At 34.7% G+C, this 504,966-nt stretch overlaps 88 protein-coding genes, 2 long non-coding RNA genes, 4 other non-coding genes and 5 pseudogenes across 148 annotated transcripts in view; 57 read left to right on the top strand and 42 right to left on the bottom strand.

Moving 5' to 3' along the window:
* LOC18607370 (mucin-17) lies at positions 6,517-11,802 on the bottom strand. Its single transcript, XM_007041506.2, has 6 exons — positions 11,443-11,802; positions 10,536-11,331; positions 9,412-10,178; positions 9,234-9,326; positions 7,369-8,139; positions 6,517-7,258 (listed from the first exon to the last, which is right to left on the bottom strand). The coding sequence occupies exons 2-6, from the start codon at positions 10,642-10,644 to the stop codon at positions 7,136-7,138; spliced, it is 1,863 nt and encodes a 620-aa protein (XP_007041568.2). The 5' UTR covers positions 10,645-11,331; positions 11,443-11,802; the 3' UTR covers positions 6,517-7,135.
* Positions 12,561-16,017, bottom strand: LOC18607369 (kinetochore protein ndc80). Its single transcript, XM_007041504.2, has 4 exons — positions 14,851-16,017; positions 13,918-14,164; positions 13,142-13,288; positions 12,561-12,911 (listed from the first exon to the last, which is right to left on the bottom strand). Exons 1-4 carry the CDS (start codon positions 15,933-15,935, stop codon positions 12,684-12,686), a joined length of 1,707 nt encoding a protein of 568 aa, XP_007041566.2. The 5' UTR covers positions 15,936-16,017; the 3' UTR covers positions 12,561-12,683.
* Positions 17,609-32,198, top strand: LOC18607368 (separase). Of its 3 annotated transcripts, none has more exons than XM_018115692.1 (27): positions 17,609-18,310; positions 18,383-18,560; positions 18,639-18,746; positions 19,423-19,557; positions 19,673-20,145; positions 20,636-20,744; positions 20,896-21,021; positions 21,222-21,512; positions 21,588-21,704; positions 21,856-22,077; positions 22,206-22,316; positions 22,459-22,605; positions 22,722-23,090; positions 23,196-23,285; positions 24,307-24,579; positions 24,681-24,804; positions 24,907-25,689; positions 26,336-26,573; positions 27,216-27,318; positions 28,110-28,304; positions 29,331-29,386; positions 29,500-29,729; positions 29,831-30,089; positions 30,330-30,717; positions 30,961-31,200; positions 31,354-31,441; positions 31,540-32,198. In XM_018115692.1, exons 1-27 carry the CDS (start codon positions 17,685-17,687, stop codon positions 32,067-32,069), a joined length of 6,609 nt encoding a protein of 2,202 aa, XP_017971181.1. In that variant the 5' UTR covers positions 17,609-17,684; the 3' UTR covers positions 32,070-32,198. The 3 variants fall into 3 exon arrangements, with proteins under 3 accessions (XP_017971181.1, XP_017971180.1, XP_017971182.1); XM_018115691.1 differs by having other exon boundaries at positions 18,374-18,560; XM_018115693.1 differs by lacking the exon at positions 24,907-25,689 and having other exon boundaries at positions 18,374-18,560.
* Positions 32,779-36,231, bottom strand: LOC18607367. Of its 3 annotated transcripts, none has more exons than XM_007041500.2 (3): positions 36,025-36,231; positions 35,533-35,600; positions 32,779-34,376 (listed from the first exon to the last, which is right to left on the bottom strand). In XM_007041500.2, exon 3 carries the CDS (start codon positions 34,367-34,369, stop codon positions 33,281-33,283), a length of 1,089 nt encoding a protein of 362 aa, XP_007041562.2. In that variant the 5' UTR covers positions 34,370-34,376; positions 35,533-35,600; positions 36,025-36,231; the 3' UTR covers positions 32,779-33,280. The 3 variants fall into 3 exon arrangements, with proteins under 3 accessions (XP_007041562.2, XP_017971183.1, XP_017971184.1); XM_018115694.1 differs by having other exon boundaries at positions 32,779-34,382; positions 36,025-36,225; XM_018115695.1 differs by lacking the exon at positions 36,025-36,231 and adding an exon at positions 35,742-35,809.
* On the top strand, positions 37,638-39,480 carry LOC18607366 (mRNA turnover protein 4 homolog). Its single transcript, XM_007041497.2, has 8 exons — positions 37,638-37,744; positions 37,834-37,999; positions 38,097-38,187; positions 38,303-38,361; positions 38,487-38,547; positions 38,661-38,751; positions 38,838-38,914; positions 39,039-39,480. Exons 1-8 carry the CDS (start codon positions 37,717-37,719, stop codon positions 39,153-39,155), a joined length of 690 nt encoding a protein of 229 aa, XP_007041559.2. The 5' UTR covers positions 37,638-37,716; the 3' UTR covers positions 39,156-39,480.
* Positions 40,561-44,257, bottom strand: LOC18607365 (partner of Y14 and mago). Of its 2 annotated transcripts, XM_018114486.1 has the most exons (5): positions 43,882-44,257; positions 43,227-43,343; positions 42,150-42,395; positions 41,071-41,195; positions 40,561-40,942 (listed from the first exon to the last, which is right to left on the bottom strand). In XM_018114486.1, coding segments are annotated over exons 1-5 (681 nt in total). In that variant the 5' UTR covers positions 44,074-44,257; the 3' UTR covers positions 40,561-40,941. The 2 variants fall into 2 exon arrangements, with proteins under 2 accessions (XP_017969975.1, XP_007041554.1); XM_007041492.2 differs by lacking the exon at positions 41,071-41,195.
* On the bottom strand, positions 45,232-48,793 carry LOC18607364 (transmembrane protein 87A). The gene is made up of 5 exons (XM_007041491.2): positions 48,421-48,793; positions 46,897-47,833; positions 46,650-46,745; positions 46,317-46,453; positions 45,232-46,024 (listed from the first exon to the last, which is right to left on the bottom strand). The coding sequence occupies exons 1-5, from the start codon at positions 48,636-48,638 to the stop codon at positions 45,856-45,858; spliced, it is 1,557 nt and encodes a 518-aa protein (XP_007041553.2). The 5' UTR covers positions 48,639-48,793; the 3' UTR covers positions 45,232-45,855.
* On the top strand, positions 51,293-55,537 carry LOC18607363 (serine/arginine-rich splicing factor SR34A). 7 transcript variants are annotated; one of them, XM_018116587.1, is made up of 14 exons: positions 51,336-51,447; positions 52,058-52,316; positions 52,462-52,575; positions 53,159-53,224; positions 53,312-53,386; positions 53,452-53,563; positions 53,686-53,732; positions 53,813-53,870; positions 54,023-54,072; positions 54,169-54,225; positions 54,567-54,646; positions 54,816-54,860; positions 54,968-55,007; positions 55,228-55,537. In XM_018116587.1, the coding sequence occupies exons 3-13, from the start codon at positions 52,489-52,491 to the stop codon at positions 54,999-55,001; spliced, it is 711 nt and encodes a 236-aa protein (XP_017972076.1). In that variant the 5' UTR covers positions 51,336-51,447; positions 52,058-52,316; positions 52,462-52,488; the 3' UTR covers positions 55,002-55,007; positions 55,228-55,537. The 7 variants fall into 7 exon arrangements, with proteins under 7 accessions (XP_017972079.1, XP_007041549.2, XP_017972078.1 ...); XM_018116588.1 differs by having other exon boundaries at positions 51,336-51,453; XM_018116590.1 differs by lacking the exon at positions 52,058-52,316 and having other exon boundaries at positions 51,293-51,447; positions 53,713-53,732; positions 54,974-55,007.
* On the top strand, positions 55,835-57,771 carry LOC18607362 (pentatricopeptide repeat-containing protein At1g05600). The gene has a single exon (XM_007041480.2). The coding sequence runs from the start codon at positions 56,180-56,182 to the stop codon at positions 57,680-57,682; it is 1,503 nt and encodes a 500-aa protein (XP_007041542.1). The 5' UTR covers positions 55,835-56,179; the 3' UTR covers positions 57,683-57,771.
* LOC18607361 (peroxidase 43) lies at positions 57,935-59,897 on the bottom strand. Its single transcript, XM_018116356.1, has 4 exons — positions 59,570-59,897; positions 59,251-59,433; positions 58,963-59,125; positions 57,935-58,574 (listed from the first exon to the last, which is right to left on the bottom strand). The coding sequence occupies exons 1-4, from the start codon at positions 59,672-59,674 to the stop codon at positions 58,162-58,164; spliced, it is 864 nt and encodes a 287-aa protein (XP_017971845.1). The 5' UTR covers positions 59,675-59,897; the 3' UTR covers positions 57,935-58,161.
* Positions 61,030-62,876, bottom strand: LOC18607360 (GATA transcription factor 26). Its single transcript, XM_018115141.1, has 3 exons — positions 62,558-62,876; positions 62,008-62,347; positions 61,030-61,559 (listed from the first exon to the last, which is right to left on the bottom strand). The coding sequence occupies exons 1-3, from the start codon at positions 62,697-62,699 to the stop codon at positions 61,520-61,522; spliced, it is 522 nt and encodes a 173-aa protein (XP_017970630.1). The 5' UTR covers positions 62,700-62,876; the 3' UTR covers positions 61,030-61,519.
* LOC18607359 (protein SUPPRESSOR OF GENE SILENCING 3) lies at positions 67,621-72,719 on the top strand. 4 transcript variants are annotated; one of them, XM_018115636.1, is made up of 7 exons: positions 67,637-67,691; positions 68,567-68,678; positions 68,791-69,809; positions 70,034-70,328; positions 70,959-71,203; positions 71,673-71,827; positions 72,184-72,719. In XM_018115636.1, exons 2-7 carry the CDS (start codon positions 68,651-68,653, stop codon positions 72,419-72,421), a joined length of 1,980 nt encoding a protein of 659 aa, XP_017971125.1. In that variant the 5' UTR covers positions 67,637-67,691; positions 68,567-68,650; the 3' UTR covers positions 72,422-72,719. The 4 variants fall into 4 exon arrangements, with proteins under 4 accessions (XP_007041539.2, XP_017971125.1, XP_017971126.1 ...); XM_018115637.1 differs by lacking the exon at positions 67,637-67,691 and adding an exon at positions 67,708-68,152; XM_007041477.2 differs by lacking the exon at positions 68,567-68,678 and having other exon boundaries at positions 67,621-67,691.
* LOC18607358 (sterol 3-beta-glucosyltransferase UGT80B1) lies at positions 73,110-79,185 on the top strand. Of its 4 annotated transcripts, none has more exons than XR_001926684.1 (17): positions 73,110-73,254; positions 73,362-73,433; positions 73,563-73,656; positions 73,734-73,876; positions 74,064-74,134; positions 74,513-74,594; positions 74,762-74,863; positions 74,955-75,010; positions 75,117-75,151; positions 75,398-75,611; positions 75,906-76,121; positions 76,492-76,551; positions 76,668-76,707; positions 77,034-77,255; positions 78,122-78,174; positions 78,283-78,521; positions 79,046-79,185. XR_001926684.1 is itself a non-coding variant. In XM_018115638.1 (16 exons), the coding sequence occupies exons 1-16, from the start codon at positions 73,156-73,158 to the stop codon at positions 78,293-78,295; spliced, it is 1,572 nt and encodes a 523-aa protein (XP_017971127.1). In that variant the 5' UTR covers positions 73,110-73,155; the 3' UTR covers positions 78,296-79,185. The 4 variants fall into 4 exon arrangements, 2 of the variants coding, with proteins under 2 accessions (XP_017971127.1, XP_017971128.1); XR_001926683.1 differs by having other exon boundaries at positions 78,933-79,185; XM_018115638.1 differs by having other exon boundaries at positions 78,283-79,185.
* Positions 79,848-81,119, top strand: LOC18607357 (basic blue protein). The gene is made up of 2 exons (XM_007041473.2): positions 79,848-80,107; positions 80,626-81,119. The coding sequence occupies exons 1-2, from the start codon at positions 79,933-79,935 to the stop codon at positions 80,823-80,825; spliced, it is 375 nt and encodes a 124-aa protein (XP_007041535.2). The 5' UTR covers positions 79,848-79,932; the 3' UTR covers positions 80,826-81,119.
* LOC108660969 lies at positions 82,280-90,274 on the bottom strand. Of its 4 annotated transcripts, none has more exons than XR_001926796.1 (4): positions 89,070-90,274; positions 88,555-88,749; positions 88,342-88,433; positions 82,280-82,652 (listed from the first exon to the last, which is right to left on the bottom strand). It is a non-coding gene; the product is annotated as an uncharacterized LOC108660969 (long non-coding RNA). The 4 variants fall into 4 exon arrangements; XR_001926798.1 differs by having other exon boundaries at positions 88,342-88,376; positions 89,070-90,272; XR_001926795.1 differs by lacking the exon at positions 82,280-82,652 and having other exon boundaries at positions 87,121-88,433; positions 89,070-90,270.
* On the top strand, positions 83,627-84,393 carry LOC18607355 (basic blue protein). The gene is made up of 2 exons (XM_007041471.2): positions 83,627-83,919; positions 84,042-84,393. The coding sequence occupies exons 1-2, from the start codon at positions 83,730-83,732 to the stop codon at positions 84,257-84,259; spliced, it is 408 nt and encodes a 135-aa protein (XP_007041533.1). The 5' UTR covers positions 83,627-83,729; the 3' UTR covers positions 84,260-84,393.
* Positions 85,591-86,337, top strand: LOC18607354 (basic blue protein). Its single transcript, XM_007041470.2, has 2 exons — positions 85,591-85,850; positions 86,002-86,337. Exons 1-2 carry the CDS (start codon positions 85,667-85,669, stop codon positions 86,223-86,225), a joined length of 408 nt encoding a protein of 135 aa, XP_007041532.2. The 5' UTR covers positions 85,591-85,666; the 3' UTR covers positions 86,226-86,337.
* Positions 90,478-95,051, bottom strand: LOC18607353 (patatin-like phospholipase domain-containing protein 4). 2 transcript variants are annotated; one of them, XM_018116237.1, is made up of 7 exons: positions 94,370-95,051; positions 93,409-93,552; positions 93,053-93,125; positions 92,139-92,244; positions 91,969-92,065; positions 90,999-91,118; positions 90,478-90,918 (listed from the first exon to the last, which is right to left on the bottom strand). In XM_018116237.1, exons 1-7 carry the CDS (start codon positions 94,997-94,999, stop codon positions 90,766-90,768), a joined length of 1,323 nt encoding a protein of 440 aa, XP_017971726.1. In that variant the 5' UTR covers positions 95,000-95,051; the 3' UTR covers positions 90,478-90,765. The 2 variants fall into 2 exon arrangements, with proteins under 2 accessions (XP_017971726.1, XP_017971727.1); XM_018116238.1 differs by having other exon boundaries at positions 91,023-91,118; positions 94,370-95,046.
* Positions 95,730-98,326, bottom strand: LOC18607352 (probable plastid-lipid-associated protein 4, chloroplastic). The gene is made up of 6 exons (XM_018114638.1): positions 97,961-98,326; positions 97,771-97,884; positions 97,534-97,632; positions 97,027-97,101; positions 96,309-96,376; positions 95,730-96,104 (listed from the first exon to the last, which is right to left on the bottom strand). The coding sequence occupies exons 1-6, from the start codon at positions 98,273-98,275 to the stop codon at positions 96,032-96,034; spliced, it is 744 nt and encodes a 247-aa protein (XP_017970127.1). The 5' UTR covers positions 98,276-98,326; the 3' UTR covers positions 95,730-96,031.
* Positions 99,781-102,210, top strand: LOC18607351 (probable plastid-lipid-associated protein 4, chloroplastic). 2 transcript variants are annotated; one of them, XM_007041463.2, is made up of 6 exons: positions 99,781-100,143; positions 100,221-100,334; positions 100,414-100,509; positions 100,796-100,870; positions 101,356-101,423; positions 101,822-102,210. In XM_007041463.2, the coding sequence occupies exons 1-6, from the start codon at positions 99,826-99,828 to the stop codon at positions 101,892-101,894; spliced, it is 744 nt and encodes a 247-aa protein (XP_007041525.2). In that variant the 5' UTR covers positions 99,781-99,825; the 3' UTR covers positions 101,895-102,210. The 2 variants fall into 2 exon arrangements, with proteins under 2 accessions (XP_007041525.2, XP_017970064.1); XM_018114575.1 differs by having other exon boundaries at positions 101,356-101,470.
* LOC18607350 lies at positions 102,535-111,126 on the top strand. 6 transcript variants are annotated; one of them, XM_018115681.1, is made up of 14 exons: positions 102,535-103,272; positions 103,661-103,889; positions 104,437-104,584; positions 105,077-105,184; positions 105,394-105,551; positions 106,031-106,196; positions 106,594-106,730; positions 107,165-107,852; positions 108,020-108,132; positions 108,614-108,869; positions 109,006-109,696; positions 109,812-110,041; positions 110,130-110,197; positions 110,748-111,126. In XM_018115681.1, the coding sequence occupies exons 1-11, from the start codon at positions 103,086-103,088 to the stop codon at positions 109,297-109,299; spliced, it is 2,484 nt and encodes an 827-aa protein (XP_017971170.1). In that variant the 5' UTR covers positions 102,535-103,085; the 3' UTR covers positions 109,300-109,696; positions 109,812-110,041; positions 110,130-110,197; positions 110,748-111,126. The 6 variants fall into 6 exon arrangements, with proteins under 6 accessions (XP_017971170.1, XP_017971166.1, XP_017971169.1 ...); XM_018115677.1 differs by having other exon boundaries at positions 109,812-110,197; positions 110,748-110,787; XM_018115680.1 differs by lacking the exon at positions 110,748-111,126 and having other exon boundaries at positions 110,130-110,458.
* Positions 110,790-112,464, bottom strand: LOC18607349 (pathogenesis-related protein 5). Its single transcript, XM_007041458.2, has 3 exons — positions 111,981-112,464; positions 111,196-111,868; positions 110,790-110,992 (listed from the first exon to the last, which is right to left on the bottom strand). The coding sequence occupies exons 1-3, from the start codon at positions 112,030-112,032 to the stop codon at positions 110,854-110,856; spliced, it is 864 nt and encodes a 287-aa protein (XP_007041520.2). The 5' UTR covers positions 112,033-112,464; the 3' UTR covers positions 110,790-110,853.
* On the bottom strand, positions 116,661-118,037 carry LOC18607348 (putative elongation of fatty acids protein DDB_G0272012). Its single transcript, XM_007041457.2, has one exon. It carries the CDS (start codon positions 117,768-117,770, stop codon positions 116,919-116,921), a length of 852 nt encoding a protein of 283 aa, XP_007041519.2. The 5' UTR covers positions 117,771-118,037; the 3' UTR covers positions 116,661-116,918.
* LOC18607347 (elongation of fatty acids protein A) lies at positions 124,526-125,687 on the bottom strand. Its single transcript, XM_007041456.2, has one exon. The coding sequence runs from the start codon at positions 125,441-125,443 to the stop codon at positions 124,634-124,636; it is 810 nt and encodes a 269-aa protein (XP_007041518.2). The 5' UTR covers positions 125,444-125,687; the 3' UTR covers positions 124,526-124,633.
* LOC18607346 (protein RETICULATA-RELATED 1, chloroplastic) lies at positions 125,994-130,130 on the bottom strand. Its single transcript, XM_007041455.2, has 8 exons — positions 129,606-130,130; positions 128,431-128,595; positions 128,226-128,318; positions 128,029-128,144; positions 127,811-127,909; positions 127,413-127,718; positions 127,120-127,284; positions 125,994-126,693 (listed from the first exon to the last, which is right to left on the bottom strand). The coding sequence occupies exons 1-8, from the start codon at positions 129,921-129,923 to the stop codon at positions 126,405-126,407; spliced, it is 1,551 nt and encodes a 516-aa protein (XP_007041517.2). The 5' UTR covers positions 129,924-130,130; the 3' UTR covers positions 125,994-126,404.
* Positions 132,237-133,753, top strand: LOC18607345 (probable E3 ubiquitin-protein ligase RHC1A). Its single transcript, XM_018116013.1, has 2 exons — positions 132,237-133,360; positions 133,459-133,753. Exons 1-2 carry the CDS (start codon positions 132,433-132,435, stop codon positions 133,491-133,493), a joined length of 963 nt encoding a protein of 320 aa, XP_017971502.1. The 5' UTR covers positions 132,237-132,432; the 3' UTR covers positions 133,494-133,753.
* Positions 134,137-136,665, top strand: LOC18607344 (RHOMBOID-like protein 10, chloroplastic). The gene is made up of 9 exons (XM_018116012.1): positions 134,137-134,457; positions 134,556-134,824; positions 134,919-134,973; positions 135,054-135,134; positions 135,218-135,314; positions 135,401-135,468; positions 135,626-135,724; positions 136,026-136,067; positions 136,352-136,665. The coding sequence occupies exons 1-9, from the start codon at positions 134,272-134,274 to the stop codon at positions 136,496-136,498; spliced, it is 1,044 nt and encodes a 347-aa protein (XP_017971501.1). The 5' UTR covers positions 134,137-134,271; the 3' UTR covers positions 136,499-136,665.
* Positions 137,386-141,800, bottom strand: LOC18607342 (inverted formin-2). The gene is made up of 5 exons (XM_018116011.1): positions 141,265-141,800; positions 140,077-140,186; positions 139,616-139,987; positions 138,358-139,072; positions 137,386-138,042 (listed from the first exon to the last, which is right to left on the bottom strand). The coding sequence occupies exons 1-5, from the start codon at positions 141,515-141,517 to the stop codon at positions 137,963-137,965; spliced, it is 1,530 nt and encodes a 509-aa protein (XP_017971500.1). The 5' UTR covers positions 141,518-141,800; the 3' UTR covers positions 137,386-137,962.
* LOC18607341 (histone-lysine N-methyltransferase, H3 lysine-9 specific SUVH5) lies at positions 148,266-149,918 on the bottom strand. The gene is made up of 2 exons (XM_018114761.1): positions 149,790-149,918; positions 148,266-149,493 (listed from the first exon to the last, which is right to left on the bottom strand). The coding sequence occupies exon 2, from the start codon at positions 149,483-149,485 to the stop codon at positions 148,586-148,588; it is 900 nt and encodes a 299-aa protein (XP_017970250.1). The 5' UTR covers positions 149,486-149,493; positions 149,790-149,918; the 3' UTR covers positions 148,266-148,585.
* LOC18607340 (F-box protein At1g10780) lies at positions 154,698-157,363 on the top strand. The gene is made up of 4 exons (XM_007041444.2): positions 154,698-154,887; positions 155,683-156,427; positions 156,555-156,835; positions 156,936-157,363. The coding sequence occupies exons 1-4, from the start codon at positions 154,885-154,887 to the stop codon at positions 157,170-157,172; spliced, it is 1,266 nt and encodes a 421-aa protein (XP_007041506.2). The 5' UTR covers positions 154,698-154,884; the 3' UTR covers positions 157,173-157,363.
* On the bottom strand, positions 160,677-163,546 carry LOC18607339 (proline--tRNA ligase, cytoplasmic). 5 transcript variants are annotated; one of them, XR_001926685.1, is made up of 5 exons: positions 163,094-163,546; positions 162,766-162,833; positions 161,552-161,750; positions 160,960-161,042; positions 160,677-160,859 (listed from the first exon to the last, which is right to left on the bottom strand). XR_001926685.1 is itself a non-coding variant. In XM_018115645.1 (3 exons), the coding sequence occupies exons 1-3, from the start codon at positions 163,176-163,178 to the stop codon at positions 160,740-160,742; spliced, it is 288 nt and encodes a 95-aa protein (XP_017971134.1). In that variant the 5' UTR covers positions 163,179-163,546; the 3' UTR covers positions 160,677-160,739. The 5 variants fall into 5 exon arrangements, 3 of the variants coding, with proteins under 3 accessions (XP_017971134.1, XP_017971136.1, XP_017971135.1); XR_001926686.1 differs by lacking the exon at positions 161,552-161,750; XM_018115645.1 differs by lacking the exons at positions 161,552-161,750; positions 162,766-162,833.
* On the top strand, positions 164,394-166,541 carry LOC18607338 (annotated as a pseudogene).
* Positions 166,923-169,308, bottom strand: LOC18607337 (transmembrane emp24 domain-containing protein p24delta3). Its single transcript, XM_007041440.2, has 4 exons — positions 168,842-169,308; positions 167,952-168,164; positions 167,328-167,404; positions 166,923-167,230 (listed from the first exon to the last, which is right to left on the bottom strand). Exons 1-4 carry the CDS (start codon positions 169,073-169,075, stop codon positions 167,086-167,088), a joined length of 669 nt encoding a protein of 222 aa, XP_007041502.1. The 5' UTR covers positions 169,076-169,308; the 3' UTR covers positions 166,923-167,085.
* Positions 171,012-171,795, top strand: LOC18607336. Its single transcript, XM_007041438.2, has one exon. The coding sequence runs from the start codon at positions 171,148-171,150 to the stop codon at positions 171,589-171,591; it is 444 nt and encodes a 147-aa protein (XP_007041500.2). The 5' UTR covers positions 171,012-171,147; the 3' UTR covers positions 171,592-171,795.
* On the top strand, positions 173,560-178,295 carry LOC18607335 (uncharacterized protein At1g10890). Of its 6 annotated transcripts, none has more exons than XM_018115964.1 (6): positions 173,563-173,660; positions 173,950-174,057; positions 174,157-174,371; positions 175,323-175,541; positions 177,302-177,521; positions 177,910-178,295. In XM_018115964.1, exons 3-6 carry the CDS (start codon positions 174,229-174,231, stop codon positions 178,174-178,176), a joined length of 849 nt encoding a protein of 282 aa, XP_017971453.1. In that variant the 5' UTR covers positions 173,563-173,660; positions 173,950-174,057; positions 174,157-174,228; the 3' UTR covers positions 178,177-178,295. The 6 variants fall into 6 exon arrangements, with proteins under 6 accessions (XP_007041498.1, XP_007041497.1, XP_017971453.1 ...); XM_007041433.2 differs by having other exon boundaries at positions 174,154-174,371; XM_007041436.2 differs by lacking the exon at positions 173,950-174,057 and having other exon boundaries at positions 173,560-173,660; positions 174,229-174,371.
* Positions 183,448-185,409, top strand: LOC18607334. The gene is made up of 2 exons (XR_001926351.1): positions 183,448-184,932; positions 185,088-185,409. It is a non-coding gene; the product is annotated as an uncharacterized LOC18607334 (long non-coding RNA).
* LOC18607333 (phosphatidylinositol 4-phosphate 5-kinase 8) lies at positions 188,339-196,072 on the bottom strand. Of its 4 annotated transcripts, none has more exons than XM_018116267.1 (10): positions 195,650-196,072; positions 195,058-195,206; positions 193,877-194,953; positions 193,397-193,564; positions 193,033-193,198; positions 191,846-191,956; positions 191,569-191,687; positions 190,319-190,473; positions 189,396-189,585; positions 188,339-188,841 (listed from the first exon to the last, which is right to left on the bottom strand). In XM_018116267.1, the coding sequence occupies exons 2-10, from the start codon at positions 195,150-195,152 to the stop codon at positions 188,559-188,561; spliced, it is 2,364 nt and encodes a 787-aa protein (XP_017971756.1). In that variant the 5' UTR covers positions 195,153-195,206; positions 195,650-196,072; the 3' UTR covers positions 188,339-188,558. The 4 variants fall into 4 exon arrangements, with proteins under 4 accessions (XP_017971756.1, XP_017971754.1, XP_017971755.1 ...); XM_018116265.1 differs by having other exon boundaries at positions 191,569-191,756; positions 195,650-196,070; XM_018116266.1 differs by having other exon boundaries at positions 189,396-189,552; positions 191,569-191,756; positions 195,650-196,070.
* Positions 197,081-199,754, bottom strand: LOC18607332. Its single transcript, XM_007041427.2, has 6 exons — positions 199,501-199,754; positions 198,639-199,055; positions 198,362-198,447; positions 197,964-198,274; positions 197,683-197,754; positions 197,081-197,588 (listed from the first exon to the last, which is right to left on the bottom strand). The coding sequence occupies exons 1-6, from the start codon at positions 199,664-199,666 to the stop codon at positions 197,273-197,275; spliced, it is 1,368 nt and encodes a 455-aa protein (XP_007041489.2). The 5' UTR covers positions 199,667-199,754; the 3' UTR covers positions 197,081-197,272.
* Positions 200,830-201,925, top strand: LOC18607331 (COX assembly mitochondrial protein 2 homolog). The gene is made up of 4 exons (XM_007041425.2): positions 200,830-200,937; positions 201,196-201,273; positions 201,363-201,467; positions 201,553-201,925. Exons 2-4 carry the CDS (start codon positions 201,229-201,231, stop codon positions 201,646-201,648), a joined length of 246 nt encoding a protein of 81 aa, XP_007041487.1. The 5' UTR covers positions 200,830-200,937; positions 201,196-201,228; the 3' UTR covers positions 201,649-201,925.
* On the bottom strand, positions 201,966-202,792 carry LOC18607330. The gene is made up of 2 exons (XM_007041424.2): positions 202,669-202,792; positions 201,966-202,478 (listed from the first exon to the last, which is right to left on the bottom strand). The coding sequence occupies exons 1-2, from the start codon at positions 202,711-202,713 to the stop codon at positions 202,203-202,205; spliced, it is 321 nt and encodes a 106-aa protein (XP_007041486.2). The 5' UTR covers positions 202,714-202,792; the 3' UTR covers positions 201,966-202,202.
* LOC18607329 (BURP domain-containing protein BNM2A) lies at positions 206,084-207,704 on the top strand. The gene is made up of 2 exons (XM_007041423.2): positions 206,084-206,546; positions 206,710-207,704. The coding sequence occupies exons 1-2, from the start codon at positions 206,490-206,492 to the stop codon at positions 207,523-207,525; spliced, it is 873 nt and encodes a 290-aa protein (XP_007041485.2). The 5' UTR covers positions 206,084-206,489; the 3' UTR covers positions 207,526-207,704.
* LOC18607328 (BURP domain protein USPL1) lies at positions 210,558-210,869 on the top strand. The gene has a single exon (XM_018114825.1). It carries the CDS (start codon positions 210,558-210,560, stop codon positions 210,867-210,869), a length of 312 nt encoding a protein of 103 aa, XP_017970314.1.
* LOC18607327 (protein trichome birefringence-like 12) lies at positions 211,716-214,703 on the top strand. Its single transcript, XM_007041420.2, has 4 exons — positions 211,716-212,373; positions 212,875-213,012; positions 213,269-213,518; positions 213,765-214,703. The coding sequence occupies exons 1-4, from the start codon at positions 211,832-211,834 to the stop codon at positions 214,044-214,046; spliced, it is 1,212 nt and encodes a 403-aa protein (XP_007041482.2). The 5' UTR covers positions 211,716-211,831; the 3' UTR covers positions 214,047-214,703.
* Positions 215,064-216,049, top strand: LOC18607326. The gene has a single exon (XM_007041419.2). The coding sequence runs from the start codon at positions 215,351-215,353 to the stop codon at positions 215,837-215,839; it is 489 nt and encodes a 162-aa protein (XP_007041481.1). The 5' UTR covers positions 215,064-215,350; the 3' UTR covers positions 215,840-216,049.
* LOC18607325 (protein RMD5 homolog A) lies at positions 216,119-219,328 on the bottom strand. Of its 2 annotated transcripts, none has more exons than XM_018116346.1 (3): positions 219,191-219,328; positions 218,712-218,752; positions 216,119-217,467 (listed from the first exon to the last, which is right to left on the bottom strand). In XM_018116346.1, the coding sequence occupies exon 3, from the start codon at positions 217,424-217,426 to the stop codon at positions 216,269-216,271; it is 1,158 nt and encodes a 385-aa protein (XP_017971835.1). In that variant the 5' UTR covers positions 217,427-217,467; positions 218,712-218,752; positions 219,191-219,328; the 3' UTR covers positions 216,119-216,268. The 2 variants fall into 2 exon arrangements, with proteins under 2 accessions (XP_017971835.1, XP_007041480.2); XM_007041418.2 differs by having other exon boundaries at positions 216,119-217,454.
* Positions 219,884-221,419, top strand: LOC18607324 (peptide methionine sulfoxide reductase B5). Its single transcript, XM_007041416.2, has 3 exons — positions 219,884-220,329; positions 220,819-220,975; positions 221,095-221,419. Exons 1-3 carry the CDS (start codon positions 219,962-219,964, stop codon positions 221,245-221,247), a joined length of 678 nt encoding a protein of 225 aa, XP_007041478.2. The 5' UTR covers positions 219,884-219,961; the 3' UTR covers positions 221,248-221,419.
* LOC18607323 (K(+) efflux antiporter 3, chloroplastic) lies at positions 221,806-232,464 on the top strand. 2 transcript variants are annotated; one of them, XM_018115884.1, is made up of 19 exons: positions 221,806-222,230; positions 222,956-223,345; positions 223,653-223,754; positions 224,227-224,307; positions 225,130-225,231; positions 225,861-225,938; positions 226,374-226,442; positions 226,619-226,669; positions 227,448-227,561; positions 227,653-227,754; positions 227,842-227,976; positions 228,370-228,551; positions 228,646-228,778; positions 228,981-229,064; positions 229,148-229,249; positions 229,663-229,824; positions 230,213-230,302; positions 230,397-230,558; positions 231,168-232,464. In XM_018115884.1, the coding sequence occupies exons 1-19, from the start codon at positions 222,195-222,197 to the stop codon at positions 231,630-231,632; spliced, it is 2,640 nt and encodes an 879-aa protein (XP_017971373.1). In that variant the 5' UTR covers positions 221,806-222,194; the 3' UTR covers positions 231,633-232,464. The 2 variants fall into 2 exon arrangements, with proteins under 2 accessions (XP_017971373.1, XP_017971374.1); XM_018115885.1 differs by having other exon boundaries at positions 221,812-222,230; positions 228,993-229,064; positions 231,168-232,270.
* On the bottom strand, positions 233,254-233,327 carry TRNAI-UAU. The gene has a single exon. It is a non-coding gene; the product is annotated as a tRNA-Ile (tRNA).
* LOC18607322 (probable sphingolipid transporter spinster homolog 2) lies at positions 234,060-242,210 on the top strand. 3 transcript variants are annotated; one of them, XM_018116361.1, is made up of 16 exons: positions 234,060-234,219; positions 234,871-235,002; positions 235,506-235,607; positions 236,122-236,226; positions 236,335-236,410; positions 237,254-237,328; positions 237,536-237,638; positions 237,717-237,782; positions 238,355-238,418; positions 238,829-238,926; positions 239,199-239,275; positions 239,450-239,563; positions 239,728-239,847; positions 240,366-240,494; positions 241,379-241,457; positions 241,625-242,210. In XM_018116361.1, the coding sequence occupies exons 1-16, from the start codon at positions 234,161-234,163 to the stop codon at positions 241,756-241,758; spliced, it is 1,533 nt and encodes a 510-aa protein (XP_017971850.1). In that variant the 5' UTR covers positions 234,060-234,160; the 3' UTR covers positions 241,759-242,210. The 3 variants fall into 3 exon arrangements, with proteins under 3 accessions (XP_017971850.1, XP_007041476.2, XP_017971851.1); XM_007041414.2 differs by having other exon boundaries at positions 238,349-238,418; XM_018116362.1 differs by lacking the exon at positions 234,060-234,219 and adding an exon at positions 235,249-235,320 and having other exon boundaries at positions 234,905-235,002; positions 238,349-238,418.
* On the top strand, positions 243,491-244,971 carry LOC18607320 (eugenol synthase 1). The gene is given in 6 exon segments (XM_018115123.1): positions 243,491-243,714; positions 243,778-243,898; positions 243,901-243,914; positions 244,013-244,241; positions 244,338-244,541; positions 244,642-244,971. Coding segments are annotated over 6 exon segments (891 nt in total). The 5' UTR covers positions 243,491-243,588; the 3' UTR covers positions 244,839-244,971.
* Positions 246,187-248,760, bottom strand: LOC18607319 (soluble inorganic pyrophosphatase 6, chloroplastic). The gene is made up of 6 exons (XM_007041410.2): positions 248,393-248,760; positions 248,119-248,279; positions 247,414-247,514; positions 247,115-247,296; positions 246,736-246,834; positions 246,187-246,637 (listed from the first exon to the last, which is right to left on the bottom strand). The coding sequence occupies exons 1-6, from the start codon at positions 248,738-248,740 to the stop codon at positions 246,545-246,547; spliced, it is 984 nt and encodes a 327-aa protein (XP_007041472.1). The 5' UTR covers positions 248,741-248,760; the 3' UTR covers positions 246,187-246,544.
* LOC18607317 (probable protein S-acyltransferase 23) lies at positions 250,294-256,667 on the top strand. The gene is made up of 13 exons (XM_007041406.2): positions 250,294-250,689; positions 250,790-250,930; positions 251,096-251,208; positions 251,799-251,878; positions 252,234-252,397; positions 253,436-253,574; positions 253,662-253,761; positions 254,204-254,261; positions 255,002-255,079; positions 255,181-255,279; positions 255,750-255,828; positions 255,935-256,083; positions 256,221-256,667. Exons 1-13 carry the CDS (start codon positions 250,462-250,464, stop codon positions 256,404-256,406), a joined length of 1,614 nt encoding a protein of 537 aa, XP_007041468.2. The 5' UTR covers positions 250,294-250,461; the 3' UTR covers positions 256,407-256,667.
* LOC18607311 lies at positions 266,815-273,345 on the top strand (annotated as a pseudogene).
* LOC18607316 lies at positions 275,436-285,419 on the top strand (annotated as a pseudogene).
* Positions 315,273-318,689, top strand: LOC18607310 (protein S-acyltransferase 24). The gene is made up of 7 exons (XM_018114824.1): positions 315,273-315,416; positions 315,813-315,917; positions 316,017-316,157; positions 316,324-316,436; positions 317,022-317,101; positions 317,460-317,597; positions 318,652-318,689. The coding sequence occupies exons 1-7, from the start codon at positions 315,273-315,275 to the stop codon at positions 318,654-318,656; spliced, it is 726 nt and encodes a 241-aa protein (XP_017970313.1). The 3' UTR covers positions 318,657-318,689.
* Positions 326,752-329,309, bottom strand: LOC18607308 (L-galactose dehydrogenase). The gene is made up of 5 exons (XM_018116573.1): positions 328,973-329,309; positions 328,631-328,859; positions 328,194-328,493; positions 327,340-327,468; positions 326,752-327,113 (listed from the first exon to the last, which is right to left on the bottom strand). Exons 1-5 carry the CDS (start codon positions 329,146-329,148, stop codon positions 326,982-326,984), a joined length of 966 nt encoding a protein of 321 aa, XP_017972062.1. The 5' UTR covers positions 329,149-329,309; the 3' UTR covers positions 326,752-326,981.
* LOC18607307 (transcription factor bHLH18) lies at positions 332,521-335,033 on the top strand. The gene is made up of 5 exons (XM_018114753.1): positions 332,521-332,836; positions 333,048-333,128; positions 333,264-333,821; positions 333,911-334,282; positions 334,409-335,033. The coding sequence occupies exons 1-5, from the start codon at positions 332,630-332,632 to the stop codon at positions 334,481-334,483; spliced, it is 1,293 nt and encodes a 430-aa protein (XP_017970242.1). The 5' UTR covers positions 332,521-332,629; the 3' UTR covers positions 334,484-335,033.
* TRNAV-AAC lies at positions 339,930-340,003 on the top strand. Its single transcript has one exon. It is a non-coding gene; the product is annotated as a tRNA-Val (tRNA).
* LOC18607306 lies at positions 340,260-342,176 on the top strand. Its single transcript, XM_007041395.2, has 3 exons — positions 340,260-340,492; positions 340,581-340,931; positions 341,189-342,176. Exons 1-3 carry the CDS (start codon positions 340,382-340,384, stop codon positions 341,996-341,998), a joined length of 1,272 nt encoding a protein of 423 aa, XP_007041457.2. The 5' UTR covers positions 340,260-340,381; the 3' UTR covers positions 341,999-342,176.
* On the bottom strand, positions 342,269-344,558 carry LOC18607305 (malate dehydrogenase, glyoxysomal). The gene is made up of 9 exons (XM_007041392.2): positions 344,406-344,558; positions 344,093-344,308; positions 343,618-343,932; positions 343,387-343,476; positions 343,216-343,299; positions 342,968-343,003; positions 342,776-342,865; positions 342,590-342,684; positions 342,269-342,483 (listed from the first exon to the last, which is right to left on the bottom strand). The coding sequence occupies exons 1-9, from the start codon at positions 344,475-344,477 to the stop codon at positions 342,411-342,413; spliced, it is 1,071 nt and encodes a 356-aa protein (XP_007041454.2). The 5' UTR covers positions 344,478-344,558; the 3' UTR covers positions 342,269-342,410.
* Positions 345,365-348,647, bottom strand: LOC18607304 (serine--tRNA ligase). Its single transcript, XM_007041390.2, has 9 exons — positions 348,461-348,647; positions 348,307-348,377; positions 348,052-348,213; positions 347,855-347,960; positions 347,420-347,613; positions 347,012-347,115; positions 346,744-346,927; positions 346,167-346,346; positions 345,365-345,917 (listed from the first exon to the last, which is right to left on the bottom strand). The coding sequence occupies exons 1-9, from the start codon at positions 348,591-348,593 to the stop codon at positions 345,708-345,710; spliced, it is 1,344 nt and encodes a 447-aa protein (XP_007041452.1). The 5' UTR covers positions 348,594-348,647; the 3' UTR covers positions 345,365-345,707.
* LOC18607302 (receptor-like protein kinase HAIKU2) lies at positions 351,223-355,318 on the top strand. Its single transcript, XM_007041388.2, has 2 exons — positions 351,223-354,385; positions 354,547-355,318. Exons 1-2 carry the CDS (start codon positions 351,826-351,828, stop codon positions 354,939-354,941), a joined length of 2,955 nt encoding a protein of 984 aa, XP_007041450.2. The 5' UTR covers positions 351,223-351,825; the 3' UTR covers positions 354,942-355,318.
* On the top strand, positions 356,218-360,314 carry LOC18607301 (proline iminopeptidase). Of its 2 annotated transcripts, XM_007041385.2 has the most exons (11): positions 356,220-356,418; positions 356,528-356,730; positions 356,859-356,957; positions 357,038-357,148; positions 357,252-357,314; positions 357,446-357,539; positions 357,901-357,998; positions 358,822-358,923; positions 359,045-359,158; positions 359,545-359,619; positions 359,864-360,314. In XM_007041385.2, exons 1-11 carry the CDS (start codon positions 356,286-356,288, stop codon positions 359,957-359,959), a joined length of 1,188 nt encoding a protein of 395 aa, XP_007041447.2. In that variant the 5' UTR covers positions 356,220-356,285; the 3' UTR covers positions 359,960-360,314. The 2 variants fall into 2 exon arrangements, with proteins under 2 accessions (XP_017971953.1, XP_007041447.2); XM_018116464.1 differs by lacking the exon at positions 359,045-359,158 and having other exon boundaries at positions 356,218-356,418; positions 359,864-360,310.
* Positions 360,438-363,718, bottom strand: LOC18607300. Its single transcript, XM_007041382.2, has 10 exons — positions 363,459-363,718; positions 363,258-363,322; positions 363,106-363,161; positions 362,029-363,015; positions 361,853-361,931; positions 361,637-361,759; positions 361,418-361,540; positions 361,235-361,330; positions 360,961-361,148; positions 360,438-360,860 (listed from the first exon to the last, which is right to left on the bottom strand). The coding sequence occupies exons 1-10, from the start codon at positions 363,610-363,612 to the stop codon at positions 360,632-360,634; spliced, it is 2,100 nt and encodes a 699-aa protein (XP_007041444.2). The 5' UTR covers positions 363,613-363,718; the 3' UTR covers positions 360,438-360,631.
* LOC18607299 (squalene monooxygenase) lies at positions 365,755-369,260 on the top strand. The gene is made up of 8 exons (XM_018116603.1): positions 365,755-366,293; positions 366,403-366,514; positions 366,595-366,769; positions 367,057-367,225; positions 367,612-367,830; positions 367,974-368,252; positions 368,449-368,727; positions 368,851-369,260. The coding sequence occupies exons 1-8, from the start codon at positions 366,066-366,068 to the stop codon at positions 368,950-368,952; spliced, it is 1,563 nt and encodes a 520-aa protein (XP_017972092.1). The 5' UTR covers positions 365,755-366,065; the 3' UTR covers positions 368,953-369,260.
* LOC108660985 (squalene monooxygenase-like) lies at positions 374,176-377,448 on the top strand. 2 transcript variants are annotated; one of them, XM_018116425.1, is made up of 8 exons: positions 374,177-374,512; positions 374,635-374,746; positions 374,836-375,010; positions 375,297-375,465; positions 375,724-375,942; positions 376,086-376,364; positions 376,561-376,839; positions 376,968-377,448. In XM_018116425.1, the coding sequence occupies exons 1-8, from the start codon at positions 374,288-374,290 to the stop codon at positions 377,067-377,069; spliced, it is 1,560 nt and encodes a 519-aa protein (XP_017971914.1). In that variant the 5' UTR covers positions 374,177-374,287; the 3' UTR covers positions 377,070-377,448. The 2 variants fall into 2 exon arrangements, with proteins under 2 accessions (XP_017971915.1, XP_017971914.1); XM_018116426.1 differs by lacking the exon at positions 375,724-375,942 and having other exon boundaries at positions 374,176-374,512.
* On the top strand, positions 379,154-382,394 carry LOC18607298 (squalene monooxygenase). Its single transcript, XM_018116507.1, has 8 exons — positions 379,154-379,550; positions 379,912-380,023; positions 380,101-380,275; positions 380,546-380,714; positions 380,894-381,112; positions 381,268-381,543; positions 381,677-381,955; positions 382,044-382,394. Exons 1-8 carry the CDS (start codon positions 379,299-379,301, stop codon positions 382,146-382,148), a joined length of 1,587 nt encoding a protein of 528 aa, XP_017971996.1. The 5' UTR covers positions 379,154-379,298; the 3' UTR covers positions 382,149-382,394.
* TRNAT-UGU lies at positions 379,742-379,813 on the bottom strand. Its single transcript has one exon. It is a non-coding gene; the product is annotated as a tRNA-Thr (tRNA).
* Positions 383,827-386,921, top strand: LOC18607297 (squalene monooxygenase). The gene is made up of 8 exons (XM_007041378.2): positions 383,827-384,342; positions 384,609-384,720; positions 384,834-385,008; positions 385,121-385,289; positions 385,417-385,635; positions 385,862-386,137; positions 386,232-386,510; positions 386,607-386,921. Exons 1-8 carry the CDS (start codon positions 384,100-384,102, stop codon positions 386,709-386,711), a joined length of 1,578 nt encoding a protein of 525 aa, XP_007041440.1. The 5' UTR covers positions 383,827-384,099; the 3' UTR covers positions 386,712-386,921.
* On the top strand, positions 387,720-391,023 carry LOC18607296. 2 transcript variants are annotated; one of them, XM_007041377.2, is made up of 2 exons: positions 387,720-387,852; positions 389,024-391,023. In XM_007041377.2, exon 2 carries the CDS (start codon positions 389,093-389,095, stop codon positions 390,821-390,823), a length of 1,731 nt encoding a protein of 576 aa, XP_007041439.1. In that variant the 5' UTR covers positions 387,720-387,852; positions 389,024-389,092; the 3' UTR covers positions 390,824-391,023. The 2 variants fall into 2 exon arrangements, with proteins under 2 accessions (XP_007041439.1, XP_017971082.1); XM_018115593.1 differs by having other exon boundaries at positions 388,883-391,023.
* Positions 391,095-394,975, bottom strand: LOC18607295 (LL-diaminopimelate aminotransferase, chloroplastic). 2 transcript variants are annotated; one of them, XM_018115595.1, is made up of 10 exons: positions 394,803-394,975; positions 394,572-394,651; positions 394,234-394,301; positions 393,886-394,002; positions 393,625-393,687; positions 393,239-393,343; positions 393,060-393,110; positions 392,092-392,412; positions 391,781-391,987; positions 391,095-391,622 (listed from the first exon to the last, which is right to left on the bottom strand). In XM_018115595.1, exons 1-10 carry the CDS (start codon positions 394,883-394,885, stop codon positions 391,329-391,331), a joined length of 1,389 nt encoding a protein of 462 aa, XP_017971084.1. In that variant the 5' UTR covers positions 394,886-394,975; the 3' UTR covers positions 391,095-391,328. The 2 variants fall into 2 exon arrangements, with proteins under 2 accessions (XP_017971084.1, XP_017971083.1); XM_018115594.1 differs by having other exon boundaries at positions 394,572-394,654; positions 394,803-394,962.
* On the top strand, positions 395,141-397,290 carry LOC18607294. The gene is made up of 4 exons (XM_007041375.2): positions 395,141-395,305; positions 395,734-395,908; positions 396,406-396,673; positions 396,858-397,290. The coding sequence occupies exons 2-4, from the start codon at positions 395,740-395,742 to the stop codon at positions 397,156-397,158; spliced, it is 738 nt and encodes a 245-aa protein (XP_007041437.2). The 5' UTR covers positions 395,141-395,305; positions 395,734-395,739; the 3' UTR covers positions 397,159-397,290.
* LOC18607293 (DUF21 domain-containing protein At2g14520) lies at positions 397,920-402,132 on the bottom strand. The gene is made up of 11 exons (XM_007041372.2): positions 401,588-402,132; positions 400,975-401,051; positions 400,798-400,881; positions 400,383-400,496; positions 400,175-400,261; positions 399,731-399,870; positions 399,548-399,635; positions 399,098-399,171; positions 398,859-398,983; positions 398,416-398,681; positions 397,920-398,327 (listed from the first exon to the last, which is right to left on the bottom strand). The coding sequence occupies exons 1-11, from the start codon at positions 401,763-401,765 to the stop codon at positions 398,283-398,285; spliced, it is 1,278 nt and encodes a 425-aa protein (XP_007041434.1). The 5' UTR covers positions 401,766-402,132; the 3' UTR covers positions 397,920-398,282.
* Positions 406,332-409,865, top strand: LOC18607292 (uncharacterized protein At3g49720). Its single transcript, XM_007041371.2, has 7 exons — positions 406,332-406,686; positions 407,028-407,160; positions 407,403-407,442; positions 407,634-407,675; positions 408,163-408,537; positions 408,867-408,922; positions 409,322-409,865. The coding sequence occupies exons 2-7, from the start codon at positions 407,038-407,040 to the stop codon at positions 409,463-409,465; spliced, it is 780 nt and encodes a 259-aa protein (XP_007041433.1). The 5' UTR covers positions 406,332-406,686; positions 407,028-407,037; the 3' UTR covers positions 409,466-409,865.
* On the top strand, positions 410,191-413,037 carry LOC18607291 (protein trichome birefringence-like 13). The gene is made up of 6 exons (XM_018116226.1): positions 410,191-410,658; positions 410,878-411,055; positions 411,190-411,330; positions 411,767-411,887; positions 412,283-412,417; positions 412,651-413,037. The coding sequence occupies exons 1-6, from the start codon at positions 410,229-410,231 to the stop codon at positions 412,912-412,914; spliced, it is 1,269 nt and encodes a 422-aa protein (XP_017971715.1). The 5' UTR covers positions 410,191-410,228; the 3' UTR covers positions 412,915-413,037.
* On the bottom strand, positions 413,090-418,418 carry LOC18607290 (branched-chain-amino-acid aminotransferase 6). Of its 3 annotated transcripts, none has more exons than XM_007041368.2 (11): positions 418,231-418,418; positions 417,725-417,851; positions 416,932-416,993; positions 414,694-414,874; positions 414,417-414,593; positions 414,168-414,299; positions 413,987-414,076; positions 413,792-413,908; positions 413,625-413,720; positions 413,431-413,543; positions 413,090-413,348 (listed from the first exon to the last, which is right to left on the bottom strand). In XM_007041368.2, the coding sequence occupies exons 1-11, from the start codon at positions 418,293-418,295 to the stop codon at positions 413,234-413,236; spliced, it is 1,275 nt and encodes a 424-aa protein (XP_007041430.2). In that variant the 5' UTR covers positions 418,296-418,418; the 3' UTR covers positions 413,090-413,233. The 3 variants fall into 3 exon arrangements, with proteins under 3 accessions (XP_007041430.2, XP_007041431.2, XP_017971714.1); XM_007041369.2 differs by having other exon boundaries at positions 414,694-414,871; XM_018116225.1 differs by having other exon boundaries at positions 417,725-417,806; positions 418,231-418,417.
* Positions 419,537-421,709, bottom strand: LOC18607289 (branched-chain-amino-acid aminotransferase 6). The gene is made up of 9 exons (XM_007041365.2): positions 421,572-421,709; positions 421,305-421,482; positions 421,041-421,217; positions 420,811-420,942; positions 420,610-420,708; positions 420,396-420,512; positions 420,200-420,295; positions 419,922-420,034; positions 419,537-419,802 (listed from the first exon to the last, which is right to left on the bottom strand). The coding sequence occupies exons 1-9, from the start codon at positions 421,694-421,696 to the stop codon at positions 419,688-419,690; spliced, it is 1,152 nt and encodes a 383-aa protein (XP_007041427.2). The 5' UTR covers positions 421,697-421,709; the 3' UTR covers positions 419,537-419,687.
* Positions 425,214-425,888, top strand: LOC108660577 (pathogenesis-related leaf protein 6-like). Its single transcript, XM_018114697.1, has one exon. The coding sequence runs from the start codon at positions 425,286-425,288 to the stop codon at positions 425,778-425,780; it is 495 nt and encodes a 164-aa protein (XP_017970186.1). The 5' UTR covers positions 425,214-425,285; the 3' UTR covers positions 425,781-425,888.
* LOC18607287 (basic form of pathogenesis-related protein 1) lies at positions 427,257-427,742 on the top strand. Its single transcript, XM_007041363.2, has one exon. The coding sequence runs from the start codon at positions 427,263-427,265 to the stop codon at positions 427,740-427,742; it is 480 nt and encodes a 159-aa protein (XP_007041425.2). The 5' UTR covers positions 427,257-427,262.
* LOC108660581 (pathogenesis-related protein 1-like) lies at positions 430,833-431,549 on the top strand. Its single transcript, XM_018114714.1, has one exon. The coding sequence runs from the start codon at positions 430,879-430,881 to the stop codon at positions 431,365-431,367; it is 489 nt and encodes a 162-aa protein (XP_017970203.1). The 5' UTR covers positions 430,833-430,878; the 3' UTR covers positions 431,368-431,549.
* On the top strand, positions 434,233-434,718 carry LOC18607285 (pathogenesis-related protein 1). The gene has a single exon (XM_018115152.1). The coding sequence runs from the start codon at positions 434,233-434,235 to the stop codon at positions 434,716-434,718; it is 486 nt and encodes a 161-aa protein (XP_017970641.1).
* LOC18607284 (pathogenesis-related protein 1) lies at positions 436,581-437,272 on the top strand. Its single transcript, XM_007041360.2, has one exon. The coding sequence runs from the start codon at positions 436,615-436,617 to the stop codon at positions 437,083-437,085; it is 471 nt and encodes a 156-aa protein (XP_007041422.1). The 5' UTR covers positions 436,581-436,614; the 3' UTR covers positions 437,086-437,272.
* Positions 437,716-438,381, top strand: LOC18607283 (pathogenesis-related protein 1A). Its single transcript, XM_007041359.2, has one exon. The coding sequence runs from the start codon at positions 437,750-437,752 to the stop codon at positions 438,227-438,229; it is 480 nt and encodes a 159-aa protein (XP_007041421.2). The 5' UTR covers positions 437,716-437,749; the 3' UTR covers positions 438,230-438,381.
* On the bottom strand, positions 438,944-440,518 carry LOC18607282 (unconventional prefoldin RPB5 interactor 1). Its single transcript, XM_007041357.2, has 5 exons — positions 440,312-440,518; positions 440,098-440,193; positions 439,698-439,768; positions 439,548-439,610; positions 438,944-439,468 (listed from the first exon to the last, which is right to left on the bottom strand). Exons 1-5 carry the CDS (start codon positions 440,373-440,375, stop codon positions 439,172-439,174), a joined length of 591 nt encoding a protein of 196 aa, XP_007041419.1. The 5' UTR covers positions 440,376-440,518; the 3' UTR covers positions 438,944-439,171.
* On the bottom strand, positions 440,975-442,548 carry LOC18607281 (probable xyloglucan endotransglucosylase/hydrolase protein 10). 2 transcript variants are annotated; one of them, XM_018115074.1, is made up of 5 exons: positions 442,510-442,548; positions 442,098-442,214; positions 441,915-442,015; positions 441,627-441,820; positions 440,975-441,483 (listed from the first exon to the last, which is right to left on the bottom strand). In XM_018115074.1, the coding sequence occupies exons 2-5, from the start codon at positions 442,168-442,170 to the stop codon at positions 441,081-441,083; spliced, it is 771 nt and encodes a 256-aa protein (XP_017970563.1). In that variant the 5' UTR covers positions 442,171-442,214; positions 442,510-442,548; the 3' UTR covers positions 440,975-441,080. The 2 variants fall into 2 exon arrangements, with proteins under 2 accessions (XP_017970563.1, XP_007041418.1); XM_007041356.2 differs by lacking the exon at positions 442,510-442,548 and having other exon boundaries at positions 442,098-442,488.
* LOC18607280 (myb-like protein X) lies at positions 444,569-448,566 on the top strand. Of its 2 annotated transcripts, none has more exons than XM_018116305.1 (2): positions 444,569-444,773; positions 446,448-448,566. In XM_018116305.1, exon 2 carries the CDS (start codon positions 446,518-446,520, stop codon positions 448,237-448,239), a length of 1,722 nt encoding a protein of 573 aa, XP_017971794.1. In that variant the 5' UTR covers positions 444,569-444,773; positions 446,448-446,517; the 3' UTR covers positions 448,240-448,566. The 2 variants fall into 2 exon arrangements, with proteins under 2 accessions (XP_017971794.1, XP_017971795.1); XM_018116306.1 differs by having other exon boundaries at positions 444,571-444,773; positions 446,444-448,566.
* On the bottom strand, positions 448,703-448,786 carry TRNAL-CAA. Its single transcript has one exon. It is a non-coding gene; the product is annotated as a tRNA-Leu (tRNA).
* On the bottom strand, positions 449,063-451,078 carry LOC18607279 (annotated as a pseudogene).
* LOC18607278 lies at positions 452,445-454,616 on the bottom strand. The gene is made up of 2 exons (XM_007041353.2): positions 453,751-454,616; positions 452,445-453,488 (listed from the first exon to the last, which is right to left on the bottom strand). The coding sequence occupies exons 1-2, from the start codon at positions 454,392-454,394 to the stop codon at positions 452,738-452,740; spliced, it is 1,395 nt and encodes a 464-aa protein (XP_007041415.2). The 5' UTR covers positions 454,395-454,616; the 3' UTR covers positions 452,445-452,737.
* On the bottom strand, positions 457,796-458,624 carry LOC18607277 (agamous-like MADS-box protein AGL61). The gene has a single exon (XM_007041352.2). It carries the CDS (start codon positions 458,561-458,563, stop codon positions 457,907-457,909), a length of 657 nt encoding a protein of 218 aa, XP_007041414.2. The 5' UTR covers positions 458,564-458,624; the 3' UTR covers positions 457,796-457,906.
* LOC18607276 (agamous-like MADS-box protein AGL62) lies at positions 459,591-460,238 on the bottom strand. Its single transcript, XM_018114823.1, has one exon. The coding sequence runs from the start codon at positions 460,236-460,238 to the stop codon at positions 459,591-459,593; it is 648 nt and encodes a 215-aa protein (XP_017970312.1).
* On the bottom strand, positions 461,869-462,957 carry LOC18607275 (agamous-like MADS-box protein AGL62). Its single transcript, XM_007041350.2, has 2 exons — positions 462,602-462,957; positions 461,869-462,518 (listed from the first exon to the last, which is right to left on the bottom strand). Exons 1-2 carry the CDS (start codon positions 462,923-462,925, stop codon positions 462,078-462,080), a joined length of 765 nt encoding a protein of 254 aa, XP_007041412.1. The 5' UTR covers positions 462,926-462,957; the 3' UTR covers positions 461,869-462,077.
* LOC18607273 (aspartate--tRNA ligase, chloroplastic/mitochondrial) lies at positions 469,509-474,661 on the bottom strand. Its single transcript, XM_007041348.2, has 15 exons — positions 474,214-474,661; positions 473,979-474,122; positions 473,792-473,901; positions 473,405-473,516; positions 473,211-473,282; positions 472,921-473,012; positions 472,611-472,731; positions 471,870-471,992; positions 471,560-471,755; positions 471,266-471,453; positions 471,100-471,171; positions 470,548-470,646; positions 470,364-470,444; positions 470,006-470,063; positions 469,509-469,926 (listed from the first exon to the last, which is right to left on the bottom strand). Exons 1-15 carry the CDS (start codon positions 474,658-474,660, stop codon positions 469,757-469,759), a joined length of 2,085 nt encoding a protein of 694 aa, XP_007041410.1. The 5' UTR covers position 474,661; the 3' UTR covers positions 469,509-469,756.
* LOC18607272 (probable E3 ubiquitin-protein ligase ARI2) lies at positions 476,029-480,118 on the top strand. Of its 3 annotated transcripts, none has more exons than XM_018116189.1 (7): positions 476,029-476,572; positions 477,178-477,210; positions 477,304-477,586; positions 477,816-478,296; positions 478,694-479,242; positions 479,324-479,493; positions 479,601-480,118. In XM_018116189.1, the coding sequence occupies exons 1-7, from the start codon at positions 476,447-476,449 to the stop codon at positions 479,735-479,737; spliced, it is 1,779 nt and encodes a 592-aa protein (XP_017971678.1). In that variant the 5' UTR covers positions 476,029-476,446; the 3' UTR covers positions 479,738-480,118. The 3 variants fall into 3 exon arrangements, with proteins under 3 accessions (XP_017971678.1, XP_017971679.1, XP_017971680.1); XM_018116190.1 differs by lacking the exon at positions 476,029-476,572 and adding an exon at positions 476,606-476,754; XM_018116191.1 differs by lacking the exon at positions 476,029-476,572 and adding an exon at positions 476,761-476,866.
* On the top strand, positions 486,534-490,249 carry LOC18607270. 2 transcript variants are annotated; one of them, XM_007041336.2, is made up of 12 exons: positions 486,534-486,563; positions 486,732-486,861; positions 487,178-487,244; positions 487,332-487,418; positions 487,539-487,655; positions 487,829-488,260; positions 488,392-488,780; positions 488,862-488,961; positions 489,060-489,119; positions 489,199-489,285; positions 489,414-489,542; positions 489,662-490,249. In XM_007041336.2, exons 2-12 carry the CDS (start codon positions 486,785-486,787, stop codon positions 489,968-489,970), a joined length of 1,854 nt encoding a protein of 617 aa, XP_007041398.2. In that variant the 5' UTR covers positions 486,534-486,563; positions 486,732-486,784; the 3' UTR covers positions 489,971-490,249. The 2 variants fall into 2 exon arrangements, with proteins under 2 accessions (XP_007041398.2, XP_007041397.2); XM_007041335.2 differs by lacking the exon at positions 486,534-486,563 and having other exon boundaries at positions 486,786-487,072.
* Positions 490,797-495,401, top strand: LOC18607268 (plastid division protein PDV2). The gene is made up of 8 exons (XM_007041332.2): positions 490,797-491,214; positions 492,629-493,279; positions 493,989-494,124; positions 494,205-494,363; positions 494,457-494,580; positions 494,688-494,802; positions 494,928-495,044; positions 495,166-495,401. Exons 1-8 carry the CDS (start codon positions 490,885-490,887, stop codon positions 495,301-495,303), a joined length of 1,770 nt encoding a protein of 589 aa, XP_007041394.2. The 5' UTR covers positions 490,797-490,884; the 3' UTR covers positions 495,304-495,401.
* Positions 496,336-497,679, top strand: LOC18607267 (non-symbiotic hemoglobin 1). Its single transcript, XM_007041331.2, has 4 exons — positions 496,336-496,665; positions 496,760-496,874; positions 497,125-497,241; positions 497,335-497,679. The coding sequence occupies exons 1-4, from the start codon at positions 496,553-496,555 to the stop codon at positions 497,479-497,481; spliced, it is 492 nt and encodes a 163-aa protein (XP_007041393.1). The 5' UTR covers positions 496,336-496,552; the 3' UTR covers positions 497,482-497,679.
* LOC18607265 lies at positions 500,583-502,324 on the top strand (annotated as a pseudogene).
* Positions 504,093-504,966, top strand: part of LOC18607263 (crocetin glucosyltransferase, chloroplastic) — a 1,635-nt gene continuing 761 nt past the window's right edge. Inside the window, exon 1 of the mRNA XM_018116505.1 lies at positions 504,093-504,966. This exon is cut by the window's right edge and continues 761 nt beyond it. Within this exon, the coding sequence (XP_017971994.1) occupies positions 504,206-504,966 (761 nt within the window). The 5' untranslated portion in view covers positions 504,093-504,205.

Here is a 504,966-nt window from a genome sequence, read left to right as displayed (position 1 = left end):
TCTCCTCTCTTCTTCTCTCTCTCTCTCTCTCTCTCTCTCTCTCTCTCTCTCTCTCTGTCAGAATGCTGCTTTTGAGGCACCAAAGTCAATTCCCTCGTCTCAAAAACGTATTATTAGACACACTAGGACGCATCTAAAGCTTTGACTTTAATTTTGGGTCCTTAATTAAACCTCAATTAATTTATTAAAGGTTTTTAATAAAGATTAGAGACTTGGGCACCACCCCCCCTCCATCCCTCAATCCCCCACCTATGTTTAATTATTTGAGCCCCTTCTCTCTTACTACAAAGACAAAGCTGCCCCTACCTACTCACTCTTCCTATAGATATAATAATGGATTTTGTTGCCTTTTTTATTGTTCTTGTTAACTTAAAAAAGAACACATGTTTAAGATTTAGGGCTTCTGATTTTTCCACTCTTGCACCTTTTAGATGAATCCTCCCCCCCCCCCCTACCCAAAAAAAAAAAAAAGAAAAAAGAAAAAATCTCAATTGAATTCAACCTTATGATAATAATGGAAATGTAGCTTTTGGAAGTACTTACCCTAATTTAATTAAACACACACAACGTTTTTGTATAATTGTAGTAAATTAATTAATTAGGTAATCATGTAACAATTTTTTCAGATGCCATTACTACAGTGATCAGGGATGTAATCTAATTTGATAACTTCGCAATTTTTAATATTCGTAGATTTTATAGTTACATTTTATTTATAAAAATATTGAAAATTTATATCTTCTAGGTAAATCTAGAAAATTAAGTACTGTAGACATGCAGTCGTAAATCAAATTTATTGCAACGGGGTCTTACTCGAAAGCAAGTGTAAGTTAATATATGTCAAAGTAGTAGATAAATTTTACATCAAAATGCCCTTCCTTTGATTCTTTTCTTTCCTTCTCCGATGTATAAACTAGCAACTTTTATTTAATGAAACATCAATAAATATATTTTGCTCAACCAAGTGAATATATTTCATTAACGAGGAGATTTTTACAAGAAAAGAGAACCTTTAATAATGAAGCATTTCTCTTTGAAAAAGGTTGAATTTAGGGGGCATCCCAAATTCTTATAAGTAGAACAAATTAATAATAATAACTAATCGGGTGCAACTGGTATTTCAGAGTTAAGAAAAAGCAAATAAAAGAAATTGGAACTGGCATCATCTTTCATCACCCCTCAATGGAACATGAGCCATGTAGGAAATCCAACAACAAGAGAAAAGAGCCCCCTAGGGATCAGACCTTGAAATTGTCAACTAGAAGACCTCATTCCTCTCCTTGATCCACGCCTTGTTAATTAAATTTTCTTTTTTCCTTTTTTTTTTTAACAATCTTAGCACCGTTCATGTTAACTTGGAATACTAAACTTACCCAAAGTCATCATCTATTTTATTTTAAAAATCCATGCATATTATATTCTCTTAACTCAAAAAATACAACATATTATTCTATGTTTTTTGTTTTCATTTCTCTTCTCTTTTCTTAAATTTTTTATGGAACGTCATGAAAAAATTATTTTGTGCTTATTTCTTAATTAAGGAATATCGTCATTGTTTAGTGTTTTTATTTATATATTTTACTACCCTTTTAGATATTTTTATCCTTTTCGATAAAATTTTTGTGCATGCTTTTGTCCGGAAGAGTTTATATTTGATGCAATATTATTGTATAGATTGTATACACTATCAACATAACATATATATTATCATCTTGTTAAAAAATAAAATTAAAAATTCTCAAAAATAATTATTTATTTTTGAAATTTTTATCTTTTTTATATATAAAATAAAAAATCCTATACATTGACTACGTACTAAATATAAATCTCGTTTGAAAATCGATTCACATGGTTATTGGAACTAAGTAATTGAAATTGAAGGTCTAAAACCTAGAAAGTTAGGGCATTTACCTTGGTAGTCTTAAAAATCAAAGCCACTTGGAAAAAGAAAACCCTATAGGGGTTGTTTAGGGTACTAAAAGAAATTCACTTCTAAAAATATTCTCTCTAGCCATAATAATTAAGTGGGGAAAAAAAGGCAATAATTGCCCAAAGAAACTATAGGGTTCTTTGCCTTTGAATGATCAAAATATCTTTAAAGAGACTTTGTCCCGATTCCTTATGGGATCCTTCCCATGAAGATTCAACTCTCTTATCTGTCAAGATTTTAAAGAAATTTTCATTCTACTATATAAGTATAGCACTTAGCATTTCTTTACTACTTCGTATTCTCATTCAGCTATAGGAGAGCAAGAGCTGCCTTTGCTTAGTTTTATCACAACCTCGTGAACTTCTCTTGCTTCTCAATAAACCTAAACATTACGCCATTCTTAAGATATCGTTGAGATAATATATACAAGTAATTAATTAATTAATTATCAATGAAAGCTTCTCGATGAAAAAGGGCTTCAAGGAGGAAAAATGGAAAACCTGCTAATTAATTAAATTTCAAGCCTTTTGGTATTGTTTATTATATTGTTTTAATTATTTTTATATTGGTAATGAAATGAAAATTCTCGTTATTCTAATGATTTATTCAAAATACTAAAATTAACGTAAAAAGGATGTTACAAAAGTCTTCGACTCGAGGAAATTTTTTTTGATGTTGCTTTTGATTATGGTTAAATTAATATTTATCTAGGGAACCCGAGGCGGTCCCATGTAAAGGATAAGAAAGTGCATTAATGTTGAAAATGGGGGTTGTTTTGTTGCAATTCACTGTAATAGGAGGAGTTATGTTGTATCCAGTTTTTTGTCGGAGTAAAATATTGGAGACAAATATTTTTCAAAATAAATATAAATATATATATATTCATTATCTTATCTTTTAGATATATTTTTAAGAAACAAACGACAAATGATATAACTAAAACTGGAAATTTACGAGTTGAAAATTTCCATCTTATTATGTAAGTCCCCTTTGCCCCTTTGAGATACGTTACAATGTTGTTTACTTTTCCCTATCCTATGCCATATATGTTAATGTTTTAATGAAGGACCCTTCTCTAGGGATCATAGTGGGATGGTGCATCGATGATGCCCTGGTTTTTACATATTCAAAATCATCTATTGTCAATGCCATAACCTTAATTATTTTTTTCTTTAATCAAGATTTGATCATGCAAACACATGACAATCAAATGATGGATCATCGACAGATCTAATAATAATTGCTGCCGCATTTCAACCCTACAGCTAGCTTTCTTGGTTCCTTCCTCTTGTCAAACTCTCTCACTCCTCTTATGTATTAATTTAATGTGGCCCTTTGGGCGTGCTTAGTATGAAGTAAGGAGGAAATAAGGAGATCGGAGATGTTGCCACGGTGGGAGGGGAGGGATGCACTTGCAGCTATTTCTTATAACGATCTAAGTTCAATACTAGTCCAGTAACTTTCAAACCTAAACCACATGATCTTGAAAAGTTCAAACTCAAGTTATTAGTAGTGATGAACTTAAATTATTATATAAGTCATAACAAACAAATTCACATTTGATATAGGATATGGGATATCACAATCTCACCCACCAAATCCTTGATGTTTGGCTACACATTATATCATAATCAAAGCCCATTCCATAGGTCCAAGATTTCATCAGCACAAGGTATCACATTTCCGTTGTTGAATCTTTCTTAATTGGAAATTGTTTATTACTAATAGCTAAGCCAAATTAAGGAGCAACTAGGAAACCAATCTCTTGTATACAAAACCTCGACTAGACTCAAAAGTGTGATGAAAACAGATCATACAGTCGAGAACTCAATTAAATTCTGTTGACATAAACACAATTGAATACTAGATTTTAATCATAGACCAGATCATCACATAATGGACACATAAACCTCGTATTTTTAATATAAAAATTAACAATTGTTAGGCTTAATGTCAATTTGTATTTCTCGAACACGTTAGCTATTACGTAATTACATCAACTGTCACGTGAACAGAAAATATCAATTATTATTAAATTTAATAATTGTTCGTTAGAATTAAAAGTTTATATGAATACAAATGGAAATGATAAGAATTTCTTTAAATATAATGAAAAAATAAAAACTTTAATAAACATAGTTTAGGACCTATTTTCGTACGTAAGCCTTATATATATACACATATGACTTGATTTCACATGTCAACTAGTTTATTTAAATGCTACTATAATAATAATAATAATAATAATAATAATAAAATGGGCAAGCGAAGCATATATTTAAATAAGATTATTTGCCCTGTTGCCTGATATGTAGGTGGAGACTCCCCTGTACGCAAATCCCAAATCAATAAACAATATATATTATATATTCTATTAATTATCCAATACACATACATGTAGCAGACAATGAAATATATGATATAGTATAATATATGAAATTGTCGCACATATTTCCTCCTTGACCAAGGTCTATTTACCTTCTTATGATTCCCTTTAAGGATTGAGGATTGGAATTAGTCTGTTTTCCAATCAAAGGCCAGATACATCAATGAGCTAGTTGACTAATCATACAGAGATTTCGTCTGCTTCTAGGCTTTCTTTACCAAAGGCCGGCTCCCCCCTTTCAATCATTCTTTTCTTTTCAAATCATTTAATTATTACATGTGAATCTCATATTTCACAAAGTAAACCTTATTAGGTATAACCCAAGAAAAAGATTAAAATATTATAATATATATATATATATATATATATATATATCACACGTAACAATAATTATTGAAAATTTTATTTATCAATGTTATAACTTATATCGAAAAGATTCCCTTTCCGAAATAAAAAATATATAATTCTTCTCAACCGTTGACCTAATATCTTAATTAAATTGGTAATTTCCTACTTGCTACTTCTTATGAGAAGAGAAGAGGGAAGGACTTCCCATTTCATCTATCATTCACAAACTTTGTTTCACATCCCACCCAAGAGGCAGATGGGAAATCTAAATCGAGAATTTATTTCCCCGGTTAAGCACTTCAAAATAAATAAAGAAAGTGTTTTAATCTCACATATCGTAGATAGAGGATTTTAAAATTAAAAAAAAAAACCCTATAAACACGGACATTGTTTTTGTCTAATAGGATTATGGTGTCGTGAATTTGGAGATTTATAATCTCTTTCAAATATGTCAAATTCAGTGATCAGGATGATCTCTTCCCTAGATTATTGACTTAATGAATTCTTTACTTTACAAAAAAAAAAAAACACGGACATTGGATACTGCACATCTTGTTATGTTAATTTTTCATAGAGTAATAGTTCCGTGACACATGTGCATACACAAAAAAAAAAAAAAACACTTATATTCAATTTTTAGCATGGCCTATAATTAATAGTTTCCCCACTCTCACTTCATCTAATGGAAAAAGGGGTTGCCAATTTGATGATCAAACAGGCTGTATTTTCCAATAGTTCCCTTAAAGTTTCACAATGGAAATTAATTTCCACCATTAATCAAGGTCAAATCTATGGGTTTAATTAATAATTAGAATATAGTATTCGGAGACTGCAGTTTCCATCATAAATTCCCCGCTTTTGGCGTTATCTTTTGATATATCTTCGTATACTTTGGGAGCTGTTGCATTTTTTGTGAACATCAATGCATGGGACCAGTGTCAATGGTAGACTTGTGTAGCATAGCATGCTGTTGGAACAAGGAAAATAAATAAAATTTACCCTTACCACAATTTTCTTTTTCTTTTTTTCTTAATTTCTCCTTGATCTAATTTTAATTTCTAATTTAATTCATAATTAGTACTTATTTCAACCTTTTGACTTATTATAAGGCTGCTGGATTTATACATATGTCACCTATGACATGTCCAACTGCTCATGTGACAATATTTTTCGATTCGGATAAGGTTTTGATTTTTGGAAAAAATTTTATTCATAAAAAGAATATAAAAAATAATTAAAAATAATTAAAAAGAGAAAGAAAAAGTCTAGGTGAAATTAAAGGTTTTGTTTGCCTTCTGTGAAGTTAAATCAAAATTACTTATTTCTTATTTCAATCGAAATATATTTTGATATTAATTTAATATTTATATATAGTAAATTGAGGTCATCGAGAACCGATCAGTTCTTGAAAGTGGTGAGAAATGAAGAACAGGAAAGGAGAAAAAAGAAATGGAAAATGGAAGAGTTGACCCGACATGGGTTTCTTTAATCTGAATTTGGCAATAATATTAATCCTCATACTTGACCTTCTCTTGCATCTTTGGCTCGGAACAAGCTAAGACTGAGAATGAAGATTTAAGGGAGTTTGGGCCCAAAGAATGAGAGAGAGGGAGAGAAAGTGTGTGTCCTTTTAACCAAAGGGTTGACTCGTGAGAGCTGGAAAAAGCACCATAAATTCCCATCATGAGCTAAGACTGAGAGGACCAAATTAGGGAGAGCCACGGCCGTGAGTGCTTTTAGGTGCTAATTAAGGCACTAATCTACAAATCCTAGAAGAAGAAGAAGATTGAACTTGGAAGACATGGCTGCCATCATGGCATTCAATGTGATAAACAAGAGTCTGATCCACACATACCAAAATCAAACACTATCCTCTGTCCTCTGATATTGCATTTCTGTGAAAGAACACTGGTATTATTCATCAAATATTGACATGGATTCTAAGTTTAAAAAAAAAAAAAACAAAGAACAAAGAAAGGATACCCAAAATCCATACAGAGCTAATTTTTTTTCTTTCCTCTTTTTTTCCTTTTCAAATGGTAAAAAAAAAAAAAAAAACATAAGCTATTTGTTGTTGAATTCTGCCCCTCAGCCACAAGTTGAAACCCCAGAGACAGTAAACTATTACCCCCAGCAGATTCTTACATTGCAGACAGATTAATAATAATAAAGAACAAAAACCTGTTCCTACCCTCTTCTCTCAGCCTGTTTATATCTCAAGAAAATTCTGTTAAAAAACCTGGAAGAACGCATCACTGGTCTTCTTAGGACTGGATCATTTGTAGCTTTATTCCAATCCACTCTCACAAACCGCAACAGACACATTGCATCCTATATATATATTTTTTCCTTTAAAACCCAATCGCTCCCAATATCAATCAAAGAAACAAAAGGGGATAAAAAGAGTAGCCACATCAGCAATGCATTCAAATTTCCCAAGTCAGTTAAAATATTTGACGTGTCAAATCTTCTCAATTCGAATCCATTGAGCTCAAACCAGATGAGGCACCATCGTGAGTCCCATTATGAGAATTTAATGGAACTATTGACTGCATTCGATGGAAAAGTTTAGCAGATGGTTTCAATTTCATGTGCTGCATAACATATACATATAAAAACCTTTTAGTAGGTGCACTACAAGATATGATTAAGCAAAGAATGGCAGAAGCTAATGGACAGAGCCACATTTTAGAGAAGTGGTTACCTCCTCAAAAAAGGCACTTATCTCCTCCTCCGTAAGACCTTCATCATCTCCGGCATTCTCTTCCCAACCAAGGGAACGCAAAAATGCAGCCTCTTCCTCATCAGGATAAAGAAACGCATCAGGCCTTGCATGCCTGTCTCCATTGCTAGAACACTGCTGAGACCCAGCATAAGCATCTCCATTGTGGGTTATTTCACTCCTATTGTCAGTTGGCAAGTCAGCAATTGAGATTTCTGATGATGGAACACTCCCACCCTGCAGAGTAACAGAAGTGCTGGCATCTTCTGTGCCAAGTTCATCAGACTTTTCTGAGACAGATGGTGATGCCGCAGGGCCACGATCAGCGACAGAAGAAGGGGAGTTCGTAGTAGATTTCTTTTTTAGAAGGTTGAAGAAATCATTCCTGCTCTGGGCTTGAGCAGTTGGTCTCTTCTCAATGTTAATCCGGAATGGAGTCTGATTACGCTCAGCAGTGGCAAAGCTGGGGCTGTTGCCTGAGCTCCTAAAGGGAGCAGATGCAGAAGCTGATGGAGTGACATTTAGTGGGCTATTAACTAATTTGCTGCTTCCATTAGTAGGACTCAAATTATCCTTTGTCATTAAAGAGACACCATTCAATTCTCGTGACGGTTTGAGGATCCGAAGCCTGCCCTCATTAGAAACTTTTAGACTGTCAGATCTTGAAGTTCCACCACGCGTGTAATTAAGAGAGAGTGAGGCATGCTGCTGCTGGCCAACTTTAGGCTTCGATTTCTCTGAAGGACTGACCACCTATAGGCAAAAACAGGAAGCAAAATAAAAAAAAAATGTAAGTAACCTGAAAATCCTATTTAAGTAATATCTTAAGAATAAAAAGATGCAACCAGGCCACATCTAAACAAATTCAACATAAATGAATGCATCAAACCAGGTTTGACTTCATCATCAAGTTTTATGATAAAACTAGAATAAGATCTCTAACCATTAGCAATCAATCAGCAGCTTAAGAATCACTTGATAAACCCAGTGTCACTAGTGATTCTAACTATGGCAGACAGGTAAAAGCTAGCCTTAGTCCTGAACAGGAAGAGCTTCATAGAACTGTAGGGTTAAAAAAGGGACAAACCCACAGTATCAACCAAATTTCTCCCTTTTCCCTGATCCCCTTTCCGGTCATCTCATCTCTAATCATTTACACTCCCATGCGTGAAACCATGCCAGGCATCACTTCTGCTTCATATTCCTCGCAAAACTATGTCTCATAAATGATCATCTCATCCATGACATCAATTAGTAATAAAAACAGATGTGTAATATCACTAGGGAATCTTTCTTAGTGAGACTTGCACCTGCAATCACATTTAAAAAATTCTGTATTGCTTGAACTAAAGCCAAAAGGTCAATACTCAATGTGTTAAGTAACATATAATGTGTAACCTCTGCTTCCAAAAATTCTCTGAAGACTTTAGATAACACAACCATAGAAAATACAAGCTTTCAGTTCACCAGACAAAATTGTTAAATCATACTCTGTTAATAGATGGTACCAACACGCAAGCTCAACAAAATCCAAATGCCCGGAGCAGAAAGATTCATGTTCATGCCTAAATATTTAGGTTAGTTTTTCCAGCACATGAATGGGTAGATATGGGGCAGTACAATATTTATTTATTAATGAGCATATAATGCTTACATACCATTACCCGTTAAGATACATTGCCTACTGACCCTAGAATGCAAACAAACCAAGAGGATCTAAATGAAAAGTTCAAACTCAAAATAGAAATATACTCCTCAAAATAATAAGAAAAGTATATACCCTGAAATGAAAATAGTATCTTAAGAAGAAGAAGAATTATACATAGAAAAGCTGAACAACAGCTCACCAGAATTTTAGGTGTCGATGTTGTTACCAGGGGAACTAGTTGCCTTGACTGTTTAATAGCCAGCTCCTCTAGCCTTTGAGTTCCAACATTTAACTACATCAAGAAACAAATCAGATCATATTAGCATTTACATATTTTCTAACAAATACACTTAAGAACAGAAGAATGTTGAACTTACCAAGGGAGGTGTACGAGCACGAGAAGGCCCCTGCACCAGTGTTTCAGCCATATTAAGGCCAGTCATTGTAGTTGAAGCCATAGAAGCTGAGCTCGCAGAAACATTTTGTGAAGCAACTGCAACACCCGTGCCACTGCTTCCCACACCAGCTGGCATGTCTGCTAGAGCTGATGTCCAGCCATCACTGCCACTAATAGCTGAGGTACCCACTGGCAAGCTCTGCCCAGCAGTACTCAAGCCAGGAGATGAAACCCTTCCTATTTCTGATCCAACTTGTCTTTCTTCAGCACCAAGTACAGGAAACTCACGTTCAAATGCAGATTTATTACCAACAGTAGTGCTAACGCCACTAAGCAAACCATTACCGCTGCTGTGGTTGCTTTTGTTGGATGTGCTTGAATCACTTGTCACTTTCTTAGGCCATGTGTCACTGCGCTTGCCAGTTATAGACTGTGAGCGCCATAAGACATCCTTCTCAAACACACTTGGCAGCATGTTATCCAGAGAATCAGAAAAGTTTCGGTTCCTATGGTCACTGATAACTGACTTCTCCCTATCATGGTAACCATTAATATCTTTATCCCAATCCCTATCTCGGTGGCCTTTAGTAAAGCTGCTATAAGACCGTAAGTGGACAGAACCGTTGCTACTAGAACTCCGGCGAAAATAGGCAGAAGTGGTCCTATCCAAAACAGATGTCCCACCTACATCATGATCACCAGCAACAGACAACTTATTCCTGGCAGGCCTCAATGCAGAATGATTGTCTATAAGAAGAATGATCAAAACAAAGATTAGAATATAGACATTTTCATTCAATTTGCTTGGTAAAATTGACATGGAGATAAATTTCAAATTTCGTAAACTGTCAAAAACTGCTACCAGAAACTAGGTGAATAAAATGCAGGCAAGTGGATAGAAAATTAACTTCTACAGACATCCCTCTAAACGATAAATAAACAAGAAAAAAAAGTCTTACAAAGTTCTATGATGCTGTTCTCTTGAATTAAGTAAAATGAGTATGCTATAATTATCTCTCCTAAGGATACCAACAAACACAAATTTTATCAGGGCCAAAAACACAAGACAGAAAAAACAGACATGAAGATATAAACCGAAATTACCTGAGTGCAAAGATGATGACGTAAATTGGTGATTTGAATTGCCACTACCAGTAACACTTCCACCGCTCTTCAACCATTCTGGTACCAATGAAGGCTCACTTCTTTCCATAACTCTTGCTAATCATGATCATAAAGAAAGAAAGAATTTCCCAATTCTGTTTTTCTTACATCAGGCTTTAAACTTACTAATATTTCCAAAAACTGTTCTAGTCCCTTAACTTCACTTTCACTTGTCAAGTCGCTTACTGAACATGAACCGTTAAAGTGGCTCACTACTATAATCCAAAATTTCCCAATTCCCAAACTCTTCAAAACTGTTCTGTACACTGTAATTAGGCTTCTTGCTTTCCTTTCCTTCTATACAATATATACTTCTAAGGTCACCCAAACTTCAGTTAAAAAACAACTTTAAATCAACCAATTAATCAATCAATTCAAATACACTGGAATTATGGTATTGCTGACTAATAAAATCTACCAGAAGAGATTCCAAAATTCTTCTCAAAAAGGGCAATTCTGTAAACTTGGCTGTTTGTTTTTCTTTCTTCAATAAAAGGGCTGCTTCTAGGGTTCTTCAAAATTCAAGAAGACCAAACTAAGAAGACCAAGACCCTCATATCTGAAATGACAACTCTATCCCTTCAACGAAAAAAAGGAGACGGCTCTCAAAGAAGAACCCAGACCCATTATGGTAAATAACCAGAAAAACCGAACCCTAAAATTTTTCTCATACCATCCCCTCAACAAACCTCCTCAAAAAGGAAAACTAGGTTCCTCTCTTCTACTATCAACAGTACTGTAACAAAAGAAACAAAATTCTCAGATTATCATAACGATTTCCAGTGGCTAATCGTCAACCGTTTGATTAAAATCACCGAACACAGATAAAAAGAGTAAAAAAGAGAACCTCAATCGTCCGGCTCTTGACGCTTCCGGCGTCCTCAATATTTTTCACGCAGTGCGCGATGCAGCGAATCCAGAAATAAGAAAACCGAACTATCACAAACCAGCAGAACCAAAAAGAGAGTAGACGAATAACCAGCTGTTCTTTTTCTCTTAGGCGTGAGGAAAATTATAAAACGACGTCGCCTATTGGTGGAGACCTTCTGGATAGAAACAAAGAGAGAGAGAAAGAGAGGAAAATGCTTCCGAATTGTGCCGTGAAGGAGGAGGCCAAGTTTTTCTTTTATACGAGAGAGAGAGAAACAAAGAAGATTACGAAGAAGTTAGGAGTGCAATTTTGGTGTGCCATTTTTCTTTTATCTTTTATTATATTTTCTTAATTTTGGGGCATTTTTTAAAAATGTTTTCAGGTTTGCTGAAACAGAAGAAGAAAATGAAAATAAAGAGTGACGTTGTTTTTCTTGGGTTAAGTGGATTATAAGGAAAGCCCGTATCTGGGCTTTTTCTTTTCTATTTTTTTTTTATTTGTTGTCTTTATCTACCCTTTTGAAAATCCATAACAAACAACAACCATCATTTGAAGGCGTTTGGTTTTTATGTCGGGTCGAGTCGGGTTACTCCGTTTAATTCCACGGATTTGGTGTGTACTCTCTCCCAGGCCCATTGGCCCGGGAAACTTCCTTGCAAAGCTAAGGAATATATATAATATATATATATATAATTGGAAGGGGCGTTTGGTAGAAAAGAAAATGAAAAAGGAAAAGATTTTCTGAAAAAACTTTTCCACACCTTTTGAAAGTGAAAACTCAAATCTCTCCAAAAGTGGGAGAAAATGAAAGAAGAAAAAGAAAATATCTGGTTCGCTAAAAATGACCGTCTAATTTACAAATTTGCCATTAATTTCATTTCCTCAAGTTTCTAATTTTGTGCCAAACAGGAAACAACCACCACAGGGATATCATTTTCTATTCCCTCGTTTTCCTTTCACTCTTGCCAAACATTATGTCAAATTTCCGCAAAAGATTTTCAGAGAATTTATTTTCTCTAAGTTTATTTGTTTCATAAATAGGCAAAAACATCAAACATTTCAGTCAAAACAAACCTTTACATACAAGAAAGGAATATGGCATGGCAACTTCCATAACTATAATAGTATTAATCAACAGTTAGAAGCAAAATATAGTTGTTTGGGCACAAGCAAAAGACCAACCTTAGTCATAGATTACAGATTGTCTGTTCATATTACTAACTTGCATTGGCACTACCGGTGAATTGTGCTGGCAATGAACCTTTGTAAGCATCCGATACGGCAGCAGCAGTTTCCGAGAGGCTGATCCTGATCTCTGAAATTTTGGATTCGACATGCTCTTTATATTTCGACACAGAATCGACCACCATAAAGAGTTCCCGTGCATGCATCTGAATTTCCTCTTCGCTTCGTTGGATTGCTTCTTGCAACCTCGATTGCGAAGCCTTCGTTGAGAAAAAGAAAGTTGATTAGGGATCCTTCAGGCACTCACACCCTTATTCTAAGTACTGTATTTGAATTTATTACAAAATAAATCAGGGCAAAAGAAAGAATTTCTGTCTCCAAAAAATTACTGCATTCACCTTTAAATTATAAAATCTGCTTTCACTACAAGACCACCTACATTTTATCTATTCATTCTTAACCAATGAAGCAAAAGACCAGAAAGGCCTACCTTTAGAATCTCTGCTGCTTCCTTTTCTGCTATATCTAACTTATGAGCCTCAATATGGACATCCTCAACCATTTTCTTGGCTTCTGCAGTAGATCTATAACCATATTCCTGCATTTCCTTCTTGAACATATTTATTTGGGCTTCAACCTAGCAAGAAAGATTAATATAGCAGAAGGTTAATCTCAAAAACAAGCCCTTCCAAACTACAAGTTTGAGCTTTACTGACCAGCTTTATTTGCATTTTCTGACAATAGCACCATTCAAATAGAATTCACAGGAATAGAAGTGATAAAAAAGGGTAAAAATGCAAGAGGGCTAAGGGAAGAATAAAACAAAGTCGAGATGGAATAGTGTAACCCATATGCTTCCATGCAAGTATTTTACTAAGGACAATGAAAGAACCTACTTGTAAGTGATAACTGAAGTAAATGTCAGAGTTCAGATACTATAAGGGATTGAATCATCAAGCATAACTTTAATCATGCAGTTTCAGCTTTGGAACATCAGATTTTCATAAACAATCTATGCCACCCGATGAGCTGCTTCTGCTAGATCCACATATCGTACTTTTTTTACATGCCCCAGAAAGTATGGTTTATAGAATTTCAAATTTCATAAAGGTGAAAATTGAACAACAGTTTAGGAGTAGGAATAAAAAGTTGGTGCCCAGGTCAAAATCCTGACTGGTATATACATGCTCATCATGACATGCACCAAAAAGAAGTAGAAGAAAACAACTATATCAGAGTGTGAAGACCTGATTTCAAGGCACTTACTTCATCAATACGGGATTGAAGAGCATCAATACGATTTTTTTTGTCCTCAATCTTGGTAGCCATATCTTTTGATTGTTGCTGAAGGATAATCATGTCTTCAAACTTTTTCTTAGAACTCTCCCTTATTTTATCAGCATAGCTTTCAAGCTCAGGCTTAAGTGTACCTTTGTAGTCAATCCCCATCACCTCAGCAGGTGTTGAGCCTTTGGCATTCAACTCATACTGAAAATCATAACCAAGCTTTAACCTAAAGCCACCACAAAAAGTGATAGTGGTGTTATTCGTTGTTATAAAGCACTAGGTGAAAAACTGCATAGGTTGAAAACTTACTCTAAATAACAAATTTAAGCATACCAAAACTATCAAAGATATCATCCAAAATTTTAACACACAGTTTACAGAACAGAATCTGAGAAGATAATCTTAAGCAAAAGGAGAAAACAAACTCATCCAACACCCTTGGGTCAATAGTCAGAGTAGCTCTAGAGACAAATGTGTTATTTGATTACTACTTCAAACTAAAATTTTGCAATACATTGAAACCTAGGAAAAGATGCTACTGCTCAGCAAGTTTTCTGTCAAACGTTCAACCATACACCAAAGCTAGTCAGCTTTCAAGGACATGCAGGCAACAAATTTTTGAAAATATTGAGCATCATTTATCCAATAGCAATGATGTATTCCAATTTCTACCACACACTTCCCTTAATTTTCAGGAAGCATTCTGCAATGACTAAAAACTCAAGCCTTTAAATTCCACTTTCTTGTATAAGGAGTAAACAAAAATACTCAATTCACAATCCTCAGTATTGAACTTGTTAGTAATAGGAAATCAAATTCCAAATCAAATGCAAAAGCAATATGTTCAAAGATCGTTAGAAATATAAGCATGCAACACAAGATAAAGATAAGCATATTAAAAGCTCACAAAACCTCCTAATGGCTTGGTTGCATTCCATTGTAAGCGCCATAAGCTCCTTAAACTTCTGCCCAATAGTAGAATCAAGATCCCAAGACTTATCCTCCCACGAATTCCTTGCAACCTCTGCCTCCCCAATATCCCTCTCCACAGCCTGCATCTCCCTCTTCATCCTCTCCACATCTCTAGCATTAAAAGTTTGCAACTCCACTCTCTTTTTAAGCTCCTCATTCTCCTCACAAACTCGTCTCCTCTCCTCTTCCTTGGCATTCAACTCTTTCTCCTTTTCCTCCAACACCTTCTCCATAGCCCCAATCCTCCCTGTAAACTCTGCGATCATAGCATGAAACTTCTTCACGTCTTCCTCTAACACGTTCTTTTCTTTCTCCAACACTTGCCTTTCCGTTGGCCCTGTCCTTAGTCCCTCCGCTTTCACCTCCAGTTCCCCAACATTCTTTTCCAAAGCCCTGGAGTTCTCCACCACATTTTCCCTTTCTTTTTCCAACTTCTCCATGAACTCCTTATCTAAAACCTCCAACAAATCATCCTCACCACGTATAAATCGCATATAACTCTCCAAGGCATATTCAGTCATGCTATCACTTTGAGCAAAAGAAGTTGTGGAATTCTGCGACAAATGTTCATTGTACATTGCAAGTTGGACCAGCCAGTGAATGATTCCAAGCCAATTGGGCCAATTGTGGGGGGTATTAGGAGCACGGAGCGTGGATTTGTTGAATTTGAAGGGGCAATTTAGACTTTTCAGGAGAGGACCTAGGTCTTCTTCGAGTTTGGAGCAAGGGAAGTGGAGAAGGGAAAGAAGGGATGTGAGGATATTCGAGAGGTCCTTCGCAGAAGGGGCTTGAGAGGGCTTGGTGGAGATAGGGGGAATGGAATGGGAGGAGAAGAAGGCGTTGATAGAGCGGATGGTGGCCGTTTGGAAGGCACGATCGGAGTAGGGGTCGGCGGCAGAAATGGCGCGGCCCATGCCGATGGAGGAGGGCCGACTGCTGGCAAAGCTGGCATCGGAGTCGCGCGACGGTTGTGGTACCGGTGGATTGAAGGAGTCAGTGGGACGGCGGCGTGTGGTGCCCCTCATTTTTTTTCTCGGTCTAGGCGAGGCGGTGTTTGATTTTGAGTTCTTTCTAGATCCTTTCGTGCGTTTTCACTTTTCAGTTTTTCATTTTCCCGCTCAAGAGGCGTTTGGGGCCGTTTTGTTTTTGAAGCCCTTTTGTTGCGAACCTGCCAGTTGCTATTGGGACCTGCAGAGGAAACGGTGCCGTTTTACTGATTTTCTGTTTTTTCTTTTAGGAATATATACCACTTTCCTTTTTCAAATTAAAAAAAAATACTAATTACTTTTAAAAGTATAAATTATTCAATAAAATTGTTAATTCTATTAAATATTTTAATTTATGTTAAAATTTTAATTTCTTATAGAAAATATATGTAGAAAAGGAAAGAAAAAAAATAAATAAGGAGAAACATGAAATATGAGAAAAAATAGAAAAAATATATATTTTCTTTTTTTTAAACAAATGTTTTCTTCTTTATGTCTCTCTTGACAATTATTTTACTATATTCTTCTAATACATGTTGATTAACTCATATATTTTATTTTTAATACTTTTTGGAAATTATTATTAATTATTATACTAAATGTTATCTTATAAATTTAAAATAAAAATAAAAATTACCGAAAAAAAACCCCTATGATTAAAGCCAAAATAATATATACTTATGATGACTTAATTTAGTTTTTACTAATTTCATCAATGGAATTATTAATGTCATTTATCTCATAATAGCAAAGTGAGCAATCGGTATTACAAAATTGTTATATTTTATATTTAGTGACGGATTTGAAATAAGTATCAACTTTCCAATTTGATTATTATACACTTTTCAAATATATTATTGTATTAAATTTTAACTATTTTTTTTCATAATGGTTTCATTTATATATTCATGATTTGTATAACAATTTATTAAATTTTGCATCATTTGGTTTGCTTTTAATTGGACTTGACTAAGCAAGCCATTAGTACATAACAATATTTTCAATTGTACTTTCTACCATCCATATTCCATTCATTGTTTACTTGTAATTTCTCTTATTATGTAACAATACATTATCCAAATAAAATATTATATTTTTTCTCAACAATTGATTTTCAATTTAACAAGCATACCTCAATAAATCAAAGTGAAACTTTTACCAATTTCAAATAGAACTTTTTGTATTAAAAAAATTTAAAAGTGTATTTTAAAATAGTTATAAATATTTCTTTATATAAAATAACCTTAAAAATTAAAAGATACAACAACAATAATTTAATATAATAATTTTAAAATTAAAATAATACAATATTATTTAAGTCGCTTTAATAATAGCACATGTTTACTAGTTAATGTTTTTTTTTTTATTTGAAGAAGATATTCGAACTTTATTATTGGGATATAAGATTTTTTTTCATTTTTCTAATAAAAGTACTACAAGTCAAGTGCTTTATTTTGTCACACTGGTAGTTAAAATTTTTTACATTTTTAAGGATATAAGATATTTTCTTGGGATTAATAGAATTTTTTCCTTTAATTCGAAAATATTTTTAAATTACTAAATATGGAAAAAATATGAAAAAGTTTTTCCGAAATAGTTTTAATGATTAACAAACGCAGCCTTGAAAAAAAAAAAACAACGCAGCCTTATTTCCCTCTCTTTTCTTGTAGGCTAGTTTGGCCCAGATCTTTGAAAGAACTCTTTAGGCGGGCTTTTCTTTTTGCTTTAGGCTCCGTCCCCGACACATTTCATCCTTTCTCGAATTTTTCCTTTTCAACGTCTTCCTCAATGCCTCCTCCAACCGAATCCTCTCTCCTCTCCGACCTTCAAACCTCCGATGACTCCCAACGCCTCCATTCTATCGTCTCCGACTACCTCCGCCCCGTCTCCACCCTCGCAAATTCCAAGAAAACCTCCAAGAAAGCCGACCAAACCACCGTCCGATCCCTCGCCAAGCAGTTCTTGTCCTTCCTTTCCAAATCTTTCCCAATCATCTACAACCGTCTCTACATACAGAACCCTAGCCAACAACAACGAGACATTCTTTCTCCTTTTTATGATACTTACCGACAATGCTTAACTTGTCTCGATTTCATCTCTTCGCAGTTAGCCGGCGGTCCCCACATGGTTCAGATCCAGCGGTTGAAACTCGTTTACTGTTTACAAGCCTGGGGTCGATACGAAGAGGGAGAGAGTGAGTCGTTTAGGGTTTTGGAGAGGCTTAGAGGAGAAGCCGATTCAGAAGGGAAATTCGTGCCGAGTATAGATGTTGGTGGCGGTGATTCGAAGTTTGGATCTGTTGTAGTAGAGGCGGTGGCTTCCGTTGTGAAAAATGTGGCTATGGGACAGAGTAAAGATTGTGGGAAATATGAAAGAGTTCTTGCTTTGTTGGAGGAAGTTAGGCCTTGGTGCAGGTATTAAATTTCTTGATTTTACATAAATATTCACACAAATGATTTGCTTATCTATTTTTTTAGCCTTTTCAGGGAATTAGAATCCGTTGCCATTGAGAAATCGCACAATGTGCTCGTTACCTTTCTGGGTAGATGCTGTCGGTTTTTAGTTGAAGAGATGAATCATTTTGGCGAGGATTTGATTCGCCGGTTCTACGTAGAATGTTTGGCTGAGTATTCAAGGTCGACAACGAAAGATCAAGTTTATAAGGTAGGGTTGTTATTTAATATTTGGTTAAACATATTGGGTTTATGTGTTTAATTTTCTTACTAATTCTTACATTTGCAGTTTGCCCGCAGAATATGTTCCTCTTTGTTCTCGCTAGAGGGGAGCGAGAGCTCAGTTCGTATTGACTTAGTAACGTTTGTGTTGGCCTCCATTTCCCGTGAATGCAAGGTAAGATTAACAAAGTTGCATATTAGTTAAGGTTTTAATGGTTGAGGAGTAGGTTCAATCAATAATTTAGCTTCATTCATTCTAAGATTTTTAGTTTGCGAGTTTCAACTCTAAATTCATGCTACCAACAAATTTCCCAACACCAATGCTGTTTGTGTTTGGTGTTAATTGGAAAAGAATAAGTGTCATTATTTACTTATTGTGTCCTGTATTTGCATGGATACTGGCATTTAGTTGGTAACTTTGTGAATCTTTTTCTCATTAGGGATGCAGACACCTGCATTCCTGCTGTCCTTTTGGATCTTTCCCAAGTAAGCACTTGCAGCTCCTTGTAAGTTGGAATCTATTTCTTGGTTTTGAACCATTATTTGAAGACTTAAGGTGCCATGTCTGATGGTGTCATTCTGTTTGTTATGTGTATCATTATTCTTTTATTTGGTTATAACTAACCAACCTTCGCCTAGAAAAAAATTCAGTTGCTGCTTAATTTGAGATCTTCAACACATCTTTCCTGATTTCTTTCCAGTTGTTTTGCAATTCATTTTGCATTATTCACTTGTTCTGAACCTTTTATTTAATGTTTTACTAAATAAAGTTTTTGAATATCTTAGGGCGTTATAACTAATGTTTATCTTGACAGAGTGATAACATTATTGATGAACATAGTTTTTGGCAGGTTGAAATGGATAATGGTGCAATAGAGTTTGTTGAACTTGCTGATTATTGTGCCAATAAGTGTCGAGCTGCCGGTACAATTTTTTGTAGTACTCTTGCAAGAAATTTAAACAACATGGCCGGTGATTTTCATCAGGTATATTGCTTGCACTGCTTGCTCCTTGTGGCACGGATATGTACCAATGCACCAATTTAGTTTACTTGGATAAGATACCCTGAGTTTTAATCTTAAATTTGGTAGAATTTCCCAGGCTACAACCCCTGTTGATCTGATACTGAGGCTTTATGCAACTGGGCTTGAATTCACTGATGATTTCACCACCTCCAAAGGTGCAGAAGACAATTCTGCTATTGAAGTTTTGTTTATTGAAAGGGATAAGCTGCACAATTTGTCTGCTTTACTTGGTTCGCTCAGACATTACTTTAACATTGGTGAAAAAGAGACTTGCATTTCATCTGATATTGAATATAAGAATTCTGTTAATCAAATGCATTTGCAACCTGGGTCCAAGGGTCAGTGTTCTATGACTTGCAAGGACAGAAAGGCTTGTATAGTAATGTACTATAATACACAGAAATTCTTGTGTCAGCCACTTGCTGAACTAGTGAATTCAGAGAAAAAGCGCATACTTGCTGAAATCGAAGCTTTAACAGATTCTAGCAAGCTTTACACTATCCAGGACGCATTTTATCAGTTCTGTGATAGTTTCTTTTCTCTTAAACGGTAAGCTTATTTATGTTTTTGATGGATTAATTTTCATTTTTGTATGTGATTACAATGACTATGGTGAAACAGAAGTCAAAGGAGAATTAATGTTTTGTTGGTATCTAATTGACAAAAATGACATCATTTTTTGCCTTCTAAAGGTGACATTTTTGTTCGTCCCTCCTGAGTATAGTAATCTATTGGATTGTTATTATGCAAAGTTAAGGAATTAATTACTTTTTTTTTTTGGTTGTCATTGTTATAAAGTATAGTACATCGATTATTGATATATCGTTACTAAATAACATTGAGTTTGGTATCTGACCCAAGTTATGGATGATACTGAGTATGTGGTAAATGGTAATAGAAATATTTTAGCATATTTTGCAAAATATTTGGGGCAATAGAAATATTTTAGCATATTTTGCAAAATATTTGGGGCATAATTATGTACATAAATTTGCTATGCATGTAAGGGTTCTCTGAATTTTCTTACTTACCCATGCAGCTGTACATCTGAATCAGAGAGAGAAGAATTTGATGATGATGAAGTGTTGGTAGCTAGTGTGATTGCAGCTGGGTTCATTCTTTCCATTGGCACAAAGCTTAAAATGCAGGTCAGTCACACTTATTATGAAGAATTCAAATGGAAAAAAGAAATACTTTTACCACTTGGTGATGCATTGTTAACTTATTGACTAATTTTTGAATTAGATAATGTCTATCAACTTTCACTGTTACTGATTGGCTTTCCCTTCTATATTTCAGAAGAGTGTGTGTTTAATCAAGCAAATCATTGGCAGTGGATGGATTCAATCTCAGGGACTTAAATATCTCTTTGTCTCTCTGCATAATATTGGTGTACTTATGTACAGAAGTAAGCAAATGAAAGAGGTATTTTTGCATGGTTGGTCACTCTTATTAGTTTTTACTCACTGCATGAGTTTCTTTTTTCATTATTTTATGATTGAAGCTTTTTATGCATGTTTATAGCATGTATGGATGTACATTTTCTTGTTTGTAAGCATTCTTGTTTAGTTTGATTCCTTTGCATTTAACCTCAGTTCACATAAGTTATCAATCCATCTTTGCAGGCTTTGAAGGCTTTAAAACTGTCTTATAGAGCATCATGGACGAATATTCAACGTCTCTGTGAGATGTTTACTCATAAGAAGGGTTTTGATGATAATCTGTCAGAAGATGCTATTAGAGGTTTGATAACTGACGCATGCACTAGAAGTGCTTTTCTTTTGGAAGTTCTCCATGTATGCGGCAATCTTAAGGTGAAAAGAATTATTGTGGAGAGCCTTGAGAACTGGTCTTTGGCTGAAAATTTGTTCAGACAGTTGCCAGGTCCTATTCCTTTGATAAAACAATGGGTTAAGGTATCATCTTTAAATCTGGGCCTGTTTTCACAGCATATTGGCTGTTACTGATGGCTGATTGTTCCTTGATTTCAGATTCAGTGTAAACTTCATAAAAATGTGGATGTAGAGGATAGTGCTCCAACCTTATGTTGTATGCTGTTGTCTTCTACAAAAGTGTCAAAGAGGACAATTGGCATAATTTTAGAGCAGGTTCAGCCATTTTTTATTTGTTTTTGTTTTCTAACTTTCTTTTTTTAATTTATTTAAAATGGCCCTTTCACTTGTTTCTAGATATTTTTGGTTCTACATGCTTATGACTAATGGATGTTTCTTCCAACTTTCTTTCTTAAAATTTTTTCAGGAGCTTCTTGCATATCAGGAATTGAATCATGGGTACCCAGATTTTTGTCAGAGAATGCAAAATAAAGTTATTGATTTGCTTATGCAAGATGTTTATGCCACAGAAAATAGTCCCTTATGGAAAGCAAGAATTTTAATTAGAAAGGGAAGAGCACTAAGGATTAATGGGATTGAAGCTTTGAAGAACTGTATTTTGTGCTTGTCTGAAGCTATATCTATTATGGTAAGTTGATGAGTTCCATATGGGCTCACTTGTTTATTTTTCTTCCTTGTTGATATGACCCTTTGTTGTGATTCTGTGGCTTCTTTTCAGAGTTGAATTCATGACTAACCTGAAATATTATCTAATAGAAAAACTTCTATGGTGAAACACCTATCCTGGGAACTACAGCCTGCCATCAATTAGCTGCTGCTTATTGCTTACGTGCACTATGTACCCAGGAAGCTGAACCAAACTCGGAGGTATTGGTGCATCTAAATAGTCTCCAGATTTGACTAATTAGTGCGTAGTGGTTCTTTAGGTTTTATTAATACGTTTTTGTCAAGATTGGCAATGGATTTCAATTGTTACTGAATGCTCATATTTTGTTTTCGTCATGAACAGCAAGTTTATCAAGATATCTGTGCTGCCTTAGATATGTGGTTGAGCATATTCGTTCCTGATTCTTGCTCCATGGATGATGAGTTCAAAATGGTGTCTGGAAACACACTGCCACTGCTATATAATATACTTGATTTGCTATCAGTGAAGGTCTGCGTATTGATATGATTGGCATTGTCTGTTACAGTTGAAAGTCCATCTGCCTAGAGTTCTGAATATCATCTAAGTTTACCTATGATGTTGCTTTCTTACCTTTTTATCTGCAGGGTTGGACAAAATTGCACAGTAACATACATCAACTGATAATTAGATTATACAAGCAGAACAATATGCAAATTGGGAAATGCCTTGCAAACCTTTGGGAATGTAGGAGGCTTAGTCATGCACTTTGTGTTTCTCCAGTAAATGAGGCATTTATTGCAACCTTATCAGAGCATTGTGGTGAAACTTCCAAATCCATTGATTTCTGGATAGGTTGTCTAAGTGGGTCCCAACCTGGACTTCTTGGATTCCAACAGAACCTCATATGTTTCTTTAACACTTTCACCCATCGCTTTAAAACTCATGAAAGAGATTTCAAGTCAGCTGTCCCAGTTAACAATGTAAAACAGATTGTCTCTGAACTCATTTCTAGTGTAAGTCCTGTCAGCTCTTAAGTAACTGTTACAGTTTTTTGTTTATTGAATTTTTTATGCCCTTGACTAAAATGGTCAGTGATTTGCCTGTTGCTCTCCATATAGGATCCTGTACGCAGTCATTCTCTCTTCCTTGCGGGGTACCTCTACTATGATTTGTGTGAAAGATGCGTTTCCAGTGGACAATTATTTGAGGTTGAGTTCAAAATTTTGAATGATCTAGCATCATTTTTTCTTCTCTTAGAATTTTTCTTTATTCTGGAATATTTTTATGAATTCCATATGTCAAATTAAAATGAGGATTTTAATCTTTGCAATTAAAAATGTACGAATCTGCAGTGAAGTAAATTATGGATGTCTAAAAATTACACATACACTTTTAAAGGGAGCTGTTTCCTCATTGAACACTTACACTATTCTGTTTCTTGGTTATCTAATGGTTACTGCAGTTCACTATCTTTTACACCTTTTAATCAAATTTCGTTTATGTTGTTCAGTAACTGTCTGAAAAAGGTTTACAATGGTTTGTATGGTAATGATATAAGCTTGTTTTGTTTGGAAAGCAGAAGATACAGGTTTTGTTCTAAATGTTATAGATGTCAATATGCACGCTGACAGATGGCTGTTTATGTTGTTTCATTGTTGTCTTTCTCTTGTAATTTTAATATTTGCAAAACAGGCTCCCCTCATATTGCAGCTATTTAGTCACATGCCTTTTGTTTTATCAAATGTTTTTTCATTCTACACCAGCTGATTACAAACTTGAACCATTTCCCAATTTATTTGAGACTTGCAATTCATAGTATTTTTCACATACAGATGCTTATTTTTTTCAGTATTTCAAAATTTCTTAAAAATGAGACTTGTTTTGCTAACATCTATTCCCTAATATGCAGCTTTTTTTTTGCTACTGTTCTCTTTCAATTCCATTTTCCAGTTAGAAGTAGAAAGAACCATAGTTGAAGAAAGATCTTGAATTGTCGACTTAGCATTATCATCTCTTTGGATATAAGCTTTTGTAGGTGATATAGTTGCTAGAAATTACTCAAATCGATTACTAACAAAACTTTTTTGTTTTCTTGGAGGCTGCCCTTTTCATGTTGGATTATTTATTTGAAAATTTGTTTTCGTTTTTTATATCAATATATGTATTTATGCATCTCATTTCATGTTGTTACTTATTATTTTCTTCTCTAATTGGCATTTTTTCTCCTAGGGTCTTTCATATGCAAAAGAAGCCTTTCAATTGCGAAGTCAACTCTTTAAAAGAAAATTTGCTTTCTCCATTGAGGAGCAGGTTGAAAAATGCAATGAAACTGGTGACATTGGTGAAATTGCCCTGAAAGTTATAAATGGTCCAAAGGATCTTCAAGTGCAGAGAACAGTAGCTAGTGAACTTTGGTCTTTTGACAGTAGTTCATGGGACCTCTGTGGCTGTTATCTTAGTCCGTGGAATGTACTTCAATGTTATCTTGAAAGCATTCTACAGGTTAGAATTTTATCTCTTACAATGTCTGATTCAGTCCTACCCTATTCTTTCCTTTGATTTATGAATCTTGGTATTTTATTTGATCAACTTACTGTGTCCAGGTTGGATATATTAATGAAATGACTGGAAATGGAGTTGAGGCTGAAACGTTTTTAGTATGGGGAAAATCTATCTCGTGTTCACAGAGCTTACCACTATTTGAAGCTACTTTTTCTTCTGTCTTGGGTATGAAAATCATAGTCCCTCTTGTTTGTGTCTCATTGTTAATTGTTCATTCTTACAGTTGCAATGGTGGTTAGCTTACAGTTTACCTTTCGATTATATTAGGGAAATTATATCGTAAGAAACAACTCTGGCATTTCGCAGAGAAGGAACTGCAAAGTGCTAAACAAATTCTGGTAGGCAGCAGCAGCTATTATTCCTGCATAAAATGCAGATTGATGCTGGAAATTAATCTCGACCAACAACTCGGTGATTTGTTCTGTAATCTTTTTGATAGTACTATCATAAATAATTCAAAAGAGAGATTATCTCATGCTGAATTTCTGTACAAATCAGCCCTTGAGAAACTGAATCATTCTGAGTGGAAGAGAATCAGTTCTGATGAAGAAAATGATGAGAATATAACAATCAAAACAACTACCATAAATAGTGAAGATGTTGCTGGCAATGCTGCCAATCATCCTGCAAATCAGCCAGAGGCAGTAGGTGCCAGAAAGAGTAGGAAAACTAAGAACGTATCAAAATCTGTGCTGAAGGAGCAATATGTGATACCTGAACAAAGTTCAAGGGTAACTCGTTCTAGATTTCGATCTTCTCAAAACCAGAGCTTAAACAGTACCGGTGAAGCACAAGTTGGGCTTGCAAAACATTCAAATGGCAATGTTGTGTCCAAACTCTGTGACACTTGTTCAGAAAAGGAGTCACTCTTTGAAAAAGGAAGTTGTAGGGATGAATTAAGGAATGAAACTGCCTGCATTTGTAAGAGAACTAAGTGTTGGCAGTGCCTTCCTACCGAGATTATGAAATCAGGGTTACTGAACTACTTCATAAATATGAAATGGGAGTATGCCCACAGGAAACTTTTGGTGAGGGTACTTACTGGCATAGGTATGGTGCGGTTACTTGATATTATTTGATTTTGCATGCCAGCATACATACATGCCAACATGTAAATGCCAGTTAGTTGGTGTAGGTGTGTCCTTTTGGTTAAAAAAAAAATCTTATTAATAAATGCAAAATGTGATATTAAACCTTGTCTAAGTGAAAGTAGAAAAAAGAAAATTACTTTGATTATTCTAAGTCAAGTGAGCTTTAATGAACATGCTATGCTCTTCTAGGAAAAATGCTGAATGACGGGATCATATCCCAGTCATCTATCCCAAGACTTTGCTTTTGTAGGACAGAAACTGTGTTATTGCCTTTTTGTTCTTTATGACATGCTGCCATTTACAGTTTATAACTGTCGTGCGGTTGTTCTCTGGGCCCTGCTTTGGTGACAAGGAAAGGAAAGGAAAAATAATCATGCTAACAATTTTTGTAGACATCTCCTTAAATAAACAGAGTAGGGAATAATTTGTGAAGAGAAAAATAGGGACTGAGTAAAGGTTAGTGCTCTAAGAAAATGTTTTTCTTTCTTGTCAACTAATTGCGATCTCCATTGTACATGGAGTTCACTTTCAGTTCTAGTTTTATTTGTGTATGAAGTTTCATTTACTCTGTATTTTCTTATAATTGTTGTTTTTCATATTATTAGGAAAATGCTTGGAATATCATGGTCAAACACATGAATTGCACAAAGTTGTTTGGCAAAGCATATCTGTCCTAGTCAGCAGAAAAAGAATTACTCAGACTTGTTCCTCTGCTCATGATACTTTCTTGCTTGATTTGATTGGGAGGGAGATCTTGGGTGATGTTTTTGCTGTTGAACGTGCAGCAATCCTATACAGCATAGGTTGGATAACTGTGAAGAATATCCATTCTAAAGATACCAGGTATTTGTGCTTGTACTGTGTCAATTACTTGTATACAGGTGCAATTAATAGTTGTGCTTTAAGGAAGTTTACATGCTTTATTTTCTTATCACTGTTACCCTAAATCATGTTTTATTGTGAATTAATATATTGGCTGATGAGCTATGTCCCAATTGATTTAAAAGGCCGGAAGAAAGTAATTTTAGTTTTTCTTGAGGTGAAGTTTCATATCTGCTTGCCATTCTGTTTTTTTTTTTAAGAAAAAATTCTTGCAATTTTCCCTCCTAAATTCTTTTGGATTAGCAGGAGTTTTATTATATTACAGTCTCAAAACTCAATGACAATATTAGAAAAGGAGAATTGTATTATTATTTGAATGTCACTAATAATTCGTTCTTCTAGGCCAGGTCTTGATTGGATGTAAATGTGGTCTGCTGCATGAATCTTTTATGCCCTAATGATATATTACTTGCAATAGCCTCTGTTAATTTGCAGGATATTTACATACATCCATGTTTGTATTTATGCATGTTTTTAGGTTCACATGTATTTAGAATGAATGAGTACTCTAATATAATTGCAAATTACTAATATCTGCTTGTTATGAGTGTATATTTTGTATTAAGTACTTATTGTTTTTCCCTTGGTTTTATTGTTGAACAGGGCTGTATGCTGTGATCTGTCCAATGTTCAGTTATCAAAAACGGTTCACTGGCTCAAGCTAGCCTTTGTACTCTGCCGTGAGGTTCCTGTACTTTTTCAAAAGGTTGAATTTTTGTTATTATTCTGACCTTTTCTTCATGCTTGCATATGTTTAATATAGTATAGGTATAACTTTTTACTTTAACTGTACAAGTTTGGCTTGATGTAAAAATCTGATGGTGGCACACTTGGTCTAATGTTTGCTATCCTTGAAGAATATGTTGTCTGGTGACTCTAAGAAATTGATCTTTTGTTTCAGACTTTCTGAAATTTTTTTCTCTGTTTAATTGATCTTTTCATGAGTATGTTTATATTTGAGCAGATATCTTCCCTGTTCTTATGACAACTAATTTACTAGTAGTGCAAAACCTTTTTGAAATTTATTTATTCTTTTTGCCCCTAATTGAATCATTTTTTCCTAATTTTATGATCTATGATAAGACATAGGACCAAATAACTTCCACCCTAAACTAGATTCTTAAAACTGGTTTTTTCTTCTAAAAGTCTTTTTCATCCAAAATCTATATGAAATCTCTCTAGTTCAAGTTCACTTAAGTCAATATTGAAGTTTTGCATCAGAACTGTTAGAAATGATTTACAAATTTTCTAACACCTACTGTACCTACTTGATTGTATTGAATGCTAGTGCTAATTTGTAATTTACCAGTGAAATTTGAATGTGAATCCTTATGGATTTGTCAGGGAGTTTTCTTTATAATTTCCACTTATTGCATATGCAAGTTGCTTCCAACAAAATCCCTTTTTTTTTTTAACTTCTGTAGCTGTTTGTCCTTTCTATTGCTTTTTCTCTCATGTCTTGGCAGTTGAATCTTGATTTTTAACATTAATACACAGGTTTCCAGATTGCTTTCTGCAATATATCTGCTTTCTGCCACTACTGAGCTCTTCTCTTTGCCATCTTGCAAAGCACTCTCTGAAAGTCATTGGGCTTCATATTTTCATCAAGCTTCACTTGGTACTCATCTTAACTACCAATTCTTTCCAAATACTTGTGGGAGACCCAACGCTCAATGCTTTGTAGATTCCAGGGTAGGTCTCCACACTTACCATCTTATCTGTTCCTTGGTTGCATTTTCAAGATAAAAAAGTATGACAAGTTGTTGGCTAAAGTGTTAGTATCTGGCTGTTTGCTTTATATGAGCTCAGCAGTTCTTTATGTTGGCATTAATTCTTTCATGCTGATTACTTTATGTTCATTTGAAAAGACCTTGAAGCCTTTTGGTCATTTAAGATTTAATCATGATTCTGTTTGGTTTCAGAACATGGTTGTTTCTTATAATTGGATATCTGCACATATTACACATACACAAAACTGGTTTTGATACTTCGTTAGGGTGTGGCCCTGTTAGGTAAGCTGGGATGTGGGCTTTTGCCTGGAGAACTGCTCAATAAAATTTTGTACTGTTCTATTGTCTGTGCTCAATTCTTTTTTCCATTATCCTACTGGGAATCTAACATGTTCAATGTGTGTGGAAAAATGTCTGTCTTTTGAAGCTTTATTCATACCAAAGGTTTATACATCTCATGGCGCTATGTTGATGGGAAGATCAATCAAGAGGCCTTTTATACTTGATATAATTCTCCTATCTGAAGTACATTTTTTGTAAAATTCAAAGTTTGGAAGCTTTGGTGAACTTTTTATCTCAGCTGAAATGCTTCTTGTTCCTAAAATTGTGTCAGAATTTCAAGCTATTTGACATAAATGGTATAGTTGAATTGCATTCTGCTACTGTCTATTCTCGGGGAATATCTTGCGCACAAGAGAGTCATTCTGAATTTGTGGCACAGATTCCTTCTTCATGTTTAACTATGATATTGGCAATATTAGTTATACTATAGTGAATTCCTGTTTGGTCAAAGGCTGAGTGCTAACTTGTGGAGTCATGCCAACACCACTTTTTGTTTTGCTTTTTCTGTCTCTTTTCTTTATGTATTTGTTCTATTTTACTATTTCTTGATTACTGGGATTTTCAGTTTATATCTCACGCAGCAGATCTTTAATGTATTAAAGAACCTGCTATTTCACTTTTTGAGTTGATAGTTTTTGATTTTCAGGACTCACATGCAATTGGTTCATCTTGCCTACATACAGAGACATCCACCTTGTTAAGGTTTCTTCTGCTACAACTTTTTGGGTTATAGTTTCTCCTTAACTCCTCCCTCCACAATACACACAGAGACACAAAAAAGAACTCTTATTCTTTGTTTTTTTCTCCTGCTGCAGGCTTGCTCCTGAATCCGTTAAAGATCTTGAACAATTTGTAATGGACTTTTATGCGTGCCTTCCTTGCACTGCCATCATCTGTATAAGTTTGCTTGGACATGCTTATACTAGTTTGTTACAAGAATTGTTACTTAACCCTTCTTGCATTCATGCATGGATGCTGTTGTCACGGTTGAATTCTAATAATCAACCTGTTGTCTTGCTTCTGCCCCTGGATTCAGTTTTAGAAGGTATTTTCTTTAATACAAATATGTATAATTGAAAATTAATAATATATTCATGCACATAACTACTTGTAGAATGCTAAAAAGTTTTGCAAAAACTTTACCAGAAGTTTCAGATGACGCTGCTCCTGATGATGATAATGCAAGAGCTTGTCAGAACTTGCGTCAGCACATGAATTCGGGTAAAAAGTGGCATTGTCCTTGGGGTTCCACTGTGGTTGATGATGTGGCACCAGCTTTTAAAGGGATATTGGAAGAGAACTTTATAACAACTTCCAACTTTCTTATTGAAGATACCAAAAGTACCAGGTCTTTGTGGTGGATGATTAGGAAGAAGGTTGATCAGCAACTTGGTAAGCTGCTGAGGTAGGTAATCGCTCTCATTAAATATGTGTTAATTCATTTTTGGCTCAATTAATGTGATTTGGGATTGGATCACCACTGCTCAACAGGTGTTCATGAAACTTCATTCATAGGTTTTTCAACTTATGTCTCCTTTTTGATACATATCAATGAAGTAATCAAAGTTCATACCAAATTTGCTGCATCTCATGTTGAAATTGAGAAGTGACGTATTAAATAATATGTTCTTGACCTTTGTTCCAGTAACTTGGAAGATTCCTGGCTGGGTCCCTGGAGGCATGTGCTTCTTGGGGACTGCTTGGACTGCAAAAGCTTGAACATGGTGCATAAGAAGCTAGTGCGGGATCTGAAATCTAAATGCAAAATGGACATAAATGAGAGTTTCCTTAAACTTGTTCTTGGAGGTGCGAAGTATGATATTGAGGAAGCATGTTTTTCGTGGCAGTGTTTAAAGGAAGGATGCTACATTGGCAGGCTTGAACATCCTGGGGAAGAAATTTGCAGGTCTAATGGCATTGATAAGGTGTCCGCGTTGGCCTCTCAACTAATCCATGAAGCAGTGAATGAGCTTCATCTGGCGGACACCATCTCTAGGGAACCAATAATTTTAGTGTTGGACTATGATGTCCAGGTTGGTGAAATTGCTCCGGTTAATTGTATATATTTTCATTTTGGGGCATATGAAGATAGCGTATGCCTTATCTTCCTTGATGAAGATCTGTGTGCTTTGACAGTAATTGCTTTTTTCTTGGCTTTTGCTGACATATTTTTGGTTTAATAGTTATTTTTGTTCCTTCAAGTATCCTCCTTCAAAAGTCTTTCTTTTTAATTATTTTTTCATTGTAACAACTGACTAGAAAAGGACTATGTGCAGATGCTTCCTTGGGAAAGTATACCAATACTAAGACAGCAGGAGGTTTATCGAATGCCTTCTGTTGGCAGTATCTCTTTGACACTCGAGAGAAGCTGGCATTATCAAGAGCAAGTTGGTAGGAATGCTGCTGTTTTTCCTTTGATAGATCCCTTGGATGCATTTTACTTGTTAAATCCCAGTGGTGATCTCAGCAGCACACAAGCTGAATTTGAGAACTGGTTTAGGGATCAAAACTTCGAGGTAATTTTTCTGTTTCTTTTCTGGTTATAAGCTAGAATTAATCTAAAAGCCAGCATTTATCATACAAACATACAATCATATATATATATATATATATATATATAATATATAGTTAGGTTAAGTATCAATTTGTTTCTTAATGAACCATTATAGGGGAAGGCTGGCACTGTGCCGACAGCTGAAGAACTGGCTACAGCCTTGAAAAGCCATGACCTTTTCTTATATTTTGGCCATGGAAGTGGTATGCTAATTACTCTTATCATCTGTTCTCTGTTACTCCTCCCACTGCCATTCTTTTGTTCAAATTGGATATACATTTGTCTACTTCTGGTGATACAGGAGAGCAGTATCTTTCCAGAAAGGAGATTCAGGAACTGGACAAGTGTGCTGCTACCTTGCTAATGGGTTGCAGCAGTGGTTCTCTGGTGCTAAACGGATGCTACATGCCAAGAGGTATTTCACTATCCTATCTACGGGCAGGTTCTCCCGTTACAATTGCCAACTTGTGGGAAGTGACAGACAAAGACATCGACCGGTTTGGTAAGGCCGTGCTTAGTGCTTGGTTGAGCGAAAGACTGGAACCCGCAGATTGCTCCCAGTGCGACCAACTGGTCAAAGAATTCGAGGCAATGAAAATAAGAGGGCGTAGTAAAGGAACTTCCAGGAAGAAAGTGGCAAGCAGCAACATAGACGAAACTAGTAACGGTGATTCATTGAAGAATACATGTGACCACAGACCAAAGATCGGATCGTTTGTGGGTCGGGCTCGTGAAACTTGCACCCTCCCTTTCTTGAACGGGGCATCGCCAGTTTGTTATGGTGTACCCACAGGCATACGGAGAAAGAAAGATTTGTCGCCAAATTCGTAAACCTCGAACTCGGTGCTGTTTCCTAACATTGTGTATAATTTGCAAATAGGACAAGGGGTTTTTCTCATTGCTCCCTGGCATTTCATTTATTCTATTATTTGTGAAGGAAGTTAACCAATATTTCGTGGAGGCTAGGCTTTTGTATCGCTGTTGTGATCTCTCTCGCAGGTAAAGAAACAAGGGAAGAAGCGTAAGCTTCAGCCTCTCAGCTTGCTCAATGGGAATTTCCAGATACGGATCTCTGATTAAAGGGTATCAGTGCTTATGCGAAGGGTTTTCTTCTCCTTTTTTTGCTTTTGTTGGGGGTTTGAAGGGCAAAGCCTACAAGCACTAAAAGACAATATCCATTCTGGAACGGGCCAAGTCCAAGTTAAAACCGGATAAGTACCCTGAAGAGTGAGGTTACTGAAAAATGTTCATGGCTGCTGGGTGCAACGATAAGCTGAGCTCAGCCATCCATCCAGCTTTATACCGTCTCATTTCTTGGGCACACGTTGCAACTTCCCAGGCCACTTGTTACGTAGTAAGTTGGCATGACTTTCTGCCTGATTTATTCAATGAATCACTCTGAATAGTCATGGACCACGAAGAAAAACTTCCCACGCATGTACTGTCAATTGCATCAGTTGAGATCAATACACCAGTAACTCAGAAAATTTGAGTGAGAGCCAGTCACGCAAAAAGCACTTTGTACATGAATGCAATCCCATAGAAAAAACCAACAACCAATAGCACGTTTCAATCATTTCGGGACTCAATTCCCAGCCCCTAAAATACAATCAAGGTTCTCTAGCAAATTAAGACTTTTCAATCTGCATAGTTTCTATGCATCCTCATCCTGTGAAAAGAACTGAGGTTTCTCTTTTACACTACACAAGTCTATATACACAGGAGTGGATGATTAACAGAAGTTAACTGAAGAAATTACATGTTTACATAGCGAGATGAATTCAACTGATAGGAGGAAAGGGAAAGGAATTTATGAATTACATCCAAATAGGTACACAACAACAAAGGAAAACAGCCATCTTTTCCACCACCCACTTTCCCAGGCAGCCTTTCGATATTAAGATATTCCCCCTAAAATGAATGAGAAGTAAATCAGTGCAAATTTAAAGTCTAATCTTTTTATGTGTTTTCCTAAATTTTGCCTAACGCTATGGAGATATGTAACCTTTCCTGTTTCCCCCCTCTCTAGGTATCACTTTGATCTATATTTGACCTCCCATGGCTTCTCTTCGTCTCCGTCTTCTACCTGAACGTCCCAAAAGAAGTCTGCCATGATGGCGGAGGCGGCTAACCAATGAAATATTGCCACCATCATCATCGTCATCATTACTAAAATTGTCATCATCTTGATCAGAGAAACCCAGACCCCCAACAGGAGAGGTGTGACGAATACCAACAGCATTCTCATCTACTGCATGAGTAGGCTGCCTTGGTCGTCTACCAAGGTCATTCCCTGATGGCCCAAATGCATGCAGCAGAAGAAAGAAATTCACAAAATTATTATCTAATCCTACCTCAAAACCTCCATTCCTTTCCGCAGCATCTGCATTAGGCCCATCCTCTTCATCTGTTTCAAGACCATGATGGTTTCCTTCTATTACATAATCACCAAAAACCATTGCCCCTGGCATTGTTGACCTTATTGTGCTGATCACATCCTCCCGCTCCCGCTCCCGTTCAAGCCTTCTCCATTTCTGTTCAAGAGTAGGATCCACTTCACGTGGCCGAGCACATGGATGATCTGCTCTCATGTGTTTCCTTAGTTCCTTAAAAGTCCCAACAAAGGGGCAATCATCCTGCATGCAGCTTCTCTTTTTAGCATTCAAAAATTCCCTTGCAGGTTCCACCACAGTCCATCCTTTCACCTGACCCCTGCAAAGTGGACATGCAAGTTCTGTTACTTCACACTTTTCAACAGTCCAACCAGAACCTGGCGCCAGAACTGGATTATCAACAGAACTATGCAAGGGTTCTTCATGATTGGATGAGACTACTTTAGTGTAGAACTTCTTGTACTGGTCAAGGCAGTTTGAGTATCGGAAGCTAGTTCCACACATGTAGGGACGGCAGCCCTTGTCATAGGATGAACATAGAAGAAGAACAGCGTTGTGAGGGCACTCCATGCAAACAGAACATGTTGCATCTTCCCAATCTTTGTTATCCAAAGTTTTGGAACATTTTTTGGGGTACAAGTCCCCAGAGATCCCTTGACGACGAGAGGACAACGAGTATGGGGTTGGCCTTAATTGCCGGAAAGCAATTCTACGTCGTCCTTTGCTACCTTTCGCCATTTGCAAACTACACCTTGAAACAATATTGCCGAATCAGAAAATCTTATGACTAAAGAATCCAACATATTATGGTAAAAACAGATCAATTACTCAGTGTTGTTAAAATTTTCCTATAGATAATGGTATCTTTAAGCCTATAAACAAACCATCTATGGTGGAAGAAAGTAACCCACTTCATCTATCCTTCAGTAATTTTTATTTAAGCATCCAGTGTTTTAATAGTGTTGGAAATTATCCAAGGAATTCTGAAGGGATCATATATGTTCATGGTAAGGTCGATCTCTAACAAACTTATTACAACAGCGTTCTAATTTCAAATCTAAAGTGTTAAGAGTAGTCCAAGAGCTGATAACAGATAGATGCAATCCTTAAGAAACAAATATGCCTCAATAACAGTGAGATACTTTGATTATTGAGGCAACAGACGCCTGGTGGCCTCTCTCACACATTTGATCAAACACAGGCTCTTGTTCTCGCTCACCAAACACACCATCTTTACCAAAACTAAAGCGCGGATAATCATAAAAGAAAGCTTTCACATATCCAAACTCGTAAAACAGCATATCTAAATTAACATCGAAGCTGGTGTGCACATCTTAGTCCAAATCAAAAAGCTGCCTTACTTGCAACTACTTAGGCTGCTAAACTGATGACAGAAACTGATAATTAAAGACAAACTAGGATATTTCACAACTATTACCACTAAGAACTTCATGCTGCATGACTCAAAGAAGATAAAACAACTAGTCCTCTTCTAATCTCACAATGCCCTTATCCTCTTCTCTATTGCACTGATATGCCATATTCTAACATTGAAATGTTTGTAAGAACTTTTCATTTAAGAAACTAAATCCAAAAGGGTGTAGTACCGCACAAGTTATTCATACACCATCAGAATAAAAAAACCTCCCCGTCCTCGCCTGAATTGCAAAACGAAATTCAAGCTTCCTCAACCGAAAACGTAATGAAAAACCCAGTCATGTACCCTTATCGTTAATACAATTCAAATCCATGCTTCATTATACAAGCGAATTAGATCATCTACCATACCAAACATACAACTAAAACCAAGAAAACATCAATAAAAAAAGAAAACCCATTTCAGACCCAAATATGACGTGATAATTGATAATTTAAAAGGATGAACTTGAAAAAACCCTCACCTGTATGTAAAAGTTGTGGAAATCTAGATCGAGATAATGGGTTGTTAGTTGAAGATACCAAGATGCATCTGATAACAAAACATCCAAAGTCAATAGCTTTAATTATATAGACAGATTTAAAGAATCAAAACAACGTGCTTTAGCAATAGATTCACGCGATAATACAGTTAATTTGCTGATTAAATAATAAGAGCAGAACATGAACCTACGATTTTACCCACATGGGACTTCAGACTTTATCCATCTAAGATCTACAATTATCAATTCAATATTTAATTTTGAAAATAAAAGACAAAAAAGAAAGTAGAAAAAATAATATAAAATTAAAATTAAAAAAAAAAAAAGGAATAAGTCTCCTCAAAGCTTAAAGAGTGGAAATCAATCTTCCGATATTCTTTTCTTCTCTCGAGAAGAAAATCAAAAGCTGTAAGATAAAATAAACGAGACACGGAAATTCGACAGGGAAAGGTAAAGATAAAGCGACGGACGTACCAGGGAAACGTTGGGGAAATGAAGAGCGAATATTTGAAATTAAAAGAGATATAAAAAATGAAATTGGGAGAGATGGCAAGAGAAATTAGGGTTTTGGTTTCGGCCACGAAATCCGAAGAATTGGCGACGAAACCGAGGGATGGAAAGAGAGGGAGTGATAGGCGCCAAGAGCTTTGTTTCAGAGAGAGAGAGAGAGAGAGGACGGACGAAAGAGAATAGTGCAAAATAACCCGACGAATCCGATTAATGGCTTCTTTCACTGGGGAAGAAGGGGGGCGCGTGGAGTAGAGGAAGTGCAATTCACGCTCCCATTTAAAAGAAGAGGTGCTGGGGTTAGGAACTAGTTAGACGCGCTTCAAGGTGATATGAAAGGCACGCACCTAGTGGTTTGGCAGCAGAGGCGGTTTACGTGCATTGAAGAGAGGTTGTTAAAAGACCCGCGCCGGTTTAACGGGCTCAACGAGTCACGTGTATATCACGCCAGCTCAGACGGAGGTTCATGCTCTGTCCTATAGAAAAAAGGCTAACGGCTCACGTGCCTATGACGGTTGAGTAAAGTTCAGCTTTATGCTGCGCTGTCTGCCTTGCTTGCTCTCCTTTTATTTTTCTCATTTTTTCATTTTCTTTTTTCTTCCAATGATGGCTGAGAATTACTTCCCAATTCCACGTTGATAGCCTAACTTAAAAGCCAATCAGAGTCAATGAGAAATAAAAATGGGAGAGAATTAGGGGATTTAATTCTTTTTAGGTTAAAAATGTAAATTTATTGACAGATGATACCAAAATTTATTTAAATTTTCTCGATTCTTATATTAAAATTGTGTATGAAAGAGTCAATATTTAGAGTGTGTTGTGTCCCAATCCTAATGGAATATGTATAGAATATATAAAATACGTATCTTTCATTATTTATTAAATATATTTTTTTAATTGAGAATATGAGTTCGTAATTTATAAAATTATTTTATTTTTATTTTTAAAATTTAAAATCGTACCAAATTAAGTTTAAATTTTGACTTGTGACATGCTACACGTATCTCATATTAGGATATCTTGAGTAGGGATATTTATTCATCTAATAAATATGTCTTTGGTTGAAATATGGATTCATGAATACAATTTTACTTTGATTATTTTTATCTTTAAAATAATTTAACTTTAGTTATTTTGATTTTTATTTTAATTAATTTACTATTTTTATAAAATTTCAAAAATATTTGAATAATTCGATTTTTGAAATTTTCAATCTGAATCAATTGAACATCGAATAAATCGATATAATTTAATTCCCATTACTTTTGATTGATTTGATTTATAAAAATTCAATTAATTCGGTTTTTGAAAATTTCAATATACGAGAAATGTAAAGAAAAAAAATCGAGATAGAACTGCTTTTAATATGTGTTTTTCAATATATATATATTTAGGGCAAATCCGGCCCAATTATATTGAAAGAGACACCAATCCGGCCCAATATATAACAAAGAGGTATCCAAGCCAGCTAAAGTGTTGGGCTGTTCGATCCGCCATAGTTAGAAAAGGATTGGACCAGAAATGGACATTAACATAGCAAGAAGCAAACCGCCCTATATAAGCTCAAAACCTAATTGCCATTGAAAGGGTTTTTAGGAGTTGCAGTAGCAGAGCAGGGCAGCCACCTTTTCGTTCTCCAGGCAGTCGTAATCGTCGAAGATGCCAAAGTCCAAGCGTAACAAGATAGGTTTGTCTTCTTCTTCCTCCCGGGGTCTTCTTCATATTTGTTTATGTTACGAAGTTTTCAAATTGTTTGAATTTCCATGATATCTGCAGTTTCATTATCAAAGACAAAGAAGAAGGGAAGGGAACATAAAGAGTCAATAGTGAATGCAATAAGGGAAGCTGCGGAAAGTTACAATTCTATCTATGTTTTCTCTTTTGAAAACATGAGGAATCTTAAGCTCAAGGAGTTTAGAGAGCAGCTCAAATCTACCAGCAGGTGAAAACAAAAATTTGAAATTCAAGGTACCCTTTTACTTTTCTGTAATTCGTTTTCCTTTATTTTTATTGATTTTATTTGGTGGGTTTTGCTTCAGATTTTTCCTTGGTTCAAATAAAGTGATGCAAGTTGCACTAGGTCGTTCTGCTTCTGATGAGATTAGACCAGGTCTTTACAAAGTTTCTAAGGTATTGCTTTCTTCTGTATGCTGTGAATAAATTATGTTTTTTGGTTGATGTTTAAAGCTTATGCTATGTTTCCTTGTTATGCAATTTCTAACATTGTTGTTGAATTGTTCTATAGCTTCTGCGTGGGGATGCTGGACTCTTTCTTACCAACATGCCGAGAGATGAAGTGGAGAGGTAAGTATGTTTGATATCTTAGTTTTTGCATTACAACTGTTTAGGCTGTTAGAATTCAAGTTCAGATTCACTTGTTTATGTTTTCGGTTTAGTTATTTATGTTTGCGTCCAACATTCGTTTGCAGCTTATTTAATAAATTTGAAGAAACTGACTTTGCGAGGACAGGAAGCATTGCAACCGAAAAGGTTGAGAACGACAAGCTCTTACAAGTTCTACATCATATCTTTTTATCTTTCTGCAAAGCTTAGGATCTATGATTTTTAACATCTGGATATCCACGTGCTTCTATCATTTCCAGGTGGAACTTTTAGAAGGTCCTTTGGATCAGTTCACGCATGAGATGGAGCCCTTTTTGCGCAAGCAAGGACTGCCTGTTCGGTTGAACAAAGGTAAAATATTTGTTGCCTCTGTTTTCCGCACCACATATGTTTATATGAAGGTCGAATTTACATATTAATTTTATTCATGTATACAGGTGTTGTAGAACTTGTTTCAGACTTTGTTGTCTGCGAGGAGGGAAAGCCTTTGTCACCTGAGTCAGCTCGTCTACTGGTTCGTTCATGTTTTATACCTTGATTTACCTAGTCAGCAAGGGAATATTGGATTAATAACATTCTGGTCCCTTGGTGTTTGTCCGTTGGAACTGAAATGTTGATGACATTTTACTTATTTGCAGCGCTTGTTGGGGATCAAAATGGCCACTTTCCGACTAAACTTGATCTGCAGATGGAGCCCCGAGGACTTTGAACTTTATAAAGAAGCACTAGATGAATCGGATGTTGAATCTGCCTAGACAGAAGATCACATTAAAAGGGGTTGGATCATTCGAATTATAGGTCATGGGTATCCATCTCGATTGTTGTGGAGGACAACATTGAATATTACAAAGTAATGCAGCAGAAGTGGTGTAGGCGGTTTCTCAGTTTTGTCTGGATGTCTGGCTGGTGAAGTCTTGACTAGATTGTGTTTCATTGACTGGTGTTATTCTGCAAGCTGCTGCACTAAATTTTGGTCATTTTTCTATTCTTGCATCATGTGCTTTTCTCTGTATAATCTTCTGTTTGTAGTATTAAATCTACATTTGAGTTGCAGAATATCAAAAATTGCATGCAATTTATAACCCTCTCTGTTCAACCCTCCAACCCTGGTCTCCCTTTCCATATTGTTCCTTCGCTTTGCTTGATGGATGTAGTTGCCATTTTCAAGCTCTCATTCTCAAAATCAAATGTAGAAGAGACGTTGGGACTCAATTTTCCTCGAATTCTAATGGTTGATTTCCAATATCATTAACGGCTTGAAGGTATTAAGACAAGCATCAGAACTCTGATGAAGCAAGGGATTGCTGGGATATGATACTCTATGGTCAGATTAGCCAGTATTCCAATCATTAAGCAGCTAGATCCTGGAACTAATCATGTGATTAAATTTTTTCTGTGTCCCTTGATAGAAAATTTTCTTAATCCAAATTCATGGAAACTCTTTTTTTTTTATGGGAAAAAAGAAAGCACAAACTCATAATGGGAAAAATAATAATGGGGCGAGATATATATCATTTTTTTCACGATCACATCACAGGTAAAGTATTATTTGTTTTGATTTATTGAGTTTCACGGTTTTGTCACGTGATAAATCGACCACCTAAATATCTCGTCGTACTCTAATAAACAATTTAAAAAATGGAAGAAAAAAAAATTAACAGGTGATTTATACTCCAGAATTTGGCATCATAAGCAAGGTTAATGTAATCTTCATCGTCAGAGTAAAAGAGTTTTTCACTCTTTAGCATATCCCTCCATTGCAGATGATGTGCGAATTTGATCAGAGTATGAGCAACCATTATTTACTACTCAATAGTCACATTGTGAAAGGGGAACCATGGGAATTTTGTTCTCGGCCTGCACCTATATTGCTTTTACAGCCATGGGAGTCCCACATTTTTTAGAATTATCTGAATTTTCGATAAAAAGATCCCTAGCAGTAATCATTCCCATGACTTTGTAACTGTTTTTTTGCTCACAACCATTGCACAGGCAATGGTGAAAATGATCAATAATAAATGTTATATGGTGTTTGAATCACTGCTAATCCAAATGAGTCAAACAATCTGCAACTGCAAGCCAACAATTCAGATGCAGGTTTGCCACTATAACGTTGGTGGCATAATGAGAATGCTAAGCAAATTATGCTAATAAAGCCACTGAAGCGAAATTGGCAATGTATTAGTTGTAAATCATTGATGTGCATTATCATTCATGTGCAAAGGCAGGGGAACGAGTACTAATTAAACATGGTCATATGCATCAAATGCAAATTCACACGCCGTTTTCAGAACAAAATCTCAATAGATTCACCTCTGTTCCACAATGCAGTTTTTGCATCTCCATCAAATTGTAAATGGAAACTACATAGTTTCTTCACAGAGACAGAAACCCAAACTCACAATGCTGCCAATTCAGCCTTTTTATCCTCCAAAAGCTTTAGCTCCTGACGCCAACCTTCCAGTTTTGCCAACTTTTCTAGCTGTTCTGGCTTCATATCTTGCTGTGGAGTTTTCTGCTGCTGAGCTTCTGTTAATCGAATCTACATATGCAAACCAATATTCAGGTGAGCCAAAAACAAAACACTAAAACCTTTATACACTTGATGCTTTAGGAATTGAAAGCATGTCAAATTTAAAACAAGTTCTCTCTGAAAAAGTATAAAATCACCATGCCACCATCGAAGCAATGGGAAGGACACCAATGTAAACTATAACTTGCCGTTGCCAGTACTGAAATAAAGAAGTAATTCCATGCTGAAGTCCCTCAAAGTCCTCGAACATATTAAGCAACAACTTGAAGTTGAAACTTCTATTAGTAATGAATTATAACATGAACCTTGTTGTCAATCAAATATTCAGTTGTAACCTTGATGTCTTCTATAGTCCTCAATTATGTGCAAGAAAAGTTACATGAAATTAATCATAATACATATTTGCTGCAAACAAGCCTCTCTTAGACACATATTCAAACACCTATGCACCCATGCACAAAAACTAAGAAACTTATTTTAAGCCTCTTCAGGGGAAAGCAACTGACTCAAAGATGGAAGAAAGAACAAACAGGAGTCAAGATGTATTGGAATATGGAGACCCAAAGCAAGAGAACAAGTGGGAAGGATGTGCACCCAGAAGTAAATTTGTTAGCAGCAACTTTTATTACACTCACAGCCCAAGAAAGGGGATAAGCTATACACAACAGGGACAACAATAATCTCGCATTAGACAATTATAAAGTAGCATAGAATTCTTTTAGCAGTGTGGATGAGTTTTGGCCTTTAGGGTAGCATATTTTCACACTTGTCTTTAGAACTTTTTTCAAACTCTGGACAAGCAGCGGTAGAGCTGTCCAGAGCATATGGTTATACCAACCAAATGTGCACAGATTCACATGCACGTGGAAAGGCATATGAGGTCAATTTACTAAACAGAAAGTAAACATTTTATTGATTTGAATGATTCAAAATTTAATATATCTTTTTCCTTATTCAGTTCTCTTTACTTGGTAAATATTATTTAATTTGCTCTCTGCCCATCAGAGATGATTACTTGATGATTGCATTTGTTAGTGACACGTCTTCTGTCTCCCGAGCATAAAGGATGAGTTTGATTTTAGATAAAGGGTTTTAATGTAGAGATGACAAAGCGAACATTTTCCTTCTTCAAGAGTTTGTTAAGATGTCCTAAAATGCTGGACAAATTATAACTGCTATTGTTTACATGTTAATACAAAGGTGTAATGAACTATACCTTCTTTTTAAGGGCTCGAATTTTTTTATCAAGATCTTGAACTGGTGCATCAGCATCTGAGGCCTGCACTGAGTTGGAAGGAGGGGAGGTTGGAACAGGATTTTCAGAAACTGCAAGCTCAGTCATCTGAGATGTCAATGATTTAACAGATTCGGATCCATGATCTGAATCTTCCTCAGGCACATCTTCCTTTTTAATCTCATCATCCGCCTCTGCTTCCAAGTTCTTACCCTTTTCAAGAGCAGCCTGCCATAAGTAGTAAATGAAATGCTAAGTATTGATATACAGAATCTTGTTGGCTTAATGTCTAGAACAATGTCAAGACTAGATATTTGTATCTTACCACATTAATAGAGACATTAAGCTCATATCCAAAGCCAATCAGTTTAGTCTATTAACTACCTAATGTAGCAGATATGCTCTTCTATAATTTTGTAGCTGGCACAAATAAAGTTGTTGCACAGCTATTGAGCAAGAGTGAATATCTAAACCACAGCACAAATAACAAGTTTTAATCTTTTTTTTTATAATAATTTTTAATAACAAAGCAAAAAAGGTAAAATAGAGATAAAGAAGTACAGAGTCCATTGCAAGAGATCTAAAATGCTGCAGAGCTGTTGGCAGACCATATATGCCATCACAAAGCCATAGAAAACGTGTTTACTAAAGCTTGCTTTCATACACACTAAAGATGTTCTGGTCTGTTTCCATGGATTTTTTGATCTTTCACAGAAGAAAGGGCATTGACTGAAGACAAAAGAAACTATATTATACTGTCCCTTTGCAATGTTGCAAGAACCATGCAAGAAAAGAATGACCATCCATGGAGGCTTGAAATGGGCAATGGCCTAAGGATAAGAGAAAGTAACAAAGACAAAGGAAAATCAGTAATAAAACCATAAGGCTGACAAATATATCCAAATACTTTGCCAACTGAAGTTTCATGGAAAGGAAAAGAAATGAAATCATTTCTCTTATGAAACAGTTGAATGATCCCTAGCAGAAAAAGAAATAAGCCAAAATTGCGAAAACCATTAAATGGAAATTCATGCTAGATAACAGCAACAAGCTTCATACCTGTAGCCGTTTCTCCTTCTTTCTTTCATTTCTCTTTGCTGACTTGGTTTTGGGTTTTGTATCCATAGCTGGATCATAACCTGGAGGCCCCACTTGTGATGCCATCTCCTTTTTCCACTGCATCACAGATTAAAACAAAGATCAATGCCACTCTTCCTGTTCTTCTTTTCTCTTTTTCCTTTCTGAAAAAACAAATGACAACATTTTGCAGGAGATATCGCCACGAAATAAAACTTCGAATCCAATAACCCCACAGACCAAAGTCTCTACTCAATTTAGCTGAGTGGGACAGAATTGAAGGTATTCTTCTCATTCATCAAAACTTTATCGACAATTAAGTTACTTTAACATGAAATTTGCAGCCTCAAAACTCAACCACAAAGCCATAGCCAAATTGCCCACATCCTCGACAACCAAACATAACTATGTAGATAGACACAAACACCGAATAGAAACACTGAAACATACAGCATCCACCATACGCACGTACGTGCATATAAACCATGGATAAAACAATGGCATACACATCAAAAATAAAAATCGGATGCCATCCCTCTCTCTTCCACAACATTCGAATTACAAGAACAAGCGAAAAGATGAAAACTAAATGCAAATGGACGCATACATTACATACATACATCGACATGTGACATACCAGGGCACCTTTGGACTGGTAAATGGCGACTTCCTCTTGGGGAACATACCCAGCCCGAATCCGAATGGGTTTGCGGAGGGTTCCGTCGGGTCTCCGGGTGGGCGCTAGAATCCTTTCACCTTCTTTTAGGGTTTTGCTCAATTCCGCCATCTTCGTCAATTGCTCTTCACCCCCTCCATTGTTGCTTGCCATCGATTAACCCTTCTTGAAATTAATGGATAGCTTTCCTTTGATCCCTGGGACTGTGATTTAGCAGAATTACTGCATCAGTTCGAGAAATCAATCAAACTGGATTCACCATCCTATCAGACAAAAAGGGTATAGGAATCTAAAAAAAAAAGAAAATAAACGTTTTTTTATGGAAATTTGTTTTTTGTTTTTGGATACCTTAAATGCAGATGTTATAATTCCATTTTTGCTCCCCTATAGTTAAGGTATTTTAACTTCTGCCCCTTTAACTTTTCTTCTTTGACTTCAACTGTGAGAGATACAATCCTATGCGATGGTCATCGGTATAAAATGGAAATTGAAAACAAAAAAAGTAGATGATACAAGAGAAAAAAAAATACAATTTGAGGCGAATCAAAAATTAAATTAGATGTTTGTGCAATTTAATTTAAAATTTTATGTTATTAGTAATATTAGATGAGATGAATTTTTAATTTTTTTCACTTAATAAGCATGTGTTTTAATTTAAAAATGTGAATATGTAACAAGTAAAATCAAAACTTACTCAAATTTTTACTAATGTGAAACCTTTTATTAAAGATATGAAAAGCCAAGTATAGGCTTGAATCAAGTTGAATCCCTCCTCTTTATAAGTATATCAAAAATCGAATTAGGTTCATTTTAAATTGAATCTCTCTCTTTTATGAAATAAAAAACTTCGTGTAATAAGTATAATAATTGAACTTGACTAGTATCTTAATTATCCAATTATGGATAAATTACTTTTTGACAAATAGTTCTAAGTACTAATTCAACTATTTTTCTACAAAATTTAATCTAATTTAACACAATTTATTATTAAATTAAAATTAATCAAAAATCAAATTATGAATTTGAGTTTACCTAAAATTTTGAAAGGTTTTCCTCTTTGGTAAATTTCATTTTAATATAATTGTTCGCATAAATGAACCTACATAATTTAACTAAATTGTTTGGGTGTTAGCAATCAAAAGTGCATTTTATTATGCTAACAAAATATTGCAAATATTGTCATTTAACCAATAAATAAAACACCCAAACATTTGACATTTGACTCATTAATTAATGTATAATTTCGTACCTAAAAAGCAAAATTCGAACCTCCTTCACTCAATTAATTAAAAAAAAAACCACTACAATAAATAAAGGCTTCAATTACATCCTTTGATTTGCATCATCAAATTACAACACCATGAGGCGTAGCAGCAAAAGGAAAAATTATGAAATGAGAGAATTTGTCAAAAAACTTTTAAAGCATATCAGACCATAACAACTAGAGGAAAACATAAGAAATCTTTCTTGATAAATCAAGTTGCCCCTGTCTAAACACCCAAAATGAAATATGGCAATGGACCCATCTCTGAATCATGTAAACAAAAATTTCACATCACACAAAACCTAATATTACTACAAAGAAGAAACATCATGATGGTCACAACACCTGATCTCATGCAGCCGGATATCAGAGAGATTGGATAATGCCATTCCGATACCTGTTTTATTCTCTACGCTATGCACCCATTTGCGCATTTGCGACCCCCTTTTTCTCATGTACAATTAAAGAATACTACAATATATGGACAAAATAGACGAAAGAAAATCTACCAGGCTGTCTATCCACGGCAGAAGAAAGCAAGATCAATTTTCGGTATTGGATTTGTTCCCTTTGCATGCTATTTCAAAGAATTGTTGCCCCATGGGCTCTGGTTGAGGTGGTTTGGCACTGCTGAACAAGGTTGATTAAAGAGCATATTCCACCAAGAGGCTTTACTCCCTCTTATCCTCTTCTGAGTCATCTTCCTCATCAGAGACACCAGCACTTCCATTCTTCCTCTCCTGCTTGACTAAACTGACATCCCCATCAGACTGTCCCCTAGTTAAAGATTGAGCTTCTTCATCATCAAATTCCTCTCCCACATCTTCTGAGTATGCATACCTGAGGACAGTTAGCAGTATTCAATATGTTAGCACAAGAAGTGGCAAAACTACAGCAAATGAAAGCTATGAGATACGTATATCACTACAACAACAACCCCCCCCCCCCACACACAAAATATATATATATAGTCATGACAACATATCTACAGGGGAAGATTCCCAACTATGTGATTGCAGTTTCGAACTAAAAAGGTAAGTCCTCAAAGCATTTTTAAGTTGAAAAGAGAGGAGAAAGGTTACGGAACAATCCTATTGACTCATTACAAACTTCCACAAGAATAAAAACGCACCGCTGGGAGCTTTGAGATGGAGCCCAAAGGTAGCAAATAACACAGAGTAGTACAAATGAAAGAATGTCCCAGAAAGCTGTGATGATCCAAGCACTCTGCCACCTCTCGTTGAAAGGATCCGTTGCTTTGAAGTATACCTGTAGTAGCAACATATCGGATCTATGATAAATTGAACCATGGGAATCTTACTAAGGGCTACAAATAGTTTTTCACAATAAATAATTGTCTTTCCAGCAATATTTAACAAATTTTACTAATATTTGTCATTTATTCATGAAATATAGCATGCAAACACCAACCAAGAAAGAAACCAAAATCTTGACAAAATCATACCTCATAAGTTATCCATGCGACTGAAGCAATCACTGCCACAGCTAATGCGTTTGAGAATTTCCTATAGAGGTCCAACTTTACTGATATTCTCTTTGCCTGGATGAAAATAATGTCAGTCACTGAAATTCATACAGTATGAAAGCAAAATTGTGAAATGAAATCATGATGGAGAATAAGCACAGTTATTGCAATGAAAAAAACTTAAGGTCATTGACCATTAAAGCTGAAAAATAAAATTTTAAAATACCTGTAACTGCTCCAGTGTTTTTGAAAGAGATGTAAAAATCCACAATATCAAAAATGCATCCAGGAATGCATCAGGAAGGACTAAGAAGAGTCTTGCTCTTCCTGATATGTCATTGATGGTCCCTACATACTCGGTAATGTCCAGTAATTCAGATGCCAAAAAATAAGTTATTCCGAGAAGAAGCACCTTTGAGGTAATACCACCTAAAGTTGGGCGTACAACACCATAACCCATTGAAACAGAAAGTATGAGTAGTCGAGAAAGTGTTTTTCTTATAGCTCCAACTGTCACAACCCAAGTTGTAATTACAACAGGCCTCATTCCTGTATTGTTAAAATTTGCATAATCCAGATACCACAATATCATTTCAAACAAACCCAGACCAATGACAGCAGTGATGCAGTGCTGAAGTTGCAGGATATCTTTCCAGAATCTCATGTACTGGGAGAACCAAATGGCACTAAGCAACAAATAGGCAATTGCCATGTACACATAGAACTTCATCAATGGAGCCATTCTCCCAGGTAAATAACCATCAGGATTCTTCCACACCGTCTTCCCACTCATTACTGTTCCCTTGAGCTTCGGATCGCATGCTATAAAAAATAAATTATACATCCCAGTTTTCGTGATGGGAACCTCTGCATTTTCCATACTTGTTGATAAGTAGTTTCCACCGAACTGTATGTTTAAAACAATCGGCCAGTTAATGTCTGTTGCAGAAGGTATCCTAATGACTTCACCTTGCTTGCAACCTTCAAGCTTAGCAAGATCAGGGGTGCAACAAATTGACCTCTGTCCCCCATAAGCTGAACCACCAATATTATTTCGATCAGCAGCCTCAAAAATCACGGCTTGTATCAACCCGGTACTATGTTCCATGTCGGAATGCTCATCTGCAGTATCCTGGGTCCTCCAGAATGTGATATTCTCAAATCTATAAAAAAATTACATGTAAGACATCAAATTTTGAAAATGGAAATGCTTAATTCAGCACCACAATGCCCATTTTACTTATGCATATACATAATTGTTTACATCTATGGCTACATATAATTCTGAAAAGCTCATACAATTAACCACGGCCTTGAGAAGCATTAATTATATATTTTAACAAATGATAATAGCACAAAAATCTTGGATCTGCTCAGATAATCATTTGCACTTCAAGATGCAATTATAAGTAGAAAAATAAAATTGAAAAGTACATTTCTTCATTTTCAAAAAACAAATTAGAAAATGACTAGCCATTGATCCCATCAATCCTTCTCTGGGCGAGAAAATTCCAAGGAGAGCAATAATGCATCTTCCATCAATCCTCATAGATACAACTAAGCATGCGTGGCTTAGATAATAAATCTGTAAACGCGATAAGCAAAATCTTAACGACTTTCTAACAGATCTAATCCAAAATCGATAACACAATCACATTCTTCCTCCAAAACTTGAGCATAAACATGGAAACGACTTGAACACGTAAGAAGCAAACGATTCACGTTATTAATAAGAGAAATGTTTCTTTACCGAATAAAAGAGCGGCCATCGGTGACGGAGTTGTCGGATGATAGAGAGGCAGCGAGTCCTTCGCTACCGCCGGGAAGAAGATAAGCATTGCCGACTTCATTGAAGAGTTGGTTCTGGTAGATGTGGATTGAAGCGTCGGTCGTCGTTAAAGCGGTTGATAATAGAAGAAAGATTAAAACGCCGATGTTTTTGTTGGCTATTTGCAATGCGGAACCCATGGCGAGGAATTGGGGGCTTAGTCTTAGCTCCTGATGAGAAGGAGAGAGAGTAGATCGGCGAATTTGAGGGAGAAGAGTGAGTGAGAATGAAGCAATGGTTAAGCAAAGCAAGCACAACGTTACTGTCGGTGAGTGGTAAGTACGCTTACGCGCCCAAGAAGCACGTCGGTGTGGCCGTGCTCATTTAAGTTTTTCATTTTTTTAATATATTATATATATGGTGTTTAAAATATTTATTAATTTTGTTTCAAAAAAATATTTATTAATTTATTAAAAATATAATAATTAAAATTTTTCTAAATTATTAAAAATATTTAAATAAATTTTTATTTTTTATTAAGTTCAATTAAATTTATTTTACTATAAGTAGTATAGTATGAGTATTATTTAATGTTGAACTAAATTTAAAAAAAAACACTTTATGATTTGAGAAGAAACCAAATTTACCGATTTAAAATTTAATACTTAATTATCATCCGCTTTTCTTCTTTAATATTTTTTAATAGTGTTAAATATAAATATAAAGAAATAAAACAAAATGATTAAAAGTTAAATTTTAAATCTCATAAAACAAGTTTATTGTTTTAAACTATATTACTGTCATTTATCTTTTAATTTTATATCTTCATTAACTTCATTAAATTTTTTATTTTATGATGTCAAATTATTGTATTTATGTTTCATTAATGTTTTTAGTTTTTTATTTTTTGTATACTATAATTAAAAATTTTAAAATTAAATAAAAAATAAAGCCATACAATAAAAAATAAAAAAATTAAAAAAATTAATCAAATCAAATTTAAATATGATGCTGGAATTATTAGGGAAGAGCAATTGAGCCGTTTGGTCAGTTCAATCTATCATGACCGTTGATCAAATGGATTAACTTTTTTTTGGAAAACCAACAGAACCAGTCAAACTTAAAAAGAGGACCAAAAGAATCAAAGATCAAATTAGTTTGATCAATTCGATTATGAATTAAATGATTCGAAATTTTATTACTTTTATCTTTTGTAAATTACATTATTGAAATTTATAAATTCATCTATAATTATAAAATATATAAATAATTTAAACATAAATAACAAAATTAATTAAACATACATAAATCATAACATTTAACATTAATAAGATCAACAACTTTAAATTTAACATATAAATATAATATATAATGTTAAGTTCGATTTTTTAGTCGGTTCAATCAAAAATTGTTAGAATCGAGAATCAAAGGAACAATTTGATAAAATCAAAATTTTTGAACTAATGCACTAAATGTACTAATCCAAACTTTTTTATTCAAATTTAATTTGATTCAGTCCGTTTTACTTACCTCTAGTAATAACGATGTAGTTAGTATTAGCTTTTCTTTTTGTACATAAAACTATGTTTATATAAATAAACATAGTTTATTAACCCTTTTTTTTTTTTGCCTCTTTAGTGGTATAATAATTTATGGCTTTATAAGCTTATTAGCTAAAATTAATCTTATTAAATAGTATTTATTTTTCTTTTAGATGAATTGCTATAATTGAAATTACTTTAGTTGAAATCACATAAAACCAAAATGACTTGATGTTTTTGCCTTATGTTTATTATTATTTTTTTACATTGAATATCTCAATAGCTTAATGGACGTGGAAAACATATCATTCACAATAGGGTGCATTAAATTGTCAATTTTGAAATTTTTACTTACAATTCATTCTCATTTTAGTGTAGATATTCCAATTTGACTGATTCATTAATAATTATAATTTTAGTACATTTTATATATGGGTTGAGTTGTTATGCATTTAATTAATTTCACATATATGTAAAATAAATATATAGATAAATAGATTGTCACACTGAAATTAATCTAATTATGTTCGGATTTCACTTAATATGAAATTTAAATCTAATCATTAAGTTGCTTATTAATTTATTTAGTCAAAAATCAATTTTATCACCGAATTTTCAATTTAATTATACTCTTACTTAAACTTACTTGTTTAATACGATAAACAATCTTAATAATTCAAGAATCAATATAACAAAAATTCTTAATTATGGAAACACATTTTTTTCTCAACAAAATATTGTTACTCTATTTAGGTTTAAATATTAAAAAATCTTGAAATATTTCACTTTTATGCGAAAAGGATGTTTAATTTTTTTATGATATTAAAAAAATCTCTTATATTTTAATTTATATCCATATAAAGATTTTAATTTTTATCAAAAATAATAATTACGAGAATTAATATTAATTGATATTTTTTATCTTGATGACACATGGCGTATTCATATCGTAATTAATATAAACAATGATATTTTTTATGTTATATGTCGTGTAAAGAGAATAATGTGTTCGAAGATTATTAAATTTTTATTATAATTGAATATGTGTATAAATATAAATTAAAAAAATGTAAAAGAATAAAAACTTTTTTCAGGTAAAGTAAAATAAATTCAAAAACTTTTTTAATATTTAAGTCCTATATTTTAAATCTAAAAAAAAGCAATAAAATATTGGACAAAGTAATTAACCCATTTCATTTACCAAAAAGCGGGTTATCGCCACGTATTAATACAGGAATGAAAATGTTTATAAGGAAACAAAAGCGATGTGGCAGAATCCGAGTGGGAAAATATTGGCCAAAATGACCGAAAATGCCCTTTGACCTCTTCCCTCCTTTATTATTATCCGCTTTAGAACAAACCATCACCTCATTAAATTTTTGGTTCGGTTCACCTCAGTTTTCACGACACCGATCTGGCGCTCTCCACCTTTGTTACGCTTCCGATCGTCGTAGTCCCTAGCCTTCAGGTACTGGTATGAGCTCACTTGTATCTACTATCTAGGATCTATCAGTTTTCTTGTTCGTTATATTCTATCTTTTCAATTTATCTTCGCGCTTTTTTGGGTTTGTATCTGTGCTTTTTTCCCCTTTGGTTTGGGTACATTTTGACAAGGCTGGGGGAGAATGGAGTTGAACCCTTGGCATGGACTCTCCAATGGAGGGTAAAGGTAAAAACTACTAGTTTAGGAATGGATTTCTTTTAGGTTATGTAAGTAAGCCTCATTGCCGGATAGTTTGCTGGGCATGTTGTTTTTGTTATTAGATTGTTGCCCATTTCGTGGGCTTCTTGGTTGCATCAAGTTTTGGCTGTGGGTCTCTTGGGTATGAGAGTTAGAATTTGCTAAAATGAACTTCTATCTATCTTCTTTGGGCGGGTGGGCCTCCGCAGCTTTTTGAGAACTCTAAATCAATCCCATTTGCGAACATAGTAAAGAGTAAGAGATTTTGGAACGTATTAATTGTTTCCCTGATCCAAGTAATTGTCAATACACATATAAAAAAAACCTTGAGAATGCATATAAATATCTTATCAATCTCATATCACAGTTCATAACTCAAACACTTTCTGTATGATAGATGAAAGGAGCTTCAACACATAGGAGCTTTGGGAATATACATAAGGATGTAGAAATGGGGACAAAGGAGTCATATTGGATTTATGGGTATTTTGGTAAATGGAGGTTCTTGATCACTCTGAGAAGATTGCTATCCCTCTGCAAATGTCAAGGAAAGGATGAGGAGTTCAAATTTGTTATCTATTTAATAATAGCTCTGGTGCATCTAGGAGCACATGAGTGATGGAGCCTGTGGAGCACCACTTCAAGAGTTGCTCTTGGTCTGCTTCACATAATTGGCTTTGCTTTTATTGCCTATTATCTTAATGATCTTGAGCAATAGTAAAGAAATTCTGGTGAAAATTGTAATTGCAAATTGTGACTTGTCAAAAAGGATTAATTTTCTTTTCCACTTTTTGTCTGCAGTGAATTGTGCCCACTGCGCATCAACAAATGGCTGGTCGTTCTTCCCGCACCATATATGTTGGTAACCTACCGCTAGATATCAAAGAGTGGGAGATTGAAGATCTATTCTACAAGGTTTATGTCATGCAGACTTTTCTTTATTTTGTATATGTCTAAAGAAGAAGAAAAGAAATGAGAATACTGTATGCTGATTTTGATAATTCTGGTCAGTTGCTTCTTGTTTGATCTTGGCTGCTTGAATTAGTCTTCTGGAGATGGCCTTTGATGCTTTTAATCTTTTTCATGATTTTTAAAGCTTCTAGAAACGTTTTACTAAGACATGTAAGAGTAATTTATGTGAACTGTTATTCACTTCATCATTTATCTTCTCCAAGAATTAAATTTGTTCTGGGAAAGCAAAGCTGTATTTTTCAGTTTTTTGTGCCCATAGATGGGCATAATGTATGATTCCCACACTGAGTTTTGGAATGCTTTCCTTTGTCTCATACCCAGCAGCTACTCTGTCTGCTTTATATTCTTCTTGATTCAGATTGTTCTTCTCAATCCCTCTTGTTCAATCCAACTTGTGCGATTGAAGGACCTTGAATTACTGTTTGCAAAGCTGATTCTTATGCAGCACTTGAAGGGTTCTACTAGTTTCTTTTTTTTTTCCATCTTTCAACTGCTGGCACTTCTAATATGACTTTTATGGCTACAGTATGGACGTGTTTTGGATATTGAATTGAAGCTTCCTCCCCGCCCTCCTGGTTACTGTTTCGTGGAGGTATAAACATTACATGAAGACATACTTTTTGAGCAATTTCTTCGTAGCTTGTTTTACTGCCTATTTCTAAGTTATTCTTATTTGCAGTTTGAGGACCCTTTGGATGCTGAAGACGCAATTAAGGGTCGAGATGGCTATAATTTTGATGGGTGTCGTATCCGGGTAACTGACTTTTAACCAGTGCATTATTAATCTCTAGGTGGTGTCTTATCTTACCCTTGAATCAGGTTGAACTAGCCCACGGTGGTAGAGGGCAATCTTCTCGACGTGGATATGGTGGTAGTGGTGGCAGTGGTGGTAGAGGACGATTTGGTACTTCACATCGGTCTGAGTTTCGAGGTGAAAGTTATGTACACTTTTTGAAATTCAAGTTTCTGTTTCAGTCTTTCTGTTTACTATAATCTTGGTCTGGTTGTATATTTCCTTGTATCATGTTGACGTTTTCATTTACAATTATTTAGTTGTTGTTCGTGGATTGCCTTCTTCAGCTTCATGGCAAGATCTGAAGGTAATGTTTTCCAACTTCTTCTACATTAAGTTTCTTCGCATGTGAATGTGAAAAACTTATAATCAGTGGGTTTATTTCAGGATCACATGCGTAAGGCTGGAGATGTATGCTTTACAGAAGTTTATAGGGATGGTGATGGTATGAGATCTAATTAGGTTTTCTTTTGGGATCTATTTAGGTTCACTCACTATTTTCATGTTACATCTATCATACCTATCTGTTTCATTTGCATTTCATTTTATATTTGTTGGATTTCTCCATTTGTTAAGCTATAGTTCTTCCTCTTGTAGGAGCAATGGGTATTGTGGACTACACCAATTATGATGACATGAAATATGCAGTAAGTTAATTGGAATTATTCTATTGATTTGATTTGTTTGTGGCTTGTGCTTCTTGATTATTTTACTTACCTTGCTCTTGATTTCCTCTTGCACAGATCAGGAAACTTGATGATTCTGAATTTCGAAATCCTTTTGCAAGGGCTTATATCAGAGTAATCCTTTTTCCTTTTTTGGGTTTGGAAAAGTTATGTGGTTTATGGGCTTTCTTAAACATTTTCTGTCCATGTTTTAAGGTTTTGACTGATGAAGGAAATATGTGATGTCTCTCTTCTGAAGTTGTCTTGTATACAAGTTACTGTGGCCATATTATAGTGGTTTCACTTGAAAATGTAATGGTTTTTTGGAGGTGGGGTGTCTGTTGTTGGTGGTGCTACATGAATAAATTTGTCTTTGATAAAAAAGAAAGCCCTTTCTTCATTGAGGTTGAGGGCATTTCATTAATCCTTTTTCTTTTCTCTTTAATAATTACATTGTGTTGCAATCATAATTTCAGGTGAAATGCTATGAGGGTAGTCCGCGTGGGGGTCGAAGCCGAAGTAGAAGTCGAAGTGGGAGTCCAAGAAGCAATAGGAGGTTCGGTGGTTGTGTTTCTCTTTGCTCTCTCTCATATACACACATGCTGAGATAGATAGACAAACAAAAAACACCCACACACTCATTCTCTCACATGTGCACAGCCACAACCTTCATGCTTTTGGCTATCTTCTTTGTCATGGTTAGACTGATTCTTTATCTTTACCAGGTCTGTATCAAAATCGAGGTCACCCTCACCTGCCAGATTATCCAGGTATGTACATATGAAGTTCGGTATATATATTCTTTTAGTTAACCAGTCCTTTTCCTCTCCTTGGTGCTTATTTTTGTTTTTTGTATTTTTTGCTTATCCATATGCAGATCAAGGTCAAGGTCAAGGTCAAGGTCGAACTGACTGCAGGTAAGTTCTTGGTACTACTACTTTTGCAAGTGACCACCGGTAAAATGACTTGAAATCAAAGTAAAACCAACCTGAGGATACCGGTTTGTTTAATCTTCAGTTTGCTTTGATGATGCATGTTCAGAAGAAAATTGGATACACGATCTTTGTCAGTAGGAAAATACCATGATGAAATTCTTGTTTTAGCGGTTTTCTTATTCGGGTTTTATTGCTATGACAGTAATGTTTGCACAGCGGTCAACGTCAGCTGAAGTGCCTTCTGACTCAGGATTAGATACTTCGAAGCATTTATGAATGTTTTGGTGCATATGGTAGTGAAGATTAGCTCAATATCTTTCTTGTGTATGCTGTAGTACCAGCTTATTCGATTCATTACTGCTTTCGGTAGTGCTGCTTGCTTGTAATGTTGCATAAAGGACCTACCCTTTTTGTACCTTTTCTCGCATTGAAGTATGCTCGAACGATCAAAAGATGTGCTATTGAGCTCTTATTATCTTTATTTGCAGTAATCTATATAAATATTAGATATATGTACCAAGCGTTCCAAATTATAGATAATTTTTTTTTGAATTTCTTTAATATTTTAGTATATATTTTTGATATTCAACAAAATTCTTGACTTTTTGTCACAGATATTTCAAAATATTCGTAAATATTTATGAATAATGATTTATATGGATAAAAAATGTATATTTATATCGAATTTGATGAATATTGAATATTTTTAAAATAAAATATTTATATCGAAATCTATGAATACTGAATATATTGAATACATAAAATAAAATATTTTATCATATGAATAAAAAATGAATGTTTATATCATATCTAACCTCGGGAATACCGAATTTATCCATGGTCTGAACAAGGAAGCTGGTAGTTAAGGTTTTGGGTCCCGCCAAAATTATTTGTTTCAGGAAGCAGTGTGACCTGGCACGACAAAACACTCTCCGATGGCATGGGATGTCTAATCTTTCGGGCGGAATCTGGTTAGTAACGTTTCTGTTGGATTCTCCTACCGGCAAACTCCATTGATTCTCCCCTGGATGGTTTCTGGATAATCACTTGATTAACGTATATCGCCAGCTGTTCGGTTAAATTCGTCACTGACATAGAACTGAAATTTGAAAGCTCTGCACAGCAAATCAAGCTTGAGGAGAGTTGAGGTGGCGATGAGCATAAGATGGCCAAGAGTTTTAACTCCGACACATCTCGCTCAAATTATAAGAACCCAAAAGAACCCGTTAACAGCTCTTCAAATCTTCAATCAAGCCCAACAAAAGTACCCCAATTACCGCCACAACGGTCCCGTTTACACCACCATGATTGACATTCTGGGAAACTCCGGTCGACTCTCCGAGATGACACAAGTGATTGATCAAATGAAAGAAGATTCTTGTGAGTGCAAAGATTCAACTTTTGCTGGAGTTATCAGAACTTTTGCGAGTGCTGGAATGGTAAATGAGGCTGTAGATCTTTTTAACAGCATTCCTCAATTCAATTGTATCAATTTTACTCAATCTTTTACTACCCTTTTGGGAATCATGGTGAAAGAGTCTGATTTCAAAGCGGCTTATCAGCTTTTTTTGGAGAATTCTTGGAGGCTGGAAGTGAAATCCAGGGTGAAATCTTTGAATTTGTTGATGGAAGGGCTTTGTCAGTTTAAAAAATCTGATCTTGCTTTGAATATTTTTCAAGAAATGGATTTTCAAGGTTGTTATCCGGATAGGGAAAGTTATAGGATTTTAATGAAGGGTTTATCTGATGATGGGAGGTTAAATGAAGCTACCCACTTGCTATATTCAATGTTTTGGAGGATTTCCCAAAAGGGTAGTGGTGAAGATATAGTGATTTATAGGATTTTATTGTATGCTTTGTGTGATAATGGCAAGGTTGAGGAAGCTCTGGAACTTCTTGGTAAGATTTTGAGGAAGGGTTTGAAGGCTCCTAAGAGCCGTCGACACCAGATTGATTTAAGTAGATGTGCGAATGGGGAAGATTCAGAAGCTACCAAACGTTTGATTACTGAAGCTTTGATAAGAGGAGGAGTTCCTAATATGGGTAGTTATAGTGCAATGGCTATTGATCTTTACAATGAAGGTAGAGTTGATGAGGCTGAGACAGTGCTTGATGAAATGCGTAAGAAAGGGTTTTGGCCATCATTGTTGATGTATGAGGCAAAGGCAGAAGCTTTGAGTAAGAAAGGGGGAGTTAGTGAAGCAGTCAAGGTAATTGAAGAGGATATAAAAGAGGGAACTTGTGTTCCAAGTGTTAGGTTGTACAATATTGTCTTGAAATGCCTCTGTGATGCAGGGGATTCAGCATTGGCTGTTGGGTACTTGAAGAAGATGGCCAAGCAGGTTGGTTGTGCAGCTGACAAGCAAACTTACAGCATTCTAGTTGATGGGTTGTGTAAAGATGGTAAATTTGTTGAAGCAAGTCGGGTGTTGGAGGAGATGGTGATCAAATCACATTGGCCTGGTGCAGAAACTTACAATATTCTTGTAAGGGGGCTTTGTTCAGTAGGTAGGCAATATGAAGCTGTGATGTGGTTGGAAGAGATGGTTAGTCAGGGCATGGTGCCACATTTTTCTCTATGGAACTCATTGGTTGCATCTGTTTGTTGTAAAAGGAGTGACATCGATGCTTGCTTTGAGGGCATTTTGACCCAGTAATTACAATTTGTATGGAACAATGAATTTGGGCAAAAAGTTCAGCAACAACTTGGCTTTGTGTGGAAATAAATTCGTCAGGAATTATTGTCTCTGTCTCTTCTCTCTCTGATCAACCGAATGCTCATTCATTTCAAAAGGAACAAAAAGCAAAGCAAATAAGACAACATTAGGGTATTAAAAATGGCATTATCTTCTCGAAATTCATCACTGTGCTTTGCATGAGACCATCATGCTTGGGCATGGCATCATATCTGAACCGACAGTAGCAACATGTGAATATATTTGGAGTTTCACCCGTGACTAATGACAACACTTTTTCACTTTCAACTTCAAGAACCGTACAGTTTACAAAGAAATTTCACTTGTAACTGGTAAAGCACTAGCTTCATGTTCAACCAATCTACGCACATTAATGCATCTTATTGCTAAGTAATTAACCAATTGCATGATATCAGATAAATTATCTGTAGTCTAATAATTCAATTGAAAGCTGAACAAACACTCCTGATTTCACCATTGGACCCTGTTTTGACATCAATCTGGCCCATCTTCACTATGGATTCAACAAAATCTGCTTCGAAAGATGTTCCCAAGATTGGATTCAAATAGGAGTCAACTACAATCCTAGTCGTTTCGTCGTCGTATAGCTTGGCATCAGATTCCAGCACTGCAAAGCCATTCCTGATGTTCTCCAGAATATGTTTGTCAAATGTTTGCTCACTTCCCCGATCAATTGGTAGTCTTACATTCACGTCTCCATTCTGGGGGCATATCGATTGCAGCTCCAGTAAAAAGTCAGGGTTGATTGAAGGATCTGACCCTCTAGCAGGGGAGAAATTGTAAAGCCGGTCGGTCATGAAAAAACATGCTGTGGTTCCGATTGTATGTGCAGCTGCATTTACATTGGAATAGTAAAAAGAGTAGACTTAGCATTAGATGCTCGCAAGTGGAGGACCATCATTCAAAATTGTAGATTATTTAATTTTGGCACATTCAACAAAGTGCCGAACGTAACTGAAGCCTATCATAAGCTAGTAAGACTTTATGGTTCAGGAATCTGTCTTAAAGAAGCTTGAAACGGCAGCTTATCTGCTTAGTTTGCAGGACCTTGGCAGCTTTTCTCTTGTATTAATGCTAATCAGTTTCATCCGTATTTATGTGTTATCACGAATTTTCACGTACAAACCATTTACCAAGTCATATCACTTGAAGTCCTACCAACCTTGGTATCACCAAACATGCATGAGAGAGAGAGAGAGAGAGAGAGTGAGGTGATTTACCACTGAGAAGTACAAGGTCTTTCTCTGAAAGTCCTTTCTGAAGAAACGTATCCTTGAGTTGCCGGATTGAATTGCTAACATCTGGCATGTTATCCGCCAGAGAAACATCCGAAACCGTTCCATCTCTACGGCCTGTTGGAACCTCATAGGATGGTCCATTTGCCTATATCCTCATCATAAACATAGAAACAATAACTAAACATGAGAGGAAAGGATCAAAATCAGAAAGAAAAAGAAAGGATGCGTCTGTATATATATATCAATGAAGCAAACCAAGTATGTATATACCAAAGCTATAGCATCTCGAGCTGCTAAGGCGACTATATCTGCACAAGAAACCACTCCTGGACACGTAGCTTCAAGCTGAGCTTTGGCTTGATCTATCACTTCGAAGCCTCCAACTCCCTGGTGACCAAATGCATGTCTCTCAGCATTTGGACCATTGTCTATCAGAATTGAGCCATCACAGCCCTGATGATAATATACATATATAGTTCCATTCAGAATCAGCAACCTTGGAATCATTTCATAATTTTAACATTGAAATGAATAAACAACATAGAGAGAGAGAGAGAGAGAGAGAGAGAGAGAGAGAATAGAACGTAACCTTAAACAAAGCAGTCATGGAAGTGGAGCCTGAGCAAGACTGGAGGAATGTTGGAGTTAGACTGAGCAGCATTCCGAACAACCCCAGAGACAATGGACTCAGCATCTGGGCATGTGTTTGAATAGAAACCCACTGTGAGTTGGCCTTGAGAAATCCCAATGAAAGATGCAAACAGTAGTAGAAGGAAAACGAGAGCCATTATTTTCATGTTCATAATAACAACAATAAAACAATGTTCTCGAGAAGAAGAAGAAGAAGAGAAAATACAGTGGCTCTGAACAAGAAGGAAGAGGAATTTAAGTAAGCGGCGGAATTGGTCAGCAGTTCTTAAGCTGTTGACAGCTTCTCGGATAAGAAGCCAATGTGTCAACTGTCAGCCCAAAAATTGCATGTGGTTTGTCATTTCTCTACTTAATTTACACTACTACTACTAGTACTTTTGCCTCTCTCTTTGTTTTTGGTAATTTTTTTTAATTTTAACCTTGAAGATCTCAAAATATATTTTACATGATTAATTTTTTAAAAAATTTTTACAACAAAAGTCAAACTTATATTAATATAGAATTACATTTTTATAGTTTAATTTTTTTTTTCACTTTCAATTTTCATCTGTACAAATATGTTATAGATACTACATGTGCTTGCCTTAATTAGCTTAATTTTTTAGTTAAAGTTTTAGGGGTTAGATATTGTTATGTGTATCAACTCCATTCGTAAGTCTTTTATTTTGTTGATTCACATTACGTGATAGATCTGTTATCTTTACGCTTGAAAAAGGATATTAAAATGATCATGAAAAATATCACGGAGATTAAATATAATAAAGAACTTTTTATCTATTGTCAATTGGATTTAGATATCCATTTTAAAAATTTGACACATATTTTATTGTCCAATTATCGTTATTTTTATAATTGATAATGTGACAACCAAATTTTCATAGAAATGAGCTTAAATTACCTACAAAATAAAGCACAAACATGTAGACATATACAGTCGAGAAAAATAACACAATTATAATATATATATATATATTGGAATGAAAATAATTATGTCTCGGGTCATAGTCAAATAAGTTTTAAAATTAAGTGCTAATATCTTCCACAACCACTCAGTATAAATGCGTCCACCACCCCTCTAATTTCCACTTCGGGCCCAATACTTTAAGCCTTCTTTGCTTTTTGCAATGAGTACCTTAAAACCCAAGTCACTCAAATCAAAATCATGCTTGGTTTAATTTGGAACACTCTACTTTTTTTGGTGGGAGAGAGGGGAGTAATTTACCCTTTGATTCATATTTTTTTAATTTATAATAAAAAGGATTCGAACCTGATTTTTTAAATAAAAAATACAAATAATTATTAATATTTTTCACTCACATTTTAAATTTAAAAATTTTCAAACTGTTGTGAACAACAATAGAAGGAAATTAAAGATTTTATTATATTGAAAGATGGATTTTCCAAAACATACAACACACTTAGGGACCCTATGGCACATGCGATTGTAAATTGTTATGATCAAATATAAAATATCAAACAACTAGGTCTATCTCTAACAATGAGGTGGAGGCATTATCAAACAATTAGGTCTATCTCTAACAATGAGGTGGAGGCATTATCAAACAATTAAAGCCTTTATAGCGACATACACATAGATGAATCCCTTTTGTTCATAAATCAGACAGATCAGTTGAGCATGTTGCAGGACAAGCTATTAATTGGTTTTTCTCGAGGGACCTTTGCTTTGTTTCAACTACACAAATGATTGATCAGCCGTCGGCTGCCCCCATTGTCGCTGAAGCTCCTCGATCATGTTCCTGATGAGCAAAGTACAGTGGAACTAAGAACCATGGAAATCAATTTCATATAATCACAACAAGATTGACTGTGAGGAATTCAAAAGGGAAGAGAAATCAATCCTCAGTACCTTTGTTGGAGAATTTTTATTTTATATGCCATCATCAACACCATCACTGCATGCATTTGCCCTGGATACAAAGTTTTATAGAATAGAGACAACACAAAATTGAAAAAAATTAAGGTTATATTTCAATTGTTATGTTTTTTTATTGTATAATATGCATGAGAAAATCAACGTCGGGCAAAATTTTGAACTTTAAATCTTAAATTTTTTAATAAAGATAAATAACACAATTGTTAAATTAAGTAAAAAATATTGTGTAATATATTTTCTATTTAAAGAAATAAACAGGCGACAAAAACATATATATTCTTCTAAAGAAGAAAAATCCAAGACATATAGTTTCTTTCTTTTAGCTAGTTGCCTCCATTTGAACTAATAAGTCCTAAATTTTATGGAGAATAGCATGCAGCAGCTTCAAAAACTCATCAATTTTAGCTTATATTTCTTGAGAGAAGTCATAATGGAAGTTGGTCAAAACAGTGAACATGATTATAAAAAGGGTTGCTACTCACAGAGATGGAGAAGCTATTTGTACATCATTCAAGGCAGAAGGCTTGCCACATGTGCTAGAAGAGGATGGCTCAATTTCCTGCTCTTGACAATCAGTAGCAGGAAATTTGAGAAGAATGCTTCCCAGACCAATTTCAGTAGAAGGAATTTGCAGCTTGTTGATGTCATCATTATAAATGAGCACATCCTCCTGGCCTTCAGATGCAATGAAAGGACCTTCGTCCCTTAGAATGTTGTGAAGGTCCATTTGAAGTTTTTTGATTGATGTAACCCTACTGTACAGCACTGGTGACCTGCTTCTTGAAGGAACTTGAGAACCCCATAAACTTTCCCAATTCTCAACTGCAAACAACATATTGTATATGTTTAATTAGTTGAAACTGATATGTTACATGGATTCAGATAAGGTGTCCGACATGGATACGTTATGTTTATGAAAATTGTTTATATTAACTTTAAAGCAGAACACGGATACGAGTTTATTATAGGTAAGTGAAGAGTCCTTGTAAATATAAGTTGAAGTTGAAGATAAAGAAAATGTGAATCATTAACCTGGAATCTCAGCTCCATTCTGTTGGTTCATATTGAGAAGATTCTGATCATGTGATGTTGAAGACTCTGAACTTGCATAACGTTGCAGGTTAGATGCATAGCCGGCACTGCTTGCCACAATAGTATTCTGTTGAGTAACCATTGCCTTTGGTACAGCTCTTCGTCTCTTCTTCTTTCTGAGAACAATAATACTCTTGGGAGTATAGTTTTCAAGGGGTTTTCCTAGCCTGTACCTTGATCCACATGCATTGCATAATACAGGCTTCTCAGGTGGTCCATTTCGCCAAAGTGGTGTGCCTGAATTCCAGTTATCAGCAAGCAAAAGATGTGGAAAATGATCAAAACCAATTAATCAAGTTATGTCTATTTTCTTTTAGTTTATCAACAAAAGTTTATATGCATTTCACCCACCTATATAGATCTATCTCTTCATGCCATGCAAGATTGATAGTGGTTGTTTGTGCCCAAACAAGTACTTAACTCGTTAAAAAAAACGAAGAAAGTCACCTATAGTGTTCAATCAAGTGAGAAGGTGTGTGAAAATTTGCATAAAAATTTTACATAAAAGCGAGATTTGATTTTTAATTCTTCATATCTTCATCTTTCTCTTTGGTTTTATTTATGACATTCTGACACGTATATATATGTAATATATACATACTCGTTGTTTATTTTAACAACAGATATAATAATAATAATAATTTTGATGAAAAATTAAAGTTACATAAGTATTACCATAAACAGTATACTAATACATACATTGTAAATAATTTAAATTTACGCGCGCAAAAGAGTTTAAAAATAACTAAAATTTTTCGATTTTTTCCCATCATTTCATATATGATTGACAGAAATTCTATGGTTTTGGCACAAAATATAGGGATAACCAATTCAATTTTCCCACTATACCATGTGCCAAAGAACTGTTAATCAGTCATCAATCTTGTATATCTTGACCAGGCAGGACTATATTTGAATATTCTTATCTGTGATGATGGGAAGGGATTAAGCCTTTGTGTGAATATACACCGAAAATCATAGAAAGGAGTTTGGTTCTCATTAATGGCCACAACAACATAGATGTGATAGGAACAAAGTGAAAAAAAGAGGAGAAACTCACTCTCAGTCCCACAGTGGAAACAAGGTCCATGTTTTTTCATTTACCTGTGAAGTCAATCATCCAAAGGAAAAAACAATGAAAAGATTACAAATCCTATGTACACACACACACACACACACACCAAATGAACACTTTGGTAAGCTGTAAATAGAGAAAAGATGGGTAAAGCAAGAACTTGGAAAGAGAGAGAGGAAAAAAATCCATTTAAGCATAGAAAGAGACTTACTTGGAAATGATCTTATTTCAAAATATTCTCAAATAATTTTCTGATTTTTCTTATCTTTTTCTGTAATTTATATTTCCATCTCTCCAAAACTTAACACTACCATTCTTCTTCCCTTTCTCTTTCACTTAGCAAAAGTGGTAGAATCCAAATAAATGCAATCTCCTGTGGGTTCCACTAATTATGTCTAGAATGTGTAATTTTCCTTTCTTTTTTTTCTTTTTTGTGTGTGTGCACAGAAAATTTACCAATTAGGTTTAATCTCCATTAATTGCTTTATATATTTGTGGTAAATGCCACAATTTCACCTCATTTATGAGACACCCCCTTGCTTCTTTTGAAGAGAAGGAGAAGAAGAAGAGAAGTTTAACCTATTTGGGGCCTTGGGTTTAGGCTTATAAAGCATCTGTCAATGGGTGTAGGAGAAATTTTGGTTATGGTTTGAAGGAAAATCTAGCAAGTGACAAAAGTTGTTAGAGAAAGAAATTTATTTTTCCAACTAAGAAAATGCTGATACCACCAACCAGAGATGTGTTGGCCAGGCACAAAGTGGAGAAGATGTTGAAATAAATGCATCCTTATCTCATTTTGTCTTTGGGAAAAATTGTCTTGTCACATATCATCCTCTATACTAATCATTCAAATTCTTTTCTTCCTCATTAATTTGGACAATAATTTTTCCAATTATAAAAATTAATTAGTTTTTTTTTATATAAAAGGGATATATTAAATAACCAATTATATCATTCTAGGTCATAAAATGCTTAACGTGTTTGTCAAAAGACAAGAATTAACATAAAATGATAAAAAATAAAAAAGATGTAAATCAAGCTGTAAGCTTTCATGGTGCGTGACCATCTGATTAGTACACTAATTAGTTTCACGATACACGTGAGTTAAAAAGCAAGTAGTTATGGTTAATTATATATGAAAATCCATGATTCATATATGTTAGATTTCTGCCAGAAAATTCTTGAGAAGCAGGTAGCCAAGGTTAGTTTCGTATGCAATTTGATAGGGATAACTGCCTCTTCTTAATACCAAATTAAACATTGAATGCATGGCAGCTGGCAAGTTGAAGAATAGACACTTGTTTTTTCACCCCTAATCATTAATTCTAATTAATTAAGTACCAACAAATTTATTCTACTAATTAAATTCCTTTCCAAATTGAGTCTGGCCATTTAATTATACAAGAATCATTTCGCAGCTCATACATTTATGTTGTGAGTCACTATCATTATTATCTTGCAAAAGAAAAAAAAAGAATTAATACCAAAAATATAAGAGCCTTACCATTTTTGACGATATACGTGGTTGCTTAGCCACAAAGTATCACTTCATAAAATTATAAAATAAAAATTCAAAATTAAGTTTTATAAAATAAATATTTTTAAAATTATACATATTTATTTTTTTAAGATTCTCAAAATTTTATTTTATTTATTAACGATATGATAATATTTGATTTGCTGATAGTGTATAAAATTCATATACTGACAATATATCAAATATAAATCCGTATGCTTTGAACTATATATGAATACATGCATATTCGTCATTGATAATTAGTTTCGAGTTTTGGATTTCAAGCCATGATCAAATTCAACCTAAAACTATAGATTTAGTGTGTTTTACTTTATTTTGATTTGAGAGTTGCAAGAGAATTATAAAATTGGTATGATTTAGTTAAAATTGATACACTGACAGTAACTCAAATACAAATTCGTGTGTTTTGAACTATATATGAATACATGTATACTTGTCGTTAATAATTAGTTTCGGTTTCGAGCTATGATCAAAATCTAGCCTAAAACTATAGATTTAGTATTTATTTTGTTTTGAGGGTTTTAAAAGAATTATAAAACTAGTACGACTTAGTTACAAGTTATATACTGATAATGTATCAAATATAAATTTGTATATTGTGACTTACACATGAATGATCAAAATCCAACCTAAAACTATATTTCTACTTTATTTTGTTTTGAGGATTGCAAAAGAATTATAAAATTGGTATGACTTAGTTAAAATTTATATATTGATAATATATCAAATATAAATTCGTATGTTTTGAATTATATATGAATGCATGTATATTTGTTGTTGATAATTAGTTTCGGATTTCGAGCCATGATCCAAATCGAACCTAAAACTATAAATTTATTGTCTTTTACTTTATTTTGTTTTGAAGATTGTAAAAGAATTATGAAATTAATATGATTTGATTCAAATTTATACATCGATAATATATCAAATATAAATTTATATTATCTTGAATTATATAGGATGCATCTATATTTGCCGTTATTAATTAATTTCGAATTTCGAGATCACAATCCAACCTACACCAATAGATTTAGTGTCTTCTACTTTACATATGGTTTAGTTATAGTACAGGTGATGACAACATGACGGGTGTGGGGGACAGTCCCGAAAGAAAAAACCAAGGGAAAACCCGAAGGGTTCGCACGAGGTTGTGCTTTTCAGCATGAAAGCAGAACAATGACTGAACCTGGCCGGAACGTGCTGCATGCAGTCGATGCAAATGGAAAGCTCTGTTCTATGAAATGAGTGCCACACATTTTTCACAGCTGAAAGGTTTCTTTCGTGAGAATCATACCTTTCTTATATAAATAAGGTGAATGAGATATTTGCATCATGACTCATTAGACAAAAGAGGTGAAAAGATTTATACCTGTTGCAATCCATCTTTCACACACTGTTCAATAAGTAAGGTCCGAAAATGAGACTGTTTTCAGATAAAGATAGGACGAGAAATTTCTTAATTATTATTATTGAGTTTAGTTAAAATTGTATGGTTATTTATTGGGACGATTATTTATGAAAATATGATATTATCATAATTAATGTGATATTTATCGAGACGTTATTTATGAAAATGTGATGATAAGTTATGTATGAATTTATAAATGACGGACTTTATTATTTATAAAATATTGTTAAAACACTTGCTAATTAGAAAACCCTTTCTTTTGGTTTCAATTGTCAATCTTGCAACAGGACCCTTTTGAGCTTTTGGGTAAATAATGATTAGCTGATTTTGATTGGAGATGTAAATTTGAATTCAACCATTTTAATCTTAAACTTTTTGACAATTAAGAAGATTTGTTGAAGAAAAATCACTAAATTTTTGAAAAATATATGAAAAAAGACAAAAGTTTTCCTTTACCTTGATTGGGAATCCGAGCACATTGTTTGATTTAACTCAACAAGTCCATATGAACACTCATTTCGTTCTTTTTTTTTTATCTTCATTTTTTTAAAATTGTCTTGAAATAATTTTTTTTTTCCTCTTTAAACCTCTAATATATTTTTTATATTATAAATTTATTTTTATGATTTTTTTTTACTTTTTCATATTAAAAATATCAAATATCTATATGAAAAATTAATTTAATTTTTCTTTTGTAAAAAAGTTATTATTTTTTTTCAAAATATTTTAATTAATTGTTGAAAAAAGTTGATCTTTAAAACAAAATATCAAATCCGGCCCATGCAACGGCCAACGGACTCTGCATGAAGCTGAGCGATTTATCTGTTCTTTAGAGGCTGTCAAGTGTCAAGGGTAACCGAGCCGGTGGGCCCAAACATCTACCCATTTTTTTATATATAAATATATTAGTATCTTCACTCTCCAACACCGCGCGTGAGCTACACATCTCTTCGTCCACCTCTACCGTTTATATGGTTCTCACTTTCTCACTTTTAACGCACCTTTCGTTTCACCGCAGGCAGCTCCTCCTCCTTTTCACTCCTCAATCTCTCAGGTGAAGAATCCCCACCACTTCCTTTCCTTTCTTCTTCAAAAGTGAAATCCCTTTATCTTAAAGAAGTCTTCATCTTTCTCTTTCTTGCCATGCATGTCATTAGTTTTCTCCAGTTTCATCATATCAAGTTGCTTATTTTTTCTTGTATCTCATCTTGATGGGCTTTGAGTTATTCACATTGCTATATTCTGTTTGAAAAAAAAGGTTTTTTTTTTTGTTTCTCTATTCGGATGAATACCTTGTTGTTCATATTGATGCAATGAAAAATAGTGCTTTTTTCTTTTTAATACCATTATTTTTTTAAGTTTTTCTATGTGATTGGGAAGAGTGCTTAAAACCCTTCTAGGGGATTCCAAACTGATTGCAGAAATGTGGGTTTTACTTATCTACAATGGTTCTAATCTGCTATAGTTAATTTGCTGCTTGTCCTTGCTCATCAGCTTCGGAAAGATAGTATTGAGGTAGGTTTAACTTTAAATCTTACAAAGTACAAAAGGAATTAGATTGTATGCAGTTGATTGACCCTAAAGTGATTTATTCAGTTCAAACTGTATAGTTGGCCAAGGTGGATTTCAAATTGCTATTGTTTTAGTGCCTAAAGAATTTAGAACTTCCTGTATATGATTTGATGGTATATAATTATGAAATTTCAATCATCCATGAATGTATGGTTCATCTGGACTCTATTTAGATCCCACATACCGAGCCAAAATAAAAAATTTAGATCCCACATGGGCCCTCACTTTATGGATGGTTGAATTAAATAATTTGTAAAGCTATAGGCGAAAATAACCATAGTTGATATGAAACCCAACATTTTGTCTTATTCTTCTGTCTTCCTCAGAAGGGATAAAAAGAATAACTTTTCTGTATAGTTCTTACAGTTGGGATATATTCCTGATAAGAGTGAAGCACATTGTTAGCATTGATTCATCATTAAGCCCTCATCAACTTGGCATATGTGTGATATTCTTTGTTCACCTGCCGGTAGGCTTCTTTTGCCTGCTTTTAGTTTTGGTTATGACATAGGCTTTTGAAATATTTCTTGAAATATGAAAATTGACCAATCTTTTCATTCAATATGGTGATCCTTGACTAGGTTTCAGACAGAGAGAAGTTTCTGGAAAAATTGTTCAAAAAATCTTCATGGCAGATGCTATTGACCAATTTCCAGACTTGGGGAGTGTGTATAAAATTTCTAGTCGCCAAGTTAATCAACTAAGTCAGAATGTGGCAGACATCAAGCTAGCTTCTACACAGGATGGTGACAAAGAGAACTCTTGGGAATCCAAAAACAGAGTTGCTGCAAATTCATGGTTTCGTCAAGATTCTACTCCTAATGCATGGGGACATCCAAATGTGATTCAGAAACTTAGAATGCAAAGTAGTAGTGGTTCAGAAAAGGCTACTGGCAATGTCTGGCCAACTCAAAATGCTGTTTCTCTGAATTCCTGTGGAAATGGTGGTGCATGGAGCCAACAAGGTGATGGAACAAGGGGAAATAGTTGTATAGAATCTCCATCTGCAGAGCATGGATGGAATGGCCCTGCTCTAGCTGGTTTCACTTTGTCTAATAGTTGTCAGGATGGTCAAGTAAAAACTGACCACCAAGTTCGTGATATTTCTGATGACAGGAATGGAGGTAATGAATGTGATTATGATGGCTCTGATGTTGTTTATGATAGTGAAGATCTCGATGACTATGAGTCTGATTCGGATGAGGATGAGAAGAGTCATGAAACACGCAAGAAGAGCAAATGGTTCAATGGATTTTTTGAGATTTTAGAGAAACTGACTGTTGAGGAGATTATTTCACCAGTTCGCAAGTGGCACTGCCCAGCTTGTCAAGGCGGGCCGGGAGCCATCAACTGGTATCGAGGTGTGCAACCCCTAATGACTCATGCCATGACTAAAACGACACGGAGAGCAAAGATGCATCGAGTATTTGCAGATCTTTTGGTTGAGGAGATGCGCAGGAGAGGAACTTTCATTAAACCAGTCAATGATGCATTTGGCAGATGGGAAGGGCTGAATGATAGAGTTGCAGATCATGAAATAGTTTGGCCTCCAATGGTTATCATTGTGAATACAAGATATGAACAGGATGAAAATGGCAAGGTACTTTCCTGCTATCAATCTTTGCTTTTGGAGATAGCTTACAATTTATATTTCCTGGTTTCAGGCAAGAATTGGAGCTAATGCTTACTGGTTCATTTATTTCTTCATACTTTAAATTGTAAAAGCAATCCGAAGAAAATGCTACATGGCTTACTTTTCTTTTTCAGTAAATATCTCGACCTAATATACTGTTGATTGCTTTGTACTGCCTATAATTTCCTCAGTGGACTGGAATGGGAAATCAAGAGCTTCTCAATTACTTCAGCTCATATGCTGCAGTAAAAGCAAGACACTCATACGGTCCACAAGGGCACCGGGGGATGAGTGTCTTGATCTTTGAGAGCTCGGCAGCAGGGTATTTAGAGGCTGCACGTCTGCATAAACATTTTAAAGAGCAAGGGAGAGATAGGGATGCTTGGGATTGTTCTCGGGTTCCATTCTGTCCGGGTGGGAAGCGCCAACTCTACGGTTACATTGCCATGAAAGAAGACTTGGATATATTTAACCGACACTCTCAAGGTCTAATCACTCTCTCTCTCTCTCCTTTTTCCCCCAAAATATTGTGTCAATGTACGTACACATGTACATTCATGTGCTAGATAAAGAAATAAAAAAAAAAACCACATGGTACTTTGTGCAGAAGTTTGTTATTTACGTATTTAGCAAGACAATAAAGGTGGCTTATGAGAGCTACAGGTCAAATGAATAGGTTCAAACAGAAGGCTTCCTGAGAAGCAAAATGAGAAAAGAATATGTCATATAAATTATTAAACTGAAACTTGGCTATTTCTGATTGCTGTGCAAACATTACTGTGTTAATTTAAAGATTGCAAACTTTCAGTGTCATTGCAAACTTGGAAGTGATGATTTATAATTCTTCTTTTTCTTTTGGCTTCATTCCCATTCCAAAATTTTGATGACTTTGATAGTAGGAACCTCACTTGAGTCTGGAGAGAGGATTAAATCTCAAAACAACTCTTAATCCACCACATGACAGTTTATTCTCATTTGGGATAATGCGGCCTTGCCATAAAACATACTATTATCTTACTAAGAATAGCCAGTAACCATGCATTTAATATTTGCTCCCTCTAGTGTCAATGTAATTTTCTTATGTAGTCAAGTTTGATAATTTGTGTGATCAAGCAGGAAAGTCCAAGCTAAAATTTGAGACAAAATCATACCAAGAGATGGTTGAGAGCCAGATAAAGAAGATAAATGATGATAGTCAGCAGCTTACCCGACTTAAAAAGAAGGTTGCTCAAGAACAGCAGCACTCACAAGCCCTTGCAGAGTCTCTAGGTCGATTGAGTGAGAAGCTCCGCCAGACAACAAAGGAAAATTATATTATGAGGCAGCGAACTAGATTGCAGCATGAGCAGAACAAAGAAGAGGTTACATTTTCAGAACTTTGTATTCCTCTACTTTTATTGCCAATCATGGTCAACAAAGGACATAAAGGATGCCCTAGGACTACCTTTTCCACGTTTCACAAATTGGTAAATCTGTGATGGTACTTGGTGGATGGTATTGCTATTATTGTTCTGCTTCTTCCATAACTTGCAGGGAAACTGAACTTAGGTTAATTTTAAGAGTCAGTGCAGAGCATGAACATGCTTTTGTTTTACCCTCTTAAATGAACAAATCAAACAAAGCTTTATGTTAAACAGTTGGGACAAGGTGCATGAATCCTCTTCGTCCTCTTCTCCCAGAGAAACCCTTCTTGTGGGACTTGAACCTGGCTTCTAAATATTGCTGCAATTGCAGCGCTCTATAGCAGATATTTCTTCCTTGTAGCTATTTGATATGTTTCAATTGACATTGAATTCTTTTAACTTGTTATTGCAATGCTTTAATTTCCAGTTGGGTGCCAAAGAACAATACTTTAAGGAGAAAATCAACATCATTTACCAAGCCATAGACTCTAAGGAAGATAATTTTGAGAAGCTGCAGAGGGCAGCAAGGGAAAGAGTTAAGCAGTCAAATGCAAATCCGACAAGGAATGAAGTTGGGTACAGGTAACTATGGGACATGCCAAGCTAAATTTATTCTTCAAGATGTTTTATTTGAGTATTCATATATGTCCAACTTGATGCTGTAATGGACGTTTATCTATTTTGAGATGAAATTTCTATACATACTGACAATTTCAATACATACTACCTTGGGAACTTTTGACAATTTTTTGTTTTCTGCTGACCTGCTTCTGCTCTGTCCATCAAAGGCAATATTTGTGACTATTTAGAAGGAAAACAAGCTACTTGCTTTAACAAATTACATTCATGGAGTCTCATTTGGTTGAAACTCAAACTTGTTGATTTCATTCTACAGTCATAACCTGATAAGGACTTTTCAACATTTTTTGAACATTCAGTGCTACTGAGATGGAAGAAAATGCGAGGTCCATGATAATCGAGGAGAAAAAGATGGAGGCATTCGATGCAGAGAGGGAGAAGCTGATGAAAAGTCATCAAGACAGAAGGTTGGAAATCACACAGAGGTATTGGGAGGAGCTGATTGAGCTTGAGAAAGGATTTGAAAATGAATTGACCCTGCTCATGGAAAAGTACACCCCAGATTGCCTTGAGGAACTGACCTACCAACAGCCTTAACGGACTAGACAAGAGAGGAACAAGAGATATGAAACCAGGATAGATGGCAGTGATACTATTCCCAGAAAGCAAGAAGCATACATAATTTTTTGCTTTGAGGTAAATATACACCAGTTTTGTACCTAAGATACTTCAGTTTTCGACACACAGAGAAAAGAAGGGCGTCGGGGAGAACACTAATACATTGAAACTTCAAGTTCTTTTACACGTCTGAGGATGCTTTTTCTGTTTCATCTGTTTGACAATGACAAATTGAACTCAATTTTTTCCCATATCTATTGATATAATTTTGTTGCATATATATGTCAGATGACTGCTTAATGTCCAGTTTGGCACCCTCCATGCAAACGTAAACCAGGCAAATTCTCTCATTTTTAATGAAAGTATAATACTGATTACCATTTTTGCTGGCTAAGGAATTGAGCTTTTCATCAGCACACGTTTGGAATTATTGGCCAAGAAGAAATTTATCTTTCCAATGTTAACTTAAATTCATGTTTTTTCTTGATGATCAAACATACAGAAGATGAAAGATAATTTAGATTTGGGCTGAAGCCCAAAAATTCTATTTTAATTTGTTTATTATTCAAGTTTCTGGGCTCAAACATTCTTTTGGGCCTAGACAAATTCCCAATTTGGGCGGAGCCCCAGTTTAACTCAAAAGATTTAATAGAGGAAAAACGGGAAACTAAAAAGAAAACTGGAAAAACCGTCGGAGGCTTACTACAACAGCAATGGAGGGAGAGACGGCGACGTCAACGTCGACGCAGAGGTCGAAACGAAACGCCGTTTTCATGGCTTTCGGTACCAAAGGCGACGTCTACCCTATCGCTGTAATAAGACAAATTTACACTTTTTTTTCAGCTCTTTTAATACTTGAATTGCTGTAGACAAAGGTAAAACAATTTTCAGTTTCAGTTTTACTGGTTGGTGATTCCAGGCCATTGCTGCAGCTTTCGCTGCTGACCAGAACGGTTACGACGTCGTTTTGATCACTCATTCAGCACATGAGGTCCTTCAACCTCTTCTTTCGTTCCAAGTCTTAATTACTGATTAATTATAGTTACATTTCCATTCCTTTTTTTTTTGTTTGCAATAAAAGCAAAAATAATAAATTTTGGTTAATTCCCTTCCCTTGTAGAATCTAATTTCTCATCTAGAAAAAAAGAATGTTGTCTTTCTTCCGATTTCATCGCCACCTGTTCTTTCTAGTAACGGAACCGATGATAAGACAGGTTTGGTTTGGTTTGGTTTAGTTTGGTCGCTTCCTTTTCATCTCTATTTTCGTTGCTGATTGATCATATCTTGTCAGGCTCATCGGGAATAGAATTTTCGGAGCAGAAAAGGATTATTACAAAAGAACACAGACGAGAATGCTACTCGGCGGTGGAAAGGATTTTCGGGGATGGTCCAAGCTTGGAGGGTGATTTTATTGGGATAAATTTCTTCGCTTTGGTATATCTTATTGGAAAAAATTGCAATTCAAAATTAACTTGCTTGATAAGTTGGTACTGTCACGTACTAATATAATGAACAATTGTAATTTTCTGTTAAGATTTGCTAGATATATTGAAATTTAAGACTTGTGGGGTGTTGTGATGCAATTTCTTTTTAAGGTTGCTTTCTCATGATTGTTCCTCAGGAAGGGTGGAGCCTTGCAGAACTTTTTCGTGTGCGTTGTGTTGTTGTTGCTCCTTATGTTGTTCCATATAGGTAAGGGAAAGAATTTTATCTTAAGTCTTAAGAACTGAACTCTCCATGTTATCAACTTATTATTCTTTGTTTTGGTGACTGGACAGCTATAATCCAAAAGGTCTTTTAATACCCTGGGATGAGGGTTCAATTGATTGGTTTTGTTGAATGTGTTTATCTAAAGAAAATGAAAGAACTGAATGCTTTTCAGTGCCTCATAGATTCTAGTAAATTGTCACTTGTTTGGGCAATTATTTGATGTACTAAGTTATTAGCAGAGAGTTTAGTTGATGTTATGATTTTGTCCAAATGGATTTTGGCCGGTCTGTGTTCTGTTTTATATATTTGAAAGTCATCTATTGATGTTCTTATTTTTTGTTCACGTAATTTGTTGTATAGTGCACCTTCATCCTTTGAGCGTCACTTCAGAAAAGAACTTCCTTTTTTGTATAAATATCTTCAAGAAGCTCCCACTGACAAGGTAGTTGAATCATATAACTTAAGTGCTTCTGACAAATCAAATGACTTTCCTTTGAAATTTGATAGAGCCCAAAGGATAGTTATTTTTTTGGTTGTTTACATATTGTATTTAAATAGGTTTGACCCTTGCATCATGTATATGAACTTCTTATTGTTGTATGATCATAGGTTTGTTGGAAAGATGTAATTCATTGGATGTGGCCACTTTTTAGTGAAAATTGGGAGTCATGGAGAAGTGAAGATTTGAACCTGAGTCCTTATCCTTTTGCAGTTAGTATCTTTTTATATAGTTGGAGTCCGTTTACTCATTATACAGTTTAAAACTACCTAATTTTGAGACTGCGTTTGATACTCTGAGCAGGATCCAGTAACAGGTCTTCCTACTTGGCACGATAGGCCACCATCTCCCCTACTACTGTAAGTCTGCCTTTTCACAGAGGAATTCTATAAATGAAAGGACTATAAAATATTGGATTAATACATGGGTATTCTTCTTTGATTATCAAGTACTTTTATGTAACAGGTATGGGTTTAGCAAAGAAATTGTTGAGTGCCCTGGTAACTCCTAAGTTTCTCTGCTTCTTGTTTCAGTCTCCTTTTCTATGAAACATTTTACAGTGTGCACAGGTGTTCAATTTTTTTGAGTGGCTTTTGTCATCAGAGTTTCTGGTAACTAGTTGATTCTGTAAAGAATGAGGAGGGTTGAAAGTAAAACTGAGCCCCATAAGTAAAATTGCACCCTGTTTTCTGTTTTGGTACTTCTTCCTTATATTTGCATTGCTTATGGTATCCATGTGTTAACAGATTATTGGCCATCAAAAACCCGGGTTTGTGGCTTTTGGTTTCTGCCAATTGAGTGGCAGTTTTCCTGCAAGGAATGTGGAGAAATATCAACACTGCTTTCCTCAGGGCATCTGACCACAGATGACATGTGTTCAGTTCATGCTGAGTTACGAATTTTTCTAAGGACTCCTATCTCACCACCACCTATTTTTATAGGGCTGAGTTCTATTGGAAGGTAGGTTCATAAGCTTGTTAGATACCTTAGCTGTCTGTAGAAAGCGTGTTTTATCTCTCTCAACACTTTGGTTATCACTGCATCTTGGTGTTTTGTGGAACTTCCTTTTTGTTTTTTTATCTAAATAAATACAGAACTTGGATTGATACACACAATATGTTGGAATTATAATGTGTATGATCCTATCATCTGTGTGGATTTGCTGTTTTATGATTCATTGATGAATGATCGCTTTTTAGTGCCTTTTCTGTTTCTTTCCTGAACTAAGTGCTGTTTTTTTTTGGCTGTTTGCAGCATGGGATTTATGAGGAATCCTCAAGCATTTCTACGTATTCTACAAACTGTTCTGGAGACTACATGTTACAGATTTATCCTTTTTACAGCTGGCTATGAACCATTAGATTCAACAGTCCAGGAAATTGCCTGTGAAGCATCTTCTTTTTCAAACCAAAGACAGTTGATTCAAAATGGGATATCTCTTTTTGACAGCCGGCTCTTTTGCTTTTCAGGGTGAATATTTCTAGTTTTATCTGGATAGTGGAAAAAGATTAAGATTGCACTTGAAGACTTGTTCATTTGGAAAGTAATAAAATGCTAATTGTGAGATTCATGAATCACAATTTTTTCAAAATCTTAATGATACAGACCTGAGTGTTTCTAAAGTGGGAAATAGGCTTTTTGGATGTTGCTGAAACCTGACATTTTGCATAAAGTATTTATGGCATATTTTTTTTTGCTCAGTCGTATTTTATGGCATATGACATCTTATGTAGTTTTCTCAACTTTCCCCCTCTTTTCTTGTACAAAATGGAAAAATAACATAAATGCTTCGTACATATTTTTATGTGGAAATTTACTTGTCTTCTTATCATGTAATTAGTATGATACCATACAATTGGCTGTTCCCAAGATGTGTAGCTGCAATTCATCATGGAGGCAGGTGAGTGTTCTCCATCATATTTCATTTTCTTTATGAAGATATTTATTTCAGTTAATGCACAGAAGATGTTAGTTTTGGTTTATAAGTTGCATTGCTTGTCTTCAATGGAAAACTAGTGGATCCACTGCTGCAGCACTATATGCAGGTATCCCTCAGGTCAGTTGCATGGTAAACCCTTTCAAGTATATTTTCATTGTTGCAGATCTCAATTATTGTTGGATTTGTCTTTTTTTTTTTTAGCATTTCAAAAAAAAATTTCCTTGCCCTTATCCAAAAATAATAATTGTTCCTTGCAATTATGGACCTCTAACATAAAGGTAATGGGCATTTTTTATGGATTGCAACAGCAGATTCCTTAACATCCTTTCTAAATAATTGTATTTATATTTATTTATATTTATGTGTGTGTGTGTGTGGTATTGGTATTTGTTATCCTTGTCTTTCCCTACTTCTCTCCCTCAATGACAATCAGTGGATGGCAGATACTATGTCCATTTATGCTGGATCAATTCTACTGGGCAGAAAAAATGTTTTGGCTTGGAGTTGCTCCAGAACCACTGAGAAGAAACCATCTGGTTCCAGAAAATGATAGTGACACAAGCATCAGGGTTGCTGCAAAAATACTGTCACAAGCAATACATGATGCATTATCTCCTAGAGTTAAAGAACGCGCATTAGAAATTGGTAAAAGGATTTCTCTTGAGGTAATGGCTGCCTATTGTGATACACTTTTTACGGTCCAATCTTCTAATCAAAGCTGATGAGTATGGGAAATTGTCACTGCATGAGTCATACCTTGTTAGTTATTGTCTCTTAACTTTTCATACTCAATTTACTTGCTGGTGCTTCTAGGTGTTTAAATCTGTTTCCATTGAACTTCAGAATTTGTTCCATAGAGGTGTGGGTAATTATGTAGAACTATATGGTAAAAGATTAGTACTGAATAACTCCATAAATGAATGCCAAAGCATTTACTTGAGTGATGCATCTCCCTTTTGAGATCTATTCTCTATGTTATCCACAGTTATCATTGTGGTTGGTGCATTATGCATTTAGTTGGTGATACTGTATAAAAGACTAGCCCGGGTGCAACAGCATTGATAACCTATGGCATATGGTAAGAGATTAGTAGTGAATAACTCCATAAATGAATGCCATTGTATTTACTTGAGTGATGTATCTGTCTTTTGAGATCAATTCTCTATGTTATCCACAGTTATCATCGTCATTGGTGCATTATGATTCTACATTAATTGGTGATACTACATAAAAAACTAGCCCGGATGCAACAGCACTGATAATCGTTGCTAGATAATGTTCACCTTTTCTTAATTTTTCATCTTTTAGATTGACTCCTGGTTGACTGGCAGATCAGCATTTCCGAGAACTTGTATAACTTCATATTGTAGAACTTGTTTTATAGACATCAACTGCCCCATTTCCCACCCATTTCCACCCTCATTTTGGGGCAATTTCTGCAGATTTACTCTCTCTCTCAAATTTAGAGTTTGTTGGATGAGCATCGTGTTGGGGTACTGAGATTTTCCGAAACTTATTTCTTCATGTTCAGGATGGAGTTTCAGAAGCTGTGAAGATCCTCAAGGAAGAGATTGGTAATACAATGTAAGATAAATTTAGAATAGAACTTTTGTACGAAATTGCCTTTGACGTTGGACCCGTCCTTCAATGCAATTCATTATCAATAATCTTTAATCCTCTTGTCCCTGGTAGATGGGATAATTAATTCAGAATGACGCACAATGTGTCAAAGAGGAGCCAAAACAAAGTGAGGAAAACCCGAGTCAAGGAAAGAGAGAACAATCCCATGCGTTGAAGTTAATGTGTCCCAATATCTTAACATACAGAGGATTCTACGCCTAGCCTTTCGCATTCTACTGTGTCCTTGGGGCAGACAATCATGCTAACGATTTCAGAGATGTACTCTCTCGGCATAATATCCAATCTCAACTGTAAGAAAAGTAAACTCTTCTTCTTATCAACTGAACTAACCCGTATGGATAGCTATCACTAACATTTTACCTAGACAATAATGCTTTGCTTGTCTTAGATTCAGTGATTTTTAATGTATCAATGAAGTTGAAAAATTCTTGATCTTTTACTGAGATTAAAACTCCAAGCCTGTGGGAATTCCACCTTCCTAACAGGGTAGGTGAACCATCAAGTCCAAGCCGTAGGGTTGTCTAACAAGTGTTCTTAGTACATTTGCTTGTTATCATAGAACCATGGAACTGTAAAAAAGTTTACTAGTAAGAATGGTGTTGGTAGTTTAAAAGGTGAAAATGGGAGCCGTGTTGAGGTCAGAGTGATGGGCTAGCTCACCTAAAAAAGGCTTTGCAGTGACATGTGCCTCTTTCTCCCAGCTTTGAACAAAGACTAAAGATTAATGCGAAGGGGCAAGTTTTTCAACAGGTAACTACCGTTGTCAAATTATTTAAATTAAGAATTTCTGACATTTGGCTTTCTGTCATTGCAGAAAATCTGTTGAAGTTGTCGTGTCGGATCACAAAAAAGTTAAATCACAGTTGGTGTTGTGGGGTGGGTTGTTAGCTTCCTCTAATGGAAAAAGACTCTTAATTTATAATGGAATTCATCCTGTAATTATCGGCTTCTTCACATCCCGGATTGATTGAACCAAAACCTACCAGCTGGCAAACTTTATAACCTGTTTCTGTCATTTTAAATAATTTTACATAATTTAATCTTATTGAATTATCATAAAAAAATTATATTAAAACATACATCAAACATTTAATTTAATAATTGATATATAATTTTTACTTACAAGCATAAACCTCAAATCTTTCTTTTTTTTAATATATAAGAACGCATTTGTTAAATCGTACCACTTTTATATCATATTATTTAGTCGGATAAATCTCTTTTTTCTTTTCGAAATATAATCACAAAAATTTCATTAATTTTAATTTTGGTGAAAACAATTTTATCAAAGTTCCAACGCTAGATTTACAATCATCATTTGTTTATTTGGAAAAGCTTTAAATACTTCTTATTGTAATTTTATGCTTGAGTTCGTTGGCACTGAGGACTGAGGATGCTAATTATAGCTAAAAGCACTCAAAACAAAAGGAAATCTTTCTCCCAAAGTCTTCCTCATCATGCAACTAGCCAAACCCATACAGATACAATGCTATCTTTGATTGCAAATTCAAACTCATTTTTATGGCACTGACGGAACCCATTTATTTCGGTAGACATGTTCAAAGAAGCGTGGGTCCTACCCCCAAGTACACCCCAACTACCCCATTATAAAGGCCAACTTCCCTTAGCTTATCTCCTCACTCAAATCTTGTAAAATCTCAGTGTGCTTACTTACACCCTGCTTTCCTAGTTCTACCGAAAATGGCTCAGGGAAGAGGCAGTGCGATAGCGGCAGCCACGGTGATGCTCTGCTTGTTGCTGCTCCATTTTGAGTTGGCTCAAGCAGCAACTTACACTGTTGGCGGATCCAATGGCTGGACCTTTAACTCCGCTGGCTGGCCTAAAGGCAAGCGCTTTAAGGCTGGTGACACACTTGGTAAGCTTGCATGTTTTTTCACCATATATCTTGTTTCGCATCAATGATTTTGGACTCCAAGAACGTTGGTGGGATGTTGGCTATACCACCTTGTTAGACATCTTTGCCTACCCTCCAATTTATGATGTGTTGTGCCCGAAATGTTCCTAGGGATATAATGTTTTTCAGTTACTCTGATCCATCCTCACAACAAATTTACTTTCAACTAGTAGCTTTTAACTTCTGGTAATGGATCCTAGTGTTATTTTTGTGGTTGAAATGGGATAAGTATAACTAAAAGAAGTGTAAAAATAGTTTCCTTACCAGGGTCATCTCTGTGCATGAATGTACTGCCATTAATGTATTAGTCATTAACATCAAGACTTGTCAACATCTTTCTGAAACTCTGAAGACGTTCAATAAATTGAAAAGAGAACTCATCAAACAAACCATTTTCAGATCACAATAGGGTAATTGCTGCATGCATCATTAACGGAGAACTGACAATTTTAGCCCAAATTTTGTGTTTGTTATTGCAGTATTCAATTACAACCCTTCAATCCACAATGTGGTAGCTGTCAACCGGGCCGGATACAAATCATGCACAACACCAAAAGGTGCTACAGTTTTCCAGTCAGGCAAGGATCAGATCAAGCTTGCAAAGGGCCAAAACTTCTTCATCTGTAACTATAGTGGGCACTGTCAGGCTGGAATGAAAGTAGCAATCACTGCTGCCTGATCTGAGAACAGCCGGGGTCCTGGGTTGATCAGTTTGCTTTATCAACTTTATGTATTAATGTTGGACTTTGGTGTCAAAAAGTCGGTGCTAGTGCTAGTTTATGTCAAGAAGGGATGATTAGTTTCCATGGTAGTCTTTGCTTTTGTTTGAGTGGGTAGTTGGTGGTCCATATAAAATAAAAAATGATCATAGTAGTATATAGTTAAATGGAAATCTTGTGTAATGCTTTGTCGCTATGGTTTACTTGTACTCTCTTTTGCAATAAACATTAAGTGCTGTTTCTGTAGGAAAAAACAAAGCATATTCCCAACTCCCAAGGCATTTGAATGAGAAATACAGGGCCTTCCATTGAACATCGATCAGATCTAACTTCATCGGTTTAAGCATCACTGACTGTTACAAGAAATAACAGGAGATGAAGGAATACATCCCCCTCAAAAATATTCAACTTAAATTGTTAATTCACAGTTTGACAATCATTAATGTTTTTAAAACTGTCACTTATTTGACTAATCCGTTAATCAAAAGTGCAGCCTGAACGTTAAAAGTACTTAATTGTCAATTTTTTTCAAGTATCAAATCGATAATTTTATTACAATTAAAATACCGGATATTTAATTAACCCTTTTTAACTAGTGGATCTGTGGAGACTTTCATTTTTTTTTTCTCTTTCCCATATATTTAAGTCGACTAGTGGAGTGAGGAAAATTATTAAAGTGTTGGTCATACTTCAACCCTGGCCCTAAAAATGCTATAATTTTAGGTCTTATTTTTCCATGTCCTTGGATCTCAAACCACCCATGTGAGACGAAGATTGCTTAATTCTTACACAAATTAGTATTTCAAAACAATACTTTTGACTTCAGGTTTTCAGCCTTACTTCCAGAATTTCATATCAAGATGATTTCAGGGAAAGGACTGAGGCTCCATCCTCAAAGTTCTTCTCCAGAAACATTATGGAAAAGCTTTCTGTTCTTATTTTCCTGTGGAAAACCCTGGTAGAATATGGAAAAAAAATATTTATGACGAAATGATCAGGAATTCAAATTACATTTTGATTTACTTGGTAATTTCTTTAAAAACCCAAGATGTTGCTACCATTCATATTTCCTCCATAATTAGTTGTTGACCTTGTGTTCGAGGATTTACAGAAAAAATGGCACAGCCAAGAGTCTTTGAAATAATTGCTAAAAGCTGGTCCTTCAATGTTGAAAACTGGAACGGGAAGAAGTTTTTGCCTGATGATGTTCTTAGTAAGTGAGAACCATTTCCTTATACAAGTTCTTTTCAGAATTTAATTGAAAATATCATGTTAAAATGATAAACATTCGAGCATTTGCTTTAATTAATAGTGCATGATTTTTCTGTTTAAATAACAAATTCGAATTCATTTTTTTTAAAATTTGAAAAAATAATTTAACCATCAAATCGAAAATAAAACAAGAAGAAAGAGATTGATATAAACTTAGCAACCACTATCTGATCTGGTTTTTGCAGTTTTCAACTATGATCCAGCCATCCACAATGTGATATCAGTGAACCCAAGTCAGCTATGATACATGCACCCTTGGGTCTAATTTCAAAGCATATCAATCAGGGCATGATCAGATTGTGCTTGCGAAGGGATAGAGTTACTTCATAAGCAAGAACACTGGAGATTGCAACAACAAAATCAAGATTCAGGTCGCTGCATGGCCCCTGTACTCAGACTGATCTAATTAACTGTTCATGGCTCTGGGTTTCAGGAAGTGACTCGAGCAAAAATCATGTCGCTACCATTTCTTAGGAATAACCAAAGAGGGTTTTGGGCTTAAGGTCTATCAGAACCTGTCAAGAAAAAAAAATAATTCAAAAAAGTTTGAATTAATTAGGCAGAATAAAAATAAAAATTTATGGAAAAGGAAAGCATAAGATACTAATAGATAATGTATTTTTTTATTTTTAAGTGTCTAAATCGGAATTTTATTATTTGATAGGTACCGAAACCCTATAAATATTTAATTAAAATTTTTAATTATTATCAGATCCTATTTAAATATCTAAATACTGTTCATTAATACTCGAATTAAAATAAATTGAAAATAAATTTTTATGTATATCATTAATAAAAATTAAATTAATAAATTAAAGTTAATTCATAAAAAAGTAATTAAAATTTAAAATTATAATTAGAACAATTAATGAATTTTAATGAGTATTAAATTGATTATAAATACTTTATAAATAAATAATCTACATAAAATTAAAATTTAATATTAACAATTATTATTTATATTTTGTAACCGAAGACTACTAATAGAATCTTACTTGAACTTGTGAATGGTAGTAATTTTACTATCCATTGACTTCCTTAAGAAGGCAACATAATTAAGAAAATTAAACGTTTTTGGTTTTGAATTTTGTGTATATGAAGACTAGAAGTAGAAAAAAATGCCTAGTAAAATATACTACTTAATTGCCAAACTACTAATAAATAATTCAATTGTCAAAACCTTCCAAAAATCTTTCTAGGAGAAATTAAATAGCTATTTACTTACTCCAAATAAATTGGCAAATTAATTAAGTTTGAATTGATTTATATTCAAAATATATGTTCCAAAAATATATGGATTTGTTTATTACGAAATTATGAGCTCGTGAATTCATTTCCCACTCCTAATTTTCAGTGGTAATTCCATATTCTCATGCACAATATGGCTTAATTATTTTCCAGCCATGAATGCACCAAATCAATTGTAAATCCAGCATTCAATTACAATTTAAATATATATATATATATTTAACAAATTTCTTTAATTTCCATGAGGGCACAGCCTTTTCAGGCTATAAATATCACAAATTTTTGTAGGTTAAGGCGAATAGTTTTGCTGGAGAATCATTGGTCTGTCTTTGCTTTCTCCAAATATGAGAAACTCAATCAAAGGAAGTTCAGTGGTAGCCCTAGCAATGCTGTTTTCCATGCTGCTAATTCAGTGTGAGGCTGTTCATTCAAAGCCAAAAACCTATATGGTTGGGGACGAAGAGGGTTGGGACTTGGTCATCGACATGGAAAGCTGGACCAAAGGGAAAAACTTCCATGCTGGTGATATTCTAGGTATAAAATTAATGCTATATATCAACTATTATTATATATGCTATATATAATTTTTTTTTTATGTATTGAAATGTATATAGAAAATTAATCGATAATAATTTTTATGTTTAATTGGAATGCAGTTTTCAAATACGATTCCCAGCAGTTTGATGTGGTGATCGTAAATCAACAAGGGCATGACTCATGCACTGTTAATCCTGGAGCTACAACGTTTGATTCAGGGGATGATGCAATCCCTCTTGCCTTCGGAGCTAATTATTTCATTGATAGTGACCATGATGCCTGCGCTGCTGGAATGAAGATGGCCATCAACGCCACCGCACCACCCCCATCAATTTAGTTTTGATCTTTTCCCTTTTTTACAAAGCAATATGTGTTGAGTTTGCAGCTATTTTAAGTCTAAAATTTTGTAATTCTGCTTTATTTGCTTATGTAATTGCATCGATCATAATTAGCATTCGAGTATTTGATTCATTGGTTGATGTATAATTTCAATAGAGTTCGAATCCCTCTTCCCTTAATTCAAAAATAAAAAAAAAATATCTATCATAACTAGATGATTTTTTTTCTCCTTTTTATTCCCTCCTCTCTCTTTTGTTATGCCACAAAATAAAGAAAATATATGAAAGAAGTTTGGAAGAAAATACTACCAAGAACAAAAAATTAAAGGTTTAAGAGTAAAATTAATCTGAAGTTTTTATATTTTGTTTTTGAGTTTAGATTATTCAATTTGTACGAAAGAATTTAGCTTTTTATATATTCAATATTGGATTTGACCTAATTTTATAATAAGTTTTTTCTTTAATGAAGAGGCTAATTGAAAAACACTGAAAATAAATTTGTTTGCGAGTTTAGTTTTTTTCTTCTATAATTATTAAATTTAATATTAATTTATATTTCCTTACTATTATCTCATCTAAATAAAATAGAAAGTTTAATTCATCAAAGACCTCTTCTCTAAAAGAAAAAAAATTCATAAAATTTTTTATAATAGAGGTAAATAGGGTTTTAAAAAATGATTTAATTTCTAAAAACTTGAGAAATAATATTAATAGTGAAAAAATTGTGCAAATAAAAAAAATTAAAATAATGTTTCATTATATATATTTGGGCCCTATCCGTTGTTTCAAAATTTTGGGCTGTTTGGACCACTAAGTGGACTGACCAGCCCAATAAAAGCTTAAAAACTAATTTTTCTTTTTCTTGAAAAAATTGCAAAATATTCACTTAAAAAAATTCACAACATTATAAAATCAATTAGTTATTTTTATTATTTTATAACATGGCCTACTTTTTGTTTTTGGATACTAAAAAACATCACCTGCTTTATTATTAAATTTACTCCTAACAGCGGTTCTGTTCATTGCACAAAGTCAAAACTAATTTATTGAAAATTATATATTCCTTTCCTAATAAATTTGTTTAATTACCAATTTAGCAATTTATAGATAAATGATTACGTGTCTATAGGTTTTTGTTGAAAACTAAAATATTTTTATCTAAATATTTGATATAGAAAATTTGTCATTTTTGTAAAGAATCCAGAATGACAGATTGATGTATTCTCATTTTCCAAATAAAAATATGGAAATAACCAACTTTCCAAGAAACCAAGCTACCAAGTTCATTGTTTGTCAAGTCTCTGGTCTCTATAAAATGCAATACCTTGTTTTCAAGTTTGCTAAGTTTTACCAACAATAACAAGTCTGAATACTGCTATCTCACAAAAAAAATCTCGTGCAAGAAAATGAAGATGGCAATCATAGGCAGCTCAATCCTAGCCCCAGCAATCTTATTTTTGATGCTTCAGTACGAGGCCATTCATTCAGCGCCAACCACCTATTTGGTTGGAGACGAGGAAGGTTGGGATCTATCAATTAGCCTGGAAGGCTGGCCTAAAGGGAAGGATCTCCATGCCGGTGATATTTTAGGTATATACATCATTAATTATCTCACAATATTTGTTTCAATGTTTCTTGTTTATGTTCTGTGCTCTATCTTAAGATTCAAACGTCCTTTAAGTTTCCTTTTGGAAAAGGAATTGTTCATTGATGGCTTACGATTGTCTTTGGTTTATTGTAGAATTCATATATGATCGAGAAGACTTCAATGTGGTCGTGGTCAATCAAACAGGACATGACACATGCACAGTTAACGATGGAGCCACAGAGTTTAATTCAGGAGATGATAAAATTCCTTTGATCTTTGGAGCTAATTATTTTATATGCAGTAAAAAAGAAGGTGCTTGTGCTGTCGGAATGAAGATGGCCATCAACGCCACCGCACCACCACCACCATCAAAATAAATATTACATAGCTATTCATTCAAGAACTTATCTTGAATTTAGCTATTTAATAAAATTTTAATTTACATGTTGTTTATCGCTCGGACTTATCCGGAAAAAATGAATAAAAAAATGTTGCATGTTCTCTGTAAATAAATTTGTTTTCTCCTAAATTAGCTATTTAATTTTTTTTGCTTTTCTTCTATTTCCTTGCCTTACTTTTGTCTATTTGATTTCTCTTACTGATGTGAGATCTGTGACACAATGTTTTTCCATTTCCATAAAAAATTACAAACTATTCACTCAAAAATAATCACAACATTATAATATTAGTTAATTATTCTTGTTATGTTTATTGACATCACTTAGTTGTTGTTTTGTGATACTACAAAATATTACCTACTTATGTTATAAATTTATTTCTAATAATGGCCTCGTACATTGCACGAGATCAAAACCAATTTATAGATAAAACACATATAATGTTTTCCTAATAAATTTGTTTAATTACCATTTTAGCGTTTTATAGATAGATAATTAAGTATTCGTAGATTTTTATTGAAAACTTGAGTGTTCATACGTAAATATTTGATATTGAAAATTTATCAATTTTGCAAAAAATCGAAATTGACAGAATGATATATTCTCAGTTTTCACATGAAAATATGAAAATCATTAGAACATTTCATGGTTAATAAATAGTTAACAGAATCTTTCTTCTATCCAAGAACTACAACAAATCAAATATTATTAGAGAACCACTGATTTTCCACAAAAAGAGAGCTACCGGGTTTATTGTTTTTTCAATCTCCACCCTCTATAAAATGCATTAACTTGTTTTCAAGCTTGATCAGTTTCACCAACAACAAGAAATCTAAATATTGCTATTTTCACAAGAAAATCTCGTACAAGAAAATGAGAAAGGCAATCAGAGTTAGCTCAGTCCTAACCCCAGCAATGCTACTTTTTAATGCTTCAGTATGAGGTCACTCATTCAGCACCAACCACCTATACAGTTGGAGACGATATTGATTGGGTCCCAACAATCAACCTGGAAGCCTAGACCAAAGGGAAGAGTTTTCATGCCGACGATATTATAGGTATATACACCGTTAATTCCTTTTACCCAGATTACTTCTTGTTGGTGAGAAAATGGTGGTCCAGGATGATGGAAGAACTTAACGAGGAATTGGTTTATTTAAAACTGCAATATTTGAATCAAAACATCGATGATTAAGATGTTGGAACCTGATTTGATAGGAGACTGACCTTCTTTCTTGGGATTGGAAGGGAAAGGGTAAGCATGGCAGATGATTAAAGGTGTTGATGAGAGGGGTCACCTTTCGGCCTAAAGGGAACACAACAGGCCAGCAAGTTGGGTTTTCAATGTCCTCGTTCCTCAAACATTCTTTACTTTCTTTTGTTTTCCCCTTTTTCTTTCTGCTTCTCCTCCTTCCAACCCAATCATAAGCATTGAATTCCATGTTGTCTAGTAATCATATATGTTTGTGGTGCAAGGAGCTCTATACATGTAAAATCTATCCAGTGATTTTTGAAAATTCGTTCTGTTCAGCCTCCAATTAGTAATCGATAAATAATTTATTGAAAGAAAACCATTTTTTGTGTGAAATATTTGTTGAGAAATCTAACATTTTTTTATTATTTGAATACATTGTCGTAAATATTTTTTTTGTTATTTGAATTATAAAAATATCAATATTCATCAATTATACAAAATAAGGTTCAAAGGTCATCTCACAAGAAAGAAAGAACAATATTTTTCAAGTGAAATTGATATAAAAAAGAGAGGAAAGCAGATGAAAATGTCCTACATTTTTTCAATGTAAGATTTATATTACTCATTTAGTAAAAGTAAATTTTTATTAATAAAAGAAAAAGAAAAACCCTGTATTTTTAACTAAGAAAAATTGTTAAAAACAGTTTAAACTTTCATGATTTCTCCATTAAAATTTTTTCAATGGGGAACATGGAAATGCAAGTGCAGAAATAATGGGCGTTGTGTATAGAAAAAGACAGGAATTCCCAAACCTTCTACTGCTGTAATTTTTGATGTATGTGATGGTGCAACCTCCACTAACACATACTTTGAGCAAAAATGGAAGTCTAGGATACATACCATTTCCAAGCATAGTGCTTCTGGGAATCCAAAGCCTAACCAGAAAAAGACCAAAAGACAATGAGAGCCATTGACAGTGGAACAGGTGTTCACTGCAATCATGAAAGATGCTTTAAACGTGGGAAGTTACCATCTCTACCATCATTATATACAATGGAAAAAGGTTGATGGTGTATACAATGGAAAAAGGTTAACGTAAAGTCGAATTTTTACATGCAAATATGGCTGCTTTTTAAAACTCTTGTGGATGGTTGACTTGTAAATAAGCAAAAAGGCAGCTCAAGATATGGAGCAAATCGACAAAAGTTACATGTCAAAACTGGTAGAATTCGTGACAAACAGCTAGCTATCAGAACTTCTCACGGGTCAGAAAACTCCAACCTCTCTCCAATCCTACCAAAAATTGACCTGGAAAAGAAATTTGAGGGTTATAAAGGAAAAATATGCAATCTTGATAAGGATATTACATTAGTTTCCCACCTGAAAAAAGGAAAAAAAAAAAGCTAAAAGATAAAGAATAAAAATGGATATGCAGGATGCTGCATAGATGGCCAATGAGAACCCAAAGCAAAATAAAGATAGGCATGGCCTGCAAAACTGGGATTGAACAAAAAGCTCTAGAAAGTAGAAACTGTTTCTTTCAGAACAGTTATTCCAACATCAGCAAGCTAGAGTTCAAATCTTTAATGTCCTAAATTCAATTGCAGCAAGACAAGATAGAATATTACCTTGTTGGAATTGTAGCATTTCCAACATCCTCGGGGCTCTACCTGAAGCGCTTCAGAACTGTCATTTAAGGTTGCAGCAACTAGAAAAACTGAACAGAGAATTGAAAATAGAATCCTAGCCAGCTTTAGCAAACATCTAACAGAGAAGGGTACTTCATTAATATCTCATAGGGTTTCTCAGAGAGAAATTTACAGAGCCTGTTTGACATACTGGCCGCCTCCAAGATCTATGACTTTGAACTGGGGTATCATGCATGAAGCATTCATGGAGGTGGACAGAATGCCAAATTGGCTCTGCAACAAGGCCTCTGAGAACCCCTAGATAAGGCAGAAAGAGAGACAGAGAGAATTTAGTTTAGAATAGCTGGAACTTGAAGTAAAAGGCAGGTTTGTACTAAAAAGAAATGGAGGAGAAGAGTTGACTAATTTGGGAAATCGTTGGTCATTGGCCTTTGGAAATACTAACAACGGCTTTATATAGAAAGAGGGGGTGCATGAGCGTGCATGGTGTTGTACGACCTAATGGATACGGTGGGGTGTTCCCTTGTATTTGTTTTCTTAGTCAATATTCAACTGTAATGGCATGCAGCAAGGACCAAATCTCCCTGCTTTCGTGGTTGTACCTTGGAAAGAAAAATACCCTTGGTTTTGACAATGAAAACCCAACAGCCTTCAGGGTACAACCTTAACGAAGCAATAAAGTTTTGCAAAGTTTACTTTTGATTGCAGGGAATTAAGAGTTTCTTTGACTATGGGGTTTCATGCTTCTCTCGTTGGGCTTTCAGCATGCTTTTTGACTTGCTGAAAAAAGGGCAATGCAGGATGGGCTGTTTTTGTCTTCCACTCAGCCTGGAATCACTTTGTCAACTCAAATCTGAGTTCAAACTTTCAAATCTATGATTATGATTTTAGGATTACTCTCAATTATGTGTTTTGTTTGTAAATGATTAGTGTTTTCCTTAACCATGGTCCTTTCCAAGACACTGTTTGGGAGATTATTCCTTTCCCATTTTCCCTTTTGACAGGCCCTTTTTTTTCTGCAGATGACAAAGCTATCAATAAAGATAGACGCAAAATGATTGAGAATTTCGATGATTGATTATTATTTTTCTTAGCAAAGGCCCAGGCCCTGTCGGAGGTACAAATTTTCTGCCTTCCTGAATGCAATTGTGTGCTGTAGTGCATGCCATCATACAAGGAAATGCGTGTTAGAAAAGAAAGAGGTTTGGGACTCTTTTTAACTGCAACAAGCATGCAAAGTCAAACAGTCTATAAAGGGAAAGAAGAGTAAAAAATTCTACTGCAATGGAACAACCTGATAGGATCAAAGTTCAAAATAAGTACAATCAAATGTCCATGGAACAGGAATTTCATGAAAGCTTAAGATAAAAGGAAGTAGAGAACATGAGATCACCAAGAGGAAGAATGAATTTTGACATTAACTGACAAAGTAAATTTTACATTTTAAGATCTTTTTCTTTGTCACTTGCTGTGCCTATGATGTCTTACAATAGTTTAACAATTTTATACCATATGAATTAGGATACTAGTAGCTAATATAACTATATTTTTAGCCAAGCCATATCGATCCAAATAAAATTCAATTGCCCTCCTCGGCTGGTCGATGTGAGAAAAAAAACCTCGAGGGCTGAGAATAATCCTAAAATCCTATTCACACAAATGACCTGGCAAGTGTTTACTTTGCAGAACCATTCTCAACGACACCGTCATCAGTAACAATTTCCTCAACAGGGTTCTGCTCTCCCCACACAGCTGCATCTAGATATCCAAGCTCAAAGAGCCAATCAAGAATATTATCATCTGCTGGCTCCAGTGCCCAATTGAAAAGCTGAAGTAGTTGGCAAACAAAGCTTCAGCAACTTATACTCGGGAAAAGATTTATTCTACACTGCAGAGCTATGAAATTACCTCTCTTCCGGTGGCCCTAATTACCTCTCTTCCGGTGGCCCTATTCTCAGGATTGCAGTCTGGACTAATCCCAATTCCTTGCAATCCCAAACGACTGGCTGGAAAAGCACAAACGCGGACCTGCAAAGACCATATCAGCCATCATATCACCATCAGGAGTAAACTTGTGAACTCATTATAGCAGACTATGTAATTTCCCGCCATGGTACACTAATTTTCATGCCATGTGCAGTAGCTACTACAGATTCAACTGCAGCCCTTAATTGCAAAAGCTATTGAATATATCTCTGAACAATTCTTTAACCTAAGTAATCGTTAACTTGAATAAATAGTAGCACCCATCCACAGTAATGAGATTGGCCGATCAACTTTTCACTTTTCTCAAAGTTGAAAATCTTGTCAAAAGACTTTACTTCTAGCAGTTAATGCCAGTACCAAACATAGTACAAAAAGCAAGCATAACAACACTCTACAGTGGTATAAATGTCGGCCAGTCTAATCCACTAGGCCTTTACTATTCATGTGATGAAATGATCACAAGAAAACATAGCAGCAACGTTCAAGCTATTCTGTAAGACTCTTGTTCCCGCAAAACTTAAAACCATGATACAATTTATGGCAGATTAGGTATAAAGGCAATGCTGTTTTCAAGTCCCAAAATAATCATACAGAATGTAATATATGGATCTTAAAACAGATTTGACTGAGTCCTCATTCTGCATCTCCAGTATAAAAACATTTCAATAACTTTTAAAAATACAAATATTATTGTTGTAGTGATGGAAGTCAGGATATTAAAATGCCACTTAAAACCCTAGCAATTCCATTCAAAATCATTTAGGATGGGTTAATTATCCTGGTTTAGGACCAATATCAGGTTGCAAAGTTTCTCAAAAAGAATGTCAGGGAACAATTAGTTTCCCAGAATTTTCAGAGCCAGTTTCAATTTTAAATGATCTCAAGCAAATACCGTCTTAGCAGCAGATGTTGGGGGCATAAATAATGTCAAACCCCCATCAATGCACAGACGATTCCGAAACATTGTTGCTGGTCTAGGAGCAAGATACCTGCACAGACCTATTGTATTAGAATAACTTCATAGCAAGCATCTCAGTGCAGAACTGTACATTAACCATTTACCCTGGAATGAAGGAAGATGTAATGACTGCATTGATGAGATCTTCCTTGGAGTCAAATTGATCCACCAGTAAACCCCTAGGCCTCCAAAGAATCTGAGTTACGGCAACTGTCATAATAGTTGGGGTTATAAGAAATGTTAATTGTTCAAAGTGATGAGGATTAGCAAGTCAAAATCAGTAATTCATGTTATGCAAATAGATTTATAAAGAAACTTCATATGCTAAAAGGAGAAACTATCATGCCTTCAACCATATCTTGGCAACAAAGAATGACAGATTGCTGAATCTAGTGCCAAGACAACTGAAGTAATTGCAACACCCCTTCTTCACTGTACTCAAAATGTTTTTGTAGCCACTTCTGTGCTTTAAAATATGCAATCTAGACCTCAGCAAACATCTTCAACACCATAATTGACCAATACTTTGCATGTTACTTTCCGAATGCAGCCTATCTACTTTTTCCTTAATACCAATTTGATCCAAACGGCTATCCCAATGTTATGATGATCTGAATGAATAATTCGAATAAGTTTTGATTGTCAGATGTACTATTAAAGTATCATCTGAATCTAATTATAGATTTGAAAATTTTGAAAAGAGCCTATCATTGTGGGATGGAGTTTACTTTGCTATGTTGAACCATCAATGCACATCCAATTTCTAATTTTGTTTTAAAGAATCATCTGAATCTTAAGTATAATGTATTGATATTGATAACTAATTATAGATTTGAAATTTTTGAAAAGAGCCTATGATTTTGGGGTGGAGTTCAGTGTGCTAGTTTGAACCACCTGCCACAGCAAAAATCTAATAGTACCGAATAATATATTTGCCTATGATTTGTCCATTCTCCCCATGGCTAGCACTTCTCTAACCAGCTCATTGTGCATTCTCAAGTACAAGAGAAATACTCACCACGAACTCTCCCATTGGACCTAGTATGAACATCATGAGGCAGAAACTTGTCAAGAACATCTCGGAGAACAGCCTGTTGATTTTTAAAAAAGGACAAGTTAATTCAAACTTCGACTAATTAGAAGCTGATAAATAAACATGAAGACAATATTCCTGTTGCTACAAACTATGAGTTTTTAATGACTTATAAAGCCACTAAAATAACAGAGCTTGCCAAAATTAGATTAGGTTAGTTTAAGTTTTTGTGATGAATATCATGTAGGGTTAGGTTGCAACAGTACTAGCACATGTGTAATGTGCACAAACAGGCCAATAAGTGCATTAAGCCATATGTACAGTCATTGTGCTAGGCATACCCCAAGACGAAATGCAGTCCCTTTTAGCCGGCAATCATCAGCTAGGATTTTAGTAGCTTTTAGGGCCTCATGCATGCTAGCTCCAGAAGCGATCACTGCACATACTATGGCACCTGCAGATGAACCAGCCAATGGAGTAGTTTCCTGCATCAGAGGGGAAAGGGAAATATCAGGTATGGAAAACATCTCCAGTGTGATTCATGATGAAATATGCAGAGAGTCATACAAAGAGTTTGCCAGTGTTCCCAAGAACTCATAGAGTACTTGCCAAAAAACCCCTACTGCCAAAGCACTTTCTAAAGTGAAAGATATACTTAATAAGAACAGGTATCTCAAAGCTGTATCAGTGACATTACACCTCTCCCAAGATACATGAACACCCAAAAAACCCTTGATTATCTGCATAAACTCTATTGAAAACTAGAAGGTTGGATTTCATGCGGAATGCAATTTGACGCCTTCATTCCAAATTGCCTGTATCTTTTCATCTCAGTTTCCCCTTTGGAAGTTGGAACAGATATATTGTACCATGAACAGGGATGTTCATGATCACTGGAGTCGAGTAGGTCAGGTATAGCTCAATATCCAAACTGGACTACTAAACTCATTGACTTAAGAAAAGAATCAATGGTAAGAGAATGGTGATTCAATTAGATTCTCTGTTCTCTATTTGTACTTCCAATAAAGATTAGTTTTCTATTCTAAAATAGACACCGCATGTGTCCAAAGCCAACAGAATTCACCTGGTAATTTTATATTACTTGATTTAAATTAAACCTCAAGGAAGCCAAGATTCTTCAATCCAAATTTCTCTCAAAAGAAAGACACTTGTAAATGGACTTCCGTACCAATGAACATTGCATTAGAAACTTCAACATGCAAAATCAACAGAATTTAAACTCAACCCAAGAACAATCAAGCAAGAAAATTTCGTAAAATGAGAAAAAGAAAATGATGGAACCTTTATGTAACCCTTTTCAATGAGAAACTGAGCAACACCAAGATGATAAGGAAACAAAAGGCCAGCAGCAGAAAAGCTAAACCCAGGACTTGTAACCACTCTTCTTTCTTTCTCAGCTTCAATATCCTTAACTCTTTGTTCCCATATCACCTCTGGCTCTATCTCATCTTCCATCACTACCCCAATTCTCTCCTTATCATTGCTTTCACTACTTCCAAGCTCATTCCCATTTATTCTCTTTCTGGGTCTGTCAAAAACTGGGATACTTGTCCCTGAATTTTCATAAAAGCTTTTCTCAGAACTGCTTTTTATTAACCTTGATGCTATTCCCAAAAAAAGCTCCCCTGTTGCCACGGCAAGAGACTTCTTTTCTGAAGAAGAAGAAGAAGGTCTTTCTTGTGAAGGAGGAGTTGTGATGTTATTGTTGTTCTTAGAGGAGTTTGTGAAGAAAGCAAAAGTTTGGGGCCGTGGAGAAAGGGTGCACCCACGGGTGAACCGATGGTTTGTAGTCGAAGGAGAAGAAGAAGGGAAGGTGTGGTGGGAAAAGAAAAGAGAAGAAATAGAAGGAGCCATTAAAGCAGAACAACGAGGGAAACTAATGGCTCTGTTTGGTTGCTTGCCGAACCTCATTTTTAAAGCTTCTTCTTTGGAGGTTTCGACGTTTGATTAGTAACAGTAGTTCATTAATTAATTATTTGATTTTGGGTTTTGGCTGTTGTTGGGTTGTGACTGGGAAATTATATCAATGTTTGAGACGGTTTTTGCCAAATAAAATGGACAAACCACGGTGGTTAAGAGGTCATCTGATGTTTACGAGGATTGATTGTAATTTTATTTTTATCAAATAAGCATGATTAAAGATTGATTAATTATTATTAATTAAAAATTAATTTATTATTTTATATTCATCTGACATAAATGAAATAATTATTAATATCAATTAATAATTGCCTGTGAATTAAAAAAAAAAAAAACCAACTCAAGCCCACAATTCCTTCTTTCTCCATCTTTTACTTAAAAAAAAAAAATTCTCCCTCAATAGACTTGCAAATTACTGTTATATTAAATCATTAATTCCACTTTTTTTTCTGTTTTAGCTTTCCAATGAAAATTTTGGGGTGCTTAGTATCACGAAAAGATAGCATTAGAGATCGGGCAGAAAGGAAGGGTTTGATGATCGTTAATGTTCTTCATCTGCAGGGCTAAGCTGCTGAAAATTTTCCGAAATGCACTCCAAGCCTTGGAATTGAAACAGTAACTGCAAATTAGTCTCTTGTCTGAACTTGGATCTTTGTCCATTGCAAGCTTCACCAGCAATTCATGTATGGTCGAGTCACAAACTTTTCACGAGACAATGATAAGACCAACAACAATAATAAAATCGCAGTGGTTGCGTCATACAATTTTGCATGAATCATACGTTTATACATATATATATTTCAGTGAAAGTGATGGTCTGCAATGGTATTTGGAATCATTCATAGCCTGTTCAATCTGTTTAAATGTTACTCTGATTGCAGAACAACTTACATTATTGACTCAAGGATCAGGCAGTCCAGTTTATTCGAGTACAGATGGGAATTCCTTTGTCGCCAACCAACTCTTTGTATATGCTATTACATTATATCCACATGTCTCGGCCATTTTAGCCTTTTGTAGCAGCTAGAGAGGGACCCGGTAAAATGGATCCACCATTTTCAGTAGGAACAAGTTCCCTCTGTCACCTCGTGACATCCTACAGACATGGAAAAACATAACTAAACGTAGATCATTTGTTGGTTGTTGAAGCAGCTTGAGGATAACACTTGACAGTTGATGAAAATGATACCGACGTATTACTGTTAGCCTAATGGTTCACTCGCATTCAGAACCTTCTAGTTCGGACAATACATTGGCATTAAATGACATAAAGCATACTTAATATCTTGAAAGTACTTACCGTAACTCCTCATCCAAGTATGTGATTTCCAACTGACCACGTCCACTTCCATGGAATTTAACTGGTATCTGCAAAGTACCAGAGAACATGACCACACCAGAGAGCAAGGCAACAATTTACTATTGGCATATTAACTTTCTCATTGTTTTATCAGTTTGAGATCAGCTCCATTACTATCCAATCTCCCCTGTTAGCTCAATGGATATGACTAACCATTTGATGATAAAAGCTTGTTAATTCTAGAACTACATCAATGGAGAGTGTTTTAACATTTCTTTTGTTTCTTTCTTCCCATGATGGCAAGATTTCACACTCCCTTCCCGTATGCCAGAGCTGAAGTCAGAAGCTAACATGGTATTAGAGCTTTGGGTTCGATAGATCAAGATTTTCTCTTCTTCTAAAACAATTTATGAGCAATCAAAATTTGCTGGAACAAACTATAATATTCCTCAAAGGCCAAAACCAGAAAAGCCTTCTTTACAGTTTATTGAAACAACTGATGGATTTCTCACCCATTCACAACCAGCAGTAAAAATTTCTTGGTCACTAATCAAGAAACACACATATTGTTATTCTAGATTTATATATGGTTATGAAATGAAGAGGAAATTATCTTCATATATCATTGTTTTAGGCCTGATCAGAGGTAATTAAGCCTGCGAATATAACCGCATAGAAACTTGGAATGTTCAAGAACAGCAATATATGTATCACATACCAGACCAGCAATTCTGAAATAGTCGAATTTAACAGCCACCCTTCTTGCATTTAGAGGAACTAAATTAGCAGTGGCCTGCAACGAGATTGACATACCAAAATGAAACTTGATACTTGAGCATCAAACAGCATCTCAATTTACAAACATGTTTCAAGATTGACACTCAACAAATTCTGTAAAACAGACAAATTGTATTCGGTTTGTAATGCAATACATAGCAGTTTGTAGGAAAAATACAATCAGACATGTATTTAGACATCTAAATTGTACTTAAGATATTTCCTGCTGATAAATTGTTAACAGGTCCTGTAACTCAGTTGGTTTTACATTCAAATGATCAGGCAGTGTGTGATCTATTAGTTTTTCTCAAATTGCTAAAACAGACCACTCCTTTATAAGGAATTCCTCAACTTTTTTTGCCTTTTCAGTTCTTAGTTCGAATGGTAAGGTTACAAGTGATCACCCCATCACCATGACCAGTTGAATGGAATAGCAATCAGTAATCACCTGATTAAAGAATGGCGAGGTTTCCAAATTTTGAGCCCGAAGAGTATCCAGATTGATTGCCTGGAAGATTTTGCCATTGGGTCTTAAGAATTTTGGCCTCTGTCACAGAAACAAGATAGATATGAAACAAACAGATGGCAGAAAAATAAAATAAGAAACACAATTGGTGAATGGGAGCAAACAAACACGAAGAACAAGTTGAGAAAATTGACCAACTGAGGATGAACAAAACAATACCTTTGTCTGCAAAAGTGACTGAGATGTTGTGTATAAAAGCTCCCATTTCCCATTCAACAAGGTGGAATTGAGAGGCTCCTTGATCTCATTCACAGCCTCTAGTTTTCGTGCTATCTGATTGAAAACAGGAATCAGAATCAGAAGATATCCATATTAATGAAAATATAGACCGAACCAAGGCTCACAAAACCTGATCCACACGCTCTTGATCGTCGCGGGTAGCCTCAGCGCCACGGTCAAGAGGTGCTATTGCATCGAAAAGCTCATCTTTGAGGCTCCGAACGTCTTTTCCTTTAGAAAAGAATGAAGCTCTAGTCCTCCATTTGAGAGACAAAGCATTTTCCAAAGAAGAAAGATTGTTGCAAATGTTGGGTTTTGAAGAAGAGACAAGTGATTTGGATGAGAAGATAGAGAGCAAAGGAGAATAAGTGATAGGTTCATTTGAAGATTGCAGAGCTTTTGGCAGAGTAATAACTGTGAAAGCAGGAGAAGAAGTCAGGGCCATTCCTGATATACGTTTTTTTTTCTTCAAAGGTTCAAAGCTACTTAAAGTAAGTTTGTTTACTTAAGAGTCGATAAGGGTGAAATTAGGTGGCTCATTCTCATTTAAAGGAAGAGGCACGTGTATTGCATGTTCTTCACATCTTCTACAATACCTTTAAAAACGATGTCGTATCAGCTCTGAAATATAAAACTCAGTTTGAAATGAATAAATGAGAAGTGAATACATTAAATTTGGAATAGAGTAGGATAAATCGAGAGTAGGAACTTAGGGGCTACCACTACACTTAAAATTAATTGGTGATAAGAAAAGTGCATACCCTAATTTTATAGTGCATTCAGTGCACATAAGCACCCACGACATTCAATTGACTCGACCAACACCTTGAGCTTCCGTCACGAAACAATTGATGTCAATACTCTAGTCTAACACCGTGATCAAAAGAGGTTTTTTTTTATTGATTTTACATCTAAGGGTCAATTTGGTAACTGAAAAATAAATGGTTAGGAAAATATTTTATAAGAAAATTTGATATTTTTTATTGTTTAAGTAAATTGTCAAAAACATTTTCCGTTGGTTGTATCATTTCGTGAAAAATATTATCCACCCCATTCGTGGAGATTGTTGAGTGTTAAAATGATAAATATAAATTGATTACAAAACAATAGTACCATTTGGTTTTCACTAATTTCGAGTCAAAATTGAGGATGAAAATGAAAATTGATAAATAAATAATAATATTTTTTAGAGCATTTAACCACATATCTATGATAAAAGTAAACTCTAGTTTTCAACAAAATTTTCCATCTCATTATTTTTTTTACCATAACACCATAAAAGTATCAACATTTATCAATTGTGTAAAACATCAAAAACTTATATTTATAAATATGTATTTATTAAGTGACAATCATTAAAATATTTTTTATTAAAATTACTAATAAGATTTATTTAATTTATAAATAAAAATTTCAATTACATTGAATGATTTCATTAAAAATATTTTTTAATACTTTAATAGTATTGAATAATTTAAACATTAATATTTTTAGTTAAATTTTTTTAATTAAATATTAATATTTTAAATATTTTTTAAATTAAATATTAATATTCATCGAATTTATACTACTAGGTTTAATGTAAAAGTGTTTTTTCATATCTCCGAAAAATATCTTATGTCTCTAAAAGACGTAAGATATTTTACATAATCAACAAATATTTTGCTGTTGGTCCTTAAAATATTTTACATCTAAAACAAATTTTTATCTTCCACATAAATATAAATTATCTTTAAAAAAATATTTTACTATAAAACAAATAAATTTTAAATTTAATTTTATTACCTATCAGGCCAAAATCCAAAAAGTTTAGTGGCAACCCATCAAAGTACCAACTGGCCCAAGCCTAAGAAACAAAGAAGGAGAATCCCATGCCAGGTCCCGGAACAAGGAAGCCCATGCAGCAGGACAGAGCCAATGCACGTGTCAAGGAAAATGTTTTAAGTTCCACCGTTTCAAACTCTCCAACACTCTCTGAAGCTTCAGTAGACACCAATGGCCTTATCTCCAAACTTCCATTCAATTTTCGCCACCTCTCAATCCTCTTCAAACTCAGCATCTCCCAAGCTTCCCGCTTCTCACTCTTCACTTACTAACCTTCACTTCCCAAACAAAACCGTCAGAGGCAACAGCTACAACCTATCGAGGACATCAGCTTCTGATGAAAAGTGGAGGGCCAATGTCTCTTTCTTCCCTGCTTTCTTAAACAAAGGCAAGGATGCTAAGGCCCTCAAGGAAGAGCTTCTCGAGGCCATTGCACCACTTGACCGAGGAGCTGATGCCACCCTTGAAGACCAGCAGAGGGTTGATCAGGTTGGGTTTTGATTTTTTTGTTCTTGAATTCCAACCTTATCTTTATGTTTTCAATGGTTAGCTTTCATTCTGAATAGATTGCTCGCAAGCTTGAAGCAGTTAGTCCCACAAAGGAGCCTCTGAAATCGGATCTGTTAAATGGAAAATGGGTGCTTATTTACACCACTTCCAAATCTATTTTGCAGACTCAGGTGGAATATCATATGTTAAACTCGCTCTGCTTAATGTTTCTGTACTTTGAAAATTGTTTGAAAGCTGATGTTTTTACAGAGACCCAAATTCCTGAGATCAACTGCAAACTACCAAGCAATCAATACAGACACACTCAGAGCCCAAAATATGGAATCTTGGCCTTTCTTCAACCAGGTAAAATTTGAATGCTTTTTTAGTTTTTAGCCTATTGACTTGCCTTTACCTAGCTTGAGTGAAGCTCAAGCTCTGTGTTCTAAATTTTGTGATTAATTTCCATTTGTTGTCTCTTTTCCTTTTGGCTACTCATCTGTATACCTTTTCATATACTTGCTGGTGCATTGATTGGCATGCCTAGTGATTCCTGATTCTGGAGAAGGTTACGAGAATAAAATCAGTATATATTAACTTTCTTCTGTTATCTGATTGATCAAACTGTCAAATTGGCATATATGTTTTATAGGTTACAGCAGATCTAACACCCTTGAATGCAAGAAAGGTGGCTGTAAAGTTTGATTCTTTCAAGATTGGAGGTCTGGTAAGTTGAAATGTTGAATGAACTGATAGTTTGATATCGAAAATCTTCTTGCTCATTGATAGTATAGTATCAACCTTGCTTCTACTACTGCAGTTTGGGACTATATTTCTATCTGAAGTATGAATTCCTACACTGCAGTCCACTTTGGAGTTCTGTTGTCCATGATAAGATCGACTCTTGTGGGGTGGAACTTTGTTCTTACATGAAAAGCCTCAAAAGAATTCTGAAAAACCATAAATTTTGTATTTGGGCTATGGAAATAGTTCAGATTCAATTTTTCCTAAGTTTGCATTTCATAATTAGAAAGTCTACAGGACCTATTAAGAACCTCCTTTAGCAATGGAAAATAACTAGTTAACAAGCTGACCACAGGATTGTACACACAAATTTCGAGCCCTTCGTCCATTATGAAGGATAGAAAGGTTTTGATGGTTCTGCAGGTTTACAAGAGTTATCTGCATTCCTTATATTTTCTTGATGTGCAGATACCTATCAGGGCACCTGGAAGAGCTCGTGGTGAATTAGAGATTACATATTTGGATGAAGAACTGAGGTGAGAGCAAACATCCTGAGACTTAACCTTCACATGAAACTTGAAAGGTTAACATAAATTATACTAGCATCTGCTTTCTTTTTTCTCTTTTCATTAAAGAACCTTGATTGGGGTTGAATCAATCCTGAGCCAACATAAACCTGACAAGGCAATGAAGCTGATAAAATCTATCTGATACATCAAGGGTTGAATCAATCCTGAGCCAACATAAACCTGACAAGGCAATGAAGCTGATAAAATCTATCTGATACATAACTTCTGACAATACACTGCATATATGAAATCTTAAATCCTTCATGTTTGTAAGGTTTTTGGGAAGTTCTCCAACAATTGTTGGCAGAAATATTTATCGATTAACTCACTGGCAAGTGATAATTTCTTCTTGGTTTTTTCAACAGGATATCCAGAGGTGATAAAGGGAACTTGTTCATCTTGAAAATGGTTGATCCATCTTACCGCGTCCCTGTCTAAATTGAATGGTAGTAGCAGTGGCATTGGTCAGCCATTACCAGGGACGGACAGACTTCTTCAAGCTTTAGCTGATACATTTTTCTTATATTAATTTGGTTTTTTAGATGTTTGTATACAAAAATTTTCCTTGGTGATCAGGCAAGTTTTGTTTTTAGGCATTTGCTCGCTTGGGTCTTCTGTTTAAAAGTTATAGTGCAGGATAATTATCATCTGCCTTGTTGACAGTAATGACTTCTGCAAGTAAATTTATAACTTTGTATATGACATAAGGGATATGAATATGACACGGAGTTGACCATGTTTGAATTTAAAATAATTATCTATCGTGTTTTAAATGTGTCAAATTTATTTAATTAATAACATTATCATATATCTATATAACTTATAGCTCGTTTGCTACTCCTTTAGTCAATTTACCTAACATGTTTACAACTTGATTATGTCATGATTAAGCTCTTATAAAAATAAATTTTTTTATTATGGTTAAGGATGACAGATTTTATTATATTTAAGAGATATTATTATTATTATTATTTATAATTATTAATTTTAAATTTAAAAAATAAAGTTTATATTTTGTTGGTAAATATATGTATTTTAATTTAATCATATTAAATTGCCAGTGAAAATAAATGAAGAATATTTTGCAGAAAAAACATAAAAGGCAGAACAGTACGGGTGCTAAATATAAGGGGTGGTGGTGGTTCCAGGACACAATTTGGGTGTGTCGGGTTTCGGTCTCATCAGCTAGCAAATGTGAGCAAATCTTTTGAAGTTTCTAGCACGTTGCACTATGTTCCTTTGTCCTCAAATTGCCTAACGCAGAACAAATTGGAAAGCCACTCCGTCACGCCTCTCTGTCTCTAGTCGTCTTCTTCTCTCTCCAACTCTTCATTCCATTGATTTCTAACGTGTTTCTGTCTCAGAGCTTGAATCCTGAAGAAAGAATCTTTGAAACCCAAAAAAAAAGAAAGACCCAAGGAAAGAAATAATTCACTTCTTATCTGGAAAACTGTTCTTTCTTCTCAGCTGCTTGAATCTGTGAAGTCCTCTCCAATGAAAGGAACGCCCCTTGACCTTATTTTTTAATTCCCTTCTTTATAAAATCATTTTTAACTAGTTGCTTGATTAAGTCCACTCTCATGGATTCAATTTGAGTCTTGAAATCCCACCAAAAAGGAAAAGAAAAAAATGGTTGCAAAATTGATGGTTACCCACTTCAAAGCATCGAATTTTGGGTTGGCTTCTTTGATTTCTGGCAATAAAGACGTTTGCAAGTTTGGATATTTCTCAAGAAACTCTGCTTCGCGGCACAAGTTAAGATTCAAGCTTGTGGGAGCTCAGGGGGATAGGTGGAAGCTCAATGACATTGATACCAGTATGTTTACATTTATCTTTTAAGTATTTGTTTCTTTTTTGGTTGAAGATCAAACTTTATAAGCACTATTTTGTGTTTCTTGTTTTTTCGTGTTTATGTTGTCAGGTCCTACATTTTTGCTATTGAGATACGTTGACGGGCTAGGATTAGGCTCAGTGATTCATAGAAGGCTAAACTTTTGGGTTTTGCTGACTTTTAAGTGTCCTAAGAGCAGCAATTGACCGTTAATACGATGATTCTCAATCCATTGAATGTATCCATATATATAAGTAATCTTAACAAGTGTCTTTAGCAAAACCCAGAATGCTTTACATATTGTAAGTTGTCATTTTCTTCTTTTTGTTGATTCTTAGTTCTGTATTTGCACCTTTTTTTTCTGTGTTGACAGATGCTATGCAAGAAAGAATAAATTCATGGCTGTCAAAGACCCAACATTTTTTGACTGAGGTAACTTTGCCACTAGTAAAAAATGGTCACAGCGGAAAGCCTGATCCTGGAAATGAGATCGACACTCAAGCCATGGAGGACATTTTTCTGGCAGAACAGACTATTCCTAGTAGTACACCCAATGGAAACCTATCATTGGCTGCTATTGTGTCTATTGAGCAGTTTAGCAGGTGAAATTATCTTTTACATGTTTCAATAATCATGTGAATTATAGATTTTGTTGTATGAGTATGTGAAAAAATCAACATTTCTGCATGAAAAAAGGGGGCTGGTTTCCAGAAAACAACCTCTGTAGTTGTTGAATGGTGAACTCAGTTGGAGGATTTAGTTGAGGCTATTGCTGTAATCATTGTTTGGTTTTGGTAAACTAAGTATGTTGCCCAGAAAAGTTATTAAAACAAAAGAGGTTTTAGCCTATTAAATATTTCAAAAGAAAAAGAAGACATTATGCTTTCAATTAATTCAAACAGAGTTACCCCATATACATGTTCCAAGAATGTTTTCTTTCATTAGCTTAAGACTGTGTTAAATTCTGTTATCAAGGTTTTATCATTTTTTATGGGTTTGAATTATTATTCTACGGTTCTTCATAAAGGCAGACAACAATTCTAATTGAGGAGTTTTCTTCCCTTTTCTTTCATGATTATTAGTGATTCATCTACTATTAGGAGTTTCTAGATTGGATTATGATTTGATTCTTGGAAGTTAAGTTTGCAGGATGAATGGATTGACTGGGCAAAAAATGCAGAAGATATTTAAAGCTCTCGTTCCTAAACATGTGTATGATGATGCTCGTAATTTGGTGGAGTATTGCTGCTTTAGGTTCTTGTCAAGGGATGCATCTGATCTCCATCCCTGCCTTAAGGTCTGAAGAACTATTTTTATGTGAACTATTTGTGTTCTTTTTTAGATTTATATTTTCTTCGTAAGATTGTATGGTCCAGCTCAACGAAGAATCTAAGATTCCAGTAGATATGAGCTTATGGCCTTTTTCTGTAATTTCCCACTTATTTCCTTGTGCTTCTTACTGGTTGCATGTGTGTCATCAATGTATGACTTTTGCAACAATCACTTCCAGTTCCACACCTAATAAGAAAAATCAAGAAAGAACATGTTTTGATAATTGATAATTTTCAAATTGTTTAAATAAATGTACAATTGGCATTTCTTTTACCTCTCTACCATGAATTGCATGAGTTCCACAATTAGCATCACAACCCGCTCAGTTCTATCATCCTGTATGCTTAAATCTCTCTCTCTCTCTCTCTCTCTCTCTCTCAATGAAGATTTGTAAGTCTTGGGAGTCATAAAGTTCCTAATTAACTGTTCTCTGGAAATAATTTGGATATTTTTACAGGAACCTGCATTCCAGAAACTAATTTTCATCACAATGCTTGCTTGGGAGAATCCTTACTGCAGTGAAGATGATTTCAATGCCCATGCATCAAGAAAAGCTTTTTTTCAGGTTCTTTTCTTTTATTACCTTTTGAAGTATTTTGAAATTATATTACCTTTGATTATATGTTGCTTAAACTTGATTAAATCTGGTGCAAGTTATTTCGGGGGCAACCCCCCTCTTAAAAAAAGAGAGAGAAAGTGCCTTAGCATTTGCATCCAACTGGAGTTGCAAGAGTATGAGCTGTGAAATTAATTATTTTCTTGGTGGTATTGAAGGGAAAGCTGGTGGGAGAAGAGGCTTTCTCTCGTATTGCTCCAGCAATTTCTGGTTTAGCTGATCGCCCTACAGTGCACAACCTTTTCAAAGCTCTTGCTAGTAATGAACAAGGCATCTCATTAAGAGTGTGGCTAACTTATATTGATGAACTTCTCAAGTAAGCTTCTGATTTCATATGGCCACCATTTTATATTACTTTCGTGATCATAAAGTGAATTAATAGTAGATAAACAATCCTTAATAGCTCAACCTTGCCATACTAAAAATATTATTGAGTGCTCTAATGTCTTTCCACAAGGGCATGTTCTTGAATTGAGATGGAGAGAGACAGACCCTACGGTACTAACTTAAGAATAACAATATTAAGTGAGCTGGTGTGATCTTTTCCATAAGTGCAGGCCTACATTTGTGCAAGTAGTTCAACTCTTTCCACCCCTTTCACTTTTCTTCTTCTCCAATCTTTTTTCACCTTTCTTTTGTCCTTCTGAACTCTTACATTGAAAAGTGTAAGGGTATTGAACAGTGGACCTTGAATCCTTTTTAATGTGCTTCTTCTTTTAGTTAATGTCCACTTCTGTTTACCGATTCTCTTTGAATTCATTCTGGTAAGCTTGATTCCTGCTGGTTTTAGTGTAGAGTGCATGAAGGAAGGAGATCTTATCAGGTCCGTGAATATCCTCAGCTCTCAGAGGAAAGGATCTTGTGCCTTGGTTCCAGCAGGAAGCGCCCTGTTCTAAAATGGGAGAATAACATGGCATGGCCAGGAAAACTTACTCTAACAGATAAAGCGCTGTATTTTGAGGTACTTATTGTCCATAACTTGTTTATCAATTTTATTTTTGAAGCCTTTGATACCTTTTTCATAAGTTAATAAGTTTGATTCGTGGAGGTAATTCATAAAAGGCATCGACATTTTCGCAAAATTTTTCAATTTTTCCTTCCTGCAAATAACCTGGGGATCTTTAAAATACTAAGCAGAATGGTGTGCAAGTATCCAGCTTCCTGTTTCAGTCATGAAGATAAGTAGAAATGTTTGAAAATTTAACAATTTTTTGAGGAAACTTAGAATGATTATATGATCTGTTGGACTGGTCCTTATATTTGATATGAGGATGGAACAATTGAATCTTACTTTAGAACTATTCCAATTCTTGGGCATAAAATTGCATTTCCTATTGGTGACTGTCATGTTGTTGCAGGCAGTTCGATTTCAAGGGCAAAAAGATGCAGTAAGACTTGATCTAACCAGGCATGGATTGGAAGTGAAGAAAGTAAAAGTTGGACCTTTCAATTCAGGGCTTTTTGACTCTGGAGTAGCTGTTTCATCTGGTCCTGGGTGAGCTTCTCCAATCTTGTTTTGGTGGTGGAAGAATTTCTTCTTCTTTTTATGTATTATATTGGAAATTATGAGCAAAAAGCACTAAGCTGATACAAACCACACGTTTTTGGTTAGTGTATCTAGAACAGGAAAAGATTACGCAGGGTTACATACATGAGCACTGAAGAAAATTAGATGATCTAAACTTTGGAGTTATGAAGCATTTAAGCTTTTACTCATGCAGTTCTATGTTTATAAGCTTACATCTGTCAATAATCTTTTTTGTGCCAGATGTACTTGTTGGGACTAAGGATCATAAATTTTCTGTATTCTCAATTACTTGATGTACTTTTGAGTATTGTTTTTTTAGTCGCGTAGTAAATATCCTTTTATCTATTAGAGTTCCTTTTAAATAAATAAATAATTAATTAATTTTTTGAACTTCTACTCAGATCACAGACATGGGTACTGGAGTTTGTTGACTTGGGAGGTGAATTGAGACGAGATGTTTGGCATGCTTTTATCAGTGAAATTATTACCCTACACAAGTTTCTTAGTGAGTATGGACCAGATGATGACGATCAATCACTATTTCAAGTATTCGGTTCTCACAAAGGGTGGGAAAAGGCTATCACGGGTGCCCTTAATGGCATTGCTAGACTTCAGGCTCTCCAGTTTATGCGAAAGTTGTTGGATGATCCAATCAAACTTGTTCAGTTCTCTTATTTGCAAAATGCACCCTATGGTGATGTTGTTTTCCAAGCTCTAGCTCTAAATTATTGGGGTGGACCTTTAGTTGCAAAATTTACAGATGCCGGGTATCAACGAGCTCAAGCAATAAGCCCTTCTGAAGAGGTATATGAAGTAAATGATCATGTATTTGACATTGATGGAAGTGTTTACTTGCGGAAATGGATGAGATCTCCATCTTGGAGTTCTAGTGCTTCCATTGGTTTTTGGAAGCATTCTCCAATTAGACAAGTAGTAGTGTTAAATAAAAATCTTGTTGTGGCTGATGAGACCCTAGTAGAAAGGGCAGCAGCAATCTGCAAACAAAAATACCAGGCAGTGGAAAAAACTCAAGCCACAATTGACGCAGCGACACTTCAAGGGATACCCAGTAATATTGACCTTTTCAAGGTTTGGCATCTATTTATTGCTTATATGTTTTCTTTTTCTCCTTGTATGTATAGTTATTGTTTCAGCAAGATTCTGATCACACCATCAGTGACTAGTTATTTGTTGAGTTTATATGTAAAACCTTATATGCCAACTGATTGAACTGATTTGGCATTCCCTTTATGCAGGAACTTATTCTTCCTTTGACAATAACAGCTAGGAATTTTGAAAGGCTTAGACGCTGGGAGGAGCCACACCTGACTCTCTCTTTTCTTGGATTTGCATATACAATTATTTTCAGGTGGACACTTTACATTAAATTATTGTTATGCAAACAATACTTGTTTTAGTCCTTACAGGCAACACTAACATTCTCAATGGCTAAGTATATTGTTAGGAGCAAGATGACAATTAATTTATGCATTAAGAACGGAGATATTATAAATAGTTTATGATTATCAACTTGTTAGTCTAACTTTTTGAATTTGTGTGATACCACATCAGCTATGCTCTATATTTCAGTCATAACATTTAAAAGCTTTCATCATCACTTGCAAACATGTTCCTTGCTTTTGAGCTTTTTGCTCTTGGAGAAAGGAAAGGGATGTGATATAATGTGCTTATACTGGCAACAAAAGATGTAAAAGACTTTGGCTTGTTGCTTGAAACCCACTTTTACCTAATAGCTCTGTTGGCTTTTATTTGAATGAATTTTTGTTGTTTTTTACTCTCGCACTCCATGTTAACACACTAAGCTAATGTGTTGAACATTTACTTGCTAGAAATCTGCTGTCATATATGTTTCCCATGGTATTGCTTGTCTTAGCCACTAGCATGCTAACGCTTAAGGGGCTCAAGGAGCAAGGTCGCCTGGGTAGATCTTTCGGAAAAGTCACTATCTGTGATCAGCCACCTTCAAATACCATTCAAAAAATTATAGCTGTAAAAGATGCTATGCGTGACGTGGAAAACTATCTCCAGAATCTGAATGTTACCCTCCTGAAATTACGTACGATTCTCCTTGCAGGTCAGCCTCAGGTATGATGTCATGATTTATGAGGGACTTGCAAAGAGCACGAGTATTATAAGAACATTTGATTTTACAGTGCTTCAGAAAATTTAAATTCTGTTTGGTGCTAAAATAAATTAAACTATACTCATTTAAACATTTTAGCAGATAACAACTGAGGTCGCACTGGTGTTGTTATCATCTGCAACCATTCTTCTTGTTGTCCCTTTCAAGTATGTTCTTGCCTTTCTTCTATGCGATCTCTTCACTCGAGAGCTTGAATTCAGGAGGGAGATGGTTAGGAGATTCATAAGTTTCCTGAAGGAGCGTTGGGACACTGTGCCTGCAGCCCCTGTAATTGTATTACCATTTGAAGGTGAGGAGTCCAGATCAGTGAATCAAAGAAGCCAATCGGATAAAAAGGCAATTAGAAAGAAGGCAGAGCAGTCAGAGGCCTAGATAGTTTTTGGACATACGCATATGCTGTAATTTTGTAGTGAAAAATCATTTCCTATATGGCATACAAAAAGGCAAATTGCATTGAATTTCTTCCTCCATTTTTGTATGGACCTCACTGCACTGACATGTGGCAATTTATTTCTTGCTCTTGGCCATATAAATTATAGTCAGATGATTGTTCGAGTTAGTTATGGGCCTGGACCCTTCTGTTCTGAAGCACATTTTTCAAAGGGATGGGGAAGTATGCCATATTTATTGGAAATTTCATACATGTCACTGTTCTTAGCAACTTCATCAAGCTATGTGGATTTTATTTAAGGTTGACCTAAACTTCTGGTGAAGCTTATACTGAATTACATAAAAAAATATTAGCTTGGACTGTACATCATTCATCCAGGTAAAACTTAACTACCCTTGTCCTTTTCCGTTTCTTCCTGGTTTCTATCTGACAGATATTTTAGTCTTCCTTCTTACTTTGATCCATTGATAGCAGCTTATATGTCCTCCAACAGGTTGTGTACTGAAAGAATCCAGAAGAAAAAGAAGAGAATAAAACATAGCATCCTTTTAGATTTCAAACTGATACACCCTGTACAGGATTTCCTACATCTGTAAAGTGGAAATCAAAGGTGCTTTGAAGTCCTCTGATCGTGAAAGGAGCAAATTGTTTGGTTCCCGGATTCAGCACCAACATATTAGTAGGGATCATAACTTGCTAAAAATGACCCTTTCTTCTTTGAAGGTGCATGATAAAGAAAATGGATCAAATCAAACCAATCTCTGGAGCCTTATTGCTGGATGTCACTTCTTTGTTATTGCTTTTATGACAGATATTGTTGTTTGTTCGGAAGTCCTGGGTTTTAATCAAATGATGGAGATTTGACCAGTGAAATGATTGGTAAGCCATGCCTAGAATATTCTTGCCGAACGTCTATAAACACATTGAATTGACACCTTACCTGCGTAAAAAAAAAAAAAATCACCAGTAGGCACGATGGTACACGCCATTACTGGGTGATTTTGAAAGGAAGCATTGCCCCACGTTTGAAACAAGTTCCTAGATAATATCCTTGGTGTGAGTGATTTCTTGTGTTCTTTTTTCTGGATTTCTAATTAGAACAAAGTTGCTTATTTGGAGTTGGATTTTTCTTTTTATTAATCTTGGGCTTTTTTTTTAAATATGGTAAGGGATAAGGTTGCTGAAGCCATCCATCATTATGAATTGGGGTTGAATGTCATGATTCATTTTCATTTTCTCATTGCCTTTTATGTGAAACAAGCCATCTCTGTTTAATAAACTTTTTTTTTTTTGAGTATTAAGCATCTCTAAATGTGTATGTACTGTGAAAATCTGGTTACGAATTTAATGAAAATATCAGCATGGACTGCCCTGGGGGATACATAGTTGTTGGCAATCATACAGGTAAAACCCAATTTTTCTGTTCCAGGTTTCCAGCTTTCCAAAAGAATCCAGACGAAAAGGAAGAAAAAAAAAACAAAGCATAACATCCCTTTTTTAGATTTCAAAATGATGAACAGCTGTGCAGGATTTTGCTAGAGCAAAATTTGTAAAATGGAAACCAATGGGAATGCCAGCATCACAATCCTCCAGCTTTGAGAGAATGCCTTGAAGCCCTCTGATGTAGTACTGCAAACAAACTTCTGATTCTGATAGGAGCAAATTGTACTGTTCCTGGATTCAGCACCAACACATCAGTGAGCATAATAACCCAAAAAATACCCTTATACCAATTTATGTTACACAGACAGACTTTTCAGGTATCTGTATCCGACACTTCTTGAATAATTCACTATTTATATAGACAACATACACGTGCCGACACCCTATTATGAGTCCATATTATATATGCATTTTTGAAGGTTAGCTAGCTTTACCTTAATGCACAGAAAGCCACCAAGTAATCTGATGCAGAGCAAGTTATGATGCTGACACGGTTATCGTAGGCATAGCTAGATGCTGCAGGGCATACTTGTTTGAAACTCTTGGAATAGTTTGTAGGCAAACACGATACAGGGTCGCCATATGTCCCACGACAACAATACTCATCCTTGTTGAAGGCATCACATGCACTCCTGCAACCAACAACGTTGCCATTATTTTTCACCGCAAGATCTGATGAGCAATTCTGCCTCAAGTCCCCATCACAACCAGCAGTGCTGCAATTGCCTTTACCGCCACCAGGCTTGATCACAATGGGCAAATTGAACCCATCCACGAGGCTAACATCATAAAAATCAGTATCACCGAGAGTGAATTCGGCTATGGAAACAGGCAGGCTCCCGGCACTCGTGCAATTAATGGAGGTGCCACAGCTGCCTGTTTGGCATGTCCCATCGCCAGTTTTAGTATCAAATTTGCAACCTGTCCGACCCCATATGCGGCCACTCCACGTGTCCGAGGCATTGTAGATGGCGGTTTGGCCTGGTTCCAATTTAAAGTCTTCACCATGGAAGTTGCCTGATCCATCTGTGATTGTTGCAGGCCATATTGTCTCTTTGCACTGGTTCACAAGAGTAAAATTTTTGGCATTTGCATACATTTTTGCACCTGCCAAATATAAATGTAAGTTAAAATAGAAACCATGTGCTTTATATATATATATATATATATGTAAGAGTATCCGTTGGCGAAAACAGAACTGGCATGAAGAGAAATTTACCTGATGCGAGGAAAACGAAGATGCAGAAAAGTAAACTAACATTGTGAGCCATCTCCTACACCAATATGCCAGGGGGCACTTGGAGACAGCCATGGAAGATTGATGTGCATTGTTTATAAATGAGCATAGGGAGATAAAGTTGACGGGGAGAATACGTGTGGAAGTTAGTGAATCAAGAAGCAGTGACAGACCAAAAAGACTGATCCTTGCTTAGTTCCCTCACCAATTGATACCTTGCCTCGATTACATTACATTGTACTAAATTTTATTTTTTGGGGCTCTTTTTCATGTATCAAATCTTGGAGGTATTCTTTCAATTTTTTTACCATCCAGCTTTTCAATGAAGGGATTCCATAACCAGACTCCAGCCTGGATTATCCCCAGCACAGTTGCTAATGATGACATGATCAGATTGCAACTTCTTTTGGTATATCTGTGATATTCTCAGGCTCAAATTTAACAGAAAACTTGCAACTTAAAGTCAAATTGTTACCTTTGCAAATAGCCATTACTAATTTAGAAGGGGCTGCCCCCAGATTGAGAACCCAAGATTTGCACCCATTTCCAAAGAGTTACAGAAAATATAGTTCAAACTCGACTTGGATCTCAGTGTTCCATTTAAAGCCTGAACACTACAATATGGGCACTGGTCTCAGCACATGTTTGACAGTAATCTACCCTTTTCTTCTTTCTTTCCAATTTGAGATTTCAACCCTACATCGGTAAGTGAACCAAGCAAAACCCAATATTGCCACTTCTACCAGTAATGAATCTAGCTAGGTGGTCCTGGATTTCTTATGAGAGAAAAAGACGACCCCTTTTTCTCCATTGAAGAAAAACAACCTGGAACTGATTTTGAGTGAACAGACATGTTCCAAGATTGAATTGAATGTATGTAAACCCAAAAGAAAAAAAAAAGATAGAATTGAATGTGATCTTCACTCAAATGACAAAGCATCTGAGCATAAAGATAAACAGTGTTCTTTGGGTGTCTCCTCGTCAGTAGAAAGCAATAGCTTCTACTTGTCCAAACCCATGAATGTTTGCACAATTAAAAGGAAAATCAGTTCTCTTCCCATACATATCAAGAAAAATTGATGTTTTAGCTGGCTCCTCTCATCAATTAGTAGGGACAATTCAATATCCAAAACCCAATTAAGAGCCTCCCAAAGTTGGGTGGGGAGGCAATTATTCAACAACGCTAAGACCTATTGTACCATTTGCTCACTATTTGCTCAGATAAAGATGTGAAATGGAGGAAGTGGGAACTCAAACTTTAATTTCCCATTTGGGTTTACAAAAAATTAATTAATTGCCATTACTGCTTGACGGTTGGCTGGTGCTGAAATGGAAACAGGTAAAATAGCAAAGATCAACAACTCAAATAGGAATTCTTATAACTACATTTTATTCATAATATTACTAAAAATTTATATATTATAATGAAACCTGTAAAAATATTGTAAAAAATTTACCAAAAATATTTTTAATAACACATTTGAGAAATGTTTGACCTTTTAATTCAAATTTGTTGTAATATAAGTTAGCTATCAGGCTTTAATGGCTAGCAGAGGGTGTAATGCTAGCTAGCTAGTGACAGCAGCTCTCTTTAAAATCGACCCTTCATCCAACTTATCCAATACTCATATAAATTAGGGTTTCAGGTGTCTATCATCATTAATATATTTCAAATAATAGTAATCTTTATCCAATTTATATTGGACACTTTTATGTAATACTGTCTCAGGTTTTTCCAGCATGAACATAACCCATAAGAATATTTCAATTTGGTTTACCTTTTACAAAGTTTGCAATGTGCATCAACTTTGATTTACATGATCTAAATTCAAAATTTTTTTATTAGGGTTTTCTTAATATATAGTTGTAAAAAAAATACTGAATTAAAGCATTAATTAATTTGTGAAAATATAAATAAATTCCTTGAGTTGGATGGGCTCATAGTATCAATCCCCAACTAACCATCCCAACCTTTATATAAGGTAATAGTAGTATTACTATTATATTCACCAACCTGATTTTCAAGAATTTAATGTGCAGTAAATGTATATACTTCTTAAATCATGCTTGGTTTATCCACTTTTCTAAAAAGTCAACTATTTTTTTCTTTTTCTCGTTTAACACGACAAAAGAATGTAATTCCTGTCAGTACAACAAATTCATATTTTAATTATAATTTTTTTAGACAACATATCATTTTGTGCAGTGAAATATTAAAAAGTGTAAATTATTTATATTTTTAATTATATTTTTTTCTCATTTAAGAACAATATTAGAAAAACGATCTTTATTAGTATATATGGTTTTATAATTACATTTTATTTATAATCCTGTTAAAAATTAATTTACATAGTGCAATCTAATCTAAAACATGATGTAACATGTACATTCCTAAAGTGTTATCAAAAATATTTTTAATAATACATTTGAAAAATATGCAATCCGAAATAAAATTTATTATAATACATGAACGACAAACCCATTAAAAAAATTTTAAATTTTATACTGGTCACATTTATTATATTTTGACGTAAAATAGTGTATGTAAAAGGACCAAGATTACAGAAGAAGAATGCGGCTTGGATATTGAGGCATCAATTGTCCTTGGACCAGGCTCTATGATGTAGGCTTGATCAGGCTAAGGGTATTATTATTATTATTGTGTAAACGAAAGTACCAGCTGGTAGCGGTGTTGTTGGAGGTAGCTGACACCTCAACTACGAATAATTAAATGGTTTGCTAAAGAAGAATTAAATTTGGGTCGAACTGATTGAAGACTTTAGGACAAGAAATTAATTTTCACTGCTTGTATATATGTCTCTTTTAATTTGAATAACTTACAGCATATTAAATTCTTGAAACTAAAATTATATCAATTATATTGAAAGTTTTATACAAAAAATATTAATCTATATTCGGATATTTGATTCGGTGATTTTGTATAATTCTTCTATTTAAAAAATAAAATTCGAATCTCCGCTTCTACTAATTCAAAAACAAAATTTTTAATTAGATTATTATTCATAAAACCCTTTTTCTTTAAAATGTTTGTTTGATTCATTTAAATGCAAAATAATATATTAATCAAAGGGGAATAAATGATACTCATATCACCTATACCAAACAACCAAGGCAGACTGAAGGTAGTACCCTTTAGTTATTAATTTTTTTTGTTATTATATGTATAAATTTTGGGATATGCAATTTCATCACCCTTAATCAAATCAAGTAACCTGTAATTGATTACTCTGGAACAACTCCTCATGAAAAATCTTACGTTTACCACTGCAAACAATCTCAGATTAAGACAAGAAAAGAGAGAATTCAAGTATAGGAAGTCTATAAACATAAAGTAAGAAGCAAAGATACACATAATTAATTACTCTATATTTTCAAAAAAAAATTACTCTGTAGATGTTGGATCAAAATTTGTTATAGGCACTCAAGTATTAATTGGGCAAGACATTACTGATTCTATCCAAACAAATATGGACATTAATTTAGGTCTAAGTGGCTGGCAGGAGTTTAAATGTTTTCTTTCAATTATTATAAAAGAAAAATCTTTCTTGCCATCAAAATCCAATTTGATCATTTAAAGCTTTGATGAAATGAGACCAAAGCAAGTGGAGAGAGAGCCTAAAAACCTCATAAAAATTCATAGTGAAACTCCTTTAAATTAAAAATGCTTCAACATACTTGTACTTCTATTTTATTTAAAAAAAATTTGGGTCTTACAATTAAAAGAAAAGTGGATAGAAAAACAAAAATTAGGCTGAATGAATTTGAAAAATGGTTGAATAATTAAGGCAATTAACATAACTCATAATACAAAGAAGTACATAGAGTTTATAGCTAGGTTGGTTGAGGTTACACACGAAAATAGTTACTACAGCAAGTTCTTACCATGCTTCAACCTTTTGTTTTAGATTGGAAAAAGAGAGAAAAAAAAAAAGTGGGATTGGCTCAATTTTCCATGCCCAAGGTCACGTCCATTTCATCTGGAAGTAGGCACCGGTTCAAGCCCATCATGGAAGATTTATGATCAGCACACTGCTCATCATTCAATTTTTTTCTTTTTGGGTTTGTATTTGACTTTGAACCAACTTTAATATAAGTGGAAAATTGGAAACAAAAATATTCTTATATATGTACGACAATTTTCGACTTTAGGAAAGAGTTCATCTTTCATTCCTTAAACAGTTGACTCAACAATTAAAATTGCGTAATTTCATATTGATGATATATCAAAATCACAACTACTAACCATTTACGAATTCATATTAAAGATATATCAAAATCATAGCCACTAAATAATTACAATTACAAATCCTTTTCAAAGCTAAAATATTTGAAAGTGACTTGAATCTATAGCTTAAATACCATGCAACGATCTAAGGGGCTACTGTTTTGTCCTATAGGAAACAAGTTCCTGACAAATTTATTTACTCACCTGCTTTGTATTTAATGGAGATGGCAACGGCAACTTAATTTCCGGTTTTCTGGTGAGAGAAGAAGACTGGTATGAACTTGACAACTCGAGTTTCGGTTTTGCAGTATCTTCCCTTTGATAAATGTACACATGAACATGCATGGTTCAATCACTTACAAAGCCTGTACTAGTTCAGTGATAACCACAAAAGGCAAAAACGAAAATTACAGTGATGATAATGAACATGAAAATGCATATAATCCAATAATTTTTCGAAGTTTAATTAGTAGTAAATAATCTAACTCTTGAATTGAAGAACAGTGATACAAAGTAATGCTGCTAATTAAGATACATGATGAACAATTGAAGTCGTAGAAGTAGATAGTGCACTTTGGCAATGTGCATATTTGTTTTTCATGAACTAAAGAACCCTGAAAAATAAAGTATAAAAATGGAAAAGAAATGGGCAATTTTGTTTTAATCCTAATGAATTAGTTACCCTTAACCTTAGGGGATGAGTAACTCTTAGCATGGAAGTCTGAGAACAAGAACAGGAGAGAAATGATGAAGAATGCATTGAAGAACCAGCTCAAAATACCGGAGCACCCTGACCCGGTGAAGTGGTAGAAGACAAGCATGGCCATGATCAGAAAGCTTGCCCAGAACTGCAGAAGCTGGAAATCAGTCACCGCTTTCTTCCACTTGGGGCGCATCCCGAGGGTGCACATCAAGTAGTAGGTGTACATTACGATATGCACCACGCAGTTGGTAACAAGCACCATGGAGAAGGAAGATTGAGCACTTTCTAAGCACATGTAACACATGATTACGACCATGGAGTGGTGGTACACGTGAAGAAACGACAGTCTTTTCATGGAGTTGCTGAGGATGATCAAAAGGGTATCCATGAATTCAACAATCTTGGAGAGGTAGAAGATGTAGGCCCAGAAAAAGAGGGGTCCCGATGGCGATGTGCGCTTAGGGAGGCAGACGAGAGTATTAAAGTTAGGCACCTGGGAGAAGATGGAAACGAGGCAACCAAGGGCCATGACGAAGGAGAGGACGAGGAGGAACATGTTGTGGAGTGCTGAGATCGATTTCAGGACCGGACGTGCGAGGGAAGGGCGAGACACTTGGGAGAGAATGAACGTGAAGGAGATGTAGGACAAGACAGTGAGGGTGAGGAAGCGCTGGGAGGAGCCTGGAGTTTGGCCTTGGTTCCATGAAAACTCAAGGATTTTCGGGTGATTCACTAGCCAATCTTCCAGGGTCGGGAAAAAAGGTTGTCTCACTACCAAGCCTTTAACGGTTGAGTAGAGGGTTGGGAAGAAGGGAAGCTCCATCTCTTCCTCTTTGCAACTATCCTTTGAGGTGCTGCTGGTGGTTAGCTGCAAGAATGATACAGAGAGAGAGGAAGAGAATATTTGTGACTTGGAAGAGAAATGGGCGTGAGACAAAGCTTGCGGGCATTGGTTTTTTAAGCACTGAAAGTTACTTTGAAATTTTTCTGGGTTTTTTTTTTTTCACATCATAGCTGGCTTTTGGATCATCAATCAGTCCCACGTCATTCTACTGTACTTGCATGTTTTATTTTTCATTTATGGTCCTCACCAATGAATTTCACCACCCCTGACATCTGTTGCCCTTTTATATTTTTGGTGTTAGTCATGAATTTTTATGGCGAAACCCACCAGTCAGACTAGCATATCACTATTTCCGTATCTTCTATCTCTTCCCCATTAAACTGTTTTTTCTAACTCTGTTTCTTCATTTCATCTCACAATTGGAAGACATGTCAGATTGAACTTCCCAACTGCCAAAATCAAAATGATACCTAGATAGATACCTTTAATTTCTAATGTTTGTAATGTTGGGTGTCTGAATTTAATTTGTTTCCTCTTGAAATCTTGATAAAAACACATGAAAAAAATGTACTTATTTAATATAAAAAACATTAAATTTAAGACAATATATATATATATATATCTTATCTCGAAATTTAGTTACCAATCACTATATTTTGCACTCTCTATCACATCATTTTCCTAAACCAACTAAATTAATTCATTCAAATGCTCATACCTAACCAAACCCATCTTATCAAATTAATAAGCATTTCAAATAAAGTAACTTGTTGATACATTGTACCATACTTAGTGTAATCGAATTGATTTTATATTTTTATTATGCTTTACAATAAGCACTTCAAATATCATGCTTTATAAATATGAGGGTATAGATATAATTCAAAATTTGAAGACAAAAATAATAACAATGTAAGTAAATCACACAAAATTTAAGATAAAAACTATATCTTCGAAAACTCCGGGTCAAAATATTTTTACAGTCTTTATCATCTCCTTTAAACAAATTAAAAAAAAAACAACTAAATATTCCAATCTCTGTACTATACTAAATGCAGTCTAACTAATTTATATTTTTATTATACTTTACGATTTTATATATAATATATATGTGTGTGTATGTACATACATAAAAACCTTAGACCGAAGCGAAAGGACTACAGACAATCTGCAAATTGGCATTTAATTCTGCTATAGATGAGAAGCTATCAAGCAGCTGGAGACGATGAGCACTCGAAAAGTAAGAGTAAACTAATACTTATGGAAGAAAGTAGAGGAAATGAATTATTGCCATTGCCCATTTGCTCACGATACTCTAATTATTGATACATCATATTATCATGTATCAAACGAAAGACGAGGAGCAATAAGTACTGGTAGCAGTTGGGATATCCCTCGGATCAGAATGTTATAAGAACAAAGAAAACATTTACTTTTTTTATTATTTTATCACTGATCAAAATTTTTTTCATAGTAAATATTGTTAAATTAAATGTAGTTGTTGACAGATAATTTGTTAGTAATTTTTGTTAATATACATTTTTTTTAGCAACTTAAATAAATAAGAATAACAGTGAGTAAGATATTAGTTAACTTTGAGATATTCGAATTTGAACTTAATTAAAATTTAATTGTTAATACCTTACTCGAATACAATTAAAAATCAATACTTAAAACTGGAATTTGATTTTGATACTTGTAAAAAACTTGAACTCGAATTCAAATTCGAAATAAATGTAAATTTAAAATCAATTTATATATATTATAAATGAAAATTAATTAAAAAAAATAAATTAAATTTCAAAATCATATTTAAAATATTTAATGAATTTTCGTAAGTATATTACATTGATTATACATAATGTACAAATAGAAAAATAATATATAAAACTAAAATTATTATTTATAATGAGAATCAATTATTCATATCGAATAATCATCACTCGAACTCGTTACAGATGGTAATATTACTATTAAACTTTACTTGAATTTGATTATAATATATTTTAATCTTATTTAATCAGATCAGATAATATAAAGTGTTCTTGTCATGTAAACCTTAATTAATATCGATATCAAAACTTATAGTAACAAAGTTGGACAAAATAATTAGAATAAGAAATAGTACGCAGGGTTAAATAATGTATACAATAATACAATTTTTTTATATAAAGAACAAACTTAAAAATACGAGGGAATGGAATGAAAAATTATACATAAGGGTAAGCAAAACCAATCCAGACCAATTACCCACTCAAACCAAATGCGATTTGAGTAAAATAGTTCGGTCTAATTGGTTCATTGGATCAATTGGTCCAAAATATTTGATCCAATTGGTTTTTTTTATCGGTTCTCGATTTTAAAATTTTTGAACCAATCTATCCAAAAAACCAAACTAATTTTTTATATATTTATATATAGTCATATATATAATATTTTTTTACATATTAAAAAGAATTGATAGTAAACTTAATTAACAATATATTTAAAATATATTAGGGTATTGTACGCATGGATATAAATCATAATCATAGTAATTTAATATTAATTTTATTTATTTATTTATTTATAAATCTGTATTAATATGAAATTACAAGTTATATATTTTAAATGATATAAGTTTTATGTTAATATTATAATATATGATAGTAAATATCTTACATATTAATATATTATAATTATTACACCTTAGTAATGTTTCGTAATATAAAATAGTATATACTTGTATAAATATATTATATATACATATACATAAACATGACTATAATTTATAATAAACTTTATTTATATAATTATATATAATAACTCTATTAGTTATCACTTTAGATTTTATAGCATATTGTTTACAATTAGTTATTATTTATACAAACTTTGATATAAAACATTATAACATATAAATTATGTCATTAATTATATATATAATAAAGTCATATATTATATATACATATATTTAATTTATACATAAATATTACTATAACTTATAATAGTCTTTATTTATATGATTATATAAAACATTTTAATATATAATTTGTATCATTAATTTTATATATATTTAATAATGTAATATATATACATATATTTAATTTATATATAAATATTACTATATCTTATAATAAACTTTATTTATATGAATACGCTTAATAAGCTTATTAGCTATCACCTTAGATTTTATAACATATTGTTTATAATTAATTATTATTTATACAAATTTTGATATAAAACATTATAATATATAAGTTATGTCATTAATTTCATATATATAATTATAGATAAAGTTTATAAATTTTAATATTATAATTTGTAAAAAAAATATGATAAAATTTTAATCTATTAGTTCAAAACCTAACCCATCAGATCAATTCTATATTTAGTCGATTTAGCCTTTTATTATATTTGATTGATTTTGATCAATTTTTTAAAAATGATTAGTCTATTTGATCCTTAAAAGTAATAGACCAAACTACTCAATCCACCTATTACTCACCCCTAATTGTACGAAGTAGGGAAAAAGTTAGGAACTACGACCGACAGGCAACATGGAGATTCAGACAGGACACGGGGCAACATCTCTTTCGTGGGATCGTCCCATTCAAAAAACACTATATTGTTGAGGGCATAGTTATTGCCCCAACGGTCTTCTTTAATTAGGTTTTAAATATGATTTTATTATTAGTAGGACACCACCCCATTTTTCTCTCACCGTGCGTGATCCCATTCTCTTTGCCTCTTTTATTGCTTTTTCGCCCCCAATACTCTCCCGATACTTCTTTAATTCTCTTGATACACTATTAAAATGAAGGGTTTTACCGTTGAATTTTTTTGTCAATAATCAAAGATTTTATAATAAGTTGGTGTAGAAGAATATTTTATCACTCATAACTTATTCCATCGATAACTCAACAAATTTGTTAATGTTTAGTTTAGTCGAGATCGATTCTTATTCGTCAATGATTTATCGATAGGTGATATAATTAATTTTCTTTCATATTTTTTATTATTTTTTTAAAAAATTAATTTTATTTTTTCGAGTGAAAGATCATATATTAATTATTTTATCTTAATTTTCGAAAAAATCGAAAAGGGATTCTTAAGATTAAGAGTAGTAATTTTGTTTTTATATGATCCTTGTAAGGTTTTATCTCCAATGAAAGCAATACCAACCATCTCAGTCAAATCTGAGTTGGATCATTAATTAAAATTGATAGGTATTTCAATCTCCATGCGTCCATTTGCAACGCGTATTTTCAACAATTAAAGCATTTTAGATGAAATTATTACTCAGTACTGTAAATAGACAAGCAATGAAGTCTAGGTCAGAGAGGCATGCGAGAATTATACGTGACCACGTGTCAAGGTCTGTCTCATGCACTTCCCTTTCTACGTTTCATTTATAAACTTGAAGACGATTGCTTCACACACACATATATATATATATATATATATATAAATAAAAACAATTAATTTACTTTAGTAAATATTATATATNGTATTTATTAATTAATAAATTAAAATTTTAAATATGTATATATATATATGAAAAATAAAATTAAAAACTTGTTTTCTACATTTTTTCTTACATTTTTTGCTGTTTAATATTTTTTTATATGGCACCATGTATTTTTTTTTTACAATAAACATTCCATGTATAACTCTAGTACTCATAAAATTAAAGTGTTAATTATATTTAATTCTTTCTTATTTCATTTGATAATTACAATATTTTTAATCTCAAAAAATTTGAGAATTACAATTTGGAAAGCGGAATCGGATGTAACAAATTGAAATGATAATTAGAAAAGAAATTCAATGTCTCTTAAATTAACAGTATTATGCAAACTTAAATATAATAAAAATCTCTATAATTATCGTCAATTGATTTCAAATTCTAACAAGTGGCCGATGAAAAAGAAAGAAGTATTGAAAAGTTTATGTCGTTACAGATGGAGAAATGGTACAAATAGATTGAGTAGATCTTGAATGTTCATCAGTTATGATAGCTTATCTACTAAAGCTGTTAGCAATGACTGGCAGGGGAAACCCAAAAACCTGGAGAAACGTAGAAACAGCTAGGCAGACCCTACAGACTTCTGCCTTCTTCGGCAACCTTATTAACTCTTAATGATTCAATTGGGTACAAGACTTACATTTGAGCTTTTGATTCATTAATTAGTGCATGATCTTTTACTTAAAAAATATGATTCGAATATCTTTTATTTCAATTAGATAAAAAATTGAATACAGAAAGCTAACTCGAGGATATATCTTCTTTCAGTGGGCCAAATTAAAAATTTTATAATAATAATTACAATTATAATAACAATGCAATGGACATGTGAGAAAGGCAAAAACAAATCTTCAAGTGAAGTTGAATTACATGTTATTATGATGTGATGCATCTATACTAAAAAATTTTCCTTTTTTTTTTTGGGTACATGAAATATTTGTTTTGAAAGTACGATTTAATTATTAAATTTATATTTAATACACTATCATTTTATAATATTTATATATTATCGACGAATCAAAAGATGTCACTTTATAAATATATAAATTTGATTTATTAACAAAATAATAATATTTCATTTATTAATAATATATGAATACTATATACTAACGATGTATTTGATATAAATTCTTAATTATACTCAATTACGAAATTCAAATAATTATCCAAGGTATCAAAGAACAAATTTGTAAAGCTAACAAGCTAGGGTTTTGGGCTACGGACCCATAGCTCGGCCCAGAAGCCAACCTGTCTCGTCTTACTCCAGGACGAAAACAAAGACATTTCAAGCCTCGTGGGCCACAGCTATCAAATCCATTAACAAGTTAGTCCATTTTTTCTTTCACAATCTAGCAATAGGTAGTAAAGGATTTATTTATATTTGATGGTATACTTTGTCTTTTGACCATAAAATGATTTGTTATTAATAAATAAAGGTAAAGTTTATTTTATATTTTAAAAAAAACTAGTAATAATTTATACTATTTAATTAAATAAAAAATTAAATCATTTTTTTTTTTAAGATTGATAAGAAAGATGTGTTATTTTATTATATTAAACCTAATGATGAAAAAGACGCCGCACGAAGTTTCGAAGCACAGTTTAGATTGCTTTTCTCTAATTGCTTTTAGCGTTATTTCAATGCCGCTAGTTTTGAGCACTAACCGTTCAAACGCCGCTAAAAGCGACAAGTCATGAGAGGACAGATGGCATGAATTTATCAGTGGGGGCAGGTGAGGGGGGCAGGGGATATTCATGCATGATGCACTTTTTTCACGTGAACCAGAATACAATTTATATTAACTCCGTAGGAACAAAAATGTTCTGTCGGGACCTCCACAATATATTTTTGTCGATGCTTGTAGTGTAAAATATATTATTTTCTTATCTAAATAAAAAGTAAGATTAAACACTGTTAATCAAAAAATAAATAAAATTTAACTAAAACCACAATGCTAGGATTTTGGGCTATGGATCCATAGATTGGCCTAGAAACCAAGCTCTCCTCTCAGAAACCAACCGGTCTCTTCTCACTCCAGGACTAAAACCTTCAACTTCAAGCCTCTTGGGCCACGGCTCGCAAATCCATTATGGTATTTCTCGATAAGGCTGAAAATGGATTTTGCCATTTTGGATTATGCTTGAAAATACAAAGTTTTGTTCATTGCTCAGCCCATCAACAAGTTTAGGCGATTTTGCTTTCATCAATTGTGAAATCAACAAAACCAACTAAAAAATGATCTTTTCTCCTGATTTATTTTACCAATCAAATTGCCACATACCAATTATATTCAAATGGAATAACATTATCATCGAAAAAAGGATTGAAACAGCAGAATCAAGAGCATTTATCCTTGTCACCAATCTGTTTCTTGGCATAACTCTTGCCATGAAAGTCAACAAAAAGAGCCAAAAGAGAGGCATTGAAAACAGCATTGAAAGACCAACCCCAGATTCCTGAACAACCCGATCCCGTAAAATGGTAGTAGAGCATCAGAACAGAAACTAGAAAGCTGAACACGAACTGCACAATCTGGCAATCCGTAACCAATCTCTTCCACTTCGGGCGCATCCCCATCGCGCATAATAGATAGTAAAAGTACATTACTACATGTACGGTCGCATTGGTGACGAGTGCCACGGGGAACAAAGACTGGCAAGTGTGTAACCAAAGGTAGCACATGACAACCACGGTTCCATGGTGGTAGACGTGGAGAAACGTCAGCCGCTGCTTTGATTTGCTTAAGATAATCAAAAGGGTATCTACGAATTCAAGAATCTTGGAGAGGTAGAAGATGTTGGCCCAGAAAAAGAGTGGGCCGGCGGGAAGGGTGTCGGGAGGGAAGCAAATGATGTGGTGCAAGAGGGATGGATGGGAGATGATGGAGAGGCTGCAGCCAAGGGCCATGATGAGGGAGACGAGTAAGAGGGTGAGGGAGTGGAGGGCTGTGATGGGTTTGAGGATGTGGGCTCCAAGGGAAGGGAGCGGGGTTCGGGAGAGGAGGAATGTGAGGGAGAAGTATGTGAGAACTGTGAGAGTGAGGAAGAGTGGGGTGGAGCCAAGGGTTTGACCCTCAGTCCATCGGAATTGGAGGATTTTGGGGTGGTCCACTAACCAATACTGGAGAGTTGAGAAAACTTGGTCCATCTTGAAACTCACGAGTCACCAGGTTGGTGCTATAGGCGGCGGCTGTGGTTGTCAGAGGATGGCGATCGACGAGATGCAGGGTCTTGGATATGACGGGAAGTTCAATGCTCTTTATGGCAACAAGTCAAAGACCCTCATTGTGTTTGTTATCCTCTTTTTCATGTGGTCCTGCTACTTTACTTTTTCTTCTCTAACCACGTAATTTAGGGTTGGATGTTGGGGCAGTGGTTAGTCTCTAACTACGTAATTCAGGATTGGATGTTGGTGGTTAGTCTCTAACTACGTAATTGAGGATTAGTCGTTAGATTTTGATGGGCTAGAATGAAAGCCTTGTTGCTTTATGGGTTTCGGCCTTTGAGGCTAGCGGCCAGGTACGGGCCACCCAATAACATTAATGCTCTTGGGGTAAGAGAAAGGAGAATAGATTTTCATGGGGATCAACTATACGGCTATAGCACCTGGGGAAAAACACATGCGGAATGACAAATACAGAAAATTGTGACATAGCAGACTTACTCAATTGATAAAAAGATGGCAAGACTTGAAAGGAAACAGCAGAACTATGCCTTCTACTCTAGTTCAAATACAGAAACTATTGAACAATTAACTGCACAGTGCTCTATTATAGTTCATCTAAGAACAAGCATCTGCAAAAAAATCGCTTCCAACTTATTTGGGGTGCAAAAAAAATCAAACTGACTCTCGACTTAAAAGTGTAGCACTTCATTGAATAGAACAAATATTTAACATCAAATCGGAACAAGTACAAGCAGTCATGAACTCTTCTCCAAAATAATCTTCATGTTACAGTTAACGTGCTGGTGCCATGAGATGATCCTTTAGCCAGCAGTCAGCACTAGGCAAAAATCACAGCATGTCCACACCTTGTTGAGGATCTTTTTGTATCGGATTCTCTCCTCAGGCAGCAAAATTGGATGGCAATGGTAATTATGTCAACTGTCTACGCAGAGCTTGCAGTTACCTTCTTCCGGACAATCCTCTTTCTCCGTGCCTTTGGAGCTCCATTCTCCCCATCGACAGCAGAATAGGCATTTCCTTGTCTGATGCCAAGAAGTCCAAGACCAGAAACAAAGGCATTCTTGGATATAAACCATTTAGAGGATGACCTAGTCCCATCATCAGTCGGTCTGTTGTAAGCCTTCAAGAGGTCATCTGACTGAACCAGCGGATCTGCCTCAACGCCTAGCCAAGCCAACCTTGATCTCTCTCCTAATTGAACATTTAAAACCCTGCATAGGACCAGTCAGGTGAGGTTAAAAAAACCACACACAAAAACTCCATGAAAGTAACAAACAAAGATGAGTTCAAAGTGCAAAAAACATCAATTTAAAACCATCTTCCAAATGATATAACACTAGCACCCGATGGTTTTTGTTCATTAAGATCCTGAGATAAGTAACCATGACACAAGGAAGAACGATAAGAAAGGTATTAGAGATCCCTTGATTGAGTAGAGAATTTTAGAGATCATTTTTAGAAAATATAAAATGCGTATGGCTATATTTTAGAAGTACATACAGTGATAAGGCATTGAGAAGAATAAAGAAATTCCCCATCAAAAGTATTAGAAGTGCTTAGCACAACATTAACAAAAGAAGAGGATGTGTGTGTGTGTCTTGGGGGGGTGGGGGGAGGTGCAAGAGATAGATAGAGACCTTAAAGCTGTGCTGAAGAACAATGCTACTCCAATGACATCAAAATGGTTGACCATTGCTTGATCGAACCCACACAAAAGCTGATATCTAAGGTTAGCATAGAGTCCAAGGAAAGCACCATAACCTAGTGCATTAGTACTCACAGACGGAATTGTCACAGATAACCTGCCAATATTTTTAAAAAAATGCCCACCATTAATACATTAGTAACAAGCCCAGTAACAAGAAGAAAATTTTCTTTTTCCAAATAAATTGGACAAAATGGTAAATGAAAATTTGTCTAAACTACTTACTTTTCCTTCTTTTTACTAGCCAAGAAATTTGACAAAAAACCTTGCACTGCTCCAGCAGTTAATCCAACAATACACAACTCTGCAGCCTTGTAAAAAAGAGAATGGATTCTCTTTTGCAAGTCAAATTCTCTAAGTGGGTAACTGCGTTCGAATATATTGTTTGGAAGCTTCTGCAATGTGTTTTGCAAGTCAAACCGGAAGGTATTACCATAAGAACGACAAGGAGCAAGAGACCAAACTACAAGAGCATTGCAGGCTGCTACTGTGAGCACATTCATAAGTGCCAGATCCCACTCTTGCTTAATCCTGTACACAAAGTAAAGCAAGAGTTTATTAGTTCAATTTACCAAAATGGATAAACAAGGCAAGCATTTATCTAATCATGTAAGAAAAACCACCTATCCTTTCGATTCTTCAACTCCCACCAGACAGAAGAGCTAATAGTAGCAACCTCCTCTAAAAGAAGCCTGTATAGAAAGGCAGGATCCGCAAGTATCCTGAAAATAAAAGATTATACATAAGTATCCAATGGCAGACATGCTATGAGCAAATAGTCATTTCATTCAGATTGTTGGAGACATCCATGAGAGGTGTATAAGTACATATCCGGGGTTACCTGCCAATAAATGCCCTAGACATTCCTTGAGGAAGTGTTCGAGAAATAAATCTACTAGTGGTTGGTCTAGCATTCATTGCTAAGAATTTTACCATTTGTGCTGAACTGACCAATCCCTGAAGGCAAAAATTTTTAGTCAGCATCTGACTGCAAAGCAGAAAATCCTTAACTGATAAAGCTATAAGAAGTTACTAAACCATTTCATAAGCTTGTCGTAAGCCAGCAGGCAAGTCCATCATCGTCTTGTGCCACTCATTCAGTACAGCATCAACAAATTTTCGATCAAAAAGCTGGAAAAAAATGATGGAAAATCAAATTTATGTGAAAATTTATTCCTTAAGCACTTGACCAAAATAAGTTGCTAAACATGCATAATGCATCTGTTGGACTTTGATCTCCTACCTCTTCAAGAAACATCCGCCTTCTGAATAGTCCACCCTCTTCTCCCTCCCCATCATCATCAAAGTCATCAAAGTAATCGTCATCATCTCCATCATCATCACCTCCATCTCCACCTCCATGATTAATTTTCTTTCCAATATCTCCACCACCTCCCCCAGTTGCAAGCTGCAATTTCAAATGTATAGCTGATCCTTTCAAAATTTGGGATAATGTTTACAAGGAAACAAATGAAACAAACAACTCAAAGACAAACCACATATCATTTACAATAAAAACATCGAACCTCACCCTCAAACCACTATCAGAAATTATTGAGGCTAATAATAGTACAAGAAGCATCAAAATCCAAATCCTCATATCTAACCAACAGGCATAGCATAAATATACAGAAATTGAAATAATAAATCAGCATGACCCTGATGTATAAATAACTCTTAGACCAATCCATAACTTGTTATCTAATCACTATTTTAAAAAAAGAACTATGTATTCAAATTTTAATATGCACATGGCATGCTCGCCAAAGAAAATATACCTAAACAGATTTAATTGTCAACATTGTTGTGGGGTTTTGTTCCAGTCTTCCACCAATGGAGAATATGATCATTGCAAGGATGGGATGGAAAGAGTAATCTATTAAGCTAGTTAACTCAAAGGTGTATTGAGCTTCAGTATTGTATATACTACGCTCTGTTGGATAGAACATCCAGTTATAACTAATCAACGTAGTTCTATTTCTTGTGATTGAAACCCCAGTTTGATAATACACATTTAATTATGCTCGAGATTATAAAAGAAAGACCCTTAAAATTTCACAAGTGCTACAAAAAAAGAAGACCTTCTAACAGGAAGTTATTCTATTTTCTCTTTAAGCTTGTATAACAGAAATAGGCTAAAATTTCCATTTGAATTCATTCACTAAATAGAAATTCAACAAATTTCACGAAAATACTTTTTATTGTTAATTAATTCAACAAAACCTCTTTTCTCCGCACATTTAATAAAAAATTCAGTCTTTAAATACTCCTAAAGTTTTGAACTTTTGATACCTAAAGACTCAACCATTTCTACCTCCAATATCAAGAAAACTTAAATACTTAATACCCATTTCTCAATTCAGATTAACTAACATTAAAATTAACTCTTGAGGCCAGAACTAAGTTTTGAAAACTAACCTCAGGGCTAGACGTGGACTGTTTCTGAGACAAATCAAGCTTCCCTTTCTCCAAAGTAACCGCACCAAACGCACCGTACTGTCCTCCCTTCATAACCGGGCCCACCTCACCCGAACCGGACTCCACTGGCCCCGGTGACGCCAAGAAACAGCGCTCGAGAGCAGCCACGGAGGATTCTCCACAGTCCATTAAAGAAGAAGACGAACATCTCACCGTCAGATTCTTCCTAAACTTAACGGAAAACGGATGAGCCGGTGGCGGCAGACTTGGTTTTAACAATAAGGTTTTGGGAAGTGGTTGGAACATTATATGCGACATGTTTCTGTTTAAGGGTCTGTGTTTGGATGGAGAGAAAGCTCAAGTCTTTGTACTCTTTTCCGAGAAAATTTTTCCCAAAGAAAGGTTCTCTTTTATTTTTTTTTTCTCTCTCTCAAGAGGGAGAGAAAGCGAAGAGAAAGAGGAAGAAGGGATTGTGGGGGGGTTTTGATGGATAGTTCAGCCGACTACAAGCCAACCCAATCCGATTGCAAAGGAAAAAGAATAATGAGTTGATCCGGGTGGTTCTAGCGAGTGGAATCAGCCGACTCGGTGAGTTCGGGTCGTGTCGTTATCGAGGTGCGTGCTCATTTTCTTTGGGCCATACGGACAAAAGTGCAAACCACTTTCCAGCCACCAAATTATATTGACAATAAAATCTTTTTTTATTTATTATAAAATTACATAATAATATTATTTTTTATATTTTACAATTTTTCTTGATTTTATTTGATTAAAAGATAAAAATTTGGATCACATTAGAATTCAAAACAATATCAGATTTTATATTCAAATTATAATGAAATTATTGATTTAGCATTTAAAAAAATCATAATTATTAGATTGATCCTAATCATGCTTTCCCCTTTCCTAAATTATAATATGATATTAGTGTTTTTTCATAATAAAAAATTATAGTTTGTTGTATGAAAAGTTGTGATTATTAAAAAATTACATTAATTAAAAAGTCACGTCATATAGTGTAATTATTGAATTATAAGTAATTTTTCATGTAAAAAATTATATTTCTTGAGAAAATGATATTTAAAAAAAATTTTGAATCTAAAAATTATTAGATGATTAAAAAACAATTCTGCTCAAAAGTTTAGATACAATAAGTTATTTTTTTTATATTATAACTTAAAGATTATATTTTATATTAAAAATGATTGTTCGTCATTATTGGAATAATATTTTTATTCAAAAATTATGTTTATTTTGACACATCAAACAAATAAGACAATAATATAAAATCAATAACAAAAGAAATATTATGTAATGAATAAAAATTTAGAAAATAAATATAAACACCTTAAGTTATCATCATTTATTAAAAGAATTCAAATTTTAAATTTTTTATAATTTATTCATTATATAAAGTAAGTTTTAAAACCAAACAATATTGCGACCCTTGAGTATGTTTAGCGATTTACGTCCAATTGCAAGATAAAGGTAGACATTAATTTTATTGTATTTCTAAAATTATTCATGTAATTTTTCTTTACATATCGAGTGATGAGATGAAATAAATCTTAAAAATAACTTTTTCTAAAAATAAGTTTTAAATTTAATTTTACCAATTCTTTTGAGTTCTGACTAAAGAGGTTCAAAACAAATTATAATAAAATTATGGACCCTTGCTCAAAAAAAATATAATATTATTAAAATGGATTCGGATTATTGCACGCTGTCCATCCTCATCAAAGAAAATGAGATTTTTTAAGATAAGATTGAAATTATTTATTTAATGTCAAACACTAGACCAATTTTTTATTTATTGCATAAAAACGAGAGCACAAAATAACCATTTTTTTATAAAAAAATAATTAATCACGGGAGAAATTTCTTAGGCAAAGATTTAGTATTTAGATTCAATTTTTTAGTAATTTGCGTATATATTTTGGTGATGAAAAATCTCGAAAGAGGGATAGTCTTAACTCTTAATTTTCCAAATTTACAAAGAAAATGTATTTGTTTTTAAATCTGGATTGATTGGAATTAACTTAGATTAATTATAAATTTAATACTTGATTTATAACAAAACAGTCAATTTGATATTTTTAAAAAAATTCGCAATTAAGTATTGCAAATCGACTTTAGCTACCCTTTCTACTCCTCCTTCCTTTTCCTCAATAATACAATAATTTGTTTGAGGAAATGAAAGTTGAAGTATTTGATTACCATTTTTGTCCGGTTATTAAATCGATAAGTTTACTATAGTTCGATTGCCAAATTTGTAATTAACCCATTTTAATTTTGATGATAATTTACTTGGCTTAATAAAAATTGGAGTATTCAATTATAATTTTTTTCCCGGTTACTAAATCGATAATCTCACTATAATTGGATTGCCAAATTTGTAATTAACCCACTTTGATTTTGAAGCCACGCTTTCAAAGCAAAAATGGTGTCTTAAGGAAACTGATATTCTACAAATAGAATCCTGGAAGCTACTGTAGGTTGTGGCAGCAAGAAACCAGGCCTCAGGCAAAGGCTGCACCAAAGTAGTTGCAGTCATGGAAAAAGATATCAACAACGAGTTACCATCATTTCTCAGTCATCCTTTGCTTTTCCTACAAGAAAGACAAACTGGGGAAACTATAAACAGAAATCCAGGAAAAGGAATCCCTTGTTGTATATCCATGAAGGTATCCTTTTCTCTCTTTTTTGTTCACAGATTAAACTTTATCGTATATAAGGAGCTCTGAATTCTTCTTCCTCAATCTCAGAAACGTTTCTGACAACCAAAAACCAATTCCCAATCCCCCCATTTTCTTGCATAGCGAAAAACATGTCTCTAAGCCATCGTCAGCGGGTTACGGTCAATGGGATCCGACGGATGAGAACCTACCATTACTTCTGGTGTCTCCATTGCCAACGCACCGTAAGGTTTTCCAATTCAAACCCATTTGAAACTCATTGTCCCCATTGTTTTCGTATACTTAGTCACGAGCTAGATGTGTCAAGGTCTAGGCTTAGAGCTGATCTGTCTGGCACTGAACCCTACCAAACCACTGCTTGGTTATTGGATACCTTGGCTGCTGTTCTCGACCCTTCAACGATGCAGCCAAATGGAAATTTTGGTAGAAGAGCTCGTTGGGATTCAAGGCCTGAAAATGGACCTTGGATCACTCTGGATTTTGTTGAACCTCCTTACCAGCAGCCGAGTCCTATTATTGCTCCGTACCTGGAAGATTTTGTTCCTCCTGGAGTGAATAATGCAAGCAACAACACACTGCAGGATCAATTCGGCGATTTTACCGATGGCTTAACAGATATTGACAGGCCAGGGCCTCCTCCAGCAGCAGCTTCAGCTGTTGAAGCATTACCAACCGTGAAAATCACTGAAACTCATCTGATCAACAGCACTCATTGCCCCGTTTGCAAGGATGAGTTCGAAGTTGGTGGAGAAGCAAGAGAGCTACCCTGCAAGCACTTGTATCACTCCGATTGCATCGTGCCTTGGTTGAGCATGCACAACACTTGTCCTGTCTGCCGCTTTGAGATCAACGATGATTCCAACGCTACTGATGACGATGAAATTGGTGAGATCAACTTTGACGACATTGGTTTTGGCGTTGAAGATCTGGCAAATGGCCTAAGCTGGTTGCGGACCCAGTTCCTCTCTTCGAGGCCTCTTCGTGCATTTTCTCATTGGACACGCAGATATCTTGATTTTCTTGACAGCAGGATCAATGCAACTAATTTCTCTCGTGAGGGTAGGATCTATCGCCATAGCTTAATCTTCTGCCTGCTCATGGTTTATATAACCAACATTTGTGAGTAATTAACACAGCTACTATGTTGTCCCCCGCAGGTAGCTTCTGGTGGCCCTCGTGGCTCATTCTTTAGCTACTGTCTGAACACCACCTGCCTGCAAACTTTGGTATTTTCCAACCCTTTCCAAGGCAGGTATGTATGTATATATGTGTGTGTGTCTAACTCTATCCAAACTAAATTTCAAGACAAAAAGCACTGATGGAAAAAATGACAAGATGTTGGAGCCTTTAACAGGTATTTTACCTTTTTCTGATCTTCCATGTCTGTTCTGCAAAGTGCCCCACCAATTCACTTCAGGAGAAAATCTATAAAAATTTCATTTGTTTGCAATATTTTTGCTGTTGGTAGTAAATTTGCTTAAGTGGGTTCTTATCTTATCCTGCAGTTTCTCATCAAATGAAGGCAACATTTGCTTTGAGCTCCATGTTTAGTCTTTAGAAATGGGTGTTTATCTGCTTATTATGTTTAACTAGTTCTAGCAAGAAAGAAGATTTCATGTAAAAATTTTTATGAAAATTTCCCCTCTCCCTGGTTCATTATTGTACAGTCCACTTTTTAAACCCTTCATTGAAAAATTAAAAGAGAATAACAACCAAAAAAATAATAATAATAATTCAATATTGTACAGGCTTTCATTTATTTGTTATTTATTGATAATTTTAGAAATATTAAAAAATGCTATATTTTAAGAAAAAAAAAAGAAAGTTCCATTAGACAGCGCCACGTCAGTTTTAGAAGTACAGGCTGTTGTTCCCCCAAAACTGCACACGACCAAAGCCAAGGCTTAGAATCACTGAAGAGCAGTTTCAGTTTCGCCAAAGACACTGGTCTGGGTCTGGGTTGTGGATTGATGGGATCAGCGGTGCCTCACCCGTTCCACTTCCAGTGGGACTTATGGGCCCCACTACCATCGTCATCATCATCAAGAGTAGGACCCACACCCCTCCACGTTATCACTACAGCAGCTTCTCTCCGCCTAGGCCACCTTCTCCGCCACCACCTCCGTCTTGGGTTTCTCCTCCGCTCCTCCTTCAAGGTACCCTTAAATTACTTTACTGACTCCCTCTCTTTCCATTTCCCATCAGGGAAAATCCCATCAAATTAATTGAAATTTTGAACTCTCTTGTTGAACAGAGACTCTCCCATCTTTGTAATGTGCCTAGATTGAAGGATGTATGGTCTGAAACCACTTCCAACTTCAAGGGAATTGACATTTTTCAATTTACAAATGATGCTTTCACATCACCATGTTCATCTTACTTATGTTTCTTCGATGGGGAGGAAAAGAAAAGGGAATTTGGAAATGAGGGTAGTAGATCATTCAAAATAGGAACTTCCAGTTCCAGGAGAAATTCATTTAACAGAAGGAAATGGACCAACATCCTTATAGCCATTAATGTCTTGTAAGTCTTCCCATTTCAAACAATTACATGTTCATTCAACAAAATTGAGTTGCCTGTATAAAAACAAAATCATACTGTTTCATTGTATTTGCAGAATTTATGTTGCACAACTGGCAACACAAGGGAAGCTGTTGCTTATGGGAGCTAAGGTGGAGTCATATATCTGTTTCGGTTTCATGGGATTTTCTGGAAACTTTGTGGTTATTTGATTATATGTTATGTATAACAGATCAATAGTCTTATTGACAAAGGACAGATTTGGAGGCTGGCTACATCTTCTCTTTTGCATGCAAATATAGGGCACCTCATGGTCTGGTTTGAATCAGATAGTTTTTGAATTTCTCGACTGTGAAATGAAACCTCCTTTGATTAAGAGGATTTGTTGTTTTCCAGGTCAATTGTTATTCTTTGAATTCTATTGGCCCTACTGTGGAGAATATAAGTGGTCCGAGGAGATTTCTTGCAGTTTACTTAACATCTGCTATTTCAAGTAACAACTCATAAACTCTTTACAGTAGGTTATAAATTGCTTATCGGCTAGTACAGTTTTTGACTCAATCACTTGACGAAAATTAGGTGCTGCTACAAGTTACTGGTTTTGCAAAGCACCAGCAGTCGGTGCATCAGGAGCAATCTTTGGATTAGTAAGTCAGTTTGAACTCTTCACAAAATAAAATAGATGTTTGTAAGAACCTGTTTTAACTAGTGGTGGTCTGCCTCGACAAAACTTAAGTATTGTCAAGCTAATTGTTTACTTTTATCTTCTTCCTTATCTCATTTGAAATTCTTTTGTTTATCTAGGTAGGTTCTGTTGCTGTGTTTGTCATGAGGCATAGAGGCATGATCAGAGATGCCAAAGAAGATCTACAACACATAGCTCAAGTTATTTTCTTAAACATGGTATGAATTAAAGCTTTTGCAACTCAATGTTTGAGAACCAAAGGAACCGTAAAACAACCTATTGAAAAATCTGTCTTGTACGTTCCAAATTAAGTCCCTTGACCTGCCAGATTTTTCTCTGCATGAGTTAGATGCCTGAGTGGGTCTTGATTTATTCAAATTTTTGCTATGTTATTGGTCTGATAATATGATTCCCCTGAAAGAAATGTAGTGCCTAGTGTGCACCAGACAACTTACAATGGATCACATGCTTTTACTCCCACTTTTATGAGCTCACTGGTAATGAATGTTGATCATGCAGGTTATTGGGCTAATGTCCAAAGGCATTGATAATTGGGGACATGTAAGTCTAACTACTATGCCTTTCTACACAAGTGTGCTTGTTGGTATATGCCCTGTTTTAAATTGCATGCGTAGGGTTTGGTATCATAACTCATAAGCATCTGTGCTTTTCTCTTCTCCAAAATGGTGTTTCAACTTTAATACGATCATTTTTGCTATCGAGATCGCTGCAAAATCTAATTGATCAAAGAAATCTATTTACTTTCATTTGTCGCAATCGCTTTTTGCCTTTTTGTTCCTTTTGCTTTCTCTTATTTTATTTCCTGTGCTAATTTACAATTTCAGTTGGGAGGCTTGCTTGGTGGAGCAGCAATGTCCTGGCTTGTTGGACCTGCCTGGAAGTACGAATCTATGGCCAGTGATGGTCGAAGAATATTCTCAGACCAAGCTCCACTTTTTTACCTTATAGACAGAAAACGAAAACCTCGATAGCCCAGTTAAAAATATTGAATTCATCACATTGTGTTCTTATAAATTTAGCCTGCTTAAATGGGAAGGGTCTTGTTTAAACTAATTGTAGACTGTGCAGTTATTTGCATAATTGTCTCTGTAAATTTATACTAAACCCACCACCAAATTAAGTTCATCTATTTCTACCAGTTCCTTAAAAATATTTCTGTGAGGTTTCAATTTCTTGGCGTAAGACTGTCAATCAGGAGTTACCACTAGCCACTCAGCTTTTTCTGTTTTCAAGTTATCTTATAATCCTTGGTCAGCGCTCAGGAAGTAAATTGTTGAACTACAGTGCATATCAGCCAACCATGTTTGCTTAATCTGCTGCTAGTGTCATGCTGTTCATCCGGTTATCAATCATCTGTAAGCGAAATAGACATGGACCATCTGGAAATGATAAGGCTAACTCAGCATACACCCTCAACGGTGGGAGAGGAAGGAAAACATTGCTTTTAGACCAGTTGGAACGCAACTCTAAATTGGTTTTGTGGAATGGTGACTGCCACCCACTACACAACAACCATCACTTTTAACTGGATTTTTGATGCGTTTTTTGTCCGTTATTTTCTTCCTTATTCTTTCCTTTCGTTATCCCATTTTGTCTGGTGCACCAAACACACCCAAAGTGAACACGACACAACAACCAAAAGTCCTTAGATGTCTATTTTCTTGGAAGGTTGGTAGAAAACATGATGGCGTGCCGCCTGCCTGGTAGAACTAATGGCCTGACTCGAATATAATGCAGATAAGACTTTGAGAATAGCAGAAATCCCCTTTCTGTTTTGGCATTGGCAAGAAACTAATAATCAAGCCCAGTCCTGAGAATCATTCCAGAGATGAAACTAAACCGAAAGGTGAATCACGGATTCATGAATCGTGTTTTTCTCCCTCATTTGAGGATTCCATTCATCAAGAGGAAGCTATTCAACATGCTGAATTAATATAAATATATATACTCTTTCATCGTTCCTTCAGTATTATAAGAAACTAGTTTTTACATTTCAGCATAACATGTTTCCCTTTTACCCTACATTACAGTTGCTCAAAAAGAACCAGCATATTCTTTACACCTGAATCATTATAAGAGATGGTTCTTCTTGAAACCTGCATGGTGATGCCTGCTTCTTGAGTAGTCACACCATCTCAAGGGAGTTATTCCCTTTGGGAAAAACATCCCGGCGTTGTTTTTTTTTTGTCATGACATCATAAGCATTTGTAGTAAGATGAGTGGCCCGCCACCTTTCTGGCTTTGACCAGCAGTTCATCTTCCATCTCATTTACATGTACAATGCTTGCCTGAAGGAAAAGGAAAAAACTTCGAAACTTTTCATGGGAGTTTCTACCATCCTTGCCACATCAAAATTGAGAAATGAACATCCTCTATCATGGTCTTTTGGACGTCTCGGAGCTTTGGGTGGTATGATGCAAAATGAATCAATTCGATCATAAGAGTAGATGAAAGATCACAAGTACAAAAAAGCCCCGTAACCAGACTTCCTTGGTGAGAACACGTACTGCTAAAGCTGCAAATGCATACAACAATCACAAATATAATATTTAGAATTAGCTATAATTTAGTAATACAAAGAAAACTAAAAACATATGCATATCCAACTGGTATTTCCATTGCCTAAACACATAAAAAAACATAGATAGATGCAACATGATGGAGATACACCAATACTACTGTCACACTTGAACACATAGGCAGGAGAGCATCAGACATAGTAAATCAAACCAGAATACAGTTTAAGAAAGTAAAGGATCATATTATATAAAATGGAAAACAAGGCATAAGAAGAATCATATATATAATTCACTAAGCACTAGATGCATACATGATGGAGATGGCGCTGATGGAGACTGAGCAAGTGGTGCAGAAACTGGACCTTCCGTACTTTCCATACCATGGCCAGGCCGAGACCCATAAGACACTGAAGGTAAAGGTGGTAGTTCTGGGGACAACTGTGACCGGGGACTCATTACAGGTGGGTGGTGAGGAATTAGGTTAGAATGAGATCTTGGTGAAGAACTTGGCGAAACTGCATGACGAGAGTATGGACAGGGGGGAGGGGGATGAGTCATTGCACTAGAGGGTGCAGGAGAAATTGAAGTAGGAGGCAAAGATAGGTAGGAACCACTTCCAGGACTTGGTGAATGCAGGGGACTATGAGCAGATGGAGAAGTAGCTTTGCACTTACGACAATGTGGAAGATGACGATGATGACTCTTGGGTAGTGATGCTGGAGAGTGAGTCGGTGGAAAAGTAGGATGTGGGGAAATTGATGGCCCTGGAGATGGAGCTGGTGAAGGAGTAGGAGGGCCAGCATGAAGTGAACCCTTCAGATAAGATGATAAGCTAATGCTTTTAACTTTACCAAAGACTGTGTTATTAAGACCAAGATTCTTTGCAGGAGAGTCTGTGATGGTTTGAGCCAACTGTTTTAATCTCTGTGGCAGAAGGCTGCCAAAATCTGACATCACTGAAGCCTGAACTATGACTGGGGAAGATATTGTGGAGCCATTTATGTTTGTTAATTGCACAAACACATTCTGCAATGAAAAGAAATACCAAAAATCATGAACAAGTAGTACCAAAAGATAGGGCTCCAATATTATGGCATCAAAAGGTACAAAAATAAGGTACAGAAAAGGCAAATGAGATCCTCTTTGCTCTCCCCCCAACCTCTAATTTCAGTCATTGCATGAAGAAACTTCAAGGTTTTCATTTCCTCAACTACGGTTAAGATGCAGTTACTAATACATAATCTGGCATCTATAAATATATCCAAGGAGCTAATCAAGAGCCATATCTTCTTCAATAGCTGGAGGGATGCAACAACAGTTGGCTAAAGACCGAACACTTAAGATGCAGTGTGTTTCTTCATCTTTAACAGAATCAAATTATTAATATTCATGAATTTCAATTGCTTTGAATAATTTAGTAGCAAGAAGTTTTCCAATTTCCACTTCGAAACACTATTTGCCCAGATTTGAAGTCATGAGAATGGTAGTCTAAGGCTATCACAGATCCACCCAAAAACAAACCATTGGTGAAATTGAAAAGTATGACGCTGCTCGAAACAAATACCATACCTCATAAGACCTCAGACGCAGTCCATATTTCAACTGATCCTTTAATTCAATGAATTTGTCCTGTATTTCAGATATCGAATTATTCAGAGTAAAATTAAATAGAATCTGGGTTATCTGCCAGATGGAAGCAGATTGCACGGGGATTATAGTGATGCCTCCAGGAAACTTCAAAATCTCGAACTCAGAAGGCTGCCCAAAAATTGAAGTTGTCAAAGTCAGATTGGATTGCTGGAGGAACAGCTCGATTAGAGATGATCTCAGCACACTTAGGGATACTGGATTTATTGGATCATTTATGGGATCAGAAAGAACACCAAACACCACATTGGTAGAGTTAGATGCACCTGACTGGTGCATGGATAAGATAGCCACCTGTTGAAAATGAGTTGCTTTTAGATCAAGTTTCTACATAATATGGCGGAACATACATATTATATAATGGCAGAAGTTAGGCGTAAAACCTTAGTATCCGGGACACCTATTTCTTCAAAGATATCATACTCTAACTTTCCAATATGCTGAACAAGCTGTGAAACTGGTTTCTGAAGTTTAAAGCATGCATGAACTGGTGCTGCAAAGAATAAATGGATATACATAAGCAACAAACAAGGAAAATTACTTATAGAACTACATCACTGAACTCAAAAAGTCATTCAGCATGATGGAAATACAATCAATGAAAGGTCTTACTTCTACACACATTTAGGCCAAACTAGGAAAGGTCAATTCTAATCAAGCAACTGAAAACATTACCTTAGTTCTATAGCTCAGTTCAAGAAAGAAAAAGAAAACCATTGAGTTTTATAGAGAATTGATTACTTGTATAATTGCACATGATCTTGCAAAAGATCACCAGTTTCTATCTGATCAATCAATTATCAATTTTTAGGTATGATACATAGCCCTTTTCTCAAAAGAAAAGGGGGAGAAAAGGCATTGAAACAAACCATTAATGATTGCCCCTTTCATGAAAGGAGAAATACTCTAAATATAGCAAAACAATCACTTCCGATTACAAAATTATAATTAGAGCCACACTTAAGTCAGTAAATAAAATGCAATAAAATATTTGAAAATATAGTTCTTATTTGGAAATCCAAAAAGAACCTGCCCTCCCAGAAATGCTAGAAGAAGATGAAATAAATGCATTCCCATTTCACTAAAACATGAGCAGAAACTAATAAAACAACAACAAGGCAAAATAACTACCATCCGCCAACGGGAAACATCAGACACATATAAAAGAACGACAAGGCCAAACCCACATTTTAGGATATCATGATTCCAGATTTAAAATACAAATTTCGAATCTATAAAATCAAGACCAAGTACCCAGATGTAAATGAAGTACCAAGTAGCAATTTACAACAGCAGCCATCATAGAATCCTAGTTACAACACAATTACAAGGTGAATGAAACATAAATTAGAGAAATACCCATTATCCCTCTACATTTGGAGATCCAAATTACACAACAAAAAATGCAATGAAAATCAACATACCCATTCGCTGGAGACATCATAAAAAGCCCTAATCAAACAACAAAAATTATGCCAAAATTACAGAATACCCACTTCAAAAATTAAACCCTAAGTCACACAACGAGGATGAGAAACAAAAAATGAATTAAAAAAAAAAAAAGAACTTACCACTGAGCTTAATAGCTTGCTTAGCATCAAAGCCATACTTTACAGAGCGAAAAGGAAGGATCCAGAAGATCCCGGGCAACAAAACCGACAAACTGAGAAACAAAACAAAAACACATCTGAAACTGAACGCATTTGAAAGCCTTGACAAAACCACCCAACATCCCCCACGCAAGCATCCTTGATGCCCTTGATTGCTCCCTGATTCAAGACTCTGCTCTCTTTGCTGCAGATTTGGGTCCTCATTTTTCCCCATTGAAAGAGCATCTGGAAAATACTTCTCTCTCTCTCTCTGTCCCTCTACCTCTCCTTGGGTCCTTCTCTTCCCTTTTCTTTCTTTACTTTCTCTCTCTAGAAAACTCACTTCCACTAACAACAACAAGAAGAAAGAAAGAAGAGCTTGCAAAAGGGTTGAGAAAGAAGGGTGTGTGGATTGAGAGACAAGTGTTCATGGTGGGCATATGCCCCTCTCTCTCTGTATTAACTACTACAATTTTGACAACACCCTTTCTCTTTCTCTCTCTAATTCTCACCTTTTTTTCCTTTTTTTTATGATTTAATCCCTTTATCTAAATTCTAGTAAAATTGTAAAAATATACACACTTCCATTGGACTCTCAAGTCAATTTGTATTTAACTTTATGGGCTACCGAACGTTGAGGAGAAGCAAAGTGGGTGAGAGAAGGGTATTTCTGGGATTCTCTACTTCATAGGAAATTCAAATGCTTTTTTTTATCAATTTATTTTGCTTTGAAATTAAATTTTTTTAATGGATTTTTTTTCCTTTTTATGCTTTCTTTGTCATTGATGAAAATGGGATATTATCTCCTAATTCCTCTTACATTTGTTTTAAGAAAACAAATAAATTAGTAATTACACGAGATTGAGGTTTTATCATTAACAAATGATATTCGATATATAAATATACTATCATTTAATTATAAAATGTATTTATGAGATGATAATATTTGATTCATTAATAATATATATAAGCTATATATAGACAGCACATCAAATTCAAACTTCTTTTATTGCATATTAATAGCAAATTAATGATCTTTACACTTCTTTAAAACCTCATTAAAAGAATAAAAAAACAAGATAAGATTTTTATTATCTTTTAATTTGGTATGGGTCTCTTTTACTATTTATCTAATCCCACCTCCCTAAACTTATCTTAAGCTTACTTTATTAAAAAACAATTAAAAAGTTTGGTGCCACTAAGAATTGAAATTTGAAATGGTGGGCAATGTGGCATGGACAAATAGAAAATGGTCACTTGCTTGGAAGAGAGTACATTTCTTTTAAACTTTTGGGGAATAAATCATATTTTTAATGTTATTTGGGTTTCACTCAGGGAGGGGTTGGTGGTGGAGGGGGAACAAGTTGACCAATATGGGCCATGCACGTGGACCAATGATAAGTCAAGGATCTTTCTTTGTAATCAATAATAATTATATTCAATAGATTATGCTACATATTGAGGATGTGATGTCTACTCTGATTGGACAACAGTTACCTACACTAGTGTAAGCTTATTGTACAAGCCTTTCCTTTCCTTTCCTTCGCTTTCCCCCCTCTTTTTCATTTTTTTATTCTTTTGTTTTTCCTTTAATAATCAAGTTGGAATCCTGTAGACGGGGACTTGCTCACATATTGCCAGCTGTTTTTCCTTCTTTTTCTTCCTACTGTTCTTTCCTTTCTGCCAGCTAGGAAATTGGGGATAATGAAGATAAAATTAATATATAGTAACAAAATTAATATTTTATTATCTATATAACATAATAACGTGATAATGTGACAATTGATATATTCATACAGTGTGTATATATATACGTTAACTGTTATGTGATCACTTTATATGTTATGTACATATTTTACATTTATGTTAACTATTACATAATCACTTCATATGTTATGTATATAAAAAAATATAAATTAATATTCAATATGATGAAATTAAAAATTTTGTAAGATTACAAATCAAAATATAAAGGTATGATATTTGTTTTAATCATATTTAGATTGCCCCTTGCAACTAGAATGGAAGAAATGTGCCCTTTTTTTTTTCTTTTTTTTACTATTCTTATAATACTAAAGTGCTTTTGGGTTTGGAAAGCAAGTGATTGTAGCCACAAATCAGGAATTGCTGTGCATTAGCACACATGTCAATTCAAAACAGGGCTATAATTACATACTCAACAATTTCTTTGTCTTTTTATATATATATAAAACCAAGAACTGTTAACTCACCAAGAAGTTTTCGAAGATAATTGGATTCAATTGTATCCATAGCCATGGCAAATTGCCATTACACAACAAAAGTTTACAAGGGTTCTTTCAAGTTTCAATAACAAGGGAGAAAAGCTTTCAATTTGGTTTGACTAATGGTGTAACCCCATCCCACTTTGCCAAAAGGAAAATAATTAAGTCAAGAAATGGGTAAATCCAAATTGATTCCTCAAAGTCGTTTGTTATTGGCCATTAAAAATGGAAGAGCATCCAACCGAAAGTATGGAGAAGCCCTCAAGTTATTCTCTGAAAAGGGTCAAGGCTGGCTTGGTTTGATGACCTACATTTGACCTTACTTCACTACCCACAAGGCAACCACATTTAGGTGTGAGTTTTTATTTATTCGGTCAAAATTTTATAAAATATAATCCAAATCGATTGAATTATATAATAAAAAATCAGAAATAACCAGAATCAACTTATTTCCATCAATGGATTCTAACTATTTTGGAAGCTAAACTTTTAAGGAAATGAGAGAGGATTTAGGGAGGCTATTTCTAAAATTTACTATTATAAATTTAAAAACCAAAAAATTAATAGAACCTGATTATTACCAAAACCAAGTAAACTAATCTGAATTAACTCAATTTAATTGATTTTGATAAATCATTTCAATTTGAACCAATTAACACTTATCTCTAATAACATTAATTATTTATTTATTTTTGAACCCATTTTGTCAAAAAAAAATTGTTCCTATTGGGCCTTTGAACCCACAAAACTTTTGTTTCTAGGTCTATTGTCCAAAATAATACCCAAAAAAAAATGATCTTCTTTGGTTCCATTAGATTATGGTACCAAAGGTAAGCTTGTAAGGGAAAAAAAAAATACTTACCACAATATTTGACTTGATTTTCCTTGTTAATTTTCCAGGTAGAAATGAATTCTAATCGAATCAGTGATTTACCAGAAAATCATCGGTGGACGGTGTTGATTCCCGTATCACTATTTTCTGATGGATCACTGACCGTCCAGAGTTCACTGCTATTTTCTTTCCTTGCTAAAAGGGCTATCCTATATCTGTGTAAACCTGAACCAGAGTCGCAGTGCAGATGGCTTTTTAAATAGGAAACTCAATGAATCTTGACCGTCCACGATGATTTTTCCACTTAATCATATCCGTCCAAATTAAGGTAAACTGAATTAATGCCACATTTATAACAAATAACTTTTATATGTCATGCCTACTAACCTCCCAAGCGTTTCCAATTAATGACAAAAGAAATTCTATTTAATGTATTGTCAATGAATAAATTTTATATACTATCAGAGACCGTCATTTTGTTGAATTTTTTAATTTTTATTTTATGCATTTACGAAATGATAATATTTAATTCATTGATAATATATAAAATAAAATTTATACACTGACATTTTATCACATGTAAAGCGAAATCATATCATAATGCTATAAACATATTGAATGGAATCATTAGATTCTTCAACTAAAAAGAATGATAAAGGATATGAATAGGAGAAGGATTTTCACAATAATTATGAATTTCATAATTTGAGGAAACATAACTTAGCTGGAAGATAAGAGGTAGGACTTTAGTAAAGATTCTCGTTCGAATTATAAATGGTGAATTTAAAAATTTACATAAAAAATGATTAAAAATATATATATATAATAATAATAATAATAAAATTAAAATTTAAAAGATGACGGTCGCCACTCTTACCACCACTATTCTGCCAAGACGAGTGGCAGTGCTTTCTCTTGTAAAACAAATGAGTAAAAGAAAATCTATGGTTACATAATGATATCACTCATTTATATTTATATAAATAAATGCATTTTGCAATTACAAATACATTAAATTTCAAAAATTACGATTCCGAATATATTATAAAAAGACACTTTTGATTATATCATCGTATTTATGAGATTTGTATATCAAGTATTTGAGTGCACACCCTTTTTTTTGTAATATTTTTCAATATATCCATCACCTTTGTTCATATTTATAGTATCTCTATAATCTAACAAATGTAAATTTTGATAATTAATGTAAATAGAAAAAATAGAACCAACCTTTAGGCTTCCTCAAGGTAATTTGAGTGAGTACACTTTGATTGGGTCAAAGTACCCAATAAATCTTTGTATTGTGAGATTTTTGTCAATTTACTCCCTTTATTTCAAAACTAATCAATTTAGTCTTTTATTGTGAGATTTTGTATAATTGGGTCCCCCTAACGTTGTCCAATTTCATTGTTACTATTAATGATGTGGCGCTGATGGATCAGACCTTGCTGACATGCATAGTGATGACGTAGGTTTGAAATGCTGGCATGGTGATCACGTGGTGGTGTCGACACGGTAGACCAACAAAAATTTTATAACGTCATAAAGATTAAATTGAATAAAATTAAGAAATATAAAAATTAAATTAAATAAAAATTAATAATATAAAAACTAAATTAAACAAAAATATATCATACAAGAAGCGAAGTAAATTGAGTACTTTTATTATTTTATTTGTTTAGCATTATGTTTGTATAAAAAATGTAATTTTACATATCAGAGATCATCTAAAAGATTAGTAAAGAGGTTGAACATATATGTAAAGATTCATTTTCTTTTATCATTTATGTTCATAAATCCTCCAATAATGTGGTTGTTCCTTAAAGCATTGCTTTCGTACTTAGTTCATGGCCTTGAATGAGGTCAAAAATTTTCTGCAAAAGTATGTTTGGCACGACAGATATAAATCGTTCACTTTCCTTACATTTTTACCATATTTTATTAGAACACAACAGTTGAATAATTGCGGATTTTTTATTAGTAGAAATCAAAACATAAAGGGAAAAAAATTAAAAAGTTTTCAAAGTGGCTTTTAGGCTTTTTGTTTTTTTTCCTTGATTTTATTTTCCCTTGTTTCGATGAGGTCAATTTTATTTGACTTACAACTAAAAAACAATTTTCATTAATAGTACTCTACATTATCTGTCAAAAGAAAAAAATACTTATTAGTACTATACTCTTATTTTTATATACTTTTCAAAAATTTACAACTCAAATACTTGATTGTGGTTGTCTTGGTATTTCAAAACCCCTTTTCTCTTTTAGACCTTTCATCTCGGCCTTTAAATGAATACTGTTTCTTTTTCTTCCGTGCGTATTCTCGACCCTTTTTATGGCATTAATTTCCCCTAAATTCGCAATAATTGTCTTGACAAGAAGGATTTCCAACCTAAGAATCCTCCAACAATTTGGTCTTTAGCTTGTCACTTGCTACTTACACAAACTTAATTTTCAGAAGGGAGAAATAAAAACTTTGGAACATAAAGACAACAAGAATACCCTTATGTAAATTTGCATGAAAAGGGAGAATGACATGACTAACCTTCCAACTTGAAATCATCATAATGGTTGTTTCTTGATTTTATTTTTATGCCACAATGAATCTTCAAATGAAATGAAGATCATATACATGGATAACATCTAAATTCTCAAATTATTGAAAACCTTACTTGAAAATTACAAGAGAATATTTCATAATGGAGTGAATATATATATATATATATATATATATATATATATTGCTTACTTGCATGTACTATATCTTGATGCAAATTTTTACGACAGATTAATTTTGATATTGCGATTTTGCCGTGTCCATGGTTCAAGGATGGCCTTTGCTAAAAACCCATCTCAAGGGCTGGAAACGAAGCCATTCGCTAACAAGAAAGAGCATGACATGATCAGTTGCTGTGCTAAAGCTTTAAATTAATTGAGGATTCGTGAACATATATAATAAAGAAAGAATCTTTACATATACATTGATGATCAACCTATGGGTTACTTTGACCCTTTGATTGCCTTATGTAATTTTCTAAGTATTAATATCAACACCTAACTTAAGAAAAACAAATTCCATGTAGCAACATTCATGCAATTAAGTGGATTAAAAACATGCAAAAAAAAAAAAAAGAGTACATAAAATAAGAGACCAACATTCTATCCAAATAGAACATGATGTCGTTCATCAAATAGTTTCTTTGTCAGCTATTCAAGGGTTGTTCACTTGGATCTGAACATACAAGTAAAACCAGTTGAGTGCCAAGAGAAACTCTGAATTGCAAATTTGGTTAGTCTTCATATCGAAAATTAGTCATCTCCCACTCGTCACAAAAATTCTCTACTCATTTAGTGCTTCACTTGGTGTTTCTTTTTATAGTTTAAGATTTATAATTTATAATTTATGATATAAACTTTAAGGTTTTTGAGTAAAGGGAGCATATAGAAGAGAGCACTAACCGATGCACCAAGATGATTTCTATTCCACTGAAGCATCCTTTTATCGTCTGGCCTGAAGCCACTCCAAGCTGAAACGCTTGAGATACAGGCTAGGCCAAGCAACAAAAAACCATATTCTCAACTCCCTTCGTGCTTTACTTGAACACAATTACTCAAAGATTAAAGATTAAAGATGGCTGTCTATGGGCAGATAAAACACATTAATGATCAATCCAATCATTAGAAACTTACCAGGCATAAGCTCAAAGCGGCAAACATGGTTCACGGTCTGTGTTTTGGGTGTCAAAAGGGATTTCAAGACCACAGGAAGCTCCTGCACAGCATCCCTCATGATATAAGCTTTGCCCTGTATTCCTCTAAACAAATTGTAGCCTTTTTAAGTTCTGATGCCGGAGGGTGTGAAAAGGTTTGCCATAGTTTTTGTCTTCATTACGCAGGAAAAAAAAGGTACACAAACATAAAGTTCAGGCTTCAAGGCCCTCTATACTGCATTACTAGTATTACTTAAAGACCAAAACAGAATTAGAGAAGAGAAGCAACTAGCATTTTAGCATGAAACAAAATTAGTTTCCAGTCTATAAGCATTTGAGTAAAACATTTTCAAAGCTAATTACTATTATTTACAGACCAAAACAGTCCAAAGAAAAGAAGGCAACTAGCATGTACAAAAACAAAATTCTCCTGTATGAGAATTTGTGCTTGCCTCAACTCTTCAATTATGATGATGCTTGTCCATTGTCCATTGCAAGCTTCACCAAAACTATTACCTGCATCAATAAATGTCATTTTCCTTCCCTTTAAAGAGACTGCCAGCAGAACCATTCCCCACTTTGTTCCATTTCCCCAAGTCAAGTTCTGGCTGCCTCTCAATTCTTTTCAATGAGAACTTGTAAACATATCTACCAAATTTCCCTCTTTCTTTCCAAAATCCAGTCACACGATACAATCCATCATAAACAAACTTGTAGCCAATATCATTCCCTTTAGCAGCACCCACAGTAGTTGATTCCTTGGAAGTGTCAATGTCTGTTAACCTACGAATCACCCTGACAGGCGTTTTACTATCCATACTATTCTTCAATGCAAGGTTTCCACCTACAAGCCTTTGGTCTTTAGGTTTCCTGACTCGAGAAAGGTTAGGATTTTCACCTTCGCCACAGTAAATCAACACGTCAGAAGTAATCCCCACGCCATTCTCATATCGACCAGAATCAACAATGCTTGTAGCCAGGGTTTTACCATTAATCAGCTTCATATAATCTATCCCCTTCTGAAACTCATGGTGAAGCCCAACAATACTCAACTCACCCCTCCAACGAAAATCATCACCAACTTTAATCCCTGAAACATGTCCTATTTGCTTGCTGGTGTTAACCCATCCCCCTGAACTCTCAAGAACCCTGGCTGCTCTCATATGAACACCTATTCCCGAATATTTCTTTCCATCTGGGCTCTTTTCAGGTTCTTGTGACAGCTCGTCAAATAACTTTCTGTTGACTAGTAACTCCCTGTAAAACCTCAGAGTTTCCTCGATCTTTCGACGACTGGCATACCATTCTGCTGTAAAGGGCCCCTCATTGTCAGCACAAACAACTGCTCGGGGATTTTTGCCATCTTGTTTTGCTTGCTTACGCTTTGATGAAAATCCTGGTTTTGGACCCACCGCAGCCATGATAAATCCTGGTATCGTAACAAATAAAAAATGTTAAAAAACTATACAGAAACTCGAAAAACCTTACACACACACAAAAATGAAAGAGCACGAATTCCATTGCACTACGCAGAAGGCAGAACCAGCCCTTCTTTACAGGAAGTACAAGCCAAACCCTCGTGAAAGAATCATAATGCAAAGCAAGTGACAGTGCCCAAAAAAAGAAATGAAAAGAAACCAAGAAATTCTAAAACAAAGTTAAGAGTCGCAACATACGAAAGAGATGAAAATGAAGACTGCAACACAGAAAGAAAAGAAATCTTACACAATAAGAACAGAGAAACATGCATAAGCAAAAAAGGTACAAAGAAAGCTTGAACGCTCTCACACACAGTCAAGTCAGGCAAACCATGAATATCACTACCCACAAAGGCTTAAAGGGATTTTACAGGGAAGCAAACAAGAGAGAAGAACTAAAGAAGAAAAAAGGAAAGCGTAAAAAGAATTACCTCAGAAAACTTTTTCCCAGTGAAAAGATTTGTTGTAGAAATAGGTAGAAAGCAGAAGTGGAATCGTTTGCAAATCAGTATAGGGATCTGAATTTTTCTTGATCTCTTTACTATGAGCGTTGATGTTGTTGAAATCTAGTGGTTTGACTTTTGAGATGAAATGAACGGCGACGATGATGATGATCATTGTGCGAAAATACATGTAGTGAATAGTAACCTTTAACCAGTCAAATCTCTTCCGAAAGGACGTGAGTTTATGACAGGCGCTTCTTTGACAGCAGTAAAATTTGTCCATGGCTCGTCACCTACGCTATCGAATTTCCTTTTCTATTTTTATTATTACTATCTTTTTTATTTCAATTATTATCTTTATTTTAACTTATTACCAAATAAATTCAATAAATCAGATCCCAAAAAGAAATGAATTATGATTGACACATAATATCGACATTATAATTTAATATATTATAAAAATAATAATATAATATAATAGTTGTAGACACCTAAAAAAATAAATAAATAATAAATAAATAATTTTTTTTTTTTAAAAAAGAAAGGTAATGGTTGGGAGTGGCTAGGAGAGAAAGAAAGAAAGAAAGTGAAAGAAAGAAGAAAGAGAAAGGAAAGGAAAGAAAGAAAGAAAGAAAAAGAAAAACGAAAAGGAGAAAGNGCTAATCTAAACCTACACAAGGTAAGATCTAACTTGCATGCCTTTTTACTTTAATATTTTTTTTATTTTATTTTTATTTATTGTGGTGGCTCAATTATTTATGTTAAAGACATATTATTAGGAACATAAGGATAATTTAATTAAGACAAAAAATATATTATGTAGAGATTTTGTGATATTTTAAAGTAGAAAAATAACAACAAAATATAAAGTGGTAAATGAAAATATGCGTAAATATTTGATAAAAAAATAGATATAAACAAATATCCGAAAAAAATATATAAAAAAATACTAAAAAGATGATAATGGTTGTAATAGTAAATATATATATATATATATGTGGGATCAATATTCATATTTAGATATTTATAAATATAATATATATATATATATATATAAACAAAAAAAAAAAAAACAATGACATGATACAAATATAAAAAATTATAAGAAAAATGAGATGATTGTTTGAGAAATTTCATCTAAGAATGAGCAAAGAGTTGCCTCTTTCGGGTGGATGTTTTTTGGATGCGAAGTTCGAGACGGATTTTCACCGAAGCGTCGGGATAAATCCGAACTTTAAACTCCAATACCTGTTAAGTCAAATAATCGTTGTTAGAAAATGACATATATATTAAAAAAATAATAGATTTACATAATATTGTATTTGAACTTATATTAGTTAATTAGTTTAAATAAATATTACTAAATAAAGTTAATTTAATCGTTAAAGAAAATAAATTAATTAATTATTTGATAAGCTATATAATCAAGTAAAATATTAATGAAAAAATGTTAATTAAAGGATATGAATTTAAGTAAAAAGCAAAAAAAATTATAAAAATAAATAAATAATCCACAAAAAAATAGATAATAATAAACATATAAACAAAATGATAAATTATTAAATACATAATTGAGTGAACCACCTAATTCAATAAATGCGTGCATGTAGACATCAGCATTTTATCTTGTCATAGCATGCCACATTTTTCTTGCAAATGGTGAGAGAATTTCGATGATGGGATTTTCCCGAAGAGCTTGTATAGACGAGTTCTTCCGGGGATATCTCTAGGTGAGGAGAATTTCGAGACGTCACCAAAGCGTTGGGATGGTCTTCGAATAATTTTCCAATAAAAGATTACCGATCTCATTATTTAAAATAAACGAGTTATGACATCATTTTACGCTTACATCACATGCATACGTAAAACCAAATAAAAGACTCAAGCAGTTAATTTAATAAAATTTTAGTTAATAAGTAGGGATTAAATCAAAAGTAGGCTATAATAGGATAACTTAAGATTAAATGGTATTGTTCATGGAACAGGCGTCACGGAGGTGCTAACCCTTCTCCATGAGTAACCACACTTCCGAACCCATCTCTAAAAAGACGTGGATCAGTACTTGTTCTTTCGACGGACCTAAAATTAATTTAGGACTTCGTCGATTATAATCAGGTTAATAGGTGACCAATCACACCTAGATAAAAAATATTGGTGGTGACTCCTAAACCATTTAATTTTTACCCGCGTCTAGCGGACGGGTTTCCGGACCCGCACGTTACGACAATAGTATAATTAGGTTATATTTGTATTTTTCACATTAATATTATAAATATAAAATAACAAATAGCTATTTATTCAAATTTATTTGATCATAAATAAAATATAAAAAATTAACTAAATTCAATGGAAGAATATAAATTTATTTAAATTTTCTTATTAAGGGTTTTTTAAAGTATTAATTTTTATAATTATTATGTTAAGTAAAACATAATAAAATATTAAATATTAAATTTATTTAATATCATTGACTTTATTTTAGAGAATTTTTATTATTAATTTAATAAAATAAAAAATATTTTATAAATAAAAATAAACATAAAATATTTAAGTGTCTGCAGAGATGGGAAAAGAGAAAAAAACAGAGGAAGTTTAGGTTGCAAGTTCCAAGGATTTGTAATTTGTTAGTCATTTCAAAGGGCGGAATCGAAACTCCACCTGTGACCTAGAGCGAGGCTGTAGCTCTGAAGCTATTTGCTTCCTGAAATGGAGTTCGCGCGTGAAGATTGCAGATGGTCGCCATCGCCCAATCAATGCAACGCGGTTTACATGCACCTTTTTCTCCATAGACGGTGATGACAGACACAGTCAACATTTCCGGAAAGCTTGAGATGAAAATGGTTATGTTCAGCTACACTGTACACGAGAAAACATTGTCTCCAGAAACGGAAAGGCGTGGCCATGCTGTCAAACTCACCTCCATCTTTGTATTTTTGGATTGGTTTGACAAATTGCAGAGAATCGACAGAGAATTGATGGAAAAAGGCAGTATCGATTGGGAAGTAAGCCAAATCGAATTGAATTCCATTAATTCAGTTTGAATCTTTTTTTTTTGTTTCGGTATTAATCAATTAAGAGATGTGATTTATTCGATTCTTTCGATAGATTTTTTATATTTAAGATTTATAAACGAATTGATTATTAATAATATATATTTATATAAAGTTAAGTTAAGAAACTTAAACTTTATTAGTGAAATATTAAGCAAAGTTTTATAGATATGTTTTTTATATTATTAGTAGTCCGAATCCATCAAACTATTAAATTGATTGAGATAAGTTGATTTCGATTAGTTTCAAATTTAGATTATAATTCAAGCCTTTTTAATTGCATTTTACAATAATTTGATAAGTGGAATTTAAAAATATGATTTATTACATTAATATTTTTATATTTTTTAAATAAAAAAATTATAATTAAATTAATTAAAATATCATTTATCATTAAATATCATGTACTATTGACAAAGTATGATAATATATTATAATAATGATAAAATGACAAGATAAATTGATCATATGATATATTTTATCTTTCATATCAATGTCACGTAAATATAAAACTATAAATTATATTTTGACTAATAGTTATTAATTAATCAATAATTATAAAGATTTATTTGTATCAAAATAATATTATACGAATTTTCATAAAGATTTTTTTGAATAATTTGAAGATTTTATAAAGTATTATGTATTTAAATTAAATGAAAAAATATGTGACGTAACGACATCTAAGGGAATTATTATGTTTAATTATGCAAACATTTCAAGCGTAATTATTTTAATTAATAATTATATCACGAAAACACAAGTCAAATATGAAATCAATTATTAATAATAATAAAAAAAGGCTATAATAAATGTTGCAAGTGCCTTTTCTCAAAAAATATTAAAGCTTTTCTTTTCCTTTTTTAGGCTTGCAGTATCAATCGTTGCAGTTGAATAATCCCAAAATGACAAACTTGTTTACTTGTACGCAGAAATAATTACAGCCAGACTAAAATTGAAACACAGATTCACATAAGCAACCACACAAAGAAGAGACAATATATATGGTTAGACTATACACCGTAACTCCATCAACGGTACAAAACAGATTCTATTAGGAGTAAGTAAATGATCAGTTTGATTGGTTCAATTTATCATAATTGAAAATTGAATGAATTAAAATTTTTAGAAAATTAATTGACTTAAAAGATAAGATTAAATCGAAAGGCTTTAGTCGGTTCTGTTATGAATTATAAAAATTAAAATTTTGTCATTTTTATTTTTTATCATCAAAACTTTGAACTTTCTTAATAATTATTTATGAAGCATATTTTATTTTTAAAATTTGGATCAAAGCATTTGGTTAATTTGGCTCTTTGGGAATGTTGATAAACGGTCAAAAGAATTCAAAAATTTGAAAAACTGAGCACTTAAATTTAATAAATAAATAACAAATATAAAAAAAAGGAAAGTCAGTCAGTCCCTCTCTCTGAAAAGTTTTTAAAATTTGAAAACCCCCTTAATCCCTCCATCGACGCGCGCCACTCTCTCTCTGTACTTTCCTTTTATGTGTATAAAAATATTTCTTTCTCATTATTACTTCTCTCTCCTTGTCTCTTTTTCAAGGTCAGATATTTTCACAGAAAACATAAAGAAGCTCGGATCTGTTTCTTTGTTTATCTTTCCTCTTTCAAAATTATAACTGTAAGCTCTCTTTATTCACTTTCTTTGGTCGTATTCTCATGTCTGAAATGTTTCAAATTTGATTGTAAATTTTGAGTTTTTTGTTTGGTCTAAATTTGTGAAATGTTATCTCGTTTTGCTTGAATTTCAGTTTGGGTTTATCTTGAAATGATCATATCTCATCTGGGTTTTTCGAATTCTTTGCTTTCGGGTGGATTTGTATGCAATGGTAATTATTTTTTTTTTTTGGTTTCTGTTTCTGGGTTAAGTCACAATAGAAGTTTCATTTGACTTCGTTTTCTGTTTCTCTTTTAAATTATAAGAGTAAGCTTTATTCTTCTTTTTTTTGTTCTCTTCATTCACTTTCTTTGATTGCATTTTCATGTCTGAAATGTTTCGAATTTGATTATGAATTCGATTTTTTTTTGGGGTCTGAATTTGTGAAATGTTATCTCGTTTGCTTGAATTTCATTGGGGTTTACCTTGAAATGATCATATCTTATCTGGGTTCTTCGGATTCTATGCTTTTGAGTGGATTTGTTTGCAATGGTAATCTTCTTTCTGTTTCATTTGAGTTCACAACAAAAATTATTAATAATTATATTAAATCTTAGATATATATCATGAATTTTAAGCTAGCTATTATAAAAACTGATGAAGCCCTGGCGAGAAAAATAAGCATTAGAATTTTAGCATTACACTATTTAGAGTTTTGAACTTCCCAGAACCGCACTGAATAATGTTTCATTACTGGTACGATGTTTTTTTGAGGTGAATGTTAATGTTTATGTTCTTTCTATCTTTTAGCCAGCCACCAAATAAATAGTGTTTAATTTCAGAATTAAGTATGTCAACGAAACAAAGGGAAAAAAATTAGGATTGAAATCATCAAATTCGGAGTTCAAACGTGTTGTCCTCTTAACAATTAGTTGATGGATTATACTTTGATTAATTATATGTTTATTATGTTAGCTTCTGCCCTAATCAATTATTGACAGTTACCTGTTTGATAATTTATTCTCAGAGAATGGACTCTCTTCCTGATGCCATTGTTCAGTACATTTTGTCACACTTGAACAATGCTCGGGATGTTGCAGCTTGCAATTGTGTATCCAAGAGATGGAAGGAGTCATTGCCTTACCTTAGAAGTCTCTATTTTCCTCGCAACTCCTTTGATAGCCACTGTGGCAGTGATAACCCAGACTCCATTGTCTGGAAAATGCTTTCGACGATTGTATGTTTAGAGGAGCTTGTTGTTTACAGTCCTTTCACCAGTGCAGGCCTTGCCTTGTGGCTATTGCTGGTGCATTCATCACTCAAGCATCTTGAGCTGAGAATGGATAATATTACTGAATATCAGGCATGTCTTGATAGCCCTTCCAAATTGGACTGCATTAGTGCAGCAAAGAATTTGGAGTCCTTGAAGCTCTGGGGTGTGCTGATGGTTAATCCACCCAAGTGGGATGTTTTCAAAAACCTTCAAAGCCTCGAAATTGTTGGAGCAAGATTGGAGGATCCTGCATTTTCTGCTGCACTTAGGGCATGCCCTAATTTGACTAACTTAGTTCTGCTTGGTTGTGAAGGGGTTAGATCAGTTTCAATTGAGTTGCCATATTTAGAGCACTGTAAGCTGGACTTTTATGGCTTGGGGAACTGTTCCCTTTCCCTTACTTGTCCAAAAATTGAACACCTCGAGGTGCAAGGTTGTAGTTGGATTAGAGTTCGTGAGACCACATGCTTGAGGAACCTTTCAATCGCAAACAATGCTGGTACCTATTCCACTTATAATTCTAGTATTCTGTCTTGTTTTTATGCAGGATTTCTTTTTGCAAGAAAGAAAGAGAACAAAAATTTGAACTGAAATTTAATTATTATTTTGCTTTGTGATGCTTTTAGGAAGAGTTTACATGGTAGACTTTGGGAAGCTTTCAGCCCTTGAATTCTTGTCCATGAGGGGGGTCCAATGGTGTTGGGATGCAATAAGCAAAATGCTAGAATGGTCTAGTGAGGTGAAGCATCTCTACATGAAGGTTGAATTCACTGGAGATTTGGAGACCCTTTTACCCTTTCCAGAGGTTGACTTTGTTGAATTTTTTAATAGCCATCCCAAGCTGCAAAAGTTTGATATCCATGGAGCCATGTTTGCTGCACTTTGCCAGAAAAACAGCCTGAAAAATGTAAGTCGATGACCGAAGTGGTATAATTGTTGATTCTCTGGCCTAAATTAACCTTCAAGGTTTCAGGTTTTACTCAAGAAAGAAAAATTTGTGTTTGCAGGTAGAACCAGGCTTTGTAATTCCATGCCTAGAGGAAGTTGTGGTCCAAGTAAGATCACCATTAAACGCTGAACAGAAAATGAGCACCCTGGAGTCCCTTCTGAAGTATGGGAAAAATCTGAAGACAATGGTAATAAGGATTCTTCAAATGAAGAGCAGCCATAGTAGCACAGATGACTTCTTTGATGAGATATGCAGGCTTAGGTTTATGAACCGCAAAATAGTCCGAATCGAATAAAGTTGACATGGGGGCACTTTCTCTGTACTTTTTTTTTTTTTTAAGCACCGAAGTGAACAGTTTTGACTGCTAATTCTAAGCATAGAACATTGCTTAATGATGGTTTTCATGTATCTGATTCTCTCTATGTTTCATTGGGGGCATGTGGATTGATGTTTTGAATGATTAAGCCTTTCTTATTTATTTTTTAATGATCAAGTCTTACAGAGATTACATCTTAATTACAGCTAATACCACACATTTAATTATTAAATAATAATATTAATAAATGACAGGCGCAGGACAAGATCCACAAACAACGAGCATGATTGAGAATAGAAAAATAAGAATAATTACTTTGTTGCATTCATTCAATGGAGAGAAGCAAGAAAAATCCAACCAGAACAGCCAAGCTTTTGCTCCACTTTTCCATCAAAGAACATGCTGATTTATACGTACATAGATACAAACATACGTACGTATGTAAAAAAATAAACATAAATATTTAAGTGTCTAATGCAGAGGTGGGAAAAGAGAAAAAACAGAGGAAGTTTAGGTTGCGAGTGCCAGGGATTTGTAATTTGTTAGTGAATGCAAAGGGAGGAATCGAACCCCACCTGTGACCTAGAACAAGGCTGTAGCTGTGAAGCTATTTGCTTCCTGAAATGGCGTTCGCGCGTGAAGATTGCAGATGGTCGAGCATCGCCCAATCAATGCAACGCGGTTTACATACCTTTTTCTCCATAGACGATGATGACAGACACAGTCACCATTTCCGGAAAGCTTGAGATGAAAATGGTTATGTTCTGATACACTGTAAAAGCGTCAAAATTGTCTCCAGAAACGGAAAGGCGTAGCCATGCTGTCAAACTCACCTCCATCTTTGTATTTTTGGATTGGTTTGACAAATTCCAGAGAATCGACAGAGGATTAATGGAAAAAGACAGTATCGATTGGGAAGTAAAACAGATCGAATTGAATTCCATTAATTCAGCTTGATTGTTTTTTTTGTTTCGGTATTAATGAATTAAGAGATGTGATTTATTCGATTCTTTCCATAGATTTTTTATATTTAAGATTTATAACCGAATCGATTATTAATAATATATATTTATATAAGGTTAAGTTAAAGACACTTAAACTTTATTAGTGATATATTAAGCAAAGTTTTATAAATATGTTTTTTATATTATTAATAGTCCGAATCCATCAAATCTATTAAATCGATTGAGATAAATTGATTTCAATTAGTTTCGAATTTAGACTATAATTCAAGCCATTTTAATACAATAATTTAATAAGTTGAATCTAAAAATATGATTTATTGCATTAATATTTTTGTATTTTATTTTAAATTAAATAAATTATTATATTTTTATTTTAAATTAAAATATTATTTATCATTATATATTATGTGGTATTGATATAATATTTTAATATATTATAATAATAATAAAATGACATGATGACATAATTATATGATATTTTTTATCTGTCATATTAGTATCACATAAATATAAAATGATAAATAATATTTTAATTAATAATCATTAATTAATCAATAATTGTGAAGATTTATTTGAATTAAAATAATATTATAGGATTTCATTGAATGGAGTGAAAATTTTTTTTTTGAAATAATTTAAAAATTTTATCAAGTATTATGTTTTTAAATTAAATTAAAAAATGCGTGACATGACAACATCTAAGGGAATTACTATGTTTAATTATGCCAACATTTCAACAATAATTATATCACGAAAACACAAGTCAAATATGAAATCAAATATTAATAATAAAAAAAAGGCTATAATAAATGTTGCAAGTGTCTTTTCTCAAAATATATTAAAGCTTTCCTTTTCCCTTTTTAGGCTTTTTAGTATCAATCATTGACGTTGACTAATCCCGAAATGACTAACTTGTTTACTTGAACGCAGAAGTAATTAAAGCTAGACAAAATTTGAAACACAGATTCACATAAGCAACCACACAAAGAAGAGACAATATGCATAGTTATACTACACACCATAACTCCATCAACGGTACAAAATTGATTATATTAGGAGTAAGTAAACGGCCAGTTTGATTGGTTCAATTTATCACAATTGAGAATTAAATGGATGAAAATTTTTAAAAAATTAATTAAATTTAAAGATAAGATTAAATCGATAATCTTTAGTCGGTTCTGTTATAAATTATAAAAATTAAAATTTTATCACTTTTATTTTTTATCATCAAAACTTTGAACTTTCTTAATAATTCTTTATGAAGCATATTTTATTTTTAAAATTTGGATCAAAGCATTTGGTTAATTTGGCTCTTTGGGAATGTTGATAAACGGTCAAAAGAATTCAAAAAATTGAAAAACTGACTATTAAATTTAATAAATAAACTAGTAAAATACCCGTGCTATACGATGGGTTTGTAAATTTTATAAATAGTTGATGTTAAAAATTTAGTATAAAATATTTAAATTAGTAGAATCAAGAATTGTTTATTAATGTTAATAATTTTTGGTATTATAATTGTTATAAATTGTTAGAGAAAAAGAAGTAAAATGATGTATTTGCTATGATACGAATGTAAAAAGATAGATTATGTTATGGTAAAACTAATATACAATAATGGATAAATAGTTAAACAGACTTTGTTATGGTAAAAATAATACATAGTAACGTATAAATAGTTAAACAAAATTGTGTTAATTTATATATAATTTAAAAAGTAAGAATTAAAAGACGAATGTTTATTAGAAAATTAGTGGAAATTTTGTTATCAACTTTAAAAGGGGAAAAAAGTATTATCAGAAATATAGTTTTCTAAATAGAAGAGTTCTCGAACTTTCATTTATTTTCCTATTTTAGTTTTTGGAAGTTGGATGTGATTAATTGGATAACATATTAAAACATACAATCTCAATAACTAAACCTTTAAAACCAAATAAAAATAATAAACAGTTATAAGTTGAAAAAAAGAAACATCCCTTTCCTCATTTATGGTACAAAACATTGCTACATAATGAGTTTACAACATTTTCAACTTTGACATATATCTAACTTTTTCCGCATGTACCCTAAATAATGCCAATCCTTCCAAGCACAAATTGTTTTTTTCTTTTTGATGAACTTACAGAGCTCAGAGCTTGTTTCAATACAATTTTGCAACTCTTTCTTAGTGACAAACCTTTGAGACCAAAGAATGATATAAATTAAGGCTTACTGGTGAATAGTTTTGCTCTTTTAGGGACAAAATGAGATTCAAATGGCTTTAAGAAATTTGATAAAAAAATAAATTAACAATTCCAAGTTGAAGCACATTCCACAAGGCCAACTGTGCCCAAAAAGTTAGTTCTCATCTCTGGAGCAAAACCCTCAATGTCATCTTTCTCTTTTTGCAAAACACTTGGAGACACAAAGAGAGGGAAATCGTAGTTCTTGACTTTCATTTTCTTGATTTCCACATCAAAGAATATGTGTAATTTAACAACATAGATAAGTTAAAAGGAAAGGGAAAGAAGAAAAAAAATCAAGGAATGGCATCCATGACCATTTTTTCCCTCATAATTAATTAACACTTGTTATTTACTAATTAAATTGCAATGAGTATAAATATTATATGACTTAATCTCCCAATTGAAATTGCCCATGGCCCCAGAATATAACAGCTAGAAATGTCATTGTACTCAATCATTTCACCGTTGACAGCAACCTACAAAAGCCAAAATTTATAATATAATCATAAGATACTAAGATCCCGATAAAGTAGTATAATAATCACAAAGCAATTGTACCGTTGCAACAAAATATACCTCAGAGTACCGTTCCCTGAAATTCTCATCCTTAGGCAAAGAGAGACCCAAACCAGTCTCCTTCACTTCCTTCTTTTTTCCTCCTAGAATATGAACAACACATCATTTGGAAGATTATAAATGACCATACTTTTATGCATTTATTAACAATGGATCCTAACAAACTTGAGCAAAAAAAAAAAAAAAAAAAACTTACCACAAGCAGACTTTTTTTTTCTCCTATCTAGCCATATCATTAACTTCAAGTACAAATAAAATAAAACATAATTTAGAACAATTAGAAACACATTCTAGGCTTTACGGTTCCTGAAAACTATCCTCCAATTTCCCAAGGTGTTTGGCCCGCAGAGACATCCGATAACCATAAACCTACACCCAACAATACTAGTGCAACTAATAAATCTAAATAGGAATTTAGGCAAACATTAAATATATTTTATACCCAGAGATACTATTCTCCATGCTCTAATGCCATTTTGTTTCCTTTGAAGCATATGCTAAAACAATTAAACCAAAAAAATACTAGTATGCATCAATGGCTGTCTGGAACTTTTTTGAGCATTTAAAAGTGAGTAGAGACAGAATCTCAAACCTGGCGATGCAGGAGGGATTTCTTTCCTGCCCATGTGTAATTTGGTTGGTAAGCACCTAATAGTTATTTCTGTGTCCCTTGAACCATCTAAAGATCTTTAGTTAATGTTTGCTGATCCCATGATAACATACTTATCATCAACTATGACCCTTTTGGTATGGACATAAATCATGAATCTGCAAAACTTTTGAGCCAATGCCTATCAAATATATAAGACGAAATTTCTAGAGTTAATCCAATATGGATGATCAACGAAAAAAAACCAATCCATTAAAATTGTGTTCTTTGCACAGATTTTGATACCCATAGAAAGTGTTTTCGACCATGATTCGCTATGAATGGGCTATATATCTAAGCTCTGTTTCAGTTATAGAGCACTTTATTTTTTAAATGTGCATTCTTTGCTTGTATTTAACAAACATTTTAAAAAATATTCTGCATTGACAGAGCTGCAAAAATGTGAGAGACAGAGATTGTTTGATACTACAAAATTATGCAAGTATTGATGCAATAAGTATTGTCAGAAAAGGTCTTTTGCAGCAACTATATACTAATTAATCAACAATTATTGTTTAATTTTTAGTCTTTGGTTGTTGCCAAATTAAGCAAGTAGTCATTGTTAAATCTGAATATACATTCTTTTGAAGAAGTTTTGGAAAGCTTCGGACTTTTGAAATTTTTATGATGACATTAAGTTTGAGTTTGATGCTACCCTTGAAAAAATAATCATAAATTCATAGCATTGTTGACACAAAAACAATAGTACACACTTCATACAAAAGGTATCAAGAACATGCCATTGCCCTTTTTATTTTTGAAGGAATCAAGAACATGCCATTGTCCTTTTTATTTTTGTATAACGACAATCCAATATCTATAAGATTCCTTTTTGTATGAAGCAATAGAAAAGTATGTAACAATGTGCACTTGTTAAAAAAGAACCAGAGCTTCTTTTGCCAAGGCTGCTTTTAGTCCTCAACAGAGTTTCCTCTGCTAACGATTCATCCATTTTTATTTAAGATGAGCTTTTCCATTGACGCAAAACTTCTCAATTCAGAAAATTAACCCAGTATGAAATTTTGAGACTAAAAATAATGTAAGTAGTTGTTACATTCACAGAGTATTTTGTACGTACTAATCATCTTTTCAGGAAGCAAACACGTTCAGAACAGGAGAACCCATTTCTATTGAAATAAATCATTTGGCCAACTTACCTCAAGCAAAGAAGAATTACCACTCAAATCATTTTCAATTGTTTCTTTCAATCGATTCTTCATATTATCTGAAAAAGTCAAGGAAAATTTTAATGCTCTGATCTTAAATATAGCCATAATGTTCCAAATTTTGTCTTTTCATACATGTATGTGGGCTGTGACTTAAGCCCACCTATGTTTAATTATATGGAAAAATAAACTTAATGAAATGAAAGGGAATCATTTTCGCATATTGAATATATATTGTGAAAGAAAAGAAACAACTCAAACTGCAGAAAACCATTAATGATCATTATGGCAAGATGTTGATGAGACTAAGAAGACTAACCTGTAACCTTAGCCTGTCTTCCAAACCCTTCGCATTCCATAATCTTCGAAAAGCCCAGTGGATGATTCAACTCCACTGCATCCATCCATCCAAACTCTCCATTGCATTGAGTCAAGGTGTTTCGACCGCAAATCCATTCGTTGACAACGGCCCGATTCCATGCAACGGATAAAAGCCTAGAAAGACGGACAGAAGCTCAGAAAGACAGTGGCAAAGCCCAAGGCAATCAGCAATTTACCCATGAGTTGGCTGCTGCACAAATAAGAAGGGTTAAGTTTTGTGGTTGAGCATGCCCGAATCACACATGCCTGCTGATCTTGGAGAGGATGGTGATCGTGTTGAAGAACTGTGACCGTTTGAAGGTCGGTAGGATCAATAAAGGAAAAAGGACCAGGAAGAAAGGAAAAGTGGAACTAAAAACTCAAAAATGCCCTTTAATCCTGATAAAATACTAGGTATCAGTGTGGCATGCGGGGCATATATGTCGGTAAGAATCATATATAGTTTAGATAAATGAAACAAATAATAAATATAACAAAAGAGTGTCAGTCAGTCCCCCTGTCGGAAGAGTTCTTAAACTTTGCTCATTGGTACTTCTCTCTCCTTGTCTCGCTTTCAGGGTCAGGTATTTTCACAGAAACATAAAGAAGCTCCGATCTGTTTCTGTATTCATCTTTCCTCTTTCAAAATCATAACTGTAAGCTTCTTTGTTAACTGTAAGCTCTCTTTGTTTCTTTATTCATCTTTCCTCTTTCAAAATCATAAATGTAAGCTCTCTTTGTTCACTTTCTTTGATTGTATTCTCATGTCTAAAATGTTTCAAATTTGATTGTAAATTTTGAGTTTTTGTTTGGTCTAAATTTGTGAAATGTTATCTCGTTTTGCTTGAATTTCAGTTTGGGTTTATCTTGAAATGATCATATCTCATCTGGGTTTTCGAATTCTTTGCTTTGGAGCGGATTTGTATGCAATGGTAATTAGTTTTTTTTGGTTTCTGTTTCTGGGTTAACTCACAATAAAAATTTCATTTGAGTTCATTCTGTGTTTCTCTTTCAAATTATAAGGGTAAGATTTATTCTTCATTTTTTTGTTCTCTTCATTCACTTTCTTTGATTGTATTTTCATGTCTGAAATGTTTCGAATTTGATTATGAATTCGATTTTCTTTTGCGGTCTAAATTTGTGAAATGTTATCTCGTTTGCTTGAATTTCATTTGGGTTTACCTTGAAATGATCATATCTCATCTGGGTTCTTCAGATTCTATGCTTTTGAGTGGATTTGTATGCAATGGTAATCTTCTTTCTGTTTCATTTGAGTTCACAACAAAAGTTTTTAATAATTATATTAAATCTTAGATATATATATCATGAATTTTAAGCTAGCTATTATAAAAACTGATGAAGCCCTGGCGAGAAAAATTAGCATTAGAATTTTAGCGTTACACTATTTAGAGTTTTGAACTTCCCAGAACCGCACTGAATAATGTTCCATTACTGGTATGATGTTTTTTTGAGGTGAATGTTAATGTTTATGTTCTTTCTATCGTTATAGCAAGCCACCAAATAAACAGTGTTTAATTTCAGAATTAAGTATGTCAACGAAACAAAGGGAAAAAAATTAGGATTGAAATCATCATATTCGGAGTTCAAACGTGTTGTCCTCTTGACAATTAGTTGATGGATTATACTTTGATTAGTTATATGTTTATTATGTTAGCTTCTGCCATAATCAATTATTGACAGTTACCTGTTTGATAATTTATTCTCAGAGAATGGACTCTCTTCCTGATGCCATTGTTCCGGACATTTTGTCACACTTGAACAATGCTCGGGATGTTGCAGCTTGTAAATGTGTATCCAAGAGATGGAAGGAGTCATTGCCTTACCTTAGAAGTCTCCATTTTCCTCGCAACTCCTTTGATAGCCACTCTGGCAGTGATAACCCAGACACCATTGTCTGGAAAATGCTTTCGATGATTGTATGTTTAGAGAAGCTTGTTGTTTACAGTCCTTTCACCAGTGCAGGCCTTGCCTCGTGGCTATTGCTGGTGCATTCATCACTCTAGCATCTTGAGCTGACAATAGCTGATATTACTGCAAATCAGGCACGTCTTGATAGCCCTTCCAAATTGGACTGCATTAGTGCAGCAAAGAATTTGGAGTCCTTGACGCTCTGGGGTGTGCTGATGGTTAATCCACCCAAGTGGGATGTTTTCAAAAGCCTTCAAAGCCTCAAAATTGTTGGAGCAAGATTGGATGGTCCTGCATTTTCTGCTGCACTTGGGGCATGCCCTAATTTGACTAACTTAGTTTTGTTTGGTTGTGAAGGGGTTAGATCAGTTACAATTGAGTTGCCATATTTAGAGCACTGTGAGCTGGAATTTGGTGGCTTGGGGGACTGTTCCCTTTCCCTCACTTGTCCGAAAATTGAACACCTCAAGGTGCAAGGTTGTACTTGGATTAGAGTTCATGAGACCACATGCTTGAGGAACCTTTCAATTGCAAGCAATGCTGGTACCTATTCCACTTATAATTCTAGTATTCTGTCTTGTTTTTATGCAGGATTTCTTTTTGCAATAAAGAAAGAGAACTAAAATTTGAACTGAAATTTTAATTGTTATTTTGCATTTTGATGCTTTTAGGCAGAGTATACATGGTAGACTTTGGGAAGCTTTCGGCCCTTGAATTCTTGTCCATGAGGGGGGACCAATGGTGTTGGGATGCAATATGTAAAATGCTAGAATGGTCTAGTGAGGTGAAGCATCTCTACATGGAGGTTAGATTCACTGGAGATTCGGAGACCCATTTACCCTTTCCAAAGGTTGACTTTGTTGAATTTTTTCATAGCCATCCCAAGCTGCAAAAGTTTGATATCCATGGAGGCATGTTTGCTTCACTTTGCCAGAAAAACAGCCTGAAAAACGTATGTCGATGACCACAGTGGTGTTATTGTTGATTCTCTGGCCTAAATTAACCTTCAAGATTTCATGTTTTACTCAAAGAAAGAAAAATTTGTGTTTGCAGGTGGAACCAGGGTTTGTAAGTCCATGCCTAGAAGAAGTTGTGGTCCAAGTAAGATCAACATTAAACGCTGAACAGAAAATGAGCACCCTGGAGTCCCTTCTGAAGTATGGGAAAAATCTGAAGACAATGGTAATAAGTACTCGTCAAATGAAGAGAAGCCATAGTAGCAAAGATGACTTCTATGATGAGATACGCAGGCTAAGGTTTCTGAGCCGCAAAATAGTTCGAATTGAATAAAGCTGACAAGGGGGCACTTTCGCTTCTCTTTTTTCTTTTAAGCTCTGAAGTGAACAGTTTTGACCGCTAATTTTAAGCACAGATCATTGCTTAATGATGGTTTTCACGTATCTGATTCTCTCTATGTTTCATTGGGGACCTGTGGATTGATGTTTTTAATGATCAAGCCTTTTTTATTTATTTTTTAATGATAAAGTCTTACAGAGATTATATCTTAATTACAGCTAATACCACACATTTAATTATTAAATAATAATATTAATAAATGATAGGCACAGGACAAGATCCAGAAGCAACGAGCATGATTGAGAATAGAAAAATAAGAATAAGTACCTTGTTGCATTCATTCATTGGAGAGAAGCAAGAAAAATCCAACCAGAACACCTAAGCTTTTTGCTCCACTTTTCCATCAAAGAACATGCTGATTTATACATACATACATACAAACATATGTGCATATGTACGTACGTACCTAGAAACTGTTGCCATTGGCATGCAAATCGGATGGAAACCAATTCAAGAAAAATAAGGGTGGGTGTAACATGTGGTGTATGCACTGGTCCTGTCAGTTAATGATAGAAAAGGGAGACATTTCTCTTCATCATGGTAAATGTTAATACTCTTTTAAACTTTTAATGGTAAAAAAATTTCCTTCTGCAACATACATGAAGAAAAAAAATAACGAGAAAAGAAAACAAGTTTTTTTGAATTTCCTCATCTACTACTCACCGTTTAGATAAGCTTCTTCTTTTGGAAGAATCGCTTCAAGTACCATACTTGCAGACCCGAAGCAGTGATGCAGATACCCAAAGACATAATACTAAACCACGCAACTCTGCCATTTGTGGTCTCGCTCACAGTCCTCATTTCTGCTTCTCTGTTATCCAATAAGGATGAGAGATATGGAGGATGTTAGCTACTTGAAAGAAAGGCTCAAACTTTGAATGCACCTGAACCGAAACAGTAAGAATTACCTGCTTTTCAGATAGAGCAAGTTCTCATGAATGGCCTCCACTGCTCCTTCAAGTTTCCTCAGCTCGAGCTCAACACCCTATATGCAAATAAGTATGATGAAACACGCAAATGCATACAAAAAAGGAGCATATAGATATGGAAATATGAGAGAAAGTTTGATAGCAACATAAATATGGTAAACTCATCAGGAAGCTCAAACCAATTTGTTAAGTAGAAGTTGTCATACCAACAAAAGTTATAAAAAAATCACTAGGTCATTAAAAATTTCAACTTAGCAAAATAAAATTCCAAGCTTTGTATTTGCATAAAATCAATTCCTCAACCTCACCGTCACAAATTCCACATAGTTCTGTGAAATCAACAATTACTATATGAATTCCTTTTGAGTTTTGAACAAAAGTTGATTGGTATAATTTCTGGCATAGGAAAAATTGAAGTTCAGCAATAAAAAACTTCTACTGTGAATTTGATACTAGGACAAATAAAAATTCATTAAGGATGATCATCTCAAAAAACCATTTAGAACCAACAATTAGTCTGCAGTGGGAGCAGGAACACCCATGGTTTCCTTTCTAAATCCAGACATGATTTAAGACGAAACAAGGAACTTCAAAAATGCTCACCTCAATTTTTTCTTTTCTGGCAACTGATTCCCAATCTTTAGCTGCAATCCCGGTTTTCCAGTCAATGTTGACACTAACATCTCCACCTCCATGAGCATGGCCATCCAACCAGAAACATGCCAGGTAATTACCAGCCTCCTGAGTTGTGAATGCAAATTGACCATGCGTCACATTCTCCTTGTGATGAAGATTATTCCCATAGGGAGATGTCACCTATACAGTACACACTGCAAGTTAGAAATTTGCTGCAAGTAAATTACGCCTAAGGATGTAAAACTTTCCCTAGGTTAAGTCACTGGGTTTTGCAATTTCATTTCTATAGACCTAAAAATATATTGAAAAGACAAACTAATGGACAGTAACTGAACCTCTGCTCCAAAACATGTTTGAATATCTACAGGGTCAATGTGGAGATAAAGAAGATGATTCTAGATTCATCCTTAAATTTTCATTCTTCCAATATCCTACAGGATTATTTTTGAATAATGAACTTAGAGAGATCAACTCAACGGTTCCAAATAAATTCCATTGGATCCCATGAATTCAAATCTCTCTTTTTCCATAATTTGCTAATAATTCAGCTTATAGCTAAAATGGTCAATTTATTTCCCCTAAAACAAAATAATGCTACATCTACATAAAAAATAAGCTATTTTAAGCACAACAACCAACAAGCCTATTTCATTCCAAAACTATGAACGCGAAAGTCAAACCTTTCACCATTATTCCATTTATATCAACAAAAATAACAGCCAAAATTTAAAATTTTCATTAATTTTTACTCACTTCTCCAAATTTTACTTTTAGCCGTATTCATTACTTATTCATCCAAAATTTCTACTAATCTTGGCCTAACAGATCGAAAGGGGAAATTTCGGAAGAAGAATAACCTTGACGGAAATGGTAGGGGTGTGACCGTGATCCTCAGAAACCACAACATAGTCAGCCAAAACGACGACGTTGCTCTGGATTTCCTCTGAGACGCACTTGGTGCCGGAAGTGGGAAGATTCAACCATATGGCGTCACCCACCGGAGCATTACTCAAAAAAGCCAACAGCAACAATACCACGATTACCAAAGATGGAAACATCACCGCCCCTCGCACGTTAGAGTCCCCCTTCATCTCTCTCTCTCTCAACGAATTTCTTTGTTTCTTCCTTCCTTCCTTTGTTCTAAAACTTCGAGGTTTCGTAGGGGCTGAGATCAGAAAACGTTGACAGACGGGACTTTGACGAGAGAATTACTTTGGATTTGGATCTGTCTTCGACTCTCGAGCACCAAACCAAAGAGGCAACGGCCAACTCCGCCTTCCGTTTCTTCCTTTGCTTTCTTTATTGCTTCCTTTTTTATTTTATTTAAAAATAAATAATGATAAAAAATGCTTTGACCGGTGGCCAACATTAAATGGAGTATATTTTTTTCATGAAAACCACCATGTTTGTAATAAATTATTATAAACTACTATTATCCGTTTTAAAAAATAAAATATTTTTATCTTACTTTAAATTAAGTATGTAATATTTTTTAATATGAAAATAAATTTATAAAATAAAATAAATAAGAGCATTAAAAGTTTTGAAAAAGAGAATTGGTTTTAAGATATTTTAAAAAAAGGAAAAGAATATATCATATAATAAAATTTATAAATTAATACTTTAATAATGGTGAAATACTAATAATAAAAATGTTACTTTATTATGTAAAAAAACACTTGCAATAGTAATTTTTATATTGTTAATAAAAAAAGAAATGATTAATTGACTCAAATAAAAATTTATAGATTTGAAAATAAAATTATTTTGCTGAATATGAAGCTATAAAAAATTAAAAATTTTAAATGTCTTAAATTAATTCTTATTCAACTATTACCTGTAACATACTAACCATTTTATAATTTTTTGTATTTTTTTTGGGTTTGAATTCTAAATCAATAAATATTATTATGGTATTTTATTAATCTACAAGTACAGACAAGATCCCCGGTCCAAGCCCAACCCGCAAGCACACAGACTAACGGCTGGCTTCATTTTGGGCCTAGGCGTAGACAGAGTGTTAAACCTTATGGGTGGAGCCGAAAACCGGACCGTATCAGTCTCGGGCCGATGATAGGCCTAGTCATCTACCCAATTTATTTTGGTGTTACAAATAATTTTATTTTCGACTTAAATATCGTATCAAAACAAACCCTTAATTTTAACGAAAATTACAATTGTCATATCTTAATATAATCGTGACTTGATAATGTGATTATTTAATAACTTTTTTTCCACGTGATATATAATATCAGTTGTCATGTTAACTGCTACGTTATATTTACTTTTACGGCCGTTAATTTTTCGTTAAATGGAATTACAGAGGAGTAACTTGGTAAGAACCAACATAATGTACTTTTTCTAAAGAGCAATGGATTGTATGTTCAACGGCCAGTGAAGTAAGGTCCCCATCTAGCAATTTTTGTTTGATATCTAATATTCCTATGTGCTCTCGTGAGCTGTCAAACCTTTTATTTCCAAAACCCATTACATTATTGGTAGGCTAGCATCGAACAAACCCCACTTTGTTCATCCAAAGAATTCAAAAGAAGACAGCGGTGTTTGATGCTTCAACAATGTCAAATGGCCATGACCCCACTTTTCATTAAGTTCAAGATTCCCAATCCTTTTGATTGAGATAAGGAAAGCCATCCACATCTCCCCCCACCTTCTTCACAGTCCCAGAACCACACAAAATGGTACTGGTTTTGTTCTCCTTTGGTATTAAAGGCTAAAGGATTCATTAAATAAAAAAGGGTATTCCCAACGGTCCAATGGCTCCTTCTTTAGCCATCTAAAGCTAGGAAAATTTAAAATAATCAAGGATTGAATTAGGATAAGAATGGGATGATTAGAGAATAATATACTTTCTGTTCATTTTATATATTTTTAAAGTCTTCTTTTATTTTTCGATGAATCATTATTTTTTTAAAAAATTAACTTAATAAAATGTGTAACGTCTACACTTATAAAATTGTGAGTGTATTTTTTATTATAAGAACCTACTTTTATTCATTTTATCACTAGTGTTTAGTTGACATATAGGACCAAAGTAGCCATCCTTTAAATGATTCTCCACCCACTAACTTATTTTTCCATGTACTGCTACTAACATTATTCCCTAGCCAGATCTGTGCTTGAATTCACACCCAACATCAAAAACATGGAAGCCCTCCTCTCCCAATTCACCTTCCTTTCAGATCAAGCTTTACAAGACAAGAACTTTGATCCATCGACCATCGAAGACCTGATGAAGCTCTTTGAGATCGAATCTTACAAGGCATGGGCGGCTATGGAACTTGAACAAGAAGAAGAAGTGAAAGAAGCTGAAACAACCATGCAGCAAGCTGAGGATTATCTTGACTCTGTCATGGAAAGTGCAATGGATGAGTTCAGGCGCTTTGAGGAGGAAATGGAACGCAGGTCAAAGGCTGAACTGAACGGCCTGGAAGAGACTGCTGAGAGAGCTAGAAAAATGGGAAACTTGATGGAAAAAGGTGCAACTATTGCCTCCAAAAAGTATATTGAGGCGGCAGTGAATTCTGCTACTGCTTCCATGAAATCAGCTTGGAAGGGGCTTTCCTCTAACAAGGTTCATCCTTCATGAAAAGCAAAATTTCTTTTGTATTCATAATTGAAAGGGCCCTTTTGGGTTTCCTTTCATTGTTAATGTTTGTTATAGCTTGCATTACTGTTAAAAGTAGAAAGGTAAAGTAATTAAAAACCCCATGAACTGGGTTTCAAGAACATTGGCAAACCATGTTTCAGGAATAAGAGATTTGCCAAGATCAAGCAGGTAATTTTCCATTCATCTTTCTGTGTTTTTTTGACTTGAATGACACCATGAACTAGCCTAAACATCACAGATTTTTTCAATGACTTCAGCCGCAACTGTAAATTAATTTGTTCCTGTATCTTATTAGATTATCTTGGCCTGATATTCCTACCCAAATTCTTCAATTTCCATGGCATTCAATCTGATTTCTGAGTTCCCCTTTGCTTAATACCATGTACAGTTTCTTCAATAGGCACATTTTTCCAGGGAATGATTCTGTCAAAGGAGCAGTGTTAGTTAATTTCTGTGGTCATGGATGCTTATTTGCATAGTTTTCCACTGATATGCCTTTTCTGCCATGGTCAGTGTAAGACTCTCCCTCTGCAAGAGTTGAATATGAGCTGACATTTTACCCCTAGTGATAGAGCATATGATGCAGATAAAATCAAATTTTCAGTTGCATTTACAGGCAAAGGCAAGAAACCAGAATCATCCTACTCTTACCAGAAAGTCTAAATAAAGTAAAGATGATGATTCCCACAAAAAGGCAGAAACAGCAACCCTCCATCTCTCAACAAACTTAATACTAATAGCAAAGTCTGTCATGTGATCATGTCCATCCCATGTCTGATAAAATTTGAGCTCATTGAAGTAACAATCATCTCCACTTAAATTAAATCGAATAAATGTGGTTTCAACTTTTCCGACATGACATCTTGTAATTTCAATTTTTCCAATTAGTATGATGTGGTTATCTTTTTTTTTTTCTCTATTAGTATCTTGTGAATAATTTCTGTGAGATGTTAAGTTAATCTATTCGTTCGCATTTAAAGATTTTTTTTATAATTTTATTGGATAAAATTAACGTTATAATCTCTTGTGAAAATAAAATTATCTATAAGGTACTAATCTAGAAAAAAAAGATATTCATGGGGTTTTAATTGAAAAAAATATCATACGATCATGTGAAAAAAAATTAAAATTATAAAAGATATAAGTGAAATTTACCTAAATAAAATTGAGGAGAGCAAATAAGTTGAGTAACACTTTGATTATCTCAACTCTTTTGGGTGCTTTAATTTTCCTTGTAAGGGCACCATTGATAAAATTAAAACTTCCAAGGACTAATTTCATTGATATATTTGTTCAAGTTAGTCCTTCCCAAGTCCCATCCCTGATCCCTCCATCATAAACCTTGCTCATCAGTCTCAAATTCTTCTAATAATTTCAAAATTCTCTCTATTATTTATGTTTTATACACATTTGATATTGAAATTTGAGAATTTTTAATGAAATTGGTAAATACAATTTGAGAAATCGAATAAGAGGTAAAAAATTTTTTCAGAAAAAAAAAATTCATCACTTAAATGCACTTGAACCCACACTCCCAAAACTGAAAATTTTCTATTTTTTTAGATAATTAAATAAAAAATAAGATTTTTTTAGTATGCATATAATACTTTAAACACAACCTTAAGATTTGAATTATATTACTTACAATTATCTTGTGTTCGTTTGATTTACTCATAAATCTTAAATTATTTCCAAACAAATTCAAATAAATTTTTATTTTAAATTAAATAGATATTTATAATTAATAATTAATTAATTATAATTTATAAAAAAAAAATTTATATTAAAAATTTTCATTGTCAATATTTTTCAAGTCCATTTCCACGTTCACATTCCTCCACTAACATCTGTCCACGTCAACATCTGGACGTGTCCTAATTTCCAATTTATTTTATAAAAAAAAACTAAAATGAAAAATATAGCCAGTTGTTTCCTCGTCAACTAAAAGGCTATTTAAAGGCAGAACCTATTTCCCATTTGAAGTTAGATACAAAGAAGCCAAGGAATAAAAGAAATTGTTGATTTCATCAAATTCTACCAAATTTCTGGTACGAGCTTTTTGTTCCTTTAATTTGCTCTAATAAATAATAAAATCAATCGACGAATTGGCTGTCTATTTTTGACTTTCGATGCACGAATTTTGTGTAATTTCTCCAATTTAGGGTTTGGGTCTGATTAGGTTGTTGTTTTAGGGTTTTTTTTTTTCTATTGAGTTTCAATTTCATGCGAAGTTCGCCTTCTTCAGATCTTTTATATTCTCTCTAGCATGTGCGCATGCTTTAGGGTTAATTTTATTGGACTAAAATTAGCTGCTTTCGCTTCCTTTTGTTTGTTTAGCTTGAAAATTGGGGAAAATTTAAGTGAACGTGAAAGGAATCTCGAAGTAGCAAAAAACCTCATCTACTAAGCTAATAAATTTCTGATTGAGCGCTATTGGATTTTCAGGTCAATTTCATTGAGGATTAATCCAAGTTTGATTTTTTTTATTCATTCAAATAATTTGATGTATTGACTTAGGAAATAAATATTTTTATTTTGCAGCAGAAACGTTTGATGTATTTAGTGTGATTTGCACGAACGGATTATCTTATAGTTGAGGTGACTAACTGACAGCAGATGCCTCGAGACTTGTCAAGATCCCGATCTCGCTCGCCCTTCTATAGACGTAGACATTCGCCATCTCCTGTAGGGCATAGGTATGGAAGGAGGAGCAGAAGGGACAGAAGCCGGTCGCCATATTCATCTTATTCGTATAGCAGGTGATCCCGTTTATATTCATGCTATTTAGGTTCATTTTGTTGACATGCAAGAACTTGTAAGGAATATTGTAAGAAAGATTGGGAACTCTGGAATTTGTCTTGCGGATTGGGAATACAATTTCTTCCAGTTTATCTGTACGCAGCCTATACTTATTTGTATATATTTTTGGTGCTTCTTCGACTTTACTGGAAAGATTATGTAGTTTGCTTGGTCTTTACAATTATGATTCCGTTTTTAAAATCGGATCCTCGCCAAGAATCTGGCAAGGAGTGGCAATTAGATAAGTTGAAGGTGCTGGTGCAGTTGAGGATGTGGCGTTGGCATTTTCTAGACCAGTGCTTTCAGTTTCACTTTTATTACAGTTGAACCTTTTGGTTGTCTACATTTTGGTATGTGTGATTTTTCTGTTTAGAATGGCATCAATGCCATGACTTTGTTGAGCATCTTCATGATTATAGATTTATGTTTAATGGCCATCATTCTGAGTATGAAGTGTTGCTGAATTATTCCAATAAAGCTTGATGGTTGTATTGCTCGACTTCTTCTAAATTATCAACATCTCAGTGGGCACCTGACATGTGAGGAACTTTCCTTTTGCTTGGAAAAATGGAAATATGCCTAATACAAATACATTTGGAGCAAAATATAGAGAGTGAGATAGGATGCATGCTCTTTGTTAAACATTAAAGACACAGTTTCTTCCCATCACTTGAGATGGGAAGTGAGCAGGTGATGGGTGCCGATGGGTTCCTTTCGTTGCTCGATTCTGACATTATCTTCTTCGTGTCATAAATGATGGAGCTCAATGCTTATCTTAACAATGTTTGAGGTAAATGTATATGCTTTTTTATTTATTCTGCTAGATGGTGAGCTGTCTTCATACTTAGTTTGTGTAGCTAGTGATGCCCAAAGTCTATTGCTGTTACTCAATAATTTGTGTTGTTGTACAGAAGGAAGAGTCGTTCTATTAGTCCACGACGCCGCAAAAGTCGTTCTCCAATTGCAAGACATCATAAAAGTCGTTCTCCAACTCCAAAGCGTTTTAAGAGGCAAAGAAGTAGGAGTTCTTCATTGTCTCCTACTCATAAATCATCTAGCCCAAGTCTTGGGTTGATAGAGCGCAAAAATGCTAGTGAGAAATTGAAAAAACAAGAGGAAGAGAAGAAAAGGTAGATAAAATATTCTCATCTTTATGCAGGCTATTTTAATTTTTCTTTTACAGTTCTTTGAGATCTTCTTGAAGTGTTTCCAGTCTGCTTAAGTTTTGCTACACACGTTTGATTTACTGGAAGGTGATATACTACTGGATAGTTTTTGTCATAAAATTTGATATTTGGTTTACTGGGATGATGTAATACAACTCATATGGGAAATTGGGAAGATAGAAAGCGAGGATCTCAAGTGGGTTGTCAGGTCTTGCAATAATCAAAACTCATCTTCAGGCCTTCAATGTTAGTCTTGACGGGCAAAGAGCATTTGTTGCATGTACACCAACCACTTTTGCCTTTTCCTTACCTCCATTACTACTTAGTTATATGGCATTTTACCTAGAGTAGTTGATAAGCTTCTTATACAGCACATGCAATCATGCATCCACATAGAAAAGTACTAAGAAAAAGACCAGAGAGAGATTATTTATGTGCTTACCATTGTGGTCTTGGTGAACACAAAAGGAAAAATGTCTGCACTGTCATGCTTCTTAACTTTGTTGCTTTTGTTATCTGCAGTGGTTGCCATTTAATGTTTTGAGTTGAACCATTATTATTGAGTTATGGAATTGAATTGAAACTGAGCTGTAGCTTTGGTGGCAAGGCAGGGGAGTCATGCCTAGTCATGTTAGGTTTAAGTCCTGATTTTATTTTAATGTCTTACTGGAAAATAATTGCATTAAAATTTGCCTAGAATGGGTATTTAAAGTGATATGCCTAGCCCATTTTTTATGAAAAATGTTTTGTAATACTTAGAACTTATTGTCTTATTATGTCATTCACTTTCAAATCAATTAGTTGAACCTGCAGGTGTAAAATCTCATTTTCTGTTTGTCCTTGACTATTTATGTTCATGTGCTGTTCTTATGTTCACATGGAAATTGGGTTTTCATGTGTTTGGGCCACCCATTTCAGTCATAACTGTTATCAATTTCATACAGTTTTACTTAAATATCAGCAATAAGCGTTAACATACATTTTTAATTGAAAGGATTCTGATGGTATGAATGTATAATGAATCAATTAGTGGCTGGGATTAAGAGTTTAATTGATCATTTAAGACCTTTTTTGGAAACAATTGATAATTGATTATTGAAGACCTTAATGTAATTTATTTGCTTTCAGTGAATTATTATCATAGAACAATAAGCGTTATTATTTAGTTGTTACCCTTGTTATTCCTTTCAGTGCCTTGGTGCCTTTATTCACCACTTATAAAATTATGATGATATCTATAAAAAGATGTAAACTTTTTTGTCGAAAATGTATTTTGGTGCAAGGTTTGAAGTATTATGGTGATTAATAAAATTGCGGCAAGGTACTTGACATTCTTCTCCACAGGATTTTCTGAAGGAAGTTACTGCTATAATTCAACTTGTTATATTTGATGATCTGATTGGATGCACGTTTATCTACTGTTCACCAGTTTTGAAACTCTTTGTTTGGATCAGGTTCGATTAGAGGTATGCCTTAAAAGCATAGCATATTTTAGTGCCTTTGTCGTCATGAAGGTTAGTTTGCCCATTTATTATAGTTACATAGTGAATCCAGAAAGATGGTGATAGAAAGAAAAGAAAAAAGGAAAAAGGAACGTGGCTTGTCAGCTGCTTTTTATGTAGTGTTGTCTGGATGGAAAGACCTCTATAATGAAAGGTTGCAGCATTTTTCCCCAAATGCATTGGTGTCATTTTCCTGCTTGACATTTTCTTTTCTTTTCCCAGGCGTCAACAGGAAGCCGAATTGAAATTGATAGAAGAAGAGACCGCAAAGAGAGTGGAAGAAGCAATTCAGAAAAAAGTGGAAGAGAGCTTGAATTCTGAGGAACTCAAGCAGGAAATTCGGAGGCGATTAGAGGAGGGAAGGAGAAGACTTAATGATGAAGTTGCAGCTCAACTTGAAAAAGAAAAGGAAGGTGCTCTTCTTGAGGCTAGGCGAAAAGAGGTAAATATCAAAGACAACAGTCCTGTGAAATGCTTGTCTCTTGTTGTTTGATTCAGTTATTCTTTCGTATGCAACATGGAATTGTTGACACATTGAATTGTCTGAAAGGCAAAAACTGTGACAGATGGGATGAATCATTTGTATAAAAGAATAACCTGGTCTTCAATTTGTCCTTTCTGTCCCTAATGCCCTTTGTTGAAGTTTTCTGGTCAAGAAACCTTCTGTTTATTGATGAAAACCATAGCATCTTGGTTATTAGCAGAAACTGTGGGTCTTAATCCAATGTCTTCCCACAGCTCACACACGTGGCCATGACTTAATGATTTAGCCATTATTCTGTTTGTTTATTCCCGTTTTGTAATCAACCGTGACTAATTTTGGATTACAGGAGCAAGCTCGAAAAGAGAAAGAAGAGCTGGAAAAGATGCTTGAAGAGAACCGAAAGAGGGTGGAAGAAGCTCAGAGAAGGGAAGCAGTGGAACAGCAGCAGAGAGAGGAGGAACGTTATCGGGAATTAGAGGAGCTTCAAAGACAAAAGGAAGTGGCCATGAAGAGGAAGAAGCAGCAGGAGGAGGAAGAACGTTTAAATCAGATGAAATTATTAGGAAAGAACAAATTAAGACCGAAGTTGTCCTTTGCACTTGGCTCAAAATGATTTGCTCGGGAGAAGTTGATCTTAAGCTGTTCAAATACATATGTGCTGAACTTGCATTTGTAATTTGAGGATGTACCATATTTTCAATTTTTCAATGCAGTTTTGAAGTTGAATCCTAATCCTCTTGCTTTACCTTTCTTCGAACTTGTAAAAGAAAGCTCGGCGATTGGGTTGCAATCTGCAAATGGGCTACTGCCTGACCTGAGTATAAAGCTCTTGACTGGTTAACTTAAAAAGAATCCAAGCGCTGGCCCATTGAATCTCGGTTCATGGGTGAATACAATATTTAATTCAATGATTAGAATATAATTTCTTCAAAAGTAGGATTTCAATCAATGATTACTTTGAACCGAGGTTGATTGTAAATCCAAGAATTTATAAATAAAAATTTTTCTTCATTTAATGAATATGTTTTTTGAATTAAAAATGTGAATTCGTTACATAAAGTACTTTTTTCCACTGATAGTGCCAAATGAGCTTCTGCTAGTGTTCCAAGTCTGGGGATTGAACATCTTAAAGCTACAATATACATGCCCAAAAAGAGTAACAGTGGAGTGAGTTGAATTCAAGGTCTGAAATGAAAGTATCATTGTCTTGTTTTTTCTTGGCATTTGTCTTTTACCATCAGATTCATTGAAACTACAACAACTGCACAAAAGGGCATGGGAGTCTCAACCTCGGAGTCGGAGCAGACAAATGAATGGCCCAATTCCCATGAGTCAATGGCGCCTTTAAGGCCTAAACTTCGACCTAAGAAACACCCCTAACCTAGGTCACGAAGCAATCAATTTTCTGTTAGCAGTGACACCAAGCCCTTGATCAACATACAGATAATTTAAGATATCATTTATTATATTCTGCTTCTTATTTAGCTTTACATTTATTTGATGAAATTAACTGTGCAACTTCTTATGAAAGTAGAATTTATTCACAAAATATTAATTGGCTAAAAAAAAGAAATAACAGAATATATACGGAAAAACAATAAAAATCACAAGAAATATACATATAATTCATCAATTTTTTTACTTTTTATTTTTTATTTTTTGCTTATATCCCATAAAAGTTAAGAAGGAAAAGGAAATTGTGACAGAAAGATTGTAGCATCATGAAAAAGTTACAAATATGCCTTAAGGGATATATCAAATTGGAAAAGATTGGTGGAAGGGTTGGTGGGAAAGAACACAAGCACAGTAAAAAGGCCAAAAAAAAAAACAACTTCTAGATTCAAAATTTTTATTTTTGGGAATAAAGAATGTTGAAATAGATTGGAATTCATTAAATGAGTAGGACCCAAACTGTAAATAGACACTGACATGGAAATAGAATGACTGGAATTACTCAAAGAGAAAAGAAGCGGGAAATATGCAAAATGCCTGTAACTCCTCATTCATCAACATTCCATGCGAATTGAATTCCCCCCCCCCCCACCTTCCCTTCCCCTCCCCTGCCCGAGTCAACTCAGCGATTCAAAACACAAAAAACACACACACACACACACACACACAAAGAGACACATAAGGGCACTCGTCTGACCAGCTGGTGACACTGTCAAATCTGACTGACACCATCATTTTTTTTTTCTTCTTCTCTCACATCTATCATCATTAACGCATAATTGCCCACCCAAGGGCTGGAGGGGGTGGGGCCCGCGAAGGTGGGGGAAGAGAGACAGCGAATGTTGGAACACCACGTGTCCGAGATGGTCAGCTTCTCAGGACACCAACGTGGTCTTGTCTCCTCCTCGGCGATGGGGCCCACAGGAGAAAATTAAAAAAAAGGGAAAATGGAAAAAGAACAGTGACCGTACGTGGGGGCATTTAATACAAGCACGTGGAAGGGGGGGGTTAGGGGTCTTTTCCAACCCCCCCCTCTCAGCGTACGATGTGGGCGCATCCCGGCCGTCCATCTCCTTTGATGAACACTTCCCGCTTTCCCACACGAATGACAAAGCTCTTTTTGACTTGTGTTTTCTTCGAGTTGGGGCTTTCATCTCATTAATTTCTACCCATTCCTTTTCCACGCGCTCTCTCCACCCTATTTTCAGCAAAATTATTTAATTTTATATTTAAAATAAAATTTTTTATCTCATTTTCTCAACTAAAAACTCTAACTTTTAATCTTAAATCCTAGTAATAAAAATAAATAACAAGAACCATGTTAATATAAGAAATTTACTAAATACATAGTAAAAAAATTCTGAAAGGACTTGAAGATTTTCGGCCTTTTATTTGTGTATTGAAAATTCTAATTTATGAACATTATTATTTTTAATATTTATTAAATGATTATATTTTTTGTTGAAGGGGTAAATAATAAATTGGACTATATAATTTACATGTCAAAACAGAAAAAGATAATAAATAATTGTTGATACACGCGCCGTGGAGAGAGAGCATGAGGAGGGAGAGAAAGGAAATAGTTTGAAGCGTCGACGTCGCCGATTAATTTCGGTTCCTCGTTACTCGGGCTATTTGTTTCCCCCCTCTTCCACTGCTCACGCCGACACCAGACCCATTACTTGTAACGGGCAAAACCTTACTCACGTTACATATTCTTTTCTTTCTATTTTCTTTCTTTATTATCTTAAATAAAATCTTCATATAAATGTTATTTACTTTGTCTTACAAATGGATGTTCATGGTCAGTGGTCATACACAAACACTAAAAAAAAAAAATCCAGATGAAATTAATTCTGTTAGAAAAATACCCTTTTTTGACAAAGTTTCGATAAAATGTCAACGAAGAATTTAGTCGAAAATAGTCTTTTAATTGTAGTGAAATTTCAATTAGTAGGAAAAGGGTTTTCATTGAAGAAATTCAATTTTACAAAAAGAAAAAATAATGAAAGTAGTAAAAGAAAGTCAAGAAGAAAAGGGTTTTGGCAACTTTGAGGAGCCAACCAACCGTAAACAGAAGAAATGAATGTGGAGATAGAAAAAGTCATGAACTCCCTGAGACTAATAAAAAAGTACTTGTTGTTTGATTGTTTCTTCTTTTTGAAAGTCCAATAATAAGGTAATGATGAAAGAATGGGAAAAATAAATATGCATCCGTGCTTCTCTTTCAAAACCCTATGCCATATCACTCATCAATGATAGCATTAGGGTTCTTAGTTCTATCATCAAAGTTGCAACTTTTATATTAAAATAGAATCTTTTTCTTGTCTTTCGAATAATTTAATTGACGATTTTGTTTGTTTTTTCTACTAACGAAGTTGAAATTGACATCTTGAAATTTATCGATCTTATAACCGATATTTTTCTCAATAACTTTTGTTGAGTGTTTGGTTTTCAACACTGTAAATAAATATTAAATTATCGAATTCAAATTGAAACTTTTTTTTTGAATTAAATTTTATTATTTTTTGAATATATAACCCAACATCAAAACCCGGTTTCCTATGTTGGAAAACAGAGGGGAGTTGTCCCCACAAAATCAAACTGTAACATGCATCATAAAGGCAAACATAATGGACAAATGCATTCCCACAAAGATGTTCCAGTCAAAAGTTTTGGTTGCATAAACAAGTCATACCATCCCACACAAATGTTGTCCCCACACCACCTAGTGATCATCATCCACATACCTAATCATGATTTAAAGCCATAACCAACTCTCTTTTCATTTTAGAAAAAACAATATATTTTTTAATTCAATATTAAAGAACCCACAGACTTATTTCAACCACAAATTAAGGAAAAAAGAAAAAAAAATCGTCATACTTCTTTGCAAGTATATTTACAGCTTCAATTGAAATCTTAATTAGTTAATTCTTATATCATAAATTTTATATCAATAAGAGATTTTTAACTTATAAAAATGAATATTTATTAGGTTGGAATCATTTACTGAGATTCATTATTAGTCTATTGGGGCGTTTGTTAGAGAAAGTAATTGGTGGAATGGGCAGCATGCAATTGATAGGGAGAATAATTGAGTGGCAGGAGTTGGTAATGGTAGAGGGTGAGGTGGTAAAACAGGGAAAAAACACGTTCCTTTTTTAACTTTTAAGCCTGTACCATGCTTACGGTTTAAGTTAACTTTCCCCAAACGTTTTCAGTGAGAAAAGAAAAGCATAATTACGGAAAATTGTTTCTTTTTTCTGTTCTCTCTGTGTGATTGTTCTCAACAACAAAAGGCCATAGCTCCAAGGCGCGTGACCTAAAATTAATACAAGTTTTTTTTTTTTAATATATGCAGTGTTTGGATAAATTTTAAGGTAATCTTATTTCTCTTTGTTTGATGCATTCTCTTTGTTGTTGCTTCGACAGGATCTAAATTAGGTCAGTTGTCTTAATGTCGGATACCCAAACAGGTCTTTGTTTAGGCCAAAATAGGAATTTGGTTATTGGGTTTTTCAAATAATAAATTGTTAATTTTTCATTGCAAATTAATTCTTTGACATTTATATAAGATTGGGTTTTGCATTTTATTGGGTGGGATGATTTTTGACTTTTTTTTTAATGACAGAAAATATAAATATTTTATCTTCTTTCTTACGTTTAAAGTTAAAGTAATTTGGGATTTTACTTCAATGGATTGAAGTAAAGGAATAAATGGTACACAAAATCATGAAAAATCAAGGTTAGAGTAAGTTGGGACTTGGGATTTTACTTATATCGATTGAAGTAAAAAAAATTATATATATACATATATATATATAATTATGAAAAATTAAAGATAGAGTAATTCAGGATTTTGTTTATATCAATTAAAGTAAAAGAGAAAACAGTATATATATAAAATCATGAAAAACTAAGATTAGAGTAATTTCGGATTATATTTGTATCGATCAACTTAAAAGAGAAAATGGTATATAATTCATGAGAAATCAGTAAAATTTGAACATTTTTGTAATATTGAAGATCGATTTTAACTTTCAAAACTAATCATCATCATGTGATACTCTTACATTGGAAAGAGCAGTGTGCAATGTTTTTAAGAATCTCAATTCTCCGAACAGCCTGTGACAAAACATAAAACTATTGATTTGTTTTGTTTGTTTCTGTTCGTAACTTGAAGATCCTAATCAAAAGTTTGGGTTTTTATTACTCTGGTCACAAGCTTGATCACCATCGATCTCTTCCCCCGTCCCACCACCACCACCACTACTACTACTACTCTCAAATTCCAAAGAGAAAACGTTCAATAATTAATGAGAGCGTGGGGATACGCGCTATATGCAAAGTGTGAGCTTATTTTACAACTGTTTGTGAGATGTCATCAAGGGAAGAGAGATGCTAACCCTTTTCTCTCTATAAATCCTAGTAGGCTAGGGTTTTCTCAAGGTGGAAAAGAAAAATGGGGGCCTTGGGATTTCTTTTTTTTTCAGTGTAGGAAAGGGTAATGTTTCCTCCTAATACTTCCCTTGCCTTCCTGTCTCAAATTTTCTAAGTCTTGTAGGGTTTCTGTGTAAGTGATGGAAGTGGTTTTGTCTTTGAGAGGAATGTTGGCTGGCTCGATGCGGGGGGCTTTGAGAGTGATCAAAGTGAAAGGTATCGGACCAGGCTTCATTCCCCTCAAACATTTTCATTTTTTGCGGCTCTACTTCTTAGGCTTTTTGATCAGAGAGACTGAACAATTATTATTGGTTACAAAGGAGAAACGGTTGATGGGAATGTTGTTTGGCTCGAGGTCATCTAGGTTGATCTTTATTTCCATGAAATTTTCTTGGATTAATTTCATTTTTTTTTTCCGGGAAAGTTTCTGCAATACATATAGCCCTATATGATCTCGGACCAGGCTTCATTCCCGTCAACCAAAACAACTTCCTCTCTCTGGTTCTGTCCAGGTTCATCAGATGTTGTATCCAGGCCATGTTTCTGGTCAAATGGTAATATCAATTTCTCTCTCTCTCTCTTGATTGAGTCTATGAGTTTCTCTTCTTCTTGTCTCTCTTTCTCTCTAAGCTTCAGGTTTCTTGCATGGAATCCTTTTGACCCACTTGTCAAAAATGCTAACAAACGAAAGATCAGAAAGATGCCATTGACTTCTTTTTTTGCTGCAGCAGCCCTCCCTTTTTTGTGTGTTGACCAACATCTGTTTTCATTTTTTCCATGGTAGATTCTCTCTCTCTTTCCAGGCACAACAACACACACTCAAACCCACGGTCTTACACTAATGATTTCTCTTTCCCAATTAAGACTAGTTTTCTTTCTTTTAAGAGTGTTTTGTTCTTTCTTTTTCATGTTCTTCCAAGGGATCAGAGCAATAGTTTGTACTAGGAGACAAAGGTAGCTAAAAGGTGGAACTGTACTCACTTCAAGGAAAATACAACCTTTCAGAGGCGGTTTTGAGGCATCTAGGAATTAGTTTTAGAACAACATCCATGTGTCCAAAAACTTCACCCTCTCACATGTTTATGTATGCATGCATGTATTTGTATGTATGCTATACTACATGTTTATATCCATGTACTATGTGCATATGCATGCCATATGTGTATATCTGGTGACTTTGCATTGAACTCATGAAAGTGATGAGGTCTTCCCCATGTGAAGTGTGATATTGGGTGTGGAATTTTATAGGTTTTATATACATTGGATGATAAGAAATTAAAAATGTTTTTTTTAAAAGTATAATAATATTTTTGTTGAGGAAAGATTTACAAAAGACTTACCCTTCAGTAGTGGTGCAGAACAGTACAAGAAGAGACATAAAATCCCATTCTTCACTTGACCTGTGTATGTAGAACTGAGACAAATCCAATCCGGTTGCAGTGGGATCAATCTTTTGTAAATGTTAATTAATGAGGTATACATTCACTTCTTCTTTATCTGAGAATTTTCAAATAACCCTTCAATCTTCTTCCTTTGGGCCTGTTTCTCCACCATAGAATGTAACTGCCGGTTGTGAACTGAGCAGGAAAATATGTAACTGATGAATTTTGTTTTAATTCATTTGTATAGGAATGATTGAAGGCATTCAAGAAACTAAAAGTTGGTGGAGATCTTAATCATATGCATACTTTGGATACTTACCTGTACTTTAGGCATGCACTCAGAAAAAGCTAACTCTTTGACAGACGGACTTGTTAAAGCTAGAATCGACCGCAATAAACACTATTTTCGTGTCATTTTATGGAGGATTTAGCCCTTTTTTTCTTCTCGCCATTGTTATTAACTCATGAATGTGTTACTGTAAACACAGATTCTGTCTCAACCTAACTTTGGTTAGGTCTTTACTTTCGATGATCAATAATATGAAGATAAAAGGAATCTCTTTTAGCAACCTTATTGTCATGTTGTCACTTTAAAAGAAAATAAAATATTGCTTGTAAGAGATATATAGCAACATGAGATCAAATAAATATATAAATTCCGGCTTGAGGCTTTGGAAAAATTTGAGGTGGGAAGATTTTCAACATTATCCTATTGGCATTATTCATGTATAAAAAGAAGAGAGGAGAATATATATATATATATATAAATTCAAGTTGCTAATTTATTTCTTCAAAAAATTTTAGTTAATTTTGGAGTAGGATAAGTACAAATGCCAATTTCCAAAAGTTTGAGCCAACATTGGGGCATTGACTGATTTTACTTTTCATTAATTAAACAAGCGTTGTAATATGAATATACAAATGTGTATATATATCTTTCAAAGGAGGGAGGGATTTTAATTACATAGTTGCAAGAAAATTAAACATCAACCGTAATTAATTAACATGATAGACAAATAAAACAAAAATCATTAAAATTTCTAGCCCGGGAGGCTTTTGCTTTTGTCAATTTATCTGTCATAATATTTGCTTCTCTCAGTTGATCATAATTGAAGGAAAGGGTCAAAAATTTTGCACTTGACGCTTTCGATGTAGTTTGATATATGATTCGATTTTCAACGGACGGCGGAATAGTTTTTCGCCCAAAGTATATACCCTTTTCAATTATATAGCTATTACTATTGAAGACATAAAGAAAAACAGAGGTTTTGAGCTTAAGTTAAAAGGAAGGAGATCATGGAAATATAGAGGAAAATTGTCTGTTGCCCTCATTATCAAAGTGGATGAACCTCAACTTTTTTGTATCTAATTCTCTTGAGAAGCAAGATTTCCCAAAGGATTACATGAAACTTTCGGCTACATAAATTATTGCAATAGGTACGACTTCTCTTATGAATTTAAACGCATATTCCTTTGTCGGGAATCTCAGAGAGTATTGGCCAAACATTTGTCAGTTCAATCAAAAACTGTTCTATCAATAATTTTGAAACTGGCATGGCATGTTCTATGATTTGTGAACCAAATTTACATTGAACTTGCATGTGAATGATGATCAACTCAATCAACATTACTTATTTGCTTCAATAATTTGATAGAGAAAGAGAGTTTTATGTGGTGAGAGGCAATTAGTACTTATCGTCATTGTAGATTCTCTTCACATCTCTAGATTTGATCATGAAATTGTTCTAAAGGGACGTATGATGACTCTTTTTTTTTTTTTTCTAAAAATAATATGTTAGGTCGAAGATAGAAGTACTTCACTTGTAGTATTTAACGGTTGCACAACTTGCGTAAAATGTTGTTTTGGGTCTAAAAACTATTCATGGTGAGATCCAAAGATGAAGCAATCGAGTTCGAGTTTTGCTACTTCATTATATGTTTGGGTGAGTCTCTCAATCTAGAGATATACACATATACATGTATACATATATTGATAGTGTCAAATCATTCAAATGATCTTGTACAAGGAGAAATTGGTGGTACACCATGAATGAATATCTATAATCTTCTCTCTTTCATTCGCTTGGGAGGATCAATATCTAGTGTTATCCCTAGATTACTGTGCCGATCTAGGCCGACCCGATGATGAGAGAAATTGATTGTTTGTGGATGTGCCTTGTTCTTGAATGTTATTCTCACTCACATCTCTTTTCTTTACGTTTTTTAGATAATTTTGTGCATTCTCTTAACAGTAAATATACCTGTATTCGAACATTTAATTTAATCATATATATTTCATATTCAAAAAATTAATTCGAATCTAATCAAAATGTACAATACTTGAAATTTTAAATCATATACTTCTAAGGATATGAATACATACAAATATTTCAAATATTGAAAAACAAAAAAAAAGTTGTTCTAGTCTTTGAATCTGAACAACTAGTCAATGAAAGAAAAAGGCAATGTCGTTGTGTTCACATTGAAGAATACCGTAACAGAGGTCAGAAATTTTATTTTATTTTATTATCATTTTATGTGAGAATTAAGGCATGTAAAGCATTTGTCCCTGTTAATGCACTAGCTCCTATGTTAGTGAGTGACAACTGAAAATTCATTAATTATGTTTCTGATTTTCACGCAACAAACAATCTTCATGAGCAATTGCAACATTTATTTCGATTGCCTACTTCAATTTATTGAGGAATCAATGTTTGATTCAAATATAATAATTCTACGTCTTGTCAAATTGATACCAAGTGAAGGTCCAGGACCATAGCCTACCTTTGTTCAAATGCTTTGTCAGTGCTTCACGGTGACAGATGGAATCCAGGTGAGAGAAGAGAGAGACAGTCCCTGGAGGTTTCTTTACCTTTTCCCATCTCCCTCTTCTTCTTCCCATGAATTAGCTACCCTGTTTACTAATTTTAAAGACATATACCCAGTTTATATTAGACGTGAATGTGATTATTAATGCATATTAATTAAAAAAATTTAAACTTAGCTTCGATAATTCTTTGACCTTCATTTGGCAATGGTCGACCTGCATGTGTCCTAGACTTGAGACTTACAAATAAGAATCTTCCTTCACCTAATTGACATCTTTTGAATTAAAAACATGAAACCGTGACACATGCATGCATGAAGAGCAAGATTAAGCTCTTGCAAACAGCCCAAGGGTCTGTCTCCCTTAAAAGATTGGCTAGCAAGAAGAGGAGCAGAGAAGAAAAGAAAGGGTTATCAACCCTGTTTTCAATTCTAAGAGTTTCCCTACTGTACCATGTCTTGCTGCAAAAGTTTTAGAACCCTGCCTGTAAGAAGGTGCTGCATGTTTCAAGATGTAATTCTAAGTTATTTTAAAGCATAATGCATAGTCAAGCACACTGCACTCAGGAATGTGATCAAGGTAGGTTGTATGTAGATGCAAGAAGGTTACTGTCCTAGGTAATGGAAATTTGCATCAAAATTACAACTGCACTTGAACTAAACAGAACAACGTTAACCATGAAAATATCAGAAAAACTTTATTGCACCTATTAAATAAGCTCAATATCACTATCCAACCAGTACAAGAGATGCAGATAGTGATCACTTTACAATAAATGACTGTAAAAAAGAATGGCGTCAAATGTGAGCCAAAAAGGTACAAAAAGGAGCTAACAAAAATGAAAATGTGAAGCAATAGTAAAAACAGATAAATATATACAGTTTTTTTATTTCATGGTTCTTCAGGGAAAACTTTTTGACTCAAGAAGTTGATAAAACGTTTAGCATAGAGCTCGGGTTCGACAGCAGAAATTGACATGGGGTCCAATTTCACTGACTTGCATGCATGCTCAGCCTTCTTCTTTGCATTGTATTCCTGTAAAATATCAATTATTCCCATATAGAGAACCACATCATAAACCTCAAAAAGTTCAACTTCAGCTGAATCAGCCTCAACACGGGAAAGCTTGTGATTAGCCTGTGCTGGCATGTTTACTCCTAATTGCACTCGTAACCTGAATAAAAAGTGGTTGCCAGCTGAATCAAATGCCTCTCAAAGTTAGGTCAACAATAAAAAATCTACATATTCTGAAATGTTTGATGTAAAGGGCAGCCAGAGAAAAAAAAATGGTGAGAATGGCAAGCAACACGCTATGAGATGGGATGTGATGGTGCAATTGAGGACAGAGCAGAGAATTTCAGCAGATATTAACTGAACTATTGACTCATTGAGAAAAAGACTTGAATTCAAGAAACAAAATGGAAGATGAGACAGAATTTTGACATTTCCAAATCTACCTTTGACAAAAACAAAACTGTTATTCATTTGGATCTAGACAAAGTGTCAGGCTATACACTTTTCATAGTGTTGAAGGTCCATTTCCATTGTAGCAGTAAAACAAAATTCTTAGTGCTTAAGATAATATGTTCTATCTCTGATACCAACATAACTCAGTCCAGAAACATGCAAGCTTATAACAATATGAGGGTTGGTAACTAATGGGCAAAGCTGAAGATCACCAGCAAATATTAGGTCAATGTGCAAAATGAATGAGAATGAAGCTGCTACCTTCCAGTACCAGGCACCAAAACATCAACTTCCTTGTCACCCAGTGAGAAAGCTCTTAACGCCCTTCCTCTGATGTGAGGACCCGGTTCAGTGCTGACAGAGCTGGGCTCATGGGCCACCAGCCGGAAGCCTTTTGAAGGAAATAACAGTTCCCCTTCTGTTGTCAGACCTAGTGGAAGCAGAACATAAGCTGCATACTCTTCAATAAATTAACAATATAAAAATAAAGGAAACCAAGAACAGAAAGTAGCCACAACAAAGAAAGATAAAAGTTCCAGGTAAAAAGTGTAATTGGAAGTGCACACCCACTAAACATGAACTCACAAATCAGTTGCAAGATACAAAAAAGAAAAATTATTCCAAGAGTCCATCAGGGAGATCACATTTCTTGTATTATCATGTCATCTCTCTCTCTCTCTATTTAGCTCCAGGTCACTCTTCAACAAACTCACCAATCCTCAGTTGTATATCATTTGCACCTGCATATACTTGTGCCATGGTTTGGTCATGGCAAATAAGCTTAAAATATAAAAATAAATAATGTGCCCATTATAGTATCTCATTTTCTAACAGTCATCCACACCCAAGTGTCAGAAGTTTAATCAGCACCACCTCAATCGCCAAGATAATAATCAAAAGCATATGATGAGGGAGAAACTCTAATAGTGTGCAAATTTTCTTCCAGGGCACAATTGGGCTTAGTTCAGATGCTTGAGGGCCAAATCTACGAAAAGAATGAGGACAACTACTATGTTCCTGACCATATTGTGACATAGCATTCTATTCCCACTCCCAACTTATTTTGCTTGTGGAGTAACTACTCCCTTCCCACCTTATTCCACTCCCTTACATAGACCAAGCATCATATAAACAGATTTATGACATAAGAAGGTCAAATACTCAAATTAAAATGTGACACCTACCTTCGCCAGCAGGTGAGCTCTCAATATTGGGCATCATGTTGGGAGCTTCGAGGAGGCCACTTAGTTGCTCAGGAGCTCTAAAATGTAAACCCAATAGAAGGCTATAATCAATTATCTGTTGAGATTTCAAGAACGTGCAGTCCACAGCTATTTGGCTGCAATACGACAAAAAAACACTGATTGTTAGAAATCAAGCAGACACAGAGATATAGGCATGACATGCCCATTGCTTTCAGGTACACATAATAGGTTCTTGGTTTGGTAAGCAAAAAATGCTAAAAAGCACCAATGTAAGTGCTCAATACCTTAGCACAGAGGGAGTAAAGGGGAAAAAGGTTACAGCATAACAATCTAACTTCTCCTATAATCTAAACATCAATTAATTCCAAAAACAAAGCAGAACATTGAGGACAAGAGGACAGCCATGACACCAAGCTCTTAACTATGAAACATCTGAAAGAAAATTATAACTCCCTTCCCATCTAATCTAAAACATAATTTCTAGCATCAATAAGTTCCCAAAGCTATGTGAAATTGTGACCTTGCGTAACCACATGCAGCCACAAGGTTTGGCTGTTCACTCCAGCTGCATCCTCAATTGGAACAGTGTACTTCATCTAGGGGTTTTGCGGAATAGTGCTATGTGGAAGCTTATACTCATCAAATGTGCAAATATAAAGTGTCAAAAGTGATTTCATTTAACTAAGGAGAGCCTGCTATGTGGAAGCTTATACTCATCAAATGTGCAGATATAAAGTCTCAAAAAGTGATTTCATTTAACTATGGAGAGCCTGCTGCAGGCTTCTGGTTGCAACTGGGACCATTCTTGTCCATTACATGACTTCACAGAACAAGATTAGGGGGCAAGGATGATCATTTAGATGCCACAAGCTATACTAATTATGATTGCTTCCAACGGCTAGGGTTAACGTTTTGACTTTTAAATAACCAATGGGGAAGGAAACAAATCCAGCATGAAACATTAATTTGAATGTTATTTCCAAATACAGATGACATTACACGCAAAATGCATTGAATGTGAAGATAAATGCAGAACAGCTGCCACCTAATGTTCAGCTTTGAACCTTGCAATGAGGGACAAATTTGCAAATGAGGCTACTACTCAGATTGGGCTATGGCAGGCACTTAACATCCTTCTCTTAAAGCTTGTTTGCAATTTATCAATTATAAAGAAAAATTATAGTACCAATGCACAAATGATGTTACAGAGATGAAGATGAGGAACTTACTGAAAAAGGAATTTCCGCAATGATTTGTCCATATGAAATTCATATGACAGATCACGATCCTTCAATGTAGTATTTTCTCGAATTTTATCTTTATCTGTACATCTTCCGTGGGTTGATCCCTTTAGATCATAACGACGATGAATTCTCAGTTCTGTGCAAAACATATTCCCCATAACCACAAAGCGCACCTAGGAGCAGAATGAATAACAAACAACCCCACTAATCATAAGCTAGGTGCATTGCTGTATATATACTAAGCCAGATGGACAAAAAATACCTTTCTTCTGCCTGGTAAAGTTATCCGGTGGAGCCCAAAAAATTTTGTTATGAGAGTATTTTCATACTCTTTTACATGATTGTAGTACTTAGGCAGCATCTTGTGTAAAACCTACATAGAAGAAGAAAACTACTTATGTAACATAAGAGACATCCTACATCGTCTAGGGGTACAAACCTACACTAAGAAAACTTGTCATTAAATCCTTTGATATATACTGTATACACATAAAAATTTCAAAAGGAAGTGAAAAACTAATAAATTCACAAATATACTAAATCTAAAGCAAATTACATAATGAAATATGCGTACTGAGCAAATTTGATGACAAAATAAAGATGAAGGATTGGAGTGGGAGGTTTTCTAGGCAGAGAGAGAGAGAGAGAGAAGGGAGGGGAAAGAGTGATCTGCCTCATTGACGTCAATGCAAAACACCAATAATGTTAATAACACAGCTGGTAGAACTTCAGCCAACAATTTCAGACCGATCACTTGTTTTCAAAGCACTTTCTCTAGAGCTTTGTTCTATATATCATTTCAATGCCTACTCAAACTTGAGTTGCACCCTTTATTGTCTTCACCTTGTCCTTGTACCAATTGCAACTTACCAGACAAGGGAAACTTCTAACACAGATTTCTTCATTAACTCAAGGGAAACTCCCAACTATAACATGCAAAAATCAACATTAAATATTCTCATGCATGTTGACAGGATCCGCCATTTATTTAAGGCCCACAGCAGTGCTTTGTCCGTGTATTAAAAGAGATTCTTAAAATTCATTAGCTTTGGTGTCAAATCATTTTACAGTTTTCTAAGTATCAGAATTGAGTTGAGTTTTTCTTGTTTAGGAAACCAAAAAAAAAAAAGTCCAGGTCGAAGCTCAAGAAATTATATTCGAATTAAGTTTGTAGCTGAGGCAAAGTCCATCCTATGGTTGGTAAACTCTTTAATGCAGTCATCTCATGATTATAAATTAAACAATGTAAATACAAAAAAATAAAAGTGAAAAAGATTATGGTTTTAAGCTTGTGTCACAAAACAGCAGATCCTCAGTGAAATCAACCAGCTGCTAAAGTTTCCCTTCCCATCCATGTTTTAATTGAGAGGTAATTGGACCCAACATACTTGAAATCTGAAAATATAAATATAGTAGATAATATGCAAGGAAAACTATATAGGTTCAAACCTTGAGTTCAGATCGTTTCAATGTCTTAATCACAAATTTATCATCATGAGAAAGATAGAAGATACTGCCACTTTTCCCTGGTGAAGAAAAATCTGTCAAACCGTCATCACCGCAAATGGACATCATGTACTCTGCTGCATCTAGCTTGAACATCTCCCTCAGGTTCCTTAACATAGTACAACAAATATGCACCAAGTATAAGATCATAAGTCCACTCTTTTCCAGGTAACTTGAATCTAAAAAATTCAGATTGCTCCTCATATAGATCTCCACCAACAAGATTCAATCATTGAAGGCCTGGTGCTAATGTGACAATCTTTTTTCACAAGTCTAACAAGAACAAAAGTGCATGAGATTTTAATACCTGAAGACCATAGGACAATAATCCTTCCAGTAGAAATCAATAGATTTGTGTGGTGGTGTAAACTGTGAACCCTTACTGGGGAAAAACATAGTAATTCTAGCTCGATCTCCAAAATCAGCAGTTCGAACCTCACGCTTAGGTACTGGTGTTATCTTGCCAACAGTATACCTGTGAACTTCAAATCAAGCATTTCATAACATGTAATAAAGCCATAGATAAAAAGAAAAATATTAATAGATATATGTATGTATATATAATAGATTAATATAACATGTAATCAAACATTTTCCTGAAAGAAATTGTTGAAGTCAAGCCCCAGGATAAGTAACAATAGATTAACATCACTTTAAGAGCCATTCCAGAAAGAAATTTGATGAAGTCAAGCCCCAGAATAGGTAAGGATAGATTAATATCATTTTAAGCCGAGTTGATTAGTTTGGAGTATGTCAGAAAAAGGAGTTGCAATCTCGATCAGTTTACCTTATACCAAGTTGCAAATTAAGCATCAAATGATAGCTGTTTTTGCCTTCGAAAACGCCAACACATAAACTCTTTTTTGTTTCTTTGGCATGACTTTTAGTTCGCTTTTCAGCTTTCTGTGATAGTTCACCATAATTTCTTATTCTCTCTTTAATCATAACTCCTTGCATGTATTCCCTCTCGTAAACTACAGCAGTATTTTCTTGCACCTCACTTTGACCAGCATCAGAATCAAGTGAGAATGTGCCTGAGGAATTATGGCGTATGAATTCTCTACCAGAATCAGAAAGTCTTGAATTTTCAGCAGTCTTATGTGAGATTCGACCTGAACTTCTTAAAACACCACTTACTGAGATCCTCTCAGAAAGACTACGCTTAACACTTGGCTTCTTAACCATGCATTCTTCCAAATTTAATGACGGACATTGAGATAACGCACTTTTATGACCATTATCATATCCCAGAGAAACACAGAACTTCTTTAGAGAGGGACGTTTACTTCCAGCAGGATAGAATAATCCTTTTCCATCCTTTAGGCCCCTGGTCCATGTTCCAAAATAATATCCCCCATCTGCATACTGATAAATTCCAGACCCTTGTCTGAAGCCATTTAACCAACAGCCATTGTACTGATCACCATTCACCCATTCCATAGCTCCTCTACCATGCATTTTCCCACGTTTCCAATTCCCAGTGTATTTGTTTCCATTATTCCAAAAATATCTACCATTACCTTCATGTACTCCTTCCTTCCATTCTCCTTCATAAACATCTGAATTAGAATACTTCTTTCTTCCAAATCCATGCCGTATATTCATCCTCCATTGCCCTTCATAAATGGATCCATCAGGTGCTGTAAACGCACCAGTACCATGAAGGTAACCCCCTGAAATATCACCTTTATACATTGCTCCGGATGGCCAAAGGAACAGTCCTTTCCCAGTCATTTTCCCTGCTTCCCAATCACCCTCATATACTGTTCCATCTGACCATGTATACTTTCCCTTGCCATGGGGAAGAATTTCCTTAAAATCACCAACATAGAAATCTCTATTTGAGAAGGCCTTCTCATTAAGCCTGCAAGAATAAAATTTTGCTTAACCATAACAAGGCATAATCTGATACACGACAGTTGAGACAAAGAAAAGATGTAGACTGTGGTGCTGAAGAGTATATAATACCTTTCAACATTCTCCACATTGGTGCATGATACAGGACTGAGCTGTTCAGCACTAGTTCCAGAATCCTCATCTAACAGATTCTTTAAGCGAGTCATTCAAGCACTCTGGTAAGAAATCCTTTCGGGCACCTTCCTTTTGAACTTTTGAATCTGAAAATGCAGTTCATTTACCCCAGTTAAAGTGGAAAACATAACACTAATTTTCCTTTTACGCCAATTTTCTCCATGATAACAAGGAAATATGAAACTCTTCCATTTTTACAGGCTTTATATTCTTCTTCTCTATATTCTGATAGTCATAAAGAACATAACCAACTGGTAACTATAATTATAAACTGAGATCAAAATAACCCAAAAAAAATAAAGGTTCAGACTCAAATTTTTATTACTACAAAGTACTGCAAACTATTCTAATCCAAACTCAAATAAAACCCTTGATCATTGCTTGTTCTTTTCACTATTTCTCTTTTGCCACAACCTGATAAATTCACTACTGAATCCCATTTTTTTGTACTAATAATCAAGAAAAATGGATAAATATAACTGAAAATCAATTCAAGCAAGGAAAAATAATAACAAATAGAAAAACTCACCTGGTATGGATGATAAACTCAGCCCCTTCTCCTTCTGAACTGAACAGTTTGATGGCAAAAAACTTCAATGAAAATAAGAACAACCCAGAATTTATACACCATATATGAATCTTGTCAAAAATCTCCAGCAGCCGACTTTGCCCTACAAATCACTTCTTCTTTGAGTTCACACTTCACCTCTCTGTCTCTCTATCTCTCTCTCTGTCCCTCTCCCTCCTATCTCGTTTTCTCTTTATTTTTTTATTTTTTACTAACTTTGTTGGATTCTGGGCATCTCTTTTTCCATTGACGAATGCTTACAAATTCTGATAACCGGGCATCATTAAAATTCTCTTCACAATTCTTTTCTCTTTTAGTTATTTGTTTACCAAAAACTGTTTCTTCCACCCAGCAACTAGAAAGACAAAAGTAGAGCAAAACTCAACCACGTGTCGCTAGATAAAACTTGTCGTCCCCCCTCTTCCCTTCCCTATGTTTTCATGATCGTGTCCCAAAAGAGGTCAAATGGGGTCCCACGTTAGATGTGGCGGTGATCGGATGGCGAAGGAACTGAAAAAGATGGTGTACCTGAGTTGTAGACGATCTTTAAAGTGATGGCCACGAAAGGCATAAAAAGACATAAACAGAGGGAAAGAGCGGCTGGAGGTTTGTGATTGTCTGGTTTGCACCAAAGAACAGCTCAGATGACATGTGATGATTCCCTTTGTTTTTTTTTACCACGTGGGACGGGGGCAATTGTGGTACTTTACCTTCTTTAATGTAATCATTTCCAATTTCCAAGCGAGACATATGTCTTTAATTTATTTATTTTTAATTATTATTTATGAATTGGGAAACACTTTGTAAAAGCATGGAGAATGGTTACTTTATTCTTTAATTTCTTTTATTTACTTAATTTGTGAACATATTCTTCCAAGTTAATTAAATAATTATAATGAGTAAACAAAATTCATCTAGGGATTATTTTAAGAGTATGAATTTTACTTTATTATAGGTATTTATTAGTCGTTATGGTGCTTCCTATTCCTACCTTGTGGTGCATGTGATTCATTTTTCTTTTGTGAATAATATAGTCATTATAGTTATTCCAACCTTCCTTAACTATATATATTGCGAATTAATTAATCCATTGAAATTCAAGAAGCTAATAATAGACTTAAATAGTAATAAAAATCTTGTATTATTATGCAACTGAATTTTCATACTTTTATTGTGTCTAAAGAAACATTTATCCGTATTCAATTAAAATCCACACGTAAGCTTGCAATCCTTAACGAATCATTAACAACTATCATGGTCGTCACAATTAATGCTATTTGATATTTTTTGTATCTATGTGACTTATGATATGGCTTGACATAATTCAAGAACTCTTTTTGGTATTTAAACCTTAAAGAAAAAAGCAAAAAAAAAAAAATTAAAGGCCAAGAATGAAGAAGGCTAAAGTGATCATTTCAATTATTTTCTTCAAAATAATAGATGATATTATTCTGATAACAGCCTCAAAAAAATGGATGACTCTGTGCTAAGTATAAATAGAAATCAGGAAAATATAACTTCAACTAAAATATATATAAATGAGAACTCTGCTCAACCCAGTTGTATGAATCTATCCAAAAGAAATCATTGCCTTGATCCAAATTTGTTTACCCTACCAAGTGGAGGAAAATCATTCTTTCCTGCGAGGAAGGAATCGTTCTTCGTTGTTTTAGCAGATTCTTCTGCTTTATCCCTGACTCGTTGGTCATTTCGATGCTGGTTTTGCTGAACTACTGCCTTGACAAAGGAAGAATGAATGACTGGCCTTTGATGATGGCCTTGTGGAGCTGACTTTGCTGAAGGAGAAAAGATCAGTGGTTTAATTCCCAACAACTCAGGATCAGATGAAAACTTGTATGGAAGTTTGCTATCATCCATGCTTCGGAATGTAATGGATATCCTGCATATTCATAAGCGGAATGAAATAATTGAGTACCTGAATGTCCAAGATTAAATATTTAACAAATTAATTGGAAAGGATTGAATTAGGATACCTTTTTCCTGGAACACCTGGGACACAGTGCTTAGCAATATCGGCTCCATTACCGTTCAAAATAAGCACAGATCTGCATAGCCGGTGCTAGGTTAAGACTTAGACACATGCATAAAAACGAAGATTATCATGCATAACAGGTACCAAAAAGGAACGTTTTACCAAAAAGAAATATCCAATATGCAAGTATATATGTTTTCATATCAAAGATTCAAATGAGAAATATGCATTAACCAAGAAGACAATAACCAAATTGGTGAGGATAGAATATAGAAAACATACCCAACAGGCAAAGGTATAGATACAGGTCCTGAGAATTCTCCTGGACTCACAATCTTCAAACTTGAACCAAAAAGAACATTGCTCTCTGTCAAGAATGACACAGTGCAAAAGGGCCGGAGAAAGTCATGGTGGTCAATATGTGGAGGAATGCAATCGCCTTCATCATAAATGTTCACAATGCAACTGTTAGGAACACATGTTGGAGGCAAAATATGCCACCTGACCATCCTTTTGATCATTTGCTTGAACAATGGGGGCAAGGGATCAACTTCTTCATCCCTCATGATACCTGGTGGGTTCCCATTTTTGTCCTGTAAAGGTACAGAATTTAATATGAAATTCAGGATTAAAAGGCCAAAAGCAGAGATAAAAAAAATACAATAAGCATTGAAAATTACCACTGCATAATTGTAACAACAGCCGAATTGTATTGTAACACGACCTTTACCACGCATCCATTTCCTGGGTTCAGAGTATGTACGTTCTGCAAACATTCAAATGAAAAGATCAATATTATTAGTACAAGAAATCCTATAATTATTCATGGTTATTCTTAAATAGGCTTAAGAGATTACATGCATTTGAATCAAGTGAATTTAATAGCTCATTATCAAGGTCGACCTCAATAACTAAAACGAAAACAAGCAAAAAAGGTTAAGTTTTCCATAGATTCACCTCTAAGTTGCCCCTTTTGGCCCATACGTTGTAGACTATAGACACACTCTACAATTTTCTTCTGCTCCTCAGCATTGAAGACCTTAGTGTGAAGCTCAAGCCCTTTCAGCACATTGGTTGCTTTCCCATTGATCTTCTCCATGTGAAAAAAATCCTTTTTCCTGCCAACCTGCGAAAACCTGATCTGCTCCTTTTGCTCCTCTGATAAGCCATTGTCAATCGCAGAGGAAGTTCCACCAAGTCCATCATTAAGGAGTATATCAGAATTTGTGAAGGTACGAGCAAGCTGTTTGCTGCTCACTGAATTAGGTGGTGGGATAGCATTTAAGGCCCCGGTCGCTTCTTGGTGAGGTGACTTGATAACAGATTCTGAGGCATTCTCCGATGAATACAAACCAGATGTTTTTCTCTCTCTCTCTGGAACGAAATCATGATATAACATTTGTGAATAAATTGCTTCAAAAATTTTCTAGTAACAGACATGCAAGCAAAGTAAAATGGCAGAATTGGATAAAAGCTTTCAAGGCCTGCAAAACCAAACCGTGAAAACCCCAATTCCAATCATAGAAAGATTACTACATAACCGTAGCCAAAACCATTTAGTACATTCAAAGCTCCAATATTCTTGACAAACAATTATACTAAAAACAACAATGAAGTTAATCAATATTGAGTAAGATATACAGTTTTCTATAGAAAATTAGACAAAGCATAAGCAAAACAGTGATAAGTAAATTCTTAATTGAGAATCTAATCAATTCCTCTAAAAACCCTGATAAGTCGGTGCAAGAGAAAACCCTTCACAGAAAAATAAAAAAAGAAAAAGAAAGTAAATTTGAAGAAGGGTGAGTGATTGTCTTACTATTCAAAACACCTTGAATTCGTTCCTCCAAAAGAAGTTCACAGTGCTGGCAAAACCCCTGAGATAAAACCTCCAGAATCTCGTCTCGATTCAATGGCTTCAGCAGCCCCAATATGCCCTCGCCGATGACGGATTCAGGCATCTTTGCGGGGGAATCTCCGCTCATGAATCGCACTTAATTCTACGTAGAGAAAAGAAAGTAAAGAGAGGCTTTGTGTTTATAAATTAAGTAGGGAACGGTTTTGTACGGACAAAAACAAGTGAGTAGATTTTGTTTCCGTTTCAAATTAGGAAAAGAATCCACCTGTTCCTCGTACTTTCTCTAATGACTTGCTGACCAATCTACAGTTAAAATTATCTTTCACACGCTGTCGCTTGGCCCTTTTTTTACTTTTTTACAGTAAACGGTAAAGGAAAGGATAAATAAAATAAAATAAAAAAGCAAGAGATTTGTTTTCGGTTAATTCGATTAAATATTTTTTAAATCATATTAATTGAATATATCGTGAAAGTTAATTGTTTGAAATTCTCTTTTTATGGAATTAGATTAGTTAATTAAGTTAATAATTAAATTAATCAAAATTTTTTAGATCGTGGACCTTAATACATTCAAATTCAAAATTTTTTAAATTTCATTTTTTAAATAATTACATAATTGATTTTTTATTCAAAATTATCATGATTAATTAAAAATATAATGTTTTCAAAAGCAGTCACATTATTTAAATAAATTTAAATAAATTTTTATTTTTTATTATATTTAATTAATTTTTTATTTTTTATTTTCGATATTAATATAGAATATGAAAAATGTCACATAGTCATATCATCGTGTTACATTAACATTATATGACATAAAATGATAATTAATATTTTAATTAATAACAATTAATTAACTATTAATCATAATAGCTAATTTGATTTAAAATAAAAATAAAAAAATTTGATTGAACGTAATAAAAAAATAAAAATTTATTTAAAATTTTTTAATTCTTCAATAATTTTTTTAGATATTATATCTTAATTATATTTATTTGTTGAGATTTTTTTTATAAAATAAGAATGCAATGCAAATACAATAAGTTGTTTCCTTTGTCTACAAATTAAAGAACGAAACTTGTATTTTAAGTTTTTCAAATTATTGCAATGGAAGTATATTTTGGACTATAATTAAATTATTAAAAATGAGAAAAAAAAATTAACCTACATTAAAATTACTGTGAAAAAAAAGGAATTTTATAGTTTTTACTTTTTACCATGACTTTCTAATTACACACTTGCCCTCAGTACAAAAGAGGGAAACGACGCCGTTTACATGATAGTTGAGCACGGTGCCGTTTATCTCTTCCCCTCTTCGGGCCGCCTCCTTCGCTTCATCGTTGCAGTTGCAGGTTTCTGGCTCACGACTCTTACCGTAACTGCGACGAACTAAAAACGGTACGTTTTGCGACCCACAGTATCTTTCGAATTTGGGTTTTACTTTTGTCCATGAATTTGCTCCGAAAAGTGAATAGATCTTCCTTTTCATGTTTTAATTTGAATATTCTTGTTTAAATGCTAAATAAATTGAAGAAATGGTTAATTTAGATTTTTCTTCTCTTTTTTTCCCCTTTTCTCGTTAATATTTTTGGTGGAGTTATTTGGGTGTTGAATGTTTTACCAGTTCGTCGTGAATTTGCTCGTTAATTTGTTCAGGATACAGATTAATTGAACATTTTTTGCTGGAAAATGCACCCTCCTTTGACATTACACAGGCACCCGATGTGTGCTGAGGTAAGTTTTTCTTGTTACTTTTGATGGGTTTTTGAATATTTAGCTGTTGGAAGGATTCTCTTTTGGTTAATCAATGATGTCTGTGGCAGATCATCGAGCAGTTCCAAAAGTGTCATTCAGACCACCCCATAGCAAAATTCTTTGGTGAATGTACAGAACTCAAGATAAAGCTTGATCGCTGTTTCCGCCAGGAAGTAAGTTTACTGGTGTTTTTTTCCCCAGATTAGAACATAATTTTGTTGACTCTGAAGTATGATCTTTTATGAGTTTTCTCTGCAGAAAGCTTTGAAGAGGAAGGCTAACTTTGAACAGAGTAAGAAATTGAAAGAAAGACTTCAGGCATTAAGGAAGGAAACTGCTGAAAACGAGTCCTGAAAAAATAGGATTGCTTTGGTCAGGCCAACAAGTTTTTGCAGCCTTGCAGAAACCTGCTCCCTGGATTTATTCTGCCTTAGGTTTTGATGCAACAGAAAATTTTTGGTTCAGATATTTTGTTGTACAAGTTGATAATCAGTGTACATTGCTTGATAATTCTGTTTAATTGTGTTCAAAATGTATCTTGAGAATGATTTATTTACCCAATAAATACATCATTCCTTCTTTGTTATAAGAAATGAATCGGCAATAGCCGGAGAGACGATTGTTATATTTATATGTTCGGGATATTCAGATCCTTTAACAGTAACTGAGGATGAATCAATTTGCTTAAATTAGCTTTATATAGAATTAAGCAGTAAGTTTTCCAAGTTTAATACACAACAATCAAAATAGCTCAAGAGCAAGATTGAAGTTTAACTAAGAAAAGTTCCTAGTTTAATCCCAACACCCAGAGCTAGTTCTGACTTCTAAACACTAATCACCAACCAAGCACACTATTAGCTACATACATCGTACGGACATGGAAACCTCCATGAAATCAAGCTTTCTGTCTAGTTCTTTTTATCAGATTTTTGTTGTTTCTGATCCTTCAAGTCCTTGACATGAGGGTTGTCTTCTACTTTAGACTGGGGACCGCTGTCGTATATTATAACACTGTGTCTGGTGTCGAAATCCTTGACAAAGTGCTTCATGTTCTTCTCAGAACCCAAAGCTGAAGCTGGATCATGATGCAAAAGGCCTTTGATTGCTTCTGGCATTGGTTGATCCTTCATCACACTTTTCCAATAGTCCCCTGGTTCTTTTCTCGCATGGTTGGGGTTGGCAGACTATCCAAGAAAAGATCAGAGATAAAAACATTAATCATAACTGAATGAAAACTGAGATTGGATTATTTTGAAGAACTTCATAGAAATATAATTAGCTATCAACTTTTCTTGAAACTTTGATTGAACATAACCCTCCAGAAATCGGGTTTCAATGGAGTTTGCTGCACTAAATTAGATGTGAAATGCTTACCAGGAGAAGAAAGCAGAAAATGAAGACAGCAAAGAAAGTCTTCATGTCCTTGATAGACTGTTGAAGCCTGTTGAAACACGGTTAGATTTTGCTAGTTTGTATTGTAAACTGCTCAAGACTGACTAACCTTTTATAGGCCATATGCAAAGGACAAGATATTGATTAGTCTATTCTACGTCACTGTTCTATTGAAGAAATTGTTAAACAAATAGTTTGCTTGACTTAAGTAAGCTCTACATAATATAATTATTTTATTAAATTTTGTTGTGATCATAGAGTCGGGTGTCCTTCCTTGGTAAGGGTCTTTTTGATACTATTTGGAGCCCAAAGTTTCAGAGTCCAATGGCAACTTGTTCTGACATGACAAAAACCATGAGATTGAATCAGCTTTGACCTCATGAAAGGAGATAATTAAATAGTTTTTCCCATTTTCTGGCACATTTGGTGGTAGACAATATTCCCACGTTTTAATGGCAGCATAGTCGGAATTTCTTTAGCAATATCATAAAGATTTCTTTATAGAATGCTTGATTTTTTTAAGCTGGGGAGACTGATAAAACTGCAGCAATAACAGACTTTTGACCTCCTGATTATGTTCTGCTATTAACTTTCCAGAGGTGTGAAACACAGACAAGCAGAGATTCAATCCTCTCTTTTCTCCCAATCGTATCAGTTTGTAATAAATCTTCTCCAGTACTGGGAATTTGGGTCTCATTTGTCATCAATTGTACTTATGTTTTCAAGCCTGTTGATTAAATCAAGTAATCTGTACTACTTACAAAGTACTAAGTAGAAGCCCCTAACAACAAAAAAAGCTTTCCTCATTCATGGCAAGATAATATTTAGAAATGGTTTTTCTTGGTGGAACATCATCCTGTCATGGTTCAATCACTTTTTTCTGGCGCCACCATTTGGAGTGATGATGTACCAAACACTAATTCAAGGACGTTAAAGAAAGGAAATCTTTTAGTGTTTCGTTGACTTACTAAATGGCCTGGTTTAAAATTAATTAATCATTTCTTCAACAACTTATGGCTAATGCTTTGCGCAGGTTTGGTTTCTGCAATGAACAGTTGATGTAAGGTCCTTGTCATACACACTAGCTAGCAACCTGCTTGAATCATTTTCCATCATTATCAGTTGTTTGATGTGAGAAACACTAGTGAACAACACATGATTTACAGGTTCTGGTGCAATTAAAAACAAGGTTTGGGTGATCAGGAGAAGAAAATCATATTGGGTTGATGCCATGAAGAGTCATGCTTACATACCATGACAAGTTTCTAAGCTTAAAAATTTTCTGTTAAAAGTTGACCTCTGATAATAGAAAACAAACATGTTTGATTACAACCTTAATTCCTCATAAAATTTAGAAACACTACCTTTATTCATTACTACCCATCAACATGTCAAACGTAGCCTACTTGTAGATTTTAACGGTATTATCCTAATATATTCATCAGTTTGGTAAGATACAATATGAAAGTGTTGGAAATTCAAACATCTGTTTATCTTTATTAGGGTTTGTTATTATTCTAATCTTGAAGAGGGTCTATAGATTCTCATATACTTTTGCATGATCCTATTGCTGATTACAAGCTGACCAACAATAAAGTTAAGTGCAATGGGAAGTGGCTGAGACTGTGAGGAACAGATCGAAAAGGGACAAGGTTGAAAGAGGGTTAGATAGACTCTGAGACCCCCACGACAACTCTAGGTTGGCTCTTCCCAGGCCCAAAGTCAACTTGCTGCAATTGTCCATTTTGTGCTTATCAAAGAAAATATTGTCTAGTTGTACTTTTTTTGTTTCCGTTTGCGTCATTCGTGCACAGCATCTTTCTTTTTCTCATATACTTTTGGTCTAGTCTTTTACCATTTTAATATGGTTCTTATGCTGTGATTTGCTGGGCACATGATCACTCCCTTGGCCTGATGTGCCAAAGTCAACTTCATCCGCATATCATACATATAAGCCTAGTTGTTGCTTTTGAATTTCATCTTTGCTTTCTTTCTATTTTCGCTTAATTTGATCTGCTTATATGATGGCAAATAACCCATTTTACCTCCATCATCTTCATGGAAGGAGATGCACAGCAAGTTATAGAACTATTGGCAAGAAGTTCTTAGCAGGTATACCTAAATCCTAATCCTAACAGTTAAAGCAACAAAGTTTCTTTTCCTTGTTGCTGCACTATCAAGGAAAGGATTAACTAAAGGAGAAAAGGTTTCAAAGCACTGTGACCTTTAATGGAAGAAGAGGGGCAAATCCAACTTAATTTCCATAAGTCAAAGATCTGTTGGTGCTTTATCTACCAAGTAATGGATTTAGTTCCTTGAAAGCGTCTTGATGGCCTTGTTGGGGTCGTGATAAGATCGCTTTCGTAAGAGTTCTAAAGAAAGGTCCATCGTTCACATTGTCAACTCTAGGCAAAGGAAAAGAACAGTAAACCATCCACATTAGCTGATGATGATATATTGTGCAATATGCAAAACTGTGTGTAGTAAGATTCAATGAATCGTTGCAAGGTTTAGGTGCCTGGTGGAGGGTAGGAAGCATTTTCTTTCTTGACAATTAGTGATAAGATTTCTGAAAGTTGATATTCTTCGGGTAGAGTCATGAGACAGAAAAAACCAGCAAAAACAAAACAAAGAAGAAAGAGTAAGTAATCTGTTCATCATAAGCAATTGGACTTTGCAGGGACCTAGCTGTATAAAAAAAAGGCAATGATTGTCCATGTGCAAAGGAATAGGACACTGAAAAAAGAGTAAAAAAGTTTATGAAATTGCATAAAGTATTTAGGCATTAGCTGATATATATGTTCATGGGAGAATTATTGTATTTCAAAGATAAAAGAAAACAATAATCTTCTCCATAAGAATTTCGATGGAATCAGCCCTCTCTTTCAAAAGCAATAGTCTAGAAGATGGTTGAAGAGAGATTACAGGATCCTCTATTGGCCTGCTAGTTGGATTTTCCATGATAGCTGACATGCCACCTTTGAAACTTAAGGGCATCTTACCAGATTTTGATGTTGCTTTAATCATTTCAATGAAGAAACCAACAAGATTTCAGTGCTATATGATACTGCTATGTCGTTGAAACATGCATATATTCATTGAGTACCTGACAGGGTACGTCCTGCACTAGGACACCAGGCTGATAGTCAACTCTTCTGCAGAATTTCTATCCCACTACCACCACAAACCTCATCTTTTCTGTTCTTTAGTGTCAGTTCACACTTCACAACGCACCCCTCTGCTGGAAAATCTATACATTCTTTGTATTTGTTCATTTAGCATGTGATTCTTGCCAAGATGGAATGAATCAAGGAACATGATTAAGTTTATTGTAATTTAATAAGCATGTGATTGAGGTGCAGGTTAGACTAGCCCAGGTTTGCTGCATACACAAACAGCCCACAGTTTAAGATAAACTTCACTTGGTGAAGGAAGTATTAACTTTCAAAAAGGCACAGTTTATTTGGTGTAAGACCATAAAGCCAAACAAAATCGAATGACATAACCATTTGCCTAAAACCTGAGAACAAGCACTACCCTGTCCATTGAAACAGGTTCTATTCTATCAGTCAGACAAGTTGCCATACAGCAATTATCATAAAAAAGAAAGATGGATATGATGCTATCTGGGGGACATATTATATTGGTTAATAGTACATTATTTCACAATATATAATTCATTTCATTAAAATACAATCTTTGCTTAGCCAAAAGTCTCCAGTTGATTTAGTTGAGCACTGTTTCTTTTATTTCGGAAGAAGGAGAAGAAAAAAACACAAGAAAGTAGAGTTCCAGTCAGAGACATGGGTTCTGATTTTGCTTCCTGGTGCATTTACCTTTCTGTTCTTCTTGCTTTGATGGTAGGAATCAGCATAAACTTGCTTGGTTTATTGTTCATTAAACTTTCTATCTTCATAGAATTCAACTTACTTTTTATGGGTTAATTTTTCTGATGCTGCAACATGCTTTCCCACTGCTCTTTTAGTTTCAGCATCTAATTTTTTCTGTCAATTTTGATTACAGTCTGCACAAGCCGGTAATGCCCGGAAAATAACTCACAGACAACTTAAGGAGGAAGGTGGCAGCACAAATTATCTGCAGCAACCTTCCAACACCATGGATGGCCATACTCATCTATTAGCCCACATGGACCATATGGACCCTTCACTTAATATATTCTTCAAGATAGATGACCTCAAGGTAGGCAAAACAATGCCTGTCTACCTCCCCAGTAAAGACCTGTCTGCCTCTCCTCATCTATTATCCAGGGAAGCAGCCAACTCCATTCCTTTCTCATCGAAACAACTCCCACAACTTCTGGAGTTCTTCTCATTCTCTAAAGACTCTCGCCAAGCCAAAGCCATGGATTATACACTTCGGCAATGTGAACTTGAACCCACCAAAGGGGAGATAAGGTTCTGTGCCACTTCCCTGGAATCAATGCTTGACTTTTCTCGTTCTGTCTTTGGCTCGGATGCCCACCTTAAGGTTTTAACCACTACCGTCCTCAAAGAGCCGACCGTCTCTCTACAAAACTACACCATTTTGGACATGCCTAAACAGATCCCCAGTTCCAGAATCATTGCATGTCACAGTTTGCCATATCCTTATGCAATATTCTACTGCCACAGCCAAAAGAATGAAACCAGGCTGTTTCAGGTTTCATTAGGAGCTGAGAATGGAGACAGAGCGCAGGCTTCAGCTGTTTGCCACATGGATACCTCTCAATGGGACCATGATCATGTATCTTTCCGTGTGCTCAAAATCAAGCCTAGGTCCTCCCCAGTCTGTCACTTCCTCCCTCCAGATAGTCTAGTGTGGGTGCCTTTGCCTGCTTGAATGTACTGTACAGGCCTGGTTAGACTTCAAAGATACTTAATAAAGTGCATACATTAGCTACGTGCAATAATGTTACAATCTGCATTGAATGATGTTTAGCCACCATTGTTGATGTTTCTGTGTACTCTATGTTCCTTCCTTCAGTACATAAATCAAAAGTTCTACCTAGAGTTATTGCATCCTGTGGCCTATAGTAATATGAACTAACTCAACCTATGGCCGAAGAAAACAAGAGGCCCGGATGGCTCAAAGTAAGCCCAATCGAACCATTAAAACAACAAGGGAGACAAAACCTGGGCCGTCATTATAAAGTGCAATCTGATGAATGGGGTATCGGGGTATGGACTCCTTGTCTACACTCATACAAATCGAAATAACTGGATCGCGTTCAATGTAAAGACACCCTAGGTTTTGGAAAATGCCTCTCTTTCAATTGGTCGGTTTACATGTCTTAATTTTATTTTGTAAATATTAAGTATTAATAATTATACAAATAAATAAAAACACAATACAATTAATTGAACATATTAAGATTTTAAATACGAATATAAATACATTTACTTAAAATGGACAATGACAAGATACGTTTAACTTGCATGTTTATTATATAAGTCGAGTTTAATTTTATATAACACGACATGATTTTTGGTTTAATTGAATGATTAACATGAGTAATATAATTAAATTAAAATGCATACAATTACAAATGAAATATAACTTCAATTTTAGAACTAATAATTGTTATAAAACAATAATATATATCCATTAAGTATAATAAAATCCACCACTTTTATTGTCAACCAAAACAAAAGAAAGTAATTATATGACTGTTTAAATAAATTATAATTAAGTAATAAATGTGTCAAGTAAACACATTGATATGATTAATTAAATAAATAATGAAAGAGTCACGAATTATACAAGTACACGATAACATTATTTAATTAAATGAGTTAAGTGAATTTTAAATGTTTAAGATACTAAATTTTCATATTTTAAATGTATCAAGACAATTAAAACATAAAGCATGATTATTTTAAATTTAAACCCGCTTAACTCCATATCATGTCATCATGTCGTATATAAAATTTCCGATCCTAGTCCTAGCTAGGATGGAGTAAGAACTTTGAAAAATATCTTCATATAACCACAAATTGTTGGCAACATTCAACACCCTACAATAAAAGAAATGTCATTTTCCTTCATTTCACTTTCTTTTCTCAAACAATAACTTTCAAAAGAAAAAGAAAAGTAAATAAATTATATTTTATAAAATAGTGTCCCTTCACTCATTGTAATTATCTAAGCCACTGTTCAAGATTCAAGGGCCCAAGCTTTATATCCAAATCTATCAAACCAATGAATAAGATAAGCAGGGCCACTGGTCACCATAGACATTGATTTTTCTAGAGCCCATACTACCCAAAAAAAAAAAAAGCCTAATAAAGGGCTTAAATACATAGTTAAATCAAATTACAACAAGGGCCCCTAGGTATTAATTTTGTAGGAACCAGGGAATATTCAGACTCATTTTGCAATTTTAATTTGAGCTCAATTTGGAAACTCTACAATATTATAAACAAGTTTGAACTTTTAACAAACTCTTTAGATTCTAAAACTTAGGGATAAATTTTTTTCTCAAAAATTTGGATTTTAATTACATTTATTTAGATAACATATGTTTTTGTTAGAACATGAAACTAAAAATTCAAGAAATTAGCTTCCAAGACATGTAACAATGTCACTTTCTTTAAAATTTTATTTGCCTCCACTTGTAGCGTGTCAAAAAGTTACCAGTGTACACACTTCAAAGATACAAGGAAGTCCAGTGATTGATGGTATTTTACACTGACGAAATCAATTCACATAAAAAAGTGATTTTATAAATTTATGTTACATTCTTAGTAAAATATTTTCAAACCAAACATTACAATATAATCTTTTTAATAATTATATTCCTTGCAATCATTATAAAATACCAAACATTGCAAAATTATTTTTTCAATAATAATATTTTTAGTAATCATATATTCAACAATTACATTTTTAGCAATCACATTCCCAACAAAATTCTGAACACTACCTTAGGGCTTTCTTACGTGGATAATGGAAACTATTATCCATGCAAGAAAGTATATATCAAATTATAAGATTTGTTTTCAGGTAAATGAATAGTACTAGCCATTAACGAATTCTTATTTTGATAAGCTGCATGGGCCATGCAGTGGGCATTATTGTAAGTTTCTCACTTCTTTCTCTTTATAAATGCATGAGCTCGTAGCCAAGCATACACTCACAGTTCAAGCAAAAGAGTAACGAACTTGAACAGGAAATTAAAGATGGCAGGATTCACCCACTGGCTCCTTTTCTCCTATCTTTTGCTTTTAATAGCAAGCTACCAAAAGTAGCTTCTCTTTTTTTTTTTTTAAAGATTTTAATTACTAAATTTGTTAACCATTGGTTTCCTTGCAGTGCGGCCATGGCATCGATGGAGCCAGGGATGTCAAGCCTGATGGATGGAATTGGAGAGACGTCCCAAGAGACCTTGAAGGGAAATTCTCAATTTCCGACTTCCACCAAACAGTGAACATCGCCTCACCAGAAAAGACTTCTCTTCGAGCTCTTGTGGAGAAGTACTCCCTTCGTGATCATTCCCATGACAACATGGAGAACTCCAAGGGAGGCTTGTTCACTGTCGATGAGCTGCATAACAATTTCCATCCGGAAAATTGTTACCAATCTTCTTTCCTAACAAAGACCCTGCTACATCTCCTTTCTTGCCAAAGAAAGTAGCTGATTCCATCCCTTTCTCGTCTTCAAAGCTTCCGGAAATCCTCCAGTTGTTTTCGATTCCTCCAGGTTCTTCCCTGGCCAAGGCCATGGAGGATACGCTTCAAAAATGTGAAATTGCACCTGGCAAGGGAGAGACCAAGACTTGCGCTACCTCCCTGGAATCCATGGTTGATTTTGTTAGCGGTGCCTTTAAAGGGGCGCCTTAAGATACCAGATTTGTTACAACAACACACCCCACAATGTCAACTGCTTCATTACAAAACTACAGGGTTTTGGAAACCCCAAAAGAGATTAAATCTTTCAGGAAAGTAGCTTGCCACCCCATGCCTTACCCTTACGCAGTTTTCTTTTGCCACTATGATGAGGATTCAAGTGAGACCAGAGTTTTCAAGGTGTCAATGATTGGTGAGAACACCAAAGACAAAGTAGATGCTGCTGCCGTTTGCCACATGGACTCTGCTAGCGCCGCCCTTCTTAACCTCACAGACAAGCAAGGCAAATCTCCAATGTGCCACTTCTTCTCTGCCGGGGATCTGATTTGGGTTCAGTGATGACCATGCCAATAATATATCACCTAAGTGGCTTGTTTTAAGAGGTTGCTTCTCTCTGTCTTGTCAAGCATGATGCCTGTATGTGATCCCCAGGTGTCTCTACATGTATGGGTGCTACTATTGTGCTTGGTGTTTGTACATTTATATATTTATAAATGGATATGTACAAATAAAATCTGATGATGCATGATATACCAGGAAGAATATCAGATTCAGAGGCTTGCAATTGTGCCAACTTGTGTTGTATAAAAGGAAAAACATGGCCCTAATTTGTGTTATGGAATCTTTGTTGGTTTATGCTTAAGGTTTTATTTTTGGCTATCCCCCACCCTCTTTTATGTATAAAAGATAAAATGTTATCTTCATATAATCATATGCACATGGAATAATGAAGAGATAATACTAAAAAGATAAATACATGTAAAAAATTCAATTAAATGATTTAGAACTTGGATGAAAAAATGTATTTGTTCCTTTAATATTAGTACAAATGTCCATCACAAACTAAAGTTTTGTATTTCATTTAATATTTATAGAATTCGGTGTATATCTTATCAAATAATAACACACAAATTTAGATATCTCAAAAATAAGAATACCTTATCCATCAATTGATCTCTTACCGGCTTGATTCCAAATACAATAGGAGAATAATAATAATAGCCCAAAACAAGATGGGTATCAAGCAAAAATCGTCTCCGAATCTCAAGTCTGAAATGAGTTGGGCAAGTGAGCAGAGCTGGCAACTTGCCCATGGAAGGTTATATGTTGTAAGGTGAAGGCCCATTACTAGAGGACCCAAGGTGAGATTTGTCTAAATCGACCAGTGTCGATGTGAAAACTTGCAGATCCAAGACAAGTGGACAACCTAGGCAGAACAGAACAGAATTGGAATAAGAACTCCTAGTGCACTTCGATTGTAAAGAGGAGAAATCTACTGCCATTGATGTTGCTCTTCGCAAATGCATCCTAAGCTTTCTTCTTCTTTCTTACCATCAATCATCTTTCTTTCCCTTGTTTTCCTATTCGTGTACTCCACTTTCCTGCCATTTTATACCAACAAGCCCGCCTCCTTTCCCACTAAAAAGTTCCTTCCTTCGTCCTCTTCTTCTTGCAACCTTTTCTATGGCAGTTGGGTCTTAGACTCCACCAAGCCCAAGCCTTTCTACCATGATTCCTGCCCATTTCATAGAAACGCCTGGAATTGTCTTAAGAATAAGAGGGACAACATGGGGATAATCAATTCCTGGAAATGGGTACCCAATGGTTGCAGGTTGGAGAGGATTGACCCCTGGCGGTTCTTGGGTTTAATGAGGAATAGGAGTATTGGCTTTGTTGGGGATTCTTTGAATGAAAACTTTTTGGTGTCTTTTTTGTGTGTGCTTAGAGTGGCTGATTCAGGTGCTAAAAAGTGGAAGAAAAAGGGCGCTTGGAGAGGGGCTTATTTTCCCAAGTATAATGTCACGGTTGCCTATCATAGGGCTGTTTTGCTTGCAAAATACAAGTAAGCTTTTTACTTACTGTTTTTTTCAAGATAGGTTTTTTTGAGTTTGTTTCATTAATAGTTCTTGATTTTGTGATTGATTGAAAATGCCATTGGGATAATTTTATGTTTCATTTGTTTTCTTGTGATGCTTGAAAATTCACAAATCTAGATTAGGAAAAAGAAACTTCCTGAAACTGTGTTGAGTAATGAGAAGGTCATATTTGGATTTACAAGAGGAAATTGGTAAAATGCAGGCACATCCATTAACGCATTATCCCCTGGGGGCTTGAATTAAACCATTCTACTGCCTTTCTTTAGGCCTTTATTAGTGTTGTGATAATGAATTTAGTTATTTTGACTTGCATTTTCACCAAATATTTCTTGTTTTTGGCTTCAGTCATTGTGACTAATTCATATTCTTCTGCCCTATGTTGTTAAATTCGTCTTCTATGGAAATTCTAGAAGCCTTGATATCTGTCTTAGTTTTATGTTTCACATGCTTGTACTTGACTAATGAAGGTGGAAGCCAAAACCATCTACGGTTTCTGATCAAGATGGACTGAAAGGAATATACCGAGTGGATGTTGATATTCCTGCAGATGAATGGATCAGCATCACTGACTTCTATGATGTTCTTGTTTTCAACACTGGCCATTGGTGATCTTCTTTTCTTTTTGCTAATTTATAGAAGATGCTTATCAATAAACAAATGTCTGTTGATATTAATTTTTTTGACACCATATATGCTTAGTATAATTTTTGAGATGTTTCATTTATGAATGTAGAGTGTCTTAACACATATGTAACAACACAAACACATATTCATGCATGCATATGCATATGCAAGGCAATTATCTTGGGCCATTCCTCTCTGAGAACATCTTGGAGTAATGCTTGATTTGGTATTGATTAGGTGGGGCTATGATAAATTCCCAAAGGAGACTCCTCTTGTCTTTTATCAGCATGGGCGACCAATTAGTCCTCCCCTGGGATTATTGGATGGCCTTCAAGTTGTTCTTGAAAATATGGTCCGCTACATTGAAAAGGAAGTTCCTAAGAGCAACCTCAAATTCTGGCGTTTGCAATCACCAAGACATTTTTATGGTGGCGAGTGGAATCAAAATGGCAGTTGCTTATTTGACAGACCCCTTGAAGAGGACCAGGTATCTGTTACAAAACTTTTATACAGTTTGGTCTTGTTTGATAGTCCATTTACTTGAGTTCCATAATTTTCCAATTTGTTGTGTTGAATTTCAGTGACATACCTTGTATAGCAAGTCAAATCCAAATTAGTTTGTTTTAAAGACAAATCTACTATTGGTCTAAAGCAAAATCGTTGAATTTTTAAACTATATTTGGAATGTGCACTGCTATATTTATGGAGGATTTTGATACTGATACCTGGACAGCTTGACTTGTGGTTTGATCCCAGCAACAATGGAGTGAACAAAGAAGCACGGACGCTTAACCATCTAATTAAAGAGGCACTGCAAGGAACAAACGTTCAATTGCTTGATCTGACTCATTTGAGTGAGTTCAGAGCAGATGCCCATCCAGCAATTTGGTTAGGAAAGAAGGACGCTGTGTCGATATGGGGCCAGGACTGCATGCACTGGTGCCTACCTGGTGTCCCTGACACTTGGGTTGATATACTGGCACAACTAATCCTAAATAGTTTCGAGACAGGGTGATGAAATGTGAACAGAATCTTCTCGAATTGTTTCAATGTTCACCTTGGATAACACCAAGCAGCCACCACCACATGCACTGAGTATACAGATTTGTGGGAATGTGAATACGGAATACAGGGTGAATGCCTCAAGACTGGTCTCTTTGGGGATGAATGATAGTTGGGTGTTTGGAAATTGAACCTTGCTGCCCTCTAAGATCTCTTTACATCGGCGTTTTCTCTTTTTCAGTGTTGGGGGGGGAGTGACACAATACCAAATATTTTACAATTATAACAGGGGATCCATGGCATGTTACATGTCAATTAAGTTTTTAGTTTTTACTCAAATTCTGGAGAGTGCAGGCAGAGTTGGAGAAGGGGGGTGGTTGAAAGATAAGCTGAGAAGTTCATCCACATTCTATAGGTTGAACATTTCAAATGTCCAGAAAGGATATCTTTGTTTTTTTCTACTCATTCATTTAATTCTTTTACTTCTTAAGCTTTTTGACCTTGGAAATTAAATGTCAGTGTGCGGCTTATTGTTAGCATATTGTTCTTGGCAGACTTTGTTACCTATTAAGCTATTCTTTTGAAACATAGTGCCACTGCACTTAATTTGGAAATCCCTTTTAAACAATCATGTTTCATTGCCAAGATAGTTGCTTCTTCCCTTCTTTTATTCCATCGTTCTCTTCTTTTTATTTATTTATTTAAAACAATTATCCTCTTCTCAAAAGACTAATTTGATAGAGTGTGTAGTATTTATATTTATAAGGTTTTCGAGATCTTTTACTTGCCTTACGTTAGATTGAAACATTCTATTTATTTCTTTTTGAAGCTTTTGCTTTGACACAGGAAGTTTTTCCAATCTTTGGGAAGGATAAGATTACTTCAATCTTTTGGAAAGATAAAAGATTGGAAAGATAAGATCAGGTTTTGCAAAGATAAAAGAGGATTAAACTTCTCTGACACTAGAGTCCAAACCATGACTGGAAAGTGGAAACAGGCCTTAACAAATTCGAAGAAAGACTTCAGAACATCAAGATTCTTTACTTCTGTCGCCTGCCTAACAATGCTTGTCAATAGAAATCTTAAAACTAAACAAAATTAGTACGAAAAAGAATTCATAAATCACAGAAAAAACCATGACAAATTTTGTTACCCTTTTTCTTTTCGAGTACAAGGCTCATTCACCAAGGCCCAATGAAGGGTTTAAAATGGTTTATGAGCCTTTGCATCCCCTACTTCGCTGTTTCCGTTCTAATCTGAACAATCCAACAAACGCCCTCCGATCTGAACGAAATCCATCATCCGACGACCTTTGAAATGGCCATAAGGATCGACCTTCTTCCCCCGAAATCCCTCCAACAACCTCGGAAGATCCTGAACCATCCTTTCAGCACCACAACTCTCATCACCAACAGACCAAACAAGACTCACAACATCCCATGTGCGAAAAGAAACCTCAGCGATACAGCCCTTGCATTAGATTTGGCAGTAACGGTCGAAAAGATTAATACCCATTTGGAGCAAAAGGAGAAGGCCATGAAGCAGAGCAGAGAGTTTCTGTTCACAGAGTTGTGCCAGTATTTGTCATTGAAAGAAGAGGAAGTGAATAAGAAATGGAGAAAGATGAAAGAAGAGGAGAAATGGGTTTTAGTTAAGGGGTTTGTTAATAACTGGGGTGTCAATTTTCATCCATTATCTGTAAGATCAGTTGTGGAAATGGTGGATGAATATTTGCAGGATGAGAAATCTTCTTCAGGTATGTTTCCTGGTTTGAAGAGAATGTTGGGGTTTTCACAAGATACTTAGATTGTACAAGATTGCATAAGAGCTTATAAAATGTTACTTGTGGTTTAATGGAATTTTTCTTTTCTTGTTTAGCTAGTGTAGTATCACAGATCAAAATCATGGATGGTGAAATGCTTACTTTGTGTTTTTGTTTTTTCCTTTCTTCTTTCCATTTATGGACTTAACAGCCAAGTACAAGGATAATAAATGTACGATGTTGTTGTTTTAAAAGGTTTATTCTCCATGGCTGCGCATTTCACCCGATAATTTATCTTGCTGGCCCTTCATGACTTTGTTTTGTGCAAATGATAACCTTGTAAAAATAAATTGTGAATGTACAAAGAATTTCTATATACAATCTTCTACAAATAAAAATGCTTAAAACAAAGCACAAATTTAAGGACCACAAGAGGAGGACCCTAAAAACTTGCTCTACAATCATGATAGGCATCAGAAATACAGTTGCCTGCACTGTGCAGCTGAAGCCTCTGTTGGACAGTAAGGACATTTGAATATCCGAGAGCTGCTTTTCGACAGCTTCATGATCGATTGCTTGCAAAGGACATGCAGACAAGGCATCAGCATTGGTGGATTCTCTTCGCTGCCTTGATCTCTACTCACAGGACATACAAATATTGAGTGAAACTGAAATTCCTTCCCCAATTCCACTGGCACTGGCAATTGTTTTATTGCTAGCCACTCCTGCTTCTTTGCAGCCATTACATTAGCCAGCTTCAAAAGTGTAGGCAACCCTTCAATACCAGCTGCTATGGCCACAGTCAGTGGGCTCGGAGAGGACTGTCCCACAAGACTGCAAAAATGTTGGGTGAGCTCCACAGTAAATTCCTCCCAATGAGCTGGAGCCATTAACTCAGCATGTGGGCAGCTGTCAAGCTTTCCAATCCATATGATGCAAACCACAAGCTTCTGAAACTCATTCATGTGCAGGGAAGCAAAAGGAGAAAGGTAAGTTCTGGCATAACTAAGTGCATCACCTTTAGTTCCTTTCTGGATAATCTCCAGAAATTGAAGCCTGTGGAGTTTCAGCTCAAGAGTTGAACCATTTTGCTTGAGCTTTTCACGATTGGCAGTGATCCAGTTCAGAGCAGGCTCAAGGTTCTTAACCTTCAAAGCTTCAAGTATTTGATACATTTCTAAGAAATGAGATCTAATTGCAATTGCCTCAGGTTCTCCAGCTTCATTTATCAGGCAATCTCCAAGGTCAAACAAGCCTTGCCGGTAAAAGTGACTTGCAAGTATCTGATTCACTATGTGGAAGTCAAAATCAACATTTCTATATGCCTTGGATATGTCAGGATTGAATGACTTTTCAAGAAGTTTAGGGTACTTGCTGAGATTTATGTTACGTTCCTTCTGCAGTCCTTCTAACTGGTGGAGTGGATCCATAGTATTGAGCTTAAGTTTAAGCTCAGTAAGAATGGATTTCAGATCAATAGGGGACAGGGGATCATTAGAGGCCTGGATTTTTGCCAATGCCTGCTCAATTTCATGGCCAACTTGATCAACTACCTCTTGGGATTTAGAGGAAAATAATTTCTGCCTCTTAGCAACACGGTCAAATGCATCTTTTATGGTGTTCAGTTCCATATCTTAATCTTAACTTGATGACAAGTTCCTGCAGAGAATAGCTAAAAGTAATAGTTTTAGTAAGGTATGGAGATCAACAATTTTAAGTGCAAATATATCTGAGAAAGATGGAAATTAGACTCTATGAACATAGAGCATCTAACAACTTAGGAAAACGGAAAACACTTCTCATCATTAAAGGGTGTAAATTGTTCAAGAAAGGATGACACTCTCTAAGCAGCTGGCTATAATGCTTCACTAGATGATGCTAGACATACACTTCAGCCACTAGTCTATGAAACCCAAAAAACAGGTATCACACTGTTATTTATTTGTTTGTAGATATGGCAGCAGAGTGTGAGAATGGATACTATGCTGTAGGTAGGATATGGTGATATAGGAAGAAGCAATCTTGCAGTGACATAGAAAAAATATTGACATGATATTAGTCATCGTAATGATAAAGATTACACTAGAAGTTCCACATCAAAGCTTTAGACCTGGCATAAAGTAGAACTGCAGAATGTAACAGTCACACATTTAATCATGCAAAATTACAACAGCATAATACATTTAACATTTTCTTATGTTATAGTAAATTTCAAGTCCATCAAAGGACGATAAAAGGTTTACACACGTTTGATTTTCTCAATACCAATTGCAGTCTTTTTGAAAAGCCACCTTACATTAAAAATGAGGCATTACTACGCCAGTTGTCTGATTTTCTTTTCATTAAAAGTGCACATGGAAATCAACTACTAGAAGATAAGCTCAGGAAATAACGGCACTGTTTAAATAGCTTTCAGAAACACAAGTTGTAGCCAACATCACTAGTATTACAAGATGATTTTGGACAGGTTTGAAGATTTAGAGCTTTGTCTCAGAAGAGGGTCAAGTTTAAAACTAATAAAATCTAAAGCTGCGTGGTATACCAGCCCAATAAACATAATAGAATCATCAGCAGAGGCCATTGCTAGATCTGATGGTTGGCAATATAATACGCCTACCGAAAAGAAATGGACATTACTTTCTACCCTTAACCACAAGGTCAAAATTTAATGTTCATCAGCAATTGAGGAGAAGAGAAAGTGACAGATCATATTTTCAATTGAACAAACCCAGATGTAACACAATTTAAGAAAGTCATAACTTCTAATCGAAACACAGTTGAGCTCCTAAAAGGACTCCATAGAACACAAAATCATAAATGTTGCTAAATAGTATCTAAAAATGGTAAGAACAAACAATTGGAGAATCAATTATTTATAACATCATCAAAATTGAAATAAAGACAATAGAAAAAGACCTTAGCTTGGCAGCTTCAGCAAGTCTTTTTCTCTTAGTTACCTGCATTAGAAAAAGAAATGACACCAGTCAGACACTACAAATATGCCAAATTCAACTAAGAACAAAAAGGAGAGTTGATTAATAATGAAATACAAAGAATAGAATGAAAAGTTCAAACCTTCTGGAATAACAGAAATCACAAAGGTTTAATTTTCAGAGTCTTGGATTACAAAAGATGATGTTTGGTTGCTAAGAAATGATAGGAAAACAAAGGAAACGCTAAGCTTAAAACTTTCTTCCTATTTCATTTAATTCGGATACCAAAGTAAAAACGGTTAATAAATAAACATGATGAATGATAACATGCAAGACTAGAATTTCTGGGTCATGCTTTTTCCTCCGTTTTCTCGTGAAACAAACAGGGGATCAAAATCATGAAAGCACAAACCACCAAAAGAAGAAACGAAATTGTTCAAATTGAGATTTGAGGAAAGTTACCAGATTTGAGATCGAAATTGAAGAGGAAAAGTCGCAGAGAGAAGAGAGAGCGCGAGAGTCTCTGGTTCGCTTTGATACCAGAGAGAAGGGAAGTTAAAGTCAAGCGTGAGAGAGACAGAGGGCATCAAAGGACGCACGCGTTGGGATGTAGGTTACTATTTTTTTTTTTTAAATTCTTTAATCCTGAATTAGTTTAATTAAGAAAGTAATAAATTCTATAAAAAGCCAAATAAAATCACAAAATATTATTTAATAACATAACTTTATTTTTTAATTATTAAATCTGTTAAATATTTAATTATCCAATTTAAAAATTACATAAAAGATTAATTTTATAATTTTTAATTTTAAAAAAAGAAAATTAATTGCAATGATAAAGGATGAGAATAAAAGTTTGAAGTTTAGATATTATAAATTTTTGTATAATCGAGTTGGAGTTTAAAATATGTTAAAGTGATATTTGAAATTTAATTCAAATTCGATTTGAGTATAAAAAGTTTTAATCAAATTCGACCTATACTCGAATATGTAATTGTAATACCTAAACTCTATATTATCGGGTATTGGATCTCCGTGTATATGCACACGTGCAACAAATTGGGATAGGAAACAGACACTCGTGTGAATATTTTATTTTCCTCCAATACCCTCTATCTATCCTTGCACGACGCGTCGTTTAGACGTTTTGGGTTTATCAGTGAGGGATTCTCGCATGCATTATCTACCCCGTTGATTCGGAACAGAGGGTAACTCTGGATCTTTCTCTCTCAAATGGGCCTTCACATCCTCAAAACGACACCCTTTTCTTCTTCCTCCTCCAAAGCTCTACTCTTCACCACCGCCACGGCTGCCAAACCCACCACTTTCTCTAGGTTTCTCAATTCCTATTGGAGAACTGCTTCTAATCCTGTTCTTCCTAGTAATTCCCGCTTGAGATTTCCATCTTCTTCGCCAAGGGCCGTTACTTGTTCCATTTCTTCATCTGGGTCTGGGAGGTTCCTTCACCAGAGCAAGCGTAGGTTTCGTGGGAGTGCTGTCGTGGCCATGGCTGCTTCTGGGTCGGTCCAGAAATCCGAGGAAGAGTGGCGTGCTATTCTCAGCCCTGAGCAGTTTCGAATTTTGAGACAAAAGGGCACTGAGTAAGTTTGTTAAGCTTGTGGTAGTGTTGAATCTGTTAATCAATTCCATACCTTTTTTTTTTTGTCAAATTGTATAAATTTTGAGCTTTATTGCTTTTGGACCAAAATAATGTCTGTAATCTCATAAACTACATGAAATTGGAAAAGAAAAGATAACTCATGGAGAATTGGCATTTTTGGAGTATTTCTGTTGTGTCTGACAATTTTGGATATGAGTGTTCAACCTCTTGTCAGAGTTTGATTGATCCATTGGCAAAGATGCTGTCTTTTTAGTTATTATGTTCATGCATTACCTGAAGGGCAGTCTATGCAAAATGTGGTAGCTGTTTAATTATAATCTAATCAATGTCACTCTACTCAAAGTGGTACCAGACCCTTCTGACAAATTAGACTTGCATTATGCTTAATTGTTCACTGTATTTTACACCGGATCATGTTATTTAAGACATATCCATTTATGATTCTTGACATTGTTTTGATGCTCTACAGGTATCCTGGCACTGGAGAATATGACAAGTTCTTTGAAGAGGGTGTCTACAACTGTGCAGGATGTGGGACTCCTCTCTATAAATCTACTACAAAATTCAATTCCGGTTGTGGTTGGCCAGCTTTCTATGAGGGTCTCCCGGGAGCCATCAATCGCAATGTGAGCTTCCTTCCTCTTCTGGTCTCCTTGCATTTCCTTCTTTCCCAGTGTTCTGTATCATCTTAAATTGGTTTCTGTTTCAAGTAAAGTTTGCTAATGAGAGTATCATGTTTAATCAGCCGGACCCAGATGGGATGAGGATCGAAATTACTTGTGCAGCTTGTGGTGGGCATTTGGGCCATGTATTTAAAGGTGAAGGGTTTCCAACACCCACGAATGAACGCCATTGTGTCAATAGCATATCACTCAAATTTGTTCCTGCAAATTCTTAGGAGCAAATCCTGTTATAGCAGTTATGTTAGTACTATTCATTATGTATAGAACATGGCCATAACGCGACGTTATGCTAATAAGAACTGATGTAACAACTTCTGGATCAAACTCTACTTGTGGTTCTATTTTATTTGAAAAACTTCATGCTTTCTTGCAAAGTACGCAAAATAATTTTGGGGTTTCTTTGTTGATTTGCATATGGTTACCACAAGGCAAAATCCCCGGCTTCTCGGAGTGGGAAAAGGTGAACGGATGAATAGAGTTTGCTGCCGTTTCCAGCTACTGTTCAAGTTCAGAATTTCTGAACTCTCTATTTCGATTGGGATTTTAGTTCCAGGGCAATCCTCCACCACAAATCCAACTTTTCTGGGTAAAGAAAATGGCTACGAAGGGCTTCGAAACAATAATAACAAAGGAAAGAGTTGCTTTAAACCCAACCATATGCTTTTAATGTCAAGGAATCTCACCCATATCTACGTGGACGTGTCTGTTTTTCTCCGATAAATCAGCAACTTACATTCCGATATCATCCGCAACTGCCACGTGTAATAACGTCACCTGACCATATACCAGTTTAAAAATCAGCCACTTCCTTCTTTGTCTGAACCCGACCATGGTCCTCAAAGAAACCACTTCTTGCCCGTACATTTTAACTCTTTCCAGGAATTCTTACAAGCTCCAAAATCACAGGCTTTTAGACATGTCGTGGTCTCTTCCTCTCCTCTTCTTTAGCCCTTTACATACCCACAAGAAACTATAAGAGAGGGGAAGCAAAAAACAAAATCAAAAAAGAAAAAACCCAGAGTTCCTATCTCTTTTTCTTTTCAAGGTTCAAGAATCCTGAACTTAAAAATCTTGAGGGTTTATCAGAGAATCAGGAACATGCCTTTTAACTTGTCTGTTTCAGTTGGTTCTTGATTCTTGAGTATTTAAGCCCTTAAACACCATGTTGGAGTCAATATCTTGTTGCCATAGTCCCAAGGTATGCAATTTCTAAACGTTGACATTTTTTTTTTGCTGTTTTTTGGACTGCAAAAGTGCAAAGAAATAGTTATTTTTTCTTTAAATTTTCTTTTCAAATTTTTGCATTCTTGAGTTTCTTTCTTTACCGACAAATGAAACAAGAATTTGAACTGTCTTCATGTTACACATGTATGTTATGCTCCTACTTTTGAACCTTTTGGTAAATCTTCCAAGACTGCAATTTGACATCTAACTGACTTTGTTAAATTTTGAGAGGCCATAAGAATGGAAAAGATAACCATAATATTTTAAGTAGTTGAAGTTCTGGATATTACGCAGATTATGATAGTTAAAGCTCTTTTTATTTGATTTGGCTTCCCTATACTATATTTGTATTTCAAGGAAACATCAAATTGGTTAAATTTCAAAATTGTTTTCCAAAGTTCGTATTAGTTTGGGACAATCACTTTCCACCACCCAAATTTGTTAAAACTTGATTCTAGGGAAACTCTAATTCAAAATATTCAAGTAATGGCTTCAATTAGTGAGTCTTATGTCATGGATTAACATTTTTTTTCAAAAGATGTCTCATATTTTTTAAACGATTATTTATTGATGACTGAGAGGCTAAAATTCCTTAAACGTTTAATCCTATGAATTATGATCATCATTTGAATTGATCCAAGTTTTCTGCTCTTGAAGGGTTTAATTGCAATCTAGTTCTTTGTTTTTTTCATCTTGCAGGGTTATGACTTTGTTAAACGAAAGAGCCTGGGCAGTGCATACCGTCAAGCTGTCTCATGGTTTTCCGGGCATTCTTCTAATATGTCATATATCAATAACATGCTCTTCCATTCTCGACCGATATTAGTAAAAGTTAGAACAAATAATTGCACTCTTGTTTTAAAGCACATATTTGGTGACACACCTTTACAATCTTCCTCACCATCTAATTGGAGAGGACTCGAGTTCTCTGATGATAGACTGATCCACCGAGGAAGGTCACGGATCTATGCTGCAGTTGATGTTGCCAGTGCTGTTGATGTCATCAATGATTTGGGATTGGATACTCTGACATTCTTGGCTGTGACTGTCATGGTTGTTCCTGCCTTCAAGATCATTAGAGCGAGCCCTGTAAGGATAAACAATTCTAGTAGCAGAATTCTCACAAGTTATTCTTTTTTCCTTCATTTCCATTAAATTTACTGGCACCACAGATAAATGAGAGGTTGTCATGTGTCTATAAATATGTATGTACATAGGCTTGTCCGTATTATTTATATAAACCAAGGCAAGCATACTTGTAAAACATGATGTTATAGTAGTTGCTTGAGGAATCTTCAAATATATACCCAATATGGAAGAACTATGGATGTTATTCTTATTGATTGATAGTCTTCTATCCCTAATAATAACAGCCAAAAAATGTAATTGCCTTCAGATACTTGGCTTCTTCTTTGCGGGGGTTGTACTGAATCAATTTGCATTGATTAGAAATCTTACAGATGTCAAAGTTCTGTCTGAATGGGGAATACTTTTTCTGGTAAGTGCAATTGCTGTCAGATGCCATTTCTGTTTCTGTTAATTTCTGTTAGATCTGTGTCAGTGCTAAAAGAAGAAGGTAGCTATTGACACTGAAGATTAGTGAAGACAGCTATTCTTTTATTTGACTTGAATATATTGTTTGCAAATGATGCATCTATCATTTGACTGTTGCTTATTTTTTTTTTAAAAGATTTGACTGTTGCTTATAGTCTATCCTTGTAACTATCCTGCTCTTGTTACATGTACGGTTAAATAAATAGTACAGATATCTGGTGATATTTCTTGGATTGATAGCCAACTTCTTGACATCTTCTTTAAATGTTCATTATTTGTTAGTTATTTGAACTCTTTAAATAAAGAACGATAGTTTGAAAAGCAACATGTGACTTTTTTTTTGCTGCGAGTTTCATGTCGAATTCCTTGTAAAAATTATGGGCATTCATTTTCGGCTAACATCTGTTCCTTTGCAGCTGTTTGAAATGGGTTTAGAGCTTTCTCTTGCACGCCTAAAAGCTCTTGCAAAATTTGCCTTTGGCATGGGATTGACTCAGGTATGATGCTATTGAGATCTGTTATTTAATCCAGTTGTTTATTGGGGTTCAAACATTTGCATGTCTCATCACTCATATATTGGTAGAAGTACTGAGTAATATTATATTGAAAACCAGGCTGGAAATGAGTCAAGTTGTTGAAACAGCATGTTGTTGAGTTGCTAGAAATTTTGCTGTGAACTTTTTTATGAGTTTAATACCATATCTATGTATGACTAGATTTTACTATTGTCTCAAGTTTGAATCATGAGTGGGAAATTCTACTGTCTATTTTTTATGTGAACATGGAAAAAGTGAAGTACATGTACATCACTGAACTAATTTGGACTGAGGTTTTATCTCTTAAGCAATAACACTTAGAGGACCCATCTACTTTATGTGGTAGAGTTTCTATCTCTATTTTCATTTTTTCATCATTTGAAGATACTTCTAACAAGTTTCCTAGAGTTACTGTTCCATCGCTACACATTCAAGAGTTATATATTTTAAGGTTTACTAGTAAGGTTTGCTCAGTTCTGGGCCCATTTTTACCAGCTTGTTGCATTAATAAAGCAGTTACTCTTGTTAGCTTCTAGCAAAGGATGTTGTTCTCTTTGCTATTCCACATTTGCCATGAAAAACATATTGTCAGGAAAGTCAAATGACCCTTGAATTGGGCTTCTTTAAAACTTGTTTTGTTGTTTTTTTTTCTCTGCACTTATAATTTCATTTTTATAGCTTGTATTTCTCTAGAAGTTGGCTAGCGAAGCATCTTTTTCCACTTTGAATTCTAGGCCATATAATTATTCTTATTGATATTGTCTTTTTTCCCCTGTTGTTAAGGTTGTTTTATCCACCCTTGCCTTCACAGCATTTGAACTTCCACCTAATGGGGCTATTGGAACCAGAATTCTTGAGTTCCTATTTCACTCTAGGCCTGACTTGGTGAGAACACATTATCAAGGCATCTTTAATCCTTCTTGTATCTGTTCACCCTGCATTTCTTTGTTTAATACTTTTAATCATTCTCTGCTAATTATTTGGGTTGGGGTTTCAATGAGTTTGTCGTGATGCAGAATTTTAGTGCTACTTATTGCATGGACATGTTTTGTTCCATTTATTTGTTTTCTATGAATTTGACTCAAATATGAGTAAATTTAGGAAAAATAATATATTTCAATTTTGGTAGATTGTTTAGAAAAAACATTTTGGAATTTAAACTGAATATTGGAGAGAGAAAGAGAAAGTAAATATGGTAGTACTATGTGGGTGACTTTTCAAAGAATAAAGCTCATGATTTCTCACCTTGAAATATAGAAGATTCAACATTATTATGAGTTAAGAATTGGTTACCTAAAGATGAAGGGGTAGGCTTGGATTCTGGTTTCAGTTTAAGTTGGTTTTAGAAGTTCAATAGCATCTTCTTCTTTTTTATAGAAATTGATATAATTCAGAATTAGTAATTGTCATTTGAATGTTCTAGCAGCAGTTTACCTATAGAAAGCTGTCTGACTGAATTATCATGCATTTTATCTGTAAACCTCTTAACATTCTTCTTTTTGGTACAATTGTAGGTTAATATCAGAAGTATTGATGAAGCTGTAGTAATTGGTGCTGCTCTCTCTCTATCTTCTTCAGCTTTTGTTCTACAGGTATTCTAATGGTAGATATCTAAAGATGGTTATACATGTCACTTTATAAGTCTGTTTCATTTTGCTGCCATTGTCACTTTTGGGTAGGTATGCATAAATCCTGGTGGACAGGCTCTAATAACTATGTGCTCATTACTTCTATATTTGGTAGTTTTGAGGCCCTGAGTCTTCAAGTGAAGACTTGTGTTCTAAAAGAGGACTGTCTTATTTGTATTCTTTTCTTCCTTTTCTTCTCTTGATTAATGTGAATCTGGAAGTGCTACTTGCTCTTTGGTAACAAGATTCCCTCATAACAAATTAGTACAGATTACAAATAAAAGAAGTAAAGTTCTTAGCCTTATGGTGCTTTTGATTTGCCAAGTGTTTCCTCTTCATTGAGATATGAGATATACCTGCCTTATATAGCAATGCAAAGCTGACAATTATAAGATATAGCTTCTTGCAGAGAAGGGTGAGCTGCCAACAAGATTTGGCTCAGCAACATTGGGGATACTTCTTTTACAGGTTCTTATTTCTCCTCAATATGCTTTGGCTTATGTATTATAGTTAATTTGACATACCAAAGGAGTTACTATACTTCCTATTACTTCCATTTGTGGATTTTTCTAGGTTCATTGCGAAGTATACAGCAAAATATGATGTCAATAACTTTTTTGGGCTCCACTGCTTGATATTTGCAGGACATAGCAGTTGTCCCTCTCTTAGTCATACTTCCAGTGCTCGAGAGCCAGGTATAGAAGAGTCTCTCTCTGGTCTCACTTTCTCTGTGATGAATCTTAGAATATGCATTTTAAAAACAAGAAATCCATTTTTTATTTTAATCTGCTTTTTTTTTTTATCTTCAATTAGTGAGATGAACTCTTCATTTGTCTCTCTGATGGAGAGTCATATGTGATACTCTCTGTATTCTTTAAACTGCCTCTATTCATTTTCCTAACTGCTGAGACAGATTGCTTGTGCACCCTGCTTTCCACACCACCCTCCTCCCCCCCCTTATTTAAGTATGTTAATGTGTTCTTTTGTTACTCTTTCTGAAGTCATATGTTCTGAGCAGAATGTTCAATTGCCATGTTGATCTTTTATCCTGTTGTTTGTAAGTGATATTTTGACATGTTACCAACTTCTATTTGTTTCTTTCATTGATATATGAATGGGCATCATGCTTAGATCTCAAGCTTTTAGTTGAGTTCCTACTTCCCATTTCCTGTTGCATACCTTGAGAAATTGATATTATGAACACCTTATATACAAGTTCTACGACATGCTTAGATGGGGCAGGTGTCCAGGCCAGAAGTTCTATCTCATTTTTATCATAAATGTTTCAATAGGAGAAACCTTGTCTGTTGTAATGATCAATCCTCACTTTTTTCTCATTTATTCCTTTCGGACTTGTCACTTGAAAGCTTTGTCTTATATGGACTGTGATAGATACTAATGTTCTTATCAGATACATCTGGGATGCACTGAATCATTCATTGACCATTTTTAATCTCTTTCTCAACTTCGCAGAATCTAGTAGAGGAAAGCATTTGGCCAATGCTAGCTCAAGAGAGTTTGAAGGCATTAGGTGGGCTTGGTCTGCTCTCTCTTGGAGGAAAGTACATTCTTAGGCGAGTTTTTGAGGTGAGTTGGATCTATTATTAAAGAGGAAAAGAAAAACACTTCAACACTTTTCATTTGCTGCATAACTAGCTTAGGTTTCTCAAATTTTCAGGTTGTTGCTGAAACAAGGAGCTCAGAGGCCTTTGTTGCTCTCTGCGTGCTAACAGTTGCTGGGACTTCGCTTCTCACCCAACAATTGGGCTTCAGTGACACGGTTTGATATTTATTCTCAATAGCAGATAATGGTTGAGACTGATGCATTTCAAGTCAAGTAATGATTAAGTTTAATTTCATTGTCCAGCTTGGAGCATTTCTCGCCGGAGCATTATTGGCGGAAACGAATTTCCGGACACAGATTGAAGCTGATATAAGGCCATTTAGAGGCTTGCTTCTCGGGTTATTTTTCATGACTACTGGAACTTCGATTGACATGCAGGTATGGTAGTTATTTGTGAGTAGTATATTCCTTGATTACCCTCTATTTGTTTATATACTTGGTTTTTAGTGTATTTGAATAATAGCAAGTGCATAGCTGCAGCTTAAAAGAACTGAATTTGTATCAATTTCATGACATTTCTGTACTTTAATCCTTCATCTTGTAGTTTTATTTACTTCTGTGTAATAAGCACTATTGAAATTTCTGTCCTGAATTGGCTGTCAAGGAAATTAAGGATACAGTGCCAGTTATCTTAATTTTCAGGCTGTGGTGACCTCAAGCTGCTATGTTCTCTAGAGAGGGTTGATTATATGAATTTATGTTGGTTATAACCCTGAATGTGCAAAGTGTAGCCCTTATCATCAAATGCAAGTTATATTGTTTTCTTTGCAGCTTCTTTACCGAGAGTGGCCAAATGTGCTTACACTCTTGGCTGGTTTGATTGTCATCAAGACGCTGATCATTACAGCTATAGGTCCTCGTGTTGGACTCACCTTGCAGGAAAGTGTAAGAGTAGGATTTCTTCTATCCCAAGGAGGCGAGTTTGCATTTGTAGTTTTTTCTCTAGCTAATAGGTTGGTCTCAACTTAAATCAATTATGTAACTAATCTCTAAGTCAGCATTCTTGTTTACTTTGTGCTCATAAAGTCTTCTGTTGTCCTCAAGCAGGCTGGGAGTGTTACCGCTTGAGCTTAATAAGCTGCTTATTATTGTTGTGGTACTGTCGATGGCTTTAACCCCATGGCTTAATGAAGTAGGAAGAAGGGCTGCCGATTTTATTGATGACAAGTTTGATGCAGATGTATGTTTATGCTAGTAATATCTTTTGGTCTCAAAATTTGTAATTGGAATTACTCTGGTTGGATTAAGTTTTCATGGCCCAATATTTTCTCTCTTTTCTGTAGTATTTTAGTTGATTATTTTTCAGTGACCAGCTAGTTCTGGTGGCTGGACTGTTTATGTCATCATCTTGCTTGAGTGATTTTATTTGTTTGAACTTAAAGAAATTTTTGCAGAAAGCTGCTGAGACGGTGAACTTTGATGCAAGTGAACCTATTGTTATCATTGGCTTTGGGCAAATGGGCCAGGTACATCAAATATGATGCACTAACAGCTACAATTATCACATGGCTGCAAATGCATTTGAGTGTTCTAATGTTTTTACTTGCAGGTACTTGCTAATTTTTTGTCAACCCCTTTGGCTTCTGGAGTAGATGGCGACAGTATGGGATTGCATTATGTTGGTTTTGATCTCAATCCTTCTGTGGTGAAGGTATCCAAATTTCATATGATCCTATATTGCTACTTTGTTTAAGATATATGTATGTATATATATATATTTTCGATGAATGAGTAACATCTTACTTTAATTCCAATTACAAATGTGCATGTCTTGGTGGGTAACTATCATCTCAATGGCCATTTATTGTTCAGAAGTTTGACTGTGGACTTCAGAGAGACTTAATTCAACAAAATTAAGTATAGGAAAAAGGACCTTAGAATAAGTCTGTTGCAGTAAAAATGTAAAATGGTTTTCTAGTGTTTTAAAATTGAAATATTTATATAAAATTTTGTAAACTGAGGATAACTATTTTGCTACTTTTTTCAGTATTTCTTTTAAATAAAAGATATATTCTATATCATTACAGGTGATGGTATTTAAAATAGTTGTTATTGCATTTGCAGGCATCTCGAAAACTTGGTTTCCCAATCCTCTATGGGGATGGGTCACGTCCAGCTGTTCTGCAATCTGCCGGTATCTCTTCTCCAAAAGCTGTCATGATTATGTACAGAGGAAAGAAGAGGACAATTGAAGCTGTTCAAAGGCTTCGGCTTGCCTTCCCTGCAGTAATGCTCTTTCCTCTCTCTCTAGGACACACTGTAAAATTCTGATGATAAAATGGCAGAGATAGCATAAAAAAATTGCTATTAAGGGGACTTGATTAAAGTTATTCTTTTTATATATTTGAAGCAATTGGAGGCTCCAAAAATTCAGACTAACTTGTAAAGATTTGCACTGCTTTATCTAAATTTATTTTACTATATCAACCTTATTGATCCCTTCACACTTTATTTCATCTGCACCTATGAAATTTGAACAGCTTGTTTGCTGATTAGATCACTACTAATTGCTATTAGGCTTTCTTTTTCTCTATTGTTAAACTTTCTTCGAAAAAGAAAAACTTTTTTCCCTGGGTGGACTGCTAATCTTCTGCTAAAACATGCTATTGAGCAGGTCCCAATCTATGCAAGGGCTCAAGACCTCAAACATCTCTTAGATTTAAAGAAAGCTGGTGCAACAGATGCCATCTTGGAGAATACAGAGGTATTGACAAATTTTTATATTACATTTTGTTATTACAAATGTTCAACCATCATGCTTCGGCACCCTGACATAGATGTCCTATTTATTCATGCAGACAAGTTTACAATTTGGATCAAAGCTTTTGAAAGGATTTGGTGTCATGTCTGATGACGTGACATTTCTGAGTGAGCTAGTCCGAGATTCCATGGAGTTGCAAGCTCAAGAAGAACTCAGCAAAACTGATGATCGCGAATTTGACATTATGAAGCCACTTCAGGTACACGGATGATTAATTATGGAAACTACCACTGTCATTCAAACTTTTGTTACATGGTATGACAAGTGAGCTTCTGCAAGTTAAACCTCTTAGAGTCCTTTCACTTATTTTGATTCTTTTGGGCCAGAATTTTTGGATAACCTGGTTGTTACATGACATTTCAAAGAGAATGTGGCAGGTCAAATAGTTTAGGGGTCTACTTGATTAGCACTTGGCAGCATAGTTTGCATTTGCTCTAAACTTTGGTTGATCATTTGTTTGAAATTTTCACTTCAAATGATGGATATATCCTATTATGCGCAAAATTTGCTACTCTTATGAATCAATAGTGTTTTTCTTCAAAAATTAACTCTTTTCCCCTTTTTTTTTGGATATGTTTCTTTTTGATATCCTATTTTTCTTTTACTTTAGGTGCCAATACTCATAAGTTCGTAAACCTACATTGTCTTCATGCTTTAGTGACTGTTCTATACTTGAAAACTCCATGAATTACCATGCTTTGATTTATCTCTATACACATTGAATACAGTTGTTTTTATCTCCATGTACTTCATTACTGTCATGCAATTGATGACTTTGCTGAATTAACTATTTGGTTTGTTTTATTAGGCAAGAGTGGCCCAGGTCCAGGCATCAATATCATCGACCTCATCTGAAGACAATTTATCAAGGGAAAGCCAGATAGATAGAGCTCAAGTCTCCAGGCTTCAAGGGGGTGTAGATCCGACAGACAAATTGTCAACCTCATCTGAAGATGAATTATCAAGAAAAAACCTGGCAGATAGAACTCAAGTCTTGCAGCTTCAAGATGAAGTAAATCAAGGAAAGCACGACAGTGTACTTCATCAGTCTGAAGATGAATTATCCAGAAAAAACCTGGCAGATAGAACTCAAGTCTCCCAGCTCCAAGAGGAAGTAGATCAAGGAAAGCACGACAGTGAACTACATCAGTCTGAGAATCCAAAGTCCCAAGGTGTTTTATATTGTGAACTAGATACAGAGAATGGCTTTCCTATAAAAACAGCAGATAGTGTGGAAGAGAGAAATACATTAACCACTACTGAGGAATGTTAGAAGCATCAAAGCTCGAAGTATCTTTCTCATCTGCTGTTTTTACTCTATTGAGGCATTGCCAAGATTCTTCCGTTTTCGAAGGTGTCAGAAACTAATTAACGTTGTTGATGAGAAACAAGGTGCTTTTGGTGAAAGGGTTTGCTGTGCTTCATCCTTTATCAGCCAAAAATGATCAAAGCTTTGTTCGAGGCTACCTTCCTAATTTTTTTTGGTTGCTAAGTGTTTCATACTAGGTTTCAGATAACCACAGCTCAGGTATACTTACTGAATATAATGCAAAGTAGAAATGATTCTTTTTAATCATTTTTCATTCTTCATGCTGATCTCCATGTTGCAGTCTTTTGTTGCATTTGACAAAATGAACAGCAACAGAGTGTAGCAATGATATAGGAAAACTACTTTTCAATCCTTCTTGTAATTTCCCTGTTGTTTGATTGGGTGTTTTCACTTTGAGGGTGGGGAATACAAATGTGAATTTCTTAATGTCCATGAAGCTTCTGTCACTAAACTTTTCTGTGAATTCACTTTCCAAAAGCAGTGAAATGTAATTGTTTGCTTTTGCTAGAACTGTTGCAGCAGAATGAATAATTCTGCAACTCTCAATTACAATGATAACAATGGCATTCCCATTGCAGTGATGTTGGAACATATAATAAACCGGTAAAAGCATCTGTGAAGTGCTAGGTTGTCTGGCTTAAATTCTCTATCATGTGGTAAGCCTTCCTCTTTCCTTGCGAGAGTTCTTAACCTTTGGAAGAGAACAAGATTACTCGAGTTGGGAGGGACCGGAAAAACAACTCCAAAGCTCAGTTAGCATGCAATGCTGAGAGGGTAAGAAAGTTCGAGTTAATGTTTCAGAACTTATAAATGTCACGTCAAGTATTTCAAAAGAAACAAGAAAAGTGCTATAGTCATATAGAATAAATAAGAGATCTTAGAGATTATAAATGTGAATGTAGTATCTTTCATCAGTTAAAGCTTTTGGAGATAGGGACATGACCCGCGACATAAATAGAAACTATGGATGCACTTCATTGCTTTGTGTGATTGCTTGTAGGACAAAAAGAGCTACTAGATTGGAAATGATATAGCATCTTTGATTCTTCCAGAGATATCTGCCATTTCGGCATCTGCACTGCACATACAATATAGTCCTAAACTAGAGAAAAAGTGCAGACAGACAGACAGACAGAGACAGGTGATTGGCAGGGAAGGATTGGCCCCATCCCGCATAAATATTTAGGTACAAGGCAGGCAGTCAAATGCATCTGGCAGCTCTTCAGCTTAATGTACCTCTGCTCTCTTATTCAGTTGCAGTCCTTTTATCTCCAGGGTACTATGTATGTAATCTCATTGACTATAATTAGTGATGATTGTTGTGAATAATAATCATTCAAAATAAAAAAAAATGGTCTTGACGAGTTCGAGATTAATAATGATTGTTGTGAATAATAATTACTCAAAATAAAAAAATATTTTTGATAATTTTGAGATTAGCAATAATTGTTGTGAATAATAATCACTCAAAACAAAAAAAGAAATGTTTCCAGACAAGTTGGAGATTAACAATGATGTTGTGAATAATAGTCAAAATAAAAATAAAAATGGTCAATAATAAATTTGGTCCCGGCGAGGCTCGAACTCGCGACCTTCGGCTCATAAGACCAACGCTCTAACCGACTGAGCTACGGGACCTGTACCTTTAATGCATTCTATACTCATAAAGCACATAACTGAAACAAAATAGAGTTCCAAGTTTTATAGAGTAAAACACCTTATTTTTAAATTTTATTCAAAATTTCAAATAGGTATATTAATTTTTAAAATGAATATTTCATCTTAAGACCACCATTAACAAAGATTATGAAAAAATTAAAATATTTTTTTATTAACTTAAAAATTTATTATTATATTTTTTAAAAAAAAATAAAAATTCTTAAAGAGAGGGGAACACCGACCGTGCTCTCAAGGATCCCAAAGGAGGGGAGCCTCGATCGGGTTCCCTAGGGAGCTCCAATCGGGCTCCCAAGGAGCTTAGCTCCGGTACTCCTCATATGAGAGTTTTTATTTAATTAATAAAAAAGTTAATAAAATTATTTAATAATAATTTGAAAATTTAATCAAAGTTAAAATTGTTTTTTTTACTTTTATTATGTTATTAAATTGATGAAAATATTAATTTGATTAAAGATCGAATCTATATGTCTAATAAAAAATATTTTTTGAGATAAAATATTTATTTTAAAAATTAATAAATTTTTGTATAATTTTAATCAAAATTTTTAAGCAGGATATTTTACCAAATTAAAGGTACACCAAACTGTTTTTTTTTAAGAAGTACAGCACGTTTCAGTTTTTACCAAACCGAAGTGACCAATAGCATTTCAAGATTCTTTCTTTTCTTATAAACTTAACTACCAACTTAACTACCATTCAAAGCCAACGTCAGAAAACAAAAATCAAGAAATATCGACAGTGGAGTACGGGTGTGACAAGGAGAAGCAAAAGCTTCTTCTGCAGAGACAGACATGGCGAGGAATTCAGTCTCATTATCAGTTCCAGAGCCTTCCTGGTTCACACCCAAAAGGTATCTTTCTTTAGTTTGTCCTTATTTTGATAAGCTTTTGAATGTCGAACGTTAGTTTGCTGGCTGAGAAAATGAAGGAAAAAGAAAACAAAAATGAAGATTATAGTTGTTAGAAGCTTCACCTAGTTGTTTTGCCTTTTAAAGTTAGTTGCTTTGCTGGCTTTTTGGTCATTTGGGATATTTGGGATTTGTTTGGAAGTCCAGATTTTGGCTCGAATTCTTTACCCGAGTACCCATATTCTGCATTTTATGCGTGCTTTTTTTTTTTCTTTTTTAAGAATTAAGGTTAGTGGTTCCTGACTGTTCGCTCATACAGCAAAGTTCAACGCTTTCAGATGTTTAGGAGATCACTTTATGCAATATACAGTTTATGTTATGAGCAGGAAAGGAAAGAGTGCTCCGTTTTGCTTGTCCAAGACTAGATAGAAACTGTAATAATTCCATGTTAGTAAGAGTGAGCACACAATTTGAGGAGACATTGAGCTTCTTTCGAAAGCCAGTAGTTATGTGTCATGGCCGTGAGTTGTAGATTAAATTTGTTTATTTAAAGCTAGGGTCGATTGGCAGTGACACCTAAATTTTTTTTCAGATTTTGCAAGTGATGCTTTAAACTTTTGGTAGTGCTTTAGACATTATGGTTTGTTTTTGCAGGTTGCTGGTTATCTTCTGTGTTATTAACTTGTTAAATTATGTGGATCGAGGAGCAATAGCAAGCAATGGTGTGAATGGGAGTCAGGGGACTTGCACATCTAGTGGTACATGCACTTCTGGTAGTGGAATACAGTAAGACTTGGAGTCCCTCACTTTTCTTTTCTTTATGCTGAGGCATTCGATGGTGGATATTCTTATTAGGTTCTGTGGGTGGGTGGGGACAACAGTTGTAAATACCTGTTGATATCTCATTAATTTGTTTCATTTTCTACCAAAACTGGGAGACATGGGAGTCTTGGGAGAGATTAGTTTGTGACGAAGAAAAATTAAGGAATTTATAATATGTGGTTTTGTTTCTTTTCTTTTTTGGAGCATTAGAGTGCAAGACTGAAGCTGTGTTGGCTCAATGTAGATATTTATTGATGGAAAAGACTTACAATACCAACTCATGTATGTTTGCAAGCTTATTATTCATTGTCTGATGCACCACCTTTGACATAATAGCCATTGTTTTATTTGAGAACTTAAACCTCCTTGAACTTCTAACTGCTCAATTGATCTGTAAATAAATTTGCAGTTACTTTTTGGGACCTCTTAAACTCTTTCGTTTATTTTGAGTTCATTGTTCTGTGTAGGGGTGAATTTAACTTGAACAACTTTGAAGATGGAATTCTGTCATCTGCATTTATGGTTGGACTTCTTGTGGCTTCTCCGATATTTGCATCATTAGCAAAGAGGTAAGGAAATTCAATTGTCTGGAAAATTCATTTAATAAAAAAAAATGTAAACTGCAGAAATATGGGCCAAGCATATGCTTATAAGTATCATAAATATTTAAGTTTCATCCACTTGGTTTGGCTATACTTTTCATGTATAGCTTTAATGTTGAATAGAAGCCTCATTCTTGATGTAATGTTCATTATATATGTATATGTGCTTGTGCCTTATGATAATTACTTAAATCTTTCTGTGTAAAGGCCGGAATTTAGTCACTTTGTTTCCAAATTACTGAACACAAATTAATCATGCATGCATGTGTCAGATAAATCTCGCTTCTGGGGTATGTTTAATTGTTTTGTGCTCTTATATCTTGTAGTCTGATTGGATGTGATCAAGATGAATATTGTGTTTGGGGCACCACAGTTAGCCATATAAGTTACTTAAGATTATCCTATAAAAAGTTTAAGGTTATATGACTCAGTTTAAGTTGATTTGTATGTGAGTCCTTATGTATTTATAAAATGTTTGCAGTGTTAATCCATTTAGACTTATTGGAGTTGGATTGTCAGTATGGACTTTGGCTACAACTGGTTGTGGTTTTTCATTTAATTTCTGGTCCATAACAATCTGCCGCATGTAAGTGGGTTAATTGTTTCTTTCCTTTCTTCATTTTTTTAATATATGATTATTTTAGCACTAAGATAATAAGTAATAAGATCACTGTGCTAATCTTATTCTTTCTAGGCTAGTTGGTGTTGGTGAGGCTTCATTTATCAGTCTTGCAGCTCCTTTCATTGATGACAATGCCCCTGTCGCACAGGTATTTTATTTCTTTTCTCTCTGATAACAGTAGGGATATTAAGCTTGTCCGAACTTTGGTGCCTGATGTACTAATACAAAAGGCATCAGGTTTCTCGTATGAACTATATAGACAAGTGGGGGACACACCAGCCCTGCATACTGGTTTTGAGATGTGTTCCATTTCAGTTATATGTGTGTGTGTGTGTGTGTGTGTGCAGTTTTTGTTTGATTTTCATCAAGATGTCACAAAATTCCCAATACTTTCGGCTGATACTTATGTATTAAAGTTCTTAGAATTTTCATATTAAAGTAAGTTCATTACCTCGTGGGTTTGTTCATATTTTATTTTTGATTTTTTTTTCCCTTTTGAACCTATTTCTTTAAATTTTGGGGTACTGCACTTGCAATGTTGATCTCTGATCTATGGCACAATTTCCTTTATTTAGTGAATCTTAAAGTTGATGCATGTTAAGGTTTTTAACTTATTGATTTGAATGAAGATCTAATGTGGCCAAATGGGATAGTCACTTTATCTTAAAAATTAAGGAATTTGGGCCCTTTTCCACAAATTGGTATGATTGAAAAAGGTGAAAGAACGATGTTGAGGCTTCAAACTTTTAATGTTGAAAGCTGAAATTAAGTTAATTGTTTTGGGATGGCCCTTTATATAAATTTAGTAGCCTCTCAGGGTTCAATCTAATTATTTTGTTATGTCTATTGATCACAGTCATCTAGCTATTGCATATTTTGAGTTTGGGGGTTATATGCAGCATGCTCTTTGTGTGTATTTTCCTCCTTTTACCAGAAACCTGTTGTTGATGTCATCCCCCTGCATCTTATTCTTCTCCTGCCCCTGTATCAGAAAACAGCATGGTTGGCAATATTTTACATGTGTATACCAACTGGATATGCACTCGGCTATGTTTATGGTGGATTAGTAAGTTTTCTTTTCTTGCTCTTTTATACATATTAAATTTTTTTCTCTTTGTAAATTGATCTCGTAAGTTCCTTCCTAGTTTAGAAGTAGAAGAACCATCCTTATTTCAGATCTGCCAAGTTTTGGTATAGTCCATATTTCATGATACTCTATACTCTGCCCATAAGTTAATTTGAGATAACTAGCCAATAGCGATCTTCCTAACAGGTTGGAAGTTATCTTAATTGGCGTTTTGCATTCTGGGTGGAAGCCATTATGATGCTTCCATTTGCTATTCTGGGTTTTGTTATGAAGCCTTTGCAGTTGAAAGGTGCACATTGGATACCTAGCAACTTGGATTGGTCCTGTAGACCTTTTCCACTTACTTTCTAATGATTCAATGATACAGGTTTTGCTCCTGCTGAGTCTCGAAAAGCACTGATCTCCATGGAGACAGCTATACCAGAAGTTCAAGGTGCTGCTTAATGGACATATCTATTGCACTTCTCTCTTGAAAACTGTATTATGTTCTTGACCAGAAAAGAACATGTCATGATTTCTCGTATATAGATCACTTTAGAATATCTTTACTTCCATTTTATATTCCAAGCAGGTCTTGCAAGTTGCAATAACTAAAATCTAACATGAACTACCTACTGAGTAAAGTTTGATGCTTTGTCAAAGATGTGCTTGAGAAGTAATGTTTCCCTTTCTACCTGCCTTGCCCCCCTCAAAAAAAGAAAAAAAATTATTGAAGTTTATAATTTGTTTGAACCATTGATGTTCGCTTAACCCTAACATGTGTGTGCTATAATAAATCTAACGGAATTAAGTTCAAGGTTCGATTATTGCTCGAGTAGTTTATCTTAGGTGCAATATGGTTGGATGAGTTACCCTCTGTTCTATTTTCAGCCATAATTTCTTGTTAAGAAATTAATCATTACATGAAACCTCATTTGGTGATTTGTCCTCTGACTTAGTTTCTTATGTGTAAGATCTCTTATTATTGGATGTACTTAACGGTTTTGATGCTTGATGAAGATACAGAGGCTTTAAATGTTAAAGGTAGTGCAGAATCCATGAAGGAAGAGTTCGGCCATACATTTTCCAAGTGAGGGCCATTATCTTGAAGCTCATAATATATGTTATATACAATTGCTTATTTGTAGGCCTTATGCTACTTGTAGTATTGCAGAAACTTCTTATTATGTACTAGAAACTGGAAAAACATAATTTTAAGCTGTGTCCCAAACTCTCTATAGCATAATACATATTCAATATAACGATCAGGATCCATAGCAAGAATAGAAGATGCACTAACTATAGATAGCTTGAGCTTCAGTGGGTTAATATCTCTGCTTTGTTATCTTGTTTTATGCATGCATAGCTTTTTTTCTGCTGTTATTTCCCCTACAACTACAACTATGATTATCAGCATATCTTATGCATATGGGAAGTCTTCCATTTGAAAATGTATCTGAATAATTTTCATATGTTGTTTGCATACTTTTGTCTGGCCAGGCTAAAATGTGCATTGTTTAATTTGAACCGGTTTTCAAGATTTACCAAAGACATGAAAGAACTTTTGGTTGATAAGGTTTATGTTGTCAATGTTCTAGGTATGTCCTTTTACCCTGCTTCACATATGAGTTGCTGTTGTGCTAATGTATCTCTGAAAAACAGTCATGGTGGACTTCTATGTTAAATTTGTTGTTCTTGTAATTCTTTATGCAATTGATGTTTTTTTCCAGTTCAATGAGTTGTCTTACTGGTTCGATTACTCACTCCTTGATGAACTTTCTTTCAGGACATGTACATAGTGGGTTGTAATAATTTTATTCATGTTCTGACAACTCATAAATAAGTTAACTCGAGAGTGGCCATTTTTCAGGTTATTGTGCATACAACTTTGTTTTAGGTGCTTACTCTTATTGGGGGCCTAAGGCTGGTTACAATATTTATAAAATGGTAAGCTTTTAAAGTATATGTGACTGTAATATCTTCTTATAAACTAATGTCTAATATTTCCTTTATTTTTTAAAATTTATGTCTTTTCGGAAGATAGAAACTGCTAATAAGACAAAGCGGCAATGCATAAAATAAATTGGTGATATTTTATCTCAAGTTAAGATCTTCTTGCAGAGTGATGCAGATCTTATATTTGGAGGAATAACCATTGTCTGTGGAATATTTGGCACACTAGCAGGAGGTTATGTTCTGGATCTCATGACTTCCACAATCTCCAATGCTTTCAAGGTAAGTTCTCTTGCATTTTAAAGGAAATGCTCTAAGATTAATTTTCTTGATACATTTACAGATCAATTGCTTCATGCATATATAGTAGTACATTATATGCTTTTGCCCTGATGCCACTAACATGCTTGTTCTGCATCACCAAATTCCATGGATTCTTTCTGCAGCTTCTCTCAATGGCAACATTTGTTGGGGCAATCTTTTGTTTCACTGCGTTTTGTTTTAAGAGCATGTATGCTTTCCTAGCTCTTTTCTCAATTGGTGAATTACTGGTCTTTGCCACCCAGGTATCTCTTTTCTAAAGTAAAATAGAATCCTGTCTTACTAGTTATTAGCTATTGCAGTATTACATTCTTATTTGGATGAACTGAAATTTAATGCATCAGTAGATAGTTATCGGGCCTGTAGTTTAGTTTCTTCTAGCAGTAGATTCGATATCTGTCTACCAAGTCGAGGTCTTGATTTGGGAATTACAATCAGAGCAACCAAGGGTGTCAGAGGTTAGATCATATAGTTGACGGTGTTCTCTGTTTTCTTTTTTTTTTTTTCCTTTTGTCTTCATTTTATCTTATTTAGTTTTGCTTTACTACTAGTTAACCAAGGATTTTACTCACATAAAGTTAACAATTATGGAAGATTTATCGAGTTACCTGGTGTATTCCACTTGTAAACTAAGACAAAATTCTTGTTAGCTCAGAAATTAAACAGCTTTGCTACTTACGTTATTACCATCAAAAGGCATGTTAGGAAGCCCAAACTGAAAACTACTTCCACAATATGAAGTTCTTTAGTTTTTCCTTTGCAGGGTCCTGTAAATTTCATATGTCTCCACTGTGTTAAGCCAAGTTTGAGACCATTATCTATGGCTCTCTCTACTGTTTCAATTCACATATTTGGTGATGTGCCTTCTTCACCACTTGTGGGAGTCCTCCAGGTTTGCCTTTTCAACAAATTCTGCATGTGCATTTATTTACAGCACTGACTATTGGCAGATAAGCATTTGGTGTTTCTTTCTGTAGAACTTTCTTGGTACTCAACAACTTTGTTTGGTCAGGGGCAGAGCTAGGAAGTAAGGGAGTAGGTCTAATGAACTACTAATTATGGAAAAAAATTAAACCCAACTTCCATAGTATTGAATGCGGTTAAATACTTCCAGAATTTAAAATATTTTTGTCAAATAACAATGATAAGGTTTTAATTAAAGAATAAAATTTTACTTCCTTTTTGGACCAAATAGAACCTCCTTTCTACCATCCAAAGGCTACAAGAGAAGAATAACTGCAAAATGACTTCTATGAACTATAGCTACTTGACATTCATGATGTAGAAAAGAAACTAAAGGTTAATTTTTTAAATTGTTAATTTAATAGCTGAAAAAGTTAAGACAAGGATTTGAAAGGTCTTGCAATGCATGTTTAATCAGCTTTTCACCTAATCTAACAAAATTATTTGGTTTCTCTCTTTTCTACAAGGCATTGCAGATAACACATTACTTTCTAGTTGCTACTATCTTTTCCTTTTCTTTAAATTCAGACTTTTGTATCGACCACGCTTCTTTGTTGAATAGTTGGATCAGAAATCCCTGTCTATGGTTGGGGAAGACCAGTCCTTTAAGTAAAAAATTCCAAGTATCCTCTTGTATATATTGTATCCATAAATTACCATAACCTACATAACGGAAAGTTCAGATTGTTCAAGAAAAACTTGTAATGTTTATAACTTCAAATTCCACAATTCTCCAAGTTCCTGATATTTGTTTTACATACATATTTTAGCCTGTAAATATATTGAAAACTTACCTTTAAAGAGATTGTGCAGGACTCTGTCAACAACTGGAGAGAAACTGCTCTTATTCTAACATCAATTCTGTTTCCAGCAGCTGGGATATGGTTTATCGGTATCGTCACTTCTCTGTGTCTGTCTTTTTTTCCTTGTCTTCTTTCACAACCAAACAGAAAATGGGTCTTTTTTGGGGGGTTAGTTGAGGCAAATTATTAGCTTATACAATTGGAAAAGTCTTGGAAATTGGAGTGGCTGAATGAATTCCATGCATGGCAATGGCAGGAACATTTCTGCATAGTGTGGATAGATTTAATGAAGATAGTGAGGGACAAGTCACTGAAGTTGACAGATCAAACACGACACCCTTGCTTGGACCAAAAGTTGCAGAAGCAAGAGAATCTTCTGGTGAACCCTGAATGCTCTCTCCTCACTGAAAACGAACTGCGATACCTATACTGATTCTTTACTTCCCTGTGTTGGCATTAACCTTATGGAGATGGAGTTCTCAGACTTGAATGTTCAGAAAGACTTCAGCATCTTGTACATGCAGATTGTTTATTGATAATTACACTTTTATTTAATGATTGCATTGTGCTTCATTAACAAGTTGGTTCATGGACAACCCTTTTGCTTTCCTTTTTTTGCCTTTTCTGGGCATGGCCGCAGGTTAGTGGATCCCACTACCATGTAGGTTGGCCATACCCTTTTGCCCTATGCGTTTGGTTCTACCATTAGGTTGAAGTCTAGGGGGGAACACGTACACAACGAGAGCTCAATTACTCAAACAATATTTTTCTTATTTATTTGTAATTTTGTACAACTCTATCAACACAATCTATGAAGTAAGATAACGACATAAACACGACAAGACAGGTCATACATAAATTAATTTCATGCGTACTTTTTGTTTCACGAATTTTGACTTTAACTTCATTTTTCTTTGATGCTTTCAATTATTTTAATATAAAGTTACAATACTGTCCTCAGTATGTCTCTATGATTTATTGTATTGATATGTGTTTATATCATTTGATGTACATAATTTTTTTCTGTTAATTTTGACTTTAATTTCATCTTTTCTTGATTTTTAAAATTTTTTTCCACAAAAAGTTACAATGATATTCTCAATATTCGTCTATAAAAAAATAAAACATTATAAGTAATTTACTTATCATACTAAGATAATACATGTATCGCTCTCTTTTTTTACTCAAAGAATAGAATTTACTTTGGTATGAATTTATCTTAATTTTATATCTTTCAAAAAAAATTTAAGTTAATAAAAAATTAAATAAAATCTGATATCACTTGTTTTAAGATCATGAATTTAATCTTTTGGATTCATATTTTCAATTCAAAAAATATATTTATTAAATAAAAAAATCTTTATTTATAATAAATCTAAAATATACATTTATTATTGATTCAAAATGTATGATATTTATCTTGATTTTATTATTTTTTATAAAAATTTCACATTAATAAAAAATTAAATTTATTTTAATATTACTTATCACGATATCACGATTTTCAAAGACAGTGGTACAATGACGGAGGGAAAAAGGTTGGAAAAAGGGAGAGGACGATGATTCGGGATTTGATAGCTTTCTTTCTCACGTGCTAGTGACGACAAGACTTAACCTCTCGGTACACTGATAGTACTTAACCTCTCGGTACACTGATAGTACCCCTCCATTGTCATGCTAGTGACCACGAAATTTAACCTCTCCGTACAATGATAGTATCCCTTCATGGTCATACTAGTGCCACAAAATTTATGGCTAACTTGTCTGTGGAAGCCGGCTGTCCCCCAAAAGAGATCTTTCATGTTTTTGTCTTAGGGTTTTTTTAATTTTTTTTTATTTTTATGCATTTGTCGTTTTAAATTAAAAAAAAAAGTGATGAATTTTCTCAGAAAATTTTTCTCGTATATTTCTTTTTTCAATTTCTGTCTTTAATTATGCATATAATATTTTTTTTATTTAATTTGTATAATAAATTTCGATCACAACTAAATAATCAATTTCATTTGTTTTTCAATCTTTTGATTTTGGCTTTTCATTTTAAATAATTGAAAATCCAAAGTGAAAAGAAACCCTCACTTTCTATAAATAGAGCAATAGAGGGAGCATAGGTCCGAGCAAGAGGGTGTGATGGAAGCAAAAGAGGAGGTAGGAACAATGGAAGCTAGTGCCGAAGCAAGTTAGATTCTCATCTTTGGTGGAACTGGATACATAGGAAAATATATGGTCAAGGCAAGCATCAAGTATGGACATCAAACTTTCGTTGACACCCGTCCTATCACCCCTCAATCCAATCCAGACAAGGTAAACCTGCACAAGGAGTTCGAATCCATTGGCGTTACCATCATCAGGTAATTCTCTATATTACATATGTATATGTGCATGCATACACGTGTTAATATTGATATGAAACAGGGAGAGTTGGACGAACATGATAAGATCGTGGATGCAGTTCGTCGAGTAGATGTGGTTATCTCAGCGTTACCATTCCCCCAGGTTCCTGATCAGGTTAACATAATTGAAGCCATTAAAGTTGTGGCAACATAAAGGTGAGTAACGTTAACTAAATTTTGATAAAATATTTGTGTTCAAGTTCATACTAGAACGAAGAAACTGGTGCTGATTTAGTTTTATCTTTGCTATCTAGAGGTTCCTTCCGTCGGAGTTCGGGGTTGAAGAGGACAGAGTGACTACTCTCCCTCCTTTCGAAGCTTGTTTAGACAAAAAGCGAAAGATCAGAAGGGTAGTGGAAGCAGCTGGGATCCCTTACACCTATGTATCTGCAAATTGTTTTGCTGCATACTTTGTGAATTACTTGCTTCGTCCACATGAAGAGCATGAGGATGTAGTTGTCTATGGATCCGGGAAAGCCAAGGGTGATTAGCATTTCCACTTTGAATCTTTGCAAGCTCTATGGTTTTGAAATCTAACGTTCAGTCTTCCTGTTTTTCCCTTCTATCTGTCACGTTCAGCACTGTTGAACTATGAAGAAGATGTGGCGGAGTACACATTCAAAGTAGCAAATGACCCAAGAACATGCAACCGAATAGTAATCTATCAGATGCCCAAAAATATAGTGTCCCAGCTTGAATTGATTGCTTTGTGGGAGAAGAAAACAGGTAGGAGTTTCAAGAGGATTCATGTACATGAGGAAGAACTGGTGAAACTCTCAGAGAGTAAGTTTCAGGACTTTGCTTCCTTGAGCTGGTTGCTTCGTTGCTTCATTTATACCAATCTGTTACATTAATCAAGAATTTATCAAACTTGTTTTTGCAGCCTTACCATTTCCAGATAATATACCAGTGTCCATCCTTCACTCCTTATTTGTAAAGGGTGATCTTCTCAACTATGAGCTTGGGGAGAATGATCTTGAGGCTTCCAGCCTATATCCTGATCATGAGTACACCACCATTGATCAACTTCTTGATGTTTTTCTCGTTGATCCCCCGAAACCTGCTTTTGCTGCATTTTGAATGGGACTTTGAATCAGAAAACGGAGCAATTAGTATTATCAGAAAACGGAGTAAGAAAAAGGATTTTATTTTATCTAGAAAAAGGCAGCAATAAAATGGTCTACGGTTCTGAATAAAAATCTTCTGTTCTCAATTGGTGTTTCTTTTGAAATTTTTATTATAATTTTACATTACATATCTAACAAAATTTTTATATTAACATCACTTTTACCATTAAATTATTATTTTTTATTATTAAGTTCAAAGTTTAAGAGTTTAATTGTTGATATCAATAATTGGATTCATGTGGACACAAAGGGACACCATGGACAAACAAGATCGATGTTGACAACAAAATACACCATTGACAAATAAAATATAGTATTCTATCTAACTGTTGACCCTCAAACATGTTATTGACAACACAATTCAATTAAATTCAGACTTTTTATATTCTTATATTGTCTCTTACAGCTTTGCAGAATTAAAATAATATAAAATTATTTTTTTAAAAAAAATCAAATGAAAAATGGAACATCAAGTGACAACAGAATTTTTATTCCATGTCCTGCGTATAACAGGGAATCAAACCGATAATTAGTCGAGTGTACCTCCACGGCAGTGGGTTCATCACCACTTGCCTTGTGCTCATTGGTCATAGTTAGATCTAGTCAAGATCAGGACAAAATCACCCACACCTTTGGACCTGTTGCCATAAATCTTAAACCCATCCGATTCTAGTTTAAAATACCAACAGAAGGCCCACAGGTTTGTTCCCTGGGTTTCTCACCAAACCAGGGTCTTGCTCTTCGTATATATGAACAGATGACTACCGGTTTTCAAGTACCCATTTTGATTCCCAGTTTTCTTAGACTTTCCATCTTTGGTTATGGCGCCTACCGCTGCAATGTTGATTCTCTCTCGTCACTGTAAAACAACGTCACCAGCTCTTCCTCCTCCTCCATCGCCACCTCTGGATGTTAAGGCCTCTGCACTAAAGTGGGTTGCACTGGACAGCCTTCTGACCCACCGAGGAAGATCTGGCTCTAACAACAACCAAGAGTCCAAGATGGTGGAGGCTGATCGTTCTTTCTCTGCTGATTCTGCCTTGGAAAAGAGGTTCAAGGAAGCCCTTGAATTCAGCTGGTGGTAGAGTTATGTAATCATCTTTGGTTCAGAGTATTAGGTTCAAAATTGTCGGGCAGAGGCCTATTGTAAATTCCCCCTTAGCTACTGTCAAGTTACAGCAATCAATTTCATGTACAATACAAACTGCAGTTCAGTTAAAAGTATGTCAAATTACCATACAAAGTGTAATCGGATTACAAAGTGGTTTTCAGCTGCAGATTTTATCATAAAGTTACACTAATTGATCAAGTAAACAGTCTTCATCATTTCCTGTTCAAGTGAGAATTGGCAGCAAAATTCGGTTCCTTGAGGACCTCAAATATTCTCAACACAAACAGAAAGAGAGCTTTTCTTTATTATTATTTTTATATTTTTAGGAAAGTCAATCCTACATAAGTCTTTTCCTGCTTATCACATCAGAAGAAATGAAATTCTATCCTAATCAAAAGAGTTTTCTAATTTACTCAAACAATAAGCAGACTACTCATTGGCATCAACTTCTATGATTACCAAGCCTTGCTTGCAAGGGGATGGGGGGAGTAAAACTAGATAAATATTTGGAATTGCAAGCATCGCCGCTCTAATGCTCCTGGTTGAGTTTATACAAGCGAAAGCTCGCCAGCAGGAATCGATCTTTTGACAAGTTTAGCCCAAGACTCGTTAGTTTCTGTAATGACCTTAAGAGCATAATCCTGTTTAACATACAGGTAAAACATATGAGACCACAAGCAGGACGAAGCAGAAAGGTACTTTGGGAGTAGGGAAAAGGGTACACAAAATCAGTACTTACCTTGTTTGCAGCCTTGTTGCCAAGACCAAACTTGTTTGCTGGTTTTCCATCAGGGATCTTGTAGTCTCTAAACCAATCCCTGATTGCAGTGAGAGTCCCCTGAAAATATCACCCGATGGATGCTCAAAAGTTTAGCAATTGTAACTTGTAAGTGAAATGACCATGCACAAGACTAGTTAAAATGATTCAATTCAATAACATGTAATACTGACATCTTTACTGCTGGTAGTCATAGTAAAATAAGTTAGTAATATCAACAACCCAACTTAAAATTGAAGTAGAAGTCAGTTCCTAGTTTCACTATGCTTGCTGATGAAATTATCAATATATTGATGAACTAAAATGATTACAAAACCCTGCAGAGGATAGAGAGAAATACCGGGAAATGCTTCTCAACATCATCAACATCATTCACAAGAGAAGCTCTTGGATCATCTAATGAAATGGCAACTATTTTCCAGTCAAGTTCCCCTTCATCAATCATGGCTAAAGCAGCCAGTGGCTTTACCTTTAGAATTTCACCAATCTTTCTCTGGCTTTCACCAATCTCAACAACATCAACTAAGAAGTGAAAAGAAACACAAACGTAAAAATTCAGGATGCTGCTTTTCACAACAAAAAGAAGAAGAAAAGGTTTGTAAGAAATATCAAATACCGAAAACAAGTATTGGGAATTACCAGGGTCGTTATCACCAAATGCTGCTTCAACTTCATTGTTTGCAAGAGATGGGTCTTCCCATGTTTGTGGAAGCAATCCATAATTCCAGTTTATGTTATAACTGAGAGACAATGAACCGATTATTCAGAAATGAAACCTCTGTGAGACACTCGACAATGAAAACTCACAATAGCAAGAAGCTGAAGCAAAGTGGATTCTAATAACAAAAATCCTATACAAAATGTGTTTTGATTATCGGTAAAATCATACTATTTACTACGTAGAGGCCATGCTGCATTTACAGTCTGAGTCATCCCCTGATGACCCTTAGATCGTGCATCACCTGAAGAAGTGCCGTGTAATGTACCTTAATACAACTGTAATCTTTAATCTCCTAAAAATCAGTTGCTGTTATTAGAAGCTCCTCAACCACTCTGCTTTTAGCAGACAAGTTTCTCTGGCTATTACATGTATACTTGAAGAAAATGACTAACTTATTCACAAATAATGAGCTAAGAACTTGGGTCATTTCTAAATCAAGATAAGCATCTCTGGGCATTATATGACATTGCCAAGGAAAATCCTGGTGAAATGTAAAATCTAATTGCAAAAGTACTACCAAAATGGAGAAAAATTTGACCATTCTAGCACAAATCCTAGCTGAAGATAACCCAAGCATTGAATTGAGCAATAAGCTATACACAATCAGAACCAGCAAATCTTACGGGTAATATCGAAGCTTGCCCTTCTTTGTATCCTGCTTAATGGGAGTGTATAGCTCATCAGTAGCAACCTCCATTTTCGCACTTGATTCTTTGGGTATCTCAACAATGAAGTTAAAAACACCATCTCCCAAGTGCAACGGTACATCATGCCAAGGAGAAATCTAAGCAACCACCAAACACAAATCTCAATTACCATCAAAATAATGTTACTACTACTAATACTAAAAATTAAATTTCAAAGATTTTGACAAGAACAAAATGGAAATGAAAATACCTTTTTGCCCGAAGTATCTTCGAAGAAGACTCTGTAGTCGAGGGTTTCGGGCTGGCCTTCCTGTTTGATCTGAACCTGAGGGTTAAAAATGGCATTGCAAGAAAACAATCTCTTGGACAATCGTCTGCCGTTGTTGAAGCTGAGAGCGTTGCAGGCGCGTTTCAAAGCGAAGGGCGTTTTGAGGAGCAAGCAGGAAGAGGCGGCGGTGGAGGTGGAGTTGCTGGCGACGGCTATGACTCTGGCTGCTGCTGCCATGGCTTGTGACATTTGTGGTGGGACTCTCTCTCTCTCAATCAAATGTGGGAGTACTTTGGAGTTTGGTGGTTTTCTGAAGCAAGTGGTTTGCATTGATTGGCTTACCCTTTGAATGCTCTCGTATATTCTTTCCACTTTTTTTGATGTTTTTTTTATTTTAAGTTGTCCTCGTCACCCTACGAGAAGAGAAATATTTTTTAAAAAATTAAAAATAATTATATTTAATATCATGTCAATATACATATAATATATATTATCATTTAATTATAGAATCTCACCTCATAAATATGTAATAATAAAAATTTTCAAAATAAATATTTATTTTTAAAAAATTTTGATTTTTAAGTTTTTTTATTAACAAGATAATAATATTTGATTAATTGATAATACATAAGTATTATATACACCGAGAATTGGTGGCTAAAAATTCATATACCATATTTTGTTCTCAAATAATTCATACTATTTTTTTAAAAAGTAATTCATATTGTTATTTAGTAAATTAATGTTTATATATTCCAAAAAAAATTATTGTGCCAGTTTGTTAACTTTTATTGATAATATTAGATAATGATGCATACTTTACTATTTCATACATATATAAATATTTGTTTTTAAAACTTTTAAAATTTTGAATTTATTTATTAATTATATGATAATATTTATTTAGTTCACTTAAAATCTATACAATAAAAATGAATCAAATACAACCTTATGCAAATCTGGTTAATGCTTGTGCAATCTAAATACTATCATTTGCAATTGTCAGGAATTATTGGAATTACTGATTCTAGCAGATATGAAGTTCTGCTTCTGAAATGGATAGAAAGTTGTATTGTTCATTCTTAGCCCAAGTTGTTCTTGTTCTGACACAGGCATGGAGTAAATATACACAGAGTTCACACATGGGACAAGGAGCAAGACCCGTTTGTTGTTTTATTGCAAGCTTTGTAATTGCCTCATGTTGCTTATGGTTATGATTCTTTGAACAGTGACTGGAAGCATGTTACAGGAACAGAATGTTACATCTCCAGTTAATAAATGTATGTTCCTTCCACTTTTACTGCTTCGTTTGGTTTCTTTGATACCTCACAGTTCATTCCCACAAGTTCAATGTCTTCAGCCAGGCTGTCTTTGCTTTCTTACCAGACTGAACACCTGAAAAACCCTGCATTCTTCAACTCCTACTCGTCTTGCTTTCAAGATATCTGTCAGGGGCCAAGCATGGTTGTCGTCTCATCATCATCACTTTAGCACTTCTGAGATTCCCATCATTCGCAGATTCCTGTTCAATTAGATTGTGGGATGTTTTCTTGAATGTTTTATCATCCAACAAAATCAAGGAACTAGCAGCCGCTGGCATCCAAATCTTCCTTTTGTGATCATGTTCATGGACTGTGTCGCAAGGTCCCTTTTCAATGGAAACTACCCCAGCTGCTATCAGGACACCAGGTGCCCCTGAAATGATACCGCCTGTTATTTTCTAGGCACCCGTGGTCAGAGACACGGGTGAGATTGGATTGGCCCCGTACATGAAGGGTGGAAATGTATTCACCACCTGACGCCGCCATAATAGGTTTAAATGAGCAAAGGAGAACCTTATTGGGCAATGACCGAATTACCCAACATAAAATCATTGTAAAGGTTTTCTTCTTTTTTTTTTTTAAGGAAAAGGAAAAAGGAAAAGAAGAAGCAGGAGCAGCTCATCATCGTCAAAGAGCAACCGCAAATTCCAGCTGGAGGAATAAACCCTAAACCCCTAAAATCCTCCCTGAATTTTTTTGGAATTAAAATCCGTTCGGATTTCTTTGTACATGGCTTCTTCGGAGATTGAGGTGGTGTCATCAGAATCAGAACCGAAAACCCAACAAGTTCCTGTAATCGATGTCTTCTCGGCCTCTGCTTATGGAGATTTTGACAAACTGAGGAAATTCGTGGAAGAAGATGGTGCCTCTCTTACTACACCTGACGGTAACGGATACTACGCCCTTCAATGGGCTGCTCTCAACAACTTCCCAGATATTGCTCAGTACATAATCGAGGTAAATTCAAAAAAAATTATATTTTTTATAGCTTAATGGTGGGTTTTTGTTGAGATTTAAATAAATTTGGGCTTTTTTTGTTTTGTTTAATTGATTGAAGCATGGTGGAAATGTGAATGCAATTGACAACAACAAGCAGACTGCTTTGCACTGGGCTGCAGTTAGGGGTTCCATTGCAGTGGCAGATGTGCTCTTGCAGAATGGAGCTCGAGTCGAAGCCACTGACATCAATGGTTATCGGGTAATGCAAGCCACTGACAGAATGGAGCTCGATTTGCTCTTGCATTTTCTGTTGAATCTAACTCTTTAAGGGCCTCTAAAAGCTTCATTTTTTTTTTTTTTTGCTGACTTATGTAATGCAAGTTAGGGGCTTGACGCACTTATCAATCTATTTTGTCTCCTGCAGGCAGTTCATGTTGCCGCTCAGTATGGGCAAACGGCTTTCTTAAATCACATTGTTGCCAAATATCACGCTGATTATGATGCACCTGATAATGATGGAAGGTGCCCACTTCATTGGTATGTTTTTTGGTATGTTTTTATGAAATCGCTTAGATGCAACCATCATAACATAGGCTTAGAGATTGATTTCACGTAAATCTAATATGAGCAATTAATTATATTTTGGAGGGCACAAAATACTTAGTACTATTCTTTCGATATAGATTTGTAGTATTTTTTTCTTTATGGCTCTAGTTTGTTTTGTATGAATGGCAAATTATGCTAGTTGGTTGTTTATGAGCTCAAATATGCATTTAAAAGAAGTTTTTCCTACAAGCCAGTACTAAGAGGGGATAGCAATTTGGTGCAATTTCAGAAGTGGTCTGACTTTGGTTGTTGTAGCATATTGGAGAAATACAACCTTTTAAATGTGACTTTTCGTACAAGATTGCAATCGTTGATGTCGCTCACATACCCAAGCAGGATCCATCCTGCAATCTCAGTCTTAACCCTTTTTACCCCAGGGAAAGGAGATACTATTTGGTTTGAACATCACTGGCTTTTGATATTTAGTAGCTTAATTCAGTTTCTTGTGCGGTAGCCTTTTTCTGTGAAAAGTAATAAATGCTTGTTAATGACAAATTTTATTCTTGTGATGTGTTAAACAGGGCTGCGTATAAGGGATTTGCAGATACAATTAGATTGCTTCTATTTAGAGATGCATCACAAGGGAGACAAGACAAAGAAGGTACTATCCAACAATCAATATGCACTGTCTAATATGCAAGCTTTTAACCTTGTAAAAGGTACTGGTCTATGTGCTCATGACCTTCAGGGCTATATGCACTCTATACCCGTGTTCGGGAAAACATTTGTGATTAATATTGCAATGGTGGCAGCCTGAGTTTTCCAGTTTTGTTATGAACGCATGAGAGTTTCTTTATGATTGAAATTTGTAAACAGTGGTCGGAAACTTCTATTTTTCATTCTGAACTCTGTGATCGTTATAATATTCGTTTAGTGAGCCAGGCTAAAGCTTACTCAGTAACCGCTTTAATCTTACTACTAAAATTTTTATGATGTTGTATATCCAATGCTGCCAGGTTGCACTCCATTGCACTGGGCTGCAATAAGAGGAAATGCAGAAGCATGCACTGTACTCGTGCATGCAGGCACAAAGCAGGAATTAGTGGTGAAAGATAAAGCTGGATTTACCCCTGTTCAGCTTGCATATGATAAAGGTCATCGGCAAATCGCCCTTTTCCTTGTACGTGACTTTGTGTGGTTGTTGCCTTGTTTGCATACTTTCATTAAAATAAACTTTTAAGCCAGGAAATTTGAATATGGTGTCTATGAGGAAATGATTTTTGGGATTCTCCTAGTAGTACTGTGCCTGGAAGACGTTCTGATAGCGGGCCTTATCTCTAGTGAGGGTAATGCTGGGTGTTCCTGGCTCTGTTTCTGGCTCTAAGTGGTCAGTCACCTTATTGTTAAGTATGCTGGCTGCTGGAGTGCTTCATACATTTTTTTTAAACCCTACTGAACTTCATTTTATTCTTCCTTCATATCCCCTTTCTCCAGAAAAGGATCATCTTGCATTTCTCATCTGTGTATGTTTCTCAAAAAGTGAGTAGGCAGAAACTATTGTGAACCAACTGTGTGGAATTTGGAAGTGTCCATTATCAAATTACTTCATTACTCTTTTGAAACATTAAAATGAAAAAGTTTATATCAAGTATGTGGTGTACTCCCTCTCTCTGGTTGGGAGGGATTATAAGCCTAAATTAAATGCGTCAGGCTAGGCTTTGCATAGATGATATATAGCTTCAAAATTTATTCACTTGCTTTCCAAAACACAATGCCACAACAAATTAGTTTTTGATGTTTGGGACCCGATTAGACAATTATATTTGGTGTTGCCTTTCTGGGGTGTGTTTGTGTCAGTACAGTGGGGCTTGATTCTTTGGCTGCATATTTGATGATGGGAGAATAGCACATCTGCAATAGATAATTATTGCCTTGTAAAACACCATGACACCACAGAAGGTGTGAATATTTTCATATGACAATGGTATTATTAGTTTTGCAATTTATTTTTTGTCATGCTTTGAGTTGCATTATTGGTTTAGTTTGATGTCCAGTTAGAAATGTGTTCACAGAGCTGGTTTACACAGTTGGTATCTGTATCAAATTCTCAGACTATTCCCACCTGGATATCCCCTATTGTTACTTTCTCTTAATTTTTGCTATATCTTGGAGATTTTGCAGCCATTTAATTTTATTGGTTTCTTTTGATTTTGTTCAGTCTAACGCAGCTAGAGCCAATAGCAATCGATTGGTGGACAAGTTCTGCAGTGGGAAGATGGGGGATGTTGGTCATGCTCCTATCTTATTTTGCGTTATAATTGTTCTAATTATCCTTTTCGTCAACTCAGTTCTTACTGGTGAGTAAGCTATGATATTAAAATTTCAGTCATGAACATGTTTGTTTTTGTCATTAATTATGACTGACTTCTTTAAGATGCATGTAGCTCCAAGTCTTTCTAAGGTAACTGCCATTGTTGGACTTTGGGGATGGATTGATGTTTCCCTAGCTATTGGTTCATTGATAATGTTCTACAGGTGTAGTAGGTAATTCTTTGTCCTCTTGACTTTGATATTCATTGAATTGATATCACATATTTGTTTTATTTGGTGGTATTTTATATTCTTAGGCCATTAGATATAATTGTTTAGAGCTTGGTGCATGAAATGCTATCGAACAGAATACCTTTGGCTAGTCTAGTCTTATGAGTTATCTTTCCCATTCAATCACGTATGCTTGTATTACCGAATAGAAGCTTCAATGTGGCTTTGCTTGGTACCTTGCATTTTCAATATCTGAACCAAAAATTGAAACATTTTGACAAGATTGGAAATATATAATTAAACTACTCACTTAACGTTTTATTGCATTCATGGTCTCTGAACTATAAATGAAGCAATTATCTGAATTTAAACAAATTTTCAGTCTTGGTTAAAGTTTTTTATTTTCTATATTGTTTTCTTGATTGGCTTTTACAATTCTCTGCAGTAAAGATCCAGGTTATATTAAAAAACATGGAGGATTGGATGGCTATGAAGATACAGAGGTACAAGCATTTCTGTTTAATAACTGTAATCTTTAACAGTGGCTGGAATGGATTAAAACTATGTGAATTCTGTGGACAACACAAAATTTATATAAGGGAAGACACTAATAGCAGTAGTTCTTTGAGTGAGCTGGGTCATGGTTGTAGGAAGGGTGAGTATAGCGTGTCGCATCATTATGTAAAAAGTTTTATAGCTAACAGAACCCATATGCATAATGTCACATGCATAAGTTTTATGATTGTATGTATTTCTCGCATGAAGGGTGAATTTGAGGCTTATTTTATATACGTGTCTGAAATGGACATTCAATTTTGGTGTCTTCTGAATCACCAGTACCACAGTTAGAAGGGGGAAAATAGGAAGTGGAAGTTCTCTAGCTTAGCTTTGTGCAATAAATGAAGAGTTTGAGGGCTAGCTGTATAAAAATTCTAGCTCGGAGATGCAGAATTTTTGTGTGGAGCATGAGTTTGCTGAAAGGGAGCAGGCTCCTAAGGAGACTCTAGAGTTTGTTTGGTTAGTCTGGTATGACCCTTGAGAGGGACCTAAGAGGATTGCATGCTTATTATTTGTTAGAAGTTTTTTTCTAGCTTGATCAATTGGCCAATTAGGATTTTAACCTCCTTTTCAAAATTCATTCAAAAGGAAAGGAAAGAAATTAATAAAAAAGGATTGTAAGCTCTTCAGTTTTGCTATTATTTTGCATGAACTGAACCAGTAGTATATTATTCACAACTGGCAGGATCCCTTGCTGAGTATTGATATGAACAATTCATCAGTATGGACAGGAAATTGGTCTCAGCTTTGCCCTACCTGCAAGGTTACCTGATGAACCTTTCCTTGTAACTATGTATGCATATCTATATAAATATTTCCTCAGCTTGCAAAGCCATTTTGACCAAATTTTCTCTCTGTTGTCAGATAATAAGACCCATTCGTTCTAAGCACTGTCCTGTCTGTAAGCATTGTGTTGAACAATTCGACCATCATTGCCCATGGATATCTAACTGTGTTGGGAGGGTAAGAAATTTATTGGAAGATAACCATATTATCAATGTCTTCTGGAGTAGGATATTTATTTGAGATTAAGTTATTGCGGCTGCAAATGCTATCATCTTATTGATGTATATATGTTCAGAAACTCATCTAGGACTAGGATGGTAAATCACACATTATTTTCATGCCTGGAATGTACAGAATTTTATGCCTTTTGTTGACTCTTGTATAGTTGGTGGTTATTTTTATTGAATTGAAGGACTAATATGGAGGTCTAAGGCCAATCCTGTCATCAGTTGCACAGCCTTCACATTAGTGGCACCCTCCATTCCCATTGTTAGGTTCTTTGTTTAGTTTTGTCCCCTTCTTTTATTTGATCTCCTACTGAATAATTTAAACAAGATGCTATAGGTGACTGGTACTGTAATCTGACCATTATTCATATTTTCTTCGTTTCCTTTCCTCATCTGCTTTACTTGTTGTGCACTTTGCAGAAAAACAAACGAGACTTCTTTGTTTTCGTTTGCATGGGAACCTTGACTTCATTCCTTGCTGCATCTATCACAGTTCAAAGTAAGTGGATTTCAGACAAATAAGCCTCTCCCCTTCATCACCTTTTCTGATCAAGATCAAATTAGTTTATATTTGACTTAGGTAATGTCTTTGTTTGTCTCAACAGGGATCTGGACAGCAATACCAGCATTGCCTGCTGATGAAACATGGATTCATCATGTGATTATTCATCATCCTGGTATTGTTGTATTTCTCATTTTGGATGCAATCGTTTTGATTGCTGCTACAGCTTTGACCACAGTACAGGCATCCCAGGTAAATCAAGAGTTCATTTGCCTACTTTTTAACTGTGTTGCCCACCAACTACGTGAAGATTTTTAAGTCCGCTTAAAGGATGGCGAATTTAATGAATATGTTGTTAAATTTTTCGGTATCTTTATTTTCTATTGTAGATAGCTCGGAACATCACCACGAATGAATTATCAAATGCCATTCGCTACGGGTATCTTCGCGGCCCTGATGGACGGTTTAGGAACCCATATAATCATGGATGCCGAAAGAACTGCACTGATTTCCTCATTCGTGGCTACACAGATGATGAGGTGGCTTGGCCTCCGTTACAGAGAGTTGCCAGTTAGAAATACAGTCTGAGCTTTTGCCATATTCGTTGTTGTAGATACATACACCATGCTCCATTATTCACAGTCTCACTCATGTTAATATTACGAATCCTTTGCACGTTATGACTGTTCTTCGTATACGTATATATACAGTTCCATGTGAACAGAACGGTTAGTTTGAATTCCATTCGGCCATGTCAGATTCTCCACGTGTTTCAGGCTGATTTGCGGGCTTTTGTAGGTCACACAGACACAAATGAAGACAAAAAATTTACACTACCCATATATGTATCCAATAAACTCTGAATTCGGTTGGAAAAAGAACCACTTGAAGAGAAATTTTCACGTGTTCTTGTATTTTATCTTATGTCTAAATATTTGGAATTAATTCAGCTTGTGACAAGAATCTTGTGTTCTCTCTAATACTTTTGGTAAGTGCCTAGTAAATTTATTCAATCAATTTATTTTATTTTTTTACTCTTACCCCTTTTTAATATAAATTTAATACATACATGAAAAATAGAAACATAAAAAATTAAAAGATAAAATAATAGGTTAGGAAATACCTCAACTGTTTTTAGATTTGACCCAAAAAAGATGATGCCAAAAGCTGGTGCCGGTTGGCCTTGGCTGGAGCCAGCCCGAACCTTAACAATAGATAAATAGCCTTTGTGTCACAAACCTTAACGTCCAAACCCCCCCTTTTTTCTTACCTCCATCGTGGAAGCAATCGTCCTCCTTCGCGTTAAGGGTGGCGGCACACTTTTCCTTTTCTATCCTTTGCCCTTTCCTTCTCTTCCCTCTTCTGTCTGCCTCCTTTATCCTGTCTTTCTGAAAACCCCTGGCTGATTCCGCCGTCACTTCCCGCCGAACAACCCATCATCTTCTACGTCTCTCCGCCCTGGCCTACCTCTTCTCTTTTCCTTTTCTTTTTTTTATCTTCCTACTGAGGAAACGACGTAGTGTTTTAAATTTTGGGAGTATAAATAGCCAGACCCTGCTTCTCTGCCGCAAACCCTAGCATCCAAACCCTTTCTCTTTCCTACCTCTGTAGCTGAGGTCCGCCTTGGAGTTTGCGGTGGCGGCACACTTTTCCCTTTCCTCTTTTCTTCTGTTCCCTCTGCCTTCTGCCGTTACCGTCGTCACTTCCCCCCGATCAACCCATCATCTTCTTAGTCTCTCCGCCCTAGAAGTTTCCAACGATTATTTCCGCCTAAATTGACCCCTCTATCTTTGTTTTTTTCAAACAACCCGAGAAAACCCAGAAAATATTTTTTAAAAACCTCAAGGAAAGGTTGAAAATCTCAAATCTAGGGTTTTTACAACATAAAATATCAGATTTGATCTGTTGGTTGTGTGATATGGATTTTCTTTTTGTTTTCTGTAATTATTGTTCTTTCTTTTATTTATTTGGAATTTTTTTAAGACTTCTGTGGTTTTGAAAAAGATGATCCTTTATTTATTTATTTTTTTTTTACCCTCTTCATTTGTCTTCCGACCTTTTAATTTCTGTCACTGTCCGACCTCAATACTAAGTCGTCTTTATCTCAACTAAACCCAATTTAAAAAACCAAATAGGTACGAGAGATTCAGCCTTGTCATCAGCTAGGAAGGCTAAAAGATGTGGCGACGTGCGGTAGAATCGTCTCCTGGTTTCCAGCTACAACATAGACCTTTTCACTTAGACTTTTGATGTTGACATGACAGCTTCGCATGATTGCAACAAGTGCGTCCCAAAACTTTGATGTTTTGGATACACTATCCACTTTTGGCCACCGTCATTTCATCGTCACTTGAGCCGCCACTCTCCCGCCTTGCTTCTATTTCTCCCTTCACTTCGGATTTTGGTTTCCGTTGCCGGTGGTGCTCTTTTCGCCGCCGGCTTTTTCCTTTTGTCGTTTTCTTTATTCTATTATTTATTATTTTAAAATAAAAATTTAACAAAGTAAAAACAGTCAAATAAATATTTGTTTATAAGTCAGAGGAATGTTTTGGACAATCGTACACCTAACAAATGTCAAGTGTAACTGTCGACGAACCGATGGGACTGAGACTTTATTTGTCAGTACATAAGGAACCATTGAAAACTGAACTCAGGAGATGACCAGAATCCAAGACACAACTTCATATAACTATTTAATCTTTATTAAATTCAAGGAAAAAAAACAAAAAACTACGACATGCAGGTTTATATTGCGACTTGCTTTACTTGAAAAAAAAGAAAGATAACGGAAACCAACCATGGCAGCCAGAACAAAACAAGATGACGGAAACAAACCACGGCCGCCAGAACAGACGCTTAGACTCCCATCGGCAAGATAAACGGCCAGAACAACAAAAGATGACAGAAACAAACCACGGCTGCAGAACAGACGCTTAGACTCCCATTGGCAAGATAAACGGAATCAAACCACGGCTACCAGAACTGACGCTTACCTAACTTGAATGATGTAGATATCATCTTTTCTGAAAAGAGTAATGGAAGCTTCGATTCTGGATTTAGCAAACTTTGTCCACTGGCGTCCGGAGAAGGAGAAACAGTTGGCTTCTTGTTCCCTCTGGCATTCAAACTTCCACGATCTTCCTGATCCATCCTCCTCAACGATCAAATAAAATCTATCATCTTGAGGGAGAGAGAGGGCTGCGCGGCCATCACACGAAAACGTCAACTTTCTTGTATGCCTACCTTCAAGATTGGCCCGGAAGATCTCCTCCATTGCTTCCACTTACAAACCTATCTGTGTGTGAAGTGGGTGCTTAGAACAAAGAGGTTCGTATATCGGTTAGGAGGGGAATGATGATGAGGATTTTGAGAAAAGAGGGCGTTGGGGTGGGAGGGGTATTGGGGCTTCTGACGATTGAGGAGATAGCAGGAGTTGTGGTTAAAAGGGAGGGCATGGAAGGATTTTATAATGTTGCGAGGACCCGATATTCAGATTGTTGGGTTGCCTTTGCGTGTGCCCACGTGTAAGAAACATAAATCGGTGAGATGGCAGAGGATAAAAACCCTAAAACGTGTCCCCACTGGCTGTCCAGACCTGGGTGAAGCCCCATGTTACCACCTACCGATATGCGGATGGAAATCCTCTTCCCCTATATTGTGCCCCTTTCCCTGCCCCGTTCATTTGAGTTTCCATCGTGTCTCTTAGATTAGGGTCTTTTTAACTTTATTTAACCATATAAAATACGTTAGTTAACGGCAGCGTTATTTTTGAGGTCTCTACAGTGGAATCTTCAAAGAAAAGAGCCTTGAAGAAGCTCGAGAGCTTGAGGAAGTCAGTGACTGCTGCTTATTCCATGGAGAGGAACAGGACTCAGACTTTTAGGTACCTGCTTAGATGTATGAGCAAAGAGACAAAGAAACCTCCTCTTCACGTGCCTACGTGTGTAAAAACAAAATCGGTGGGATGAGACCGCTAAAAAGCATAAAACGTGTCCCTACTTGCTGCCCAGTTACCAGTGTGGAACCCAATTTGACCACCAACTGATATGCAGATTCTGGGCCCCCAATCCCATTCTCTTTCTTACTGTTAGAATGAAACAGCCAATCATTTTTCCAATCAAACAACCACAAAAGCCTTTCGCGCCCCCCCCCCATGCATGCACTGCAGTTTCCATTTGCAAATCACCCAAATCTATGGCCCACACCTAGCCTCTTTTGCCCTTTTAAAGCTTTGATGAAAAGTTGGTTTGCATGACGCTGGCGGTTTTGAATTTTTCTCAGTTTTGAATTTTTCTCTCAACCACGTAATATCTAAAAAAAAAATCTCAAATTATTTTCTAATTTTTTAATAATTTTTTATTTTTTTATTACATTTAATCAATTTTTTTATATCAAATAAAATTTGCATATTTTTATTTTAAATCAAATATTTTTTATGATTAATATTTGACTTAGTGAATGTACCACTTGTCATTTTATGTTATGTGATACTAATATATCATTATTGATAATGACGTGATATAACATTGTGTTATTTTTATCCTCAACATTGACAACACATGGGTACAAGATGATAAGTAACATTTTGACTTGTAATTAATCAACTATTAGTTGTAAATACTTATTTGAACTAATTGAACATAATAAAAAAATAAGAGTTTATTTAAATTTTCTTAAATAATTTAAAAACTTTTTAGAGTATTATGCAACAAAATATATATCTATTAAAATAATTGCGCCGTCAATATATAGAAGAATGGATAATGTTAATAATTTAATTATTTTTTATAATATATAATATGTAATTTTTCAAATTTGAAAAAAGTATTTTGATCTTTATCTATTCTTCAACTAAGAAATAGCTAATACCTTAAGGGCATACTTGATTGGAGGGAATGGAATAGTCATTCCTCCTTTATTCTCATTCTTGAGATAAAACTTTATTCGGTTTAATGGAATAGCTTTTCTTCATAATAGCCATTCCAAGAGAAGCTTGAACAGCCATTACTAAAGCTTCCTTGGTAATGGCTATTCCAAATTATTGAGAATAAGAAAAAAATTTGATTAGACAAATATACCATTTTACAATTTAAAAAATTATCTTATAAAAAAATAATAATCTTATTTTTTTTCTCTCTTCCTCACTCCTCTCTCTAAAGCACAGAAGACACAAAATTTTTTACTTCATTTAAAAAAATAAAAATATTTAAATATTATTTAATATATTAATTTAACTATAATAAATATCATAAAAATATTATTTAATATTATTATTTGAATATAATAAATGTAATAAAGAATATTATTTAGTATTATTTAAATTTAATGAAGAATATATTTTTCTTTTAATATTAAATATTATTTAATTATAATAAAAGGTTTAATTATCTTCTAATGCAAAATATTATTAAATTNTATTTTGTCTTTTAATATTAAATATTATTTAATTATAATAAAAGGTTTAATTATCTTCTAATACAAAATATTGTTAAATTATAATAAAAATATATTTTTATTTTGATGAAAATATCATTTAATTACTGTAAAAGTTATTTTGATTTTATTACTTAGAATATTTTATCTTTTAATAAAATAAATTGTTTAATTTTAATAAAAAAAAATATTTTTTTCTCATCATAGTGTTTTTGTTTTTTAATTAAAAAAATTTTTAAATTTTAATAAAGGGTATTTTTATCATTTACTTATTATTCTTTAACTATTTTTAAAATTATTCCTACCAACCGAACAATTGAATAAGTAATAATAGTAATTTATATCTTATTCCATTCCTATTAACTAATTTACATAATAATAATTATTTTTTAATTTTATTTTTTTGAAATTATTATTTTATTCTCATTTTATTTTTTCTAATGAACCAAGCATGCTGTAAGAGTTGGTATTAACTATTATTTGATTTTAGTTGATTTTGAAAAATAACGATTCTAAAATAATAAATACTCCTTAAAACATATGAAAGTCGGCTTAAAATTAAAAAATGAGGAAGGGATTAGCACGCAAACTGGGCCATCGACAGTACTGGTCGAGTAGGTGGGGCCCTCTTAAGCGGAGGCCAGAGAATATACCCTCCGCGCTTGATTTCATGCATATATAATCAAAACCAAATGATAAATGCGATAGATATATGCCTGTATTTGATTCCTTTGAGGTTTTCCCGGCTCACGTTGGTGAGAATATCCACCCAATTGTTTTGATTGAGCCTTTTATCAAAAAGAAAAGGAAAAACTCCCTCCCTCTTTCTCCTCCCATTGTGCCTTGATTTTGATGGTTTTGATTGAGCGTACCCGGCCCCAACATCACAATAAAGGAGGGCCATTGAAGGGAAAATCAAACACATACAGTCAAATACAAGACCAACCCAAGAACATAAAAGATGAGTGCTGGGTTCCACTAAACACTTCCCCTGTTACCAAAGAACCACCATGTTTACTTCTTCCCTTGCCGACCAAAACCAGATTCCACCAGTTGAATACTTCATGCCAAACCCTCCAACTTCAACCACACATGATAAAAGACAGCCAAATAAACATATGACATATGACAGCCAAATAAACAAACAAATGTTTCATACCAAATATACTATAATAGTAGCGCTTTGAAAACTTTGACCAAAAGCAAATCGATACAATCTGACTGTTAATTAGTTGTAAAAAAATTATCTGAAAAAGATAGCATGAAAAGTCGGCTTAAAATTAAAACATGAGGTGATTTCGAGGACGAACCCCAGATTGTGACGGGATTAGCACGCACTGGGCCATCGACAGTACTGGTAGGGTAGGTGGGGGCCTCTTAAGTGGAAGCAAGAGAATATACACATCCGCAATCGACAGTTTTTTTTTTTTTTTTGCCAAATCAACTTTTGTAACAAATTTTGACATTATTCGCGTGTTATTACTAACGTGAATGCCACGTTTCAAACTTCACTTAAATCTTTTCCATTTTGGTTCTCGTGCTCCTTCGTCCACTTTATTTGCATTTATTTTAAAGGCTAAAAAGCATTAATTTCATTCCATTCAACAACTTTACAAAAACAGGAGATTAAGCGACTCCTTAATCTCGTTCAAAACCAAATCTGCAAGCACACAAAAATAGCCCTGAATGCCCATGAGCCACTTTATTTGCATTTTCATTTATTGTCTGATCCCAAGCTTAATTAATGGACCAAAGAAACGCCCACGATCCTCCCGACCCAGCCTTAACGTTCAAAACAAATCTTGCTGAATAAACAAGCCTAGTTTGACTTTGTCCTTTAGCTAGAGTTGGCATTCACCTAGGGAATATAACGACAACTACCAAAGACAAGGGTTTGAATACATAATAGACTTTTGCTTGCTAGACATGACTCATGGGCCCAGTAAACAATGGAAGAAGAGTTGAGATTTACGTAATTGCCACATCAATGAAGTGCAACTAAATGAAGAAATTAAAGCTAATTAAGTCACGGTTAAAGGTGTATATATAGTAGCCCATTAATTAAGTCATGCTGTGCTGTTACTTTTAATTGCTTCTTTTCCATTTGCAATAGTCTTTTACCAAAGTAACAATGGACCCATCGGTTTCCTAATTCGTAGATGGCATGTGAGTAAAAAATAATAGATAATATTTTAAATAATTATAATTAATCAATTATTAATAGTAAACACTTATTTCATTAAAATAAAAGTATATAGATTTAATTGAACATAATAAAAATTTATTTAAATTTATTTAAATAATTTAAAATTTTTTTAAAATATTATATAAAAATAAAAAATTCATATAAAAGAGTATACAATTTTTTATTTATTTTCTTTAGAATATCCATTTCACCACATAAATATATATATCAAAATAATTGTACAATCAATAATACAATTAAATTATGATATTATCAATGTTAAATTATGATATTGTAATGATACAATTCGATAATCATTTATCTGTATACAATATAGAATTTAAAGTATAAGATTCTTCTTTTTATAACAATATAAATATCATTTTTATCTATATTTATCTTAATATGGAAAAAAATATATAATTTTTTTGTGACACGTCAAGTTAATCTTCTATGATAAGATTGGACTTGTGTATATAATATATGGCATTTAAATTTCAAATAAAAAACTTTCCCCAACAATGCTTTTGTATGGCCTGCCTAGATCTTCTACATGTACACGGCATTTACAAACAGTTGTGCTTCGAAAACTTTGACCAATGGCAAATCGGTACAATCTCTGAGGGGATGTTAATTAGTCGTAGAAAAATTATCTGAAAAGTCGGCTTAAAATTTAAAAATGAGGTCATTTGGGATGCAAACGGCTCCTGTCTTGAGTGGGCCATAGACAATGCTGGTTGAGTAAGTGGGTCCTCTTCAGTGGAATCAAGCGAATACACATTGGCAGGACGAGGGGTTGCACTTGGGAAGAAGTGCAAATTTTTATATACTAGGCGTGACGGTCCAGCTTTTCTAATGAATTTGACTTGAGTCGCTCCTTCTAGACATTCTCGTGTGGTTAATAACATGAATGCCACGTTTCAAACTTTTCCATTTGGGTTTGCGTGCTCCTTCTTCCACTTTATTTGCATTTTCATTTATTGTCTGATCCTAGGCTTAATTAATGGAACGAAGAAAGAAATAACTAATAACAAAAGACAATTCGACCTGCCATCCATAGTGACGGAGTTAAAATAGTGGTGGAAGTGGTAGTTGTTACTTGTTAATTTTTTTAATTTATATACAATTTAAAATATATAAATTTATAATATTATATGATTATTTTTTAATTATTCTTAACGAAAAATTTTAAATATTACTACATTTGTGATTTTTGTGGATGATATAAGACGGTTTTTTCTTTTGTAAAGAGCTGACTCAAGCTGATCAGTATGCGGTGGTAGGTGACTATTTAAACGGTTGTTCCTATATGGACGGGCACAGCGTTACGGTAAGTTTTATTTTTTAATGAAATGAAATCCAATAAGGCTTATCATCATTAGAAAAAGAACGGTTTGGTTTTAGTAATTTATTGGTTAAACTGATCAAGTATTTATTTATGATACAGATTTGTCAAATTCGGCCTTCCTAATTAATGCATTTGATTCATCTACACATGAAAGCGTGGGAGCAATGTCATAGCTGTAAGATAGTTGTGGATAATTTCATTTCATGACAAAATCTTTATAATATATCAGCTCCTCACACGAGGACATGTGTGACGTCCTTAAATCAGAATATACATGTAACAGACTTTTGGTTGCTAGTAGTGCCCAATGCAAATGGAACAAGGGCAGTGGCCATTGTCGACTAAATGAAGAAATTAAAGCTAACTAAGTCATGGTTAAAAGTATAAAGTACGTACTCCATTAATTAAGTCATGCTGTGCTGTTACTTCTAATTGCTTCTTATTCATTTGTAATGGCCTTTTATCAAAGTAATAATGGACCCATCAATCTCCTAATTTGTCAACAGATTGTTGTAAAGGTTTCATGCTTTTTATTTTAGCAAGCAAGCAAGCCCAAGACGCTTTTAGTTTAGCTATCATCAAATAGGCCAACAATTTATAGTATTGGTTGCCTAAAGGCTGATGCAGAACCTTGGGAGGGCCATGCAGAGCTGCTTTACTTCATTCTTGCGGGCTTTTGTCGGTCATATAGTCCAAGGCTCAATGGCTAGTTGGCCCGAAATTTTCATTTTTATGGCTATGGATTCGACTGATATGTCATTGCTCATCAAATAAGACATATGTACCTAATAAACAAATATATATGTTGAATTGTATTTATGTTATGGATTTTATGACCGAAAATAAAAAGAATACGTGAGCTTCGAAATTAAAGATATGTTAAAAATTACAGCTCCTTCGTTTTTGGTCTAGCTTTATGTGATAATTTTTGTTTTATTTAAATTTTTTTTATTTTTTATATGTCAACATTATGTCAGTATTTTTTAACATGTTAAGATCATATGTATATTTTTAACTCTAAATTTAAATGAAATTACTCATAAAATTACACCAGAGTATATGAATTAATTTAAACAATTTTTATGAGAGAACAAAACGTAATAACACATAAACTTGTATAATTTTACCATTATGTATTTCAATGGAATTCCGGAATTTAGATTACTAACTCGTTGAAAGTGAAGAAACTTGGGATGCCATGCGATTAGCAGTCAATAGGGCATATACGGAGAGGTGGTCAAAGAAGTTGACATTAAGGCGGAAGGCTTCCCGGACGGTGGGCGATGGTGATATAAGACGATGATTTCACAGGCTTAAAGATACAATAGGAGTATAGGACCGAACATACAATGCTTATAACCAAAACAAACTGAAGAATAGTAGTATTTATTTCTATGAGACAGATAACAGGAAGTATCACCCCCATGGGGACTGAAATTGTTTGTCATCTGTATAGAAGTAACATGACAATTGAATGGTTGCCCCCACTCCTATGAGCAACTCACAAACTGTGAATTAATAACTAACGGTTGTATATAGAGATAAGGTTATTTTTTTTTGGTACAATAGAGGAAAAAAAAATTCTACGATTTAATTATTATTTTAGACATACTAACATCGAGAATACTTGAAATGCTATTATATGAAGTTAAAAATTTATATAAACTTAATTAAAGATGTTTGAAATAAATAAACCATACAATCTGCATGAAAATTAGTTTCATGAAAAGTATTATTTTGGATAGCAAATGGAAACAACTTGTGATAAAATTATAAACAAAGAGATATCATTTTCGAGGAAAAAAATAAGCCAAGATATAAGGAGGTAGATGAAGAAGACTAGCAATAATTGTTTTCTTAATTTTCATGCTGTTTTGCTTTCTTAAATTATGGATTTGGGCTAAGGTCACGTCACGTATCAGAACTTTGAATTTGTTTATCGCTAGGTTGGAAAGAGTTCTTATTTTGGATCAGTTTAAGTTAACACCCAACTCGTCCAACTAATATCCACCATCACATGGGCTTCTTCTTTAGCAAACTGAGCCCCGAAAACCATATTGGGTTTGGCAAGCCGAGAAACAAGGTTGGAAAAATTGAGGAGTGTTCAAGGTCGAGGATGATTGGGATTGTGCCTTGCCACCATCTTCATGACAGGGAACAGGTAATGAAAGCATACCTGGATTTAGGCATTGCTCTGTGTTCTGTTTTGATGGGGAGCCGGGGTAGAGCAGTTGTGATTTTAATCCTGTTCGTGAGGTGTGCTTATGTCTCATCTGGTCAACTTTTACCTCTTTGGTTTATCTTGTTGGGTTCAGAAATATAATTAACTTAAAAAAGGATTGAACCAAAACAAAAGAGATGGTGGTCTAAATTCATACTTCTTTTCTCTTGGTAGACATGCGTTAGATTAATTAAAGGTTCAAGAAAAGAAAGAGTGCTATGAACTCGTAAAACCCTGAATAAATTATACAGAAACATAATCAGTGTTGAAACATTGTAGATAGGACTAGAACAGAACTAGCACTTGAAAATAAAATACAAAAGCATTTTCTCAAAAAAAGAATGAAGATGGTGCCTCTCTAACTACATCTGGCGGTAATGGCTACTACGCCCTTCAATGGGCTGCTCTCGACAACTTCCCAGATATTGCTCAGTACCTTATAGAGGTAACTTCGAAAAAAATTTATATATTTATAGCTTTGTGGTGGGTTTTTGTTGAGATTTAAATAAATTTGGTCTTTTTTTTGTTTTGTTTAATATGATTGAAGCATGGTAGAAATGTGAATGCAATTGAGAACAACAAGCAGACTGCTTTCAACTGGGCTGCAGTCAGGGGTTCCATTGCAGTGGCAGATGTGCTCTTGCAGAATGGAGCTCGAGTCGAAGCCACTGACATCAATGGTTGTTGGGTAATGCAAGCCACTGATGGAATGGAGCTCGATTTGCTCTTGCATTATCTGCTGAATCTAACTCTTTATGGGCCTCTAAAAGCTTCAATTTTTATGTTTTTTTTTTCTGCTGACTTATGTAATGCAAGTTAGGGGCTTGATACAGTTATCAATCTATTTTGTCTTCTGCAGGCAGTTCATGTTGCCGCTCAGTATGGGCAAACGGCTTTCTTAAATCACATTGTTGCCAAATATCACGCTGATTATGATGCACCTGATAATGATGGAAGGTGCCCGTTTCATTGGTATGCTTTTAAGAAATAACTTAGTTGCAACCATCATAACATAGGCTTAGAGCTTGGTTTCATGTAAATCTAATATAAGCAATTAATTATATTTTGGAGGGCCCAAAATACTTAGCACTATTCTTTCGATATAGATTTGTAGTATGTTTTTCTTGTTGGCTTTAGTTTGTTTTGTATAAATGGCAAATTAAGCTAGTTGGTTGTTTATGAGCTCAAATTTGCGTTTAAAAGAAGTTTACCCACTAGCCTACAAGCTAGTACTAAGAGGGGATAGCAATTTGGTGCGATTTCAGAAGTGGTCTGACTTTGTTTCTAGTAGCATATTCGGGAGAATAAAACCTTTTAAATGTGATTTTTGGTACAAGATTGCAATCGTTGATGTTACTCACATACCCAAGCAGGATCCATCCTGCAATATCAGTCTTAACCCTTTTTAACACAGGGAGAAGAGATAATATTTGGTTTGAACATCACTGGCTTTTGATGTGTAGTAGTTTAATTCAGTTTCTTGTGCAGTAGCTTTTTTCTGTGAAAAGTATTAAATGCTAGTTAATGACAAATTTTATTCTCGTGATGTGTTAACCAGGGCTGCATATAAGGGATTTGCAGATACAACTATATTGCTTCTATTTAGAGATGCATCACAAGGGAGACAAGACAAAGAAGGTACTATCCAACAATCAATATGCACCGTCTAATATGCAAGCTTTTAACCTTGTAAAAAGTACCGATCACTGTGCTCATGACCTTCAGAGCTATATGCACTTTATACTCCTGTGTTCATTTGTGATTAATATTGCAATGGTGGCAACCTGAGTTTTCCAGTTTTGTGATGAATGCAAGAGAGTTTCTTTATGATTTAAATTTGTAAACAGTGGTCAGAAACTTCTGTTTTTCATTCTGAACTCTGTGATCCTTATAATATTCATTTAGTGTGCCAGGCTTGAGCTTACTCAGTAACTGCTTTAATCTTAGTACTAAAATTTTTATAATGTTGTATATCCGATGCTGCCAGGTTTTACTCCATCGCACTGGGCTGCAATAAGATGAAATGCAGAAGCATGCACTGTACTCGTGCATGCAGGCACAAAGCAGGAATTAGTAATGAAAGATAAAGCTGGATTCACCCCTATTCAGCTTGCATATGATAAAGGTCATCGGCAAATCACCCTTTTCCTTGTACGTGACTTTGTGTAGTTATTGCCTTGTTTGCATCCTTTCATTAAAATAAACTTTTAAGCTAGGAAATTTGAATATGGTGTCTATGAGAAAATGACTTTTGGGATTCTCCTAGTAGTACTGTGTCTGGAGGATGTTCTGTTAGGGGGCCTTATCTCTAGTGAGGGTAACGCTGGGTGTTTCTGATTCTATGTGATCAGTCACCTTATTGTTAAGTAAGTCGGCTGCTGGAGTGCTTCATACATGTTTTTTAAACCTTACTGAACTTCATTTTATTCTTCCTTCATATCCCCTTTCTCCAAGAAAGGATCATCTTGCATTTCTCATCTGTGTATGTTTCTCAAAAAGTGAGCAGGCAGAAAATATTGTGACCAACCGTGTGGAATTTGGGAGTGTCCATTATCAAATTACTTCATTACTCTTTTGAAATATTAAAATGAAACAGTTTAAATTAAGTATGTGGTGTATTCCCTCTCTCTGTTTGGGAGGAATTATAAGCCTATATTGAATGCTTTGGGCTAGGCTTTGCATAGATGATATATAACTTCAAAATTTATTAGCTTGCTTTCGAAAGCACAATGCCACAACCCATTAGTTTATGATGTTTGGGACCCAATTAAAAAATTATATTTGGTGTTGCCTTTCTGGGGTGTGTTTGTGTCCGTACAGTGGGGCTTGATTCTTTGGCTGTATATTTGATGGATGGGAGAACAGCACATCTGCAATAGATAATTGTTGCCTTGTAAAACACTATGACACCATAGAAGGTGTGAATATTTTCACATAACAATGGTATTATTAGTTTTGCGATTTATTTTTTGTCGTGCTTTAAGTTGCATTATTGGTTTAGTTTGATGTCCAGTTAGAAATGTGTTCACAGAGATGGTTTGCACAGTTGGTATCTGTAACAAATTCTCAGACTATTCCCACTTGGATACCCCCTATTGTTACAGTCTCTTAATTTTTGCCATATCTTCGAGATTTTGCAGCCATTTAATTTTATTGTTTTCTTTTGATTTTGTTCAGTCTAACGCAGCTAGAGCCAATAGCAATCGATTGGTGGAGAAGTTTTGCAGTGGGAAGATGGGGGATGTTGGTTATGCTCCTATCTTATTTTGTGTCATAATTGTTCTAATTATCCTCTTCATCAACGCAGTTCTTGCTGGTGAGTAGGCTATGATGTAAAAATTTCAAGTCATGGACATGTTTATTTTTGTCATTAATTATGACTGACATCTTTAAGATGCATAGCTCCAAGTCTTTCTAGGGTAACTGCCATTGTTGGACTTTGGGGATGGATTGATGTTTCCCTAGGTATTGGTTCATTGATAATGTTCTACAGGTGTAGTAGGTAAACTTTGTCCTGTGACTTTGATATTCATTGAATTGATTTCACATATTTGTTTTATTTGGTGGTATTTTATATTCTTAGGCCATTAGATATAATTGTTTAGAGCTTGGTGCATGAAATGCTATCGAACAGAATACCTTTGGCTAGTCTAGTCTTATGAGTTATCTTTCTCATTCAATCACATATGCTTGTATTATGGATGACGTTTAGATGTGGCTTTACTTGGTACCTTGCGTTTTCAATATCTGAACCAAAAATTGAAACATTTTGACAAGTTTGGAAATATAATTAAGCTACTCACTGAACATTTTATTGCATTCATGTTTTCGGAACTATAATGAAGCAATTATCTGAATTTAAACAATTTTTCAGTCTTGGTTAAAGTTTTTTATTTTTTTTATCGTTTTTTTGATTGGTTTTCACAATCCTCTGCTGTAAAGATCCAGGTTATACTAAAAAAAATGGAGGACTGGATGGCTATGAAGATACAGAGGCACGAGCATTTCTGTTTAATAACTGTAACCTTTAACAGTGGCTGGGAATGGATAAAAACTATGTGAATTCTGTGGAGACAGCAAACTTTATATAAGGGAAGACACAAATAGCAGTAGGTCTTTGAGTGAGTTGGGTCATGGTTGTAGGAAGGGTGACTATAGCATGTAGTATCATTATGTAAAACGTTTTACAGCTAACAGATCCCATCTGCATAATGTCACATATGTAAGTTTTATTCTTGTATGTGTTTCTCGCATGAAGGGTGAATTTGAGGCTTATATTGTATACATGTCTGAAATGGACATTCGATTTTGGTGCCTTCTGAATCACCAGCACCACAATTAGAAGGGGGAAATAGGAAGAGGAACCATCTTTGTGCAATAAATGAAGGGTTTGAGGGCAAGCTGTATAAAAATTCTAGCTTGGAGATGCAGAATTTTTGTGTGGAGCATGATTTTGCTGAAATGGAACAGGCTCCTAAGGAGACTCTAGAGTTTGTTTGGTTAGTCTGGTATGACCCTTGAGAGGGACCTAAGAGGATTGCATGCTTATTATTTGTTAGAAGTTTTTCCTAGCCTGATCAATTGGCGAATTAGGATTTTAAGCTCCTTTTCAAAATTCATTCGAAAGGAAAAGAAAGAAATTAATAAAAAAGGATTTTAAGCTCTTCAGTTTTGCTATTATTTTGCATGAACTGAACCAGTAGTATATTATTCACAACTGGCAGAATCCCTTGCTGAGTGTTGATATGAACAATTTGTCAGTATGGACAGGAAATTGGTCTCAGCTTTGCCCTACCTGCAAGGTTACCTGATGAATTTTTCCTTGTAACTATGTATGCATATCTATATAAATATTTCCTCAGCTTGCAAAGCCATTTTGACCAAATTTTCTCTATGTTGTCAGATAATAAGACCCATTCGTTCTAAGCACTGTCCTGTCTGTAAGCATTGTATTGAACAATTCAACCATCATTGCCCATGGATATCTAACTGTGTTGGGAAGGTAAGAAATTTGTCCTGAGCTTAATATGGAAGTTGGAAGATAACCATATTATCAATGTCTTCTGGAGTAGGATATTTATTAGAGATTAAGTTATTGTGGATGCAAATGCTATCATCTTATTGATGCATATATGTTCAGAAACTCATCTAGGACTAGGATGGTGAATCACACATTTTTTGCCTGCCTGGAGTTTTCAGAATTTTATGCCTTTGTTGACTCTTGCATTGTTGGTGATTATATTTATTGAATTGAGGGACTAATATGGACGTCTAGGCCAATCCTGTTGACAGTAGTGCATGCAGCCTTCACATTAGTGGCACCCTCCATTCCCATCTTTAGCTTCTTTGGTTAATTTTGTCCCTTTTTTCAATTAACCTCCTACTGAATAATCTAAACAAGATGTTCTAGGAGACCAGTACTGCAATCTGACCATTATTTCATATTTTCTTATTTTCCTTTCCTCATCTGCTTTACCTATTGTGCACTTGCAGAAAAACAAACGAGACTGCTTTGTTTTTGTTTGCATGGGAACCTTGACTTCATTCCTTGCTGCATCTATTGCAGTTCAAAGTAAGTGGATTTCAGACAAATAAGCCTCTCCTCTTCATCACCTTTTCTGATCGAGATCAAATTAGTTTATGTTTGACTTAGGTAATGTCTTCGTTTGTCTCAACAGGGATTTGGACAGCAATACCAGCATTGCCTGCCGATGAAACATGGATTCATCATGTGATTGTTCATCATCCTGGTATCATCGCATTTCTCATTTTGGATGCTATTGTTTTGATTGCTGCTACAACTTTGACCGCAGTACAGGTATCCCAGGTAAATCAAAAGTTGATTTACCTACTTTTTAACTGTGTTGCCCACTAACTCTGTGAAGATTTTTAAGTCCGGTTAAAGGATGGCAAATTTAATGAATATGTTGTTAAATTTTTGGGTATCTTTATTTTCTAATATTGCAGATAGCTCGGAACATCACTGCAAATGAATTATCAAATGCCATTCGCTATGGGTATCTTCGTGGCCCTGATGGACGGTTCCAGAACCCATATAATCATGGATGCCGAAAGAACTGTCCCGATTTCCTCATTCGTGGTTAGACAGATGATGAGGTTGCTTGGCCTCCGTTACAGAGAGTTGCCAGTTAGAAATACTGTCTGTGAGCTTCTGTCATATTCCTTGTTGCAGATACATGCACCATGTTCCATTATTCAGAGTCTTTGCACATTATGACTGTTCTTATACACCTTGTTGTTAATATTAGGAACCCTTTGTTCATTATGACTGTTCTTCGTATATATAGATATATGGTTCCATGAGAACAGAATGGTTAGGTTGAATTCCGTTCGGCCATGTCAGATTCTCCACGGGTTTCAGGCTAATGTAGATCGTCGGAAGGGCCGAGCTTAACTTTATACTTCGCAGGCTTTTGTAGGTCACATAAATTAAGACGAAAATATTACCCTATCCATATATATATATATATATCCAATAAACTCCTAATGTGTTGGAAAAAGAACTACTTTAAGAGAAGAAGTTTTCACTTGTTCTTGTTTTTTATCTAAGTCTAAATATTTGGAATTAACTCACCTTGTGACAATAATCTTGGGGTCCCTTTAATACTTTTGGTAATACTTATTAAATTTATTCAATTAATTTATTTCATTTTTTATTCTTACGCCTTTTTAAAATAAATTTAATACATGCATGAAAAGTAGATAAATAAAAAATTAAAAGATAAAATAATAGGTTAGAAATACCTCAATTGCTATCGGGTTTTAACCCAAAAAGATGGTACCAGTTGTTGGGCTTGGGTGGCTCCAACCCACCTCTTCTTTTTCCTTTTCTTTTTTCTTAATGGGCGATAGACAGCCTCTTTGTCACAAACCCTAACATCCAAACCCCCTTTTTTCTTACCTCGATAGCGGAAGCAGTCGTCCGCCTTGGCGTTTAAGGTGGCGGCACCCTCTTTCCTTTCCTTTTCCCTTCCCCTTTCCTTCTCTTCCCTCTTCCTTCTGCCGCCTGTATCCTCTCTTTCTGAAAACCCTAGCCTTCCTTCTGCCGACGCCGCCGTAACTTTCCGCCGAACAGCCCATCATCTTTTTGGTCTCTCGGCCCTAAAAGTTTCCACCAATAATTACCACTTAATTGTTTTTTACAACCCAAGAAAACCCAGAAAAGCTTTTTTTTAAAACCTGGACTGAAAATCTCAAATTTAGAGTTTTTACAACAAAAAATTTCAGATCTGATCTGTAGGTGGTAATTCTTTTAATAGGGTGGGTAATTTTTCTGGAAATTTTTATTTAAAGTTCAGATTTGCTTTCTTTTTGTTGGTGTTTTTATTTTTCTTTCATTTTCTTTTTATAGTAAACTTGATTTTTCAAGAAAAAAAATGTCCACGATATGTGGATTTTCTTTTTCTTTTCTGTTATTTTTTCTGTCTGTGATTTTATTTTGAAAATTTTCAAGACTTTTGTGATTTCGGAAAAGATGAATTCGTTTATCGTTTTTTTACACTCTTCATTTTTTTCCGATGTCGCCTGGTTTGACGCCGGTGTCAGCCTTTTTTTTTCTGTCAGGCCCTCAATTCAACCCAATAATTAAGTCGCAGTGGACCCTCAATTCAAAATACAATAGATTCTTGTGGGGTCGAAATGTTTCCTAGTACGAAACCTAACATGGGACTCTTTCAGTTAAAACGTAGTGGATCCCACGTTATCAGCCGCAACCCTTTTTTGGAATGTGGACCCCAAAACTTTTCTTGTCTTGGATACGCTTACCATTTTTGGCCACCGTCCCTTGTCATCACTTCAGTTGCTGTTACCGTTGCCGGTAGCGGTTGTTTCACCGCCGGTGTTATTCCTTTCTCCGCCTTCTACTTTCTTCTATTAGTATTATTATAAAATGAATAATTGTGCTTGTAAGTAAGAGGAATGTTTTGTGGACAATCGTACCCTAATTAATGTCTTTATAAATAAAGTGTACATGTCATTGAAAATTGAACTAAAGCATGACCAGAATCGGAGACTATGGAAGTACACAATTTTGTTGAATTCAAGGAAAAAGCGAACAAACTAGGACATGCAGTTTCATATTGTGACAAAGAAAAACGCAAACAAACCACGGCTGCAAGAACTGACGCTTAGAATCCCATCGGCCGGACTTGAATGAAGTAGATATTGCCATTTCTGGAAAGAGTGATGGAAGCATTGATCCTGGATTTGGCAAACTCTCTCCACTGGCTTCCAGAGAAGGAGAAACAGTTGGCTTGTGATTCCTTCTTGCATTCAAACTTCCACGATCTTCCTGTTCCATCATCCTCAACGATCAAATCAAATCGTTCAGCTGGAGGGAGAGCGTGGCCCTTACACAAAAAAGTCAACTTTCTTGCATGTGTACTCGCTATGTTGGCATGGAAGATCTCCTCCATTGCTTTGAACGAAGAGGTTTGTATATCGGTTTAGAAGGGAATGATGATGAGGATTGTGAGAAAAGAGGGGCGTTGGGGCTTGAGGAGATTAGGGGTCGTGGTTCAAGGGAAGCCGTGAGGGGTATTTATAAGGTGGAATCAAGATTTTAAGTTCGAAGGGTTAAAAATGAAAAATTTAATATTTAAAAAGATGAAATTATAAATTTTTTTAAAAATAAAATTTTAAAATAAAAAAAAGATATAAAAATTTAAAATTTTGGGGACACAGGGCCCCTACTAGCCCCCCTCCCTTATAATATTTGGATTTATAAATAAGAATTTTCTTGAGGATAAGCAAATTGTGGTGGGCATACGTAATAACTCCATGCACCTGAACCAGCCGACCTGCATGAAAATTTTCACTTGTACTAAAATCTTTTTTGTCTTTTGTAAGCCTGACCGGTTCAAATGTCCAGGAATCGTGTGGGTAGTCAAAAATAAAGAGAGTGATATTTATGAATAACCTGCCCAGCAAGAAAACCGCACAAATTGCAAAGTAACAAAGTAGTTACTGTCACTTTTTTTTGTTTGAAAAGAAGTAGTTACTGTCACTTTCCCATTTCAATCAATGCATTCATTAATTAATTAGTTTAGGAAAATTATTATTGCACAACGAACCTTCGATTCTAGGTCCTACGATAAGCAAAAGATTTTTAGACATAAAATAATGAAAAAAAAAGTTGAATAAACAATGATAAAACCTTCTAACTGTAGATCACACTCTTCAAACAGTAAATTTTAACTTTACTATTTGAGAACTCTGAATTTTAAATTCTGGGATTATTTCAAATAGAGTTTTATAGCTCGGAGTTAATTAGTCTAGACCACTTGGTTTCAGAACTATGAAAGTTACAATTAGCAGCAGAAATTAATGCTTGCTTAAGAGGATTTCCCTTTCACTATCTTATCTATGGAGTTTTAGGGGTGTAATTGTCGGACTGGAATGAACGGTCAACAAGTTTTGTCGGGAAGGGTGCGCCATACGGGACTACTAAGAGCGAACGCGTGTTTTCCGACCGACTGCAGTGGCAAGGAAAGGTCCATTTTCTGGAAACTACAAAAAGTTTCATATCAGATCTGATCTGCTTTCTTTTTTATTTTTTATTTTTAAATCTCTTTTTTGTGGGAGACATGATTTTTTCAAAAAGAAAGCGATGGATTTTTTTTTTCTCTTCTCTAATATTTGTTTTGTCTGTGATTTGTTAAAGATTTGTTGTGGTTTAGAAAAAGATGAATCCTTCAATTTTTTTTTTCCACCGCCATTCTTGTACTTCTGGATTTACGGCGGGCGAAAACCTTTTATTTTCGTATCTCTTAGTTTCTTTTGCTTTGTAAAAACATTTATTTATTATTACTATCTCCTTCTCATTCAGCACGTCACTCTGCAAGCTTTTCCTTTTACCTTTTCTATTATAAAAATGGAAAAAAATGATAGGTTTTCTAAAGTTTCTTCTTACTCGGACTTTTCAGTGATGGAGTTTGCTTGTTTGGGGACAATCATTCCGTGACAATCTGACTGTTCAAATGTCTTTGTCAGTAATTATTAAATGGACTTCAATGGTTTGAAGAAAAAAGCAAACAGAGAAAGCACATGAAGACTGATGTTGTGGCTTTTTTTAATAAAGACAGCGAACTGACAGTTATTTAACTTCCCAACCCATAGCGACCGTTTTTTAATACTAGGCATAATATTTAAGAAAATATTAAATATTTGTTGAAAAGTTCTTTTACTGTGTTGAAGAATATGGTCAGGTGCAGTGCATAACAAGAAAACAATTCATTCACATAAGTTGATGTCGGTGGTATCATCCTAACCTTATTCATGGATACGGAGAAATGTTTCTCTTTTTTTGTTAGAATTTCAAACGTTTTTATTGACTTGAAAAACATGGCCATGTCCTTTTACTACTTCAAACTTAGTTTTTATTTTTTTTTATTTTAAGTTTTTTATTATAAAATTGTCATTAATTTAAGCAAAATGACTTATCTTTTAGGTTCAGAAAGAGGAATGCACTCAATTTTCTCTGTTTCTGTTAATTTTCCTTGTATCAAATGAAAGAAAATAATCTCCCTTTTTTTGGTCACCATGGGATGCGCCTCCCCCATGTGACATCAAGCTGCATAATTATTTTATAGTTGTGGGTATTGTAAGAGATGGATCAAAATACTTATCAAGTTATTGTATTTATATATTTTATTTAATTTAAATTTTATATTTAAAATCGAAATAATTTAATCACTTGATTTTAGAAAATGCTTCAATTTAATCTTTTACACTAACAGCATCTAATTTTACCGTTAAAAGAATGACATCAACATTGATATCAACGTTGACATGACATATTTCGATGATGTGGCACCCACATGATGACGTCGCATGTCACGTGACACCAACTTCATGTTGTGCCAAGGCCACGTGACCCTAATATGATGACTTGGCAATGCTGATGTGGCACAATATGCTGACATGTCAGTGTCATGTGGTAGATAAAAGAATTCCAAAAACTTTTTTTTATTGTATCATAGGAATTAAATTGAATAAAATTGAAATGTTGAGAAATTAAATTGAAAAAAATATTTAAAAAATAAAAATCTTTAAGTAAATGATAGATATACTTATTAATAAGCTAAATATTTAAGTGTAAAAGATTTATGATATTAAAAAATATATAAAAATATTTTTATACTTGATTATTTAATTGTAAAATATGTACATTAATTTATGTTATATGTAAAAATTAAGTTTGAATTCTCTTTTTATAAAAAAAATTTGAAAAAAATTTCATACCTACAATCAAATTTAAATGAATAACTTGCATTATGTTGATGAAGAAAGGAGATATAAAGTTAGTGATAATTATAAAAATAATTATTCGTTCTGACTTGCTTAATTTGGGCATGACAAACCTCTTATTACAACTATAGAATCTGAGTTACTCTTCCTTTTCAATTTTTTTTGTTTATTTTTTATGTTTTTAGTTTATTTAATATTTCAAGTTATATTCTTTAGGTTTAAATTTTTTAGATTAAATACTGCATTTATGGTTGATAAAGTTAGATATAATTGTAAATATTTATACAATTTTATTTTGTATTTATAAATTTTCTGTAGATCCAAATTAATAATGTAAATTTAAATTTAGCAAAATTTGATTATGGTATTTGAATTTAAATAAAATTGTTTTATAAGAAACTTTGAGTAAATTTAAATAAAAGGTAAATTGCGTAAGGGTTAAATAATTCCAAGATAATGGATATTTGTAAATTGTGAAAGTTATAACTAAATCAAACTATTTTGCTTATTTAAGTTCAGTTCAAGTTAAAAACTAAATCAAATTAATTTTATTTTTTTATACTATTAAAAATAGAAAAAAATTATTTAATTTTTTATATTATTTTATTCAAACACAATGCAAGTTAGTCATCTAAATTTGATTTTAGATATGAAATTTTTTTCAATTTTTTTTATAAAAAGAGAATTCAAACTTAATTTTTACGGAGAAGATAAATTAATGTACATATTTTATAATCAAATAATCGAGTATGAAAATATTTATATATAATTTTTTACACCATAAATCTTTTGTGCTTAAATATTTGACTTATTAATAAATATTTTCATACTCGATTATTTGACTTATTCCAAGAGAATGGATATTTGTAAATTGTAAAAGTTGTAACTAAATCAAACTATTTTGCTTATTTGAGTTCAGTTTAAGTTAAAACCTAAATCAAATTAATTTCAAATTTTTATGCTATTAAAAATAGAAAAAAATTATTTAATTTTTTATATTATTTTATTCGAATACAATGCAAGTTAGTCATCTAAATTTGACTTTAGATATAAAATTTTTTTCAATTTTTTTTATAAAAGGAGAATTTAAATTTAATTTTTACGGAGAAGATAAATTAATGTACACATTTTATAATCAAATAATCGAGTATGAAAATATTTATATATAATTTTTTACACCATAAATCTTTTGTGCTTAAATATTTAACTTATTAATAAGTGTATCTATCATCTAAATAGAGATTTGTATTTTTTAAATATTTTTTTCAGTTTAGTCCCTTAGCATCCTAATTTATTAAATTTAATCCTTATATTATATATTTTTGTTCAATTTAGTCCCTATGACGTGACATAAAAAAATTTTTAAAATTTTTTATTTGTCACATGACATTGACATGTCAGCATGTTAGTGACATGTCAGCATTGCTACATCATCATATCATGACCACGTGGTACTATCACATCATCAAGTTGGTGCCACACGGTATGCCACGATATCATGCAAGTGCCATGATGTCAAAATATACCACGTCAATGCTGATGTCAGCATTGACATTATCTTTTTAATAGTAAAATTAGATGCCATTAATAGGAGATATTAAATTGAAATAATTCTCAAAATGAAAGGTTTAAAATTGCTTCGATTTTTTGTGTAAAAACTAAATTGAACAAAATACACGAGTATAGGAATTTGATGGATATTTTAACTGCTAATTTAATATTAAACATTGCCAAGTTTGAATTGATGTTTTATAGCTAGAATTGGCATTTACCTAGGAAATATAATTCAAGAACAACTACCAAAAGGATTCGTAGGGTTTGAATACGTAATCACCCCATCATAAAAGTTAACTTTCCTTTATAATACTTGGGAAGATTCTTTTTGAAAATGATAATGGACTGATTTCATTGCTTTGGCTACTATGTATGCTGATGATAGTCATGATAATTTTTTTTAGTTTTTAATCTATTTTCTCTATTTATATTTTACAAAAAATAAAAAAAAAATATCAATCAAGTGCAAACTCATTGACAGCTTGATGTGAACATGTTGGAAGTGAACCGCCAAACTTCACCAGTTAAATGCTTGACACCAAACACCCTCAACTTCAAATATAATTTTTTCCCTTAAAGTCAGGTTGACCAAAATTCAGTCAATCTTATCCCCAAAATATAATTTTCCTTTTTAAAAAAAAAACCCCAATCAACAATTTGAGTTAACAACGAGTCAACACAGTTCTTCAACGTTAATTAAAAATTTTTCAATGTGCAATATTTTTGTTGTATTGACTCTTTATCTATAAAAAAAATAAACTTTTACATTAATTTAGGTCTAACTCGACCCTTGTATCTCTCATATAATCTAATATCAATGATAATCTGAGTCCACTCTAATAAACCACGAATTCATGTTCTCAAACCAAAAGACATATTTGATAAGTGATGGAATGCTCATATTTCTATATCCAAGATCCACCCATCTCTTACTTATTTATAGTAGTCCATTAATTAAGTGATGGTGTTACTACTAATTGCTTTTTATTCATTTGTAATAGTCTTTTATCAAAGTAATAATGGACGGATCAATCTCCTAATTTATCTAAGCAATGACAATTGTACAAGTCCTACTATTCTCATGACTTCAACTAATGGATTTGGGGGTTTAAAGATCAAATTATTTTCTGTCACGAACTTATTTATGGATAAGGAGAATTATTTTAATTGGTTCGAATTGCCAACGTTGTTCTTCACTTCAAAAACATGGCCAGGTCCGTCCAGTGGTTCGCACTTAGTTTCTTGACTTCAAACTAGGATTTAATGTCCCTGATTGCAACCCTGATTTACGTTCTTGTAAAGGTTTCATGCTTAATTATAGCAAGCAAAGCCCAAGGCGCCTTTAGTTTTAGCTATTTAATTCTCACCGTCGTGGATCAAACAGGCCAACATTTAACACTTGTATACTTGTTAATTAGAAAATGAATATTTAGAGGAGAACATATTAATATTTTTGAGATAGAGGTTGTATATAGAGATGAGGTTATTTCTTTTTGGTAAAATAGAGTAAAAAAAAATCTACGAATTTGGACGTATTAATATCGAGATTATTTCAAATGTTATTGTATGAATTTGAAAATTTATACAATCTTAATTAAAGATGTTCGAAGTAAAAAACCATATAATCTGTTTGAAAATTAGTTTTATGATGAGTATTATCATGGATAACAAATGAGGATATCTTGTGTTAAAATTATGAGTGAAGAGATATCATTTTCATAGGAAAAAAGAAGCTAAGATATCAGGAAGTAGAAGAAGACTACAAATAGTTGTTTTCTTAATTTTCATGCTATTTTGCTTACTTAATTCTTGGATTCGGGCTGGGGTCCAGTTACATATCCATAATTCTTGATTTGGATTGGTTTAACCTAACCATCTTTCGTTGTTATGGCAACCCAATCCAACTCGTCCAATTGATAACCACCATCACATGGGCTTCTCCTTCAGCAAACTGAGCCCCGAAAACCATGTTGGGTTTGGCAAGCCTAGAAACGACGTCGGAAAGATTGTGGACTGTTCAAGGTCGAGGTGGCTCTGTGTTCTGTTTTGATGAGGGGCACAGTAGAACCTGCAGTTATGATTTTAATCCTGTTCGTGAGATGTGCTTGTTTATAATCTGGTAAACTTTTTCCTCTTTGATGGATCTTGTTGGATAGAGAAACATGCGTTGAGATTAACTAAAGGTTCAACAAAAGAAAGAATGCTATGAACTTGTAAAAACCCTGAATAAATTCTACAGAAACATAATCAATGATGAAACAAAGTAGATAGTACTAGAACAGAACTAGTACTTAGAAAAACAAAAGCATTTTCTCAGAAAAAGAAACAAGATGTGCCTCCCTAACGACACCTGATGGTAATGGCTACTAAGCCCTTCAATGGGCTGCTCTCAACAACTTCCCAGATATTGCTCAGTACATTATAGAGGTAAATTCGAAAACAATTTTATATATTTATAACTTTGTGGTGAGTTTTTGTTGAGATTTAAATAAATTTGGGCCTTTTTGTTTCTTTTGTTTAATATGATTGAAGCATGGTGGAAATGTGAATGCAATTGACAACAACAAGCAGACTGCTTTGCAATGGGCTGCAGTTAGGGGTTCGATTGCAGTGGCAGATGTGCTTTTGCTGAATGGAGCTCGAGTTGAAGCCACTGACATCCATGGTTATTGGGTATTGCAAACCACTGACAGAATGAAGCTCGAATTTGCTCTTGAGTTATTTGTCCAATCTAACTCTTTACGGGCCACTAAAAGCTTCAATTTCTTGTCTTCTTTTTTTTTTTTTTGTCTGACTTATGTAATGCAAGTTAGGGGCTTGATGCAGTTATCAATCTATTTTGTCTTCTGCAGGCAGTTCATGTCGCCGCTCGGTATGGGCAAACGGCTTTCTTAAATCACATTGTTGCCAAATATCATGCTGATTATGATGCACCTGATAAGGATGGAAGGTGCCCGCTTCATTGGTTTGTTTTTATGAAAAAGCTTAAATGCAAGCATCATGAAATAGGCTTAGTGCTTGATTTCATGTAAATCTAATATAAGCAATCAATTAAATTTTGGAGGGCCCAAAATAGTATGTTTTTCTTTTTTGCTCTAGTTTGTTCTGTATGAATGGAAAATTATGCTAGTTAGTTGTTTATGAGCTCAAATTATGTGTTTGAAAGAAGTTTTTCCCCTAGTCTACAGGCTAGTACTAAGAGGGGACAGCAATTTGGTGCAGTTTCAGAAGGGGTCTGACTTTGGTTGTTGTAGCATATCGGGGAGTATAAAACCTTTTAAATGTGATTTTTGGTACAAGATTGCAGTTGTTGATCTTACTCACATACCCAAGCAGGATCCAGCCTGCAATCTCATTCTTAACCCTTTTTAACCGGGGGGAGAAGAGATACTATTTGGTTTGAACGTCACTGGCTTTTGATGTTTAGTAGTTTAATTGAGTTTCTTGTGCAGTAGCATTTTTCTGTGAAAAGTAATAAATGCTTGTTAATGAAAATTGTATTCTTGTGATGTGTTAAACAGGGCCGCATGTAAGGGAGTTGCAGATACAATTATATTGCTGCTATTTAAAGATGCATCTCAAGGAAGACAAGACAAAGAAGATACAATCCCACAATCAATATGCACTGTCTAATATGCAAGCTTTTAACCTTGTAAAAGGTACTGGTCTATGTGCTCACGACCTTCAGAGCTATATGCACTTTATACTCCTGTGTTCGGGAAAGCATTTGTGATTACCCCTGTTCAGCTTGCATATGTTAAAGGTCATCAGCAAATCACCATTTTCCTTGTACGTGACATTGTGTAGCTGTTGCCTTGTTTGCATACTTTAATTCAAATAAACTTTTAAGCCAGGAAATTTGAATATGGTGTCTATGAGGAAACAACTTTTGAGATTCTCCTAGTATGTGTCTGGAAGATGTTCTGATAGTGGGCCTTATCTGTAGTGAGGGTAATGCTGGGTGTTTCTGACTCTATGTGGTCAGTCACCTTACTTTTAAGTATGCTGGCTGCTGGAGTTCTTCATACATCTTTTTTAAACTTTACAGAACTTCATTTTTATTCTTTCTTCATATCCCCTTTTTCCAAAAAAGGATCATCTTGCATTTCTCATCTGTGTATGTTTCTCAAAAAGTAAGCAGGCGGAAACTATTGTGACCAACTGTGTGGAATTTGGGAGTGTCCGTTACCAAATTACTTCCTTACTCTTTTGAAACACCAAAACCGAAAAGTTTAGATTATGTAGTGTATTCCCTCTCTCTGTTTGGAAGGGATGATAAGCCTAAATTGAATGCGATGGGCTAGGCTTTGCATAGATGATATATAGTTTCAAAATTATTCGGTTGCTTTGCACAATGCCACAACCCATTAGTTTATGATGTTTGTGACCCGATTAAACAATTATATATGGTGTTGCCTTTCTGGGTCGCATTTGTGTCAGAACAATGGGGCTTGATTCTTTGGCTGCATATTTGATGAATGGGAGAATAGCACCTCTACAATAGCTAATTGTTGCCATGTAAAACACCATGACGCCCTAGAAGGTGTGAATATTTTAATAGAGTAATGGTATTATTAGTTTTGCAATTTATTTTTCATCATGCTTTGAGTTGCATTATTGGTTTAGTTTGATGTCCAGTTAGAAATGTGTTCTCAGAGATGGTTTATACAGTTGGTATCTCTATCAAATTCTCAGACCATTCCCAGTTGGATATCCCCTATTGTTACATTCTCTTAATCTTTTGCTATATCTTGGAGATTTTGCAGCCATTTAATTTTATTGTTTTCTTTTGATTTTGTTCAGTCTAATGCAGCTAGGGCCAATAGCAATAGTTTGGTGGACAAGTTTTGCAGTGGGTAGATGGGGGATGTTGGTTATGCTCCTATCTTGTTTTTTGTTATAATTGTTCTAATCATCCTTTTCACCAACTCAGTCCTTTTTGGTGAGTAGCCTATGATATTAAAATTTCAGTCATGAACATGTTTGTTTTTGTCATTAATTATGACCGACTTCTTTAAGGCACATTTCTCATTTTGGATGCTGTTGTTTTGATTGCTGCTACAACTTTGACCACGGTACAGGCAGCCCAGGTAAATCAAGAGTTCATTTACCTACTTTTTAACTGTGTTGCCCACCAACTATGTGAAGATTTTTTAGTCCGGTTAAAGGATGGCGAATTAGAGTTTTGGGTATCTTTATTTTCTAATGCAGATAGCTCGGAACATCACCACGAATGAATTATCAAATGCCATTTGCTATGGGTATCTTCATGGCCCTGATGGACAGTTCATGAACCCATATAATCATGGATGCCAAAAGAACTGTACTGATTTCCTCATTCGTGGCTACCGAGATGATGAGGTTGCTCGGCCTCCGTTACAGAGAGTTGCCAGTTAGAAATATGGTCTGTGAGCTTCTGGCATATTGCTTGTTGTAGATGCATACACCATATTCCATTATTCACAGTCTCACTCATGTTAATATTACAAACCCTTTGCACCTCATGACAGTTTTTCCATATATACAGTTCCATGTGTACAAAATGGTTAGGTTGAATCCCACTTGGCCATGTCAGATTCTTCAAGGGTTTCAGCATTTCTTCAACCTCAGATAGATTTTCTTGATCTCCCCCAACACCTTTGTTCTTCAAGTAAGGCAATAAATCCCCCAAAACTTTGAATTATTAGTACTATAACGGCAGAATGACAAAATCACATCAACCATGCCTGTGGAACCTTATCAAGTATAGGGATACTATCCGAATATTTTAAACAGTTAGTGTTTATCTGATTCAAGTAGAGTTCAAGTAACAATTTTTAAATATTAATTGAACATTTATAGAGTTTAGGTGTCAGTATTCAGGTACAGGTACATATATGTTAAAAATATCAGGTACTCTATGTTGGTCATTCCTTCCCTACCCCTTTTTAGTTTCTAAAGAGCTGGAGTTGGATATCATAGCATTGTGGAATACCGAAGACAGGATGATCAATGCTTTTATAGTTACTCTCTCAGCGCTGGAAATCAAAACCCTCACGACATATCCCGCATTGGTAAATTATCTCGAAAATCTTTGTATTATAAGTATTTTATTCAATTTAATCTCTCTAAAAAAATTTATTTAATTTAGTTATTATGCTTTGTTATTTGATATAATTTAATTTTTATGAATAATTTCGTCTAAATAGGCCAAAGTCTGATGCGGGTTGGGCTTGTGTGGATGCAGCCCTCTTCTTTTCCTGCTCTTTTGTCTTTTTGTTTTTTTTTTTTTTTGTCTCTTTCTATATACCCAACGACGCAGTTTTTAAAAAACCTTCCTTCCTTTTTTTCTCTTTCATGTTTCACTTCTCATCTTCTCACACCGTAATCCCTTTCTCTCAACCATCTACTCCTTCCACGGTCGCCGGCGCTGTCGTCGGCCTTGGCTTTGAAGGTGGCCGCTCACTATTTCCTTTTCATTCCCTTTTCTTATCTTCCCTCTTCCTTCTGCCGCCAGTTTCCTCTCTGTCTAAACCCGCCGGTCAACCCATCATCTTCTTCGTCTTTCCGCTTTAAAAGCTTCCACCGATTACTTCCCCCTAAATCTCAGATCTACCGTTGTTACGACAAAAAGTTTCATATCTGATCTGTTGGCTGTGATTTTTTTTTTTAAAGAAATTTCTGGAAATTTTATGAAAAAGTTCAGATCACCTGTTGCTTTGCGTTTTTCTTTTTCTTTTCTTTTCTTTATAAAGATTTGTGTTTTTTTGAAAAGTATGAATCATACTTTAAAGTTTTTTTAACGTCAGTGTTTTTCCTCCGGCGTCGGTCGATTCGCCGCCGGCGACAACCTTTTGTTTTTCGTCTCTTTTTGTTTGTCCCTTTTCTAGCGTTGCAACCGTACGATAATGAAAGCACCAAACGTCACCTCAGATTTGCTGTCCCTTTTTGAATCATTTTGTTCCTTGTGCTTGTGGATGATGTGAAAATATCTATTTTATTTTTATAATTATTATTTTGTCATCTCCTGCTGTTGACTAAGCCACCACTTAGGAGACAATTCCTGAAGATTCCTGCATATTTTTTATTTAAAAAACGGAAAGCTTTCTCTGTTCTCATTTGTCACTCTTTTCATCGTATTTAGTGTTGTTTGATAAGTAAACTGATAAGCAAGGGGCCTTTTCAATGGTTTTTTTTCCTTTGAGAAGAGACTAAACAGAAAGCAAACCACCATTTTCAATTTTCTTTCCTTCCCTTTCTCTCTCTTCACCGCCGATGTCTCTTTTCTTGCTTCCTCCCTGTAATCCTTTTTTCTTCCGTTTCTCTCTCACAGTTGCCGGTGGCGCTAGTTTCGCCACGGTGGTTGTTGTCTCGTATCATTTTTTTAAAAAAATTTGTTTTATGTGGATATTTTTGTTGGTTGATAGGCGAGCGGCGGCTACTCGATCGGCATGAGTCACATCTCCGTAAAATTACTATTCTGGATGACAACAATACACCTAATTAATTTGCGTACAAAATAAAGTCTCATCATATACGCATAAAAAATTATACATCTACTCACACCGAAAGTGATAATTAAGCTTTATTTCGAGTTTATGCATAAAATTTAACTTAATTCACGTGAAACACTATATAACATTTATAGAAGATATGCGTAAAATAGAATAAAACTAATAACTAACATTTACTGAAATTATATTACGAAGGAAATACAAAAAATGTAAAGACAATACATTGTTATCCGATTACAGCATTTAAACTTGAAAGGTGAGGTAAAATCGTGAAACCTACATATCAAAATGAACAATAATACCTCACAAAGTTAGTGTGGACAATGACAGTGAGCATAATTTTTATATATAGACTGAATTAATATGCTAATCCAGCACAATTATTCTTATAACTTACTTAGAAATCTGACGAGCAAACTTCCATGTCCAGAGGACTACCAGCACTAATCTCTATCTCACCTTAATTTCGCAGTGGATATCCAGACGAGGCCCTTCATATTTGAAAACGGTTACGGTAACAGGACCGCTGTAGGCGCCAATAAAGTTCCTCCATACTACTCAACGAATAACAGGTTTTTCTCGACCAGAAACCTGGTACTCGAAGACCAGCTTTGTGTTTCCATGCATAACGTGCAAATTTGTGTCCCCTCCGGGAAGGAGTTCTGCGCCACTGGTAATCTTCAAGCCCTCCTCCTTATCTTGTCTGGGAAGGCACTTTTCAAAGATTTTCGCCGTGGATGCAAAGCTAAAAATAGGAAGCTCCGAGTTTATGTATATATAGAGTAAGAGCTCTGAGCTTGTGCACTTAACATTATTGGATGTCTGTATTTATAATGGTTTCATGCAATGCCCTTCCTTTTTTCCTTGTTTATGATTAATTTGGTTAGTCAAACAACGGAATTATATCACATTCTCACATTGCTCGAGCTGTTAACGGCTGCATAGGACACAATATATATATATGAGATGTCACCAAAATGCAATCTTGAAAGATTTCAGTGTAAGATTTCCTATGTAGGTACCCTCTTAAGAAATATTCAACAAAGAAAATCAAGTCCCATTCATGTGGTGTACTGTATGCTTAATATAATGTCAATGTATTTATTTATTAAGATAGTATCTATTGAAAGAATAAAAATAATATTTATTTTAAGATATGTTATTTTTATTAATACGTTACATTATCTTCTTAATTAAATAACATTGAAGAGGTTTTATGTACGAATATAATTAATAATGTTTGAAATATGATAGGGGGATATAGGCCAAGAAAATCATATAAAAAAAATAAAATAGTGTATACTTGTAATTGAACGTGTTTAAGAAGTTAAGTTTAAGACTGTTCATATAATATTTTTACTAGGTTATTATAAATGGCTACCAATAAGAGATGTGCGACTTTTTTTTTTTTTTCTATCGTAACGCTCATTTTGTATTTGAAAATAAAAATTTTGACTTGGTTCATGGTAGCAACCGATTATCCTCAGGTGAATTAGAATTCTTTTCTTAGTAATTAAAGGTAAAGCATTTGATTGATTGGCCTTGAAATTTTAATTAACTATTTCGGTTAAGGTTTACTATTACTTATCATTACTAGTAATTACAATTTTCTATTATAAAAAAGAGAAAAAAAAAAGTCAAGAAAGTTGACTTGCAATGAATTAATTATCTAATGAACTTGAAAAGAACTTGGAATAATTTATCAATCATGATAAAGACTTGGAACCTTATAATAATGAGGCGGTTCATTCTGTTAATTTGAAATTGTAATTTGAAGTTTGAAGCTTCGAATTAACAATTTTCATCATTATAATAAATATTAGTTTTAAGAGTTCTAAAATGATTAATTATAATTTTTTTAATCTATTTTTTTAGTTGTTACTTGTATTTTTATTTGTTTAATATATTAAGAATCGATCAACGTGTATACCGAAAGTTTAATTTTTAATGTCAATAATGTTTTCTTTGACTAATTCAATACATTTATCATATGTCTTGGAGTGGTAGAAAATAACATATTCTGAGTTTAAAATGAACAGTATTGCAAAAATTAATTGATTTTATGTGATTTAAGGTTTAATAGAATTACACATGTATGTTAAAATTATTATTATTATTATATAGTTATTTATAAATAGCTTAATTCCCACTAGTGAATACAAGTTGGCCCGTTAACGATTGGGATCTCATTTGAGCCCAAGAAAGTAGTCAAAGCCATTATGCTTTCATAGCCAAGACCTTTCACAAACCCATTAGGCCGGACCCATGAATACCCGGCCCAATATTTGCTTTGTGCTTTAAATTTTTTTTATTTGGATAAATTAATATTAATCTTCTTTTAGAAAGAATGGAAGATATATAGATCAGGCCTTTTTCATTTATTTATTGATTTAATTGAAATACGATACACATAAAAGCTATTTCAGGAAATATTGAACTATTTTCTATTCTTATTTTCTCTTCTTAATTTTATAATTTAATATTCTTTATGCAAAAATTTACCATTAAGTGAAATATTCAAATACAGTTAATTTGAAATAATTATTTCATTCATTTCCCCTTGTTTTGGATCAAATTTCGAAAAAATTTAATGCTTTAAATGCAGATGGAGCATATCGCAGCTCCATAAGTCAGGCAGCGACTGATGATGTTTACAGAGATCTCTTGGGTAGAGAAATGAAAATAATAAATATTTGCGAGGCGTTATATAGAAAAGTGTTTGCTTGTAATCAAATATATTGGAGAAGTTAAAGTTTAAGACAGATCATGTAATATTTTCACTGGGTTATTATAAACAATTACCAATGATAGGTCTGCGACTTTTTGTAGTCAATTTATGTTTGAAATAGAAACTGTTTACTAGGCTCATGGTTGAAAGAAATTAAAGATACGCATTTGATTGATTGGTCCTGAAAATTTGAATTATCTATTTTCTGTCAAATTAAGTTGATTATTACTTATCTGTTCTAGTAATTAGAATTTTCTATTATAAAAGAGAAAAAAAAGTCAACCAAGTTGACTTGTGCAATGAATTAATTACCTAATGAACTTGAAAACAACTCTGAATAATTTATCAGTCATGATGAAGACTCCAAATCTTATAATAATAAGTTGGTTCATTCTATTAACTTGAGATTCTAATTTGAAGTTTGAAGCTTCATAATTATAATAACTATTGATTTTCGGAGTTCTCAAATGATTATGATTCACTTGATCTATTTTTCTTTTAGTTGCTACTTGTGTCTCCATTTGCTTAATATATTAAAAATCAATTCACCCTGTATCGAAAGTGTAAATTTTTAATATTGAAAATGTGTTTTTTTTTTTTACTAATTCAGTAAATATTTCAAATGTCTTTGAGTGGTAGAAAATCGTGTATTCTGAGTTTAAAAATGATTTAATTAGTATTAAATATTTTATTGATTTTACGTGATTTAAGGTTTAATTGAATTACATATGTATGTTAAAATTATTTATTTTTATATTATATATAATTAAATAGCTTAATCCCTAGTAGTGAACACAACATGGCCCATTAAGGATTGGGATCTCATTTGGGCCCAACAAAGTAGTCTACGGCTTTATGGAGTTGATAGGCAAGACCCATGAAAGTATATGGGTTTGATGGATGTGAGAAGAGTACTGTTTCACATCTAGTAAAGGAGGGAGAAAGTGGGGAAGAAGAAGATGATGTTCCTTAGTCCCCCTATCTATTTACATAATAAAAGTAGAATATGTTCCTTGCATTCGCTATACCAATATCATGTTTGTCACCTTGTGACAATAATCTTGGGATTCCCTTAATACTCTTTTTTAAGTGCTTATTAAATTTATTCAATTAATTTATTTTATTTTTTATTCTTACCCCTTTTTAAAATGAATTCAGTACATGCATGAAAAAATAGATAAATAAAAAATAAAAGATAAATTAATAGGTTAGGAAATACCTCCATTGTTATTGGATTTGACCCATAAAAGATCATGCCAGTTGGGCTTGGATGGACCCGGCCCGCCTCCTCTTTGACTTTTTCCTTCATTTATCTGCCTACGAAGGACACGACGTGGTTTTCTGAATTTTGGGACCATAGATAGCCCCAAACCCTAACATCTTTTTACCCACCTCGATGGGCAGAAGCTGTAGTTGTCCTTTGGCGTTTAAGGCGGCGGTACACTTTTTCCTTTGCTTTCCCTCCTCCTTTCCTTCTCTTTCCTCTGCCTTCTGCCGCCTGTATCCTCTCTTTCTGAAAACCCCTAGCCTTCCTTCTGCCGCCTGTGTGCTCTCTTTTCTGAAAACCCCTAGCCTTCCTTCTGCCGATACCGTCGTCAGTTCCCGTCGAACAACCCATCATCTTCTTCGTCTCGACGCCTTAAAAGTTTCTACCGATTATTTCCCCCTAATTTCTTTGAACAACCCGAGAAAACCCAGGAAAACTTTTTATTTAAAACCTCAAGGAAAAAGAAAGCCTGAAAATCTCAAATTTATAGTTTTTACAACAAAAAATCACAGATCTGATTTGTTGGTGGTGATTCTTTTAATATGGTGGGTTATTTTTCTGGAAATTTTAATTTAAAGTTTAGATCTGCATTTTTTTTTGCTGGTGCTTTTATTTTTCTTTCATTTTCTTTTTATAGTAAACTTGATTTTTCGAAAAGAAGTCGGATTTTCTGTTTCCTTTCTGTAATTTTTGTTCTGAAAGGCTGAAAATCTCAAATATAGAGTTTTTACAACAAAAAATTTCAGATCTGGTCTGTTGGTGGTGATTCTTTTAATATGGTGGGTTTTTTTTCTGCAAAATTTTTATTTAAAGTTCAGATCTGCTTTCTTCTTGTTGGTGCTTTTATTTTTCTTTCATTTTCTCTTAATAGTAAACTTGATTTTTCGAAAAAGAAGTCGGATTTTCGTTTTCCTTTCTGTAATTTTTGTTCTGTCCGTGATTTTATTTTGATTTCTTTCAAGACTTATGGTTTGGAAAAAGATGAATACTTTAATTTTTTTACCCTCTTCCTTTTTTCTTCCGATGCCGCTGGGTTCGCCGCCGGCGTCAAAGTTTCTGTCGGGCCTCAATACTACGTCGTTTTGTCCTCAACTGAAAACAATAATTGCGTCACACCTGACCCTCAATTCAAAGTACAAAATTCAAGGTAGAATGGCTCCCAGAGGTCAGCTTAGCTTGATTTGAGAAGTCCATGTGGGGTCGAATTGTCTCCTCGTTAGGGAACCTCTACATGGGACTCTTTTTAGTTTAAAACCTAGTGGATCCGAATGTTTTCAAGCCCAACTTTTTTGGGAATGTGGACCCCAAAACTTTTGATGTCTTGGATACGGCTTCCATTTTCGGCAGCCGTCCTTTTCTCTCCTTCCCTTGTCATCACTTGAGCTGCTGCTGCCGATGCCGATGGCGATTGTTTCGCCGCCGGTGTTATGCCCTTTTTCGCCTTCTACTTTCTTTTATTATTATTGTAAAATAAATAATTTTGCATATAAGTCAGAGGAATGTTTTGTGGACAGTCGTGCCCCTAATTAATGTCTTTATAAATAAAGTGTAAATGTCATTGAAAATTGAACAAGGGGATGACCGGAACCGGAGACTATGGAAGTACACAATTACTTAATAGAACTTTTTAATATTTATTGAATCAAAGGAAAAAGCAACAAACTACGACATGATGCAGCTTCATATTGCGACTTATTTTAATTAAAAAAGAAAAAGAAAAAGGCAAAGAAGCCACTGCTGCCAGAACTGACGCTTAGAATCACATTGGCCGGACCCGAATGACGTAGATATTGCCGTTTCCGAAAAGAGTGATTGAAGCATTGATTCTGGGTTTGGCAAAGTCTCTCCACTGACTCCCAGAGAAGGAGAAAGAGTTGGCTTGTGGTTCCCTCTTGCATTCAAATTTCCAGTTGCATCATCCTCTACGATCAAATCAAACCTAGCATCTTGGGGGAGAGCGTCGGCGTTACACGAAAAAGTCAACTTTCTTGCATGGTTAGGTGCGATATTGGCTTGGAATATCTCTTCCATTGGTTCCACTTAGCAACCTATCGGCTTGGGGGTGAAAGTGTGAAAAGGGTTTGGTATATGTGTGTGAGGAGATTAGGGTTCTGGTTCAAAGGGAAGCCCTGAGGGATATTTATAGAGCTGTCTCGCATGTGGAATTTGGGTGAAAATTTGGATATCGCTGGCCAAAACCTAACCTCTTTTGCTTTCTAATTTCAAAAGCTTTAATGAATTATTTTTTTTTTGAAAAATGGTAATTTCTATTCTTGTAGCTGAAGACTGTTTTTTACAGGCTATTACATACCAACCAGTCAACTGAAACCGAAAAGGGTCCGTGATTTACAAAAAAATTTATCACATTTAATCGCTCCGGTTCCTAACTGATCAGTACAAGACAAAACCATACATTTGCCGACGATACACGAAAGTAATACGAGTCTAGAAAGATAAAGCTCTCAAAGTCAGCTTAAATGAGGTCCGTTTGTGGATGACTCCATGCACCTGAACCAGCCCACCTGCATGTTGGGTACCTTCCTCCATAAGATTCCTTTGAGCTTTTTGCCTCCCATAACCAATAAAATCAAAAAGCTACTCCAAGAGTTCATGCAGACAGAAAGTATATGATCTCCTCAAGCAAACCAAAGACAGAACTCCAATTACAAATCATCTCCAGCTGGTTCGTTTTGTAGGAAAAAAGATGGCTAGCTGCTCTAATTGAATATTCTCAAAATCTTGCAGTTCAAATACCTGAAACCTGCTAAAATATCCTTGATTATATGAAAATTGTCACTTTTACTAAAATCTTTTTTGTCTATCGAAAGCTTGACCGGTTCAAAGGTGCAGGAACTGTGTAGGTGGGTTTTCCAGAGAAAAACACGCAACAGATGACTACAGATAAGAATTCTATATTTCATAAAGATAAAAGAAAGTTTTGACCCAAGTTTAGTCAAAAATAAAGAAAGTGATCTATGAATCACGTACATAACCTCACCAGCAAGAAAACCTCACAAATTACAAAGTAACAAAGGAGTTAACTGTCACTTTCCATTTCAATTATTAATGCATTCATTAATTTATTAGTTTAGTCTATAAAAGTCACACATTTATGATATATTATACGTGAAAGCATATTGCACCAGAACGGCTAGAATCCAGAGGCATCAGACGAAATTTATTATTGCACAACGACCCTTCGATTCTGAGTCTTACTCTGCATTGATAAGTAAAAGATTTTAGATATAAAATAATGACAAAAAAAGTTGAATAAACAATGGTAAAATCTTCTACCTCATGACGTTCTAACCCTTGGTGACCCAAAAAATTAAGTGTAACCTATCATGGGCTTTTCCCATAAAATCATCACCCTCTTCAAACAGTACATTTTAACTTTGCTATTTGAGAACTCGGAGTTTTAAATTCTGGGATTATTTCAAATAGAGTTTATGAAATAAGCGAAGAATTGCCCTTTTTTGTGTATAGCTCGGAGTTAATTACTCTATGAAATTTACAATTAGCAACAGAAATAAATGCTTGAGAATATTCCACTTTCACTATCTTGTCTACGGAGTTTTTGGGTGTACATGTTGGAGTGGGATGAAAGGTCAGCAGATTTGGTTGGAGTCAAAGACTAGAGATAGAAAAGGTTGTTCCTACGCTGTTTGAAAACGAGAGAGCGTAAAAACAAAACTCTTCAATCATAAAAACCCAGCTCCCTCCGCCATAGAAAGCAGGAAAGAGAGCATAGAGCATGATTAAACCAAAACATAAAAACATTAAATGAGGAATCAGGATTTTAAATACGCTTTCTTATATACTGTACATACTAAATGTTACAGTATTATCTCGTCAACAATCACACAATCCTCAGTAACAAAGAGCATTAAATGTTTCTTGGTAAAACATCAAATCCCTGGCAACCCTTTGGGCTTTAAGCGGCTATGTAAGAAAGAATCTACTGCTACCCTCGTGAGTTCACACTGTTGTCTTGTAAACTTGGATATCAGTGTTTAATATTATCTTGAAACTACTGGCCTAGCTACCAAGTAGCCCACTGACATTTCCTTCTTTGCGCTTCTCGTACCCAATGTGAACCCGCACTTCATTCACAAACCCAAACCTTCCCTCATTCTCTCCCTACCCTTCTCTCACTTTAGCCGCCTCTCTCTCTCTTCTTTCTCTCACTGTTCTCGCTACGGTTGCTTTCAGTTGCTTCCACTTCGTCGGCCTTTTCTGTTTTTCTCTTCTGTCGCCGTTTCCTTTCTCCTATTTTTCTCTCTCTCTTTCGATTTTTGTTTCCGTTTGCAGCCGTTGCCGGTGACTCTTTTCTTTTATTTTTCTTTTTTTATTGAAATATGTTCTTCCCATTTTCTTCTTAGAAAACCTTAAAATTTGGAAAAAAGTTTCTAAAATTTTAAAAGAGAATTCTAGATCTAACTTTTTCCTTACTGTTTCCAGTTTTTTTATGCTTTTGTTATTTCAGAAAAGTTAAAAATAAAATCTCTGATTTTTGTGTGTCTGTGTGTGTTTTTTTAATTCTCTTAGGGTTTCTTTTTTGTTATTCCAAAAAAAAATTCCAGATCTCTTTTTTTTTTTTGAGTTTTCTGAAAGGAGATCTGTAAATTTGGTGAGTTTTTTGTTAATAAAATTTTGATGATTCTTAGGGTTTTCCTTACTTTATTTAAATTATTTTCGTCAAAAAATTTTCTCCTTTCCTTTTTTCCTCTTTCTGTTTACCAAACGACACCGGTACTGTCGTTCGCCTTGGTTTTGCCTGTGGTTGCTCACTATTTCCATTCCCTCTTTTCTTCTCTTCTCTTCCCACTTCCTTCTGCCGCCAGTTTCCTATCTCTCTCTCAAAAAAACCCTAGCCTTCTTTCTGCCGATACCGCAGTCACGTCCCACGATCAATTCATCATCTTCTTCATCTTTCAGCTTCCACCGATTACTTCCCCCTAAATCTCAGATCTAGGGTTGTTACAACAAAAAGTTTCAGATCTGATCTGTTGCTGGTGTTTTTTTTAAAAGAATTTTCTGAAAATTTTATGAAAGAGTTTCAGATCAGACCTGATCAGCGTTCTTTTGGTTGGTTTTTTTAGTTTCTTTTTTGTAGGAGACAAAAGTTTTTCAAAAAAAAAGTCATGGATTTTCTTTTTCTCTTCTGTAGTATTTGTTTTGTCAGTGATTTGTTAAAGATTTTTGTGGTTTTGAAAAAGATGAATCCTTCAAAAAAATTTTCACCGCCATGGTTTTACTTCCGTTGTCACTGGAATCGCCGCCGGCCTCAACCTTTTATTTTTCCGTCCCTTCATATCTTTTTGGTCCTTTTCTTTGTAAAGTATTTATTATTATTTCCTTCTGATTCAACGGGGGGCCCTGGCACGCTTTTTCTTTTCTATTATAAAAAAGGAAAAAAATTATGCGCTTTCTGAAGTTTCTTTTACTCATTTGTGACATTTGTCGTTGTACTTTATTTCTGCTTTGAAACGAAATTGATAATCCCTCGTACTTTTCAATGATGTAATTTGCTTTATTCTTGGGGGACAATCGTACCATGATGTCCGACTGTTTGACTTTCTTTGTTGGTAATATATAAATGGACTTCACTGAATGAAGAATAAAGCAATCAGATCAATCACGTGAAGGCTGATACTGTGTCTTATTTTAACAAAGACAACGACCGGACAGTTGTTTAATTCGTCGGCGGCGGTATTTTAACATTAGACATCATATTTAACATGGGGCAAATAAATTATAATTAATTTTAATTAATATTTTTTATTGTATAATAACATGATATATTAATTTAATATAATAATATATTAATAATATTTATTGATAATAAAAAATTATTTAATTTTAAAATTAAAAAAATTAATTATAACAAAATAATAAAAATTTAGTTAAATTTTTTTAAAAATTTTAAAAACTTATTTTAGTATTATGCCTTCATACAACAATCCACCGAATCCATCTTAACGATCAAAACCAAAATTTATCGTTGAGAGGATTGTTGGGTTTATATAGAAATAAAATTTGGTAATATTTGTTGAAAGGTTTTTTTTATTGTGTTGAAGAATATGGTCAAGGTGCAGTGTATAAAAGAAACAATTCATTCATATATTTTGATGTCGGTGTGGTATCATCCTTATTCATGGATAAGGAGAATTTTTTTTTATGAAGAACTTCAAACGTTGTTATTGACTTGAAAAACATGTCCAGGTCCTTTTACTGCTTCAAACTTAGTTTTTATTTATTTATTTTTTATTTTTTGATTTTAAGTTTATTGTTATTATTATTATTATAAAATTGTAAATTTAAGTGGAATGACTTAATTATCTTTTAGGGTAAGAAAGACGTATGCACTCAATTTTCTTTGTGTCTGTAAATATTGTCCTTGTATGAAAGGAAAGAAAATAATTTCCCCTTTATTGGTCATCATGTTCATGGGATCCGCCTCCCCCACGTGACATCGATGCACTGTAAGAGATAAATTAATACTAAACATTTGTTACATGATTAAACAAGTCTAGTTTGACTTGACCTTCTATAACTAGAATTAGCATTAACCTGGTATAATTAATGAACAACGACCAAAGGGAGAACGGTTTGAATACGTAATAGACTTTTGATTGCAAGCTAGCTAGTAGTGCCCAAATCAATGGACCAAGTATACGTTAACCTCCATTTGCCATGCTCTGGAAGATTTGTTGTGAAATTAAATGATAATGATCAAACCCTCAACCAGACATAAAGCAGGAAAAAGGTTACCGTATCTTATCCCCCTAAATGTATATAATTTTCTTTAGTGGTAGAAAACAATTTGAGCAACCAGCCAAAAAATCAAACGCAATCAAACGTCATAATGGACCCATTGATCTCCATTATAGCAAGCTATAATAAAAATCAAAGTATTCTTCTAAAGGTTTTATTATAAAAATCATTATAGAATACTTTGATTTTTATTATAAAGGTTTTATTATAAAAATCAAACATCAAAGTATTCTTCTAAAGGGTTCATGCTTTTTATTATAGCAAGCTAGCAAGCCCATCACGCTTTTAGTTTAGCTATTTAATTCTCACGGTCGTAGATGAAACAGCACCACGTTTTAAAGGGCCGTGCAGAGCATTACGACAAATTACGTGACAATTTATTTTTTATTTATGACACATCAACACTATATTAGTGTTATTGGACACATCAATATTATGTCAATACTGTCTTACACATCAAGATCACGTCAACCTCTTTAACTCTAAATTTAGATGAAATTATTGATAAAGACTAAGTTATTCAAGAGTTAAAGAACTAAATTAAATAATATGTTTTAAAAGAGATCAAATTAAAAAAAAAAATACAAGAACTTCTTCTGTAATTTTACCATCTTACATTTTACCAAAATTATATATTCAGCACTGATAAAGTAATAAGCTATTTCGACAGTTGAGCAAGTCCTTCTAGGAAATACGACACTGGACCTTCCATAGTCCCCATATCTATTTACATAATAAAATTAGAACATCTAATTGCCCTACAAATTGTTTTGGCTATCATTTTAGCTCTTCTTAGGGAAGATGTAGAGGCACTACAAAATTATTAATTTTTTTCTCAATTAATGAATTAATTTCATTAATTAAACTAAAAGTTTACATTTCCTGCTCATGTGAGATAGACGAATTCACATTATATTGTAATTTAAAATATAATAACAAGAAATTATTAAAAATTGATATGAAATATTTGGAAAAGTAATAATTTCAATGTATTTTAACATTTTCAATAGTTTAATATCATAATATCATAATTTGGATATTGAATCCCCCCTTTGAAGTTGATTTGCTCTTCTTCATTTATACTAAAACAAATCATAATGCTTTCCTTGGTATTGCAAGCCCAACCCAACAACATCTAATTTATATCCACCATTAGATGAGCTTCTTCTTCAGCAAACTGAGCCCAGAAACCCATTGGTTTATTTACTTTTATTTATTTATTTTTTTAATTTAAAGAAAGAAAATTCGAACCTTTTTATTAAATAGAAGGTCATACATTAATCGATGACAATGAATCAAATGTTTGAGTGCTTACTGTTATTAGTCTTTATTATACCAAGTTAATAAAATAATAATACAAAAACTTTTTTTTCACATAATACTTTTATTTATATGTAGATGAATCATTGCATCATTTGTCTATGTCTAAATAGATTGGAATAAAGTGCAGGCGATTTATTCTCCTTGAATGATGATTTACTTCCAAAGATTGAATGGTTGGGTGCTTTGATTGAACGGATTTCTTTGTAGCATGAGGATCTTACCTTGATACGATAATGGTTGTGTGGAGTCAAAATTGACCAAAAATAACACAAAGAGGAGGAGTTGGTATTAATTCAAGAAACAAAGGCTTAAGTTTTTGGTCAAAAAGGAATGAACCCATGAATTTATGATTGGTGTTCCCAAGTGTAGTTGTTGAAAAAAAGGATCGGCTGTAATTCACTTTGGCTGAAAAAGGTTTGCCTAAGTGGTTGGTGAGCGTTGCCCTCTCTGCTCAGTTCTGCATTGATTATTGGGGAGCATTTATGATTTTAATTTTTGTTTGAAATTATCAATATGCTTTCGTTATGGGTATTGGACAAAAAGGCTTGATTAAGGGAGCAAAGAAAGAAAAAGCAACACACATTTCGGCCTGCCATTGCTGCTGTGTGAAAGTGTGTAACTTGGCAAAAGATGTTTTAACTGTAAAGACTTGCTGCTTTTAGTTTAGCTATCATCAAACAGGCCAACATTTTGTAAAATTTTCATTTTTATGGCTATGGGTTCGGCTTATATATTATTACTCATCAAATCAGACATATGTACGTACCTACTAAATCAATTATATTTATGTTATTGAGTTTATGACTGAAAATAGAGAGAAACACGAAAGCTTCGGAAACAAAGATAAGTTAAAAATTACTGCACTTTCATATTTGGTCTAGTGTTATGTGACAATTTTTGTTTTATCTAATTTTTTTTTTTAATTTCAGACATGTTAACATTGTGTTAGTACTGTTTGACTCGTCAACACTATGTCGACATCTTTAATTTTAAATGTAGATGAAATTACTCATAAAAACCAAGTAACACTATAAACTAAATGAAATAAATTTTTTAAGAAGGATTACGTGAAACAAAACGAACTTCTCGTATAATTTTACTATCTCATATTTCAACAAAACCATGTATTCATTTCAGTGGAACTTCAGGATTTTGGATTTCCTACGTGTTAAAAGTGAAGAAACTTGGGATGCCACGCGATTAGCACGAGTCCATAGGGCGTACAAAGAGGTGGTTGAAAAAGTTGATACTGAGGTGGTAGGCTTTTCCGACGGTGTGCAATGGCGATTTAAGATGATGATTTCAGAGGCTTAAGATACAAAAGGAGTATAGGACCGAACATGCAATGCGTCAGAACAAACTGAAGAATAGTAGTATTTATTTCTACCATGCTCACGAGACAGATACTAGGAAGTAGCATCCCCACGGGGATGGAAATTGTTTGTCTTCTGAACAGTAGTGTCGTGACAATAGAATGGTTGCCTCCACTCCTACAAGCAACTCATGGTTTTATATAAAGATAAGGTTATTTCTTTTTGGTATAATAGAGCATAAAAAATTCTACGATCTAGTTAATTTGGACATATTAATGTCAAGAATATTTCAAATGCCATTATATGAACTTAAAAATTTATATAAACTTAATAAAAGATGTTCGAAATAAAAAACCATACAAACTATATGAAAATTAGTTTCATGACAAGTATTACTATGAATAACAAATGAAGACAACTTGTGATAAAATTATAAGCGAAGAGATATCATTTTCATAGGAAAAAATATGCCAAGATATAAGGAGGAAGAAGAAATCTAGCAATAACTGTTTTGCTTAATTTTCAGAGCAATAAGGTTGAAATTTTGGGATTGAGGATGATTGGGATTTATGCTTTGGCATGCACCATCATAAAGGCTAATCAGGAGGGGTGTTATTTGACAGGGAACAGGTGAGTAAATCATATCCGGAATTAGGCATTGCTCTGTGTTCTGTTTTGATGAGGGGCAGGGTAGACCAGTTATGATTTTAATCCTGTCAAGGTCTAATGCCTATATTTTGATCCTGTTGGTGAGGTGAGCTTGTTTTTTTTCATCAGGTAAACTTTTACCTCTTTGATGGATCTTGTTGGATACTAGAACATAATTAACTTCAAAAAGGATTGAACCGAAACAAAAGAAATGGTAGTCCAAAATTAGACTTTCCAAAGATTGCATGGTTGTGTGCTTTGATTGAACCGATTTCTTGGTAGCATGAGGATCTTACCTTGAAACGCAAGGAAACTGTCAAAAGCAGTTGAATGCAATGTGAAGACAAAATTGCCATAAAAAAACACAAAGAGGAGGAGATGGTATTAATACAAGAAACAACGGCTTAAGTTTTTGGTCAAAAGGAAATCAACCCATGAATGCTTTACCAGCAATGTTTCGTGTTCCCAAGTGTAGTTGTTGAAAAAAAGGATAAGGTGTAATTCACTTCCGTTGAAAATGGTTTGCCTAAGTGGTTGGTGAGTCGTGCCCTCTCTGCTCAGTTCTGACTGGATTATTGGGGACCATTTATGATTTTAATTTTTGTTTGAAAATTATCAAAGATGCTTTCATTAAACGAAATAGATGAAAGGGTAGTGGACAAAAAGGAACTGGCCTACCTCTCCAATACACCCCCATGTACAGAACAAAAGAAACCGACCTGCCAACACAAAGCAAAAATAACCATGTGGCCAAAGACTACACTCAATTCTTTAGACTATTTATGATTTTAATCCTATATTAAGGTCTAATGTCAATACTTTAATCCTGTTATCAAAGACGAAGTCACGTTATTTTTAAATTTTTATTTTTTTATTATTATAGATATAAAATTTAATATATATATAATATAATATAATTATTTTTATAATTACTTTTTAATCACTCTTAATGTATTACCTGTTGTCCTGTTGCCTTGCCTATTTTCATAATAATATAACTATCATTTTCATCCATACGTATTTAAACATGGAATCAAATTTGGAAAACAAAAATAATAAATCTTTGCGTGACATCAAGTTAATCTGTCTATCATGAGATTGGACTTGTGTATATAAGTCAAGGTTGTTTATGAGCTTTTAATGAAAACAATAATGTTCATCTCAATTAAACGCTAGCATAGATTCTCATAGCTGTATGTCGTTTAAAAATAGGTACGTCCTTGATTGGAGTCTTATGCTCCCAAAGCTTGTCAATGTCTGATCTCAGGCTTAATTAAGGGAACAAAGAAAGAAAAAGCAACAGACACTTCGGTCTGCCATTGCTGCTGTGTGAACGTGTGTAACTTGGCAAAAGATGTTTTAACTGTAAACACTTGCTGCTTTTATTTCCATTTAAGTTTTATTATAAAACTATTCATTTTAAGTTAACAAAAAGGGTATCCACCAAATTTTCTCTTATTTCTCTTCTATCAAATGAAAGGAAAAAAAAAAGTAATTTATTTTTTTATTTAGTTTTTTGAATGCATAGACTTTATTGATAGAGAACGATTTGAACAACCGTTCTTAACAGTTAACAGCCAGTCAGGCACTTGCCATTGTCATTAGTTCCCTAATTGCAAAGGAGGCTGCTTCATAAAAATTTTCCGACGCTGTGGCCATTGTCAACTTAAATGAAGCTAATTGCTTCTTACTCATTTGTGATAGCCTTCTATCAAAGTAACAATGGACACATCGATCTCCTAATTTGTCAAAGTATTCTTGTAAAGGTTTCATGCTTTTCATTGTGGCAAGCAAGCAAGCCCAACACGCTTTTAGTTTAGCTATCATCAAACAGGCCCCCACATTTTAGAGTTTTGGTTGCCTACGAACATGACAATTTCAGATTTTATATATATAATATATATATATATAATATATATATATATATATATATAATATATATAAAAATATGATAATTGATTGGGTCAATTGGTTGACACATGTCATTCTCAATTAAATTAATTTTTTTATACACTTTATGTCAAAATTANNTTTTATTTTTTATTATTTTTTATGTATAAAAGTTAAAAAATATAAGTTTGTCATCCCTAAATAAATCACAAGAGTTGATTTGGAGTAGCGGTAAGGAACCTAATCTAAATTTTGAAGTCCAAAATTTGAAATTATTAAGTTCAAATTTTGAAATTATTTTTCTTTTTTTTCCTTAGTTCAAATTTTGAAATTATTTTCTTTTCTTTTTTTGCCTTAGCTCATCTAGGTCCAAGTTTTGGAATTATTTTTCTCTTATTATTTATTCTTTTTTCCTTAACTCATCTTTTGATCCTATTGATGGATTTAGTTATTCATTTTTGATGACATTTGTAACTACCAAACGTACATTTTTAATTAAAAAATTGTAAAGATAAGATTGCGTAATAAGATAAAAGATGATTTTCTTACTAATTCACTTATCCTTTACATTGAGAAAAAGATTGTCAAGATTATTAATACGGATTTAGTCATAGATGAATTTGAAAGTATGAAAGCATATCGAGCTCAGCTTATGATGCATAATATGAAAATCTAATATTATTTTTTCTTTAGGCTTTATGTCTTTTTTGTATTGGTGAATCTAAAAATTTATATTTAAATTGTTACTAAAATTTTATATTATAATGTAATTTTATTTAAAAAATTTTTTTGCTCTTAATCGAATCATTGACCCGATCCATGAGATTGTATGATTACTTGTCATCCCTCATATAAAATCTTGGATCTGCTATTACCTGTTGGTTTTGTTAGACTTTATACTCGAAAATATAAAGAATACATAAAGAAATAATAGAGACTTAACAATTAACAACAAAAAAGAAATAAGAACGAGTTTTGAATGTGAAAATAGATTTGAGGCACGTTATGAAAGGTGTTGACTTCAGAGTAGATTTCCATTGCTATCTCGGTGTAAATAGCAATCAATGACATTCTACTCCCAAAATACAATATACTACTCAAGGATCTTCTAATGTGCACTCAAATAGAAAATCTAATGAACTCGTAAATCTCTTGATTGCTCTTGAAAGACTTTTAGAATAAAGAAGAATAGAGTTTTGAAAATACGGAATGCTTGGAATGAATATTTGAGAAAGAGAGGATTAGAAGAATTTATGAAGTTGGGATACAAGAGATAAAAAGTACATTTCAAAAATAAGAGAATGGGTATTTACAGATAGTGAAACATCCCCAACGTATTTTTTCATTATATAGTCACATCTATTTATATAGTGGAAATGTATCCTTCTAATCATCAAAGACAAATGCTTTTTTACATTCAAGGATCATACATCTCCCATATATAGACACATTAAATTTTGAATCACAAAAATAAAATAAAAATTAAATAAAAAACCATCATTAACATGGCCAAGTTTCTTGACTAAAAAAAGAGAGGTGTTGTTGATAGAAAATGACTCTCCTTAGAAAAATAGCAAACTTATAACAGGTAGAGATATATGCTGGAATTGCCTAGGCTTTATATGTTAGGATAATATAAGAATATTCTGTATCTGAAGTTTGGTGAGTTCATTTATTTATATAGAATCAATCCAAAAACTTTTGCCTGATAAAGTAATCGAGTCCTTCCATAGTCCCCATATCTATTTACATAATAAAATTACAATATGTTCCTTGCATTCGATACACATCTATTTTAAGCTATTAGCATTGGGAATATGGGACTGGTAATGTTGCAACGAAGAAAGTAGAAACTATTTACATAGTTACCTTTTATGACGATTGTCCCTGTGTTGATTAACGCTGCTTGGCTATTACGTATTTCTCCATTACTTTGATTTTCTCTTACCCAATGTCATGTTTTCACGTGCTCCAACGCCAAGAAGCTAGTTAGCTAACTTCTGGCTATATTCATTGTGTGGATCTCAGCATGTTCTGAATGATTCTGGAGGGGAGATTATGATCTGATTCTTGAGGAGAAGCAGGAAATTACCTTTCTTGACCCATATGATCGATCGGAAAAAGATTGGACAGCTTCGTAAATTGAAGGATAGTCGAATATGCATAAAGGGATGGAAAAGTTTCTGCAATCTAAACAGAGTGGATAAGGAGCATGACGTTTGTATCTGTGAATTCCTGCTTGAAAATGAAAATGGACAAAAACCCAAGTTGATAAAAGTTCATATTATCCGTGGGAAAAACATGCCAAGTCCCAGAAGCCAAGCATGAAGCAATACCAAAAGAAACATAGCAACGAGACATGGCCAGGTCAGGATTTATGTCCTTGAGTTCAACCTGATTACGTTCTTGTAAAGGTTTAATGCTTTATTATATTAAGCATGTCCAAGATGCTTTTAGTTTAACTATTTAATTCCCCTGGTCGTGGATCAAACAGACCAACGTTTCAGGGTTTGGTCTCTAAACTACCTTGCCCAAAGGCTGGTGTAGAACATCTGGAGGGCCGCGGGCTTTTGTTGGTCACATAGTGCAAGGTCCGATTGACGGTGAAAATCTCGGATAAAATATTTTCCGTTCCATTGTAGCTTCTTGTCTAAACTCCCCCGGTCAGATCCGACATTCTTTTAAAGAGGGTCACATTTATGGTGGTAAAAAAAAGAACAAATTTAAAACAAGAAGTTTTATAAATTATAAAAAATTAAAATCAAAATTTAAAAATTAATTATTAATATTTAATATTTTAATATTTAAAAATTAAGAATTAAATAAAATAAAAATATTAATGCTTTAATTATAAATCATTAATATTTTAAATAAAATATAAATGATTAGTAGTCTAAAAAATAAAGTAAATTAAAATAATTAATCATACTAAAATTTAAATAAATAATAATTTATTAATATTTTTAAAAATAAATATTTTAATTCAAATATTATAACAAAATGTATTTTTTTTATAACCTATACTTTTACTATTTCAAAATTATTTTTATCAATCAAATATTGAAATAAACTATAATAGTAATTATTATCATATTTCATGTGACGATCATCAAGTTGCATAATATTTATTCTTACCTATTCGATCCTTACAAAACAATTATTTTTGAAACAAATATTGTATAAACCTAAATGGAGTAACCTAAAAAATGGTTCAAATTGGGAACTATATTTTTATAGACATAATGTGACAATGTGTCCTAGTTATCAACCACAACATAGAACCTTTTAGTTAGACACCTTGTGAGGCTGATCTTTTGATTTTAAAGAAACATGCGGGAGAATAGATCCCATATTCTCTCAAAGGCAACCCCCAAAAGCTTTGATGTTGTGGATACGCTATCCATTTTTGGCCACCAATCATTTTCGCACCTTCCCTCGTCACTGGAGTTGCCACTGCCTTTTTCTTGCTTACTTAATCATTTGTTTTCTTCTATCTCTATCCACTATCGGTTTTGGTTTGCTTCTGCCACTTCCTTTTGTCGCCTTCTATTTCTTCTTCTTCTTCTTCTTATTATTAATATTATTATTATAAAAATTAACAAAGTTGAAAATCTTTTGAGAAGAGGCAAATAAATAATTACTTGTAAGTCGAGGAATATACACTGAATTAATGTACTTACAAATAAAGTGTAACTGTCGGTGACATGAGGAAAATACACAACCTTATAGAACTTTTTAATCTTTATTGAAATCAAGAAAGAAGCAAACAAACTACAACATGCCGCTTTATATTGCAATTTACTTTAATAATAATAATAATAATAACAACAACAAAAACAATGCAAACAAACCATGGCTGCCACAACTTAAGCGGAGTCATGAGAAAACTAAATCCAGAGAAATCAGTGTGTGGAAGCACACATTTGCAGGCGACCTTTGCTTTGGGAAAAGCAGTGTCCGAATGGACACCCAAAATTTTTGAAAAACTTTTAATTATTATATTTTTTTATGACCTGAAGAATAGTATATTTGTGAGAATTATGGTTTTTCTAAGATTTTAAAAATTATTTATTTAATATTTTTATTTTAATAATTAATATAAAATAATAAATAATAAAATAACTTCACAAAACCTAATCAACTTTACCTTAATTATTAAATTTCCTCACATCTATTTCTCTCTCATTTTATCTTTCACTTCTCTTTTGTTTTTTTTTTTTTTTTTTACTCTCACAAATACTTCTCATTCTTTAGAAGATATTTATAAACTTCTAAACGTACGTAATGACCAATTACCACTATCATGCGAAATTAAAAAGAAAAAAAAGTTATATTTTTTTATTTATAATATTTAATTATTTATATTTTATAATAAAATTTTATATATCGTATTTAATTATTTATATTTTATATATTATATTTTATGAATCTAAAAAATATCATCGAATAGAATTTTTTTTGTAAATTTTTCTTGTTTTTATTTCTTATAATTTACATATTATATAAAATTATAATTTATTATAATTTTTTTATCATTATTCAAATACAATGTATAAATTTTTAAAAAAATTTAATTTCTTCTTTGACCCCTAACAAAAAAGTACAAAACTTTTCTAGAATGACTCGTGCCTGTTGGCGTTGCATTTAACTTCCCCTTTAACGAGAAAGCCCGGTTTCAACTTTCAACCCACCCTTTTAACTTTTCCAGTTTGGTTTTCGTGCTCCTTCTTCCACTATGTTTGCATTTTCAATGGTTCTATGATCTCGGGCTTAATTAAGGGAAGAAAGAAAGGTTATAAAAGCTATTTCGACCTGACATTTCTTGACATGATTGCAGGATGGGTGAACGTGTGTAGTAAGTTGGCAAAAGATGTTTTAACTATAGACTTGCTGCTTTTATCTCCATTTAAGTTTACTATAAAACTAATAATTTTAAGTTGAATAAGCATTAAGAAAAAAAGGTATACACCAAGTTTCTAAGGTATCCACCAAATTTTCTCTTAATAGAAGGGCACCGAAAGTGCCAAGAACAAATGGGGAGCCTAAACAGGGCAATTGCCTAAGCTGCATCATGCCATTCCTTCATACAACAGTGGACAGTGAATCACCATAGAAAGAAAAAGCAATATACTCGATCAATCTCCATTAATTAAGTCAGGGTGTTACTCCTAATTGCTTCTTAATTATTCATTTCTAAATAGCCTTTTATCAAAGTAATATATATACTGGATCAATCTCCCTCAATTATCTAAACAATGAAAATAATACTAGTCCTACTATTCTCACTTGAGAAAAGAATGTGGGGCTCTAAAGATCAAATTATTGCCTATAGATACAAAAGGAGCTCCTTTTCCAAATCAAAGTAGTCCATTTCCATTCCCCTCGAGCATCAAAATGTAAAACCAAATGCCACCACTCTACCAGCACATCAATTAACATCCAGTCATGTCAGATGCGCAATGAAGATCAGAAACAGACCGACCCCTTTGGAGCACTTCTGTTTATAAATAGACTTTTGGTCTTGTGGTTTGTGCAGCCATTTAGAAGGCCGGAAAAGAGAGTTGTTTTCACCCAACAAATTAAAGCTAAGCAATATAACTTTTAGCTATATGAAAGGTTCAAACCACTTTATAAGATTTTATTAGATTCTTTTTATCTTCTCTTAATCTTAATTTTAATTATCACTGTTAAAGGTGTATATAGTAGCCCATTAATTAAGTCATGCTGTTACTTTTATTTACTTCTTATTCATTTTAAGTCATGCCTACTTGTTAAAAGTGAATAAACTTGGGATGCTATGCTATCAGCATGAGTCGATAGAGCGTACGAAGAGGTGGTTGAAGAAGTTGATACCGAGGCGGAAGTCTTCCCGGACGATGGGCGATGGTGATTTAAGACCATGATTTCACAGGCTTAAGATACAATAGGAGTATAGGACCGAACACAAAATGCTTATAACCAAAACAAACTGAAGGATAGTAGTATTTATTTCTACCATGCTCATGAGACAGATGATAGGAAGAACCATTCCCATGGGGACGGAAATTGTTTGTCATCTGAATAGTAGTATCATGACAATAGAATGGTTGCCTCCACTCCTACGAGCAACTCACAAACAGTGAATTAATAACTAATGGTTGTATATAAAGATAAGGTTATTTCATTTTGGTATAATAGAGTAAAAAAAATTTTTACTATCTAACTAATTTGGACATCCTATCATCGAGAATATTTCAAATTCTATTATACGAATTTAAAAATTTATAATACAAACCTAATAAAAGATGTTCGAAATAAGAAACTATACAATCTACATGAAAATTAGTTCCATGACGAGTATTACCATGGATGACAAATGGGGACCATTTGTGATAAAATTATAAGTGAACAGATATCATTTTCATAGGAAAAAATATGCCAAGATATAGGGAGGAAGAAGAAGACTAGCAATAACTGTTTTGCTTAATTTTCAGTGCAATAAGGTTGAAATTTTGGGATTGAGGATGATTGGGATTGTGCTTTGGCATTCACCATCTTCAAGGCTAATCAGGAGGGGTATTATTTGACAGATCAACTGGTGTTTGACAGGGAACAGGTGAGGAAAGCATATCCCGATTTAGGCATTGCTCTGTGTTCTGTTTTGATGAGGGGCAGGGTAGACCAGTTATGATTTTTATCCTGTCTAAGGTCTAATGCTTATATTTTAATCCTTGTGGTGAGGTAAGCTTGTGTTTTTCATCAGCGAAACTTTTACCTCTTTGATGGATCTTGTTGGATACAAAAACATAATTAACTTCAAAAAGGATTGAACCAAAACAAAAGAAATGGCAGGATTGAAACATAGTTGATAGTACTAAACACAACCAGTACTTAGAAAATACAAAAGCATTTTCTCAAAAAAAGAAAGATACAAAAGCAGATAGATACTTAAATTCCTAGCACACCCTTACGTGAATAAAGAAAAAGCAAACAAGCTTAGGACCTTTAAAACCGATGGTTTCTTGATTTCTAGATGTTGATCAAGTTGATCAAGCTGATGATGGCCTTACTATAATACTAAAGTTGTTCTCACCATCTTCTCTGTAAAGAGTGATCGCAGCGTGGATATTGGGTGCAGCAAAATTCCTCCACTGATTCCCGGAGATGGTATAGTCGCCTCCCTGACCCTCGCATTGAAACCACCACTCTCTTCCTAGCTCGTCCGTAACCCTCAAAACACCTGGAAGTGCGTTGCCATTATGCTGGAACCTAAACCTGCTTGTATGATTTCTTGTAAGATTGGTCTCGAAGATCTTGGCCATTTCTGCTTCACAAAACTTAGCCCTTAGAAGACTGTAATGAGAGTTGCACTTCTCAAGCTTTCAGTCTGTGATTCATCCCTCCACCAAAGAGAGGTTTATATAGAGGAAGAAGCTGCTTAACTTACTCGAGCGAACAAAGAAAAAACAAATAAAAAAAATCTGAATATAATTGGCGAGAGAAGGCTGAAATCTTCCGATATTGTTTGAAATCGATGAATTGGTTTAGAAGACGGTTTCATTAATTCATGCAGATACATTTCTTAGTCTTTGTCAGCTATTGCAAGAAAGCGATTTTGTTAACATATAATATCTGGCATGACCAGAAAACCAGGTCAAAGAACAGAAGCATCAGCAAACGAAGGTTGATGATTGCGCGAGGTTACCTTTTTCATTCCAAAAAGAGAGAAGTTTAGAACCGGACAAACGAATGAGAAAGAAAATCCCAAACATAAGATCAATAGTTCAACGTTTCTGGTATTAAAAATAAGGATAAGGATCATCATGCTCGCGAGATGCCAACACCATTTGTTTCTAATATCGTGCTGCTCCCCTGCTTGCTCGAGACAGGCGTGAGTTTGGCTGAAAAAGAGGTAGAATTTTCGATTAATGAATTCGAATAAGATGATCGCGTGCAGGGCTTTGGAGTAACTGTCAATTGTCCTGCCTGTAACCGTCATTGTCGCGAATAACTGCTTCCAATTCCAGAGTTGTTGAAACGATTTCGCGACGGTGACTGATACTACTTGCCAAAGTCTTAAGGTGCCCTGTAGCTCTACATGGCCGCCCTCCAGGTGTTGTGCTAGCCCTTTCATTCAATCACTTCTCGACAGAGTTTGAACATAATCATCGCACGATAAGGATTATATCACATTATACATATATAGATATATAAATATAAATATATAGATAATATTAATCTGTTAAAGGCTAAAAACAGTTTTATTATAAATATTACGCCATCCTCATGACTTAGCTAAAAAACAGAAGCAGCACCTCAGAACAATGCGACCGTAGAAGCAAAACAGCCTATTACAAACATTAAGCCCTCCCACCCCACGTCACGCCTAAACATTTTTATTTCAAATACAAAATGAGCTGTAAGATAGAAAAGAAGAGGCCGTGCAACTCAAATCTTTTGAATGATTCGTTGCATTAGCATTGCTTCTCCCCAAAGAGAATATAGTGTGCTCCACAAAACTTACCCTTAGAAGATTGTAATTTGATAAAAAAAAAGTCCAAGTTTTCAGCAATAATATATGGTGGTATTTGGCATCAGGGATGTGCACTCACATTTCCTGTAATATAATTTTTTAATATTTTAATTATATTTTTTTAATAGACAAAACACTACAATATTATTTAATTAGCAATCACATTATCTATAATACGATTGCATTATAAGACACCAAATGCAACTTATGTGTAATGTAGTATTACAATGTATCTATCTGATTCCTTGAAAACAAAATGAATGTATGGTACTGAAGAAATCAATATAATCTAATTTTTTTGGCCTAAAACAGAATTTTGGTCTAACCCAGGGTGTAGGCTTGCAAGATACTCGTGAACACTGAATGGCCCATTAACTGTTGGGATCTCATATGAGCCCAAGACATTAAGCTTGGGCCGTAGCCGAGACCAAGAAAGGTGCATGCACAGTTGGCTAGATCTGAATTCTTTCGAGAGTTTGGACAATGCCCGGCCCAACATTTGCTTTGTGCTTTAAGTTTTTCTCTTTTTTTTTGGATAAATTAATATTATATTATATGTGTTATCTTCTATTAGAAAGAATGGAAGATGTATAGTAATAGACCAGGTTTTTTCATTTTTTTTATTGATTTATTATGCTCAATCCCCGAGGAACAAATTTTATTGACTATTGAAACACGATACACAAAAAATCAATTTTGAACTATATTGTATTGTTTTCTTCATCTCCTTAACTGTATAATTAATTATAAAAAAAACTTTATAATTTAATTAAGTCATGTTGTTAATTCTAATTGCTTCTTATTAATTTGTAATAGCCTTTTATCAAAGTAATAATTGACCCATCAATCTCCTTAAGCATCTAAATTATACAAGTCCTATTATTCTCATGAGTTCAAGTAATGAATTTGGGGCCTTAAAGATCAAATTATTTTCAGTTACCAATTTATTCAAGGATAAGGATAATTATTTTACTTGGTTAGAATGTCCAACGCTGTTCTTCACTTCAAAAACATGGACAGGTCCATCTAGTAATACAGGAACTTCCTAATAGTTTTATCACTTCACATTTCGTCGTAGTTATATAAGCATTTCAGTGAAAACCGTCAGAAACTTTGCATTACCAACTTGTTAAAAGTAAAAGGAATTTGGGATGCTATGTAATTAATACAAGTCGATACAAGGTAAAGAGAGGTGGTCGAAGAACTTGATACTGAGATGGAAGGCTTCATCGGAAGGTGGGTGACCGCAATATAAGATGATGACTTCACAAGCTTAAGATATAATTGGAGTATAGGACCTAACATATAATGCTTATAACCATAACAAACTGAACAATTTCGGGCCGAAAGGGGCAAAAATAGTCAAAACACTGCATTTATAATTTATTTTCTACCATGCTCATGAGACAGATAGTAGGATGTAATAATGCTGATGAAATGTATTGAAATAGTAATGATCAGAAATGATACATGTAAGGGCTGAATTGACAAAAGAATGCCTAATTTGCTGAGTGTTTGAGGAAATGCCACTAACATTGTCAGAATCACTCTTTTTGATGAATGTAAGTAATTTTAAAAATTGAGTCCTTGTAAAAGACATCTGAGACATAGTGTTGGAGCTTAAGCTTTTTTCTTGGCCAATTTGAATATCACTAGTAGCTGAAACACTGTTGATTGGTGAATTCTCAGAAATTCTTTTTTTAAAACTGATTTTGTTCTTATTAAACTTAAAATCCTCTAAAAATCCAATCAACTTATAACATTTTTCCTTAAGATGACATTTTTTCCCACAATGATTACACAGTTGATCAAATTTTTCTTTCTTCTTTCCATAAGTAGTTACCAACATAGCAGATGACTCTGATAAAGGTTGTGATTGAATCAGCAGATTCCTTTGTGCTTCCTCTCTTAAAACCAAGTTATATGCCTTATTCAAAGTTGGAAAAAGGCTCCATAATGATTATCTGAGATGTCAAGGCTACATAAAATTGATTAAGTCCATTAAGAAATCTGAAAACTATATCTTTTTTGTACTGATCAACATACTTCTTGCAATAGTTTTAAATACAACCTCCACAAGCACAATGTGGCGTAGGACAATAGTTTATAAGTTCCTCCCAAAGACTATTCAACTTAAAAAATACATGTCAACTAATTTAGTCCCTTGTGTAAAATTACAAAGAGAAAATTGCATATTATAAATACGAGTATCATCTGGTTGCTTAAACATCTGTTGCAAAGCATTCCAAATCTCAATAGTAGAGTCCATGTAAAAGATCGTTGAAGCAATAGACGGTGTAATGGATTTTAGAAGCCAAGCCACTATCAAATTATTAGAACGTTTCCAAGGTACACACATCTTATCTGTAATTGCTGGTTTTTCAATAAATCCATCAAGAAAATCTCCCTTATTTCGTATGGATAACGCCAACATAAAAGAACAACTCCATGAAACATAATTTTTGAGGTTAACTTTGGACTAATGACAACTGATCCATAGTGATTAGTTGATGAAGATAAAATGGTGAATTAGTATCCTCTGTCTGTATCGTTATAGACCTTGGATTGGAAGAATTTTCAGAATCCTCCATATACTTTTTTTCAAAATTCAAGATCCAAACAATCAAATAGTAAGAACTAAGACTATCAATAATCGAATCACAAATCAACAATCCACATGAACCAATTCAGGAAGAATTCATCATCAATTGCAACAATTTTAAAAAATGAAACAAGTCAGAAACCCTAACAAGCTTGATACCATATTAAAATATCGAAGAGGTTGAAGTGCTCTACTGTTGAAAAGAGGAATTTGGAAAATGTATTGTAAATCTTATATTAGTAATCTTGTACAAGTGACTCCTATTTATACTTAGTTACAAGTGTTGTAAGAAAAACTAACTTTCAACAAACAAAGTAAAAATAACTATTCCTAATATCTACAGTAATTGTTGATAAATTACTATACAGAGCTAAACACTAAATTCATGTCTTTGACTTGAATCCTTATGCTGCTCAGGTGCTTATCTTCTCCTTTAACAGTATATAGAGATAAGGTTATTTCTTTTTGGTACAATAGATGAAAAAAAAAATTATGCTTTAATTATTATTTTAGATATACTAACATTGAGAATATTTTAAATATTATTATATGAATTTGAAAATTTATACAAACTTAATTAAAGATGTTTGTGATAAGAAACCATACAATCTACATGAAAATTGTGATAAAATTATTAGCGAAGGGACATCATTTTCATAGGAAAAAATAAGCCACGATACAAGGAGGAAGAATAAGAAGACCAGCAATAACTGTTTTCTTAATTTTTATGCTATTTTCCTTTCTTAAATTTTTTATTTGGGCTAAGGTCAAGTTTACATATCAGAACTTTGAACTTGTTTATCTCTGGGCTGGAAAGAATTCTTGATTTGGATCAGTTTAAGTTAATTCCCAACTCGTCCAATTAATATCCACCAGCATATGGGCTTCTTCTTCAGAAAACTGAGCCCTGAAAACCGTATTGGGTTTGGCAAGCCAAGAAAGAAGGTTCGCAAAATTGAGGACTGTTCAAGGTCGAGAATGATTGAGATTGTGCTGTGGCACCATCTTAATGACAGGGAACAGGTAATGAAAGCGTATCTGGATTTAGGCATTGCTCTGTGTTCTGTTTTGATGAGGAGCAGGGTAGAGCAGTTATGATTTTAATCCTGTTCGTGAGGTGTGCTTGTTTCTCATCTGGTCAACTTTTACCTCTTTGATGTATCTTGTTGGGTTCAGAAACATAATTAACTTAAAAAAGGATTGAACCGAAACAAAAGAAATGGTGGTCTAAATTCAGACTTCTTTTCTCTTGGTAGACATGCGTTGAGATTAATTATAGGTTTAAGACAAGAAAGAGTGCTATGAACTTGTAAAAACCTGAATAAATTCTACAGAAACATAATTAATTGTGAAACATAGTAGATAGGACTAGAACAGAACTAGTACTTAAAAAATACAAAAGCATTTTCTCCAAAAAAGAAAGAAGATGGTGCCTCTCTAACTACATCTGGCGGTAATGGTTACTACGTCCTTCAATGGGCTGCTCTCAACAACGTCCCAGATATTGCTCAGTACCTTATAGAGGTAAATTCGAAAAAAATTTATATATTTATAGCTTTGTGGTGGGTATTTGTTGAGATTTAAATAATTTGGGCTTTTTTGTTTTGTTTAATATGATTGAAGCATGGTGGAAATGTGAATGCAATTGACAACAACAAGCAGACTGCTTTGCACTGGGCTGCAGTTAGGGGTTCGATTGCAGTGGCAGATGTGCTCTTGCGGAATGGAACACGAGTCGAAGCCACTGACATCAATGGTTATCGGGTAATGCAAGCCACTGACAGAATGGAGCTCGATTTGCTCTTGCATTATCTGCTGAATCTAACTCTTTACGGGCCTCTAAAAGCTTCAATTTTTTTTTTTTTTTGCTGACTTATGTACCGCAACTTAGGGGCTTGACGCAGTTATCAATCTATTTTGACTTCTGCAGGCAGTTCATGTTGCCGCTCAGTATGGGCAAATGGCTTTCTTAAATCACATTGTTGCCAAATATCACGCTGATTATGATGCACCTGATAATGATGGAAGGTGCCCACTTCAATTGTATGTTTTTATGAAATAGCTTAGATGCAACCATCATAACATAGGCTTAGAGATTGATTTCACGTAAATCTAATACAAGGAATTTAATATATTTTGGAGGCCCAAAATACTTAGTACTATTCTTTCGATATAGATTTGTAGTATGTTTTTCTTTATGGCTCTAGTGTGTTTTGTATGAATGGCAAATTATGCTAGTTGGTTGTTTATGAGCTCAAATTTGCATTTAAAAGAAGTTTTTCCCCTAGCCTACAAGCTAGTATTAAGAGGGGATAGCAATTTGGTGCAATTTCAGAAGTGGTCTGACTTTGGTTGTTGTAGCATATTGAAGAAAATACAACCTTTTAAATGTGATTTTTTGTACAAGATTGCAATCGTTGATGTTACTCACATACCCAAGCAGGATCCATCCTGCAATCTCAGTCTTAACCCTTTTTACCCTAGGGAAAAGAGATACTATTTGGTTTGAACATCACTGGCTTTTGATATTTAGTAGCTTGATTCAGTTTCTTGTGCAGTAGCTTTTTTCTGTGAAAAGTAATAAATGCTTGTTAATGACAAATTTTATTCTTGTGATGTGTTAAACAGGGCTGCGTATAAGAGATTTGCAGATACAATTAGATTGCTTCTATTTAGAGATGCATCACAAGGGAGACAAGACAAAGAAGGTACTATCCAACAATCAATATGCACTGTCTAATATGCAAGCTTTTAGCCTTGTAAAAGGTACTGGTCTTATGTGCTCGTGACCTTCAGGGCTATACGCACTCTATACCCCTGTGTTCAGTAAAACATTTGTGATTAATATTGCAATGGTGGCAACCTGGGTTTTCCAGTTATGTTATGAAAGCATGAGGGTTTCTTTATGATTTAAATTTGTAAACAGTGGTCGGAAACTTCTATTTTTCAGTCTGAACTCTGTGATTGTTATAATATTCATTTAGTGAGCCAGGCCAAAGCTTACTCAGTAACCGCTTTAATCTTACTACTAAAATTTTTATGATGTTGTATATCCAATGCTGCCAGGTTGCACTCCATTGCACTGGGCTGCAATAAGAGGAAATGCAGAAGCATGCACTGTACTCGTGCATGCAGGCACAAAGCAGGAATTAGTGGTGAAAGATAAAGCTGGATTTACCCCTGTTCAGCTTGCATATGATAAAGGTCATAGGCAAATCGCCTTTTTCCTTGTACGTGACTTTGTGTAGTTGTTGCCTTGTTTGCATACTTTCATTAAAATAAACTTTTAAGCCAGGAAATGTGAATATGGTGTCTATGAGGAAAGGACTTTTGGGATTCTCCTAGTAGTACTGTGCCTGGAAGATGTTCTGATAGGGGGCCTTGTCTCTAGTGAGGGTAATGCTGGGTGCTTCTGGCTCTATGTGGTCAGTCACCTTATTGTTAAGTATGCTGGTTGCTGGAGTGCGTCATCCATTTTTTTTAAACCTTACCGAACTTCATTTTATTCTTCCTTCATATCCCCTTTCTCCAAAAAAGGATCATCTTGCATTTCTCATCTGTGTATGTTTCTCAAAGAGTGAGCAGGCAGAAACTATTGTGAACCAACTGTGTGGAATTTGGAAGTGTCCATTAGCAAATTACTTCATTACTCTTTTGAAACATTAAAACGAAAAAGTTTATATCAAGTATGTGCTGTACTCACTCTCTCTGGTTGGGAGGGATTATGAGCCTAAATTAAATACGTCGGGCTAGGCTTTGCATAGATGATATATAGCTTCAAAATTTGTTCACTTGCTTTCCAAAACACAATGCCACAACCCATTAGTTTATGATGTTTGGGACCTGATTAAACAATTATATTTGGTGTTGCCTTTCGAGGGTGTGTTTGTGTCAGTACAGTGGGGCTTGATTCTTTGGCTGCATATTTGATGGATGGGAGAATAGCACATCTGCAATAGATAATTATTGCCTTGTAAAACACTATGACACCACAGAAGGTGTGAATATTTTCATATAACAATGATATTATTAGTTTTGCAATTTATTTTTTGTCGTGCTTTGAGTTGCATTATTGGTTTAGTTTGATGTCCAGTTAGAAATGTGTTCACAGAGATGGTTTACACAGTTGGTATCTGTATCAAATTCTCAGACTATTCCCACCTGGATATCCCCTATTGTTACATTCTCTTAATCTTTTGCTATATCTTGGAGATTTTGCAGCCATTTAATTTTATTGGTTTCTTTTGATTTTGTTCAGTCTAACGCAGCTAGAGCCAATAGCAATCGATTGGTGGACAAGTTTTGCAGTGAGAAGATGGGGGATGTTGGTTATGCTCCTATCTTATTTTGCGTTACAATTGTTCTAATTATCCTCTTCATCAACTGAGTTCTTTTAATTACCCTTGTCATTATCATAGAGTATGACCCATATGCAACGCATGGACCTCTTTGCACCCCATCTCTTTTTCTCTCTCTCTCTCTCTGCCCTCCACACTTCCTCTTTTTTCTCTCTTTGCCTCAACATATTTTCTCTTTCTCTCTCTACCCTCCACGTGCAACTTTGACCTGTGTGCACCCCCTCTCTTTCCCTCTCTTCGTTTCAATGTCTTGTCTCTTTCTCTCTCATCGTCTCTCTTTCACTCTCTCTGCCCTCCACTTCCTCTCTCTCTTGTCCTCAGCATCTTTTCTGTTTCTCTCTCTTTGTCTCAATATCTTTTCTCTTTCTCTCTCTACTCGGACCTCCTTGCACCCCTCTATTTCTCTAACACTTTGTCTCAACATCTTTTCTATTTCTCTCTCTAGTCTGACGTCTTTGCACCCCTCTCTTTCTCTCACACCTTATCTCGGTCTCAACATCTTTTCTCTTTCTCTCTCTACTCTGACGTCTTCGCATCCCTCTCTTGCTCTCACACCTTGTCTCCGTCTCAACACCTTTTCGCTTTCTCTCTCTACTCTTACTTCTTTGCACCCCATCTTTCTCTCACACCTTGTCTCCGTCTCAACGCCTTTTCTCTTTCTCTTTCTATGCTGACCTCTTCGCACCCCTCTCTCACTCACACCTTGTCTCCGTCTCAACATCTTTTGTCTTTTTCTCTCTACTCTTACCTCTTGGCACCCTCTCTTTCTCTCACACCTTGTCTCCGTCTCAACATCTTTTCTCTTTCTCTCTCCACTCTTACCTCTTGGCACCCCCCTCTTTCTCTCACACCTTGTCTCCGTCTCAACGCCTTTTCTCTTTCTCTCTCTATTCTGGCCTCTTCGCCCCGCTCTCTTTCTCTCACAACTTGTCTCCGTCTCAATATCTTCTCTTTCTCTCTCTACTCTTACCTCATTGCACCCCTCTCTTTCTCTCACACCGTGTCCTGTCTCAACATTTTCTCTCTCTCTCTCTCTCTCTCTCTACTCTGACCTCTTTGCACCCCTCTCTTTCTCTCTCGTCTGTCTCACTCTCTCTGCCCTCCATGTCTTCCTCTTCCTCTCTCTACTCTCCACGTACTATATGGATAACAATCTGAAAAGGTTAAAAAACTGTCAATGATTGAACTGACTGTAATTGTCAGGATGACCAGAATCGGATACACAACTTTATTATATTCAAGAAAGAAAAAAACAAATAAACTATTACATGATCACGAAGCAAACCACGGCACACGGCTGCCAGAACTGACGCTTAGATTCCCACCGGCATGATAAACGGAAACAAACCACGAAAAGAAACTATGGAAGATTGAATTCAACTTTTTCATCTTTATTGAATTCAAGGGAAAAGCAATATTACGACTTATTTTAATTAAAAAAAAAAAAGCAAAGAAACCACTGCTGCCAGAACTGACGCTTAGAATGACATCGGGCGGACTCGAATGATGTAGATATTGCCATTTCCGAAAAGAGTGATGGAAGCATTGATTCTGGATTTGGCAAACTCTCTCCACTGTCTCCCAGAGAAGGAAAAAGAGTTGGCTTGTGATTCCCTCTTGCATTCAAACTTCCACGATCGTCCTGTTCCATCATCCTCAACCATCATATCAAACCTAGCACCTGGAGGGAGAGCGTGGGCGTTACACGAAAAAGTCAGCTTTCTTGCATGGTTAGGTGCAAGATTGGCTTGGAAGATCTCCTCCATTGCTTCCACTTAGTAACCTATCTGTGTATGAAGTTGGTGCTTAGAACAAAGAGGTTTGTCTATCGGTTTGGGGGTGAATGTGTGAATAGGGTTTGTATATATGTGTGTGAGGAGATTAGGAGTTGTGGTTCAAAAGGAAGCCCTGAGGGGTATTTATAGAGCTGCCTCGCACGTGAAATTTGGGTGAAATTTTGGATATCACTGGCCAAAACCTAACCTCTTTTGCTTTCTAATTTCATTGAAAAATGGTAATTTCTATTCTTGTAGCTGAAGACTGTTTTTTACAGTATATTACAAACCAACCTGCCAACTAAAACCAAAAAGGGTCCGTGATTTACAAAAAAAAATTTCACATTTACACACATTTGCCGACCATACACGAAAGTTGTACGAGTTTGGGGACTAGTCGGTAAGGGATTGTGATTAGTTGTAGAAAAAAAAACATATCTAGAAAGATATAGCTCTCAAAGTCAGCTTAAATGAGGTCCGTTTGTGGATAATATCAATCAATTTTGTTTTCAAAGACTCACATTAATACACTACAATAATACAAGGCATAATTATACGAGAGGAAGGTGGAGCATAACGATGCTGTGGCGTATAGTAAGAATTTTCTTGAGGATAAGCAGATTGTGGTGCGAATACGCAATGACTCCATGCACCTGAACCAACCGACCTGCATGTTGGGTACCTTCCTCCATAAGATTCCTTTGAGCTTTTTGCCTCCCATAACCAATAAAATCAAAAAGCTACTCCAAGAGTTCATGCAGACAGAAAGTATATGATCTCCTCAAGCAAACCAAAGACAGTACTCCAATTAAAAATCATCTCCAGCTGGTTCGTTTTGTAGGAAAAAAGATGGCTAGCTGCTCTAATTGAATATTCTCAAAATCTTGGAGTTCAAATACCTGAAACCTGCTAAAATATCCTTGATTCTTGAATCAACAGTTGTCAAATGGAAAAGGTGAAGGATATGAAAATGGAGTTTTTGGGTGTACATGTTGGAGTGGGATGAAAGGTCAGCAGGTTTGGTTGGAGTCAAAGATTGGACTGGATTTAGGTTGGCGATGGTAGGTTGAGATAGAAAGGTTGTTCCTATGTTGTTTGAAAACGACAGAGCGTAAAAACAAAACTCTTCAATCGTAAAAACCCAGCTCCCTCCGGCATAAAAAGAAGGAAAGAGAGCATAGAGCATGATTAAACCAAAACATAAAAACATTAAATGAAGAATCAGGATTTTAATCTACGCTTTCTTATACGTTGTTCAGTAACGAAGAGCATTGAATGTTTCTTGGTAAAACATCAAATCCCTGGCATACCCTTTCGGCTTTACGGGGCTATGTAAGAAAGAATCTTCTGCTACCCTCGCGAGTTCACATTATTGTCTTGTAAACTTGGATATCATTGTTTAATAGTATCTGAAACTACTGGCCTAGCTAAAGAAGTAGCCCACTTACATTTCCTTCGTTGTTTAATAGTATCGGCTTTGAAGGCCCCTGACACGCTTTGCCCTTTTTATTATAAAAAAAAATAAAAAATATATAGGGTTTTTGAAGTTTCTTCTGCTCATTCGTGACTTTTGTCGTTGTACTTTATTTCTCCTTTGAAAACGAAATCCATAATCCTCTCCTAATTTACAATGATAGAATTTGCTTTATACTTGGGGGACAATCGTACCATGATGACCCGACTGTGTGACTTTCTTTCTCGGTAATATATAAATGACTTCACTGAAAACAAGAATGAAGCAAACAGAGCATGTCTTATTTTAATAAAGACAACGACCTGACCGTTATTTAACTTACAGACCTTCAGCGGCGGTATTTTAATATTAGACATCATATTTAACATGAGTCAAATAAATTTTATTATTAATAATTAATTTTAATTAATATTTTTTATTAAATATATCTTAAATAATATATTAATTTATTATAATTAATAATAACATGATATATTAATTTAATATAATAACATATTAATAATATTATTAATATTTATTTAAATTTTTTACATAATTTAAAATTTTATTTGAGCATTATACTTTCATACAACAATTCGTAAAGGTCGCGTTATACACAAAACTAATCATCCTTGAGGAGATTGTTGGGTTTATATAAAAATAAGATATGGTTATATTTGTTGAAAAGTTGTTTCTACTGTGTTGAAGAATATGGTCAGGGTGCAGTGTATAGAAGAAAACAATTCGTTCATATATTTTGATGTCGGTGTGGTATCATCCTTGTTCATGGATAAGGAGATTTTTTTTATTTTTGTTAAGAATTTCAAACGTTGAAAACATGGCCAAGTCCCTTTACTGCTTCAAACTTGGTTAGTATTTAATTTTTTATTTTTATTTTTTGATTTTTAGTTTATTATTATTATTATCAAATCGTAAATTTAAAGTGGGATGACTTATTTTTTAGGCTAAGAAAGAGGTATGCACTCAATTTTCTTTGTTTCTGTGAATATTTTCCTTGTATGAAAGAAAAGAAAATAATTTTCCCTCTATTGGTCAGCATGGGATGTGCCTCCCCCACGTGACATGGAGTTGCGTAATTACTTTATAGTTGCCGTGCATTATAAGAGATAAACATTCGTGTACATGATTAAACAAGTGTAGTTTGACTTGATCTTTTTAGCTAGAATAGGGGTTTACCTGGGGAATATAATTAATGAACAACTGCCACCAAGAGTAGGGTTTGAAAGCATACGTTAACTTACCTTTATCATGCTTTGGAAGATTCGTTTTGAAACTAAATAATAATGATCAACTTCAACCAGACTTAATGAAGGAAAAAGGTTACCGTATACTTCTTCCTTTCCTTGAAATCAGATTAACCAAAATTCAGTCAATCTGATCCCCCCAAGTGTATATAATTTTCTTTAGTGGTATAAAACAATTTGAACAATCGGTCTTAACAGTAAACAACCAGTCAAAAAATCGAACGCAACAGCCTATTCATTAAGTCGTGCTGCGCTGTTACTTCTAATTGCTTCTTATTCATTTGTAATAGCCTTTTATCAAAGTATTCTTGTAAAGGTTTCATGCTTTTTATTATAGCAAGCAAGCAAGCCCAACACGCTTTTTCTTTAGCTATTTAATTCCCACGGTCGTGGATCAAACAGGCCAACGTTTTAGAGGGCCATGCAGAGCAGAAGTGACAATTTATGTTTTATTTATTTATTTATTTTATTTATGACACGTTAATGTTATATCAGTATTATCTAACACAAAAACACTAAGTTAACACATTCTACACATCAAGATCATGTCGACCTCTTTAACTCTAAATTTAAACGAAATTATTCATATAGACCAAGTTACACAAGAATATAAGAACTAAATTAAATAATATTTTTAAAGAAAGATTAAATTGAACAAAATATAAAAATTTATTGTGTAATTTTACCATCTCACATTTTACCAAAATTATATATTCAACACTGATAAAGTAATAAGCTATTTCGACAGTTGAGCAAGTCCTTTTACGAAATACAACATTGGACCTTCCATAGTCCCCATATCTATTTACATAATAAAATTAGAACATCTAATAGCCCTACAAAATTGTTGTGGCTATCATTTTAGCTCTTCTTAGGGAAGATGTAGAGGTACAACAAAATTATTAAATTTTTTTCTCAATGAATGAATTAATTTCATTAATTAAATTAAAAGTTTACATTTCCTGCTCATGTTAGACAGATGAATTCACACCATATAGTAATTTAAAATATAATAACACAAAATTATTAAAAATTAATGGGATATATTTGGAAAAGTTAAAAATTTCAGTGTATTTTAACATTTTCAATGGTTTAATATCATAATATCATAATTTGGCTGTTGAATCCCCCCTTTGAAGTTGATTTGCTCTTTTCATTTATACTAAAAAAAATGATAATGCGTTCGTTGGCATTGCAAACCCAACCCAACAACATCTAATTTATATCCACCATTGGATGGGCTTCTTCTTCAGCAAACTGAGCCCGAAAACCCATTGAATTGTTTACTTTTATTTAATTATTTTTTAATTAAAAAAAGTAAATTTAAATATTTTTATTAAACAGAAGATCATACATTAATCAATGAGTTAAATACTGGAGTACTTACCGTTGTTAGACTTTATTATACAAAGTCAATAAAATAATGATACAAAAACTTTATTTCACATAATACTTTTATTTATATGTAGATGAATCATTGCACCATTTGTCTAAGTCTAAATAGATTGGAATAAAGTGCAGGAGACTTATTTTCTCCTTGAATGATGATCTATTTCCAACGATTGAATGGTTGTGTGCTTTAATTGAACGGATTTCTTGGTAGCATGAGGATCTTACCTTGATACGATAATGGTTGTGTGAAGACAAAATTGACCAAAAAATAACACAAAGAGGAGGAGATGGTATTAATACAAGAAACAAAGGGTTAAGTTTTTGGTCAAAAAGGAATGAACCCATGAATTTAAGATTGGTGTTCCCAAGTGTAGTTGTTGAAAAAAAGGATCGGCTGTAATTCACTTTGGCTGAAAAAGGTTTGCCTAAGTGGTTGGTCAGCGGTGCCCTCTCTGCTCAGTTCTGGATTGATTATTGGGGAGCATTTATGATTTTAATTGTTGTTTGAAAATGATCAATATGCTGTCGTTATGGGTATTGGACAAAAAGGCTTAATTAAGGGAACAAAGAAAGAAAAAGCAACAGCCACTTCGGTCTGCCATTGCTGCTGTGTGAACGTCTGTAACTTGGCAAAAGATGTTTTAACTGTAAAGATTTGCTGCCTTTATCTCCATTTAAGTTTATTATAAAACTATTCATTTTAAGTTAAACAAAAAGGGTATCCACCCAATTTTCTCTTATTTCTCTTCTATCAAATGAAAGAAAAAAAAAGTAATAAATTTATTTATTTGAATGCACAGACTTTATTGGTGGAGAACGATTTGAACAAACCAGTCAGGCACTTGACATTGTCATTAGTTCCCTAATTGCAAAGGAGGCTGCTTCATAAAAATTTTCCGACGCTACGGCCATTGTCAACTTAAATGAAGAAATTAAAGCTAAGCTTGATGTCTATGGATTAATTAAGCAATTAACTTAGCTAGAGGAAGACTACAAACCACTTAATTTCTACCATTTTATTACAGTCTTTTTATTATTTTAATCTTAATTTTAATTATCATTGTTAAAGATGTAAAGTGCGTACTCAGTTAATTAAGTCTTGCTGTGCTGTTACTTCTAATTGCTTCTTGATCATTTGTCATAGCCTTTTATCAAAGCAATAATGGACCCATCGATCTCCTAATTTATCACCACTCTTGCATAGGTTTGATGCTTTTTGTTATGGCAAGCAAGCCCAAAACACTTTTAGTTCGGCTATCATCAAACAGGCCAACATTTTCGAGTCTTGGTTGCCTAAAGGCTGATGTAGGACATTGGGAGGGCCATGGAGAGCTACTTTACTTCATACTTGTGGGCTTTTGCAGGTCATATAGTCCAAGGCCCAATGGCTAGTAGGCCCGAAATTTTCATTTTTATGACTATGGGTTCGGCTGATATATTATTACTCATCAGATCAGACATATGTACGTATCCACTAAATCAATTATATTTATGTTAAAAAAGTTTATGACCGAAAATAAAGAGAAATATGTAAGCTTCCGAAACAAGGATAAGATAAAAATTACAGCTCTTTCGTATTTGATTTAGCGTTATGTGACAATTTCTATTTTGTTTATTTATTTATTTATTTTTGATATATCAATATTGCGTCAGTACTGTTTGACTCGTCAGCACTATGTTAGTGTCTTTGAGTCTAAATTTAGACGAAATTACTCATAACAATCAAGTTACACCATAGTATATGAATTAAGTTAAACCAATTTTTTTAAGAGAGATTAAATTAAATAAAACATAATAATACTGGAGCTTCTTGTGTAACTTTACCATCTCTCATTTAAACGAAACTAGATTTTCATTTCAGTGGAACTCCAGCGTTTTGAGTTGCCTACTTCGTAAAAGTGACGAAACTTAGGGATGCCATGCGATTAGCATATGAGTAGATAGGGAGTCCAAAGAGGTGGTCGAAGAAGTTGATACTGAGGCGGAAGGCTTCCCGGATGGTGGGCGATGGCGATTAAAGACGGTGATTGCACAGGCTTAAGATACAATAGGAGTATAGGACCGAACATACAATACTTACAACCAAAACAAACTGAAGAATTTTGGGCCGAAAGGGGCAAAAATAGTCAAAATACTGCATTTATAATTTATTTTCTACCACGCTTATGAGACAGATAATAGGATGTAGCATCCCCATGGGGACGGAAATTGTTTGTCATCTGAAAAGTAGTATCATGACAATAGAATGGTTGCCCCCACTCCTATGAGCAACGCACAAACTGTGAATTAATAACTAATGTGGGGGGTAATATGCATACAAAAACAAAAAAACAGGTGGATATTGGTCAGCTCCTTTGAATTCCACTCGGCCATGTCTGATTCTTCACGGGTTTCAGGATTGCTTCAATCTCAGATAGAGTTTCCAGATCTTTCCCAAAAAGTGCGACTTCTGTAGCAGCAGCCACATTCTCTTCAACCTGATTCTTGACAGGGTGTAAGTTACTGACAGCTAAAGCAGCATGATCGGGAAAAAATATTATTGTGTTTTGACAGTTATGAAGTAGTTGGAATTTATCTATAATGTTTTGCTAAATGATTGAGTAAGAAGATTCTACTCTCAGGCAAAACAACTGATTTCAGAAAGTTGTAATAGTTGAATATAAGACAAAACGAGAGTATTAAGTCAAATGATGGAGCCAGAACCTGTTTAACTGAGTTCATGCCAACCAGCACCGACGAAATATCCTTATTTGACAAGCTGTACTGCATAGCTAACTTTGAAATATTCTTCCCTTTCTCTTTACAATACGCTGCAGCAGCTTGGCAGCCAGACTGAACAAAAAAACAAATCTCACAGCAATGAATACTCAAACTTATGAAGATATATAGTATTTATATTCAAGCACATGAACTTTGGAAGTGACTAATTAAATAGATAATGTGAGTTCTGGTGATAATGAACTGCATTGTAGCTAGAGCAAACAGAAGACGAAGCCAGATACAGTCTCCTTCTTAAGATGCAGTCCTGCAAATCATGACTCCAAGCTTCACAACTTATAAGTTCAAGCAGGCAGAAGATTTGTGCTGCAACTTTTTATACAGCATAATATATGGTCCATCAAAATCTTAGTCCAGTTATTTCACATGAACAAATCTAGAGGTCAGAAAATAATGATCTTCTCTGACATGAAAAAGCCGTGTGCACATAATCTTGGACCTTAGCATCTCTTTCTTGCACTAATATCAGATACTTCAAGGAAAGTGTTCAAATTGATGCATTATTTGATAGACATTTGAACATTATATGTCAAATCCATTTTTATAACAAGAATTATCACTACCCTAAATCCTTTAAACAGAGTTTACAGTACGTACTAAAGATTTGTCCTTATCCGTAAATAAACTTCTTCAGGTTAAAGGCCTTCATACACATCAATTAGATCCAAGAGATTACAAGGGCAATTCATTTTTCAGATACCGTATAGCCAAACAGACCAGATTGCTGCATTCAGCAGAAGAACAGTCACTCCATCTTATCTGAGGCCTGAAAGTCTCACCTTGAGTTCAGGTGAAGCTGGATGCCAATCCGGTGGACCAAGCTCAGTAAGAAGCCCCATGGCAAGTGGAGATGCACTGATTACACCAACACCTTTGTTCTTTAAGTAAGGCAGTAAATCCTCCAATGTTGAATCATTAATACTGTAATGACAATATGACAAAATCACATCAACTGTGCCTGGTGGAACCCTATCAAGCACATAAGTAAAAATTTCCAACGGCAATCCCGTAATGCCAATGAATCGAATTTTCCCTGCTTCCTTCAGTTTCTGAAGAGCTGGAATTGTCTCATTCACAACCTGTTACCACATACAAACTAAATTAAATTAACCCAAGCTTTCATATCACATTTACAACAAGACAGACTCTTTCCTAACACAGCACCAGCTTAAATCGAGATATCATTAAAACGAGAAATGATTACTTAATCAAGGACCTGATCAAGAGAGCCGAATTCGATGTCATGGCATTGGAGTATATCAACATAATCAAGTTGCAACCTTTCCAAGCTTTCATCAATGCTTTTAGTTACTCTCTCAGCACTGAAATCAAAACCTTCACGATATCTCCCACATTTTGTTGAAACTATATACTCATTTCTAGGGACCCCTAGAGCTTTGAGTCCCTTACCAAGCATCTTCTCAGACAACGACCCTCCATAATACCTTCAAAATTTTTTAAAAAATATATAAATAAAATTTATAAAAAATTAACCCAAAAAAAAATGGGAAACTTTTGAAAAAACCCAATTTTATAAAGTGAAGAAATTTGGCATTACGGGGAGGTGTCGAAGAAGTTGATGCCGAGGCGGAAGGCTTCGCGGACCGAAGCGACGGCGTCGCTCTCGGAGACGGGACCGAACACGCTGCCGAGAGGGGAAGCTCCAAAACCCACGCTGCTGAGTTTAAGGCCCGTGTTTCCGAGGGGTCTCAATTCTAGTTTGGGAACTGCCATGAGTTGAGTTTCTGCTAGGTTTCTGAGAATCGAGAAAGATAAGAAAAGATTTTCCCGGGAAAGTTGTAACCACAAAACTAGAGAGTAGGAGTGGAAGGAATTTGACTGCTAACACTGGAAATGTGGGAACTTTTGCACGTGTGGCCGACATTGATTTTCTGTTTTTTTTTAGTTTATTTTATTTTCTATAGAAATAAGAAAATATAGTACAAAATAAAAGCAATATTAATTAATAGTATATATTAATGGTTGCAAATTGGAAGTAAAATTATTTCTTAGATTATTAATTAAAGTCAAATTTACAATTTTCTAAAGTTTTTTTCAAAAAATTATTTTTTTTCTATTTCCAAATTTAATTTTAAATTTTTAGCAGTAAATTTTATTATTTTGTATCCTCACTTCCAATTTTAATGTGGAACTCGTATTTTTTTAAAGAAAAATAAATTTTATGATTAAGATTCAAAGTTAACCTAATTCTCGTTCCGATTTCAATTTTTTTTTCATATGATATTTTGCTTTTTTTTTTTGTAATTAGATTGATGTAGATATTTTTTTTAAATAGAAATTATGCATAAAATATTAATTTATAAAAAATATAAAATCAGGTAAGAAAAATTAAAACTATAAGATACATAATTAAAATTTATTAAAAAAAGTTTTAAACTATGAAAAAATAAAGCAGTAGTTAATTTTGGATAAGATAAAAATACATCCAAAAAGGGAAAGTGAGCCCCTCCCTCTGCCCCTGTCCTTTGCTCTTTCCTCATAAATTTTAGCTGACAGGAAATGGGAGCTTTGTTCTGTCGAAGAAACAAACGTCAGGATAAAGCAAAATAAAGCAATTTTTGTCTTGCTCCACGCAACAACTTCACCATTCAGACAATGCCATGGAAGGTTTCTTCCAGGAAGTTTCATTCGCTCACGGGGCTAGGCTGATGAATTCCAGTTTGTGCTTCGTCCTTTGCTTTCCTTTTTCTTTGGTGTGAAGAGTGAATCTGTATTCCTGAATTCAATAAGGAAAATATATTACTATATGATTATCTGAAACAGGAAAGCAACTTCCTCACATAAAAGAGTATTCTAGCTCATGCATGCATTTCTTTTTGTTTGTGTGGTTGAATAATATTAGCATAATACCTACATATGTCTCTAAACTACTTTATTTCAATTTTGAATCAAGTAAGTTTTTATAATTAACGATAAATTAATTATCTTTAATCAAATATTTGTCATATTATGTTACATGGTGTTAACATGTCATGTTGAATGGTGATGTGGCATGCTTGTGTGACATTATGACTTTATCTCGTGGTAGTTTTATTCTACACATTAACATCATGTAGACATAAAAATGACAATTAATTTACCCTTAGCTATAAGAATTTATTTGATTTAAAATAAAAATATATAAAGTTGATAAATAAAATAAAAAATAAAAATTTATTTTAATTCTTTTAAATAGTTTGGAGAATTTTTAAAGTATTATGTAGATAATATTTTATGAAGATAATTGATTTCTTTGAACAGTAAGATACCATCCTTGAAATGATTGAACAACATCTTATTTAAACAATAAATATTTAAAAAATTTGAGGTTATGAATTTCCTAATTGAACAGTTATTATTCACTATAAAGGAAGAAGAAATGGGGGCTCTAGCATGGCAAAGATAATACTAAAGAATTGAGCAAGTGGGTAGCAAATCCCTTAATTCTTGGCTTTGCCACAAGGACAATGAAAGGTTAATACAAAGATCCAAAAATTAATAATCAATGCCAAGGGGAAGTTCTGTAATCGATAATCACAAGCTTCCTTTTTTTCCCTTTTCTCTAAATGATAATAAGTTTCTTTCCAGAGTCACTTCGAATGGACATCATTTTAAATCGAGAACTGTATTTAATCATTTATTGTTTCGAATTAAGTTAATTTGACATTAATTATGAAATTATTATGGGTTTTGAGTTATTTTAAATTGAACCAAGTGAAGTTCGGATTACCTCATATATTAAATCATTTTGAATCTCGAATCATTTTGGTTATATATACTAAAGGATCTAATATTCTTGTTCTTTATGTATAACATCAATTCGTTTACTTAGAGAAAGAAACTTACATTTAACAATAAACTACAAATAAATGATTAATCAAATAAATTTTAAGCTATAAGAATTAATCTCAAAATTTAATTGGTTATTCAAATAATGAGATAAAACTAAAAAAAATTATAAATCTTAATATATATATATATATNCTTATTATATATATATATATATATATATATATATAGATATAGTTAAGACAAAATATAGAACTGTACAAATGTCTTCATTTAAATGAAGTTCAATCATTTTATAATAAAAATTAATTGTCTCTCTTTCATTTGTCTTTATACATTTATTTCTTGAAGAATTAAATATTTTTTGTTCCATTATATAAATTTTTAAATTTTTTATTATTTGACATTTATGTCATGTCATTTCGGATTTTAAATTATTTTAAATTTTATTTTTAATCATTTCACATTTCAAATCATTTCGGGTTTAGATTATCTCATTTCAAATCAATTTCGGAATTATATTATGGGAATATATAGTCCGATTGGATTTTAGACGGATTTAGTCGGATTCATGGATGTAGTCAGATTTTGCCAATTATGATAGTATTTTTGACAAATGCTTCCTGACTCCTGTTGGGGATTTAAGACATTGGTTTAATAGGCTGGCTCCAGAACAACCAAACGACACTTGTTCCAGCCCTACACAAAACAGAACAACCTATTCATAAAGAAAAACAGCCCCAACTGGACTTTGTTTTGAATCCTACTGAGTTCATTTGTAAAGCAAACCAAGGCTCAAATATATCTTTTCCTGCCATGGTTTCTCTTATCATGTAAACATGTAGCGATGTAATCATAGATTTTGGCTGCAAATTTTGAAGCTTGATTATCTCATAATGGGCCGTTGTTGAGCTTTGAGCATTAGCCGACAACTTCATGGTCGGTTTGAAAGGCCACATTGCCCCCCGGCAATGCCTTTATTGGTGTGGTCTAGTGCTGCATTCTTGGACAGATACCATTCTCCCATTCGCTGAAATCACAGGGAAGTCAACAGAAAGTTGGAAGAACAAAACCGGTCATCATCTTTCAATTCCTGGGGCCAATCATAATTAAACACATATTCAATCACATGAGTTTCAACTGTTCTGGGTTAAGAATCATTACTCGTATGTGCTCTGGCTTATCAGCATATTCTTTTCATACGTGTAAAAATATTAGTAATTAATGGAGTTGGCTTGGATGATTAAGACATTGTAATGGGACCGTGAATTTCTATGGATCACTGGCATTTTCATTTGTAAACATTGAATCAATTTTCAACGACTGGTTGGCAAAGCTCATGAAAAGTCTGCAAAACAACAAGAAGAAAAAGGGGTTGTTTATTTTGTCAGCAAAAACAACCCACTAAGATACAATACTTGCTGTTATGTTGTCATTATTCTACAGAAGCAAGAGATTTTCTTTTGGGTGTCGAATTTCAATGTCTTTTCACATCATCTACCCCGTGAGACTGGTAGGTTGGTGGACTATAAAACAGGCAAGAGCTCTAAAAGTTGGAAGAAAATTGGTGCTGGTTCCTGCTTTACAGGAGGTTTTTTTTGACATCAGGAAAGCTTTGGACTATCATTACAGGGTGAGAATTTAGGCTACAGCTTGTATGCTTCTCATTTGTTTTATTATTATAGAGTGTTAGTCCGTACGTGGGGAGAGCCTACTTTCTTTCTTTCTTCTTTTTGTTCTTAATCCTGGAAACCCCTATGTTTTCCAGGCCTTCTGGATATGTGTGCGTTAATTAGTAGTGGGAATTTTAGTAAGTCATATCTTTCAGTGGATTTTCCTGGCAGGATTCTATTCAACAGGCCCCATCTGTCAGAAAGTGGGATTCTTCCATGGAGATTTCATCAATTAGAGAGTTACCTGAACTGGTAAGACTTTTTTTATTCATTTTTGTTGATATATAGTGCAAGAACCGCAACATTTGTCGGATTCCATTCAAAGAAAACATGAACATGGAGGATTCAAGAGTGTCATTTTATAGCCACTGAATCTCAAATCTACAGGGAATGGACGATCCTAACTTATTCAGTCAATGGCAAATGAACTCTGTTGATGAGCTCAGCATCCTGCCCCTAGCAGCTGCGTTCGGAGAGAACTTGCAGCAGTCTTTCTCTAATCATAACTATCCCGCCTTTAACCCCAAAACTTCGGTTGAACCTTCTCACAACGGCATTGACAGACCTGTAAAACAGCACAAAACCAACAGCTGGGATTCATGCAAACCCGATACTGATATATCAAACCTCCAAGCTGCTTTTTCTCCGAACACTTTCTACTTTGCCAGTTCCAACCACATGAATCCAACAGGCATTGTGAAGCCTAAAGAAGAGGCAGCATGTTCCAAAAGCACGGAGTCCTTCCCTTCTGATATCTTGATTTCTCAAAATTCGTTTCTTGGAAGCCAAAATTATATGCTTAAGGCTTGCCATGGAGCTAAGAGGGTTAGCACAGGCAACAAAATTTCTCAGTCAAAAGATCATATCATGGCAGAGAGGAAGCGGCGAGAAAAGCTCAGCCAGAGGTTCATAGCTCTGTCTGCTATAGTTCCTGGCTTAAAGAAGGTATTGCTGAATGCGTATAACTTTGCTGTTTCTTCTGTCCTCTTCTTGTTATAATTCTGATCCAATTCATATTGCAATGCTATTGGCAGATGGACAAGGCTTCTGTGCTCGCAGATGCTATCAAGTATCTGAAACAACTGCAGGAGAAAGTTAAGACACTTGAGGAGCAGACTAGGAAGAAAACAATCGAATCAGTAGTTTTTGTGAAGAAATCTCAACTCTTCGCCGACAGTGATGACTTTTCCTCCGATCAGAATTTCAGTGGCCCCTTTGATGAGCCACTACCAGAAATTGAAGCAAGATTTTGTGACAAAAGTGTTCTCATAAGAATCCACTGTGAGAAAAGAAAAGGACTTCCAGAGAAAATCATGTCTCAAATAGAGAAATGTCACCTAACTGTCATCAACAGCAATGTCATGACATTTGGGAGTTCCGCTCTTGACATAACTATTGTTGCTCAGGTACTTAATTTCTACAACTACAAACCTCTTTGCTAAACTCTACTGCAATTAGTACCGGTGGAATTGAAGTCATTATTTCATGTACTTTTCTTCACTAACTTTGACATGATCTCGACTTTTTTGCAGATGGATATGGAATTCTGCATGGCAGTAAAGGATCTTGTGAAGAAGCTACGTTCAGCTTTTAAATTAATCATGTAAAATTCCTCCCTCTAAATATCATATATACAAGCACCTACTGCAGCTAGAAGCTTGAAAAGTTAGGAATAATGAAAATCCTTGTATGCATGAATTCAGACAGTCTGAAAACGAGGCCTTGAATGCTCCTCAACTACTCAAAGACCATGCATCATCAAGCCCCTTAGCTTCATTTTTGCAAGAAGGGTTCTTTTCAGTCCAATTTTTGCATGGTCGTTCTGTTTGACCATGTTAAGTTCCTTCTTGTTTTTAAAAAAAAAACTGATCTCACAGCTAATTTGGGCTTTTTCTTTTCTGTGTGAGGTTGAAAAATTCAACTCAATTCTGCACATATGATGTCCCTTTCTTACCTAAATTGGTTGAAAAGGGAAAAAATGGTTTTTCTTAAGGTGTGTGGACAAACTGGCCTTTGTTGCTGTTCTCTGTTCATATATATATTCAGTGTTTTAGAGGCATCCTGAAAGGCCTCTTTTCTCCTTGTAATATCTATATCTGGTTTGTAACAGTTTGAATGACAATAATGAGAACCAAAAGGAGTTCTCCCCTTCATCTACCTGCTTTCCCATTGTTTCTTCTTTTTCCTGGAGTTTGATGATGCTTACATATCAATTCAAGGCTGACAAAAAGCTTTTGCATGACAGAAAGCACCAAGGATAAGTTGATGTTGTCAAGTTGCCCTGAGCAAAGGGGCAACTAGACCCTAAAACAAAAGGTGGCATACATTCATTTGGAGATTCCTTGACATTACATTTTGATTTTGTGTTGAAAACTGCAGCTATCATAGAATGTCTATGTTACTATATTAATCTTTCCTTTTCTTTGGTATTTTAAGACATAGGTTAACAAAAAAAAAAATGAAACAAATTCTAGCCAGTTCTAGGCTTATTATTATAATAAGGTGGTTGGGAACTAATGAAGGGAAGCGGCTTTATTTAACTCGAATACACTATGTCTGACGTTTGGTATTTTATTAATTAAACGTTCTAATGAAATGTGGTTTTCGAAATGATAACTAAGTAATGTAAAGAAGCAGTGGTTGTCATTATTGGAGGTAATAGGATAGCTACCTAGGAGTGTACAGTACAATCTGAGTCCCTACAAAAGATTATGATCTTACCATGGTTGTCTGAAACATCAGCCTGTCTCCTGTTAAAGGATGACTTCATTGAATATATATATATATGTAATCATGTTGGTGGAACATATGCTACAACTTGCACTTTCTGTTAATGAGTTATAAACCAATAAGGTTCACAAATCCAAATACTTAAGTCTATTTAATTATGATTAAATGATCATTTAATCTTTCTATTGAAGAGCCAAAAGGAAAGCTTTTTTTTTTTCCTTTTTAGCCAATAGATTTTTTGTTTCTTAATAATGTAAGTCCAACATAAGACTATTACAAAAGAATATAGCAAAATGCCAATTGGAATTCCATTTACTGTCAAATTTGCACTGGGAAATTGTTCTAAGGCAAATTAAGAATTATACCCACTACAATTCAATTGAAAAGCTGTTGGTATTGATTTCTTTGACATTATTTCTGGGGAATCCCTAAACCCAAAAAACGAATAAAATAAACAAAGAGAGTGGCGGTTGTGCCAAATTTTCTCCAATTTTTCTTTATTGAAACCTGGAAAAACTCTTTTTTTTTTCTCTTATCTTCATTCCAAGGCAAATTAAATTCAGTTTGAACAAAGAAAGGATGTTGAAAACCCCCTTTTTTTATAAATTTTTTATTATATTTATTTTTTAAAAACGAATTATTAACGAATTTTCATTAAAAATTTTAAACAAAATTAAATTCATCAAAAATACATTTTGATGTGAAAATTTTCAAGAAAATTATTGAGTGATTGTCATTGCATAGCTAACTCCTAGGAAAGAAGACAAACGTACCTTGTCCACCAATTTTTCTATTGATCTATCCGAAAACTGTTTGTCTATTATGAAACATGAAATCGATATTTATGTACTATTAAATGAATCATATTTTATAACACGATTAAATTACGTAATTTAACAATAACGAATGATTGTTGATAAATAAATTAAATTTTTTTATAATACCCTATACCATAAACATGTCAATTTCACATTCATCTCGATAAGATTTTTCACTGAAAATTAAGAATTATTTTTTAAATAAATAAAGAGTTAATATTTCATGCACTAGCTAGAAAATTGGCACGTGGAAATGTAGCCGAAATGAAAGATGGGAAACCTAACTTCTCCACCAATTCTTTCTACTGTTGTATCCGAAAACTATTTGTCCATTGAATTTTGTTTCGATTCAAATCCCTCATGAATCAAGATCCAATCCTTGGGACAGTGGCTATAGGTATTTTAATTATGAGTTAATTATATTAATAATAATATTTACATACTATTAAGTAACATGCGTGATTTATATAAATTTATCAATCACATATCTGATACGAAATATTTATCTTACAAAATGACATTACATAAGTTAAAGATAACAAATGATTGTTAATGAACGATTTCAATGTATCAAAATTAGTTCCTTTACGTAAAAAGAAATTAAATTTGTTAGTAACAACATATCATAGTCATATTAATTTGATATATATTCACGAATGCTATTCAATTTTCTTTTCCAACAAGGATCAAACAAATTGAAAACGAGAAAAATGATACAGATAACAACTTTCTCTTTCCTTTTTCGCGATGAGAATTTTTACTAAAATTTGAGAACTTATTATTTTTAAGTAAATAAATTGGTATAATTTTCATGGACTAGAAAAATTGGCACGTGGTTATAGAATTAGTATTGTGATTAGGGTGAATTGGAATCAAGGTTAAAACAAACCGACCTTTGGGAACAAAATCAAATGATGGGAATCTTATTAAAAGGCTATAAATAGGGATTGTCACGTGATTAACGATTAAGGCTATATAAAGGTTATAAATATGAACACGTAGTCTTGATGGGAAATTATTAACTTATTGTGATACTTCATGTCATATCGAATGCATATGAAATGTGGATGTGATTATAATGATCCAGATCATTAATGTTGTTTGGACTCGTACCATTACCATCACATTCATACCTGATTTGATACAGTACAGGATATCACACTTACTGATCTTACTTAGGATGACTTCAGAAATTAATTGGTAAGCCTTCTGCTATTTTTTATGTTCAAAAAATGTAAATGTGTTAAAACATCCGCAAAAAAATTATTTTTTCTTTATGGGCAAATACTCAAAGTTAGAAATTTGAAGTTATTGCATGACTGCGACACTAATTAACAAAAAATTATATTTCTTATTTCATTATATATTCAAAAATTTTTATATTTATTTTCAAATTTTTATTTTTATTTTTTAATAAGATGACTTTACGTGAACGGACAGGGTATAAAAACTATACAGTATATTAAATATAAAGCTTTTTTAATAATCTAATCCAATTAGGACACTTCGTTTAAGATCATTCTCCCAACAAATTTGCAAGAATAAAGAAAGCACATCACTAGTCTTGATGTAACTTTGATTTTGATCCATTACTGAATCCTTTGATGCCATTAAACTAATATTTTTATGTTCAATTGATCTTGATAATTGCATGAAATTAAAGGGATAAGTACGATCAATTTTAATGCATCTGTCATAATTTCTTGTCATGAACAATCGCCTTACAAAAATCGAGTTGCATTATTGAATTAATGGTCATAATGCATTCTTGAGAACAAGTGGCTAAGCAAGGTTTTGGAGATTAGCAGCCACGGATTTTAATTAAATAATAAAACAAAGTAGATCTCATAGACTTGTTCTATTTGTCCTCTTAGGTGGTAGGGATTGAATTTGACTCTAAGGTGATTATATCTTAAATGTGTAATATGAATTGAATCACGAGATAAATGAATTTGTTTAATTGTTGACATGTCGGAGATATTATATGTTTGGTAGTATCATGGATCGATATTTGGTATTTATTTTGATTGCTGTATTTGATTTAAGATTTTAATAATTTGTTTTGTTTGTTTTAATTAACAGATACTCGTTGTTATATTGAGATATCATTATAACGTCATATCAATTGTTCGATGTTAACAAAATTCTTATTTGATTGAAAAAGAATAATGCCAATTGTGAAACAGTTTTTGAATAATTTAATTAATTATTATTAATTTCTAGAAGATAGAAATGTAATTCATTACTTATTATCATTTGACATCATTTCCCTCTCAATTCTTTGCTCTTATAGTGGGGAAAAAGAGGAGTGCCTTGGTCGGATTGGTCGTAGTGTTGTTGTGGCAGCCCAAAAATATCTCCCAAGCCTATTACCGCAGTTATGTCTAGCAAAAGCTCATGTTTCAGCCCATATTCTCCTTTTAAAAGGATTCGAGCTTAGGGATAGTAGTGGTGGGTACCTTTTAATCGGATACTTGACTAAGTTAAATTTAATTTTGGATAATATTAAATGGATACAGTTAAATTATGAATAATAAAATTATTTTTTGATATAGTTTCACGTAGAGTTTAATTTTTTAAATAATCAATTTTGACATGAATACTTTAAAGTCCGTTTACTTTTGATATAAAAAATTATCACATATGTAAGGATTCCAATCCTTTATCATTCCTTTCTCTCTTTCTATATCTCAACCAACAATTCAAATTTTAATTTTGTTATAATTTGATAAAATGATATATATGATTTATTCAAAAATTAAGATAACAAAAAAATTAGTAAAGCATTAAAGCAATAAACCATAACTTGTTATCCTAATTATCCTATTTTGAATAATTAATAAAAATCATTAAATGTTTTTGGTTAGCTTTATGAATAGTAATGATAAAATTTTAAACTGTTTTGATTATTTTTAGCATAATATTAAAAAAAATTTATAAACTATTAGAGAAAATTTAAATAAGTCTTTATATTTTTATTACATTCAATTAAGTTTTTATACTTTTTTTTTACCTAAATAAACTCTTGTTTTTTATTTTGAATCAAATAGGTCTTCATGATTGATGATTAACTTAGTTAAAATGTCATTTTATATTATGTGACGTTGATATGACATGCTATCATATTATAATTGATGATTATATGACATGTTAATATATTATAATTGATGATGATGTGATACATTAATTTGATATGATAACATAATCTTGTGATATTTTTTATTCTACACATCAACGTCATGTAGATATAAAATGACATGTGATATTTTGACTAATGACAATTAATCAATAAAACTACATGAATTTGACAAAACGTAATAAAAAATTAAAACTTATTTAAAATAGTTTAGTTGTTTATTTAAGCATTATGCCATTAGCATTTGTATACTCTAATAATAAACGGTTTTGGTTTCAAATAATTCAAAATAAATAGATATTTTACATATTGTAAGCCTTATTCAATTTGATTTAAAAATATAAGTGAATTTTTTGCTTGAACATTAAAGGTGTCGTGGTGTAGTTGGTTATCACGTCAGTCTAACACACTGAAGGTCTCCGGTTCGAGTCCGGGCGACGCCAGACTACGTTTTTTCCAATTTTTAATAGAGCAAACGACGTCGTTACCTCTTCTTTTCCTTCCTCCACAATCGCCCCCGCGTATCACGGAAAGGTGCCCCACACCGCCGCACGGGGACAACACAAGTAAGAAACGCCAACAGAGCCCAACCAATGGCATATGTCATTCGCATCACTTCCTCCCTTCTGATTGGTTACTTGATGCCACGTCACCTTCCTCTAGATCCTCCACCACCAGAAACTTCCCTATATTTAACTCCCAACAAATCTATTTTTTAGGAAAAAATTTTATCCAAAAAACACAAGAAAATCAAAATCTTCGAAGCTAGCCTCCGAATTCTCTCTCTCTTCCTCTTACGGTGTTCTGGTCGGTCGACGACGATGACGTTTGCCAAGCCTTCATCCTACACCGTGGCATTGATTTTTGTTTTATTTACGATTCTATCCTCTTCCCACGCCTTGGTTTCGACTCAGTATCCTAAAGCCATCTCTGTAAGCATCTGTTTAATTATTTTTTTGTTGCATTCATTGATTTTTTCTTTTCTATAATTTGATGGGGATTTTTTTGTTCTGGGTTTAGGATTTGAAAGAAGCAATTGTGAAGGGATTGGGATTCCAAGCCGATGATTTTAAGGTTTCAGAGTTCGATCTTAGGGATGCCCTTGTTGGCCATTCGGTGGCATATGAATTCGACGTTGAAATCGATAAGAAGGTCATGCCGTTTAAGCTTTTGGAGGATGTGAATCGGTGGGAGTACGTAGATTTGCCAATTTTTAGGGTGGAGGAGCCAGCTAGACCCGGGGATGAAAATGGGTTGGTGGAGCAGAAGAGGAAATCGGACAATGGGTTACCCGTTTTGGCCCCGTTCCAGTTGGCCGGACCAATGGAGCTCTGGATTCAGGATGCCAAAGATATGCGCATCTCCTTGCCGGTTAGTTTTCCCTTTTTCCTTTTTTTTTTTTAATAAAAGATGTTTTCTTTGAACTTTGAAGTGTTTTTTTCATGGGAAGTTTTGTAATTTACAATCCTAGTATTTATAAATAGCAAAAACTAAGGATGTAGTTCTTTGCTTTTACCTTTGGGAATCTTAAATTTTCTTTTTTAGGGTTGGCAATTTAGGTAAGAGGTCTCTTGCATAAATTGTTTTGAAATTTGTTTATTGATCTTGTTGTTACTTCAATTCTGCAGCATGATGTGGATGCTGGTGTCTTGAAAAAGGTAGTTTTAGCAGATGGCGCCGTGGTGACTGTCAAGGGTGCGAGATCAGTTAGCCTGCGCCACCCAATCGATCTTCCTTTGCCTCTCAACCGAACTCATAATGGGTTTGCATCTGGCCTTATGGCCCTGGCTGAGCATCTTCGTCATGTTTCTCGCGGTCAAGATGCTCCAATCCTCTCCCTCCGTATTGTTGGCCCGACTTCCCTTAGTGTTCCATCATCTACACCTTCAAATAACAAGTTGAAGCTTAAGCGACTTGCCCCTGGCCTTGTGGAACTATCCTCAATGTCAAAAACCAAGGCCATGGATGCCCTTTCCACTATTGATCCACAAGCAGAATCCCCTACTGTTCTGACCCCAAAGCACTTTGCTACAATGTGGCCTCTTGCTTCCATCAATGGTTCAAATCCCAATTTGGTTGGTTTCGAGTCGCTGCTATCTTCTGTGCTGGGTCCAAAGGCAAGCAAGAAAGGTTCTTTCAAGTTATTGAAGGCTGATGTGTCAGCTCAGACATTTGTGAAGATTGGTTTTGGGATTGAAAGGAAGTTGAAAGAAGGGGATTTGGAGGGTTTTCCTGAGTGGAGGACCAAGCCTGAGACAATGAGGATGCATTTTGAGGTTCTGGCTAAGGTTGATGGTGAGAAAGTTATACCGGAGAGAGTGGTGGAGGTTAACCCTGTTGTTATAGAGGATACTGTGGCACCAAATGTGCTGACAGGGAACATCACCATGTCAACAACTCCTGTTGTTTACCCTCCTTCCAACCCCTTCACCTTGTAAATTGTTAAAGAGAGAAAAGGGTTACAGATTTTGTCAGGTTAAAAGAAACTGTAAAGATGAGTTGAGATCAACTATACTTTTTTTTTTTTGGGGTTCATTCTTGGAATATCTGATGGGTTAGAAGAGTTATAAGTCTGTATAAATTTGTTGAATAAAGTTAAAGATGGCATTATCACTACCTATTGAGTAAAATTCCTTCTATATTCTATTCTGTGAATCAAATGAACACGTGCTGGTGCTAGCTTTTCCAAGTTAACCTGAAAATTAGCATATCATTGGCAAAGGGCATTCAATTGATGGGGCAGTGGTGATGTTAAATATTAGCAGATTCTCCAAAGTAACAAAACATATACAAAGGCCTGTAACAGATTTAAGAAAGCTTATACGTAGTCAAGTCCCGCTCATCACCATTTCATTTCTTGATAAAGGAAATCCCCTTCTGAATGCTTCCTGCTAACTCTTTCTTTGCTTTCGCCAGCCCAACCCTGTCAAAAATCAGAAGGAATTGGTTGAGTTAATATACAATCCAACTTGAAATAGTGAAAGTGTTTGCAAATTGACAAATATAATACAACACACTTCTATATTTACCTCTCATACTCGTTTAGAGGCCCCAGCTGATAGACTTCCTCAGCTCCAGTACGACCGAGTCTTACCTTGGTTGCAAAGAAAGGGAGCTCCGTAACCTATGATTGAGAGTGTTCTTGGTTATGATAAAATGGTGAAAGTGCAAAACCAAGAAGATGTTGGCATGAAAAAAAGGTTTGAAGAGCGTACCTGCGAAGCTACAAATGCACATTCAACGATTCCTGCATCTCCTCTCAAGCCTCGGAGGCATGCATCTGCGAATTTGACAGCTGCATATGCCTATTACATGTAAAGGGCTTCCCTTTAGTTGCTTGAATTTACACAGATTAAAACCATTACGGTATAAATTGAAGTGGAAATCGAGCAGATAGAATGACCAACCATTGACAGTGTAGCAGATCCAGCTCCAGCTTTGGCCTGCATAGGTGAAAAAGTGCAACTGAAACTGTGAATCTATCAATTCTGATTGTGAAATATACTTAAAATATAAATGAATTCACCCGTGGGAAAACTAACTAAAGCAAGTTTATTCAGGACTTGGTCCAGTTTAACTAAGAGCTTGCTCTTGGTTGCCAGCAACCATTACTGATTCTGCATGCTCAGTGAGAATAGGAATTACATTATTATACCTCAACAACTTCTGTCCCACCATTTTGAATGCGGTTTGTAAGGTACTCAGTTTCTTCAGGGGTGAAGGTGCATGGAGGTTTAACCTGCAAAAGATTGGCAGCAAGTTAATTCAACTAATGATGGATTATCAGAACTGAGAACAAGTGAAATTTATGGATATTCTTCAAGACCTGCGACATAAGAGGCAAGATTGTCACTCCTGCATGACCTCCAACAACAGGGACATTAACTTCTCTAGGATCAAGACCGAGGACTTCCGCCTATATGAAAACATAAAAGCTAGAGTGAAAACCAGAGATGCAGCAATGTTGCTATGTGATTTCTTGGTGCTCTAATGCAATAAAATGGTGAAGAAAACATTGATTCTCCCCATAATCATTACATTATAAGGTTATACATACCACAAAAGTGTTTGCTCTGACAACGTCAAGAGTTGTAACTCCCAAAAGTCGCTTTGGATCATAAGTACCAGCCTTCTTAAAAACCTCTGCTGCAATTGGAACTGTAGAATTCACCGGGTTGCTGATCAGATTAACAATTGCGTTTGGGCAGCACTTTGCAACTCCCTCACAAAGTGTCCTAACGATTCCAGCATTGATGTTGAAAAGATCATCCCTTGTCATTCCAGGCTTCCTTGGAACACCAGCAGGTATGATCACAAGGTCCATGCCAGTTAAAGCACTCTCAAGCTCCGGCTGCCCCAAGAAACCACGCACCTAGAACCCAAAAAGGAACATTTCACTTTAATGACCTTCAATTTGTTTATATCTAAATGTTTCTCAATTAACCCATCATATCCTAGAAAAATTGTGTTCACTATTGAATAAGTATAGAATTAAGTTCTAAGAAGAGAACTACATGGAGAAGAAATATTACCACTGCACCAGTGTCCATGTGACTGAGATCAGCTGTGACACCATGGGCGTTCACAACATCATAAAGATGAAGGACCGAGACGAGTGGATTCATCTTCATTAACATTGCAAGAGGCTGGCCAATTCCTCCAGCTGCACCTAAGATAGCAACTTTGAATCCCGGTGCCCCTCCTTTAGCTCTGCAATCAGCTCGCCTCAAAGCAGAACTTTCCTTCATCTGTCATACGCAATCCACAACAATACATCAAACAACAAGAAAAGCCACGTTACTCATTGAAAACTTGTACCCGAAAGGAGAAAACATAGAAGAGAACCTGGTGATTTGGAGGGTGGAGATGAGCTGAGATCCTGGCAATGCGCTGGTTAGCCTCTGAACTAAACTCCATTTCCTTTCTCTTCCGAGAGAGAGGGTGAAAGTTGAAGGGTGGGGTGGGAATAATATTACCTTCTAGGTGCCAAGAATGAATGGATTTAAACATAAAAGCAAAAGAAGAGATAAAGGTGAAGTTGACATAAATGCATATAAATTTTCTTGGAAATTTTAGTTTGTGGAAACTAGTTTCTCAAGTCCTTATCCTATCTCTATTTGGAAGAGAAATGTGGCTCTCAAAACTCCTGCTTGACAACAGAAGTATGCTTGGTTTTGGTTTATTTCTCGGTTGATAAAAACCCTCGGATTCTGTTTCTCTGCGCAAAAACGTATGGTGTCTGTTCATTGTTACCTGTAACTGATACTGATCATAAATGTTTTTACTTCACCACCAACTGCTACTCGTCTATGGAATTTATCATGCATCCCCAAATCAATGCCTCAAATATTAGATTGTCACGTGAGAAGAAAATTTAAGTGGTAAAATTTCCATTGGGGAGGTAAAAGAAGGTGAAAAAAGAAGAAGGATAGACTGTGGGTTTTCATTGGAAAAAATAATGATGTTTAAACTCCATTATAAACCACTTCTTGCTTATAGTGACTTGGTGTTATGGACTACTTGTCTTTTATGTTAGTACCAATAGCCCTTTTCGTATCAATAGCCGTCCTTGTATTTGTATCAGAAACTAATTTATTATTATCCATAACATTTTTCTAATGCATACCATGAACTTTTTCCTCATCACTATCGGTAAATATTCTTTTTCCTCTTCTATTATTTGGAGGGTCCAAAGGGGAACAAATGCACGAGGTATTTGATCACAGAATAAGGTGCAAACTTCCACCATAACCCAAAGCAGTTTGCAACATATGAAGATGCAAGGGTTTCAGAAAACATAGTAGTAATATCCCAAAAAGAAGAAAATTCGATTATATTGTGCATTACAAAGAAAACATTTAAATTGAGGGTGAACTACAATGGTGATGCAAATCCTCAAATGTCATCCTCCTCTTCCTGTTCAAGAGTAGTAATATTGTAGCTAAACCAAATTTATGGCAGTTTGTTACAGTTCTATGACAAATTTTTAAAAATTCCAACACCTCGAAACATCTACAAAAGAAATGAAAGGTATATTTGGCGTCGTGATAAAGGTTGAAGACAACAATTTCAGAGTAACAAAATTAGTTTTCAGCCAATCTGAATACTTTTTCCTTTAATTGTAAGCAAAGGTTTAGTAAGACATAACTATGCCTTGGATTTCTTCCCTTTAGCTTCAGCAGCTGGTTTGGTCTTGAAAGGCAGGAAGGACTTCCCACCCATGAACGGCTGTAAAACTTCAGGTACTTCAACACCATCTTCCTTCTGGTAGTTCTCAAGGATGCAGCATATGGTCCTTTCTGTTGCTGTGAGGGTAGAGTTCAACAAGTGAACATATTGTTTTGCCTGCTCATTGTTCTGCAAGAGGAAAACAATCACAGAGCATGAACCAGAATCTCAACCAGTAAAACTCAAGACTTAAGATGATATATAATGGAGCTATAAATGTAGTTTAGATTAATGCCAAACTGACTTGTACTCTTATGAAAGGAAAAGGAAAAGTAAAAGTATGAATCCATTTAGATTTCCCTAAACTCTCTTTCACTCTGCTGTTTGCATTGTGGCATACGTTCCTCACATATAACAAAACAAGTCAACACGACCCACCTTTTTCTGCCCATATCTAATTTCTAGTCTCCTTGATTGATAATCTGTACAATTTGAGCAGGACACAAGCTCCCTGTAAGTCTGAGATGCAGGAAACCATGCTTCCAAGTCATACTTCTTGGCAGCAGCATCATTAAGGGCACCAGAAACAATGGCCACAATGTGATAAGGAAGCTTTAGCTACAAAACAAGATCCACAAATCCATGCAAAGGTTCTTCAGCCTCAAAAGTTCAAAGAAATATCAGTTTTAACCAACAAGTGTATTTTTATATATAAGATAGGAAGACATTATGTGCATAGCCAACTTTTATTAAAAGACAGACTAGAGTTGAAGAATAAAGTCTCCAACTTTTTATATTTAACATAATTTCATTTCACTAGGAAAACAAAAAAAAAATTGTCCACTGATAACCACTTCCTTGCGGCATGTGAAATAAATTATGAAGGTAGCCTGATTGAGTTCATTGGTCCAGCTAAAACCAATATTCAAAGAGTTTAACTATACATACCAATGAAATTAGATTGAAAAACAGGAAATTATTCATGTTCAGTAAATTCATAAAAGAAAAGTTATACCATCTGGTAAAAGTCCTCAGAGTTTTTAATCATTTCCTCGTGCATGTCCCAGGAATCATTGCCATTTGGGCTGGTAATGCAGAACTGCTCCACTTTCTCAAATTGATGAACCCGGAAAATTCCAAGAGTATCACGGCCATGTGAACCAGCTTCTTTGCGGAAGCAAGATGAATATCCAGCATATCTTGAAAAAATAATTTGCATAAACAAAAAGAAACAAAAATATTCTTTATAGCAAGAGGTATCACTTTCAAATGATTATTAGAACCTTATAGGTAGCTCTGAGGGATGGATCCAATCATCTAGGTGGTAAGCACAAAGTGGCTGTTCAGCTGTTGCAATAAGATATTTGTCATCACCCTCGCCAGTCACCTATTGAACATCAACTAAACCAGTCATGCTTTCTTATTCTAATATAGAAAATAGTTGGTGAAAAAATGTCTGGTAATGAAAGACACATTCCTAACCATAAAGAACAACAACCATTTTCTTTTCTTTCATTTTCCCAATATATAAGAGTAAAACTGCTATGATAGGATGTAAAGTCCATATCAAGAATTAAATTAAACCACTTTAATCCTATAAAATAGTTCAAAATATAAACTTGAAAAGAAGGAATCAAGATTAGCTCAGTTGAAGGACAGAAAATATCTCCAAAGTAAGTTCCAAATGTTACCTTGTAAAGTTCCTCATCAAATTGTGCCAATTGAGCACACTTGGCCATAACATCTTTTCTCATAAAGAATGGAGTTTGCAATGCTGTATAGCCCCTTTTCTCCAAAAAATCGAGCCCAAAATTGATCAAAGCTTGATTGAGACGCACCCCATCTCCTTTAAGGTAGAAACCTCTACCTCCAGCTACATCAGCACCTATAGCACAAGACAATGGAATATCAGTTAAAAGTGACTCAACAGCCAAACTAAGCCAATTTGCTAGCTGGATTCATGCATACAACAATATAAATTCATCATGAGAAATACAACCTAGGGTTCTATAAACTCATCTGTTGACCCCCACATTAGCTTAATAGAGAATTAACACATCTTAAAAACAAAGAATCAATGTATTAACTTTACATACGACAAGGCATGTTTATCCTGTAAACATTACCCTTTTTTATATCTGCAATCCCAAGGAGCTCGACGAGCTCGACATGGTTCTTTAGCTTAGGCTCCACCCGTTTCTCACCCCATGTTCTAATCACAGCATTATTTGCCTGCATTAATTTGGTGAGATAAGTTATTACTCTGATTAAGCATTAGCAATCAAAAACCAGGGAAATGAATAAAATTTGCAGTGCCACTCACTTCATCGTCACTGATAGGGACTGAATCATGCACAAGGTTCCCAATTTTTTCCAATTTAGATTTCAAACCAGCCCAAGCTTCCTTAACCTCAACATCTTTCTCAGCTATGCTCTGTTTAACCTGCTCTGTCTTGGCGATCGTCTCCGATGCATCTTGCTTGGCCTTTTCCACACCAATTCCAAAACAATGCAGTTCAAAATAAAGATCCCAGCTTTAAGGGAAAACCAAACGAAAATTAAAAAGAGAAAAGCTTACAATTTTAAGTTGAGCGACTTGCTTGTTGATCTTGTTGAACTCCTTTCGCAGATTTTCAACTTCATATAGCACTGTAACAGAAATTCATTCATTAAAACAGCACAAAAAATGTAAATCGAAGCGTGAAAATGAAAGGATGGATTGGGGTGAATACGTTGACGATAGACTTTATCGTGTTCGATGATGGCGTCGACATCTTCGACTTTGGCGAAACGACGCCGTTGGGATTCACGAATGATCTCAGGGTTGTGACCCTTCTCTTCTCTGAACAAATTGATGTCCAACATCTTCACTCCCGTCCTCCGCGAACAAAGGAAGCTGGCAGCCGACCGCGAAATGTTTTACTATAAACTCGAAAAAGCCCTAGCTTAAGGGCCTGTTTGTTTTTCAACGTCGCGTTATTCTTACCCTGGATAGATCTTATGGGCTTTTGCCCGTTCGGGGTTATTGGGCCCATCCAAGATTCAAAGTACCTTCATAAATTGGACCAAATGGGCTTGAGTCTCAAAATCCTTACAGGCCCGGTAAGGATTGGACTTCTCCTTCTGCCTTAAATCTAAAAAAAATAATTATAATTTAATTTGAATTACTCACTCTGTTTGTTCTTTTTGTCTCTTAGTGATTTTTTTGGAAATTAAATTTCAGATTTTGATGTAAACTATAGATATTTAATGCTATTTAATATAAAAAATAACTTTATAATATAAAATTTCTATTTTCAACTCAAAAAAAAAATTTATTGAGTAGAAGAAAACCTTACTTATTAAACTCAAAACTTATTTCATCTATTATTAATACAAAATCGCTTTTTTACCTATCGAGGATAAGAACCCATCTTAGTCTATATTTATTTTGATCCTAATATCTCTAACTATACTTGTTAAAATGGGCTTGGCCCATTGGGTCAGCTTATTTTTCATTTGATATAGGGTGGGTTGGGTCATTAAAATTTAGGTCTATATTTAAACCGGACTTAGATGGGTTAGCTCATCAAATCAGTGGACTGAGGCGGGCCAGTTCTATGGGCTAAAAAATTAATAAATTTAATTAATTTAATAAATTTATATATTTAATTATATAAAAGTAATAATTTAATTACCAATAATATTACTTATTTTATATATTTTAATGTGTTTAATCTTCACTTATCAAATTAATAATTTTAATTTATAAATTAAATCATAAAATAATTTTATTAATAAAAATTTTATTAACTAAAATTATAAAAATAATTTTTTTTTTAAAAAAAAGAAAAAGGCTGACCCAACTCAGCCCATGGGTTAGCAAGGGGTGGGTTGGGTTGGAGATTTCACAACCTATATAAAAAATGGATTGACCCAGTCCGACTTATATTTTTTCAATCCACAAGGGTTAAGGTCGGGCTAACCCATATTAACAGGTTTGTCTTTAATGGAAGAAGGTTACGTGTTTCAAAAAGAAAAAATGACATTATTTAAAAATATTTCGGGACAAAAAAGGAAAAAAAAAAAGAGACGTAACGAGTATTACTTGATTTGAATTAATAATTAAAATCGATCAATTCATGTAGGAAACAGCTTCACATAATTGAATTGCAAGTTTGAAAATTTGTATTTTTTTTGGGTTTGCTTATGAGGGTAGTTAGACTAAAGCAAGATAGTCTACACATGGCAGTTGAAGAGTTGAGAATATTGGCAAGTAGACTTCCAAGCTATCTTGGCCTGGAAGTGAAGGGGATGGATCTTATTGTTTTTTTGGTGGAAAAACTGAAGAGGGATTTGCCATGTTGTTGAGGAACACAACCTTTATATTTTATTTGAGTTTACAATATAATTTAGAGCTTCAATTTAAAAATGGTGTATTATTAGTATTTTATTTTTATCAATTTTTGACAATGGGGTTAAGAATGTGTATTTGATCGATTTAATTTGAAAATTTAAAAATTGAATTAATCAAACTAATCAAAATATATTTTAAAAATTAAAATAATCGAAGTCGAATTATATAATCAGTTCGGTCAGTTATTATTATTGTTCATAATTTTTTTCAATAATTTTCAATAACATTTGATTTGTTCAATTAATTCAATTATAAACGATGGATACCCAAAATTAATTAAAGAAATTGAAAAAACAACTATTTAAAACCGAAACCGAAATAATCGAACTCAACTGATCAAATTCAATGATTTGATGAATTATTTCAATTTGAATCGAATTCTAGTGAACCCAAGGAAGGCCAAAAACCTATTAAGAAATTCGAGGCGTCTTGTATAGGTAAAATATTCGTTGAAAAAAAGTGATATACGGCATGGATTTCAATCTCTTCCTTTCTGGGTTGGGGTTGTTGAATCGGATAATGTCTTAATCACCCATCAAAAAGCTCACAAATCTGAGTCAGCAATGTGCTCACAGATTTAGAATAACCAGTTAGCTATACGTTGATTCAACAAACAATTCCAAGAACTTTTCTACGTATTATTTTTCTTGGGGTTCAACCCCTTTCGGAACTTTTTGTCAGTTTGCGAGTCGGTGACAAGTCCAATGATCTGGACCCCATAGAAGAAATGTGCTCGTTTTCTGTCACGGACTTTATTCCACATGGCAGCCATCCAGACCTCAGTCAAACTCGGAGGCCATTGGTTTTCCACTCTCTGCCTTGCCAATATGACATTACGCTCCCATGAATGAAAGTTCAAGAACATATCGAGTGTTATGTATTTGGCCCCCATTCTTTAATCTTTTTTGACTGGAAATTTTGATGCAGGAAAATGAAAATTTCTTAATGGGAAAAGAAAGTATGTCAGTCTTGCCAGGGAAAAGATGTTTCAAATGAGATTCATGCAATGTCTTTGAGATGCTGGCGGGTGTTACTGTTTGACATCAGTCATGGCAGTACTCAAAGAAAGTTTGGCCATGGTTAATTTTTAGTGTGTTGCAGATAGAATTGCAGGAAATGGGTTGGGAGTTCTGAAGCAATCAGGATCAGATTCACATTTGCCGACCATCTTTTTTGTCAAATGAGTACTCGTCTGATGAGACCCTGATGGAAAATGGACAGGCAAGCGCATGCAAAACACTGGAGATTGCCCCCCTGCCTCTTAAAATATTCAATTGGGCAAGCGTGAAATGTTGACCAACAATTGAAATATGATGAAAATGATCGTTCTCCTTTGAAGATTAAACCCAGTTTCCTCCTACCAAACCTGGTGAAAGTTTTCAGTCTTAGATGCTTGCTTACTCAATTCGAAGAAAAAACAAAAAAGAAAAAGAGAACCTGGCAACCTAACTGCTGTTGGGTGCCATTTGTTTTTTTTTTTGGGTTCTTTTTCCTTCAGATTACGTGCCACATTTTTCCATTGTAATAATCTGGTATCCGTATCTCTACACGTGAAATGTGCTCAAATTTTTCAAACTCTCAAAGCAGCCCTCGTGTTATAACCAATAGTTTGTTGAATTTCCACACTTCGCTTACTACAACGCTGACAGAAGCTCAAAAATACACTCCACCTGTAGGCTCAACTAGCCTTGACTGGCCGCCATGTCGGTCCGGCAAAACTTCGGGCAATGGCCTTCTCCAATGTTTCTGTTTCTTCTTTTGTTGACCCTAATTTCTTTTGCAGAGTCTGATGAGCTGCAGATATTGCTGAACTTCAGGTCTGCTCTAGGAAGGTCAAATACTAATGTTTTCAGTTCATGGACACAGGGAAATTCTCCATGTAACTTCACAGGAGTTGTTTGCAATTCGAATGGATTCGTGAAGGAAATCAATCTTCCCCAACAGCAATTGTTTGGTTCTCTTCCTTTTGATTCCATCTGCGAGCTACAGTACCTGGAGAAGATTGATCTTGGAAACAATTCTTTGCATGGAAAGATTACTAAGGACCTGAAGAAATGTGCAGGCCTGCAGTATTTGGATTTCGGACGGAATGCTTTTTCTGGAGAAGTGCCTGAATTGTCTTCTTTCAATGGATTGAAGTTCTTGAATTTGAACAATAGTGGATTTTCCGGGCGTTTCCCATGGAAATCACTGGAAAATCTCACAGAACTGACTTTCTTAAGCCTTGGTGACAATCCCTTTGATTTAACTCCATTTCCTTTGGAGGTCCTGAAGCTTGAGAAGTTGTATTGGCTTTATCTCACGAATTGCAGCATCACAGGACAGATTCCTGAGGGAATTCAGAACCTCACTCAGCTACAAAATCTTGAACTCTCTGATAACGGGTTGTCAGGTCCAATCCCAGCCGGAATTGTGAAACTCAACAAACTTCGGCAACTGGAGCTTTACAACAACTCATTGTCAGGAAAACTTCCTGTTGGATTTGGGAGTCTCACAAGTCTTGTGAACTTCGATGCGTCAACGAATATGCTTGAAGGCGACCTATCAGAGTTGCGATCCTTGAAAAAGCTTGCTTCTTTGCAGCTCTTTGAAAACCAGTTCTCAGGAGAGATTCCTGAGGAGTTTGGTGAATTCCAGAACCTTGAAGGATTGTCACTTTACAAGAACAAGCTCACCGGTCAGCTTCCTGAAAAAATTGGCTCGTGGTCAGATTTCATTTTCATAGATGTTTCGGAGAACTTTTTGGTAGGTCCTATACCACCAGACATGTGCAAGAATGGCAAAATGGTTGAACTTCTTTTGCTACAGAACAACTTCAATGGCACTATCCCAGAAAGCTACACAAACTGTAAGTCCTTGGTTCGTTTACGAATAAATAGCAATTCTCTCTCTGGTTCTGTCCCTGCTGGAATATGGAGCTTGCCAAATCTCTCCATAATTGATCTCACCATGAATCAATTTGAAGGTCCAGTAGCAGGTGATATTGGTAATGCTAAGTCTCTTGCACAACTATTTTTGGCAAATAATCGATTTTCAGGTGAATTGCCTACTTCAATCTCTCAAGCTTCATCATTAGTCTCAATTCAGCTTACTTCAAATAAATTTGCCGGCCAAATTCCGGCAACCATTGGAGAATTGAAACACCTTGGCAGTCTTTATTTGAATGGTAACATGTTTTCTGGTACAATACCAGACTCATTAGGCTCATGTGTTTCTCTGACTGACGTAAACCTTGCTGGTAACTCACTTTCTGGGGAAATTCCTGATACTATTGGATCTTTGCATAATCTGAACTCCTTGAATATCTCTGATAACAAACTCTCTGGTGAAATTCCAACTACTTTTTCATCTTTGAGATTAAGCCTTCTAGACTTGTCCAACAACAGGTTGGTTGGTCCCATACCCACATCTCTATCTATTCAGGCTTTCAAGGATAGCTTTGAGGGGAATCCAGGCTTATGCAGCTCAAATCTGGAGGACTTTCAGCCATGTTCATCAAATCCTGGTAGATCAAGTCATCTTCCAACATTTTTATCCTGTTTCATCGCTGGAATATTAGTCCTGCTTATATCACTAGGATGTTACCTGTTTGTGAGGGTAAGGCAGAGTAATCTTGATCATCCATTGAGGCAGGGTTCATGGGACATGAAATCATATCACATGCTAAGTTTCACAGAAAAGGATATCATGGATGCCATCAAATCTGAGAATTTAATAGGTAAAGGAGGATCGGGAAATGTCTATAAAGTTAAATTGGTAGATGGCAAAGAACTGGCTGTGAAGCATATTTGGACCTCAGATTCTGGCAACCGTAGAAGCTACCGAAGCACTGCTGCTATGCTAACAGAAAGGAATTTTCGGTCAATGGAATATGATGCTGAGGTGGCCGCATTGAGTGCCATTAGGCATGTGAATGTGGTGAAGCTGTACTGCAGCATCACAAGTGAGGATAGCAATCTGCTGGTTTATGAGTATTTACCTAATGGGAGCTTGTGGGACAGGCTGCACTCATGTCACAAGATAAAGATGAGCTGGGAGCTGAGATATGCCATTGCAGTAGGGGCTGCTAGAGGGTTAGAGTATTTGCACCATGGATATGATAGACCTGTTATACACCGCGACGTGAAGTCAAGCAATATTTTGTTAGATGAAGAGTGGAAGCCAAGGATTGCTGATTTTGGACTTGCAAAGATTGTGCAGAATGGTGGTGGAGGGGATTGGACTCATGTTATAGCTGGAACTTATGGCTACATTGCTCCTGGTAAGTTTCTTCTACTTTGTTTTCTTCAGTATTATTGTTTATGTTGATCAATTTTAGTGCCTACTACTCATCATTATAAGTTATAGCAGCAAGGATAAAGTGCATTTAAAAGTTTATATTGCTGCATAAAATTGATTTTTTTACTTTTGTTTTTGTGGCAGAGTATGCATACACATGCAAGATAAACGAAAAGAGCGATGTTTACAGCTTTGGAGTTGTCTTGATGGAGTTGGTCACAGGAAAAAGGCCGGCAGAGCCAGAATATGGAGAGAACAAGGACATAGTGTACTGGATCCAAAACAAAGAGAAGAGCAAAGAAAAGTTGGTTGAGGTGGTGGACTTGAACATCTCAGAGGCTCTAAAGGAAGATGCCATCAACGTGTTACGGATTGCAGTTCTCTGCACAACAAAGTTTCCTGCACTTAGACCTAGCATGAGAGCAGTAGTTCAAATGCTGGAGGAGGCTGAACCTTGTAAACTTACTGATATCATTGTTCATAAAAATGGTGAAAGTAGCCCCAATGGGAGTTGGAAGAACAATGGCAAGTTAATCTGAGCCTTTGAACTCATCATCCAGTAATGGTTGAAGATTGATTTTCCATGAAGGCAAGGAATTTGAAACCCTGAGTAAGCACTAAGCACCAGGAAGACTTTTTCTTTTTTCTTAGCTTATAGAAGAGAGCAAAGTTACTTTCAACTGTAGCTGCAGCAGATTCTCTGGCTAGCAATAGCAGATGAAAAATATAATTATGTAGGTGTCTTTTCTTCCTTTGTATTATAGTTGCACCAGTTTTCTTTCAGAAGCAAATAATGTAATCAAGGCTCTTTTCTCTGTTAACCGGCTGATGTACAAAAACAAATGCTATCTTTTGGGACAAAAGTGCTAGTAGTATAAATACAAAGCTAAAAAACTACAGCATAAATTAGTGATGATATCACTCTGGATTGCCCGGCCTGATGACAAAGAATCTCCCAATTTTCTAATTCTAAAACCAACTTCATCTGGTATGGAAAGAAACCTGGTTGATCATTCATTAACACAAACGAGGGCCCTCATTTCCAAAAAGGGTAGCAAATGAGAAACGGTTAGATGCATAATGACAATAACAAATGAATTGTTGATTGGGAAAACTTCAAAGAACATTTTGTGGTTATATTTGCCTTTGAACATTGAATATTTGCATTGAAACTAAGGTCTGGGCTCAAAGTTCCATTTTTGACTAGAAAGTCTAAAAGCATTTGACATCAAAGATCAAGTAAGGGGCAGGCCAAAGCTCGTGAAGTTGGTCACATGTTTGCCCCAACACTGGTTTGGAAGCTTCAAATTTCAGTCATACCTCTCACGTTCATTGAATCAAAGTGTCATTTGGATTTGTTGAAAGGTTCCTAGAACAGTCACAAGGGAAGGGATAGCACACAACTTGGGTAATTCAATTTCTATTTTCTTATTATCAGAAGTTTAGGAAACACGAGGCAAAATTATAAAAGATGCATCAAGTACAGCACCAAATAGAGATTTTTGTTCAGTATATAAACCCTTCAAGAATCAAAGTTCTTGGTTTATCTTTTAATCAGAGAATCATCTCAATCTCAACTTGCCAAGAATAAAAAGATTAGAGGACCTTAATAACACATTATTAAGCTATAATTTGGGGTAAAAGTATACTAAAGTTTTGTGCTTTTTAAGGTGAGTTTGGTACAAGAAACAGGGAATGAGGATAAGATTAACATAATCCAAATATGCCAAATCAGAAAAAGACAATAATCCAATATTCCAAAGAGGTTAATTTTATATGCCTAGGAACCTAATTCGATGCCCCAATGCAATGCTTATCGGTAAAGCCTCATTATCAGGCAGGATGAGGCATCCTACTCATGTGACAGCCACCATAAAGTAAGAATGAGGTTAGCGATTAAATTTGTCTCAAAATCAAACTTTCTCTTCACTCACTACTCACTTCCCACAATTCCTTCCTCCCGTCCTCGCTTCCCTCGATCCCTTGCTTCAATTTCCAACAATTTCACTTTCTCAGGTTCCTTCCCTCCTGCCCTTTTCTCTTTTACTCAAAATGTTCAAGTTCTCTTTGTTATTAGTTTGTGCATGTGGGTTTGTTGAAATTTGCTTGCTTTGATTGTCTGTAGGGAAAAAGAAGTCATCTTTGTGGGTGCAAAGGGTTAGTTATAAGACTGAGACTCAGTTAAGTGATTTAATGGAGTCAGGGAAGGAAATTCAAGAGCTTAACAGGAACCTTTATCCAGCTGTAGAGCCATATAGCACTGGTTTTCTCAAGGTTTCTGATATTCATACAATCTACTGGGAGCAATCAGGAAACCCAAATGGCCATGTGAGTATCCATTGCCTGTATCCTCGTTTTGAATTGTTTTTTTTTTTTTAATGTAGCATTAACTGTTAGGAGTGAGGCGCGATATCTTTTACCTTGGATTTATTATCAATTCTGTTCATGGTTTGCAGCCAGTTGTGTTTCTTCATGGGGGACCTGGAGGAGGAACATCGCCAAGCAATCGAACATTTTTTGATCCTGAATTTTACAGGATCATTTTATTTGATCAGGTGACGCTATGAGCCTTTATGTTAACTGTTGACTATCCTTTTTATTTTTACCTCTAATTAGGATATACGTCCTGTTCCAGCGTGGTGCAGGAAAGAGTACGCCCCATGCTTGCTTGGAAGAGAACACTACATGGGATCTAATTGATGACATTGAAAAGCTAAGAGAACACTTGGAAATTTCAGAATGGCAGGTATTGATATGTGGTGTTTAATCACTTAATTAATGTCACGTTTGGATTAGCAGTTCTTGGTTGAGTTAACCATGTTGTTTTTATTTGCCTTCTGATTATTCAGGTCTTTGGTGGCTCATGGGGAAGTACACTTGCTCTTGCTTACAGTCAATCACATCCTGACAAGGTGCATAACCTGCTTGGTTAACCGTTATTTTGTTGGTTGGAACTCTTGATACGTACAATCAGGTTACCTGCAATTCCATGAGTTCCTCCCCTTTAGTTTAAATTGATAGTTTCTCTATCATTTGTTGTAAGGTTACTGGCTTGGTTCTAAGAGGGATATTCCTTTTGCGGAAGAAAGAGATTGATTGGTTTTATGAAGGTGGTGCTGCTGCTATTTACCCTGATGGTATGTTCCATGCACATTCTTTGCTGGTCTAATCGCAAAGGACAGTTGTTCTAATGTTGTAAGATAAGTTGTTAGTTTTGCCATGAGATTTTAATTTCAAGACACATGGAAAGAGGTTTGATTTGTAACGTTTTAATGAATTTCAAGTCCATGGGATATGGAGGCAGTGAAAGTAAACCCATGCATGATAAAGAAATTTCAGATTGCTTAGGAACACTCTCAATGATTTAAACCCATATTTTATTGGTGTTATGTTGAGACTTTTTGTTTTATAATATGATTTTTTGCCTTCCTGCTGAGTGCTGATTAAAATATGCAAAGGTAATCACTGAATGGTTATGCATTTCTTCTAAATACACAGCTTGGGAGCCATTTAGGGATCTTATTCCAGAAAATGAGAGGGAGAGCTTTGTTACTGCTTACCACAAGAGACTGAATTCTAATGATTTGGAAACACAAGTAAGACAAGTCATCTGGATTTGGATACTTTGCTTTCCTTCCTGTATATTTTTTAATTCTTGAACCTGTTATATGTTTTTTCGTCCGCTGCTTGATTTTTAATGTGGAGAGTAAATATCAGAAATCATGCCTAAATTTATGAAATAGAAAAAGCAGGCCCTGCCAATCGAATAAAGCATGACTTCAGTTTGGTTGCTCAATTGGAATCTGTTCGGAATTGGTGGTAGTGTCTTCCATGGAACCTATATTGTTTGCTATGGTTTTTTTCTCTATTAAGATTCTCGACTTTGTTTTACTTGTAATTTTATAGACAGCCTGATGATGTTCCTTCTTGAAATGTTTAAGCTATTGCAGCATTTAAACTTGTTTTCTCTAAATCAATCCTGTTACTGGATTCTTAGATCTATCATTCATGTAATATATGACAGCCTTGATATTTGGTCTTCCATCTTACTCATCTTTGCCTTTCAAGGTAGTAAGGTGCACTTTCATTTATATTATTCCATATTTGTAATTATACCTTCCCCTACAGATCCATAAATTAGTATTGTGGCAAGAGCTCTAATCCTTCTACCCTATTGATCCAGCAATAGCTATTATTGCTGGAGGTCTTGTCCTATTAGGTTAAGATTTAGACACTTGTCCTCATAAAAAGAAGGGAAAATGAGAGTTTGCCTTCATTTGGCAAAAGGTCTTGCCTAAAATGAAAGTTGTTGATACTCTAAGCAAAGTTGGATTCTTGGTTGAGACTCGTGAGCTTGAATTGTTTGTTATGTCGGCAATGGTTAAATGTTTTCTGTTAACTCTCTGGTTAACTTCTTAGTGTGCAGCTGCTAGGGCATGGACCAAGTGGGAAATGATGACTGCCCATCTTCTACCAAATGATGACAACATCAAGAGAGGGGATGATGATAATTTTTCACTGGTAAGTCGATTAACCAAGAAGACCAGTTTGACCTAGAACTGGAAATTATAGAATACGCTAAAGAAGATGCTAAGATTTTGCTGTAAATTTGATAGATTTGTTTGTTCATTGTTCTGTTTAGGCTTTTGCAAGGATTGAGAACCATTACTTTGTGAATAAAGGATTCCTTCCTTCAGATTCATTCTTGTTGGACAATATTGACAAGATAAGGCATATTAATTCTACAATTGTACAGGTATATATAACATTTACCACACAGACGTTGGGGACAACCTTTCTGCTTGTTCTTAAGATTTTCTAAGCAGACAGCATTGCAAACATGTTAATATAGAGTTGTGTGCTGAATAGTTTGCTTGAAAGTGTCATTCTACGTGGAAGCAGTCACCTTTTTCAGTTGTTACATAGTGGTAGAAAATTAAGGGCACTAAATGCTTACTGAATAACACCAAAAGAGCCCCATGCTATGCTATTCTTGAATTTTTGCCGCTGTATGATATCCTTGACATGTGAATAAGACCAAAAACTTTTATTTTGCATTCTAGAATTTTGTGAGTGTGTAGCTTGAAGAATTATTTTGAAATTCTATGTTCCGAGTCTGATACCCTTAAACCACTTGAACAGGGAAGATATGATGTTTGCTGCCCTATGATGTCAGCTTGGGATCTCCACAAAGCATTTCCAGAGGCAGATTTTAAGGTAAGAACTAGAATAAGCTATTTGTTCTGTTGAAGATGTGATTTTACATGTTGGGGATGCCGGATGGAATGATACCTTGCACTAAACTCTTACTTGCAGCAGGCTGCAATCTCATTGAGAATTTCTGTTTTTAGTGTTTCTTGTTCATTTTGCATTTGCATGCGATCACCCAACTTTGGAGACTATTCTTATCACTTCTACATCCTTTTGCTTAATGGACAAATCACTTTATTGTTCTGGTCAGGTTGTTTCAGATGCTGGGCATTCAGCCAACGAACCAGGAATAGCAGCTGAACTTGTGGCTGCAAATGAGAAGCTGAAAAACCTTTTAAAGAATTAACCTTGAAAACTAGAGTCAGCATGCAGTTGCAGTGCCTGACTACATTCCTAAATTGCAGAGGCATACATGTTGATATGCTCTGACATCCATCATAAAGGGAAGTAGTTTGAGATATCATTTGAAGAATGTTTAACAGAATGTCGGTTCAAGTATAAAGTTAAATAGATGTGCTTCATCTGTGTAGGCCTTTCATCTCTCTTGGCTTTGTTTCTTTAAACTCTGGTTTTTGTTCTTTACTATTTCTTTTTACAAAAGAAATGTGGGACAGAACAGAGCAATAAAACAAACATAAGAATGACATATTAATCAGATTTTGATAATGGAAACCGGTTAGACAGAGATTTGATGGAATGGATTTGCAATTTTCATTCTGATACTGTCATGTTTGAACTGATTTTTTTTTTTTTTACTTATGTTCTTGAAAATTAAGCTTGAGATGGGAAGAACAGGTGTCTCGTATGACATGAACAAGGAAGAGTGACACAAATAAAAATATTTATATCTTGTAAATGAATTAATACAAATCATTCTTGTATCACAAATGTTACAGCTTACAAACAATTACATTAAAGGAATTTAATATTTCCCTTAAGATTATGATAATGTAAATAAAAACACAGCAAGCAAATCTAATTCAACGAAAACAGGGTTGACGATTATGATACAGGTGCACTACAATACTCTCCTTGTGCAGCTTTTTGGCACATGAATGCTATGGAAGTTGGGTTCCTTGGGAATGGTTGTATGCCTTCTTCCCTGAGGTTTAGTAGCTAAGGAAGTTCCACTCTCGTCAGGGTCTGATGTTTCCTTGGTTCTGGACATTCTAGGTGACGTTTCCTTTATTACACCAAGTTGACCCGGTTTCATGTTTGAAACCAATGTCTTCCTACTTGATGCAACCCTGCAAGAATAGGCAATCCAATTTAGTCCGTTAGAGAACGAGCATACACTACTTTTCATTTATAAAGCACAGGGTAGTTTCTGAACAGGATTGTACTTACCCTCGTGGTCTCACTAGTGGTTTGATAGATGGTGATTTTATCTTTTCCAATGTACCCTCGGATTTTTGAGCTGTCTTTTCCAATTTGGTTTTCTGATGCATAGGCACAGTACGTTTCTGTGGAGTGGTAGAAAGCTTTCTGTCTATAGCTCCTTTCGAAATCCTCGAGCATGAGGTTTTCATAGTTTGCTACAAAGTATAGTATCAGAGGTTAATTTCAGCAATAGGCAGGACTTAAAAACTCTTTTTTCTACAGTTCTTCGAAATTAACTTACTGGTAGATCCTTTAGTGTTCTTGTATCTGATTCATTGTCAGTTCCTTCAAGTGCACAATTAACAGTTTCAGTTTGTCCAAGGCACTTTTCATTTCTCTGTAGTCAAGGGAAAAAACACGTTAGTCCTAAAAGCTTTATTGACTCCATGGGATATAGTAAGAGGTCTAAACTCAAAGCACTCACTTGTACATTCTGATGTTTTCTCCATAAGTTTCCAGCTTGGGATCCTGGAACGGTGGTTGTTTCTTTCAAAGGTGCTTGAAAATGTTTCTTCTCCAAGTTTGCTTCCTTCAAAATTCCTCTTTCCTGAACAACCAGTAGATAATCAGATAACATGGAAAAATTTTTCTGCCTTTTTTCTTTTGAATATCATCTACATTCTCAATAAACAATTTTGCATACATCAGTTCTAAGCCGAAAAGGCTTCGGATTTGTGGGCTTAGGTTTTCTGTACTTCATCCCTTGAGCGCTGTTGACTGCAGATGCGGAGTTCACTTTTAATGTCTTGTTCATTAATTTGTTTACCTGCATCACAATGGACAGGTATCAGAAAGTGAAATGATGGCATATGATCAAGAAACAGATACAAAAAATGTGACATTCTTTTAAACAAGCTACCTTTTGAATGCTTTTGGAAATCTCATGCTTGCCAAGAACATCCTTTTTCACCAACTTTCCCGTGGTGCAATTCAATTTTCTGCAATCAATTGTCTTGCAAATTCAATCGTGAATGCTGAATAAATAAGTGAATAATAATAAAGAAAAATATAAAACATATGTCATAAATTCCATACCTGTTTTCATCAGAAGCTGATGTGTTTTCCTTATCTTCATTTTCCATGACTTTGCTTTCACTTGATTTAGAGTGAGAGGCCAAAGCATTTTCTTTGTCATCACTCTCCTCGGCTTCAGGGATTTCCTTGTCCTTTGAACATGGTTCAATATTCTCTTCGGGGCTGATCCTTTCATTGCTTTCATTGTGCCCTCCAGTTTGGGATTTGGGAGCATCATTGTCTCCAGAATTTGACAGGGATGAAATTTTGACTTTCTCATCTATGGTTTGCTCCAAGCTCTCTGAAGGGTTCGTACAAGTACCTGATGTAGAGCAAACTTCCAAAGAGCCATCCTTCGATTTCGCCTCAATCTCCTTGTCAGTTGAGTCCCTTTCATTCCGTTCATGAGACATAGGCCCCCTGGACAACTGCAAGTCTTTTTCCTTGTTCTTTTTCTTCAAACATTTTAAAGATTTAGCTTCCTTGTTCTTCTGATTCTGAGAATTCAAAGAATCATATACCCGGCTTTTAACCTCTCTTCCTCTTAGTTGTTTCCTTGAAGTATCTAAAGGTCTATTACACCCCAATGCATTCTTCTTACTTGCATCAGTGATATCAAGCTTCTTCATCCCTGCACATATCTTTCTTAAGGAACTACTCAATTCTACAGACTTCTTCAACTTCACTGCCTTCTTTGGAGAATGAAAAACCAAAGCCTTGGCCGCCACTCTACTCTTTGGTACCTCAATGGTAGTCGGTTTGGGGTTCCGAAGACTAAAAGTACCTGGATTTGAGAGACACTTTTTGTTCCTTGGAGTAGTCAAGGCTTTAGCAGATGCTTGCTTTGCTGCCCTAACATTTGGGGTGGTTGCATTCTGCTTAGGAACAAGTCTAACTTTCGCTTTGGCGTCACCCATCTTCTGTGAAATTGATGAAATCATGGCCAATCTTGACACTCTAGACTTTGAAGATTTAGCAGGAACAGTACGTGGACATTGCAAATTTGAACTAACATAACCATTAAAAGCAAAAGTAGTAATGTCAATGCAAGATGTCCTTTAAGAAACAAGAAAAGGAATAGGATTTTCATGTGTATACCTTGTATCTTTAAGAGCTTTTCGAAGCCGAACACTTGGACTCCTAGCTGCCATAACCTGAAAAATTCAAATGCTTCTCAAGTTGATCAATCGCTTATTACAATATAAGAAAAATGGGAGGAATAATATAAGAAAAACGAATTGGTAACAAACCCGAAGAACAAAATTCTTATAAATGGCTTCAGAATCCATTTCTTCTTCATGCTTCTGATCACATCCTAAGCAACAAGAACAACCAAAGCGTTGGGACATTAGCAGTCAATGAACATCTGCTTGATTTACCAAAATCAAGGAAACCCAAGACCAATTTTAAGCTTAAGTAGAAAAAGTCACAAAGAAGTAAAGGAAACGCACCTACACGGTGGCAGAACCAGTAACGGTCCTCGTTGTCGGTGCGGCAACGATCGGGTGCGGTGAGGTCCACGAACTTAGGAGCCTCGATCTTCTCGTAGAAGTCGTCTCCGATTTCTTCCTCGCCGGCGGCGCCTTTGATCTGAATTTCGTCCATTTATTGTCGCCGTAGATCTGAGAGAACAGGAGCGTGGTAGAAGGAAACTAGCCGGTAGAGAGGCAAAGGGTGTGGCAGTAGTTCTTGGAAGGCGAACCCTGAGAAGATTGGTTTAAATTTGTCGGGAGGTTCTGTAAGTAGCCGTTGGAGACATGATCGTAATACAATTTGCATCACAAGGGTTTTTCTGTAAATTTAGTTTCGGAATCAATAACCGTTTCCCGCTGTCCCAATCCTCATCTAATCCAAAATTTTTAAGGAAAAACTGAAAAATGGTCAAAAAAAAATAAAAAGAAAATAATAATTTTGTTTTAAGGAGAATAATTTTCATAGTGGGAAACTAAAAGAAATTCAATATTTGAATATTAAACACTAAATTTATTAGTTTTGAAAAAAATTAAGTACTAAATTTATGATTTAAAAATTGATTAGTATATTATTGACAATTATATGTTGAATATATTTTTTATTGAATCTTGGCATAATATTTTAAAGAGTTTATGAATTATTTAGAAAATTTTAAATAAATTTTATTTTTGTTGTGTTTAATTAAATCTTTGTACTTTCAATTTTGATCAAATAAGTTTTTTATATTACGCAGTGCTAATGTAACAAGCTGACATATTATAATTGATAATAATATAACATGCTGATATGTCATGATGATATGATTATGTGATATTTTCGTTTTTTATATTAAAATCACATGGATATAAAGTGATAAGTAGCGTTATTTTAATATGTCATGTTATAATTTACTATGATATGACATGTTGTCGTGGTTTATTGACATGATTATGTTTTATGACAAGTTTATATATTATAATAGATAATAACATGACATACTAATATGTCATAATAACATAATTACGTAGTATTTTTTATCTTTCATTTAAAGTCACATAGATATAAAATGATAAATAGTATTATATTAACGTGTCATGTCATAATTTACTCTATCATAATGACATGATCACGTGATATTTTTCATTTTTCATATTAAGATTACATGAATATAAAATGACAAGTAACATTATGTTAATATGTCATTTCACAATTTACTATGACATGATATGTTGTCTTGATATATTAATATGATTATATTTTTGTGACAAGCGGACATATCATACTAAATAATAACATGACATGTTGATGTGTTATGATAATATAATATGACATGTTGTCATGATATATTAATATGATCACGTTTTTATGATAAATTAATATATTATAATAAATGATAATATAACATGTTAATATATTATGATAATATTATCATATAATATTTTTTATTTTTTATTTTAAAGTCACATAAATATAAAATAATAATTAACATTATACTAATATGCCATGTGATCCAACTACGGACCGCTTACAAGACTGACGCTCCACCACCGAGCTGTAGGCGCTACTTAGATTTTCATGTTAGACCTTAGTAAAACAATAGCATGAGATGGGACAAAAAATCTCAACCCCAATAATGGTTTCGGCTAAGCTTTGCCCAATTAATTGCACTCAAGCGAGGCCACCTACATCGGCTACGGCTTAGACGACCAAGAAGGAAAAGAACCGACAAAATTGAGTACTTGTTTTCTTCTTGATGGCGTGGGCTACGGGAGTGTCGTCTAAATCAAATGAATGCCTTTGGACAGTGAAATAAATGCTTCATATAAATATCTATATAAATATCTTGGAGAGAGAGACTTCGAGATTATGTTTGGGAAGATATTTTTCCTTTGTATTTTGCTCCTCATCCATCCAACTGAGAAAATTTAGTTTAATTATCTTGAATTTCGTTTTCCTATTTAAGAGTAACTAATTTTTTTGTTTTGTTAATAAAATCTTAAATTAAGACATAAATGTATGATTTTTTCACACATTTTGTTATAAAATATATTTTCTAAATAGCATAGAAAAATATCACCGTTATAATTAAAATGAACAAAATAACCGATTAAATCAACTTTTCTATGATCTTTTATTTTTCTTCTGGTAGAATAATAGATAAATATTAACTTTTAAGGGTTAAAAGATTTTACAAAGATAACTTAATCATAATCATCGTTTATTCTTCTTCCTTTGTCTCTTACTATATATTTCAAGCCGTATATCCGGGTAATCTGATTCCTATTTTTGGCCATTGCTCCTGGACAAGGAAAACGTGGTTGGATGATCCAACCCTGTCGGAGCCGTATCTGGAGAATGATTGAGGAACAGTTATAATAGTATAGACTATAAAGACAGTTAAGTGGAAGCTGGTTGAAGCTTGTCCGGTTGCAAGTGGGTATCCACCTGGCAGTCCAATTTCTCTGCTAGCCATATCCACTTGCATCAGCAACCCGTTTTGGAAACAGAGAAAAAAAAATTAATACAAATAAGCTTTGAAGAATATAAAAAATAAGCAGCCTCATCTCCCCTTCTCCTATTCTTCTTTCATCATTTCATTTTATATAATGGCTTACCAGTACATAGTTGGAGGAGTGATAGCTTCTCTTCTGGGGTTTGTTTTCTGGTACAATTCTTTGGTAAGAGAACTCAAGAAGACAAGAACATCATCTATGGAGTTCCCAGTGGAAAACCGTGTGAAGAAAACCGGAAACGGCGAGGTTGCTGGGGCTATAGATGTTATCATAGTCGGTGCCGGAGTTGCAGGTGCTGCTCTTGCCTATACTCTTGGAAAGGTCTGAATATCTCCCTCTTTTCCTAGTGTAGCATAAGCTCCTGTTCCGGCCTGGTCCATTCCTGTTATGATATATACTAACTGAAAACTTTTCTTCTTACATGTTGCAGGACGGACGTCGAGTGCATGTGATCGAGAGAGAGTTAAACGAACCTGACAGAATTGCTGGTGAAGGTCTATTACCAGGAGGCTACGTCAAGTTAACTGAGTTAGGCCTGGAGGGTACGCAACTCGTTTTCTTCTTGCTCTTCTCTCTCTCTGTTCCCCGCTAAATTTTGTTACATTGATTTTTGGTACGCCAGATTGTGTAGCTGGGATTGATGCTCAGCGAATTTTGGGTTATGATCTGTACAAGGATGGAAAGAGTACCAAGATATCTTTTCCCCTGGAAAAATTTCAGTCCCATGTGGCTGGAAGAACCTTCCATAATGGACGCTTTGTACAAAAGTTGCGGGAGAAAGCTGCATCTCTTCCCAAGTACTTACCTACTTCATTATAATCATTCTTCAATATGAAACAATTTATGTCAGAGCCAGTTTCCATTGCTGATGTTCATATTACCCTTTTTCGACTTTTTCCCAGATTACTTTCATTGTTCTGTTTTGCTTTACTGGCCCCTGCCATGACAAAATATATACACAGTTTTTCTTCTGTTATCAAAATCTTGACTCGTACAAATTTGCAAAGCTAGCATCTAAGATGCAAGTGATGAAATGGGACTTTCAAGCTCCAAATTCATGTTCTTGTATCCTTTGATTATGCAGTGTAAATCTAGAACAAGGGACAGTAACATCTCTGCTTGAAGAAAATGGGACTATTCTAGGAGTGCATTACAAAAACAAGAGTGGTCAAGAGCTGACAGCATCGGCTCCCCTCACCATTGTCTGCGATGGTGGATTCTCAAATTTGAGACGCTCTCTCTGCTACCGTAAGGTGAAATTGCTTAGCAAATCTTGTCAATTATCAAATTTCTTACTAAACTTAATTAACCTTCTATAAGAAAAATCACGTTAAAAGAAAGTTTATCATTTACATGAATTGCTTAGAACATGGTAAGCAAGTTTTGGGGAAATAAGAGAAGCTTTGAGTCCATAAGGAGCACATACAAATGGGCACATTCATGCTTTCTTGCTTAATCTTCTTAAGTTTTATGCTTTTTACATGAATTGCTTAGAACATGGTAATGTAAGTTTTGGGGAAATAAGAGAAGCTTTGAGTCCATAAGGAGCACATACAAATGGGCACATTCATGCTTTCTTGCTTAATCTTCTTAAGTTTTATGCTTTGAGAAAATATAAAGTTCTTGATTGTTTCTGCAGGTTGATATCCCCTCTTATTTTGTTGGTTTGGTTCTGGAGAACTGTAAACTGCCGCATGCAAATTATGGAGCTATTATACTGGAAGATCCTTCACCTATCTTGTTTTATCCTATTAGCAGCACTGAAATTCGTTGCTTGGTTGATGTACCTAGCCAAAAACTACCTTCTGTTTCAGGTGGTGAAATGGCCCATTTCTTAAAAACTGTGATAGCTCCCAAGGTAGCTGCTGTCTTTCTTTCATCATTTTTGGAAACCTTGCCTTGCAGTTCTGCCTCTCCCTGAAAATTTTAACATCGCCACCGTTATATTTTACTGGTTTCTGTCATCTGTGGACTAACCATATGACTCAATTATACATGCAGATTCCTCCTGAACTATACACTGCCTTTATCTCTGCAGTAGAGAAGCAGAACAACATAAGAACTATGGCGAATAGAACCATGCCAGCAGCTCCACTCCCTACTCCTGGTGCACTTTTGATGGGTGATGCATTCAATATGCGACATCCTATAACCGGAGGAGGAATGACTGTTGCACTATCTGATGTTGTTGTGATAAGGGATCTTCTAAGACCCTTGCACAATCTAGGTAATGCATCGGCAGTTTGCAGATATCTTGAATCTTTTTATACCCTGAGGAAGGTAAGCTACATACATATGTTCCTCTCTGCAGTAAATTTACAATTCATGTATACATTTTGTGCATAAACACCTCCGTTACATTATTTCAAATGTTTCTGGCATTATTTTTGGTAACTAAATTGAGGGCAACTTCTCTAAGTTGCATCAGAAAATGTAGAATTTTGCATTAACTGGATGGTTTTGGTCCTGCATGCAGCCAATGGCATCTACGATAAATACGTTGGCTGACACCCTACACAAGGTATTTAGTGCCTCGTCTGATCCTGCAATGGAGCAAATGCAACAAGCATGTTTCGGCTATTTGAGTCTTGGAGGCATATTTTCAAATGGACTATCATCTCTACTCTCTGGTCTGTACCCTCGTCCATCAAGCTTAGCATTTCACTTCTTTGCCATGGCAGTGTATGGTGTTGGCCGGTTGTTACTTCCATTTCCTTCTCCCAACCGCATTTGGACCGGGGCTAAACTGATTTGGGTCAGTATCTCTGTTAAAATATTGTTACATTGTCATGTTTCTTTGCCAATTGTGTTCACTGCAACTTCAGAACAACCTAAAACAAATCTGACGTGTTACCTTTCCAATTTCTTGTTTTCTCAGGTTGCATCAGGTATCCTTTTCCCCCTTATAAAGTCTGAAGGAGTCAGACAAATGTTTTTCCCTCTAACTGTGCCAGCATACTACAGAGCTCCTCCCCTCTAAGAAAACAGATTCAAGAAATCTGCAGCAACAAGCATCTACAGACATTCAAAGAAACTTTGGTCATTCCGAGAGTCTAACAATTCCAAGTTCACAAGAAAATTTCCTGTCTGCTACTCAGCAACTTGTTGAGCAAGTAAAAGAAGATGCTATCTTAGCAGAGATCATCAAACTTGCTGCAATCCTTCTCGAAATCGTCACAAGAGCAGTTATCCATTGGATTCTAGAAACCCAATTTACAAAATTTGCTTTTGTTTTTTGTTTTTTTTTGCTGATTTTAATGAAAATAGTGTCGAGTCAGTTTTTGAGTAGATTCTATTGAGTATTATTGTACCATTAAAATAAGATAGGATGTAATAATTTTAAATCATAAAAAGATAATAAATTTTAATAAACATTTATGATAGATTTTTTTAGGAAAAATTATGATAATACAATAAAAGTTCTTTTTAATAAAAATCGAAAAGTTTTGTGAAAACCTTTTTTGAGTTTTTCCAATGTTTTAGCTAAAATCTAAAAAATTTGAAAGAGAAAAAAGGTTTTTCTTCAATTTTCCTAACACACCGTCGAAAATTGAGAAAATTTTTATCAAAAGAAAACATCTTGACTTTCCCATGTTGGTAAAAATTAAGAAATTTTTATTCTGTTTAAAGAACTTAAGTCGAATTTAAAATTTCATTAATAAAGATTGATTTACTTAGGTGACTACCCGCACTTAAATAAAAAAAAATTAACGATGACTTCACTTTTGAACGGTTAGAGTTTTGAAGTCACATGTTATGACAATCAAAATAAATGTTTTGACCACATCTAGGCTAGAGAAAGCCAAAATTTTCTTTTACTAAAATTTTCTCAATTTTCGCCAGGATGTTGGGAAAATTGAGAAAAAGCTTTTTTCTTTCCAATTTTTTGGATTTTCTCCAAAACATTGAGAAAATTTTAAAAGAAATTTTCATAAAAATTTATGATTTTTGCTAGCATGTTGGGAAAGTCAAAAAAAATTTAATAAAAATTTGACAATTTACTACAAAATGTTGGGAAAATTAAGAAAATATTTTTTAAATTTTTAGGTTTTTGACAAAACTTGGAAAAATTCACGAAAGGTTTTATAAAACTTCTCGAGTTTTACCAATATGTTAGGAAAGTCAAGAAGAGTTTTTTTTTTTTAGTCAAATTTCTTAATTTTTGCCAGCACATTGAAAAAATTGAGATAAGTTTTCTTTCACCATTTTGAATTTTTATAAAAAAAATATATACAAATTGATTAGTAAAAATAAAATTAAAAATGGAATTAAAATTTAATAAAGTTAAAAATAACACATGATTAATTTGGTACCATTTTACTAATACTTTTTTCACAAGTAACTGTACTTCCAAATTTAATCTGTTTTATACATCAAAACATATTTTTTTAATGCATTTAAGTTGAATTTAAGATTTCATTAGAAAAAATATATCTATTGAAGGGGCCAATCACACCTAAACAAAAAAAAAAAAATTGGAAACGACTCTTTCACATCAACTTAAAATTTTGATTAATATATTATTAAAAATTATATGCTCGATAGATTTTTTTATTGAATCTTGGCATAATATTTTAAAGAGCTCATAAGTTATTCAAAAAAATTTAAATAAATTTCTATTTTTTATTATATTTAATTAAGCCAGTGTACTTTTAATTTTGATCAAATAGACTCTTATAATTAACAGTTGACTAATAACAATATCAGTTTTCATTTTTATGTTATGTGGTATTAATGTGGCAAGCTAACATATTATAGTAAATGGTGACATAACATACTGATGTTATGCTAACATGTGACATACTGTTGTAGCATATTGGCATACGATCATGCAACAATTTTCATGACATGACCACATCATGGTATTTTTCATTTTTCACGTTAATGCCATATGGGTATAAAATGACAAGTAATGTTATACTAACATGTTATAGTATATGGTAATATGACATGTTGTTGTGGCATATTAACATAATCATGCAATATTTTTCATGACATGATCACGTTGTAGTATTTTTTGTTTTTCATGTTAATGATAAATAACTTTATACTAATATGTCATAGCAAATGATGATATGACATACTATTGTGGTATATTAACATGATCACATGATATTTATCATCTTCAATGTAAGACCATGGTAAGATATTAAATGACAAATAATGTTTTGATTAATGTCAAACAATTAATCAACTCATCATGAAGAACCTATTTAGTGCAAAATAAAAGTACATAAAATCATGAAAATAAAATATAAGGTAAAATACCCTGACTCTCCTAAGTTTTGATTATAATTTCACACAAGTCTATTAGTATTTGAAATAGACAATTTGCTAAAAAAAAAATCTTTCGTTGGACACATAAGTCCAGTCGTTAGCTAACCATTAATGTTTCTATTAGTTTGATAACATGAAAATATTTTTCAGATAATTTTACCCTTCATTAATTTTAAAAATTACCATCTTATATAAATTATAATTTTTTATTTTTAAATTTTTTTCTCTCTTATTAAAAAAAGGATAAAATACCTAGACCCCTTAACTTTTGATCAAAATTTCAAACGGGTCCATTAGTTTTCAAAATAGACATTTCATATCAAAAATATTTTATGCTGGATATATAAATCTAATCGTTAGTCAACTATTAATGTTTCTGTTAATTTAATGATGTGACAATATTGAAAGTATAATTTTATCCTTTATTAATTTTAAAAATTACTATTATATAAATTTAAAAAAAAAATCAAGGGAGCAAAAAATTCATGGGAGCATTAGATTTGTGCTCCCAAAGGTGCTCCCCTCCCTTAGGGAGCACCTATTGTGGGGTGGTCGGCCAGTTGCTGGCTAACCACATTGTTTGAGAACAAAAATGAGAGAAAGAAGAAAGGACATTTTAGTCCTTTCATAGTTTTTGTCAACGGTATTTACATTTTTGGGTAGACTATCTATTTTGAAAATTAATAGACTTGCATGAAATTATGATTAAAAGTTAGGGGAATGAGAATATTTTACCTAAAAAAAATTGTCTCTACCTTACCTTTAGCGTTCTCGAGGCCAGAGTGCCAGATCTAGCTCCGATTGTGGGAACACCAAATCCATCTCTAGCCAAATCTCCCCAGTGGGAGCGCGATCTGGTTGCACACCCCCCATGCTTCCTAAAGGAGCATTGATCTCGCCTTCCCCCTAGAGAGATCTAAACGGATATGCATTCAATGGCCAAATGTAGTAGCGGGGTGGTCAACCAAGCCGATCGGCTTGAGAAAAATGAAAATAGTGAAAAAAAGTGGAAAAAGAAGAAGGATATTGTAGATATTTTATATTTTTCGTTAACACCATTTACACGTTTAAGGTAAACTGTCCATTTTTAATACTAATGGATTAATATATAATTATAGTCAAAACTTAAGAGGGTCAGTGTATTTTGTCTAAAAATGTATACTAACATTACATTTCTTCACATCATTAAAAGATGTAAAATACAGTAAAACTTCTATAAATTAATACCCTTGGGACCATGAAAATTTATGAATTAATCGAGATATTATTTAATCAACAAATTAATAATTTATTAATTTATACGTTAATTAATAAAAAATTAATTTATGGAGGTATTTTTTATTTTTTTCAAAACATTGAACTTAATACATGTATAATGTAATGTGATTATAGGAATATTACTTAATTACCGAATTATGAATTATCATGATTTTATTTTTGCAACAAACTAAAATTACATTCGATATATACTTAATTAATATACTTTATGAACATTAAGTCAAGTAAAAATATCTATAAAAAAAAGCATACAGTATCACAAACGATAAAATTAAACACAATTATTTTTTGAGATGTAAATAAATCAACAATAACAGATGAAATACGTAAAGTCTAAATAAAAAAATTTAATTTAATTATTTAGAATTTCTTTTCTCTATTTAAGAGTAATTAATCTTTTTATTTTTTAATAAAATCCTAAATTATAACGTAAATGTGTAACTTTTTTGCTCCTTTTGTTCAAAAATTTACATTCTAAATAGCATCAAAGAGTATCATGTTATAATTAAAATGAACAAACTAATCAATTAAATCAACTTTTCTATTTTATTTTTCTTCTGATAGAACAATAGATAAATACTAACTTGTAACCGTTAAAAGAATTTACAAAGATAACAACTTAATTATAATCATCGTTTTTTCTTCTTCCTTTATCTCTTACTATTTATGTCAAGCCATATATCCTGGTGCTTTACCATTTTTGCTCCTATTATTTGCCATTGCTCCTGGACAAGGAATGCGTGGCTGGAAGATCCAAACCTGATGGAGACGTATCTAGCGAATGATTGAGAATCAAGGGTAAAGCTACCAAACGGTGGCTTTAGGTGCCAAAATTTTATAAATTTTTAATTTTATAATAATAATAATAATAATATAATTAATTAATAAAATATTTATTTATTCTTTTAAGTTTAATAAATATTTATTTTATTCTTTTTTCATATTCTTATTAATTCTCAACTACTTATTTTATTTTTCATATAAAAATCAAAATAATTAATAAATTAAAATTTTTTTTATCAATTTTCAATTCCTACAATACTGTCCAATTATTTTTGTTATTTTCAATCAACCAACATTAATATGTATTTTATAATCTCTAATAGTTTTTTTTTAATTATTTTTTATTTTTAATCAATTAAAATATTTAATTATCTCTAATAGTTATTTTTTATATATAAAATTAATATTTATTTATTTTATANTTAAAATATTTAATTATCTCTAATAATTATTTTTTATATATAAAATTAATATTTTTTATTTTATAATATCTATTTTTAAATTTTTCTTTTTTTATTTATTTTTTTTAAATTTTAATTTTCTTTCAAAGAATACATAAAAAATTTATTATACTATTATTTTCATAAAATCATAAGTTTTATTTGTTATTTACAATAAATATTCAACAATTAGGTATTATTATTTTAATTTTATAAATTTTTATTTTAATTTGAATTTTATATTTATTTTTATTTTATATGGTAGTTGATTTATTGAATTAAAAATTTTAATAAAAAAATTATTTAAATATTTAATTTTAAACTTTGGAAGTTATTGAGCCGTACGGGCAACCGCCTGGCTGTCCAATCGCTCCGCAAGTCATATCCACTTGCATAAAGCCGGCTGCAAAGCAAGTGGGTATCCATCCCCCGTTTTGGAAAAAATGATTTAAATAAGCTTTGAAGAGGGAGTACAAAAGATAAGCAGCCTCATCGCCCCTGTTCTCGTATTCTTCTTTGATCATTTCATTCCAGATAATGGCTTACCAGTACATAGTTGGAGGAGTGATAGCTTCTTTTCTGGGGTTTGTTTTCTTGTACAATTCTTTAGTAAGAAGACTCAAGAAGACAAGAATATCTATGGAGTTCCCTGTGGAAAACTGTGTGAAGAAAACGGGGAACGGCGAGGTTGTTGGGGCTACAGATATTATCATAGTCGGTGCCGGAGTTGCAGGTGCTGCTCTTGCCTATTCCCTAGGAAAGGTCTGAATCTCTCTCTCTCTCTCTTTCTTTTCCCTCTATAGCATAAGCTTCTGTTATGTTCTGGCCCATTCCTTTTATGATATAAACTAACTGAAATTCTTCTCTGCAATTACATGTTGCAGGACGGACGTCGAGTGCATGTGATCGAGAGAGAGTTAAATCCGCCTGACAGAATTGCTGGCGAAGCTTTATTACCAGGGGGCTACGTCAAGTTAATTGAGTTAGGCCTGGATGGTGCGCAACTCTTTTCTTCTTGCTCTTTTCTCTCTCTCTCTCTCTGTGTTCCGCGCCAAATTTTGTTACATTGATTTTTGGCACTGCAGATTGTGTAGATGGGATTGATGCTCAGCGAATTTCTGGTTATGATCTGTACAAGGATGGAAACGGCACCAAGATATCTTTTCCCCTGGAAAAGTTTCAGTCCCATGTGGCTGGAAGAAACTTCCATAATGGACGCTTTGTACAAAAGTTGCGGGAGAAAGCTGCATCTCTTCCCAAGTACTTATCTACTTCATCATAATCATTCTTCAATATCAAACAATTTATGTTAGTGCCAGTGTTCATTGCTGATGTTCATATTACCCTTTTTCGACTTTTTCCCAGATTACTTTCATTGTTCTGTTTTGCTTTAGTGGCCCCTGCCATGACAAAATATATACACTGTTTTTCTTCTGTTATCAAAATCTTGACTTGTACAAATTTGCAAAGCTAACTTCTAAGATGCAAGTGATAAAATGGGACTTTCAAATCCAAATTCATGTTCTTTTATCCTTTGATTGTGTAGTGTAAATCTAGAACAAGGGACAGTAACATCTCTGCTTGAAGAAAGTGGGACTATTCAAGGAGTTCATTACAAAAACAAGAGTGGTCAAGAGCTGACAGCATCGGCTCCCCTCACCATTGTCTGCGATGGTGGTTTCTCAAATTTGAGACGCTCTCTCTGCTACCCTAAGGTGAAATTGCTGAGCAAATCTTGTCAATTATCAAATTTCTTACTAAACTTAACTGATCTTCTATAAGAAAAATCATGTTGAAAGAAAGTTTTTCATTTACATGAATTGCTTAGAAAATGGTAATGTAAGTTTTTGGGGAAATAAGAGAAGCTTTGAGTCCATAAGGAGCACATACAAATGGGCACATTCATACTTTCTTGCTTAATCTTCTTGCGTTTTATGCTTTGAGAAATACAAAGTTCTTGATTGTTTCTGCAGGTTGATATCCCCTCTTATTTTGTTGGTTTGGTTCTGGAGAACTGTAAACTTCCGCATGCAAATTATGGAGCTATTATACTGGAAGATCCTTCACCTATCTTGTTTTATCCTATTAGCAGCACTGAAATTCGTTGCTTGGTTGATGTACCTAGCCAAAAACTACCTTCTGTTTCAGGTGGTGAAATGGCCCTTTTCTTAAAAACTGTGATAGCTCCCCAGGTAGCTGGTGCCTTTCTTTCATCCTTTTCGGAAACGTTGCTTTGCAGTTCTGCCTCTCTCTGAAAATTTTAACATCGCCACCTTTATATTTTACTGGTTTCTGTCATCTGTGGACTAACCATATGACTTAATTATACATGCAGATTCCTCCTGAACTATACACTGCCTTTATCTCTGCAGTAGGGAAGCAGAACAACATAAGAACTATGGCGAATAGAACCATGCCAGCAGCTCCACTCCCTACTCCTGGTGCACTTTTGATGGGTGATGCATTCAATATGCGACATCCTATAACCGGAGGAGGAATGACTGTTGCACTATCTGATGTTGTTGTGATAAGGGATCTTCTAAGACCCTTGCACAATCTAGGTAATGCATCGGCAGTTTGCAGATATCTTGAATCTTTTTATACCCTGAGGAAGGTAAGCTACATACATATATTCCTCTCGGCAGTAAATTTGCAATTCATGTATACTTTTTGTGCATAAACAACTCCATTAAATTATTTCAAATGTTTCTGGCATTATTTTTGGTAAATAAATTGAGGGCAACTTCTCTAAGTTGCATCAGAAAATGTAGAATTTTGCATTAACTGGATGGTTTTGGTCCTGCCTGCAGCCAATGGCATCTACGATTAATACATTGGCTGACACCCTACACAAGGTGTTTAGTGCTTCATCTGATCCTGCAATGCAGCAAATGCAACAAGCATGTTTCGGCTATTTGAGTCTTGGAGGCGTATTTTCAAATGGACTATCATCTCTAATCTCTGGTCTGTACCCTCGTCCATCAAGCTTAGCATTTCACTTATTTGCCATGACAGTGTATGGTGTTGGCCGGTTGTTACTTCCATTTCCTTCTCCCAACCGCATGTGGACCGGGGCTAAATTGATTTGGGTCAGTATCTCTGTTAAAACATTGTTACACTGTCATGTTTCTTTACCAACTGTATTCACTGCAACTCAGAACAACCTAAGGATAAAACGAATCTGATGTGTTACCTTTTCTATTTCTTGTTTTTTCAGGTTGCATCAGGCATCCTTTTCCCCCTTATAAAGTCTGAAGGAGTCAAACAAATGTTTTTCCCTCTAACTGTGCCAGCATACTACAGAGCGCCTCCCTTCTAAGAAAAAAGGATGCAAGAAATCTGCAAATCGACAAATATTTAATAAAACTTTGGGCTTTTGGAGAGTCCATGGATCAAATTAGCAAAACTTGTTGTGAACAATTCCAAGTTCACAAGAAAATTTCCTCTCTGCTAGTCAGCAACTTGTTAATCAAGTGACAGAAGATCCCATCTTACCAGAGATCAAACTTAACTGCGATCCTTCTCAAAATCGTCATAAGAGCAGCTATCCATTGGTTCTAGAAACCCAATTAATTGTTTTCTGATTTTAATGAAATTAGTGCTGGATTAGTTTATCAGAATTTATGAATGAACTTGTGATAAAACAAAATGTTAGAATACCGAATTGAAAAATACTAGAATGGCTTTAATGCATGTAACAGTGACACTATCTTTAAGATTTTATTCACATATATTATGTAAAATGATCACAGGTGATAAATCTCGAGGATACAATAAAATTCAATGATTGATTGTATTCTTTGCTAATGAAGTCAATCCATCAGGCATTCACTAATGAACAGCAAGATTATCTAGTAAAATAATACAAAAGAAAATTTGAAGAATTTTAAAAAGAAAAGAGTGAGTGTTCGTTTTTTTTTCCGTATCTTTTTTATTTTAGATAAATGTTTTATTTATAAGCAATCAAGTAATCTTTCAACAAATTCAATTGTGTATGTTTTAGATAGAATCAGTTTCTTATTGTTTTCAACAGCGACAAGTGATATTATAAATAATTAAATATTAAATTTAATTAATTTCAAGTCTACCCAAACTTAGAAAATCGATCCATAATCCATTACCTATTAAAATCCATTTGTAATGGACTCATACTCTTCTTTATTTCAATGACTCATTTTTCTCCCACCTTCATTATTGTTGAAAATATCCAAAGAAAACTCAATTGAAACAGGCCATGTGACCTGAGAGCTGGTTTTATTCTTCACATGACATAAAGTCAAGCTCAACTCAGGCCAAAAACGTTGAAAGCAGGCCATGATCGGCATATCTTAGACAGGAACAAGGCATGTTTCACATTTTCTTCTGGATTCAAGGTTAAAGTTAGCCAAATACCCTAGTATTTAAATGAATCTTGCAGCTTTTAGCTTTTACCTACTCCATGTTTCGTCTTCACACAAGAGGGCACCGTGGCAACATACTTGAATTACTCTTTCAAGTTATTATATATTAATAACTATGGCAAATTTAATTGCATAATAAGAAATCAAAGATGAGGGAATTGACCAAGCCTCAAATTTCCATCCCCAGCAGCTCATTCCACCTCTCATGGAAGTTTATTCTACAATTTGTTTTCAATAATGTTGTCACCCCCAAATTTGGCTTCCATGGTTTAGGAAAACCAGGAAATCACTTTCAAACTCACTTGAAACATTTTTATATATAGTATATTTTTCACTATCATTGTGTCCCAAATCTCACCAAACTCTCCTTGACCAATCCAGTATTACTTGGAGAACCACTCCAAATTTTGATCATTTTGACTAGCTGGGTTTAACCAATTTGTTTATGTCTCAAAATTGGTTTCTTGCTCTGATAAACATAGGTAATCAGATGATTATAGTTTTGTATTTTATTAGGGGTTTGAGTCCTTCTTTTACCCACTTTAATTAAGATTTGAATCTTTCTTCAATCAGAATAAAAAAAAGGGTAATTGAAACTCAAGCTCATATACAGATATTTGAACCCAAAAAGTTTGATCAAGTACTATAGTTTATCAACAATGTAAACTGAAATAAAGTTCAAAATGTAGCTTTACCAGAACCATAGCTAAGATAAAGGACAAAACTATGCTCCATAAACTGTAATAAATTGGCAATAAATGACCCACATGGCAATTAAGCATATTTTTATGAATAGAAATTTTTTGCCTTCATGCAATGTCTCGTTTAGTATTGCTTTTCATAATTTTGTATTACGTGTCTAAGTTTGTATCAACCACAGGTGAGAGAAAATTATGAAAAGAAAGAGTATATGGGGACAGAGGATTTTTATTTATATTGAGCTTAAATAGAAATTGTGGGCACCTGCCAAACTGTATTTAAGAGGCGGAAAGTTTGGCAGTAAACGAGTAATGCAGTCACACGTCAAACAGAAAGCAGAACTTTCAGGAATTATGGAAGGAGAACTATAGAAGGGGACGAAGTCATCAAGTTGCGATCACCTCCTCTTGATCATTCACTGTTGTCCCAGTTTTCCACTTTCATAAAATATGGGATACGAGTGTATAGTTGAAGGGCTGGTAGCCGCTCTGCTGGGGTTTGTTTTCTTGTACAACGCTTTCGTAAGAGGATTCAACAAGACAAAAGCTGCAGCAGGTGCTGCTTCTTCTTCTTCTTCCATGGTGTCTCCAATGGAAAATTGTGTGAGGAAAACAGGGAATGGCGAGGTTGCTGGGAGTACAGACATTATCATAGTTGGCGCTGGAGTTGCTGGTTCTGCTCTTGCTTATACATTTGGAAAGGTCCATTCCCTACATCTCTCTCTCTCTCTCTCTCTATCCCCCCTTCTCCTTCTATAACATCTCTTTTTTGCCCTGAATTTTGATGTTTCTTATTCATGCTTTGATGCTCTTAATGAGAAAAAAAAAACTGAGGAAAGGGAAAGAGAACACATAATTGAAAAAGGTGGAAGACACGGTTCCTTTCCTCCTTTTGCCCCCACGCAGGATCGAACTACGGACCTTCAGTTTACAAGACTGACGCTCTACCACTGAGCTATAGGGGCTGTTTGTTAACAAAGAAAATCAGCAAGAATTTTGCTGGAAAATTTCTTCACCATCGATTCGGACATGTAACATTTCTTCTCTTGCTTACATGTTTCAGGACGGACGCCGAGTGCATGTGATAGAGAGAGACTTAAGTGAGCCTGACAGAATTGTTGGTGAACTTCTACAACCAGGGGGCTACCTTAAGTTAATTGAGTTGGGTCTTGAAGGCATGCAATGAAACTTTTTTGTGGCTCTTCCTTGCTCTGATCTTTCTGGCTTTTGACGTTGATTTTTTCCCCTGCAGATTGTGTAGATGACATTGATGCTCAACAGGTTTTTGGCTATGCTCTGTACAAGGATGGAAAGAATACCAGGTTGTCTTATCCCCTGGAAAAGTTTCACTCTGATGTTGCTGGAAGAAGCTTCCACAATGGACGTTTCATACAAAGGATGCGGCAGAAAGCTGCTTCTCTTCCCAAGTATGTTTCTTTCCCATCACAACCACTTTAACCGTTGTTAAACTGAATCCAAGAACATTTAAAATACAAGTAACTCTTTCTTCCCAAGGGTTTCATTGCTCTGTTTCTTCATATGCCCTGGTTCTACTTTTGCCCATATTAGTTTTACTTTTCTCTTTTGACTTTTTCCACCTGCTTTTACTTTATTTTTTCTCAATGAAGATTTGAACATTTCCTTGCTTTGCTAGCTTGTTTTCATCATTCTCATACATAATAATTGGTTTAATGCAGTGTAACTCTAGAACAAGGAACAGTAACATCTCTGCTTGAAGAAAATGCGACTATCAAGGGAGTTCAGTACAAAACTAAGGGTGGTCAAGAGTTGACAGCATATGCTCCCCTTACTATTGTATGCGATGGTTGTTTCTCAAATTTGAGACGCTCTCTCTGTGACCCGAAGGTGAAGATTCTTATTCAAATGTTGTCAAATGTCATACACTTACTAATATCGATCAAGCTTTTAATTAGAATAAAGTGGTAGTTAATGAAGTTTCTTATCTAGAATTTGGTACCAGCACTCTCTCGTGATCTTCATTTTTACTCTTGAGACAACATGAAGATCTTCATTTGTGTCTGCAGGTTGAGGTCCCCTCTTGTTTTGTTGGATTGGTTCTGGAGAACTGTGAGCTTCCGCATGCAAACTATGGACATGTTATATTGGCAGACCCTTCACCTATCTTGTTTTACCCTATCAGCAGCACCGAGATTCGTTGCTTGGTTGATGTGCCTGGCCAAAAAGTTCCTTCTGTTTCCAATGGTGAAATGGCCCAGTACTTGAAAACTGTGGTGGCTCCCCAGGTACTTATGTCTTTCATTTATCAAATGACTCCCAATTTTATGCAATTAAACGAAATCAAGTTCACTAGCCTTTTGACACCTCTTCTACTGCCCTTAGAAATTTAAGCATCACCCTTTTTAATGTACTGAACTGATTTTCTGGTTATTCATATCAGATTCCTTCTGAACTGCACACTGCCTTTATATCCGCAATTGATAAGGGCAACATAAGAACCATGCCAAACAGAAGCATGCCTGCTGCTCCACACTCAACTCCTGGTGCACTTTTAATGGGTGATGCATTCAATATGAGACATCCTTTAACCGGAGGGGGAATGACTGTTGCACTATCTGATATTGTGGTACTAAGGGATCTTCTAAGACCCCTGTACGATCTGTATGATGCATCTACTCTTTGCAAATACCTTGAATCTTTTTATACCTTGCGGAAGGTAAGCTACACATGTATTCCTCCCTGATAACTTCACAGTTCATGTTCTGTACTTTTGTATAATGTGAAAACTTGGCTTCAGAAACTGTACAATTTTTCCACTTACCGGATGGATTTGGTTTTATGATTTGCAGCCAGTGGCATCTACAATAAACACATTGGCTGGCGCCCTATACAAGGTATTCAGTGCCTCCCCTGATCCAGCAAGGAAGGAGATGCGGCAAGCATGCTTTGACTACTTGAGCCTTGGAGGCGTATTCTCAAATGGACCAATCTCTCTGCTCTCCGGTTTGAACCCCCGCCCCATAAGCTTAGTCCTACATTTTTTCGCGGTGGCTGTCTATGGCGTTGGCCGCTTGTTACTTCCATTTCCTTCACCCAAACGCATTTGGACTGGGGCTAGATTGATTTCGGTGCGTATCTCTATTTTCTTTTGTTTTACAAATTGTGTATCACTGCCACTTCAAGACCACCTAATGCTATATCTGTTGTTTTTTCCAGGGTGCATCAGGCATCATTTTCCCCATTATCAAGGCTGAAGGGGTTAGACAAATGTTTTTCCCTGCAACTGTGCCAGCATACTACAGAGCTCCTCCTGTTCATTGAGAGAATGAGGAAAACAATGGGAAAACTCAGAAACCCCACAAATATTTACTGCTAAGCCAAACTAATTTGTATCAGTAGTTGATCTTCTGCCACGAATTCTTTTTTACTTTCTACCTAAGTAAACAAATCAAGTGTATAATAGGAACCGTGTTGGTATGGTATTATTTCAGAGAATTGACATAGCATTACAGTCTTTCCTTTGAATCAAGTACAATCTTAATACAGCAAAGTTTCATATCACCATAATTGGCATCTGAGACTAGTCTTGGCAAGTTATAGAATTCAACTGTTAACCCTCTGGTTTTGGTTTAAATAGAAATTGAATGTGCTTGGTTGCAACTGCTTTGAAGTGATAAGAAATTAATGTGATGATGAGAAGTAAGATGGTAATATTTTTCAAAGTCTGAAAATCAGTACAACTGTTCTAATGAATGATGTTTTTGTTTAGCAGCCAAAGCTAAGATATCAACTGTATTGTTCTAGGCCTAATTCAAGTGAGTACCCATAGTTTTTTTTCTTTGAAAAGAAAGTCATTGGCATGTGCTCCGATGAATATATTTAATTTAATGATAAATGTACATATTTTCAAAGTAAAACCATATCGTATATAACAAGTTCGTTGTGAGTCGTATTCAAAATAACTCTGCTTTATCAACTTCCTTAAATGCAAAGAAATAGTCAACAAAAATTATTAAAATAAGTTTGATGAACTCAAAGTCAATAGCTGAAGTATGATGGAGGAGTTTGACAAAAATTACCTGACTGCCTGATCTCAACCTCCTCTAGTCCACAATTGAAGTCAAAATATCTTGCACTCGATTAGGTTTATTATGTGATAATAACTACTTGCTTAATAATCTAATGACAAGAGTGCTATTAATATAAAAAATTTCTTATATATGTATCGTAAAATTATGAAAAATATATCAAGCAAGATATCAAGTTGGAGCCGGAAGTTCTTTATTCATTTGTTGACATGACTTGACAATTATATTTATTTCAACATTCTGTGAAAATAACTTTCCTTGACTAAACCCAGTCCTTGCTTTGAAGCTTTCTCCAATATAAACCATTCAGATTAAACATGTTGACAAACCAACAAATAAAAATAGAAATTAGTATAAGTCAAATAAAGCAACTGAAAAATTAAAAATAAATAAAAATTTAACCATTGCCACTGCCATGCTTTGGTGGGAGCTGACTTATTGCACAACCTTGTACTGATTACTACTTCATGTCAATGCTAGTTATGCTGTGGTTTGTTCATTAATTGTTGCATTGGAGGATTTTTTTTGGGGGGTTTTGGCTCTATTTTCACCCCCTGTTTGGCTCCCATTGTATTGAAAGCTTGAAAGATTATTGTTATTGACTATACTTGATCAGATTTTAAGTCTCATTTCCTATATATTAGTATATAGTTTTTCTTTTAATCTGACTATCTGTCGCCCCCTGTTTGGCTCCCATGGTTTTGTCTGAAACCTTGAAACCATTTATTGTTAAAACATATTAAGCCAATGGCAGCCAAACTCTCAGGATTAATGATTAGTCTTACTTGGACAGCTTTTCTATTTTCTATCCCTTTGACTGACAAGTTTAAATTAAGCCAACTATCATGTCTTCCATATGAGACAAACACAAATTCTTCATTTTAGACACTTTCGTGGATTTCTTTGAGTTATTTTATGTGAAACCCTGGAAAAAACCTTCTGGTTTTATGCTCTTTTTTCAACATTGAACACTAGCACAAAACCTGTTGGAAAAAGGGTTAAAAGAAGTTAAAAGAAATTGCCAAAGCCAAGCTGTTTCTGAGCTCATTGCAAGCATATATAAGGCAACCTTAACTAACAAGTAAAATCACAGCAAACAACATCCGAGAGAAACCCAAACAAGAAGTGAAAAGGCCAAGTTAGAGCTGTTTTCTTCGTGTCAATTTTTATTAAACTTCGAAGATATGGTTGATCAGGTTATATTGGGAGGAGTTATAGCCTCTCTTCTTGGGGTTGTTCTGTTGCACCACATAAGAAGAAGAAAGGTGAAGGGAGCTTCTTCAATGGGGATTATTCAAGGGAATGAGTGTTTGGAGAGCTCTCAGAATGAAATGCTATCCGGGTCAGAGATAGCTACTACAAGCACAGATATAATCATTGTCGGAGCAGGCGTTGCTGGTTCAGCCCTTGCCTACACTCTTGGAAAGGTAACAGTTTCTGTCTGTTTGGTGACAATTTGTAGAGTTTTATCCTTACAGTTAGGGTCATGTTAGCTAGTTAACTTCTACTTCGACAAGTAAGTAGTAACAATAGAGCTCATCCTGGTGGCTGTCGCGTCATAAACAATCCTTTAAAATGTACCCAGAGTCTTCATTAGCAAATATTTTTTGGCAACAGTCTCTTCTGATAACTGGATCAATAAAATTTGTTAAGCAGACACCTCATTCTTCTTCATTCTTCAACATTTATGCAGGAAGGACGTCGTGTGCGTGTCATTGAAAGAGACTTGTCTGAGCCTGACAGAATCGTTGGTGAACTGCTACAACCAGGAGGCTACCTCAAGTTGATTGAATTGGGCCTTGATGGTAAGCAAGAAAAACTTCGATGACCAACATGAAGTTAAAGCCATCTTGCTTTAATTTTAACCCCCTTTTTTGTTTTTTCGTTTTTTTAATCATGGTTCATCGTGTGCCTGTAGATTGCGTGAAGCAGATTGATTCTCAGCAAGTGTTCGGATATGCTCTTTACAAGGATGGAAAAAATACTAGACTGTCCTATCCATTGGAAGGATTTCGTTCGGATGTGTCTGGCAGAGGCTTCCACTATGGACGCTTCATACAAAAGATGCGTGAGAAAGCTGCTTCCCTCCCCAAGTACTCATCCTTCACCATTAATTAACTCTGAAAATACAATAAAGTAGAGCAATTATGCGTACCAATGTTTCCTGTCATTTCTCAAATTCTTATTTCTTAATTTTCTTTACAGTGTGAGTTTGGAACAAGGTACTGTGACATCTTTAATCGAAGAAAAAGGAACTATCAAGGGAGTGACCTATAAAACCAATGATGGCCAAGAGCTGAGAGCGAATGCTCCCCTCACAGTTGTCTGTGATGGTTGTTTTTCAAATTTGCGACGCTCCCTCTGCAACCCCAAGGTAAAGATTCTTTTGCCCATCTAAATCGGCAATTTGGCATGGCACAAAGTGTCCCCATGTGAAAATTTAATCTCTATATTCAAGAACCCAGATTTGATTTCTCATATGATTAAGTATCCCATTTCAGGTTGATATTCCCTCTTGCTTTGTCGGCCTGGTCCTGGAGAATTGCGACCTTCCATATCTGAATCACGGGCATGTTATATTGGCTGATCCTTCACCTATCTTGTTTTATCCTATTAGTAGCAATGAAATCCGCTGTTTAGTGGATGTTCCTGGCCAAAAGGTCCCTTCCATTCCTAATGGTGATATGGCTCAATATTTGAAGTCTGTCGTGGCTCCTCAGGTATTATTACCAGTAACTACTATCTGGTTGTCAAGGTTTTCTGTTTTTCAATCACTGATGCATGACCAGTTTTTCTGTTTTTCACCAGTAATGTGGGCTAAGATTTACATAACATTCAACCGGAGTTTTTGATATCAAATAGGATAATCTAAGCTACCGAATCTTTCTGTCAATCTGATTCCTACTAGTTCTTAATATTTTAAAACGATTAATTGGAACATTCCAGATTCCTCCAGAGCTGTACACTTCTTTCATATCTGCAATTGACAAAGGAAACATAAGAACAATGCATAACAGAAGCATGCCTGCTGCTCCATATCCCACTCCTGGAGCACTTCTGATGGGGGATGCGTTCAACATGCGACACCCTTTAACTGGTGGAGGAATGACTGTGGCTTTGTCTGATGTTGTTGTACTTAGAGATCTTCTTAGACCCTTACGTGATCTCCATGATGCTTCTGCCCTCTGCAGATACCTTGAATCCTTTTACACCCTCCGTAAGGTAGGAACTACAAAAGAAGGGCACATATTTCCGGTCAAATACATCTGCTACAAGCACATTGATTAACAAGGTGGTGCATAATTCTTTTTTGCAGCCGGTGGCATCTACAATAAACACATTAGCCGGTGCCTTATACAAGGTGTTCTGCGCATCCCCTGACCCGGCAAGGAAGGAAATGCGCCAAGCATGTTTTGATTATTTGAGCCTTGGAGGTGTATTCTCCAATGGACCAATAGCTCTCCTTTCAGGCCTGAACCCTCGTCCTCTAAGCCTAGTCCTCCACTTCTTTGCTGTGGCTATCTTTGGTGTTGGACGCTTGTTACTTCCCTTTCCTTCACTAAATCGCGTTTGGATTGGTGCCAGATTAATTTCGGTGTGTGCTCATCTCTATACACCATTCCTTGTAACATCCACCAGGAATTATTCATTCTTCTATCTGATCTGATCCAATTTTCCATTTTGTTGTCAGGGTGCATCAGGCATCATTATCCCTATACTCAAGGCTGAAGGAGTCCGACAGGTTTTCTTCCCTGTGACGGTGCCAGCCTACCACAGGGCTGCTCCTGTTCACTGAGACAGTCAGAAGCTGGAAACAGGGTAGTTTCTACATAATCGAGTTCTTTCCTTGCGAAAATTGCAAGGTTGGGATCAATGTAATTGCTATATATGAAAAGAAAATGTATACCTTTCTGTATTTTTCCTGAACAAGTAGGCATCTGCAATGTGCCTAATCCTGTTGCAACAAGAATTTTCCATTTGAAATTGAAATGGTTTTCTCATTTAATATCCACCCCCAACCAAATATATCTGAAAAAGTTAGAATGTGAGATGAAATTATGGGAGTTCTTTTTCTGAAAAGAAACTTTGAATGAAGATTATCAATGATTCTTACAAACTCCATTCATATTGTTTTTTCTAAAGAAAAACAAAAGAAATTCTCCTATAATTAGATTCAATTATAAGTAAAAAATAAACATGATATGTTGATAAGTTATAATAAATGATAATGTGACATTTCACCTTTCGTGTTAACTGAACATAAAATGACAAATTATAATTTGACTAATGATAGTTAGCAATATTAGTTATATAAATTTACTTGATCTAAAATAAAAATAAAATATTTTGATTAAGTAAAATAAAAAAATAAAAAATTAATTAAATTTTTAAAAATAATTTAACTTTTTTAAAAAATATATAATGACATGAATAAATGGCAACCTGTAAACAGGGTTACACTCCATCGTCCATAAATATTTGTTTTTTTTACTGCCACGAAGGTGAAAATAAAATTTTTGACTTTGATATATTATATTAAAATTTGAAATTTTTATATAATATAAATATTCGATGGTTTTTAATATGAAAAAATAAATAAATTTGAAATATAGAAAAATGGGAGTATTAAATCATGAAAAATAAGAGTATTAAATGTTCAAAAAATAAAAGAATATAATAGTACAATTTATTTTAAACCCATAAAAAATTGATTAAAGAAAAAGGGAAATTACAATATAAATGACGGTATGACGGGAATAGCCTTGTTTAAAAAACAAATAGACAATAACACCCTCACTATGACCTATTCAACCCTACTCTTTCTCCAGATTTCCGAAACTGTTATCCCCAATTCTATCCCTAGAAGAAATTGAAGATTTACTTTCTTCTTTTTTGGATTTTTCGGTTGTAACCTTCGCCTTTCAATTCTATTTAAGGTCAGTACAAACTCATTCGAATAACTAAATATATTGAAAAAAATTTATTTTTTTTTTGCTCAATGATTGGTCTTTATTTCGTCGATCTTAGTTTCCGCCTGGAATTTATTTTCTTTCTCTTTTTAATGTTGAAATTTCCATTTTTTGAACGTAATGTTATCTGGGTTTTGTTTGATTTTTTCTTTCTCTGTCTGAATATGTTGTTATTGGCATGGGAGTGTTAATGGGAAAAAGGTTATAATGGATTTTTTTTTCCTTTAAATTTTCAAAAATTTTGCAACTTTTTTTGTACTTAAAAGGTAAAATTTAGCTATTAAGTGACCTGGGTAGTCTTTTCTGATTTTCCTTTCTGGGTTTTCTTTTATTGACACATTGGGTGAGTGAATTTGAGCTCAGAGGGATGTATACATTTGAAATTAAAGGCATAATGTGTGTTTTTGAATTACAGGGACAATTCCCATTGTAATTGCTGTAATAAATTAACTTGTTAAAAAAATTAGGGTTTTACATGAATAACATTTTATTATGGTACATGTGGTTCCCGGCCTGGTTTTAATTGATTTTAATGAAATTTTCATGCTTTAGAGTAAGATTGCTGCTTGCTGGTATGAACACTATGTGTTTTTAGCAATTGATTGTCTTCAGGAAGGATGGCATAATTTCGTTTATTCGGTTAATATAGTTAGTCATTTATAGGAAATCTAGAATGCTTCTGTGTCTACTATCCTTGGTTCTCTCCTAGCAATACATTGTATATTTCCAATGGGAATTGCGTATTTCTTTCTTTGGTAGTTCGTGAATATGGCAGATACAAATCATGTGAATCGTACCTTGTCAAACTTTCCTTTGTTCCATGAATTTTCTTGTTTATCTAGTTGATAGTATTAGTAGTACTTTGTGCAGAGATCCAATTATATTCTTTTCTTTTGTTAATGCAAATCAATACTCCATTCAGGAATCTTAGGGTCTTCCTTGGATGAAACCAATGCTTTCCTTTGTATGACTTGAAATATGTTCCTTTCTTTTGCAGACCTTTTTCTGATAATTATTCACTTTATTGATTATTGTGTTCATGTGGAGCTTCTTGAATGGTTGTGCGTTGACTTCAACAAAGTTCGTCTTATTAACTTCATTTCCCTGAGCATAAATATTAACTTCCTTGCCATGCCAGGTAGGACGAAGCTGATTAGTTGATCATTACATGGAAAGGGTGGAGTCTTAATTTTGTATTAGTTGTTCCATGGGAGACCACAATTTCTTTGTTGGTCAGGAGTTCCTTGATGTCAAGGCCTTCCGTAATGCTATTAAAGAAGCTGCCATTGCACAACACTTTGAGCTGCGTATTGTAAAAAGTGACCTTATTCGTTACTTTGCAAAGTGTGCCACCGAAGGATGTCCATGGCGCATTCGTGCAATTAAGCTTCCTAATGCCCCAACCTTCACAATAAGAAGCCTTGAAGGATCACACACTTGTGGGAAAAATGCACAAAATGGGCACCATCAAGCTTCTGTAGATTGGATTGTGAGTTTTATAGAAGAACGGCTGCGAGATAACATCAATTACAAACCAAAGGATATATTGCATGACATTCATAAACAATATGGGATCACTATACCATACAAGCAAGCTTGGCGTGCAAAGGAACGGGGACTTGCTGCTATTTATGGCTCTTCTGAAGAAGGATATTGCTTACTTCCTGCTTATTGCGAGCAAATAAAGAAAACCAACCCTGGAAGTATTGCAGAGGTGTTCACCACTGGTGCAGATAATCGGTTCCAGCGGCTCTTTGTTTCCTTTTATGCATCTATGTATGGATTCTTGAATGGATGCTTGCCAATTGTTGGGCTTGGTGGAATTCAGCTTAAAAGCAAATATCTTGGTACTTTGCTTTCAGCAACTGCTTTTGATGCTGATGGTGGGTTGTTTCCACTTGCATTTGGTGTTGTTGATACAGAAAATGATGATAGCTGGATCTGGTTCTTATCAGAGTTGCATAAGGCCTTAGAGATGAATTCTGAGAAAATGCCCCAGCTGACTTTTCTATCAGATGGACAAAAAGGCATCATAGATGCTGTAAGGAGAAAGTTCTCAAATTCTGCCCATGCATTTTGTATGCACCATTTGACTGAAAGCATTGGCAGAGAGTTCAAGAACTCACGCCTTGTTCATCTTCTCTGGAAAGCAGCATATGCTACAACTACTATTGCTTTTAAAGAGAAAATGGCTGAAATAGAGGAGGTTTCTCCTGAAGCTGCAAAGTGGATACAGCAATTTCCTCCATCCCGCTGGGCATTGGTATATTTTGAAGGGACGCGTTATGGGCACCTCTCATCAAACATTGAGGAATTTAATCGGTGGATTCTTGAAGCGCGGGAATTACCCATAATCCAGGTGATTGAACAAATTCATAGCAAATTGATGTCTGAGTTTAAGGACCGGCGAATTAAAAGTAGTTCATGGTTTTCTGTGCTTGCCCCTGCCGCTGAGACGCAAATGCTAGAAGCTATTAGCCGTGCATCAACTTATCAAGTTCTACGGTCAGATGAAGTAGAATTTGAGGTGATATCATCCGAACGATCAGACATCGTGAATATTGGGAAACATTGTTGTTCTTGTCGAGATTGGCAACTTTATGGAATACCTTGTTCACATGCTGTTGCAGCACTCATGTCATGCCGAAAAGATGTATATTCTTTCACGGAGAAATGCTTTACCGTGGCCAATTATCGTGAGACTTACGCAAAAGAGATACACCTCATTCCTCAGAAGATTGAATGGAAGAAGATCGGTGAGGCTCCCATCCCCATGGATGAGGATGCTCAAGTTGTGCGACCACCCAAGTTTCGTCGGCCACCAGGTCGTCCTGAAAAGAAACGGATATGTGTAGAGGATCTCAATCGTGAGAAACACACAGTGCATTGTAGTCGGTGTAACCAGACAGGGCATTATAAAACAACTTGCAAAGCATAGGTTATGAAGGGTATCGAACAGTTCTAGGATCTAATTTTGCACTTTCATAGATTGTAGATTATATCAAAAATAGTGTTGTTGTATTAGGGAAAACTTATTGCTCGATGTAAAATAGGAAAATCTCGATTGTATCTCTTTCAGAATGCATGTAAAATGGGAATGAAATTGAAATTGAAAGGCCCCAGGCTATCATTTTGCTATTCTGCTTATAAGGCCACGGTCTAGACTTACTCTGCTTTGTTCGCTCAAAGTATGCAAAGAATACAGTAGATTGGAACAACCTGTCCCATCATCTTATTATATAGATAAAAGCCACGTTTCGGTAGATGAAATTAATTTTACATGCTAAACGCTCTGCGTTTCTAAGGCATTTCCTGAACATAGTTCCGATGAGATATCATGATCAATGGTCCTCAAAGAAAAGAGAACAAAAATCATAGAAGCAGCACGTCTTTCATCTCAGGTCCAGAACTGAGATACCCTAAACCAGTCAAATGCTCTTGATTCAATTGTAAAGCTGCTTGAATCTTCTGCAGGCTTCCAAGACATTCTCCCGGTGACCAAATGCACTAACCCTGATGAAACCTTCACCACCAGGTCCAAAACCACTTCCAGGCGTAGTAACAATGTGGGTCTTCTCAAGTATCTCACTGAACACATCCCATGAGTTTCGGCCAGGAAAGTGAACCCACACATATGGAGCATTCTTTCCCCCATACACTTTAAACCCAAGCGAGTTAAATGTCTCTACTATAATTTTGGTATTTTCTTTGTAGAAGCCAATCACCTCTTGCATAGCCTGCAAGGAAACAATAACCAATCAGCATGCTGGCATGCAGAACATCTGCTGTATAGGAAATTTTCAGAACATTACAAGCTTGGCGAAGTGAACCAACGAACATTTGAGAATTTCTTCTCTTGCATATTTTGATAATAAAGCCAGTAAAGGACACTAACCTCAAGCCCTTCAGGTGAAAGGCAAGCCAAGCCACCAGCTTGGGCAATATTAGACGCACCATTAAAGCAAGTACAAACAATACGGTTGAAGTCCTTGGCAACGGGAAATCCATCTGAAAATAGAAGCTGTTTTGGAACAATAGTCCAACCTAGACGAACTCCAGTGAACCCAGCATACTTGCTAAAGGAAGCTGTTTCAATTGCGACCTACAATAAGAATAAGGAAATTTACATGTCAAACATACATTTATCTTTTATCACTCTAGATAACAAACACAAGTGAAGGAACAAATTATTAACTACCGGATTACCTCTTTTGCTCCAGGAATTTCGAAGATAGAGCGTGGGTTATCATCTGACATATAAATGGCATATGCAGAATCATAGACAATGATAGACCCATTGTCCTTAGCAAACTGAACTAACCGAGTCAATTGCTCTCTTGTTGCAGCAGCACCAGTAGGATTGTTTGGTGAACAGAAAAATATGATATCTGTTTTAGCAACAGTCGATAAATTGGGAAAAAATCCATTCTCTGGGGTACACCTCATGTACTCAATATTTGCATACTTCTCAACATCCTTTTGAAACTGTCCCGTCTGACCCATGATAACACTGGAATCTACATAAGCCTGCATGCATAAATTTGAAATTTAGAATAGCAAATAATAAAAAAGACACATGAAAACCAATTTTTTTTCTTTTGCACTGAAGTGTTTTCCTCTTCCCTCACTCCATTTCTTTCTTAATTTATTTCTTCTTTTTAATCCATCTCAATCAGAAAACAACCTCTGCTCTGATAGTTAGAAAACCATTCTGCCAACAGAATGTGCAAGCAGGTGCTGACACCATTTACCTGTTGGGGACAGTGAAAAAGCTCTTTGCTTTCTTTACCATCTGTTATTTCAGTCATTGTTACAGACCCAGAACCGAACATAACAAGTGCCAATGTGATCTCACCAACACAACTAACATGCCTAACTACGTAAGCTGTCAAATATCTGAATTAACATATCCAGATTATAATGGGGTAAACCAAGTGATTGCATGTTTGAAATAGAGAAGTGAGATTGGAGTAGATAAATCAGAACTTGACAAGTCTATCTAACTTTCAAATAAACAAATGGAAAACATTGTTGGTTGAAGCTTCATAAAATATAGAACCAGAGCAACCCAGCATGATGATTTGACATTAGAATATGATAAAATAAATTGAAAAAGATTGACACATTAACAAAAGGAAAGAAAAGTCCTTCTACTTCATATCAATATGAATTACCGGGTATGATGGGTCTTGCACTGCCATTGTAACATTAGATCCAAAAACGACCTGCACCCAAAGTGAAAGCAAAACCACCATGATTAATTCTGATAGACAAGTTAATGTGCTGTGAATCAACTACTTCAAGAAAAGGTAAGGCAAAGTACTTGCTAAGAAATCTCATAATAAAATCAAACCTGAAGGCGAGATATATCACATTTAGCACCATCTGAGACAAATATATCATCTTCCTCAATGCCAAGGTTGCTATAAAATGTTGAAGCAAGTGCCACTCTCAATGCCTGCAGACATAAACATTACAGTTGTGTCTTCAAACATAGTATTTCACATCAAGAGAATGTGTAAAATATATCAAAATGCTTATGCATAACATTAGTGGCTTCTTAGTTGTCCCGATTCAATCCACTCAGTGCTTTAGTTTATAGTTGACAAATAAGCATTAGTAATTTGGTACCACCCCACCCAACATATTTATGCATCTAAATAGTGATAAAATCAAAACAGAATTTTGTTAATGAACTTCAAACTGAAATATCTATAAAGACTCAAAAGTAAAACATACTTTTTCACCTTGTTCAGCTCCATAACCACTGTAACCCTCCAGTGTAGACAATGCTTGAGATCTCTGTCAAATAGAGAATAATTCAAATGGATATCAGTATTGTATAATCATCCATTGATCCAATCACTATGCCGAAACATAAATGCTCCACAACAGATTTCCTACAAAGTAGGCTTGAACAAAATTTGACATTAGTAGTGAGACATCTTGGCTGGAACCAGATATTGTATCCCAAAACGGACAAGAACATGGGAGACATACCTTAGCCATTGCAGAAGTAATAACATCTGGAATAGGTTCAGTAGTATCACCAATTCCAAGACTTATCACTTGGGCATTAGGGTACTTCAGCAAGTGTGCAGCCCTTCTTCTGGCAACCTATTTCAAAAACCATTAAAAAAAGTATTTCAACAGCGAATGAATAAAAGTCTGGAAATGAGAGCTGAGCAAACTTTTTCTTTATTAATAAAAAAAAGGAAAGAATACAGTCAAAGACTAAAGCATGTGTGGAAACAGGACATGCTATAATCTGTATTTCGAGGGAAAAAGTTGATGTATAACACCAATGGAAACGAAGACAAGGTTACTAGAATGGAAAGTGCCACAGACCTCTGGAAACAGGTAACCAGCTTGAAGCTTGGCTATGTTTGAATTGCGAGACACCTTTGTTTTGTAAGCTTCAAAACAAACAAACAACCCGCATAGTACCATTTTTAGTCCTAAAATCATCAAAATTCAAAAGGACTTATAGAAAATAAGAAATACCATTACTTAGTCATTTGTGCAACTACTCATGAATTGTTGCTCTTAGTAACATTACCAACTCAAGGCATTAGCTTTCAACCAAATAAGCCTAAGTTTTCATATGCCCAAACTGTATTGCAATAATAATAATAATAACAAGGCACTAATAAATAGGGGAAAAAAAAAGGAAAAAGAGTGAGCACCAGTCTGCTGCTGTTCTTGAGGAGTGGCAACACATTTACATATTTTAATGCTTTTCACTGGAACTGAAACACTCTGGCTCCTGCTGCATTATACCCAAAAAGGTAAATTCAAAACTGGGAAAACTAACCAATTGAAATGATAAAAGACAAAAAGAAATGGGCATTTCGTTTTCTCAAAAACCAAACAGAGCCAAGAAAATCAAAAGGAAAAAAAAAAGAAACAAAAAGTACCTTGAATTGAAGCTGGTTGGAGCTAAGAAAGCAGAGGAAGATGAAGAAATCATGGAAGTTGATAGATTGCTCATCAGAGACATTTTCAGATTTTCTTCAGGAAATACTGGAAAAGCTGCTTCCCTTCACGGCCGGCGGAAAGCAGAGATTAAACCCTAGTATTCAGCTAAGTCAGCTTAGTCAAAAAAAAGAAACATTAGTCTGACTAACCTAGTGCCATGTCATGTGGGACCCGTTTCTTTGTCTTGTTTCTATCTGACGTGGCAAGTCTTCAGCCCACGCGGAAAAAAAGGAACAAAATTTTTAATCGTGAATTAAAAAAAGAGAAACTTTTTAAATGTAAGCAGCCCCGTTCAGAATCAAAGCTTGCCCGGTCGGTCATTCCTCCCCGATTGAGAGAGCTAGGGTTAGGGCTTTCGATATTGCAAAGGAGAAACGGTGCGGCTGCTTCAATCGAATCGGATTTTTTTCTTTTTCATTGCATCGGTTCATCCATTGATTGGGTAAAGTTTCTTTTTTTTTTCTTATTTTTTATATGTATTTTACGGAGAAATTAATTGTCTATGCTAATGTCGGTTTCCAATTGGGATTTTGGGATATTGGAAAAAGATCAAATTTTGAAAAAAACGATTTCCTTTGCCGATGCTTGTGGATAAGGCCAAATGAATTGAACTTGGGCTGTTAATCTTTCATGCGAAATCTCAGATTTTCCTTTTGACGTTTGAGCAATTAAAAGAGTGTAGTTTTTGTATTTGATCATAGTTTTTGAGCGGGTTCTTTTTGTTTTTGGGGCATAATTGTTCTGACGTGGATAAATTCCTGCTGGGTGTTATAATTTTACAGATTTTCTTTAGTTGATTTTGAATTATTAATGTGTGTTCAATGGGAACTGCATCTGTTAACGCATTTGGATATGAATATGCTTTTGCAGCCTTAGATGGATCTGGAAACAGAAAACAGAATAGCTGCTATTCTTTTAAAAGAAGCAGCAGAACTGAAACGACAAGCTGACAGGGATGGTGTTCATGTTTATCTTCAGCAGCCAAAAGTAAGGGGACGTCCAAATTCACGATTCCTCACTGCAACTGTGCTTGGTGTACAGCAAGGTGAGTTATTTTGTTGCTATATTAAGCTTGCATTTTCATCTGTTTGATTCTACAGCTCGGTGATTTACAATTGAAAGTGGGTCCTAACCTCCTTTTCTTGCAAACAAGTTCAATAGCACGTTTAGGTTACTTTGAGCACTGTTGATCAGTAAATTCCAATCTGGCTAAGTGAAAGAGAACAGAGCAATTCTACATACCTTAGGAAAGGAAAGAGTGTTTTGAGTGGTTTCAGAAAGCATAAGTGTGGCACACATGCATGCAAGAATAATAGAAATTATAGAAACATAGAATGATAATCTTTTGATTTTCTCCCTATATTTCTGGAACACTGAATTGGGATGGATCTTTGGGACCAGCTATAAGGTCCGTAAATATTAGAAAGGAATCTTTGCAATTTATGCAGATGTTTCTCTTGCAAAAGTTTTTTCTTTCTCCTTTGTGATTTTGTTTCCAACGTTGAATGTTGTCTGTGTCTATTTCTTTCCCCATCTTTTTAGCAAATCGAGCTGTTGAAGTGAATGAGATGTGGCGAGTTCGACAAAAGGAGCTGGAGCTAAATAATAGGCTAAAAGGAAGATCAAGAGATGATAGCAGGCATAGCAGGAGTGATGGGGACATTAGCAACCCCTCCAGAAGCACAAGCAGGAGGCCTGACAGCAATGCTAGTGCTTCATGCTCATCAAGCAAGAGAGTGGCAGAGAGTAGTTATTCAGGGGAAGATGAAGGTCTAAGAGACGAGGAGATTGAGGAATTTCTCAACTCAAGGTTTGTACCTGCACCTGCTATAATTTTTTGCCACATTTATATGCAAACTATTGTTTTGGGAAGAATTAAAGGTTTGACGTTTATCTTTGCTACATATGTTATTAAGATTTTTATCAGAAAAGTTCGCTGGTGAAAATCTTATTGAAAAAATCTATTGACTGAAGAACCTGTTCTATGATGGCAGGATCAAGCGCGGTCGAGGTTCTATAGGTTCAAGGATGGATGAAACAGGACCCTACCTACAGACAAATTGCGACTCCCCCGTGAAGCTGTCAACAAGCCCCATTGCAAGGGAACATCGTGTAACATTGGGTCCCGAGAAGCCTTCTTCACTGAAGTCTGATGAGGAGCTCCATGAGCATAGACGGAAGAAAGAAAAGGCTGGTTCTGATAGGAAGCAGTCTAGGAAGCACAAATCTAAAGAAAAATCTAGAGAAAAGAAAAAGAAGAGGAAGGAGGAATATAAAAGTAAACATCGCAAATAAGTAATACAAGGGTTTTAAAGAAGGGTTTTTTGTTCATTTATGTACTACCAACAATAATTTGTTGTACAAAGCTAGTTTCTACTTCTACGATGATTATTAATCTAATGCAAAGAATGCATGCTTGAACGCGAATGCTGAGTTTTTTTTTCTTCGCCCTCTGTTTTATACTGAGACGAGTAACTTCAAGTCAACTTATAAGTTATTGTCCGTTTTGATGTATTAAGATTTAATTTATTTTAATACATAATCAAGTAAGATTTATGGCTTTTCTTCGAGATGGCGACATTATGCTTATGCATGTGTCATGAGATCATTATTTTTTTTTCAAAAAATTAATTTACACATCCACACTTACAAATTTTAAAAAAAAATTTATCTATCATTAAATTAAAACAGCCTATTTACGAATATTTTTTAAAAATATTTGAACTGAATCGAATCTAAACTGAGTTCATTCTAAAATCATTTTTATCATGAAATCATCATTCTTTTATCAATTAGTCAACATAACGTTACGCGGATAAACATCTCGACGTTCTTTTACCTGCTCAATAAACTATTAATATTATTACTTTTGAAACGCTTGATATATCACTCCTAGGATGGTAAACAAACAAAAAACAACTTTTAAGATTTTCAATTACTATTCATGTACAAAATGACAGCACCCTTAATTTTTATTGCTTAATGAAGAAATGTTCCAATTGTAAGTAAAATAAATTATAAATATCAAAGAGAGAGAAAGGGGGGGGCCAAAACAGTGGCGCAGATTGGCTGCTGGGAGTGAGATGAGCAACCATATGTAATTCACCACAATTTAGACAGTCACATTTATACAGACAACTCCTTTTTCTTTTCTTTTTTTTTTTTTGGCTCCTTGCTCAGCAATTTGTCTCTTCCATCAGCAATTACATACACATGTTTCTTTAACATCGATCCAAAAATACAAGAGAGTTTCCTCATTTCACTCCTCAACTGCCGACTGCATTTGCATACAACCAGAACAGTCTATCATATGCCTATCATAAGCTCTATTGAACCAAATTTAACTACATGCCAAAATAGAATAACAAATTTTTTTCATCATCATCTGTGTCGCAGAAAACTTCTCGACAAGACAAATGTCATGAGTCCTCGTAATGATGATCTGTCTCGTCAAAGATCTCCTCCTGGCCAAGGTCAGGTATATAAGGTTATCACGTTAGGAACTGTTGACAAAAATGAAATCACAACCTTGCTAAACATTGTCAGAGGTACCTGCAAAAGCTCTTCAATGACATCTTCCATTGTTATTATGCCAACAGCCTCCTCTTCTTCAGGTAGCTTCGGGAGTGGGTTGCCATTTAGATGTAGAATGTCTGAATCAACACCCTTTGTCCACTTCTTGCTCCGAGAACCACTCTTGAAAGAATTGCTAGTAGCAGGAAAGCTCTTCCACTTCTTAAGTGATCTCTTGCGTCTTAAAGTATTCTCTTGAGAAGCTTTGTCACCATCAATGTCTACTTTCACTTCCGGCAAGGGACCTATTTTAAGAGAGGAGAAAACAAACAGATAGGAGACAAAGATAGAGCAATAGATACCAGAATGGCCGCCAAGCATAAATAAAAAATTTGCATCACAGGTACAGCTTACATGAGCTGCTAAGTCATGGTTCAAGGGGAAATTTGAAGAGAATATACCAATAAGAGGCTGATACTTACTCCCAGCAGAGTTACTAGAAGGCGGCTGCTCTGTCTTGTTGCACTGTCTCACAACAACGGCCATGTGGCTGTGACCTTTTTGAAATTCATTTAATATATCATACAATGGCAATGTTTCTTGAACCCTATAACATTCGAACATATATAGGATCAGCCAATCAGTAAAGTGATAGACAGTGAATGCTTTCCAGAATAATACAAATTAAAGTTGTGCATTATCTTAAAAGCTCACTTAATACCTTGGAATCCTTCGTATGGTAACACTTTTCACAGGAACTTCATCTTCAGGGTGAATTGTCAATAAATTCTTGACCTGTAAGATAAAAAGATAATTGGTTAGCTAAATACAAAACACCTGGAGAATAAACAATAAAAAAAACTAAGAAAAAGTGACAAATAAATAACAAAAAAATTAGGATTCAGAAACCCCTAGTCATCTTAAATGTATTGCCACATACTCAGCACATGAGTGAAAAACTTATTTAGAAAGTGAATATACAAGGGTAGCGGTGTGTATTACATAATTCATGCAACCATTAGCATCATCACGTCACAAAGCATTGTCTAGGTCCAAAATTCATGTTAAAGGAAGAACTTTGAAGAAGAGGAAAATGATAAGCTGAAACTATGCTCCGCATAACACTCACCAACAGTTATTAATATTAATTGTACCCAAGAAAATTGATTACCAGAATGAGTCCAATTATGTTTGTGGGCTGCTCATAATAAACTGGCACTCTGCTGTGTCCTTTCTCCAAAATTAAACTCATCAATTCCCTGTCCACAGCAAGCATGTAATGGAAGCTAATCAGATGAAAGTTGAAAAAGAGATGCAAATGCTATCTTTCTTAAAAATTTACAGAAAACCATACCTGTCAAGCTTGACGTTAATATCAATGGCAAATGTTTCTGATATAGGAGTCATGGCATCTTTAGCTGCTTTCTCAGTGAGCTCAAGTGCTCCAGCTATGATTGTTGTCTCATCATGTGTCAGTTCACCTCCTTTTCCAGCCTAAGGAAGGTCCAATAGAAGGATCATAAATCCGAAAGTTACAATGAAAGAAGGTACGCAATTCAGAAAGCAAAGATTCTTCAACAATTTTACAGAGGCAGTTAAGCAAAGTCAACTAACAACTGTAACAAATTAATGGCGTGGCAGGTGAAATCAATGATCAAAAACAGCCATTGATTCAGTAAATGGCGACAGCCAAGTAAATAACTCAAGTTACAAAACAAAGTGATGTACGCAACTTTAGGGAATGCTAAAAGCTTTTATGCAACATTTTTTGGAAAGACTAAGAAGCTATTAAACACACCTCGTTACCATGCAAATTTACTAGGGTTTTCAACTCAGCTCTTCGAAAAAGTGCCACATGTCCATGGCCCAGCAGAAAGTCTAACAGCTGAAAATCACATAAGATATTCACAGTCAAGAGAGCTACTCTGCAACAATTTAGAAGCTTGATTGTCTTTCTCACTAATAAAAAGGCATTATTGGTGAGTGCCTATAGCAACATTTATCACCTTGCTTATCGGGTAGGCAACAGGAAAACAGATCCAAACAAGAACTTGCACCATTGGAGCCACCGTTGCACCAATTGCCAAACCATGTCGAGAACAAACAGATTGTGGTATTATCTGCACATACAATTAAATCGCAATTAGGACATGCACAGAACTTGCTACCTTTTTTCTTGCAGCTATATATAATTTCACTATCCAAGAGCAGGTGTTAAGCCAGAATGGTTGGAAAACAATTTCTGAAACCAACTGTTAGTAACCTTCTTGAAAAAGTTGCTCAGCCAAAATTTTGGCACAACATACACACATCAAAACAGTCATAACAGAAATTGTCATGTTCATGCTCAACAAGGATGTCTACCTGTGCTGAATTCCATAGCGCTTTAGTTCAAAAAAAAAAAGTTAGGTGGATTCTCACCTCACCAAACAGAAGAATCAAGGTCACTGAAATCAGGATAGCACCCCAAGCTGTGACCAGACTATCAAGAAAGATGGGAAGTGCCTGACAAAAGTAACAAAAGTTCCAAAACGGTAACTATCATTTTCCAATAAAAGTAACCAGATCACCTGTTGAAGATGCATCCATAATACATACCTCCATTGCAGCAGCATTATATATAAGTAAAGTACAAAGCAACAAATGCTGCTTTTTGACAACCGGTAATATCTTTGCTGTTCCAACAAGGGAAAGAGTTAGCAAGGACAGCATATAATCTGAACAATGAACATGCAGCATATAAAGTAATATCTGAGAATAATTGTCACTACCCATCATTAACTATCACTTAACTATAGGATCGCTATCCAGTTTTGTCATGTAATTTGCAAGTTTATCCGTCAAACTTTGCTGCATTTTGGGAACAAAAATTCTCATGTATAAAAACCCTTATTATGTAAAATTCTTACATTCTTTTCTTTTCTTTCATTCAATTAATTTCTTTAAAAAAAGAACATAAATTTCAAATAAACAAGCTAAATCATCAGAAATACAGATAACTTTGCATCAACCTTTCCTGAATTATTTTCATAAACTAAAATAAAGCAAAGATTTCAAGTAAAGCTAAGGCATCCACATCATTGCCTTCGTCTACACAGTAAAAGATTCATATTATTTTCTTCCCTTGATTTCGTCGAGCAAAAATTAATAACGCATCAATTCCATTTCTAAATAAAAAGAAAGAAAAAAAATGAAGGAAATGAAGAAATACCAGCATGTTTACGATCTTTGGGAGTACCAGACTTAGCAAGAACCTCAAGATCAACGAGACTCATGGACATAAGGCCCAGAGTAAGCCCCGACATCAACCCAGCGAACAGCACCAACAATACTATTAACAATATGTGAATAAAGAAATCCGTCTCGCAACATTTGTACTCCACCGCCATCCAATTTCTCTCCCTCTCCCCCTCCCCCCTCCTCTCTCTCGCAACACAACCTAACAAACCCCAAAGAAAGAAACCAAAGGCTTTGTTTCGCTAGAGAAATGATAAACAGAGCTGAACAACTCCGCCATTGCTGAAGCAAAAAAAAAAATTTCTGTAAGAGCTTGGCGTTATAGAGGGAATGCCAAGGAGTTCGTGGCTTTGTTAACAGAAAGGAGAGATAAATAGCATAAGATTTGCCGGTACAATGAAAAAAGTTGAGCAAGCCGCCGATTTGGCGTGAAAGGGAGAAGGTTTGAGTTTCGGACTTTCGGTACGGTTAGAGAGTGACGTGTGGCCCCTTGGGTTATGCTTTTCTGGCTGGATTAGAAATAATATGCGGTTCCCGTTCTATACAGTTGTCACTTTTGAGTTTATCGCTTCTAAGAGAGAAGAGATTGATTTATTCACACATTTAATGAAGATTGTGATCGATCCTCGAGGGAGGCAACGGTTGTTGGTTTCTTACATATAATAATAAGCAAAGTTTTTCCTATACTTTTTATATAAAAAAAATTATGACATCGTCACGTAATAACTGAGTAAACACATTAAATATTATATTATTATATTATATATCATATGAATATAAAATATTAATTAATATTAAATTCGAGGATTGATCGATTGATTTTTCTAAAGATTAAAGATTTTTATTAAAAATTTATTATACATCATGTCCAGTGGATTTTTTTCATATACAATGACTAGTTTAAAATTTTATATAAAGAATTGTTAAATAGTAATTAATTACATATTGCTTGATTTGATTAAAAATAATAAAATTTTATATTATATAATAATAATAAATTAAAAAATTACCTTTATTCACATAACATATAACTTAATCACATGATAATTAATGTGAGATATGAGATAAATATATTAATTATTACATTTTCACATTTGTCAACTCATGTTATATGTTACAAGGATAGAAAACATCATAAATATTGAGTTTGATTTTTTAATTTTCTATTAAGATTAAAGATTTAAAAAAAATTTTAATAGTTAAGCTAAAAAATAAAAATAAAAATTAAGATTTTGGATTAATTTATTGACATAAATATTTATCTTTTTACTAATTAATAAAATTTAAAACACTCAAATATTTAATTTATTAATTAATATATAATTTTTATTTAAAAAATTTGAAAATATTAAGAGAAAGTTAACAGATTTATATAATTTATTTATAGACAGTGATGCAAGAAAAAGGGGTGGTTTGATTGTTTTCCCTGTCACATCGTGTAAATCAGCATACGTCACTAGCGTCGAATTCATGGATCATGGTCCACATTCATGTGTATCTCATTTTCTCAAGAATCTCACATTGATGACCAACAATTAAATAAAACATAATGCTAAGAATTTTGAAACAAATAACAATTTAATTTAATTAGTAAAATTTTCCACTATTAATTATTAAAAAATATCAATAAAATATTTTATTTTATCAAATAAATCGATTTTTTAATTTTTTTCATTAATTATCGATTATCAATGTACTTGGTCCATGGTGATGAATTTTTGTTGTCTTTTGGAGTGTGAGACTTGTATGGCCCCATTAAATAAGTCCAAAGTCGTAAAAATTTAAAATAAAAAAAAATGCGTTAAAACGAAATCGAAAGGTTTCTTACAGTGTGAGAGCGGTAAGGTCTTGTTAGATATGTCCAAAACCCTTTTGTTTCTGATGAGATGAAGAATTAAAAATAGAGATTTGCACACACCTCCTTGTCATTTAGTCTAGACATAATATTTACTAGGATTTTGCAAAACTCAAATTGTTTTTTTCTTCGTGTTTATATTTTAATATTGATCGAACCATTTGACTCAGTTAAATTCGCGTGTAAAATCAGACAACGTGTATCCATAACGTGAAAAATTACAGTTAAGACAAACCAGCTTACTTGTACGTTGCAACTTGCAAGTCTGATACTGCTAGTACTATCAAATGGACCTTTCTTCCCAAGGGTGAGGACCAAGGGGAGGCGGAAGGTGGCCAGGGGCCTGGGGCTGGGGGGTGCCAACCCATGGATGCAACATGGCGTGCACGGCTCACCCTACACTTTTAATTTTTTAATGGAAATTGGGGCTAAGAAGAGGTCGAAGCAGAACCCAGGTGAGCTAGGTAGGACACCACATAAAAAAATTTATCAGTGAAGGACAGCTCAAATCCTTCGTTTTCTTTGCTTAATCATTATTAACAGACAAATCATCTTTATATGTAAAGTCAAACCAAATTAATTATCTATCTGCATAATTTCAATACCTATCCTTGATTTGGGACCATATATATGTTTTGGTAAAACCTAAGTAGTTTTTTTAATTACTATTATTTTGTAAAAGAGTATAGATTTGATGAATATTATCAATTGATCCTGATATTTATTATACACATAATATTTAAAAAAATTTATAAATTATTTAAAAATTTTATTACATTTAATTAAATTTTTATATTTTTTATTTTTTATTTTAAATCAAACAAAACTTTATATTTTTATTTAAACTAAATAAATTTTTATAATTAATTATTAATTTTAAATTAAAATATTATTTATTATTTTATATTATATAATATTGACGTGTCATATTGACATATTATAATGAATGAATGATAATGTAATATATTAATATTACATAATGATGTAATTTATGTTATATTTTTATTTTTTATAATAATATTATGTGATAAAAAATAATAAATAATACATTGATATTATATGATGATATAATTATAATAATAATTTTATTATTTTTTATGTATTTTAAAAGGAAAATAATACATAATTCCATTGTATGACAATGGCATGGACAACTCTTGACTTGCCAAATGGAAACCATACGTAGTAAAGAGGATTTAGAAACAGACTATGATGTCTTGTCAGACAAAGCAAATCGAAATGACATCAATTTGGTAGCCTGTCACCATTCACAGTTCACCAGCCCTATCGGATGATCTTCAAACGACAACCGCATTGCCATTGCCTTTCGGGTTCGGTAGGGTCAAATTATGTATGTTGGTTTTTCAAGGTGATACCATTCCCAACTTTTTGATTCAAATTTGCCTGCTGATGGGTGAATAATGGGGAGTGACTTTCATCACCATTTTCTTTTGATTTTGCAAAGTTTGATAAATCGATCGCAATCCTTGATTCGAAAAATCGACCAATTCATCTTAATAAGTATTTTATATATATTTACAAATGAAATATGTTTAAAATTTATTTTGAACCATTTAAAAATTTTATATTTTTTATTTTTAATCAAAAATTTATATTTTAATTTTTATTTAAATATATTTTTATGATTAATAATTAATTAATTATTTTTAATCAATATAATATTTATTATTTTATATTCACATGATATTGACGTGACATTAATATAAAAAGTGAAAACATCAACCAACTATCTTAGTGTTTATTTAATCAAAAAAATAAAAATTTAATTGAAATCATCATATCGCATTACATTGCACGTTCAAATAAAAATCATAAATAATTTTTTTATAAACAAAGACCACCGTATTAAATAACGATATTACTATTAGGCACCGCCAATTGAATGATCGATGTTTAAGTTAGTTTGCTTTTAAGTACTTTGGAGGATCACTTTTTCTTTAAGAAAGTATAGTCAATTTTATAATCAAAAGGGGGACCAAGCAATTTCATGACTGATGCAATGAATCAAGTTTAGATGAAATGGTAGAGTATATACAATTTTGGGTAACTTTCTTTTGTAGATGGATAGTATGAGTAGATGCAGGTTGGCTTTGGTTTCAACACATTGAAAAGAAATGGCCATTCCCTTTACAATATCTGTAATTAAAAGTTTAGAAGAAGCATATAATATAATCACGCAATGAAATATATATATATATTTAATCCGTTAACAACTAAAAACGGACGAACATCATACTCTAAATCTTAAAAATTTAAACCTTTATAACAAGATTAAAAAAAATATATAATCACAAAGTGAAATATATATTCTTAATCTATTGACAATTAAAAATGATAAACATCGTACTTTAAATCCTAAATATTAAATGTTAAACCCTAATTATATGTTTAGTAGAAGCATATATCACGTAATCATATATATATATAATCTATTGATAATTAAAAATAACGAAGATTGTACTTTAAATCTTAAGCTTAAATTTTAAATATTAAAATTTAATTATATATTTAAAATAAGCATATATCACATAGTGAAATATATTTCGTTAATAAATTGATAACTAAAAATGACGAATATTGTACTTTAAATTTTAAATTCTGAACATTAATTACTAAACCTTAATTATAAGTTTAGAAGAAACATAAATCACATGGTAAAATATATATCTTTAATATGTTGATAATTAAAAAAATTATTATATAAATTGATTTACGACTTTGTTGGATAAAATCAAAGATTTATCATTGGCATATATTATTTTCCAAAGTTAAAAGATTATTTATAATTTTAATGGAGATAGCAAAAATGTAAAAATGTAAAGATGTGCGCTAACGTAAGCAGGGTCCGCAGGTAAGCCTGCTGACCAATGTCGGAGTCTCGGGGAGGGAATCTTCTCTATCCCTTCCAACGCCAAATGGAATAGATCGTGAGATCAATGGCGACTCTGATCATACAAAAAAAGAAAGAAAAAGTCAAAATAAAAAACAGTTACTAAATACTATTTATAAATACTATTTATAGTATTATTTTATTAATTGAAAAATTTTGAGAAAAAGGGCGAATAGAGTCAAAGCTAGTAAGCAAATTTCTCACTGAGAGACTCAAAAGAGTAAAGACCAGATACAGATCTGGATCGGTGTTCCAAGAAAAACCCCATAAAAGAACAACTCCGCTTCTTCAAACCCCTTGTTTTCAGGTAAAATTCGGGTATTCATTTATTTAAACTGTACTTTACTTGAATTTGAATGCAACAGTGTTAGCTTTCATTTTTTTTTTCTTTTTAACGAATGTTAGGTCCAATTTTAGCTGTAGCATGGCTTTTAAGTGAGAAAAAGGAGAATTGGGTTTGGTAGATTATGAGAAAATATTGGATTCGATGGCGGTTAATCGTTAATTGATTGTTGATTGGAAGTGGGAAATCATGATTATGATCATGCAGCTTTAGGAACAATAATGTAGCCAATGCAGTTACATCGGGTTGAAGATTCTTTGATTAGTTCTTTATGTCATTAACAAAAAGTTGCTATGCTTTTGCAGTCTTGTAACCATGTCAAGGAGGCCCGTAAATCCTGCTCGACGCTTTGCTGATGGTGGAAGCATCCCATTTGTGGGCTCAGTGCAGTCTAAAACACGCTCATCACGTTTGTTATCTATTGGGCTTTTGGTTGTGGTAATTTCGACTTCCATCTTGTTTTTTTATCTTTTGTGTTTTTCTTCATCCATGCCACTTTGTGTTAGAGTTCTTCTGTTACAAGATGGCATTCTTTGCATCCAAAAGCTTGCAATTGCTGCCAAATATATTGACTTATTCACCATATTTCACGATCTATTAGCTTTCTGCACTGAACATTATTACTATAAAGTGTGCTTTGAATGCAAGAATATGACCTAATTGCTCCTTGAAACTTTCAGGGTGCAATTCTTCTGATTGGCTATTTGCATAGTGGTTCAGGTTTGTGTCTCTTCCTGTCCTCGTTAAACTTTTCTTTCTCAGAGGCAATAGTTGAATTAGCAAAGATTCATGAAATGATCTCTATGACATGCTAACTGAGATAAAAAAACCATTATCTGTTGTCGTTTCCAACTTTACTCATAGTTACATGGTTTTTTTTTTTCACAATTTTTCAATTTTTTTGGTTGCAGATGGATCCATCCGTGAAAAAAAGGCATTAAGTAAAACTGAAGGTAACTGCTTATGATATCTTGTTATTTTAGTTTCCAAGCTTCTGAATAATTTGCATATTGGATATGATGGATTGTTGGTCTATGATGCCCCAGTCTATGAGAGGGTTTTGTAAGAGTTACTTTTAAAAACGTTTCTAAATATTTCCAGTTTGAAATCTTCTGCTAATTTTATATTACAAATGATTTGTAGATGGGATTGTCAAACTCATAATGCCTGCCTAAACGCTTTTCCTAAATTTTGGATATGTATCAATGACCTGCAGTTCTAGAACTCTTTAGAATAATTTACTGTTACATACCATTTTCTTTCATTAGCACTTGTAAAGTTGTAATTGTTAGGGTGAAGTTGTAATCTTACTCTTGAGGATTCGATGTTGCATCTGTTCAATTGATTCTCTGCCTTGGGTGTCCATTCCCATAAAAGAAAGAAGCCAGGGAGTCCATATTGCAGATTTTGATTTGGTAGAATACTTTGATGTATTTGCAGGTGGTTCTTCATGCACGTTAGAAGTTCTGAGGGCACTACCTGTTCTAAAGAAGGCTTATGGTGACAGCATGAATAAAGTATTGCACGTAGCCCCTGATACTTGTTCGGTGGTTTCCAAATTATTAAAAGAAGAGGATACTCAGGCCTGGGGTGTGGAGCCATATGACTTAGATGATGCTGATGTCAATTGCAAAAGTCTTGTGCGGAAAGGCATTGTGCGAGTGGCAGATATCAAGTTTCCTCTTCCCTACCGTGCAAAATCCTTTTCCCTAGTCATAGTGTCAGATGCCTTGGATTACTTGTCTCCTAGGTACCTTAACAAAACTCTTCCAGAACTGGTGAGGGTATCAGCTGATGGTGTTATTATATTTTCTGGTAAATTCCTCATTGTGTTTTATGCATTTGAAATAAAATATTATCTTTTGTATATGTGTGTGCATGTATTCAAAGAAAGCTGAAACCTAATTCTGAGTTGACAAGAAATTGGAGCTTCTTTAGCTGCTTTGTCGATCAAATCTTATCTGGGTTCACCGTCAGCTTCAGCAAGATTTCTGCTAATTTCTACATTAATCAATATCACAAAATCAATGGCGCCTGACTTTTTGAAGTATTTATAATATGCATTCTTGCCTGCAAATTTTTGTTTCATTGGAACATAATTCAGGTTCTGTAGTTATCTTGCTGATATCTGATACCATGAGCAGGTTATCCAGGTCAGCAGAGAGCTAAAGTTGCAGAGCTATCCAAATTTGGTCGTCCTGTAAGTGATTGATTATTTATAGATCATCTGAAGGATATCTTTATTATATTTGGATTTATTATTTTCTTTTGAATTTAGTAGTTGCAAACTTAATCAGTTTGCTTTTGGTGCCTTAAATAGGAGAGTAATATTTATGGTGGTTTCAGAAAAATTTCTATGCTGTCATGCATGTATGCTACTATGATAGATTCATCACATAGCTTGCATTTGGATTGGAGTCTAAGGTCAACTTGAATCACCTTAAGTACTTGCTGTAGCATTTGTTTGAAGAGAAACATAACGGGTCTAGCTATGCTGTTCGTGCTTTGAATTCTTTTTCCTGGGAAATGAGACCATAAATTTCTGGGATTTTTAACTTGAAGTAGGGTCTGATACTATGAAATGCTATTTTCTATGAAGGCAAAATTACGAAGTTCATCTTGGTGGATAAAATATTTTGTTCAGACAAAACTAGAAGAGAATGAAGCTGCTGCAAAGAAGTTTGAACAAGCTTCGACCAAGAGGTCATATAGGCCAGCTTGTCAAGTTTTCCACTTAAAGTAGTACCGTTGAGAATCGCAGCATCATAGGGTCACCACTCAAGTCAAGCTCATCGATGATTATGAAGACCATTCCAACGGCATCTTTTTTTTTTCACCCAAAGGGTAAATCGTGTTGATTAACGAACCCTGGATTGTTATTTTGTGTACCAATTGTCAAGCGATGGATCTTTCACTCGAAGTATCATACAGGGAAGTGAGTTCCTTCGAATTGGCTTCTGTGTTTGTGTATCATTTTTTAGTCTTCCGGGCTTTTTGGTTTCCCAATGATGTTGATGTTTCTTGTAGTTTCAGCACGATATATCTTGTATTTGCAATTGTATGTATCATCCTTGGTGAATCCTAAAATACCTTTCAGAAAGCTTTGATTATAGTTCTTTGTTAATGCTAGGCATACATTTTAATATTTGCCATTACAAAAAACTTAATTATAATTTTTATCTCGGGTTTACTTTTGATGTATTGTCGACATATAGCATCTATACATTATCACTTAATCATAAAGTATCGTATTATAAATATGTAATAGTCAAGAATTCTCAGTTTTTTAATTTATTTATTAATGAAATTGTAACATATGATTAATTGATAATATACAAAATTTGTGAATGCTAAACGGGCTTTCTTTTTAGCAAGTCCATTTTGCCCTTGGGCTTTGGCCCAAATAATTGGCAAAAACCTGAGGAGAATTAGGAAAAAAAAAATAATAAAAGACCAGCGAAGGCTCAGCTCATTTAAGTAGTGTACAACGGTGAGCGGCAACCGCCATGGCAGCAACTAAGAAATTCTCTTCTCTCTTCCCTCTGCTCTCTCTCATCTGCTTCGTCTCAGTCTTTTTACTTCTCTCTCTTTCCAGAAAGGCCTCCATTTCCTCTTCTCCAACTCATCCCCAAGTCCTCCAATTTAAACCCATCGCCGCCGCCAATAACATCGACGCCTATGCCACTGGATCCGACACGGATGCGTCGGACGGGTATTCGTGCGATTACTCCGACGGGTCGTGGATCTACGACCCGGATGCCAGATTCGATAGGTACGACAGCAGCTGCAAAGAGATATTTAAAGGATGGAATTGCATTATGAACAACAAATCTAACGGTCGAGATATCTTTAAGTGGCGATGGAAGCCTCGTAACTGTGATCTCCCGCCGTTCGATCCGCTCAAGTTTCTTCATACTTATAGGGATACTAACATTGGTACTCTCCTCTCTTTCTCTCTCCCTCATACTAACATTGGACTGATATTCGAAATTCAATTGCTTTTTAGTATAATTTTGAAGTTAATCGAATCAGTTAGTGTTCTGTTAATTTTCACTCGTGTCCCTAAAATAAAGATTACATTTTTAATTTATGTTCGATTTTATGTTGGGATGTTGTGCCTTGATTAGTAGGCCTTACCAATTTCCAACAGTGCAGGGTTTGTTGGGGATTCCTTAAACAGAAACATGTTTGTTTCTTTGTTTTGCACTCTGAAACGTGTGTCGGGTGGAGTCAAGAAATGGCGTGCGGCCGGAGCTGATCGCGGCTTTACCTTTCTTCAGTATAATCTTACAATTGCATATCATCGAACTAATCTTTTGGCACGTTATGGTAGGTAAGCTGATTTAAGCCCTTTTTATTACTATAAATAAGTAAAGGTCTTTTGTGGGTTGCATTTCATTCCATGGTGTGGACTGATATTGTTCATGGTCGCGGTTAAAGTAGTTCGCTCTGGCTTTTTTAATGCAGGTGGTCAGCTAATGGTAATGGTGGTAAGTTGGAAGCTCTTGGATATAAAGAGGGTTATAGAGTTGATGTTGATATTCCAGAAGGCACGTGGGAAAAGGCTCCAAGCTTCCATGATATACTAATCTTCAACACAGGACACTGGTAGTTTTCATTTTTCTTTTTGATATGTTGTAGACTATTGATGATTTCTTGAGATTTTCGGTGCTGAACTTTTTTATTTGCATGCAATGGTAGCATATGTTTATGTGCTTGTTTGTTAGACGCAAGTTGTTCTTAGCTTTCAGATCCTAATTTCATGTTAAATGACAACGACCAATGGTGGAAGCATTGTAGGGCTTTCTCATATGGGATCTGAAATGACACGTTAAATTGCCAAAGTTGGATATGGTTTTGTCAAGTTATACGTACTTATTAAAGCTTTTTGGCACTGGCTGTGAAATGTGTTTTGCTTCGTGAATGTGCTATATATTTATGTTGGTTCCTGGCAACAATTTCTAGATATTCTAATCCATGTTTTTCCATCTTGTTATTGGAGATCTCCTGAATTAGATTTACCAATTTGAGTCTTTTTTAATAGGTGGTGGGCTCCTTCAAAATTTGACCCTGTCAAGTCACCCATGCTGTTCTTTGAAAAGGGTCTGCCTGTGATCCCTCCAGTACCTCCTGATGTTGGCTTGGATAAGGTTTTAAAACATATGGTATGTTATTGCACATGGTATTTAATAGAATTTCTAATAAAATAAATAGGTGCTTTAACAAGTTATTAGTCGCTGCTGCCTGCACAAACTTAAATAGAGCTTGAACTGTCTAAATGCTTCTATTCCTTATAATGTTCTCTTAGAGGCGTGCAATTTTTGTGTAGGAAAACACTTGCTTCGGCAGAATTATAGCTACTGTTTTTCCTTCATTCTGATCATTATTTTGGAGTACTTTGAAAGTAACTACATGCTCCTTTGTTTGAATATCATCAATGTTATGAAGCAGAAATCAATGAAAGCTGGATATGCAGCCTGCATCTTTTTTTAATTAATATTTTTTTCTTTGTCTGGTGTGTGTTTCCCCTCTCATAATTCTTTTTCTTGTCTATTGACAGATACAGTTTGTGGAGAAAAACATGCAACGAGGTGCTATTAAATTGTTTCGCACACAATCACCAAGGCATTTTGAAGGAGGGGATTGGGACCAAGGTGGCTCATGTCAGCGGTTACAGCCTTTGTTACCTGAACAAGTGAGTCTCTTTAAGTTACTACCACTGCTAATTACTCATTGAACACTATAATTGGTTAATCTAAACGGGCGACTTGCATCTTATAATACCTTTCAAATAAAACTCACATCTTATTATATACTGATTTACTTTAGTCATTTTTTAAGGGAAAGAAAAAAACCTACTTCGACTCTTGCTTTGTTTCCACTCTGGATCAAGGTTAATGGGTTTGATTAGTTCATCTTTTTTCTTAGGTGGAAGAACTCTTCTCATTGAAGAATAATGGGACAAATGCAGAGGCAGGCCTTGTAAATCAACACCTATTCAAGGCCCTCAAGGGGTCTAAGTTCCACATCTTAGATATTACCCGTATGAGTGAATTCAGAGCAGATGCCCATCCATCCTCAGCCGGAGGAAAGAAACATGATGACTGCATGCATTGGTGCTTACCGGGAATTACGGATACATGGAATGACCTATTTGTAACACATCTAAACAGTCTTAAAATTGGAAACTGAAGTATTATTACTAACATTATTTTATTTAATTATTTACCAAAACTGTATTGCTTATGTTATGTGTTTCTGAAGCAATTTGTTAATTTTGATTCATTTATGGTGATGGGTTTATAGTTAAGCTAATTGGTTACCAATGGCCTTGTTGCCAGAGTCAAATATTCAGGTGCACTTGTTATTATTTGTTTCACCTTTTGCAAGAGTTAATTTTATTTATTGATGAATTTCAGGAAAAAGAAACCAAAGAAGAAAGAGGGTCAATGCTCAATCTCCTTAGGTAGTTTTACATCATGAAGCTCTTGGTATATCATAACAAAGGAGGCTAATCGACCTCAACTGTCCATCCCATCTTGTCCTCGATAAGACCAGTTTGAATTCCTGTTAATGTTGCATGCAATTTCTGAGCCACTGGTTCTTCTCCCATTTTGTATTCAATCCTGCATTAATATGATCAATAAGCATATGCTGCCAATGTATAATGATTGACAGATTATAAATGGTTCTAAGATTTTTTCTTACCTTTTACCCTGGTAGGTTATACTTACAACAGACTTGAGAACCATAGCTGTTCCTGTGCAGAAGACTTCTTCAGCATCGAATACCTCCTCGATCGGAACATCTCGTTCCTCAACCTGAACACCAGAGTTCCTAGGAATGTTATGATGAAATCGGGGCAAACGTTGTTAGAAGTATTTTCTGACTGATCAGTTTACCTGGTAACCAAGAGTTGATGCGATTTCGATGATGCTTTTTCTTGTGATTCCTGGGAGAATAGTCCCGTGTGCTGTTGGAGTAGAGATAACATTTCCCTGCAGAAAAAGAATACATAACATGAGTCTTTTTGACTTATCATACCTCTTTGTAAACTCATGAGTGTTACCTTGAGAACGAAGATGTTGAATGCAGAACCTTCCTCGATGTTTCTTCCAGTCAATGCATCAAGAAACAAGACATCAGTGAATCCTCTGGCTTTTGCTTGACCTAATGTCTTGTAGATCTGCATGTGCAATCAATTAGTATAGTCCAGAAAGCCGCATGCAAACTTTGAAATATTACATGAAAAACGAGTTCTCACTGGTGAATAGTTAGTGACAGCTTTGACTCCTCCTGTACCACCAGGAGCAGCACGACAGACCTTGTCTTCAACGACCAAGTTCATAGGACTCTGCAAAACCAGATTATTACATTAACACCCAGATTCCAAAGCCGTCTGATTTCTTTTCATTCTGATGAATAATTTTCTGACAGCAGCATACCTTATGATAATTGCCCACGGGGGAAGCATAAGCTAAGAATGTGTACTCGGATGCTGGCTTAACTCCCAGATTTGGGCCAGTTCCCATGAGCAGTGGCCTGATATACAGTGCCCCTCTCCCATGCGGTGGTACCTGTGTGTATATATATATAAACATGTTCCCAATTTGATTACTACAAAAAAATTCTTTAACAAGAACATGAATTCATTTCCTGGCATGGTACTGCCAAGTCTCATGTTTAATACACACCCATCGCTTGTTGGCCAGGACAGTCCTTTTAACAGCATCTATGAATTGCTCAACTGTTGGCGATGGCATGCACATTCTATCCGCACCCATCTTCATCCTCAGGGCATTCTCTTCCGGCCGGAACAGCAGAATTCCGTCATCTTCCTTCCTATACGCTTTCAGTCCCTCGAATAATCCCTGATAGCGCCATTTTTTTTTCACATAAATTTTAGCATCAGATAACATTGGTTGCTAGCTATACTTGCTCCATGATTAGCTGGTGATCAGTACTGCTCACCTGGCCATAGTTCAATATTCCAGATGAAGGGCACAGCTCGATGTTTCCAAAACGAGTGAGGATTCCTTCGGAAAAGATTTCTTCGTCTTTAGAGCAATTCATTACGTACATGTAATCTGTTTTAGTTAGAGCAAATCCAAGTTCATCCCAATTGACATTGGCATATTCTGTCTTGCCGCTGCTGTGACAACACAAAGGATTCAAGGTCACAAGATTTAGCAAAAAAAATGAAAAACATGACTGCAATGGCATGCAATAAACAACAGACGATGTTAAACATTAATACAATTCTTGGCCAATTCATAATAGAAGCCAACATTTCAAGAAGGAAAAATATTTACTAGGATCTTACCATCGCAGCTGCTGTTGAGTAGAACCCATTGGGAAAATCTTAAATTTTTGTTCAAGAACAGAAAATTAAGAGAAAGGGAAGGAGAAATCAAATTGGGGTTGTGAGATTAATGTGAAGGAGAGTATGAACTGCGAAGGTTTTATATTGAAGAAACGTGAAGAAATTAAAATTTGTCGATGAGAATAAGCTTTAGGTGTAAAGAAAAAAGTTTGAATTTATTGCCAAAGGAAAAAGGAAAACAAAAGGGACTGTTACGGTTTCAGGCTAATTAAGGGAGATTCTTTTCACTCTTTTACAGCTAAAATATCTTTAATAAATCATTTTTCCCCTTTATTTCCAATAATTAACTACACGTGGTTCATTATGCTTAATATGAAAACAAAAAAAAATTCTCATAAGCAAGTTAGTATTTTTTTATAATATAATATCTAAAAAGAGATTTTAAATTATTTTAAAAAATCTAATAATTAAATTTTTATATTTTTATTTTGAATTAAATAATTATTAGTCAAAACATCATATATTATTTTATATCACATGATGTTAACGTGATATGCTGACATATCATAATAAACAGTAACGTGATATGTTAAAATGATATGTTGACATGATTATATGATGTTTTTCATCCTTCACTTCAAATGTCTTGATGTACAAATTGTTAATTATAACAATTTATTTAATTTAAAATAAAAATATAAAATCTTGATTGACCGTAATAAAACAAATAATGACTTATCATGTTTTTGATGTATAGATTTTTGTGGGATGATTTGTGTAGAGTTCCGTTGTTTGGGGTTTTGATTGTTTTGAGATATGGATAGAGATGCTTCTTGATCTTGACCAACAGGTCGTTGTTTTGCTGAGTTCGGTCTTCATTTAGATAGGGGCTCTTGTAGGTTCTCTACTACCGGAATTGGTAATGTTTGTATCTATAATTACTATGAAATCAAAGTTATCTTTCAAAAACTTTTTTTTGGAATAGTTCAAATATATTTAAAACGGGAAGAAGACTTTTTAATTGAAGTTTGGTCTATCTATTAATTAGTTATTGAGTATACAATTATACATATTAATTACTTTCGGTTAATCTATTTATTAACTTCTAGTAATCAATTGATTTTGAACATTAATTTTAATAAAAACTTTAAAGATTCAAACTTGATAATTAAAGAATTTCATTTTAAAATAAAAAGGTAACATCGTAAACCACTTGTAAAAACTTATTGTTTTTGTAAGTTATTTGTTTTTTTATTATTATTCTAATTTTATTTTTTCAAATAAGAGATCATTGCGTAAATCGTGGAGTGTTCACTTAATATAGTAACCGTTCTCTTTAATAATTTTTACGATCTCATATGTAACGTAACAAATTAAAAAGAAAGCATCTCGTAAATCATTTTTAAGAATTAACGAATAAATCTAACTAATAAGAAAGTGGGATCATTAATCATAGATAGATTAAGTTTAGCTGTAAAGCATATTTATGTGCAATGATGTTGTCAAAGTGGTACCATCAATAGTTAATCAATCTAATATATAAAGGAGTGGGATCCAATTAAATTAATGTAGCTTAAGCTTAGCTATAAAGGATAATATATGCAATGATATTCTCTAATTGTACCATCACTTGTTAATCCAATTAAAGTAATGTAGCTTAAGCTTAGCTGTAGTGGCTGCCATGATTCCATTCCCAATTGAAGGCCTAAACCCACGACATTAAGGAAATTTGGTTTGGTCCTATCAATATACAAATTGTACTTTATTATATTAATTGTAAGTATTAATCAAAATTATAGCAATTATCTCACTCATTAGAATCCCTTTATGGGAACATCTCATCGCGTTGACTAGGAGAATAATTGGCATATCTTCACGGCACATACCTGTAAATGCTGGATTCATAATTTTCCAGTGCAGTCGTGACAGGCCTGGCGTAAGATCTTAGCTGCAAATTAAGAGAATATAAAGAAAATTAAGATTTTAATAAGTAATTAGGAACATAAATAAAAAATCTTAATGAATTCATTTCCGCGCTTATTTTGATTTCTGATTGATTTGCGATGAAGAAAAAAAAAATCAAATTATGCAATCAATCTTTATACTTCATAAAAATATGTGAATTTTTTACATTCATTTTTACAATTTTTTTCCTTTCAAATAAGATCTCGAAAATACCACATCGGAAAAGTGTGTGAAAATTGATCCACTCTAGAGACCTTATTTGAAAGGAAAAAAAATACAAAAATGAATGTAAAATTTTTTTCGAATAAACAAATTAAACCCATTGATCTAAGAAAATTATTTTACACCCTTTAAGAACATAAGATAATTTTTCAAAAACAGACGTTTCACCCTCCCCTCCCTGACCTATCCCTTGACCTCCTTGGGAAATAAAAGGTTACCAAATAATTTTTTTACAAAAAAAAGAAAAAAAATAATTTTCAAAGAAAATTGTTTTTGAAGGTTTAGTTTTGACATCAACATGAGAGCAAAATAAGTGACAAAAGAAGTCACCAACTAGGAAAATTGACCCATATCAGGCCATTTGGATGATTCTTGCTCCTTTTATTCCTACTAATAATATCCTCTTTGCTTTTCCAAAAAGAAAGAAAGTGACAGAGAAGTCTTAATTAGGTTATGAAATCAAAACTCAGGCTGAAGAAGACATTAACATACCTTTGGCTTTGACAGGAGGCTTTCAATTCTTGAAAGTTGATTCACATTTCTAGCGCAAATGCTTAGACCAAACATGGCTTGCCTACTCAAAAACATATTGAGCTTTAGAAATGACCTAGAAACTCTTCTGCACAACAAATGAGCAAAGCAAGTGACATATATATATCATGCATGCAAGCTTCTGGTTTTTATACATTTGAAGAGTTCACAAAGCTTTAGGATTCTGTCAATCAGCATAACCACGTGCATAATTTTTTAGAACCCTTGGTATCTTTCTTGTCTACAACGTTTCTGATTGCTTTCTTATCTTACTGGGCACATGGCTGCATCGTTATAACCGACCAATGACTTCTATTCATATTATACTTACATGTGCATTTTTTTTTTTATTTTCTGTGATTTGTATTTGATTTAAACATGCTTATGACTAAGGATCCAACCTGTTTCTAGTACGAATTGCTTACTTTTCTTGTCAAAGAGATCGGATTTTGTTTTAAATTACTTACCTGGCAATAAGAAACACCTGGAAATCTATGATATGAATCTTCTGCAAGATCACCTGCAAATTCATCAAAATCTATTCGCGGAACATATGAATTCCACTCTTCAATTTTCTTTTCTTATCATTAAATTTCTGAAAGTTCCCCAGAAAAAGGATGACAAGTCATGTTCTTATATGGTGGGAGAATGGTGCTACCAATTTATGGACTTTGCCCTTCCTGCAAACCATAAAGACCTTGGTTTGTTGTTAGTAGTATTACTTCCACTTACCGTCTGGGCTAAACCTGGTAAGCCAATTAAATCCATCACGTTTCTTGGCAGCCAACTTAATTGGGTTGGTGACCTGGTGGGCATTAAATGCTGATGGCATCAGATTTAAGAAGACCGATAGCTTTGTGAAGAAGCAGGAGAAGTTGGATGCAATTCAATGCATGAAATTAATGCGCCAATGACTTTGGAAAGAAATTGTTAATTATTGAATCAGATTCAGCAGTTACGGTGCTATGAGTTTTGAATAAATGTAAAAGATCTCAGATGTTATGGAGATTGTTTCAACGAATTGATATTTCATGAGATGTTATTGGAGGTGTTCTTTTTAAAAATGTGTTCAGAGAAATGGAATTATCATGCTGATACTTTGATAAAAATGAAGCTGAATAGAAGTGATATGTTTGTGGCTTGATGCTTGTTGGGTGTTTGGCTTTTGAAATTACTATGATGATAGGTTTAGAGGTGTGCAAATGCAAATCGAATCGAAGTAAGTTCAGTTAGTTCTATTCTACGAATAATTCGGTTAAGGTAGTTTGATTGTTAGAGTTAATTCGGTTCGATTTCAGTTAAAAATTTTTCTAACCAAACTAATCGAACTTGAATAAAGATATAATGGGGTTTTCTCATGAGAAATAAATCATAAAGTATTTGTTGTTGTTTTTATCCATATTTTTTATTATTTATTGTTTGTATCAGTATCAATCTTATTTATTTTAATTATTTATCATCATTTTTAACATTTTTGTAGTATTAATCTATAAAAAAATACAACATAAATAAATATATACAAACAAAAAAAAAATTTCTCAAATTTGATTTTCTTAAACCGATCCGAACTAACCATATTATAATTCAGTTTCAGTTAATTTTGTTATTTGTGAAATTTGATTTGATATTGGTTATTTTTAAATATGAGTTCGATTAGTTTGATTATTAGATATCTAAAACTGATTTATGATCAAATTTTGTATTGATTTATGATAATTAACAAGCCAATTTCACTTAACATAAAAAATTAGTAAGATTGAACACAACTAAGAATACGTAAATAAGAAATAATGTATCGTTTCAATCTGATAGATTTATTAAGTGAAGCTGTCAACATGACAGACAGCCTCAAAGTTAATCATATAAAGAGAGAGAGAGAGAGTGCACTTTTCAACACTGCATTGCGAAGGGAGAAAGGAGAAGCTCAATCAAGTGCAACGGTCCATCCCTTCTTGTCTTGGATAAGACCCATTTGAATCCCGCTAAGCGTTGCCCGCAGTTTATTACATACTGTTCCTTCTCCTGTCTTGTATTCAGCCCTGCAATCGCACAATCACATATACAAAAATTTAGCCAAATTATCGAGATTAAAAAAAATTTGGGGCATGGGAAGAGGAAGAAAAAACATTGTTTCTCTAGAATTACATGACATCTATACCTTGTATCTTGGTAGGTTATGCTACCAACAGGAGTAACAATCACAACCGTTCCTGTGCAGAACACTTCATCAGCACTCATCAGATCCTCCACTGGGATATTGCCCTCCTCAACCTGGTGCAAAAATCAGGAAAAAAAAGATTCTGAAAATATTGTTCTAGAGATTTCTTGCTTGACTAAGAAGCTATAAATCAAAAACAAGATCAATATGCTGAAGTTGAGGGATTTCGTCTTTGGTTAGCTGAGAATTTGCTGGTTGATGAGAGTAAGGATGATCACCTGATATCCCATATCAAGAGCCAGTTCCATGATGCTCTTTCGTGTTATTCCAGGCAGAACAGTTCCATTTATTGGAGGAGTTGAAATAACATTGCCCTATATAACATGGAGGACAATCATGGGAACATAGAGCAATTTACTTCGGGGATGGAAAAGTCTTTGCAATAAGAGTCTTGACAAGTAGGCTATGTTATACCTTGACAATAAAGACGTTAGATGAAGAAACTTCCTCAATGCATTTTCCAGTTGCTGCATCCAAAAACAGGACATCAGAGAATCCTTTGGCTTTGGCTTGAGATACTGCTTCGAAAACCTATAGCAATTAGCTTAGTCAAATTAGAACTGACTGATCGCAGTCAACGGACAAATCTACCATGGTTTTTTAGTTTCTTTGTGGAATTCAAACTTACAGGTGAGTAATTGGTGATACTTTTGATGCTTCCAGTTCCACCAGGAGAAGCACGGGGAAGCTTATCCTCAATATACAAGTTTGCAGCGCCGTGATTGGTCTGAAATGCACGTTATACCAAAATCCAGAACTAATTAGGCAATTTTGAGTGAGGATTGATTGTTTCTTAGGTCCAGATATGAATTCCCAATATAGAACCTACCAAGAAGTGGTTCCCAATGGGAGTGCCAGATATCATAAAAGTGCATTCAGGAGCAGGAACAAGTCCCAAAACAGGTCCACTTCCCATCAGCAGAGGCCTAAGATACAATGACCCTTTTCCATGCGGAGGCACCTAGTTCCAATCAAAGCACATACTGTGAATGAAAAAACAAAGGACTAGCTACAATAGAAGTGATAGCTAACTTAAGGAGGGGAGGCTCTTTCTATTATCCAACGCTTATTGGCAAGGACAGTTTGCTTTATGGCTTCAACAAATTGCTCAACAGATGGGGATGGCAAGCACACTCTTTGTGCACCCATTTGCATGCGCTTAGCGTTCTCATCTGGCCGAAAGAGCAAAACTCCACCATTTTCTGTCCTGTATGCCTTTAGACCTTCAATCAATCCCTGATGCCACAACCCGGGATTTGGGTTTTGTCAGGATTAATAGTTTGAGATAAGACTTTCATTACAAGTTAATTTGACCGTGCTCACCTGTCCATAATTCAGAACTGCAGAGAATGGGCTTATCTCAATATTACCATAGCAAACAAGCTGTCCTTGTGGAAAGTTCTCTTTGTTAGAGCATTTCATTACATACATGTAATCTGCCGGAGTTAGAGCAAAACCAAGTTGGTCCCAATCGATGTCAGCGTATGTTTCTTCACCATCTCTGCTTCCAAAGGGCCAAAAACTTAGATTAAAGAATTGCTGACAGCATTCTAATTTGTGTACACTGAGGCTGCAAACAATGGAAAATACCTGGTAACAGATGTGAATGAGACTGGTGCTGGAGCCATAATCTTAGCTGCAATCAAGAGAAAGGATAAGTACGTTAGGAAGCCAACAGGTTGCTCTGATGCAGTGTACGAAATCAGAAGTAGCATTTTGGGTTTGAGTAGTTTTAAGTTTTAACTCAAAGTTTGACGGATTCTAACGCATGGCTTGATTCAAATTTGAAAAAGAAAAGTCTAATCGTTTGAAAGTAGCATTTTTCTTAAAAAAAAAAAAATTTCTAAGTTGATATTCATGGTTACTTATTCAAAGACGCTACTACCAAATCAAACTCAATTTCTGGTCCAAAGAAGTGGCCTAAATAGATAAATTTTCATCAATAGTATTTCATCAGACTATGTACTCACAATGTCATTGTCTCTTCCAAGACTAAAAACCCTGGAAATTGATCATGAAACAAGGAAAATTTGCGGCAATAAACTAAAAAATAGATTGAGAAGAATGACAACACCTTGGAGAGAAAGAAGACTGAAGCCTTGAAGGGTGTCTCAAACTGTGGCTAAAATTGCAGAAACTTAGTAAGACAAGCCATCATCATGTTTAACTTTTAGGACACTGAATGAGTACATTAATTGTAAGAGCATCAAAGTAGTTTATGTTCCAATTCAAGCAGAGAATCTGAAAAATAAAAGAAAAAATCACTTAAAATCAGGAAATTTGGACATTCTGCAGTCGAAATTCATGCTACTAAAAGAGTGCATTACTGTCTTCATTGCTGCTATATTTTGCCTTCTGGGTTGCTATATTGGTCCCAATCCGATTTTTATCATTAAAAGTTTGATTTCTTTTATTCAATTTGATCTTTTACTGTATGTTAACATTTCTGAGTTATTATTATGAATTATTCAATTGTTTTACGGTATTCATATCAGTAAATTTTCATCATAACGTCATTTATTCCTCTCATTGTTAGTATTTTTAAAATATTGTTCATTATCTTGACTGGTTAATTACTGGATGTTTGATAAGTTACCTTGATTGTAGTGAAGAATCCCCTAATTTCTATAAGAAGGAAAACCCTTAATGATAAGTAATTAGACCATTTCTTTGGATACAGAATTAAGAGAGAACATGAAACTGAAGAAAGAGAGTCAGCAGGCCCAGAAAAAGGAGACAAAAGTAGATGATTTGCAGCTGATTCTGCAAGATTTCTAACTTCAATTCTTGAAATTAATTATCCACAGATTTTTTCTCCTTTTGCTTTTGAAATTTCATGATTTTTTCTATCATACTATTTTTTAATTTTTAAAATTTCAAGACATTTAAATTATTCTTAACAGAACAAGTAATCATTTGATCCGATATTGACCATTCGTTGATCTTTTATAAATTTTAATTATGAAATGAGAAAATTTTATAGGATTATATACATGATTACTAGCTTGATTGCTTATGAATTCTTTTTTCCTTGAATTTCAACTGAGAATAGAGATCAATCAAATATTATTTATCGAGTACTTATTGAAATAAAAAGAAGAAAGGAAATCATTATAAGATAAAAAAAAAAAAAACAAGAGTGGAAGACTTGGAAACAAGGAACTGATTATAAAACACTTTCTCCAAACAAAGAACAATACTTATTACTAACCCATTTCTTATTACTAGTAAACAAATGAAAGGAAGGCTTTTAGGCAGTGAAATGCAACTATTGTAATGCTATGCTGATATTTTTCCAATAGATGTTTTTTTAACTATTATGATGTATGTAGTTATAGGAGCCTGGAATGAGGTTGTAAATGGATAATCAAATTGTCAGGAGGAACGTGAAGCATACACTGTTATCTGTATCAGGTTTGACATGGGAGAGCCCGGTAGATTGAACTTGGGTGCTGCAAGGAGTTTCGCTGCTGTCAATGCAGCAGAGGAAAGTCATGTCCTCGGCTGTAATGCTTTGATAATGAATAAAATGAATGACTTATCAACCAAAAACAAGGTCCACAAATGAAAATCAGTGGATGAATTGGGCTTTACGAGAACTTAATGAGCCAATCTGGAACGACCACTCCAGGCAACGTCCAAAACGTGAGAGCCTGTTAACCTTTTAGAGGCCCAATTTTTCAGATTAGAAAATGCATAGTACCTGTACACATGCTGTGGCAATTGCTTGTAAAAGGATGTATCCCGGGTTTCATGCATCAAACTGCGGCGTCAAATGAGAACTTCTCGATTTACCATCAAGTCAAAAGGTAAACTTTACTGAATCAACCTTAGCTTTCTGTCGTTGAAATGGAGAAATCAGAAAACCGGGCATCTCCATCTTATAGGCGTTAATTCCGTAATGACATGTCAATACTTGCTTAATTTATGGATTAAAACTACTTAATGCATGCTTCTAGTCTTTGCTTTATCTTCGTGTTCGTACCTCTCACTTCATCACATGCTGCTAAATGCTAATTGCATATATTTATATTCTATATATCCATTGCTGATAAGGTGAGTAATCGCTTTTAACGAAATAAAGTTACATTCATTAGCTAGAAGATGAACGAGTACAATGACAGCAGATTCAAATCAACACTCATTTTACCATCGATTATTAATCAATTGATCTATGCTTTTCAAAAGAAAATATTAGTTTTGTTTGTGCAGCTCAACATATATAATTACATATGCTCATAATTAGCATCTCATTTTGCATGAATCTTTTCCAATTGAAAAACCATGTTCATGTATATGCATGTGTAAAGAAAGTCATCATCTAACAAAGAAATCTCTTATGTTCATCCGTGAAATGTAGGGTCTAAATCATCACATGAGTGTGTCTGTCATCACTTGCTTGTTCAATATGCGACCAAACATTAGAGTTCTTGAATCTTTATCTCTGCTTTTGTTTTGTACCAGCATAGAACTTTATTTAATAATTGGATCGTTTTCCTTCGATTTCTATAACTTTGTACAGTAAGATAATGAAATGTGTTCACGTGATTACACAATAAGAGAGGGTGACAAAAGAGGCCGAGAGAAGCCTGAGATTTTTGACCTGTTTTATTTATTTATTTATTTATTATTTATTTTTCTTGAGCTTTCCCTTTAAAATGTCATGGTCACTTGAAGATTTAGATAAAGGAAATTTGAAGGCCTAGTTCTAGGTAAGGAACAATACTGAACTAAATCACATGCATTCTAACGACATTGATATGGAAGTTACTTTATCCGAATCTTAACTATTCTTGAACTGCAGATGAATTAATTAATGAATTTGTCTAAAATGATGTTTTTTGTCGACAGGAATTGTTATTGATGATTAGTTAGATTAGTACAATTTTGATCATAAATAAAATTCGAATCCTAGCTAAAAGATTTTGGATTGAAAAGCAGCAATTAGCCAAATAATAGGTTTAAACATATGCAAGAGATTTTTCAGTTAATTTGCTCTAGTAAAGCAATTCGTCCTAAAGTGGACAAAATGCTAACTGTTCCTATGGAATGCATGTGAATTCTGATTTATATTTTAATTTTTTGGAAAACTCAGTTTGCTTCTTCTTCTCTCCTCTTAATTATTCTTTTATGACCTGATTTCGGCGAGATTTGCTGGGGCACATCCATGTTTTCTTAGCTTCCTTTTAAGCTATACCTTCCATGGAATTGCCTATAAATACCCCCCTAAGCCACCAGTTCATTACATCAAAAAACATAAAAAAAAAAAAAACTTAATTTGATCTGTTTCTTTGCCTTGCATACATGGTGAAAATGTGGGTCACCAAGCTTTTCTTAGCCACATGCTTCATGACCCTGACGCTAGTTCCCTTCTCCCTAGCCCAAAATTCCCCCCAAGACTTGGTGAACGCACACAATGCGATTCGTGCCAAAGTCGGGGTCGGTCCGCTCGTCTGGAACCACACCGTGGCGGCTTACGCCCAAAATTACGCCAACAAAAGGGTTGGGGACTGCAACCTGGAGCATTCATATGGACCCTACGGTGAGAACCTCGCTGAAGGCTATGGCAACCTCAACGGCGTCGACGCCTTGAAAATGTGGGCTAGCGAGAAGCCTGACTATAACTACGCCTCCAACTCGTGCAATAGCGGTGGTGATGACTGCCTGCACTACACTCAGGTTGTCTGGCGCAAATCGGTTCACCTTGGGTGCGGCAGAGCTAAGTGTGAGAATGGTTGGGTTTTTGTTATTTGCAGCTATGATCCTGTTGGAAACATCGAGGGCCAACGCCCTTATTAACCACACCATTGCTCTGCTTTTCTCGCCCTCGAAACGATCTCTGCTGTGTTTAATTATCTTTCTCTGTATGTTACAGAGAAGCATAAATTAATATATATATATATATATATANATATATATATATATATATATATATATATATATATATATATATATATATGCCATGGCTGTTGTGCTTTCTTCTCTGTCCTCTTCATTTTTTTTGAACAGTTGTCATTCCTAATCGAAAAAAATACACGAAATATCGACTCGAGTCTGCTGCAACTGCAGACTCAGTATGACGATACAGCAATCCCCCGAGCTAGCAACAAGACGTACCTACCTACCCCTTTCCAAAGATACGGTGTATATGCAGCAAACCCTTTAAATTCTTAACTTTTAACATTTAGTTTTTAATTAAAAACTTGAACAAAATTTTAAAAAATTTTTATTTTATGCACTGACAGTATATAGTTTCTTTATACGATCAGATTACCAAATTTTGACACTTCATTAATAAGATATTATTTTGAAAAAAATAAAAAGTTGGCAAAATTTCTAAATGATATTTAATTTTAATATCAATTTTTTATTTTTTTCAAAATAATATATATCAAATTAATGCTAGCTTGTAGCCCATACCTAATGGGATTCAACATTAATTTTATTTGTGAGACGAGGGAAAATGAAGAGAAAAAGAACTTAGGAGATGTGAGCAACTGCATGGTTTGTGGTCTCCACATGCATGGAAAAATGAAAGCAAAAATATTTATGATGCTGTCGCTGGGTTGCAAAGGAAGAAGGATCATTGGCATTGGACGGCGAAGAAAAGCCACAAATGTCAGATTCATGTAAGCTTTATTAATCTCTCGTTGGTCTCTTTTGCACATGGGATAGGAGAAAGTACTGACAATATCATTACCACCAGCCACTAAAATATATGGTTGTTTGACGTTTTGGAGTTAAAGTTGATGGTGGATTGCTTTTGCTTCTTGCTTTTTCTTTTTTTTTTTTATTCAAATTTTGTGATTGCATAAGGGGAGGGAGTGGAAGTTTGAAATTTGGATTTGGCATTTTTCAGAGAGCAAATGTTTTCTATGTTGCAATTGGTTAGATTGTATCTTAGCCAGGGTAGATTATGCTTTTTAATAAATGCAATGTTCATTGACCAAGTCATCACTAAGTAATTTCATCTTGACAAATTAAAGAAAATCAATGCTTATTAGGTGGCAAGGTCTCACTATTTTTATTGATATTATAATTAATTAAGGTTCCTCTTTTGGGTAATAAATATTCAATATATTGAAACAAATAGGGGAAAAGAGAAAAAACTCTCATACATAATCAATATATGGTAAGTTATATATTGGAAAGTTAATTAAACCAGTCTGACATTGTTCATTCTTTTATGGAATGTAACAACTCAGATAATTATGAATGTATTTCTATATAAACCAACATGTAAAATTGCAATAAACCGATGCCTTTTCCCAAGACAGGAAAATGGGATTAACCAAATTTTCATTAGCAATTTGCCTATTAGCTTCAACTCTAGTTCACGTTTCCCTCGCCCAGAACTCCCCTCAAGACTACCTCAGCGTCCACGATGCAGCTCGTGCACAGGTTGGGGTCGGGCCGATGACTTGGGACCCCGAGGTTGCGGCCTACGCGCAGGAATACGCTAACATAAGGGTTGCAGACTGCGGCCTGGTTCATTCCTACGGACCCTACGGTGAAAACATTGCGGAAGCCTCCTACGCCTTGACTGGCGCGGAGGCGGTACAAATGTGGGTCGATGAGAAGCCTTACTACAACTACGATGCCAACATATGTGTTGGAGGAGAGTGCTTGCATTACACTCAGGTGGTTTGGCGAAACTCGACTCGACTTGGGTGTGCTAGAGTTGAGTGCAACAGTGGCTGGTGGTTCGTGACATGCAACTATGATCCTCCAGGGAACTACGTGGGAGAACGTCCTTACTAATTGAGTAGTTTTTACTCATTCATACAATAAAAAGTTAGTATGTTTTGATTGGAGAACACATTGAAAGGAAACATACTACTATTTGATTCATCCAAGAAGAGACTTGGGCTTTTGTTATTTTGGCCTATATTCTAGAAGATAGATCCAATTTACATTTATAAATATAAATTAAGTCACACATAAAGAAACATTTCTCTCGTGATATTGAAACAAAACGTGAATTTTGAACAATTTATAAATAAACTAAAACTCTAAAAGGTAGAACAATCTCAATGAAAATAGGGAAAATACGAAAAAAAAGCAGTCAAAAAAGACTGTCCTTAGAAGAAATATCTAAGTGTCATAAATCAAGCAACTAAGCAGCCAAGAAAAAAATCCAGCAAACACCAGGAAACTCTGTAACTCTGCAAAAAAACAAAAATGGAGCAGCCACCAATTTCATCACCAAGTATCGAACATTCAGTCCTTGTAGCACACCCCTATCATTTGAGCGCCCATCCGCCTCACAAGACCAATCCATCAATCGAACAACCCCGTTTACATTTCTCCTTAAGAATTGTAAAGATATTTAACTCTAGATTTGGGTATAGATCGATCCTAGAGGAAACTATGAAGAGAAAAAATCGTTGAAATGGCCAATAAAATAACATAAAACTTGACTCCAATACAAGGTAAGTGTCCATTTGTCCATGACAATATTGACAATTCACTTTACGTTAAGATTCATGTACCTGTTCAAGTTCCAAATATCAAACTCTTAATACCTTCTTAGGATAGAGCAAGATCATCTTTAAGTTTAGACTCTAAGTAAGTCTACTGCATTGACCATACAAATTTTCTTTGTATACATGCCTAACATAGCCATGAAGAGTCCCTAGGGACTCTTAACGATTTCTTTGGACTAGGGCAAATTTACCACCTATACGTTTCCACTTTCCACACATGGGTTCCCCTAAGTTTAAGATCAATCTGTCCTGATCCATAAGAGAAAAAAGTGATCAATCTGTCTATTTCCCGTAATTGACGACTAGCGATGGCGACCCTCATGTGGAAAAGTAAAAAGTTTTTTGGATCCAAGACTATCAACAATTTTTTTTTTAAAAAAATTCTTAGTAAAATTTAAAATTATTAAATTAGTGATAAAAAAATTACGATGAAAGTATTCTGAACGTATAAATATAACAATGGTTTTTTCATTTATAATCAATTAGTTTTAGGTTAGAAGTCCGACTTAAACAATGCAACATGGTATTAGAATAGATTCTATCTTTCCTCTCCTATTATAAGAAATCTTATATTTATTAAGTTGAGAGTATCCTGGATATATAAGTTTAACGAGAATCTCTTTATTCTTATGATCAATTGATTAAAAGATTAACAAAAGATAAGATTTGTCAATTTATAATTGAGTATATTTAAAAAAAAATCAATTTATGAACGTTGGCCAAATGAATTATAATCAATTTCATAAATAAGATGTTGAATTGGAGTAACAAAATTGTTACTTGCATAAATAAGTGAAACAAAACGAATGTGATGAATAGTCAATTAAATGGTATGAACAAAAAGAAAAGTAACAAAGTGATGAATCAAGAAATGACTTCATGGAAGAACAAACAAATGAGATCAATGTTTGTTCTGATATCATATTAAATTTTTTTTAAAAAAATGAACATTTAATTTAAAACAAATTAACAACAGATGAAGAGATTCCTTTTATATTTACAAACCCACTGTTTCAACAAAGTCCAAAATATCTACAGAACTTTCACTAGGTTGAAATTAAATTGGCACACCAAAGTTGTCCACTGCCCTGGAAAGTCAAGTAAGCTCACAAACAGTTCGTTGGAGTCTAGGCCTCAATGTTTTTTTTTCCAACACGTTACTTTTTGCGTGGTTACCCGATATTTCCAAGCTAGACGGCGACATGTTTTTCTGCACGGCTAAAGAAGAATTTTGTCATGCTGAATAGAAGATTATTAACTTCAAAATAAAAAAATGTGATTGCCTAATTAACGGATGATTCTATGCAAAGCAAGGCAATCAAGTCGTTTAATTTCAAAAGGGTTTTCTTTCAAGGTAGTATCCTTGACGTAGCGCAACATTATACTTTTCGCTTTGAAAATCCTAAGGATTGATATCGTGTCATTAGATCATAAAGGAGACGAAGAAGAAGAGCAACCATGATAATTAAGTAAGAGAAGCATCGATCATTTTCCACAAGGGGAATATGGAATTCTGCTTTTAGGCAATGGGCCATACAATATGGAATTTAACAGCTTTCTATTGCTATTAATGAATCAAACTTATTGATACTAGGTGTATTAGCTTTGGGTATACAAGACGCCCCGTGTCCATCTTATTTGGCAATTTTGGTTCATAAAATCTTATAGTGCATCTAGAGAACATACGTGTTCCATGGTGAAGACTATGGATTATAAAATAAGAGCAAACAATTATATTAATTGGTATTTAGGCAGGTTGCATGAATAGTAGATCTATTCATTTTTAATTTTGCTTGGTTAAAGTAAAGTAATTATTAATACCAAGAACCAGTACAATTGTATATAATGTTTATTCCAAAGAGTTAACTGCAAATATATATCTTAAAGATAAATACAATATTCTCAGTACATATTACCACCAAACATAAAACTTTTTAGATCTGTCGACTTCCTTGAAGGCAGTTTATTATCATTTATTTTCGATCTAGGGGAAAGTTCTTTATTTGAGAAGAAGATTTGGACTGATAAGTATTATGAATTTGAATATTCCGACTTAAATTGATTTTTGATTAACTAGAAGGTTAACCGAAACAAGCAATAATCAATATTTATAAAATAACCTCCAAAGGTTTTTTTAATATAAATATCCTTAAATTACGAATTACCTGAAAGCAACATCCATGTGTCATTGAATTTTGTTTTTAAAGGTAAGCATTTCTTTCATAATGCCAGAGAAAATTGTAAATAATAAAGAAGAAATCTTGAAAAGTAAGCATTGTGTGAAAATTCACCTGCTAAATTGATCGAATAGTTTCCACCATGTATTGGCTATAAATACCCCTTAGACACTTGTTCATTTCCCATCAATTGCTTAAACATATTTGCATAGCATTATAGATATTTTCAAAACCATGATGGAGGTTGCCAAGGTTTTCCTAGCTCTTACTTGTCTCATGGCCTTAGCCTTGGTCCTCCCCTCCCATGCCCAAGACTCCCCTCAAGACTACCTCAATGCTCACAACACGGCTCGTGCAGCGGTCGGTGTTGGCCCCATGACTTGGGACAACAACGTAGCTGCCTTTGCACAAAACTACGCCAATCAGCACATTGGCGATTGCAACCTCGTGCACTCCGGTGGACCTTATGGCGAGAACCTTGCAATGAGCAGCGCTGACCTTTCGGGAACCAACGCCGTGAGGATGTGGGTTGATGAGAAGGCCGACTATGATTACTCCTCTAACACTTGTGCACCAGGCAAGGTTTGCGGGCATTACACTCAGGTGGTTTGGCGCAGCTCGGTTCGTCTCGGTTGTGCTAAGGTAAGGTGCAGCAATGGTGGAACTTTCATCGGTTGCAACTATGACCCTCCAGGCAACTTCGTCGGGGAGAAACCTTACTGATAACATCTTTTGCTTTAAACCCTTCCGAAGTCAACTTATCTTATAACAAATAAGCTATGTAATGAGCCCTAGCTGCTTCATGGCAGATAAATATGAAGGAAATGAAATATTTGGAGTTTCATTCTATTATTTAACTATGGCTGTGGATTGAATGAAAGATGATCAACTATCTTCTTTGAATAGTTTGTTTGTTTGTTATCTTTCTCCCTTTTGATGGGTCTCTTTTGAATGGAATTCATAACCATGTATGCATGCAGCTAAAGTTGGCGGCCTAAGAATTAATATGGTATAACTGATAATCAGCTACATAGGGGTCTCACAATTCTACAAGGCCAACGTTCAAAAGAGACTCATGAATTAACCTATTGACCAAAAGAAACTTGATAACAACTTAAATTGTTGAAAAAATAAAGACTGAGATAACTAAAAATTATATATTCAGAGAAGCAAACTATTTTGCTGATAGTCTTGCAAAAATAAGAGTGATAAGTTAGTGTTGATTGGGTGATACCATTAGATGTTTGTTGATGATTGAAACTATAAGATATAGTGCAACTTTTCTGGCAGGTCTTATTTTTTTATATTTAAGAGTTTTTTTTTATTAATGTGACCAGTTCTATGAATCAAGAGTTTTAATAATAATACTATAAATATGATAAATTTTCAAAACTTTCCTAAGAGTATATGAAAAAGTTCTGTGAGTCAATTATGTTTATAATTTAATTTTTTAAAAGAAAAAAGGTGTTTAAGTTTTGGCTTGCAAAAATATATATCGTTATCATTATGATTGTTTTTTACCGAACTCATTTTATCTTATGGTTAAACTATCAATCTCATCGTTATTGTTATTTTTCCAGTGTTGAAATTATACTATAAAGGAAGCTACAGAAGTATGGGTTAGAATTTAGACTACAATTTCCTCTTATATTCCCCGTTGGAATTTATTGCCAATTGCCAACAGAGAAAATCCAAAAGGGACCATTGATTATTTTTCCTTTCACAACCAAAAGGAGACATTTTTGAGACAAAAACATAAATTGTTCCTCACCTCTCTTTCGGTACGGATTGATTCCATCAGACTGTCGACGACAAGGCAAGTCGTCAGGTTTTTGCATACGACACAACGTGTAACATACAATCACAAGCATGGAACACACTCCTGTAGTGGATCTTATTTCATTGTAGTGTGTTGCTATGTGAACTCTGGAATGTTTTTGGTCAATCTGAGACGACATGTCTATGCCTTTTGCTTTCCTTTTGAGGAAGACTTAGACTTCTAGTAGTATTAAACTTGCTTTTTCCATGGGGAATCAAGACTCCCAAAAGTGTTACTTTAATTGACTTTGTTCCGGCTGTGTGGGACTCAGATAGGTGGGCTCCTTATGGAGCCTCTCAAGCCTTGGGCTGGGTGCAGTGGCAGAGTGGCTCAGAATCCAAAATTGAGAGGGAGTATAAAAGATCTTGGGTTGGTTTTAGAAATTATAGAACGATTTTATTTTATTTTTATTTTTCAATAATAAAACGATTGTTTCACTTTTTGAACAGAAACGACGAATCGAACACATAAATTTTAGTATCTTTTGATTTATTATTTCTCCTAAATAACTTTTTTTTTAACTTATTCAAGTATTTCGGAAGCATGAAATGAAGTTCTTTTCATAAGAATTTTATATTGAAAGTGTTGTTAATTAATATACAATATCATATACGCCTAATTTTACTAAAGTAACACAATTTGTTCTAACAACATACAAATTGGAGGGCAAGAAAGAGAGACTTTGTCATACCAATCCATAGTGAATATGGTCTTAATCTTACTAAAGTAACACAATTTGTTCTAACAATATACAAATTAAAGGAAAAGAAAGACTTGTCATAACGAGTCATTGTCCTATGATCTTATTTTACTGAAGTAATTAACACAATTTGTTCTAAAAATATACAATTTAAAGGACAAGAAAGAGACTTGTCATGACAATTCTTTGTCACTATGTTTCCTAGTGGAACTTTATATATTACAAATTAAGACCTAGATTAAGGAACAATTTACTTGAAATAATTAAATTCTTTCTTGGTAATATGTGATAAAATCGTAAAGTCTAACCACCCAATGCCTAAAGGCTTTTTTAACACAAGAAAACATAAATTAATACATCCATTATGAACAAACCCATCGTTCAAAGTTAGTAGTATCCTTTAAGGGGAGTGGTGAAACACTTTGCTTTTCCATTTGAAAACCTTAAGGATTGACATCATGCCATATATTATTATCATAAAGGGAGAGGGGGGAAGAGCAACCATGACAATCAATTAATTAGGAGAACATCATTTTCCACAAGGGAATATGCAAATATGCATTTTGCCAATGGCCATAAAATAAGGAATTTTACATCATGAACAATAAGAAACATGAAATATAGGAAGTTCAATGCATTAGGCAAGGGAGAGTAATTGAATTCAGAGGAAGATTTGGACACATAGGTATTATGGTTTTGAACATTTCATTTAAAATTAATTTTTGATTAACTAGACGGTTAACCGAGACAAGTAATTAATAATCAACAAATAAATCACTTTCAAACTTTTTTTTCTTTTGTCATTGTTTTGTCGGATTGAAAAAGAGAGGCAATTATAATCTAAGTACCATTTGCAACAACTGCATATGTTATTGGTTTTATTCTAGGGAAAGCTTACAAATAATTAAAGAAGAAATCTAGAAACGTATGCATTGTTTGAACATTTCAATTGCCTAACTGATTGAATATTTTACACCATATATTGGCCATAAATACCTATCAAACACATGTTCATTTCCCATCAATTGCTCAAACATATTTGCATTGCATTATAGCTACGTACAAAACCATGGAGTTTTCTAAGGCTTCCCTAGCTCTTACTTGTCTGATGGCATTAGCCTTGGTCCTCCCCTCCCATGCCCAGGACACCCCTGAAGACTTCCTCGACGCCCACAACACAGCTCGCGCAGCGGTCGGTGTTGGCCCCATGACTTGGAACGACACCGTAGCTGCCTATGCACAAGACTACGCTAATGAGCGCATTGGTGACTGCAACCTCGAGCACTCCACTGGACCTTATGGAGAGAACCTTGCAATCAGCAGCGGTGACCTTTCGGGCACCCAAGCCGTAAGACTGTGGGTTGATGAGAAGGTCTACTATGATTACGACACTAACACTTGTGCAACAGACAGGGTTTGCGGGCATTACACTCAGGTGGTTTGGCGCAACTCGGTTCGTCTCGGGTGTGCTAAGGTGAGGTGCAGCAATGGTGGAACTTTCATTGGTTGCAACTATGATCCTCCAGGCAACTTCGGTGGGGAGAAACCATACTGATAGCAACTTTTGCTTCAAGCCCTTCCCAACTCAACTTATCTAAAAATAAATAAGCTATGTACATGTATCGTTGGTGACGTGCTCTGTTGCTATTACACCACTTTATTTTCAGTTCCCTATGGCTAACCTCTCGGCTCCATGTCAAAAGGTTATTTATTAAGCCTCTCACTGTACTTTTTCAGTGATATCAATAAATTATCTTTGGATGAGCAAAAAAAATGTACTCTTCTAAGGGCATTGAGAGAGGACGTACAAAAGATCTTTGAGTTGGTTTTGGAAACCATCAAGAGATTTTATTATATTTTAAATTTTTTAATAATAAAAAATAATATTTTATTATGTGAACATAAGCAAATGGCTAACCATGTAAGTTTCAGTATCTTTTGGTTTACTTAATTTTTCTGAGTTTTACTTTTATTGTTTTTAAGTAATTTTACAATAGCAAATTTCTTCTTTCTTCTTGTTTTATCGAAAAAATGCAAAAAAAAAAAAAAAAAACAAACAACCACTATCTCTCCTAAAATAACTTTCTCAGACTTATTCATGTGTTTGGGGAGCATAAGTTTTATAGTCTTTCAATATGATTTTTATATTGAAAGTGTTGTTAATATACAATATCATATATAAGCCTAATTTTACTAAAGTAACACAAATTGTTCTAACAATATACAAATTGAAGGACAAGAAAGAGACTTGTCATATCATCAATCCATTGTGACTATGTATGGTCTTATTTTACTAAAGTTAACACAATTTGTTCTAACAATATACAAATTGAAGGAAAAGAAAGACATGTCATAACAATACATTGCGAATATGGTCTTATGTTATTGAAGTAATTAACACAATTAATTTATACTACACTTGACAAGTCCAAAGTCCACATGCACCAAGACATTGTGAATGTGATCAATTCCAAGGCAAAGGTTAATCTCTAAACAATTTTAGTTTGGTTTTTGGGTAGGAAAATAATTAATTTGTTCAAAAATTAATATGTTGTAATTAGGTCTTTTGGCCCAATCTCCTTTGAATTGTCTTATTGTTGAATTTTCTTCAACATGTCACCATAGAAATGAAATTTGTTACGCAAATAGTTCGTTCCGAAAGCATCAACCAAGTTGTTGATATATATGTCTTCAACTACTATATGAATTTTAGTTCAAGTAGCCCAAATTGTTCTTAAAATGCTTTAAAGGTTCACATCCTTTGGTATTTGGTCTACTATATATAAGCACCTAAACAAAATATCTTTCCAAGTGGGATTGGCTTTGACTTCTCGAACATTAATATAAACAAACAATAATTAAAATTTTTATTTCATTGGTTTTTTTACACTCTTCATCGTTCTTAATGGGAAACTTCTTTTACTTAACCAGTTTTTGACAATATCAACTTATACAACTTACTAATAAATAGGATTATTATCTTATAGAAAGACATCTATTTATGAAACAAATATTACAAAGTTGACATTAAGTTATTAAATTCATTTATCTAATTAAACAAGCGCATGGCAATTTTATAAGTTTGAGATTTTTTTTCAATTTTACTCAAACCAAGCCATTAAAGTCTTACAAATTGCGACAATAATGCCTAATTAATGTCATTTATAGTACTCTTGACAAGTCCAAAGTCCACATGCACCGTGACTTTGTGAATGTGATCAAATCCAACGTAAAGGTTAATCTGTTGACCATTCTAGTTTGGTTTTTGGGTACGAATAATTAATTAGTTGAAAAATTAATATGTTGTAAGTTCAAGTTCCTTTGAATTGTCTCATTGTTGAATTTTCTTCAATGTGTCACTAAATACATATATAAGCCCCTCAAGCTCTGTTTCTTTCCACCATAACCAAAGCTTTCTCTTAATTTCCTTCGTAGAAAAACAAAACTCAAAATGGGGATGAGTAGAATTTCTCTGGCAATAAACTTCTGTCTCCTTGGCCTAGCAATAGCCCAAAATTCCCCACAAGACTACCTCAATGCTCACAACTCTGCTCGTGCAAGGGTCAATGTCGGTCCCATGAGATGGGATGACAGAGTGGCTGCCTATGCAACAAACTACGCCAACCAACGTAAGGGAGACTGCAGACTGGTGCACTCTGGCGGTCCTTATGGCGAGAACCTAGCATGGAGCAGCGCTGATCTTTCGGGCACGGCTGCCGTGAACTTGTGGGTGGCGGAAAGGCCTAACTACGATTACAACTCTAACTCTTGTGTTGGTGGGGAGTGCAGGCACTATACTCAGGTTGTTTGGCGCAACTCAGTTCGTCTAGGGTGTGCCAAGGTACGCTGCAACAGTGGCGGTACCTTCATCACTTGCAACTACGATCCTCCAGGCAACTATGTCAATCAGCGTCCTTACTGATTTGGGGATTCTCTCCAAGTTAACTTAATCTCTAAGTAATAACAAGTTATGCTACTGTGAGAGCTTTGGATGTTAATTCGGATGATAAATAAAATGTCCATCCAAAGAATATGGTTATGTGGGCGACACCATTAATTACTTATGCTTGATTTAAAATTGCATTTCAATAAATTTTTAAGACAAAGTCATCAAGGAAACTACACAATATTTTCTATTTGGTTCTATTCAAATTCATCCATATGTCAACATATTATTAAATTTGGATGAAATTTATTATGTGTATATCCACCAAAGTGTCACGTGTCAAATTGCGTCTATATTACATTCAAATTTTAATGACATATTAATGAATAAGTTTTTCAAGTTAGAGATAAGAATGAAACATTATGAAAAAGTCAAAAATTAATTATGTAATTTACTCGTAAAATGTATATAAAAGATGAAAGTATTTTTCAAAATTAAATGGACATGTTTTAGCGAGTGATAACTCCAATCTGTTTTCATTAAGCTGTTATGCATTCATATCCGAATTTGTTTAAACAAATTTTCTCTTAATATATAGAATACCTTGTTTTTAATTTCCTATAAATACCTATCACGAATTTCTCATTTTTCATCCATCACCTTCAAGCCATTGTCCTAGAGAACCTAGCCAGAAACCAAAATGGCGTGGTCCAAACTAGCACTTGCATGCCTCATCATCGCATCCTTTGCGTTGCCTTCCTTGGCCAAAACCTTGAAGCAAGAATTCTTGGATGCTCAAAATGAAGCTCGAGCTGAGGTGAACGTCGAGCCAATGGCTTGGGATGCCCAAGTGGCCGCCTACGCGCAAGAATATGCGAACCAGCGCATTGCGGATTGCGACCTTGTTCACTCAGGGGGTCCATACGGAGAGAACATTGCATGGGGTAGCGATGACCTTTCGGTCGCGGATGCCGTGAAAATGTGGGTCGACGAGAAGGTCTATTACGATCACGGCTCGAAGACGTGCGCCTCAGGCCAGGTTTGTGCCCATTATACTCAGGTGGTTTGGCGCAACTCGGTTCGTTTAGGGTGCGCCAAGGTAAGGTGTGACAATGGAGGAACTTTCATTACTTGCAACTATGACCCTCCTGGCAACTACATTGGGGAGACACCTTATTAAGATTAGCATCGAGTACCTAAGGATGCAATTCACCAAATAAGCTTAACATATCTTGGCAGAAATTAAAAAAAAAAATTCTATGAAAATTATTTTTAGTGTATTAGATGTAGCATTTAGTGGCAATTTAAGAGGTCTGGCGTTTAAGGTTTGAATCTGCTCTCCTTAATTATACTTTCTTATGAGTTACATTATATGTAGCATCTCCACTTAATTGTCGTTAACAATTAACATCAATAAAGTTGCACATTCATTAGAAACAAAAAGGTTTCGAAGCTTGCCACCAGATTTTCACCACTGGTTTAAGCAATAAAACGAGGATGATCATCTGTTACATGATTAATTTCTTATGCATGATTGCTTTAAATAATGGAAGCTGCCGCCATTGCAAGTTTGCAAACCCGAAATTTCTTTAAGGCCTTAGGCGGAATTGATGCCATTGCAGGTCCAGCCCATAGTTCCGTAGCTTAGTCTAGCAGCATGCCCAATTGCATTGCCTTACCTGAACATGTGGGCCACGACTCCCTAAGATGGTTTTAGACCCAAAGCCGACCGAGCTCTGGACTTATGTATTGCAAAACCGGCCGCTACATGATCAGCAAATGCAGGATGACTGAATTAGATATTTGCCTTCTCAAATCCGTATGTTAGTTGCCCTTGAGCAACTTGGATGTGCACTTGCTAGCATGGTAAGTATATAATCAACTCAATTTGTACTGCAGGAATGAATTGATTCAGATTTTGCATAAGAAAAAAGAATGATCAACGTTCTGAATTATAACTTACACCTCAACGTTTCATCTTAAGGTAATAGAACACTATAATACATGGACAACACTTCTAAGAAAACTTCACTTTCCCACGGCATATTGCACAAGTCATTTGTGATTCTGCAAGCTATAATAGTTCAACAGTTCTACATTACTTCTTGACCAAAAATTGTTTTCAAGAGAGCTCAACTATCCTTGACCGCTTTTTGGATCGATGCTTTCTTGCTGCTTCACTTATAGTATGGTCTTTGCCTGTGTTGGATTTTTCAAGTTTCCTAGATGTTTCATTATCATCATTACCATCATTCTTGCTTTCCTCATTGTCATCATTGCTATCATCACTGCTATCATCTGATTCTGTTTCACTACTACTACCAGCCAAAGTAATTGCTGGCTGATTACCAGCAATTGCAGATTCAGCAGCAGCCACAGCTTCAGGAGTGTGAAGATCAGCTACACCCAACATCAAATCCTGTTGTACAATATGCAACAAAAAATTTATAACAAATTCATACACCACCCGACTTCCACATTTCAAAAGAGAGTGTTACCATTTCAATGACTTCAGGTTCATTCCCATTGAGTACTTCAATATCATATGCTTGAGAATTATTCTACATTTTGATCAATAAAACGATAGGTTAGAGATTAAAAGAGCATATAGGCATGACCAATATTCGACTAAAAAAGTTAAAACAAACCTTTGCATCTAGCTCCAGCCTTTTATTAGCTTCTGCCATGACTCCCAAGAAATCTTTCACTTTTCCCAAAACTGCAAAACTCAGAAGGAAGATTTCACTCCTCAAGCTACTATTGGACTCTGATAGTTTCAATCTCATATGCCAAAAAAGAGAACACTACCAATTTATAGTTTTTCATACTCCTCAAGAACCTCAAGGCTCAAACAATGATCATAAATTATAATTTCATCCGAAAACTACAGATTCTTTAAACAGGTATAGTTACAAACACAGGCAGAAAAACTAGTAGCATCTAACAATCTATAAAACCCAGAAATTTCCAGATAAGTACTTACAAAACATAAATAAAATAAACTAAAATTCAAATAGCACTAAGATGGGATTACGGGATATAGTTTACGTTGGCTTTTAGGAACAGGAGTGATGCTGGGTTTCTTCGCAGGATCACGGGACTCAGCGGACGAGTCCTTCTTGTTTGTAACAAGAAGTGCAGATTCTGTTGTACAGGTTAAATACACAAAACAAGTCAGATGATGAAATTTCAATCGATAGAAAACAAACTTCTGCAGAAATTCACTTTGGTCGGAACAAGAAAAGAGGCGTATGTATTGTACCCAAGGGTGAAGTACTGGAAGTCTTGTGCTCGAAGCGTAAGAGATCTTTGCTTGTGCTACCCATCTCTCTCTGTGTAGTTGCGGACTTGCAGGACAACTGACAAACGGTGCCGAGGTTTCAGGGCGGATTGTAGGGCTTTGTAAATTGAGTTTTTCAGTTTGAAGTTCTTGTTTTTTGTTTAGCAAATCCCTTGGTCCGTTCTTGATAGGCCTACGGCAAACCTCTCATAGGCCGATAAGGCCCAAGGGTTTACTTTTTTGCTAGAGGAGGTTGACCCAAGGCGGTTGGATGGTAATTCTTGAATTTATAATATGAAAAACACAAAAAAAAAAATTGACATATATGTATATATACACACAAAAATTAATTTATACAATGAAATATACAAAAATTTCCATTTAAAAGAATAGGGAATCAAACTTGAATTTTAACTCTTAACTCAAAAATCCGAACCCTTCTCAATCTCGAATAAAATTGATTATTTAAGATTATATATATATATATATATATAAGTATTTGAGTCATATTGTAACATTGTAAGTTGTAACTAATTCATTTAAGAAAGAAGTAAGACCTTGCTTCACTTTTGAGGATTAAGATCCTTTTAGTCAATGAAACTTCAATGTAATTAGAATGAAAATCACAGTCTTGGAGAATTGAAAAGATTTTATGTATAATAATTTTAAATAAATTTTACATACATCTTTTGTAATATGATTTTTCTCGAAAAAATTAAAACAAAAAGCTATACTAAGACAATTTTTTGGATTAATACTTAGGAAGGGAGCATTCCTTGGGAAGATTGTTTTGGAATCTCTGGTTATCTTGGCAGTAGTCATAAACCATGTGGTATTTCCTAACCCATTTGAACCATCTCTTCTGGACCCTGGTCAGAGTGCTGAACCTTGGTCTGTTCCACCAATTAAGAGAGCTATCTGCCCTACAAAACCTTGGGTTCCCTTGCCAAACACAGGCATCGATCTTGTAATCCTTGAATGAAGCTATGAAGGGACCCTTGGACCAATCGATTTTCTCGAGACCTCCACGTGTAGCCCAGCTGCCCCCATTCCATAGGCTGACTTTGATGCTCATCGGCTGCCACCTAGGATATGCCACTCCCTTGTCTGCATGGTTTCTATATAATCTAATAGGAATTGAATCCACCATAAACCTGAAAAAGAAGAAAAATACTATACCACTTAGATGAATTATGATGAGCAAATGTAATTCGGATAAAGATATAACACATCTGTTAAATTAGAAGTATCTTGAACATATAAATATAATCCGTTTTAAAATTTTAATATAACTTACATTATCTGATAAAGATTCCACAATACTGAATATGTATGAAAATCTTCTGTTGGATCAAACCATAAATAAATTCTCTCTTCTCGATTGTCAAACCCATCTGCATAAATATTTGTTTGAACTATATATGGCTGACCACTCACATTGCCAAGAAACTCAATGTCTATCTCATCTCGATTAGGCTGATCTGATGTCAACTACAATGTTTGCCAAAGTAATTTAGATAGTAATTGAACAAGAACAAAGGAGAAACACTGAAAATGGAGAAACAAGAGAGAAGATGCTGCTTACATAATAGGCTAACACAGTTCCTGCAGAATTGCCAGGTACTAGTTTAATTTGCATGTCTATTCGACCAAACAAGAACATCTGGTTTGATGCAAAACCAGACCCTGTACCGATTAAAACGAATAAGAAATATGAACACTGGAAAATGGAAAAATTACAAGTTTCCAATTTTTTCCCCCATCATACCAGATTCTTGATCAAGTTTCAAGCTTCTTTCCCTGCCGTCAGCTGAAGTGTTTACATGACTAGGAGCCCACATCACAAAAAAGTCATTGCTGAAATCTCCGGTGGAAACAACTGAAGCTATTGAAATTCGTAAGAGATTCAAGAAAAGAAGGCTGATAATGAAGGCTAAGAGGTTGAAACATTTAGACATGGTTTCTTTCGATCGACGGCTATAATATCAGATGACAGGTTGCTGCAGGATACATTTATGTATACTCTATATATAGGTATTGCATGGAATTGGAGTGAAAATGTGAACAGGGAGGCAATGTTTTGTCTAAAGCAAGAATATCTTTAGGAAGAAGCAAAGAGGAATATTAGGCTGTCAGGATGTTGCATGATCATGAGTTCTTAAGGAGTTTGCTAGGCTTACCATTTTTCTAGCCGGGGCTGTTTGAACTTCTATTAGAATGTGATGACCAATGTACCACATTAACTATTTTTTTCTTTAGGGATGCAAGAAGTCAATTACTTATAAGGACTATATATGCATAATTAAAATTTGTAAGGGCACTATATGCCTAGCTTTGGGAGCACCCTTAGGGTTTCTTAACAAGAACCTTTTATCTGATAGGTTAGCAGAAAAGTTTAGGAAAGTCAAGAAAATGACGAGATTTTGCTTTCTTTTCTCCTGCATTTCTTTTTAGAATAACTTGGTCTTTCAAGCTACCCTTTTGTGCTCCTCCCTAGACTTTTGGGTTTATTCCTTTCCTCCTTTTGTATGGGGGGTGTATGGTTTATGCCAAATATACCTGGCAGTCATTTTGGTTGTTAGGTTGGCAATGGATTATCTTTAAAGCAAGTTTAATCAAAGCAGAACATAAGAAAATCATTACTAATGTTACTGCAGTGCAAGCTGATTGATCCATTAGGTTTTTATCAGCTAATCTTCTGTCAATGAGAACATTCAGCATCATGAGTTTCCAAAATGCTTATTCATCAGAAGCAAAATTGGAAGTTGGCTAACTGTTACTTAAAACCCAACTTCAAATCAGTACCTTTTTAAAGATAAATCAATTACCACAAACACGTTCACAAGCAGAGTTAACATATAAAGAGAATGCTTAGATAGATGTCAAAGTCTCCAAGATGGTTAAAAATGGCATGAGGGATGGATCATGGCTGAAAGGAAACTGCTCGATAAACTATTACTCGGGACAAGTTGAGCCCATTGTCTGCCCCATGGAAATATATGCCTGTAAACATGAATCTTTAGGCCGAAGCTTGTCCCCAAATTTCCTTTCCTATTGGCTAAGGTAACAACTGTTTTTTGAGGTTCAAATTTAACCTTTCCATGCAATAAGCTGTTCGTGTTTTCCTGGTGAAGAAGGAAAAATGCAAGCTCATTAAATCTGGGTTGCTGTCGTACTGAGAAGAAGCCTGTCGTTTACATAAATAATAGATTGTTTTTAAGCTAATGTTGCCATGGCGTGGTCCTGTGGTTCTGTACCAGGGGACAACCAGGCCCAAAGAGAGATGACCTTTTGTGGTTTCGATAGGCCTAGAGAGTGGAATTATCAATGTATTGCCATGTGTATTGCCATGTGGATGTGTGACTATTGCAAGTGGGATCATATGTATCACATTCAAAGTATTAAAAATAATATTTAATGATAATGATAATGATGCTAATCAATGTATAACATTCAACCACTTTGCCAAGCAAAATTCACTTTTGACAAGGAAGAGAAGACTTTCAGACTGACCCGGCGAGATGAACACTCTTTTTGTCACATGTATTTATTCATTTTGAAATGTTTTAAAATGAATTTTTTTTTCATTTTTAAATACTTAATATTTTTATTTTTCATATTAAAATAAACAATTTTATCTTAATTTCTGTAAAAAAAAATTAGAGACTGAAAAAGTATATTTTAGATGAAAAAAATAAAAGCTTTTAATTATTAATATGCATAACTCAACTTTAGATGACTTGATAAGTATTTTTTTTTTAGCTTCAATTTACACCAAATCATTAACCCAATGATATAATCATGTCACAAAAGATCTCTTATCCACATTGTTACTCACATAGTGTTTCAAAAACATATAATATAATTAAATCAAATCATTTTAATAGTTGAGTTTTTTAAATATATATAAATGTATTAAATTGGAAATTTTTATTTGCAATTAAAGGTATTGCATTTGTTAGACAACAATTCAACACCCACAATAATTTGGGTAACCAATGCTTTTTTTTATTTATTTATCAAGTTAAAATTGTTTACACTCTTTATAATTTCATTTTTTTAGCATAATAGTTTATATATATTTTTTTATTAGTTCTTTGTGATTAAATTTTATTTCTAAAATAGATTATATAGTTAATTTATTATAATAAAACTATCAGTGATTTAATAAATCAGATGGTAACATTTTGTGTTAAAAAAAATATGAGCAATAATTTAATGGTCTTAAAATAGAAAAAAAAAAATCATTTTCATGTGAGGGTCCGAAAGTAAATCTAGGAGTAGAGCGATAGTGGTTGAGGCCATTGTCCCCTCCGTGTTGGATCCGGTGAAAGCAGTGAGAACTGGTGAAGACTTCCTTTACCATACCTTTTCTCTTGAAACCTTCTTGTCTTTGACAACTTAGACTGTGCTGTATCTTTTGTCTGGGTCTCTCTTTCTCCAGGTATTTCTCTTGCTTTTTATAAATTTCCTTTCTTCAAGGAATCATTTTGTTGCGTTTTGTTTGAATCTTGGTAGTTTGTTCAGCTTAAGAAACTCCCTTATTCATAGCTTTAGCATGGATTCCGTCTTTGGTTCCTTTGTTTTTATGTTTGCCTGCTGTTTTGGGGAAATGGGTTTTGTTTGTGAATCGCAAAATTTGAGAATTTTACGTTCAGGTTTGATGCGTATTGCTTCATTGCGTTATTTTCCTTTTGGCTAGGGCTTCCATGGGGTTTCCACTTCTGGGTTTCCTTTCATTTCAGCAAATGCGCTGTCTTTTTAATAAAAATATATAAATATTTAGTATTTTTTTATTGCTTGGGATGGCGATTTGAACTCGGTGCATTTTTCAGAAGAGATAGGTATCATTAGATTTCCTGTTTCTTTAATTAGAAAGAAAGGGGTTTGCTTCATTTGATGAGGAACTGTTATTTTCCTGATTTATTTTATGTAACCATAGTATTTATCCGTATCTGTCTTCTTTCATATGCTAAAACATTCTCTGTATTATATTAGAAAATAAAAGAGTTTTGTATTCCCTCCCTTTGTTTTTTATTTATGGGAATCGATCTCTGTTCGGTCAATGTCATGTAAGGTGCCAAGATCAAGACAAGAGGAAAGAAAAAATAGTCTGGATTAGTTTGGATTCTTTGATTGTCAAATGGGATTACTTGATTCTATAGCAGTTTGGTCATTCAAAAGCTATGGAAATAACATGAAAACCTATTTGTTTACAATATTGAAATTATTTGGACGAGCAGAAAGAGAGATAGTAGAAAACATGTATGGCTGCTTGTAGCAGAGTCAGGATTTTCGACATGTTTTTATGTTCTCTTTCTGTTTCTTCTCTTTTGAAGGGGGTTCAGGATGTATCAATGGAAATGTTAAAAGCACAATCTTCTAATATCCTTCTCCCAACTCCACCCCCTATTCCAAAGTTGCCTGTGTTTCTGGCATTGTTGGGTGGGTACTGGGTACTAATGGGCTTTGGAAACAGCCGGTTTTCAGTATATAAGAAAAGAAGCTAATCTGATAGGTTTTCAAAAGGTGACGAAAACAATTTGGAAAGTTTGCATTTTTTTTATTTTTGGATTTTTCACATTTTCCTTCTTGAAAAGGACAATTCCTCCCCAAGAAATCATTTTCAAATCTGAAATTGAACATGTCATGTGTTGTTTGTTTGTTTGGCCTTAACTTGTTTTGACTCCTAGTTTCACTAATTCAAGAACAAGTTCACTTTTGCTGTAAGGATTTTTAAGATTCCCTTCTCTTCCTATATTTTGCCAAATTAAAGTGGAGCATGATTTCAGCTAGTTGTGGTATTGTGGTCTCCAAGTCCATATTTCTTCATTGTTCTTAATTTTATATTACTAAAGTCTAGACTTAGAATGCATTACTTCTGAATTGGTTTATCTCAAGGATATTGTTGGGGTTTGGGCTACACTATCATTTAGGTTATGATTTTGGTCACTGGAGTATGGATGAAATTGACTTGTTTCTTTCTTTACTTTCTTTTTATGTTTTGAAGAAAAAGAGTAATTATGAATTATGATTGTTCTTCAGATACACAATTTGCCTTTTAAATGGTTGATTAGTCTTTTTTAATCATTCAGATTATATGTTTTATCCTAGGCAGGATTCAGGCAGTTACTTGATATATACAAAGAGAGAAAGGAAATCAGAGTAGGGATCTTTGGACTTCCATCATGTTCAAGAGGTCACCTAGTAGAAACCAAAGATCCAAAAGTATCAAGACAAAGCATGTCCTTCAGATTTGTCTGCTACTTGGGGTCTGCTTCTGGTTAATCTACCAAGTCAAGCACTCCCATGATAAGAGAAAAGAATTTGATGAGAAAGATGCTAAAGCCTCTGTGAAAGCACAAAATGATGATGTGATTCTAAAATTTGGGAGGAAAGACCTTCCTCACGTGGAGGAAGTGTCTAAGAACTACAAGCATGAGGAAGAAGAGGAAGAAGAACATGGAGTAGAGGAGGAACATAAGCATGATGAAGAACTGGAAGAAAAAGCTACGAGGCTTGAAGAAGAGGAGCAAGAAGGAGCAAGCAAACACGAAGAAGAGGAGCTGGAAGAAGCAAGCAAACACGAGGAAGAGGAGCCGGAAGAAGCAAGCAAACACGAAGAAGAGGAGCAGGAAGAAGTGAGTAAACATGAAGAAGAAGAAGAGCAAGAAGAAATGCGGGAAGATGAAGGTAACAAGCATGACGATGAAGAGCAAGAAGCAGAAATTAAGGATGAAGAAGTAGATGATGAGGGAAGAGGAGATGATGAGGTAGATGAAAATGAGCAGGAAAGAGCAGATGGTGATGCTGATCGTGAAGAAGAATTTATAGATGAGGAGAAAGAGAGAGAAGCAGAGGGTGATGATAAAGATAATGAGGAAAAAGAAATTGAAGAGAAAGAGGGTCAAGAAGAAAGTGACAATTCAGCAAATGATCAGAACCATGATGGAGGTGGAAGGAATGCACATGAGGCTAGAGAGGAGCATTACAAGGCAGATGATGCTTCCAGTGCAGTGTCCCATGACACCCAAATTATAAACTCTGAAGCCGATAAATTAGATATGGAAAATTCTAATGACAACTCAACAATGAATGTTTTGGAGCAGGAGAGCAAAGACAATGCAACTGAGGAAACTAATGGTGATGAAAACAAGTCAGAGTTGAAGGTTGATGATGGTAAACACTCTGAAGATGGTAGTTCATTGAATGTCACAGACACTAAAGAAAATGATCATGAGACTGGATCATCCAACTCTGAGCATATCTCTCTTCCAAATACAACAAACTCTACTGTATTCACTGACCAAGCAAGCAATAACTCTACTGATGTGAGTAAAGAAACAGGCAATAAGCCTGCAGAAGTGAATACAGAAATGCCAGATTCATTGCAGGATGGAACAGCTACCGTTTTGGAATTGACTTCAGCTCAAAATACAACAGAAGATGGTATGGTAACTGAAGAAAAACATGAAGAGCAAGCCAATGAGAACATTTCAAATAGTGAGCAGCATGATTCCAACATGGTAGATTCGAGTAAAATTGAAAATGTAGATTCGGCCACGAGAGATTCCTTTAATTCCTCTACTAATGCAGAGTCTGGAATGTCAGAGGATATGACCAAGGTCAATGCAACAGCTGGAGGGGATAATTTTGGGTCTTCCATGACTAAGGAGAATACTGATTCAACTCAGAATGAGAAATCAGGGGGTGACAAAGAATCAGGTGGAACAGATGAAAGCTCAGACACTTCCTTCTCTAACGGGACAGTGGATCAAGGCCAGCATGACCCCATTGATTCTTCTGACAATACCCTCTCTCAAGAAGAGAAAGATGTTCGTGTCGATCTGAGTACATTGCCAGATATCAGAACAGAAGGGAGCGACAATGAAGATGCTGCAGCTGAATGAAAAATCTGATTCTATGGTTGTTCAGGTTTTGTGAATGCTCTAAAGTTATCTTTGCACTCCATTTTGATACATAGACAAGTACTGTTTTTTAGAGTGCTTCTTGATTGAAATATCAAACTGTTTAGAGAATACGTTTTCAACTTTGAAGTCAAAATGTAGGCTAGATGAATGTTGTCAGTGGGTTCAATCTGTATAATGTATGGCAACTTCCTGTATGTCAATATTTTTTTTTTAATTTTCTTGTTCTAATTTCTGACATGGCTTAATGTGTGACCAGAACTAGTCATTTTCTGATAGCAAATCCGAATCACATTTATGTTGAATGCCTCAATGAACATATGCTCTGAATGCTGACTATTGACAAGCATTTTATGATGTCTTTGAATCCAATGTATGTACTCAAGTAACCCAACCAAAGCAATCCCATACTTTTCTGTAAAAATGGGCTAAAGGGTACATTGAATGTCAGAAGTGGGATTTGAACCCACGCCTTCTCACGAAGACCAGAACTTGAGTCTGGCGCCTTAGACCACTCGGCCATCCTGACCTCTAGTGGCTGTTGTTGTCTTCTCTCAAGATTCGTAGTCAATAAAACACAACCTCAAATTGTCAGACAAGCTGTTTGGGAGGGCAATAGTGTTAGTGATGGCATAAACTTGTCCAAATCATCCAATTTCTGCTTCTAATTGAGGCCACAAATCCAAGTTTAGAGACTGATTTGCAGCGGAGCAGATTTAATCTGAGATAATTTTCAAGTTACCATATCCCAGCACACTTTATTTGCTTTTATATTATGTAAAACAAATCAAATCTATCCACTATGGAAAGTCCCAATCATTCTTTAAATTGAAGCATCCTTCTGTTTTAAACAAGTATACGAAAAAAAAAAAACCATTATTCTTGTAGTGTCACGTAAAAAAGGTGCTTAAATTGTTGACAGGACATGCTACCTCATTCAATCCCGTTTTAATTGCTCGACAGAACGACATAACACAGGCATGTCCGGACGATGAAAAAGAAAGCTTAGGTGAATCTGTATGTTTATCAGGAGTAGCTGCCTTCCCTCTTTGGCAGATGAAAGAGACCCAAAGTATCTCTCATCTCTTAAGAGAACTGCATACCCTGATCTAGGCTGAAACAAAGCATACATGGATAGCTAGAAGCTGAAGTACCCTAGAAATACTTCAATTTCGTTTACAGTAGCCAAAGGCAAAAAAAAAAAATGAGGAAGATGTCAGATTTCATTCTGCTTTCAAGGTTCCTTGAGGTTGATGTGAATTCCACTGTGCAACAGCATCCATATTATTGATGTGCCTGATCAACATAAGGAGAGTTTCAGTGAAGTATAATTGTGTATGTTGAAATTTTAAGATGGTCATCTAATTTAAAATTAATTGACAATAAATGAAAAGATTATTATTATATTTACATGTTTAAGATACTTCTAACTTAACAGAACTGAGGTTTTTTTTTTCATCGTTTCAATACTCTCCATCACGTGTCGAAAAATGAATATATCATACGACATGAATCGTCGTCAAGGGAGGCTTACAGAGACTACTGCATCAGTTGCTCTGGTATCATGTTGAATTTCTAATCACAAAATAAAACTAATTTGCAATAAATGAAGACATTTTTGTTGTGTTTATATGTTTGAGATTCCTCCAACTGAACACATCTGAAATTTCTTTTCTCATCACTTCAATAATAAATCCCCCTCTCAAACAAACTGCCATGGCTACGGCATAGATACATTAGATAAAGAATAAATTAAAAGGACAAATGTTGATTCAATCGTTTAATATGGACAGACACAATTTCACTATAAGGGTCAGAACATCGGGTAAGAAATTAAATGAAAAGAAAATCACTGAAGATACTGACAAGTTTATTTTGTATAGGCACTCAAGCATTTGTGTCATTGGTTGGTGTATAATTCTCTGCTTAAAGAGCAGATTCAAATCCTCCCTCTTCCAATTATAAAAAATAAAAAAAAAGTTTATTTTGTATAATCTATCTTTACCAAAATCTTACAGGGCAATTATTGTAGTAGGTCTGATGATTACTACAGTATTAAGTTCAATTTTCAATTTCCAAGCTGCATCATGCATGAGGAACAGGCTCATAATTTTGGGAAGAACTGAGATAAGTATTCAAACAGAGAGGTGTGAGCTGTAAGGCTCTGGTACTATTTGCTGATAAATGTCAGGAGAAACTGATACCTGCAAAGAAGCTAACAGCTGAGAGATTCCTGACGGTCGTTGTACCATATATCAGGTATTCAGTCAAGAAATGGACAAAGGCATACACGAATGACAGAAAGGTAACCAAGTAGAGGGCCTTGTTTTCAAGGTTAAATGCACAGAGATAGCACAACGTGCAAGTGAGCAGAGTCCAGATGCCAAATGTCCTTCCATGGACTTCAGTCACTGTTAAAAGAAATGGAGAGAAATTCTGAATAAATCCTTGACCAAATTGAAACGAGAGATAGAATTGCAAATTAATGATCAGAAGGAGAAGAAGCTGGTAACCTTGGGATTTGGAGTAGACACCACGATGGAGAGACCGAACGTTGAAGAAACCGAGCCAAACTGAGACTAGCCGAAGTGAACCCACCAGCATCAGCCACCAACCTAGTGCCTTCATTTCCAGAAGAGAGAGATTGGCCTAATTTGAAGCTTTCTTCTCTCCCTTGACCACACTCTTCCTCTTGGTTAACAGATGAACTTTAGCCTAATCTTTGAGATTACAATTCGTTGACTCTGCGGCATCTCCAATGAATTTAACATTTTGCTAGAAGGAAAAGAAAGATGTTCATAGACTCCAAGCTCCTATACTTTTAGATACCTATTTTCTTCATACTTTTAAATTTTTATAGAAATTAAGATAGAAATTATAATTTTAATTATTTTACATTAAAATAATTAAGATATAAATGTTTAATGTTTTTTAGTATAAAAAATATATTTTCTAAACCCAAGGAAAAGTATCCATTTACTCCAATTGGGTGCTCTGCAGACATTCAAGATGAGGAAGGTCTGTTTCACTGTTGGCCTTGCCTAATATTCTTATCTACATTCATAAATATGAAACCTTCAGTTATAAAGGAAATTCATGAGCATTTAGTTCCTCTTTGCTTGCAGTTGCAGCAAACAAAATTTTTCAACAAATGTTAACAAAAATTAACAAATGTTACCTATCTAATAAATGCTGCATTATTAGAGAGAAAAACAAGAACTACCAATGTTTAAAGATTGAAGTTAATATTTGGCTTGCCAGTCTACTTCAACACTAATTTTTTTTGGGAAGAGTCTTCTTCAACACTATTATTATGAAAGGAAATTGAATACTATTTTTATTATTTTATTTAAAATGATGAATTAAATTTATCATTTTTTAAAGGAAATAAAAAAATGGTGCATTTGTGTCAAAATAACACATGAGAATGAAATTCTCATAATGTACGTAATAAAATTGAAGCTTAAGAAGCGTCGTACCAACAAGATATTGAAAAGCCATATTCGTAAAAAAATATCTGTTAAACGATTGAATTCGTAATATACATTAACGATATTGACTTGTTATTCATTCTTTATGAGATCTTTAATAGTCAAAATCAAATTTGAATTAACATTTGGTTTATCTGTTTTTATTTGAATTATCTGTGCAACGGTTTTTGGCTATTTATAACCAAAATTACTTACAACATCTTTCACACCATGCTATTGATAAATCCTAATAAACACCTTATAATTCTGCTTGATATATCGAACGGTTTCTGAGTTTGATCAAGAAACCACATTTTAATTTCTTATAAAAATCCCATAATTCTACTTGATATTATTTTTCTTTGATATTATTTTTCTTTGAATGGATATGATTTTTACTATCGTAACTTTTAATTTGATTTCGAAGTGATTACAAATTAATTTCAACAAAAAATAAAGGAATATTGTACAGAATTTTTTAACTTTTGAGTATTTTATGAATCAGATTAAAAAGTATAATGATAAATTTGATTCATAATCTGTCGAGTATAATTATCAGCTTTGACATGGATCTTTGCATGTAATCTAGTGAAAATATTTTTTTCTTAATCTTGCTTTGACAAGATGACATAACCTAAATTAGGTTAATTAATATTTTAACACTCCCATTAATTAAGTTATTTATTTATCCTTATCCTTACACCAACAATATCACCATGAACATGAATCTATAGGTTTCAATTCCAACATAGGATTCTCAGACAAAAGTACAAGAATTGAATAAACAATGAACAAATATCACTAATCACAAAGGAAAATTAAAAGACAAAAAGAAAAAAGCAGAAGAATCCGGCCTTGTCATTCGCACTGTACAAGAACTAATGGTTACATATCCAGCTCAAAAACTGCTGTTAGTTATCTGCCGAAAGAATCCCAATCCGAAAGAAACACCTAACCAGCTCATCAGTTATGATCCGACAAACCCTAAAACGACAAACTTCCAATGGATATTACACGACAAAGTTTTGAGTTTGCTGCCTCAACTCTTTCCTTAGCTTTTGAGAGAAGGACCGACAAGCGTCCACGCTTAGATCCATGGCCGCAGCCAGTGCCACAAAAACTGCTGCGTCCTCCGTGCATGTCACGTGCTGTACACCTACTTCCACTTCCGGCTTGCTGCATTTCCCCGCACCTTCCACCGTCGACGACATCACGAAGCCACCCCTGTACAAACTCTGCGGGGAAAGGGATGCCGCGAACCCGAAATCTGACCCTGATCCCGATCCGGGCCTTGATCCGGAACCGAAGTCGCAGCTGCTTTGTGGGCTTGTCGATGGGGTTGCTGCTACGTTTGTGGTCATGTCCATGGTGAATTTCCCGCCAAGTTTGGTGCTGAGGATGGAACTAGCGAGGGTGGCGGTTGTGGAGGTGGCGGCGATGTAGTCGTCGTGGAAGAGGTCGAATCGGTATCCGAGGGCGTCGGTGAAACCAGGCTCACGCCAGGCCTCGAGGCGGCCCCATGGTTTCCAGGTTCCGCATCCTGGACGGAGAATTAGCCATGCACCGGGGTTGGAACGGCTAACCCTGTCCGAACCAGGGGATGGGACAAATGGGGTCACCATTGATGCCATTGCTACGGGAGAGCCTGACAGGTCGTGGACTGTAATCGACCATCCTTTTCGTTCTTTGGAGGATTGATCTTTCTCTGTTTTCAGAGAAGGTAGCCAATTTCTTGTAGTGTTTGATTCTGGCAAAGATGATCTGCGTAACCAAAAAAAAAAACATTTAGAAACACTTTGACAAACAATAAATTAAAAGGCAAAGTCAAGACTTTTACTGAAGTTGTTTAATCTTAATGCAAAAGAAGATCTTTCGAACTTTATATATAGTAAAAAAATCACTTTTTAAGAATGAGAAATGTCTAGCAGTCACGTTTTACAATGTTAATTCCTTTTATCCTGAATCTTACTTATCAGCCAAACATAAAGGAAGTAACAGAGATCATGAGGAAAAAGCAGCTAACCTTGATCCTAAGTTCCGATCACTTGTGTTCCTGAAACCAAACTTGCAAGTGAAAACGGCCTGTTTAAGACCGCCTTGAACCTGAAAAACCTGAGGACTACACTCAGGCTCCCCACCGAACTGGAACACGAACCTCGGATCAGGTTCAGTCCTGACCGTTAAACACAACTGTGCAGATGATCCATTCTTGTTGCTTCTATTTCGGCCTATAGCAATCCACCCATTATGCACAACAGACGGCCTCGATTCCGCTCCACGTAGATCCAACGGTACCGAAACCTTCCCCAACAACTTCCCATATGTCAATCCACAGCTACTGCCATCAGGGTCTGCGTAAACCTCGATAGAAAGTTTATACGATGAACTCCCTCTCGAGACGATTCTATCGATCTGGGACTTGCTCAGACTGAAACACGCGGCCAGAGATTTTTGAAAAGAGCTGCTGCTGCTACTGCTGTTGCTGCTGTCTTCTTGCGATTGGATAAAAGCGATTGTAGCCACTTGGTGAGGGAAGTTCTTGAGTTTAATCTTGCAATAGCACGAAGAAGTAGAAGGGTGGATTCTTGACAGAGAAGGCTTCGTAGATACTGGAAATTTCAGGGCCAAATTTCCCACCAGGATCCGTACAAAAGGACACGGATCCATTGTTTTTCTTTTCCCTGGTTTTGGTGTGGGGTTTGGGTTTTCTCTCTTCTTCTCCTTGTTGCTGCTGCTGTTGCAGCTTGTGAATTACTTGGTGTTGAGGTTTTGGGGCCAAAACAAAGAGTTTGCCGACCAAACCATTAAAAAGGGGTGAGGGCAAACGTAGAGGTAGAGGTCTCTAAAAGCAACAGAAAAGTTGAGAGAGAGAGAGAGAGAGAGGGGCTGAGAAAACAGGCTGTAATATAGCTGGGTTGCTGCTGACAAGGGAGAATGATGTAGTGAGGTCAAACTTAGCGTCACGCCTTATGATCAAGCACTTGACAATCTAAATTCAAATTTTATTATAAAGTTTTCTAATTAGGAAAATAAAAATGTGAGAAAATTCTTAATTGACATCTCAGTATTTTTCTGTAAACAGCTAGCCAACCCTTTGCTTAGTCAAAAAGAAAGCAGAAATTATAGTCTTATAAAAGGAATATATAAATGGTAATACCACCATAGCCATCTGGATTTATAGACTAAATTGTATATAATTACGTGTATTAGTTTAGTTTAGAGCTGACAATACGTATTTTATAATTGAATACCCTGCATTCTTGGACTTAAGATATCTTATAGTTAAGTCTAAATAAGTCACTAGGTTGGATAAATTTGTATAGTGACCATAAGATATAAATTTTAATTTTATATATTAAATTTTAATTTATAAATTATTTTATATTAATATGATATTTACTAAATTTCATTTATTATCTTTAAATATGATTTTAAATGATCATACAAGTCAAATAGGAGTAATGAATGTAATTAAAGAGGATATAATAAATTTTGGACAATGAAATTCCATCTAAAAATCAACGGATCTGGTGACTCGGGAGACCCAGTTCACGAAAAACCCGAACTAGGAACGGCCTTAGGCCATCACTTCCCTCCCCCCTTCCCAAATCAAGATAATGGCATGCAATGGGGAGTTGATTACAAAGACATGAGCTGGCACACAATGCGCACGTACACTTAAAATGCCAGCGAGGAGCATCAGTGTTCAAAAAAACACACTATGCTAATCCTTTGTCGTTTTACTTTTTCTACCTTTGTCGTTTTCCCTTTTCTACCTTTGTCGTTCTTAAACCTTTCTTTCTCTTTAGCCTTTGCCCCCGCGTACGAATTTATTATATTATTAATATAAGGATAAACTTACTTATATTTTTGAATTTTTTTAATTAATATAATGCAAACAACTAAATTATTACAACGGATAAGATTATTAATTTTGTGTATAAAATTATTAAAATTACTTTAAATAGGAATAAATAGATTAATTTTAAATTTGAGATATTTTAATAATTTTATTGAATAAAAGTAATAGTCTAATTTCTAGTGAAACTAAAATTATTCGTAAAATGTTAACTGAAAAAAAATCGATTAATATTTATGGATTTTTTTCAATATAATAAGAAATTAGAGTACAATTCTAAAAATACTTTTAAATAGGAATAAATAAATTAATTTTAAATTTGAAATATTTTAATAATTTTATAGTGTAAAAATTAATAAACTAATTTTTTTAGAAAAAAGAATTATCCAGGGAACACTAATTAAAAAATAAAAATTAATTAAAACAATTATAATAAAAATTTTGTACATATATAATTGAATGAAGATTTGGAGTGGGGGAATGTGCGGTGTTGGCTTCTCCCGACCTGAACTGGTTCACAGCTGTGACCAGTGAGAACATTGGTTGGAGCAGCGGGTCAAATCTAACGGAAACCAGCCAAGACATGGTCCCACTCCCATTCCCACTCATATCCAATCAGAATCGACCACCAATTCACGTTTTAAAAGAATATCTATTTTTTGATTAAGACACTAGTCTTCTTTACTCCATGGTAAAAGTGAATTCTTCCAAGCTTTTTTTTTTTCAAATTTATACAATAAATTGGATCTATTACCTTGAATAGAATGATAAATTTAGAGCTCATTTCCAACATAATATTGAAAAGTTTATAAATGGAATGGAAGATCCCAATAGAAACTTAAAAAGTTTGTGTTTAAAATTAGTATAATATTCCTAAACTAATTTTAAAAAATTAAAAAATATATTTATTTTTTAATTATGTTTAATCGAATATATATTTTTAATTTTAAAAAAATAAATAGTATAATTAAGGTTAATTATTATTGATTAAAATATCACTTATAATTTTTTATACCACTTGAATAGTGAAAATGATTAGTGATCATGACACCACGTGATATAAAATAATATCGTATTAGTCGATTGTTAACTATAAAGGTTTATTTAATTTAAAATAAAGTATAAGGATTTAATAGAAAAAATAGAAAAGTAAGGTGTGATACATAAAGATTTGATGTGTGGCTTCTATTAAACTTCTAAGGATACTGTGGTTTAAGCTTGAAAATTTGTTGGATCAATAATACTTGAACTTGAATCGTTATATAAAAATTTATTTAAAGAAATTTTTAGGGATTATGCTTTTACTCATCATGTTATATTGTTTCGTATTAAATAACATTACCCTTTAATCAACAAGCAAAATATTCTAAGATGCCAAAATTAAAAAAAAAAAGATTTCTCAAGTTTTTCAATAAAAATAAGATTATTAAGAAAAAACAAATGAATGAAAATGATTAGTAATATATAAAATCTATATTTTTATGTGTGAGATATGAAATAATGGAATATAAAAAAATAATTCATATCCAGGTAATTCACATTCTTTGTGAGGCAAGAATCAAATCTCTTTATGTATAGAAATATAAGAAAGATCAATAAATTTCCTTACATGCAAACTCTTGATACTATTATTAATTGTCTTTTTTAAGATCTTTGATCTCACATTTATAGTGCCAAAAATTTCTCCTAAAACTATTATTTTCCACATGAATAAACTAAAATAATTGTTTATGAATAAGAGAAATAAACATAAAATAAATTAAGAATTCCAAAATCGAAATCAAACCCAATTAAAACAAAGAAGATAATAACCAAAAAATTCATTCAATTCCCTGTCAATATGAAAATATTTTACATTTTTAATCTCACAAAGATTATCCCACAATAGAATGATTATGATTGTGAAGAAAAAAAAGAGTCTACTAAAAATATTTTTATTAACACTTTTTACATATTCTTTACAATTTTTTTGAATAAATTTCATTACACCATACAAATTTTAACGAAATTTGATATTACTACTTAATGTAAAAAATATAATTAAAAATTTAAATAATTACACTTTTTTAAAATTTTATTTAAAAAAAGTATTATTTAAAGAAGTGTAATTAAAACTCTAATTTATTATAGATCACAAAACCTAGAAAACAATAATTAATGAAAGAAAATATTTTAGTTCAATTTCTCTTAATATATATAATAATCAGAAATAAAGTAGATAGAATCCTACCTTCAATAATTTAAAAGAAAAAGAAAAGAAATACAACCATGTCCAAAAAATAGATGAAAAGAAGAATGGACAAGCCTACGACCGCCATTTTCAGAACTGTCCACCTCCAAAACCTAGGCCATGGCCATGACCAAAATGAAAAGCATCGTCACCATAGCCAAAACCACCATTTTGATCAGCAAAACCAGTACCCAAACCGCCAGAATTAGCCACCGTAGCCGCCGCGAAAACATCCCCCATCAAGTCGTTAGCCCTCCTAGCCACATTCTTCCTCAACTCCTCCATGGCTTTGATGTACGCCTCAAGTTCTTCTACCCCCATGTTGTCGATGGGCTCATCCCACCAAAACTGTCCCTTCTTTTTCCTCTCTCCCTTCTCTTTTTCAATCTCTTTACTCCGCCTCTTCTTTTCCTCTAGCTTCTCCATTGCCTTCTTGCACTCCTCGTCGAACTCTTCGAAACATGGGGTGCCGTCGCAGCTCGTCTCCGAATCCTCCTCCCCATGCAGAGTGGGGTTTCCGCTGAGATAACGATCCACCACCGCGTCGACGTTGGGGTGACCAAAGCAAAAAGGTTTTCCCTTGGGAGAGAAGACGATGATGCCTATGTTGGCACCACATAAAACGCAGAGCTCGCTGGCTTTCTTGAACAGACCGTTGCGGCGCTTGGAGAAAGTGACTTGGCGGCTGCTCTCGTCTTCCAGTTTCTTTATCTGAATCTTCTGGCGGCCTCTCGTTGCCTTAGCCATTGTAATCAGGACTTGCTCAGAGAATTCGGATGCTTTTCCTTTAATTTCGTAGTGAAACAAATTTAAGCTAGGAGAAACCTTTATAATTGGATTTTTTTTAAGAAAGGAATAAAATAAATAAATAAATAAATTTACCTTTTTTAAAATTTTTAATCATATATGTGGTAAGTTAAACACATATTAGTTTATTGGTAGAATTGATCAATATAAGACATTAATTATTACCCCAAATTTTTTGGACTTTACTTTAAAATGTATCCCTAAATTTAGTAATTAATAATGATTCTCCAATATTTTCTTGATTTCCAAGCTATGTAGTGATCATCTCTATAGTATGGCATTGTAAAGTGGTAGAGGTTGAAATGAGAGGTTTATTGTTCAACTTGTGAAAAGAAAAAAAAAAGTGAATTTCAATTTAATTTGATTTATTTAAATGTGAATTTGAATTCTATAATTCCTTGAAATTAGGAGGAAAATGTGGATTTTATAGTTTAGTGCTTGTTAATTAAGAAAAATTTGCTGCACACATGCCCCAAAGATTTTCTTGTATAAAAAGGGTTTAAGTGCAATTTTTTAAAGTTCACTCTTAATTATATTTAAGTAATACTTTAACACGAAATTATCAAATACAGTGTTCAAACAAGATTTGTTGATACTTAAGAGAACGGTTTTGTTTTGAATTAATACGCGTTTAACAAATATCATATGATTTTATTTATAATAATAAAGTATCATATGTTTTTCTAAAAGAAAGAAAAAAAAAAAGCAATGCTTAAGCCTTATATATTCATGGTGGATCAAGAGAAAACTATGAGGCCAACTAAAGTTCCCTTTGTTTGTTTTTTATGTTAATTTATAAAGATACAATTAAATGAAACATTCCTCAGTGGACCATTATTTTGCAAGCTCATAATTTGTCCTTTAAAGCCATAATTTTGTAGATAAAGAAGAATTAGTACAAAGTTTTTTAACCAGTGAGTTACTAGCTAGCTTGTAACGGCAGTCTAAATGAAAAGATTAAGGAAACTCAAAACAGCCCATCACCATAGCCATAAGCTTGATCAATAATTCTGCAGATGCCATTGTCCTTGTTCTCAAAAGGATTGGCATGTCCGGTACCATTGACTGCTAGAAATTGCCAACGTTTGTGATCAGCAGACTCAAGCAAAACCTTGTTGGCTTGCTTGGCTGCATTCTGCTTTACCTCTTCAAGTGCAATTCTCAGTCGCTCTAACTCATTCAAGCCGAGCTCATCAATGGGAGCCTGCCACCAACACTGGTTCAGCCCGGCTTTCCTAATGTTATCAAGTGCATCTCCCCTCCTTTTCGCGATTTCTAGCTGTTCAAGAAGCTGAGTTAATCGGATGTTAAGCTCGTGGATACTAGCATTTTGATGTGCTTCGAACAGCTGGTGAGCAGTCGAGCTTCGGAGAGGAGGGGTCCGGGTGAGAAGCCGGTCCACGATGGATTCAACTCGAGGATGTCCGAAAGAATAAACCTTCTTGCGAGGGGAGAAGACCATTATCGCAACATCAACCGCACAAAGTGTGCAGAGTTCACTAGCTTTCTTAAAGAGTCCCGTACGACGCTTGGAGAATGTTACTTGTAGATGGTTCTTCTTTGCTATTTTTGCCATTGTGATTCTTTGACGACCCATGTTAGAATTCTTGGTCATGGTGAAGAAATCGAAGGAAGAACTGAAGAAAGAACAGACAGATTAAAGTACCCAAGGATCTGGTTGGATCTGGAAAAGGAGAAACACATGGAGGGTATTTATACAGGTTGTTCCTTTGTATGTTACTAATCAAAGTTAATTATTTTCCCTGTGCTATATCTTCAGTGTATGATTAATCCCTGATTTTGGAGGTTATCAGAATCTTTGGTTTTTATGGGGAATTACTTTGAAACTAAATCTGTATGTATTGGTTTATGAGCAATATGCGTTTGATCTTGGAAGCACATTCATGAGCTTTTAGTTCTTTTGTCAGTTTCAATATCACTTTCTCGCATCGAATCACTCATGATACAAGTTATACTTTCACCCTGATGCAATGTGAAAGTTATTTCCAGGGAAAGGAAAAGATTCAAGTATATTGTAGAAAAGAGAATATCAGAGACGTAACTCTTCACTAAACAAAGGACTCTTAGAATCTTAACGTTTACTAGTCGGTCAATAATTGAGTTTGTCGTTTTAAAGTAAGATCTTAATTTCTATTAATTTGTTGAGTTTGTTTCTTTGAAAATGTGCTTAAAAGGATAAATTCGAAAATTTGCTTTTATAACTTTCAATGTGATTGGAGATTGATTTCATTTTCCAAGCCACTATTGCAATCTCATTCCTTGCAGAGTGCATATTAAGTTCAATAGCCTGATTAGGTTTTCATCCAAATCTCATACCCTTTCATGGATTGAACTAAACAGAAATGACATTCGGCTGAGCCTCTTCACCATCGGAGAACATTCAAATTGTATTGATTTTCTTCTCAGGAAACCCATGATGGTTGGAGGGAAGATGAATGTCAGCCACATGATGAAAGAACCAATTGATTTTCATTGTTGAATATGAATGCATTTAGAATCTAATTAGGCAAGTTTATCATCATAGATATGCACTAAATGAATGCAGACAGGGTAGACAAAATAGTCTCAAAAGAATATTGGCACCGAACACCAAAGATTCAACTTTTCTTGCATTATCAGCACATGCCATTTGTGGATGAAATTGGTGGTAGAATTACAATATATTGTTACATGACAGCAAAGACCATTGATCCTGGGAAAATCCATGTATGGTATATTAATTATAATGTTTTCTGTTTACCTTTTCAGGAGCTTTTTAGCATTGATGTTAATGCTCATCTTTTTATCTAATGATTCAAAGTTGAATTAAGCAGCCGATCATATAGAATAACCTCATTGTAATCATGAGTTAATGTGAATGTCATTGTTTTCGGAGACAAAGATAATACATCTGCAATGTAACACGTGGAATTTATATCTTTCAAGAATCATTAATTTCATACAGACTTCCATACGTAAGAAAGTACAAAATTTTGCACTTAAAATTTGTTAAAAAAATGAAAAATTTATACTTTTTAAAATCTTGTAAATAATTCTGCTAATTATAATATTTTAAGAAAATATAATTACAATCTAACCCTTCGGTTTCATATTGATTGCTAACAAAGTATATATATACAAAATGTCTGACTAAATATACATAAAACAGTAAATGTAAAGATCTATCAAGACGTAATAAAGAGAAAATATTGCCCCAATATAATCAAAGAAAACTAATAGGAAGATGTATGTAGTTTCAAATTGAACATTAAGCAACAACGAAATACATAAACAATTAATAGGCCTCTCAGGTCCATAACCATCCCAGTCTAACAGAGATTACAGTCACACATGAAGAACCAATTACTAGGAGGCAAAATACATAAAACCATACAGGAAACATACACTGTGGCTACAGCTTTTTATTTATTCAACACAAAAGCAACTAGAGTAATCAGAAGAACCCACGTCCGAATCCAGGATTGTATCCCAGAGGGTTCGGATAATTGTATCCTTCAGGATGGTGATTGAATCCTGGAGGAGGAGGCATCATGTTGGGAGCACTGAATCCCTCAGGCATCATGTCGGGAGCACTGTATCCCGCAGGCATCATATTTGCATCGAATACAATATTGTTCTTTGTCTCGTAAGGAATCTCCCCTGAGCTAGAACTCCCCATGAGAAACTGCTGGGTGTTCATCCTCTGCATAAGAAGATGGTTGCCCTGGCTCGCCACGTTCTTTTTCAACTCCTCCATGACAGTTTTCAGTTTCTGGAGTTGTGGCAGGCTAAGTTCCTCGAAAGGGAACGCCCACCAGCAATGGCTTTGGATTGCTTTCCTCATTTGGTTAAGCTCTTCACCACGCTTTTTTGCAGAGTCTAATCGGTTGGCCACCTGATACAAAAAGATTTGTTCATATTGCTTTCAATGATTTAAAGCAAAAAACGTTAAAATCAGTCTTAAAAATCTAATCAAACCTGGGTGAGTTGGATGTTGAGCTCACGGATATTAGCATTACGGTGAGCCTCAATGAGCTGCATAGTTCCTGAAGTTTGCCGAGGGTCGGGCATATTGAGGTAACGATCCGTGACAGCTTCAACTTCAGGATGGCCAAAGGAGAATACCTTGCGGCCAGGTGAGAAGACGATGATTGCAATCTCAGCACCGCAAAGAGTGCAAAGTTCACTAGCCTTTTTGAAAAGACCAGCCCGACGTTTCGAGAAGGTTACTTGGAGATTGCTATCGTTTTTCATTTTCACCATCTCAACCCTTTGGCGACCCTTACTCTGCTTCTTCGCCATCTCTAGGATCAGGCAAACAAAAGAAATTTTCCCAGGGGAGAGACAGTGATGGTGTCCTGAGGAGTAGGAATGATCAGTATATATATAGGCATTAAGGATGAAATATTTAACAGTTTGAGCTGTCCTAATTTACTATGTTTGAGGTGAAATTCTTTCTGTGGTTTGCTTGGATTAAATTATATACTGTTTAGGAAGTTTTGGATTCTCTTCCTGGTTTATATATATGGAATGAACATCCCAAATAATAAAGATGCAATGCTCCTACTCTTCATCAGTTACACCCTTTCTCATTTCACTAAATATCCAACTCAGATTTTTCTGGGAAACTTTTTTCTTGGCCATAATTTCTTGGAAGGGCATGGCATTGGTTGTCATGTTACAATGAGTGAGTAGGTAGTAGTTGCTAAAAAATCATGAAAGAAGCAAATTTTAATTTGTCTGGTGGAATTTCTAAAGAAAGTGAAGATTCAAAATTGTATATGTGCATTGTTGGAATATAAAAACAATGATTATCACATAATACATTCCTACATAAATTTGTTAATGTTGAGTACATATGTTTAATCCGTGCATTAGGACTGTAATTACGTTATAAATTAATGAGTTCTGAACTTTCTAGGTATGGAAAGAGAAAATGAACTCAATAGGCTTCTAGGTATGGATGGAGAGAAAAAAATAAGCTTCCTAAGGTTCTGTAAAATAATGTGTTAAAATTTACATGCTTCTAGCCATTAATGAGGAGTTTGTTTTTGATTTTTTTTTTTCGTCCGGGTAAAATGCACTTGTAGATTTGTTTCTAAAAGAAGGTTGTAGAGCATCCAGGAAACATAAACCATTTGAGACAATTTCATTTTTGGAAAAGAGGCGTTTTTTTAACAATCTATGTAATCAAAATTGAATTGTCTGTTGAATCATAATTATACAAATTAACCACAGATAATTCTCTCTTTTGGGAATAAAAACCTACTGATTCAACCCTACTTGTTCATTAAAAAAATGAAGCCTATCTTTTCAAATTCTCAATTGTTTGGTGAAGTGAGAATTAGGTGTCACGGTCTAAAAGTTCAAACTTGCTTAGGTCCATTAAGCAAGTGAGCAACTTAAGCAAACTAGCAACCTAGGTAGGCTAGCAACCTAAGCAGGTTAGATAGCCCAAACAAGCCAACAGGCCAAATAGAAGGTCTAGCTCATGTACAAGGGTACCTGCACATTTCTAAGAGTGTATAATCTGATTCGAACTCTTATATTTGTTGATTTATTTGAATGTAGATTAAATTAGGATTAGATTGAATATTAACTCTTCAAATTAAATATCTTAACATTATCTCTATCATGTAATCTAATCCTATCTGATAAAGGGGCTATCGGCCTATAAATACCCCTTTCACTTTATTTTTAACACAAAACTTGAGAATAAAAATTGCTTTCATTTCTTTAAAAGCTTTTTTTTTTTTTTTGCTATTTTATGAGTTTTGAGGCTTACTTAATCTTGATTTTTAGAGTTTAAGGTTGTACGAAGTTGAATTAAAATCTTGATATGAAACTATTGGTATTAGAACCAATACGATCAAAGAAAAGGAATGACATTCACAGTTGACCAATCTGCACTTACCTAGGAGTCGAGGGAGACTAGAGGTTTAGCCAAACAAGGTAAGTCTAGCTCGAGGGACATGTTGTCCAATCTTAATGGCTAAGTATCCAAGATGAAGGTGGTCGTGGGAGAGATAAAAGATAGATGTGAGGAGGTTGAAGCCAACATGAAAGAGTTGAGGTTCCAAGATGACGAGCTTGTAGAAGGTTGCAGTTAACCATCAATGAGTCGATAAAGATGCTGAACCATTGAGATGTGACACTAGAGGAGTTGGTTGAGTCACTTTGGCAAGAGGTATGGGGGCTTAGGGACAAGCTTGCCGCACTTAAGGTAACCATAAAAGGTGGTTTGCCAACTGCTCAAATAGGGACTTAATTGAGGGTGTCCAAGTCCAAGGAGTTCCATGGCAAACGAGAAGCCAATGAGGTGAACAACTTCTTATGAAGCTTTATGCAATACTTTAAAGCAATGAGCATCACGGAGGATGCTTTGTGAATTAATTCAATTGCTATGTACTTTGTGTATATAACCTTATTGTGGTGTTGGTGTAGGTGCAATGAGAAAGTCAGTGGAGCAATCATTAGCATTCAAGCAGAGTTCCAGAAGGAGTTTCGGAATCAGTTCTATCTTGAGCATATCAAGGATAAGGCTTAAGGGAAGCTTAAAAGACTAACCTAACAAAGTGAAGTAGGAAAATATTTTAAAAAGTTCTCTAAATTGTGGTTACAAATTAGCAAAAAATGCGTTATTTGCATTTAAGATAACTTGAATCCATAGACAAAGTAAAAGCTTTAACGTAGAAGCGTGTAAGACCTCACGCAAGCTATAGTGGTAACCGAGAGTTTGATTGAAGCCTATTCATCTTGGCCCAAGAAAGATAATGGATTAGATGTAGAGGTTGATAAGAAGTCACCATGCCACCAGACCAAGACAGTCACTAAATGAAAAGGCAAGGAAATGAAACTTGTCAAATGTTTTTTGTGAGAGGAATTGCACTTAATGAAGGACTACCCCATGCGTAAAAAACCTTTAGTTATCATGTTGGACGATGTGGATCCAGGCAATAAAAATGGCAACTAGCATGTAGAGAAACCTAATGAGTGGTCACACCTTGAGAGCCTAGTGTTGCACAAGGAAGAGAAAACCCATTAAACTGTCCATATGGCTCAAGACAAGGGCCAGTGGAGTGGCAAAGAATGTAATCATCCGCGACCAAAGAAGCAACAAACAGTAGTGGAATGTCATAAAGTCCATCAATTACACTCTTTTTCATTTCACTAATATCCAACTTAGATTTTTCTCAGAAGCTCTTTTCTTAGCTATAATTTTTTAGAAGGGCATGGCATTTGTTGTCATGTGACAGTGAATAGGCAATAGTTGCGAAAAAATCATGAAAGAAGCAAATTCCAATTTTAATTTGTTTAGTGGAACTTCTAAAGAAAATGAAGATTGAAAATTGTATATGCACATTGCTAGAATATAAAAACAATAGTGATTATCATGCAATACATTCCTACATAATTTGGTATCTAGGATCTTGAACATGATAAAAATTTTAAAGCTTCATGAATTTGCTAATGTTCGTTACATATGTTTAATCGGTGCATTAAGAATGTAATTACATTATAAATGAGTTTTGAACTTTCTAAGTATGGAAGCAGAAAATGAACTCAATAGGTTTGTAGGCATGGATGGAGAAAATAAGGTTTAGACTAACAGTGACTATCCTAGATTATGGAGTTTGTAAAATAATGTATAGAAATTTGTGTGCTTGTAACCATTAATGGGGTAATGTAAAGTTGATTCTCTACATTATGGATTCCTATTTTCAACCTTTGAATTTGTTTCTGAATCTTTTTTCCCATCTAGGATAAAATGCACTTGTAGATTTGTTTCTAAAAGAAGGGTGTAGGGCACCTAAAATACATAAACCATTTAAGACAATTCCATCTTTGGAAAAGAGACGTTTTTTAACAATTTATGTGGTTAAAACTAAATTGTTTGCTAGACCATATCTATACAGATCAACCACAAATAATTCTCCTTTTTGGGAATAAAAATCTGTTGATTCATTCTTGCTTATTCATTCAAAAAATAAAGTTTGTCTTTTCAAACTTTTAATTGTTTAGGAAAGTAGGAATCAAGTGTCAAATCTCAAGAGTTCAAACTAGCTCAAGTCTGTTAAGCAAGCTAGTAGCCTAAGCGGACTAGCAACTTAGGCAGGCTAACAACCCATGCAAGTCTGACAGCTTAGATAAACCAACAAGTTAAACAGCCTAGCATACCAAACAAAAGCCCAATCCACATACTAGGGTTAGAAATGTTCGCACACCTCTAAGTGTGGCTAATTTGATTTGAATTATTGTATTTACTAATGTATTTGAATATAAATTAGATTAAGATTTGGTTTTGAATATTATATCTTCAAAGTAAATCTCTTAGCATTATATATATCTTTTAATCTAATCTTATTCGATTGGGGGCTATCAACCTATAAATAACCATTTACTTTATTTGTAACACACAACTCAAAAATAAGAATTATTTTCATTTCTCTAAAAGCTCTATCTTCTTTCTTTCTTTTGCTTTTACTATTTTGTGAGTTTTGAGACTTACTTAAACTCAATCTTCAGAGTTTAAGATTACATAAAGTTGGGCTAAAATCTTTCAACACATGGTAATTGGTATCAGAGCCAAGATGATCGAAGAAAAAATGACATCCATAACTGACCAATTCACACTCACCCAAAAGGTGAGGAAAACCAGAGGTCTTGCCAAGCAAGGTAAGTCTAATTCGAGAGACATGGTATCTACTTTTAATGACTAAGTATCTAGGATGATGACAGAAGTGGTCATGGGGGAAATGAAGGACAGATTTAAGGAAGTTGAAGTCAGCATAGATAAGTTGAGGTTTTATGATGAAGACTTTCGTGGATAATTATAGTTAGCCCTTAACAAGTTAGTGGAGCTGTTGAACCATTGAGATGCAACACTAGAGGAAATGGTTGAGTTGCTTTGATAAGAGGTATGGGGGCTCAAGGTTGAGCTCATCATACTCAAGGCAATCATAAAATGTGGTCAATCTTAAAGAGTTTCGAAGCAAACGAGAAGCCAAGGAGGTGGACAACTTCTTGTGAAGCTTAAAGCAATACTTCAAAGCAATGAGTATTATAGATGATGCTTTACAGATCAATTCAGCGCTATATGTTTGGTAGACACATATTTGCTATAGTGGCGACGTAGGTACGATGAGAAGCTTTATGGAGCGACCATTAGCACTTGGGTGGGCAAAGTTTCAAAAGTAGTTTTGTCTTGAAAATACCGAATATGAGGCTCGTGAGAAGCTTAGGAGACTGACCTAACAAGTGAGATAAGATAAAATGTTAAAGAATTCAATGAATTGTTGTTACAGATTAGTGATGTTAGGGAGAAAAAGACATTATTTACATTTATGGATGGCTTAAAACCATGGACAAAGCAATAGCTTTAAAGGAGAGACGTGCAAGACCTTAGACAAGCCATATTGGTAGTTGAGAGTCTGGTTGAGCTTCGCTCATTCCGATCCAAGAAAAAAGGCAACGATGGGGTAAAAACGAATAATGAATTAAAGGAAAAAGCTAACGAAAAGTCACCATGCCACTTGACCAAGGCAATCACCAAGTGGAATAGCAAGGACAGGATCTGTCAACTGTTTATTGTGTGAGGAATTACACTTGACAAGGGATTGCCCCATGTGTAAAAGGCTCCTTATTATCATACTAGATGAGAAAGATCTAAGCAACAAAAGTGGCAACCAATGTATAAAGGGACTCTATGAGTGGTTACACCTAAGGAATCTAGTGTTGCACAAGGAAGAGGAAACCCGTCAAACCATCCATACAGTTTGAGAGAAAGGTTAGTGTAGTGGCAAGGAGTGTCATCATCCGCGACAAGGGAGCTAAGAGCGTGCTTAGATTAGGCAACATCGTGTTGCACCTAAGGGAGTAACAAACGAAAGAAAAATGTCATATGGTCTAAAAGAGACCAAGATTAGTGGAGATGAGATTGCCATAAACGAGAGCTAGAAACGTTAAGAGGCTTAAGACAAGGATGTGAAATCGTCGAGACCTATTAAGCACTTGTGAAACCAAAAGGTTAAGGCAATGGCGAATTGGTCCGCAACAAGTGTTGAAGGAGACAAGGCATTCCAAAGTAGTGTGCGTAAGCCAAAAGCACATAAAATGAGATTATTCAAGGCAAAGTCGTGCGAGAGGACGATCGTGATATAACAGTGCACAAATGACGTCCATTTCTCAAAAACAAAGGTGATATTGCATTAAATGAAGGAAGATGTATAGCCCAAGAGTTTAAACCAGCCCAAGTTCATCAAACAAGTTAACAACCTAACCAACCTAGATAAGCTAGCAGGCTAAACAGCCCAACAAGTCAGACAAAAGGCCCAACCCGCATATAAAAGTAACACACTCTTAAAAATGTTTAATTTAATTTGAATTCTTGAATTCACTGATATATTTAAATATAGATTAAATTAAAATTAAAATTTAATTTAAATATTATCTCTTTAAATTAAATCACTTAAACAATTTTATCTCTATCTTGCAAATTAACTCTATTAGATACGACGGGGCTATCAATGTATAAATACCCTTCACTTTATCAATAGCACACAACTTAAGAATAAGAATTACTTCTATTTCTCTAAAACGCTTTCTTTTGCTTTTGCTATTTTGTGGATTTTAAAACCTATTTAAAGTCGATTTTCATTTTCAGAGTTTTAAGACCACAATAGCTACATTCATACATTCTTTGAGGCACCAATGAATTTCATGATGATAATTCCCAGGAAAAAGATTAATGTAATGACCAGCTGACTGTTGAATTACAAGAAAGCATCATCAGCTGTATTCAATTCTCCAAAAGGAAAGAGCACAAGCTAAATTCTGTCATAGCTCCCGAACATTTCAGATAAATTAAAAATGAACTCTAACCGAATAGCAGAAAATACTTAAACTTGAGACTCATCCATTGATGATAGAACAAAAATATGACATAGGTATAGTTCCACATATACAGCTATAATTTCTCAAATCAAAATTGGACGTATTCCAACTTTCTGTTAAGAATGAAAGAAAAACAGCATACAAGGAACAGATGCTTTATAATCAACCAATGGTGATTAATAGAATGGCTAATGGACAACCTAGTTGGCTTTTCATATAGACAAGCAAATGAAGAAGAAACTATTGGGTCACCAGTGAGAGATCCTTCAACTGTTGGATATCCACTTCGGATGGTGCTCGAGTGAGGGCACATTGAGCAGTAGTTGTCTTTGGGAAAGCAATGACATCTCTGATAGAATTTGCATCTGCTAACAGCATAACCAATCTATCCAAACCATAAGCAATTCCCCCTGAAATAGGAAAAAGGTTAAGCAAATGATTTTTTTCTAAATTAAAAAGTCATAGAACTGTGGCCTAGGCATGCCTAACCGTGTGGAGGAGCACCCATGTCTAAAGCTTCCAGAAGATAGCCAAACTTTGCTTCAGCCTGTAAATGAAGTAACATATAACCACATTATTTGGAACAGTTAAGGATTAAGAACTCAAACAAATCTCTGCTTTTCTAAAATTAGTAAGTATTCTGGTTTATTATGTTCCTTTAGGCCAGTCTCATGGTGGATCAGACTATCAAATTGACACTAGTTAGATAAAAGAACCAACCAAACCCTTGGCCTTTCTTGGCAAGAAAACTCAATAAGAAGATGGTCAACAGACGCAAGATTCCCCAGTTATATGGCACAAAGAATAACCATTAGTATATCTTAGAATAGCCTAAGGTTCTTCTCACCTGTTCAGGAGAGATGCCAACAGTTTCCAATACTTTCTGTTGGACCTCACGTTTAAAAATCCTTAAACTTCCTCCACCAATCTGACAATGACAGAGGCAATAATGCATTCAGTTACGATCTATAAGAGGTGGTCGATGAATTCCTTACCCTTTAGAGCTGCCAGAAAGCAAACAATGTAAATACCTCAACTCCATTGTAAACCATGTCATAAGCAAGGGCACGTGCAGAAGAAAGATCTTCCATATCTTCAGGGTGTGGTGCAGTAAATGGGTGATGCAAGGCCTACAACATAAATACTTTTTCAACAACAGGCAGGTAACAAGAAACAATATAGTATTTAACAAACTAAAACTACCATGTACATTAATTTAACAAGCTAAAGCTTTGCCCAAAAGTTTGTTATGTAAGCACTTATATGCCACCAAATGAAAACAAAGAGAAAAATAGAGAAATGATAAAATCTAAACTTTGAGGTATCTACTGCCTTCCATTTTGATAAAACAGCAAGAATTTATATACCAACAAAAATTAGATCTTGAAACTCAGCCACTTTGTTAGTTCCTTAAGAATAACATAAAATCAGACATTGATACTAATGGCAAAGTATCATACGGATTAATTATAAACTGGACCAAGAGAACCTAAGACAATAATGCTAATTTTTTCTGAAGAATAGAAAATATATCAATTATTTCACTAGAATCACCAAAGACATAACAAGAGCATGAAACAGACCTCAAGTCTCTGTTCCAATTCATTCCACTCAAACATTGGGAAATCAGTCACCCACAAAATTGAATGCCTGGACTGCATTTCAAAATTGAAGAAAAAGCTTTGGTTAGAGAAAATAAGAGAGAAACAACTCTATATATTTCTGATTGAAGGCTGATCAGGAACTTACATAGTTAACCAAACCAAGTTCATGGGCTATGAATACCCTAAGTCGATCTAAGGTTCTGTTAACTGGTGTATGATGGCCCACTGCAAACAAGATCAGATCACCTGGTCCTGCAGAGCATTGTCTCAAAAATTGCTCTCTGTTTGTTGGACCTAAACTAGTTACTAATGCGGGAATTCCCTCAATCTCTCCTGAAAGAATAATAAATCCATCAAAACAAGCTTTAAAATTAAGAAATCAACATTTTCAAATGAGGAAAAGGAAAATCAAAGCTAAATAGAGAATAACACTATTTACCATCATCCAAGACCTTTACGAAGGGTAGACCCTTTGCTCCAGACTTGATTGCTTCATTATAAACATCACCTTTCTTAAGAGCTGTATTTGAAAATTTTTTAGCACCTGATGGCACACATAGTGTTTTGATAATTCCACCATTTTTCAATGTATCTGCAAAGAGCCTGAAGGGAGAGTCTAAGAAGAGATCAGATACCTGCAGCTCCAGTGGGAAGCAAAAGGATGAGCAAATATTAGACAAGGACTGCCAAGTAAATCAGCAAATCTTACACAATATGTGCTTAGTAAATAAGTGAACAAAGATCATTACATTTTTCAACTCAAGATCAAATCTGATGTCTGGTCTATCTGAACCATATCGATCCATTGCCTCAGCATATGTAAGCCTTGGGAAAGGATTGGGTAGCTGGACGCCTTTAATCTCTAGAAAAACCTGCAGCGAATAAGCTTTCTTAACACTCCTACAATGTGCACATACTAAAAAAATACGAAATTCCAATAAATGCATAACATTACTTCCAATGCCTCAGATGGTGAAGGCAATTACATTCACCTACATTCAACGAAAAATGCAGTGACAAAGGCCCTCTGATGAATGCCTCAAGTGTCTACCTAGGCTGTCAATTAGCAAACCTAGCTTGACTAATGGCAGGCCAATGTAAAATGAAGTCAAGCCACTTAGAAAACCCGTAAGCCGAACCCCATGAAGCTTATCTCAAGCTAAGCAGGTTACTACAGAGTTAAACTTGAATACTTTATTTACCAATGGGTACATATATTTGTAATACACAGAACCTTCACCGATGAATAGACTCACATACTTCATAAAATACACTCTATTTTGTTATCACATATGACTTGATGCCAAAGTTCAATGGCTTTCATAATCTGCTTCTTTTTTCCCCAAATTTTAGGTAAAGAAACAACTGTAACTAAATATTTGAGACCCTTATATCCAAAAAAACCAGCAAATATTTATGAATTATTCCTCGTGACAGATTTTTGGAGCTAGGACTCAGTCATCGAAGCATATTGCCCCCAACTCACTAACCTTTCGGATTAAGTCTTCATTAAGCCTCAGCATGTCCTCCAATGGAGTGAAAGCCATTTCCATATCAAGCTGCGTGAACTCAGGCTGTCTATCTGCTCTCAGATCTTCATCTCTAAAACATCTGGAAAAGAAAAAGAATTTATATTGTGGTTATATCCTAGAAGATTCTCGTACTTGGCCTCATCATGGGGGTCGCAAAATGGGAAACCAAAAGGGCCCGAGTAAGCCAGAAAAAATGGAGAAAGCTTATCCAGATAGAGACAATCATTGCAGTAGACTAACATGCTCTGACAACAACTAAAAATTTTACCTTGCTATTTGATAATATTTATCAAAACCAGAAACCATTAACATTTGCTTGAAAAGCTGCGGACTTTGAGGCAAAGCATAGAATGTTCCTGGCTTCAAAATATACATTAGAGTGAATCAGACCTGCTCCATTGTCCCAATGACAGATAAAAATTGAAAACTTGAAAAGTTTAACACTTATTGAGTGAATAAATAACACTTTGGATATGAAGCTTTGTGACATCGCAAAAGTTGTTTCATGCAGTATTAAGGGCATATTATGGAGGTGAACAGCAGCTGAATCATTAATACCTGGATCCTAGAGGGCACCAAATAATCCCGAGCACCTTCTGGAGTAGATCTAGAGAGCATTGGAGTTTCAATCTACCTTATAACCAAGAAAAGGTCAGAATCAACACAGAGACTTAACATGAATCACTAGAAAACGAACTAAAGAAATTATAATTATAAATTATTATAGTAGAACAAATTTCAAAGGGTTATACCTCCACAAAATTATGTACATCCTCCAGATATCGTCGAATGAGTTTCACCACTCTATGACGCAGCATGATGTTGAAATTCATTTGGTGCCGGCGTAAATCAAGGCATCGATATCTATGAACAGGTAAACCAACAATAAACATCAATTCAAATTCCCGGATATATCATAAGGAAAACATCTGTACCAAACTGGAATTGCTTGTGATAATTCAGAAGTTAGAAGCAATACTCCAAAAACAGACTCTAAAACTAATCTAGGGAAGTCATCAGGAACAATGTAGCTGATTCTTCTCTCCATTCATATTATAAAGATAATATCAGTTTATCAGCTAATCAAGTGCATAGCTTTTTAGAACTAAACTCAGACAAGTAAGTTCGAAGCTGGCTACCTTAAACGGATTTCCTCCTTGACAAAATCCTTTGCATCATCCGCACTAGTAACCAAGAATGGTAACTTTGATCTTACAGCATTTAATATCTGCACATGCTCCGCAGCGACCTGGCAGATGTAATGGACATCAAATTAAACACATAGCAATAAAGAATAAATACACAAGCTTAAATATAGTTTTATACCTCTATTGTGCCGGTTTTCATTTTCTTATTAACAGCCTCGCTGGGCCGAGACCGGACAAGACCATCAACAGCAACCACATACTCAAGCCTCAAATCCTTGATAGCTGCATGGGCATCAGGAAACTCATCTGGGAGCGACGTAATCTATAATTCAAAAACACCAAAAGAAATGCTAAAAACCCATTTCAAAAAAAAAATTCTTTCTATATGAAAATTGGAAAAGTTAAGTAAATACCTGGACAATGCCAGTGTGGTCTCTGAGATTAAGAAAGGTGAGCCCACCATGGACCCGGTGGAGAGCGACCCACCCGCAAAGCCGGACCCGGGAACCCACATCTTCACTTGACAAATCACCACAAAAAGCGGTGCGAGATACCCACTGGAGAGAGTCCTTGGAAGGGGCTAGTGGTGCGATGGGTTTGGGAGTTTCAGGGGACAGGGAAGGAGAAGGAGGAGATGGGTGACTGGAATCGGAAACGGAGGAAAGGGTTCGACTGTTCCTCGGAGGTGATTTGGGCAGTAAAACGGAAGGGAAAACAGCGAGGGGTCTGGCTCGAAAGGAGAGGAAAATGAAGGATTTGAGAAGCATAGACATTTTTCTGAGGTTTTCGGGGGTTAGGACAGAACGGGGGCTTTGGCCATTTTGGGAACAGAGAAAGAAGGGTTTAACGGATTGGGTCATCACGTGCGACGCGCGTGGATGATTGCGTAAGATTGCTTTCCGTGCCGTTATATTTGTAAATTTAGCATTTTTAAATTGATATATTTTATTATTTTCTAAAAATAAATAATATAATAAAAATCTCAATAAAAATATTTTATTATTTTACGTCATCAATCAACATGTAACATATAAGATCTTTTGTACGTAATTAATTCAATAATTCTTTACGACAATTAATTTTTTATAATTAATTATGAGTTCTGCTTATTTACAAAATGAAAAATATTAAGTATTACCGTTACAATTAATCAAAATAGTTACTTAAAATATCATAGTAATTAAATTTATCCAAAATAAGTACTTAAAGTATTATATCAATCAAATTTAATAAAAAATTTATTTTTTTATTTTATTCTCTTTTTATTTTTCTTATTTTGAACCAAATATTATGTAAGATTTTTTCTTTTTTCTTTTAACAAAACTTTAATTTCATAAATAGATAATAATTAAACGAGTTAAAAAAAATCTTCTTTGCTAAAAATACATTATAAACATTCTTTTATTAAACCATGTCATCAATCAATACATAACATATAATATCTCCACTCCCTAAATATAAAATTTTGTACATATAATTAATGTACAAGTCTTGTTTATTTACGGAATGTAAAAAATTAAGTATAATTGTTACAATTAATCAAAATAATTACTCAAAATATCACACCGAATAAATTTGATAAAAAAAACACTAATAATATCAAATTGAATAAATTTAATCATAATATCGTTTCAATTTTGGATTGTATTTAAAGTATTATTTTTGTACCAAAATTCTTTTATTTTTCTTTAAAAGTTATGACATGAAAATATAGATGAAAATTGAAATTAAAATTAAAGAAGGAAAAAAATTTGGCCATATAACTTACCATATTCAAAAAGAAAATAAAGATAAATGAAATTCAATATAAAAGAAAATATATTTAATATTCTCGTATTAAACTACGTCATCAATCAATATATAACATATCTAATCCCCACTTACCGGATTTAATATCTTGTGTATGTAATTAATTCCATAATTTTTCAAGATAAAAATACAATAATATCTATTTCTTTATAGAATAAAAAGTATTTAGGTATTACTGTTACTGTTAATAAAAAATAATCAGTTAAATATCATACTTAAATAATTTTCTCATAATACTACTATATTAAACTTTGGATTATGTTTGAATTACTATCTTAATACTTAATTAGAAGTGTAGAAGGAAATAAATTTGGCCATATTAACTTAATCATAATCAAAAAAGGAAATAAGGCTGAATGAAACGACGGCGTTTCGTTCTTTTTAGTTGGTATTTATTAGCTGCGGTGGCAAAGCATCTTCAGTGCCTCTCTTTCTTCTTCTTCCTCTCTCTCTCTCTTTCTCTCTCACACAAATATTCAAATATAAAAAAATAGAAAAAGAAAAAGAAAATAAATTAGTAATTTTATTGGTTGTCTCTTGCAAGCTTCGTTTTCCAATAAAAAGCTTCTTCTTCTTCTTCTGCTCTTTTTCGCCGGCAAAAGGAAGAAGAAAAAGCAATTTTAGCAGGAAATAAAATCGTGTCTTTTTGGTTTTTGATCGATCGATTCAGAATTTTAACGAAATCCCATATCATGAATCATTGTTTACGATCGCTGGATAAAGTTTTTGCTTTGAAAGTTGTCGTTTTTGTTTTTGGGGTTTTGGAGATATTATAAGGAGAATAATAATATTGATTAATAAATAAATTTGGAATTGGTTTGATTGATCGATCGGTCTATGGAGGATTCCACGAGCGGCGGAGAGGAGGATTACTACTATTCGTCCGATCGAGAATCCCTCGATGGGCTCGAGAATGAGGACTCCGATTTCCAGTGGGCCCCTTCCAAGGGTCCCACTACCAAGGTCAAATTCGTTTCTCTCTCGCTTTTTCTTTTTTGGTTTTTTGGGAATTCAAATGGTTGTTTTGATTGTCATTGATTTCTTGATTCTTCGTTGTTGGTTTATTTTTCAGTGTAAAGCTGGTTTTTTTTTTTGGTTTCTTGTGGTTGAATTAGCTGTGGATTACTGCTAGATGGTTAACAAAGGTAGGGTTTTTTTGTTGTTGTTTCCTTTTCTGGGTTTGCGGATTGTGAGCGGATAGAGTAATTTGAAGCAGCGTTGAGGTTGTGTGTGTATGGGCGGGCGTGGTAGCATTAGGTAATTCTCTAATGTCACAAGCGGAGGAGCTGATGACCTACCTGGTCGTTGAATTCGATGAATTTTTTCTACTTAATGTTCATAACCTTGATTGTGTTTTGTTTTAGTCAATGGCATTGCGTGCATTGAAACTTTTTCCCCTTAGAAAATAGGGAATTTTAAACCTTTAATCTTAATGGGAAAACCCCTTAAAGAAGAACATTATACATTGCTTCTATGATTTCTTATCTTTCTCTTTCTTCTGGCCCCTATTTAATACTTAATTTGAAGAATGGGCATGCTTTTTTGTGACCCTTTCTGGCATTATGCAGGTTATTACAAAAGAATCACTTTTAGCTGCACAGGTAAGGATTTATTTCATTTCCTTTCTTTTTTTGTGGGTTTCTGATATGTTTTGTTTCATATGATTGAATTGATTGTTTTGGTTTTCTGGGTAGAGGGAGGATCTACGCAGAGTAATGGACATGCTATCTCTAAGGGAGCACCATGCACGGACTTTACTTATCCATTACCGATGGGATGTTGAGAAGCTGCTTGCGGTGCTTGTGGAGAAGGGAAAAGCAGACTTGTTTGCTGAAGCAGGTGTTTCTGTTGTTGAGTGTGAGGATACTGGATCGCCTTTGTTGTCTTCATCTACAGCAATGTGTGACATATGCATGGAGGAGTTACCTGGTGATACAATGACAAAAATGGCCTGTGGCCATCGCTTTTGCAATGACTGTAAGCACCCTCCTTAGTCTGATTTTTCATATTGAAGCATGTATATATAACATCACCAGTTCACCACATAGCATCAGCATGTCAACAATGCTGAGAACTCTTGAAATTGACCCTTAACAATCAACTCAGAGACACATGAATTTTGATGATGTGTGCACAAAGTTATTGAAGTTGTATCACCTTGTACATTTTAGTATTCTGAGTTGATTTTCCTTCTTCTGGTTTTTAGGTTGGACAGAGCATTTTGTCGTGAAAATAAATGAGGGTCAGAGTAGGCGCATCAGGTGCATGGCACACAAATGCAATGCTATTTGTGATGAAGCTGTTGTTAGAAGTCTAGTTGGTAAAAAGCATCCTGATCTAGCCGAGAAATTTGATCGTTTTCTTCTTGAGTCATACATCGAAGATAATAGGATGGTTAAATGGTGCCCTAGTACTCCTCATTGTGGAAATGCAATACGCGTTGAGGATGATGAATTTTGTGAGGTAGAGTGTTCTTGTGGTCTACAGTTTTGTTTCAGTTGCTTATCAGAAGCACACTCACCGTGTTCATGTATGATGTGGGAGCTTTGGACCAAGAAGTGCCGAGATGAATCAGAAACAGTCAATTGGATCACGGTTCACACAAAGCCTTGTCCAAAGTGTCACAAACCTGTGGAGAAGAATGGTGGATGCAATCTTGTGAGCTGTATCTGTGGACAAGCATTTTGGTGAGGATTTCCTTTTATGTCAATTACAATTTGCAAGGGTTTTGTTGTTGTTATCTCATTGTTGTGACTATTACTCCTCAAAAGTTGTGTGTTTGGTTCTGGCATAAATGTCCATGTCAAATAAAATTTTGAACTTGCATATGTTGCCGCATCAACAGAAGCATAAGTGATTTTTCCCCTCATTCCTTTGTTAATATATTTATTTAATATTTGTTTGGACTAATTACTGGTATTATTTGGCTTGTTCCAAATGATTTACCCACTGCTGAATATGAGTTTCTTGAGATTCTATTTTTTAAGGCTTTTCTTTCTCTGGTCACATCTCGCCCAATTTATTATGATATCTTTTGTTGACTGTGGTTTATATCATGTTTTCTCTCTTTTCCAAATGATACAGCTGGCTGTGTGGTGGCGCTACTGGGCGGGACCATACTTGGTCAAGAATTGCTGGTCACAGCTGTGGTCGCTACAAAGAAGATCGAGAGAAAAAAACTGAGCGAGCAAAGCGAGATCTCTATCGATATATGCACTATCACAACCGTTATAAAGCTCATACAGATTCCTTCAAGCTTGAGAGTAAACTCAAGGAGACTATACTGGAGAAGGTATCAATTTCAGAAGAGAGGGAATCGAGGCTTAGAGATTTCAGCTGGGTAACTAATGGACTCTATAGACTTTTCAGATCAAGGCGGGTTCTTTCATATTCATACCCTTTTGCGTTTTACATGTTTGGAGAAGAATTATTCAAGGATGAGATGACAAATGATGAAAGGGAAATAAAACAGCATCTATTTGAGGATCAGCAGCAGCAACTTGAGGCGAATGTTGAGAAACTCTCTATGTTTTTGGAAGAGCCCTTTGATCAATATACTGATGATAAAGTTATGGAGATACGAATGCAAGTAATCAATCTTTCTGTGATCATCGATACCCTTTGCAAGAAAATGTAAGTATGGGTATTATAAAATACACTACTTGATGTTTATGAGGCTTTTTAAAATTCATGTGCAGAGGCTATCACTTGCAGGTATGAATGCATTGAGAATGATTTATTGGGCTCTCTCCAATGTAATACCCATAATATAGCTCCGTACAAGTCTAAGGGCATCGAAAAAGCATCAGAGCTTGCTGTATGTTGGAACAATAAAGCCAGTACAACCGCTGATACTTGTTTTCCCTCTGATTGTGGCACTAGTGGTATGCTGACTTCACTGTTAGAGATCAACACACACATGCACACGTAGTTTGATGATTATTAAAGCTCATTTATGAGGTGAAGGTTTTACTGACACATTGCAATTTAGGCAAACATGATCGACCTATTAGCCTTGGGAGTGCAGATGACAATGGTTGCCCATCCCAGAAGCGACCTAAAAAGGAGACTTATGGAGGTGCATTCTTTGATCTGAACTTGCCAGCAGAAGTTCTTGACCGGAATTGATATCTGATAGGCTTTTCTTAGATAAGTACAAGTGTACAGATCTAACTCAAGACCCTCCCCTCTTTTTGCCTAATGGGATTTGATGATTTAGGGATTGAGCACCACTCAAATGCTTTATTTTCCTTTCTTAGAATCTTTTTGCTTCCCCCCCCACTCCACATTGGTGCGCCTTTTCTATTCTAGAGATATATCCTTGAAGAGGAATTCTGGAAATTCCATGGTTCTTTATCTTTCAAGGTTGTGTGAACTGAAAATCCACATTACTGTACATAGCCTTATCTTGGGCTTTTGAACATATGTAAATTCTCATCCTCAGACTCTTGGAGTGGTGCAAAGCTCGGTCCTTTTTAAGGTAAATTTAATTGCTTATCTTTGGCTGAATCATGTTTTAGTACCTGTGGAACCTGATCCATCTTAAATTTTTTTCATCTCTGGCAGTGCTCATAACAGCAATTTGGAGAGATCAAACCATGCTCATAAAATGACGTAAAATTATGAAAAAAAAACATTAAACGAGATTCTGAACAGATTCTGCACTGATATCATTTTGTTATTAAATCAAGTTTCTAATAATAAAATTATGAAGAAAAGGCATTAAACAGGGTCTGTTCCTTTAATTTGTAATAATAAAAAAACGACGCCGTTTACGAAACCAAGATCCTACCAGCCGAATTCCGCATACACGACCACCAAAGCGGAAACCAAATTTTCTTCCCTTTCCCGCCAGGAACGATGTCCTCAATATCCATCCCAATCTCCGACAGCCTCAACCCTCCACCCTCCACCCTCCGTCAATGCATCCCACGTCGGACCTCCTCAAACCCCGCCAAAATGCAAAGCAGACAACACTGTTTTTACAATATTTTTATGCAAAACAGAGCCAACGAACGCCACCAATCCTTTTGGGCCGCGTAACAAAAAGAAGAACGAGATTCTTATCAAAGCCTTTCCTTGTAATCATCAAGAACCGCTGCAGGCTACTCTTATTCTTCCCTCTCTTCGGCTTGACTCCTCTTTGGACTCTTGCAGAATTTTCTCTCTCACCCATCATAACATGGGTCGGGTTGACCCTAAACCAAAAGAAAGTAAGTTACTTTTTTCTTTTTGTCTGTCTTTCTTAATCCTCTGATGTAAGATGACTGTGGGTCTTTTCTCAAAATTGCGTCTTGTTTTCTGGTTGAAGCTTTTGGCCCAAGAAGAACTGGAGAATCTGGAAATTCCTTTTATGGTAACTCCTACCTTCCTGTTGAACCAATGGTGTATAAATCAGAGGCTGATGAGATCTTATATTGGTGCAATATCACTTAGCCATATTCAAGGTTTGATATCTTCACAGGGTATCAAACAATCCACCAAAGAGAACAAAGTTATAAGGTTGGAGATTTTGATAGTTTAATCTTTTTTATCTTTCTTATCCAAAGCGCTTGCTTGATTTAAACATGAGCTCTTCATGTTTAAATATCTATTGTCTGCTGTCTCAAAATTCTCTCTTTTTATCAGAGAGGTAACATTTTCTGACCTGAGAGATGTGTAGCATCATCTTATAGGTTCCGATGTTCCCCTGTCTACAACTTCCAATGTCCCTCAATCTGTCAATCACCGTATTCTTCGCCAGCAAAAACTTAGTTGCATCTACCATGCATGGTTTGGCTATATGATAGTACTAGGCTGAATAATTGTTGTTAGATGGTGGTCAAGACTGGGTTTAAGAGCTGGAAGTAGAGGTTGTTAATATACGGGAGCTGATCCCAGAGAAGGGAAGGTGTTCAGAATTAAATATCAGATAAAACTTACAGAACTGTTTTATCTTGCAAGCCTTATTACTGATTACTATTTGGAAAAACCTTTCACATAAATTGCAAAAGGTTTTAAATGAAAAACTGATAAGAAAATGAAGAAATTGATGATGAAGACAGGGTTTTGGATTCATTAAAGCTGCTTGGAAAATGTCATTGGATAATCTTATTGAATGCCCCAACTAATACCACAGAATATTGTTTTCTGCCGCTCTAGCAGAAGCTTCAGTTATTATTAGAGAACACACGCCATTGATGAATCTGTTCATGTGCCTCTGGTTCAATGAAGTGGTTCATTTTACCGCGCGTGACCAACCCAGCTTCCCATTTGTGCTCAGGCGATTGAGCATACTGAAGAATATAAATTTGTTCCCTGCCTGTACGCGTAAAGAGCTTGTGAATTGTATCTATGGGCCACAAACGCAAGGCTAGATCTCAGATAAGTTGACAAGTTTTTTTGATAGCATGATTCTTTGATAGTACATAATTTTTCTTGTATACCAAATTTTGTTTGGATGGGAAGGAAGTGGGGGAGGGGGGTAGGTGTAGTTTGACCGCTTTGTTTCTAATTGCATCATCTATCTGCTTTGCCTATATGCTTATAGTGCAGCCATTACTTAAAAAATACCCAAAAGGAAATAAAGAAACTGAAACTTTACCAAGTGGCCCCCGATTCTCTTCCTTTTCTTTTACATACCTTGAAAAACTAAAGATGCATGTGTGCATATATAACATCAAGCATTCAGGGAGCAAGGTCCAAGGATAGTACTTAATTTGAATACCACTAGTGGATGTCTTGTTGTACATCCATTGGTGAAAGGTAAAGTATATCCAACTAATGAAATCAAGCACTTGGCTATTGGCAAATTGTTTGATAGCTGTTAGGTTGCATACTCTTTTTAGTCAATTGTAGCATTACAATAGTTTCACTTTCTTAAAGGTTGGGGCATCTAACTTGTGAATAAGATTCCATCTCCTGGACCCAGGAGAGAAAGTAGTCAAGTTGTAGCAGAATGGAAGAGAGCTAACTAGTTCACCTTTTTCGTTCTGCTTGAATCTTGCTTACCAATAATAGACATCATTAAAGCAAAGACACAGATTAATAATGTGCATCAGCCATATGATTATGCAAATCTTAGTAAGTAATTCCTTTTCTATCTGATTATTATATACTTATTATCTTGCCGCTCTGAAGTTGTTGTAATCCAATGGATTGTGCCGAAGGTAATTGGTCGAAGGTTTGTTTTGCAGAACTCTATAGCTTTCAAGTTCTTAATAGAAGAGGCTCATGTAATTAGTCATAACACTCTCATAAGATGAAACAATAGGATAATGAGGTGAATCAATATAAGTTTCTTGCAGATCATTTGGAAACCTTAACTCGTCTTGCATAACTTTCTTCTGGTTCCAAAACAATATTAATTCTTTATATGCATGTTGGACTCGATTTGGATCAATAGAAGAACTAAAGCAGGTTTGGCAGTAGCTAATTAAGTCCATGCCAATGAAATCCCCAGGCACACAAACTTAGGGTTCTTGTTTTTGGCCACACACAGACTTTTAAACTTCACTTGCTTCTAAATTTCATGATAAATGTATAAGAGTATGAAGTCCATGAATTTTTAAACATGGAGAAGATGATTTCTTGTCTCAATCTAATAGACAAGAGCATATGAAGAAGAGCTCAGAAACTAGCAGATACTTTTTGCTCCTATCATTAGCATTGACTAAGCTGCTCAGTTTAGCCTTTGGAAAGTTCAAAGTAACACTTTTTTTCATGTGTCTCTTCTTGGGTTTCTACTCAGACTCTCTCCCCAAGATTGTAAGGTACTCATCAGTTTTTTCCTTTTCTTTGCGAATCTCAGTGTTCAAGATTCGATTCTGCTTCATTGAAAGAAACTTTGCTTGCTTTGGGGTTTTGACTCTTGAAAAATCATGTTCTATAAATGTTATGAGGTTCATTTCATACATTTCTGACAATAAAAGTGCAGGATTATCGCATTGCCAAGGTGTATAATATACTTTCTGATCCTTGAGAGAAGAAATTGCATACATTTTTTAGAGTTACTACTTGACCTTCCAATGAATTGCTTATTTAGAGCACATGGAACCTTGGACAAATTGTATATATATATATCCTGGACCCCTGAAGACATGGGGCATCTTCTAATCCACCATTTTTCAACCATTGCTATATATATATATATATATATATGTATATATATTTGCACTAAATCAAATGTCTTTGAAGTTTGTAGAATTTTTGTTCGCTTTGCATAAAACAACACAATAAATGAGCTCGAGTTTGTCTTTTTTAATTCAACTACAAGCATGTCTGTCAGCTTCCATGGATAACTGATGCTTGACTTGCTCGAGAACGATGTTGTTTTCCTGTTTCTTTCCATGTTTTACCCTGTTTTTATCTGAGTTGGTAGACGGCATCTCTGCTGATGAACCAAGTCCATGGATTCTTCCAGGTTGACTCTTCGGGTTGAACCAAATCAGAAACTTCTTTTCATACATCAACATATTTAGATTAAATTATAAAACACGGTCCAACTTTCTTACAGACATTAGTACATGCATGTCCTATAGTTTAATCTTAACAGTTAAAGTTATCAGGATTTATATTTAAAACGCTTTATATATAACTATTATATACTTACGTTGCATCATCTATAAACTCATGAAATTAAACCCATCGATTATGGACCGTTAACAACAGTATAACATCTTTTGACAACGAAGTGATATGAATTAAAAGTGATTATGGATATGACAAATGATGTACTGAAGTAAACTGTATATATGTCATTATAAACTTCATAGCAATATTATGTGGTAATTAATGCATTGAAAGTTTCAATTATCTATGTTGAAATATTTTCTCCATTGGTAGCACCATATCCCATGAAAAGAAAAGGCAAGAAACTTTTTTCTGAGGGAAAGAATCGAGAAAAGTGGAGTCTTTCATGGTTGTATATATTCTAATGTTTTCCCCTCAAAGGGATTAGACAAAGGAATGCCCACCAAAGCAGTCATTTCATATAAAAAACATCCTTCGTTTTTACTCTTTGACCCCCCAACTTTCAGCCCTTTTGAGGGCTTGCTTTCCTTTCCTTTCCCTTTTGCTTATTTTAATGGCACGATGCACCAACCATTATCTCTCAGTAGCAAAGCTAGCTACCATCAACACGTACGTGTTATAGGATATGACGCAGACATGATTGGAAAAAATAAAAATAGAAAGTAAAGAGATTTTTAATATAAAAGTTAGCTCAGTCAAGAAATCATTTGCATGCCTTCATGCACTTATTATTTCCTACATTTTGCACGCACAAAGCATGCAAAGCTAACAAAAGCAGGGTTCCAAATGAATGATCTAGCTAGTTCAAATTCAAGAGAGAGAGCAAGTGCTAGTCCTAATCCAACAGTGGTAAGTTTAGCAGGTATATGTATGTGTTCCTTCTGCTTATTAGTTGTTGCAGGAATCCTGGGTTCAATTGAATCTGATGATGACATTAAGGGAGTACTGATGTTTGCAATCTCCCTGTTTAGACTTCTCTCATCTCTTTAATTTCTTTCTTTCTGACTGTAGAAATGTTAATTAAGTATGTGATTAATTAACATTGAAGAGTGAGATTAGAAAATAGTAGAATTTGACGTATCGGGTGCTAAACTTTGATATGGTAATACTGTCTCAAGAAAGTTGAGGAATTGTATTTTGCATATTGAAACTCTAATGTCTCAATTAAGTAAGTGACAATCTAACATATTTTTCGCAAAGTAAATCAGTTTGCAAAAATTGATGTTCAATGTCAACAAGATATGCTGCGAGTGATATGGTTTTTAGAATTAATTAAATTAATAATATTTAATAATAATGACACTTTGCAATTGTCCACATGATATGTGCATTTGCAAATAATTAAATAATAAATTTTATTTATTTATTTTAATTTATTTTTTAATCACAAAAATATAAACTTCACTAATAAACAAAAAAGTAATATCTATTAAAAAATAAATAGTTAAAAATACAGTTATGTATGTTTGAATCAAAAGTCATATTTATTGAAAACAGATAGTTGTGTTTGTTAGGAATAGTAGTCACCTATGCTTTTTTTTCCCTTTTAATATTTCCAGATTTCTTCTACATGTAAAAGTAGAAAATCATATGAAAGCCTAAATAATCTTGTCATTTACCAATAATACTCAATAGATTGATTTCGTTAATGTAAAACACAGTTAATTATTGTGCTTTATTATATCCTCTAAGGTTTATAATCTGTAACCTTTTACTACACCATCAATGAAAACAAATAAAATTTTAAAAATAATGACATTATTACACATTTTGAAGCAATTTCAACATTTTTCCAATTCTATGTTCTAACATTCGGTGGAAAATTATTTAATTGTTATATGAATGTAGTTGATGATTTGAATTGAACCAAACTAAAATGGGTCCCAAGTTCCATTTTTATTCTTGTATTCCTGCTTGAATTAATGGTGGTGAGATGGCAGAAAGAAAATGAAGTGTACATACAGTTCAAACCGCATGCAAACCAATGCACTATTCCTATATATACACTAGTCATCACCTCATTGTTTCTTGTCCCTTCTGGTCCTTTTTGAATGCCCTGAGTTTAACTTTTTGAGCATTCGTCCTCAATCAAAAGCCACAAAGGCACAACAAAAACTGATTTACTCCTTTTAATGCAATGCAAAAAAAAAAAAGAGCCCACCATTCCAAAAAGCTAGCTTCAAAGGTGGTATAGCTTTCTAAGACAACGGACTAGTCAAAGAAATGGACACCCTTTTAGGCATTGTATACAGCTCATATGTAGCTCTTCCACCTATGCACGTTTAACCTAGCACTGTTCTTGATTAGTAGTAGTTTTTCGTATGTTAAGAGAACAATTATTCTTTGATATACCTTCTCTGGTTAATTTGAATTATTAGCTAGAATCAATTTGGACCTTGAGTTTCAAGTTTAATCTGTTTCAGCTTTTCAAAAAACTTTCTGTGTGAGTAGTCTCATTCTATCAGAGTGTTTTCTTGTGTACCTTGTGTAAGCAGATTTTTATAGTATATTCTGTTGCAATTAATGCGGGCTTTGGATGTTTCCTTCTGGATATTTTTTTTATTGGGTTAAGACTTTGTCAATACCTGATGTGCATTTAATGCTGTTTCAGTGAATTTTCTGCCTAGGCGAAAGCCACTTGAGGGGTACCCAATAAACCATACCATGCCTAAAGTAAGTTGGCGGGGTTCCTATCTGAAGCCTTTTGAATTCTTGGAGGCTAGACACAAGCGTTCCAACAGGTAGCTTTGATGTTTTCTTCTTCTACTTAGTCTGGTTTTGTTCCATTTTCCCTTCTTTGTAGTTCGAGTGAAGTCTTGCTTGAACTGGGAAAACATATCGCATGCTTTGTGCCGGCAAATCCCCCTTAACCATATCCGCACGCAACACTCTAAACTGGGTTTGGTTGGGAATGAGAATCTGAGCTCTGTCTAACATCTGAAAAGCTCGAAAGTAGGTTCTGCTTGCACAGAAAATAGGAGAGTTCTTGAAAGGCTTTCTTATTGAGATGAAAAAGGTGCAAAGATCAGCTGATTACATTGTTTTTTGTGTTGACAGTGATCCACTTCAGAAAAAAGTCAAGAAGAACAAGCTAAACACAATCTTAGAAGCTTGCAATCACCCTGTAAGAATCCCATATCGTTTCTTTTCTCTTTGGTGTTCTTGTTTCTTGTATGTCCTAGTTGTTTGATTGTTTGGTTTTGTTCTACAGAAGGAAATGGGACAGACAAAGGGCCATGCTGAAGCAAAGAAGAGCCAAACTTCAAACACCGAAGTTCAAAACTCGTTGAAGCAAGAGGTAACATTCCCAACTTTTTCCAACTATAGTCACCTTGGTGGGATATTCGCAAAGCTTATCCAGGTTTAGGATATGCATACAAAGATCAGATACAACAGAAACATATTCATTTTTCTGCAGATTCTACACCTTCAGGAACGATTGCTGGACCAGTTTGTGGTTCGGCGTGCATTGGAGAAGGCATTAAGTCATAGGCCTTTTACCCATGATGTAGCAGTTGAAAATTTAATCCCCAAGGTAATCTTTTTTATTTTTTCTGGGGTATGATTGAAGACAGCATATTCACTGATTTTCAAGCTCGCTACATTTCCCTTGAGTTGCTGTCCCATGTGTAATTCATTTCCATGTTTTTGCAGAGTAAGATTTTGTTAGCTGATTGATAATTTGGTGCTTTATCTATGTAATTCCAGGCTGCCATGGAAGTTATCAAGGAGATTGCAGTTTTAGAACTGGAAGTTGCCTACTTGGAAAAGTATCTTCTCTCATTGTACCGTAAAAACTTTGATAAAAGATTCTCGTCTTTAACGACCATAGGTGAAGTTTTGAGACGAACCTCAGTGGCACATAAAGAAATGTTTCCAGAAGTTCAGGCACATTACATCATGTCAGACAAAGAAAATCTAGCTACTCAATCTAGTGATCTGGAGACCTCTCGGAATTCAATTGGCAATCCTCCAAAGGAATGCAGTGATATTTGGGGTGCAGAGAAGCTGTTAGATTCTAGCATTCATCGGAGCCACTCCTCACTCTCTCAACGATCAGCGTTTTCAGTTACTTCTCCACAGAAAACTGTGGCTACAGCTGTAGACTTGTACCATTCTCTGCCTTTGTCCATGTTGGAGGTAAATTGAATCAATGTCAATTACTCATTTCCATTGTACATGCCATTAGACAGCTAAAATATATTGCAAATGAAAGTTAACAAGACCCTCTGATATATGATTTCTGATTCTTTGTTCCTTTCCATTTCCAGCAAGCGCAGATCGGTACTTCAGATGGATTCAGCTTGGCAGAGCATCTCGGGAGCAGTATTTCCCATCATGTTCCCGAAACACCAAACTGGCTTTCTGAGGAGATGATCAAGACCATTTCAGCCATATATTGTGAACTTGCAGACCCTCCTTTGATTAATCATGGTTACTTGTCTTCTCCTGTTTCAAATTCATCTTCACAAGGTCAGGGTGATATGTGGAGTCCACAGTGTGGAAAATTTTCATCTTTCAACTCACATTTTGACAGCCCTTTCGGCATTGGGGAATCCAAGGAATTCAGTGGACCTTACTGCTCTATGGTGAAGGTTCAATGGATTTGTAGGGATAGTAAGAAGTTACAGGATATTGAACATAAGCTGCAATATTATAGGTGAGCCTTCTATACCAATCCCATGTACATTTGATGTCTCTTTGACAATAAACTGAATCACAAAATCTACTGTCTTAAAAGGTCACTTGTTTGTCGGCTGGAAGAAGTTGATGTTAGAAGGATGAAACATGAAGAGAAGCTAGCTTTCTGGATTAATGTACACAATGCTCTGGTGATGCATGTAATGTTTCCACATATCAATCTTCATTATATTTAATCTTCGTTACGCCTTGTTCCAGTAAGACCCTTGAGCAAATGCAACCTGCTATGTTCTTACAGGCATTTTTGGTTTATGGCATTCCGAAAAACAATCTGAAGAGATTGTCCTTGTTACTCAAGGTGAGCAGAGTTTTTCTGGTTGATTTAACAAAAGATCATGGAATGGATGTTTTCATTGACAAGCCTATGGATGATCCAGGCTGCATATAACGTTGGGGGCCAGACCATAAGCATAGACACAATACAGAGTTCTATTCTAGGATGTCGGTTGCCTCGTCCAGGACAGGTACCACCCATTCCCAGAAATTCTTATCAACTATCCCAGCTTAATCGTTTTAGTTTATGATGCTAGGATAGTTCAGTTACTCATTTGTCTTGGCACTGATAAAACTAACATCTTACATCTGCTTGCAGTGGCTACGGTTTTTGTTTCCTTCAAAGACCAAATTTAAGGTTGTAGATGCTCGAAGAGCTTATGCAATTGAGTCCCCAGAACCTCTTCTACATTTTGCACTTTGTTCAGGAAGTTATTCTGATCCTGCGGTACACTCTTGCCCTTTAATAAACTCCTCCCTGAGATCATATGTCATGGCTGTAGGGTGTTACAGAAGTTAAATTTTCAATTTTTATCACCATAGTCACTGACTTTGATGACTCTCTAGGTCCGTATATACACGCCCAAGAAAGTGTTCCAGGAACTGGAAGTTGCAAAAGAAGAATACATCCAGTCAAATTTGAGTGTCAACAAAGAACAGAAAATTCTGTTGCCAAAGGTTATGGAGTATTTTGCAAGAGATTCTGATGTTTGCTCAGCTGGTCTGCTGCAGATGGTTGAGCAATTCATGCCTGATTCCCTGAGGAAGAACCTTCAGCAGTCCTGCAACAGGAAAAATGGGAAAAGCATTGAGTGGATCTCCCACAACTTTGCCTTCCGATATCTGTTTTCAAAAGAAATTAGCGTAGTCATATGATCTCTAGCCCCTTTTAAATGCCTGAGATACTGCTGCTTTGCAGGTTTCGAATGACAGATAAATCATAGCTGTCAACTTCAATAGAAAGCCTGTGGCTTCAGTCTTCGACTCTTGATCCTGTTTGATCACTAATATCTCCATTGACAAGGTTGTGATTTGGCTGTCATTCCTAATTGTCTTTGAGTTATTCATCATGTGCAAGCAACTAAATGACAGAATCAAGAGACGGGAGGGAATCCCTGTATGAATTTTGTGTATAATATTATATTATAACTGAAATTGTCTTGTTAATTTTTATCAGTACAATCTTTGATCTTAGTTCACATTCACACTAAGCTATTTCTTAATCACTATAACTAAAGCATAGTAATGTTTATTAAAATTTAACCTAAATATGCGATTGCTAGTAACTGAAATTTCTCTTAAAAAAAGAAAAAAAGAAACAGAAAATGACTACTTCCATTATTGCACATGCAACGCCACGTGAACCATAGGTACCCGGAGCCCACATAATCTTGTTTTGCCAAAAAAATGGGGGTTAGGGTTTGGTCTTTCCATTGCTATTGAGGCTTTGGGTTTGATCAGCTCATTTTTCTTGGCCTTATTAAACTCCAAAAGAAAAAACCCAAACTCCAACCCCATCCATTTGCTGGCCAAAAGGTCACCAGAATCGATTGTACTGTATGCATCAGAGCCCAAAGGCCTTTTTGGCACTTCTTGCTGTGTCTCTCTCTCTCTGTCCCCCTTTCCCAACCCCCCTTTTGGTCATAACGAACAAATCCCACGTCCATCCCCCTTTTTCTTTTTCATTTAAGATATTGAAATAGTTTGTAATTTTGACTTGTGGACAATAAAATAAACAAATAAATAGGAAAAAAGAAAAAGGGGGGAGAGAGAGAGAGGGAGGGAAAGAAATGGAAGAAGAGGGAGTAGGGTTAGTATTAGCAAGAGCTACGGAGCTGAGATTGAAAATCAGCAGTTGCATCCAAAAGGCCACCGCCAGCAAGCCTGTTTCTCCAAAACAACAAAGCCCACAAAAAGAAGAAGAGGAACAAACGGATAAAAAAGGTAACTTTAATGGAGACGAAATCCCTAATTCTCATCAAAGACTCAATGAAGCAGTGGAAGAAGAAGGAGAAGAAGAGGAGGAAAAAGAAGAAGAAGAAGAAGATGGAGAAACTGAGAGGCTCTTGAACATTCGAGATGCCCTTGAATCCCTTGAAGCCCAGCTCGTTGCTCTACAGGTTTCTTTCCTCAAAAATCTGAACTTTTCCCCTCCCCATTTTGTTAAATATTAGTAGTAGTTTTGTTTTTGTTATAAACCTTGAAAGACCCTGAATTTGTTTCATTGTTTTAATATTGTTATTGACATTTATGCCTGAAAGTATGTGAAAGTAAAAGGAAATTACTCATGGAATCCCAATTTTAAGTTCTAATATAAATAACAAATTTTTGGGGTAAAGCTGGGCCTTTTTGTTTTTTCTCAATACATTAGCTATAATGAGAAATGGTTAATGGTGATCGTTTGAGATGCGTTTCTTTTTTCTGACTGAATTAAGTGCATTTTGGAGTATGGTTTGGATTGCATTTTGTTGGGATCAGAGATTAATCTTTGTTTCTTTTGCATTTTTGTTTCTACCTATTCATAGATTTAGTACCAATGGTCCAGTTTTTTGTTTAAGTGTACTTTTTAGATTCTCATTAGAAGTAATTTGAAAAGGAAGGAAGGTGTTTGTCTTTTTTCTTTGTGGCTTTAGATTGCCTAGATATAGTAAAACTAAACAAATAGGTTCAGAGTTCATCAAATTTTTTGTTTTTGAATAACAGTTCGTCAATATGAGTTTCTATATCTGAATGAATTGAATCATTTCCAGCTTATACAACTTTCCCCAATTGTATTCTTTTGATAGTGGTGGCTTGCTTGTTCTGTGACTAATTTCACAGACTAGTACTTACCATTTGAACAACACCATCAGCATTGCTATAGACATCGCTTTTTTGGTAACTTTAAGAAAAGCTCTGGAGACTAGGTTAGGAAAATTGGAGGTAGTTTATGAGTACTCAGCATTGCAAAAAGCTGTTATAGTTATATGATTATACTGCATTTACTACCTGCCTTTGCTTTTGGCATTTTTTTATGAGACTGCATTTATGTAAAAAAAATGGTTTTATGGACATTATTTCGGTGCTTGAAATTTAGAAATTAGAAAGAATTTGTAAAGCAATTCTCCTATTAATTAGTTTACATAGGGTTAGGTGTGAAGAGAAGTATGGAAACTCTCATTTAAGATTAAGGTCATTCTGTTTTAGTGTGGCTACATGACCATCTGGTCATTTTCAAGAATCAGGACGTTTAGGCTTTAACCATATAGACATTTTCTTTTGCTTGTTTTTCTGAAACGGGGGCAGAGTAACTCATTTTCTATACGATGTTACTTGAGGAAGAGTTTAACTTCCAAGAATTTGAAGCATTGGTAAGTCTTTTCCTTTTCCCACTAGACTCAGTGGATGCTATGCGAACTAATTGAACTGTATTCATTATGTCTTTGCATGCATGAAAATGGTATACCAACAAAATAGATGTTTTTGTTGATAAGATATTTCTTCAAAATTAACAAAAGTCGGGATCCTTATAATTTGAATGGTTCAACTTATCAGAATCTGCAACATCAGCAACGGTATGAAAAGGAAGTTGCCCTTGCTGAGATTGATTGTAGCCGGACAATGCTCTTGGAGAAGCTCAAAGAATATCAAGGGAAGGACTTGGAAGTGATTCTCGAGGCTTCTGCTTTTGTTAGTGAAACAGTGGAGAACAACAATGATCTCCTCCTTCCTCCATATCCAAGTCGCCCCCCACAATCATTGGTTTTGGATAATGGTTATTTGTCACACTTACAGTCAACATACAAGTCTTTGACAAATGGGGTTTCCATTGGTGACCCAACAAATGAAGCAAAGAAGAACCTTAACAGAAATGAGGAGAACAGAAAGCAAGACGATTCTAAAAACTCAAGGAAAGGGTTGGGCTGCTTCATAAGTTCAGCAGTGAAGACAGTGCTTCCCCTGGTTGGTGTAATATACATATTAAGCTTGTCCAATTTTGTGCCAAACCTTGGGAAAGGTACTCCTCTCAAGTTCTTGGGCATGCTTCAGCAACGTGCAACTGAAGAGAAGAATTCCACTGTTCAATGTCCACCTGGGAAAGTCCTGGTGATGGAGGATGGGGAAGCTAGATGCATGGTGAAAGAGAGGATTGAAGTACCATTTGAATCAATTGTTGCAAAGCCAGATGTAAACTATGGGTGCGGTTAATTTGATATTACTCCCCGTTGTGTGTATAACTGTACTTTTATTGCTATCAGGTGTAATGAAGCTTACTTCAGCGGCTGTTGGTTTTTGTGATTTTTCCTAGTTCTAAATGAGGTTGGTTTATGCTCTTGTGAAATGGGATAAAGATGGGATGTAAAAATGCGAGAAATCTTCAATCGAGAATTACAATGTATATATGCTTTTATGATCAAGGCTCGATATTGCTAAATGGCATGACATCTTTCATCTTGTGACGTTCTATTTCAATTATTAAAATGCGTATGGCGTCTCTTTGAAGAATCGATCAATGTCATTCATTTCATCATTCTATTTATTTTATTTATCAAAGCATTTGATGTGATATTGAAGTCGATTTCATTTATTAAATTGTTTAACATGATATCGCATTTAGAAGCAAAAAACATTTTGCAGGATGAGACCTCCCCTGAATGTAGCCGCTACAGTCGGATTGTCAATTTGTCTTGGTATTTAACCACTCCGCCTTAAGACGTCCACGACGTGAAAAAGTTCACTGTTTCAGGACCTGCATGATGCAACGAATAAAAATACTACCACTATAATAAAACGAAGTAAACAATGTTGTCGGCTCTTCCTGGCAATGAAAGGTTAGTCTTTTTGTCCAATTGTAAGCCAAAGTTTGTGTTCCCCTCTTACGAGAGAGCAAAGAAGGGAAACCACCGGGTAATAGCTACATGCCTATACTGTCTTAACTCTTACTGCTCCATACTGTCCAAACTCCAAGCATCTTCTTCAATTCCTAGAGATGAATCCCATGACAATCACCACTTCAGCTTCGAAAGCTACTACCATTCGTTTCTCTGATGGTTAGTATCCTTCCTCTCCTATCGTTCGCTACATTCAGTTTGTTTACTGTTTCTCTAATTATCACTATTTACCCCTGCAGCTGGCATCAGCATGCGCGATGGAAGGTGTATTCCCAACATCTGTTTGACTGCAAACTATGGGTCAAAACTCATGCATCATCACTACCTGGAGTTGTCATGGGTCAAGAGAAATGGATCATGGCCGGATCTTGTTTGTAAAACTCCAAAATCAATCAGAAGTAATTTTCTCTCTCTTACTTTTTTTTTTCATTCCACTTGTTTGGCAAAGGATATAATTTGGTCTTCACATGTTAATTTTTGTATATGATAAGGTGTGAAAAGAGATGGAGGATTCAAAGTGAGGGCATTTACTGAAGAACAAGAAGCTTTGGTTGTCAAATCATGGAATTCGATGAAGAAAAATGCTGGTGAACTTGGTCTTAAATTCTTCTTGAGGTTAATTATCTACATGGTTCACTTTCCCTTCATTAGAATATACTGTATTTAGTATGTGTGATGTAACAGACTAATTTCAAGTGATTATTGAATGAAAATATTTTCAGGATTTTTGAGATTGCCCCTTCTGCTAAGAAGCTGTTCAAATTTTTGAGGGATTCAGATATCCCTCTGGAGCAAAACCCAAAACTAAAACCCCATGCCATGACTGTCTTTGTTATGGTCAGTTGATTCTTTTTTTCTTATCTTTTACTGTCTCCTTTTCCTCATCTGTTATGTTTGTAGCTGCCCAAGTTGTATAGTGAACGGAACTATTCTCTAGAAGATTTATCTGTACTGCTTTGCAGACCTGTGAATCAGCTGTCCAACTTCGAAAGGCAGGCAAAGTTACAGTGAGAGAATCCAATCTGAAAGATTTAGGTGCCACCCATTTCAAGTATGGTGTTGTTGATGAACATTTTGAGGTAAGACTAGTGCAGTTAGGCTGCAAAATGCATTGATCCTGCTCAGCATATACCGCGAAAAAGTTTTAGAAGTGAATTTGCTCATTTAGCAGGGACAATGTATTCTCTCTGTATTATGTAGGTCACAAAATTTGCATTGTTGGAGACAATTAAGGAAGCAGTACCAGAAATGTGGTCAACAGAAATGAAGAATGCTTGGGGAGAAGCCTATGATCAGCTGGCTGCTGCTATTAAAAATGAAATGAATCCTCCTCCTTAAGTTCCTTGTATAGAAGAGATTCCTTGAGAGATGTTTAGTTTGGAAATGTCTTGTACTCTGGTCCTTTGAATTCAAATAAAATTTTGTATGTTATTGTTCTAATTCCCATCTTTCTCCAAATAGAGTACCTTGATTAACTGTAGGTCCTGTAACTTCTTATGTTGCAGACAAATCTGCAATATTGCCAACTACCTCAAAATTTACACATCGCAGTTTTCAGGCTGATTTGTAGCTAGCCCAACTTTTCTGACTTGATTTCTGGTTTGCTCTTCTAGGAAAGAAGACAAATTGTTTAGAAACATTAACTTCCAAGTCATTAGTCCTTTTGTACTTGATGCTCTTTATGTCTGAACATTGTTTAGAAACTGTTCTTTATGTCTCAAATAAAGCGGCTGCATTGCGTTTGAACATTTACCTCAATGATTGGTGCATGTTCAAACGGTAGGGTAAATCCTTGTCCCCAAATAAAGAACAGAGCGGCTGCATTCTGTTCCAAGGACTGATCTGACCGAACCATATATGGTCACTGGAACACTAAAGCTCAAAGAGAACAATTTCAAAACCCCTGCCAGTTTCTGTTTCTTCAAACTGTCAGAAGACCATTACATATTCTTGCTGTCCATTCTAGTAATCACGCAGTTTCCTTTGTCTCTCTGCTGTAAGATGACCTATGTTGTTCTATTGGGAAATGATGCTTTGCATTGGCAGGTCCAAATTTGCAATTTTCAAGCCGCCTACACAACTATTTTAAGATTTGCAGTCAAAAGAAGAATTTGATTCATGCCACTAATTAAAAAAAAGGGTCATGGCCTCATGGGATTCTTACATATGGTCAACCAAATCTCGAATAAATTTTCTGTAATAAAGAAAGATAATGATCCTGTTGAAACCATTATCTTTTTCACGAGAGGTCGACCCCATTACAAACAAAGACTGCACATTTGTCAAATTTTTTATATATTTGTATAGAAGAGAGATTCAAGTTTAAGACTCTGATCACACCAGTCAAGCCCATCATTTGCGTCACTCAAGCTCGAAATTCAAATAACCAAAACAATGTTCTCTAAGCCATGGCAAGCCCCTGGTTTTGAGACATGTCGTAGCTGGTGATATCTTATGGTGACCTGCAAAAATGGCTCTCCAATGCCTCGAAGAGTTAATCTTATCCCCGGGTGCATTTGGTATATAAACATTGTGCAAGATTGCCATTAGCACCATAGTACAATTCAAATTCGAGAATCGAAGAGCAATGACTACATATGAAGGTAAAGTTTTCACTGAAGAGCAAGAAGCTCTGGTGGTCAAGTCATGGAGTGTAATGAAGAAGAATGCAGCAGAATTGGGTCTTAAATTCTTCTTGAAGTACGCTGTTCTTGATATTCTCTGTGTTTTCCTCCTTTTTTTTTTTTGCCCTTGTTTTGGATTAAAGTAAAATTGATTTGTCTTGAATGGGCAGGATCTTCGAGATTGCACCCTCAGCCCAGAAGTTGTTCTCATTCTTGAGAGACTCAAATGTCCCTCTGGACCAAAACCCAAAACTCAAGCCCCATGCCATGTCTGTCTTTGTTATGGTAAGACATTTGCATTGGATCCCGAGGCCTATGTCTAGAAGTCTAAACTCTGGATATAACTAGAAACTTGAAAATCCATCAACCTATCTAAAGATTGTAGGAGCAGTTCCATTCAATACTTTCTTTTTTGAAAGTTAAAGAGGAATTTCATTAAATGAGGAGGGAAGAAGATATTTTCCCTCTTCCCAAAAACCAGTTCCATTCAATACTCAATTTCCACTGATGGGTTCTTCACAAATTGGTCTTGCAGACATGTGAATCTGCAGTTCAACTCCGCAAAGCAGGCAAAGTCACGGTGAGAGAGTCAAGTTTGAAGAAACTAGGGGCTGTCCACTTCAAATATGGAGTAGTTGATGAACATTTTGAGGTATGCTTTTCATGTGATCAAAGACTATATATTCAAATTATTAGAATTTGTTGCAGAAATTTTTTCTCTGACATCTTAGCAAATGTCTTGCAGGTCACAAAATTTGCTCTTTTGGAAACCATAAAGGAAGCAGTCCCGGAAATGTATACAGCAGAAATGAAAAATGCATGGGGTGAAGCTTATGATCGTTTGGTTGCTGCTATCAAGATGGAAATGAAGGCCTGCTCTCAAGCTTCTTGATTTGGAAAATTCCTACTTTGGCTAAGACTGAAGTATTAATAATGTAAAATAGCATACCATTTGTAGCTATTGCTCACTTCTGTCATTTCATATGTGTTTGCCTCTGTAGTTTTTTTTGCCATATGTATCTTGATAAATGAATGCTAGTACTGTGATTGATTTTCATTTTGATATAAATTACAGTGGATATTTTCAATCTGTCCTATTGTTTCCCTCCCTGTTCATTCATGACAGCAATACTTTAACCTGCAAAAAGATTGATTAAATAAATTGCAGAGAAATATTCAGTTAATCATTAAGAGTTCTGACAAAAGGACCCAGACTTGTTTTGAGCCAAAATATTGAAAAAGGACTCACAAGATAGTTCCTTCTTGGCTCCTGCTTGAAGACACACATCAAATTTTGTGAGCCCTGGCCAAGAATGGAGTGGTTCTTCCATTGTACTGTCTGCCACTCCTGGCTTCTTTTCCAGATGCTTGTCTTCCTATTGATCTTATCCCTTCTGAATTATCCTTCTCACTTTCAATTGATCCATATGACATAAAATGTCACATGCAACACATTGCAATTAAGTTGAGTCCAAATATAATATATATGATGCAGCTGTTACTGAATCTAAAGAAGATTTGTATCAGATATTTTTCTGCATATAATATTCATGTAAAGTGGTGTTCATCAAAAGCAACTATCAGTTCAAAAATAACATATTAGTATTTATAATAATTGAATAAAAGCATTGGGTGGAATTTGCCCTTGATTAGATCACATGCACTGCACTAGATATCCTTTGCCTTTTAAAAAACAGAAAAGAATGATCAGAAATAAAAATACAAGAGCATGCAAAGGATATGCAGCACATTTGCTTCTGCAAGATAAGGCTAGCTATATATATATATATATTTAATGTAATCTTCCCTCTCAATTCCAAAGATTTAATAACCCTTTTTGAGTGTTGTCATGAATTTGGCTACTATTCCAGGAATGAATACAATTATTTCTAAATCTGGAATTGAGCAACCTTAAAATGTTGCCTGCTTACAGACTTGTGAGCAAAGTTTTAGGATTTAGAAGACAACTTTTGGGTTGCCAGACGATCTCCCAGGGGAAGTGATTCCGATGATGTTGAATCCAATGGGAGCTTTACAACATCCTTGAGTTCCAGCAATAAATCTTGCACCATTTTTATCCGAGAAATGCAAAATTTTCTGTGAAGAGTAAACCTTGTCCAAATGAGCTAGAGCTGTACTGGCCTTAATGGCAAGTGAGCCTAGCTCTTGAAGAGAAAGTGGTGCTTGAGATTTAGACCGTGGCATGAGAAAATAAATTTGATCCAGTTGGAGTTCTTCATTGTCAGGAACGTGTGGCAGGCGTGAGTTTACATACATCAGCTCCGAGTTGCAAAGGAAACAGTTTGGATTCTGGGAGAGAACAAGGCTGGCCTTGATGGGTTGCCTGAATTCTTGAATCCTTCCATCCGGGTAAATGATTTTGGTTGTGGGTGGCGGCCAGCTGAGGTTGCCACCCATTTTCACGTACTGAGAAGATGCACAAATACCCATATTCCCCCGTCTAGAAAGAAAGACAGATAGCCTGGAAGATAGAGATATGAAAAGAGAGTTGAAGCAGGCTGGGTGGAGGAGGAAGGATTATGGCATTGAGCTTTATATAGACAGAGAAAAGCAAAAAGCAAAGGATGCTAACAAGACCAAGATTGACTAGCCAGCAGTCTCTTACATCTCTTTTTACAATTAAAAGTGTATTTATTTTAAATATAAACTTTCTAAACATGAAATAATTATGGGATTTGTGGCTGCTAAGCAAAGCTAGAATCACTAGAGAGCAAAGATCTTAAATGCTTTGATTATTTGTAATTATACCATTGCTTTTCTAACTAGTTAACTGTCAAATCCCAATGACTTTCTCTTTCTAGGGGGGGTGTCTTGCATATTTGCCGAGAGGATCAGCCAGAAACACATAGATTTGAAGGACTGAAACCTAAACCATTTCAACTCTGTCAAATTTTCTGGCGCCAAATGCTTTAAATTCTTCTTAACATGTGATAGTCCTTTTCAATCCAATGAGTTTAAGGTAAAGCTTTTTCCACTATGTCATGGAAATTTCGATCCAATTTCAAATATGAAATGGTGAGATGAGTACAATATCTCCGAACGCGTTGCTCATTCCTTTACTATAGGAATGACTGATGAAAATGGTTTCCCACAAGGAAGCTTCGAGGTCACTACAGGGAAAAAGATAAAAAGACATATATATCAGATAGATTGAGAGCATATGCAAATTTTGATTTTTTCCCTGCCTTTTTCCTTCTTTCTGTGGTGCTTGGATTGCAGCAGTTTCATCTTTCACATTTCCTTTTGGGACCCATTATTGATCGATCTGTCTCAATTATTTCACTCTTTCTCTTTCTCTTTCGCCTCTATGTCATCTTAAAGCCAATTTCCTATCCTATGTTTGTTAAATTGCTTTCTCTCCTTTTCCTTTTTGGCATGTTATATGACTTGTTTGCCCTCAAACAAAACTCGAGGCACGTTTTCTGCCTAAATCAACAACAAAAATGGTTAAAGACGATTACAATCAATTTAACTTTTACAAAAGCACTGGCCCTTTGAACGAATATAACTAGAAAGAGCATCCTTGTAATTATAATTATTCAAGAAGTAGTATCGACCTTGGATTCAAGTCAAAGATTGCATGAAGGTCATAGCGACCTGGTGGAAATGTAATCTAGTCAGGCCAATGTTTTGTATAAAAATGGGTTCTCCTCCATGCATGTCGACTGCTTTTTCATTGATTGGGTCGCAAAGATTGTCTCCCCCTTTTCTTTTTGGACTAATCTCAATCAGTTAATCAGGGAATTTAGAGTTATAAAGCAATTTTCCACTTTAAATTCAATTTCTTCTTATTGCTTGTAATACCCTTTAACTCTCTCTTATTCGAATTAATTAATTAAACATGTAAGAATTCTATTTTGAAGTATTAAAGCAGGGAAAGCCGGCCGTGGGTTAATCGGAAAAGAATACTGACAAGAGAATGAGCATAGAAGTAAAAGCCATTGGTGACGAAAGTCTAAGATAGTGGCCATGTCTTTGTGTTTAGAGATATATACAATCATGACAATATTGATTTATCACTCAAAACAAATTCCTGACTAGGATCTTGACGGTGGGCAATTTCCTGCGAAGGCACAGGCTGGCTTGGACAGTATTATGGTACTACTTGTTACTAGTAAACATCACATACCCAATAAATTCATGTACCTAACCAATAGTCATGCTTATAGAACTACCAATGAAAAGTACCCAAAAAATTTTCCGAATGTAATTTGTTCATATTTAATCCACCCGCATCTGCTCGATCAGAACCTGTATTGGGCAGTTAAAAACGCATATATACAGTAAACATGTCATTACTCTTTTGCCCGAGACCGAAAGCAATGAATTCGGATGATCTCCACTTCCTCCTTGCAACCTTGCCTCACCAAAGCTACATAAACCCCACGCTCCAACTAGCCAAGCTCCTGATACAGGCCGGTGCACGCGTGACTTTTGCCACCACCATCCATGGCCAACGGAAAATCAAGAGTTTTCCTTCTCTCGAGGGATTAGCCTATGCCTCTTTTTCTGACGGATTCGACGATGGAACTTCTCCGTCTGACAGACATGAGGATGTTATGTCCAGACGCGAGCATGTCGGGTCCCAAACTCTAACCGACTTACTACTGTGCTTTTCTAGTGAAGGGCATCCGGTGAGTTTCTTGATATACTGTCCCATGCTGTCTCTTGGGTTGCTGATGTGGCTGGTGCCATGTCCATTCCTTCTGCTTTCCTCTGCATCCAAGCTGCTGCTTTGCTCGCTATCTACCACCATTATCTCAATAGCCAAACTGGTGCTTATGATTCTAAAATCAAGTGCCCTCCAAGCGTCATAAAATTTGACGGGTTGCCTCCATTTGAATGGAAAGACCTTCCTTGTTTTCTCTTACCTAACAGTCCACTCTCTTTTATCACGACAGGCTTTCAAAAACACATTCAAGTTCTGGAAAAAGATCCTAATCCTTGTGTTCTTATAAACACCTTTGATGCGCTAGAAGAATACGCAATCAAAGCCCTTGCTCATGATTCCAACATAAACTTGATCACCATTGGACCCTTGGTTCCATCAGACAATTTCGTTGGGTGTGATTTGTTTGAGAACTCTTGTCATGACTATTATACCCATTGGTTGGATTCCAAGCCAGATGGTTCTGTTGTCTACATTTCCTTCGGTAGCCTGGTAGTATTGCCGAGGAATCAGATGGAAGAAATTTTTGATGGAATAGTCGACAGTGGCTACACATTCTTATGGGTAATCCGACCATCAAAAGATGCAGTAGAAGAAGAAGGATTCGAGAATGTGATAAAGAATAAGATGAAGGAAGAACAAGGGCTGATTGTTCCATGGTGTTCACAAGTTGAAGTGTTGAATCACCGGGCGGTAGGTTGTTTTCTGACGCATTGCGGGTGGAACTCCACTACGGAGTGCTTGGTTGCAGGCGTGCCAATGGTAGCATTGCCTCGGTTTTCAGATCAGACCACGAACGCAAAGCTAATAGAAGAGGTATGGGAAACTGGTGTTAGAGTGAAAGTAAATGAAGGTACTGCAGTTGCAGAGAAGGAAGAGATCAGAAGGTGCTTGGAGATGTAATGGAAAAAGGACAGAAAGGGGAAGAACTGAGAAGGAATGCTAAGAAGTGGAAAGGGTTGGCTCTTGAGGCCACCGGTCAAGGCGGTTCCTCAGCCAAAAATTACAAGGTTTTCATGAAAAGCTTTGTAAAATGAAAAATTAATGAATAATCATGTTAATTAAATAAGTCATCATGCTCTGCCTTCGCACCCTTATTGCTCGTGGGGATCAAGTCAACCAGCCACTTTATTCATAGATTAAAGCTTGGTCGAATTATTGTACACTTTGTCCTATTTTTTAAAAAGATGTAATTATTTTTTAAAAAAAGAATAAATTAATAGAGAATTTATTAGAAGATTAAAACATTAAGAGATTTTTTGAACATAAACATCTTGATGTTCGTTAATATATCAATCGTTAAACTTGACTCTATTAAAATCCCTTATATTTCAAAGTGAATCTTCCAAATAGTTTCACTTGTAACATGTTATATTGAGATTTCTCATTTGTAATTCCGACTAAATTTATACATCTTTTCTTTTTAGAGAAATCATACTTTAGATTTCTAATTCTCCTTTTGTTATAAATAAATCAAGTTCTTACCAAATAATAATAAAGAAACAAAACACAAATTTTAAAACAATTATTCAAGATGTAGAGACCCCCTCAATACACCTCAGAAGTATACTTTGACTTCTTTTGTTTCAAAATGTATTGTTAGGACCTGGACATTTTTTTACCATTAGTCAGCAGTATTTTATAAATATAAAAGGTTATAATTATTCTAAAATAATTGAAAAAAAAATCATAATTTAATTTACTTAAATAATAATAATAATTTTATTAAACATTTATCAACTTTAAAAAATAAAAAAGAGAAATATAATGATAAAAAAGTAAAAAAAAACTTAAAAAATTAAGTAATGATTATTTCTGTTTCTTCCTCTTATTTTTCTATCTTTCCTTCTTTTGATTTCTATGAACCACCATGACTATAATCCAAAATCATTATCACCAAGACACCGACACCATATAGTCAATTTTTCAACAACTATAAAAATTTAACAAAATTACAATATTTTAATAAACTCATAAGAGCTTAGTGGGTTAAATTTAAAATTGAGCTCGCAAGAGCTTGGTTAAAAAAATTTACAAAAACCTCCCTAAATACAAAAAATTTATACATAATTTAATTATAATATGATTACTTAAATTTTTAAAATTTTTTTACCTCAAAATTATGAGTTTTATTGAATTTATAATAAAAATTAATCCTAAATAATTATTGTTTTCTTTTTTCCATCATTATGTGTTTTTTTTATCTTTAAAATAGACAAAATTTGAATAAAATATATTTACATTATTATTTCTTTAAATTAGATTATGATATTCATTATATTTTTTTATTTTTCAATTATTTGAAAGCAATTATAACTTTTCATATTTGTAAATAACTGTTAACTCATGATAATAAAAAGTCAAGCGACCTAATGATGTATTTTGAAATAAGAGGGGTCAAAGTGTATTTTAGAAGTGTATCAAATGAAGATTTTTGTACTTTACCCCATTCAATATGATCCCTAAACTAATTGAAATGATCTTATGGAGATTCCATGTCCGACCTCAGTCAAGCTTCAAAGACAGTGGTAATAATTAATATTGTACGAGTTTCTTACCTAATTTGATTTCCAATGTCATAGGAGTTTTTGACCAATCAGACGAGAGACTCGACATGACATTCTAGTATTGAGGTTAAATAAAATCATTTTAAAAAAAAATTAATATGGTAGGTGTAATTTCTTTTGTTTGGGGTATGTATGTGGATGACTTTACTTGTATTATGATTGACTCGTCGGTACCAATGGGTCCTTTTGGTTTTCGATAGAGAAAGAAATTAAATGATTGGTCCTTTGTTCATATGGTCACGATAACCTGAGAGTTCTTTATTTATCTTTTCTCTGAGCAAATTATTCACTTGTCTTGCTGCATTTTATACAGAAAAACCTTACCATAATTCTGTAGAGCACAAGGAAAGAAACAAGCAATGAGTTCGGATTATCCCCACTTCCTCCTTGCAACCTTGCCTTTCCAAAGCCACCTAAACCCAACTTTCCGACTAGCGAGGCGCCTGATACAGGCCGGTGCACGAGTCACTTTTGCCACCACCATTAATGGCCAACGGAAAATCAAAAGTTTCCCTTCTCTCGAGGGCTTAGCCTATGCCTCTGTTTCTAACGGATTCGATGATGGAACTTCTCCGTCCGACAAACAGGAGGATGTTATGTCCAGATGCGAGCATGTTGGGTCACAAACTCTAACCAACCTACTACTGAGCTTGTCTAATGATGGCCATCCGGTAAGCTTCTTGATATATGGTCCCTCGCTGTCTTGGGTCGCTGATGTGGCACGTGCCATGTCCATACCTTCTGCTTTCCTCTGCATCCAAGCTGCTGCTTTGCTTGCTATCTACCACCATTATCTCAATAGCCAGACTGGTGCTTATGATTCTAAAGTCAATTGCCCTCCAAGCGTCATAAAATTTGAAGGGTTGCCTCCATTTGGATGGAAAGACCTTCCTTGTTTTCTCTTACCAAACAGTCCACTCTCTTTTGCCACGACTGCCTTCCAAAAACACATTCAAATTCTGGAAGAAGACCCTAATCCTTGTGTTCTTCTAAACACCTTCGATGCGCTAGAAGAATATGCAATCAAAGCCCTTGCTCATAATTCCAACATAAACTTGATCACGATCGGACCCTTGGTTCCATCAGACAAATTCAATGGCTGTGAGTTGTTTAAGAACTC

This window comes from Theobroma cacao, chromosome 2 (genome assembly GCF_000208745.1).
Source record: "Theobroma cacao cultivar B97-61/B2 chromosome 2, Criollo_cocoa_genome_V2, whole genome shotgun sequence".
Lineage (NCBI taxonomy): Eukaryota > Viridiplantae > Streptophyta > Magnoliopsida > Malvales > Malvaceae > Theobroma > Theobroma cacao.
Note: the sequence above shows the minus strand (reverse complement) of the source record. Positions and strands in the feature narration are given on the sequence as shown.

Bases quoted from the DNA above. Each gene is read 5' to 3' on its own strand.
- LOC18607370 (XM_007041506.2), bottom strand. From the start codon at position 10,644: ATGGAAAGAAGTGAGCCTTCATTGGTACCAGAATGGTTGAAGAGCGGT. The intron at 8,140-9,233 runs GTGAGCTGTTGT...TTTTGCCTATAG, and splicing joins CATCGACACCTAAAATTCTG to GTGGTCAGTCCTTCAGAGAA. The intron at 7,259-7,368 runs GTAACCACTTCT...TATGTTATGCAG, and splicing joins TAAGTGCCTTTTTTGAGGAG to CACATGAAATTGAAACCATC.
- LOC18607369 (XM_007041504.2), bottom strand. From the start codon at position 15,935: ATGAGGGGCACCACACGCCGCCGTCCCACTGACTCCTTCAATCCACCG. The intron at 14,165-14,850 runs GTTTTGTGAGCT...TGGTGGCTTTAG, and splicing joins TGCAACCAAGCCATTAGGAG to GTTAAAGCTTGGTTATGATT. The intron at 13,289-13,917 runs GTAAGTGCCTTG...CTTTCTTGCTAG, and splicing joins TTCAATCCCGTATTGATGAA to GTTGAAGCCCAAATAAATAT.
- LOC18607368 (XM_018115691.1), top strand. From the start codon at position 17,685: ATGCCTCCTCCAACCGAATCCTCTCTCCTCTCCGACCTTCAAACCTCC. The intron at 23,286-24,306 runs GTTGAGTTCAAA...TTTTTCTCCTAG, and splicing joins CCAGTGGACAATTATTTGAG to GGTCTTTCATATGCAAAAGA. The intron at 26,574-27,215 runs GTATTTGTGCTT...ATTGTTGAACAG, and splicing joins ATCCATTCTAAAGATACCAG to GGCTGTATGCTGTGATCTGT.
- LOC18607367 (XM_007041500.2), bottom strand. From the start codon at position 34,369: ATGGCGAAAGGTAGCAAAGGACGACGTAGAATTGCTTTCCGGCAATTA.
- LOC18607366 (XM_007041497.2), top strand. From the start codon at position 37,717: ATGCCAAAGTCCAAGCGTAACAAGATAG. The intron at 37,745-37,833 runs GTTTGTCTTCTT...TGATATCTGCAG, and splicing joins GTCCAAGCGTAACAAGATAG to TTTCATTATCAAAGACAAAG. The intron at 38,915-39,038 runs GTTCGTTCATGT...ACTTATTTGCAG, and splicing joins CTGAGTCAGCTCGTCTACTG to CGCTTGTTGGGGATCAAAAT.
- LOC18607365 (XM_007041492.2), bottom strand. From the start codon at position 44,073: ATGGCAAGCAACAATGGAGGGGGTGAAGAGCAATTGACGAAGATGGCG. The intron at 43,344-43,881 runs GTATGTCACATG...TCTGTGATGCAG, and splicing joins ACCAGTCCAAAGGTGCCCTG to TGGAAAAAGGAGATGGCATC. The intron at 40,943-42,149 runs GTATAGTTCATT...TTGCATATGTAG, and splicing joins TTCGAGCCCTTAAAAAGAAG to ATTCGATTAACAGAAGCTCA.
- LOC18607364 (XM_007041491.2), bottom strand. From the start codon at position 48,638: ATGGGTTCCGCATTGCAAATAGCCAACAAAAACATCGGCGTTTTAATC. The intron at 47,834-48,420 runs GTAAAGAAACAT...ATTTTTTTATAG, and splicing joins GATGGCCGCTCTTTTATTCG to ATTTGAGAATATCACATTCT. The intron at 46,454-46,649 runs GTATGATTTTGT...TTGCTACTACAG, and splicing joins TCGCATGGATAACTTATGAG to GTATACTTCAAAGCAACGGA.
- LOC18607363 (XM_007041484.2), top strand. From the start codon at position 52,489: ATGGCTGGTCGTTCTTCCCGCACCATATATGTTGGTAACCTACCGCTA. The intron at 52,576-53,158 runs GTTTATGTCATG...TTATGGCTACAG, and splicing joins TTGAAGATCTATTCTACAAG to TATGGACGTGTTTTGGATAT. The intron at 54,647-54,815 runs GTTCGGTGGTTG...TATCTTTACCAG, and splicing joins AGTCCAAGAAGCAATAGGAG to GTCTGTATCAAAATCGAGGT.
- LOC18607362 (XM_007041480.2), top strand. From the start codon at position 56,180: ATGAGCATAAGATGGCCAAGAGTTTTAACTCCGACACATCTCGCTCAA.
- LOC18607361 (XM_018116356.1), bottom strand. From the start codon at position 59,674: ATGCTGAGTCCATTGTCTCTGGGGTTGTTCGGAATGCTGCTCAGTCTA. The intron at 59,434-59,569 runs GTTACGTTCTAT...TATTATCATCAG, and splicing joins CCATGACTGCTTTGTTTAAG to GGCTGTGATGGCTCAATTCT. The intron at 58,575-58,962 runs GTAAATCACCTC...ATGTAAATGCAG, and splicing joins AGACCTTGTACTTCTCAGTG to CTGCACATACAATCGGAACC.
- LOC18607360 (XM_018115141.1), bottom strand. From the start codon at position 62,699: ATGGTTACTCAACAGAATACTATTGTGGCAAGCAGTGCCGGCTATGCA. The intron at 62,348-62,557 runs GTTAATGATTCA...TGTTGTTTGCAG, and splicing joins GAATGGAGCTGAGATTCCAG to TTGAGAATTGGGAAAGTTTA. The intron at 61,560-62,007 runs GTGAGTAGCAAC...CTTTGTATCCAG, and splicing joins CAAATAGCTTCTCCATCTCT to GGCAAATGCATGCAGTGATG.
- LOC18607359 (XM_018115636.1), top strand. From the start codon at position 68,651: ATGTGTGATATTCTTTGTTCACCTGCCG. The intron at 70,329-70,958 runs GTCTAATCACTC...GTGATCAAGCAG, and splicing joins ATTTAACCGACACTCTCAAG to GAAAGTCCAAGCTAAAATTT. The intron at 71,828-72,183 runs GTAACTATGGGA...TTGAACATTCAG, and splicing joins AGGAATGAAGTTGGGTACAG to TGCTACTGAGATGGAAGAAA.
- LOC18607358 (XM_018115638.1), top strand. From the start codon at position 73,156: ATGGAGGGAGAGACGGCGACGTCAACGTCGACGCAGAGGTCGAAACGA. The intron at 74,135-74,512 runs GTAAGGGAAAGA...TTTGTTGTATAG, and splicing joins CCTTATGTTGTTCCATATAG to TGCACCTTCATCCTTTGAGC. The intron at 74,864-74,954 runs GTTAGTATCTTT...TACTCTGAGCAG, and splicing joins TGAGTCCTTATCCTTTTGCA to GATCCAGTAACAGGTCTTCC.
- LOC18607357 (XM_007041473.2), top strand. From the start codon at position 79,933: ATGGCTCAGGGAAGAGGCAGTGCGATAGCGGCAGCCACGGTGATGCTC. The intron at 80,108-80,625 runs GTAAGCTTGCAT...TTGTTATTGCAG, and splicing joins TAAGGCTGGTGACACACTTG to TATTCAATTACAACCCTTCA.
- LOC18607355 (XM_007041471.2), top strand. From the start codon at position 83,730: ATGAGAAACTCAATCAAAGGAAGTTCAGTGGTAGCCCTAGCAATGCTG. The intron at 83,920-84,041 runs GTATAAAATTAA...ATTGGAATGCAG, and splicing joins CCATGCTGGTGATATTCTAG to TTTTCAAATACGATTCCCAG.
- LOC18607354 (XM_007041470.2), top strand. From the start codon at position 85,667: ATGAAGATGGCAATCATAGGCAGCTCAATCCTAGCCCCAGCAATCTTA. The intron at 85,851-86,001 runs GTATATACATCA...GGTTTATTGTAG, and splicing joins CCATGCCGGTGATATTTTAG to AATTCATATATGATCGAGAA.
- LOC18607353 (XM_018116237.1), bottom strand. From the start codon at position 94,999: ATGAGGTTCGGCAAGCAACCAAACAGAGCCATTAGTTTCCCTCGTTGT. The intron at 92,066-92,138 runs GTAAATGGTTAA...AGGTCTGTGCAG, and splicing joins ACATCTTCCTTCATTCCAGG to GTATCTTGCTCCTAGACCAG. The intron at 90,919-90,998 runs GTAATTTCATAG...CAACTACTTCAG, and splicing joins TTAGGGCCACCGGAAGAGAG to CTTTTCAATTGGGCACTGGA.
- LOC18607352 (XM_018114638.1), bottom strand. From the start codon at position 98,275: ATGGCCCTGACTTCTTCTCCTGCTTTCACAGTTATTACTCTGCCAAAA. The intron at 97,633-97,770 runs GTATTGTTTTGT...TTTCTGTGACAG, and splicing joins AGTCACTTTTGCAGACAAAG to AGGCCAAAATTCTTAAGACC. The intron at 96,105-96,308 runs GTAAGTACTTTC...CCATGTCTGTAG, and splicing joins TACTTGGATGAGGAGTTACG to GATGTCACGAGGTGACAGAG.
- LOC18607351 (XM_007041463.2), top strand. From the start codon at position 99,826: ATGGCCTTATCTCCAAACTTCCATTCAATTTTCGCCACCTCTCAATCC. The intron at 100,144-100,220 runs GTTGGGTTTTGA...CATTCTGAATAG, and splicing joins ACCAGCAGAGGGTTGATCAG to ATTGCTCGCAAGCTTGAAGC. The intron at 100,335-100,413 runs GTGGAATATCAT...ATGTTTTTACAG, and splicing joins AATCTATTTTGCAGACTCAG to AGACCCAAATTCCTGAGATC.
- LOC18607350 (XM_018115681.1), top strand. From the start codon at position 103,086: ATGGTTGCAAAATTGATGGTTACCCACTTCAAAGCATCGAATTTTGGG. The intron at 107,853-108,019 runs GTTTGGCATCTA...CCCTTTATGCAG, and splicing joins GTAATATTGACCTTTTCAAG to GAACTTATTCTTCCTTTGAC. The intron at 108,133-108,613 runs GTGGACACTTTA...TTTACTTGCTAG, and splicing joins GCATATACAATTATTTTCAG to AAATCTGCTGTCATATATGT.
- LOC18607349 (XM_007041458.2), bottom strand. From the start codon at position 112,032: ATGGCTCACAATGTTAGTTTACTTTTCTGCATCTTCGTTTTCCTCGCA. The intron at 111,869-111,980 runs GTAAATTTCTCT...TATATTTGGCAG, and splicing joins CTTCGTTTTCCTCGCATCAG to GTGCAAAAATGTATGCAAAT. The intron at 110,993-111,195 runs GTAAAGCTAGCT...TGCTGAATCCAG, and splicing joins GTGGCTTTCTGTGCATTAAG to GAACAGTACAATTTGCTCCT.
- LOC18607348 (XM_007041457.2), bottom strand. From the start codon at position 117,770: ATGGAGCTTCCCTTCTTCCCAACCCTCTACTCAACCGTTAAAGGCTTG.
- LOC18607347 (XM_007041456.2), bottom strand. From the start codon at position 125,443: ATGGACCAAGTTTTCTCAACTCTCCAGTATTGGTTAGTGGACCACCCC.
- LOC18607346 (XM_007041455.2), bottom strand. From the start codon at position 129,923: ATGTCGCATATAATGTTCCAACCACTTCCCAAAACCTTATTGTTAAAA. The intron at 127,910-128,028 runs GTAACCCCGGAT...TTTTATTTTCAG, and splicing joins TCTAGGGCATTTATTGGCAG to GATACTTGCGGATCCTGCCT. The intron at 127,719-127,810 runs GTGGTTTTTCTT...CTTTGTGTACAG, and splicing joins TTGAAGAATCGAAAGGATAG to GATTAAGCAAGAGTGGGATC.
- LOC18607345 (XM_018116013.1), top strand. From the start codon at position 132,433: ATGTCTCTAAGCCATCGTCAGCGGGTTACGGTCAATGGGATCCGACGG. The intron at 133,361-133,458 runs GTAGGATCTATC...TGTCCCCCGCAG, and splicing joins AACTAATTTCTCTCGTGAGG to GTAGCTTCTGGTGGCCCTCG.
- LOC18607344 (XM_018116012.1), top strand. From the start codon at position 134,272: ATGGGATCAGCGGTGCCTCACCCGTTCCACTTCCAGTGGGACTTATGG. The intron at 134,825-134,918 runs GTAAGTCTTCCC...TTGTATTTGCAG, and splicing joins CTTATAGCCATTAATGTCTT to AATTTATGTTGCACAACTGG. The intron at 135,469-135,625 runs GTAAGTCAGTTT...TTGTTTATCTAG, and splicing joins CAGGAGCAATCTTTGGATTA to GTAGGTTCTGTTGCTGTGTT.
- LOC18607342 (XM_018116011.1), bottom strand. From the start codon at position 141,517: ATGGGGAAAAATGAGGACCCAAATCTGCAGCAAAGAGAGCAGAGTCTT. The intron at 140,187-141,264 runs GTAAGTTCTTTT...TATTCTTTGCAG, and splicing joins GCAAGCTATTAAGCTCAGTG to CACCAGTTCATGCATGCTTT. The intron at 139,988-140,076 runs GTTTTACGCCTA...CATTTTCAACAG, and splicing joins TAGGTGTCCCGGATACTAAG to GTGGCTATCTTATCCATGCA.
- LOC18607341 (XM_018114761.1), bottom strand. From the start codon at position 149,485: ATGGCTGCGGTGGGTCCAAAACCAGGATTTTCATCAAAGCGTAAGCAA.
- LOC18607340 (XM_007041444.2), top strand. The intron at 156,428-156,554 runs GTACCTATTCCA...TGATGCTTTTAG, and splicing joins TTCAATCGCAAACAATGCTG to GAAGAGTTTACATGGTAGAC. The intron at 156,836-156,935 runs GTAAGTCGATGA...TTGTGTTTGCAG, and splicing joins AGAAAAACAGCCTGAAAAAT to GTAGAACCAGGCTTTGTAAT.
- LOC18607339 (XM_018115645.1), bottom strand. From the start codon at position 163,178: ATGGATGCAGTGGAGTTGAATCATCCACTGGGCTTTTCGAAGATTATG. The intron at 161,043-163,093 runs GTTAGTCTTCTT...TTCATATTCTAG, and splicing joins AAGACAGGCTAAGGTTACAG to GAGGAAAAAAGAAGGAAGTG. The intron at 160,860-160,959 runs GTATATTTTGTT...TGGCTTTTGTAG, and splicing joins TCAGGGAACGGTACTCTGAG to GTTGCTGTCAACGGTGAAAT.
- LOC18607337 (XM_007041440.2), bottom strand. From the start codon at position 169,075: ATGAAGGGGGACTCTAACGTGCGAGGGGCGGTGATGTTTCCATCTTTG. The intron at 168,165-168,841 runs GTTATTCTTCTT...TGTACTGTATAG, and splicing joins CCCCTACCATTTCCGTCAAG to GTGACATCTCCCTATGGGAA. The intron at 167,231-167,327 runs GTAATTCTTACT...ATTGGATAACAG, and splicing joins TTGCTCTATCTGAAAAGCAG to AGAAGCAGAAATGAGGACTG.
- LOC18607336 (XM_007041438.2), top strand. From the start codon at position 171,148: ATGGAAGCCCTCCTCTCCCAATTCACCTTCCTTTCAGATCAAGCTTTA.
- LOC18607335 (XM_007041436.2), top strand. From the start codon at position 174,229: ATGCCTCGAGACTTGTCAAGATCCCGATCTCGCTCGCCCTTCTATAGA. The intron at 174,372-175,322 runs GTGATCCCGTTT...GTTGTTGTACAG, and splicing joins TCATCTTATTCGTATAGCAG to AAGGAAGAGTCGTTCTATTA. The intron at 175,542-177,301 runs GTAGATAAAATA...TTCTTTTCCCAG, and splicing joins CAAGAGGAAGAGAAGAAAAG to GCGTCAACAGGAAGCCGAAT.
- LOC18607333 (XM_018116265.1), bottom strand. From the start codon at position 195,152: ATGACTCGCTTAAAGAATCTGTTAGATGAGGATTCTGGAACTAGTGCT. The intron at 190,474-191,568 runs GTAAGTTCCTCA...GTCGTATTGCAG, and splicing joins TTGCGGAAATTCCTTTTTCA to CCAAATAGCTGTGGACTGCA. The intron at 189,586-190,318 runs GTAGGTGTCACA...AAGAGTATGCAG, and splicing joins GAGCTCACCTGCTGGCGAAG to CTTATGTTCTGCTTCCACTA.
- LOC18607332 (XM_007041427.2), bottom strand. From the start codon at position 199,666: ATGAGCGGAGATTCCCCCGCAAAGATGCCTGAATCCGTCATCGGCGAG. The intron at 197,755-197,963 runs GTATGTTTTCTA...CCGGCTATGCAG, and splicing joins TCTATACCTTTGCCTGTTGG to ATCTGTGCTTATTTTGAACG. The intron at 197,589-197,682 runs GTATCCTAATTC...ATGAATATGCAG, and splicing joins CCAGGTGTTCCAGGAAAAAG to GATATCCATTACATTCCGAA.
- LOC18607331 (XM_007041425.2), top strand. From the start codon at position 201,229: ATGCACCCTCCTTTGACATTACACAGGCACCCGATGTGTGCTGAG. The intron at 201,274-201,362 runs GTAAGTTTTTCT...TGTCTGTGGCAG, and splicing joins GGCACCCGATGTGTGCTGAG to ATCATCGAGCAGTTCCAAAA. The intron at 201,468-201,552 runs GTAAGTTTACTG...TTTTCTCTGCAG, and splicing joins ATCGCTGTTTCCGCCAGGAA to AAAGCTTTGAAGAGGAAGGC.
- LOC18607330 (XM_007041424.2), bottom strand. From the start codon at position 202,713: ATGAAGACTTTCTTTGCTGTCTTCATTTTCTGCTTTCTTCTCCTG. The intron at 202,479-202,668 runs GTAAGCATTTCA...TTTCTTGGATAG, and splicing joins TTTTCTGCTTTCTTCTCCTG to TCTGCCAACCCCAACCATGC.
- LOC18607329 (XM_007041423.2), top strand. From the start codon at position 206,490: ATGGGTTCTGATTTTGCTTCCTGGTGCATTTACCTTTCTGTTCTTCTT. The intron at 206,547-206,709 runs GTAGGAATCAGC...TTTTGATTACAG, and splicing joins CTGTTCTTCTTGCTTTGATG to TCTGCACAAGCCGGTAATGC.
- LOC18607328 (XM_018114825.1), top strand. From the start codon at position 210,558: ATGTCAACTGCTTCATTACAAAACTACAGGGTTTTGGAAACCCCAAAA.
- LOC18607327 (XM_007041420.2), top strand. From the start codon at position 211,832: ATGCATCCTAAGCTTTCTTCTTCTTTCTTACCATCAATCATCTTTCTT. The intron at 212,374-212,874 runs GTAAGCTTTTTA...TGACTAATGAAG, and splicing joins GTTTTGCTTGCAAAATACAA to GTGGAAGCCAAAACCATCTA. The intron at 213,519-213,764 runs GTATCTGTTACA...ATACCTGGACAG, and splicing joins GACCCCTTGAAGAGGACCAG to CTTGACTTGTGGTTTGATCC.
- LOC18607326 (XM_007041419.2), top strand. From the start codon at position 215,351: ATGGCCATAAGGATCGACCTTCTTCCCCCGAAATCCCTCCAACAACCT.
- LOC18607325 (XM_018116346.1), bottom strand. From the start codon at position 217,426: ATGGAACTGAACACCATAAAAGATGCATTTGACCGTGTTGCTAAGAGG.
- LOC18607324 (XM_007041416.2), top strand. From the start codon at position 219,962: ATGGGCCTTCACATCCTCAAAACGACACCCTTTTCTTCTTCCTCCTCC. The intron at 220,330-220,818 runs GTAAGTTTGTTA...GATGCTCTACAG, and splicing joins TTGAGACAAAAGGGCACTGA to GTATCCTGGCACTGGAGAAT. The intron at 220,976-221,094 runs GTGAGCTTCCTT...ATGTTTAATCAG, and splicing joins CGGGAGCCATCAATCGCAAT to CCGGACCCAGATGGGATGAG.
- LOC18607323 (XM_018115884.1), top strand. From the start codon at position 222,195: ATGTTGGAGTCAATATCTTGTTGCCATAGTCCCAAG. The intron at 229,250-229,662 runs GTATCCAAATTT...TTGCATTTGCAG, and splicing joins TCAATCCTTCTGTGGTGAAG to GCATCTCGAAAACTTGGTTT. The intron at 230,559-231,167 runs GTACACGGATGA...TTGTTTTATTAG, and splicing joins ACATTATGAAGCCACTTCAG to GCAAGAGTGGCCCAGGTCCA.
- LOC18607322 (XM_007041414.2), top strand. From the start codon at position 234,161: ATGGCGAGGAATTCAGTCTCATTATCAGTTCCAGAGCCTTCCTGGTTC. The intron at 236,227-236,334 runs GTAAGTGGGTTA...TATTCTTTCTAG, and splicing joins TCCATAACAATCTGCCGCAT to GCTAGTTGGTGTTGGTGAGG. The intron at 237,329-237,535 runs GTAAGTTTTCTT...TCTTCCTAACAG, and splicing joins GCTATGTTTATGGTGGATTA to GTTGGAAGTTATCTTAATTG.
- LOC18607319 (XM_007041410.2), bottom strand. From the start codon at position 248,740: ATGCAAACCACTTGCTTCAGAAAACCACCAAACTCCAAAGTACTCCCA. The intron at 247,515-248,118 runs GTAAGATTTGCT...ATTGTCTCTCAG, and splicing joins GGCAAGCTTCGATATTACCC to TTATAACATAAACTGGAATT. The intron at 246,638-246,735 runs GTAAGTACTGAT...TATGTTAAACAG, and splicing joins GCAACAAGGCTGCAAACAAG to GATTATGCTCTTAAGGTCAT.
- LOC18607317 (XM_007041406.2), top strand. From the start codon at position 250,462: ATGGCTTCTTCGGAGATTGAGGTGGTGTCATCAGAATCAGAACCGAAA. The intron at 254,262-255,001 runs GTACAAGCATTT...CACAACTGGCAG, and splicing joins ATGGCTATGAAGATACAGAG to GATCCCTTGCTGAGTATTGA. The intron at 256,084-256,220 runs GTAAATCAAGAG...TTTCTATTGTAG, and splicing joins CCACAGTACAGGCATCCCAG to ATAGCTCGGAACATCACCAC.
- LOC18607310 (XM_018114824.1), top strand. From the start codon at position 315,273: ATGGGCTTCTTCTTCAGAAAACTGAGCCCTGAAAACCGTATTGGGTTT. The intron at 316,158-316,323 runs GTAATGCAAGCC...TGACTTCTGCAG, and splicing joins CTGACATCAATGGTTATCGG to GCAGTTCATGTTGCCGCTCA. The intron at 317,102-317,459 runs GTACTATCCAAC...CAATGCTGCCAG, and splicing joins AGGGAGACAAGACAAAGAAG to GTTGCACTCCATTGCACTGG.
- LOC18607308 (XM_018116573.1), bottom strand. From the start codon at position 329,148: ATGGCAGTTCCCAAACTAGAATTGAGACCCCTCGGAAACACGGGCCTT. The intron at 328,494-328,630 runs GTCCTTGATTAA...ATGTGGTAACAG, and splicing joins AATTCGGCTCTCTTGATCAG to GTTGTGAATGAGACAATTCC. The intron at 327,114-327,339 runs GTTCTGGCTCCA...GTCAAGAATCAG, and splicing joins GCATGAACTCAGTTAAACAG to GTTGAAGAGAATGTGGCTGC.
- LOC18607307 (XM_018114753.1), top strand. From the start codon at position 332,630: ATGTTGTCATTATTCTACAGAAGCAAGAGATTTTCTTTTGGGTGTCGA. The intron at 333,129-333,263 runs GTAAGACTTTTT...TCAAATCTACAG, and splicing joins TTAGAGAGTTACCTGAACTG to GGAATGGACGATCCTAACTT. The intron at 334,283-334,408 runs GTACTTAATTTC...ACTTTTTTGCAG, and splicing joins ACATAACTATTGTTGCTCAG to ATGGATATGGAATTCTGCAT.
- LOC18607306 (XM_007041395.2), top strand. From the start codon at position 340,382: ATGACGTTTGCCAAGCCTTCATCCTACACCGTGGCATTGATTTTTGTT. The intron at 340,493-340,580 runs GTAAGCATCTGT...TTCTGGGTTTAG, and splicing joins AGTATCCTAAAGCCATCTCT to GATTTGAAAGAAGCAATTGT. The intron at 340,932-341,188 runs GTTAGTTTTCCC...TCAATTCTGCAG, and splicing joins ATATGCGCATCTCCTTGCCG to CATGATGTGGATGCTGGTGT.
- LOC18607305 (XM_007041392.2), bottom strand. From the start codon at position 344,477: ATGGAGTTTAGTTCAGAGGCTAACCAGCGCATTGCCAGGATCTCAGCT. The intron at 342,866-342,967 runs GTTGGTCATTCT...TACATGTAATAG, and splicing joins GATCTGCTACACTGTCAATG to GCATATGCAGCTGTCAAATT. The intron at 342,484-342,589 runs GTAAATATAGAA...GATTTTTGACAG, and splicing joins CCTCTAAACGAGTATGAGAG to GGTTGGGCTGGCGAAAGCAA.
- LOC18607304 (XM_007041390.2), bottom strand. From the start codon at position 348,593: ATGTTGGACATCAATTTGTTCAGAGAAGAGAAGGGTCACAACCCTGAG. The intron at 346,928-347,011 runs GTTCTAATAATC...TATTTTTTCAAG, and splicing joins CCCTCAGAGCTACCTATAAG to ATATGCTGGATATTCATCTT. The intron at 346,347-346,743 runs GTATAACTTTTC...CTTGTTTTGTAG, and splicing joins CTGAGGACTTTTACCAGATG to CTAAAGCTTCCTTATCACAT.
- LOC18607302 (XM_007041388.2), top strand. From the start codon at position 351,826: ATGTCGGTCCGGCAAAACTTCGGGCAATGGCCTTCTCCAATGTTTCTG. The intron at 354,386-354,546 runs GTAAGTTTCTTC...TTTTTGTGGCAG, and splicing joins TTATGGCTACATTGCTCCTG to AGTATGCATACACATGCAAG.
- LOC18607301 (XM_007041385.2), top strand. From the start codon at position 356,286: ATGAGGTTAGCGATTAAATTTGTCTCAAAATCAAACTTTCTCTTCACT. The intron at 356,419-356,527 runs GTTCCTTCCCTC...GATTGTCTGTAG, and splicing joins CAACAATTTCACTTTCTCAG to GGAAAAAGAAGTCATCTTTG. The intron at 357,999-358,821 runs GTAAGACAAGTC...TTAACTTCTTAG, and splicing joins CTAATGATTTGGAAACACAA to TGTGCAGCTGCTAGGGCATG.
- LOC18607300 (XM_007041382.2), bottom strand. From the start codon at position 363,612: ATGGACGAAATTCAGATCAAAGGCGCCGCCGGCGAGGAAGAAATCGGA. The intron at 363,016-363,105 runs GTATACACATGA...TGGTTATGTTAG, and splicing joins AAAGCTCTTAAAGATACAAG to TTCAAATTTGCAATGTCCAC. The intron at 361,331-361,417 runs GTGAGTGCTTTG...CCTTGACTACAG, and splicing joins GAAAACATCAGAATGTACAA to AGAAATGAAAAGTGCCTTGG.
- LOC18607299 (XM_018116603.1), top strand. From the start codon at position 366,066: ATGGCTTACCAGTACATAGTTGGAGGAGTGATAGCTTCTCTTCTGGGG. The intron at 366,294-366,402 runs GTCTGAATATCT...TACATGTTGCAG, and splicing joins TTGCCTATACTCTTGGAAAG to GACGGACGTCGAGTGCATGT. The intron at 368,253-368,448 runs GTAAGCTACATA...TCCTGCATGCAG, and splicing joins CTTTTTATACCCTGAGGAAG to CCAATGGCATCTACGATAAA.
- LOC108660985 (XM_018116425.1), top strand. From the start codon at position 374,288: ATGGCTTACCAGTACATAGTTGGAGGAGTGATAGCTTCTTTTCTGGGG. The intron at 376,365-376,560 runs GTAAGCTACATA...TCCTGCCTGCAG, and splicing joins CTTTTTATACCCTGAGGAAG to CCAATGGCATCTACGATTAA. The intron at 376,840-376,967 runs GTCAGTATCTCT...TTGTTTTTTCAG, and splicing joins CCGGGGCTAAATTGATTTGG to GTTGCATCAGGCATCCTTTT.
- LOC18607298 (XM_018116507.1), top strand. From the start codon at position 379,299: ATGGGATACGAGTGTATAGTTGAAGGGCTGGTAGCCGCTCTGCTGGGG. The intron at 379,551-379,911 runs GTCCATTCCCTA...TACATGTTTCAG, and splicing joins TTGCTTATACATTTGGAAAG to GACGGACGCCGAGTGCATGT. The intron at 381,956-382,043 runs GTGCGTATCTCT...TGTTTTTTCCAG, and splicing joins CTGGGGCTAGATTGATTTCG to GGTGCATCAGGCATCATTTT.
- LOC18607297 (XM_007041378.2), top strand. From the start codon at position 384,100: ATGGTTGATCAGGTTATATTGGGAGGAGTTATAGCCTCTCTTCTTGGG. The intron at 384,343-384,608 runs GTAACAGTTTCT...ACATTTATGCAG, and splicing joins TTGCCTACACTCTTGGAAAG to GAAGGACGTCGTGTGCGTGT. The intron at 384,721-384,833 runs GTAAGCAAGAAA...GTGTGCCTGTAG, and splicing joins GATTGAATTGGGCCTTGATG to ATTGCGTGAAGCAGATTGAT.
- LOC18607296 (XM_007041377.2), top strand. From the start codon at position 389,093: ATGGGAGACCACAATTTCTTTGTTGGTCAGGAGTTCCTTGATGTCAAG.
- LOC18607295 (XM_018115594.1), bottom strand. From the start codon at position 394,885: ATGTCTCTGATGAGCAATCTATCAACTTCCATGATTTCTTCATCTTCC. The intron at 393,688-393,885 runs GTATGTCTCCCA...TCTATTTGACAG, and splicing joins TTACTTCTGCAATGGCTAAG to AGATCTCAAGCATTGTCTAC. The intron at 393,344-393,624 runs GTATGTTTTACT...TTATGTCTGCAG, and splicing joins GAGCTGAACAAGGTGAAAAA to GCATTGAGAGTGGCACTTGC.
- LOC18607294 (XM_007041375.2), top strand. From the start codon at position 395,740: ATGGATCTGGAAACAGAAAACAGAATAGCTGCTATTCTTTTAAAAGAA. The intron at 395,909-396,405 runs GTGAGTTATTTT...CCATCTTTTTAG, and splicing joins TGTGCTTGGTGTACAGCAAG to CAAATCGAGCTGTTGAAGTG. The intron at 396,674-396,857 runs GTTTGTACCTGC...CTATGATGGCAG, and splicing joins GAGGAATTTCTCAACTCAAG to GATCAAGCGCGGTCGAGGTT.
- LOC18607293 (XM_007041372.2), bottom strand. From the start codon at position 401,765: ATGGCGGTGGAGTACAAATGTTGCGAGACGGATTTCTTTATTCACATA. The intron at 398,984-399,097 runs GTATTAAGTGAG...CGAATGTTATAG, and splicing joins ACCATACGAAGGATTCCAAG to GGTTCAAGAAACATTGCCAT. The intron at 398,328-398,415 runs GTACCTCTGACA...GACCTTGGCCAG, and splicing joins TCATTGAAGAGCTTTTGCAG to GAGGAGATCTTTGACGAGAC.
- LOC18607292 (XM_007041371.2), top strand. From the start codon at position 407,038: ATGTCAAGGAGGCCCGTAAATCCTGCTCGACGCTTTGCTGATGGTGGA. The intron at 407,676-408,162 runs GTAACTGCTTAT...ATGTATTTGCAG, and splicing joins GGCATTAAGTAAAACTGAAG to GTGGTTCTTCATGCACGTTA. The intron at 408,538-408,866 runs GTAAATTCCTCA...TACCATGAGCAG, and splicing joins TGGTGTTATTATATTTTCTG to GTTATCCAGGTCAGCAGAGA.
- LOC18607291 (XM_018116226.1), top strand. From the start codon at position 410,229: ATGGCAGCAACTAAGAAATTCTCTTCTCTCTTCCCTCTGCTCTCTCTC. The intron at 410,659-410,877 runs GTACTCTCCTCT...CCAACAGTGCAG, and splicing joins TTATAGGGATACTAACATTG to GGTTTGTTGGGGATTCCTTA. The intron at 412,418-412,650 runs GTGAGTCTCTTT...CTTTTTTCTTAG, and splicing joins AGCCTTTGTTACCTGAACAA to GTGGAAGAACTCTTCTCATT.
- LOC18607290 (XM_007041368.2), bottom strand. From the start codon at position 418,295: ATGAATTTGCAGGTGATCTTGCAGAAGATTCATATCATAGATTTCCAG. The intron at 414,300-414,416 runs GTGTGTATTAAA...ATATACACACAG, and splicing joins TCCTGGCCAACAAGCGATGG to GTACCACCGCATGGGAGAGG. The intron at 413,349-413,430 runs GTAAGAAAAAAT...ATATTAATGCAG, and splicing joins ATAACCTACCAGGGTAAAAG to GATTGAATACAAAATGGGAG.
- LOC18607289 (XM_007041365.2), bottom strand. From the start codon at position 421,696: ATGCTACTTCTGATTTCGTACACTGCATCAGAGCAACCTGTTGGCTTC. The intron at 420,513-420,609 runs GTAAGTTTGAAT...TAATTGCTATAG, and splicing joins GTATCACCAATTACTCACCT to GTTTTCGAAGCAGTATCTCA. The intron at 420,035-420,199 runs GTGATCATCCTT...TTTTTGCACCAG, and splicing joins CTCTTGATATGGGATATCAG to GTTGAGGAGGGCAATATCCC.
- LOC108660577 (XM_018114697.1), top strand. From the start codon at position 425,286: ATGGTGAAAATGTGGGTCACCAAGCTTTTCTTAGCCACATGCTTCATG.
- LOC18607287 (XM_007041363.2), top strand. From the start codon at position 427,263: ATGGGATTAACCAAATTTTCATTAGCAATTTGCCTATTAGCTTCAACT.
- LOC108660581 (XM_018114714.1), top strand. From the start codon at position 430,879: ATGATGGAGGTTGCCAAGGTTTTCCTAGCTCTTACTTGTCTCATGGCC.
- LOC18607285 (XM_018115152.1), top strand. From the start codon at position 434,233: ATGGAGTTTTCTAAGGCTTCCCTAGCTCTTACTTGTCTGATGGCATTA.
- LOC18607284 (XM_007041360.2), top strand. From the start codon at position 436,615: ATGGGGATGAGTAGAATTTCTCTGGCAATAAACTTCTGTCTCCTTGGC.
- LOC18607283 (XM_007041359.2), top strand. From the start codon at position 437,750: ATGGCGTGGTCCAAACTAGCACTTGCATGCCTCATCATCGCATCCTTT.
- LOC18607282 (XM_007041357.2), bottom strand. From the start codon at position 440,375: ATGGGTAGCACAAGCAAAGATCTCTTACGCTTCGAGCACAAGACTTCC. The intron at 439,611-439,697 runs GTTTGTTTTAAC...ATCAAAATGTAG, and splicing joins GGCTGGAGCTAGATGCAAAG to AATAATTCTCAAGCATATGA. The intron at 439,469-439,547 runs GTAACACTCTCT...ATTGTACAACAG, and splicing joins AACCTGAAGTCATTGAAATG to GATTTGATGTTGGGTGTAGC.
- LOC18607281 (XM_007041356.2), bottom strand. From the start codon at position 442,287: ATGTCTAAATGTTTCAACCTCTTAGCCTTCATTATCAGCCTTCTTTTC. The intron at 441,821-441,914 runs GTAAGCAGCATC...CAAACATTGTAG, and splicing joins GAACTGTGTTAGCCTATTAT to TTGACATCAGATCAGCCTAA. The intron at 441,484-441,626 runs GTAAGTTATATT...CTTCTTTTTCAG, and splicing joins TGGAATCTTTATCAGATAAT to GTTTATGGTGGATTCAATTC.
- LOC18607280 (XM_018116305.1), top strand. From the start codon at position 446,518: ATGTTCAAGAGGTCACCTAGTAGAAACCAAAGATCCAAAAGTATCAAG.
- LOC18607278 (XM_007041353.2), bottom strand. From the start codon at position 454,394: ATGGATCCGTGTCCTTTTGTACGGATCCTGGTGGGAAATTTGGCCCTG. The intron at 453,489-453,750 runs GTTAGCTGCTTT...TTGGTTACGCAG, and splicing joins GATCGGAACTTAGGATCAAG to ATCATCTTTGCCAGAATCAA.
- LOC18607277 (XM_007041352.2), bottom strand. From the start codon at position 458,563: ATGGCTAAGGCAACGAGAGGCCGCCAGAAGATTCAGATAAAGAAACTG.
- LOC18607276 (XM_018114823.1), bottom strand. From the start codon at position 460,238: ATGACCAAGAATTCTAACATGGGTCGTCAAAGAATCACAATGGCAAAA.
- LOC18607275 (XM_007041350.2), bottom strand. From the start codon at position 462,925: ATGGCGAAGAAGCAGAGTAAGGGTCGCCAAAGGGTTGAGATGGTGAAA. The intron at 462,519-462,601 runs GTTTGATTAGAT...TTTTTGTATCAG, and splicing joins TCAACATCCAACTCACCCAG to GTGGCCAACCGATTAGACTC.
- LOC18607273 (XM_007041348.2), bottom strand. From the start codon at position 474,660: ATGACCCAATCCGTTAAACCCTTCTTTCTCTGTTCCCAAAATGGCCAA. The intron at 471,993-472,610 runs GTTAGTGAGTTG...TATTCGCTGCAG, and splicing joins ATGAAGACTTAATCCGAAAG to GTTTTTCTAGAGATTAAAGG. The intron at 470,445-470,547 runs GTATTTACATTG...TGTCATTGTCAG, and splicing joins TGGTTTACAATGGAGTTGAG to ATTGGTGGAGGAAGTTTAAG.
- LOC18607272 (XM_018116189.1), top strand. From the start codon at position 476,447: ATGGAGGATTCCACGAGCGGCGGAGAGGAGGATTACTACTATTCGTCC. The intron at 476,573-477,177 runs GTCAAATTCGTT...GGCATTATGCAG, and splicing joins CCAAGGGTCCCACTACCAAG to GTTATTACAAAAGAATCACT. The intron at 479,494-479,600 runs GTATGCTGACTT...ATTGCAATTTAG, and splicing joins CTCTGATTGTGGCACTAGTG to GCAAACATGATCGACCTATT.
- LOC18607270 (XM_007041336.2), top strand. From the start codon at position 486,785: ATGCCTAAAGTAAGTTGGCGGGGTTCCTATCTGAAGCCTTTTGAATTC. The intron at 486,862-487,177 runs GTAGCTTTGATG...TTGTGTTGACAG, and splicing joins AGACACAAGCGTTCCAACAG to TGATCCACTTCAGAAAAAAG. The intron at 489,286-489,413 runs GTACCACCCATT...ATCTGCTTGCAG, and splicing joins GGTTGCCTCGTCCAGGACAG to TGGCTACGGTTTTTGTTTCC.
- LOC18607268 (XM_007041332.2), top strand. From the start codon at position 490,885: ATGGAAGAAGAGGGAGTAGGGTTAGTATTAGCAAGAGCTACGGAGCTG. The intron at 493,280-493,988 runs TAATTTGATATT...ACCGGGTAATAG, and splicing joins ATGTAAACTATGGGTGCGGT to CTACATGCCTATACTGTCTT. The intron at 494,125-494,204 runs GTTAGTATCCTT...TTACCCCTGCAG, and splicing joins TACCATTCGTTTCTCTGATG to CTGGCATCAGCATGCGCGAT.
- LOC18607267 (XM_007041331.2), top strand. From the start codon at position 496,553: ATGACTACATATGAAGGTAAAGTTTTCACTGAAGAGCAAGAAGCTCTG. The intron at 496,875-497,124 runs GTAAGACATTTG...TTGGTCTTGCAG, and splicing joins CCATGTCTGTCTTTGTTATG to ACATGTGAATCTGCAGTTCA. The intron at 497,242-497,334 runs GTATGCTTTTCA...AATGTCTTGCAG, and splicing joins TAGTTGATGAACATTTTGAG to GTCACAAAATTTGCTCTTTT.